The following is a 545962-nucleotide window of genomic DNA, read 5'->3' as shown; positions in this document are numbered from 1 at the left end:
GCACTTACATCATCATCCTTGGTATCTGAGAGGGTTAAGTTCTCATTGTTGGAACTCTAACCCATAGGACCTCCACAGATCCTGAAAGCAGTGGGTGCGGAATAAACCCAAAGACCCATCAAACTAGCCTTCAACAAGTGTGTACAGATACATCCCTTTATTTTCCTTCTAGCAGCATATATGAAACTCAACAAAGACCACTTTCCTTAATGTGACGCTCATCGCCCTCCTGGTCGTTGGAAGGCAGTGTTTGCAGGCAAAGTCTCCAAGGCCTGCGTAATACAAGGAAAAATGGGCAATTCTCCTAACTCGTTGCTGTTGTAGCTGGACACACAGATACCAGAAACTACTGCTAGCTTACTGAATGAAACTGATGACATTGCACGCAGATAAGCATTTAGGAAGTCAGTACTTTAGTACTGATTTTGCATGCCTTGTGGAATTTCCACAGCCCCATCTGGTGCATTCATTTAGGAAGAGATGGAATGGGGAGGCTAGGCTTTCCCCCTCTTCAACCATCATCACTTACAGGTTGGCAGAGGTCTTGGGGGATCTATTCGAGCCCTGAGTCCCTGAAGCTTGCCCTATTTATATTCTGTTTTTGGGAAACAACATTTCGGTCAATGAGTTTCTACACATCTGTATCATTGGGTTATAAGGTTTGTCAATGTCCCCAGTGGGTTAACCGCCCCTTCCAAAGCCCATCAAGTTTCATGGGCCAATGGTACATTAATGCTATGAGGGATGCCACCTACCAGTCGTCTGCCGCCCAAGAGCCAAAAAATATTAGTAGGAAAGTGAGAAGCACTGCAACAACGCAGAGGCAATACGCTGTGTAGTAGAAAAATACAAACCTAGATATGATTGTAATCACTTTTAGAGGGCTTGAATACATATAGAAGATACAATAATAAACAAAACATCACACTCACCAATACAAGTTACAGGGACTATTGACCCAAAGCATGAGCCAGAATGGACTCCAGGAACTACTGTCAAGGTGGGGAAGAGGAGCAGCAAGTAGGTAAGACTACACTGGCAGCAGCAATTGAGGATAAAATGGAAGGAGCTTGAAAGGGAACATAAAAAAAAGATTGCTCTTGGAAGAAAGGGTGGTGATTGTACAAATATGAGAAACCCAACAAGACCCACAGTTGACAGGCATCCGTGTGCTGTGATCGCTTGTTATTCCATACCTTGTCTAACAGTTCTGACCGGAGGTTCCTGTAGGGGTCTCCATATTTGTTTGGGAAGCCTAGGTCTGAGCACAGATAAAATGTGCTGTCTTGGTCTGGTACTAATTCCATATCAATGCCACCAATGGAAAACTGGACACCATAGACACCATGGGGCAGATTTATGTTGCCTGGCGCATCCCTGCAAATCAGCAAGGATGCGCCAGGAATGATGCGTCACGCAAGTTTACCCTTGCGCCACACATGATGCGCCGCATTTATAATGCGGCGCATCATGGCGCAGGAATAAACAGATGCGTGACGCATCCAATGGCGTAAGGTTGGCGCAGTGCTTCAGTTGCGTCGCAAGCGCGACGCAACTCCAGCACTGTTCCAACCAACCCTATCCCTAACATGGTGCGTCTAGCCTTACGCCTGCTTCAAGCAGGCGCAGGGTTTTGGCGCATCAGCGTTGGGAAAGTGACTCAGTCAAATCTTATAGATTTGACTGAGTCACTTTTCAGGGGCGTTCCTGCGACGGAACAACCCCCCCCTATGTCGACACGCCCACGTGAAACCTGACGCAGGTTTTACGTGGCGCAGGGCTTTACACCGTGACGCATCTCCATAGATGCGTCACGATGTAAATTGGGCGCAACGCGGCGCAGGGTTTACGCCGCCGCTGCGTCACAAAAGTGACGCAACGGCGGCGTAAAAGTGGCGCATCTGCAACATAGATCTGCCCCCATGTTCTTACTATTCTATTCTTGTGGTCTTTCTGACCTCGATACCAGGATCTGCCGCAACTCTGTAAAAGTAATTCTGGACATCAAGGGTGCTGATTCAATTGCCAATTGAGTTGGCCTTGTCTTGGTGTGTGCCTAATATCGGTTTCCTAACAAAGGTGGGCATGATACCTATTTGTTAACCTTGTTTAAGCCTTTCAAACACCATTGTTCCACTCGAGCCATGCAGTCATCGCACTAACTGCTTCAAAAGGCGGTAACCCAGTTCCCAAAGAATGTCCGCAAATATCAGATACGAGTGCAAACTCACTGAAATGGCAAGTGCCTCCTCCATGACTATTTCTAAAGAGGGCCTGGAAACTCCAGCTATTACTGCAAGCTCACAGAAATGGCAATTGCCTCCTTTTTTGTCACTGACTGTGGGGGAGCTGGGTGGAGAAGTGGAGAAGTCAAGGCCAACATTTGGCGGTTGGTGTGGGGTAAATACTTGTACTTAAGGCAGCATGCATTATTTATGTTATGGTTATTTATATCAAATACAATATATATAACATTCAATTAGTATTAATCTTGCAGTATGAATTTGATTTTCATTAAGGATACATGCTCAGCAACTTTAAGAAGTTCTTTGTGACATCAATTAATCTTCTGCAACAGTATGTCAGCAACTCTGTTACTTTGCGGGGACCCTGCCTTAAGACCAATAATCAGGGGGTACATTTAGCAAGGGCGTATATTAGGTAATATTCAAGCACACGTGTGTTTCAAGAGTGATCTTATAGCACAGTTCGAAACCTGGTTTCGGTGACGCTACACATGAGCTGGGAATGGGGAACCCACTTCTTGACCTATCTAGTTAGAAGTAGTTGCACAATCTGGGGCTGCTGCCTGCTCAGACAATGGCAGTCTTGTGGTGCACGGGGAGTTTATTGGCAGAAGTGGCATGTGATGGGGAGCTCAGTTTGCCACTTACAGACAAGGAGGCAAAATTGCAGTGTAGAAGTTGGGCGTGGGGATTTTGAGCCACGTAAGTTTCTCATGTTGGTTGAAGAAGTGATGCTATGCTATTAGATTTGTAGAGCACGCTAGCCCTTTTAAGGGCAGCCTAGCACTGGTAAAGACTGTTGAGGAGGCCCGATCAGTGAATTTGCCACTGGTAAGAGATGGGTTTTCAGAGCCTTGCAGATTGCCAATCAGTCGAACATGGAGAGAGAGAGTTGCAAGCTCTGGAGTTGAGCACCAATGCCTATTGAATGATAGGTGCCTTTTATGCTCATCAATGTTGCTTGAAGAAAGTTGAGAGGTAAATGTATTTGTACTTATATAGCGCACTTCTACCCAGGGGTCTCGTAGCGCTGTATTCATACCGCTGTGGAACCCTTCCTGGTTTCCCTGTGAGATGTCCACTCCTGGGTACCCCCAAGGTGAAGCCAGGCATCTTAGCGCTGTGGGGGCCGTTGTGGAGATTAAGCAAGCTATTGCCCAGAGTTGCAGAGTGGGACCCATGATTAGAATAGGCACCGAGGCGAGAATTATCAGGTACGGGGAAATTGAATCCAAGAGCCGCCGAGGCGGGAATTGAACCCTGGTCCCGGGCCAGACCTCTGCATCAGGGTCTGCCGCTCTAACCATTGAGCCACACTTCTCCACAGGCACATGGGTATCCAGGGACGTAACCAGGAGCATAGGATTTGGGGGGCATGGCTCCCAGTGATGAAAATAAAATAAAGAAGCAGATAAACTATTCATGAGCTATGTTGATCAGGGTCAAGGGGTCGGGGTCTTCCACATGCAGGGTTGTGTTAGAAGATATGCTGCTAAGTGTGGTTAGATTATGACGAATTCATCAAATATGAATGTAATGCAACATAAAGACAGAGGTCAATTGGGGCAGTTTAAAGCTTTCTCGATTCTTTGCTTGGCCAATGCATTGTGGGATTCTGGGGTACTTACTTTTTCTTGCTGTGAGTTAAACTGTAAATATGTGCAAATAAATAATATAGGATTTGAAAATAAAAGCTGTTCGTGATATGGTCTAAGTAACAATATCCCGCTTCCTCTTCCCTTCACAATCTTTTTGTCTCATTAATCTGATCTCCTCTTGGCCCCAAACACAATACTGTTCTACGTACAGAACCTCACTTTTTAGATGAGCCCTCTGCTGTTTTATGCAGCTCGGTCTGTTCTGTATAAATACCTAACATGATAATGTATTTTACTTCTCCTTATTAAATTGTTTTAACCCAGTTGAAGGTAACGGAGAACTACACCTCTCTCTTTCTAACTCGAAACCTTACACTTGAGATTTCCAAAGTGGTATGTAATTTTTTTCATATATGGTCAGTGAGCAGCCATATCACCCAAGAGCCTTTTTGTGTATAGAGGTGACAGCGTTGCTGTCACTCAAAGGGTCAGATGTGCACACTGTGCAGAAATGCTTCTAGTACAAATTTTATTTATTATGTTTTGGCTCTCGAGAGGGCCACATAAGCATATACAAACAAAACAACACAATCTACAACAATACAAAAATATAAGGCATGGTATTCATATCGTAATAGGTACACTGCAAACCCATAGTCCCACATAGCCAGGCCGGCACAATGTTCCAGAAAATTTAATAAATATCTAAAAATCCTTTAAAAAAGTTAAAAACATAGGCACAAAACATTTCATTTGGTGGGCAATAAAGTGCATGAAGAAAATCTTGTAAAGTGACAATGCTAAGGCGAAGACAAATTACTTTAAGCCATCTCTTGCGCAGGCTTCGTAACATAGGACAAATCAAAAGTACATGTATACAGTCCTGATTATTTAATTTACATAGGTTGCACAACGGTGAAGTGCCGTACCATTTAGACAACAACACATTAAGAGGGATTAAGTCATAACGTAATAAAAACCAAAACCTACGAATCCCATGTGGCAGATTCCACTGGGCATACGGTTGGGGCTGTTTCAACCTATAGGAGGAGACCAGCAGCTCCACATTCCTTTTATCTCCAACTGTTTTTTTATCGGATTGAAAACAATACTCCCACGAGGCCTCCCTAAGGACCTGTTTTAACTGCGTGGGAGAGTAGGAGAAAAGCACGCTTTCATCCAATCTAAGGATATTCACAGCCCTTCTAAAATTGTTAACAAGTTTAGAGAACTCCTTAAAATTGCCCAAAAGTTCATTTTTGAGTAGGACTCGCAGGGTTCCTTCTCTCGCTCTGGCTAAGTTGGCGACCCACCTTATTAAGGCGCACAGCCCCTGAACCCAGGCACTCCTGAGTCCGAAGTCCAGCCTACACGCAGCCAGTGAACAAGCATTATTAAAATTCGAGAGGGATCTTAGGAGTTTTCCCTCGATCTTATTGCAAAAGTCCCAATATTTTATCTCAATTATTTCTATACCGTACAAGATGGTAGCGGGGATTTTAGCTCTAAATGCTTCTAAAAGACTAGAAAAATGTCTTTTACCCGTTGCCAGGTATAGGGACTTTAACCCATTACCTTGGGCAAGAGCTTTGCAGGAGCAATGCTCTATATGAGGATTCTCGCTCATGTTGGATGAGAATATTTTCCCTAAAAACGTATAACAAGTTACGACCTCCACTCTAAGCCCTCCGATGGCCCAACCGAAATTTGTAGAGCGACATTTCTTCCTACCCGCAATACACATCACTTTACTTTTATTAATATTGATCTTCATATAATGCTCGCCAGCAAAATCCTGAAGAGCCTGAAGCCTGTTGGCCAGACCCGCAGGAGTTAAATCGAGCAATAAAACATCATCGGCATACATCAGACAGGCTATTGGCACCCCTCCTATCAACGGTGCGATCCCCACACTACGGGACACAGCTGCAGGGAGGTCAGTTGTATATAGGGAGAACAACAGGGGCGCCAATAAGCAGCCCTGTTTAAGGCCATTCTGAGATGGTATTTTAGCCGACAACCCCCTTTCACCCCCCATTAAGACCCTACACCAGGTCTCAGTGTGTAAAGCCCGTACTAAGTCCAGTAGGGGAGGAGGGACACCCATCCCCATCAATTTTCTCCACAGCGTGCCCCGATCCACTTTATCGAACGCTGTGGAGAAGTCTATAAAAGCGGCATATACAACACCCCCTCTGACCTGGACATATTTGTCAGTGATAACCTGAAGAGTTGTAAGGTTATCCAGAGTGCCATGTTCCCTGCGGAAGCCAGTCTGTTCCAGAGGCAAAATGTTGTGCTCCTCGACCCAATCGGAAAGAGATCTCAAGAGGCATTTAGCAAAGACCTTTCCGATGGAGTCGAGGAGCGCAATCATACGATAATTACTGGGATTGTCCCTTGCTCCCTTTTTGAAGATAGGGACCAGAATGCTTCCCCTCCACGATGCAGGGACACATTTAGAGAAATGGCATGCCCTAAACAGGGGATACAAGATTTTACTCCAGGTTGAAGGGTCTTGTTTTAGAACCGTCATCGGGAGCTCATCCGGTCCCATAGCCCCAGAGGTTCTCATGTTTTTTATAGCCAACTCAATGTCCTTCTCAGAGGGAGAAAAGACTGAGGCCTCAGGTGCGACATGCATGAAGTTATCCACACCCATGGTCCCAATTCCTGCATACAATTCTCGAATATGAGAGGACCATAGATCTTCTGATATAGCTACGGGAGTAGGAGAGTGACGCGTACCACATCCTTTCCCGATTATTGCCCAAAAATCTTTACTGTTGCCATGAGCAGCGGATTCCCTTAATTTAATCCATACTTCATCCTCCCTGTCCCTTTTAATTTTCCTCTTAAGTCTGCTTCTCTTTCTTTTTAACCTAGCGATATCTTTCCCACGTTCCAATATCCTCTCAAGGTACTGTGCCCGGATAAGTTTGTTTAATTCCCTATTCAGCTTACGGAGAGTTAGAGGAACTACCTCTCCTTTTTTCTTGGGGGGAATGGTTTTATTAGCATTCAATAAGATTTTTGCCATGAGTTCCTCAAAACAAACTATTTCATTTCCGTTCCACTCTTCTAATTCCCTGAGGGTATCGGTCAGTAACTCCTGGACCCCATTAATGGCAGCATTATTCCAGAAGCATCTTCCAGTTGACGATTGGAAGGTAGCCTCCCTGCCGTTTAGCGACCAGGACGCCGTATTCATAGAGTTTAATGTAATTAATAATGACAATATACTATGGTCGCTCAGGGTCGTGGGTATAATCTCTAAGTCAAGAATCTGGGGGAAAAGACTATAGCTGGCGATAGCATAGTCCAATATTGATGACCCAAAGGGGGATTTATGGGTATGGCTTGCGGGGGCGTCGGATGGAAATCTACCATTTAAAATAATGCCATCCCCGATCACTAATTCTTTTAACAAAATCTTCCCCCTTTTATTTGTCTTTAAATTTTCAGGGAAAAGCGTCTGGGGGATGCCATATGCTTCCTCCTTAGCTTTATCCCTGAAAAGGTTTAGACTAGCGTTTGAAACTTTACAGTTCAAGTCACCGATAAGCAAAGTTACAGGAAAAGGAGGCGAATTTTTTATCTTATCCATGTACAGGAGAACCCGCTGCAAATTATCATTAAAACATTCCTCAGGCGGAATATACACGTTAAAAATTACCATGGAATGTTTTATATTATCATAGAACATATTTTCTAAAGTTATTGTGTGGAAGAGTCCACTGGGATCAATATAATGTGCAAATCTCCATTGAAACTTATTTGATAGTAAACAGGCAAGCCCCCCCCTAGCATGCCCTTTCTTTGAGGGCGCAGCCGGAACTTCCAGAACGTAAAAATCTTTTAAAGGCGTTAACCTATCTGTGCACCATGTTTCCTGAATGCATAGTATATCCGCCTCCAGAGTAGATAAAAAAGTCATTTTCTCCGGGCTGCTATGGAATCCGGCCGCATTCCAGGAAATTATATTTAAGGCTGGGTTAAAGATGGTGGAACAAATTGGGGTTATCCTTATTTTTTGTTGAGAGTGCACTATGTAGCCAATTCCACCGATTATTATCGTCATTGTGTATAGAATTCTCAATTAGTGGAAGAGGCTTCACGTGCGATACTATACGTTTTCCCCTGGTTACCCAAATTTTCAGGTCTCTCAGAGGAGGAGAGGTTACCCCGTTTAGTTCACCCCCCCTCAACCCCTGCTTATCGAAAAAATTTGGCTTGCCTGGGGTAGATATAGGTAGTATATCAATACCTAAGCGTTGAAAGTTTTCGGCCTGTTCTAGTACCAGATTTGCTATAATGGGAGAGTAAAATTTCACCCGAGTACTCAGAACCCGACTACTACCCAACAAAGTTACCAGTTCAATGTCTCTAGACTGGATGTGATAGAGACATTCAATTTCACTAAAACACTTAAGAAGCCAGGCTCTATTCAATAAGAGGTCAGTATCAAATAATGGGACAAAGTCTAATACACGCAGATCCACAGGAGCCTTAAACATACTTGCAGACCGGGCTGGAGGACAAGTCTTTTCAGAGTCAATAGTTACCACAAAGGGGGGGGCCAAAGGGTTTAAAAACCCAGATAAGTTAGAAGTTGGACCTACACAAGCACTCCGAGAAGGAGAGCCAGGGAGGGAGCCCCCAATAAGTGGTAAATCCTCCAGGGGAGGCAAGTTGCTTTGTTCAAATTCCTCCTCCACCAAAGCTGAAGAGGGTAAATTCACACCAATGTCCACTTTTAAAGCAGTAGAGAAGGATTCCCCCTTCTTTATTTCATTCTCCCTTGTCTCTGGGCTTTTTTGGAAAATGATCCTTCGTTGCTTCTTCTTTCTATACTTTCGTGTGGGTTTCCTCTTGCTGGCTTTGGTACTTTTTTGTTTACCATATGTTCTCTTTTCTTTGTTGACCTCCAATTTATCAACCAGGAGGTCTTTTCCACCATCCGAGACAAAGATTGGGAATAGTTCCTGAACCGGTTTGGGTCCTGGCAAAACTTCATCCTCCTCCTCTATCTCCAGGACTAAATTCTTAATACAGTTAGAGGCTGCAGTATAGGTCAACTCCTTATGAGGGACCATAGAAGACTCTTCATTTTTTTTATTTAGTTCGCTTTTATTATCTTTAAGTTTCCTCTCAGATGCAGCTTGTTCAGACTTAGGGGGAACGACCTTACTCGCATCCGGGACTTTCTGCAGCAATACCTTTAAAATCTGGGTAACTGAATCAAGGACGCAGTCCGAGCTGCCAACAAACTTCCCTAAAAGCAGCAGGATGGAAGCAAGGAGTTGTTCCAGCGCGATCATAGACTCGGAGATCGGCTTTTCTCGTGCTTCTGCAGTACGGATGTTATCCAGGAGGTTGAGGTCAGGGCTCTTGGACGAGTTTAACAAGTCAGAAATCTCATGGCTATTTAGCAACGGGGTGCTGCTATACAGCATTAACCCTGATGGGGTGGCTCCCCCCTGACCTTTAAATTGCTCCAGGGATTCCACTTTGGCAGGGCTTACGTAACGTCCCCAAAGTTCCAAATCAATGGATAGTGCAGACAGGTCATCCCCCTGCCTGTCATTCATTGAGAGCTGAGGGGTCGATGGTATGTGCACTGGGTCACTTATCTTCAACAACTTCCCATCTGTAGAGTCCCGCACGGGAGACCCTTCTACCATACTTTGGGGGGCCCCCTGCTGGACCTGGAAAGATCGAGGCACAGAGGTAGTTGGAGCATATACTTCCAAGGCTTTAGTATCAAGGTCGTGTGGAGATGCGCATTTTGACTTTTTAATACCAGATAGCATCCAAAGTTCAGGTAACAAACATTGTCTTTTTAAAATTGGAATGGTTGCATCCTTGTCTTTTATATGGAAGGTAGTTGTAGTCTGGGCAGGATTTTCTCCCACTACTCTTCCTGAGCGTAAAGTTTTAGACATTTTCCACAGTAATTGGTAAGAAATATAGCAATGTAAAATAGATAAAATCTGGAGTTGATTCAGACACTGGCGCAGCAGGAAGGGTGCAGTATAACTATCACAGTGTTTGCATCACATAACCCTACTACTCTATTGGGCACGATTGCAAACAAACACTCAAGAAGTAACAAAGTATAATAAAAATAAAAAGTAAGGGACCGGGCCCGGCCCGGCCTACCTCGGTCACTGAGGGCCACAGAGGGCCCGCCCTTTGCCCGGGCTTCGCTCCGGGCGTCCCGCACGCGTCCCGCGGAGCGGGCCTGCCGCTGATTTTATGCGCCTCCTGGCGCTGTTGGCGCGTGCGTGCGTTGTTGTGCGCCGCCGCGAGTGCTGCCGGGATTCGTAGTCCCGAGCGGCGGCGCAGATTCTAGCTGGAAGAGACTCTTGGCGGTGGCGGCGTTGAAGCGTGGACTGCACGGACTCTTGGCGGTGGCGGCTCAGGTAAGTTCAAGTTCCCCCCGCTCCGCCGACCTGCCGCTGATTTTATGCGCCTCCTGGCGCTGTTGGCGCGTGCGTGCGTTGTTGTGCGCCGCCGCGAGTGCTGCCGGGATTCGTAGTCCCGAGCGGCGGCGCAGATTCTAGCTGGAAGAGACTCTTGGCGGTGGCGGCGTTGAAGCGTGGACTGCACGGACTCTTGGCGGTGGCGGCTCAGGTAAGTTCAAGTTCCCCCCGCTCCGCCGACCTGCCGCTGATTTTATGCGCCTCCTGGCGCTGTTGGCGCGTGCGTGCGTTGTTGTGCGCCGCCGCGAGTGCTGCCGGGATTCGTAGTCCCGAGCGGCGGCGCAGATTCTAGCTGGAAGAGACTCTTGGCGGTGGCGGCGTTGAAGCGTGGACTGCACGGACTCTTGGCGGTGGCGGCTCAGGTAAGTTCAAGTTCCCCCCGCTCCGCCGACCTGACGCTGATTTTATGCGCCTCCTGGCGCTGTTGGCGCGTGCGTGCGTTGTTGTGCGCCGCCGCGAGTGCTGCCGGGATTCGTAGTCCCGAGCGGCGGCGCAGATTCTAGCTGGAAGAGACTCTTGGCGGTGGCGGCGTTGAAGCGTGGACTGCACGGACTCTTGGCGGTGGCGGCTCAGGTAAGTTCAAGTTCCCCCCGCTCCGCCGACCTGACGCTGATTTTATGCGCCTCCTGGCGCTGTTGGCGCGTGCGTGCGTTATTGTGCGCCGCCGCGAGTGCTGCCGGGATTCGTAGTCCCGAGCGGCGGCGCAGATTCTAGCTGGAAGAGACTCTTGGCGGTGGCGGCGTTGAAGCGTGGACTGCACGGACTCTTGGCGGTGGCGGCTCAGGTAAGTTCAAGTTCTAGTACAGGAACAGTATACATGCTGCAAATACATGCAAGTGTGTGCAGACTCTGACATATACACAGTATGCCGTTTTCTAATATGAGCACAGTATATTCAGAAGGCCACAGATATATGCAAAGGAAGCTCATCGTCTGGCCTATAGATAGTATGCAGGCCTCTAATATGAATCAGGTGTCTCTTATTTGCTCTGTCGAGCCCTCTGATAAATGTTTGCTGTCCAGAATTGAAACCGTGTCTGCATATTGTGTACATAGCAAGTAAAATGTCTCAGACACTTAATGCTCACTAATAGCATCTGTTGTGATCTTCAGATTGAAGAACCAGGGCCTTATGGGCCTGGCGGCGCAGGGCATGCCTTAATCTCCTGAGTTCACCTGCTTTGTTGAACAGAGACTCAGGACATTCTGTTGAGCGTAGAAGATCAGGTTTATTAGCTGCAGCTAAGTACAGTTGTCCCAGAAGTACACTCAGTATGTTCTTAGGAGACTGCCACTTTACTCCGTGGCGCACAATCTTTTATAGCACATAGATTCACCAAGAACACTCCCAATGCATACATGGTTATCCAATGAGAAGAGTTTGAAAACAAGATATAACCAATGAGAAAAGTTTGAAGATATCAAGTAACCCAAATAAACCTCTCTTTCAACTGTTTTTGTCACCCCTCCCCACAAGTTAATCAGTGGTAGTGTCTACAACTCAACTTGCAGGTGGCAGGACATATTTGTATGCTTTGGAGGACAGTTTTGAAATGAGAGAATACAAGTAGAGAATAGCGAAGGCCAGCAGATAAGATAAAGTCAGGAAAGAATGGTGTGAACCGACAGACAGTTGAGACAGGGTTTAGTCAAACCAGACGAGGATTAGTGGACTCAGCCAGTCCCTTACATCAGTCTCGTAAACAGAGGCAGAAGGTTATTTGACACGTCGCAGTAAGATCAGCAGAAAAACTTCGTTCATTGTGCTGCCTGAGTGAGGGCAACACAAAATGGCGGTGGAACACAAAAAATGGTGGCTAAATACAAGCGAGATCGAAAATCGAATTTCCTCAGACCCTCCTTTTGCCATAACTCAGGCAAAACACAGAGATTCACGTTAATCTGAATCAATGTCAATAGCCATGAGGTCGTCAAACTGTTGCTGCCACATCATTTTAATGTTCTCTGTTTTCTGTGACGCAGGTCTTGGGACACATAGAGTGGCACAAAGACCGCAGATGGCGGGGCCACACTGCATACAGAGACAACAGGAAAAAATGATGGCCAAAACCACTCCAAGGAAGGTTAGTACCTTCCATCCCCATTTAGATAGTAATCCCCCAAACCATCCTAATAAAGACCAATCTCCTTCGTCTTGATGAATCGATTCAGAGATCATGTGTAATTTGGAGATGGCTTGGTATACCGTAGGGGCGTCGTCAGGTATATAAATACAACAGCTAGATCCGATCAATTTACAGACTCCACCACGATCTGCAAGAATAACATCTAGTGCAATCCGGTTCTGCAAAGTCATGAGACGATCCGCCTGAAGTTCAGCTGTGAGATTACTCAAGGCTCCCACAGTGACATCTATGGTAGTCTCAACAACACAAACCAACTGTCTCATGTTTCTGCTGTTGGCCATTGGGCCCCAAAAAGGAAGAAATCCTTTGAGGAAATCACTTCCCTCTTGTCCTGCCGTGTCTTTAGAATCAATAATCCCTCTGCCATATCTGTTTCTATGATGGCCTGAAGGAGCAGTGTATGTAGGAGGGAGAAGAAAAGCTATATAGCATGTTCCTGAAAAATCCGTTGGTAGCCACGTGTAAGCTCTATCGTGGCAGACAAAATATGTGCCCTGGGATGGCACTAACGGCGGTGAATTCTGAGACGTGTAGATGTATGTATGGGAACAAAAGCTTTTTCTTTGTCCAGTGTCAGTAGTCTGGCCATTCATTTGTAAGCAGAAATTACCTTGATGAGGGACAGTCCAAATTGGTGGAGATTTTCCCTGTTTAGTTTTATCTGTAAGGCTAGTAATGTAATGAGTTACATTCCAATTAGTATATATTTGTCTCTCGTCAACAGGAACCTTATTATTCTCCACAATTTTAGTCATAGCCACCATTCCCTTTATCAGAGAATTATGACTAAAATCTGGCTTACTATCATAGGAACCAACTGGACATCTAAATCGGCTCTGATATGCATTTGAAAATATTACAAAATAGGCCCAAGCGGAACCTTCATAAGAAAATGGAAGGACTATGTATGAGGCATAAGTCCACACACCCAACAGTCGGTTGTGTTGACTACCACTTGGTGTCGGTGCAACAATTGGATAAATGAATTATTGAAATATTCTGTTCTTCTCATTAGTTCATGTTGGGGAAGTGTATATAATTGATGTGGGGAGATAGTAGAATGAAGAGGCAAGGAGATAGAATTAGGGACAACTTTTTGCTGCATAGCATGAATAACCCAACCTACACAAGCCAATAAGATACACAAAAATATAGAAACACACAATGGTACGCCACATCGACTGTACAATATTTTACAATATTTCTTTCTCATCTCTTCCTTATTATCCTTCTTTCCTAATTTAACATCCATCCTCTAAAATTGTTGCTCACGGCAATCTTCCTTACTCACTTGGCGGTGATTATTAGCCGTCCTATGACACTGCAAGTCCTGGGGGCCTAGCCACTATACAGGTCACAAACCAAGACTCCTACTGTGACCCTGCAACCTGGACAGATAATAAATGTAGCAGAAGAGATGGAAATCTCAGGTGTCCTTGACCAATCTAGGTCTTAATTTGTATCTAGTCCTTGTTGGTACAGTTTGGTCTTGAAATAGGGTCTGTGGCTCTGTAGTGTTTAATTGGAGATGGGAAGGTACGGCTTCTTGTAGAATGTCGTCATCTTCTTTCTCCGATCGAGTTCCATCCAGATGTGCACTACTGAAAGGTATGAATTGGGGGACTTTTTCTCCTTCAGAATCACCTATACCCTTACGAACCCACTGATCAAAAGGCAAGGGTAAGGGCACTTTCTTGCAGTGCACGTCGTGGATCCAGTTCTTTTTCCCTTTGACTTTTACTGCTGTGCGAGTTGTCAGAAGAACTTGTTGAGGCGTCTTCCAGCGAGGTTCCAAATTCTTTGTCCTCTGCAAATTTTTCACACAGAGCCAGTCTCCAGGTTGGATAGAATGACCTGGGTCTGTGGAGGCTTCTGAAAAAGCGTTTTGAACCTGTTGGTGAAGAACACGTAATTTAGTGGTGAGGTCATGTAAATAGTCACGCAGCATTGGATACTGTATATCAGAATACTTTCTAGGTCGAAGGACTCCCCATACATTAGCTGGGCACCCGAAAACAATCTCGTATGGGCTGAGTCCCAAACGAGAATGTACAGCTGTTCTATTGGACAGGAGAGCCAAAGGTAAAGCATCGGGCCAATTAAGACCTGTGCTGGCTTGTACTTTTGCAAGCTTAAGTTTGAGAGTGCCGTTATAGCACTCTACCAAACCCGCGGACTGAGGATGATTTGCCGCATGAAACTTCTGCCTTATACCAAGACCGGTACACACCGTTTGCATAATTTGGCCTACAAATTCACTCATTTTATTTATTTTATTTAAAACATTTATATAGCGCAGCTGTCACCTGGCAGGTATCCTGGCGCTGAGAGATCACTCCTAAGATGAAAAGAGACGGGAGACTGGGGAGGGGTTGCGAGGGATTTAGGGGAAGAGCCAAGTTTTAATCCGCTTTCTGAATGGAAGGAGTTGTGAAATTTGGCGGATGTCGACCGGCAAGCTATTCCAGAGTTTAGCAGCGGCCACTCTGAAGGATCTTCCCCCAGTCCTTACCTTGTTGAATCTGGGTACCCTCACAAGGTAGGCTGAGGCGGATCGGAGAGTTCTGGTGGGGGTGTACCAGGAAAACATTTTTTGTAGGGATCTGGGGCCAGTTCCGTGTAGTGCTTTGAAGACAAGGCAGAGAGTTTTAAAGGCTATTCGCTGCTTCAAAGGGAGCCAGTGTAACTCGGCTAAGGCTGCTGTGGCCGAGGATCTCCTGGTCCATCCGAGGGCTAGTTTGGCTGCGGCCGACTGGACTCTTTGGAGTCTGTCCAGTAGCACAGCTGGAGACTCGAGCAGAAGTGCATTACAATAGTCAAGGCGACTAAGGATAGTGCACCTGACTATTAGTGCTCGAGCCTGTGCGGGGAGTAGTGGCATGATTTTGCGTAGAGAACGCAGTAGGGCCAAGCAGGTGGAGACTGTTTTGGTTACCTGCGTTTCCATGCTGAGTTTGTTATTTAGCATGACACCCAGATTGCGGACACTAGTGACCGGCTGTGGTTTTTCTGGGGTTTCCGGGGGCCAGAATTCCGTGGGGAATAGGCGAGGAATCCGGCTCCCAGTGCAGAACAGTACCTCGGTCTTGGAGGAATTGAATTGCAGGGAATTATTGTGCAGCCAGCCGGCTGTGTCTCTTAAGCAGTCGTGGAACGATTCCATGGGAATTGAGTCTTCCCCCTCCCAGGAAAGGATAAGCTGGGTGTCGTCCGCATAGTTTATAGTTTTCAGTCTGTGGGATTTAATCAGAGTGGTTAGTGGTTTCAGATAAGCGTTAAAAAGGATCGGGCTGATGGACGAACCCTGGGGCACCCCGTGAGGTACTGGGGAAAAGGCGGATTGAAAAGGGGGGAGGGACACTGCCTGTTTTCTGTCTCACAGGTATGAGTGGAACCAGAGCAAGGCGGTGCCGTCGACCCCTGCCTCTCTGAGCCTCTTTAGCAGAATCACATGGTTGACCGTATCGAATGCGGCAGACAGGTCCAATAAAATCAAGGCCACTGCGTGGCCTCTGTCTGCACGCATACGAAGTTCTTCCATGGCTGTAAGCACAGCCATTTCGGTACCATGGGCTGGGCGAAATCCGAATTGGAAGTCGTCAAGAATGCGATTCTGCTCTAGATGTGTCGATAGACAGGAGCTAACCCAGCGTTCCACAACTTTCGCCGGAAAGGGTAGGAGCGATATAGGCCGAAAGTTAGATAGACACTCGGGGTTCAGTGAGGGTTTCTTTAGCAGCGGGGTGATGAGTGCTTGCTTCCAGGGGGTAGGGACAAATTCACAACACAGGGATTGGTTGCAGATCCTACGGAGGGTGCGGAAGAGTTCAGTTCCACACGCTTTCCATGTTTTTGGTGGCAACGGGTCGAGAGGAGACCCAGAGGTGATTGCGTGTGCCATTCTCTCGAAGTCTGCTGCCGAGATAGGGGGGAGAGTCTGCAGACATTCCCTGGGTATGAGTCCTGGGCTCAACGGATCGAAGTAAGTCGTGGCTGCCCTGGGGGAGTTGGGATTATCTTGCGAAGGGGGAATGGCAAGATTGTGGATGATGGTCTCAATTTTGTCCTTAAAGAACTGTGCGAGATTATCACAGAGGGTCTGTGAGGGGGGGATGGTTTTTTTGGCACAGTCGGGGTGGATAAGGTTGTCGAGGATCTGGAAGATGCTTTTGGAGCTATTTGCGGCATTGACTATGGCGGAGCAGTAGTAGGTGGATTTGCTCTCAGCGATGGCAGATTTATATTCCAGGAGCTTGTTTTTCCAAATAGTTTTGTTTGTGTCGCAATAGCCTTGTCTCCACTTCCTCTCTGCCTGTTTACAGGCTAATTTGAGGGTTTTCAGGGAGTCATTATACCATGGGGCAGATGCTCTGCCTTTAGGTTTGCATCTTTTTGATGGAGCTATGGAGTCCGTAGTGGATAATATCCTCGTGCAGAAGGCTCTGTAGTTGTCTTCAACCGAGTTAATAGGGGAGAAGCTGTCTTCCATGTTAAAAACGGCGGTGGTAGAACTCAGTTTTTCCAGAGCTTTCCAGTCTCTGTACATAAATTCTGGTAGGGCGCTATGATTCGGCGTTCTGGTTTTTTTGCTGGTAATGTGGAATTTAATAAGAGCGTGATCTGTCCAGCTCATGGGCAGAATGTCGTTCAGATGTATTAGTTCAGAACTGGAAAAGATGAGGTCAAGTCGATGACCTGCTGAGTGGGTAGGTTGTTTAACCAGTTGGTAGAGTCCCACGCTTTCGCAAGAAAGCAGAAGGTTTTCTAGACCAGTGTCTAGACTACCGTTTGGCCAGAGATTGAAGTCCCCTAGGATGATTAGTTTATTGTGAGAGGTTGCCATGTTTGTAAAGTTGGTGAGTAGCGCTTGCTGTTGTTGGGAGGTGAAAGTCCCTGGCGGACGGTAGCAGATAATTGCCGTAAAAATACCTCCGGAGTGGCAGTTTATGGAGAGGCCGAGGATCTCAGTCCCGGGGACTGAGTCCATGTCTATGGTGTTAATGTGCCAGGAGGCTCTGTAGATAATACCTACTCCACCACCACGGCCTTTGGGTCTGGGAAGGTGCAAAATGTTAAAGTCCTGAGGACATGCCCATGCTAATTCAATGTCACAATCTGCGTGAGTCCACATTTCGGTTAAGAAGAGGACATCCAGGTGATGAGATTCGATGAGGAGATGAATTTCGTTAGCATGCTTTGGCAGTGATCTGACATTCAGAAGGCCTCCTAGGAGCAGACCCTTATATGCGAAGTCATGCAGTGGAAAGGCGGAGTCAGCAAAGATGGGCTGACCTTCGTGTGCGAATTCTCGCAGGTTGAGCAGGGTTTCACGGGTATAGCGTGGGGTTTGTGAGCAAGTTTGAGCAGAATTGTCTGCGCTAGTCGCGTCCTCGTCGCGGACGAGCTTGCCTTAAGCGCGCCCTCGGCGCGCCATCGTCGCGCCCGCTGGGCTCGTCCGCTGCGCTTCCGGCATGGATTCATGCTTTATAGTGGGTGCTCTTGGCGTCAGAGGGGGGGTGTGGCCAACAGAGGTGGGCGTGGCTCGTGGCTCCCTCGGGCAGGCAATGGCGGCAGAAGCGAGCGTTTTGCCCGGAAAACAGCGATTAGATCTGCTGCTTGGCATGGTTTGAGGTAGGTGCCAGGGGTTGGTGCAGTAATGCAGCAGTTATTAAAATCACAGTAAACAATGTAAAAACAATATTTTCTGTAGCGCGGCTCCCGGCTTTTCGCCTCAGGAGTGTCTCAGTAGATAGTGCAGCGCTAGCAATCAGCGCGGTCTATTTGTACCTGTGAGGGGGGGGCGTGGCCAACAGAGGTGGGCGTGGCTCGTGGCTCCCTCCATTGTCACTCCAGACAATGCGCGGCAAACCAAACCTAGGGAAGAACTCTTTTAGAATAACTTTGGCAGTGGACAAAGCAGTGTTGTCTTTCAGGGGGTAAGCCTCTATCCATCTGGAAAAGGCACATACCACTACCAGAACATATTTGAGATTGTTACATCGATCCATGTGAATGTAGTCGATTTGCAACACCTCAAAAGGATATGTTGGGGGAGTAAAATGACCTGCCGGAGTTGGGGTTCCCTTTCCCGGATTGTACATCAAGCAAATGATACAATGCTTCACCACATTATCTGCACATTTTGGAATCCCTTCGTTCAGCCACACTGGAGCCAGAAGTTTACATATTCCTTTTGCACGGATGTGGGCTGGACCATGCGCCATAGTAACTACAGGCAGTACGTAGGCGTCTGGTAACAGCCAACGCTGGTGTTCTGACAATTCTATCCAACATCCTGTTGCGATTAACATTCCTGTACTCTCTTTCCACTTTCTCAACTCTTTCTCTGTAGCATCTCCCTGAATCGATCTCACACTTTCTATTGTGTCCTCGCATTTCCGCGACCAACATCATCATTAATCTTCTTATGCGCACTACATTTCACAATTGCTATCTGGGTAGGCAAAACAAGTGACTCAAGAAGATCAGTTACCAATTGACCATGCTGTATTTTAGTACAGTGGGAGGTAAGGAATCCTCATACCTTCCACAAACGACCGAAGCTATGCGCCACACCGAATGCATACTGGCTGTCGGTATACACATTCACTCTTTTTCCTTTAGATAACACACACGCTCTGGTCAAAGCTATCAGTTCAGCTGCCTGAGCTGAATTATGTCTGATGCGTGCTGTCTCCACGATTGTATACAAGGTGGTAACAGCATAAGCTGAAGTTGTCTCATTATTTGGGAATTTGAAACAAGACCCATCCACCCATAGGATCCCATCTGGATCCACTAACGGCGTATCTTTCAAATCAATCCTACCTTTTGTCTCCTCCTCAGTATGGAGAAAACAATCATGTTGTTTCCGAATATCTTTCTCTTCTGGAAGAGGTAACAGTGTGACTGGATTTAAAATATTACATCGTTTGATGTGCACATGACTAGCCAAGAGCGTCAGCTCATATCCAGACAATCGAGCACTTGTAAAATGTTGTGTTTTCGTCCTATTTAGCAAGGTATCCACTGCATGTGGTACCATAACAATGAGAGTATTATCTAGCACCACTCCAGCAGCTTGACGAATAGAAATCGCTGCTGCTGCTGTAGCTTTAAGACAACTAGGCAATGCCTTGGCTACTGGATCTAATGTAGCCGAAAAGTAGGCACATGGCCGCTGCTTGTCTCCAAATCGCTGTGTTAAGACTGACAACGCACAACCCTCTCTTTCATGGACATAGAGCGTGAAGGGCTTACTGTAATCTGGAGTACCCAACACAGGAGCAGAACACAGAGCAGTACGTAAATCAGAAAAACTCTTCTGACATTCGTCAGTCCAAGGAAGGGGTTGGGGTGTGTCTTTCAAAGTGAGTGCTAACAAAGGTTTGGCCAACAAAGAAAAATTCAGAATCCATTGTCTACAATAAGAAGTGATGCCCAGAAAGGCACGCACCTCTCTTTGTGTGGATGGCACAGACAATTGCGCAATTGCTTGAATTCGTTCTGGGGTTAATCCACTTCCCTCCTTTGATAAGAGATGACCCAAATAGGTAACCTCTCGACGGACATATTGTAGTTTAGAAGGCGAAACCTTATGATTAAGATCAGACAAGTGACGTAACAGTGCAACAGTCACATTCTTGCAGACATCCTCTGAATCAGCAGCAATCAACAAATCATCCATATATTGAATAAGAGTAGCACCTGGGGGCAAAGGAAAAACATCGAGCTGACATTTCAGAGCTTGACTATAAATGGAGGGGCTTTCACAATAGCCTTGGGGTGCGCGCTTGAACCGGAAACTTCGGCCTCTTAGAGAGAAACCAAAAATATCCCTACTCTCTTTGGCAATGGGAATGCTGAAGAAAGCATTTTTCAGATCAATAACAGAAAACCAAGCCGCTGAGGCAGGTATCATAGTTAACAGGGCAGTGATGTCTGGAACAACAGGAAACTGTGGTACAACAATTTTATTGACCTCCCGAAGATCAATCACAAAACGATAAACAGGAGGCTTAGAAGGATCAGTGCGTTTAAGAACAGGAAGAATAGGACTATTACATACATTTCCTCTCGTTTCCTCAATCACACCCTTCTGAACCAAATCATAAATGATATCCAAAAGCGCTCTTTCACCTTCATTGGAAATTCTGTATTGAGGAATGCGTGGCAATTTATCATTGGGCTTGAGAGTAACAACATAAGGCGGGATCTCAAGACAACCAACATCATTTGGACCCGTAGCCCAGAGCGTTGCAGGAAGAGAGAGCAATTCAGGTGGGAATTGATCTTTAGACAAATACATTGAAGAAGTCAATTTCTGCCCTAAAGTAAGATGCACACCAGAAGGAGAACAATATATTGTTGCATGCATTCTTTTCAATAGATCCAAACCCAACAGATTCTCGCCGCAACCAGTCGTTAAAAGAAGAGGAGCTTCCATATCATAAGGGCCAATTGTAATAGGCAAAGGACAGGAGACCGGGTTACGAACTGGGGCGCCAGAAAATCCTACCGATACATTTGTTAAGCCAGACAAAGGTGCCCCAGGGAGTTTAGAGTGAATGATAGAACTTCTCATCGCACCAGTATCTAAAGGAAATGGCTCTGAAACACCCATTGTAGTGACATTGACATAAGGCCCATCCTGATTTACTGGAATCGATACAACTCCCTCACTTTGTCTATGGCAGTCCTAGTTAGCGTGAAGGCTTTCATGTTCACCTTCAACATGATAATCATCATTGTAATACTGTGTAGACTGAGTATTCTGCTGATCGAAGTAGTTCGTAGAATTTGGAGGAGGTAAGGAACGCTGTTCTTGAGGCATCACACCTCGACCTCTACCCCTGTATATTATCTGGAAACCACCACGGCCTTGTGGAGCAGATAGTTCTCCCTTACGTTGCAATAAAACCGGGCAGCTATTCTTAAAATGACCTTCCTCTCTACAATAGGCACATTGGTTAGGACCTAATAAAGGTCGCGGAATAAAGGGCTCAGGCTTTTGATACACCCTCTGAAACTGTGGAGGCTGTTGAAACTGACGCTGAGTATAACGAGGAGGATAAGCTTGTTGCAGAAGAACCTTCGTTTTTAATTCTTTCGTCTTCTTCTCTTGCTTATCTTTCTCCTCTTTATCCCTGTTCTCATAATATTGAGCAGTAGCCAATATCTGGGCAGAAGAAGAAACAGCCCATGAACTCTCGGAGTCTTTCAACTTATGTGACAGTTCGGGAAGCAAATTAAATACGAATTTATCTACAAATAATCGCTGTCCACCCTCCGTAGTCATATCCTGACCACTGTGATCAATAAACGTTTCCTAAAAAACGAGTGAAGAAATCAGAGACACTCTCATCTTTCTTCTGCTTACACGCAGCTAATTTATCCCAATTAACTTGCAAGGCGGGCATCATCGTTTTCATTAAAGTAATAATCCTACCAGGGAGTTCTGAAATCAAAACATCAGGCTTAGCACCACCCACTTGGGCTGCATCTGCGGCAGTTATAGCAGCCCAATCGCCACCCAATGCTTGGGCGTGATCCTCTCTACGAATCCGAGCCCATAATGCTTGTGGGACTACATTTCCCATCAACATATCAATATCGGCTAAATTCATAATACAGGCATCAACAGTCTGGGACAACTCCTTATAATAGCCAGCAGGGTTTTTACGGGGATCCGGTAGAGACTGTTTAAGAGCCAAAACTTCAGATCTCTTCCAGGGGACATGTACCCATATACGCTGGAAGTGCGCGGGAACAGCTGGATTAGCACCTGCTTGTGCAACCGCTTCTCTCCACACTGGAGGAACCTCTCTCATGGGATAATGTTTGGATGTCAGCCTAACAGCAGGATCGGAATCAAAAAAAGTCTGCGAGGAAAATAAGGACATAAAAGTGGCAAGTGTCCTTACGGCATCCTCAACCTTAGAACCCACAATGAGTCCCTTATCGAAATTAGCCTGAACATCTAACAAACCCTGAGGAAGTAAACCCAAATCCATATCCTCCCATTCTTTAGCGAGAGTGTCACACATAACATTAAATACATATCTCTGCGTGGGCGCCTCCCGCTGATGAAAGGTGGTCATGATATCTTTCACAATATACTGGGGACCCTTCTCGATCCATTTGCGAGCGAGAGAGTCCAATACCACCCGTTCGTCGGAACCTGGGAGTTGACTACGAGACTTTCTTCGAGAAAAAGCCGGAGACATATTCAAAGTCTCAAAGAAAGGAGACAGAAACCCAGAGACAGTATCTGTGATTTGTTTGCGCACAGTAGGAGAATTAGACATACGAACAGGGGACAAGGTATTAGGTGAACTAACAGAAGAATTAACAGTTATAAGGGGAGCCGAAGGCAAAGGAGATTGATGTTCAGGAAACGGAGGCAAAGAAGTCGGTGGCAGAAGAGGTGGGGGTGTCACTACCGGAAGAGGCAAATGCGGAAGAGCCAGAGCAGGCGGAGGCGCAACTAATGGCTGAACTGGTTGTAACAATGGGGGTGCATTAGCCCCTTGTACATAGGGAGGAGGCAGTCTCAATAAGTGAGACATCAAAGGGTCTTCCTCCGGATCCTTACTTTTATCAGAAGGGGAAATAGGCAACACCGGATAGCATTTATCTATCGCCATACAATGCTGTCTTTCTGAGATTTCTGTTGCATTATCAATCTCATTACCTTTAAACTGCTGGGCAGCTTGTATAATCGTCATACTTTGTGTTTTCTTATCTCGTTTTGCCTGCTTAATTTCTCTCTGTTTGGCTTCCTTACGCCAGAGGCGGAAAGAGTCAAACATTGCCGGCCGGGCTTTTCTTTTAAACAAAATTGCTTCGAAATTATCTAATATGTCAGGCTCAAAGCTACCATTCTGTGGCCACTGTAGAACACCATCGTTCTTTGTGTATCGGATCCATGCCTCATTAAAGGCAATGGGGCCAACACCATGTTTAGAATAAAGACCATAAGTGGGAGTTCCAACCGGAGGAATTGGACAAGAGTCCTCCAGCCGGGAATCCCTATCACAACCAAAACAACAAAATGTTCTAAACTTACTCAGACCAGGCATCGTTATTTCACTGGACTGTTCACAAACATCAAGGGGTTAAATCAAATAATATAGCACAAACGTACTCACCCCTCGGCTTCGGCTTTTGCAATAGTCGAATCAAAGACCCAAATCAAAACAAAATAGTGGGAGCTACCCACCAATTCTTAACTAAGTGTCTTCTTACGCCAACAGAGGCCCGTCTAACGTCTCACGATACCATACATCACCAAAAGGGGCCAAAGCAAGGCGGCAGTCAGGGCAGCAGTCGTCAGCAGCCGCCAGGAAGGAGAAACCGCGCTGAAAAAGACCTTCGGACCACTTCTACATACAGGGGTCGATTGACGTGGTTCGCGATTCCTCCAGAATTTTCTTGCGGGGTTCCTCACGACCCTCAGGCAAAATCGCTACCTCTGAAGCCGCCTCACAGAGGGCACCAATTGAAGAACCAGGGCCTTATGGGCCTGGCGGCGCAGGGCATGCCTTAATCTCCTGAGTTCACCTGCTTTGTTGAACAGAGACACAGGACATTCTGTTGAGCGTAGAAGATCAGGTTTATTAGCTGCAGCTAAGTACAGTTGTCCCAGAAGTACACTCAGTATGTTCTTAGGAGACTGCTACTTTACTCCGTGGCGCACAATCTTTTATAGCACATAGATTCACCAAGAACACTCCCAATGCATACATGGTTATCCAATGAGAAGAGTTTGAAAACAAGATATAACCAATGAGAAAAGTTTGAAAACAAGATATCAAGTAACCCAAATAAACCTCTCTTCCAACTGTTTTTGTAACCCCTCCCCACAAGTTAATCAGTGGTAGTGTCTACAACTCAACTTGCAGGTGGCAGGACATATTTGTATGCTTTGGAGGACAGTTGTGAAATGAGAGAATACAAGTAGAGAATAGCGAAGGCCAGAAGATAAGATAAAGTCAGGAAAGAATGGTGTGAACCGACAGACAGTTGAGACAGGGTTTAGTTAAACCAGACAAGGATTAGTGGACTCAGCCAGTCCCTGACATCAGTCTCGTAAACAGAGGCAGAAGGTTATTTGACACGTCGCAGTAAGATCAGCAGAAAAACTTTGTTCATTGTGCTGCCTGAGTGAGGGCAACACAAAATGGCGGTGGAACACAAAAAATGGTGGCTGAATACAAGCGAGATCGAAAATCGAATTTCCTCAAGATCTCAAACTTGAATATAGGCAAGGCTAAGTCAACCGTACATCCTTACAAGGTCAAACCTCTGTATTGAGGTACGATTGAGGCTTGGGGTACCCTATCTTGTAATACATAGAAGCTTTGGCTACTCTGCATTAAGATACAACGGGCCTTGAGGTATTACTCCCTTGGGTACACATTTCATCATCTTGTGACTCGGTTCACTTGATTGTAATGACTATATTATATGGTTGTGATTAGAAATATGTGAACCTGCGTAAAAGACAGTGCTTGTGTCAAAATGTAGTCAGGTCAATCTGCTGAAATCACAAACATCTGCTGGTTGTGCAAGACTTCGACAAACTCCTCCATGCCCCAGCCTATTGATATGCACTTGTTTGGTAAATGTGTAAAAGGATTTCTCTACTGGTTGCTGTGTGGCTGAAAAAAGGTAAGCTAAATTTAACTCACACCCATCTCTCTATTCCTGATAACATTCACAAACTTCAGGAAGTTGGAAGGACAAATCACGACTGAGAGTTTGAAAAGTTTACATTTTGAAATTAAAGGTGAGAACATTTTACTCTGAAAATTAAAATCAGTGAAAACTATGGAATTGCCATTTAATTTAAAAACATGTGGTTTGACTTTTTTCATGTGGTGAGGTCAGTTGATATCTGTATTTGTGTATTCTGGAAGCCTTTAACCCTTATGTGGAATTGTCGTGCACATCAAGAACTGACTTCCTTGATATTCGCTAATCCAGCTGAAAATGGGGGTACTGAGCACCCCTTTCTCATCATCTGTTCTAACACTAACTTTCAGGAATACCAACTACCACTATTAGAGAATTCCTCCCTGTGAGAAATTGGGTTGTTGGTGGAGAGGGGATGTTAACTCTTCTCAAGCAACAGCCACTATCCTTCTCAGGATGAGCCACACAAGTCACTAAGTAAACCTGTGCCTAACCCTCTGGTAGCATGGTACAAAAACACTCAGGCTGAATTTAGATGTAATGTTTTAAGTATGTAGGCAGCACTCAAGCAGTAATACAGTGAAAATACAACACAAGGAAATGCTCTCACACTAATCTATAAAAATAGAGAAATTTTAATTAATAAAATTATATGAGAACGAGTAAAAATCCAATCAGTAGAACTGGAGATTTGCAGTTTCAAAGTATTGGGTAACAGTAGCGCCAAACAGCGCAAAGCCCCAATTGTGGTTATATTTTCGTGGAAGGAATTGGGCAGAGTCAGCAGTTCAAGCCAACCGCTAAGGGCCACAGGCCGGGTACAGGACTAAGTTCCTGCTGCTACCCGGTTTTACTTGGACTGAGATGCTAGGTACTGCGTTGCACTGGGTCGAGTTGCGTCGGTTCCGATGGGGTCACCAATCAGGCGGTGTGAGGTGCTGCATCGAGTTGCATCGGGCTGCGTCAGTTCCGACGAGTCAGCCAATCAGGAGCTGTGAGGTGCTGCAAAGAGAGGTTCTGCTTCGAGATGCATCATGCTGCATCGGTTCCGATGAGGCCACTGATCAGGACTTGCAAGGTGCTGCAATGTGAGGGCCTGTGTCGAGATGCATTGCACTTTGTTGGTTGGGATGAATCTGCGCTGATCAGGAGTTGCGAGGTGCTGTGATGTGAAGTCCTGGGTCAAGGTGGGTCGAGTTGCATCACGATATGTTGGTTCTGAGGAAACCCACATTTGGGCCAGGAGGAGTAAACTCTGATGCCTGCCAAGGGTTGAGGACCTGGGGGGCATCTCTTGGGGTCAGGACTCACTCTAGCTGAGGCCAGAAGCAGGGCACAGGTAGGTCCAGTTGAGTCTGGGCAGATGCAGGACAAGTCTCTGTAGCTCAGAACAGGAGGCCATTCAGTTAGCCTTTGGTGCCACTCTGGTGGTTCTGAGTTTAATGACCAGGTCAAGTCATCCTTCCTTAGGCAGCAGGGCAATCCTTCTTGCAGCAGGACAGTCTTCCAGCAGCAGCCCAGGGCTTCCTGCAGCAGAGCAGTCCTAATTCTGAGACTTCCACAGGTCCAAATGTGATCTGAAGAGTTGGACTGAGGGTGCAATATTATATTTATACCCGGTGCCATCTGTGAAGTGGGAGAAACTTCTAGCCTTCCCCCCACATCTGGTTCTGGAATTTCCTTCCTTACCCTGTCCTGGCTGCAGTCTGGGGTGACGATAGACTAATGTGAAGTCCTTTGTGAGTGTTCTGAGGCAGCTCTTTGAAGTGCAATTGAGGTACATGACAGCTCTACCTTTCTCATTTTCTCATCAGGTCAAGATGGCCCACCATACCAACACCCAGTCCCCCTTTGTAACACTGTCTGGGAGGAATACACAAATGCCAACTTCAAACACCCCTAATCGTAACCGTGGACACAGGCCGCAGGTGCCAAATGGTTAGGACAAGAAAATGCCAACTTTCTAAAAGTGGCTTTTTCAGAATTATGATTTAAAATCCGACTTTACCATTAGAGAGGGATTTCAATTACAATTCATTGGAGACCAAACTTGACATTCCTACCTGCTCCCAATCAAATGTTATCACTGATTACATGCAATCAGATAACACAATGTTATACTATCGGAGAGGTAGGTCTTGCAATAGTGAATAATGAATTTAAGAGTTTTTCACTACCAGGACATTCAGAACTTAAAAGTACATGGCCAACATTTTAAATCCACTGCACCCTGCCCTATGGTTTAGAGCCTACTCTAGGGATGATTTATATGCAGGGTCCCTGGATTTATGCGATTGTGCGGCTGCGGTGATTTTCACAAAATTTTAGATTTGGTGTATTTACCACATAATCCACAATCTGAGGAGGAATAATATTCAGATTTTAACAAAAACAAATTTGGTTTCTTGCTCAAACAGTTCAAAAGTTACTAAAAATGCTGCAACACATGTTCTAGAGCAGTGTAAGGCTCTTTTCCAAACTTGAATGGTCAGCTTTCTTTTGCGTATTGCTATATTTGGGTGTTAACCTGGTACTAATGGGGTGCAACCAATGCCCAGACAGTGTTACCAAGTTTAGAAAGGATAAAATAATAAAGTAAAGTAAGACTATTACAAAATGTGCTGCACTGTGCTGCATAATTTGCCTTTTCATGCCACCTAGTTTACTCAACCCTGTCACATTTGCAGAAGTGTGGCTCTATGGTTAGAGTGGCAGACCTTGATGCAGAGCTCTGGTCTGGGACCAGGGTTCGATTCCTGCCTTGGTGGGTTCTCAGGCTAAATAATTCCTCGGACCTGATATTCTCGCCTCAGTGCCTATTTTAATCATGGGTCCCACGCTGCAACTCTGGGAAATAGCTTGCTTAATCTCCACAACGGCCCCAACAGCGCTGGGATGCCTGACTTCACCATGGGGATGCCCAGGAGTGGACACTTCACAGGGAAAGGGCAAAACCAAAGGAAATGATGGACGGAGTGTTGAACATTGCAAGCACTCACCCCCAGTCAACTGATCTGGGTTTAATCCATCACCGTTCTTTAGCCCACTCTGCCACCCCAGTTCAGACATGGCCATATGCAAATCAGTCTGACCCTGTGCCTCATGGGAACAGTCCAGCCCGAACTGCCAAGCCATGTCTTCCCTGGACCGGAAACAAGCTTCCTAGGACCGGTTTCTGGCATTTCAGCCATCTTCAGCCAGGCTTGCTTGAATCCAGTGGCAAAGTGAGCAAGGGACTCACGTCTGAGCATACCCTGCCAACTTATGGCGAACAAAGCAAAACCAAAGGAAATGATGGACGGAGTGTTGAACATTGCAAGCACTCACCCCCAGTCAACTGATCTGGGTTTAATCCATCACCGTTCTTTAGCCCACTCTGCCACCCCAGTTCAGACATGGCCATATGCCAATCAGTCTGACCCTGTGCCTCATGGGAACAGTCCAGCCCGAACTGCCAAGCCATGTCTTCCCTGGACCGGAAACAAGCTTCCTAGGACCGGTTTCTGGCATTTCAGCCATCTTCAGCCAGGCTTGCTTGAATCCAGTGGCAAAGTGAGCAAGGGACTCACGTCTGAGCATACCCTGCCAACTTATGGCGAACAAAGCAAAACCAAAGGAAATGATGGACGGAGTGTTGAACATTGCAAGCACTCACCCCCAGTCAATGCCAGAAACCGGTCCTAGGAAGCTTGTTTCCGGTCCAGGGAAGACATGGCTTGGCAGTTCGGGCTGGACTGTTCCCATGAGGCACAGGGTCAGACTGATTTGCATATGGCCATGTCTGAACTGGGGTGGCAGAGTGGGCTAAAGAACAGTGATGGATTAAACCCAGATCAGTTGACTGGGGGTGAGTGCTTGCAATGTTCAACACTCCGTCCATCATTTCCTTTGGTTTTTACTTCACAGGGAAAGCCAGGAAGGGTTCCTACAGCGGTATGAGTACAAGCGCCGAGATGCCTCAGTGGTGAGTTGTGTGCTATACAAGTACCAAGTTTACAGTTTACAGTTTTACATAATTTGGCCATCTCCGGCTGCATAATTCCAGTGGCCCAAATTGTATGTATTAAAAAGGAAGGATTAGGGCTGCTCCCTGGCTGCCATGGCAGGCCTGAGACATTTTTGAAAGGGTTTCTTTAGTGTGTAGCACAATAAGTGATGTAGGCCCTCTACTAGCATTTCATTTTCACACCCTGTGTACACATAGTACCACTTAACTAGATTTACAAGTAAATTAAATGTGCAATTGGGTTTATGCCAATGTTATCATGTACAAAGGAGAGAACACAAGCACATTAGCCAGTAGCGGCTCCTGGTGGGAGTGCTGCTGGGCGGTGACGCGGGGCGAGGGAGGGGCAGGGTGAGGGGTAGTAAACTCTGGAATACGGCACAACAGAGCTAAGTAAACAAATAAATAAATAAAACAAAATTTGTTGCGCGCGCTGCATCACATTTGGCAATGCAGCGCGTGCAATGAAATTCGTTTTATTTATTTATTTGTTTACTTACTCCTGTTGGGCTGTATTCCAGAGTTTACTACTAACCACCCTGCCCATCCCCCTCCCCGCATCACCGCCCGGCAGCACACCCACCAGGAGCCGCTATTGACATTAGCTCTGGTTAGCAGTGGTAAATGGCACAGAGCCCTAAAGCCAACACAAGCATTTGCAATGCAATCGGTCTCGCCTTTGGAATCTTATATGTATTTAGCTATGCAGCACATTAGCCTGGGTGCTGAAACATCTACTGTTCTTTAACATGGATGGAAAGTAAGCACCAAACTGCGTGACACGCTATGTATGGTAACACATGGAGAGAAATATTGCCTTTCCGCCGGATATGGCATAGTCCAAAGCTCTCTTTTTAATATAAAACCAGGGCCTTCGGTGGTTATATCACTGAAAATACAAGATCTGAATATAATCCTCCTGAGAAAAGGGAGAGCAAGATGAATTCTTTAGAGAAAATAAATGCTCACGTTACATCAAGCAGGGGACCATAAGTAAGGAATAAACAAGTATTTCTACATAAATAGGAGATTCAGTTTCTTAACTCAACAACCTGGAATTCTTTTCTCCTGAATATAACCAGAATATCTTGAGAAAATAGCTCACAAACATTAACAAATATGAGCATACTTTAACATAATAGCTGTGTCTGTAAAGTGTAGAGTGATTCTCCAGGTCATCCTGGTCCTAAGAAAATAGTTGGCACTTGCCACAAAACAAAAATGTATTATGAAAGAGCTGAAAGAACCCTCAAGACCACTTATGGTTTCAAAAAAATGTATTCATCTTTTACATACCCTGATGAGTACTGGAATAATTTATAACAAAAGAGAACACCAAGCAGACATAATGCTATGGAGATAGAAATGACTTAAACCCTGAACTTTTAGGATCAGAATCTTATATTTAACATGTCACCCAGAAATAGATGGCATAACTTACACACTTGCCAATGCTATTCTCCGGTGTTTCCTTTTAAACTCCACGTGCTGTGTGCCCAAAAGGATCCCCTAAGCTTAAGAGACTTTCCACTTTGGGGTGGCATAGAAGCTTGAAGAATGAGTTTTCCTGCTCTTCTTTCTCCAGAGTAACCTAGGCCTTAAGAAGCCAACAGTGCGCTGGACAAGACTATAAAAATATGTGACCCCTGAACTATCACTGTTCTCTTAAAATATCTTTAATTACCCATGTAGGTGAGAGAAGGCCATGCCCACTAGATTGCACAGGAACCAATGGCAGATTTCCAACACCACTGATCGTGGTGCTTGCGAGAGATGAGAAAATCGGGCCTAGTGCCAATCACAGCCCCAGAATTCACCTGCAATGGAAGAAGCCAGACTCAGCACTCGCAGTATCTGGAAGGGATAAGGAAGGCACCCTGACCAGGCAGAGAAAGGGCAACCTCTCTCACACGTATTTCATTTGTTTTGTAGTACTAATTAAAGCAGCGTAGGGTATTAGAGCACTTTACTTTCCACCCACATTATACAGAAAGAATGAATCACACGTGTACAAATGAGTGTGCATGAAATGTAAAATTAGAGAAAGAGGACTACACAGTGTAGGAGTCACAAGACAACCATACTGGTAGGCAGTATATATTAAGAGTGCTTGCTTTTTCCAAACACAGACTCAGGATTTAAAATGTAACACTGTGCTTGGAGTGGAATTTCTAGTAAGAATTTATTTTTAACAAAATGAACCCTTTTTAGGAAGTTTAGGATAATGAAAGAGTGGGGAAAACCCAATGTTCTAACTTATACCTTGTAGTTTGCATGCAACTCTTTGATGACAATAAATAGCAATGCTCTACATTGGGAATGTAGCTAATGAAGTGCAAATAACAAATGGATGTGTGTGACTAGGGCAGTTACTCACTGAGCTAGCTATGTGTGATTTGCATGGTACACTTTCTTTCCAGCAGGCATAATAAGCCTTTGCGCTACTTTATGATGAGTCAAAACTATCACTAAACAAAACACTCTCACTCTCCAGCAAAAACATTAATCACCAGAATTATTTTCCCACTTTGATTGTTGTCTGGAAACTGCCTGACACACAAGACACAAGGAACTCAAGCAGTCCTATTTAAAACCATAAAATATTTCAAAACACACTGCCCAGGAGCTCAGCGCACAGGTGACACAGCCCTAAAGCCGGTCTTAGCTGGTGTGCAATGCAAAGGAAAAGCGATAACTAAGGTGCTGGGAACATTGCATTCCAGATGCTCAGTATATATTAATAATTTCTTCCCACACAGGAAGACATTTTTGCTAAGTTGGTAAACTCCTGCATCATTTTAGCAAGTGATAAAAAGTTCAGAGAGACCAATGCACTCCCTCAAAATATAAAACAAAGAAACACAATGAAACACAAAACCCGGCCAGATTCAAATCTGTCTGGTCATACCCAATGCCCACCAGTTCAGCTGAACATCAGCCCTCACTACCCAAACTTAACACATCCCCAGACCAGGTGGATTCTAATGCCTCGGCCAAACTGTCAGGAGCATGCATGTGGCCTCATAGTCCACCCTGACAGCTCTGCAGTTCTCAGCGTTACCCCTCAGCAGTCGGTGCAGCCAGACATGAATCTATCCCTGGCTTCGCTGTGCCGAAGGGCCTCAGTGACCCACTCACCACATCTATCTGCAGAGACCCTGCCGAGTCCTGCCAGTGGCTAAGCCCCTCAGCCCAGTGTGTGATGCCGCTCTACACCTCAACATTGCTCCAGCTTGAAGCTATCCAGCCTCAGACTAACAAGCGCAGGTTCTTAGCATCTGGATACACTCACGGTGGGGGTTGGGGGGTGTGACGTGCTTTAAAAGTCCTGTTAGAGGAGGACACTAGTAGAGTCTGTACAGAAGCCAAGATCTACCTTACCACTCAGTGTCTGACCCAGTAACCCAACGCCCACCTCACACCCCATGGGAGCCCAGTTACTGATCAATGGCCCCATGCCTCTCACTACCGTCACCCTTCACTCAATGACCCCAATCCACCGCCTGCGACAGGTAACACCTTGACACCACTCTGACAGAAACCGCATGCACTGGTGACAGGTGACAGGTGACCCCTTGACACCCCATGTGCGCCTACAATCACCAGGTGACCCCACGCCTAGTTAATAACGTGATGCCCATGTACCCCACACCCCCCTCTGTGCCCGTGACAGAGACCCCATACACTGGTGACAGGTGACCCCTGACACCCTCACACAGTGCCCCCAGGCCTCGTTGGTCAAATGTACCCCTCACAGCCCCACTGTGTCCCCTCACCCTGATAGACAGGTGACCTGGCACCCTACGTACCCATCACTATGAGCCCTCGTCCCACTCTGTGCCTGTCACCGTGACCCTTCACTCACTCGGTGAATCCTGCCTGCCTCCGTCACCCCTCCCGCTCTCACCGCCCTCTCCCCACCCGGGACTTCCCTCGCACCCACCTCTGGCCTTCGCCGCCAACTTCAGCTTGTCAAGACTATGCGCTGTAGGAGCAGGAGCCATGCCCACGATCTCGTGACCCTAAGGTGCGGACAGGGAAGACGGACTGCTGCCTGCCAGCCCTTTATCTGTCCCCACGGGGGCCGCCATCATGGAGTCAGGCAGCAAGGGCATAGACATGTCTGTTGTAATATTAGCGAGGGAGGCTCGATGAAATAGGGTACATACTGTTGTACATGCTGCCCTGCGGTGGCTCCCAAACCTGCCGCCTGTCCCAGCTATCAAGGCGCACTCTCCCGCTCCCTCAGTTTTATGTAGCGTGAACTCGACTCCAAGCGGGTACTGCAGGGCTTCATGAACGGGAGCACGCGGGAGGGGGGCGGCGCTTTACACTGCGGTGGCTCCCAAACCTGATGCCTGTCCTAGCTATCATGGCGCACTCTCCCGCTCCCTCAGTTTTATGTAGCGCGAACTCGACCCCAAGCGGGCACTGCAGCGCATCACCAACGGGAGGGGGGCGGCGCTTTACATGAGCAGTAGAAGGCACGCACGGGAGAGCGCGGGAGGGGGGCGGTGCTTTACATGAGCAGTAGAAGGCACGCACGGGAGAGCGCGGGAGGGGGCGGGGCTTTACATGAGCAGTAGAAGGCACGAACGGGAGAGCGCGGGAGGGGGTGGTGCTTTACATGAGCAGTAGAAGGCATGAACGGGAGAGTCCGGGAGGGGGGACGAGACGGGAATACTAAGTGTCTGTGCCTGGGAGGCACTCCATCAACATCACAACATCACGTGCTTCAAATAAGAAAAAGTCCAACAACCAAAACAACGCCCCTAATACAAGTAAAGGGGCCAATAGCCATAGGCGTGGCTAAGAGCCCAAAAGGAGGGACTTAAAACACTATTAACCAATACCAACTGCAGAAGGTTTGAAAGGCACACTGGAGAACAAATGAAAACAACTATTTAAAAGGAGGTGGTCTTCCACTCACTAAAGTATAAACTGCATGTCTCAACGAGACAGCGCAAGCGCTGCCTAGGCGAGACCTAAAAAAGGAATTCAGCAAAAGAGTCATTGAGGCAAACTGCTTTGGGGCGAAGCTGCAGAGCGCGTAAGGTCCAGCTGAGCGCTCCCTTATCACTTCCCACGCCAGACTTTATTCTGCTGCACCTCTGAATGTTAGAAAATCGATTGCAATAATCAAAAGTAAAGTAGCCCCATTAAAGGTAAGTCCATATTATGATGCCAATTAATATTCTAAAGACAGAAATACATTTTTATAAAGTTTATGCATTCAAACGTATTGATTTGCAATTAGAAAGACTCAAAAGCAATGTCTTTCAAGTATTTGTTTGGTACCTTTAATTTCCCTGGGCTTCTCAGCACTAAGGAGGCATTCACATATCAAATGTCCCAGACATGAGACCTTGCGAGTAATACCATGTGCAGGCCGAGGTAATACCAAAATAGGAAAGTATTCCAAAGCACTGTACTTTACAGAATCTCAACTTTTCACTGGTAACCAAATTAAGCATTAACATGATTTATTATTATAGGTATTGTTAGCTGGAAGATAGAAATTAGCAATCACTTTGATGATCAAAAATGGCTGTGTCCTAGGGCACACTCAAGAGTGAGAACTGTAACTAATGGGACTTTTCAGAAAGCCATCAGCTAGCAAAAAGTCAATGGCTGTATGCAATAACGAAAAAAAACCTGAACAATTATGACAACAGCAACTTTATTCAGCCCATCAACACACCAGTGGCGGCTCCTCCATAGGGGCGTTTGGGCGTCGCCCCACTGCTTTCTCGCAGTGCGAGAAGCAGAAACATGAAATGGTAAAAACTACCATTTTATGTTTCTGCTTCTCGCACTGCGAGAAAGCAGAAGTGCCTGGTTGGGGGCGGGATCGTGGGCGGTCGTGCTCGAGGGCAGGGGGGAGTGGCTTACCCACTGTTGTGGGTACTGACTGTCTGGTCGGCCCCTGGAGCCGACCAAACAGTCAGTACCCACAACAGTGGGTAAGCCACTCCCCCCCTGCCCTCGAGCAAGACCGCCCACTCTCCCCTTTTCTCTATGCAGGAGAAAATGGCGCGGCTGGGGCGCTCTCCCCTGCGCCTCACCAATCACGTTGTGATTGGCGGAGGGAGGGGAGGGAGGAAGGCTGCCTGCCTGCCTTTCCTGATGACGAGGAGTTGAAGGAATTGGCGCAGGACCGTACGGCGGGAGTCGGGAGTCGTTAGACGGTCGGACCTATCAAGAAGCTCAGTAAGTTTTATTTCATATTTGTATTTTATTAAACCCCTCCCGCCTCCCCCTATACCCCCTGCGACGACCCCATTTCCAGCCCCCCCACCCGCCCATAATCATTAATGCCGGCCGCGACTGTCATAGACTGTTCTTTTTCCTAATAATAAGGCTTTGTTTGTTTGTACGCCAAGGGTGGACACCAGGTCTCGTCGTTTCAGGTACGTTTCATCCCAACTGCATTTGCGACTGTCACTCTCTGGGCAGTCTGTGTGATCCCTGGACAGCCTCTGCCCCTCCCCGTCCCCTTCATTAGTGCCCTTCCTGCACCCCTTCCAGCTGTGGAAGTTTGTCGTCTGGTAATGAGTTAAAAGCCCTCCTTTCCCTGCCCCTCCCCTGCTCTTTAATGGGGCAGTGATAGAGTTGGGGCCGCTCTCCGAGTCCATTGAAGCTCCCCGTCTTTGAAGGGGGCTGAGGTGTGACTTGGGCCCACTCTGGTCATTTGTAGGTGGCTGCAGGCGACAGACCGCCCCCCTGTGATGATGGCGCAGTGTGACAACAGGCTACGTATGAGTGCAGGAGGCCTCCTTAAGGCCCAAGTGATCTGTCTTATTTTACTGTTGAAACTGGGTGACCCCTCCCCCACATGCTGAAGCCGAGCACGAGAAGGGAGGGCGTTTAGTACAAAATCGAATTAGGAGCCTCGAGCGCTCATGATTACTGCTCTGCGGACACAGTGACTTCCAGTGCTTACTTTGTTAATCACTAAATTAACGAATAAATAAGTACGCAAATTTGGGAACAGGTTGTCATCTCTGTGGAGCAGATTTATTCAAATGTTGTGCAGTGCAGGACACGAAGTCGCAGCGTAGCGCCCGGGGGAAACAGTACAGACACATGTCTACTAACAAATGGCGCTGCTTCCACAAGCATAAAACTTTAGTACGTGTATGTAACCCGCCCTGACCTAAATACAGTCCGAAGCCAAAGACTAAATAATATTTATAATTGTAAATGTATTCATATAGCACTTACGACCCCTGAAGAGGCATTGAAGCGCTTTTTCGGCGAGAAGCACCCTATGCCAGAACCCAAGGCTAGTAGTTAGTAGATTAGTAAAAAAAATAATCTTGTACATTGTGTTAGGTTTGTGCTATTTAATGTGTGTTTAAAATAGTTTGGAGTACTAGTAAGTAACGCGCACATTTGTAGACTGCACAATTGTATGTGTCAATGGGAGACACAAGAATTGCAGCCAAAGATTGTAATTAGTGATTTCAGATGTGGATTTATATTTTCTTAAGATAATATGACATACATGTAGATAAATCTAACTCCGGAGAAACACACACGCACACACACATCTCTCTCTCTCTCTCCCTCTCCCTCTCCAGCATAGGGCTTGTACTTGAACGGAGTTCGCTCTGCCAGTACATTACTATGCCAAGACATACTTTCAAACGTAACAAAAATATTACCCGTGTGCTCTACCGTGCAGCACACATGGAAAGTTAGATTTTTATCCATGTTAACACCTGCCTCAAGGAGGCACTATTTGTGGTGCAAAGTCATCCCTACAAATGTTACTAGATAGAATTTTGCATCAAAAACAATCGGTAGTAGCGTGGAAATGCCCACTCCTTGGCACAAAGTAAGGCAACACAGCACAAAGCAGCGCTACTTTGCGCCACTTTTATGCAATTTACCAGCACACCAAAAATCTTTTGCGCTGTAAGGTACATAAATCCACCCTTTGTTCCGGCTTGTGTAACTTTCGAAGGATTTGCACGCTGATTCTTGAGGTTGAGAAAAATGTAATACAGTATAAAGGCAGAGCGAGGTGAAGTAGAGAAAGGTGAGGCAGAAAAAGAGTGGAAAGGTAGAGCGTAAGCCGTGGAAGACAGCAGGCGGTAAGAGTAAGCTGCAGCGAGGTAGAGAAGGTGTGCAATCTGAAGAAGGTGAGCAATGTAGGGAGACTAAGATGATAAACCAAGGGATACCTGAGGTATCGGTAGGGAGTAGACAGCGTTGTTGACAGAGAAAGAGATATACAAGAGAGGAGGATAATGTTCTTGCATTCTGAAATATCCTTGAAAATGCACCATTTGACCGCTCTCCCACCACCCCCGTACCGCACGCAACTTTTACGCCCACCCCTTTCAAATGTCACCAGCCACCACTGCAACACACCACATGGCCTCAAGGCCTTTTTAATCCAAAACCACTTTGCAGCCCGGAGCTTGAAAAGTTATATTTAGAAAGGCGAAAGAGGGTTCCAAGTCCAGAAAGCATGGGGCTGTTGGCAAAATGCCTGAACTGGCCAAAGGCGACACACATGATATGCGGTCCTAGCAGCTATGCACAAGTCAAACGGATGCTGGCACAAGTCCACTATGTGGGTTAGAAGAAGTTCAGCTGCCGTGCTGTTGTTTTTATGGTCTGTCTTTGGCATTCACCTTTCACTCCAAAATACACTTTGAAAGTTACACAGGACCAACACACTATTTTGAACATTTAGGTGCACATCGAGGCCAGCCAAAACAAAGACTGGCAACATTTCACCAACACAGCATCAGTGACATTTAGGTCTGCATCTCAGGTTGTTATAGTTCAACGACTCACTCCCGAAGGAGTATCTTGACGCTTGGTACTGGACAGGTGGCCCCAAAAAATAAAAAGAACTATGGGGCATATCAACAACAACCGGCGATAATTATCTCTAAGCGCACTTAGCGCTAGGATAATTATCGCCGGCTAGCGTGAATTTTTATCGCTGAGATAGCGTGCTATTAGCAACGCTAATCTCAATAGCGATAAAAATCCTCACGCTAACAGGCTAACGTGAGATTATCGCTGGAAACCCAGCGATAATCTCACGTTACCTTGTTGATAGGGACAGGCAAATTTAGCCATGATATCCTCCTTCCATAGGATATCATGGCTAAGTCTGAAAAATACCAGACGTAAAAAAGCAGCGTTAACCGCGGTTAGCGCTGCTTTTTTTGTCTCTAACAGGGTTAGCGACATTCTTGATAATAGGAGAAATTTCGCTTAGCGATATTTCTCCTATTATTTTACTCTGGAACGCCCCCTTTGCATCTCATTAGAGATGCAAGGGGAAGCGTAGAGTAAAAGGGTGCTAACATGCAAATTTGCATGTTAGCACCCTGTTGTTGATAGGGCGCTAGTTTTATCTCTCCTTTTTTGGCTTTTAAAGCCAAAAAAGCAGAGATAAAGCCCTTGTTGATATGCCCCCATGTTTTTAGGAGTTTTTTAAACGTGGAGTAGTCAGTACCGGTGTGGATATGAAGGGGAAGCTTGTTCCAGTAAACTGGGGCGAGGTAAGAAAAAGCTCGACCCCCAAATCTGGCTGCACAGATACATAGGAGTTTGTGGAATGCCTTATTAGCAGACCCAAGGGACCTGGAGGGTTGGTAACAGCAGAGTCTGGAGTGAAGATAGGTAGGTTGTGCGTACCTGAGAGACTTATGGGTCAAACAACAAAGCTTGAAACCGACACGTTTCTTGATGGACAACCAATGTAGAGCTTTTAATGGCCCTTTCTTGTCTACAAATGCACTGTGGTCCTTGTAGTAGTGTATTGCTTTGTGTTTAAACAACACTGTTTTTAATACTATAACAGTTCACGAATATAAATATTTTTAAAAGGGCACTTCTGAAACAGAAATTATTCATACTTGTAAAGTAAACTTGTGAATAGGTGCTGGCCTTGATCCTACATTATAAGGGCCAAACAATGCTTATCCATGAAAACAAATTCTTTCATCAAAGCAGCTTTATATTATTTTGTCAGAAAGTCATTCAGTGTGTCCCTCTCTGCAATTGCAAAGCCCCCATTCCTGTCAAGGTCAACAGATACTTGTGTAGAGAGATGTTACCTTAATGGAGGGATTTAAACTTTCTTCTCGAGTTAAACTATTTAATATAAACTTAGCAGGTTCTCAGACTACTGAATATACTGGATTCTCTTACCTGCCAGTTCTACTGTCTTCATACCAAGCCTGGGCTTGGCGAACTCATGCCAGCCTGACTCAGACAAATGCCCCAATCACTTCTGGCATGATGAGGGATAACATAGGGGTATGAGTCAATAAACCAGCACCAGACCATTTCCTGAACTCATGATGCACATACAGTTATGCTGCTGCCCTGTCTGGTGGGAGCTAGGCATAACCAGCAGTGTAAAGAATGAAACTGAAAGCATGTTGCGTGCTGTCGTTGCACGCTACTGCTTAACTGAAAGTGTGGCAGCAGACAAGCTCAGAAGATAATGTAGGTGAGGCAGCAGACAAGCTCAGAAGATAATATAGGTGCAACAAAAGGCACCATAGGAATGCAGACACGTTCATTTGGAATGTTGCTGGGGCCACACTCACCTCATAACGAAGGAGATGAAAAAGGAATATAATGCTAAATTTCCAAAATTCACATTTCAATATGTGGATCTGATTTGAAGGGGCAGACTGAAAATGGGCTGGTCACCTGGCCTTCCCCACCCCTGTGGCTACGACCCTGCCCACTGGACTGCAAGCTAGAACACTTCCTTACAATCAGGATGGGCTGTCATCCACCAACCAGGGTCCACTTAACTCACAGCCTCCAGGAGAGTGGGGCTGGTTGGACCATTATTGAAAGGGTTGATTTTGGTTTCCTGCCATGCCCTGATTCTTGCGTTGGCTGCCATTGTACATGTATGGGCTTTCTACTCCTCAGTAAGCACAAAATACAGCATAATCCAAATGTATACATGTTTTATTGTTGCAAGAGGAATTGGCCAGGCCTGGTTCTAGAGGTTGGGATAGGCCCTCCAAAGATAGCCACGTGACCCACTCAAGGCCATTAAAAATCAGAAAGCCATTCTCCTTTTTTAGGTCTTGCCTAGGCAGCACATGCGCACTGTCTCTTCAAGACATGCTGTATCTACAATATGCAATATGGGCTTCGAGCACCGCCTTTCTTTTTAATTGGTTTTTCTTACTGTCTTTCCTTTTGGACTTTTGTTACCTCTCATATGGACTGGCCCTGTTACATGTGCTCTTACTCTTCATGTTAGTTAGGATACTTTCGGAGCACTCTTTTTTTGGTTGACCTGCCTCGTGTTAAGTTTTGTGTTTTGTTTACTTCGTACATTTGCGACTGCTTCATTTGCCATGCTTACGCTTGTCCTCTGTTACTGCTTTCCCCTCCCTCCCACCGTTTCTCTGTGTGCTGTCCCCTTCGAACAACCCCAGGTGGCATGCTTTAGGTTTCAGCATGGCGCCTGCCTTCATGAAATGAGGCCGCTTCATTGTGCACTGCATAAAAGTTTATCTACACGGGCACTGCACTTCATTTTTTCAGCCCAGCTCCTGCTTTTATGCAATGCAGCCGCTTCAGTGGGCTGCATGCTTTTCTTTTACTGGATGGTAAAACTTTTATCGACACAGACGCCATGCTCCAATTTTCAGCATGGCACCCACTTTCATGCAATGCGGCCGCTTCGGAGGCCGTGCGCTTTTCTTTTTCACTCCATGGTATAAAGCCAATAATTATATGCATTTCTTTCTCCTCCTGTTGCATTCTACTGGTTTACTAAAGCTTCTGGAAATGACGTCTTTACAAACATGGCGGCTGCGGAATGCTGGTCTCCACATATCAAAAGCAGGGTGCTACAGGACTGCTTTGTTAGAAGTATGGGCAGATCAGAGTGGGCAAGTTTAGGAAGCGTTACATCTGCTCCGATCTGGACAATGGGCTTGTTTTATTTTGCAACCACACATAGGATTTTTAGTTTAAAAAACAAACAGGTTATCTTGATTGCCTCGGCTCAGCTTTTCAGAATGCTATGTCTTTTGTCTTTCTAAAACAAACGCGCTCTGCTGACGGCATTTGTATTTCAGAAACACACGTGGCATTCACTGATTTTTGTCTGTCTTTTGGGGGCAGCCTGTAAATGCTTGAGAATCAGAGCCAGACTGGCTGTAGTGAGCACTGGCTTTTTCCCGGTGAGCCGGAAGGGTGGGAGGGTGGTGGTTTTGGACCCCTGAAGGCTGGTTTGTTATAGGGGCCGGTTTTGCAGAAGTGCTGCAATATCGGCCACCTGTAACAATAGCGGCATCAGGAGTGGTGCTTCCCAATCGCATCCCCACCCCCCAGGGCCTGTTGAGCTGATTGCCAGGGCTGGTTTCAGTTCTCAGTCCGGCCGTGCTAAGAAACTGACACCTAGACACCTTTCCCTATAAAAATCAGGAAAAAACAGAGCTGTGAAAGAGCCGTCTTAGTGAAAGACATAAACACAGCAGCTGAAAGTGTTAATTGCTACAAAGCTGACCCAGGGTCCAGACTGAGTTAGTTGCTTTATATGGCTTTCCTGGGGTTCTCAAAAACAGAACTGCTGCAAGCAGGCCTGGTGGTGTTTGCAACTGCAACAGCCAGTTCTATTTTTATTTTTTTCTACCGAGATCAGTTTGCATTATGGGACTCGTTGTTTAAATCTTAGGATTGTAAGTGGATCCAAAAAGTCTAGCATGCGAAGTGCTGTCTATGTAAAAAAAACACAAGACTATCTCATAATCTGGCGTGACGGGACTCACTTTATAGCTACAACTCATGCACCGTAGAGTGCTGTCCGGTCGAGTAATGACCTCAACAGCTCTTACATTCCGGCCTTTGGCCCCAAGTTCCACTGTTTGCCCTGCATACGACCTTGGGTGTGTGAGCTTCAGATTTCCAAACAATCACTGTGGTATATAATATTAAAACACATTATACAACAAGCAGGGTTATAAAAGGGGCTTCAGAGACAGTGGAAATGGAGAGGAATGCTGATTGGTAGGAGTACTAAGTGAGAGAAAACACATGCACAATGCAGTCCTATAATATGGCTATTAGTGGCAAAGCTTCCACGTTAAAAAACACTAGATGTTGTAGCACCCAGTATAATGTGCTGTATGGCTAAATACTTATGTGGTCCCAAAGGAGAGATCTATTGGTTATGCCTGTGCTTGTCTTAATGAAAAAATCACATATAGCCCATCAACTTTCACCTGTAATGCCAATGGCTTGGGCTGCTTTAAATGCCTGGGGACAGGTGAGGACACGGAGGATGTCTGCTGTTACTGTGCTCATGTAAACAGAAGGGGTACCTGATACACCCCACTATATCGAGACCGCAAGCTCCCCTCACACAGTAATTAAGAGATCAAAACGGTTTTATGGCAGAAACAGTGTGAAGAATTTGGCCATTGCAAGAAAAGTAAGTGAAAATGATCACGAATGCAGGAAACACATGTTAGTAGTGGTTAGTTATTTTTTCTTCCTGCTGTGATGTTATTTCTAATTTATGGCCATGGCCAGTGGAATTATGCGGCTGCAGAAAAACGAATTATGCGTCAGGGTTGACTAAATTATATGGGAAGAAAAGGCAAATTACTTCGAACTAAGTGGCACATTTTGTGATAGTATTACTTAATTATTTCTATATTTGTACATTAACTCTCTTGGCAAAGGTTACACCTAATTAGTACCACTTAACAGTAATAGTCAACTGAAAGGTGACCAGTTAATCTTTATGAAGGACCTTCCACAATGTAGTCACACGTTTCACTGTGTAACTAGTAACTTTCAATCAGTTTCAGCTGGAAATAATACTTTGTTTTGTTAACATCTACAAATTATGAAGCAGATAGTGGATTATGTGACAAATGTGGCAAATCTATGATTATGTGGAATGCGCTGCAGAATCTCATAATTCCAGTGGCCCTGCTTATGGTACCATATTAAGCAAAAAACACTGAAAATTGCAAAGTTTTGACACATGCAGAAAGGGAAGGGGCAGTGCAAGTGCCCATTATACAAAGAAAAGCACTGGCAGCAATCCCATGGCAGCACTGGTAACATATGCTGCAACTGTCCTGCCTAACTTCCAGTCTTCTGAGGTGCTCGCAGAAGGTGGAGCTTGCTAATATAATTAGAAGGAACTTGAAGAACAGATATCCAACTTTGGGGCACCGGTGACTTTATTTATTCTCTCCTAACAAATTCTCTCATTTTGTCACATGAACAGACAGAAATGGATTATAGTCAGGGTCACTGGAATTATGTGATTCTGAAGACGCAGCGTTTTGTGAGTAATTATGTATTTGTCACGTAACCACATAATCCATCATCTGCTGCATAATTTGCAAATTTTAAGACAAAGTCATTTTAAATGGATCTAAAGTTACTTAAAGCACAGTGACATGTTCCTGCACAGAGGCAGGCAAAAAAGATGGTGTAAGTGGTGGATGAAGTAGGATGAGAAAAGAATATGAGAAAGTGGGATAGATGGAGCAGAGTATTGATGAGCAAAACGAGTGATTCAAGTAGGGGTTAGTTAAGCATTCACTGAGTCGGGGACAATAAGCGTTGAGCAAAGGGAGAGGCATACAGAAGGTTGAAGGCAGAGGATGACGCTTATGAAGGATGGGGATGATGAGAAAGGAAGGTGGTCACATAGGAGGCTCATGACCAAATAAGAAGTGGTGAGCTTGTGACCAGAGAAGGAGTGTGAAGGGACTAGAGGATAGTTGTAGAACACAAAGGAGAGCCTGATAGACAGGGAGGGTGATGTCTTAAGAGGAGGTGATGGAAATGGAAGAGACTGGTAGGAGGCAAGAGAATGGGAAAGAAGAGGAAGTATACCAGTCACTATTCAGGAGAGACAGTTCAATTTTGAGGTGCAGACATCAGCTGTACGTTTCTTCTTTGTTCTCTTTAAGATACATTCTGCTCAAAAGACTGACAACAAAAGAGTGGTTGAGAAACTACTTTATACTGATCCCACAGTGGGTGACATAGGTTAACCACTATGAGAGAGGGCAGAGAGGAAATGGGTAGGATACATCCTCCAGCATGAACTGCTTACATACCAACAAGTATCCTACACACTAACAATGCCAAAACCCTTAGTGGGTGGAAAGCTTGGTCCTATACGGTAGATGTAATTGCTTTTTTTTCCATTTTTTAGATCCTCACCCACTCTATTAGTAGCATGCTTCATCATCAGGTCTCATCTTGGTCCCTAAAAACCAGGATGGGCTCGACCATATTCCAGGGAGCACTTTGGATAGTTTCCTACCTTGGTCTTTAGATAAAATTCCTCGCAACACCTAGGTATCCCTTTATTGGTGGTGTTCCTGGTATGACTGAAAAGAAGCATGAATGGGGGTGTTTTGGAAATAATGATCCTGTACCCAATGTGGAATCGACACGTGCTCATGGGATACTGGGCTTTCATCAGGACTTAAGCAATAGAATGCCCTCGAATCAATGGCTCATGCAGTTCAAACAGTTCAGCTTGGTTAGAATTGGTTAGGACATAGACAACGCACGTACAAATTAAACATGCAACAAGCATGGGGCTTACTCGCCCTTCTCCAACGACTTGATTGTCTTGGCTCCCTAAATTTTAAGGACATATATGTCAGACAGAAGGAGTGGGGAGTATGTCGCTGTAGTCACTCATTCATCAAGGGTACCATGTAATCTGCTGTACCTAATCTTACCCCATCTCCTCCCAAATGGCCAAGCTATTCACCCACTATGGGTTTTGACTTTGTTAGTGTGTAGGATAACTTTTGGCATGTAAGCATGGTCAAGAAACTAGCCATAAAATTATAAGCCCAGTCATCAACCCTCCCATACTCTTGACACAGTGGGCAGATAGGGTAGAAATAGGCCCACATTTGATGTCAGTCTTGGTTTAGTTGCTAAGGTTGCTATCTTTGATTTCTCTTCCAGATTTTGCCTCACTTGTTTAGTTAACATAAGCATGACTCCAGGTCTTTGAGGAACTCATATGTGCTCATGAGTATGCGCTATATAATCAAAACCTTAGTACTTCCACTGGTTAGAATTGGAATGTAACTACCAGTGAAGAACAGAGACAGAGACAGAGACAGGGAAGTGTCAGGCCCGATTACCCACCCCTATGCAACACAAAAGCATACGCATACCCCTCAGTCCTTTACATACACATGACCATTGACTCATAGGCAGTAGCAGTGAAGCTGTGGCTGACAGAAGAAGTTGAAATTGAGAGACAGCAGGGTGTGGTGGAGAAAGGGGAAGCTGAGATATGGGAGGGTAGTAGGCAGGAGGGCGGATAGTGAGCAAAAATCGAGGATGGCGAGGGGGAGAGAAGGAGGGCGAATTGGAAAGGCAGAGGAGGGTGAGCAAGAGTGAGAGTTGGGCCAGAAACATCAAAGGACAAGGAAGAAAGAGAAGAGTGAGGTGAAAATAGAAGGGTGAAGTGAAGTGAGACTAGGTTGACAAACAGTGAAAGGATGTCATGGGCAGCAGAGAGTAAAATAGGATAAGATGGAAAGAGAGGAGGGTAAGGTGAGAGATATATAAGTGTGAAGTGGAGAAAGAGAGAGGCAAAGCAGGGAAACAGGTGGAATAAGGTGGAGAGAGAGTGGAATAAAGTGAAGAGAGGAGAGGAGAGTGAGATGAGGGGAAGTAGAGGGTGAAGAGAGTGGGAAAGCAAGGTGAGGTGGAGACAAAGGAGGATGAAGTTGTGAGAGAGGAGAGTGAGGCAGAGAGAAAGGAGGGTGAGGTAGAGACAACAGAAGAAATCAAGTCCATAGGTTTAAGCATCCATCAATACACAGTTAAAACTAGTAGACAGAACCCTTCAGCAGATATGATAGGTGTCAGACTTGTCATCCTTACGGTGGTCTACCCCCAACTTTTAGCCTGCTCCCCTCAACATTTTACTCTATCTTGTTGTTGCCCTTAGGATCTGAGCTCTTTACCACTGTTAACCATTGCTAAAGTGCATGTGCTTCTCCCGTAAACATGGCGACGTTGGTATATACCTGATTGGCATATTTAGTTTACTTACGTCTCTTGTAAAGTGGTATACCATATCCCAGGGCCTGTTCTCTAAATGCTACTAGTGGACCTGCCACCCTCACAAGTAGCCTTTCAAACCTGTCTCAGCCTGTCATTGTAAGGACTGTGTCTGCAGTTTACTGCTACATTGACTTGGCATTTGAAACCACTTGCAAAGCCTTAAACTCCCCTTTCATTACACATAAGTCATCTCTATGGGCAGGGTGTTGTATAAGTGAAGGTAGGACATGTACTTTTAAGTTATACATGTCCTAGTGGTGACAAACAGCTACATTTGTTTTTCACTGCTGTGAGTCCTACTCCTCTCACAGTCTAGCACTGGGAATTCCTTAAAATACTTTAAAGCAGTCATTCCTGAAAGAAGTAGCTAAATCATGTTTCATATCTTTGGAATGATAATGATAAATCCTCTTTAGTGGTAAAGTTGGATTTGACATTACTATTTTAGAAATGACATTTTTAGAAAGTGGACATTTTTCTGCTCTTCGCTTAGCTCTGTGTGCCTGCAGCATGTCTCCAATACACATCTAGGCAGGGTGGCAGCTACACTGTGTGCATTCCCGCTAGACAGCCACAAGCACAGGAAGTCTGGGTGTGGCAGTGGTCTCATCTGCACTCATCTGCTGGGATGGGATGAAAGGTGACCTGTGCACTTCAAAGAGCTGCTTTGAAGTTAACCCCACTACAAAGGCATATTTGGGTATACGTACTGGGGCTCTGACCCTAGAAAATCAGTACACTACTAGACCTGTGAAGAACTTTGCCAGGAGAAAGGACTGCTGTGCTACAAGGATTACCACTCTGCTTGACTGACTGTTCTAAGGAACTGCTTCATTGCTTTGCTAGGCTTCCCTGTTGCCTGCTGATCTCTGCCCTGCTGAAAATAAGGACTGTACCACTTGAACACAGAGTGACTCCAAGGGCTTGCTGGCTTGTCTCCTGTTTTCTGAAGTCTCAGGGTCAAGTCAAGTCAAGAATAACTTTATTTCATTGAGGGCCACCCCTCAGCTCTGTCTATTAAATATTTGGGGAGCCACTGAACTCACACAAACTGAGAAAACATGGGCCTCACTGGGATGGGCTATTGCCAAACAGAATATTGCACAGAAATGGGGGGTAGGGGTGATCCCTACTAGGCGTGATTGGGTCGCAGATATGGACAGAGCGATTTTAGCAGAAAAAGATGTCTTCAAAAGCAGGGTCTGCTCCAAAAAGTGGGACCGTAAATGAGGGGGGGGATTGGTACAAGGATGATATCTGCCTGTCTCCGACACTTGAACTGCGGCGTGATCGGCGCCAAAGGGCAGACATATCTGACACGGATAATGAGATACTATATGGGGACGAGTAATGTAAGTGCATGTACCTTGGTTTTTGGATGAAATCTGAAGGTGTACTATGGCCCCAGAACAATGCCGCATTCCGACTAATGTTTTTGTATCTGATATCAAAATGTGACCCTGTGTGGCGATGTACCACGTGATTCCTGAATGCACATTACACTGCGTTGTGACCTGGATTTGGAGCTGTAATACAGTATTCTGTGTTCTTAATTTGATCAATAAACAGTTTATAAAAGAAAAAAGAATAACTTTATTTCAGTTGCGAGAACCATAGAAATATTAGCAGCATCACAAAATAAAATACAATACATCAAAAACCACGATAGAATCTAAAACTAATCATAAAATTTCAGCTATATCATATAATTCTTTTCATTAAAAAGTAAGTTTAGACAGCAAACTGTTTTCCTTATGATCTTCATGCAATTTTACTCATAGTGCTTTCTGATCACGATAGAACCCTTTATATAATTGACTACTGCAGAGCAAATTCCAGCGGTTGGCAATGACTGTAAAAAGTTCAAACCATCAATATACGAACAAGGGTGAATATTCCTTAATAATGGTTACAGAAATCAAATTCTCATCGATTTATACAATGTGCAAAATATTACAAAGTGCATAGTGCTTTGACTGGAGGAATTATCACATGGACTGTCTGACCACCATCCTTGGCGTGGAGATGGCAGCCGAAAGTGCACACTGTGTAAGCAAAACCTTGTTAAATAAAAACGGAACTGAGAGTTGATAGTAAAAGTTAAATAAAATTGTAGAGGGGCGAGTAACAGGCAAGGCTCTCCTAAATTGCCATGATGCTGACAATTGCGCATGTTCACCCTAATGGGATACGCCGCTTTAATAATGTTCTTGGCATTTGGTGGAATACTTTCAGGGTTTCCAAAAAAGTGTTCGAGACTTATCTCCTGATATTTTCTCCTCAGATAATGAAACCAGGGAATCTTTAAACATTGTCTGATTCAAAACAGTCTTTGATAACATCTCTTGAAAATATTAAGTCATCTGAGAGCCAGATCTTGACCAATAGAAGCAAAGAGGCAATGCCTATACGGTCTTCAATGACCTCTAAGTTCGATTCCGTATGGCAAAATAGGGTAGGAGCACTTTTCGGTAGCATCAATAATCTTTTAATAAATGCATTTTCAATTATTACAAGCAGATGGTTTTTATCATGGCCCCAAATTCCCATCCCATACATTTCAGTAGGGAGACATTTAGCTCTGTAAAGGGTAATTAATTCCTTTACAGGCTTGTGCCCTAGTTTGCTGGCAAAACAAAAGAATGCATCCACAGCCATACTTGTCTGCTGCGCTCTGGTGATTAGGAGTGGTTCCCATTTCAACTGATTATTACAGTGGTTCCCATCTTTTTCGAGCCGTGGCTCCCTTGTCCCACTGGCCATTGCCCGTGGCTCCCCACTTTTACTTTTTTTGGAGGGTGGGGGTGATGTAAGCCCGGCTTCGGGAGTACTTGCATTTTTCTCCCTGAAAATAATTGGGATGAAGCTGATGAAGGTATTATAATCATATACGCAGGGTGTTTCGTAGTACTAAGGCGGTGCCTCTAATAAAATATTCCTAGTTACACTTCTTTGCCAATGCCTTTTTTTAGAGTACCCTCTCAAACTTTTTTATCCCACTTACAGTGTTATATGCACTATGCCTGTAGGCCCCATTGCCAAAGTGTTTCTGTGCATGAAGAACATTTGCATGCACTTCCATTTCTACCCATGTCGAACGTGCCAACACGCCTGTCTCAGCAGGGTGACTCACGATTTTTTAAACCACAAGCAGCTTTATTTTTGCTGTCTCCTCCCTAAAATTGCCTCCAAATCAATGCAAGCCAAATATATTCCTCAGATTTATTTTATATTTATTTTTTTAAACGTCCCTCTTTCTTGCTTCCAAATGTTGGCATTATGCTGTATATGGTGTTTTACTTCCCTGTGCTCAAGGTGAGAAATGTGTGTGTAATGAAAGAAATATGTACTGAAAGTACCTATGGTTCAAGTACAAGTGTCAATACTTTATAATACTGAATGTGTTTAATAGACAGGACAACTGTACTTTCCTGATAACTTGCATTGGTGTAAAATGCATTTAGAAAAAAACGAAACTATTAACAAGTCTAACAAAATAAATCAGGCATCTTCCGCTTACTTTAGGAGTGTTGGAACATGGGGATCCAGTGAAATATGGAGGTCATCTCCCTCGACATACCATCAATTAAGCACTACGTTTACAGCTTTAGGCATTTCACTTACAAATCATCGACATCATGCGTTTAAGTCTAATTAGTTTAACTGAAGCCAACAGACCCATCAACATTCAATGCATTCAAGTGCTTGGTGCGCTGGTTCCCTGGCTAGGTTTGGCGGCATCCCAGGGAGCCACGGCACACAGTTTGGGAACCACTGGATTATTAAATAGATTGACCAGGTCTGAGAAGTTATTAACCTTGTCTATCTTCTTTCCCTGGACATAAAGGTTTTAGATTTAGTGGTTTTAGGACCACATACAATTATTTAAGATTTTATAAAATTAACTTTTATGTCGAGAGAGGTCATAAAATCAGTAAGAGCATCATGAGATCTCTGCAAGCTCATGGCTGGCTTTGCTAATAAAACTGTATCATCTGCATAAGATAAAAAAGGAACAGGAGTGTTGCCTAGCTTGGGGAAATCAAGTTCCCTATTTAATAAAAAAAGCTTCCAGCCCATTTGTGTGAATTAAAAATAAAAAAGTGGCTAAAGTACTTCCTTGCCTAACTCCCTCCGTTGAAATGATTGGTTGAGTTTTCTCCCCTTTACTACCATATCTTATGGTGACTTTTGTACTGAAGAGAAGCCTACGGAGGAGGGTTACTAAGGCTTTTTCAGCACCCACGCCTTCCATCAAGGCCCATAGTTGATCTCGGTTGACAGTATCGAAGGTGCTAGATAAGTCCACGAAGGCCAGATGAATAGAGCTCTTCATGGACCTGATTTGCTTATTAATGATTAAGGATGGGTTAAGGCACTGTTCAGTTGTACCCCGCCCCCTCCTAAAACCATATTGTGTGTTGGACATAATTCCCTTAGTGGTAGCCCAGTCTTCCAAGCACGCAAGAAGGACCCTGCCCAAAACTTATACTGTGGAGTCAATCAATGAGATGGGCCTATAGCACACTGGGTCACTTCTATCGCCTTTTTTGAAGACCGGGACCACAATTGCTTCCTTCCATGATGCTGGCAATGGGCCAATAATGGCTGCTTTGAAAATGTTTGTGCGCAACGGTGCCCACAATTTAAGATTACTTTTAAAAAGATCAAGGAGCACTTCATCTGGGCCAGTGGCTTTCAGGCATATACCCTGTGTTAAAGCCTCCTCCGCCTCCTCAACTGTGATTGATAAACTGAGTTGTGCGGCTGACGTTGGATCAATGGGTATTGCCCCACTTTCCTCCTCTAGCACCTTGTGTAAAGAAAAGTCTCAGGGTCATAAAAGACTTATTGCAACTCTGCTGGTGCTGCTGAACTCTGCCATTTGTGATTCCTGCCCTTGCCTGATGTGCCCCCTCCAGTCCTGGGCCTTAGAAGTTGGTTCTGCAGCAGTTTCTGCACCTAAATTGACGCATTAATGACTTTGCATCAGAAACAATGCATTTCTCTTTGACGCTGACGCAGGAGCCCCAATGGATGACATCCCCTCGATGGACTGCATGGCTCGACATCGATGCAGCACCTGCATCATAAAGGGGTTCGGTGCCGAAGCTTTCATCCATTGCATGAATCGGCACTGGCGCTTCGCCTCTATCCACATGATCGATGACGACGCGGCGTCTCCTTGACTCCTCTCATTGAGTCTTCGACGTTGACGCTTGCTCCATCCAAGAAACTTTGTCAGCGAGTCCTGTAGCCAGCCTGCCCTCCATCGAAGTCGGCCTGAACTTTGGATTTACCCCTGTCTAGCATGACGTCAGGTAACCCCTTAACACTATTGACTTTTATTCACTATTTTTGGTTTATTCTTCAAAATTTAATACGTCCGGTGCAACTTATTGGATTTTTGTCATTTTGTTCGTGATGTACTCAGATAAATATTCTCTTTTTTTCTAAACCTTTCTGAAGTCGTTTTGTAGTCTTTTCATTGTATTACTGTGTGAGTGTGTTGCACAAATACTTTACACATTGCCTCCTTAGATAAGCCTGACTGCTCTGTGCCAAAAGGGTGAGCACAGGTTATCTTTTAGTCTGTATCTAGCTTACCCTGACTTGGATTGTGGTCCCTACTTGGACAGGGCACATACCTCTGCCAACTAGAGGCACCGTTTCTTACAGTAGGCAGCTCACATCCCTACATGACCATCTTGCAAACCCAGAACCAGCTCTCAGACACCTGGGAAAGTCTGGATAATCCCACACATTTTTTTGCTTTTTAATAACCACATTTTATTGGAATTAGTAGTACAGCATCATCCACATATAGTTACAATCAAGTCAAATCACATCTCTGGATTTGATCGTCAAACACTGACAGCTTCCCAACCGAAATGTATAATTACAGAGACAGTCCATGATAAGTACACCAATCCCCTCTCTCATAATATCTCATGTTTTTGAGGGTAGCCACGGGCCTCATAAATTGGCTGTTCTTGGAGCGCACCCCAGTCGACGCCCTTTTGCCACGGTTCAAGGGAGGGGGCCTCGTAACGTCCCCAGCAGCGTCTGGGAGGACCGGGAGCAACACCATAGGATGATCGCGGGATCCTTTTCCTGAGACAAATGAACAGGAGTTTCCCCTCCCCACCCCCCATGTGGCAAGTAGTTGTTTCAACCAGGGCTTGACGTTCGGAAGCCATTTAGGAAGCAGTGTGTGGCCTTCGCCACACCCGCGCAGTGGTACTTTCTTGCTACCTCTTGGTAAGAACGGAGCCCCCAGTTCAAGCTTAGGTCCTGATGAATGCCCTGGACCCGTTCGTGCCGATGAGGCAGAAACATGTTGACCTTCCACGAGACGGTTAGGGGACACTAAATACCCCACCCACCATCCTTTTGTTTTTAGTATCATATAGCTACTGGCCACATTAAAACTTCTTTTCTGGTAACTATAATGATTTTTAACTACACGTTCCATTTCACGGGCCCCCACTCTTTAGTTTAGAAGTGCATCCCTGTCTCCAGGTGTATGCCCGCCCTCCATCAAACGAAGGTTTTGGAGGGCGAGGACTGGCCGATGATGAAGCATGACACCAGGTGGTGTGTGAGACCAGTCCGTCACTTTTTGTGAGATGTCCCAACTCACAATAGTCTTATAAACTGTAGTAGGGTCACACTTCACTAGGAGCAGCTTTCTGTGGTATACATTTAGCAATAGAGGCCGCTAGCTCCTAGAACCCCACGCCTCTCGTTCCCCCCTCCACACATTGTGGAGCCTCCTTCGTGATAACAATCTCGTGGCACATGCCACTCATGAAAGGTGTCAGTAGCAGGCAGGGCCATGCCATGTGAAAGAAGTCACACCTGGTGTGGAGCAGTGCAGGCATACAGCTTGTCCCTTCCGGCTCATCCGCTGCAGTCGCTGTGAGGACAGGTATGTTGCATGAAGGTAGGTAACTTGGACCAACTGCAATTGCTAGGAGATAGGTAGTTCCCTTGGGGCCAGATAGGCTTCCCTCCAGTCTCCATCCTCAAGATCGCCCATCCAGCCCTCAACTTTACAAAGGAGATACAAAAGAGATCTGGCGAGGTGATCATTAGGGAGCGACAGATCATAGAGATTGTACTTTTGCCTAACCGGCCTGTCATTAGTATTGCTTCAAGGTGCGATATCCAGGGACCTGCACCTCCGCCAAGAGGTAGGTCAAGAGAGCATGGCACAGTTGTAAATAGTGAAAAAATAGTGTGTGTGATAGGCTATATTGGTCCTGCAGTTCTTGAAAGGACATTAGGAGCCCCCCTCTATGAACTTTGCCCAGGTAGGTAATACTGATGCGGTCCCATTGAGAGAAACCCACAAGGCCAGCCACCTGGTCCAGCCAGGTGCCCGTCTACAGCGGTGTCATGTGTGTGAGGCGGCCCCTCCAGCGAGTGAAGCTTAGGGCTGCTCTCCAGCAGAACACCATCACACGAGTACAGGATGGGACCGCAGAGGGGTGCCATAGAGGAAATCAAGAAGCCTCTCGAAACCTCTAAGATGTAGTTCAAGGTGGTAGGCCGGATCATACCATCCCCGGCAAACCATTGGTTTACAGAGATGAGGTGAGCGGCGAAATAATACCCATAAAGGTCAGGAGTGGTGAGGCCTCCATCGAACTGAGATTCACGGGCTGATATGAAGGCCACACGATGTCACCCACCGGCCCAAATGAAGAAGGTCAAATTCGAAGTAAGTGAGTGGAACAATGCATGGTGAATAGGGTGAGGATAATTTGCTAGGACATAGATATACCGGGACAAACACATAATTTTAAACAGAGTAATGTGTCCCATCGGGTTAAGGGGTAGGTGGCTCCATTTGCGTAAATTGCATTCATTTGTCAAAGTCAGAGGCTGAAAATTGAGAGACCAGGACAGGTTTAGAAGGCAGGAGATAGGGATTCCTAGGTACAGAAATGAGTCCCATTTGTTAGAAATGTCGGGGCGCTAGTGGTTCCCTGCCGCCTCACCAGTTACCGATACCAGAACAGATTTGGAAAGGATGGGGAGAGGATCCCATTTATCCGGACCTGTGCAGAGGAGGCGTTGTACAACAGCTTCACCAGTGTGCAAAGGATAAGTCCAAAGCCTGCTCTTTAAAGAACGGCCTCAAGGACGGCCCAAGAGACCGCCTTGAAAGCCTTTTGGAAGTCAATCAGGAGGAGTGCCAGCCCTCTCTCCAGGTGGAGTGCCTGAGAGAGAGCCTTCTGCACTCTTCGAATACAGTGGCGAGTGCTTCTACCTGGCATAAAGCCACACTGGTCAGGGTGCACTACCCACTCATTTTTATGACCTACCCATTCTTCATGGCCCTCCCATATCCCAAATCCTAGAGCTGGGCTTGCGGTGGCCTTTAGGGAAACAGAGCGTGTTCCTGACAAGGTGACATCATTGTATGGCAAGAAGGGCTGGAATGGAGCCAGGCACATTTGAAGCCTGTTAGTCATCCGACTGGGTTCTCAGACACAATGAATGGATTGCAGGGAAACAGGTTTCATAAAAGCAGTACATCCAACTGTGCGCTCCCGACCTTGAAAACAGAGTGCTTTAGGCCTAATGCACCTTATCAAACGTGAAATAGTTTTCACCTTTCAAAGGATGTTGGCAGAGCAAGACTTCCACTTCTTGCTACTGATTGTCGTGAAGCGCGAGGCACTCCCTGCAAACGCCATGACAACCGCTCGAGTCTATGCATCTTATCTAGAGTTTACTGTGAAGGTGTGTGTTTCCTCAACTGCCCGATCTGTCTGGGTTGATAAGATCAAGGGCAAAGCACCCTGGGAAACGTTTAGCAGGAAGTGCAAATATATTTAAGCTGTGCTTCGAATAACGAAAACCCTTAAAGTTTGTTTGTGCTTTAAAAAAAATATATATTAAGTTGCACAAGCCTATATTTATACAGCTCCAGTCCGGAACTTTGACACCATGGAACAGACAATGTAATTCAGGGCTTGTGTCTGACTGTTCTGCACAACCAACCCCACGATGGCGGCCGAATACCATTTAGATGATGTCACCACGACATTCTTTGAAATAATGGTAACCAGCATCACTATTTATTGTACTGTAATGGAATTTATACCAGCCATTATAAGCCCGGAGCACTCCATTGTTTTCAATGGAGCTTCCAACATTCCAATGTTCTAATGGAATTTATATAGCACTTACTACACCCGACAAGGCATGGAAGGGCAGCACACTGTTCCAGAAACCACGGGTAGGGGTTAGTCATGTTTTATTGGGTATTGATGTCTATTGAGATCAGTCTTGTGCTCGCAGCAAACCATTCCATGTATTCATTCTAGTTTCATTGTGGTGAGTTAAATTAATATGACTTAGGTGTGATCATTAGTGGGAGGGGGGTGTATGTGAGCTCATGCAAACGACTGTCGGGGCTCAGAGATGATCTACAACAGATTAAGAATTTCTAGGTTGTATGAATATGACTGGAAGGAGGAGAGTTGTAATCTTGTAAATGAGTTGTGGGCAATTTGCAGAAATACAACAGTAGAGAATAAAGTAAACATGCATGTGAAGGAGCAGTGTGTGCTCAACGAGAAGAGGTATGCAGAGGATAGAAGCGAAGAAGAGGGCTATTTTTAAGAACAGAAAAGAGGTGACAATCAAAAGTTTTAAGTAACTTTCAGTTCATGTGACGGACTTTAGGAATATAGAGGGTATTTTATTCGGACAGCATGCAATTTAAGGATACAAGACTGTGGAAAGAAACATTATTTGCATGTAAAGATAGTGCTGTATGAGGCATTTTGATAGGCACGAGAATCAGGAAGTCTGCCCAATACTGGGATACTGTTAGATCACATCTCCTACTAGGTCAGCTGATCAGCTCTGTGGTTGGAAGTTAAAAGTAATAGTTGGACTCATATGCAGTGAACTATTGAGAGTTTTAGGCTGCACTCAAAGGAAGCAGTAACCTCAAGATCATGGGAATGTGAGAAAATATATGGGTAAATAATGCAAACATTGAAAAGGAGATTCTACATATGCTAGAGTGAATGACTGCCTACATTAATCCTGAACTCCTGATGTGCTATTGTGTAGAAAATCAATAGTAGGGTGGGGGCAGCAAATCAGTGCAATCCAAAACAAGGATGCCTATATGTGGTGAGAAAGGCTCTGTTTAGGCACCAACATCACCAAGTCTCACCACTCTGTTCCAGATTGCACCTTGCTTGCTCTGCATGTCTGGTGTCAGGCAGAAGTACTGAAGTGTTACAATCGCATTTAACAGGATGTCCCATAGGTTGTAGCTAGAGGCGCCCACCTCCCCGTATTGTTTCAAATGAACACCAACCACTAGGTGAAAGTAGCACACAGCTGATACACCTGCAAAGCGTAATTATATATCATATATTCATTCATTTAAACAGTGACTTTTTAGTACTAGATTTGTAGTATCTCATTGGACTACCCTGAAAATAGAGTAAATAACTGTGATGTGTTAAAAATAGTGCACACTTTTGTTACGCCTGGCACTTTGGCATGTTTTACCATGTCTTGTTTGCTTCTGACTTCCTGTTTTTGACTGTGTGCTGCATTTGGTTTTGCTGGTTTTAGGACTCTGGGCACTTCATCACTGTATAAAATGTATCTGTAATTGGTTTATCCATGATTGGCATATTTGATTTACCAGTAAGTCCCTAGTAAAGTGCACCAGGTGTGCCTAGAGCCTGTAAATCAAATGGGACTCTTGGGCCTGCAGCACTGATTGTGTCACCCATGTGTGTAACAATGCAAACGTCTCAGAAAGGTCACTGCAGTGTCTTTATGGGCAGTTTTGAATGGCCATGTCGACCTGGCAAGTGCATCTACTTGCTAGACCCAAACCTTCCCTTTTACTACATGTAAGGCACCCCTAAGGTAGGCCCAAGTTAGCCCAATGGGCAAGGTGCAGTGTATTTGAAAGGCAGGACATGTACTGGTGTGTTTTCAGACTGTCGTCTGAACAACGGTAAAGTAAGTCGCGCTCACATTCACTTGAATACAAAGCGCCTGTCAATTCCTATAAATCATGGCGATACAAACTATCATTGTCCAATTCTCATATTTCAGACGGAGAGACCAAAAGCAATGAATGACCTACTTCAAGTAAAGACAGAGGCGTCAGGACACAAAAGAGACAGAATATCAGGTACCACAAACAAGAATAAACTGTAGGCATCTCCAAAACAAATGTAAGAGGGACTAGAAGTTAATCATCAAATATTTTTTACCGTTTATTACAGATTGTACCCAGTCACAGCCCTGAAGAGAATCCCAAGAATTGCACCGGGGCTCGAAACGTGTCGGCATTATTTACCACCAGGGGGACATACTTAACCGATTTAGATCCACTCGTAGGGAATAGTTCTATCTATCCTGAAGAGTCTAAACAGTGTTCCCATTAGTTAGCAGCTCCAAAATGACCAATTGACAAATAAATCAGGATAATGGTTGCTGCTTTTTGAAAATGATGACTGGTTCACGAATATCATTCATTTCTCACAAATGTAATTCATTTCACACAAATGCATAGTGCGTTTTGTATTGTTTGTAATGTTTCTTTGTAAGATTATGATTTAAGTGCATGTTTATTGCGGGAATAATCAGGTTTTTCCCTTGTTCTGACACAAAAGAAAAATTACTTACATCAAAAAGAGAGAATGATGAGTAAATAAATACTACAGACCAATAAAATCAATAAATGGTCTGAGTCTGTTCAGGTAAAAAACAACAATTAATGTGACGGCTAGATAAAATGTTGTTCTAACTTTTAAAAAGTAGGCATTTTCTTGCTTTACCATTCTGTGCCTCTGCCTGTCTGTAGAATCCACGTCTGGTTTAGGAGGACAGTTGGACTGTTTGTGCATTCACTCTAGATAGTCACGCAAAGGGAGCTATGGTGTGCTTTGAATATCCTGATGGGCCATCGCCAGGCTGATGGGCCTTTCATCTAGAATGGTGGAAGGAATTGTCACTGACACCTGAACAGGGCTGTGCCTGTCCTCACACAAAGCTGTCTCCACCCCCCTGTAGTGTGTCTGGAGCCAGGTCAGGGAAAGGCAGGGCCTTGTGCACTACAATGACTTTTCCTTGAAGATTGCCTACTTCAAAGGTAGAAAATGCAATACGTACTGGAGCTGTGACACCATAACGTCAGAAAACGTCTAGACTCTAGGACATTCTGCCAGAAAGAAGATGTGGATGCTGTAGGAGGGACTGACACTCTGCTTGTTGCTTTGCTGTGCTGGCCTGCTGATTTCTGCTTCTACCCTGGGAGTGAAAGGGCTGAACTTTGCTATCTACACCCTGCGTCTAAGGTTCTCCAATGTCTTGTGCATGCTTGCCTCCTGTTAAGACATCTCAGGGCCATCAAAGAGTAAACCTACCAGTGCCTGGGCTCTTCTGCTGAGAGCCCTGACTTGCCAAGTGGTGCCAAATCCAGTTCCTGGGCCTTTGGAAGTAGAATCTGCTGATCTAAAAAGAAAAATCAATGCATTGCCACTATGCGGCCGGAGAAGAGATGCAGCACCTACTCTGCAGCTGGAAAACCACCGAAGACCAAGTCCCAAGCATATTATCACCACCGTCCATGGCATCTGCTCAGACTCCAATGCAGCCCCTGCTTCACAGCTGTAAAATCGACGCAGCGTCTGCTCTGCTGCATCGACACAGCACGTCTGGATTTTCGAAGCATCGTCCCTGGGCACCGATTTCTTCATTGACATTGCCCAGCAGTAAGGAACTGAGGCCGTGGGTCCGGAGATCGATGTATAACCTTCTCTGACAGTAAGGAACTGATGCATCACCTCCCCTGGCAGTAATGAACCGACGCATCACCTCCCCTGTGCTACAGTAAGGAACAGACGCATCATCTTCCCTGACAGTAAGGAACTGACGCATCACCTCCCCTGGGAGTCAGGAACCAATGCATCACTTTGCTTTTCTGGCACCTCATCTACCCTGTGTCTGTTTCATCTTTGAATTTTGATGCATCCAAGGCACTCCATGCTAAGAGGGACATATCCATAGATTTCTATGGAGTGAACTGATTTAATCTTTTTTAAGTGGTATCTTTACTTGTGTATGCTGAGTTTTTGTCTTTTTGGTCTTGCTTTATTCAGATAAGTATTGGCTATTTTTCTAAACTGGTGTGGTGTCCTTTTTTAGTGTTTTCAATGTGTTACTGTGTGTGTATGCACAAATGCTTTACACATTGCCTCTGAAATAAGCCTGACTGCTTATGGCAAGGTATCAAGGGGTGAGCAGGGATTATTTTAGCTGTGTAATCCCCTTACCATGACTAGAGTGAGGATCTCTACTTGGACAGGTTGCAAAGCACTGCCAACTAGAGACCCCATTTCTCATATCTGTGATTCAATTAGTGAAACAATTATAATACATTGTGCATGAAAACTATTTTCAAATTTCATTTGATTTGTATTTTTTTTTAAAGAAATAATTCACATCAGAACAATCCAAACACCCCACCCGTCCCTTACCTGTCCTTCCCACATGTCATATATCTCCCCCCATACCCAAGGCATTTAATCTCATCTCATTTCCATCAAGGAATCGTCCCATACCAGTCACTGCTTTTAAAATTACTGCCTCCATAGTATTCCTTCCTCCTTCAGGGTGACTCAAAGGGAAATATTTGTAAATACCATATAGAACTTAGGCAAGTCATATTTTTAGAATCATGCCAAAATGCAATAGAGGTTCGCAAATCCTCAGAAACTGGCCTTTGGACCCAGTCACATCATGCGCCGCTTTTGCCACCTCCAAGTTATAGTATTAGTTTATGACAGCAGTAAAGTAGAGATGGGGATCCAGGGTACCTCGTTGGCTTTAAATAGCCTGCTTGGCAGACTGTAGCATCTTGTAAACCAGTCAATGACATCCCCTCCCCACTCTATCTCAAATCTGGTATCCAAACCACAAGAACAATATGAGCCGGAGCCACCACCCCCCTGTGCTAAATCATTTAATCCAGCCAGAGTATTCCAGTATCTATTTCTTTGTACTTAGTGTTTCCCAAAGTCAGGTATGAGCAGCCGATCCCACACATACATCCTGCGTCAACCAACAGACCACATAAGTGTACTGCAGCCTATTAGCCAGAAGCAACCTATTACCTTCCCTTAGTTCCCTCATGGAGGTCTGTCATCCGGAGGGTCAGTTAGGGTTCCCCAGGAGACCAGGTCATCTGCCAATCTCTCATCTTGTCACACCTTCCTCATATGTGTAGTGATTCAGCAGTCCAGTGTTTAGCCTAAGCGTGGGCCGGATATGTTGCACCCACACGCCTGGACCAGGCGTGGCCCGAGCGCAATAATAAAGTGTGGGGCGTGGCGGCACGGGGCAGTCCCGAGTTAACCACCGCACTGTGTGTGAGTCTCTTTAAAATTATGCATGGCATTAATTGTACAAGTTGCAGGCCATGATCATTGGATGGATTCTCCTCACAACACTGGTGGTGAGGGTGGGATTCGAGCTCGCACTCTGTGAGGCATGTTCATGGTGCCAGCAGCGCGCCCTCTCTACCAAGGGCCTAACGGGAACGCAAGGAAGGAGTGGTGTCGTCGGTCACGCCTGCCGGCCCGTGAGGTCGTGGGCCGGAGGAGCACCAGCATGGAGACTGTCACGCCCAGAGAGCCGGCGAGCCGCCAGTAAGGGCGTGACCCCCAGGGCGCTCGAAGACCGGCCCCTGCACGCGCATGAAGCGCTGTGATGCCCTAACTACTAGGGGAGGCCCCAGCTGGCTACAGCAAGTGGAGGGCTTTGTACAGCCCTGAAAACTCCACACAGGAGGGACAGCAATTGTCCCCAGGCTCTCACAGCCCCAAGTAGGACCAGTCCACACCACAACCTGCTCCAGCCTGGCACAAGCTGCAAAGTAAAACCAGACCAATACTCAGGGCACTTACCTCCACAAGAACACTGCCCCAGGTCCTCAAGTGCATGACCACACACTGGCTGGAGGATACATAGTCGATACCTGCATCTCCTGAGCCACTTACCTGTGTTACAAGCTGACACCCACAGCAGTACGCAAGCCACCACCACGTGCCAAGTGCGCCACCGCACATCGTGTCAATGGGATACCCCGCGCCCAACGAAGACCAACCGCCCGCACGGGTGAACACGCAACATGCCCCAGCAGGAGTCCTGCCCCCATTCAGCGAAGCAGGTGACTTCACCACTGCATCCCCATGATGGAAGATGTGGATAGGGCGGCTTGAAAATTACTTCATCGCAATGAGGGAAATGGATGGGGCGGTAAAACGGTCCCTGTTGCTCCACTATGCGGGGGAAGAGGTGTACCTCCTGTTCAAACACCTCCTGAACACTGTTGCGCCTACAGACTACGACTCCGCCGTAGGGGCACTCAACACGCATTTCGACCCCCAGCTCAACCCCGACTTCGAGCCATTCAAGCTGCGCCAATCGCGGCAGAGGAAAGGGGAGTCGATTGATGCATACCCCTCAACGACATTCTGGTTCTGGCCAGGACACACGACCTCTCGGCGGCCAGAGCCGATGAAATGGATCTTGCGCTGACACGATCCTCGGAGAAGCACAAGACAGAAAAGTTTGACGCCGTGAGGACACAAGACTGAGGGACAAGGCCGCAAACCCGGGATGCCCCAACCCCGAAAGGCCAATGTGGGTATTGTGGACGCGCAGAACACCCACCCCACTCATGCCCTGTCCGGGGACGAACATGCTCCAACTGAGGCATCCCGAATCATTTTGCGTCTGTCTGTTGGAAAAGAACTCAACGGAAAGACACTAAGGGAGGGAAGCCAATGCTAAAACTGGTGCACCAACTATCAAGTGCATCACTGACGTCATCAAGCGGGGCCAAACAAACCGAAAAAGCAACCTATCAGGTGGATGACACATCAACAGAAGCTGATGAGGCCGAAATGTACCTGGTATCTTTCACCAAAGACCTGAAGAGATGGAGACGACCACAGCCCATGTGCACCGTGAAGATAGCCGGATTGGAGGTAAAGGCGGTCATTGATACAAGAGCATCGGTAAACGTCATGGAGGTGCAACAATACCTCAAGGGGGGGGAGGAGCCTAGCGCTTGACCAAGATGGCCGCGTGAGCTTAGAGCTCCCGAGACCCTCGCGCCCTCCGTCGACTATCCTGACTCTAATCCTGATGGTATGCATGGCACCGTGTTGCTGAGTTGTCAGGGAGGCGATTGATGCTACCCGCGGTCGGATCGCCCATCGGGAACCGGACTTATGACTGGCGAAAGATTGCGGCCTAACTCCCGGAGATGCCAGGGGCTAGAGTTGGCAGGATGCCCGACTCCTAGTTGATCAACAACGGCCTGGTGAGGTGTGAACTACCGGACGGAGGCCCTCGCTCTTTCACTTTCGGTTTCGTTCCCTTTGTCTGCCCGGACACTGTAGTGCTCTGGGTGGCTCTATAACCCCAGGGACGCTCGGTGGGCTACTTTGGCAGAACAAGGCGGACCTGCTCACTCTTTATACCTCTCTCTGAGAGGGGACGGTCCTCACTGCATTGGACTGCCTGGAGTCCATTATGTCGGGCAAGGCAGAAGGAGATCGGCTGAAGACTAAGTCCACCAGGCGGGGAACGTACTCCCAAGTCAACAGTATGGACCGCTACGCCCTCCTGAAGACATCGCCGAGTGGATCGAGCCAGGCGCCGGATGCCCAGAAGGAGGACTCGCCTGGGACCCCGGAGCTCTCCCTGCAGGATGTCATGGGCGCGCTTGATGGGATGCAGACCTCGATGGGGAGGCAATTCGAGGCCCTGGCGCATAAGGTGGACGCCATCCTGGTGGATGTCAACTTGATCCGCTCGGACCTGGGCAAGACAAACGAGCGCGTTAAGGACCTGGACCACAAGACCACGGGCCTCACTGATGAGGTTGCGGACCTGCAGAACGAGGTCCGGAAGCTGAGGGCCGAGAGTGACCTCGCCGCCCGCCGGCTGGAGGACTTCGAGAGCCGGTCCAGGCGCAACAACGTGCGCGTAATCGGGGTCCCGGAGTCCTCGGATGAGGCTTCGGCGGACCTGCTTGTGGAAGATTTGGTCCTCAATCATCTGAAGCCTAAGGGCCTTGGGAAGTTTTTTGCGGTGGAAAGGGCCCATAGGGTGCCGGGCGGACGGCCCAAGGCGGGTGCCCCGCCGTGGCCGATTGTCGCCCGGCTCTTTCATTTTCGAGATCGGGACGCTATCCTGCAAGCTTCGAGGGTGACGGGCCCAGTCCCCTTCCAGAATGCGTCGGTGCATTTTTACCCGGACTTTACCCAGCAGGTGCAGAGACAGCGACAGAGCTTCCTGGGGGTGAAGCGAAGGCTTCGGGAGCGGGACCTAAAGTATGCCATGCTTTTCCCCGCCAGACTACGGGTGGTGCATGAAGATCGGACATTCTTTTTTGACTCTCCTGTTATGGCCGATGAATGGCTGGACGCTTTGCCCCGGCGACGGACCGGGGACGACACAGCTGAGCATGGAGACAGTGGCCGGGATGGACAGGGCTGATAACTCAAAGCCGGCCTGACTTGATTTGACCATATTTGAAGATTTGAATAGAGTGCAGTAACTGTGGAGGGTTGCGGGAGGACGAGGGGTGCTCTTTTCCTCCCTTGGGGTACTTTTTGTAGATCTTTGTTTTTGTAGGGCGTCAGGCACACTGCAAGTTGGGGGGGCTTTTTAAGCTGCAGCAGGGGTGCAGGGTGGGGGGAGTTACGGGGAGTTTGAGTTTGTTGTTGGGGGGTTTATTTCTGCAAGGCATGATGATTATCCTCAGGGCTATTCCACGGCGGCGCCTCGGGTGTGGGGTGGGCCTCTTTCCGTTTGAGGATGGGGGGTAGAGGCCTAAGTGTTATAAGCTGGAATGTTAATGGTTTGGGGGATCGCATTAAGAGGGGGATTGTTTTGCAATTTCTGAAACGCTCAATGCCAGACGTTGTACTGCTGCAGGAGACGCACCTCATAGGCAATACGTGCTATGCCCTGAATAGGAAGGGGTATAAATTCATTGCACACTCGGGATTCTCTTCTGGGTCCAGGGGGGTGGGCATCCTCGTTAGAGCATCGCTGCCTTTTGAGGTGGACTCCACCATTGTTGACGATAGGGGGAGGTTTGTGGCGGTGGCGGGGCGGTGGGAAGGAAGGACTTTGGTTTTGGTTTCGGTTTATGTCCCGCCGGCCCTGCAGGCCGCCACATTTGCTGAATTGGGCAGGGCTTTGCTGACTCTCCCGGGGGGCATGCTGGTAGTGGGAGGGGATTTCAACGCTGTGGGTTCCGGACTGCTGGATAGATACCCGCCCAGGGACACAGGGGGGGCTCAGAAATGGCTTCCAGACCTCCTAGACACGTTTGGCCTGATAGACTGCTGGAGGCTCCGGCACCCCACACAGAGTCAATACACGTTTCACTCCGGGGCGCATGGTAGCCTCTCCAGGATTGACTATCTGCTCACTCTGGCCGCACATGCCTCGTTGATATCCGAGGCGAGGCACATGGCACGTGGTATCTCTGATCACTCGCCAGTGTGGATCCGGCTGGATCTCGGTCGGGAGGGAGGAGGGAGGGTGGCCCCCATTAACCCTTGGTATTTCCGAGACCCCAAGATGCGCAGCGCCCTGGTAAAGAAGGTAGATAATTACTTTAAGGACAATCTGGGATCCGTGGACTCGGCGATCTCGCTGTGGGAAGCTTTTAAGACCGTGCTTCGGGGGGAGGCCCTCTCCCTGGTGGTGACTGCCAAGAATCGGAGGGATTGCGAAGTGCGGCAAGTAGAGGAGGAGATTGCGGCCCTTGAAGGGGATATGGAGGAGGAGGTCACAGAGTCCTCATTGCATGAGCTTTGCTTGAAGCAGGCGGAGTATAGGGACCTGGTGACGGACGCCGCCAAGACCCTCAGCAGGGAACAACAGGGCCGTCTGTATGATGTTGGAGATAAGGCAGGGAAACTCCTGGCGTGGCTGGACAGGAGGGAACGGGTCAATAGAGTGGTGCCAGAGTTGATTGGAGAGGGGGGAGAGGCGATTGTGGAACCTGAAGGGATTGTGGAGTGTTTCGCGGAGTATTTTCATAGGGTTTATTCCTCTGTGTCGGACAGGCCGCCCGAAGACTCGTCTGATCTCCTCCGTGATATCGAGTTGCCCTGCCTCTCTGACATAGATAGGGACGATTTGGATGGCGACATCACGGTTGACGAGGTGGCGGGGGCGATTCGCGCGTTGAATTCGGGTAAGGCCTCTGGACCGAACGGACTGCCGATCGATCTGTACAAACTGTTCCCGGATAGGGTCGCCCCTCACCTGCGCGCCATGTTTTTGGAGGCGCGGGGAGATGGGATCCTTCCGTTGGATCAGCGGCTGGCGTCGATCGTGGTCATACACAAAGAGGGTAAACCCCGAGATAGATGCGCCTCCTATCGGCCCATTTCACTCCTCAACGCTGAGCCGAAAATTCTGGCCAAACTCCTGGCTACCCGTCTGATTAGGGTACTTGGCGATCTGGTCCACCCGGATCAATCTGGCTTTATCCCGCACCGAAACACAGCATTGAACCTTAGGCGTCTTCATGGCGTCATCGCCAGGGCGGGCACGCTGCGTGAACCGGCTGTTGTGGCATCTCTCGATGCCACGATGGCCTTTGACACGGTGGAGTGGGCATATTTATGGGCCGTGCTGGCCAAGTTTGGTTTCGGTCGCGGGTTTGTGAGTTGGGTCCGGTTGCTGTACGAGGGGCCACTAGCGAATGTTGTGGTGAATGGTCGGGCATCTGCTCCGTTTCAGCTTGGAAGGGGTACTCGGCAGGGCTGCCCCCTGTCGCCTCTGTTGTTCGCCCTCGCCCTTGAACCGTTGGCTGCGTGGATACGTTGGCACCCGGATATACGGGGCCTTCGGTGGTCGCCTGATCACGAGGACCGTATTTCGCTCTATGCCGACGATATCCTGCTGTATCTTGCCTCACCAAAGAAGTCACTTATAGTGGTCTGTGACGTACTCGCATCGTTCGGTAGGAACTCGGGGCTTGTGATTAATTGGGGCAAATCGTACTTGTACGTTCTTAGTGGCGAGGTCCCACCGCTCCCTAGAACATGTTCGATACAGGTTGCCCAGCAAGGTTTTGTGTATTTGGGGATTTTTATATCCATGGATCCTGTTGTGCGCTATGAGAGGAACCTGCTCCCCCCCTTGGCACGCTTGAGGCGAGATGTTGAAGGTTGGCGGAGGCTGCCGCTCTCCCTTGTTGGGCGTGCGGCCCTGTTCAAAATGATGTCTCTTCCCCGCTTCCTCTACGCCCTCCAGAACACCTTGGACTGGGTACCGGCTAAATACTTTCGGGAGGTCGAAGGCCTCCAAAGGACGTTGCTGTGGGATGGGCGGCCGCGAATAGCTATTTCAAAGTTGACGCTCCCATGGTATGATGGGGGCATTGCGCTCCCAGACATCCGACGGTACTACTGGGCCACGCAGTTGAGCGCGATCAACCATGGGCTTTACGGCCCTGCCCTCAGCCCTGGGTATGCCATGGATAGGTGGCTGCTGCGCGGCGGCAACTACTACAGGGCGTTGTATTCGCGGTCCCTAGACTCGTCCCTCACGGGGCCCACAGGTGTGGCGGTGCGCGTATGGAAGATGGCGACCGACTCGCTGGGCTGGAAGGACAGGCTAACCCTCGCTACCCCATTGTTTGAATCGGAAAGGTTGGGAAGACTCTGGCATACGAAGGGCTTTGATAAGTGGGATCTGATAGGGATATCCAAGGTGGGGGATGTGCTGCATAAGGGGAGGGTGAAGTCTTTCGAGGAGTTGCAGACTGAGTTTGAGCTAGGGCCTTCTGAGTATTTTAGGTATATCCAGCTGCGTCACGCCCTCCGATCAGTCCTAGTGGAGGGTGAGAAGGTGCCGGAGTCCTCTCCCCTTGAGGATCGAGTCCTTGATGGTCATATGCCCGAGAGCACGATTTCGCTCATATATAAGAAGTTGATAAACGTCCGGGCAGACTTGCTATTGGGGCTGAGAGAACAGTGGACCAGGGATGGCCTCGAGTTGGATAATGAGGACTGGCAGTCAGCGGTTTCTTCGCCTAAGGAGGTTGCGATCCCGTCGCGTCTGAGGCTGGTGCAGCTTAAAATACTGCACCGGGTGTATGTTACGGGGCCAAGGCTGGTCCACATGGGATTCTCGGAGGATGGCCTGTGCAGAAGGGGATGTGGTATGGTGGGTACTTTCCTGCACATCATTTGGGAATGTGGGGTCATTGTGGAGTTCTGGAGGAGAGTCCATGCAGTTATGGGGGAGGTGACGGGCATTGTGGTACAGCCGGAGGCGCGGTGTTGCCTCCTGAACGTTTGGGGGCCCACTGATCTCGATGAGGCACAGACCCAATGGGTGACTCTGGGTAACATGGTGGCTAAGAGGGATATCGCGCGACTATGGGGCTCCTCGGGTCCCCCTACACTGACCGCGTGGAAGGAGAACATGGATTGGAGCATGTTTAGGGAGAAGACGGTCTACTGCTCTAGAGGTCGCCCCGGAAGTGGCATGCCATCTGGGGGCGGTGGAACCAATTCAGGGGGGGAATATGTCTTGCCCCGGATCTGGAACCTCCCGAGGAACAGCTTTCCCCCTGACCTACCTTCCAGCACAGTTTGGTTTTGGTACCCGTTCTGGGCCTCTGCTGTTCCCCTTCTTCCTCCGCACACAGTCTTATACTTAGTAGATGAGTGGGGTCCTGCCTCCCCTGGGGGCTTTCGCCATGGGATTTCAATGTTCTGCCTTGCTGGGGTTTGTTGTGTGTTTTTTCTGTGTTTATTTAAAATTGGACCTTTGCATTACTCTTCGTACTGTATCCGGGACGCATTACTGTATCTAACTTGTAATGCTGCCGAACCTTCGGGCTGTCGGCTGAATAGCTGTGTCCTGAATTTCGAAATAAAGGTTTTCAAAAAAAAAAAAAAAAAAAAAAAAACAATACCTCAAGGTATGACCCAAGCCAGAGCTGACACCATCCAAGATGAAAATATTTGCATCCGGGAGCGACTCACCCCTGCCGCTGAGAGGGAAGATGACTGTACCAATCCAGTCAGAAGATAGCGAGATCCTCACAATGGTCCACGTCATCGACCAAGAGGCAGATACACATATCAGTAGTCACGCAGCGGAAGACCTGGGGATGGTGTCATTTGCGGGAAGTGTGAGTGCAAACCAGACGGAGGAACTGCTGAACCAGTTCGGAAACCTCTTCACAGGCCTGGGATGCATCAAGAGGGCCCCGGTAAAGCTCCACATCGACCAGACAATTACCCCAACGGCGTTACATCACAGACATATTCCTTTCCATCTGAGGCCCCTAGTTGAGCAAGAACTCCAGAAGTTTGAAGACCAAGGGGTCATCGAGAAGGTATCCGGACCAACCCTGTGGGTCTCACCCAGGGTCATAGCAGAGAAGCCACGACAACCAGGGAAGATTCGATTATGTATCGGCATGCGCCTCCCCAACAAGGCAATTCAACGAGGGCGCCATATCACGCCAACGATGGATGACATTGTGGCCGATGTGAGTGGGTCCAGAGGGTTTTCCAAATTGGACTTAAATGCAGGATACCATCAATTGGTACTGGATAAGGCGAGCAGATACATCACTATGTTCAGTACCCACCTGTAGCTTTGCCGGTACAAGCGCCTCAACTTCGAGATATCCTCGGCAGCGGAGGTGTTCCAAGATGCAGTGAGAGAGATCCTAACAGGATTACCGGGAGTGCTGAATGTAAGTGATGATATTCTCATCCACTCAACCACTGCAGATGAACACTATCGACATCTAAGGGCTACGCTAAAATGACTTCAGGAGCACGGCATTACCCTACACAGAGAGAAGTGTCTATTCTTCAAGAGGTAAATAGAATTCTTCGGCTACCTCTTCAATCAGCATGGTATACAGGTGGACCCGCAGAAATCCCAAGCAATTAAGGATGCACCATCCCCTTCAACAGTATCAGAAGTCTGCAGCTTCCTTGGGATGGCCATGTACTGTGGCCTATTCATCCCGGATCTGGCCACCATAGCCAAACCCCTCCGGAACCTGACACGGGCTGATGCATTGTGGAAGTGGGAACGTCGAGAGGAAGAGGCATTCCAGCAAGTCATGAACGCCCTCCTCGACCACACCACGTTGTTATACTTTGACCCAACCAAACACACAGAGCTCCTTGTGGATGCGAGCCCGGTAGGTCTCGGAGCGGTGCTCACCCAGGAACAGGAAACGGGGAGATGGGCCCGTTAGCCTATACCAGCAAGTCCCTCTCGCCCACAGAAAGATGCTATGCACAGATCGAGGGGGAAGCCCTGGTCATCCGGTGGGCGTGCCGGCTCTTCCACCTATATGTCTGCGGTCATCTGTTCAAAGTCATCACGGATCACCAGCTGTTGGTATCCCTATTCAGAGGCTCCGCACCTCACCCGCCACCACGGATAGAACAGTGGGCTATAGGACTCCAACAATACGAAATGGAAGGGGTGTACAGACCTGGCGCCAGAAACCCGGCCGATTTCCTCTCTCGACACCCACCTCCCAGGATCAGTCAAGGGAAAGAGGAGGATGTCGAAGCTCTCGAGGCCCATCTGAATATGATCTCGACAACTACCTGCCCGAAAGCACTGACCCTGGCAGACATCATAGCAGCCGTCGAGCTAGACCCAGTACTCACCAAAGTACGCCACACAGTCCAAGGGGGCAGTTGGAATCATTTCCTACAAACAGCCAATGACTGGTCGGGGCAGGACCAAGAATATCTCACGAAAATGTGAAGGGTTCGAAACGAGTTAAGCATGAACCAGGATGGGCTCCTGCTGCGTGGATCTCGCATAGTCGTTCCCACTACGCTGCAACTTCAAGCAACCCAGTTGGCCCACGAAGGACTCCAGGGGGTAGAGAAGATGAAGGCCCGGATGAGGGAAAAGTATGGTTCCCGGGGCTTGAGAACCGGGTCGAGGAGATGGTGAGAAAATACCCGGCGTGTCAGCTGACTAGTGCGCCAGAGCGACCCGCCCCTATCCAGACAGAGCAGCATGGAAAGACGCAGATAAGCATCGACTTCGAAAGATTCCTGGATGGGCGAGCGACCTTGGTCTTAATGGACAGCTTCTCGAAGTATCCGGTGGTCAAGGTTGTGAGCTCCTCGGCATTTGCAGGGATTGCCCCAGTACTAGAAAAGGTATTCACGATGTTTGGGCGCCCCAATGAAATCAAAAGCGACAAAGGGGCCCCCGTTCCAAGGAGGAGAATTCCACGAATTTATGAGGCATCATGGAATACAACACCGCCACATAACCCTCCAGTGACCACAGGCTAACGGGGAGATTGAAAGCTTTATGAGAACTCTTAACAAAGCCCTGAGCATCGCCATAGCAGGGAATGCAGATCTGGAACGCCACCTACAGCTGTTTCTCCGGGAGTACAGAAGCACAACCCACAGCACCACACGCCAAGCCCTGTGGGAGCTAATGTTTAACGGACCTCGCCGGGACACTATACCCAGGTTGGACCCCGCCCCCGTACAGTGAATAGGAGACCCTCTGGAGAGGGGAACATCCGAACCAGAAGGCTAGTCGCAAGAGGAGGGCCAAGCCCCACGATCTAATTCAAGGAGATCGAGTGCAAATGCGAGAACAGGGGCAAGGAGGAAAGTTTCGGACCCTGTATGAACGAGGATACTGGACAGTGGTAGCTGTCAAGGGGACCATGATCACTGTGGATAAGGACAGCGAGGAAGTGACCAGGAATATATCATGGTTCAAGAAAGGAGGTGAAGCCACCGAGGAAGATGAGGAGTAGTATGCAGACGTGGCCGGTGATGGGCATCTGTGGCCAGGGATCCCAAGCACCCCGCCAGGCAGTGATCCGGGAGGGGCAAGTGAGAACCCCCAGGATGGTGCTGCCGCCACCCCCAACGTGGGGAAACCTTCAGGATCAGCAATACCACCAGTTGACCAGAGCCAAGGAAGGGGCGCCCATGCTCGGTACTGGTTGAGAGACAATCCTGTACCGAATTCTCGTTTGAAGGACTTTGCGTGTTAAGCAGCTAGTAAGCCAAGGGAGAAGAAAGAAAAAATCAAAGGACTTAGTTAAGATGGGATGTAGTGATTCAGCAGTCGAGTGTTTGGCCCAAGCGTGGGCCGTATATGTCGCACCCACGTGCCCGGACCAGGCGTGGGCTGGGCGCGATAATAAAGTGAGGGGCGTGACTGCACGGGGCAGTCCCGAGTTAACCACCGCACTGTGTGTGAGTCCCTCATTAAATTATGCATGCTGTTAATTGTACATGTTGCAGGCCATGAGCATTGGAGGGATTCCCCTCACAACAATATGTATCTCCTCAGCTCCCGTCCATTCCAGTATATCGAGCTTCCAGTCTGACACCAGGGGGCATCGGACCTAGTCATCTGATGGCAATACTCCTCTTAGCTGGGACCAGACCAATCATTAAGAACTTTCCGCTTAATTTATTTTACTTTTTTTTCAGGGAGAAGGCCCAGTAGGCAGTGTTTAATTGTGAGTGCGATGGTCCAGCCCGTGGCTCTGTTGAGCCGTCCCAGCATCTCTTCCCAGAATTGTTCAGTCGTTAGGTGGTCCCACACCACATGAAAAAAGTCCGCTATTACACACCCACATAGTACACATCCCAGGTGCTTTGCTGGGTAAATATTATGGAGCAGTTTGGGGGAAAGAAAGGCAAGTGTATAACATTGTACTGTGTAAGCTTAAATTGTGCATTAATCAACACCTCCCCTCCCGTACCCCACTATGTATTTTGGTCCATTCCTTATTAGTAAGCAGGTCATCGCAAAACAGCGGCCATGCGTCTTCAGGTTTCAAGGATGACACGGGCTAATTGGCCGTAGGTCCCGATATAAGTGCCTGATTAGCTTCTGGCCCCCGCCATTAAGAGCATAGTGACTAATGTATGCATAGGCTCAGGGGCCTCAAGGAATGATGGCCAAAGTTCCCGTGCCATGGCAGTGATTTTAGCATACTGGAGAAACTGGAAGGTCCCAATACATAGGCCGCGAACGTGTCATGCATAGTGATAAACATAGCTGTGGGGTATAAATCAGACAGCGTAGCACATCACCCGTCCCATCAGAGGTCAACGGCCATACTCTGGGCAATCAGTTCAAAGGAACTCACTTTCTATAAACCGAGATCTGGCCCAAATGGCGCCCTTCTTTCCTTATGCATCTTGATGGACATTTATGCACCTCTGAACCATTTGTTTGTGGACAGGCACAGCTATTATCTTTACCCCCTCATAGTGCACTAAGTCTGTGCCTGCTGCAGGTTTGCATTGTGTTCGCAAAAGACAATGATCAGCCCCCTTGCACCCTCTAAATGGAGACTACCTTACACAAACTCACAGGTCTTAGGGGCATATTATCAAGGTAATGCGATAAACATCGCAAATCGCGCTTATCGCGTTTACCATTATCGCCGTCTATCGCTGATTCACATCGCCGTGTTAGCGGCGTATTAGCAACGCTTTGCTGAATGGCGATGTGAAAACCAGCGATAGATGGCGATAATCGTCAATAGCGCATGAAATCAAGCGATGATTTCACAGCGCTAAGGGAATGCTTGATAATATGGGAAAGTGGACTTAACCTGAAAATCCACCTCCCATATTACAGATTGCTTAGTCAGGATTTTACCAGGCGTTAGATTCCGGCGAAAACCGCGGTTAGCGCGGCTTTTTTCATTGCTTCGTGGATCTGCTCCATGCTTACAAGGGTCTCCATTATGTGTCTCAGAATTCCTGCCCTTCCGTCAGCGTTGCCAATGCTGAGGATACTGGTACTACAGGGTGGGATTACCAACCCTAATGGCCCCCTTAGAAAAATAAGAATTATCAGGGTATCAGAAATTCTGGTTCTGATTTCCTTGGTTATTCTTCTTCACCTCATGGTATTTCACTCAGAGACTCTACACCTGCTTTTAGGAGGTGGAGTCATTGGTTGAAATTCGCCAAGTCAGTGGTGTTAACACTGGACTCCTAATTACGATGGAGGTCTGTAACACCTCTTAACTGCCCACGCATAATCACATGGGCACTCATAACTAGTCCCTCTATGGGGTCTTTTGTTGATTGCCGTTCCTCTGAAGGAAGGAACAATACAGATTGAACAGTTTCAAACAAGGAGAGGTGAGGTGAACAAAGGAGCAGTGGAAAGCGATGGCGAAGAACCACAGATTCAACAATAAGAGTAAAAACTCTAGAAAAAGAGCCACAAGGCTATGGGCGGCTGGGGACTGGAAGCTAGAAAGCCAAAGATGAGGTAAAGGAGTAAAAGGAGTAGTAGCAATGGGGGGTTGGGGTTAGGTGACTTTGTAGCAGGTGGTGCAGTCTGGGGACTGCAGGGAACATGACTGGGTAGGAGAATATAGGAGAATATAGGAGTATATAGGGGCGGCGTTTAGTGAGTAAGTAGCAAGGGTCAAGTTGACTGAGGTCTCTTTTGCGGTAAGTGGGCCCATCAGCTACGTAGGGAGAGTGCGCTAGACTTATTTTAGTTTGAGCCTAAGCATGGGATAATAAAGATAGGGCAATGATAGGTTTGCGGATGTGTAGTGGGACTAATAAAAGGTGACAGGGATTGTTAGTGTTGAGGGAGGCAAGCAGGGCAGCCTTATTGAGGCCAGGGTCTTGGAGCACACATGGGTGCCTCGTAGGTCGGTCCTATTGTGTCGCTCAGCGGAAGTAGTGGTGGCGGCAGTTTTAGCCTGCTCAATGCCTAAGAGGAAAGTAAGAAGACGAAGAGTAAAGTAAGAAGACGAAGAGTAAAGTAAGAAGATGAAGAGTAAAGTAAGAAGACGAAGGGTAGAGAGTAAGAGTTCCGGTAATAATGGAGCTTGGGCAGTTGAAGATGTGGGGAAGAGGACAACTCAGGACAATCCAAGAAACCAAAAAGGGGCTAGTAATGGTCCAACCCTCCAGGGGAGATGGCTACCACGGGGCTTTGATAAGGAGTGCAGGTGGCGCAGGGCATTGAAGGTGGTACCCTGGTGGCAATGTCAGTCTCGCCTGCGTTGAGTAACAAACAGGATATGGAGAGTTGGGTCGGCGGAGAGGGAGAAGTTCACTCTCCCGTCACAGTGGGCCGAAATGTGGGTGCAGTTTCACTGGTGGGTGCCAGGAGGTGTTGTTCGATTCCGCGCAAAGGTGGGTGGCGTCTATACAAAGAGGAGAAGGACTTTAGGCAGCTCATATAGCGCTCACAGCAATTAGCGAGCTACGTGAATAGGCAGGTCAAGATTTTTACCAGCAAAGCACAAGGAAAAAACTAAAGGGGAAGTAAAAGTGTGAAATGCAAAGCAAATTGAAGCATAGGTAAATAAATCTAAGACAGACCAAAGCGCATGAGGTAACTTGGTTTTACTGAGGCAAAACCCTGTGGAAGAAATGTGTCTGCTTCAGGTGCGGCAGTTTCATTAACTTGGGTTGGACAAGGTGTGATTGGGATTTTCCACACTGGGATGGTTCTTGATCGTTGAGTTGCCAGTTGTTGGTGATGATGAGGTATGGGTTGAAGTGTTTGAATTTGCCGATGGAGGAAATTGGTACTCATTCACTTAGGATAGGGGTGGCAACAAAAGGGGGGTGCTCTGAGAGAATTATCAGGAGTTTGGGGAGAAGGAGTTTTGAGCGTTTTAGGTGCTATGTGCGTTCAGAGAGGGTTCTGTAGGAATGTTCTAGAGTAAAATATGTTCTTATTGCTGTTTATTTCCAGGTCGCGCGCCAGAACGGCAGAGGGGCTTCATTTCTTCATAATAGGGACACCTTGATGGACTGAGCACATGTATTTTTGGATGCAGTTAGGATTCAATGACCTGAAGGTGCAAAAACAAAATGGTGGGAGAAAAGTGGGTTGAGATGGGAGAACTATTGTTCACACTGGCAAAATAGTCGCCCAGACTTGCTATTGGTGCGTTTAGGGAAAATTATTTGGGCCTGCAAAAAGATTTAGCACTGTTGAAAGACATGAAAAAAAAGTCTTGAGGGAGGTGAGGAGGCAGAGTTCCTTAATATGGACCGAATTGAATATAGGAAGGGAATGGCGGGACTAAACAAGCCAGCGGCAATTGACAGAGCAAGAAGGAAAGTAAACTGTGAAACCAGCATTTTTGCAGGACAGACAGCATAAATAGGATTGTTCATTCCGAGATTAAATGAGGAGAAACAGATGTTTCAGGAAGATGGTGTTCACCTTTCAATCATGAGTGTGGAGATGTATTTAGTACAGATGAGCGACACATCGTCAATGTTCTTGGGAACAAATTTGTGGTGAGAATTTGGGGAGCTGGAGTGGCAGAAAAATACTTCTACAGAGGATGTTTTTGAGTGGCAGGTTTCGAGAATATGTATGGACAGAAACTTGGTGGGAGGGTGTGTGGATAAGCTCGGGGTGGTTGACAGAGTTCAAAAGTCAGTCGGGCTTAGTATTAGGCGAAGATGTTGACTTCAGTAGGGCCGAAGGGTTTGGTTCGTGGGCTTGCAATAGTTGAAATTAAATGAAGGCTGGTGGTTTAAGGATGAGAGGGGGGAAAGGCATTTGTTAGGTTTAATGCAGGTATTAGTGAGGACCTAATATTAGTCTGTATGTCGTCTGCCAAGAGTTTTGTTATGTGATGCGCACGTGTCTCATTGAAGCGACCATTTTCACACACATTAATGGTGTCAGATAGTTCTTTGAGTGCACCGTTCTCTGTCTCACCCGATGAAGTGCGTTTGACAAAATAAAGAGAAACAGAGAACAAAAGCATCAAAAAGAAGAGGGCCCGTGGAGGAAGATGAGCACTGAGCAAAGGGGCAGTATTTGAGAGAAAATAGGAGGAAGTGGAGGACGAGAGAGAATCTAGAGGAGGACCATCAAAGGGAGGATCCCTGACTAAGGAAAAGTTTCCTGGAAACTAGAGAAAGCAATGTAGAGTAGACAGATGGGGATGGACTTAAGATACTAAGGAGAAACTATATGTTTCGTTTATTTTGCAGTTTTATATAGAGCAAACTTTGACCGAAGGTATTAGAGCACTTTGCATGAGAACCAGATTACATTACACAAGCTCCGAATTATTAGGTCAAAGCCTACTGGACAGAGCAGCTGTCTGTTTACAAAGACGAATAGGGGACATGCTGAAATGCATTCCACTGATTGCTTACCATTGGCTTTTTCTGTTGTAACTCACATTTGCTGGTGTTCTTTTTTTCAGGCTTTGTTTTAGGCTGCCCAGCATTTCTTTGTCCCTCCCATGGAGCATAGCCTATTTACTACCTCTCTGACTGGCCCCTTGTATTCATCCACGAGTGTTCACTTTCAGGCACAGTTTTTTTCTTTTTTGTGAGATACTCCTTCGTGCTGGTGTTTTCAGCTGTCTCCCTTGTATGCTAGTTCTTTGTGGGTTGTACAAATGCACTATATTTCTTTGAAAAGGTTTCCTTAATCCTATGTGCCAAGAAGTTCTCTTTTAATCTCACAGTTATCTTTCTGCAGGACAGATTCTACTTATCTCTGGCACTTCAAGTTCATCAATCACATATGCATGTGACCATGCTGGTATTTAGAAGGCAAATGACCAAAGAAAGAGCCCTTTCATTTTTATCTTGACACATATGCTGTGCACTCAAATACAGAGGTCAAATGTCAGGGAATGCCTTCAGACAAATTGCTGTTAATTCCTTTAAAAGGGAGATTGATATTTACTTTTCTTTCCCTGAATGTAAAAGTGAGGATTTTGAAAAGTGAACTATGTAGCGGTCTTGCTGGGCATGGGGAATGTGAAAGGAAAGGCTGCACTATTTTTTTTTCTAGCACACATCAAAACGTAAATACATGTAAATGAACTGTACAAATATTTCATGATACATTAGCAGTTAAGAAAGCACAAATGAAGTGTGGTTGAAGCAAAGATACAAATTTGAAAAAATTAACTCACACACTTGGCGATGAGCACATTAAAGAATTGCTGAAACCTGATTTGCACACATTATTGTCTGTGCGCTGCATAGTTTTATCAATAAAGATGTGTGTCTTTGCAAATTTACTGGTCATTTCAGTGGAAAATGTGTTGTCTGTGAATGACAGTGCACTAGCACACCTTGCTTTATTTGTGACAGTGTGCTTCAAAATGTACCATCAGCTACGTACTACATACACCATTACCACTCTCCTGCTGAACATGTGCTACACGTGTACTTTGTGTAATGCATGGATTTTTCACAATCCCTATGAGTTCAAGGTTACAACATTAATGGCGGCATTCCACACTGAAAATTGTTCCATCACCACTGGTGCATGTCAATAGCGAAATGCCGTTCACGCTCGAGCCCTTGTTGGTACTCTTTTTTTACAAATCATGTTTCTATGCATGTCTTGAAGGAAGCAGCATACTGTAATTTAGAAATTAAATTTGCTCAAATATCTGCTGCACACTTCTAAGCTTTTACTTCAGTATGAAGTGTTAACACCCAAGTGCGGAAAAAGAATAGTCTTCATCAATAAAGCATTATACTGTTTTATCATCCGTAATTCACATTTCAACAAAATGTAAAAGATGTTTAGAGGACTAATTGAAAACAGTGCCTGGACACATTCAGACGACTTTTGACAGGAATCTAAACATATACAGTGATATAATAAAAATCAATAATGTAAGTGTGTGAATAGACATTACAAACAACAACTAGAAGAACCACCCAATATACTCTTTAACAGCAACACTTAAAGTATTAGTCTCGACAAAACAGGGTTGTCTTTGTCAATGACTTTTTATAGCACATGCTACCTAAACTGAGCCTGTTTCTAAGCATTCCTAATGGTTACAGATCAGAGACTGAGGCCCAGATGTACAAACATTAGTAATACCGATTCCTCAGCAGGTTTCAGACTCTGCGGGGACTGGTCTTGTGTGACTCGAGTATGCACTGACAGTAACTTGGACCTGCAGGCAAGTGCACAACATTTTTGTCACAATCTCTCTGCGCGCAATAGCGATTTCTCTCTGCTCCTGAAAGGTAAGGAAAAAAGTACATTTGCATTTCTGCTATCCGATCCTGCATGTTATGTTGTGTGGACCACCCCAATGTGTTGTCACACAAGAGGGGGTGACACACATTACACCCCTGTGTTTAGGAAGCAATGGTAGTTGCCCGACACAGAAGGAGTTTGATAATAAAAGGGTCTTTGACCGGGATATCCGGGTCAATCGGCCAAGTACTGAATCCAGTGTGGGAGTGTGATTTCTTTATCCTGTGTGTGTCCTACCTTCCCACACTGTGTCTTATTCATGCACCATCTGCGTGCATCTCATTCGCTCACACACGCAGCAACTGGCGACGAGGGTGTCCTTCTACCTTGGACCCGCGACAGCCGTGTCTGCCAATATCTTGCCTGCTCCGGTGTCGGAGCGCTGTCCTGTGCCCTCTGGTGGTGGCCGCCGCGCGGCGAAGGCCTCCGTGTGTGTAGCCAGATTTTCACTCATTTCGTCTGCCAGGTGTGAAAGATGACGACGGTGCCCCCGGTTGAAGCGTTTGTGGTGGATGGTCCACCATCAGCACAGGTGGCCAAATGGAAGGAATGGTTGGAACGCCTGGAGAACTACTTTGCTGCAGTGGGCCTGGAGCCCGAAAGGCATCGGCCCATGCTCCTACACCTGGGCGGTCCCGCGATTCACCGACTGGGAAAATCTGTGGTGGAAGTCGGTCCTCCCCACACTTATGCCATGCTCAAAGCTGCCCTTACCGCGCATTTGAACCTCTGGCTAACCCAGATTACGAATGTTTTCTTCTGCGACAAGCACGACAACAACCAGAGGAATCGGTCGATACATTCCACGCTCGTTTGAAGGAATTGGCGAGCACATGCACGTTGCCTGATGCAGATGACAAAATAAGGGCGCAATTCATCCAGGGGTGTTAATCCGTCAAATTGAGAGAAAATGTGCTTGAAACGCCAGGTATCTCCATGGCTGACATCCTAACCATGGGCCGATCCAAGGAGTTATCCAAAGTGCGCGCCGCACACATGGAAGCGGCCCTTCAACGACAAGTGAAAACGGAGCCGGTAAACGCGGTTGTGGCCGCACCTTCAAAGAAAACTGCTGCAAAGAAACCAGAGCACAGCAAGCCGCCACCTACAACTCGATTCTGCTACATGTGTGGAGGGTCGTAACCTCATCAAGGTCCATGCCCTGCTCAAGGGAAAAGATGCACTGTGTGCCGACGTTTAAATCACCTGGCTAAAGTATGCCGATCAGCTGGACGTCAACGGCAACAGGGCCGACAGATCAATGCTGTGGACGCCCCACAGCCGGGGGTGGAGGAAGATGACATGGACGATGATGATGCCGACGGTGCGGTCCAGGTCATCCACGCTCTACAGCCCAACGGATGTCCAAGGCGGAGAACCCCAAAGTGCAACATCAAGATTGCAGGACATCCGACACCAGCACTCATTGACACGGGAGCGTCAATCAACATAATGGCCCAGTCCATGCTAAAGACAATCCCAATACAGCCAATCCTGAGGCCAACGTCCATACAAGTGTTTGCTTATGGCTCCAGCATACCCCTCACAGTGGTAGGCGTTTTTACCACCGACATCTCCCATGGATCATATTCCATTCGCACCAAAGTCTACGTCACCAAGGAAGGTTCTGGGATGCTCCTGGGCTGTCGTACAGCGAAATATCTACAGCTGGTGGTTTTTTTGCATTTGCTGTGCATCTGGAAGATGTAGAGTCCCTGGTGGGAGAGTTTCAATCTTTATTTGACGGCATCGGTGTCTTAAGGACCACATGGTGCGGCTCTATGTAGATCAGTCCGTACAACCAGTTGCTCTTAAGCATCGGAGAGTTGCATTCCACCTGAGGCCAAAGGTTGAAGAGGAGCTGAGGAAACTGGAGGCCACTGATATCATAGAGCGAGTGGAAGGTCCTACTCCATGGGTATCTCCCATTGTGATAGCCCGCAAGCCGAAACCACCAGGCGAGGTCAGGATCTGCGTGGACATGCGCCTGCCCAATCATGCCATAAAAAGGGAACGTCATCTAACACCCACGGTCGACGATATTGTAGCGGAAGTTAGCGGATCACACTGGTTCTCAAAGATGGATCTCCGGGTGAGTTATCATCAACTCCTGTTAGATCCTGAGTCGAGAGCCAAAACAACATTCTCTACCCACGTGGGTCTGCGCCGATATAAACGTCTCCGTTTTGGAGTGTCCAGTGCGGCAGAAGTCTTTCAAGACACCATCAGAGGAATACTAACTGGTCTCAGAGGAGTCATAAATGTCAGCAATGACATCTTAGTACATGCACCCACCTTGGAGGAGCACATGGTTCGTCTTCGATGCGTATTCCAGAGACTACAAGATAGCGGTCTCACTTTACATCGTGAGAAATGTGAGTTTCTCAAAAAGGAAATAGCTTTCTTCTGATATCATTTCTCACAGCAAGGCGTATCGCCTGATCCATCGAAGGTTCGTGACATCCAGACGGCACCAGCCCCAACCACAGTGACTGGCGTAAGAAGCTTCCTGGGCATGGTCACATACTGTGGCCGTTTCATACGAAATTTAACGAGTCTAACCGCACCACTGCGAGAGCTCACGAAGAACACCGCCACGTGGGAATGGGGTCCCGTGCAGGAAAAGGCTTTTCTGGACACCAAACATGCCCTTTCTGCCGAGACCACACTGGCCTATTTTGACCCAGCCTGTGAGTCAGAACTATCTGTGGATGCCAGCCCCATCGGACTGGGAGCAGTGTTATCTCAGAAGCAACCGGACGGGGAGTGTGCCCCGGTAGCCTACACCAGCCGGGCTTTGACTAACACGGAGCAAAGATACTCCCACATCGAAAAGGAGGCAATAGCAATTCATTCGGGGTGTCGTCATTTCCATTTATACCTCTACGGGCAGCCCTTTACGGTTCACACCGACCATAAGCCGTTGATTCCCCTTTTTATGGGCATCTCGTCAAAACCTCCACCAAGGATTGAGAAATGGATCCTGCAGCTCCAAGAATACCAGTTCAAAGTGGTCTACCGCCCAGGGACATAAAATCCCGCAGATTTCCTATCCAGGCATGCCAGGCCAGTGACCCTAGAGGAAGAAAGTGAAGCGCAGGAGACGGAAGAGTATGTCAGACTAGTGGTGGAGCGCTCTCGGCCTCTCCCCATAAGGCTAAATGACATCATAGAAGCAACCAAGCGGGACGATTGCTTGGAGATAGCAATTTCAGCGGTAGGATCGGGAAGGTGGCACTCCCTCTTGGAGAATTTGACATGCAGAACTGAAGACGCACAAATGGCGCTTAAGGCTCTCCACAATGTCCGCTCAGAGTTGGCCATGTCCCTGGAAGGGTGTCTGATGAGAGGTGCTCGCTTGGTCATCCCCAGGTCACTACAACAGCGAGTGGTGGATTTAGCTCACATTGCTCACCAAGGGGTAGTAAAGACAAAGTCACGTCTGCGCAGCAAGGTATGGTTTCCTGATCTGGATAATGTTGTGGAGCGGACCGTCCGGTCATGCTCTCTCTGTCAAGCTGTTGGCCCAGCTGAACCGCCTGCACCGATTGTGACGGAAGACATACCCCCTCACCCTGGGCACAGGGCGAGTGCTGACTTTGGGAGCCTACCTGATGGCAGGTACAGGCTGGTTATTATCGATGATTTTTCTAAATATCCCGAGGTTGAGGTACTGGACTCAATCACAGCGAGCAACAAAATACCTCATTTTGAAAAGATAATGGCCACCCATGGGCTGATCCGGGAGATACGCACAGATAATGGCCCACCATTCTTTAGCCACGAGTTCTCCGAATATCTTCAGTCAAGGGGTGTTTGACACCAGAAGATTACACCCCAGTGGCCTCAGGCCAATGGTGAAGCCGAGCGTTTTATGCGTACCCTAAACAAAGTTTTGAGAATAGCAGTTGCCCGAGAACAAAACATGGAATGCGCTTTGTACACGTTTTTGAAGGAGTACAGACTAACGCCTCACTCTACAACCATGGTCAGCCCTGGGTCCTTGTGCAACCAACGGCTGCTAGATGATGTCTTTCCTCATGTGACACCATCGTCTGCCCTGCGTGATCAAGTTTCTGAACGACTTCGGCAGCGGCGTGCAAAGAATGATTAAGTGTCCAAACGGCGACATGCCAAGAGCCGATCATTGATGGCAGGCGACCTGGTGTTGGTGAAAAATCGACATCCACGAGGGAAGTTCCATTCAAACTTGACCCCTGGTGTGTCCAGACAGTAAAGGGAACAATGGTTACGGCTCAAAGAGGCCATGAGACAGTGACCAGGAATATTTCTCAGTTTAAGAAGTATCAACGTCCTGTTCCGCCGAGTGTGGTGACACCAGAGGCAGAGGATGGCGAATCTTCCAGCGAGGTCCACGCCGAGGACGACAGTTGGTCGACTGGGCCAGAAACATCCATGCCCAGTGCACCCGTTGACCCCTCCTCAGAGACAGCTGGAACTGGTGACTGCAGAGATGGGGGTGAGAGTCGAGGAGGACGAAGATATCACCTCCGGGCCAATCCTGCCGTGTCGTCTCGAATGAGAGGTTTCGTTATGGACTCATTGTTTTGTTTTGAGATGGGCTATATGATATCTCTCTTCTCTCTCCTCTCTCCTCTCTTCTCTCTGTTATGTTATCCGGTTTTATAAAGCGCAAACAGCTGCCCCAGCAACGGGGCGTCCCGGCGCTAACCCAACCAATACCTGAGGGGAGAAGGAAGATAACCAACAGAGGACTAGATAAGGGAAAAGAGATGCGTTTTTAATTCTTTCCGAAAGGCAGTTAAGTTGGTTAGGGTACGGATGTGTAGAGGCAGGGAGTTCCACACTCTTGCCCCCAAGACCTTGAAGGAACGTCCACCCATTCTACACAGCTTGGAGCGGGGGACTATCACAAGGTGTTGTCCTAAAGAGCGTAGAGTACGCTGAGGGGAGTAGGGAACAAGGAGCGGGCGTAGGAGTTCAGGGCAGTCCGAGTTAAGAATTTTGAATGCCGTGGTGAGGGTTTTAAAATGGATGCGGGATTCAATTGGCAGCCAGTGCAGATTGCGGATGGTAGCTCTGGCCGAGCACCTGCGTGGGAGGCCAACCACTGCTCTGGCGGCCGAGTTCTGAATACGCTGCATCCGTGCTAATTCTGCTTTATTTGCCCCTAAGAATAGCACATTGGCATAGTCCAGCCGGGCGAGAATCATGGACTGGATGATGAGTTGGCGGTTTCTAGAGTCGAAGAAACCGAGTATCGGACTAAGACTTCTCATTAGGCCCACACACGTAGCTGCCACTTTCTTTGTGTGGGACTGGAAGTTAAGAGAGGAGTCGAGCCAAACACCTAGGTTCTTCACCACATCTTTCGGCACGGGGGTGGGACCAAGCAAAGAGGGCCACCAATGGTCACTCCAATGGCTAGGGTTTTTGCCAAGGAGAAGCACCTCCGTTTTCCCGGCGTTCAGCTGCAAACAGTTGTTTGTCATCCACTGTGCAACTGCCGCTAGCCCATCCTTGAATTTAGTGGCCGAGGTGGAAGGGCCTTCAGAGAGTGTGATGACCAGCTGTGTGTCGTCGGCATACGATACAAGCGTAAGGTCCCACTCTTTTGCCACTGCTGCAAGAGGCTGAACGTATAGGTTGAAAAGAGATGGGCTGAGCGCCGATCCTTGGGGAACTCCCTGTTCGATGGAATGGGGTTGGGAGATGTAAGGTGGGGCTGAAACTTGAAAGGACCTGTCTTTGAGGAAGGACCGGAACCACTCAAGGGCGAGTTCGTTGATCCCTATGGCCTCAAGTCGAGTCAGCAATATGCTGTGTGAGACCGTGTCAAAGGCCGCGCTGAGATCCAACAGGATCAGCGCGGCACTTTGACCAGCGTCCAGGGCATCCCGAATGTGTTCCGTGGTGGTCAGCAGGGCCGACTCGGTGCTGTGTCCAGGCCTGAAGCCATTTTGTGAAGGATCAAGGACGTGGTTGGACAGCATATGATGGGATAGCACTTTATTGACATGAGCTTCGGCCAGTTTGGACGTCCAGGGGAGCAGCGAGATGGGTCTGTAGTTTTCAGGTTTTGTGGGGTCTAATGTGGGCTTTTTAATAATAGGAGAGACCCAAGCGGATTTCCAGCGGGTGGGAACCACAGCTGAGGAAAAAGAGAGATTGAGTAAGCTAGAAAGCGAGGGAAGAAAAAATTCCAATGAGTCCAGGAATTTGGATGGTCTCATGGGGTCTGTGGGGGAGCCAGATTTAACCTGTCTGCACAGTTTTGCAAGGTCGTCGGGAGATATGTCAGGTATTCTTGACAGTTTCGACGTGTCCACTGCAGAGTTGGAAGTGTTAATGGGCACTGGCTCATCTTGAGGAAAAGAAGTATAAATTTTCCTCACTTTCTCAATGAAGAAAGTGGCAAGGTCTTCGCACTGTTTCGAGGAAGTTATATATGAGCCAGTGTTGGAGACTTTTTGGAGGCTTTGCACCAATTTAAAGATCGTTTTGGTAGGGTTGGTGCTTTGTTTAATTTCCTTTGCGTAGAAGGAGGCTCGGGTGGTACGTATCGTCTTGTGATATATACGCAATTTTGACAGGTAGAGGGCTTTGTCGCTATCTAGGTAGTTTTTCCTCCATTCTCGTTCGGTTTTCTTGCAGTCCTTCCGTAAGGTTTTAAGCGTATCGTTGTACCATGGGTTGGAGGGGGAGCTGCGGGTTTTAGTCCATTTTGCAGGAATAACGGCGTCAAGCCCTGTCACAATCCAGTCATGAAAAGCAGCATAGGCTGTGTTAATATCTCTGTTGTTGTCGGGGAGATGGAATTCTCCTAGGTTTTGAATGAGATTTTCTGAGGACAGTTTGTGCCATGGTCGTTTGTGGCAGGGGTTAGCCGCAGCTTTAGCGTGCGTTTTTTTTGCCGTGATAGTAAGTTTGATGAGGGAGTGGTCGGTCCAACCCATGGGTTCAGGGGGCTCAGCACTGGCTTCCAAGATGTTGGTAAAGATAGGGTCTAATATGTGCCCGGCAATATGAGTGGGGGAGTGGACCAGGGAGTTTAGCTGCAGGGCCGTAAGGTCGGCCAGCAAGTTTTTAATGGTGGGTTCATTGACGGAGTCCAAGTGGAGATTAAGATCACCCAGTATGGTGAAGTTGGGAGAGGAGACTGCCAGAGTGTGGGATAGTTCGAGGAGTTCATCAATAAATCTGGCAGAGGGGCCAGGTGGCCGATAGATGTAAAGACCAGAGAGGGTGAATTGAGGGCAAATGGAGATCTTGAAGCGAGCACATTCGCAACCCCAGATGTCTTCTTTCGTGAAGGAGCAGTTATACGTGGTTCGGTATATAACGGCTATTCCCCCACCCCTAGAGTCTCTGTTAAAAAGTTTTACGGAGAACCCATTGGGCAGCGTAAGGTTCAAAATGCTAGTCTGGTCGTCATGAAGCCAGGTTTCGCATATGAACAGAATGTCGGGGTTTTCATCCGTAATGAGAGTATGGACTTCCGCATGATGGTTTGCGAGAGACCTAACATTCACTCTCTCTCTCTCTCTCTCCCCCTATGCCCAACAAGTCACTATGGTGCGTCTAGGTTTGTTTTTGCATATTCATGAGAAAGGAGGAATGTTATGTTGTGTGGACCACCCCAATGTGTCGTCACACAAGAGGGGGGGACACATATTACACCCTGTGTTTAGGAAGCAATGGTAGTTGCCCGACTCGGAAGGAGTTTGATAATAAAAGGGTCTTTGACCGGGATATCCGGGTCAATCGGCCAAGTACTGCATCCAGTGTGGGAGTGTGATTTCTTTATCCTGTGTGTGTCCTACCTTCCCACACTGTGTCTTATTCATGCACCATCCGCGTGCATCTCATTCGCTCACACACGTAACACTGCAGCAGCACCGTTGTAAGTCGCATACATGCCAATAGACCTGATGCAAGCCGTAACAGAAGTTAATGGGAGAATAAATTCTCCCAATTATTTTTTTTTAAATCGCCCACTTTCCGCTTCCAAAATGTTGGCATGTATGCTACACCTACTTTTCATTCACCTCTCTAATGACATTCCCCCCCCCCCCCCCCCCCCCCCTCCCCCCCAATCACTCTGCTGGCATTAAAGCGGCCCTAAGCCACACCTCAGACCTTTTGGCCCCTGGGAGAATTTTTGTATCATAAAAACCATTGGCAAAACCAATAAGTCACAAAGCTGTGATTTATTGGCCTTGCCAATGCTTGTTTTTTTTTACGGCAAGGGGAGATTAAATGGTTTGACCAGATTCTAGGATGTTGAACCTGCGCTGGGACTAGACCACATCTCCATCAATCATCAACTCAATCTTATTACTCTTTCACAGTCTAACGCTTACGCCACCTAGTAAGAAATGAACAGATCGAACAGCAGCCAGGAGCAGGGGGGCAGAGGGGAGGGTCAGGAACCCAGAGAGGAGGAGCTGGTGGCAGAGGGAGGCGGGGCTAGAGAGCAAGAGTTGCAGAGCAGGAACAGGGCGCTGTGTGTGCAGATGCGAAGCGAAAGAGCCGGATCTGTTGAGGACGGTATCCCTTCCACTCAGCTCCCGTGCACACCCCCCTACATTCGCCTTCAGAGGCAGCACGCAGCCGGACCGGCCACCCCAGAGGCCCGGTTTGAAAGAGGTGAGAATACGAGCAGGAGGAAAGGGGGTGAGTCCTTCACTGCCAGGGAAAGGAGAACTGAGGGGCGCCCCGGGTGCTGTTGACTCTAGACAAAGCTGCTACTGCGATAATCCCCTTACACACCCGCCAGCAGCTGGCCAACCCCCCCTCGTCTGGGCACTGGTTGTAATGCCTGCGGCAGATGGAGCACTGAGGGTGCAGGCAGGCTGCAGCAGGACAGCACTGAACCAGCATTACAAACCAAGCTGAATGTGCGCTCAGCTCCCTCCTGCCTTTCACCGCTTCGCATTGTTGTTGTTTTCCACTTACATCCACCACGGCTGCCAAGCCTTCATTGGCACAGCCTCAGCTCCCGCGGTGCATTTATGCCGTTTGGCTGTCATGTGCTGTCTGTCATGTGCGTAGCGCGAGATACATTCTGTCTGTGCAGGACATGTAGCTGGTGCTGCCTGAGTGTGTCATCTCATGTAGGTCGTTTGTGCGCGTGTGTGTGATGTGGCAGAGGCGCTGTTGGCGAGGGTGCTTGTGTGGGATGTGGCTGGCTGTACGTGTGACGTGCAGCAGGTGCCTCTTGCCAGTGTTTCAGGCGTCGCATTTGTTAACTCTGTGGGTGCAGTTCGTGCTGACTGCTTAGTTGTGCCTGCTGCTAGGTGAGATGATGACCATGTACGCTGCACTGTGAGCTGTTCATATTGACACCGGCACGTCAACTGGTGTGACGTGTTCCACTCTGATGGGCTGAGCCAGGAAGTCAGATCACACCCTTTTCCATGGTGCTAACTTTGAATATACAGCGTGCAGTGCTCGCGCAGGCGTTGCGTGGGTTGGTTTCAGAGAATGACACGCTTGGATAACTTTGTTTAAAAGTTCTGAGGGCAGGGGACTGACGTTCTGTGGACGATTGAGCTGACCGGAACATAACCAATTCGAAATGCAAGGGGCTTATTTCTCAGCATTGGAATGTACTGGAGGGATGATAGTTTTGTGTTTGAACTGGGCAGGCTTCACCCGTTTGAATACATTATCAGGGTTTCTTGTGACTAAGGGGATGTTGAAGTGCAGATAGCAAGGTAGCTCTGTGCGTTAATGCTCTGTTAGCTGAGATTTCTGTGGAACTGGAAAATGAAAAAGATTGAATCTTTTCAGGGCCGAGTCAATCTATTAGCTTTTTGAGGACGAGAAAATCAGTGTTGTTGACTTGGGTGATTGAGTCTAAGCCTAAGGTAAGATGAATAAAGTGGAAACAGAATATCTAGGTAGGATGATCGCCATACGACAGGTCTGCAAGGACATTGCTTTCAGCCTTGAACTTTTCACTCGCAAACCAGTGCTTCCAGGGGCAGTGGCAGCTCCTCCATTAGGGCGGAGGAGCGTCGCCCCACTGCTGGGAGCGCAGCAAACATTAAAACTGAAATGGTAATTAAACAATGTTATCCTTCATCCTGACAGCCAAGCAGAGTCAAAGGGTGGAGAAGGGGCCAATTTACTGGTGACGGACAGCAGCAGGGAGGAGTGGTGGGCACGGTGGTCCTGCGACGGGCAGCTTGACATGTGTACTTTAGTTCTCTCCAACCTGATCTGTGTTGCAGAGCTGGGTGGAGAACAGGCACAGGCTCCCAGTCCCTGAGTGAGCACCAAACCAGTGTGCTCCAACCAATCCTGGCACCTCTCTTATGCTGGTTAATAGTATTACCAGCATGAGAGCAGCATCTGGCTTGGTTAGAAGAGTTCACTAGACTCTAGGAGCCTATGCTGGAGCCATGGACTGCCAGGACCGAAGCAGAGTACCAAGGCTTTTCATTTTTTGTGTTGTTTAAAGTACTGACTCACTGAAGAGAACTGTGGAAAACTCACAAAACCAGAGCTCCCAATCATGGCCCGTTATAAACACTGTTTAGAACAGACTACGATTGAGAGCTTTGGCTCTGAGTCCAAAGGCATTGCAGGTGTCTGGCAGTGCCTGTCACTGGGGCAAATATTTTCCCCTGTGCTTTCTCACCAATTTAATTTGACAGCAGCCACCACTGCCAGATGTGTCAAACTAATTAGTTTGATGGAAGCAAACAAGACTACAACACCAAGAATGCATTAGGTTGGCACATAAAAGCCCCAAACTGGAAACACTGTCCACAATGACATGGAGTGAGGTGGTCACCCTATATTTGGGAGGTGTCAGTTTTCAAGTGATCGTTCCCCAGAGTTTCATGTCCTGCTGAAATATATACCTTTTCTATAATGATGATATCTTGTTTCCTATAAAGCATTGTATAGCTTATATCTGTTCTTTCTAAATGCTCCAATTAGCTAGTATAATTGTGTACCCAATATATTGTACAGAGTTGGGTGACTCCAACAAATTAACAAGGAGAGAGCTGAGGTCATGGGTCATGCTCGGTTCTAAGAGCCAGTGCATGAGCTGAGCCTTGAAATGAGTTGGGAGCCAAATCATCCAACAAACATCATGTGATTTTCGATTCTGTACAGATGATTTTAGAGGGTGGGTGGCAGGAAGAAGCCACATTAAAACTTAGCTTGTTTTAGGCTAGAAGGTCCGAGAGTACTTGGAGGTGAGCCAAGCCCAGTTCAGTTTATTAATTTTTTTTTTTTTGTCAAACCGTTTTTATTGCAGGACCAAACGTATAATTCAACCATCAAGGCACATATTTGTAAAGCGGGTTTCCCGCCTTCCCTTTGACCAGTATGTAGTGCAACGTACACAGCCGTACTGCCCACATCCCTGAGGCCGGGCGGCATCACTCATTCGTATGGTACAGTAAAACGATACTAGAAAGGACGAACTGCCGGCGGGGAAACCCGCTGCCCGCTTTTGAATGTTGCACTCACGCGCCCCCAGGTATGTGTGGGCTGGTATCCTACTTCCATTAAGCCTAAACCTTGCCAGTCTATCCCCCCCCCCCCCCCCTCCCCAGTGCCCCCCCCCCATTGCGCCCAGTTAGGAACAATCCAAATTTGCAGTAGGCAGCAGGAGAAATTCAGTAACCCCTACTCGTGTGTGCTCGGCAGGGGGGCCGGTGACACCACTCCGTCTGTCGCGTCAGGGGTCTCGTCCTCCTCCCCGCTGATCAGGCTATCCCGCAGGGCCTGCACTAATAGTTCCCACTCCATTGCCGCCGCCTGTGCCCTGTCACTCGGTCTGCGGTGAGCCAGCTGGTACCTGAGTGTGCTCTCGCTAGCCGCCCAGTTCAGTTTATTAATAATGCAAATTGGCATCCATTATACCTTGGGGGGGGGTAAGAAACGGTAAGAGGAGGAAATTAATGGGACATATAATACGTTTCTATATTTGAACAAAGATGGAGAACCACTATCAGAACCCCCTTTTAGAGGGCCATTGGGCAAGCAGGAGCTACTAGGCTTGAACATCGGAGTTGTGACCTTTTACTTCCAGGACCCGACCTACTACAGTCTCTGAGCAACTGGACCAAATACCCCTTCAGCTCTTAACTGTTAGTTGTAGCACGGGTCGAGCAGTCCAGGGCTCCTCAGGGGAGGTATGTGCAAGGTATGCGAAGGCTCACAACTCAAAATACCCACAGTGTCCCCAATAACTTGATTGTCCAGTACTAATGTTAGTATAAAATAAATTATTATATATGCAAAATGCAACACATTAAACAAGTACACAGTCTCGTTTTAAGGCGAGCACACTTGCTCTGAACTGGACCATATTTCCCCTGCCAGTCCCTCCACCTCTCTCCTTCTCTACACTCAGATTCTGCAACCCCAGGTGGAACTCGGGAGGTGACCCCAGATAGGCCTAAACTATCATGCACATCAAAGTGTTTCTTTAGTTATAAAGTCAGCTCTCGGGTGGAACACTGGCACGTTAGCATAAGCCTCCACAAAGGGCATTCAGCCTTGTTTCATTCTTACTCAACTGCGGTCTCTAAAGTGCCAGGGAATCAGGGGCTTTTCTTCCACAGCGAGCAGTGTGCACTGCGTTCAGTGGGGGCACCGCTTATGAGACTGCCACTGACGGTGGCAGCCTCTTGGCGCAGCAGCGCCTTCTTCGGGTACCTCTGAGTTAATTGGATGATGCAGTAGCTTTTCGTAGAGTGACTTCTGGTCTTGTTTCTGAGTTTGGCAATGTTCCCAACAGTCCTGGTGGCCCTTTTCTGGAATCCGAGGTTCACAGACATGGGACACGGTCCCGTTCTGGATGGATCATCCAGGCAACGGCCCCTGCAGTCTTCAGTGGCCCCCTCCTTGCACAACAGGATGAAGGTGTGGCCACAGACAATGGTAACAGCCCACAGTCTCAATTTCACTGGACGGTGACCCACAGTCTCAATGGCGAGGGGGCCGGCCCCAGCAGTCTTTGGGTGGCCCCGTCCTGGCATATAGGGGTTCACAAACACAGGCCTCGGCCCCAAAGAGATCAGTGACACAGGGAGCCAGCTCCCAACTTCACAGCAATCCCAATGGGTGTTACCAACTTCCTCCAGAGAGCAGATATCTCTCTTGCAACACAGGTCCCAACTGGACCGGGCACCTCACACACTGCTCACCTGGATCCATTTACCAGTATCCCGACTAGGCCTACCTCTCTCCAGGCTTTCTCCTCTTCCTCGCATGATCCACTGGTCTTGGCAGACTGCCTTCTAAGCCCTCTTTTCCTCCTCACAGAGCCCCCTGGTCTTGGTAGAGGCAGGCAGACAGACTGCTGGTGCTCCAGGTACAGGACAAGTATTGTTGGCGATGGTGCCTCACCCATATGGGAGATTGGTAGACCTTGGCAGACCTTGGTCCCCAGTCCTGGTTCCAGCAGCAAGAAAGTCTTGTCAATCTTCGCTCTCCTTTTCAGATAGTGCTGTTCAACCAAGTATGGGGCATATGTTCGCACTTTTTATAGACAAAACTCAGACTTATATGTGCTTTGGTGTCTGGCCTTTGAAATTTGTGTTGGGGTGTTGGCTCCTTTGAATCGCCCTCTCCTCTCCATTGCCATTTGTCAAAGGGACAGTCTGCCACAGCAGAAGAAGCTCAAATTCTGATGTACCCCCAACCTTGTTCAAGGTAGTAACCTGGGATGACACCTGGCTATCAGCCGCCTCTGAAATATGACCCATAAAGTTTTAAAGTACTAAGCCATCATCTCTACCAGGATCCCTGATAGTGCCAACTGTATCACTCCCATCATCTCCCCGACCCTGAGCCCATGCCCCACAAACTCTTCCTGGAATCAAAGAGAACTTTGATGTGCATAGAGATTGTTCTGCTCTTCTTCCTTCAGCATGTGTCTCACTCCAGCCATCAGGAATTTCAGCAATATAGTTCTCTTGTCTGGTGGTTGCAGTCCACACGTCTCAAGTCTCTCCAGGATTTGAGGTTCCAAAATGGAACCTACAGGCCTCCAAGTTATGTACCCTTCACAGGCCCACTCATGCAACCCGGAACACGCACACAAGTATCACATGCCATACGGCGCTACGTGCACTTCATGAAGGCCAATGGTGAGTTAAGTACACTCCAAAAATCAAGGAGGGGGAGAATGGGCCGCTTGTCCTGTGTAACCAGGGTCTATTCGGTTGTGGATCTTTCTTAAAAAACCCTCCTACCTGTACACAGGCGTCAGGCGGTATATCTTGATTCTCCGCCTTTCAGTACAGTGACAGCATCATCATAGGGTTTGGTTAGTTATGCTGACCTCCACCCGGAGGTTAGACCGACTGGTGTTACAGTTGGGGCCAGAGATCAATAGATGAGTAGTTGGTGCGCTATGTGACGTGAATTAAAATTCCCTACACCGCCATATGAGGAGCTTTTATTAAAGAAATATGGGGGTGTGGAAAATTAAAAACAAGGTGGTGCATGCATAGATCCAGTTACTAATCTACCGCACTGTTAGCACGACAGATCAAGAAAGCACAAGTTGCTACCGAGCACGGACCGAAGCAGGTCGCGTGAGCTCACCGTGAACCAGAGGAAGCCCGGATTAGGGGACGTTAAGTTACAGGTACGTCAGACCTGACTTGACAATTCAAGAGTGGTAGGTTAACCACCTAGCAGCCGCTACAACCTGCCGCTACGCACTATTTGGTCCTGAAGAAAGCCTCAACATTCCAAGAGGCTGAAACATGTCGACCACCAACGACCACTAACAGTGCGGTATATTCGTAACCAAACCCTATGATGATGCTGTCACTGTACTGAAAGGCGGAGAATCAAGATATACCGCCTGACGCCTGTGTACAAGTATGAGGGCTTTTTAAGAAGGATCCACAACCGAATAGAGCCTGGGTACACATGACAAGCGGTCCATTCTACCCCCCTTGATTTTTGGATTAATAATTGGAAGCCGAATGGACAATTGCTTCTCTCAGGGGACATTTCCGTTCCAACAGTCACGATCTTCCTGGGGTGCCATGATGCACAGCAGAATATATGGACACTACAGTTTGGAGAGTGCTATATTCGTCTTTGTGAAAAAGACTGATCAGACAATCACATTAATCACAACAAAAGAATAACATCCAAATATTCTGTAATACTCTAATTCGGATTTCACTCTAAAAAAAAAAGCCCTTTAACTTTTTATATTTTCTGCTAATGACAGCTGCCTTCAATAATTTCCCACTCTGGCTAGGCTATGTCTCAGCCGGCCACACCGGGAGAGGCCGAGTGCCTCCCCGGTGTGCTGCAACGCCAGAGTTACTGCAGAGCTGGATTTGTGGTGACAGGTGATGGTTTGATCAAGTGTTTTAAAAATGTCTGGATTGTGTCCAAAAATAATTTTATTCAATGGCCAATCAGACACACTAAAAACAGAGTGTGGGAAACTGTGGCTGAATTATTGTTCAGCTAGTTCCTATGGGGTGGGGTCGACATGTTTCTGCCCAAGTGGTGTAATTTACCGGGCATTCATCAGGACCAATAAGACTAAACCTCGGCGGTATGGGCGCGCTAAGGCCCACCCTGACCTGAGGACGTGAAAGTGAAAAATAGTGAAAAGGTGCTATCAAAAATTGTAAGTGGTCGCTCTTATTGCAGAGAAACCTATGGGGTCCGGTTGCAGAGGGCAGCATGCAGGCTCCAAGTGGGTGCCTGGCGACGCCGGCGGTGTGCCATTTGCGCCACCACCCCCCTACCGAGACCCATGGTGTGAAAACTTCTTAAACCTAACAGGTGCAATCTGGTTTCTCTGCAATAAGAGCGACCACTTACAATTTACAAATCCAGCTCCGCAGTAACTCTGGCGTTGCAGCACACCGGGGAGGCCCTCGGCCTCTCACGGTGGGGCCCGGTGATGAAGCATGTCACCAACTAGGTTGATGAGTGAGGGCTTTCTTAGATAATCTAATGAGATTCTTCATGCTCGCTCTTTTTGTTTGAAACTACTCTCTTCTGCTGTTTATACGATTTAGACTGGGGGACCAAGAGTGTTCCTTTTGTTCCATACCTCACTCTCTTGTTGATACCAGATAGGCTATGTCTCAAACACACAAAAGGAGATGGGAGGAATGCTTGCAAATTATCTAAACCACTGACTGTTGCTTTGGGTAGGATCCCAACCCATCCTTTTTTGCCTGCTGTGCGACTCTCGACAGAGGCAGCTTTATGCAAATCAGTGCTGACCCTGCAGCTCTTGGGAACAGTCCATGCCAAACTGTTAGACGAGGCCCGCTCCAGAAGTGAACGCAAGCAATCCAGTTCTATTATTTTTCTGCCTCCCTGTCCAATGTACCTGTCTGGTAATATGAAAATTCCTCCTCAGATGTCATGTAAGAGTGGCAGAGGGCATATGGGTCCTGTATCTGCATTTCTCAACTTCTTGGGCTGGCTGCAGGTTTCCACATATTCAGGATCAGCTGCAGGACTGGCTAGCAGAACTTCAACAGTTAGTTCAGGATTGTGCACAGTCAAGAGAAACAGACAGCACTCGGATCCATTTTACGAAAGCAACGCAGCAGCAGGGTCCACGCAGCTCTGGCTCAGGGAAGGTGTTCAAAAAGCTGGGTAAGAGCTCCAACTTATGTTTCCATGTCCTGGCAGTTTGGGAGCTGCCAAAAATACAATTAACATATGTTACAATTTGAAAATCCAACTAAGTAGCTGTGGAAGATCTCTCTTCAGGGGGACTTTTGAGAATATGCATGCTATAAAACAACTACTAGCTCTGCATCAAGCTCTATTCCTAGTTGAGTCACAAAGGAAACAGCAGCCTTGATCTGCCACTTCAATTACGTACCCCACACCCCCTATCCATGCTTTACCACTTCATGAATTATTTCCCTGATCATTGTCGATGTCCACATGAGACTCTTTGCTAAATGGACCTCCACCTGAGTCTGTTCTCATGCTTGTCACATGACTTCCCCTGTGTATGTGTTAAGCATATTCTTTCTTTTTTCTAGTGACATCCCTATGTATCTGTTCTTCTCCCTGCGGAAAATCTGCTGAAGGGGTTCTGCCCAGTGTCGTTGTCCAGTGTCATTGGGCATGGTTGGTCTGTGATTGTTCACAAAGGCACCTCCTTGTGTGTCCTCTCTAGCTGAATCGGGGGTCCTCCTAGTTGATCTAAAATAGCACCCAACATGTCTATAAGCATGATTGTCTTCTGCCACCGCCCACTTGAGCACCCCACATATTCGATTGTATTTACGACAATTACGCTTAATTCTCATGCAAGGCAGAATTTTATTAGCCACCATTGTTACTCTTGCCCAAAGTTGTTCTAGTTCATTAGTCCTTTCTCTTGGGGCATATTCCAGGATCCCCACTCTTTCACCTAGTTCATTAACTTCCTTACAATTCTCCAGCAGAGCTTTATTGAGTTCTGTTCTTAGGGAGCACATTTTGTGTCTTTGCAATCATTTTCCATGTAATCTGTATTAATAACATCAGTGGGGTTTGGAAGCACACCTGGCTGTTTCTATGTTGTGCTCTGCATAGATCGTGGACGGGCTCTAGTTGTTTGTGTTTGGGTGCAGCTTGCAGGAGCATTTACTTGACCGAGGGTTCCTACCTTCCTCTCCCTCCAGTCATGATAGATGAGAGCCAATTCACCCCGCTGAGTAATGCCCACTTCTCACTCTCAGTACATTTGTACCTCTCACAACACCCCTCAAACTCACTAGACATTTATAATCCTCAACACACTGCTACTATTGAGTTTCCACCTGTATTAGTTTTGCTGCATTTGGAGTGCAGTGGAAATGTCCCATTGGCTCGTGCCACTCACCCCAGTCCTGCTTGATCCAGTCTCTTGGGATAGGCCTTAGCAATGCTTCATGCCTGTTTCAGCACTGCCCTGGTAGTAGAAGGCTTCTATGTCTTTTGACTATGATGACCATGGTCTCCAAAGAACACCTCTTCAGACTTGCATCTGCTCTGTATTTATGCCCACTTCTGTGGCTGTTTGTCTGTCTAGTTCTACAGTCTTGTATTTCCTTGTGTTATCAGCCTCACCTTTTTTACACTGAACCCTTTCTTTCAGTAGGTTTGGATTCGTAATTGTCTGGTATTTTATTCAGAATATTATGGATGTGTCCAGTGTGCTAGGGCTATTGATAGCTGTGGGTTGAGACAAGAGACTTGTATGATTCCAGCTGCCTCTGGATACACATGGGTCACCCGGCCCCAGCTTTTTAGGGTTCTTCTGCCCAACATTCTCTGCTGTTGCTGGAAGAATATGTTATGTTTTTCAGCAATGTGTAGCAGTGAGTAGGCGAGCAGTCCCTTTCTGATTTATTGCTCAGATGGGGGACTCTCATTCCTGTTTGCAGTGTTCCCTGGCGTGCCACTGGCTCACCGCGACCACTGACTCTTTTTGTCCGAGTCTGGCCAGTCGCAGCTGCTCTCAGTGGACATTGTCTGCTTTCCTCACCAGTAGTATCCTTCCTTATGGTGCTCAGATCTCACCCTGGCATTGGTGCAGGTGGTTCATGCACGCCAGCGCAGGAAGGCACCTTCTTTCTTAGGCAATTGAAAGTGATTTCTTCACTGAGCCTCACTTCATCTCTTCACTTGTAGGATCGCAAGAAGTTCAGATACCATGCAAGCGAGCCATGGGACAGTACCATTGAACTTAATGCCTTTCTATTTACTTTCCTGTTTGGGTGGGATAGAACACATAGGAGATATGTCCTAGCCCACCGTAGACCTGTCCACACCTGCAATAGTTCCATGAGCCTTTATGTTTAGGTTTCAGGACTGAAAAATGCTTTTTGCAGTCTGAGCCTTATCACTCTAGTCACTTGGATACACTCTGTATTATACAGCTTACTGAAGCAAATTCAAGCTATAGTCTGTAACCAGTCCGGAACTGTTGCTGAAAACCCAGAAAGTTAACCCTTTTAAGGCACTTCTTGATTATGTCACCTTCAATGGGTCAGAAGAAAGGATCATTTTTAGGTCTCGCCTACGCAGCGCGCATGCGCTGCACAGGAGAGACCTTTAGTCATCGGCACAGCTTTGAGGCCAAAATCGTGCACGCGTTCCATTGCCTTCAATGGCAACGAGTGCACGTGTGGTGATTCACTTGCGGAAGCGAGCGGTTGGCGCCATTTGTTATCAATTATCGCGGCACCAGCTGCTCGCTCCCGAAAGTAAATCGTGCAGGCCCCCTCCTCTCTCCCCCCTGCTGCCGCGTGAGCTTGTGCTTGTTATACCTTTAGTTGTTTCCTCTTCCCTTCATTAATTATCTTGTTTCCTTTCACGGACCGTGGAAAATGAAGCTTTTGATGTCAGTGTCCGACGCAAGTTTGCGCCGCTGACTACTTAAGCAAGAGAAAACTTTCCGATCTTCGTTACTGTTTAATTCATACATGACAGCGTTTTTCATGAGTTCACATTTAAAGCACGCCAAGTCGAGTAATTCTCCGTGTGCAAGTCTTAATTGTGCTTGGATGGTGGATAGCAGTTAATTGACTAGGCGTGCAAGATTTTTTTGCACCGCATCCATAGCAAATACTTTATTTTTGCCTTACGCACAACGCTTAGAGGACCATAACTCTACCCTAACAAAAATATTGTAGTAATATGTCTATCCGAACTTCAGCGACCACTACCCATAGGCCTTGCTTGGCCATAAAATTCAGCTCTCCTTCTAACTCCCTGAGTATGACTCAAGCAGAGCAGGATTACCACGTGGAATTCTGCTCTGTCTCATTATAGGTAAGCCTTGTTCCTGCAGCTGGTGTTGGAACTCCGGACACAATTTAACCTGGCGGTAATTCAGCAAGGTAAAATCGCACGGCTGGTCACCTGATTTTTTTGTTGTTGTCATGAATGCTCCTCTCACAGCCTGTCATTTGGGTGTCGAGATATCAGTTTTGGCGCCATACGATTGGGTTTCCTCCATCCCACAGCCCCTTTCTCAGGGCATCACAGGAATTAGTTTGTTTCTAACCCCATTAATCCTTTTCAAAGGGCTCCTTGTGTAATCAGTTATGACTGTTCTTGATGTAGCTCAGTCTCGGTGCCTGTCATGAAGTCAGTTGTCAACATCTAAGAACGCTCAGGAGAGCTTCCAACCCTTACTCACCCCTCTGTCTGGGCATCTGGTGTGACTTTATCCAAAGAGAAAGGTTCCTTTCCCCCACGGGTAATGTGCACTCCAGGTCAAAAGAGTTCCTCAATAAAGCACTGCGTGAGTTCACTCACTAAATCACAACTCCTCTTAAGCACCTGCTCACTTTCTGTCACCATTGCCTTTTCCCATTCAGGGCCTTCTTGTGGACTCCGCCTCCTTGTGCCTATTTGTGTTGTAGCTATTATTGTGCCAATTAAGGTCCGGTCGATGGCTCTCCTACCTTTCACTCTGGTTTCTCTCCAGCTAGAGTCCCAAGGTAGCAGAAGAAACGTGCTTCTCATTCAAAACGTATTTCAGAAGTTGGAGAAGGTGATGTCAGACCAAGGTTTGGTTAACACCGAACAAAGCACAGTGCTACTCCATATGATCCTCAAAGTGCGGGCAAATATACGTAGGTTGGCACAGGTGTAGCTCAAATGGGGTGATGTAGTGGATGTATAGTTTTTTTAATGTCCAGGAATTTGTTGCTAGAATCTTGAAGGTCAAATTCTGGACTAGACAGTCAATAATATTGATTTGATCTTGAAAGAAAATTACAATCAAGCTTTCTTAAATTGCTTCCAATGAATTGTTGTTTAATAACAATTGTTAATGTTTAGTTTTGTAATAAAATTAGTTTATTAAAATTGTTGGTTGGTAAAATAAAAAAATGTATTGGGAGATAATTTGCAAGGGGGGCCCCCTAAATTTCGATTACCTGGGGGCCTCCATAGAGTTTAATCCAGCTCTGGTAGGATGTACAGTACGTATGGGCTATGCGGAAATGAGGTTGCACACTGCAGCTTAAAAGGGTAGGTAGATAAAGGGTTGCACAATATAATTTTCAAAGCAATCAGAAGCATGGAAAGATGGAGCTCTACTGCCTTTTAGACTGGGAATAACCTGAAAGCTCGCACTAGGTTCCTTCATCTTTTCCTATTGTAGGTACTCTGTCTGGTGCATTGGTGCTCAATGTATGCATAATCTCAAGCTCTGTTTAACTCCAGGGCTAGGGCAGTTTGCATCCTCTTCATCAGTTGTACATGGAACATCCTAAGAAAAAAGTGAGATGGAAGGCCCACGGTTAGGGCATTGCATGTGCCTGAGTAGGTGGCAGCAGAGAGAGTAGCAAGTTAGACGTGGGCATCATCTGATGCACTTTGAGAGCTTGTGCTACTGGCTCTCCACTGACTCACCCAGGACTCAAGAACTTACGAATGGAACTTACCAATGATTATTTTTTAGACCTTTTCTATTGAGCTCATTGTACTCCGTAACATCCTACAAATGGACATACACAATGCTGGTTTTTAGGTCTCATCTATCAGAAAGCATAAGCTATCTGGTTTCAAAAGATCTATTGTGGGCTTACCATGAACTTAAAGGGATTTACAGCCCGCCCATTACTTACCACTGGTCGGCTTGATTGTCACTCTCAGTTGCTTGTTTCTTATTTGATTTCCTTGCCCCATTGTGTTCATCTTGTATTTGTCCCTCCTCTGGAGTATAGCCTCTTTTATATCTCTTTGATTATCAGGCAATTTTTCTTTCACTTAAGCACTCAATGAAAGTAAATGTGTTTTCCAGATCTCCTTGTGTGCTCCCCTAAATGTTCACCTCCTTGCTCTATGTAGTTTACACACATGTGCTGCTCACTTGTGTACTTTATCCCTGCCTCAGTCGCCCTGTGTTGCTCTCTCCCTTTTGTGCTTCTCCACCCACATTCCTCTCTCCTTCATTTGATTCTGTCTGCTCCCTTTGTTACTCTCACTCACTTGTACTTCTGCACTCACCCCCAAGTTTTTCTCTCTATTGCTGTCTCCCTCAAGTGCTGTTTTTCCCCTGTCCCTGCCACCCCCTCACTCCCACCTGCTCCTCTATTGCCCACTCCCAGCCACACGGTCTTAATATTATGTTTTTAGGTCTCACCTAGGCAGTGATTGCGCTGTCTCTTCGAGACATACTGTATTAAGGATATGTGAATAAAGCTCCGCCCACTTTCCGCCCATCTTTTTGATTAACTCTTATCCCTGTCCTTTGTAAATGGTGGCTTTTTATTGGGCAATAGGCTTAGTAGTCCCTCCTTAGTAACCGCCTTGTCTCTTCTTGTAACCTCCCATGAGGACAACCCCTGTTACATGTGTTGTTACTCCCTAGATCTTAATTACAGCCTCAAGGGACTATTTTCTTAAAAGACTTCTGGCAGGACACACACTAGGTCCTAAGCTAGGCTTGCAGTGCTTACTTCACTCTCAAGAACATCTCACATTTATATGAGAGCGTCCATTAATTTCCCTTCATTAGCTCCACACAGAGTAGAACCTAATCCGGAATTAATTCTTTTGTCATATTTCAAAGCTACTAATTTTATATATGGACATAGCTTGTTGAATGTACACGTGGTACTGTCTTGCATGCAATGCATTATGGCAAGGGTGGATTTACCATAGCTTCTGAAGGGTGCAGTACCATATGTGGCCAAAAGAGGTCCCCTTGGACCCATTTTTGGCCACATATGGTACTGCACACTGTAACATGTCTAGATAATATATATAATGCCAGTAACTTCAACTCCAACAAATGTAAGACCAATTGCATTTCCAATGTAATAGATCTCGAATTTGTTAAAGTTAGAACTGTTGATGTTGAAAATAACAATGTTTTTTACTTTTGCATACCATGGGCAATAGTGCAAAGCAAATATAATAATTCCTCTGCGAATAAAAACAAAACTAAACATTTTGCCCCATTTTTATAATTGGCTCTTGTCCCTATCCTTTGTAAACAGTGGCTTTTTATTGGTCAATAGGTTTAGTAGTTCCTCCTTTAAATTGCCTTTTCTTTTCTTGTAACCTCCCATGAGAACACTTCCTGGTACATGTGTTGTTACTCCATAAATTTTAATTACAGCCTCAGACCACTGCTTTCTTAAAGGATTTACAGACTGAACACAAGGTATGTCCTCTGTAAGACTGGCAGTGGTTACTTTACTCATTAGCACATCTCACATTTATATGAGCCCTTATATTAATTTCCCTTCATCAGCTCCACACAGAGTAGAACCTAATCCAGAATTGATATAATAATTATTTTGTCACAATTCAAAGCTACTAATTTTATATATGGGCATAGCTAGTTGCATGTACTCGTGGTACTGTCTTGCATGCAATGCATTATGGGTAGGTTTGATTTACCATATCTTCTGCATGGTGCAGTACCATATGTGGCCAAAAGAGGTCCCCTGGGACCCCTTTTGCCCACATATGGTGCTGTACCCTGTAACATGTCTAGATTAACAAGCATTTGCAATTCAATAGATCTTGCATTTATACGAGTTTTAGCTATTGGCATTGTAAATGACAATGCCTTTTATTTGTTTTAAAAACCAAAACATAAATAAAAGGCATAGTCATTTACAATGTCAATAGCTCAAACCGGCGTAAATGCGAGACCTATTGCATTGCAAATGCTTGTTTAAATACCATTTCTCAGTGGTCTTTACCAGGAAAAATATTTGGTTACTAGACATTGTCATGTCAATTTCAGCAGATTTTTCACCTGATCTGTTTGACAATATATGATGATCAAATAAACTGTTAAAAAAGAAGGATCATTAAATTTACGACTTTCAGTAAAATGTGAAGGAAGGAAGAGATAAAGGAGAATGGCCAGAAAAGAAAATCTAGAATAAATAGAAATAATACATAATGTAGTTTATAGTATAGAAATGAACAAAGAAGGAAATTATCATCACCATTGCTGTACTAATCAAAAGCAAGCCTGTGTCTGGTAAAGTTAAGGATAGTAAACAAGCAGTTGGTAAAAATCTTGATTATTTTGTGAAATTTGAAAATAACTTTTGCCAAACAGGCTACTGTAGTCATAACCGTGATAGAACAATCAGTTCCTTGCTTTTCCAGTCTTTCAGGTTTTTTATATTGACTACTGAGACACCTTTGTAAATTTAAAGGTCAAGCTATTCATCTTGTAAATTTAAGTGACTTAAATTGTTTAGAAAAAGAGAAATAGGATCATTTTCATTTTCATAAGGCTTTATTCGAACATAAAACAAGTTCATAAAAGCACACATTAAGAAAACAACATGAATTTGGCATATACACTGAATTGGATACAGAGACAGAGAATTTCATCAGCAATAAAATTGTTAAAAAAGCATACTTTTTCTGACATTAATAGATTTGAGTAGGAAAGTAGCTGTATAAAAACACACATCTGGATAATGCAAGTTAAAAAGTAAACTCATACAGTCTTTTAACGATCTAACCCCATACTTGACAAACAAGGGTTTTAAGTAAGCTATTCGGATGAATTTATACAATTGACAGAGTAGAAGAAAATGCAAGGTACTTTGTGGGGTGCAGTTATCGCAGGGACATGGGCCGTCTGGATGTTTGTTCAAAAAGGGGAAGGCAACAAGGTTGTGGACTACTCCCATTCTAAGTCTAGTTAACACAAACCGGTGTGCCTTCCAGGTTACTTGAGACAAATAGGGTTGAAAACCCACAACTTTATTTAGATCATGGTAGAAAACATAGGATGAGAGATTAGAACTACTATAATGTCTCTTAATGGCAATCTGATTTAAGTTATATTGTTTAAGATGGGATTTAGATACCACATCTACCCCATGGTGATCCTTAGTAATGTCAATGTTAAAAATCTCTCGGAAATTATCAATAACATACTTCAACCACGGGATCCTTGTGAAGTAATCCAAGGCAAGACAATCAGAAATAATGGCTCTACACAAAGACGTCTCATCTTTGATCCATATTGAACGCCATAAAAGCAGCGGTCTAAGAGAAATCAAATCGGAGAGATAAGGCATACCCAATTCATTATGCACTAAGGCATTTGACACAGAGCTTGGTAGGCACAAAAGTTTCTTCAAAAATATATTCTCCTCAACCTGGAGCGATCCTGCCGGGGCATAGCCCCATATACCAGCTCCGTATAGGGCAATAGACACATATCGTGATTGAAAAATTTTAAGCATGTCCTTTACCCGTCTATCTCCTAATTTGCTTGCCATGGTAAAAATTCCATAAGCGCTCCTGGCCATTTTAGACCGTACATTCTTATGTTCATTAACCCAGGAATTATTATTTGAAAAAGTAACCCCCAAATAGGAGAAATTATCTACAGCCTGAACCTTTTGGCCCTCTATAAAGAAGGCAGGCTGTTTCTTTCCTGGCCTACGCCCATATTCCATGGTAAAAGTTTTAGTTTTATTTAAAACTAACTTTCTGCCTTTAATAAACTGCATAAATCCATCCAATAGCTTTTGAAGACCATATGGTGTACGAGAAATTAAAACCGCATCATCCACGTAAAGTAATACTGGGATATATTCATTATTAATTTTGGGGGCGTCCACTGCCAGGGATTTAAGGAAAGAATCAATCTCATTAATAAAAAGTATAAAAAGCAGTGGGGCTAGGACACAACCCTGACGTATTCCACGACCAATCTTAAACATGGGTGTACATTCACCTTGCGGCCCAAATCGGACACAAGCTCTCAGCTTGGTATATAGACGTGCTAAAAAGAAAATAATACCCTCTGGGGCCCCCATTTCCAACAACTTTGCCCAGAGAATGCCATGATCCACCAAATCAAATGCACTGCTTAAATCCGCAAAGCAGAGATAAATAGTGCCCGTCTTGGCCAAAGTATATTTACCGATGAGCAGTTCTAAATTTAAACACTGCTCAATCGTACCACGACCCTTCCTAAAACCAAACTGGCTCTCGGCCAAAATACCATGTTCTTCCACCCATTCCTCCAATTTTACCAAGAGCACTCGGCTCATAATTTTTACCGAGGAATCTAACAAGGAAATTGGTCGATAGTTTTTAGCTTCCCCACGATTTCCCTTCTTAAAAATTGGGACTAAAATGGATTCTTCCCAAGTTGGGGGCATTTCACTACTAACTGCTGCATTAAAAATATTAGTAAGCAGAGGCCCCCATATTTCTGAGACCAATTTGTACATATCAATTGGTACCCCATCTGGGCCTTGTGCTTTCCCCCCTTTGCTATCCCGTATACTAACTAAAACCTCTTGAACCGTAAAATCTAAAGGTATATGCGGCCATCTATTCTCTATAACATTGGAAGCAACATCTGATTGGAAGATATTGGAAAAATGCGAAACCCATTCTGTCTGTAATACATTCGAGGTTAGTTCTGGAATGTTATCATTTTTAAGAAAAGGGGAATTAACAGTTTTCCAGAACAAGGAACAATTATTCAATTCTGCTGCCTTAGTCAAATTGTCCCATGCCTCCTGACGAAGTTCTATTTTCCTCTGGTTAAGGGTTTCTTTATATCTGCCTCTTAGATGTACAACCAGACCCTTATCTCTAGGTTTGACAGATAAGGCAGATTTCAACTGCCTCAAAGCCTGGGTACAGGTAGAATTAAACCAACCCCATAGTTTATCCTCCTTATGTTTACGTGTACATGTAAATTTAGAGTTGATGACCGCATTAATACTAATAAAATGCTCAATAGAGCAAGAAGTACTAATATTGCCTTCTAGGATCGTAGTAATATCTGCCAGACAGCTGGATATAATAAAATCCGACGTAATGTCGGCCTTATCTACCTTCCATCTGAGTCTTGTGCCATTGGGGCGCTCAGCCTCAATACAATCAATAATACGGGCCGGGGTATGAGCATCAACATTTTCCCACAACATGGCCTTTACTGCCAGACAATTATGGTCACTAAGTTGGATATCTATTATTTTTGGGGCCATAATCCAGGCCTCTAGGCCCGGGGAAATACAGATAAAATCTATAACTGAATTCAAACCCCGACCTATAAAGGTAGGGCAAATCTCCCCCTTAGCGTTTTTTTCGTTTTCCATAATATACATATTATATGATGCAAGAAACTTATTTAAGGCATCACCATAATAATTGTGTGGAAAGTGAAGAAACCCGTCCTCATGACCATCCACCAGCCCACAAACATTGGTCTCTGAGAAAGGGCAGGTAGTGATGTTAAAATCCCTAGCCATAAGCAAATCAAAAACTTCATTAGTATCCCTAAGGAGATCCTCTAATGCATTGGTAAGATCCTTAACAGGCTGGTCCCTAAAATCTGTAAAAAAATTGTTATAAAAATTAATTAAAAGAATATTTCTGCCTCCATTTATATGCAGCCATAAAATTTGGGAATTATTCCCAACTGGGATATGTTTGATAACTGACAAGGGGGCTTTAACTGAAATCAAAACAAGCAAGCCCCCCTTTGCTCTTCCTGAAGCCGACCCCAGTGCAGGTAACTGATAAGAGTTAAAACCACTAAATCCTTTAAAATCGATGCACCATGTTTCCTGCAGACAAATTATGTCAAAGAGATTTAAAAATTCAAACCACCCTAGACACTCGGCTTTAGATCTAATTCCGGCGATGTTCCAGCTTACAATATAGCAACCGGATAAACCATATGCGTCCATCCCTGGATCAGTAATATTATTGGCCTGTACGGGGGAGGCAATATTACAGAACTCTCCGTCTAATACCGGATAACCTATTATGCCATTTTCCTGGAGGGTTACCCCCTCCTCCATACAAGATTCCGTGTTTATAATGGGAACGGCCATCTTATCCATAGTAGAGGAATTTTTACTTAACTCTAGGGCTACACCCGTCTCCTGTCAATCATTTTGGTCAAGCCCACTCAGACATTGAAATCGATTGGCAGTAAGGATCTGGGGGCTGTTTATCCAACTAGACATCTCTTCTCTCCTCAATCTCGCACCACCCTGATGCACTGGGGGGTGTTCCCTATGATGACTATAGAAATACCCCAGAGGGCGGAGTGAAATGCCCTGACTAGTGCTGAGACGGGACGAGGCACGGATCAGAGCTGTCGTGGCAAGATGGGAATTACCAAAATTGATAATAATACAATCACCAGAGATGACTTTAGGGGACATTCCAATCCAATTGGTTCTGGTGGTAGACAAAATCTGGTCCGCCAGAGCCACAGGAAAGCCACATTCACGATTGAGCCATGCCACAGTTTTATTTTTGAGAGAGTCGTGAGATTCAGTGTGGCGATAGGGGCCGTCCTCTCTAATAGGTGGCACATTGGTTAATACTGCCACATATGGCGCACAATCGGGTGGCAAATTAGGCTGGGGGAGACCTGGGTTGTTGAAATTCCCCCTACCGGAGGACCTTGCCGCAGTCCCCAAAGCTTGGATAGCTACATTATCAGGAATATTATTAGGACAGAGAGGCTTAGATAAAATAACAGTAGGTATATCCCGGGGAGCAGGTTGTGTTATATTACCATCAGAACCCTGCCGTTTGATAACTAAATTAGTCCCAATTACAGACTGCAGGGGTTGGTGGTATCAGCACGAGACTGGCCAATATCGGATACTTCCTTGGAATGTAGTACCCTATTACCGATTGGCCCCACTGTTCCACTAGCCGTAGTGTGCGAATGGGAGCTATTTATAGGGTCCAGTCGTGATTGCACCAGTTCACTTAATCTGTTCAATTCCCTCGATACAACCTCAAGTTTGTCTAAAAGAGGTGTAATAATTTTGCCAAACCTACTATCAATAATACCAATTAACATCTCTAGCTGATCTGGGGCCAAGATCATTTGACTAGTATTAATAGTATTATTAGGACAGGTATAATCGGATGTGCCTTTGCTAGGATCAGAGACCACAATCTTCTTACTTTTGCGGACCGCCTTTTTTGGCGGAGCAGTTCTATTAAAGTGCGTCCCTGATCTTAACACTCTATGCATTTTAGGGGCCACAGGGGTCGAACCTGCAACTACCTTAGAAGACCTACTAGTCTCGGAGACTTCAAGAGGATCAGTGTCGAATGAAGAAACCTGAGTTGGCTCAATAACACATGCATCAGTCCTCACTGGGGAATCTATATGAGTCTGTGCTTGGCTGTCCTCAGAAGAATGAATGTCAACAGAAACTAGTTGGCTCGGACAATCAAGGCTTTCAATACTAATCAAACCCAGGGATAATCTGCGTTCCTTATTAATCTTATCTACGACCTTGACTAAATAATTATCAAGCGTAGAGACAGAAGGCCTAGGTGTCCCTGTAGACCTAGACATGTTACAGAATATTAAAATATATGCAGTGAGAAAACACGGCCAATTAGAAAGCACTTATGATGAAATGAGTCCAACAATGTAGACATGCAACAATATCTACATGTAGTGGAATTTAAAATGACCCTATAATAGTACATAAAAAGGATAGGGTTCTATAAAACAAAAACAGGTTAAGGAATGACCATAATATCAGGGGCCGTCATAGACGTCTTACACGGACAACTACACACCCTGCACAGGCAACCTTAAGCAGGAAATGTCGGTCCGCCTCACGTATGGTGCGTATGTAACATAGGATAGTTCACGGCCTCTGGGAATAATCACAGTACCTTAATAAATAACTCCAGCATATGGCGAAGATCAGGGTGGTGGCCCAGCCCGGCCTCCTTCGGCCCCGGACGGCCACAGACGGTCCCGCCCTTGTCCCGGGCTTCTCCCGGCGCCGACCCGCGCGCGATCCCGCGACGCGGAGGGAGCGACTGTCTTTTAAACGCCTCCGGGCGCTTCTGTGACGTCTGTAGCGCTAGGGCACCTGGGAGCAGTAGTCTCCCCACACCGGGCCGCGAAGAGGTCTAGCGGCGGCGGCGGCGGGGAAACGCACCAGCAGAGCACCAGCGGTGCGTGGAGAAGCCAGAAGAAACCAGGACACCAACGACTCCCTTTGCAGGTAATGATAGGGCTGGGTAAACACGCCTCCCAATATAAAGTTGGCTCCCACATGTCATTCCTTTCTCTTCTTAACCTCTTGTGACCAATCACTCATCATCGGACACTAGACAAACCTAGGCAGGTAACTGGCTTCGTTTTAAATTAATCTCCAACAAGGAAAATCATTTTTGTAAATGTATCCTGAATAATTTCAGTGGGACTAGTGATTTATTAAAAAGATTGGTGAACCTGATTTATCTGCCAAACTACAGAGTTTTCGAAACCCAACTTCATCATTCCTCAGAAATTTTTCGGGCAACTTAAGAAGCTGCAGACCAAAAAATGGCAATGGGAATATGCTTGAAATTACCACACCTTGTGCTACATAGCCCAAGTTTGTCACGGAGGCGTGCAGCGTCTCAATAATCAAGTCCCTCGGGATCGGCTTTTTGCTCAATTGGTCCACGTCTTGATAGCCTTAATTCCGATTGCTTATCATAGCACAGAATCTTAAGGTGATCAAGTGAGGGCAGGAAGGGAAAGGAACAGCAAGGAAGGAGACCTGCTAAATAACATTACATTTATTTTTCACAATTTGGATCTGTAACAATTCCGTACAACATATCTATCTCTCTCTCTCTCTCTCTCTCTCTCTCTCTCTCTCTCTCTCTCTCTCTCTCTCTCTCTCTCTCTCTCTCTCTCTCTCTCTCTCTCTCTCTCTCTCTCTCTCTCTCTATATATATATATATATATATATATATATATATATTCTCTCTATCTCTCTATATCTCTATATCTCTATATATATCCCAGACAGTATTCCTTTTACAGAATTATTCCAATTTTAATTACGGCAACAGCATTTTACAAACAGGTTCATAACCCAACGCGTTTCAGTCTGCCCACAGACCTTGTTCGCGGGTATTACATTTCCTTATTACACTACAAGGACCAGAATGCAAGGCGACAAACAAACTAGGATGTGATGTAACATCATGTGACTGTTGTATAAAAAACAATGGCTGAAACGTCTTGCTACCCGTGAACAAGGTCTGTGGGCAGCCTGAAACGCGTTGGGTTATGAACCTGTTTGTAAAATGCTGTTGCCGTAATTAAAATTGGATTTACAACACCGTGATACCAGTGAGTGCGTGTGGAATAATTCTGTAAAAGGAATACTGTCTGGGATATAATAACGGCTGGCTCTGCCGTCTCCACGTCGTTCGCACCGTCAAGAGCGCCGGATGCCGAAAGAAAAGAGCCGCTGCTGTGGTAACATATATATATATATATATATATATATATATATATATATATATATATATATATCTATATCTATATCTATATTACCTACTGGCGGTCGCCAGTAGGTAGTTATAGTTAGGACCACGTTTCCATAGGAAAACCTCAACATTCTATTTTGAATAACTTTGGCGCCGGTCGACGAATCCTCGCGAATTTCTCAAAATAGGTGGGGCGCTACGCTCCGCTCCTACCCTGAAAGTCTCGGGGGGATCCGTCAAGCGGGGGCTGAGATAAAAGGGGGGTCCCAAAACGCGTTTTTCCCATGCATTTTTCCATAGGACCTTTAGAACGAGCTACAGCCCGAACGGCTGAACAGAATTACTCAAAATTTGGCAGAGAGGTAGTCCCTAGGTCAAGGAAGTGCCTTTTGTAGGTTTGGTGTAAATCTGTTCAGTAGATTCTGAGAAAATAGCCTTTAAATCAATATATATATCTGAGCCCGCTTACGGTACGCTTACCGTACGCTTACGGTAAGCGTACGGTGGCGTGCGCGAGCGCGATTCTGATTGGCTCTTAGATCTTAGTAAACATTCGAATCGGCCGAAACCAGGAAGCGGCGGCCGCCATTTTGTGTATTTCACTCTGAAAAAAAAGAGTGAAAACAAGGAAAGGGGGCAATGAGGAGAGTTACAGACCCCCTAACATTTGTAAGGGGGTCAAAGAAGGACAGAAAAGTACAAAAAAAACATTTATTGATTTTAAAAAAAATCACGGGGTACGCGTACGGTAAGCTTACGGTAAGCGTACGGTAGGAAAAAAAAAAAATATATATGAAAATCAGATTTAAGTGTTTAGATATTAGGGGGCTCTAAAAAGAGCCGTTGTGTTTATGAAATGATTTTTTAGTGGTACCTACAAGTAAGTACCGATGCAGAGTCTAAGGTTCAAGAGGAAGACTCTGTTCCCTTCATCATTGAAGTGCACACCATCTCCTCTATAAATGTCTTGCATGTCATAACGCAAGTTGTTGTGGTAAATGGCACCCATACCATAGTCACGGAGGAAAGCAGAAACAGATTTGTTGACGTGTTTTCTTGCTTTGTCATCGCACCGCGTGCCCACCGTGCGTGCACGGCACTAACTGCGTAAAGTGGGCGCGCGGTGCGCGAAGCGCACCGCGTGCTCACTGTGCGCGCACGGTGCGCGAAGCGCACCGTGCGCGCACGGAACGAACTGCGTTAAGTGGGCGCGCACGCCACGAATGGCGTAAAGTAACTTAGCATTTAAAAAACCGTACAAATTCACTGAAAAAACCATAGGTTTCACACACGTTATAGTTAGGAATTAGCATTTAAAAAACCTTGCAAATTCACTGAAAAAACCATAGGTTTCACACATGTTATAGTTAGCGGAAATTTTACTGATAAAAAACCAATGAAATTCCCCCGTTATAGTTAGTGCAGGCAACTATAACTCACGCGACCGCAATCTTCTGCTGATGACATATGTGTCTTTATGAAAAAAAAATATTTGTAATATATGTATAGCTAAAAATGTATGGAAGAAGACATGGGCAAATAAGTGTCTAAATACAGTATTAGCATCAGCAGAGGATTGCGGTCGCGTGAGTTATAGTTGCCTGCACTAACTATAACGGGGGAATTTCATTGGTTTTTTATCAGTAAAATTTCCGCTAACTATAACATGTGTGAAACCTATGGTTTTTTCAGTGTATATATATATATATATATATATCCTGTAAAATAAAATAACCACGGGTTGACCTTTTACCACAGAGAAAGACCAAGTATTTTCACTATTTCTCTATCATTCCGATTTAATACTGCGACACAAAAGAAGGTTATCTTTCTGACCTTGTAGTACTGTTTTCCACCTCCACTCACAAATAAATAAATGCCTACCAAATAAACAAAGAAGCCAAGCCTCACGGGGTTGAACCCCCACCAGGACTCAAAGTACCCCTGTTAAGAATATCGAAAAGAAAGAAATAGATTAAGCACTCTACTAGTCAATAGTCCTTTTTAGGTTGAGCCTAGCGCAGCGCGCATGCGCTGCTCTATGGGAGGCTTCTTGTGAGCACTCCAAACATCTCCGTGTGGGTCTGAAGCCTCCCACACATTGGATTGGCCTTTGCGTGTGTCTTTCAATAAAGAAAGCATGCAAATGGCCAAAGGCGGGTGCTTGTCCCACCTCCTTTCCAATGTGTTACTCCCACGGCGTTTTGCTCTCGGGAGCAAGCAGCGGCGCTCAGAGTGGCAGCTGCATTCATTCCACAACGGGTGCCTTTAACAAGGCTGTCTATGTGCGCTTGTGCGAGGGGTCAGGGGGCGAACCATCAGAACAATAAAACTGTGTTTTGTGATAAGAGCCATTATTAAAATGTTTTTTTTTTAAAACAGTATGGTAAAGAAGGCCAGAAGTGACCTTACAAAGTCAATAAACTCTGTAATATATAGTACGTAAACAGTAAATTATACTGTTGTGCTTAAGAAAATGCGGATTTTATTATGTAGCACATAAATAGAGTTTTTGTTTTATCAAAATGGCATATTGTGATGTATACACACAACTTTTCTGCCCATTATGAACGAGTTTTATTTTCCCGTCTTCTGTGGTACAACACTGGCCCCAAGTGATGGGTTAAGTTTTTGTCTTTGACTTTAAAGTCCTTTTCTGCTCTTTTGTTTCTGTTTCCTTGCTCGACATCAGTTTGGAAAACTGCCAAACACACCCTTCCCGTGGCCTGTGGGAAGATAAGTCACCTCCGAAGACAAAGCTAGAATTCCTGCAACCAAGCTGAGCATTAGTAATGTCTGGGGTCGGCAAAGCTCGGCCGCACAACTTCCGTCCTTGTTTTATATGCGGGTGAGGAATCTGGTGACAGGGTGCCTCTATGCGGGGGAAATGCACTCACCATTCCTGGTGTTAACCTGCATACCTACATACCTCCGGACCTACCAATCAGGGCAACTCAGGCTATGACAGGCAGGTGAACGAACGCTCGGTAGATGAGGCCTAATGTGGCTTAACGGCCAGAGCTGCCGACTTTGGAGCTGGGGAACCATGTTCGAACCTTGGCGTTGGCTCAACATCCTGTGCTTTTGGGCAAATCACTTAATCTTCCCGTGCCTACCAACAAGGAGTGCTCACTTGTGTAACATAACTAGTGCTCACGTAAAGCATTCCAATACCTTTGGGTCGAGTCCCGGGACTTCACACTATATAAAAACTGCAAAAAAAAACAACAACAAAAAACAATGGCTTCGCTGAACAGAATGGAGAGACATCGTGTTGCTAGTGACCACTACCGGCACATTGCAGGTCTAGCATTGATAAGAAAAATACATAAACCACAAAAAAAGCTGTCCTGACTCCTGACCCATCAGACACGATTACATCAGTGACGTCCATATTGCTAAAAACTCCCTACGTGTCAAGGGAAGGCACAACTGCACCAAAGACATCCAGTGGAAGGTTGTAGGTCTGCTGTCGATTATAACACAGGGACAGGTGTAGCAGCATCAGCGCCTCCATTACGAGAGGGCCAGACTGCAAGCCCTGAAGCAGGAGTTACCAGCAGACCCTGGGTTTGTAAGTGATGCGAACTTACTGAACCGTGTCACTGGTGCCGTATATCCCGAATTACTGACTCCGGTATTACCACTGTTAACAACCGAGCCATTAGCTGCCTCCGTAGATTGTTAACTGTTTTAATCGCAGTTCTTTCCAATGAATTAAATCCTTGTTTAAAGTGCTATTTGCTCTGCACTATAAAGCATTTTGTATTTAAAGGCACAATAAGCATCTCAAGTTTGGCAAGTCAAATATTCAATTGTTTTTTAAAGGAAATGCGTTTCGCTGTCAATATAAATACAGCAAGCGCCTATAACACTTTAAATAAGTACTTCTCAGTTTAATGCTATAATGTGCCTAGTAGTGTCAAAGCTTCCACATTAAAAGCCGAGTAGATGTTGCTGCACCAGGATAATGTGCTGAATGGCTAAATACTTTTACGGTCCCAAAGGCAAGACCTATTGGCTATGCCAATGCTTGTTTATATTCCAAAAGGTGAAGATAGTTATCAGCGATTACTATTTTCTCATAACCGTGACATTCTCTCTCCTGAGAGATTCCTGATTCTCTCTCTCTCTCTCTCTAATAGAAAGATGAAATGGATGTAAATAACACTGCGATCAAATGACCTTATTTAGCAATGTATGTCCCATTGATCAACATCTACAATCTCCATTGTATATAAAGCCATTGTAAGCACACCATTTCAAATGTAGAAAAAAATCATTTTTGCCACAATGCCCTGAACTCCTAGCAGTCAACTGATCCTTTAAGGTGCTGTTACGGCAACACCTTTGCCGTCTCGATATCAGCTAATTAAGCTGTTTGCACATAGCAATTATATCAAAATAGTACACGGCCCTTCGTATGCCGTTCCGACAGCAGCTTGATGAGTGGCTTACACGGAGCAATCATTCACTCTGGTGCAGTATCCAAGATTTAGCAGATAACAGAAACTTGCATGGTGCAAAGCACCTTTACCACCAACAAAGTGCCCCAGGACCTCTGAAAAGACAGCAGTCTGAACTCCAACGTCAACACATGAATAATCTGCCTTGTGCTGAACGCAGAAGCTGTCTTTATTGTAACAGGTTCAAGTGAGTGCCCATGGGAATTGTAGTCCTGCATATTTGATCACTCTGATCCTGAGTTTTTCCAGTTAATTACAGAATGATTATTCAGATACCCACATTACGCCTCCTCCCACCAGGTTCTCAACATAAAATACAGCTCCTGTATTTCTGCAAAATTAAGGGAGGGAGATACCATCGGAAGCAAAGAACTCTTTTTCCTTTCGCATATTGTGATTCATGCTCGACCCTGATGCCCCCTCGAGAAATGTGCCATAGGGTGTGGCCAAGCAAGATGGTGGGTTAGATGCTTCTACCCGAGCTCCTGTCGACATCAGTATAATCCTGCCTTAATCCTCCTGTCTCTCTATGGCCATCCTTCCTGTAATGTTTAGAGGGCTGGCGGTCTAGTCCGCCAGCCGGATTCATCCTCACGTTTTCCGCAGGCCAGGCGTGGTCTGCGGGGTCATAATAAATGGGGTGATCTCGCACGTGGGGTCATTCTCCCCACACAGTCATTGTGGAGTGTCACGTTCTTTTTCACTTATACCCCCAAGCACCATATATGCGCAAGGCCTACCTATACGTCAAGTTATCCACATCAGCACATTGGCGATGAGGGCAGGCCGTGACCCCGCCTCAGATCACCCGCTCTGTGTGCTTGGTTGACCGCTGTGCGCACCCCCTGCTGCACTGCAGAGCCGCAACCGCCTGGGGCGACTGGATCATCGCGGGAAGCGAAGGAGTGACCCCCGCGGGTGAGTGCTGCTGGCTCCTGCCCTGCGTCCTCAGCGGGCTGTTCTTGACACCGCACACGTGAGGAGACAAGCCCAGTAAGCACGCGCGATGAGCGTGCTGCCAGCCCTGTGACGCACGAGGTGAGTGCGTTGGCCCCAGCACGAGGGGAGTGCTGCAGGAAAGACAGGCAAAGAGATCGTGTGCCCTGGAGGCAAGCCTCCTGCCAGACTGGGTCCAAGGATCTGCAAGGAGCGCGCCTCATGTCACACTAGGGGTAGGAATACACAAAACAAGGTCATTAGCAGCACCCAAGGCCTTTCACCAAGGACACGGGGAGGCACAGTCCTTTTCAAAAGGAAGTCACCAGGACATAAAGGTTGGCACAGGGGAAATAAGCCTCAGCAGTAGATAGGAAGGCACGTGCTCTACAACACAGGCGAGGCACAACCCACTAGTGGGGCTGACAAGAGACACCAAGACGGTGAAAACCACAAGCAGCACGGTGAAAAGCACAAGCAGCACACCGGATACCCAACACACCACAGTGAGAGACAAGGACAGGAGAGGGAGAAAATAAGGACAACCCCACAAGCAACATGGGTGATGAAGACCGAGCACCACAGAGACCCCTAGTCCAACATGCACTGACCGGGGTACTGCCACTCTTCAGCAAACTAGAAGATCCGACCACAGAGGCCCTAAGGTGGAAGATATGGATAGACTATTTTGTGGCAACCAGGGAGACCGACGGAGCAGTGAAGAGGTCACTACTCCTCCACTACGCGGGTGACGAAATATTTAAGTTGTTCAAATACTTGCCAAATACAGGTCCAGGCATGGATTACGATGCCGCGGTGGCAGCGTTGGACGTGCACTTCGACCCCCAACTCAACCCCGATTTCGAATGATTCAAGTTGCGCTAGGCCCGCCAGCGGGAAGGATAGTCGATTGATGCATTCTATGCCCGCCTACATGAATTGGCCAGCACGTGTATGGAGGATGATCAGCCAAAGGAGATCAGAGCCCAACTCATCCAAGGGTGCCGGGACAAGACGCTACAGGGCCTCATCTTGCGCCAGCCGAAGATAGCGTTAGAAGACATACTCGTACTAGCAAGGACCCATGACCTGTCTGCAGCTACGGCCAATGAGATGGACCAGGCCCTGACCAAGCCTCTAGGATGACAAGAGGCCGTCAAAACGGAATGGGTTGACGCCCTCCGAGCGAGACCGAGGAGTGATGCGCCCAGAAAGACAAGGCCCGATGTGCCCAAGGGGTAGTACAGAAATTGCGGACATGAACCACATGCTGCGGGAGATTGCCCAGCGCAAGGAAAGACCTGCACAAATTGTGGGATTCCCAACCACTTTGCAGCGGTGTGCAGGAGGAGAAATCAAGGCCGGGACACCTGAGGGCAGAAAACACCGTCCAGCGCTGTATGTCAACTGTCCCTAACGGACAGAGGGAGGAGCCACCGAAGACGAGCCAAAGGTACCAAGGGCCCGAAGATTCGTCCACCGAAGAGGATGAGGTGGAAACATACTTGGTCTCGTTCACTCTGGAGCTCAAGCGCCGCAGAAGGCCTCAACCCACATGCGTGGTGGACATTGCAGGATTAGAAGTAAAGGCGATCATCGACACTGGGGCGTCTGTAAATGTGATGGGCCTCCAACAATACAGACACCTCCAATCCTGACCGCCGATCACCCCGTCCCGGCTCAGGATATTTGCCTTCCGGGGCCACAGCCACTGAAGGGCAAGATATCCGTCCCGATCAGGTCAAACGTCCTGGAGGTCACCACTACTATACACGTGATTGATCGTGAAGCGGACACGCTAATCAGCAGCCACACCGTGGAAGACCTGGGCCTAGTGTCTTTCGCCAGGAGCGTCCAAGTGCCCCAGGTCGATGAGATCCTAGACCAGTTCCCAGAACTTTTCCACGGGCTAGGACGCAGTAAGTGTGATCCCATCAAGCTACAAATCGACAAATTTGTCACACCAGTTGTGCGGCGACACCGGCGAGTACCTTTTCACTTAAGGCCCTTGGTGGAAAAAGAGCTAGAAAGTCTTGAGGAGTAATCGAGAAGGTTTCAGGACCGATGCCGTGGGTGTCCCCAATGGTAATAGCAGAAAAGCCCAAACAGCCAGGTGCCATACACCTCTGTATCGACATGAGGTTGCCCAACAAAGCCATCAAAAGGGAACGCCACATCACGCCTACAATGGATGATATAATTGCAGATGTCAACGGATCGAGGTGGTTTTCCAAAATCAACCTGAATGCAGGGTATCACCAACTGCCGTTTGCGGAGGAAAGCCGTTATATTACAACATTTAGTACCCACCTAGGGTTGTGGCAGTAAACAATTGAACTTCGGGATATCCTCAGCAGCTGAGGTATTCCAAAACACTATCTGCGAAATGCTGTCCGGGCTGCCTGGGGTGATAAACGTCAGCGATGACATTTTAATCCACTCTGCCACAGCCGCTGACCATCACCGACTTCTGAAGAGTACGTTATGCCACCTCAGCGAACATGGTGCGACCCTCCAAAGGAAGAAGTGTCAATTCTTTCAACCGTCGTCGGAGTTCTTCGGTTAAGGTTTCAGCCAGTAAGGCATCCAAGTAGACCCCAAAAAGTCACAAGCCATCCGGAATGCTCCAGCCCCATCCATACCTACCAAGGTAAGGAGTTTCTGTGGCATGGCCACGTACTGCAGGAGGTTTATCCCCAATCTCGCCACCCGGGCTGAGCCGTTGAGGGCGCTCACGAAGACGGAAGCCACATGGCAGTGGGGACCGAGGAAGAAGAGGCCTTCCAGAGTTTCAAGGATGCGCTACTGGGAGAATCTACCCGTTTCTACTTTGACCCGGCTAAGCGGACGGAACTGCTAGTGGACGCTAGCCCTGTAGGGCTGGGGGCAGTGCTTTCCCAGGAACAGGAACCAAGTCGGTGGGCAGCTTTATCGTTTGCCAGCAAGTCGCTAACTCCCATGGAAGCAAGATACGCCCAGATTGAGCGGGAGACGCTCGCGATGAAGTGGGCCTGTAACCATTTTCACCTGTACCTGACAGGCCAGCCATTCATCGTGGTCACCGAACATCAGCCTCTGGTTCCCCTGTTTAAGGGGACAGCCCCTCACCCACCTCCCTGAATTGAGCGGTGGGCTGTGCAACTTCAGTAATACCAAATGGACGTGGTATATCGGCCAGGGGCAAAGAACCCGGCAGATTTTCTGTCCCGACACCCAGCACCGAAAGAAGAGGGGGATGATCAGGAAGGGTCAGAGCAATACATCAACATGATCTCATTGGCGGCATTCCCTCAGGCGATGACACTCGATAAAATCAAGGAAGCCGCCAAGCAAGACACAATATACACACAGACTTTCCAAGCAGTCCAGGAAGGGTCGTGGAGAAATTACCTCCAACAGATTAACGCTGGGTCGCCTGAAGACCGAGAGAAGCTGACAAAGATCTGGAGGGTAAGGAGTGAGCTGAGCGCCACGGCAGACGGGATACTCCTGAGAGGCTCGAGGCTAGTAATACCGAAATCTCTAAGGCACCAAGCAACCCAGCTGGCCCATGGAGGCCACCAAGGTGTGACAGAGATGAAGGCAAGGATAAGGGAAAAGGTCTGGTTTCCAGAACTCGAGGTGATGGTGAAGGATCTCGTCCGATGATGATATTCCTGCCAGATAACCAGTGCTTCTGAGAGGCCGACCCCCGGTAATCACGGAAGAGGCATGCACCATACCATGGTCAACAGTAAGCATGGATTTCAGGAATTTCTCGGAGGTATTACACGCTCGTCCTTGTCGACGCATTTTCTAAATATCCCATAGTGGAACCAGTGGTATTGACCGCCTTCTCACATGTGGCCCCGATCCTGGAGAAGATATTTGCCGCATTCGGTTTTCCGCTGGAGATCAAGAGCGACAATGGGCCCCCATTCCATGGGACAGAATTTGCCACCTTCCTCCGTCATCGGGGGATCCACCACAGCTGTGTCACGCCTCAATGGCCCCAGGCTAATGGGGACGTAGAACGTTTCATGAGGACCCTGAACAAAATGCTGCGAATTGCAAGTGTGGAACAGGCAGATCCAGAGCGGCGTCTTCACGAGTTCCTCAGGGAATACCGGTGCACCCTACACTGTACCACATGAAGAAGTCCATGGTCTCCCCCCCCCATACATTCCTCTGGCTGCCTACAGTGTGGGTGGGCTGTGGGAAGACCCCTGTGACCCTCAGGGACCATCAAACACCAGAGACAGGTGAGCCACAGATTGGACCACATTGGGCCTCCCTGTATTCGGGCCTGTAAATTACCAGACTACAGGCCCTAATTGAGAAGTGGGAGCCTGGTGGCACACCTTATATTGCAGCGGATCTCTCTGGGGTGATGGGCCAAAGCTTGTGTGACTTCTGGGGCCCGATCTGTCTGATGAGACCAGAGGACGGCTGCAGGATGACAGGTGGATGCTGCCTCCGGCCCGTGAAGAGAAATGTTGTGCCGCAGCTGGAGGCAGCACGCTGCGTTGAATATCTGCGGGACACCAGTGGCGCTGATGACAAATGCTTGAGTCATCCCGTGAACGGCAGACTAACGTGAGCCCCGGTCCCCAATGAGGGGCCGCTCGGCCCCTCATTGGGGACCGGGCCAGGATACCCGTTGGGTGGCAGCTGCGCTATAGAAGTGCCCCTTACATGCAACCCTGAAAAGCAATCAGAGGAGCGGGGCCTGTGGAGGTGACGGGACACGGGACCCACTGAGGCGCTGTGCTGGGCCAAAACTGAAACATTGAGCTGATGGGTCCTTCCGGAGCTATGGACTGTCGGGAATGGAGAGTGACTACAGGGCCTGTAGCGGGTGTCACCTCTGGCTTGCGAAAGCTACAGCAACACTGCAGCTGAAGTCTGCAGGCCACACTGCATGTCCACGCCGCACCAGGGGCCTGAACGGTGTTCGTGGGCGTGGGGCTGATCCTATTGGCTAGGGGGACAGTGTGATGAGCCTCAATCCCCCAAGCACAGTCAGCCTGATTGGACCAGAGCCTGTTGGAGGAGAGCACCTCACATTGCCTGAGAGGCAGGAACAATTAAAGGGAGACTATCTAGGGGATGGGAACTGGGCTTCATGATCCTGCTGCCTGGAGACAACAGCACAGCCTCAATGCTTCGTACCCTAGACGGTGCTGTCAAAGATAAGAGCCTTTGGAACTACCCATTCTGCTGACAGCCCCCTTTGCAGGTACTATACTTACTTTTAGCTGGGGATTTTAAAATTCAGCGGAACTTCGGTTTTCCTGGAGTCACATGCCTAATTAACAGGAAGGAAAAGGGTTGGACACGTAAACGGCTGCAGGAAGACCAGAAGCGGACCTCAATGATGTGTGCTTTTTGCAGTTGGTTTGCCTTTGCCTGCAAGGGCGTGTCTACAGACTTCATGGGGATGCATGGGGCTGGTCCGGCCGTTCGACAGGGACTAGTCTCCATTGTAACTACAGGCCTCCAGACCCACACTGTAATAACCTGCTGCACTAATATCAGACCAAGTGACCAAGTGGCCATTACGGAAAGGTCCGTCGACAACCTACAACAAGAGGTCTGTAATCTGCACAACACGGTGTCTGACCTCCAGAAGCTGATAGTCCACCTTGATGAATCTATTGACGACTCCGAGGGACGATCCCGGTAAAAAAGCCTATGCTCGTGGGCTTTCCAGAAAGACCAGAAGTGCAACCCGCTGAACTGTTCCTCGAGAAATGGATTACTACAGTTTATCTTCCAGATAGACTTTCCAAGTTCTTCACAATCGAGCAGGCAGGCAGGCCCACAGAGATCTTGCCCTCCTGCCGAAACCTGGGCCCCCGAGAGATATAATTGCCCGCATATTTAACTTTTGTGACCACAACGCCATCCTTAAATGAACACGCCTGAGTATAGGGCCCTCCACTGTTCCAGGGGAAACACATCTCTATATTCCATGACTTTACACAGACAGTACAGAAATAAAGGAAAACTTTTATTACCATCAACAAGCGAATGAGAGACATGAACTTGAAATACAGCCAAGCTCCGAGCTAAACATGAAGGGACATTTCTGTTCTTTTTTACTTATTAGGAAGCCAGTGACTGATTAGACTCCCTGGTGCAGACCTCTGGTCAGAGTACAGAACAACAGGATCCGTGTCTTCCAAGCACACAGAGACAATCTGCCCGCCTCTGGAGGCAGAAGGGACAGTGGAGGAGTCTGGATGACCGTCGGCAATCGGATACAATCATGGTTTGTCCTGATGGTCCGCTCTGGGCACTGGATGTTGTCCAAGCCGTGAGACTCTTTTCAGTGACGCTGCAGTGACCCTGGCACAGCTAGTGACAGTACTGGCCTCGGATGATTCCAATGTTTTACACGACTAACTGTAAGTACTTTGAGGGCCTGTGGATGGACACCTGATGTAGAGACTTTTGTGCCCCCGTTGCTGATGCAGCGGAAACTGACTCCGCCTGTAAGGTAAAACTACTCGAGCATAAAGATTATTCTTGAACAATTTACAGAGTTGGTGGGGAGGATGGATGATTACAGTACAATGTGTTTGATTATTCTGTAGTTGAATTATACTGATGGGTAGACACAGGAGAGAGGGGAGTAGACACGGAGAGGAGCTCTTGAGTGCGTTTGGGCTCGCACCCTCTCCCTCACCTCCAGCAAAGCATCGACTTTCACTGTTTTTGATTACTCTTGTTTTTCGATTTTGGAAAATGGAGTGGCCAATGCTAACCCTCGACTGGCAAGTTGCTGGGCGGGAGGATTTAGCGCAGCTGCCCAAGGGGAGGGAGGTGTTGGGTAAAAGTTCTGTTTTTCTAGGTTTGAATAGTTGGGGAATTACCTGTTGCTGTTGTGCGCTACTGGCCCAGCTGCTGTTCCCGACCCACCTCTTTACAGGTATGCTGTTAACGAGGCCTTTCCCACTGAAGGGATGGGAGAGGTTCCTAATATCTACAGATGGGGGAACATGTAACTAAGCTTATGTCATGGAATGTCCGAGGTATTGCCCAATTTGAGAAGTGTAGATGCATATCTGAAATGCTACAAGGTGTCTATTGCATTTTTACAAGAAACTCACATATGGAGAAAATTCATACTCTGCCTCCGAAATCGCTGGAGAGGGCAATTGTATGCCACCTCATATTCCGATTACACCTGTGGTGGGATTATGTGGGTGGCCTCAGGGTGCCCTTTCTTCATAGAGATCAAATTATGGATTGGGAGGGTCAGTACATAATACTACCTGAAGCTGGGAAGTCTGCCTAGTAAACGTTTATGCACCTAATAATGTTTGCCCAGACTCTTGCACTAATGTTGCTACAAGCTGCCTAGCCCTATCTTGCAGCTGACATTATCATGGTGGGTGACTGCAATTGTGTCCTAAATGGTGCTCTGTACCGAAATCCACCCAGACTGCATACTAAACCCCATCTGACCGGAGCATTATGCAACAATGCGAGAACTGCACTTTCCTGACATGTGGAGGGACAGACATCCACAAGAAAAACAGTTTTCATGCAACAACCCTATTGTGGGAACCCACAGCTGGCTGGACTATTGTCTGGTCTCCAGTGATATAACCCAAACGGTGTCCGGGATCTCATTCCTGACCTGATATCAGTCAGGCCATTCCCCTGTCCTTTTAAATTTTGGGAAGGCACATAGGCGTCAGGCGATACACCTCTGGTGGCTTCGGGTGGAGGCAGTGATGGATCCTCCATTTGCGGCCATGGTCTCCGACACACTTACACCTTACTTTCATGAGAATTGGAGCACCTCAGGAAGTAGGGCTGGGAGGCAAAGAAGTCAATTCTCTGTTGGGTTTGTCTCAAGACAGCCGACCTATGGGGTCAAACAACAATTAGAAAGGGAATTTAAAGTGTGTAAGCGCAATCGGGGAAACATAGAGGCAGTGCTTTCCATACACCCTGACAGATTATAGGACTGGCAGGAGGCCCGTAAAGGATTAGTGTCCTAGAGGATTGGCATAGACTTGAAAAGCACTTTTTGACAGCGTATCGCCAATGACCCCATGCAGAAGGAGATAAAACTGGGGTGATACTGACCAGCTTGGTCAAACAGGAGGATTCTTGACTATACATGATCATGCTGGACGCCTAGTCTCCACGCAATCGGCCATCAACAATGCCTTTCAGTCTCAATTGAGTAAAACCTATGCTAGACAGTTAACATGTCAGTTGAATTACATTGAGGAGTACCTGGTGGAGATTCTCGCTGCGATCCCTGCTTCAAAAATGACGAAAACGCTGGGAAGTGATGGCCTTCCATCTGAGTTCTACTGCTGATACCCCAGCTGATAAACTCCTGGAGGTTTATGAGGAGGCCCTACAGAGGGGTTGCCTCTCACCCACACTGCACAAGTCGCTGATGGTGATGGTTCACAAGCCTGGCAAGGGCCCTACAGGGGCCTCAAAGTACAGAACTTACTCCCTCTTTAATGTCGATGTCAAACTTCTTAGTGGTATATTAGTGGCTCGCCTCCTTCGTGTCTCCCGTCCCTCAAACATACAGATCAATCGGGATTCATCCCATGGAGAAGAGCTCTATATAATTTGTGATGACTTTCCCATGTCTCTAATGCCTCGTAGCAGCTTAACAATGCATTTGCCTTAGCTTAGCATTGTTAGATATTGAACAAGCGTTAGACTCCCTAAGCTTGACGTACCTCTGACTTGTGCTGAGGAAAGTAGGGATAGGTCCTAAATGTATACAGTGGGTCCAACTGCTATACACTGACCCTTGTGCATGAGTGCACATGGGATGAGAGGTTTCTGACTTGTTAAGCCTGTATAGAGGAACCAGACTGGGATGCCCTCTGTCACCGCTCCTGTTCACGCTCGCGAGAGAGCCTTTAGCTGAGAGAGTGTGCAGGACAATAGGCCCCTGGGGGATTACAATAGGGGAGACCACTTGTGTGTTCTCCCATTACACAGATGATGCCCTGATACAACTCAGGCAACCAATATACTCTGTACCCATACTTCTGCAAGTGATGTAGGTGTTTGGGGAAATCTCTCGACTCCATGTGAATCAGACAAAGTATAAATTGTACCTGCTGGGTTCCCTGACTGGGGTGTCGATTGAGGAGCTCACGATGGTAGGGGTTCCTTGGGAACTGAGCGTTGTCCGATATCTAGGGATCCCACTGGCGCCCACTGAAGGATCATTCTTGGAGCTTAGTATCTGTGTTGAGTGGACTGCATGCATCTGTGAGTTTTGGTAAGATCTACCGCTCTCCCTCATGGCGAGAATGGCACTCTTGATAATGATAATGCACTCTAGATGTCTCTATGTGCTCCAAGGTACGCTGTACTCAAACCCTAGGCAGTATTTTAAGATGATCTATAGCCTCATTGTCAATTTTCTGTGGGCTAATAAATGAAAACTTGTAGGGCTCTTCACTTTAAAAAGGACATGGAACCTGGGTCTGGAGGTCCCGAACATAGAGCATTAATTTATGGTGGCACATTTACAACACACAGTTCACTGGCTGGAACCTGGGGACTCATGGGGAAAAAACAACTTCTGACAACGCGGACAATGCGTTTCCTGTGTTGTTGATGTGTGGTTCTCAGGTTCCCCTGACACACGTTTTCTGATATGACAAGTGTAAGAGATCTGGGAGGTAGCGATCAAAAGAGTGATCCAGTGCGTGCTTTATGCCCCGGACCTGCCACTATGAATTCTGCAACCGTTTTGGAAGATAGCGGAGTCCATGTCGGTACAGAGATGGAAGGATGGGGGGGGTGTAATATCTTATGAGACTTGTACACTGAGGGGCTCTTTGTCCCATGAGACGACACCGTGAAATCCTTTACCCTTGGCACAGTACAATATCTACAACATGCTAAAATCTCTGCCACATCACAAGAGATTTGGCCCATCATTTTGAACACCCCACGCAGTTCCAACACCCTAGTAACACTGTTAGGAATGGCAGGGGACCGGCGCTTGATTTCACATCTCTATAGAGCTTGGCGCAGCGACCTCCTGGAGCCGTCCCTCCCTATAAAAAATAAGTGGGCTGGGATAGTAAGTGAACAAGTGACGAGAAAGGAATGGATACTTATACACAAAGGGATTCACATTGCTAGTTCCAATGCTAGATTTAAATTGATCCAATATAACTCAGTTCACCAGATGTATCTCTCCCCCAAAAAATTGCATGCTATTTACTCTGTCTGATCAAATAATTGCCCCTGTGGAAGCCTGTCGGCAGACTTTATACACATGGTCTAGTACTGCACGGTCCTATCGCCCTATTGGCAGGAGGTCTTAGAAAAACTGAACAAGGCTAGTGGCTGGCAAATACAACTGGAAATGCGATAGACATCATTGGGTCAGATCCCCTGCCAGCAGAAAACTTAGTAGGACGTTTGTTCTACTGGGCTTAATATTAGCAAAACGCTGAATAGCTATGAAGTGGATGAGTACAGAACCCCCTAGATATGTGGATTAGCTTAGAGACATTTCTGAATGGGCTACTGCAGAGGAAATCTGGATGAAACATGTCTACAAATATAAAAAACTAAAAGAGGACGTAAGAGCTTGGGCATGCATGAAAGCTGACTTGAGAGAACTTCCTACAGAGATCCCTCCTAGGGAACAGATTGAATGCGAACATGTCTGAACGGTGGGTTAAAGTATTTAAATACCACTGACGGTATCGTCCTTCTGTAATGTTGTGCTTTTTGCTGTCTGGGAAGATTTGCGCAAGATGCGGGGGGTGTGGGGTATGTTTATTTGGTCTTATTGCTGGTTTATTCATACTGACTGTAAAATAACTTTGATGCCATACACTATTATCGATTGTGTCCTTTGAAACCACCAAAAAGATCATTTAAAAGCCCAACGTTGTCGCACACAGTTTTTAGAAGGGTACATTTTATGTGCACTTAGGGTTCTTGCAAGGTACATCAAAGAGGAAGCAATAGGAATAAGAACTATCCTGGCCACATTAAAAGTTTCAGAAATGAGTTGTGTTTAGAAGCAGGAGAAAGAAGTGCACAGTCAGACTATGGAAAGTCCCCTTCACTACTATGATAGGAGGTTTAGATTTTATCAAAGACATGGATACAAACCTCCTATCATAGTAGTGAAGGGGATTTTCCATAGTCTGACTTCAAGTCCCAGGCACCTTTGTGGCCCACTGACGCCACCACCGATGGCAGCATCCCGCGCCTGGAGGCGCGTTAAAAACACCAGGAAGAGGCAGGGCTGGGTCACCCCTCTAACCTCCATCAACCGCTAAGATATTTGAGGTGAGTGCCCATATAACTGTAAAATAACAATTAAGCATTCCCTAGTATCCATCATGGGGAAGCGTACAGGGACTTTCCCTCTGCGGCCGGTCAACACCAGTATTGATAGCATGCTAGAAAGGGCGGTCAGCATAGTTCCAATGAAATCAAACTAACTGAGAGGCGCCTATCCCTCTGAGTCGAGGCTCAACAGATCGGTCCCATGACAGCAGTGGCTCTAGCTGATCCTGTCTTTCCCCCCACATTTTGCAGTGCGCCCACAACTACACCAGGCGCCTCACTACTCACTGGACCTGGTCACAATAATGTGGACCTCCCTAATGAGAACTCTAAGGGAGACAACACCGCTGAGCCACTGTTAAATACGGGCTCGCCAACATCTGCCATAGCTCTACGGGCCAAACGTAAAAGGAAGCTTGGGAAGCCTGTTTGTTCCAAAAGGAAACAACCTATTTGTTCCAGTTCTTCTCGTACTTTCATGACCTCGTGGATACAGCCCCCATTGCCCACGCAGAATCTTGTTATTGCAGAGACTCAATTAAACAAGGAACTGTGTTATCCTGTCAGCACCCAGACCGAATTCGTTCTTCCTACCTATGACCTTAGCGGAACTGGAGAGACCTTTATCAATACTGTTGTAGACACTGTTTTTGAACATATCAAAGATTTAATAGATAAAAATGTTACCTGCCCATGGAAGCGATTAGATTGCCTGGACAATTTATGAACAAGCTAAGTCTACAACAAAAAACTATCGAGTCTGCTGTTACGAGGGGGGTGGGATCTGACCCGGCTGACTGATTTCCAACTCTAATTCAAATTTACAGCCTATCTCATCAACATTAATCGCACCCATTGGTTTTTGTGGAACATGTAGAAAAGTCAAGGAGTGCTTCTTGTCGAAACCTTCTGCTGTGCCCGACAATCCCTCTAACTTTGGTAGTGTTAGAAGTATGTCTGGCACTGTTCCACATATGCCCCCTACTCCCCACTGTGAACATGAGAATAACCCAGTTAGTGCAAATCCTGGGTCAGGCAGCTTGAGCGAGGGTGTCCCAGACCCATTGAGAATGAGAACTCTCGAGCCCAGCAGGGAGGTCCTGAGTCTACCACCAGCAGCGGGTGCCTATGTTCTGGTATTAGCAGGGGTACCCACTCTTAAGAAAAACCAAGAAGAAACGTGGGATCAATTGCGCAATAAGTGCGCAGACTGGCTATCCCGACACAAAGGGTTTAAGGTCTCAAACATGAACAACATCATCATTGTACGAAGAGATGGGGGGGGGGAGTGGGGGCGTCACCAAAGAACATATAGGGGGACTCTGTAGTGATCAATTTTCGAAGTCCATCAATGGTTAGATCACTACTGAAAGTACAGGAGGTCAACACCATCAACCAAATTTACATCTGGTCACTGCCACTGGGTTACTTCTATAAACCGACCTTCGGGTTTATAACTAATGACGCTCCCCTCCTAAACATACATAATAGGTTGTCAGCATTATCTGGTTTAGATAGCCAGGACTGACTGTTACCCCTACCAGTATCCATTGAGACCATCCCTACACGAAATACTCACCCACCAGAGCCACATGAGCATGACCCCCAAATTAAGCCCGCTGTCAACACAAATTTAAATATACTAAGTTGGAATGTTGCTGGTCTGGCATCTAAAATAACATTACCAGACTGGTTAAAATAGTTCAAAAACAGGACATCCTTATGTTTCAGGAGACCTGGGCTACGCAAGATTTATACCTTGAAGGGTTCGAGTTTTTAATATTGCTGCCCCAATCCCCAAGTAAGGCCGACCATCAGGCGGGCTCTCAATCTGGTGGATCTACCTCTGCTGGAGGTAGTGCAAAGGCTCTAGATACCAAAAGTGACAAATTCCAGGCACTTATGTATAAAAGGGGTGTACCTATTTGACTACTTAATTTTTATGACAATGATTTCCAAACCCTACCGAACATTATTTTTTATTAACCTGTTCGATTTTATCTCCACACTACAACACCAAAAAGGCTTCGACAATTTAGCCGGCATCTGCTTGGGGTGAGATTTTAATGCTAAGATTACCAGGGTAAACATCCCAGTTATATACTCTATCCCCAAGGCCCCCAAGTGTAACAGGGGGTTGAATTAATGGATCATCTGCGTAATAATAATTTAATTAACGTAATGGAAATCGCCGAAATAACCAATAATAATAACCCTCCTGAGGCAGGGGCTGTGCTTCCACCATCAACTATGTTTTCATCTCCCCCCACCCTTGAAGATTGTTTGCTAAAAGCTGAGGTCGTCCCAACCGCCCATGGTGACCACAACCCTATTAAAATAACATTGAGAATCGCCCCTAAGCCGACATATGTCAAAGAGTGTGCTGCTAGGAATTTGACTCCCACTGCTGACAACCTAAGATTAGTTTGGCGAGGAGTTGACAATACTGTTTTGTTTTATAAGATGAAAGGGACCACCCGAAACTCATCGACATTTGTTTGTCGTTACAAGATCACAACCCTGAGGTAATCGGTGCTCTTTCTAAACTTTGTGAGGGTATTAAATCCATGTTATCTAAACTCTGTGTGGAAGCACAACATCGACCACAATGGTTCAATAGTGGTTGCTCTTCAGCTAACAGACAGCTTCGTAAGGCACTTTCAACGAACTCCCGAGACCCTGCTCTTATTAAAGCATTAAGGCTAAAGTATAAGGCAGCCACCACTCTAAGGAAGGATGAAATTGTAAAAGAGCGCTGGGATGCCCTTGCATGTGCTGCCGCATTAAAGAATAGGAATGGCTTTTGGGCAGCGGTTAAAGAGGTCCATGGGACAATCACTGCCCGATAAGTTGCAATATAACCAGTAAGGCATGGGAAGCTCATTTTTCAATGATTTATTCAGCACCAATGCTAAATGAAGAGCCCGTTGAATATCAAGTCCCCACTGGGATTCTGATATCCTTATCAGAAGGGGAGGATGCTATTCAACAAAGCTTGGGCAACAAAGCCCCGGGACCTGAAGGGCTGCCTATCGTCCTTATCAAATACAAACTTGAGTTCTGGGCGCCTCTTTTATTAAATGTTTTTAATAATTTAACTAACGCCCTGATTCCAAGCACATGGTCAACTAACATTATAGTACCAATTTTTAAAGAAAGGGAGACTGATCCAATCCACGCTGTTATAGACCGATCTCCCTGATAGATAAAAACATTGAAAATCTTAGGGAGGATCCTGTATAATAAGATCAAGATATGGGCTGAGGAAGATCGTATCTTACAACCATGTCAGTTAGGGTTTAGAAGTAAAATAGGCACAATCGAACAGTGTCTAAACCATAACCTGATTATAGGTAACTATACCATAGCCCAAAAATCCCCTAGTTATCTGGCTTTTAAGGATCTTACCTCAGCCTTCGACTTTGTTAACAGGTCACGGTTTATGGTCTATTCTTTTAAAATATGGCCTGGATGAGATTTTAGTTCATTTTTTAGCTTATTTGCACAAAGACTTGAAAGCCCGAGTGAGCATCAATACAGGCGGGGAAGTCTCAAACGCTATTGAAGTTGGTAGAGGGGTCAGGCAGGGTTGCGTCCTGGCCCCTCTCCTCTTTATCCTATATATCAACAACCTACATAAGTCACTGATAACACACTCCAATGACGTCCTTAAAATTAATGGCAACTCACTCCTGCCCTATTGTATGCTGATGATGCGGTCCTAATGGGCCGCACACCAAACGCTTTCAGCATTTTAGTGCGGGGTTTTGTAGATTTTATGGCTAGCCTAGATTTGTGCACCAATTTAAAAAAATCGTTTATAATGGCTTGTGGACCGAAAAAGTATCTTTTAAATTCTATTATTATTGACAACCAAAGTTTACAACACACTTGCACTTTTCCCTATCTGGAGCTGGTATTTGCAGCTAATGGTTCCTGGGCTGATCATGTGGTGCACAATAGAAATACGTTTTCTAAAGCTATTCATTCAATCCTTGGTCTCCCACAGCCCAAAAAGACAGAGGTCGTCTTAGCTATTACGAGAAATTTTAAATCACAATGCATTCCAACTGCAACATATGGCGCAGAAGTCCGGGGTTACACAAAGAGCAATTGTATTCAGGGAGAAGAAAATAGATTTTGTCAAACTCCTGGGAGCCCCATCTCTGCATTGCAGTATGTTTGCCACAGTGAATTGAAACTGTTTTACGTTGAAGATTACACAAAGGCTCGCCCTGCCATATTTTGGCTTGCAATCTGGAAAAACCCAGCAGTGACCCTTCCCAGAGATATAATAACAAATTGTCTCAAGTGTGAGAAGGGTAGGGAAGTACCATGGCTTTCAGCAGTGAGTGAGAACCTCAGTAGCGTGAACCTTGAGCACGTCTTTTCAAAATCCTCTGACTTAGATGGTATAAACAAAAAAGCCCTTCGGGAGGCTCTATATGCACATCATAGCAAAGTGAGACATGAAAAGGAGGTTCTGAAAACCACTGTTGTCAGGTATATTTCTATCGAAGATGTCTCGCATTCGCCATCTAGCTACCTTTTAAAACCGATAGGCCGCTGGGATAGAGGACTCCTTTTTTGTCTAAGGGCTGACACAGTGAAATTTCTACTCTGCTTTCCCCTTGGGTATAATGTCAATCTTGATCAATTGCCCATGCCCTTGTTATGACCGAAGCAGGCAAACAACGTTACACTTTCTATTTTTCTGTAATTTGTACTTAAAATATGCAAAATGGTTTCTGATTCCATTTTTTAACAAGACCTCCCCTGTCCACTATAAAGTAGCTTACATGAAAATCCTCAAATTGGAAGAGGAAGAATTAATTTTTCGAGTAGGCTCATTTTTGAAAGCTGCAGTACATGCTCGTAACACAATGTGCACTTTATGAAGGTTGTTTTTATTTATTTATATTAATATTGCATTCACGTTCACAGCTAAAATATCATGGACGCTTTTTTTATTGATTAGTCTTTTTAACCTCTTTTATGATATAGGACAGGCACAAACCAAGTGGGCCTAACTGGAAATTGTTTATATATGCTGTCTTATTATGAATTGATTGCATTTTATTGTTGATTTGTGTACCATCATGCTGCTATTTTGACCTGTGCTTTTATGGATATATCTGTATCTTAAATAAAGATTTTTGAATTGAATTGAAAATAACTGTTCTTTAGTGAAGAACTTAAAAAACAAAAACAGTAATAAACGTGTAAATTGAAATCTTTCTATTCATGATGTTGTAAACAAAAAGGAAGACATCATTACATTCCGAAATCCTCTGCCACAAAACAAAAGATTTACTCGCAGCCTACAAGGACATATCACCCATTCGCAACATGCTACATAAACATATCACCCTATACAAACTCATATCCCAGAAATCTCTACAGCCATGAAGGGTATAGGAGTAACAAAGGGAAAATGTGGATACAGCAAACGAATGCATACACATATCGGAGACCTGTTTGTACTAGCCCAAACCTCACCTCCAGAGAGCACTCCCCTATACTGAAACCTAGACCTGATCTTCACTTGGTCCCCAGTAGCACTTCTACAAAACTAAGATGCAGATTTCTGTACCCATAGAGTCACTTGGTGTCAAGATACAACCCCACCAGAAAAATCCCGACCAATTCCCCCTGCAAAAAATACCTCTTCTCCTAGTGTTCCACTCTGAGTTGTGTTGAATTGCCCAACGATGCCCTAATCCCTCTCTGCATCAGAGGTTTCTTCACCGTCACAGTCCCGTCGTTTTTGCCTAATGCCAGAACTCCTATCTGGAAAACACAAAGGTCTGGTTTCTTCCACCATCACCATTTTATTCTGGATGGCTGAGACTGCACCACCGCCAATACATCCCTCCGTCATCTCCATATCCCACTCCACCGCCATGTGTGGTGAGCAGTATATAGACGTTCCTGGCCACCAAAGCAGCATCGCCCTCCTTCGTACTGCACAAGTCACCCAGGACTGCTTTTATCCAATCATGGAGGGAAACAGTCAATATTGTTTCAGGCTCTCCCTTAACTCTAAAGTTAGCTCCTCTGCACATGTTCCCGGCCTGCTTCAAAGGGGGTAATATTTATCTTCGCCTATTCATCTCCACCTAGTGCTTCCCCTCAGGCATGATGCAATTCCAAGGACCCCATAAATCAAGACTTCCTTCATTCTGCTTACAGGGAATCTTAGGCATTGCCTAGCAGATAAATAACCCTTTGACTCCAACCACAAATTATGGGGAGATTCAGTGACTGTCCAGACGCACCTGCCTTATCGGTGAATTATATTATTTGCATAAGAAGTCCCATAACAGCTACAGGTTTGTCCTGGCAACTTTTGACTTCTTAGTCTGTCCTGTTCCTATGATTCTTTCCCTATTCTGATATAAAGCCAGCCATGGAAGGTTTAATGTGAGTCTGTTCGAAGTTTCTTTTTTTATATAATAGGGGGTTGGTACTTGGACCTTTACTTATTTCAGTTTGAGTCATCCATCGGATTGTGAATCCAGTGGTCAACCAAACCAGCAATTGTCAGAAATAGAGTCGATGTTGCAGACATTGCTCAGATTTGAGATGGCTTTTGTGTTGAGACATGGTGCGTCTAAAGCAGTAAACACCCCTTACAACGAATCCGTCACCCCGTATGCAATTACAACGAGGTCGTTAAAACGACTGCGTTGTAACAACGCATGCCATTACCACGCAAGTCGTAACAATGACTTGCGGAGGGGGGAGAAGGTGTTAGTTTTAAAATCCAACACCTTCTCTACTGTCCGCACAGACTGGAGTTGGAATAGTAAATTATACTATTCCAACATCCTGCGCCCCCCTCCGCAAGTCGTTACGACATGCGGGGTAATGGTATGCGTTGTTACAGCGCGGTCGTTGTAACGACCGCGTTGTAATTGCATGCGGAGTGTAGGGATGCGGAATAAGGAGGCATATTCGTCTAAAGCACAGGAATGACATCTGACTTAGCACTCATATCAGGAGCTAGGAAATTGAAAGTTTGTGACCTATCAGAATAATTGTTAATGTCGTCTTGCAGTACGGGGAAATTGATGTCTCCTCCCTGAATTTGAAAGATTATATCATGTAGGATCTCACTGCTGCTTAGAATAGACCTGCTTCACAGCCATCTTGCGCTTCCGGTGATCTGGAGTGTCATCCCTGATCAAGCATTTGAAAAGGTCTATATCTAAAAAATGAGATGAAATAATCATGTTTCTTCCTTTGTAAACTCTTCTTGCCCCATTGGTTGAACTAGGGACTGTACCGTTGCTTATACGTGCGTGCTTCCTCCACCCTTTCCAGGAAAGAGCTAGAAGAGGAATTACTAGGAGGCACCCTGTGACCAGTCATACTCTGCTTTTTGAAGCCATTCTTCTCAGTGCGTTCCAGTCTTAGTATTGAGTGATGGAATGAGGCCACCAATAATAATATTCTGCATTAAAAAATCATAATACTGAACACCTAACAGTGCGTGAGCCTCCGTCAGTCACTAAATAAATAAATGGCTAGCTTAGTTAAAGTCAGCGCAGCTTCAAATGAGTTATTTGTATAATCATGTAAAGAAATAACATTGACCAATTTGCTATTAAGAAATATAAAAAAAATTCTAAACAGAAATCAAGAAGGAAAGCTGCCCTGCAAAAGACTGGGACATGCTGAGGGAACTGAGTGCTTGACCCTCAGTCGTTTGTTTTTCAGCCAGTAGGACAACTGTTTCAACTGACTGCTTGTGATCTGTCAAAGCGGCTTGTTGCAGGAAAAACCAGGTCTCCGACAAGGTGAAGGTTCACCGCTGCTATACTATGTGTGCTGCACCTGATAACTAAATCAAAACCCAGACACTCCTTACAAGACAGAAAAACTACAATTAGACGAAAAAGAGCATGCAGCAACTTATAATTAATATGCCTCCCCAGTATAATGGGCTAAACCTTTAAAACCAAACATCATGCTGAGTGGTGTGACCACAAGTCTGAAAGGACGCTCGCTACACCATCTAGGTGAAAGGATATACCACTTAATCAATGCGCATATAAAACGTTTGCATCTAAAAAATGAAACAAAACCAAAGGGGATGATGGACGGAGTGTTGAACATTGCAAGCACTCACCCCCAGTCAACTGATCTGGGTTTAATCCATCATCATTCTTTAGCTCACTCCGCCACCTCTGTTCAGACATGGCCATATGCAAATCAGTCTGACCCTGTGCCTCATGGGAACAGTCCAGCCCGAACTGCCAAGCCATGTCTTCCCTGGACCGGAAACCAGCATTTTGGGACCGGTTTCTGGCTAATCAGCCGTCATCAGCCAGGCTAGCTTGAATCCAGTAGCAAAGTGAGCAAGGGACCCACGTCTGGGCATACCCTGCCAACTTAGAGCAACAAAGCTAAACCAAAGGGGATGATGGACGGAGTGTTGAACATTGCAAGCACTCACCCTCGGTCAACTGATCTGTGTTTAATCCATCATTATTCTTTAGCTCACTCCGCCACCCCAGTTCAGACATGGCTATATGCAAATCAGTGTGACCCTGTTCCTCATGGGAACAGTCCAGCCCGAACTGCCAAGCCATGTCTTCCCTGGACCGGAAACAAGCATCCTGGTACCGGTTTCTGGCTAATCTGCCATTATCAGCCAGGCTAGCTTGAATCCAGGGGCAAAGAGAGCAAGGGACCCAAGTCTGGGCATACCCTGCCAACTTAGAGCGAACAAAGCAAAACCAAAGAGGCACAGGGTCAAGACTGATTTGCATATGGCTGGGTTCAAACTGGAACGGCATGGTGAGCAAAAAAACGATGGATTTAGGCCCAGATCTCTGTACTGGGGTGAATGTATGACATTGTTCTGCATTCTGTCCATCAACTGTTGTTTTTGCATTTGTCACCCCGAGTGGGAAGGGTATGCCCAGACGTGGGTCCCGTGCTCTCCATGCCACTGGAATCAAGCTATACTGGCTGAAGAGGGGTGAAACCCCGAAACCGGTCCTAGGATGCTTGTTTCCAGTCCAGGGAGGACCTGGCTTGGTAGGTCGGGCTGGACTGTACCCATGAGGCACAGGGTCAAGACTGATTTGCATATGGCTGTGTTCAAACGGCATGATGAGCAGAAAAACGATGGATTTATGCCCAGTTCTCTGTACTGGGGTGAATGTATGACATTGTTCTGCATTCTGTCCATCAACAGTTGTTTGTGCATCTAAAAAATGAAACACAAAGACAAATGTAACAAAATTTTTGTTTATTAAAAGAATACAACAAGGTCCTCGTCTGGTAGAGCAGCAAATAAGAGGTGGACTTATACAGGGAGGCCTGCTACGTGATCGATGGACTGCTCGTGTGATCATAGCCAAGAAAGTGCTAGTGCTTACATAGAGTTCTTAACCGTGGAACCATTTTCTTCCATGTTTAAATGTTCATTGCTGTTATCTCTGCTAGTTTATGGAATAAAAAGGAAGTAAAGAGGAATAGCCCGATTTGAACCTCAAATCCTGCCTTATTATGTTATAGTCCCTTGGCTGGGTCAGCCAACTCAACAGAGAAATCCGGTAGATGTTGACATGCACAAGAAGCCTGTAATTAAGGAAGGCGAGCATCTATATAGGATTTACAGAATCTAGTGCATTGAGCGTTTTACAGGAGGACAAAACTTTTCTAATTCTCAAAATCAAAGAAGTTATGAAATACCTTCCTTGAGAAGTCTAAAAATGGTATTATATATGTGAACTCTAGTTGCCATTAGATGGTGGTTTATGAAATAAATAAGTAGACCTGGAAAGGTGAAGATATTTCCAGCGGTGGTGTGGACATGTTTATTATTAGAAGACAAATGGCGGTCTACAGCCCCAGCTCAAATGGGTGATTAATCACTTTCTTGCCTCCAGCCCTCCCCACTATTTTCCCAGGTTAGTCTATGAGCAGGAGAAAGGAAGTGGTTAAGTGGCTGTGGTGTAAGGGAGAACTAAAAAGAACACTGTCGTTTGGGCTCATTCTTTGAGAGGCAGAAATTTGCATACTTTCTTTGTTCAAGCACTAAGGAGTAAATGCAAGTTTCTGGGAAAATATTAAATGCCCATTACGAAATTTGCACAACAATATCCTGGTGAGGGATTCTCTGGGTGCTGGAATGAACCCGGCAAAACCTAATAAGTTTCCGCACTCATTTCCTCCTTCTAAAACCAGAAGGAAAAGTTGCCCAGAAGTGGGTGCGGAATTGAGGGAAACCTGCATAGCAGATCAGGTAAATCCGAGTCGTGCATATTTCCCATGATTCTGGGTCCGGAAGCTCCCATAAGCTCGTGATTGGGGTGGAGTTACCAACTGGATACTATATTTTCGACCTAGGTATTTCCACCTCCAATTACCTGGACACTTGTTATGGGAACCTTAGAAGTTAAGCCAAAAGATATTGCTATAATTTGCTGCTAACGTGGGAGAAGGCCCTAACCATGCACACAATGTGGTTTATGACCTCAGAAATCGAAGATCAGCGAAGTGGCATTTGTTTCGCTTCTTCCTCCACTGCATCCTCATCTTACTTCTCTTTTGTCCACTTGCCCTTCCCAGCTTTTCCCTTCCTTCCGTTTACGCTTGCCATTTCTACTGTCATTATTTTTCTACCCTTTTACCATGTGTGCCTCTCTTTCTTACCTTTCTGCTTAGCTAGTTACCTTTTCTTATATGCCCAACTCGCTCCCTCGATTGCCTTTTTTTCTCAGCCCATTTCTGTTAAATCCCTCCCTTTCTGAATTTTTCCCCTGCATTTTTTCTCAATTGTCCTACCTTCCTTCTTCTCAGCTGCTTGTTTCCATACCCTTATTGATGTGGCTGTCAAAGGCATTGCTGAGCAAAACACAATTAAAGTGAATTAATTGCTGCTTAAGATGCCAACTTGGAACTGAGCCCTTAAGTGTGATCTAATTTCAAAAATGGTTGTGCAGAGGTTTGACTGAGATTGCCCCATGACTCACCCTTTCAACTCCCATCCAGTCATTATGCCTCTGGTAATTATTAGTATTTTGTAGATGACTTATGTTCAGCAGGAAACTAAATGTTGACCACACCTTCATCTCACATTCACCATGGATTTGTTTTTCCTGCTTGCAGTAGGATGACGTGACAGCCATGGCAGCAGGGTGACATTACAGTCACCTGAAGAAGCCCTCCGCAACTGATTGTTCCCTCTGCGGCGTGAAGATGGAAGACAACAGCTGGGAATGGCTTGTAGAGATGCTGCACCAGCTGGTTTCCTGGGGAGCAGCTGGAGCCATGATCTTTGGTGGAGTGGTACCATACATCCCACAATACAGGGATATTAGAAGGACTCAGAACACAGAGGGCTTTTCGACTTATGTCTGTCTTATGCTCCTGGTTGCAAATATTTTACGAATACTGTTCTGGTAAGTAGACTTATTTTTGCATTTGTTTTTTTTGTATTGTGTTTTATTACAATATTTGTCAGTGTATTGTGCTTTAATAGTCACTGCCATTTTAATAAGAATGTCAAAGAAATTTGGTCAGTCTCCATTCCTTTCAAACTAAAAAATGTACACACAATTAGCATGCATTCATTTTCTAATATAGTCCATTGAAATAGACTTTGGGACAGAATAATTGCCGAACCAACAAGGACAGAGTATCTTACCCTTTGTAGCTCCTTATGAACTCCATTTTGGCATGAGGCCAGTGTTCCTTAAAGTGTGACTTTCAAATGTGCTCCCTAAAAGAGATGAACCTACACTATGCAAATAAATCTGAGGACCCATTACTGGCTTTACTCGACAATATAAGTATCCATTTTTATTTGAATCCATTTGTTCATAAAGTTCTACTTGAAGCATGAGCTCCTCTTCCTTGTATTAACAACTTAAGAATATATGACAGGATAAATCATGAACCACAGCAGTGATTATAATATATACCTTTAGTTTCTTGTCCCTCCTTTACTTTGTGTAAAAAAAAGGAAGGAAAGAAAACTGGACCACATACAGGGGAGTCTACTTCAACCCCCACTCCTTTGTGAAAGCCTGAATCTTCTTCCTTACTTAAAGACCAGAGGGCACACGTGTTAGGGCCATATTTAGTGTTTGGTGGACCAAGTTACTCCATCACAAACATTACGGAAATCCTGTCCAGTGTGTTACAATTCTATGATCTATTATGGAACTTGTAAGGCAGCGGACAAGATATCAGTCACTTTTGTGATGAAGTAACACATGTGCCAAACTAACTAAGGCCCTAAATTAGTTGTAGAGAGCCACCCTAAATATATCAGTATTTCAAGGGAACGATGACAAAATGAGCCCTCTCGTGTTTCAAGCATGTCTCTTTTCATACCATCAAATTTCACGTCATATAGATTTGAGAGACTAGCTTCATTGAATAAGTTCCTATCTGCATTATGTTTATTTTGTGATGCTGTGTAAACAAAGTCTGGCTTAACTCAACAAGGGTCAGGCACACAGTGGTAATTCAAACCTAATTTCTTGCTTTACAATATCATACACAAGTACTGCACTAAGGGAAAAACACTTGGGGCCATATGTAGGTAGCAACACATTTACCGATTCATAAATACCGAATTGTACCGATTCGGTATTTATGAATCGGTAAATGTGATGTAGGTAATGATTCGGTAAATTTTACCGAATCAGAAAAATTCGGTAAATATTAATCGGTATTTACCGATTCGGTAATGGGGCATACCTTCCCATTGATTCCTATGGGCCTGGAGGCCCATAGGAATCAATGGGAAGCCAGTCACCATTACCGATTCGGTAAATACCGATTCGGTAATGTGGGGAGCATATACAAGGGTGGCAGGGTGTCACATTGACACCCTGTTGCACCCCTGATTCTTGCATGTGTGCACATGTGGCGCACATACATGCCCTAAGGGCATGTATGTCTGCCACATGGCACTCTTACATCTGCAAAATATTGCGTTTTGCAAGGTATTCGTTATTTATCACCAACCTGTATTTGGTGGTAAATAACGAATTCTTAATTCTAATTTGCACTCTTTAGAGTGCTCCCTACATTCAGGATTCGGTATTTACCGATTCGGTATTTTACCGATTCGGTAATTTACCGAATCCTGAATTATGCCTCCTACATCCCAAATAGCTAAATACCGGTCGGTAACGGGATATTTACCAAATTTCGGCCGTTACCGACCGGTATTTAGCTACCTACATGAGGCCCTTAATATTTAACTTGCATCTAGAGTTTCTTAGGAATCAGTGCACTGCACACCTGTTTACAGCAAGATCCTGATATTATCAGTAGCCGGGAGAGTGGTCCTTTGCCCCAGATTATTGCTCGAGATAGTGCCAGAAGTTTCTGACTGAGTGCCAGGTTGCTGTACTGCCGCAGTATCCCGTTCTACGCTCTACACAGAGTACTAACATTGAACAAAGTCTGAGAGGAAATGAGCTCAGCCCAGGTGATGTTTGTTTTCCTTTTGATGGAATCATCTCTCCCAGCTACTGATAATTACATCATCTTGCTCTAAACAGGTATGCTGTGCACCGATTTTATGTCAAGACAGGAGGCTAGTATTATGCATGTAACTTGTATTTACTCCTTCTGAGCAGCAAACCATTAAAAGCTTCCAGCTAGAATTTTAACAACATCACAATGGTGACAAGAATGTTCAGTCCCATATAAACAGTGTGACCTCTATTTTTCTCCTCTTTTGTTTGCTGCTTCTGAGCAGATAAGTATATGACCAAAATATTAACTCTAGATGTTAGTTAAGCTACTCCATTCTCCCATAGTATACCGCATAGAAATAGGCTTTAGGGTGTTAGGTTGTCAGATGATATTTCAACAATGGCGGAAATGTTCATATTATTTTCATTGTTGCCAACATGCATTAGTGCTGTTTTCATAATATTCTTTGTGGTTATTTTACATGTGCTAGACAACAGGATCAGACTGTTGAAATAAAAGACTTTAACATTTTATATTTAAAAGTCTTTTATTTCAACAGTCTGATGTCGGTGTCTTTCTCTCAGTGCAGTACTTGTGTGCGATATTATAAAGCACAAAATTGGGGTTGAATTACTGCATTACTTGCCCCTTTTTAAGGGACTGTTAGTAACCCAGAAAGTACTGACACCACATCAACTGTATATTGAGTGGGGTTGTGTGAGGCTACAATAACCTGTACTTTCCTATTCAAGCGTTGGTGCACCGAACTAACTTCAGGCATCCGTGGGGTGAGAAAGCAAACCTTGCAGTGCTAATTCAGATTCTTAGCTTATGCAATGATATTTGTTCCTAAATATGCATGAGATATTAAATAGAAGCTGGAACATTTGTGTTGTAATCTTGGTATGCTCAGCCACCCCCCTTTTCTCCTGCCCGGTTGGTACTTTCCCCTGGCTGGTTATGAACGTTCTATTGTAGCCTCCCGAGGCACTTGCTGTCAGAGAATAGAGTGGACCAGTTGGTGATGTGTAATAAACGTGGTTCTTACCTGAGTTATTCTTCATTTTACAACACTGGCGACGAGGATGGGATTTGCTTTAAAAGCAAACTTATAACCCCAGGCCCACAAATTCACTGTTCGATGCCCAAGACTCAGATAGGTTCTTTCTAAAACAGCCCCTTTGTTTGGTTAGATACACCTTTTGTTGGCATTCCACACGCCATTATTTTTATTTTGCCATTATTTATTTCTAAGGAACTCAGTTTAGCATAACTTGCAAAAGTTTTTGATTGTAGTTTATATACCACTAAGAGTTGATTACAAACATGCATCATTACCATATGAAAGAAGGCTAGTTAGTTGCGTTAATTTTGGGACCTGCTGTGCATTTAGAATCTATTGGATGAGTAACTCGTTGGTACATATATTGTATGGAAGGGGTCGTTAAAATACACAATTTAGGTTTGTAGGCCTTTCCTGGTCTTTTAGATACAAATTTTATAATGTCATCGCCCTACTGATGGTCATATTTCTCAATCTATCCGTTAACACTCACTATATCTCCAAAGAGCAAAACAACTTACTTTAACACTTTCAATTAAATAAAAGATAGATCTTGATAGCATAGGGGGGAATAATTAATAACTACATTTTGGATAATGTGGTAGTATGACAATTGCTAGCTTCTAGTCAATAAGGATATATTCTTGATTCCCTTTGTTGATTTTTATATCTAATTGTGATGAGGACTCACTTTGCTTGAAGTTATAATTGTCAAATTGTCAGTCAGATGAACGATTCCTCGTCATACTCTTGTTGCTTGAACTTTTTGTGACTTTAGACGTTGTAGAACATGCTCTCCCCATGCTCTGTCTAGCTTAACTGTCCTGCATCCAGCGCATGGCATTTGAATGGTTTCAATGTTTCCACTGTCCTTGGGAACAGCATCTGTGGATGGGACCTTTGGCTTTAAATCTAGTTCATTTGGACTGCGTAAGTGCACATGAACCTTGGTTAAGTATCATGAACCTTAAGTTCAAATGAGGGTTCACCAGCAACCTCTGCAGTAAGGTGTCATTCGTTGAGCTTCAGCCTGGTCAGAAGCCATCCCCACTCATCTAAAGCTATATTGGCTTGTCACTTCCCCCATTCATATAATGGTAGTGGGGCATGGGACGCCAGAGGTCCTGTGGCTCTCACAAGCTTTTCAGGCAGAATCTAGGTAGAATTCGGGTTGAATCCAAAACCAGAGCCAATGCATTCAGTGCCTCTACAAGCCCCAAAATTGCAGCCACATTGGCTTCAGCATCTCCCTGTGACCTGCGACCTGTGGAATTATCATTACCCAGAACAAGCTTGTGGGTACAATGCAGCATGCTGAGTCCTCTAAACCACCCCTCCGCCTGACCACAGATGGCCTACAATGGGGCCTGTTCCCTGTGAAAACAGCAGTGAATGAGGCGAGTTCCAGGACTGACACCAGTTGCTACCTGGGCAAATAATGATTGGCAAGAGAGAGTGACTCCTCCCAGAGGTAAGACTGCACCCAACACCAGAAGAGATGCGCAACCCTGCAAGGAGGGCACACCCAGTGATTACCGCCTGATAGTAAGAAGAGAAGCCTAGAGCTCTACAAAACTGGGGAACAAGAACGTGATGTTGCAACCTTGGCAGCCTTGGGTGCAAGTGTTGACATGTAGCAGCAGTTTATGCATCCTGTCCCCGAAGCCCAAGATTAAAGCGAGCATTAGTGGACCCCCAAACACTCGAACATTGGGGCATAGATCTTTCCTAAGAGGTTAATTCTGCAAGGCTCACCGCATTGGAGAGGCAATTGATGACATGTGAAGAAGCAATCCCTTGTCCCGAACATAGAAAATTCTGAATGCTTGTAGAATGATCAGACAATATTAAATTACTGGTGACACTCATGGGAAATACTGTCCGGCCGCTATCTCCACTCCCCTCTGGACCCAGTCTGTAAAAGTGATGGTAGTAGGCATTAAGCCTAATTAGACTCCCCAAGACTGTCATGGGGGCGGGAGAGAAACGGAGACCCTGAAATAAACCAACAACAAAGATGGGACGCATAAAGGGGGTCACTGTAACACCTGGTTCAGGGATGGCTTACCCTCATGTGCCATAGACAATGTGCGACCTAGCAGAGGCTTAACGCACAAGCGCTACCATAGCAAAATTAGCACCTCTTTGGACAAATTAGATTAAATTCTGTCTGCAATTATAGCCACCTGAGATGCCCTAGAGCGTATGGTTAATGCGGTTGCTATGTACATGCACCTGCTGCGAGAAGGTCAGCTGGAAGAGATGAAGAGGGTCAAAACAACAGAAATGCCATTGGTGCACTGCGCCCAGTCTCAGACATAGATTGTAGAATATGCAGAGGGAGTGGGGTTTCTGGAATAGAGAGTGGAGGAGCTGGAAGGCTGCAACAGCAGTTGTGGGAGTTCCTGAGGGAGCAGACAGAACAGATGTGGTTTCATTTCTTGAAAGTGGATTACAAATGAACATATCAATCAGGGAATTTTAAGCTCGCTACTCACCCGTGAGGGTCTCAAGGCGCTCGGTGGGGGGGGGGTGCAGCTCCGGGTCTTGAGGCTCTTCCTGAAAGTGAGCAGAGTAGGGGCGCGTCTGATGTTGACCGGGAGCTCGTTCCAGGCCTTGTTCCAGAGACAGTGGCCCTCTCTGGGCTCTTGAGGTGCTTTGACATGGACTAGACACACACAGACCCAGCCAGATGTCTGCCAGTGGGTGCTCCCTCCAGCCATTCATAGTAAGGCTGTTACATTATCAAGACAGGAACACAAGTTTCCAGAAAGCTAGATGAACAAGCCCTTTTAATACCAAAAAGGCGGGGATCGGCTACATGTTGCTGTTTCCTGTAAAATTTAAGATTATGATAGATGGCACATCATTGTTCGCTTGAACCTTCTGATGCTTGAGTGTTATATGTTGATGCACATCCTCGTGCTGGAGTACAGCGCGAGGATGTTTCACGAGGCTGTGCCTCCTTTGAATGTGTGGCCATGATCGGTCGCTGCCCGATGCGTTCCAGGTTCCGACAACGTTAGTTCAGTTGCCTGGGGTCCTGGTGCGCAGCGGGAGCGTCCGGTCGTGGGTGTTGTAATTCGTGAAATAAACCTTCTTCAATCAACCTTAAAGGATCCGCATATCTTTCCATAACATTTGGCCACGAGCGGGAGAAGAATCCTTTTCAACACCCACCAACCAAACTGCATTTACCTCGCCACCTCCGATTTTTGCCGTTCCTGCCTCGCTGGTGAGATCCTGCTTCACCGAGTCTCTCGTTGCTTGGGGTTGACTCCTCCCCCCTCTCTTCAGCAATCACCTGATTTGTTTTCCCTGAGCGCCGCATGACGTCAGCTGTTCATCGCTGTTAACACCATTTGAAGTGTCAGTTTCAACGCGCATGCGTCAAGCGGCCATCTCTTCAGATTACAGTCTCCTAGCAACGCGTGTTATACTTCTGTCGAAGTAGGAAGACACGGATCAGGCTCGACTTCGTTTTCTTGTGCAGATCAAGGTAGGATCTAGCCTGCACCCTTCTACGGTGACAGGCACACCTTAAGCATTATATTTAAAAACAATTTTTGCCAGGACAACCCTATCACTCTGAAATTTAACGCAGACAGGCACATTTTTTTTTTTTTTTTGCATAAGTGTTCTGGTTAAGCCTGCACAACTTCTGTTATAGTTGACTCCTTGTACTCATTATTTATTTATGTATTTATTTATTTTTGTCATTCTCTCTGGACATTTTAAAAAAAAGAGAAAGGAAGTTATAAGAAGCGTTTTTTTTTTTTCTTCAAATTTGAAAGCCTTGTTAACCTTTTCTGGGTAAAATATCTTTTCATCCATGGCGTCTTCCCAACAATTTGCACAACCTCCTCCGTTTTTACAGAATCCAGGAAAACCAAGCACCCCCTGGCGTCAGTGGGTAAAGGCATTTGAAAACCATATTGTTGCCATTGATGCTGTTAAATTCTCTCCTGCACGGAAAGTTGCGATTTTGTATGGGTGTCTAGGTGTTACAGCACAGCATGTATTTGAAAATCTACCCAAAACTCCGACTCCAGCTGGTGAGGCTGGTGATGCAGATCACTGGAATGATTACAAGGAGGCATTATCTCGTCTTGCAAATCATTATGACCAAGAACCGAATATAATGCTTGAAAGACACAATTTTTTTAGGAGAAGGCAACAAGAAGATGCGACTGTTGAAGAATACATCGCACAGTTGAGAGTTTTAGCTTCAACGTGTGAATTCGAGGCGAACCCAGACATTTACATACGTGATCAATTTGTCTTTGCCTGCCATTCAAAGAAAATTCAACAGCGATTGTTGAGTTGTAGAAAACCTACACTTCAAGAAACTATAGACATTGCCAAGAGCATCGAGAGGTCTATTACTACTTCCAGAGTGCTCCAGAGTGAACAGTCGTCCTTCCCTTGTAAAACGCCGTTTCAGTATATTTCGAACTCTATTAATGCTGTTAGTGCTAGCAAGCCTTTTAAGCAAGGGTTTAGGAAAACTAATATTGTTTGTTATAGATGCGGTTCTAGATCACACCTGGGTAATAGTCCCATGTGTCCTGCTATTGGGAAGAGATGTGTATCGTGTAAGAAAGTAGGTCACTTCCAGACCTCATGTAGATCCGTCAAGAGACATACTGGTATTAATAGTATTGAATACTCAGGTACTCTTGACGATTGTACAGACGACTTCCAAGATATGGTGGTATCAATTGAATGTAATTTTGTTTATACTACACATTTGGTGAAAGGGCCTTTAGGTACAGCATTCTTTGGTGATATAGAGATTTCTATTATGGCTGATTCCGGGTCCCCAATTACTATTTTGTCAGATGTCATATTTCTAGAAAAATGGAAAGGTTCAGTATCTTTAGTGCCAACAGATGTCAACCCAAAAGCATTTGGTGAATTTGACATCGACATGTTGGGCTACTTTAAATCTAGGCTAGAATGTCTAGGGAGGTCCATTTTCACAAAAGTATATGTTGCGGTCAAAGGACGCAACATCATTGGCTGGCAAGATCTTGCAAAAATGGGTCTTTATTTAATTCCAGGTTCTGAAAATCCAATTGCTCTTGGCAAACCTCCGCAAGATTATTCGCCTGCTGGCTCCAGAAAGGCTCCATGTCCATTAACTGACTGTTTAAGTCTCACCACCCATACTTCTGACATTAGTAAGATTTTGACTAAATTTCCTAATCTGTTTTCAAGTAAGTTGGGAACTGTTAAGGGTTTTCAACACCAAATCAAGCTCAAGCCACAAGCCCAACCTGTTGTTCATAAGGTACGTCCTGTTCCTCTTAGTGCGAGGGATGAGCTCAAGTCAGTGCTTGATTCCCTGTGCAATGATGGTGTCATTGCACCTTCTGACTCTTCAGAGTGGGTTTCTCCCATCGTCATCGTACGCAAAAAATCTGGAGAGGTCAGGTTATGTGTGGACTTGCGCACATTGAATAAAAACATCTTAATTGACCGCCATCCCCTTCCCAAGATTCATGAACTTCTTGCCAATCTGGAAGGAGCAAATTTTTTTTCGATCATTGACTTGCGTTCAGCCTACCACCAAGTACCGTTAACAAAGGATTCGCAAGACTTCACCACATTTGTCACTCCTTTTGGGGTTTTCAAATACCTCAAGCTTCCTTTTGGCCTGGCCTCCGCGGCCAGTGTTTTCCAAAAAATCATGGATAACATTTTTCAGAACTTGCCCGGAGTCCAGGCCTACCAAGATGACATTCTTGTTTTTTCAGATAGTTGGGAGTCGCACTTATCAAGATTGTCCTCAGTCTTATCCAAGTGAAATGAGGCAGGTATGACCATTAGAGCTGACAAGTGCAAGTTTGGCACACAATCATTGGACTATTTGGGCCATACCTTGACTCCAGAAGGGATTAAACCAAAAGTATCTCTCATCAAGGCTATTAGCCATGCCACTCCCCCTAAGGATAAAGACTCACTTCGGTCTTTCTTAGGCCTAGCAGAGTATTATGCTCGATTTGTCAAGGGTTATGCTCAGTCAGTTGAACCATTACGTGCTCTTTTACGAAAGGGCTCAAAGTTTGTGTGGTCTGGGGAAATTTCGTCTTCATTTGATAAGGTCAAAAGAATTATAATTGATGCACCAGCCTTACACCCCTTTCATGACTCTTCTAGGTGTTTCATAATGGTTGATGCCAGTCTCACAGGTTTGGGGGCTGTTTTGGGACAATGGGTTTCTGGAAAGGAGCACACCATAGCTTTTTCTTCCAGAATGCTCAAACCGGCAGAAACACATTATAGCACCATTGAGCGTGAGTCACTTGCTTGTGTTTGGGCTATAGATAAATTCAAAAATTACATTTGGGGACGTGAGTTTGATTTATTCACGGACCATAAACCACTCACACAACTGCTTAATGGTAATGGGCTTGGAAAGGCTTCAGCCAGACTGATCAGGCTTCTGTCGAAATTGCATGAATTTCATTTTTCTATTAAGCATATTTCAGGGGGGAAAAATTTTAGGGCGGATTGCCTCTCACGCATGGCGTTTCAGGATCCTTCGGAAGTTGAGGCCATTGAGGATGTTGAGTGCGTTGTTGCCGCTATTGATGCAACAAAACTATGCCCCTGCATTTCTGAACAAACTTGGTTTGATGCTCAAAAACAAGATGAGAATTTGAAATTAGTAACAGAATATATTGTAAAGGGTTGGCCAGAGAGTAGGAATCTGTCTAATGAGTTGCGAGCGTTCGCCATGGTTGCATCAGAGTTATCATTGGTTAATGGCTTAGTGATGAGACATGATGCTTTTGTACCCCCCTTCAGTATCAGAAATGACATTATTCAATTTGCGCATCATGGTCATCTTGGGGTTTCAAAGACTGCACAACTTGTTAAGTCTCACTATTGGTGGCCTTCCCTTGAATCTCAGGTCAGGTTTCATATTGACTCGTGCCCTGAGTGTTTGCTGTCTGACAAAAAGTGGAGAGTCATGAATGCACCTTTACACCCTGTTCCTTTTCCTGACAAGCCATGGGAGAAAGTCGCTCTAGACTTTTCTGGTCCTTATGAGGTTCTTCCCCATGATCTTAGATATCTCATCTTGCTAATTGACTATCACTCCAAGTGGGTTTACCATATGTTCTGTGAGTCAGCAAGTTCCACCAATGCTATTAGGTTTTTGAAAAAGATATTTTTGGTAGAAGGTTCACCGTCTATCGTTGTTACAGATAATGGCTCTCATTTCATTGCTGAAAAGTTTTGTTCGTTTTTGGCTGAACGAGATGTTAAACACCTTAGAGTTGCTTTGTATTCACCGACCTCAAATGGGTTAGTAGAAAGAGCGAACAGGTTGGTTAAAGAAGCCATCCAAGCAGCCATTTCTTCTCATCTAGATGTAGAAGATTTCCTTGAAACTAAGTTGTGGTCTTATAACATTTCACCACATTGTACCACAGGTGTTTCTCCGTTTTCACTGTTGAGAAACAGGACTGTTCACACCAACTTATGTCCCAATTGGCTACTCAATAAAAACAGTAAAGGGAATATTGCAAATCAAGAATTGGTTGCCAAAGTTTTAAAAAAACAGGATCTTATGAAGGCAACGTTTGATTCAAAGAGGAAATTTGATTCACTTGATTTAAAGATTGGTGATTGGGTCCTTATCAAAAACCCTAAAAAAGTAGCTAAGGGTTTGTCGAAATTCTCCTCGCCGGTACAGGTTACTGGTGTCAGCAAAGGTTCAGCTTTACTTGGTGTCAGAGGATGGTGGAATAAAAGATCTTTAGTGCATCTCTCTATGTCACAAACTCGCTCCTTACTTAATTTGACCAAGAAGGAGTTTGATAGTTGTGACTGGTCTTTTTGGTTAGAAAGTTCCACATCTGATTTGGCTAATTCCTCCTCATCTTGCATTCCTACCATGCATGACACATCAGGTACTTCGGATACAAATTCCAACTTGTCTGTTCTATCCTCCTCTGACACTGTTGAGGTTAATGCTGACACATACCCTTTACCACCAGAATTAGGCATTCGCAGCAGGAAATTACCTGCTAGATTTAATGATTATGACATGTCATGATTTCACATGTTATGTAGTGTTTTTGCACTTAATTTGTCATACTTTTTCTATTATTTCTTGTCACATCTTAATTATTCTGTTACTTTGTATAAGTTGTTCTCTTTGTGGTGGAGAGGGAGAAGTTGTTATATGTTGATGCACATCCTCGTGCTGGAGTACAGCGCGAGGATGTTTCACGAGGCTGTGCCTCCTTTGAATGTGTGGCCATGATCGGTCGCTGCCCGATGCGTTCCAGGTTCCGACAATGTTAGTTCAGTTGCCTGGGGTCCTGGTGCGCAGCGGGAGCGTCCGGTCGTGGGTGTTGTAATTCGTGAAATAAACCTTCTTCAATCAACCTTAAAGGATCCGCATATCTTTCCATAACATTGAGACTGGCTGAAATAATCAAGCACTGTCAAAGATGGCCTTAAGACTTTAACTATGTTTGATATTGTTGATACAGCATAGCCAAACATCTCAAATGTACACCAAAGTACTATTATGTTAGCTGTTGAACTAGTAAAGGCATTTGATACTCTAATTTGGAGATTTTCGTGAGGTTCTCAAGCAAATGGGCATGGGGAGAACTTGGTAAAGTGGATTAAATTCTTTTACCATAGCCCCACAGCAAGCATTAGAACAGTCAAAGTGATTTCTTCATATTCAATGTGCCGAGGGACTACACAGGGCTATCTACCATCCTCCATGGTCTTTGCCCTGCCGATAGAGGCCTTTGCTGAGCTGCTAAGAATGGAAAATATGGACAGGGTAATTCCACTGCCAGGTGAAACACATGTCCTTGCACATTCTATTTGTCATGTTGCTGTTCTTAAGACATGCTGAGGCAACAAATAATGGCCGGAATGCTGAATAAATCAAACATTCACCCCCAGTCAAGAGATCTGGGTTAAATCCATCATTCTTTTGGTCACTACACCACCTCAGTTTGGACAGAGTAATATGCAAATCAGTCTTGACCCTGCTCCTCATGGGAACAGTCCAGCCCGAACTGCCAAGCCGGGTCCTCCCTAGACCGGAAGCAAACCTCTGCGGACTAGTTTTGGGGGAACACCCATCATCAGCCAGGCTGGTTGGAATCCAGTGGCACAGGGAGAAAGGGACCCCTGTCTGGACATACCCATCCCACTTAAAGCGAAAATAGCTGCGGCAACAAATGATGGACGGAATGCTGTATAAATCAAACATTCACCCCATTCAAGAGATCTGGGTTAAATCCATTGTTCTTTTGCTCACTATGCCACAAGTAAGGAGTCCATTATCTTTTCTTTTTGCAGTTCTTAAGACGTGGGACAGAGGGGCTGGATCCTACGGTTGGGTAACTAGAGAAGATTAGCACATTGTTGGGCCTGCATGCTAATTGGATGCGCCTTCCTCATGGATCAAACTATGCAGACAGGCCTGAAGCACTGACCCGCTAGGGTTTCACCTGGAAGCAACACACATTCAGATATCTGGGGTAGAGATATATCTTAGACCTGGTGGCAGGCAATCTAGGAAACAGCAGCAAGTTATGTGATAGGCAGTATGGACTTTAAGCACCCCTGTGACTGTCTGTAATGGGCAGAAAAGCCCTTATGATGCCAATCTGATGACGTTCCTGAAGTTGTTTTATTATTTCACTAATTTACCTATACGGGCCATAAAGCTGGTTTAGAGGTCTTGAGGTGATCTTAAGGGATTTTATATGGTCAGGTAAGTGGCACAGTGTGGCTCTGACGTTCCTGAAGCAACCACTATTGGAAAGCGTCTGCATCTCACTGAACTCGAGCTGCATTATTTGAAAGCTCAGATCAAATGGACAGCTGGGTGGTTAGATGGTAGACTTACCTCGCAACTGGGTTAGATGGGATCTGTGTCAGCTAGAGGTCAATTAGTGCCAAGACTTGTGGACTCTAAGAGTAAGATGGGCATACTAGCTAATTTGGTGGAGATTGCCCTAAATTGCTGAGCGAGAAGCACATAGGGAAAGAGAGCAGCCTGAGCGCTGTTCTCCAACATTTCTCTGATACGGTTTCTGATGATACTGATTGTTACAGGGGTCGCTGTGCTAACCCGCTGCACTGCTCACAGTCAACGACCTTTAGCGGGACAAAGAGTTAATGCCCCTAACTAGACTCACAGACGGCATGAGACTTGCAGCCTCCCAGTTTATGAGGTGTGGTGCCATAACTCTAAAATGTTAAACAAAGATGGAAAGCTAACCTCTGTAAGCCAGACTCCCGTGAGGCTATGGAATTACTGCTCACGACAGGAAACGGCTTCAAATTTGTAACCTTGTATTATTGATCCTTCCTGAAAATCAACAAATCTTATCTGTTAAGAGTAAGTTACATGCTAGTTCAAGGTGGGCAGGGACTTTAATGACAAGAAGTAGAAGAGGGCCCTAGAACACTTACATTAGTTCTCCATGATTTTGAGGGTCAAATACAAAATTTAATTACCTACACATAACCCAGATTTCTCCCAAAAGACAACATTTTATATTAGGAAAGGAGGATGTTAAATGCCCCTGATGGAAATATTATAGTGCAGATTTCTATCACATGCTTTGGGCTTGCCATGAGGTTCCGGTGTTTTGGAGGGGTGTAACTGACCAGTTATAGAATCTCTTGGACAGGGAAAGCCTGCTCTCACCAGAGGCTTGTTTACTGTGCTTGTACCCCAAGCTGAAATTAAGGAAGGGTGGTAACAGATACATGAATCTGGTGTAATTCTAGCCAAATGATGTGCAACAATGCTTTGGAGCTAGATCACACTTCTCAATTGATAAATGTCAGTACGATGTAGGTAAATTGGCCAAATCTGAACGTCTGGCTGGCTTGCTGAGGAGAAGGGTCTAGGCAGGAGTCCCTACTCCCTGCCTTGGACCCCTGGAAATATGAGAATCCTGGGGCAGAGGAATGATACAGACCCTGAGAGGACAATGAGTGATTACAAAAGATTGCTGCTGTCCTTAGTTCTTCCATCATATCAGACTCATGAGCTTCGACATCTCAATATCCCTTTATATGGAAGTGGAATCAAAATGATGTTGTTGTTTGGTTATTATCAGTTATTGCACATGTGTACTAAATCTGTGACAGATGGCTCGCCCTATCTAGTTGCCATAGACCATGCATGCTATGATAAGGCAATTTGAGCGATGGATACATGAACTGTAGATGTAATCTATTGTTGAGCTTGCATACATGCAAACTGCATATTTACACAGCACCTGAAATTATGGCTGCCAAATGAGAAATTCAATAAACATATTAAAAAAACTTGAGCTCAATTCCTCATAAATGAAGATTCATTTTCTAGGTCAGCATAATTTGGCAGATTATGTTGGACATAACCAATCTCCATTTATGCATCCAGGATTTGGAGCAAGATCCCCATATCCATAATGACCGCCCAAACCCTGCTCCAATTTAGGAAAAAGCAGAAGACAAACCTTTTTAAAGAAGAATACATCACAACAGAGTAACACTCCACCTTTACTCTTGGAACCAAGCGTCCCCTCCAAACTCTAACTGACCTTATATTTACCTTAGACCCTGTGCCGCGCTCTGCTGGCCTTTGGCCAGGTTTGTGCTCTAACAATACCAAATTATGCATAAAGGTATATACGCCTTCCACCAAAGCGGCTCCGGTGCCCAAAGATCTGGTCAGCCTCCCACAGGTAGTGCTATTAAAAGTCAGCGCATCGAATACGAAAGCTGCATGGTCTTCAGTCCACCTTGGGCTTCTTAATCCGTTGCCAAACACTCCCTGCCCCGTTACGTTAAGGGTTCCTGCTTTCGCCTTTTGTGACGGCTTTTCCATCATTCTCTTCCTCCTTATTTCCGCAGTGTGTGTTTTTCCATCTCTTGCTCTCAGGAAATGTCTAATGAGGAAAAATAATGGCTGGTCCCTAAAAATGAATGTCAGTGGCCACCACCGGCAACCACCAGCTCAAATTAGGCATCGGGCATAAGTAAGAGTAAGCAAAGAGATTAAAACAGCTGGCAGACCTCTGTAATTCTGATTTTAGTATGAAATATCAGATGGGGCACATTGTGAGATGTAGATTTTTCAGACGTTTATAGCTTAAAATGCGCTCAGTTTTCTACCTTCAAAACACAAAATTGTAGTGGGGGCACCAGTAAATACCAAATTGAATAAAAATTATTTTGTCAAACCTGTTCCTTGACAAGAACAAGACCAATCGTATTTAACATTACTAAAATTAGCTGAAACAAAGAACATGCATCACCTCCACAAAAAATATGTTTAGCTTGATTCACTAACGTTTATGGAAATTGGCAGAAGCTTGTTCTGATAAGGTTACGTTTATGAAAGAAGCAATTTTCTGACATTTTGGGGAATTCATATATCATTTTAGGAGTAATTCAAGAAATCTGTGACATTTGGAGCTTTGTTTGCGTACTCAATTGTATATCACGTGTAATTGTAACGAGGGCAGTTAGCAGCAGGCCTACACTGACCACAAATATTGAGTCTTATGTGTAACTGTTTTTGACTCTCCAAAGGGATAATAAGGGTTTTCTCTGTAGAAATATCCCGTAGCTTTTCGCCTTCACTAGTTTTGAAAGGGCTCCCTACACTTTGCCACTATATCGTCACACTATACCTGACCTTCCTATCAATAATTCCGTGGTTTTCCAGACCAGAAAACAACCCCAAAATAGTGAATACCCACTCACTGATGAGTTTGTGGGTGTTCATCACCATTTGCAGTTCACCCCACCTGATGGCAATAATCCCTCTGCTCCTCTCAATAAGAAAAGGTGCAAAGTAAACATATGTTGGTAGTTTTGCAAGTAGAACTAAATGGCTGCAGTTCAGTATCTGATGTAGGCATTGGACGTACTGTTTGCAAACCACGTACTGCACCTAGCTTGGACACAGTAGTCAACTGATCTGTGCGAGAGGACACTAAGAACAGACCCCTTCTAAGTACAGAAAGCCATTGGGTCAACCCTCTTCCATGTGCTCTTCAAGACTCTGAAGAGGGCTTGTGAAGGAAGGGTTAATGATTCTTGCCTGTATGAAGCCTCGTTTTAAAATCTGGAAAATGACCACGTTTGATTCAGCGTGTTCCTTCATTAATTAATATTTTAAAGGGATTCAGGGGTAAAAATAAAAAAATTAAGTGGCCCTGCATGGGGTGCACTCATGTGATTGAGCCCTGAATAATCCTAAAATATTCCCTAATTAAAGAACATTTGTATAGTTGCTCATGCGAGAATGGAATTCAAAAGAGCTTGATAGAAGTACGTGTTCCAGGCCTAGGTCTGTAAATTTGTGAATTTATGAAAGCTGTAGATCTGCATCCATGCAAGAACGCATACATAGCTGCCAAGGTTTCAGATTCCTATGTGTGCCATTTTCATAATTTCAGTGTAATTATGACATTTCAACGACTATGTGTGACACTTTCTTGTGAGCAACATCAGGCAATGAAGACGAGGGCAACATATAAATATCATACATTACACCCATTTGGGAAACAAGAAACTCTAAGAAGATCTTAAAACTGCTGCAAAGTACCATAAATGGATGAGCACTACTCTAGTGCCCTTATAACCTGATACTGCTAAACAAATGTGTAACCATAAATTAAAACAAGTTTTTCAGAGGCAGTACTTTATTAAAGTTGTGTGCACAAATGCAGACACACGCACAGTGAAATAGAAAAGATAATACTACTAGATGCAACAGATCAAACAGGATGTGAGCGGAGCCGGCAGGGAGTTCAGCTGCCTGCTAATCATAATTTACTCAGTCACTGTCAGCTGAGTTCCATGAGTGAAAGACTGTGCCACAGAGTGTAATAATAATTTCAAAAGACTTTAGCTAGCTCTAAAAACTTAAAATCAGTTCATTTACCGACTCCACTGACTCACAGTGTGTCAGCTAAGCGGCCTGCCCCGGAGCGTGCCACTGCCCAGCCACGCAGTGGCACTAGCCGCAGTCTGAGAGCAGCCAGTCAGAGCTATAGGCTCTGCTGAGACAGTGACGCTGTTACAATGATAGTATGCGTTGCTGGACCTCATCCCAACGAGTTAGTGGAACTCTGTAATAGAATATAAATAAATTCCAAGAATCAGTGATAACTGGATTCAATACCTGAGCTCAGTCTCAGAGCAGCTTTGTGAGCAGAGCGCAGCCCCCTGACTGGTGCCGACCGACGGTCCACAGCGCAGAAGGCAGAGAAGCGTTGCCCCCAAGCGTTACCTACAGGAAAAATAAAATGATAATAGTGTTATTATCATTTTATTTTTCACTATTGGCTGGGGCTGTAAAGGTGCAGGTGGGGTGGTGCTGGCCGCAGAGCCGGGGGAGGGAGTGGTGGGCACACTGTAAAGTGCGCATGGCTGTTTGGCCGGCCGTCTTGCGCCAGCCAAACTGTCATGCGCACTTTGCATGTTCCCCACCAGGCTGTAATACACAGCCTGGTGGGAAACATGCACAGGGTCCCATTCCCTGTCAGAGCGTCGAAACACTGTGCTCAGACCAATCAGAATGCTCGTGGATCTGGGTGCTTCCTGTTCCTGCGTCATGGACGGACGAGAGCTGGCTGCCTGGAAGGTAAGTGCATCACTCCACTCCCCCCCGCCCCACCATTACTTACTGGTAGCAGCTCCTATTGCACTCCACCCACAGTCCCCTTGAGTACAGCATTTGATTGAGGCAAAGTTGTGTGCTTTCACTGAAAGAGTGTTTGTATTGCACTTTTGGCTTGTGGAAACGCTTGGGTTCAATACAGCATGACTGTGTTGGTTATGGTGTAAGCCGTAGTTCAGGCTAGAGACTAGAGGCCTGATCTGTTTATTATGAAAAGTTACAATAAAGGCAATAGGCCAGGCATATTTATTATGAAGATTATATTTTAAAAACAATAGGCACATAAGGGTGGATGGTTATTCCTCTGTATTAGTGTTTTCAGAGGTAGATTGTTGCATGGAATCGCACAGACTATCTTAGTAAGCAAGGGGGTTGATGTTAGTTATCTCCGCTGACAAACTGTGAGGATAGAATATTTGCCCTGTGACAAATTTTGTTTAGCATTTATAGGAGAAATAGTGTTTAGCTTTACCAACTGTCACTTTGTGTACATTTTATAATTTTAGCACTGTATGCCTGATGGTTGCCTTGTGGGAAAGCTTCTACTCATTACGGTAGGCCTAAGTTGGTATGGTTGGTATAGTTGGTAAGCAATACACCTGATTGGTTCACTGGGAAAATGTCTGATGGCATACGTCTGATCTGCTGAACATGAAAGTTATGACAAAAACAGTAGATCTGGATTATTTAGTGTGAAAACCATTTACTAGACCAATAGGCCTTTAACAGTGGATTGTTATCAAATGCTGCATTAGGCTACAGAAATGTATTTTGTTTCGTGAAATCTCAAACGCCACTGTAGCAGGCAAGGGTTTCGCTGTTCGTTACCCAGTCTGACAAACCCTGGGCAAAAATTTTCACTGTGATAATTATTGTTGGGCGTTTTATGAGAGGCGTTGTATATTGGTTTGCCAACTGTAAGATTATAGAAGTTTTCAATTTTATAACTATATATGATAGTAGCAAGTTTATGTGCACTTCAGTAAGCCTTTGCTGGTTATGGTGCCAGGCCAATGGTGAAAGCTATAGGCCTTATTGACTCAATGGAAAGGTTATGGCCGATTGCACAGGTTTGATTTGTTAATGGATGAAAAGTTATGGTTAAGCTTGTTGACTAATTTCTTGTGAAAAACATGTGGTTATGGCAAGAGACATTTGAGGGTCGATTGTTATTTCACAGCATTAAAGCCTATGGGAATTTTATTTTGTTACAAGGAATCTACCAGATTCCCATAGTAGGCAAGGATTTTGGTGTTTATGACTCACTTGAACAAACCATGAGATAGAATTGCACAATGATACTCATTATGTGGCCTTCTTAGGAAGAATTTTAAATTGTTTTTATAGTTGTAATTTTGTACATTTTTGTAATTTTATTATGATATCCCTAATGGGTTGCCTTGTGGGTATGTTTATGCTCAATATAGTTGGTCTCAGTTGGTTTTGGTGAGAAGACAGTGATGAAAGCTGCAGAACTGATTGTTTCTTTGGGAAAACTTATTTCATATGCCAGAGTTCCGATCTCTTTATTATGAAAAGTTACGATAAACGCAGTAGACTGGAGGTATTTATTATGAAATATTGGTTAACACGAATAGGTCTTTAAGGGTCAATTCTTTTTTAAACATGTTAAACCCTGCAGACAGGTATTTTGTTACATGAAATCACAAAGGTTACCTTTGTAGGCAAGGATTTTTGGTGTTAATTGCCCCCTTTGACACACCGTAGAGGTAGAAGATTTGCGCTGTTATAATTAGTTGTCTGTCAGGATCTTGTAGTCAAAAATAATTAAAAATACATAAATACAAAGATATTTTTTTTCAGAGATTAAAATGAGTTCTGATTATTAAAGTAATAAATGTATATAATAAGTATTTTTCTGAGTCTATGAAATATTAACTGAAAGTTTGTGAGGTGATAATTATGAATAGGACATATGGCTATCTTTTTATATGTTCTATCAGAAATTATCATGTATATATTGTAAAGAATCATGATCTTTCATATTCATATTCTTTGAGTTCTTTTGCAGTAAACGTTTAGTGCTTTCCCTTAGTTTGGTATTTTATAAATGTTAATAACTGTGGTAGGGCTCACATTAATCACAACGAGGAAGGTTCTCATTGGAACCGAAATGCACTGGTGTGTTTTTGTTACTTGTATCGCAATAAAGCACTTTAGCAATTGAGTGTAGGTTTTTTTTTTATTCCATGTGTGACAGAGACACAGCCTACAACATTAAATTGACCCCTTTTGGGGCCCCATTGCAATGCAAGTTGCAAGCATACATGCTATGTGTAAATGTATATACATGTACACACTCAGAGGGCTTTCCATCAGCCACTCTACCTCCATCTATGAGAGCAGATAGCATGGGGCAATGAGTCAGCCCACTTCAGCTATTTGTCTCTTGTCAAGTCAGTGATAGCATACGTCTGATCACAGATGCACATCAGCCTGAAAAGGAGTGCGCTTCAGTGCTATTACTGGTGAACTCGTTTTCTATTTTCACATTTTATAGATCCCTTTAATAAATTTTTCTTTTTTAAGTCTCGCCTAGGGATTGCATGCACTGTCTGTCTCTTCGAGACATGCTGTACCCACTCTGTGGGCTTACAGCGAGCCCATTGCTTTTGATTCATTTCTTTGTGTTTCCTTACCAAAAGCTTGCTTCTTTGTGGGTAATCTGTGTCCTTTGTCCCTCCTCCTTCCTGTGTCCTGCTCCCTCCCATGGAGCTATGGCGTATGCCTTGTATCCATTCACTTTTGTCTATTTCAGTTAATGTATGCACACTTTTTTTCGTTTCATTCAGCCCGTGTTTTGAGAAGGTTCCCTTTTAGTTTTATGTAGAGTTGATGCTTCTAGCGCCGTTTCTGTAAACAGCCCTGTAAAACTTGTCCTTATCTTGTCACAGTTGCTCTTTTCTGAGGGGGCCATTTTCGTCCACCACCCCCTTCCTCATTGCTGCTTGTCCCCTCTGTCATCGGCCACTCTTTCCAGCTCCTCCCATCTGGCTCCCGCTATAGCTACCTGGCCCCTGATTACAACTTCTTCCAATGGAGACCTACACACTCATGTGAGACTGCCAATTATCATACAGAGGCACAATGCATTAACATTAATTATCGCAATCATATATGCAAACCATATATGCAAACTTTACAGGTATGTATTTTATAAAAGGAACCGTTAGTGCACAGTCTTCTGGCTACTCTGCATGTTCCAAAAGTTAACGTTCAGGAGAAAGAAAGCAGTTGTGCAAGCAGTCCACTTCATCCACTTTGTGCTGCGTCACGTGACTCCAGTGAGCTGGCGGGTTGCGTTGAGACGATGCTGCAAGAGATGATTAATTTACAGACCTTGATTCACACTTTTATGTCAAACCAGCTGCCACTTCTATCACATGTTGATGGCTCTGCCTTGACAATATACAGAGCTCTGCTGCCTTTCGATTAGGTTTATATATAAATACTTTTTACATACAACTTCTGTACTAAATGGAGGCTAAAATAACACCCCCTCTTCTACAGAAAGAACCATGCCTCTGTGTGCTGTGCTAACATGTCTCAACAAAATCATGTACTATATCTCACTGAACACATGCCAAAGGGAGCTTATGTAATCTGCAGTAATGGTGTCTAGTTCCATTGAGATAGTGCAGGGTGTTAATGCTACAGCTAGCTAACATCGACAAAAAACATTTGCAAAGCCATTAGGTCTGCTGAGGCAGACAAAATATCCAACATACATCACTTAATCATCGAAACATAAAAACATTATTTCATTAGTACAAACACTAACAATCTACACTGTCTACACAACTAGTGTAGAATAGAGAAAACAAAAATAAAACCTATTGCAAAGGCGAGACCTATTGGCTTTGCCAATGCTTTTTAGAGCATATTACAGCTCCCCAGACAATTCTAATGGACGGCTGGCCATGTTTAGGTGGCCGCATGTTTTGTTTTTTCTACTTTTAGGCCTGTATGTACAAAATTCCCAAATAGCAATTCCCAAATAGCGAATCCGTAAAAATCACTATTTGTGAATCGCAAAAGGGAATTTTTAATAGTGATTCCTACGGATTTTCATTCGCTATTAGGAAATTGCAAATTAGGAAATCGTAAGTTTGCGATTTCCTAAAAGGAAATTGCAAATTTGGAAAGTGGTTTTGCCAGGGACATGGAACATCTGGTGGGCGGAGGGACAACTTATATAGTCCAATAGTTACGTCACTGGCGCATTGGTGGAAGAGCTTCTTTGTACTGACGTTACGCCTTTTGAAAACTTTGCCAATTTCTCTTAGGAGGACAGCAGCACACAGTCGATTCAGCAAGCTGTTCAAAGTCTGATTAGTTACCCTGTAATTTGATGTGTAGATTGGAAAATTATCCTCAGCACCAGCATGTCTTTGCAGGCAATCATGCTCTCTATAAATGTCTTGTTTGATTGGTTAAGTAATTTGTTTTGAATATGTGAGTCCTAACCACTAAATGGCAGGTGTGCTTTTTAATGACATGGCTTCACAAAACCATGAGGAATAGTCTTCAACAAAAAACAAAGGCTTGTTTCCCAAAGGTCATGTGATGATCCAGGAGAACCAACAATGTTGAGGTCCATGTCCCCAAAAGACCTATAACTGCTGGTAGTGTTTAAGGGCACCTCTTTATGCCCTCCAGATATTGCACCAAATTAGCAAGTCACAATTAGAGAACCACCTGTGTGTTTATTTCCATGCAGGGTAAGTAGAACCTCTATATTCTCCTTCATTGTCTTGATTCTGAGGCACTTTGCCAATAGTAATTTGTGAGCTAACTACTAAGCAAAATTCCTGTGCACAACAAAAGACAACCATCTTGAGGCCAGTACCAGAGTCAAGACCTGAGGGGAAACTGTAAAGCAGACAATATTTCTAAATAACTCGAATTGCCCGCTGGTTTCACCTTAAGAATATATTGCCTCTATCCTGTCAAGCCAGATCCTCCCTGGACCAAAACCCATGCAAACCCAGAATGCGAGGTGGGTCGCACACCGCTCGTCATACTAGCAAATAGCCCCATAGGATTCTGGAGGATGTAGTGACAGCGGCGGGTACACCTATGCCACGAGTATATAGTTAAAATGCCATCCCTGGACACGTGTTTCGAGGTAATTGCCTCTCGTCAGCAGGGAGCAGGTAAGTATGCGGGGTGCCAAGTAGACTGCCAAAAAATTATTATCAGGTATAGTACCTCTCACGGCGCGCGGGTGCGGGATCCGGGCTCGTCAACCCATGGCTCAGGGAGCTTTAAATACAAAATGCGAGGTGGGTCGCACACCGCTCGTCATACTAGCAAATAGCCCCATAGGATTCTGGAGGATGTAGTGACAGCAATCGGTTTTGCCCTAGTTATGGGCTCATCAGCCAGATACAGCTTGGTTCCAGTCACACAGTGTGTACGGGATCCACGTTTGGGCATACCACTCTGGCCTGCAGCTACGAATTTGCTGAAAACCTGTCTCTCATATTGCAGAGCCCGGACCCCCCTTCCTGTGAGTCTCTCTGCCCTGTCTCTTTTCTGTGAGGATCCCATCCAACATCAGGCATTGTGTTCGTGTGACTGCCGTTTACTGTCCGCAGGATAGCAGCCATACTAGGCTGCCTCGAAAAGGTGCCCTGGCTATCGTAGCGCCCGCTTCACTCATCAGCCATTTTCGTCTCTGTCTTTCATCTATATTTCAGCTCTCAAGCACTCAGAAATGACCATTTCGGTGAACGTTACTATTTATCCAACTAATCCACAGTGCAACAAAATGGTACCTACATTTCTAGCTGTGGTCCCTAGATCTCAAAAGCTGGTGATAATCGTGGAAAACCTCGCAGCAGGCTGAGGATTCTAAATGCATTTTTATTTCCAAACTTTCATTTCAGCAATTAATTTATCGTTATGTATCTCAAGCAGGAATAGTGCTTCAGGCCAAATAGCATTTTGCCTGCTAAAGCGCTCCCTCTCTGGTAATACAACCAAAACTTGGGCACCAAGGCTGCTGTCTATCTTTTTGTTTAATGTAGACGCCCCTGCTCTGAAATACATAAAGTTGAAATGAATTGTAAACTGTCAATTTGAAGGAAAAACTATATTTTTTTTTTACAGAATTGTCTGTACAGCTTTCATGCAATATTTTACTGATTTCTCAGTCTCCGCCTCCTTCTCTGCCTACCAGCCAAAATCATCCTCCTCCTCGCCAAAGCATACAGGCCCGCCATTCTGAAAGAGCCTGATGCATTTTGAGGGCATCTTATAGTTTGCACCCGATTGCCACTTAATCAGAATCTGATGTAATTTTATTTCCTAAATGCCCTTTTTGCGACTAGCTGCAATTAGGAAATACTATGTTCATGCAGTTACCGAATCCCAAATAGTAAATCCCTATTTGTGATTTCCTATTTTTTTCGATTTCCAAAATGTGATTTCTACAATGTATAAATCGCATTTTGCACCACCGCAAACGCATTTCACACATAGGAAAATCGCATTTTGTATTTCTGAACAGCCCAATATAGCGATTCGGACCATTAAGAAATGCAAAATCCATTTGTACATATCTGCCATAATCTTTTCATTTATCTAGCATATTTTGTTGTTTTTGTCTACGTGTTTTTTTTTTGGTTGTGTTGGTGGGGGAATGCAAGAATGAGTCTGTGGCTGGCTGAATGGAAGCATGAGTGATACAGTGTGCATAATGAGTTACTGAGTGTCTCAAACCTTAAATGACAGGGGCACTTTCATTTATAAACTAGACCTATTGCTAACGCCAATGCAGTTGTAGGTTTCGCATTAAAAGCATTTTCACTGCAAAGCGCCCTAATACCGAAGAGGTCCAGCTGCGCTTTATAAATGTTAAAATAAAATAAAAGCTTAGTCTCTAGTTAAGTAAAGAAGCTGTCCAACCACCTGCTTGTAAGACAGTGTGGCATTTTGCCGAGGGGAGAGTGTTGTGGAGTCACTGAAATTAACCAGGATAAAAGGCATAAGACCTGCAGAATTCCGCAAGAAACAGGAGTTTGATTTGAGAGACAAAGGCAATGTTTAAATTGTTCTGTGACTGTGAGGAGATGTGGAATAAATAATGCATTAGTATTATTTTTTTAGCATCAAGAGACCTTTACCTGCGAAAAAGCGCTTTATGAACATCTTGGAACATAACATTTCAAGATGTTACTGTTTTATTCAGTTGATAAAGCATTGGTGCAGGGGTTGAGATGTAGGTGGTTTGCTCTACTTCCTCTGTAGGTGAACATGTGTACTACTTTAAAGAGGTGCTCTGCCGGTCTTACGATTCCTAGTGGGCTTTGGTTTTACTCAAAACGCACAAAGCCCTCCCAAGCCAGTGAAACAGGGTTATTCTCACCGCCCACAACCTATAGGATTTTGTTTTGCAGACTTTAAATGGTGTTCAGTATTATATTTGTAGTCTTTCTGCTTTATATAGGATCAAGAATAAATGCGTTGGCATAATGGCCGGGCATGATTGTGCTTCAATGTGCTGCTAACAGTTTACTTTCACATAATTCATGCAGTGGTTTAATACGTTCCCATTAAGTATTGTTAGCTATGAACTGGTATTTTCCTACCGGAAGTAGTGGCAGTATCCTTGTAATGTCACTGCGAACTCTTTTAAACGTCACTGACTTTTTTCAATTGTAGAAATGAAAGCTGGTTTTGCCAGACTGCTAAATGGATCATTTAAAATTCCTTATATTATATTAACTATGTGTGGCCCTCACCAAACATATTAACATTTGAGTCTTAAATCCTTGGAACTCAATACACATTAAAACTTTCTGTGTGTCGGTGTGGGGTGACAGGGGGATGTGTGTGAGTGTGTATTCACTGAAAAAAGCAAAGGTTGAAGTGGCATTATAGCTAAGCCTTCTCATAATTGAAAAAAACTATTGTTTTAGAATAAAAAAGCACTGAAATTCGACCTTAATAATTTACTGAACTAAGTATAACTTGCGCCCCTGCCATGCACTACTTATGACCTCACATATTACATCACTCATGACATGTTAATTATTCACTGACGACATCTCAAATTTTAGGACTCGTATTTGTGTCCTGAAAAAATAATTCAGAAACCATATAGGTGGCATGGTAGGGATACACTGGCGCCTGGGGTCCTCTAGGGCATGAAAATGTTTTTTTTTTAAACGGTACCGTGGATCAGAAGAAAAACTGCAGATGCATAGAAAAATTTGAAAAAAGGACAGGTTCTTGTCCTTTGTAAATAAAAGCTCCTCCACAGTGTGCCCTGGCCCAGAACGGGGGGAGTCGGCGCATTGTTTTTTTTGGGTGGGGGCTTGGGCAGGGGTGTGCACCCCCACACTCGCCTGCACCATTTAAGGGCACCTGGGACCCTATTCCTTGGGCCGATGTAATTTTCGTGAGCAGGGAGTTTCAGACCCCCACTCCCTGAGCCATTTAAAGGCCACTTTTTAAAAAACTATATTTTCCTTTTTACAACAACAGCAATTTCAGTTACATTCAGATCGCTTACATGATCACATTTGGAAGATAAATGCAGCATATATTCGACATTTGGCAGCGGCAATTTCCCTTTTCGTCTTGAGACACCATGCAATCGTGGAAAGAAACCATACATTATTGTCATGACACCAAAGAAGGAAAAAAGCAAAAAGAATAATAGCAACATAAGTAATATGAAAATCCAGTGAGTGAGTCCACAGGCCCTTAGTATTTCCCAAATCGGCAGACTTTCCACATGACTATAATCCAGCAGGCTGATCTAGCGTTGAGATGTATAATAGCAAACAGTTTGTTCTGCTTAAATTCACCCCACTCCAGTTCTATCCAACTCTTCCTGGGGATCCGTGGCCCCAGCTTTTCTCAATAAATATTGTATGTACGGGCCCCATATGTCTTTAGGTGCGCATCGTGCAGGCATGAGTGTATTATAATTGTCAGACTGAGTGGAGCAATATGCCAAATCTTTTTCCCAATCGTCGATTGTGGGCAAAGGGCCCCTCATCCATCCCATGGCAACTCTTCTCTTTGCTAGTAATAGGCATATGATTGCGAGTTTTCGTACCCCCTTTGGGATCTCCTTCACATACCCCAACAGAGCTACAAGAGGCACCTCAGGCAACTCCACAGACAACATTTCTGAAAGGATCTGGTATACCTTTCACCAAAAGGTACTTATACCCGGACAAGTCCATGCCAGATGTAGAAAGGTAGAGTGGCTAGCGGAGCATCTTGGGCAAGCATCGTCTTCACGTAGCCCGTATTTATGCAACCTAACTGGTGTATAGTATGTTCTATGTATATATTTAAATTGTATTAGCCGATGTCTGCAGTTTAAAGAAATGGACCTCACAGAGGCAAAACACCATGCCAACAGTTCATCAGTTAGTGTCGTGTTCAGCTCAGCTTCCCAATCTGCTTGAATTTTTAATTTGGGGTACTCACAAGACATGTGAAATGATGCTAATTATCAACTTTATTTCGGCCACTGGGGCCATTAAAGAATAAAACAGTACAGAAATACAATAAAAAAACACAATACTCACAGCATGTTAAAATACAGCAGTTAGGAGTTACTATTTAGCAGTAGGGAACCTATTCAAGCTCAGTGTTTGATATTATACAGCGATTACGACTAATCCACATAGCTGTTAGGAATTTCGCAACTGCAAACACAGTGGGTGCTGATAAGTCAGTTTTTAAAATTCTATAAGCTGGAATGTGGTGCTTAAAACCCAGATTTTTTTAAAGTGGAAGGAGCCAGTATTTTCTTGATCTATGGTATGCTCGACAAAAGAATATTATGTGCAAGTCAGACTCAGAAGGATGGCCACATGCTGGACAATGTGTTACTAACTGTGAGTGTGACCATCTGGCAGTGTAAGCTCCTAGAGGCAGAGTGCCATAGCGCCATTGCAAATAGAGTTTCCTAGTTAGCATTGGTTCAATAGCATCTAGGACTACTTCTCGATTGTACATGTCTTTGAATCCCAGGAATTGCTCCGTTAAAGACCCAGGCCTAGCCTTCATAGATAGAATGCGTAAATTGTGCTCATAGTAGGCCAATGAGATGGTTTTACGAGAGGTCCTACAACATGCATTGGCTGGGTCAGACCACAGATCGGGTCTACCTATTGACTCGCAAGAGTGTTTGACGTACAGTAGCCATGGTACTCGGTCAGTTCTTACAAGACGCAAGATCTCTTGCAACTCCGTTCTGTAGTTCTCGAGCTCTGGGGTACACCATAATTTGCGCCAAAAAATTAATGGTTTAAGGCCAAGTTCGACCGCAATGGGTCTTAAACCCATATCTAATCTTAGAGGTAGTAGTGGTGTGCTAGTCGGAAGAGCTGTCAACTGCCTCAAGAAGTTGTTCTCAGTGATCTGTAATTTCTGATTTGATGTATGTCCCCAGATTTCGCCCCCATATAACCCAGCCGCCCTAGCCTGAGTTTTATAAATGTGGAGACGTGGGCCTAGTGGTTTGTAATTCAGCCCACTCATCATCCTGGAGATGGCGCCTGTCATCTGTGACAACTTCAGATGTACTTTTGTCTGATGTGAGTCCCACTTCATAGATTGGTTAAAAATGACCCCCAAGTATTCAAATGTATATACCCTCTCAAGGCTGGAAGTCCCTATCCGCGGGTTCGATCGGGTTGAGGCGGGCGGGTTGAAGATCATATATTTAGTTTTTGTGGTATTGATCTCCAACCCATGAGACTTACAAAAGTCGACAAATCCATCGAGGACCCTTTGTATGCCCATAGGAGATTTGGAGAGCAGCAGGGTATCATCCGCAAACATGATTGCTGGTACCCTGGTGCCCGCCAACCTAGGGGCATCAATGTTACTTAACCCGTTTAAATGGCTAAAAACCCCATTGACAAAGAGGCAGAAAAGGGTAGGTGCAAGCACGCAACCCTGTCTAACCCCTCTGTCAATGGGGAAGGGTTCCTCCTCTGCCACACCTTACCCTTGCATAATTGCCCTGATGTAATTTTTTCAAGATAATAAGTAGATCAGCGGGGGCCCCCAGGGCTGTCAACACAGCCCAGAGTTTGTCCCTAGGGACTAAATCGAATGCCGCTCGCAAGTCTACAAATATTGTGTATAGACTACCCCCCTCGATTGTTACCGACTTCCAATAGAGGAGGTTCAGACGGAAGATTTGATCCACCGTTGAAATGTGAAATGATGCATATAACCTAGTTATACCATGCTGTGTTGTTGGGGTTTGTAATAGGTACGTCAATGAGGGCATCTCTGCCGGTTCTACCATGTCATCTGTCAACAATTCACGTAGAGCACAGCGGAGTCTATGGTATTGGAACATGTTTAAAGTCGTGACCCCTGCCACTTGACATGACACCTGCTGCCAGGTTTTGACCACCCCCTTCCTGAAACTGATCACCCAAATAGTGAATATTTAACTTTGCTAGTATAACCATTAATGATTTGTCATCCCTATGTGGGAGCCAGCTGCACCATGGGATGGGCAGTTTGGAGGAGTATATGAGAGTGAGATGTTGCTGTTTTGCAGTCTTGGAGAACTGCGAGCCGGTACAGTTCACTGGATCTATCCTACCACGAGTAGTACGTGGTGCCCCTGTCACCAACCCAGGCAGTGAGGAAGGGGACACTACATTCTGCTCGAGGAGATATTGTGGCATATTCGGGGGGTCGTGAAACCAGACATGCAAATGCTTGTGCAGCCCTGTAATACCGTTCCATGTCAGGGGCATTTAGCCCTCCCCTCGCATAAGGGCGTGTAAGTACTTCCCATCTATCCCTTGGTTGCTTCCCTGCTCATACTAGGTGGCTTAGTGAGCTGCGTAGTGTATTAAAAAACGATTGAGGTAGACCTATGGGAATATTGGCAAACAGGAACAAAAAACGCGGACGCACCACCATTTTCGCCAGCGCTATTCTGCCCATCAGCGACAGCGGTAATTTAATCCACTTGTCCACTGATTCGGATAGTATCTGTAGGGCTCGGCCATAATTTTCAGACAAGACCAGGTCAGCATCCGTGTGGATTTTGATACCCAAATACCTTACTGGGTCCGTGGTCCATTCTAACGGGTACGTGGTATTTACTTGCACTGTGTCAGAGGTAAGTGGGGATATAAGTGATTTATAGCAATTGCTATGTAGCCCCGAGTGTTGGCTAAATCTCTCTACTTCTTGCAGCATGGGTAACAAATTTTGCTCTGGGTTGCGGACATAGAGTAGAGTGTCATCGGCGTAGGCCGCAATCACAGTATTGTAATATGGGGAACGTATGCCTCTGTAGGAATGGTATTCCCGCATTGCGCACATTAGGGGTTCGGCCACTAGTGCGTATAATAGGGGGGAGAGGGGGCACCCCTGCCTCGTCCCTCTAGTGATTGCTATCGCCCGAGAGAGTGCACCATTGATTTTTACCTTCGCTACGGGGGCCGTGTATAACACCTGAATCAGTTGCACAAAAATATCCTCAACGCCCACTCCTGAGCGCTGCATATAAAAATCGGCATTCTATCGAATCAAAGGCTTTCTCGATATCAATAAATAGGGCCGCTGCCTTAGTCCGAGGTTGAATACACGCTATGGTTCCAAACAGCATATGGAGATTGTTAGAGAGAGATCGGCCGGGGACAAATCCAGTCTGCTCCGGGCCTACCATCTTGGGCAGTAAAGGGGCCAGTCTATTAGCTAACACTTTTGCAAACAGCTTTGTATCTGTATTTAACAATGAAAGCGGCCTATACAAAGAGCAGAGGTCCAGAGTTTTCCGAGGCTTGAGTAATGTAACTATAGTTGCTTCTCTCATAGATGGTGGCATGGTGCCCGTCTTAACCATTTCTTCAAACAAATTAACCAAATGAGGAAGCAGCTTGTCAAGGAAAGCTTTGTAAATAGCCACAGTTAGTCCATCAGCCCCTGGGGTCTTTTCGCTAGGCATGCTTTTTATTGCAGCTGTGATTTCTGTGGGTCTCAATGGACCTATCAATCGTTCTCTGTCACTATTAGTCAGCCAGGACATGGCTATATACTGTAAGTATTCCTCATCTGACTCAGAGTACGTGTAGGGCAGTGAGGTGTTTAGCACTGTGTAGTAATCTGCAAAAGCGTCTAAGATGGCCAGCGTGTCATGTACCAAAGTCTGCTCTGAACTATATAGCTGCGAAATGTTGTTGTCCTCCCTGGGAGGTCTCACCTGCGCAGCCAGTGTGGCGCTTGGTCTATCCCTTTCCCCCGCATATGATCTGGCCACAGCATATTTTCCCAGAAGTTTAACCTCATACTCCGCTAGATCCTGAAATTTACTTAGTTGTGTTCGGATCTGAACCAACACTCGCGGGTCACCTGTCTCTAAGTGGACATACTCCAACGATCTCAGAGTATCTTCTGTAGATGGCAACTGAGCACGAATAGACCTGAGAACCCCAGCATGTTTGGAGATTGCTATCCCTCTTATATATAATTTAAAAGCTTCCCACACCGCCCCCATGGTGTCCACACTCCCCAAATTTGTTAAAAAGTACTCATCTATGGCAGTACCCAGCTCTGCACTATAGACCGAATCCAAGGAGAGAATATTGTTGGAAACGCCACGATCTATATTGAGAGCTCCTTACTGGCAGCTTCATTGTGCGGCAAAGTGGGGAATGATCCGATAAAGTCCTGGACATATGTATGCAATCTCTGACTGAAGTGAACTGTGTCAGCGAGGAGAACCAATAATCTATTTGTGTATGAGTGTCATGCGCTGCTGAATAAGGCGTATATTCCCCCCCCAAGGGATTGCGCTGGCGCCACACATCACACATACCCTCAGCCCGAACAATGGAAGCTATAGCGCAGGCTGCACGTGAGAGAGGTCTAGAGGCCCCCCTCTAGACCGGTCCAGTTCCAAGTCCTGTATACAATTAAAGTCCCCTCCCCACAATATGGACATGTGTGCATATTTTGAAATCTTGGAATGCAGGATGTGGTAGAACTGTGGATCATCGTGGTTGGGACCATACACCCCTACCAGCAGCAACACGAAATGCTCCTTGCGGCATTTCGTTATTACATATCTGCCATTGGGGACCAAATCAATAGGCTGTACCTGTATGCCAGAGTTCTTGCATGTCCACATGAGTACACCTATAGCGTGTGATGTAAACCCTGTGGCTATACACTGCCCCTTCATTCTATGTTGTGTTAGCAGACCTGTCTTAGGGGGAAGGTGGGTCTCCTGTAGTACAGCTACATCAACCAGGTGTCTATGCAAGTACGCTACCACTTTGCGTATTTTTCGTTGCTCGTTTAGGCCTCGGACGTTCTATGAAAGGAAACGTATCACTACGGGAAGATTGCTAGCGCCTGGGAAGTTTGCAGTTACCTGGACCTAAGAGTACATGCACTGTGAATCTGAATGCAATTAGAGAATAGCGACTTTGCCAATAAAACAGTTGCATCTTCTTAACATCCCCAACTGTCAACCCCCCCACCCACACAATATCAAAATAAGTAGATATAGCATTCCCCTAGCCCTCCCACCCCGGTTCCAATTCTGTTCTTTGCCTGCCAACCAGGCAGCAAACCCCAACACTAAACCTTTGTGAACTACACTCGGTGGCGACGGCTGCCGGCTCCCAATCTGCGATAGGGCCGGCCAGCACTGCCCGAAGCATGCAGAACCTTCGAGACGTATTCACTTTTGAAAGATCTATAGGCAAGTCATATTCAGTGACATTGTGTTACTACTAGTATTACTTTGTTAGGCACATCCCCACAGACATCACAACAAACAGCGGCCAATGTGAGGAACATTCAGGATGTTGAGGAAGATGAGGAGGCAGTTTCCGGGTCTCCATTATTATCTGCAGGTGCCCTTTCGCCCTCTGCTGTCACAGGTGGGGGGTGACTCCCTCTCTCCTTTTCCGTGCCATATTTCTTGAGGTCTTTTTGGCAAAGCACTTAGGTCAGTATAAAGTCTAGTTTTACCATCAAATGAGACCTTTAAGCGAGCAGGATAGAGCATCGCATAGTCTAATTGAAGCTCTCCGAGTTTACTTTTGACCGGTCCAAACTTCTTCCTAGCCTCTTGGACCGTGGGGGTGAAATCCGGGAAGAGGGACAGTTCTGATCCTTCATATGGGAGCGATTTTAGCTCTCTTACGTGCCTTAGAGCAGCATCCCTGTCTCTATAATTCAGCAGGCGAATCAGTACCGGTCTTAGAGGGGCTCCCGGTGGTGGACGTGGGCCCAGCGAGCGGTGCGCCCACTCTACAATGAACACATCGGAGAACGTATCACGCCCCAACAACTGTACTAGCAGTTTCTCAATAAACTGCTCCATGGGACCTGTAGCAGTTGATTCCGCCAGGCCCAACAGGCGCACATTGTTCCTTCGCGAGCGCGCCTCCAAGTCTTCAGCCTTATCCTTCAGAGTCTTTACCAACTTCTCCATCTGACGCTGCGTGTCCCCCATTTCGGTCTCTGCATCCTCAGCATCGGAGATCCTGCGCTCTGCCAGATCAATTCGCTCAGAGTGTTTGTCCACTCTTTCAGACATCCTGTCTAGTCGATATGCCAAAGAGTCTATTTTAGCATCTATGGAGGTTAAGCTACGCTGCATTGCCCCAAGAATCTGGCGGATATCCCCATCCGGTACAGCGGCATCACCAGAACCAGCGGAATTGCTCTGTTCTTGCTCATCCTCCCTGAGTCTCGTGGACTTTCGGTGTTCAAAGGAGATTTTAGGCTGCGTTTTGTCTGTGCGCCCCATAGCTGCTGCAAATTAAAGGTGGGCAGCTTTGTCCTTATATCGTGATGTGGCACCCAATACTGGAGCGCAAGATGGCCGCCGCTTCTGGCTACTGTAGTCAGACGAGGGAAGGTCCACCAGGCAGGCCCCAAGGATGATATATGCTATGCCTTTACTGTAGTTAGGTGGGCTTACGTAGCGCCCAGCTTCCGCTGCACCTCACGCACCGCCACCACGTATGCAGAATCTCCCGCGGGCCCTATGCAGACTCTAGTGAAATACTGTCTCTGATGGAGGCGTTGTCGATAATCTCAAGCAGCCCCAACTGATCTATATGGCTCCTGGGGCCCCCTGATGGCAACGTACATTCGCAGCGCTCACTGGGCTCTCCTACGTGACCCACAGCACGGCCTCACCTCACACAGGCCGCAATGGCAGCGTCCCGACTGGAGCGGGTCAAGGCTGCTGGGACCTCCCGTGCAGGTGCCGGTCCACACTGCCGGAACAAGGTGCGCCGTCTCGCCCCAGGCCTCACCTCTGCTCCCCGCTCACAGCTCCCCGTGGCCGCCCCAACATCTACCACTCTCGCGGCAGGAGGGCCGCTGCCCGCATCAGCACCAACCGGTACAAGAGAGGAACACGCTAGGCGGCGGACCGGCGGCTTCAGGCCCAATTTCGGCCGATGGCAGATCTCCGCACAGCGTGCACGGCGCTGGCTCAAACCTCCACAGGGGTTGCAGCAGACAACCAGTCATCACTGACGGCTATGATTACCACCTGTGTTGTCTCGGTGGTGCGTATTTTGTGAGGATAATGTGGGCGGCTGCCGGAGCTCGCTCAGGCTGCAGCCATCTTTGAGCCAGGCAGACCACGCCCCCTACTATGGAATATGGTTTTTGATAAATTATTGTGGTGACTTTTTAACAAAGCCAACAGGTCAGCTTTATATAGGTTAATGTGCTGACTTAGGCATCAATAGTCTGAGTGCACACCTATGGCATTGGCTGGCCATGAGATACATTCATAGTAAATCTCCCTTAGATCACAGGCTCAATGTGCATAGTGCTCTTACAAACATATTTACCTCGGTAGCCAGGTATCTAGTCCTTGGCATGCACTGCTCCAGAGCATCCTTAGGGCCTTAGGGCCTGCTGCTAGTACCAGCTGACTGTGGAAAGCAGCTCCTTGAAACTGTCACTAAAATTCTTTTTTCTGAGCACTTTTCCTGACCGTTCGCTTTTATTAGCTATAAGGGGTTATTTTTTTATTTGTTTAATTAATGTATTGCTAGAGTTTAGTGAAAGTGTGCTCGTCTCTAACTGCATGTTACCACCAATTTAAAAACACAAAGCTGGCTTTGAAACTGGCTTTCTCTAAACAGTTTACTCTATAATGTTTCTTTCCAAAACATTACAAGCTATATGTGTTTCCCCATTTCCCATGTTAGTTCCACACATCTGCAACCGAAAGACCTCTTATAAGAGGGTGCCATGTTGAATGTTGGTCCAGGTTTTAGAAGGTATAGAGTACCCATTTTTCATACACAGAAAACATATTGCGTGCTACCTAGGAGCATCATAAAATTAGACAGGAATTTGATATTCAGCCCCCTGCAAGTAACTCCTCATTGGTAGGCAATATTAAGCAAAGATTATTTTCTCACTTCTGTAGTGAACTTTCTTACACCACAGAGTGATGCACTACTTTAGAAAATAATGCACATCCTTTGAGCCAAAAAACAAAATGCAAGGGTTCTACGCTTACGCCACCCAATGTAAGAGCCCCTGCCTAACCCTGGGAATAACTCTTTCGGCATCTACACCTTTTTTTCCTTTAAAAAAAAGATAATTTTTTTTTAGACATGTAGAAGTGTTTTTCCAACACTTTGCTTCCCCAGAACTATGTGGCTTTCCTTATTAGGTAGAAAGCTTGTGGTTGCTCCATTTTATTTCATTGTGCCTTTGCGCTGTGATGTTTTTATTGCCATTCCTCTAGGAAGGTTTGTCCTGAAAGGATACACCAACCTAAGTCAATTCTGTTGCTGCCGCCAGCTTGCCTTCACGAGGTCATTGCCTTCTGTGTTGCGAAGAATTATTTCTCTAACCTCACCTAAAGTTCAAAGGTAGACGGTAACCAAAGTGGAAAAAAACAATGTAAACACACAAGCAGTGCGCCAAATTCATCCTGTTGGGCTGTAGTGTGTGCCAAGAAAATGGAACACATCATTAAGGCTAAACATTGATTCCCTCCCAAGCCACATTTCTCCACATGTATTTCATTTGTAAGATTAAAACACATTAAAATGTGAATCTGTACTAAGATATGCAACCGCTATCTAGATCTCACAAAAAACAAGATATGTGTCGAGAAATCTAAATCTCACCCACAACTTAATTTGGCAGATTTAGATCTTTCTCCATATACCACACTATGTGCTCTATTTACTAATCAGTCAATATCTTTAAGATATAAGGATGAACAATTAACATGCAAATGCTAGTATATTCCTAATAACAAACTTAGAATACATTTGTAGAAATTATAGTAAGGTTCTTAAGTAAATGACAATCCTCTGAATGGGTCTTATTTGCAAATTATGAGTCTATACGATATTTCTCTGAAACATGTTGAGTATATTCATTTCACTTAAAGTGCAAAGACTAGACATAATGAGAAGGTAGCACATTCAAATTTGAGTGTGTCCCCCTGGGCACACCAGAGAAAACGCAAGGCGTTTGATTAGTTCATAAATCCGGCAATTTTAATCATTGCTTGTTGAAAATTCAATAAAGTTTTTTTGAATTTGATTTCAAAATAATCACAAGGTGAACGTATTCATATCATCAATGTTTGTTCAATGTCCAATGCATTTCGGGTTTCGTAGAACCCTTCATCAGGGACAAACCTGCTGTCCAGCCACGTGTCCTGCCCTCCACTGCTCTGCTCTACGTTCACCTTGTGATTATTTTGAATTCAAATTCAAAAAAACTTTATTGAATTTTCAACAAGCAATGATTAAAATTGCCGGATTTATGAACTAATCAAACGCCTTGCGTTTTCTCTGGTGTGCCCAGGGGGACACACTCAAATTTGAATGTGCTACCTTCTCATTGTTCAGCACGACGTACATGGACCGATACGTCACCCCAGGAGCACCCAATAACTTTTTCAAATAATGGCATAACTTTTCAAACAAGGTTGTTGCGCACGCTATATCTAGTTTTTCAAAGACTAGACATAGCCATGACCTGTTTTCCTGTGCTTTATGATGCCATTTTCTGCCAGATTTCACTTGATCCTGAACATAATGCAAATTTATTTTCAAGTTTCCTCCTCTGTTTTAAGACTATCTGTTTCATTAATGCAGTGGCCATTTTGTGGACCTGGTTGTACTGATGGGTCAGCAAGCCAGTCCAACGAACAGTTGAATATGTCAAAATATAATAACTTTGCTATTATCCGAATCCTGTGAAGATTGATTTTAGATGAACCACAATAAAGGATCCCCCTTACAGAGATGCTGCAGGTTGTACTTTGTATTACCAAATATTTGCAACTCTCAGTTTACCCTAGGGAATACTCTCAAGCCACACTGTGCCTTAATGAATACTGGTAAGTTACATGCTGCACTGTGAATGCTGGTATCAGCACACCGGCATAACTTTGCTCGCTCAAACGGTGTCTGCATTTTTTAAATCCAGGTGTCCCTGAAAATGGACTTATTCTGTCTCTATAAGAGATAAAGTATTGCACGTGATTTGGAGTAGTAAAACTCTGTCTATGGCCAACTAGAATCAAATAGAACAACATTCCTGACAGTGTTTCCTTTCATTTGAGTTCCGTAGAGACATTTAGCTTACTTCAAACATAAGCAAGGCACCCAAAGGTGAGTGAAACCAAATCACTCAAAACTTAGCTTGACATATACATAACACTAAACAATAGAAAGTCCTGTAGGGGGTGGAAGCATACATTGTTAATGGAAAAAATCGACAAGAGGTCTCCTGATCTACAAATTTATTTTTCAGTATCAATGCAGAAGAAAATACTCTACTAACATTCTTTGATGAAGCCGTGTTGAAATAAAAACCAATGATTCTGTAATAACCATGTGCTTAAAAATGTTGCTGCTAAAATGGAAAAATGCTTTTTTACTTTCTAACTTAGCACGGATGGCACTGTGCTAATCCTCTGCTTAAAAACTCTGCTAGAAAAATAGACACTTGAGATGAGCATATTTTAGAGTGTCTGTGGTTTTGTAGAGCACTTCATATGAAGGAGTTGCTCTCCACACTCCTATCTATCTATCTATCTATCTATCTATCTATCTATCTATCTATCTATCTATCTATCTATCTATCTATCTATCTATCTATCTATCTATCTATCTATCTATCTATCTATCATAGTGAGCACTGTGATGACAGGGAGACTAGGTTGTGATTCAAATTTGTGTTAGGGAGATTCTAGAATTCAGTTGGGACAGCAGGTAAACAACGTAGTGCTGGCGATATGCACAGCTGATGAATACTTGTAGGATTGTCAAGGATTTCTCGAGACTAGCATCTAGCTACAACAACACAGTTGCAATGGCATTTGTGTGGTAGTCAAGAGATCAGATCTGATCTATTGAAGGATATGTTTCTCATGACCCATTGTTCATGGCTCTTCTAGGTTTGGAAGACATTTTGAAAGCCCGCTCTTGTGGCAGAGCATCATCATGATCCTCACCATGTTGATGATGCTGAAGCTGTGCACAGAAGTACGGGTGGCGAACGAGCTGAACTTGAAGCGTCGCTCCTTTGCAGGTAAGTGCTGTGACATTGAGTTACCTAACACTAACACCGAACAAAACTCACCCTCTGCTTTCCCACAGTATGCAGCCCTTCCTGTCAATGTTTTTATTGCTACTACAATAAAACTTATTTTTATATATGGTTGTAGCTTTTTATGTAAAATATGATTGTGGCAGCTGGGCCCATTTGTGCGTAGAGGAATTTAATACAGCTGTTAGCGTAAAGCGATTGGTAGTAGGGAGCTCAAAGAGAGTTGCAGAAACAATTAAAATATAGAGGGCCTAATAGCACATTTTCCTAGTAATCTTGATGGGAATCAGTAACAGGAGTTACCAGACTCATCACGATTATGAGATGTAGTGTTTCACCCAAACTCTTTGGATGCTGAAAACAGGCAGGAATTTCCTAGTGAAATACTGGGCAAAAACATGATGGAATTGGCGTAGAAACACTGATTCTCACATGTCATTCCGCAGAATCCTGTAGTCTGGAGTATTTTTGTCCCCCACTCAGGTTATTGATGCTTCCAGAATATCTCACTTACTTACTTTACTTATGCCATCCTACCCCTCCTGGAGTATATGCCATCAACCAGGACTCTCCAGCAACCTCTGTCCTGGGCTTTTCTTTTAATATGACTCCAGGTGTGACCCATCCCCTATCAGTCAGCCTCAAGGCCTCTGTGCAAGGTGTTTCTTGACCTTCCTCTTTTCCCTTGAGGGTTCCAGGTCAGGGCTTGCCTGTTGATGTTTGATGCGGGCTTACAGTGGGTGTGACCTATCCAGCACCCAGCGTCTTTTCATGATTATTCATGAGCAATGAGTTAGAATGTCTTCTGCCATAGGTTGTTATTGCTGATGGTGTTTGGCCAGCAGATTTGGAGGATTTTCCTCAGACAGGTGTTGATGATGCTCTGGACTTTGTTGGTAGTGGTCACTGTTATTCCCCAAGTTTCTGCTCCATACAAAAGGACCGATTTCATGTTGGTGGTATAAATCCTGATCTTGGTGTGTGGCATTAGGTTCTTGGAGCTCCAGCTCTTCTTTAGCTGAATGAGCGCAGCCCTTGCTTTGCTGACTCTTGCCTTGATGTCTGTGCCGCCTGCTTGTCTATGATGCTGCCCAGGTAGGTGAAGGCCTCAACTTCTGCCAGTGAATCACCTGCAAGGGTGACTACAGTGATGCTGGCCATGTTAGCCTTCAGAATCTTGAGGGGCCCTGTATTTATCCTGGGGTTCTCCCCACTCAAATTCAATAATGCCTGCTTAGGAGCAGCAAGGCATCAGGGAAAGTCAATGTGGGTTCAGTATAGGCTGCGCTTGGTCAGCATGCTGTGGGGGCCCCCAAGGCAGTAGATGAGAACATTGCAGAGGCTGGGGCGAGTTGGCCGTGACCAAGTAAGGGGCACCTCCTGCCAATGCCTTCCCCACTGACCTGTGATAGAGTGTAGCAGTAATGGTTGTGGCCATATTGTCCCTGTATCCAGGGCTTTAAGTGGGATGAAAAAACTGGGGGGGTCTCTTAAAGGGGCGTGGCTGATGTAATTAAGGGTGTGGCTTAAAAACACCTAAGCTAAAAATCTGTGCTTAGCTTAGTGCGCCGCCCGACTGGTATTTTGCTGCTTCTATCATTGCATCCAGATATATAATACAAGTAATATTACATCTACAACAAGCCAGGACTATTGGTTTTTCCAATGGTTGTTAGTTACATAAAATAAATAGGCAACAACTATGGCTTCCTTGTATATAATATAAGACTGAAATAACTATGACGAGTCTCTCTGAAGTTAGCTCAAAGGCAGTGAAGGGTGGTACTGCTGCCGAGTTAAGTATTTTTTTTTTGTTTCACCCTGAGGGTGAGAGCAAAGATGGAGAGCCCGATAGGGACCCTTCTCAGGACCTGTTTTTTAAAACTGCCGGTGCTGAGCCCCCGCAGGACCTGGCCCACTTAAAGCCCTGCCTGTACCGATGCACTGTGTTCAGAGTCCCTCCACTGGCGCGTTCTGGCCTGGGAAGTCCACATCAGCAGGGCGAGGCTGGGTGGGTAGATGTGATCACTGGTGCTCTGTGACCCCAATCTGTCGTATGTGTGGTGGTGGGCGTGGGGCTCCGCCGCCGCTGCACTGAGACGAGCAGCTTCTCGCTGGCATGTTCGGAGGATCGGTGTTGGCAGGGGAGGCCGGGCTGTCAAATGCAGCCTGAGGTCAGGCCCGGCTCCAGGAATTTTTATTTGGGAGGGCCAAGGGTGCATTCGGGTGGGACACTGCTGGCCCGATTTATCGCTTATATATCTAGCCAGGCCTGCTTCTGGGCCCTCCTTTATCTCTCCTTAGTCTTACAAGGCCCAGTAAAACGTACTCTTTTCCAAGTCTCTTTCTAAATGTTATCACTCTCAAAAAGTATTTTTCCATGTAATGTCCCTTTGATGGGAAGAGGAGGTTTCTAAGGTGGGAGTATGAGGCAAGTGACACTATTCGGGCTCCCTCTGTGCGAGCCTTCAGGGAGAAACCTTCTTCATTACTACCTCCACCTGACCCCTGATTCTGCAGCGCACTCCCTTACAGGCTTGATTATCCACTTTTCTACCACCCCTCTCTATTGCACCTTATCTCACAGCTGACCTTAGCCCCCAGCCCAATATCAGCCACCATTCAGTTCCACTTTCATTATTCCCAGTAGAAAACAACAGTAAAATCACCTTCAAACTTAAAACATTCAATATAGCAGTGAATGTAATTAGCACGCACTTTAAAGTATATTCCACAGTTGTCCTAATCACCTGACTGTTAATTAAATAAACGAAAACAGAAAGGCCATGACAGGGCCGGCTTTAGTGCTGGAGTGGAAGTCTTTTTTGGTGCCCCACCAATGACCTCTTTCTCTGTAGATAACTTAACTACCACCCTCCAACATTGCCCTTCATCTCTCCGTAGCCCCTCCCCCTCATGACCTCCTCCTTAGACTCCCTAACTACCACCCTCCAACAGTGCCCCTCATCTCTCTGTAGTTCCCCCCACGCCATGACCTCCTCCTCGGCTTCCCTCACTGTCATCCTCCACCAGTGCCCCTCATTTCTCTGTAGTCCCCCCCACCTCATGACCTCCCCCTCAGATTCCCTCAATGCCACCCTCCAATAGTGCCCCTCATCTCTCCGTAGTTCCTCCCACCCCGTGACCTCCTCCTCTGACTCCCTCACTGCCACCCTTCACTAGTGCCCCTCATCTCTCCGTTGCCCCTCTCTCATATCCACTTCATTTGTTGTATAGCGCTACTCATATCAGTGTAGGGTGTCACAGTACTTTACATAACGCACACATTACACAGAGACAATAAATCAGTCTACGGGGAATGTCACATAAGCCAATGAGGATTGCAAGGTGTAGAAATCACATGTCATCCATACTAGTGGGCAATATATTTTACGAGGGTTTGGTCTGGAGAAGCACAAACACAGGATTTAAAGAGTACTCCAGTGGTTGGGGGTTGCCCAAACTCTTTTTAGCAACATTAGAATAATGAAAGACTGGAGACGTTCTAACTATATCACAACACAAAAAAGTGAAGTTTGTATGCAGCTCTTTGATGACAGTTCATAGGTCACTGTCCTGTGTTAGGATAGTAACTTCTGAACTGCAAGTAACACAAGGATATCTGTGACAAAGGCAGTAACCCACTGAGCTATTCCCATAAAATTCAGTTTATCAGCATTTAAAAACTACCAACAGACACATGGTTGCTCTGCAGCAGGATCATAAATCACCAGTTATCTGATTTTTTTTTATTATTGTTGTTGTACATCGGTGGCAGATTCACTACGAGGGCCAAGACTCATGTTTGGGTGGGCCTGGCCCACCCGGCCCACCCTCTAGAACCGGGCCTGAGGTGAACCCATCTTGTTTTGGTACTAAGATCTCACCGAGCCTCAATCTCAATATAGAATGTTAAAAATGCATCATTACATCGATTCAACCAATTCTCCTCCAGCCAACTACCCACCTCAATTAAATAATCAATAATAGGTGCGTTTCTTGAGGCTACTCTTGAGAGGTATAGTTTGACTTATTCATGAAGAGCAACCCTTAGAACCACAATCCAAATATTAAACAAAGAATTAATAAGATTAAAACAACAATAATCCTAAAGCAAAAACAGATGCACAAATAAAACCATTCATTTGCAGGCAGACCTATAACTCATTGTGTATTCTGCACTTCGGATCAAAGTGAATGTTGACGGGGCAATCCTCGAGTAACAGAGGTTGTGTGCGAGTCCACCAAGGCAATGTGGTGACGTGGGAAGTAGAACTAAGCATCCTGAGTAAATATTAGATGCAAGCAACAATAAGCTAGAAGTGTCCCAGAGGGGTCCCTGACCTCATGCACGAGCCACAATGCTCTGCGCCTATTTACGTCAACCTGTGCTTTTTTCCAGGTGTCGGCCTAGCTTTTTCATAGGAGATGAACTCTTTGTAGTGAATAAAACAGACGATTTTGTATGGCTCTGTCACATGCTTTCTTGTTATTTTCTCATGCTGCATGCCTGCCACTCTTGTTCTGGGATCACACACAGCCTCGGAAAGTCTTTCTTCTCCTCTCAAGTTTCACTTCTTTTTTTTATTTTTATTGAGGTTCAACCCTGCCCCTTGGTGCTAAAAGCGTAAATGGGGCTGCTAGCAAATGCATTTTCATAAACTGAATTAGGCTCCTCGGTGTACTTAGTAGATGCCGCACACATTGAGTTACAAACCAGGGTGGATCTGGGAGCAATGATATTGTGCAGAATTTCCTTCTAGACGGTCAGGATCAGATGCAACAAAATTGTTTGCACTAAATCAGGCTGGTTGGCCTCCGGGCCCTCTTTCTTAGTTCCTGATCTGGCATTTTGGCCTCTCTGTCTGAAAAAACATGAACAAGATCTTCTTCTTACTAAGGTGGGGTGAGACTTAAGGGTTTAAGTCGATGTGGCTCTTTTATTTCAACGGCAGATTGGTGTTATTTTCCATTTTTGCAACAGTATAAAATTCTCATTTATTTTTAGGCTGGCTGCCTGTTACTCAAAGTAATAAGCTAAAGGTGTTGTACTTAATATACACAAAGATTGGGCGATCTTACATATGTGTCTGATCAAGCAGGTACCACTGTCATGCAGAACTTCCAGAACATTAGTGCTTCCATTAGACACTGTCATGGTTGGGGGCTGTGCAGTTTGGAGAACTAGAAGTTTAGAAACGCGAATAAGACTCCGGTCTGCAAGTTTGCCTTTTCTCTGTACCATTTTGTTAGCAGATTGTGTTGATTTTGATATTGGAAGCAGCAAGCTGACCACAAGATGGTCCATGTAGTAGGATCCACAATAACTTTAGTTTTGTTATCACACTGCAAATTATTAAAGTCTTTATGAGCCATAAGTCAGAGAGGCGGGGGAGGGTCAGTGGTAATTTAACTACTTGTTTGCACTACGGTAGTTTTTGTGAAACTGTAGGTTATCAACCGTATTTGAGCCTTGTTACCAGAGCATCCCATCAGTTTGTTCTAACGAGATTAAGGTTTGGGATCGTGCACCATCTGGTGGCCTTTCCATGCACTAAAAAACACCTGATTGGTCCATGTCCATGTGACAATATCTCTGCACAAAGCACCATGCACTTTCTACTGTTGTGTAAACTATATGGTAATCTCCGCTCAGCTTTTTTAAAACCTATTTTTAGGAAGTATGGAGTTAGAAATGTACATGATTCTATGAAGCTGTTTTTTAATCCCCCCTCGGATGTATGTTTCTTTACCGCCACCTTTCTTCTTCAAGCTATCAAAGCAAGGCCTAGTATGCTTTTTTAATTGTCTTTTAAACTTTGCAATTTGAACTGTATTTTTTATGATTATTGTTTTTGTAGTGTAAAGGTATGTGCCCCTATGGACCGTTACCTTTCCTTTTTAAGTCATTAAAGAAAGGTCTAGTATGCTATCTTATTGTTTTTTAGACTTTGTAATTTGTATTGTATTTTATGATTGTTGTATTTGTAGTGAAAATGTTTGTGATTTTATGGACTTTGTGCTTAAGCTCCGAATAAAGCCTTATGAAATGAATGACTGGTAGTGTCATATATATGAAAATAAATATATATATATATATATGGATGAAGTGCTGACAGCCAATCAGATCTCAGGATGAGATGTGTGGTTAGGCTCCGCCCACATATATATATTGATTTAAATGCTATTTTCTCAGGAACTACTGAACAGATTTACACCAGACCTACAAAAGGCACTTCCTTGACCTGAGGACTACCTCTGTGCCAAATTTCAAGTAACTCTGTTCAGCCGTTCGGGCTGTAGCTGTGTCTAAAGGTCCTATGGAAAAATGCATGGGAAAAACGCGTTTTGGGACCCCCCTTTTTTCTCAGCCCCCGCTTGACGAATTCCCCCGAGACTTTCAGGGTAGGAGCGGAGCGTAGCGCCCCACCTATTTTGAAAATTTCGCGAGGATTCGTCGACCGGCGCCAAAGTTATTCCAAATAGAATGTTGCGGTTTTCCTATGGAAACAGGGTCCTAACTATAACTATCTACTGGCGACCGCCAGTAGATAATATATATATATATATATATATATATATATATATATATAGAGAGAGAGAGAGAGAGAGAGAGAGAGACGCACTGTTAGTGCATCTCGTCATCGTTCTATTATCACATTATTATGACAGACGGGTTTTATTATCAGATTGTGTAACACATTTATTTTGTTATCACTCTGTTTATCAGACTGTTACTCTGTTATCACACTGCTTATCTCGTGCTCTTTCGGTCGTATGCTCCATCAATTCTTATCTGGTCACCAAGACAATCATTGTTTTTTTCTTTTTTTTGCTGTAAAGGATATGAAGCACATCTATAGACTGATAGTACCAGTAAAAAAGAGATTGAACTGAATAAGAACCAGAAATTGGTTTCTGAATTTAGAGTTAGAGGTGTGCACAGCTATTAACCGCCCCACACACTTTGTAATTTTTTATTTAATAGAACATTTGCTTTTTTTTCTTCTTTTTTTTTAATTAAAAAAAAAAAAATAAAAAAAAAAATAGAACATTTGCAGGCAACATATCCTGCCAAAACCCCCCAGCAAAAACCCACATTTATTGGGAGAATTGTCTCCCACAATGTTTTTGAATGACAATTCTTCCACAAATATTTGGGGTGGCAATTTTTCCATGTAGGTAAAGTTTTTTCCAAAGTTGACAGACTTCCCAGGCGACATTTACATTTTGCATATCTTCCTATTCAAAGATGGTATGATGTAGGTTTTCGCATTGACCTAAAGAAGTGCAGTTGGCATAGTGTAACATTATGAGCTAATAATAATAGTAAACCTGCGTGTTAGGCAAGCAAATCTACAGAGACAATGTGGTAGTTCAAATTCCACAGAGTGGTCATAAAATATTTCATAAAATTGCAACAACAGAGCCCTAAAACATTTTTTTCCGCAGTACGATGTGTGGCGTTTTGGGGATTCGCTCTCGGGAAAAAATTACTTAATGTCAATGGTTTTGCGCCTTCGTGACTTTAGTATTTCAATGAAATCCATAGCTTTGGGACAATTTTATGGTTACAGCACAAAGGTGGCCAACCATGCCAGTTGAAGAGTACCACTCACAAACCCAGTGAACTGTGGTGCAAGCATGTATCAACGTAAGAGCCAAAAAAGGGAGGGGGCAAAACATATTGTCTAGGACACCAACATATCAACCATGCCAAGGAGATCAGTGAGCTTTCAAGAGAGCACCGCGTTTTATGTAGGGGCCCTGCAATTCCATGGCAATGACACATGTTTAAAAATATTATTGCACTATATAAACTTGTGCAAATAGTCTTTGTTGTGTTTTGACACGTTAAATAGAATACATTCAATACAGTATAGGCTGCCAGAGAGTAGGAGGGTGAATACACTCCACAGCTGATGTCCTGCTAGGAAGCCAGGCTGGCCGAGTGAGATAGGCCTCGAGCAATCGAGCATGCCATGTCCTTCGTCTACAGTACCTGTGAAGTGTTACATTGCTGTAATTCTCGCAGTCTCAGATTTTCCAAGTTGTCTTGTTTTTATAACCTTGCTAAAAAACGTGTTTTTCATGTGCCTCTTAATATTACCTGGCTAACCATTTGTAAGTGCTGTAAAGAGCTGTTGTGGGAACTTGTCGTAAGTCACTAGACTCAAGTTGTGTTAAACAGAGCTGCTTATCACTGGTATCCAGGGCTTAACCTTACGTTTGATCCCAAACCCCATCACCAGGTCCACTTCTTTTAGCTCTCCACTCCCAGGGTAGCTAAATTACGCTGCTCACAGAGTTCTCGGGGAAGTGGTGTAGGGCTAGACACTCGGTATTCAACTGTCATCGAATGATAAGTTATGCATCACTGTCCTGCTAGTACTTAGATTTTTAAAAGATAAATTACTTTAATCCAATCACACACAATTAAGAATATGGATCAATATACACAGTCAGCAGAGGGCAGTTAATTTGGCTTTAATGGGAGCCCTGCCCTTTATTTATTGTGGGACAGTAGGTTGGCCCCTGCCTCTGTCTATAGGTCTTAAAGGGAACAGTGTCTTGTGTTCAGTTTTTAACCCAGTCACAGCCAACTTTCAAAGTTAGTCCCCACTCCAGTACACTTGTCTCTTCCCTCGGAAAACTATATCACAGTACCTTTCTTTGTACCGATGGTGGAAAAAAAAGAATTTAGTGTTTTATATAGCGCAAACTAGACCCGAGAAATAGGTTATCAGAGAGCTTTACATAAGCACCAGTTTCGTTACACAAGGACACATTAATTTTTGTTAGGCACGGGGATATAAAGTGATTTGCCCAGAATCACAGGTTGTTGAGCGTCGTTGCCGGGACTCGAACCCAATTCTCCAGCTTCAAGGTCGACCACTCTAGCCGTAAGGCTACAACATTTCCCCAAAGTGACTTTTGTGACGTGCTTTCACAGACGCTCCTGTGCATTCTACTGTCAGGAAACCGACTGCTACGATGGTGTGTCATCGGCATGACCCATCAAATGACAATACTTTAGTCAGGGCCTCGATCAAGTTCACTCTTTAGGTTTTATGCCATCCTTAACCAAAGATAACTTGCGGCAACCTTAGCACAAGTCTGGCCAAGGTGCCTAGGTGGCAGCAGAGCCTGTGGTAACGGAGACCCTGCCTCTAGGGTCCTCCTCAGGCCCCATCTGAATCCCCACGCCCAAACAAGCAGGTTCCCACACCGGGTTACAGCAGTGCCACTCCTACAGAAGTTGCGGGTTTTCTCTCATCACTTGGAGATTCATGTAAGTCCGACTTCCTCAGGGGTAGTAGTTGCCTCAGTCATTCCAGGCGCTGTCTTGGCGTGGAATTGTCTTTGGGATGAACGCCAGAATACTCTCAATCAGAAGTGTTAATGCTCCCTTCTCGAGGCATACATGTCCAGGATGAAATCTTTGTCGCCACTGGTGTGGGATCCCAGCATTCTCTCCAAAAATCTTGGCACACTGACTGGAATTTTTTGCCGACGTTGCAGCTACTTCTGTATTCCTGCAGTTCATTTCTGCTAGCAGTTTTAGGCAGTTCTGCATTTTAATTTATTCAATCGAACTCATCTAGTCATGGTCCTCTTGACAAGTATGAGCAGGAGGGCAAGGGGAAATTGGGATTTTTCTCTCAGGAACAACCCACAAAAGGGCACTAAGACATGGGAAGTTGCACCACTTAACTGCCTGTTACTATGTGGGAGGTAGCATCTCCCTGGGAACACTGGGTCAGGAACTCCCTAGCTTCGGAGGAACCCTGTGTCTCCATTCCTAGTTTCGCCAATATTCCACCATTAGACCTACTGAAAAAGATCCCTGGAATTTTCTAGGGAAACCCTTGCAATATACTTATGTTGCCTGGGCTCTCCCTCATATTCTCCATCTTAGGTATCATACAGAATATGCCCAATACAAAATGGAGCCTACTGTGGGTGTAGCCACGTGTACTGTCTTGCTGTCCTCATGCATTCTTCACACGTAGGCAGCGCACGCACATGCAACATCTATATGACTTTAATACTTAAACTCACAACATCCATTCCTCCTATAAATGGGGGGGGAGGACCCGGTTATGGGGATTTGCAGAACAATTTCAAACATCGAACAGGCCAGTAGGCTGCTCTTCCTAAGCAGGAAACAGTGAAAAATAGGCCCACCCTGCTCTAAAACAACACAGTTGCTACTTTTAGTCAGGTTAATAGTTCAAGATGTATCAATTAGCGAGGATTAAAAGGTTGCATTTGCCTTGGCAGGATTCACACTTGTGACCTGCAGGTTACATTAGGTATTGGAGCATACACTTAATTTGCATAAAACACTAGCAGGGTTAAAGGAGATTAGAGGCCAATGAGCTTGGTGTCCTATTCGCATGAAAGAGTGTATACAATGCTTGTGGTAGGAATCGTTATTAGCCTGTCTCAGTTGAAGGGCCTCATATTGTCTCTTTGTCAATACAAAATGTTATTCTTTAAGGACAAAAACACTTCACTCACCCTTCGGTGGGATGCTTCAACATAGGGTCTCTCTTCATACCACTTGCAGAAGCTCCTGGTGTGGGCTACAGTTCTCCACAGACTATAGAGGAGCACTTCAAGGGATGGTATGAAGGGAGATTGTCCTATGTGGGCAGGAAAGGTGTGGGTGCCGGGTGCAGAGTGCGATGTGGTGAAGTATCAAAATAAACCTACCGTTTGGTGGACTAAGAGCATTTTATTCGTGCTTCCAATGCGTAGCAATAAACCTAAGAGGGGATAATTCAACTTAAAAGTTGGAAGATTGATAGACCCATTTATACCTGTTCTATTCCCTTAAAGATGGCGGTGAGGTATTTATCTGGACCGGTATTGTCACTCCGCCAGCTAATATGATGCTGCAAAAATAAATGTGAGTACAGCCAGAGTCCCTGAACTGTAATGTGTCCACCAGTGTCCAGACCTGCCAAATATAACAAAAAGCTCAGAAGTGCTGATGAGAACATATAGAACGTCCAGACGATGGCGTTAGTACAACCAGTGATCCATAATGTCTACACATCACGTCTTATGTGAAACGCTCTTTGTGCTGGAACACGATGATCACTGCAAGAGCAAACGTGGTCAGTGAAAACCTAATGTAGGCTCTAGCGTGTGCTTAATATTCATTAGGTTTTTAGTAAAACTTAAAGCACATACAAAAGTCAGATACATCTCTGCACTGAAAACCTTTAGGTACGATACATCTCATGTACAGTGAGACATTCTTAGGAATAAATTTGTCTCGTGTCAATTCAATAGCGGACCACACCATGTCATAGAGGTCACAAGTAGTGGTCATCACTGTGGGTACATTACTATTGACAAGTATGCATTTTCCAGCAAATACAGTGTTTCATAGTAGAATTTGCATCTCCACAAGGCTGTAGCATGTGCTTACCATCGTAGATTGGGTCGTGCGCTCAACCCGGTCAGGAGCAAGCAGCAGGGCTGTGGGTAGGAGCTCTGTACAGTGTAGACTGATCAGAAGTGAACCAATGAAAAAGACTACAAACAAGTTTGTTGCTGGTGCGCCTAACTGATACAATAAGCTGCACCAAATAAACTAGATGCTGTTCTATTCGCATGCATAAAACGCTCGTATTACTACAGTATCAAATCTATTGTGTTGTGTCCAGCTGGCCACATTTATCATTGATCAGTCATTTGTTTGGTCATCGTGTTAAAGGTGCCCCCTAGGTGTCGGTAACTTTAGCAAGATCCAGTGCTTTGGCCAACACCCCTGTAACATTAGGCACTGAACTTAAGCCCTCTGGAGGCTCCAACTAAAAAAGCTCAACATGGGTGCACTAGTAGCCAGTTCCCCCGAATGCTCAACGTCTAAAAAGCATTGTTACGAAGCAAAGGGCTTGTGTTCAGAGGCAACTGTGTAAAAAAAAAAAAAATTATAAAGCCCCTCAGCAGCTTACCTGCATGCTTTGCTGTGTTTGTTATGATCCCACCTGGTTGAAGGGAGATTGAGGCTCTCTTCTCGTTGAAAGCTTTTCACCTTAAGGTGGCTGAGGGTTTTCGTCCTTAACGCATGGATGTTTACATTGACAGGAAGACAATATAGGGCCCTGCCATTGAGATAACCCGTTACCTTTTCAGATTTAATTTGCATACCATCTTGTTTGGTTTCTGGGATGGTAACACCATAGATCAGGGTTGCTATTCTGGATGCTTTGCCCACTGCAGTGCAGTCTGATCTCGGACTTGGATTCTACCTGAGCATCAGTACCAACCTCAGACATATGATATACAAGATATTGTTTGCCGTTGTGTACTAGATCGAGAGATTTTGTACTTGGAGCGGCTAGAATTTGGAGACATTTCAGATTTCAGTGCAAATTAGAATATCTCTCCTTCTCTTGCTGCTTAAGCTTCATGTACTTTTATTTTCACTGTCTGCATAGGAATGTGATGTACATCCCAAGGTTTTTGGTTGATTAAAACAAAACAAAATTATGATATGGTAATGCTATGTTGACATTCAGGGTCTTGGATCCAAATGGAATGAATCATACATTACCCATCATATGACATCCATAGACTTCTAGACTACTCAGTCAGACAGTTTCTGTGAGTTTCTAGAAATGTGAGATACGAACAATAATGGCTTAAGGCTGCAAAGGTAGTTTCAGGTACCACTACACGTGAAGGCCTGTAAACAAGATATCTTCATGTTGATTCAGTGAGAATGTGCTTTTTCTTGAAACCGCTCTCTGCCTTGAATCCTAATGGACTGGAAAGAAACACTGAAGGAAATATTTTCTTTTCAGTAGAAAGTACCAGATGTTTCTGCACTATTACTGCTTTGGTGCCTTCTGGTTTCAAATCACTATAAGTGCCGCTTCTACTTGTAAGTACTTTTCTGTGATAGGAGCTTCAGCTGTGACCCACTTGGGTTATATTAAGCCACTTAATATGCCCTTTTGATTATACACTAATTCCCTGGACCTACTTCCAATCCCGTTTTGGGAGCTCGGTTTACCTCATATGGCTTCGCCTCATGGCGGTGTAGTGGCTAGTAGGCCGCCGCTCAAGTATGAGCAGGGTCTCAGTTCCTAGCAAGAGGCACCACCTTGATGCCATCTTACTTCACTGAAAGTGGGATTGAGCTTAGATTTTTCAAAGGTATGATTTTGTCAGCAAAGATCACTGTGCCTATGGACGCCTATAAAATCAAAGTAATCCAATTCAGAGCTGTCTTTAGCTTTACACTGTGATCATCACAAAAAAGCATGAATCAAGGAGTTGCATCCCCTCTTACGGAAGGACAAGAACCATATAGTGTGTCGCTCCTAAGTGGGACGGGTATGCCCAAACGTGGGGCCTGTGCATACTGTGTCACTGGAACAAAGCTGTACCCGGCTGATGAGCCCATAACTAGGGCGAAACAGGTCCTGGGTTGCTTGTGTTCCAGTTCAGAGAGGACCAAGTTGAATGTTTATTCGGTCTGATGTTGGTTGTGTTAAAAACAAGCATTTGCAATGCAATAGGACTCACATTTATCCGAGACCTATTGCATTGCAAACAGGAGCGGAGGTATCAGGGGGGTGAGAAGGCACGAACCACGGGTGTGGGGGGTGGCAGTGAAGGCATGGACAGCGGGAGGGGGGCACAGGAAGAAAATAGTGCTCATGAAACACGAAGTAAAGGGGTCAGAAGCCTTGGATGGATACAAACGAGGACATGGCCGTCATAAGAAGGGAGTAGCAGCCGATAAACCAATCGGAAGGCAGCATTTAGAAAGGACAAAGACACAAGCCAATGAAAAAGTGGGCGGGAGAGTGGGCGGGGCTTCCCTCACATAGTCAACTACCGCAGCTCAACCCCAGAGCAGCGCTTGCGCGCTGGCTCAGGGCTCGAGCTAATGAATCCTTTGTAGAGCATGCAGCAATCCTGGTGTTACGAGTTGTGAGTCTTCCTGTATCTGTCTTTGTGGCAGAAGGATGGGGTGGAGGTTCACATTTCATGTGGATCTTTGTGAAGATTGGAGAGGTGTTCTATTCTATTTGTGAAGAAGGTACATGTATCCTATTTTTTGTGTCTTGCTGCATCTGTCTTTGTGGGATAAGGATGTGGTGAAGATTCCATGCATCATGTTGTGAGCATTACATGTCGGTGAAGGTCCCACAGGGTGTCCATTGAGTTTTCTGCTGCGCATCCGGCTTATATTGCTCCTGTTGGTCTTTGTTAAGGATTCAAATAAGGAAATGAATTACTTGTAACCTAATCTAAGAGTAACTGGATAAGCCCTAACGTACTTGAAGCTGCTGTCTCGTGTTCTTCATTATAGACTGCAGTCTTCAAGTTGAACAGCTGGGTTGTCCTGTGTATGTCCACAGTGCCAAAAGAAGACTCAGATTTACAGAATAGTCTGTAATATTTCGCAGTAACTCATTGCATGTAAATTTATCTCATGTGGATGTCATGAAAACCTGACCATGGTCCAGTTTTCATGGATCAGGATTGCGGAGCCCCTGCTGTGAGCTAACACTGGCCAAAGGGTTAAGGTGTGGAAAACAGGACATTTTAAACTGGATGAAACAGTTATAAAGTATGTTTTAGTTTTACTGCCTGGGGTGGGCTTCAGGCATATTGGCATGTGCTGTTATCAAGACATACTAATCATTCTGTCCTAACAAGAAATGAATATGGCAATATTCCAATCCGGTAACAGAAAAATATGCAGTAATAATGCATTGCTGATTGATTCCTATATCACACATGTTTCTTTTGTCTTCTCTTCCTCCCCGTGCTTGACTTTTTGTATGTGTAGCCTCAGATAGTAAGGACGAAGAATTCAAACCTCCCCCCAGGAGATCCTTTCTGGGTATGTAGAGCGCATGAGACTGTCCTGTCTGTGTGTCCCATTGCATCTTCTAGCATGGTAGCAGTTGCACTGCATGATGCATGATGGCTAACTTTGCAAAACCATTCCCTTTGTGACTGCAAACACTAACAGCATATGCTGTGTGTCATTTCCTCTTACAGAAGTCCAAGCAAAAAGTTTTTTTCAGTTTAATACTGTTATTTATCAGGTATAAAAGCATTTTAATTTACAGTACTTAGTGCATGTCCTTTCTTACTTTACTTACCCTTGCTTGTTTTGATATGCATTAATAAAAACACTTTATCAAGCAACTTGTACTTTGCTTATGGGCTGACAAGGATGAAGAAGTGGTAGTGGGGTGGAACTGTGCTGACAAATGGAGGAGCAAATAACAGATTTAGATGAATGTGTCAAGAGGATACATTTTGTGCTGTTTCTATTGAGTTATGTGGTTGGTGTTACTGTAGAATGTTTGTGGGGATATTTGTAGTGAACACCAATTTCTTTTATTTGCAAGTGGATAATGCTCAAATCAGAGAAACCTTATATAGCGCAACAGCTACCCAACCCGGGGTTTCCCGTCGCTTTAGCAACAGATATGGTGCCTCAGATCCAGCCAAATCAGAACTGCCATGTTTTCATCTGTCTGCGAAAAGTGACCAATGAAGTACAGGATCTTAGATGTTCAGGTAGAGTTTTTCAAGGTCTAGGGCCCTTTGCCCAAAAGAGCGACCTCCCATGCAAGATAATTTAAACCTGAGAACAGTGCACAAAGAGAGGTTACTAGAGCAAAGACAGCGAGCAGGCTGGTACAAAGTTAGCAGGTTAGTGATATAGTGGGGAGCAGTTCCTGCCCTTGCTTTAAAAACATAGCATAATGACTTTAAATGAATGTGTTTCTCCACCTTTAATAAATGCAACTCTTGAAGAACAGATGGAGGCGATGCATGTGTAGCCAATCAGTAGATTAACCTTGCGGCAGCTTTTGGAACCACCTGCATACGTCTCACAGAGGCTTTGTTAGCCCCCAGGTACAGAATGTTGCCATGGTCAAGTCAGGATAAGTACCGGGACGACAGTTCTCTGGGCAGATTCAGGAAGAATCCATATAAATTTGCGTAACCATGTCAAGGTCGTCTACCTTTGCCACCTGGGGCCTCATAGTGAGCTTAGAATCTACTAGAAAGCCAAGATTCTTTACTATGGAGGCAGAGACAGGGGTGTCACCCAGAGCAGCCAGCCAGTGTTGAGGTCCCCAGAAGGACAGATTGTTTTCCAGCACCTTTGTTTTTCCTCCATTCAATTTAAGAGAGGAGTTGTTCTTTGAAGAGGCTACATGAGTTGGGCAGGAGTTCAGTGACCCAGAATTGTAATCCTGTGTGGATGATAAAGAAAAGATGATTTGGGTATCATCTTATAGGAGAAAAGAGTCCGCCCCCAATGTTCCACCATGTCAGCCAAATGGCAAACATAGATGTTAAAAGTGCCGGGCTTACAGCAGATTCTTGCAGGACCCCGGAGATCAGAGCATGGTACATATAGATGTTGTTACCCGAGAAAACCTGAAAGGTTCAGCCCTTTACAAAAGAAGACAGCCAGGCGAGTGCCGTTCCTTGAAGCACCAGTTGTTCCAATCTTAACAGTATCATGGGACACAGTATCAAAGGCAGCACTTAGATAAAGTAGCCCTCATCTAGTAGCTGTCTAAGATGTTCCTTGACCCCGAGGAGGGCGGACTCGGTAATGTGCACAGCTCTGTACCCAAACTGGGAGTCATGTACAAAAAGTTTGAGACTCCACAAAAGCAGAAAGTTGTTTACAGAGATTTTTCTGAAATTTTAGACAGAATGGGAAGCAGAGAAACAGGTCTGTAATTGGACCAGATGAAAGGTAGGTTTCTTCAAAAGGGGAAGGACCATGGCGTGCTTCCAAATCTGAGGAATGACTCCTAGCAGCTGAGAAGAGTTTCCAGAGGAAGCATAACGTCAGGATCCAGCAGGCAGAGCTGGACCGAAGGAAGAGGGTCTTTGGGGGAGCCAGATCTTCTAGCTTGTGCAAGGGATACAGATAAAGGTAGGTCCAGGGCATCCCAAGTGTCCAATGTCTGAGGAACAGGAGGGGTAACTGAGGAACTAGAGTCCTCGGCGGCTGACGGTGCTAGGTGGGTGTAAGAGCGCTAATTCTTCACATCGAGCCTGTGCTAATGTCGATTCGAGGGCAATCCTACAAGGATCCAAGAGCTCCTTGACTATTCTAATGTGCGTTCTAGAACAATTTTGTGTCGACAAGATCTGATCCGAGTAGAAGGCTGCTTGAGCTGTTCTACAGAGACTATGATACTGATTTATTTGAGTTTAGAGGAATCATCATAATTGAGCCTCCAGTCCCTTTCTAAAGTCTTACAGCCAGTTTTAGCTTCTTGTAATTCCTCAGAAAATCATGGGGCCGGAGGGTGTAGCCTAGGAGGGTGATGGAATTTTAAGGCAAATATTGTTCTAAGGAATTTAATAGCAAGTCATTAATTTGCGGCTGATCCAATTTAAGCTCATCCAGCCGACCAGGAGACGTTTTATCTGATGGCTGTTAAAAAGCCCGAAGGTCCAGCCCGGACTGGTGCTAAAATTGAAACCGCAGTCACCCCTATATCAAACATTGTTCAGCTCTGTAAGTCAAGCTGTTAGTAAAATAGTTCTCACATGGCATTTCTCCAGGTTTTAATCCTGGACTTCAAATAGGGGTACTTATGTGTAGCAGCTTCTACCCTTGGCTTTTCTCATGCTACCCCTGATCTCAGTACCTATGAAGAAAGGACGAAACAAAAAAACATCTAAGAGTCCTGTTCATGTTGCGTAGTTTCCCTTCTTGTGCTTAACCTAATCCCTCGGCAGCAAGTATGGTCCGGCATGTCTAAGCTGAGAGAAGTGCTCAACCTTGTGATGTTCTTGGGAGTCAAGGGGTGTGTTATTGTGCAACCTCTAACATTATGGTGATTTGACCTGTGTTGGTTTAAAGTTTCTCGCTCAATGCCAAAATTCATCACAGCAACTGTGAACAAAAGCGAAAGTCCAGCCTTTGCCTTTTCCTGCCTTTCTCACCCTCTCTGTCCTTCACTCTTATCGAGTCTTCCTCTCTCTGATTCTCTATCTCTTTGTGTCTTTGTATACATCTCTACATTCCTGCTTCTCCTTATTTCCCTCACTCCCACTTTGTCACTTTTCTGGTCTTTTGTTTTTCTCTTCTTATCCTTGTTTTGTACTCCCTCCTATTTCACTCTTCCTCTATCGGTTTTGCCCCCACACCTCAGAAGACTTCTGGGCAGGTTGATGGGAGCGAGTGACCCAAGAGGCTACGTTTCCACTTTGTGGGGGGGAGTGGGGGGTGAAAGGCAAACCAACGATGCAAGAATGGCAGATGCGCTGGACAGCTTCTCTTCGTCATTTCTCCTTTCACCAGTTATGAGGCCTATATGTGCCAGTGACTGGAAAGCAAAAGAGCACTGTAACTTATGGAAGGTGTTGGAAGGTTGTGTATATAAAGTGAAGATTTACAACTTTGGATTACATAATTGCATTTCACATGTTTACATTCTAAGCACAGGAAGTTAACAATTTTTGATCAAGTGCCAAGGCTGGGGTCAAACCCAAGTTTCTAGGTCCCAAAGTTGACAACTTAGCCACTAGATCACATCTCCTCCCTCTCTTCTCTGTGGTAGGGCCAACAAGTAGAGGTGGAGCGAGGCACATGGCACCTGATGTCGCTGGTGGGAGCCCACTATGGAGCTCATGGTGAGCTACACTGTGGGTTGTTGATGGTGAATATATGTTTTTTTGAATTGATGGATGCACTTCACCTCACTCATCCAATGGAAGCAAGAATGACTTTTATTTGCATGTATTTGTAGTTATGTGTAGTTTCTGCTTCTCAGTGACATGAACTCCTGTTTGTGGAAATCTGTAAATTGGCATTTGCAGACTTTGATTCTCACAAATACGTCATCACACTTTAGGCAAACGTCTTTCACTCGTAGCCATATGTGGAGGCTCTTATATTTCAAGTGTCCGTGGCAGACCTGTCCCTCCTCGGTTCAATGGACTTCAAATCTATCAAGCTACACAGGCTGCAAGGTTGACAAAAGGATAAGGCATTAAGTTCGGTATTTTAATAGTAAGTGGAGTATATTTGGAGGCTGCTTTCTTCATGCCCAGTAACCGAACTGGGTCCAGCAAGGACACTGACTCAAGTGAGAACAGCTTACTCTTTTTGTTTCATGTATTGGGAAAGTCTTCAAGATCCAGAAATGCTACAAGAATGGTGGGCACAGCTAGGCACTACATAAAGAAACCTATGTTTCTGTTGGTGCAATTCCTAAGCCTGTAATGCACCAAGGATAACCTGTGACTAATCAAGCCTACTCCCACTTTTCATACAGGATGGCACCACCAAACTCTGTTAGACTGAGTTTCAGGCCTCTAAAATCTCAGATGTAGCTTCCACTACATTTTGAAATTGCTGAGGCCTTGGTAATAAGAGCTCTGAACGTTGTGGTCTTCCCTTCCTCTTACTGAAGAGGTATGTCCTATGACAAGTTTGAGCAAGAGAGGGCCTTTATGTGGGCAAGGAGTCAGAATAGCTCTCCAATTTCAAGTCACTACCGGAGTGAGTAAAGATTGAGTCAAGCAATTCCTCTGCCTTCCCAAGAAGGAGCATGAGAATTGACATACGAATGCCTCTTTTCAAGTGAAATCCCAGTGTGGCAGTGTCTCGCTGAACTGCCAGAACACTCTTGTAAAAAGACAATTAAGAAGAAAGGTCTTGCAAAATAATTATAGATCTAGTAGTTTTATCAAAAAATGTGCATGCTTTAAGCAGAAGATCTATAATATACTTGTAGGCTGCTTTGTGTTCACGTGTATTGACAAGGCCGGTACACTGGCATACAAAATGCAGAAGTGAGAACAAACATTTTCAATCTGTGATTTAATAAGCAACATAAGGTCAGCAGATTCCCCAAGTCAGTATGTCAGAACATAACAAAAATATGCCATGGGAGGGAGGAGTCCTAGAGAATGCACTCTGAGTAGGCATGTTTCCTTTCTGCCCTCTGCCACGAGGCGTACAGCATGCCCTCGTCAACAATAATGACTCAAAACTAATGACAACAGAGGGGTGAATTATCTTGAGGGAATTTGCCTGCAGATGCAGAGTGCTGCGGTTTGGATTGGTGGAGATTGGGCTTGTCCACGTGGATGACATTGCTGATACTCAAGATGGCAGCCTCAACTCGGCGTAAAGAAGAATAATGCCAGTGGTGGTGGTCAGCTGGCGCGACTGTGTGTGATGGTGGGGTTTTGGATAGAGGCCATGGATGTGACCAGAAATGGCAGTCCATGACTCTTCACTGATTAGTGCTTTGGAGGGCTGTGAACTGTGCATCAGGAGGTGATGGGCTCCAGGTGCTAGCGCCCATGAGGAGCAACAGGTAGCGAGTCATGTGGCCAGCTCAATTTCCCTGAAAGAGGCAACACAGTGAACCCCAGTCAGTGGAAGAGACCTGAGGTAGCAAAAGCAGCTCCAAACACAGAGGAACCAAAATGCAGAGAGTTAAGAAAGTAGACAGATGGAAATAAATTGATGAACTGATGCAAGATGCCTGACTCTCGGCTTCTCCTCAAGGGTCCTTACATGATATTGTCTCTCACTGATAAAACTGCTAGAGTGCTCTAGTGTCGATTTAGTACTACTGCTAGTCATATACAAAGTTTTGCTACATTGGACCTGTTCCGCAGCTAAATGCATAGGTAGCCGCAAAAAATTGAGACATAAAACTGGTGATTATTGAATCATAACCCTACGTCTCCATGCAAGACCGATTACATACGGTGTGGAATACCGCCTACAAATAGCTTGCAACAAGGGATGACACACTATCTCAGGCTGACACATAAGGCGCAGAAAATGTTAAACGCTGTCCCATTCTTGGGCTCCGCTATGACTGAGCCGATGGCCCCAGCCATGTCATCTCTAAGTCTAACTTGCAGAACGAAATCAAGTGCTAAGACAGGGGGCTCAGGGATATCCTTAGGGTGGAAATGAAAAGGAGTAGACAAGAACTGAAATCCGCACTAGGGTCCAAAATAGAGGAGTTGTGCCAATATGTAGATGCGGTTGGCTCAAGGATTCTAGAAGACCTTTCAGAGTCAATAGAAGGAAGAGATACTGCTTGTAACTCGGAAAATACATGGAACCACCTATAATATTCATGGGTATTCTATCTTACAAGAGCTGTCCCAAGCTACCCTTTTAAAACCCGCAGCCTTTCTATATTGAAGAACTCGCCCGTGTGATATCGCCTTTGACTAGGAAGTGACAAGGTCATGCAACAGACATGGTGAAACTCACGAAAGCTTTGATAATCAGACTAACCACTTCAGACCTGCAATCATTATCCTGAAAGACCATGAACACAACTGGACAACAGTGTGGCTCTTTGCATAATGTGTGGTAGAAACAGTGATCAGGGTGATTGGGTGGTAGAATTGGAAAAAGGTTCAAGAACGCAAATCAAATAGAAAATGATGTCAATGCTGTGCCCTCTTGAAGAGGAGGAAAAGTTCAGCAAGTTGTCCCAATGAACATATTTAATGGTTTTGAGCCGCACATGTTAGGAGGGTCAGGGAGAGGAAAGGAAATTAGATCTGTAAAAAACACATCTCCTCCCCACCTTCAAAATAGTAGTCGCTCACAAAAGCTAAAGGCATATTTTGATTAGAAATTCTTCAGTCAGGATTTCATCCCGCATCCCTGATTGGCAGGCAAATTTCTGCAGAGTGCAGCCTATAGGTAGACACCCCACAGAGATAACTTTGTATGAATTTGTGAAAACCCTCAAAAAGGATTCCCCCACATGTTAGGAAGACAGGAAACCTGGTTAGGCCTGAATTACCCCTCACCCAAAAAAAACTGGCAATATGGAAATTTGTCAACAACCGAATATCAAAACATACAGAACACCGGTGGAATGAAGCACAAGTGTTACCCACTAGCTTATTGCTCTCCAGCGAAGGAGAAGAATAAAGGAATTGTCATATTTCAATATTAAAAACAAAGAAAGACAAGGACCTATGGCACCTTTTAGCTAATATCTGCCTAGAAGTTCAGACACTTACAGAAGGAACCCTAAGAACTGGAATCTCCTCTCAATAGCTTTTCTTAGCTCAGTTTTTTCACACTTTGGTAAATTTGCTAAACGAGTCATAATACTTACTGGTGATCTTAATCATGTAATGGAGAAATTCTTGGGTCTTAATCAAAGATGGGAGGACAGAAGCGTTCTTCAAAAAAACTGAACTCTATGCTAACTGAACTAGGCCAAAAAGACCCTTGGAGGGAGCACCACCCAGGGACACGGATTATATTCATTTTTCCTACATGGATCATGTGTATTCGCGCATTGATATCATATTCCTGAGCAACTCCCTCATGCCAGTGGATGAAAAAATTACAATAAAATCTATAACTCTCTGCGATCATGTAGTGGTTATTGTGGACCTACTTTGAATTGTGCAGCAATGAGGAAGTGTCACCTTCAGGTATCTGGGACGCCTTTAAAGCCTTTGTTAGAGATCAATGTATTTCAATCCTTGCACATTTGAAGAAAAAAACACATACATTTGAAGCTCAAACAATTGTGCCATTGTAAACTGATATAAGAGAGGGTTCAACCGCGAAAATTTTATATTAATATGGCAGAGCTCTCATTCCTACGTTTGAAAAAAAACTCCTATATAGCAAAAAAATGTTCCTTGACGAAAGCCTGAGTGGCAAAACGGAATTCAGGTACATTTCAGTAATATGGTCTGCTAGAGGGGGGGCATTTACAAGAAATGAAGACAAAAGTGAAGCGTTTAGACATTTTTGGAAAAAGGTATGCACTAACAATAGCTCTGCACAAACACAATAAGATCTGTACCTAGACTGGATTAAACTCCCTCCAGTCTTTGAAGTAGAAAGGAAAACATTGAAAGCCACTATATCTGTCCCAGAGATCCGAAAGCTCATCAAGACATTAAAATACAAGGCCCCAGGTCAATATGGGTTTACTGGAGCCATCAATAAAACTTTTGTGACCATTCTAGCCCCCATATTAGAAATCCTACTCGACTCTTTTGCCGCTTAAGGCAAATCGTTCGCCTCTATGGGTGAATCCACTATCACACTTATACCAAACAGGGCTGTGTCCCAAAGCTACGCTCATTGTATAGGCTGATCACATGTTTACATGTAGACTTAAAACTGTATGCAAAAAGTTTTAGTGGACGGACTTAACAAAGTATTAGCATGCCTGATTCATCCTGATCAAGCAGGATATGTGGCAACCAGGTAAACACACGATAAAATTAGAACGACCATTCACTTGGTCGAAAAGACACAGAGAGGAGTGGTCCTGACAATCTTGATATCGCTAGATGCCACAAAAACCTGGGAATTGATGGATTGGTCCTTGTTCAAATGTGTCATGGGGTTGATTGGTTCTGAGTATACAGCCATGGTTATGGCGCTCTGACAGCCTCACTGCCACCATCACAATGAATGGCTTGAAAGCCAAACAAGTTGGCCTTACAGGAGGTACTCAACAAGGGTGTGCTCTATTGTGCCTCCTTTTTAGGTCTCGCCTGACCCAGCGCATGCGCTGGTCTGGCGAGACTTATTGAGAGGGCTCCAAAAAGTGCTACCAGGCCAGCCTAGAGCTACAGTGCATGCGTACGGGCGCGCGCGCCTCTTTTACCGCGAATACTTTCACTTTCGCGGCCGCACGGCCGCTTTGATGTTTGATCACGATCACTTTCACTTTTGCGGCCTCACGGCCATTAGGTCTCACTTTTGGGACCTTATAAGTGTTTAGTTATGCAACTGTTGCATGGCTAAACACTTATAAGGTCCCAAAGGCGAGATCTATTGGCTATGCCAATGCTTGTTGATTTAGTCATAGAACCGCTTGCAGAATGTTCACCCATGAGCGAATATAAGTGGCATAATGTTTGACCAAGCAGAGTACAAGATTTGCCTTTATGCAGGCAAAGTCATCTTGATGTCAAGTCCTTACTCCCAGAACTGGCTGTCCAGCTCGGTTGGTCATAAAATAAACATGGACAAGTCCAACTTTCTAAACCTAACACCCCCCAGATGACAGAGCTCAAGAGTTAAAATCCAAATTTCTCTTCTACTGCACCTCTAATACAGTAACTATTTGGGCATTAAGATAACGCCACAGATATCCCAAATGAATGATGATCGTTTCCCTCCACTTCTAGCTGGTATTAAGAAGCACCTAGATCCATGCGCAGGCTCTTACCTATCAAGGGCAGGTGGTATTAACTCCCTCAAAAATGAATGTTCTACTAATAGCTTTTTACCTCTTTTAGGCCCATTGACAGGAGAGCTCTTTGCTTAGAATAATAAACTCGTGAGATTTGTTTGGAGTGAGTTGAGACTTTGAACATCGATAGGACTGTTACAGAAACTAAAAGTGAGGAAGGGGACACTAGCACGTTCATACTTCCCTGCACATTATGCAGCAATCCAATTGTGGATTTTACATAAAGGTCCAAGTCTGAGTCGGACGAATCCTGGGTAAGCATGGACCACGGAAATACACTTTTGTACGTTATTTGGCTCAGCATAAAGGCAGGACCAGAAATGTGTATTTCTCCTGTAAGTATAACACCTGAAGTTTGAAACGTGCTTGCAGAAAAATTACACGTCATTTCTCCTCTACATTCACACATATTCATTTTAATTGACATTTTTCTCCTCAAGAGTTGGAAGGCCATTTTGACTTGTGGAGAGTAGTGGGTTGGAAAATGTTATCAGATCTCTTCCACAACTTAAATGTTAAAACATTTCGACACAGTAAAGCAGATTGTCAAGTGGCTTGGTTCACACCTGCACCAGTGGGTCTTGTAAAAATGATCAAAGCGCCCCCCGCCACGAGGGAATAGACCAACTTAGAAAAACCAATAGGTAAGCTGATAGGGACAAAAGGAATTATACATAGGCTGTATACACTAATTGCTGATAACCCAGAACATACTAGCTGGTCATTTATGAGTAAATAAGAAAAGAACATAGGAAAGCCAGTTAATAGCAAACAATAGAAATATGTATACAAAGACATAGGCAAAACTGTTGTTTGCATTACAAATAGGGAAATACACTTTACGACTTAACACAATTGGTGCTACACACTAGTGTGAATACACCATATGTTCCCTCGTGCAGCCATCCTTTGTTGGAAAAAATTTGAACAGTCACACCTCACATCTAGCGGAACTGCCCTAAGGTTCAGCTCTTTAGGATTAAAACAATTTCTAGGTTTCTCCTTAGCATTTGAACCATAATGCTTCATGCTGGGACTCGGACCTCCTACACATAACAACATACCCAAAGGGGCTTGGCATGTGGAGCTACAATGCCTATGGTCTGCCAACCAGGTAATAGCTTGTCAGGTGAGAGACATGGTCCCCAGAATACCCTCAAATTGAGATTCGCAATAGAAAAGCTAGTTATTAATCTGAAGGAAATGTGATATCCCTTTGAGGATAAATGGGGTCCACTGTTGAAATTAAGCCTGGGCGGAGTGTTGTAAATTGAAACAACGATGTGATTAAGCATTTACTAAAGACATTAATTCCCTTCTCTAGATCAAGTTTTCTCCGTTATGTTGACCGAAGTTCGGACTCCATTTTGTATTGTCATGCTTCCATGTGTTCCCCACGAGAAGAGTCCAACCTCTGTGTTAGTTGCTCTTGTAATCTGCCTAGTAACAGTCTATAAATAGCTCCTTTGTCCATCTGGCACATGCCCAGACTTGACCACATCTGTTATCAGTTAGCCTTGCTTGACCATGTTTTCGCGGGCTCAAGGATTGTGTTAGCTCCGCCCACATATTGATTCAGTATCGAAAATGACCATAAATGGTAATGTTCTTCGGCCTCATGTTGTATCCACCCACTTATGAGCCCCTCTATTGTGTATAAAAGGGGACCATGTACGTAAGTTCTTTGTGCTACTCTATGCAATACTGAAGAGTGTTGTGTGGATTGTAGGACCACCCTTAAGGGTTAATAAATGCTGTCTTTGTACTTTGCAGTTTCCGTGCCAACTTCCTTATAGATTCCATTACAGGAGAGCGAACCCTTGTGTCCTGCGGGCCTAGCTGGGGCCTGTATTCATCAATTGGCGCCCGTCACGTGGGGCTCATCGGCGACTCGGATGCTCAAAGGACTGGTCGCGACGAAGGTGAGGAATTTGGCCGGGGACGTGATCACTGCCAGCGGCGTCTTAGCCCTGGCATCCCGAGGTTTTTCTTCCTTCCCTTCCGAGCTGACCGTCTGGGTGGCGCCGGTCCTCGACTGAGACCTCTTCTGTCGGTCCTGCCGTGAAAGCCGTTTGGGCGATTGTGGAGCTTGGCAGTTGGAATCTGGACTCTTGATTGGTAAGAACCGGTGTACGGTACTTGCTCCGAGTTTTTGAAGCCTGGTCCGGCTATTTGAGTTTGATTTGTGATGACTAGTCATATTTTGTATTTGTCTTTGTGAAAATATATGCGTTGCAACACATATAGGCAGGTAATGGGGAGAGATTTCTCCGGAGCTGTGTAACTTTGAACGGCGCAACGATTAAGTGCCATTTTCTCTATAATATTGCATATTTTGCATTATTCCTGAGCATGCCTGCTTTTAGCGCACTCCGTAAGTGGTGTTGCTGTTTTGGAAACCGGTTGAACCTCGAGGAATCTGCTCCAGCTCCCCCAGAGGGGACTCCTAATAGGGATATGTATGTGAAGCATGGTCTTTCTTCCATAATGTACAGCACAGTATGGAGGAAATATACTAAAAAAGATCCTGAGTTACGATGGCCTTTGTATGGATCGTTTGATATACGTAAGATTGAGTATGTGGAACAGTGTATGTGTAAGCGGCGTGCTCGTCAGGATATGTTTGAGTGTGTGCGGTTGTGGGTGAAGGAGGTGCGTGAGCAAGAGAAGCGTGAGAAAGCGCTGTTCGATAAAGAACAACGGAAGAATGATCATGTGCGAGCACAGGAAGCGAGGCGTCGGGAGGACAAAGAACAAACGGAGAGACAAGAGAAAGAGCGTAGGCTGCAAGTCTCGGGTCAATATGCTGTTCGGCAGCCACTTTATCCTGTCCTTAATAATCTTGATGATGATTTTTATTTACTAGATCGCTCTCCGCCCCCTTATGTTGGCGCATCTGCTCCGAGGCCACAAGATTCTGTCCCGGGTCCGGGTAAGGTAGATACGCGGTCCATGTTATCGGCTGAGCATATGGCTGAGCTTCGGCAAATTTCCTTCCGTGCACTTAAGGGCAAGGTGTCCGTGGATGAATTGTTCCATACGTGGGGGTCGTGGCAGGATAGAGAGAGATTGTATTTTTTGAGTCATTTCGCTGAGGAAGTGATTGCTGCTTTTCGGAAATATTCTAGTGTCTTTGAGCCTGAAGAAGTGACATCGGATGCTAAAGCATTGCATGATGGTGTTTTTTCTCCCTCTAAGGCTCCTGATACGGCTCGGCGGCTATTCGCCTTGCGGGACGCGGTGCTGGCCCATAAAGAAAAAGCGCGCCAACGAGCAGGGGAGGAGACGCAGTCGGATTCGTGTACCGCAGAAGGCCACTCATCCACCTCTCAATCAGATAAGAGCGATCTAGTGCATGCTAAGCCAATGCGCGAGGCGGCGCCTTTGTATGTTCCTCCTAAAGGAGCGGGGACTAGCTCGGACATTACCTCCGCCGATGCTAAGGGATATTTTGTGTATAATTGGGTTTATACTCCGTGGCATAGAGCTGATGTGATGGCATTAAAGAATGCGCTGCCTGACCCCCGCAAGAATCCAGCGGCCTTCTACGAAGAAGTCGAGGGGGCCTTGAATTCTTGCGTTATGACTTTAGCAGATATAGACCTGTTCTTTGGCCTTATTCTACCACCGGATATGTGGCGATCTGTCCGAAAGGTAGATGATATAGTTACCTTTAAGGCCCGGTGGTCTGATCTTGAGGATGAGGATAGGGAGCGGAAGCCCGCGCAGAAACCGCCCCAGAGTATTTTAGATCTCCCTGCTGCTATTGTGGCTAAGTTGAAGACAATTATCCCCCCTAAAAAGATTGACTGGAATATGTTAGCTGCATGTAAACAGAAAGTTGATGAGTCAGTTGCGGACTTCTTTACGCGCTTTGAGGAGACGTTTCATGATTTTAGTGGCCAGTCGCTTACTGACGATACGGGTCGCCACCTTTTCGCGGATAAATATGTGGCTAATCTGCTGCCGGCAGTTGCGATCCGTTTAAAAGCGAGTGAAAGTTCTTGGTCTTCTGCTACACCGACGGCCCTCCTGACTATCGCCCAGTATTATGAGCGTCAGGAGCAAGAAGCAAAGGGCCAGGAGGAAAAGAAATCGAAAGATTTGAAAACAAAGGTGATGTTGGCACAAGTCTATGGCCCGCCCCGACGGGGTAGTAATAGAGGTAGGGGAGGATCTTATGGTCCTCCCTCGGGCCGATCTGATTTGAATAGGAACCAATGTGCGTATTGTAAGCAATCGGGTCATTGGGCTAGGGACTGCCCGGTGTTGCATGCATCGCGTCAGGGGCATACCCACGGTGGCCCACGAGGTAGAGGGGGTTTCTCGAACTTTCGAGGGAATTCTAACGAACAGGCTCGTTTTGACTCTGCTGGGCAGCACCGAGACAGATCAAATGTTTTCGATCGCCAGCATCAGTATCAAGTGTCGGGGATTGACCGGTCGGGGTACCATGACTCTCAGCATGCATAGGGATGCGTTGGATGGGGGTTAGAATCAGTTGAGGTGCCGGTCGATCAGAAGGGTCCTTATGTATCGGCTGAGGTTTTGGGCTCTACTGATCAGTTCCTAGTGGATACAGGAGCGACACGTAGTGCACTGTCTAAGCAATTGGTTCCGGGGGCTCCCCCATCCGGCTTAATGGTCACATCGGTAGGGTTTGACGGTACACTCTCCCGAAGCCCTCTTTCGCAGCCCCTCATGTTTAAGGTTGATTCTTTTTCTGCACCCTGTCCGTTTCTGCTTGCCCCGTCCACACCGGACAACATTATGGGTCTTGATATGTTAAAGCATTTTAGGGCTACGATCCGCTGCTCCCCTGCTGGTGTGCGGGTAATATTGAATGACAATTACCCCCGATCTGAACGGATGTGTGCGATGTCAGAGGATGCGCTGTTAGCTACCCTCCCTCGTGCTTTATGGGCAACTTCGGATAATGATGTGGGACAAATGGTGATTCCACCGGTCCACATTAGCGTCCAGGAGGGGGCGGTGTTACCACGCCTCCCACAGTATCGTATTTCCCAGGAGGGTGAGGAGGCTCTCATACAGATAGTGCAGGATTTGATGGCGGTAGGGGTAGTGGAGGAAGTCCCCTACAACATTTGTAACAGTCCGATTCTTCCCATACTGAAAAAGGATACGGATGCCAGAGTTTATCGGTTTATAATTGATTTGAGAGAAGTGAACAAGATCGTGATACCTCAGTACCCAGTGGTTTCCGATATCACGACGTTGCTTACTTTGGTACCACCTACGGCGACTATGTTCTCCGTGATCGATTTGAAGAATGCCTTCTTTTCCATTCCCATTCACCCTGATAGCCGATATCTTTTTGGGTTTACATTAAATAATAGATCTTATCGTTTTTGTAGGATTCCCCAGGGCTACACAGAAAGCCCTAGCATTTACAGTCAGGCTTTGAAAAGATAATTGGATTCCTTTGTTCTGCTCGAGGGGGTCGCCCTCATTCAATATGTCGATGACATCTTGCTGGCGGCTGACACCCTGGAGTTGTGTGAAAAAAGTACGTTATCCTTACTTTCCTTTTTAGCATCCCACAATCATAAGGTATCTAGGAAGAAATTGCAATTCTGTAGACCAAAGGTGACTTATTTGGGTCACCTTTTGTCTAAGGAGGGACGTGCACTCACACCGGATCGTATCCAAGTAATTTTGGACACACCGAGACCGTCCACACAGAAGGATGTGCGTGCATTTCTGGGCCTTGTTTCTTTTTGTAGACAGTGGATATTGGGGTTTTCGCATATAGCTAAGCCATTGTTAGCCCTCTTGACAAAGGACACGCCTATCCCAATCCCTTGGTCAGATGAGTGTGATACTGCTTTTCAGCAACTACGACAGGCCCTTTGTTCAGCACCAGTGTTAGGGACCCCTGATTATGCAAAACCCTTTTCGTTGTATGTGCATGAGAAAGATGGATGTGCATTGTCAGTTTTAGTGCAGATGCACGGCGATAAGCAGCGCCCTTGTGCATATTTTTCGGCTGTACTTGATCCTGTCGCCCGAGCATTACCAGGGTGTTTTCGCTCGGTTGCGGCGACAGCTGTGTCGATACGCCAAAGTGAGGGAATTGTGTTATCTCATAAGTTGTTGGTATTAGTCCCCCATGCTGTCGATGCCCTGCTCAATCAAACGAAGACGCAGCATTTGACCAGCGCCCGTTTAACGGGATATGAGTTGACGCTTTTGGCTCCTCATATTACGTTAAAAAGGTGCGTAACGTTAAACCCGGCAACATTGTTGCCATACCCCGAAACCCAGCCTGAGGCGCGGAAAGCGCATGATTGTATTCTCGTGACTGAGGAACAAACAAAGGGTCGTATTGATCTCCAGGATACGCCCTTTTCAGATGTAGATGGAGAACTGTGGGTGGATGGATCCTGTCTGAAGCTACCAGATGGTACGACTTCAGCAGCGTATGCGATTACCACATTGCAAACGATAGTGGAGACAGCACGCATACCACAGAAATCAGCTCAAGCAGCGGAACTGATAGCATTAACACGAGCATGTGAGCTCAGTACAGGACTATGTGTGAATGTTTATACAGATAGCCGCTATGCCTTCGGAGTAGCGCATGACTTCGGCCTACTCTGGAAGGAGAGAGGGTTTTTAACGTCACATGGAGTACAGATAATGCATGGAGAGTTAGTTCACAATCTTTTAACCGCATTGACATACCCAAAGAAAATTGCCATCGTTAAGTGTAGCGCCCATAGGAAAGTAGTTGATAAAGTTGGAGAAGGGAATGCGTTAGCGGATCGAGTAGCACGGGAGACTGCGATGCAACCCGGTGCTACTGCTATGTATGTAGTAAAGTCACAGGTGGAAAGATGGCATGATGCGAAGGAGGAAGTGCGAGAAATGCAGAGGACCGCTTCTGACAAAGAGCGGGAACAATGGGCTAGTGAGGGAGAACTGGATGACGAGGGCTGCTGGAGAAATAAGCAGATGGATAGATGGAAATTACCCACGGCTTTTGTACAACCTATGGTTCAGATGGCACATGGGCTAGCACATGTTGGAGCTTCCGCAATTGTGAAATTGCTTACCCAAGTCTGGGAGCATCCAGAGATTGCTAGCACGGCAAAGAGGGTGGTGCAGACCTGTATGATCTGCCTGAGGTACAACCCAGGAAAGGGTACTCGAACCCCAGCAGGAGGGTTTGTGACACCTACTGCACCCTTCGAGGTTTTACAGATGGATTACATCCAGCTTGAGCGCTGTAACAATCTGAAGTATGTTCTAGTAGTGGTCTGCGCTTTCAGCAAATGGGTTGAAGCCCTACGAAAGACAATACTGCAATGACTACTGCGAAGTTGCTGCTGAAAGAGTTCTTTCCTCGATATGGCGTCTGTAGACTTCTGTGGAGTGATAATGGGCCTCACTTTGTAGCGGATGTTATAAAGTACGTCTTGAAGGGCCTGGGCATCACCCAGAAGTTTCACGCGGTATTCCACCCTCAGTCTGCAGGACTAGTTGAGAAGTATAATGGTACACTGAAGCTCAAGATCGCTAAAATTCAAGCTTCGACGTCCTTGACTTGGCCAGACGCTCTGCCACTGGCGTTATTGTCAATTAGATCGGTACCGCACTCCCGAACTGGCCTTACACCGTACGAGATTGTCTTCGGACGCCCAATGAATATTTGGGGTCCACCAAAACCTAAGGCTGTGTATGATGTACCTTGTGTAATGATGAACGATTATCTTGCACAGTTAACGGATAACTTGGTTTCTATTCATCAACAGGTCCGAGAGGCGCTCCCTGATCGGTCTACCGGTGAAGGACATGGTCTCCGACCTGGTGACCACGTGATGGTGAAAATATTTGACAGAACAAACAGCTTGGAACCGAGATGGGTGGGTCCTGAGCAGGTCCTCCTCGCAACGAGGACGGCTGTGCGAGTCTCCAACAGAAAGAATTGGATCCATTCCCTGCACTGTAGGAAGGTGCCGCCCGGATTGGTGGAACCTGCCGTGCTGACCGATCAACGAGAAATCTTGGCTGCAGAGACAGGCCGTGCTGCGGAGCCAAACGCCACTGAGGAGCTCTTTCCGGACCACGCGACTCCTGGAGGAAGGCGATATCACCTTCGACCAAGGAAGTGAGTTTTCCAGTACCGGGACACACTGTCAGAACGGCCCTTGGGTTAGTGAAACGGAGAGCCGATGAGGCAAGGGGGGGGGATCAGCCCTGCATCAGTGTAGCGACACCCGTCTTGGCCCGCTGGTGAAGAAATCAACCGCTGCCCAAGGGGAAGAGTTCTGACAGACTTTTAGTTTCAGGAAGATATTGGGTTTTATTTTTTACTTTGATATGGAGAAAAAGAAAGTCCTTTGTGCATTAGGGTTCATGTTGACAGTAGCCATTGTTGGGATAACCACATGGTTCGTGGAGGATGTAACTCCCGCTCGGAAGATTCTTGTGTTGACAACTCCGGTGCCTGAGGAGCACTACTTTTATACATTACCGTATCAAGAGTTGAAGCATCGACAGTCTTACTTGAACAACACTTTCATCCAGATGCTGCATCATACCCACGTTGCTACGAATGCTACGAACTGTTGGATATGTGGGATGATGCCAGCTCATCAGAAGAAAGGAGGAACGCCATTTATACCACTTCCTTTCTCTCATAATGGCTCTTGTAGAGCATGGTATACTTTGCTTTTTGCCACTCGGAAACCGACAGTGGGACGATTGCTCTTCAGACTCAATAAAGAATGCCATCAAGACAAAAATGGGTATCCACAAGCGAATGGGACAATTTGGGAGTGGGAAGAGTACCGACCAGACAATGAATCCATTCCCTACATCTTCACGAACACAAGAGACACTGTGGGAAAGGACAAATTTGTGATTCAAGTAGCACAAGCTCAAGCGGACCTGTGTGTCCAGAGTGTGGGTTTTATCCCTGTTGGTGTTAGTGATTGTATTACTGTTCTGAACATTGATGGGTTGAACAATAGTACCTTTTTAGCCTCCCATAATACGTACTTTGTGTGTGGAAATAAAGGTTATTACCGTCTGCCGGCTGGGTGGTCTGGGGTATGCTATGTATCATTTCTATTGCCTCCTGTATTCCTAGCTCCCGCATCTTATCATAAGGATCTGAAATTATTGAATAATGTGACTGTAAATAGGTATAAACGTACTTTATCAATTGACGATGTAGATCAGACTGATACCAGTCTGCAGCAGTATATTGATTTTAACTTAGGACTGTTTTTCTTTGTTGGAGCTGCCCTGAACAGTAGGAAGATCCGAAGATTAACAAGAGTGGTAGAAGCTGTGACAAATCAGACTGCTGCTGCTCTTGGGAATCTTACGGAGGAATTGCAAATTACTAGAATTGTTGCATTGCAGAATCGTATGGTATTAGACGTTATGCTAGCTGACAGAGGAGGAGCATGTAAAATTATTGGAAGTAGCTGCTGTGTGTTTATCCCTGATCATACGCCATCAGTTTATAATGCCATCAATAAACTGCATAAAATTGCAGCCGAGATCTATACAGAAAACGGCACCTGGTCCTTTTCTGGATGGTTTTGGGCGTTAATTACCGCCTGTGGGTGGAAGGTTCTAACTGGTCTCTGCATTATTGTAGCAGTTCTGTTTTCGTGCTGTATCTGTGTTCAATGTGGTCCCTTGCTCTGCTCATTATGCGTATCATTCTTTATCCCTGATAAGAAAGCTATTGCCGATGTTGCTCACCAGAAACGTTTAGCTAAAGAAGTTGAAGAAATGATGACAATTGACATATATGATGATTATCCTAACAAACCGGATGTCTTCAGTAAATGCTGAAAGGGTCGTCTGTTGTAAATTGAAACAACGATGTGATTAAGCATTTACTAAAGACATTAATTCCCTTCTCTAGATCAAGTTTTCTCCGTTATGTTGACCGAAGTTCGGACTCCATTTTGTATTGTCATGCTTCCATGTGTTCCCCACGAGAAGAGTCCAACCTCTGTGTTAGTTGCTCTTGTAATCTGCCTAGTAACAGTCTATAAATAGCTCCTTTGTCCATCTGGCACATGCCCAGACTTGACCACATCTGTTATCAGTTAGCCTTGCTTGACCATGTTTTCGCGGGCTCAAGGAGTGTGTTAGCTCCGCCCACATATTGATTCAGTATCGAAAATGACCATAAATGGTAATGTTCTTCGGCCTCATGTTGTATCCACCCACTTATGAGCCCCTCTATTGTGTATAAAAGGGGACCATGTACGTAAGTTCTTTGTGCTACTCTATGCAATACTGAAGAGTGTTGTGTGGATTGTAGGACCACCCTTAAGGGTTAATAAATGCTGTCTTTGTACTTTGCAGTTTCCGTGCCAACTTCCTTATAGATTCCATTACAGGAGAGCGAACCCTTGTGTCCTGCGGGCCTAGCTGGGGCCTGTATTCATCAGGAGTTCGCGGAGTTCCGCGTAAGTGCCCAAAACAATCAGTTGCGCTACGCTGAGTTGCGCAAGCGGCGGAGTGCACTTGGTCATGCCTGTTCTCATTGATTTTCAGTGCTGGGTGTTTGTCCTGCGCTGGAAAATCAACACGAATGGCACCATGCACAGCGCCAGAGGGCCCTGTTTCTATTCTGCAGCTCGAGTAGATTTTCAGCAACTTTCTCAACATGAACAGAAGGTTTCTCAATGCGAGCGGTTGTGACCACCTGTGACTGCCCACATTGAGAAATCTGACCACCCACGTTGAGAAATTTAGCCCTGATGTGGATTTTTCTCGCTCGCTAACTTGAAGTTAGGGAGCGTGAGCAAGAAAATATCTCGCCAGGAGGTGGATTTTCCTCGCTCGCCAACTTGAGGTTGGGGAGCGCGAAAAAGTTCGCGGGTGGAGTTCACCACCTGGGCTTAGTTGAAATACCCATTGGAAGGCCTACTCAACACGACTTTATCACCTAGCTAGAGGATTTGCGTCTGTTTTCATAAAGTGATATTTGTGAAGTATGAAAGCCTCGAAATACAGAAAGTAGAAACCATCTTGGAAATCATTCTGGCAATTGACAATTGATATGTCAAGGGGGATGAGGAAGTAAGGGGTTTGTGGAGGGTGAATATTTTAATGACTGTACTTTGTAGTTGATTGTGACAAACGCATCTGCCTCCATTGCATTAACTTGTTGAAACTAACAAAAAGACGATGGAAAAAATATAATGCCAGTGCAAGATGCACCAATAACTTCTTTGACGAGATTTAGGGCCTGATTTCGAGTTCGGCGGACGGGTTACTCCATTACAAAATTACAGATATCCCGCCCGCCGTATTACAAGTGCATTATATCCAGTGGCACTTGGAATATGAGGGACGGGAAATCCGTCACGTTTGTGATGGAGTAACCTCTCCGCCGAACTCGAAGTCAGGCCCTTATTCTGTTAGTGCTACTATTTCAAGCCATTACATCATATCAAGGGTGTTTTAGACTTTTTCCTTTGTATCGTTTCAGCCAAAATATTTATGTGTAATATGTATCGGGAACTGGCGAACATGGATTTGAAACTTTCTTCTCATCACAGATTGCGCTCTATGGTGTCACATTGCATCTTATCTGGAAGATTTGGGCTGTAATATTTCCTTGATTATTGTCTTTAAGGTGGTCTTCCATTTTCTTAATACTTCTACTAAGATTTTTCCATTCAAACATTGCATTATAGTGTCTTGCTTTGTTGGTGTTTGTGCCCTAGCTTAAAAGCAATGTTTTCAATTAGTAGTTCTAAAAATAACACACACACATATATATAAAGTTAACTAAAGTTACTAGAAGGAACAAAAAACGTAGACTGTGCATTCAGACACTTTAATGTCATATGCATTGATTTGCTCACTTGTTTTCGGAATGTTTTGTTTTTTTACAGTCATGCAGCAGTGCTATTGACTACAACTCTTTTCTGGCTGCTACTTTTGACGAGGATGATCTGTATATAGCAACAAAACATTTCTTACTGCCATTCAGTCAGGAAGTTTCTCTATGGGAGGAAATGTATGAAGTTAATAAGACAATGCTGTATGTCCACAATACTTGTGTTTCTTTTGATGATCTAGACCAATAAGTCAGAAACCTTGATAAAACTATATACTTGAAAGCCTGAATGTACGAACCCCTCTGAAACCTGTTGAAATCAGACATGTGGGCAACATAGGAGAAGACTGTTCCACCCATACCCACTAAATGTTGACCCTGGGCCCAAGAGCTACAATGGTGGGGTGCGTATTCCTATAAGGTCTGCTTTCAATTGCCAACCTTTGTCCCTGGAATTTGTCATCGAAGGAAGGGAGTGGCGCTGCCATGGTCTACTTAGACTAATCAAGAGTTGAGCCACTTGCTCCACCCTCCATGATGACTTTTTTTTCATACATCTAGGCCTGGCTTAACTGAAAATGATTAGGACCCTCTGCCGAACATGGTGAGGGGCCCCTTCAGACCCATATCTTACAGATGGTCATAGTCACCTGGCTGATTGAGGGCCTATGTTACGTCTCTGCTCGTGGGCCCTGCAGCACTGCACTAAGCTGCAAGTTTTGATAAACCTCACTTGACATTTAACCCATCTAGTGAAATGTAATTCTTTTGTGATGCTTTAGCACATACCGCCCCAGTGAACGCCAGACCTTAAGGAGTAACATCACACTCCTTAAGAATGGAGCATTTTAACAAATTAAGTTTTCTTCAAAGTGAAAATACTTTCTCCCATTTTGAAAAACAATTGAAAATAATTAACTTGGCTGAAAGGTGTTCTCCTGTTATTTGCTGTCAAATATGCAACCTTGTTGACTACATTAATACATACATAATAACATATATTCCTAAAAATACATGCTTCTTCCATCCAAATCTGGGCTTTGCATTATGTGCAAAACAAAAATCTGCTCAGGAGTGGCTCGCCCATGGGGCTGTTGGGGGTAATCCCACCATCAATAAACATAGTGATCCACCCACAGATGTATATGTTTGCCATTCACTCCCGACCCTTCCTCTCACACCCTACAAAACACATACACCCTTATGCATCAAGCCAAAATCCAGTCGGTAAAATACCGATTCCTTATTAGCTCCCGGTATTAAGTAAAAAATACCCAATCCCAATGCATCAACCCAAAAGCAGAAATCGGTATTTAAGGAATCCTTAAATAGCGATTCTTTAAATAGGGATTCCTTAAATACCGATTCCTTAAATAGCGATTGCATTTAAGGAATCCCAAAGTGAGATTCCTTAAATGCAATGCATCAAAGTTAAAAAATTAGCGATTTCGCTAATAAGGGGAGCAAATTACCATGAAGATGAACTGCATGGTAATTTGCAAAAACTTTGAAAAATGCACTTTTGTGCATTTTTCAAAGTGTCATGTTGCGCACACACATGCCCTTAGAGCATGTGTGTGTGCAACATATGTGCACATATCATTTTCAGGGGTGCAACAGGGTGTCCTTTTGACACCCTGGCACCCTTGAAAGTGCTCCAGCTATTAGCGATTCGGTAATACCGAATCGCTAATACAGAATGGCTTTACATTCATTCCTATGGGCCTCCAAGCCCATAGGAATGAATGGGTAGGTATTCCTTATTACCGATTCGGTATTACCGATTCGGTAATAAGGAATGTTAAGGAATCGCTATTTGAATAGCGATTCCTACATGCATAGCCTTTTGCTATTCCTTATTAGCGATTCCTTATTTTTCGCTAATAAGGAATCGCAAATGCTAATGTTGATGCATATGCCCCATAGTTGTCTCACAATAACAGTGCTCCCACGTACACGTAGGTCGTAGCACGCCCCGTCCCGTAGAGGGGCGGGAAGATCCCTATGATGAAGCATGACACCAAGGGCCCTTTTGGTGTGTGAGGGGTATTTTAACAACTAATGTGTACTTTCCACCATTGTGGGGATCTACACTTTATCTGGGGAAATTTTGACAAACATATACATCTGTGGGTGGATCACTATGTTTATTGATTGAACCTTGGGAGGACGTATCCACCTCCACCACTCAGGCTGAGTGGTACCTCTCTACTCCCCCTCTTTGTTTTTCTTCGGTAATCCCACCATCCCAGCAAGGAGAGAGGAGGAGCAACTGAGAAGACTGGCGTGCTGCTCTCCCACGAGAAGCAAGAAAAGAAGTGCACAAACCCACTGCTTGCGAAAGCGGTGCCTTCAATTATAACCTTATTGTGCATGCCTTGTGTATGTGTGTGTTTGTGTGTCTGTCAGTCTGTATGCGTGTTTGTGTCTCAGAGGTGAGATAGTTGGGAATTCGCCAAAAGTGACAGTTTCTCCCAGACTCATGGCATTACTTGTCTCACTGAGATCTCCAACAGCAGCTGACCCCAGCCCAGCGGCACATCCTTTTGCTCTCTTTAATAGAGCATTCAGAGAGTCCACTATTAACTGAAGGAAGTAGAGATCTGTGTGGACAGACCCAGAAGCAGCCATTGTTAGCTGCACTTGTCCCTCCTCTCACTGCTGCCTGCCCTCAGCAGTCACTGACCTCTGCTGCATCCGATATGCTCACTGCATTCAAGTGAGGTGCTTAGGTCTTTTGAAGACTCTGAAGGCAGACAGCTTCTGGCTGTACCTACTCATTTCCTGAGCTATGGTGAAGCCTAGCACCATGTACCTTGGTGTGGTGGGCCCATAGTTCTCTCCACATGCTGCCACCAGAGGGTGAAGCAGCAACATGAACCACTGCAGAGGTGTCAAGCCAGGAACCAGGATGTCCACCGGGTAGGTAAATGATGAGGGAGAGTGGCAGAGAGATGCAAATGAATGTGTGAGTGTATTATTGTGTTTGTGTATATGTTGTTGTATATAAGTGCTCATGCCTATATAAGTGATTCTTCATGGCTGAGTGAATGTGTCTGTATATGTGAACGTTTTTGTGTGGACGTGTTTGTGTGTGGTTTTCTACTTGGGAAGAAGGTGGTTGGGAGTGGCTGACTGATGTTGCAGGCACATTGTACCTGTTTGGCTATTCCTGGTACAATAATGGCTCACCCCTAGATATTTGGGCGTTCTTGACAACATTCTGGCTATTACTGCCACAATAGTGGCATATTATTATTATATTGGGAACAGTCGTGACAAGATTTTGACTACCTCTGGCACAACAATAGCTCATGCTAGACATTGTGCCTTGCATAATGGCGACACTGGAATAATTAAGCCCTCTTGAGATATTGTGGGCACACACACGCGTTTTGTGACTTTCCTAGACATAGTGGTCCCCTCTTTGAAATATTGTATCTACACGTGACATATTTTGCACTATCCACGGCATAATGGTTGCTCCTTCACATAGTCTAGATGCACTTGACATATTTGTGCTCATCCCTAGCATAATGCTATCCGTCCTTGAATTTTTATGGCATTCCTGACATAATGTTAACAACCTTTGGCCTAATGGTGGCTCTGGCAAGATGCTGAACTTGTTGACATTGTGAGGACATACTTGACATATATGTCACTATCTTTAGCAGATGATGGCCTTGACCTGATGGAGAACTTGCTGATGTATTGTGGGATTTCCGAATGTAATTGTAGCTACACCTGGTGTAATGGTGTTCCATTTGAAATATTGTGGAGTTTACTGACATATCTGTGTACCTGGCATAATGGTACTTATGCGTGTTATATAAGGACATTCTTGAGCTAATTATCGTGGCATAATGGTGACCCTCGCATTATGATGACATCTTTAACATATTGTGGACACAGTTGACATATTTGGTGGTCACTGTCACAGTGAAGGTTCTGGACTAATGGTGACTATTGCTGGCATGTTGAGGGCATTTCGTACATGGTTGTGGCTATTGTGGCATATTGGTGCTCACTAGTGGCTTATCCTGGACACATTTGGTATATATTTGTAGCTGTCCCTGACTTAAAGGTACCAGTCGGACATTCTGAACTTGCTTATGATTATCCTAATATGGTCAGCATATTGTGGTATTCTGGACATAATTGTAGCTATTCCTGGGATAATGGTGGCACTGGCATAATGAATTTCCCCATTGGTATACTATGGAAATACTTCATATTTGTGCCAATTCCTAGCATGATTGGTGAATCCTGGCATTAATCAGGCTGACCCCTGCTAGTCAACCTGTGTCCTCTTGGGATAAAATAGAGGTGGTGTGATATCTACAGCTCATCTGTGAAACCATCAGCTGTCAAATTCTAATTTCCATCCACTCGGAGAGTGGGCTGTAAAGAGATTCTTCTGTCCAGTGTTGGGTGCGTATTGTGAAGCAATTGAGTTAGACTTGCCTCCCAGTGTCCCATTGAGTAGAACCCATCTGCCCTTCCTATTAATAAAGAAAAGCTTACATCTAAGGCAATATTAGAACACTAGAATGTTGCGAGCTCCATCAAAGACAATAGAGAAGCTCCGGGCTTATAGTGGCTGGTATAAGCCCAGGGCTCCATCTTCCAATATTTGTCTTCATGTTTCTCCCTTTTTAATTTTTTATTTTTTTTATTTTACAGAGTTTCATATAGCGCGAACTTGACCCGAATCGGGTATCAGAGCACTTTACATAGCACCAGTTGCATTACATGAGGACACATTCATTTTTGTTAGGCATGGGGAGATTAAGTGATTTGCCCACAATCACAGGATGTTCAGTGTCATTGCTGAGACTCGAACCCAGTTCCCCAGATTCGAGGTCGAACGCCCTAACCTTTAGGTCAACTCCTCTCTTAATGTAGAACATTCTACCCTTAGTGGGTTAAATGTACTAATAGCCTTAAGTCATTCTGCCTCGGGCTATACTGGTTGCTAAAGGCCCTCTCCCTCATTATAGGCACTCGCCTGCAGCTCGGTTATAACTCGGGTTCAGGGCCTTTAACAACTGGTATAGCCCTCGGCAGCGAGCTATAATAACTCCAACTCCTGCTGTTTTTAAGTATTGGATTGGAAACTGTAGTAATATCCAACGGAATCACGAGTAGAAAAGAGTATTTTTATTCCACGAATCAGAGACCGCAATTGTAGTGCAGCCTGTCCTGGTCAGTTCTCCCAGCCAACTGTTACTAACCAGCACAAATGACCCTCTACATTACATCACAGAACCTGACATCATACTTATAGAATGGTACAGAAAGTGTGACGCGTAGTGATCTAAAGATAATACATTTGTCTCTTTTAGGAGGCATATGTCTGCAAAGCTGATGGGTGTGAAGAACCACTACTTTCAAGCCTAACTCGAAACCTCATTCTATGAATATTGAAAACCATCTCTTCCTGTGACTGACAAGTAGCCACAATTTTACAAACACTGCCTCCTTCCTTCAGAGCTCCCACCCCACCAATCGACTTAATCTAAATCCCCAAGATTAACCCTTACAGGACTGCATCATGGCTTATCAAGCAAAAGCCAACCTCCTGGGTGCCTTTGGGCAAGTGTTCTTATAGGGATTTAAAAGTGTCCATTAACCTATTTAATAAATAATCACAAAGTCTTTGGCTATTTCAGATTTTTTGTTCCTGGGGTGGGTGGGGTGTGCATCTGGTTTCTTTTCTTCTTATCCCCCTCTCTATTCTTCTTATCCCCCTCTCTACTCCTATTAGACATATTAGTATTTATTTAATCAATGGTTCCTTCTTATATTTTGCATCAGTCTTTATCTTGCCAATAGCATCCGCATGAGCTTTTTCATTTGTAAAGTCAGAATGCTATTTAGTCCCTGGGACCAAATCTTTTGGGAGACTGATGTTTTGCAGCAAAGACAAAGGATCATGGTCTGCTCACCCAAAGAGCTTCAATACCTATATGAGACCTATCTTCCCCTAGGCCTCCGGTGGTCAGGCTGCCCACACCAGAGGACTGCAGAGAACTGCCTCTAAGGCTCTGTCTCTCTGGATTTTATGCTAATGTTGGAAAAAGCTCCTTGAACGCCCATTTGCAGGGAGAACGGAAATCCCTCTGGCCCTCTCAACAACATTCCTACCTCTGGATATGGAAGCAACTCTGTCACACAAGCTGCAGCTGCCCCTGGGGGTCAGCTGTTCCTCTCCTCTTGCTCACGTGGCCTAGTGGTCATGAGCGTCCATGCTCTGTGCAGCCGAGTCACCATGAAGGCTACTCTGTTGATGGGTAGATGGTGATTTGGGACACAGTCACCCCAGGTGCCCCTACCAACATTCCTTCCTCTTTCCTGTTCGTGCATTTAAGGGATACATCCCTTCCCTGCCGTCAGGGACAGGAGCAGCTCGGTCAGTGCTTCTTTTGGTATCCCCTGTCTTTGTGGTACTGTTCCAGTAGTGGTCTCCGATCTGGCGTTGCTGGAAGATCAGTGGCCAAGCATGTGGGGCACTCTGTAAAACTGGTCTTGCTGTACAAGGATTCAGCACTCTGTGCCCAACGTTTGCGATTAGATAGGTATTCAGGCGATAGGTGATGCCTTCTTTACTTGTAAACAGCAGGCTCGACTGTCTCCCCACCGTCTAAGAACATAGGTTTCCAACGAGTAACCTGGGAGCTACAGGTAGCTCACCAACACCACTGAAGTAGCTCTCCAAAGTTAAGCTCGGCCCAGTATATCATTCAGAGAGTTCATACAAATTAAAGAAAACAACACTGCTCATCTCAAAACCTCCAGAGAGTAGCCATTCAAACCAAAGACAGGGCTTCATGCTAAGAAATAAAGGCAAACGTGTCTTGGCCTACGGGGTCTGCAACATGGCCATATGTATCCACTCTATATCTAGTAAAGTCACAAGGAGAATGGACATGTTGTAGTAGGCCCACTCCTATTAGTCGCACTAAGTGTGTGAATAATGGGTCAGGAAAGAAGAATTCCAGAGCTGAGTGCAGAGCCGGCGCCTGATTGGAATCCCCCAACTGTGGGCCGGCAGGAGCCAGGAAGAAGGTTTGTGAGTTGAGTGCATGACATCCCAGGACCTAAGTGGAGTAGAGACTGGATCTGGGTTGAAAGCTGAGATCCTCATCCGAACCTCACTATGCATGCATCATTGTGTATGCATGTGTACACATTTATGAGTGTTTGTTTGCATTTGTGTTTGGCATTGTGTTTCCCCGTAATATACAGTGTTGCTCTCTGGAAGCTGTGTCTTGAGTCCTATGATGACTAAATGTATATGTAGCTTCCTGTAATCTCAGGCCAACTCTGGCACAATTGTCTCTGCTCCTAACATAATTATGGCATTGGCAGTATGGCTGTCACCCTTCACATATTTTGGGCAATCTTGGTAGTTGTACATACGGATAGGAATCACTGACATATCACGAGCATGACTGACCTAATTTTGTCCACTCCTACAATAATGGTGACCTCCCCTTCGCATAATAATGGCCAAATATGAAATATTAATAATGGCAAAAAATGAAAACTTGTATTTTGAAGCCAAAACTTGTTTCTTTTAGAAAAATACTTTTAGAAAATTGAGTTTGTTTGCTCAAAATGGAAAAGGTACCTGATTGAAAAATATTTATTTTAAGAAATTAATGTGCTGGTAAAGACATAATAGTTGCATTAACAAAACATTTTCAAAGCTGATAGTTGAAGGATAATTCAAGCTTAATTGGGGAGGCTTATTGCTGTGGTTATGTAATTTGTAACAGAGAGAGCCTGCTGACTCAGGATTTATTTTATTAGCCATGAAGAATTTCATTAGTCATGTGGAGGCATTGCATTTTGATAAAGCTATTTTGAAATGTCTTGGGTCGCTAGTAAACAGTGATAACATTTGTTATTAACTCAGGGTGATTTTTCTTGAGCAGAAATAGTTCTCTTTATCAAAAAAGGTTGGAGACCCTTAGAGGTTTATTACGATGTTGGTCGTAAGGCCTCCAACCTTTGGTCAGAGGCCTTATGACCGACATAGTTGGTTTCAATTCCGATCGGCCGATTATGATTGAGCCGGTCGGAATTGAAACCGGTGAGTCATTCCGGCTGGCTTCCGAAAGGCTCCAAGAGCCCGTGTGCCAGTCGGAGACCGGCCCGTAATCCAAATGGAAGGCGTTTCCGCCTTCTGGATTACGATGCACGGTTTCCGGCAGGGTTTCCACGCTGGCCTTTCCGACATGGAAACCCTGTCGGAAAGCATGTCTGGGGGCCCTGAGCAGGGTCTCCTTCTGTATTCGGCCTCCGGTTGGGGGCCGAGGGTGCACCTATGGTGCCCCCTTGTTGATCCCTGCACCTTGTCGCATTCACCTTGAGGTGCCTGCCACGTGGTGAAGGGATGAACACAGACTCCCATTTCTCAATAGGAGCTTGTGTTCTGATCGGTTTACGGCCGTAATACAAGCTGTCATTGAGAAATGGGAGAATGTGACCTCACCATGTGCGGTCACATTGTAATTAGGCGATCGGGACCGCCGACCGGAGGCTGCCGGACATCGTAATAAGGCCCTTAGTGTCTGCAAACTGCATCCTTGGGTTAAGCTACGGTGAGTCCAGGGGCTTCACTCATGAAATTGAGTCCTGAGGTTGTTCAAAAGGCTGTGGTCACCGGGTAGAGGCCCCTACAATGGCGGGCCAGGAATGAGGGCACTCGGCATGTATCCTATTTCATGTCCGTCATGACGAGTTCCCCACTGGTTGTTTACATGGATTCTATATTTGGAGACTATCCTTCTTTCAACTTGGTCTTTATACACTGTGGGGACATCTTCCTGGTAGAGTTGCCCATAAATAAATAGAATCATTAATTAATGTTTCTGGCTATTTTTGGCTTAATAATTATCCTAACCTCATGGCGCCCATCCTTGCCATACTTTGTCAAACTTGTAGTGGAACTCCCTGCCATATTATGAACATCGCGATATTAACGAAGCTAATTGGGCAATAAAAGTCTAAATTTTTTCACGTGGGCCCATAGTGCATCAGAGTACTTTATGAAAATGACAAGCTGATGTCTGTGGACCAGCATATATTTACTAAAAAAGGAAAGGTTTTAATTTAGAATAGTAGTAGTGTTTTGTTCATGAAAATAAGAAGGTTCGGAATGGGGACATTTTGCTTTTTTTCAAAATGTAAAGGCTCTATTTGATAGCAAAATTTGTTTATTTTGAGAAACTGACAAGTTTGTGATTGGATACGAAATGGTTGTATTAATTAAGTATATGTAAAACTGATATTTGAGTGACAATTGATTTGATTTTGTAGATTTTCATAGCCCACTCATATTGGAGAAACGGTCTCTAGAGGCTATTCGCTAAAGACAACAAGTTAGAGAAAGAGTGCCCTGAGTAAACACAAAAAGTTCAAGTTCAAGTCTTAAGTTTTTTTTATTTATATTACGGAACTCCAAAGAGATCCACTTAAAACGTTATCCGTAATACATGCATTCGCAAAAGTATAGCTGCAATAAGTGTATGTGCAGTTGGTACCCTGAAGTACATTAGAACCACAACAACATAAAATCCGAGTGCAAAAACTACATTAAAAAGGAGCCCGAATTTAAAATAATTATTAGAGAATTTCACAATACAAGACGTAATATTTCACGTAGGAGTACATAAAGTGACTAGCGTGCCTCTAGTGCAAAAGATATCAACAGTAAAATACAAAATAGGCCTCATCTATTAACAGTAACAAGGTAAAAGTGCAAAACAGATGGACCTGAAGTTTAATAAATTGGTACAGGTGTGGATGTAGGTCTGAGGCCAGAAGGCTCCTCTACATTAGCAGCGCTTGCACTCAAAAGCTATATTTGCGCTTTGATGCACGCTTGAAGCTGGTGGCACTGCTGCAAAATGTGTGATCTATAATTAAACCAATATTTAAGTGATAATTAAAATTGAGTTCAAGTGGCATGTTGCTTTGCTTGGTTCCCTAGTACTGGAGAGCACGCACATACGTTGCTTTTTAGAGACTCCGCCTAAGATTCTTGTCATCAGGACTGTCTTGCCGGGCTGCTTTTTGTAAATCTCCTTCGGTCAGCGCTAAGTGACCTGTCGGTATACATGCGCTATATAAATTCCCCTACAAATACAAATACAGCTGTTATTTTTTGACTTGTGTTTAATCGTCGATATCAGTAAAGTTAGTTATGATGTGGCCAGTACCCATGCCTGAGGTCTGTGATGTCTTTTTTTAATAACAAACTTTATTGACGTTTACAAGTCCACCAGTAATAATATATCAAAATGTTCACCTTAGAACCATAGTACAGATGTCAAAGTAAAGAATCACAGACCCAAGCCATGGTAGTCGCCCCATCCCCCCACACCTACTTGTGTTTTTCGGACTGCCCCGTGCAACATAAATGGGCTTCTCGAGCTGGGCTCACCAGTCCAAGCCGACTGTCTACTTGCCAAGGAGGGGGCGTAGGGAGAGTTGCTCTTCCGGGCAATATTTTGCTTTGCTATCAGAGAGGAGACCCCAGTAAACATGTGATCCGCTCCTGGGCCACGCAATGTCTTCCATAAAGCCCAACAGGGCCACTCTGGGAGTCAGGTCAAGAGGCCGACCAAGCACATCCAACAGTTCCTGTTGTATCTTCTGCCAGTAAAGTGTCAATAGGGGGAGGGGAGGGGAGGGGCAGACCCAGCCCACATGGTAAAAATCATCATCAGCAAGGTCTGTGAGGTTAAGATTGGGATAATCCATGCTTTCTGATCCTGAAGGTTTCTGTAAATTAAGCAGTAGCACTGCTTAATGAATCTGTAAGAATTGCCCAGTTCTGCTGTTCATTCCTAGTATGGTGAGGTTGGTATCACTCTTTATTTTTTCACCTTGTAGATTCTCAACCATAAACCTATGATTAAGAATTTACTTGAAATAGGTGAAGGTAGTAAAGTTAAATGAAGTGGGATACCAGCAACCTTGTAGACAATATTTAAGGCAATTTTTCTGAAAAAGACACTGATTTGCCTCAACATTTTCTTTGGAAGGGCAAAACACCAACACACTTGCAGAAATATAGAACATGGCTGGCATACCATGAAAATATTGAAATATTCACTTGTTGCAAGTCAGTTCCTCTGGATTTTTAGCCAATGTATGTGGAAATTGCAAAGCAAAATGCACCATTTGACTCTGATTTTACCAAAAAAATATTCAGAACAGTACCCCAAACCCCCTAGAGGAAGTTGAATTCACTTGGTGTGATTGATGACAGGCGTTTTCACTCCTCCACTGTCGAAGTTCATCAACCGCCAACTAGGCTGTCAGCAGGATTCTCCTGCACAATGATCAATTTTTAGGTCTGCATGTTAATAGAACCCTAACGTAATAAAACCCATAACTGTTTCTTGGTTGTGTTTGATTACTTCGTTAATTTATTTACCAGGTTGTTTTTTCTGAGAAGGACTTTTGGTTTCTGATTTTGTTTTGGCTTTAGTATGCAGATTTCTGTCTCTGACAGTTTTCCTCTTCAGCGGTTACTTTCCTGACTTTTTCCCCCGGAATTCGAAACATAGTCAACATGGAGGACAATCTGTATATTGTGCACTGAAGAGCAGTTTCCATTGAGATCCACAGAGTGCACATGCATACCACCCCGAGATCTGCTTTTGCTGAGGAAGGGTGATTTTTAAATTCCCTGTCAGTACGATGACTTTTTTCAGCCTAATAATGTTCTCTGGTTATCCGTGAATGCTTGAACTTATCAGGAACATTGGCTGCCCATGACTCTTTTTACTGCAGTTTGCTCGTTTCTTTGAACAGTAGTCGGGTGGCGTATGTAAATACAACGGGGTGCCCAGGATTTCATGTTTGTTGGAATTGATGGCTGCTTGTTTGCAGAAGCAATGTAGGATGGTAACGGTTCCTATGGGGAAAGAGAGAAGAATAAACAGCCAGGTGGGCTGTAGGGAAGTGTGAAGTGTCTCCAGATGGGTTCGAGTGTGCCGAGAAAGAGTAAGGTACTCCTGTGTGGATCTAGAGGTGCCCTCACACACTTGTTTGCAGAGGCTGTGCTCGTCTGAGGGCATTTTATCGAATACCGGACTTCATTTTGCTCTAATGTGTTTTATAGCACATGTCCTGCATTTAGTCTCTTTGGCACGCTCCATGATTTTTGATCATTTTGCGATGCAGAATGCTCATTAATTTAGCACTTTGGATTACTCATGACGCAGGTGGGATTGATGGGCTTTGTCTTGAGAATGCTTGGAGTTGCCTAGGCTTGTTCTTGGTTAATGCTCAGTGTTTATAGTAGGGAAGTGGCCAGGGCTCGGAAAGATCCAAAAAACAAATCTGGAATAGGGTTTGAAAGAAAACTAGCCTGGCCTGCCCTCCTCTAGCTGTCTCTTCTGTGTCGCCAATAAGTGGCATAGAGCAACAGTTTCTAGCACGTTAATAATGGATTCAGTGAAAATTTTAACCCTTCTTGTGGGTAGATTATTGGACTCGTGTTCTCCAGCGGGTATTGAAGTTAGTGCATTTTCTCGCCCAGAACCTTTACAGAAATGTCTGCCGTGTCTTCTTTCTTATGCAAGGGTTCTCTGGATGATCTTCTTTTCAACCTCGCAAATTTTTCCATCTGTAATGTGTGTCTGGCTTGGGTCAGCATTCCTCTTAACTTTGTTGCAATTCTCTTCCCTCACTGACAAGTGTCAGTCTCAGATTCTGAGATGTTCCCCTCAAGAGGATATTTGTCTAGTGACCTGAAGCCCAGCCTTTGGTTACCACCTTCTTGTCCTCCTATTCCGCTGTCCCTCATGATCTCGTTCAGCATTCACGTCAAAGTTACTTGTGAGTTTGTTTCTGAATCCCACCATAAACATGATGTCCCTTAGCATCTCTGGTTATAATCTCTATGGAGGTACCCCAGGTCACGCCCTGCAGCAATCCTACATCCACTCCTCCTGAAAGTGTGACGACAGCCATCGGACGGTTAATTTGTTTCTGAATCTTGCTGCATGCATGTGTCAGTTATTATGTAGACAGAAACATATTGACCATTTACATTGGGTTGTATTACACTCCACTTTTTTAACCTCTACCTGTTGGAGACTAGAATAAAATACTATAGGTGCACCAGGAGTTAGTTTTTAACATTGTTTTTTTTCTTTCTGGTTTTGCATAGTTTTTGTATACACACCCACAGGTACCAGTAAGGAGTACTTCTTCTTGTTTGACTACCACCAAAAGAGCTTCACTCTGCAGAAGGTTGTAGCCCACACCACCATCTCTCAGGATTATGGTGTGAGAAGGGATACTATGATGACGTTGGCCACATAAGAGTGGGTGAGGGCTTCTGTCCTTTAAGTTCATTGGACTTACTCTACTATAGACATACTGCAATTCCGCCTCCTTTTTCTTTCTCAGATATATTGCCCACTAGCATCTTTTTCTGTTTATTCCATTGTATGTGATGTCAGGTCCTTGCACTGGATATGTTTGCATCACCGTGGGGGAGAGAGACGCTCCTTCTCCAACTTGCAAAGAGGAGATGATTGGAATGGCGATTGACGCTGAGCAGTCCACCTTGTTTATGGTCTTTTTCCTAAGACCAACAGTATGTGAATATCATCGCACCATTCCCATGGTGTAAGTATATTACTGAAGGAATACTAGAGAGCACAGGGTAGAAACATCCTCACTTCATCTTGTCCATGCTCTGCACACCCTACATGCAACAATAATACACAAGCCTGAATAAATGAACATGTGCACCTAAAAGCATCACAAATAAATACAAACCTTGCAATTAAATTTCCTAACAAATTATACTACATTGCACTACTATTATTGACAGGGAGCTCATAGATCAGAATCCCCTAAAATATCAGTCCTATAGGTGAATAAACACTACAAAGACAGAAAGAGAGAAGCGGACTGGATGCGAGCCCTAGCACCCAACAAGAGACCCAGATTGCAGGAGTTGTAGTTGCAACCAGATAGATCTTTCTCATAAGGGGTCTGAGACTGAACTGGGGCGCACGTAGTTTGGGAGCAAGAATAAAGGTTGCCGGGCCAAAGAGTGAGTCCTAGGGTTGGCAGGCAAGCTGGAGAGAGTCTGAGCCAGAGCCTGAATGATTTCGAGCTATGCCATTGTAGGATCCCCTCGAGGCCCTGTCTGCAACAGTAGAAAAGGCAGAACGACCTTACTCGTGCAGCAGGCTACAGCCCGAGGTCTCTACTGAGATGTTGCAGGATGGTCAGTGAGTGCCTTTGGCACAAAGTACTCTAGGGAATTGGTGGTCTTTGGGTTTTCCTCACAGAAAGGGCTTAACACCATTGAGAAGAGCCATACCCCAGTGGCACCCTTCAGGCGAGCAGGGTTGCTGGAAATGGTGGAGCATAACTAGACATTGCAAACGCAGCTGCATTGGCAGGAAAAGAACAAAGAAAAATTGGGAGCAATGCCTTTGTATTCACACTCCTCTTTCCAGTGACTGCAGGCAGCACAAACAGCCAATCCCAGAGAAAGGCGTACTTTTCGATCCACTAGTATTCCGAACACAGATTACAGCTGTCTTCTCATTCTAAGAAGATTACAAGAGGCCATCAGATCATGGTATCTTGTGTATGCTGAATTGCTTTCAGTCTGGAATAATTCCATGAGCTCACTAGACCATCTGTCGGCAGAGGCCAGTCCTGAGTAAGAGCCCAGTCCCCCCCTTCGTACATGCATCACGGAGGGTCACATCCAAATGTCACCTCCGGGTGGTTGTCCTCTGCGGTCCGTGGATCAGTACAGTACAAAAACTGGAATGCGTGGATCCTTCTGCAGTACAGTGGACTGAGCCCAGAATCCAGAAATTTGTCATACATGTTGGTGGCCCCGTTCAAGTCTACCTAAACCAAGGGTATGAACGCAGTCCCGAACTGGGGCAGAATGCATTCCATAGATACAATCTTCTTATGGGTCACTTATATGGGGTCACCTGTTAACCCTAACCATCCAGAAGAGGTGGGGGGCCCATGTTTTTCCTGACTAACAGGCCTGCAGTAGCGAAGAACACACAGTCTTAGGCCTGGGACTAGATCCTGCACTGTACAGATACTTGTTTGGGTGAACCGGCCAGTTTTTGACAGCTAAAAAGCATGATTCTTTTAAAATGAAATACTGAAAAAAGATTACAAAATGACCTAATATATGATTATTCTGCCATCTGGCCAAAAGTGGAAAAAATCTTGGCCCAGAAGTGGATCTTACTGTTTTTGTTCTGCTTGTTTAAAATACTCATCTTAATTCTGTAAACATAAGGATCTGTTTTTCTTTATGCCTGTACTTATTATGGTATTTCCGTGGTATATCCATGATTCCATATGCAAGAAAGCAAAGCTACTCGTTTGCCTCCTTCTGGGACCCCCTAGAAATAATAATCGCCTCTATTGGAGAATCTAAGACGGTGGTTAATACAAAATGTGACCAGCTGCCCTTGCCTAATGCAAGTGAGGACATTTCTTCCACACTTCTTGCTTCTCTACCCAGTCTACAAGCCCAAAAGCAGTTAATGAGAGAAACTGGAATTGGGTGCTGCGATGACCTGATGATAATTCCTGCTGAGAGATCAGAGCCCTGAAACCACTGCTAGAGTAGCGGGTTTTCTCAAAGAAGTGTGGTAGCTAAGAGCTCAGCAGGGAATGAAATGAGCGATGGAAGCAGAATTGTTAATGCAGCATTAGAGATACAAAGAGGTTCAGGGGGGTTGGGATCTGGGCATTTTCATGCTTTAAGGCAACTCTGTGCCCATTTAGAAAAGTTACCTGCACTTGCTTAGCGCACTGAAGGATTATTGCTTTTTGCTTACTTTTTAGGCCTCGCCTATGAGCCAGCACAAGCCGTCTTGTTGTGAAAGACCTATTGTGGGCTTACCAAGAATTTACAGTGGGAACGCAGCCCGACCCTTGCTTACCATTAGTTGGCTTTAATGTCATGATCATTTTCTTGCTTTGTGAATTGGTAGCTTGCGTTGGCTTGCCTTCCTCTTCTTGTATTTGCCCTGTCCATGGAGCATATCCTATGTATCATCCTTTAATTGGCTGACTTGTATCCTTCCACTGCTCGCTTTTAGGGAACTCCTTTTTAGGTCTCGCCTGAGCCAGTGCTTTAGCGCTGCTCTGACAAGAGTTTTAGTAAGCCGGTTTTGGAAGTGCAGACTAGTGGCTTTTTTCAGGCCTCCATCTACAGTGCATGTGTGCCGGGCGCGCGCGCACCATTTGTCAGCCTGCGTGATCACTTTCGCGGCCGCTTTGATGTTCTCAGTGAGCCGCACGGCCACTGAGAACATGAAAAGCGGCCGCAAAAGTGCACACCATTTGCCAGCCTGCGTGCCTCTCTCGCCTTAGTGTGCCCTACCTCCCTCCCTTATCCCACTTCCTGCTTGTTGTAAATGGTTAGCCGGTGCCTTGTTTTGATGACCATCATTTCTCCTGGAATCTAATTTGTCATGGGAATTCCTTGTTGCCTGTCTGTGCCACAGTTCAAATATTGCACAAACACATTCAATGTTCCAGCTGGGTACAATGTGTAAATGATGGCTCACTCATATGACACCAGGATGGAGACCCCGCACAAACTGCGTTGGAGGCGCTATTACTTGCGTTGCTATCTTTGTGACCCAGGGCATCTATCCCTTGCATAGAAGAAACCCCTATTTGTCAACTGAGCACCAGAAACCTGCAAACCCAACTTCAAGAAGATTCAGTGTGTATGGTGTTTGAGAAATTGTAGGCCAGAAATTGTAACAGGGTCCGGTGGCACAACTGACTGATGCATCTACCCTAGTGCTTTGTGTTTTACCTCATAACCGCAGGTTTAAATCTGTGCAGGTCTACTCAGCCTTTCATCCTTCAGAGGCCGATAAAATGAGTATCATTGAGTTGGGAAGAATTAACTATCCACTACTCAGCCAAGAGCCAATGTGCCCCAAGGAGTGAACGTGCATTTCACAAATGTTTATGTTATGTTGCACAGTCCTTACAATGCGGCATTCCAGTTTTGTTTAGAATTACTGGTGTCTTTGGTGTTAATTGTTAACACGCTGTCTTATGTACATCTTTCATTCTGTGCTCTTGTTAGTGAAAACTGAAGATAATGCAGATCACTGTACATTTCTGTTAGTTTATCTCGGATTCCTTATGCTTACTGTGTGCGGGGCCTTGCTTGCTCTGCATGACCATGGCTGACTGCCACTGCTCTGTTTGTGTTTTTGCTAGGCATCGCTGTGTCAAGCCATATTTCTATCATTTGTAAGGTTAGGCCGCACACTTGTTTCTTCCAAGCATGCCTTCGCAGTGAGCTCAGAGCAGCTGTGGGCGCGAGAGTCGGGCAGTTCTTGGGGTTATTTTGGAGCGGTCACTGCCAGTCTTACAGTTTACGCATTCTTTCCCGCCCTTAGCTGCTGCCGCGGCTTTAAACGCCGATGCCCGGCGCTCTTACTCTGTTGTTTCTGTCGTTCAGTTATTGTTACTGACTGACAGCAGGTTTTGTAAAGGCCATGACATGGCACAACATCCCCACTGCTCTGTTGCACGGCACATCCGGTCTATCTCTTATCTGATTGATTATAGATTAACTCTGCCATGCCTTGGCGTTAGAATGAGGCTCATGCCAGTCCCTGTGGGTAAAATAAAACAAACCCCTGCGCTCAGACGACGCTTGAAATAAAAAAACAGACATTTTAAAATGCTAGATAGATAAACTTTGAGCGCTGCATCCCCATTAAATTCCACATCCTTGGAGGCCGGTAGCTCCTTTACTTTGGCCGGCATCACGTTTAAACAAGCATTGGCATAGCCAATAGGTCTCGCTTTTGGGACCTTATAAGTATTTAATTATGCAGCACAATATCCTTGGTGCAATAACATCAACTTTTGCATAGCTAAACACTTATAAGGTCCCAAAAGCAAGACCTATTGGCTATGCCAATGCTTGTTTCTTTTGGTTAAGCACTCCATGAGAGTGCATGTGTTTTCCAGTTCTCTCCCTCTGGCACTGCTCGCTCTCTCTCTTGTGTGTTTTTACCCACTTGCACCGTCTTGCTCTCACCGGTGTATGCTGCTTTTTTCCAGACCACTCCACCCCCCCGGATTTATTTTTATTTTATCCTGCTTCTCCCGCCAACTCCTCTAGTACCCCTGCCTCATTCCCCAATGAGGGGTCCTTTCTTTATTATTAATATTTTTTTGAAGAGGCAGGCTACAAATTGTTGCCCCTCTCTGCCTTAAAAAAACGTGCTTTCATGCTACTCCAATTTAATTTACTTTAATTTACTAATGAATCCCAGATCAGTCGGTAAAAAAACGTGTGCACGCATCATTTTGTAGGTGCAAAATGTGTGTGCTTGTGTGATGCATGCGCACACAAAAGTCATCAAGCATTTGCATGCCTACGTGGTCATGCCATCACTCCTTCTTGTTTTCGATCAGCCGATCCTGCAGAGCACTGGCAAACAAATACTTTTTGCCAGTGCTTACAGCTTTGCCAAAAGGCATTGGCATAAGCCAATAGATCCCAAAATCGAGACTCATCAGTTTGGCCAATGCTTGTTGTGTACATGCCTCCTGATTAGGGCCGTGTCCGTGCACGACAACCTGCCTGGAATAGGAACAGCTGCATTTGACAATAGTCATTGAAGCTTGCCAAAGAGATAAAGCGGGGAATCCAGAACTTGTTATAATTTATTTGGGAATCCCAGGTTGCTTGGGAGTTCTATTCTACACACTAAAGACTTTACGTTATCTTGACCATGTATTGCTGCCTTATAACTCAAAGTTTCCATATCGCTTAGCTTAATCTTAAGCAGGAAAGAAAGTTAGAGCTCACATACCTCATACCACCATTTCGTAGTGATTGGCATTTGGCCATTGTGGGAAGGAGATGGGAACAGGGAAGGCTTCTGCCGAGATTTGGTGTCCGCACACGTTTGGATGGACGGAGTTCCCGCACTAGTTATAGAGAGGGGACTCCGCTTCCCTTCCACAAGGCCGAGAGGTCTCAACTTGCTTCCCAGCATGAATTTACTTGCATTTATAAACACTGCATTGGTGTAACCTAGCCTGTGTGTGGCCCCAGCCGTGGTCCATGCAGGTAATAGCAGTGGGGCGGTGTAAGGGGGGATTTCGAGGGACGATGCAGAGGGAAAATTAATTATTTATTTAATTTTCTCTCGGCATTGACGCTCGAAATCGCCCCTTTCCTGGCCCCACCGCTCTCACCTGCACGGACCACAGCTGTGTGGCCCCCTTGCCCAATGATAGCCAGTGGTGTCGCGTGGGCGGGACACAGGAGCCGTTGTCCCGGGCGCAGAATTCTTAGGGGCGCAAAATTTTTAAAAGAAAAAAAACTTGGGGGTGGTAAGGGTCTTAATACTGGACTGGTGGAAGGGAATCAGGAAGTGCTAACTGTCCACAGGTTAATGGGCACAATACTTGCCTTGCCCAGTGCTGGCAACCCACGCAACGCTACTTCTGGTATCATCCTCTTTATTTGTAAGAGACCTTCAGTGGGTGGGGAGGTATCTTCCAATCTTATATATTTTATCTGAGAAGTAACAGAGAGCTTCACACCATTAACCCTTCTATCACCCAATGAATTACAATTGTGCAGCGCTTTTGTGATTTGAAGCTGGATAACGAACACCAGCAGAGAACAATCATGCATTAACAGCACACTTTACTGTTCAGAAAACCCCATCACACTTTGTTTACACTCTAGACACAGTGTAAAGATGTTTATACCAAGTTCCACACGTCGATGTCCTTTTCAGTCATTTCTGAGTTCAACTGAACATACAGATAGATATATGGAATAATCTACATGTGATTTGGAAAACAAACCAAAAGCATTTCTGAATCACTATGTTAGTGTTTTGTTTCTGTCAAATAGGCCTGGTAAAGTTTAAAAGAGGAATAATATAAGGGTATGACATTTTTCTTGTAGGTCACGTGACGTCATTGTGATGGACATACGCATGTACTGTTTTCGTATGACTTGTGTCCTGTTTGGGAGCCTACCTAAACTAATGGACTTCTTTAATTTGTGAGTACGTTATTGGTGAATGAGCTGTTTTTCAGTTTCAAGTTTCTCCTTGTTGGTCTTATTGTGACTCTGTTGGTACTGTGTGGTACATAGCACGTGGGGGAGGAAGGGGTTGCGTGTTGGCATACTGAGCTTGTACCCATGTCTTAAGGTGGAGGAAGAAGTCTGTATATAGTATTTGAAGTTGAATTCCAGGGTTAATGTCTTGTTTGCTTTTAAATTCAGTCAGGTTTTTTTCCATCCATTTGCTGATTTTACTGAGGCATGAATGCTGTTTGGGTGGTGTGCGGCTGTGATAAAACGTCGATGTAGAGCAGTGTCTCCTTGTCGTGAAGACCTAATGGCGTGCATGGGAGCCTTTATGTTACGTTAGAATGAATGTATCTAGTGTCCCGAGTAGGCCCTTTTTAGGTCTCGCCTGAACCCAGCGCTTGCGCTGGTCTGGCGAGACTTTAAGTAAGGGCTTCAAAAAATGCTACCGCCGGCCTACAGCTTGCGTGCATGTGCGCGGGCTTGCGCTTATGAGCAGAGGCGCCATATGGCATTCCTCATGCTCATTAAGTGCATCGCTCGCCGTGCGCTTGATCGCTATCACTTTAGCGGCCGCGCGACGGCCGTGCATGCACCACTCTCTTTATACTCTCACTTGTTTTTTACTTTCAGAGCGCGCGCGCGCACACAACACCCGGGCTTGCACCCCCCCTCACTTTTACTTTTGTCGACTTGTTTTGACTCGCTCACACAACTACAGCAGTCTTGATTCTTGTTTTAGGCGAGGCTCCATTAGCATTAACATGTGGGGCAACAAACGGCTGCCGGAGAGGTAACATAGCATGTTTTGTCCTACTCGATGAAGCTGTCTGCCATCTGGCATTCTCCTAGTTTAATTTGTCTTCTGCTTGCGGGTGGTGGCGTTGTACTGGGGGATTATCTATGGGTGTGCTCCTAGTACTGTCCCTCACACTGAGTTTTGAGAAAGGATGGCAGCATCGTTCACCCTCTAGATTAAAAGACTGACACGTTAGATTCTCGAACAACTAAAGCTGTTGCCCGTGCACTCCTTCTTTATTGAATAACATCGAGGGGCAGCCGTCTAGAATTTAGCAAAATATTTTAAGCGAAACAATGAGCATGTTTTTCTCTTGTCGCAATAGACGTACTTTCAGGGTACTTGGAGTGATTTTTGGTTTAATCTCAAAAAGCCGTGCGTTGGGTTTGTAGCCGAACCAAGAATTGAGGTTTATTCACTTCCCCTTATTCTGTCCCTGCATCCAACACCAGTGATCCAAATCATGCGAATCATTTCTCTCCCAGCTGCAGTCTGTAATGCTTCATAAATATATGGGAGCTAGGCCAAGTCGCTCTCTCTCTACCTCTATCTCTCACCTGCTCTACCTCTCTACCGCTCTCTCTCTCTACCGCTCTCTCTCTCTCTACCGCTCTCTCTCTCTCTACCGCTCTCTCTCTCTACCGCTCTCTCTCTACCGCTCTCTCTACCTCTACCTCTACCTCTCTCTCTCTCTCTACCTCTCTACCTCTCTCCCTCTACCTCTACCTCTTTCCCTCTCCCTCTCCCTCTCTCCCTCTCCCTCTACCCCTCTCCCTCTACCCCTCTCCCTCTACCCCTCTCCCTCTCTCCCTCTACCCCTCTCCCTCTACCCCTCTCCCTCTACCCCTCTCCCTCTACCCCTCTCCCTCTACCCCTCTCCCTCTACCCCTCTCCCTCTACCCCTCTCCCTCTACCCCTCTCCCTCTCTCCCTCTACCCCTCTCCCTCTACCCCTCTCCCTCTACCCCTCTCCCTCTACCCCTCTCCCTCTACCCCTCTCCCTCTACCTCTCTCCCTCTACCTCTACCTCTCTCTCTCTCCCTCTACCTCTCCATCTCCCTCTCTACCTCTCTCTCTCTACCGCTCTACCTCTCTCTCTACCGCTCTACCTCTCTCTACTGCTTTCTCTCTACCTCTCTCTCTACCACTCTCTACCGCTCTCTCTACCTCTCTCTCTACCGCACTACCTCTCTCTACCGCACTACCTCGCTTTACTGCTCTACCTCTCTCTACCACTCTCTACCTCTCTCTCTACCGCTCTCTCTCTACCTCTCTCTCTCTACCGCTCTACCTCTCTCTCTCTACCTCTCTCTCTCTCTACTGTTCTACCTCTACCTCTCTCTACCGCTCTACCTCTACCTCTCTCTACCGCTCTCTCTCTACCTGTCTACACCCTCTCGCACTACACCCTCTCTCACTGCACCCTCTCTCTCTCTACACACCCCTCTCTCTCTCTCTCTACACACCCCTCTCTCTCTCTCTACACACCTCTCTCTTTCTACACACCTCTTTCTCTCTACCTCTAAGTGGCAGCCGTAGCCTGATAGCACTGCTTGTCTATTTTTTGTTTTTTTCTAAAGCATTGGCATAGCCAATAGGTTTCGCCTTTGGGGCCTTATAAGTGTTTAACCATGCAGCAGTTATTGTTGTTGCACCAAGGATATTGTGATGCAGAACTAAATACTTATAAGGTCCCAAAAGCGAGACCTATTGGCTATGCCAATGCTTGTTTAGGTCGAGCCTAGAGCAGCGCATGCGCTATTTGCTCGACTTTTAGTAAAGAGGTAAAAAAAAAGTGCTACTTACCAGAGGCTTTTGCTGGCCTGAAGCTTGCGCGCACGTGTGCGTGCACGCGCGCGGCCGCCATCTGTCTCCTTCGTCACGGGTCATTAAGTTGCTTGACTGAAGAAGGCATGTTGGCCTATTGATGGAATGTTCTGTTTGTTTGGATTTTCCTGGTATTTTATTTTTCAGGTGTGGCATCCACTTGTTTGTTTGAGAGAGCCGTCTTAGCTTTCACTTCCTCCTTTTTGCCTCTGTTGACTTTAGTAACAGGATGAAATATATATATATAGAAAATATATATTTCCTCTTATGGATATCCTCGTCCCAATGATATCTATTTTACCTTTTTTGCCCCCTCCTCGGAACTGTTCCCGGTACCCCTGCCGCACGGTCCACACGACCTCGGAACAACATACGCGCTCATTGGCTGATCCCTAACAACGACTTCACAACAAAACTCGCGTTAGTCCCACCTCCACACCTGGTTTGAAGGCCAATAGCCGCTATTATCATGGTCTTTAGGACGCTGCCTAATCCCGTTGCTCGTCTGCATCGCCTTTCTGCCCAATCCCGTGGATTTATTTTGACCATTAATCACTCTTCCACCAATTATCACGTTCCCCCGTCTCTGCGGCGGTTTGTAACGTCATCTTCGTCCATGCAACTTGCAAGTGGAAGAAGGATAGCTAAAGCTTTTAATATAGATGACCACAATGTATGGATAGCTGCTGGTTTTGGAGCCACAGCAATGTCATGTGTCAACTCTGGTCGCCATGTTGCAGGATATAGTAAGCATAACTTTACCCATTTTGGAGGACTGAGTGTTAAGAGTTCGAGCGGCTTTCACAAAGGTCATTTCTGCCTCGTATGGTTGCCACTTGGCCGGTATTATACCGGCACCACCGGCAGTTTCCTCCTTGAAGCTGGCGCCATTCGTTAATAAATACCGGCTATGCAATGATCTAGAAAAGATCCACTGTTGTGTTTACTATTGTGTCCCTGCGCGGACACTGTATTGCGTGCGCTCTTGGGTGTCACCTCTGGGCACCCGTACTGTGAGTGAGGTAACCAGCGGTCAGCCGCCGTTGACAGTTGACAGCTGATCACCCTGCCACCTGCACGTTGTTCTGCGTCCAGGAGTTTCCCCCTGGACCCCGTGTTGGCATTTGGAATAAATACTTCTACTTACCACTTATGACTGGCGTTCTTACTTTACAAAGTGGCAACGAGGATGGGATGGATGCCATGGCAACGACGCGTTAATGATCAATGTGTATGACTCATGCAGCATCTGTTCCGGAGTCAGCGCGTTGTAACAAATTAAAACAAAAACGAAAAATAACGCATTGTGCTTCTAAGCATAGTTTTAATATGAACTGGTTAAGCCGTGCCTGATGTGTTAGCAATAACGAGTGACACGCAAATATCTCAAAGTAAAAGTAACCTGGTGCCAATAACAAAGCCACATTACTGCTGTTAAAAACAAAAAAAAAACAACAAAAAAAACAATGTGTTTGGACAGCATGAGAAATTTGAGAACCTTAGTGAAGTAAAAAACAATATAATACTGAACTTCATTTACAAATAGAAAATACTATTATAAAGCACTATTCCACTATTACTAATTCCATTCAAGTTGCTTCGGCAGCATAGCGATAAAAAGCAAAAAACGTTAAACCTTTTCAGGAAGCAAAATGGCTACAGGATGCATATGGAATTTATCTCCTCCAGAAACATTTCTACGTGGTGGCGGAGAACCAACACTAAAATGGGAGGAATGGAGAGAATATTTTTTAAATTATATCTCAACCTTGGAGGAGGATGATGAAGTGAAACCTGAAAGGAAATACAAGATGTTAATGCATTGTCTTGGGGCAGGAGGCATAAAAGTTTGTAATTCAATAAACAAAAAAGTGAGGGCAGAAAATGAAGGAGATGTATTCTTGAATGCTATTGACGATCTGAACACATACTACAAACCAACGGTATGTGTGGGAGTGGATCGTTATAAGTTCTTCCATCGCAAACAGGGTAAAGAGGAATCTATTGATGACTATGTCTCTGTATTGAAAAATCTAGCGATAAACTGTAGATTCGGAGCGCTCCATGATGAGTTTATAAGGGACCAGATTGTGATGCAAGGGTCGAATGAGAATATTCAAGACAACTTATGGGCGAAGGGAGAGTATCCACTACAGAATATAATCGATATAGCGCGCAAGGCAGAGCTAACAGGTCGTTGCGCAAAGGCAGTTCTAACAGAAAATAAGGACAAAAAGGATGGTGAAAATATTAATAGAGTTTACGACCAAAAAACTAAGTCTAACCAGAATTGGAGACAGAAAGAATCCAAGCCACCGTTCAGAAGAGATGAAAAACAAAAGTGGGGACAATGTTACAGATGCGGCAGTAGTTCACACCTGGCGAATGACTTGAAGTGCCCGGCACGAGACGCAAAATGCACAAATTGTGGCATCAGAGGTCATTTTTCAAAAGCATGCAATAGGCGGAAGTCTAAGCAAATAAGGAAATGTAGACGGTACCGATGAGTATGAACATGATGAAACAGATGAAGAAAACATGAACATGTTCATCTTAAATATTGATGAGGAACAAGACGTAGGAACAAATGACGGAAATACAACGAAAACAAAGAAACCGATTTGTAATATGACTATTGGTGGAATAAAGATGAGCATCGTTGCAGACTCAGGGTCGCCCTACACGATAATAAATGAGAAAGTATGGTCGGAAAGGTTCAGAGATGTAATTGGAGGTCATTTGAAGAGGCCAGATATAATCATAAAATCTTTCACAGGTGAGCGAATAGATGTTTGTGGATACAGAGACTTAAAATTTGAATTCAAAGGCAGAGAAACCGCAGGAAAATTGTATGTTGCAAAGGTTGGTCCATCAGTCTTGGGGTGGAAAGACCAGGGAAATTTGGGTATAATGTTAGATCCAACAAAAAGTGACCCAGTACTGAGTGTGACGGAATACAATGACCCAGCAAGTTGCCTAAAGAAAGAATACCCAAAAATTTTCAGCGGTAAAGTAGGTGCATTGGTTGGATACCAACACAGAATAAGACTAAAGCCAATAAATATACCGGTGGTGCATAAAGTGAGAAACATACCCTTCACTGTAAGAAAAGAGGTGAAAGACCAACTAGATAAACTTCTTGAGGAAGGGATAATTGAGAAGGTGGAAGCGTCAGAGTGGGTTGCACCCTTGGTGATTGCGAAACGAGCCGATGGCAAAATGAGACTATGTGTGGACCTTCGTGACCTGAATAAAAGCATAGTAGTTGAACAATACCCGCTCCCAAAAATAAATGAAATGCTAGCGACGACAAAAGGAATAAAGTGGTTTTCAACAATAGACTTAAAGTCGGCCTATCACCAAGTGCCACTCCACCGTGAAAGTAAGAAACTAACGACATTTGTTACACAATTTGGATGTTATAGGTTCACGCGTGTTCCTTTTGGCCTCGCATCTGCAGCCGCGATGTTCCAGAGGCTCATGAACAACATATTTGAAGCTGTGCCAGACATCCTAATATTCCAGGACGACATCTTAGTCATGGGTAGGACTAAGGTGGAACACGACAGAAGAGTGCATCAAGTACTCCCCATTTTGGAGGACAAGGGTTTAACTGCAGAGTACCGTAAATGCAAATTTGCGTGTACTTCTGTAAATTACCTTGGTCATTGCATTACAGGGGACGGTATCAGTCCAAAGAGAGAACTGTTACTAGCGATAAAAGAGTCACCCACCCCCACCAACAAGGATGAGCTGAGGTCATTCTTGGGGATGGTGGAGTTTTACTCCAAGTTCATAAAAAAATTTTCACAAAAAACTCATGAACTAAGACAGCTCATTAAAATGAGAAACAAGTTTGTGTGGACAGCAGAATGTGAGGAAAAGTTCAAAAGTGTGAAGGTTGATTTGTGCACCGCACTTCCCCTTCAGGGATTTGACTCTACCTTGAAAAACTTCGTAACCACAGATGCCAGCAGCAAGGGTCTAGGGGCAGTGTTGACCCAAAAGGACACCAGCGGTAAGGAATATACTGTTGCATTTGCCTCACGTTCACTCACCCCTGCCGAGGAAAACTTTTCAGTCATCGAACGAGAGGCCTTGGCTTGTGTGTGGGCTTTGGAACGTTTCAGACATTTTGTGTGGGGCAGGAAGGTGACATTGTGCACTGATCATAAACCTTTGACGAAAGTGCTAACAACAAAGGGTTTATATGCTGCGTCCCCTAGACTGGCAAGACTATCGGTGCGTTTATTCGATTTCATGTACGAAGTTGAATACGTCCCTGGAGTTAAGAATGTCGTGGCCAATTTTTTGAGTAGAATGCCTGTAGGTAAAGCAAGTGAAGATGAAGAAACAAAAATGGAGGAGAGTGCCATTGCTGGCGTATTGGATCAAGCGGGCGGAATAACCAGGGAGGAATGGTTGAAGGAGCAGGAGAAAGACGAAATACTGAGCAACGTTGTACAGATGATCAAGACTGGTTGGATGCAAAAAACAAAACTTACTGATGAGTACAAAGCGTTCTGGGAAGTAAAGAATGAATTATCATATGAAGACAAGTTCATTCTAAGAAGTGGAAAATATGTCCCACCTTGCACAATAAGGGGAAAAACACTGAAGTTGTGTCATGAAGGACATTTAGGAATTGTAAAAACTAAAGGAAGAGTAAAAGAAATGTACTGGTGGCCTGGCATAAATTTGGACATAGAAAGAACGGTAAGGGAATGTACCTTGTGTGTTAACTCTGACAAGTGACTTACCGGCCACCTTTGCGGCCATTAACCATACCAGGAATGCCATGGGAAAGAGTGGGAATTGACGTGATGGGTCCCATTCAAGACAACCATGAAAAATGGTATGTGTTGGTCATGATCGTGAAGTTCATGGATGAGGCCTTCACCTGGGAGGGTTTACCAAAGCATATCGTGAGCAATAACGGCACTCAATTTACCTCTGAGCTGTTACAAAGTTACATCAAGAAAAATAGCATTGTCCATAAGACCACGTCGGTGTATCATCCTGCTGGGAATGGGGCAGTGGAGCGATTTAACAGAGTCATAAAAGGTGTAATTCAGATAGCCAACAGCAACAGTCTGGATTGGAAGCAGGAAACCCTAAAGACTGTTTGGGCGTACAGAATAACCCCATGTGAATCCACCAGCCTCAGTCCTTTTGTAATGATGCGTGGTAGGACCCCATTGTCAAGAGACAATGTAGGTTGGATAAAGAACAAGCAAGAGAATAGACTGGTCAGCTCCGCAGGTTTTGCAAAAACTCAGGCAGTCGCAGGCTTCCGCTAAAGACTATTATGACAAAAACACGGGAGTAAGCCTGTAAGTCTAAAGGAAGGAGATGTGGTTAAAGTAAAGAGAAGTGGGCACGTTGCCAGAGGACAGGACAAGTTCACACCACCGTTAACAGTACAAGAAGTCTACTGCAACTCTGCTCTACTCAGTGATGGAAGAGTGTGGCATTTCTCAAATCTTGCACCATTCAAGCACCAAGGTAGTGACTCAACTACCAGCACGTACCAGGATGGAAAAAATGACAGTAAAAGAGAAAAGGAACAGAAACATCTTTGCTTTTCTGATGAGGAAACTGATTGTGAAGATAACACAGAGGACAGACCAGCTAGTAGACATGGAGAGAGAGTGAGTACCGAAAATGTTGACAGACAAACACTGCTCACCACCAAGGAAGGAGTCAGACGGATGTTGCCTGCATTACCAGAACAATGTAATGTTGACCCCGTTACAACCAGTAGGTCCGGAAGACTGTTAGGGCCACCTACCAGGTTTAGGGATTTTGTTTGCACGTAACCAGTTCTTTCAATTTTCTCCCATCATCTCCCCCACCTTTTTTTCCACAGGAGGAAGATGTGTTGTGTTTACTATTGTGTCCCTGCGCGGACACTGTATTGCGTGCGCTCTTGGGTGTCACCTCTGGGCACCCGTACTGTGAGTGAGGTCACCAGCCGTCAGCCGCCGTTGACAGTTGACAGCTGATCACCCTGCCACCTGCATGTTGTTCTGCGTCCAGGAGTTTCCCCCTGGACCCCGTGTTGGCATTTGGAATAAATACTTCTACTTACCACTTATGACTGGCGTTCTTACTTTACATCCACCCGCCTGGAAATCAAGCTTTGTTTTGGTCCAGTAGGAACAGTCTAATCCGAAGTGCCAGTGCCAGGCCCCCTCCGCACCTGAAAACAAGCTCCCTCCTATTGGTTTCTGCCTATTTGAGTCTCATCAAAGAGCTGAAGCTCGATTCCACAGCGAGCATATGACCCACATCTTGCCATACAAGGTGCACTTAGGGTGTCACACGAACGATAATCAAAAAGTGACAAATTGGATTACATGACGTAGACGTTTCAGACGTTTACAATCTGCAGGCTGTAACGCATGGATAGCAGACCATAAATCCACAATGCAGCTATCTAGGAAGCAAATAAAAATGCCTGTCATAAATATACTAAATGGGCAGATACTTGACAGTATCTGGGCTGTTTCCAGGAAATATGAACACAACAGCACAATGAATGAAAAAAAATGGAGTATGTTTAAAGCAGGGTGTGTGCTATGCATTTTAGTGATCATGCAAGCTATGTCCAAATCATAATCTGAATAAAATTAAAATGTTTAATTTTAGGTCCCTTTATTTAAAAGTTAGAGCTTTGAAAAAACGTTGTAATACACCCCCCCCCCACACTTTAATTATAAGGGTGGAATACATACATTGCAATTAAGTGTAAATTGTTATTGGGAATCATGAATGCACATCAATAACTTTCAGCAAAACATTAAATTGTAACATGAGTTGCAGCGGGCATGGTCTAGCGGGCTTGGGGAAAATATCGTGTACTCCTGAGCTCCACTGGGTCACTTGGCCTGACCGATTACGCCACCTTCCTGAACCCAGAGTTGTGGGATTCGTTACTTGCTGTAGTGCAAAAACCTAAACCTATTGCAGAGGAGTGGGGGGTTCCTTGCTAGCACATTAGAGTGCAATCTCGGAGAGCTCCCTTCATCCATAGGTGATCCAGATGTCCGCTCAGGGTTAGGATCTCTGTGTGCTGCTGGTGAGTGCTCGAATTTATTTATTTATTTATTTATTATGCAACTTATAACGCGCAGACTAAACCCGAAGGTATCAAGGCGCCTATCAAAATCAATAAACAATAAACCGAATATACAAAGCACCACTACGGGAATGCACGTGTAAAAAGGTGAGTCTTAAGCGCGGATCTAAAAGTTTGCAGAGAGGGACTGGATCTTACTTCCAAAGGGAGGGCATTCCACCACTTAGGTGCCAGGAAGGAAAAGGCCTTGCCTCCCCATCTTGCTTTTCTGACACGGGGTACAGAGAGGAGAAGTTTGTGACTGGAGCGAAGATTTCTACTGGGGTTATGCCGAGAAAGAATGGATCCCATGCTTGTAGGGCTGGGTTTAGCTAAGGCTTTATACACCAGGCACATGGATTTGAAGAGGATCCGGTATTCAACGGGGAGCCAGTGCAGTTGTTTTCGGGCTTCGGTGGCAGAGGCACGTTTTGGTAGGTCAAGAGCCAATCTCGCTGCCGCGTTCTGGACCACCTGCAAGCGCTGTAGAAGACTCTTGTTCAGCCCTGCATACAGCGCATTGCAGTAATCCAGTCGCGAACCCAAAAGAGCGACAGCAAGTTGCTTTCTTGCCTGGGGTGACAAAAAGTGCCTGATTTTCCTCAGAATGTGGATAATCCCCCAGCAGGTCGAAACAGTCCTGTTGACCTGTTGGCACATACTAAGGTTGGGGTCGATCATAACTCCCAGGTTTTTTGCTGACAAGGTGGGCTCGGGACATACGCCCAGCGAGTTCGGCCACCACTCCGCCGACCAGATCGGTTCCTTTCCTCCAAAGACCATCACCTCCGTCTTCTCCCCATTCAGTTTTAGTGAATTGTGGATCATCCACTGGCCAACTGCCTCCATGCAAGATCTAAAATTGGCGGCAGTTGATGTAGCTGGCTGGGAGAGAGAGACTAAGATCTGGGTGTCGTCCGCGTAGGAAACTACCTCCATCCCAAAAGATCTAATGAGTCTGGCAAGGGGGGTCACATAGATATTAAAAAGGGTAGGACTGAGCGCTGACCCTTGAGGGACCCCACATTGCACAGACAGGGATGGAGATAGAAACGATCCCAGCATTATCCTTTGTTCTCTATGGTCGAGAAAAGAGGAAAGGAGTCCCAGAGCAGGCCCGCGGACCCCAATCTCCCTCAGGCGAGATGTTAACACCACAGGAGACAGGGTATCGAAGGCCGCTGTGAGGTCTAAAAGGATCAGGAGGGAGGTCTGACCCTCATCAACTCTAGTGCGGATGGTATCCAGCACTATGGTGAGGGCAGACTCAGTGCTGTGTTCCCTCCTGAAACCATGCTGGGAGAGATCCAAACAGCCCGAGCTCTCCACAAATGCAGCCAGATGTTTATTTAGATGGGCTTCGAGCATCTTTGCGGGAGCCGGGAGCAGTGAAATGGGGCGAAAGTTCTTTAACACCCCGGGGTCCAGAGAAGGCTTTTTAAGCAAAGGTTTTACAACAGCATTCTTCCACTGCTGGGGAAAAATGCCTTCCTTCATCGCTCTGTTCATGATGTCAACCAGAGGAGGAAGGAGAGATTCTCTGCACTGCTTGAGGATCTTTAGCGGGCAGACATCCAAAGGAGAGCCAGATTTAGTTTTATCAAGCAGGATTTCAAGATCCTGACAGGAAAGGGGAGGAAAGGAAATCAAATCCTGATGTTGAGAGGATGCAGCAACACTGGGCTCAGGGAGAGCAGGCAGCAAAGGAACGGCGGTCAGGGATTTTTGGACCTCCAGAGCAGCATAGATGTCGGCGATTTTTGACTGGAAAAAGGCGGCTATCTTGTTGCACAGGTCCTGAGAGGCAACCACAGGATCCGGTGTCTGAAGGGTCGTAAGGGAATCGACAATCCTAAAGAGTTCTCTAGGAGATGACAATGAGGAGGTGAGTGCCGTGAAGTATTCCTGCTTGGTCTTAATAACTTCCAGTTTGTAATTTTTAAGCAGGACCCTATGGGCTTCTCTATCCTTAGGGGCCCAACTAGAGTGCCATAAGCGTTCCTGCCTTCTTACTTCCTGTCTCCGAAGCCGGAGCTGTTCGGAGAACCAGGGAGCTGAAGGTCTTTTCCTAGCAGAATAGCAAGACCTTGCAGGAGCAAGTTCCTCTAAGGCCTCAGCAATGGTATTTTCAAATAAAGAGACCGCAGTGGAGGTATCTGCCTCCTGAGGAATGGACAGACTGGTTGTCCATGGATGGAGGGAATCTTCCCTGATCTTTTTGAGGTTCCTTCGCACTTCCATGGTGCTCGAGGCCCTTCTAATATAGCCCCGTGAGGGATACATCATATTAAAGGGAACGGCCAGATGGTCCGACCAGGAGAGATGGAAGGGGCTGGCAGCTGTCAGCCTAGGGTCGTTAGAAAAGATGCCATCGAGCGTGTGCCCCGCTCGGTGGGTGGGACCGTTCACCAGCTGGGTGAGTCCGCAGGCTGACATTATTTCTACCAGGGAAATAGTGTCGTGAGCCTCCAATAGCTCAAGATGGAAATTGAAATCACCTAGAATGGTCAGATTTTGTCGGCCAAAATAGGGTTCCAGAACCTGCATCAATTTCAGCCCAAATCCTGCTCTTGGGCCAGGGGGGCGGTAGACCAAGATTCCATTAAATGCTGGATTAGCAGAATCGGAGAGGGAAAAATATAGGACCTGGAATGTGTCCTTGGGGTCAGAAAGGGGTATAGTGTGGCAGTGAAATTTGTCCTGATATAAAATAGCCAGACCACCGCCAACACGGCCTAATCTGTCAAATCGAGTTAGGCAATAACCCTCAGGGACCGCTTCAACCAGATCAGGACCCGAGGAGTCTTTGGCCCAGGTCTCCGTAATAAAAACCCAAGAAGGTGTTTTATCTAAGACCAGTTCCTTGAATACAATGTTATTTTTAATGAGCGAGCGAGCATTGAGAAGAAGACAGGACTCGCTGGGATTTTTAGATGTTGATAAAGAGCAAGACTCCGGAGGAGCAGAGGAAAGAGAAAGCAGAGGCTCATCTGCATCAATCGGAAAGCACGCACAGCTAGGACATGTCAAATAATCCTCAGGTCTGTAGCGATGTGAGCAAGGGGCAGGGGCGGGCTTAAGCCGCAGCATTTCCCTTAAAGAGTATTTCAGGACAGGGGCGCCTGCCTTGTAATGGCCAGTGGTCCAGCCGTTCAGCCCGTCCTCAGCGCGGACGGGCGCAGACGGGCAGGACTCAGGCACGACTCCGGCGCAGGTTCGGCGCGTCCGCTGAACGCGTCCGCTGCGCGGAGGCATTGCCTTCCGTTTTTATAGTGGCCAATAGAGAGCGTGGAAACGCTGCCCCAAACCAAGATGGCCGCCAAAGTCGATTCTACCTGGCCGAGGCTCGGCTATCTCAGCATCCAAATCGGCTGAGGGTGATCCGAGTATCAGGGTGAGTGCTAAGTTAAACAAGCGGGGGGCAGGGGGATAATTTCTGCCACTTTTACATCAAACAGAGTAAATCAGTCACAATTACTAAACAGTGCAGCTAAGCTTCGTTTTTCAAGCCAAGTGCAGTGGAGTTAAAAGCTAAAAATACGGCGAGGTTTTAAAAGGTGCAAAACGAAATTATAATCAAACAAATAAAGCAGCAACCTCCCGGCTTCCGCCTCAGGAGGGGATTAAATGCACAGCGAAAAGCCCGAAGCCTCGAAGCCCGAAGGCCTGTTATTGCATCACAATAACAGGACTGTGGGAAAGACCAGCAGAAAGGACATGCAAGTCAGAATGTGGTGCACTCCAAGCAGCTACAAGCATTGGCATAGCCAATAGGTCTCGCTTTTGGGACTTTATAAGTGTTAAGCCATGCAACAGTTGATGTTGTTGCACCAAGGATATTGTGCTGCATAACTAAATACTTATAAGGTCCCAAAAGCGAGACCTATTGGCTATAGCAATGCTTGTTTCTCTTAAAGATGGCGCCGTTTTGTCCATTCATGAATACATGCTCACTGTTGCAAAACCATTTCCCAGTATTATTCCTAAAGAGGTGGGGAAATAATTGCATCCCATCTCCTAAAAACAATTACTCCCCCCGCCCCCACTCTCGAATAATACTGAAATGTTGTACCTTGTAATCTAAACCAGGTAAGGAAACCTATCAGTAGAATTTGCGCATTAACCTCTTTCTGGCCACCGGAGGGGGCTGCAGGACTATATATATACATGCTGGTTTTCTCTGCCCACAAATGATCAGCGACTGTGAATTATGTGTCAGCCACTTGCCCTTTCAGGATATTCCAGCCAGCCAGCGGGGGCAACACACAGACACCTTCAGCCTCTGTGGCACAAGAAGAGGGGGCCGAGGCACCGTTCTAGCCCCCCCCCCCAACACCCCCGTAAGCCCGAAGCCTATTAATATTTGTGACATATCGAAGTCTGGGTAACCCCTCTCCTCACTACATCCTGTGGAAGGAGGGAGGTCTGTGTGGGTGTGTGTGGTGGTGGTGGTGGGGGCGCATTATTTTGTGTTAATTCACAGTTTCCAGCATTTGTTTGCAGTAAGTAGATAATTTGGTCTGGCACGTGCCTCCGAAGGCGAGCCTGATGCATGTGCACGGTTACAGAATGAATTCATGAGGAAGGTTTTAGTGCGACCGAATTTTAAAAGAAGGTTTACACTAGGGGCTGCAGATAAAACTCGTGAGGTCACCTACAATAGGCAATCATGAATATTTATATCAGTGAAAATAAAAATAGCCCAAATAACCCGTTATTCAGAGCAACTGTAGTAATAAATGCTCAATCACAGATTTCGCACTACAACACAATGATCGGCATTGACTTTATTACCACAAGACTGTTAAACTGACATGCCGAAAACACTTTTACTGGATCATAGATTGCATCGAAGAATTTGTTTGCACAGAGCAACAACTCTAATGATAGTCATGATATCTCTTCAGTGTGATTTTACCTTGCTGCACAAATGTAATCTTTTGTATCCTGTTTTTTGTGAAATACATTTTTTTATAACAAATACATAAGACAAAAATGCCCTGGCATAAACCACACATGCAGATACACGGACTATTCCATGCTATATATTTCCATTGTGAGGGATGGAGGTGGAATAATGACGTACTTCAGGTTTCGCCTCTAACGAATTATGCCTACGTCTCACATTCAACATAGGTAATAAATAACATACCGCAATCTGAACACCGGCGTAGCTCATATATCAATAAAGACACAAAGACCAGCGGCGTCACTAGTGTTGGTGTCACCCAGTGTGGTAACTCATGGTGTCACCCCCTCACGACTTACCCCATGATGGACCTCTTCCGAGTCCGCCAGGGCAAAGCGTGTTTTTAAGCACGTGTAGTGGGCGCGGGCAGTGGGCTGATGAAAACGGCGGGTCCGGGAGCCACGTGAGTGACGTTTCGAACGTCGTCGACATCCGGACGCCGACGTCGTATAGCTAATTGGACAATAATCTTGGCCGGCGGCCGGGTAACGTGTTCCTCCTGATTTATGTAGCGATTTAAAGCCGAGGCTCAGCAGCGGTGTCACTAGGGTTGACGCAAAACAAAACTATAACATGTTGTTTTTGTGTTTATAACTAACAGAGCAGAGATATTTTTGTATTTCAATAATACATTTCTGTCGCTGGGCTGAAACAATGCATAAGAATAATTTCATAGAGTGACATAGAATCATAGACAGACAGTAATATTTTTCATTTTGGTGTCACGGTGTCACCCCATGTGTTGGTGTCACCTGGTGCGGTCCGCTTCCCCGCACCCCCCTAGTGACGCCACTGACAAAAACAAAAAAATCTCATATTTAATCATGCTCAAACAATTTAAGCAAACACACTGGACACTGTGAATTAATCTGTATGAAATTTGTGACCACATTTCCTATTTTAAATTATGAATGTTATTTGTTAGCAAATTTTAGGTGATAAGAATAACTGGCTAGGAAACCAGTCATTCAATCCTGCTTTCCCTGTATGACCAAAAAGGTGTAATCCTGAGCAAATACTTTTCTTTGCCGTGCCTCTTTTACCTTGCTCTTTACATTTGAGAGTGCGTTGATATAGAATTCAATTTAGGGTGTATGGTGTACGAAAACTTGTCTTGTACATTGTTCAGCTGGCTACAGACTACAATGTTCTCTATCTAAAATAACAGTATAAGCCATGTATATGGGTCACATGGCCACTAACCTGTCTGTTAACTAATGGGAAAATCTTCAGTTCCGAAAGGGGGTCATTAATGTTTCTAGGTTTCATGATTAGCTTCAACATTGAAAAATGTACTTACTGTACAAGGCACATTTCAACTTTGTACCGCAGTATTGCAGTTAGTACAATTATTGGCAGCTAAGAGCTGCTTATCTGCTCCCTGCTTAGGCTACTCACTTCCTGACCTGTCTCTCTCAGCTCCAGTGGCCCAGTGGTAGGCACCAGCAGACACAAAGAAACAACAGGATTTTCTTGTCCACAATGGGGCCCAGTCAACCTCCACAGTGCTGCTGTTTTCAGCGGCGGCTCCTTCTCAATGGCGGAGGAGCGTCTCCCCACTGGCTCAGAGCCAGCAGCTGAAGAGTAAAAGGATATTTTATTATCATTTTGTTTGTCAGGCACTGGCTCAGCCATGCGTATATAGGGAGGGGTGTGCTAGGCCATAGGAGGGTGGAAGAATGACTGCTATGTGCACTTCTAAGTGTGCATATCTGTTTGGCCAGCGTTATTACGCCAGCCATACAGACATGCGCATTTAGGTAGCGTCAAATCAACCCACTCAGGCCAATCCCAACACTGCTCTCATAAGATGAGAGCAGCATCAGGATTGGATGGGGCGTCTGTCCCAAGGACTGCCAGGCGTAGCAGGAGAACTGAGAAGCACAGAAGGGTGAGGTGGCCGGCAGGATTAAGTAAGATTTTAGATTTTTTAAAGTAATTCAACCCCCCCCCCCGCCGCTGCCCTGCTGCCCCCCACTGCATATTGGCAGCAGCTGTGACTAGCTTTTTTGTAGTCAGATAAACCTTTGTGTGTGGAAGCAGTGCCAAGTGCAGAGAATCTTGGGATCTTGAGTTGCCGCTCCGTGCCGTAGCCCCACTCACCACTGCTCTGCTATTGCTACTGGGAGCGAGTGGGAGAATATCCTTGGTGCAGATGTTGGCGGGTTGGGCCAATGCCACAGAAGAAAATTGTAGGGAAACACTTTTCAGTACTCTGATGCCGGCACATGTGCACCTATGCCCATTTAGCTGCTGGTCGCGCTCTGCCTATGTTTCACATATGGGGATAGCGTTTCACAGTACAGAGTTAAAAATGAGCCATTGAAATGTGGTCGGGCAGAAGGGGGGCGAGTTTGCAGCTCGAACACTGGACCCACCTGCCGCCCACAAATGACGCCACTGGCACTGGGGGCTTTAGCCCTCACTGTCTGTCATTATTAAACAAGTCTTCTCATTCCTGGCTTTCAACATAGTTGTCCCTTTTACCTTTAGCACAGCACATTTTCATTGCTGAGAATATTGAGTTTGTTCATACCCTTTACTTTCCTACAGCTATTGTTATTGCACCGCTATGTATTGTAAGAGATTTGGATTGATAATGAGGCCCCTAAGACGGAGTCACGGTGGGCAAAATGTGCCAGAATTATGAGTTAGAACTACCATCTACCAAGCTAGAGGGCCTATGGAGCACAGGAGGCTCTGTAAACTTGGGGACTATTCATTGACTCACGGTCTTCATGATGGTACTGTGTTTGAACTGCGCTACACTGTTTTTTTGAGGGGGGGGGGAGAATCTGTATACAAATGTCCTTTACGTTTATGAGTATTATATAGTGTGCGATTACGTATTTTTCCTCTTTCTCAATAAACAACTTCCTAAAGTAAAAAAAAAATAGTAAAAAATAATAATCTTACGCACAGTTCTCTGAAGCACCTGGTATGCTTATTTGATATAATGGAACTTGTAAGTATTAGCTAGATGGTGTAAGAGTACATAAATCTGAAATTGTCCAGCCGCATCAACTTTTCTATAAAACGTAAAACCAGTATGTTAAACATGCTCAAAGTCCTCAGTAAGCATACTCAAGTCACCAGAAACAATCACATCTTGAGAAGCAATCAGGTACTCATTTTCAGATTATCGTCCCGTCATCCAACTGTGTCCTCATGTAATGCAACTGGTGCTCGCGTGAAGCGCTCTGATGCCCAATAACTTCGGGTCAAGGTTGCGCTATATAAAACTCTGTAAAAAAAAAATAATAATAATCCAATGCAATCACCACTTATGAAGTAATATTGGGTCTGCGAAGGGTTTTGAATGTGCAGGAAGAATGGCGCTCAAGCTGGTTAACGGTGGAGTATGAGGAAAATAAGTGGTTACTGTGCTACCAGGTCAGGGGGGAAAACCCAGATAACCCTGTGAGTATGTGGGTGTGAACCCACACAGAAAATTGAAGCCAAGTCCTGGGCGCACGTACAAAGCAGTGGTTCAAAATGTCAATGCACAAATTACAGTACGTATTATGAAGGAATTAACAAAGGTCGACACCAGTGGATTCTTGTAGTAGGTAATATTTATACAAGTCTTGTAGTATTTTAGAATAAGAGCACCAGCCGACACGTGTTTCGTCACCTGGGTGGTAACCCGTGACTCTTCAGGGCTGTCTGTAGCAATATAGTACGTGCGTGATCGCTGGACCGGTGATAATTTCAACCCGGTCGAGTTTGGTTATTAATAAATGAAGGTGGAGTGGCCACGAGGGTATTGAGTAGGGGCGGAACGGTAGATCCTGGGCCCCATCAGTTGTGAATCCAAGGAAAGAACAACGGGCGGGTGCGTCCGTGTTCAATGGGTCCTGAACGAAGCAGGAGGTAGGTCCTGGGAACCGTCTTGCTCTCCGAATGCTTCATTCAGGACCCATTGAACACGGACGCACCCGCCCGTTGTTCTTTCCTTGGATTCACAACTGATGGGGCCCAGGATCTACCCTTCCGCCCCTACTCAATACCCTCGTGGCCACTCCACCTTCATTTATTAATAACCGACCTCGACCGGGTTGGAATTATCACCGGTCCAGTGACTGCACCCACCTGCAAGGGGATGTCTGGGTGGTCCATAGGACCCCCTTTTTCCCTTCCAGAGGGCTGCTCTCAGGGGGCGCACTCACAGTACGCCACCAAGAAGATGGTGCACTGTGAATGCACCTCCTGAGAGCTTCTTTACCTCTGCGCCCGCATCTGTAATATGGTGTGGGTGCAGAGACAAAGGAACCCCGTGCCCTATGCAAATGAGGAAATGTTCGCTGAAGGTAGCGCTGGCGTACTTAAAGCGGTATTACTGAAGGGAACGCACAAGCGTCTGCACCAGTTCTGTAATATCAAAGTGCCCTGGGGGCACGCAAAGCAGACGCAAACACCTGCTATGTCCCCGGCACACTTATTGTAATACGGCCCCAGGACTGCATATTGTAACTGGGGCGCTCAGGAGCACAATACCAGCTAGTACTGATGAAGGTTGCTGTTTTCCCTAGGGGTAGAAATCTTGCAACCTCAGGAGGCAGAGTTATCCCTTAGATTATGCTATTATTATTGAATAAGCTGCTGTTCTGTTGAATATTAACACATTAAAGGGCACATTCGTGTGAGGGTTTCTGAAACAATTCATGTATTTATTCAGTCAGAAGGAAACATCATTAGTGAGGCCTGTGCTTTAGTAAAGGCAAGCATTTCTATTGTACCTGTAATCCCACAAAACAGATACTACTGTGAGTTCACTGAATTGCCGGGTTCCTCCTATGTAGGCCTTTTAGGCTTTTAACTTTCAGAGCTAGTCATTTGAGCAGAGGCGGATTTTTCCTTAAAGTTGGTTGTGGTAAAGAACATTAACTTCAAATAACACGCATCATTTACAATAAATCAATCCACATCTAGGGCCTCATGTAGGTAGCATACCAGTTACCACTTCTAAAATACCGAACGTTACCGAATCGGTATTTTAGAAGTGGTAACTCGTATGTAGGTAATGAGTCGGTATTTTTTACCGATTCGTTACAATTCGGTAATTACCGATTCGGTAATGAGGCATACCTTCCCATTGAGGGGAAGGTATGCCTCATTACCGAATCGGTAAATACCGATTCGGTAATGGTGGAGAACATGCAAGGGTGGCAGGGTGTCACATTGACACCCTGTTGCACCCCTGATTCGGCCATGTGTGCACATGTGGCACACATACATGCCCTAAGGGCATGTATGTATGCCACATTGCACACTGCTACGCGCTTCAAAATGCATACACACATACATTAATTATTTACCACCAACTATAAGTTGGTGGTAAATACCGACTCCTAAACACACCCACACACTCCCCCTACATATCATTTCTGGAATCGGAATTTACCGATTCGGTAAAATTACCGAATCGGTAAAATTACCACATCGGTAACGTTACCGATTCGGTAATTTTACCGATTCGGTAGTTTTACCGAATCGGTAAATTCCGATTCCAGAAATTGACCCCCTACATACCAATAGCCAAAATACCGGTCGGTAACGGTATAATTACCGAAAATCGGCCGTTACCGACCGGTATTTGGCTATCTACATGAGGCCCCTAGTGTTATATTCATCCTCAATAGAAATAATTATTTCTTTTCAATAGGCATAAATTGCTTAACAATGCAGATGAATTGCCCACTATCTATCGGATTCTACGATTCTACGTAACCGTCACCTATACTTTGTATCATCCTCTGAGCTAATGGGACTGTGGGTGTTCTGAAGTTGCCTTGGCAACATTACTGCAAGAAAGTATCATAACCGTAAAGTTTTGTTTAAAGGGGGTACAAAGAGTTTGCAACTTTTAATTACTACTTAGTTATTTTGGCGAGCATGCTTAATTTCTTTGATGGTCGGGGAGATTATCCTTCCTCTTCTCTTTTGTGTTGCATTGTCTCAGTTCATTAAGTTGCAGGAGCGTGTCTGTGGTTGCGAACAGAGAGCTGATTTGCTTTCACAGCTTGAGTTACTTGGCTTCAGGAGGAGGTCAATTGCCCTTGGTCATGGGTATTTATTGGACGCCTGCTGGAAGGCTCACTGGCTTTGTGGAAGTGTCGGCACTCAGTTGGTTTAAGTCATGTGGTGATGGGTAGTTGGCGGGGAGCCACACAGAATACTTGGTGGTGATAGTACTTCATTGTCCTTGGTCCCAAGAAGGATAAAGTGCTGGTAGAAATGGACGAGACAACATCAGTTCTGACCGAACTGGTTTTGTACAGGTATCTGCAAGTCAGTGCAGGTGCGATTTGGGGGTAACCCTGTCATGTGGACATGGCATACCTTTATTGAAAGTGAAGAGAGAAGAGAAAGATCTTGTGCAAGCCACCACACTTCATCAAGAGACACACAAATGATGGACGGAATGCAGAACAAATCAAAACATTCACCCCCAGTCAACAGATCTGGGTGAAATCCATTGTTCGTTTGCTCACCTTGCCTCCCAGTTTAGAACCAGACATGTGTAAATCAGTCTTGACCCAGTGCCTCATGGGAACCGTCCAGACCGAACTGTCAAGCCAGGTCCTCCCTGGACCTGAAACAAGCATCCTAGGTCTGGTTTCGGGGTTTCACCCCTCATCAGCCGGGCTAGCTTGAATCTAGTGGCACAGTGAGCCCGGGACCCACGTCTGGGCATACACGGCATACTTGGGGCGAAAAAGCAAAAGACACTCAAATGATGGACGGAATGCAGAACAAATCAAAACATTCACCCCCAGTCAACAGATCTGGGATAAATCCATTGTTCGTTTGCTCACCATGTCACCCCAGTTTAGAACCAGTCATATGCAAATCAGGCTTGACCCTGTGCATCATGGGAACAGTCCAGACCGAACTGCCACGCCAGGTCCTCCCTGGACCGGAAACAAGCATCCTAGGACCGATTTCGGGGTTTCACCCCTCATCAGCCAGGCTAGCTTGAATCCAGTGGCACAGTGAGCCCTGAACTTCATCAGCAGTGTTCCCCAGTGGCTATTCAGCTTCTCCGTGCAGCACTCGAGCACAAACTGGATCGGACTGAGCAGCAGACTCTGTTCTCCAATGTCTTTAGCACTTGTTTAACAGTACTCCTGACAGTGGCACTTGGGACAGATGGATCTGTAAGTGAAAAGCCGCCCATCTTCTCTTCTGCTTTCAGGATGCCCCAGCAGCATGTCTTTTTTCAGTCCTGGAATATGGCTTCTACTCCTTTGGCTGAGGCAACCAGGATATTCCGCCACTAGTATCTGCCTTTCTATGTACAGGTGTACAATGTTCTTCCAAGTCAGAAGGTGAACTCTCATTTGGTCAAACGTGTCAACTTATGTTGAAAAATAGTTGTTCAAAGACCAACTGCACACTAATCTTTTAATACGGTTGTCCCAAAGCTTCTGGAGTGAACTAATCATTCCAAGGTTTATCTTTCTTGTAGGTGGTGTACAATTCTATGGTATCCAGCTGCCAGTGGTACACATTCTCTTTATTTGGATGTTAGGCATCCCATAATATGCACTTGGTTTTCTACATTTGAGCCAGCTGAATGCTGGCCTATCGGGTACTATGGCTGGGCGGCTTTTCTGGTACCCAGGACACAGAGTGTATGGCTTTTGGCAGGTGGACCATCTGTAGTGGTGTGCAGCAGTGGCCATGGCCTTGGTCACAGTCCTTTTCTCTGGTTTTGCGTCTCTTAGACTGGCCTGCAGGAACTGGCTGTATCCAGTGAAGCTGAAGACCAAGAAGCCTTCCTTCTCCATTCAATAAGACCTGTAAACTTGGCTTTACAGTGATTTCCGTAGGAGAACAAGGAGAGCATCAGAGTTGTACAAACGGGGACATGGAGACAGCAACACCAGACCTTGTAAAGCACTCTAAGGCTTTAGGGGATGCACACCTACAGGTGGGGCCCAAACTGAGTTTACTTCATGTCTCATGAAACCCATCCTCTACACCCGCTCTATGCCCCCATTTCACTCGGGGATAATACGGAACCCAGGTCATGAAAAACTACCCAGGAAAAGCCAGTAGGTTTTATCACTGCTGGAGTGCGAATAAAAAGACCTCTACCCGGCGTCTATAGACCTGCTGCCACCAACCACTGGTCATGGGGACAATACTCATGATAAGTAAGAGTACCACTTTACGTGTGCCTCCATCTCTTAACAAAGTCTTGCACAATGTTTGTGAACAGCATCCAGAAATATTTAACCCTCCTATCAAGGGACTAGAAAGGAAAAAATACTAAGTCAGTCAGAATGTGCGATTGAGGAGCAAGACGGAAGATGTCTAGTGTGTATACAAATAGGATAGAATAAGATAGCCCAGCCAGGCTACTGGATCCTACCAAGGTGCCCTCTATCAGCAACTTCTTATGGAGTCTTGAGGCCTGTTTTCTCTGGGGATAAAACGTGAGGTCTCATAAGATTAATCAGCCGCTTCATAGCTTTCCTTTATGAATGCACAGCCCTTGCCTGCTGTATTTATGTATACATACATTGGAACTAGTCCAACTTGAAGCTAGCTTTGGGGCAGCCATTTAAGCTCATTTATCAGAAGTGTTGTTTCCTGCACATCCTGCAAAGTTCATTTAATTGAGGCAGAGAAAATCCTTCATTTCTCCTACGTCGGAACTTGCCCTTGGACTCAAAGAGCTGCCATCTTCCCTCTCCAGAGATGACTTCCGTCACAGCATGTTTACCCAGAGATCTCTTGGTAAAACGCATGGCGCTTTTATACTTCATAAAGCCTAACTCTTGTGAGGCTTCGCTTTGAAAGGCGCCTAATTAGAGATCTGGCAGAGTAAAAGAAGATGTGGGAAGTGGCATTGTTTGTTTTTCCTCGTCGCGTGTTCCCTTTGGAACAGTCACTCTGAGTTGCTAAGCAGACCGAAAGGACACGCTACCACGTCGTTTAGACTCCGACTGGAGAGCGCGCCCTTTACTTTTATTTCCTCCTCATTAGTGGTGCGCTTACTGTCTTCCTTTCTCATTTCATCTTTTATCACAGAATGACCCTAAAGATTTTGTAAAGAAGAGGCACACGGAAGGCCTCAATTGCCACAAACACATGCTGTATTCGTGCTGCAGCTTTCACAATAACTTCCTGGGTGGTTGTGTTATCGGAATTCTAAATTAAATTCAGGTGAATCAAAAGACATTTACTGGCTTAATTGAATACCTCATGGGTAGGCAACTGTCTCAGTGAGGAGTTACCTAACTATACGGGGGTTGAAATACGCATTGTGATATATTTTGGGGGAAGAAGCCTAATGACCTTGATGTACAATGATCCTTTCGCAAAGCAGTTTTTAGGTAGCAGCCTACCAGACAGCCAAGCTGTCTGGTTGTGAAAAGACTTTTTGTGGGCACTTTGAAAGCTTCCCTGGGAACGCATTCCGCCCATTGCTTAACATTGGCTTTGTGGTTTGTAACTCACACTATCTGTCTTTCTATTTGCTTGCGTTATTTGTTTTAGGCTGTCCGGCATGACTTTGTCCGTCTCAAGGAGCAATGCTAGTTCGCCATCGCATCTTGTATTCTTCCCCAAGTCCTTACTTTCTGTAAACAGGCCTTCAAATTGTCTTCTTCTCTTGTCACATTTGCTGTGCGTTCAGAGACAGAGGTTAAATGTCAGGCTCTGCCTTCTGAGGGAGCTTGGTGTTTACTTTTCTTTCTCTGACTTCAAAATGAAAGGATTTCGGTGACAATCTTTCTGGTACTGGAAAATAAACATTTTTTATAGCACCCAAGAACATGTAAATATCTACAAATTAACTGCTAATATTTCAGAGTATATTAGGATAACGAAAACACAAATGAAGAAAATGTTTTTGTAATTTGGAACTGTGGTGGAAACATATATTTTAATACGATTAAATAAATCATTACACAAGTTGATGCCATTTCCACACATTATCATTTGTGCGCTGTATAGTTGTATCAGTAAAACTGTATGTGTAAATGAAATGGTCATTTCAATTGAAAATGTGGTGCAGTGAACTACCACACCATGCATACTCACTATACGCCATTCCACTCTACGTTTATCCACTCCACTCTACAGCACTCCATGCCACTTTACTCCACTGTACGCCACTCCACTCTAGGCCACTCATATCCAGTCTATGCCACTCCACTCCACGACCCCACTCTACTTTACTATATGACTCTACTACCCTCTATGACTCTACTACACTCTATGCCACTCAATGAAACTCTACTGTCATTCTACAACACTCCCCTCTACGACACTCCACTCTACGTCCCTCCACAACTCCCCACTCTACATCCTTCCACTCTATGCCCATCAACTCTGCTCCTCTTGATAATGTTGATCATAGTTTATTTTGGCAAAAACTTTGCAAATGGGGAATTGCCAATCGACTTCTGAGGACTATTAATATCACTAAACACAAAGACCTGGGCAAGCATTTAATTGGGTCCAATGAAAAGGTATTTACAAACAAAGGCCTAAAGCACAGCTGTTTTAGCTTCTCAAGATACTGAAAACAAATTAAAGTCCCTCCAAATTTGGTAATTTGCTTTTCCCGCTATTACAATATTCCAGATGACACCATCATAATCGATCATATAGCCACTGACCCTCAAAAAGATCTTTCTGCTCAACAAATAAACTTGTCATCAGCAAAACAAAAAAAACAGAAATCGTTGTGTTCTTGGCAGGACAATTGTAAAGAAGTTTCCGTGATCAGACGGCAGTGTTAAGCTGGAGAGGGTCCCAGCACACAACTATATTGGCATTGGGTATGGGGAGAAATGTGGAGTTAGGATTCATTCTGCGATGCTAAAATCTAAGGCTATTGCCTTAAAGCATCTTTCTCACATTTGAGTAAAAAACTGCTGGGGCCCCTCTTTAGTCCCAGTACTGCATGTTGCATCCTTCAAACTGGTGCTGACTCCTAATTAAGGCGTGACTACCTTTTACAGCAAATTGTTGTCATGGGTCGACATAGTTCAGCGTTGTTCCTACAGAATGTAGTTTATATACTCTGATACCACTTACCTTGCACAAGTGAGACTCTTAATTCAAGTTGTACAAACACACAAGAGTGAATGAAGCTTCTTTTGCCATCCTCTGCTTGAAACTATGCTCAGCTCCCCACGGATCACTAAAATAATTGATATGCTCCAAAATGAACAAAAGTGCTAACCAGCAGACTGATCCATGGAGGTGTTACCTAGAGTTCTCCCCCAAAAAACCTGTAACTAGTGGATCTCAGCTACGTTCAACTTTTATTTACTGCAATGAAGGCCCAACTTCCATTCACTACAACAAAAGCCCAACTACCATTCACTACAACAAAAGCCCAACTACCATTCACTACAACAAAAGCCCAACTACCATTCACTACGACGAAATCCCAACTACCATTCACTACGACGAAAGCCCAACTACCATTCACTACGACGAAAGCCCAACTACCATTCACTACGACGAAAACCCAACTACCATTCACTACGACGAAAACCCAACTATCATTCACTACGACGAAAGCCCAACTACCATTCACTACAACAAAAGCCCAACTACCATTCACTACGACGAAATCCCAACTACCATTCACTACGACGAAAGCCCAACTACCATTCACTACGACGAAAGCCCAACTACCATTCACTACGACGAAAACCCAACTACCATTCACTACGACGAAAGCCCAACTACCATTCACTACGACGAAAGCCCAACTACCATTCACTATGACGAAAGCCCAACTACCATTCACTACGATGAAAGCTCAACTACCATTCACTACGACGAAAGTCCAACTGCCATTCAATACGCTTAAATCCCAACTACCATTCACTACGACGAAAGCCGAACTACCATTCACTATGACAAAATCCCACCCACCATTCACTTCAATGAAAGCCCAACTACTGTTCACTACGATGAAAGCCCAACTACCGTTCACTACGATGACACCTCTAATAATGAAACAAACTAGAGCTCTGTAGTTCCATGAAGATTTTATGCAGTCTGAAAGGAAGATGTGATATTTGACTGGCTGCTCTTACACATTCTGACACATGCAGGCTTACCTGCTGCTCCCCACGTCTAGCCAACAAAAACTAAACTAACTCGACTCTGGTTTTCCACTTGAATGAATGAATGAATGAAAGAATAGCAGGATTTCTAGAGCGCACAGCTACTCCAAGGAGGCGCAAACAGGAAATAAGAAGCAGGGGCTAAAATAATTAGAGGGGGAAAAGCCATGTATTGAGTTGTTTTATGAAAGGCCTCTAACTTTCGATTTCAATATGTCCATTATTAGAGTTTAGGTCTGACTGGAGAGATGCAGAGTGGAATTCATTGTGCCATGATTGTAAAAGAGTCTTTCCTTCACATTGTATTTATATGCTGGCGATTAAATATGCCGCAAAGGACCCTTTCGACACCCATTTTTAATTCCTTGGCCATAAGAAAGTGCACGTAGGTTATTACAGCATGACTTAAAGAGGGTGGCCTTCACCTTCTAGGCCGTTTTATTTCATTTATAGACCTACCTCTTGGCAGATTGAACTGATTTTTATTTTGCAAACCCTATTTATTTGAACCTTGTTACCATGTGGTGTTTTGCATTTTTTAATTTGTGAATTGTACTTTTACGTTTTTATTCTTTTAAGAAAAGTATTTAACGAAAAAGAATGTCCACCGAGAAACTAGGCTGCTCGTTGCTGCAGCGAATAGTTCGGTTCCCGGCATGTCTTTAAATCCGGCGAATTCAAAGGTGCTGACTTTTTTTCCTAAATTGTGTCAGAATATTTCGTTTACAGTGTCAACCTGTCGTGGCATTGTTCCCTAATGGGCTCATTTTGTTCTGCCAGCGGGTCACACCGCGCTCTATAAAAAGTAGCTTGCGGCTCACGCTGCTAACAGTGAGCTGCACACGTTTCTGAGGGCCTGCCCTGCGGCGGCCTCTTCGAGGTCTCTGGCTGTGGGTTTCTTTGAACCGTGAACCTGCTGTTCTGTGGAATGTCGCTGCGCATCCAAACCTAAAAGGTATTTTCACAAAGCACTGTGGTGTTTGATTGTGAGTGAAAATACCTCGTCTATTATACATTTACATTTGAAAAGTGCCATACATTTTGCTGAGCTCTTTATGTCATCATTGGGCTGTTTGGGTGTGTCCCCAAATTGTGTCAATTCATTGTATTGAGCCATAAAGAGGAGAAGTGATTAGGCTAGAATCACACCAAGTGTTATTTGCTCCACAGCAGGTCTTTTCGTATGTTCACCACTCTAGTGCAACCTTACTATGGCTTCACCCGTCTTGCGCACCTTTTTCCATCTTCGCTCCCTGCAAATGCAGCACTTTTATTTCTCTCAACCCGCCCCAGAATCCACTGCATCCCCCCACGCCACATAGTGATTCTGATAATGTAGCACCCCTTCATTGGAACACACGCCCACCCAGGCCACACCTCACAATTGTGGATATCACCCTCACACACCGCTCTCTCCAACTTTAGGATCCGCCGACACCTCTGGCAGTTCCCCCAATCCTCTTTCCACAAATATAAAGCCCTCGGTTAAGCTTCATCGCTGCATCAGTAATATGTAATTTATTACTCGATATATATATATATATATATATATATATATATATATATATATATTCACTGAAAAAACCATAGGTTTCAGGGGTGTTATAGTTAGCTGGACTTTTCACTTGTACAAAACCATTGAAATTCCCCCGTTATAGTTAGTTCAGCTAACTATAACTCGCGCGCCCGCAATGCACTGCTGATGACGTCACATATTACATCACTCATGACATGGTCAGTGACATCACTCATGACATCACTGATGACATCTCAAATGACATCACTGATGACATCACTGATGACATCATCCAGTGAATGTGTGTTTTTCTGAAAATTAAATATGTTTTATATATGTATATCTCAAGGTCGATGGAAGAATAAATGGGTATATAAGTGTCTAAATGGATGATTTGTTTTTGAAAAATTGATTGTGTAACTGACTGATTAAGTGTATCATAGTGAATACATGGCTTAGTGAGTAATGTTTAAATATGTAAATATCTGTATCAGTCTCTCACTTTGTGTACAAGTGGCTGCATGGGTTGGTGAGTAGCTACATGGGTGTCTATATAGGTTATTAGTTGGTTTTTTGAGTATCAGTCTGAGTGTCTGCATGGTTCGGTGGGGGGTATTACGTAGTGCATAGGTGCATGAATGAGTGGCTCACTGTTTGTATGTGTTGAACACAGCATGTGTGCAGGACTGTATGGGTGGATGAGTGTGTGTATGGGTGTTAGTGAGTGAATGACTGTCTCAATAGTGTCTTTATGAGTAACTACATATGTTTTAAACTAGTATATGTGACTATTGGTGTATATATGTGAGTATATGTGAGAGTGAGAGATTGAAAGAGTTCCTGTATGAATAAGTATGTGTTTCTATAAGTGATTGTTTAAAAGACTAAGTATGTGTAAGTTTCCGTAGAAGTAAGTATGGTGGTGTGTGTATAACTGTATATGCAAGTAAATGTATGTTTGATTCTTTATTAGCATGAGTGACTATGTGTGTGAGTAACTCTATGGATGAGTGGCATTGTGTAACAGGATGTATAGGTGTATGAGTACATATGATGAGTGAGTACATGTTTGAGTGACTGTATAGGACTGTTGGTGAATGAGTGGATGTGTATGTGGATCTTAGAATTACTGAAGAGGTTGTTGTAACTGGTATTGGTATGTCCATTGTTTTGAAAATGTTAGCCTCTATTTTTGAATGTGTGTATCAAAGGTTATATTAGGGTGAGAGGAGGTCTGCCACTCTATCACAAGGATGATGTCATCAGTGATGTCATCAGTGATGTCATTTGAGATGTCATCAGTGATGTCATGAGTGATGTCACTGACCATGTCATGAGTGATGTAATATGTGACGTCATCAGCAGTGCATTGCGGGCGCGCGAGTTATAGTTAGCTGAACTAACTATAACGGGGGAATTTCAATGGTTTTGTACAAGTGAAAAGTCCAGCTAACTATAACACCCCTGAAACCTATGGTTTTTTCAGTGAATTTCTGAGGTTTTTTAAATGCTAATTCCTAACTATAACGTGCCTGAAACCTATGTTTTTTTCTGTGAATTTCTAAGGTTTTTTAAATGCTAATTTCTAACTATGCCTACAGAGATAGGACATGTGAAGAAAGAAGAGAAAATGCACAGAAAGAAACAAAAGAAGTGCAGAAAGAAGCAACAGAAGTCCTCAAATACGAAGATAAGTGCAGGAAGAAGGATAACGTGCAGAAAGAACAAAAAGAAGAGCAGAAAGAAGCCTTGTTGCAAAATCATCCTGTACCCTCAACTTTTTCAGACGGATACTGGTGGTAACTGAGTCTGACTAACCAGTCCTAGAGCCAGTGCTATGTTAAAAGACACTTAGAATACAGTGAAAACACCTACATACACTAGGGAACATTATGCGTTGGGGTCCCCCTGTGATTAGCATGACCTCCTCTGTAAGCCCCTAGTATATAATAAGGCATGGAGATTGAAACTACCTCTTAAAACAGGCCACAGGGCGTTTTTGCACACGTTATCTCAGGCCCCGTCCCCTCCATTCACCACTGTGTAAACACGCCCTGTGTCCATTTTTAGTTGGGAGATTAAGTTCATTTGAATCCTGAGGGTCCCTAGGGTCCAACTAGCCCACTAGGTACCTCCAGTAAGTGCCACAGAGCTGCGTTGCAGAGAGGTGTAAAAAGTGGCACGGCCTGGACCACCTCTCTGCAATGCAGCTCAGTGGCGCTTACTGGAAGCACTTGGTGGGCTAGTTAGCCCCCAGGGGCCCTCAGTATTGAAGGGAAATTATATCCCCAATTTAAAACGTGCCATAGTGCGTGTTTGCACACGTCACCTCAGGCCCCGTCCCCTCCCTTCACCACTGTGTAAACGCGCCCTGTGGCTGTTCTAAGTTGAGAGATTAAGTCCCCTTGAATCCTAAGGGTCCCTAGGGTCAAACTAGACCACTAGGTACCTCCAGTAAGCGCCACAGAGCTGCGTTGCAGAGAGGTGTAAAAAGGGGCTTGGCCTCAGAACACCTGGCTGCAGCGCAGCTCCCTGGCGCATACTGGAGATGCCTGTTGGGGGCGCGTTTGCAGAGTGCTGCACGGAGGGGGCATGGCCTCCGGCACGATGCCAGTCTTTTATTTATTTTAGTTTTTTAAGAAGGGGGGCTGTTTGGTTCCCCTTCTTATTCTAATTTATTGGCCCTGATGACCCCATCCCCCAGGGCCAGTCTCCTAATTATATTTTTTTGACCCCAATCCCCAGGGCCGGCCACTGTTTTTTATTATTTTTAAAAAATATATATTTATAGACACACCTAGGACATGCTGGACAAACCGTACATACCTATCACCATGACGATTTGCGTGATATTCATTAAAAGGCGACTATGCATGCAATGAATCCACGTGGAATGTATTTACACCACTAGTGAAGCTCTGACATGTCTGATGCCCTACTGTGGAAATTTAGCTTGCAAACTGAACATTATCTGCGCCATCTTGCCTCTCCCCAGCACCACGCACAGCGAATGCACGGCCGCCATTTTAGGCACCCCACTCTCTCCCCACTCATTGTCAATCGCCAGCGCGGTCCCCTTGCCGCTGCAAGCATCCCCCGCGCGCTGGCCACCCCCGCTCTCTCATACAGGCCATAAACCCTCTCTATCTGCGCAACCCTGCTACGGAACCACTTCCGACCGACATCCCATACATGGTCATGCCTCTCCCTTGATAACCCCCTTCCTCTGCGCCCCATTGTCCGAACTGGTCCCAGGCCATCACCTAGCCCTGCGGATACAGTTTATTGCCCCTACTGTAAGGGAAACACCCCACATCAAAGGGATTACAGTAGATCAAAGCCCCTACTCCCTGAGACCCGACCGGTCGAACACACCCCCAGGAATTGGCGGAATACCCTGCTGCGCAATAGCCATCTCCTACTGTGGGTGGGATGGGAACTTCTACTGTATCTATGTGTGGGAACGGATCTGAACCGGGGCTTCAGGGGATATTCCCCCGCACATCAAGGGAATCTCAAGAATGTACTATGTGTAACAAAACAATAAACCAGTGTATGAGACCAGGTCTCAGAGATGCAGTTAGAGCACCTCGTGACGATACCTTGCTGTCTGATCTGATGTGTTCTGCTCCGACGGAATAAAACTTTGTTTCCTGCCTTCCAGTCTCCGGCGCCTGCCTCTTTTATTGGTAAATTATCGAGTGGTATGAGAGGCGATTACCGCCGGGCAATTACTTGAAAGGATACCGACTGAAACTGCCGCTACCATTTAACAATTGGCGTCCCAAACGTGGGGCCCATCAGCGACACGTGGATCCAGTGGGAGAGGTCCCGACGACAGAGTGAACGACTGCAACGATCGGGAGAGCTCCTGCCCAATAGACCCTCGTCTGGCAGCCGATCATCCGAACTTCACTGGTTCCGAGCAGACCTCTCTCGAGTGATCTACGGTCCTGACTGGGAACCATCAGGAGTGCCGCGGCAAATACGGAGAGTAGAGGACGATCGGGCGCTGGAGGCGGAAGACGAGAAACTGTCCACGCGGTCCGGGTAAGGTCGTGATACACGACAAATTGAGAAATAATTGATTGATTGTTTGAAGCTTTGGAATACTAGTATTGCTCATTGATTGTTCTTTTTGAGATATTCGCTGTCTACAAACGGGGAGGAGTAGAAATACACTCTCTCTCCCTTTGCAAATAGTGAAGGGTAGGTAACGCAGACTTTTGTCCCCGTTGAAACCTGTCGTGCCTATCTTTATCTCCCCATTGATTGATTGTCCGAACATTGATTGTTTTGAAGAATAGTGCTTTTTGAGATATTCTCTGTTTGCAAATAACGTAGAATAGGAATATTCTGTCTAGTCTTTGCAAATAGTGAAGGGTAGGTAACGCAGACTTTTGTCCCCGTTGAAACCCGTCGTGCCTATCTTTATCTCCCCATTGATTGATTGATTGATTGTCCGAACACTAGTTGTTTGATATTGGTTCTTTGGAGGTATTCTCTGCTTACAAATAACGAAGAATAGAGATATTCTGTCTAGTCTTTGCAAGCAGTGAAAAGATAGGTAGTGCTGACTTTTGTCCCCGTTGAAACCCGTCATGCCTATCTTCTCCCCACTGATTGGTAGTTGGTTCTGCCCGGACCGCTTATTAGAGGTGAACCACCCGGCTCCACTGGAAGGCACCCCTAATAAGGACATGTTCACTAAATATGGACTAGTCGCCGTAGCCTATAGCAAGCTGTGGCATAAATATACCAAGAAGGACCCCGAAAGTCAGTGGCCACTGATGAAATCCTTCGACGACCATAAGATAGAAGCGCTAGAAATAGCTCTGCGTAGCAATAAGACGACGCCTACTATGCTTGACAGTATCGGCATGTGGCGCAAAGAAGCGACGCAACGGAAAAAGAGGGAAGAAGTAAAAGCAGAAAAGGAATTACGAAAGGCAGCTCACCTTGCTGCTAGAAAGTTAGAAGAAGACATAAAGGAGAGAAGGGAAACTAAACTAAGACAGGAGCCCGAAACCTCAGGCCAGTACGCTGTTAGGACCCCTTCTTTGCTCTACCCTGAGTTGTCCTCCAAGCAGCGAACGAATGACGAATTACTGTTAGGTCCCCCGATCATCTACATGCCCCCTCCGTATGCACCCTCCCAATCAATAGTGCAACACCCACAACCCCCGAACACGAGCGAAAGCAGTACAGGGGCCTCGGCCCTCACGGCCTCCGCGCCGGCTGAGCCTCTTGTGCCGAACCTAACGTCGACTACAACGCTAGACGACCATGAGATAGGAAAGAAAGAGTCCACCAGAATGAATCGATTAACTAAGGATGAACGAGCAGGAATTGAACAAGAATAGGGACCCCAGAGACACAGCATATGACCCCAGAAATAGAGGACAGGGACGAGGGCACACGAACAACACCATTAACGACAGGCCAAGCAGACCAAACACCTTTGATCGCCCCCGACAAAACCAGTATCAGCAGTCCGACTACGAAAGCACCCATGACTTCGCATAGGACCGCCAGGGACAAGGGAGGGATCCAGTCGAACTCCGTGTTGACCAGCAAGGTCCTTACGTCACCGCTAAGGTCTTGGGCACAAAATCTCCATTCCTGGTAGATACTGGGGCGACACGTAGTGCGTTATCTAAACGACTGATTCCTAGGGCACCCTTGTCTGGCTCACACGTAACCTCAATAGGCTTTGACGGAACGCCCTCCACTAACCCCTTATCAGCACCAATCTCCTTTGACTTAGAAGATAACACCACTGACACGACCTTTCTGCTCTCCTCCAACACCCCCGATGCTATTATGGGACTTGATTTGCTGAAGCATTTTCGAGCCACCATCAGATGCTCCCCAGACGGAGTTCGAGTCATCCTACACGATAACCAAGATCTGTCCAGACCCTGTCACACACGGCGTATGCTCTCTATAACCGATGCTGATATGTCCCTACTCGACACATTACCTTCACATCTATGGGCTAAAACCGACTCAGATGTAGGGCGCATGGTGATCGACCCGGTACACATAACCGTCTGACCGGACGCAGTGCTCCCAAAGCTTCCACAGTATCGGATATCACCCGAAGGCGAGAAGGCATTGGTGGAAATCATCGAGTCCCTGGTCGAGGCAGGAGTGGTAGAAGAAGTAGTCAGTAATGTTTGCAACAGCCCTATCCTACCCATTGTAAAGAAGCAAGGCGAGGGGGATGAGAAAGCCTACCGTTTCATTGTTGACTTGCGAGAGGTTAACAAAGTAGTCATACCCCAGTACCCCGTAGTCTCAGACATCACCACCATCCTCACCCTGATTCCATCCACTGCCACCATCTTTACTGTTGTTGACCTCAAGAACGCATTCTTTTCCATCCCCATCCACCCAGACAGCCGCTACCTGTTCGGCTTCACTTTAAAAGCCCGTTCGTACAGATTCTGCAGGGCACCCCAAGGCTACACTGAGAGTCCCAGTATTTACAGCCAAGCCCTCAAGAGGCAACTGGATGCAGTCCAACTACCCGATGGAGTGGTGTTGATACAGTACGTTGATGACATTCTTTTGGCGGCCGACACCACTCCTCTTGCCGTCACAGCCACCATTCACCTCCTCCGCTTCCTTGCGGAGAACGGTCACAAGGTCTCCAGAAAGAAATTGCAATTCTGCCAGCCCCAGGTAACTTATCTAGGCCACCTACTATCCAAAGACGGGAGGAAACTTACCCCTGACCGAATTCAAACCATCCTAGAAACCCCTGTTCCCAAAACTCAGAAGCAAGTACGATCCCTAGTGGGCCTCACCTCCTTTTGTCGACAATGGTTGCCAAACTTCAGTCTTACCATAAAGCCTCTGCTTTCCCTGCTGGCTAAGGATGTCCCCTTCCCCCTCCCCTGGACACCTGAATGTCAATCTTCCTTCAAAGAATTACGAAACGCCCTCTGCTCGGCCCCAGTCCTAGGAACCCCAGACTACACTAAACCTTTCTCCCTCTACACCCACGAAAGGGAGGGATGTGCGTTGTCTGTCCTAACCCAGTCCATAGGCCCTAAGCAACGCCCTTGTGCCTACTTCTCTGCCACTCTTGACCCCGTAGCCAGAGCTCTGCCCGCCTGCCTTCGAGCAGTAGCCGCCGCTGCTGTCTCTATCCGACAAAGTGAGGGGATCGTGCTCTCGAACCCCCTCACGGTATTGGTACCCCATGCTGTTGACACCCTCCTGAACCAAACCAAGACTCAACACCTGACTAGCGCACGACTGACTGGTTATGAACTGACTCTGCTTGCACCCCACATCACATTGAAACGATGCACCACTCTGAATCCAGCTACACTACTGCCTCTCCCTGACGCTGACCCCAATGCATCCCCTATACATGATTGCGTGACCCTCACCGACGAACAGACCAAGAGTAGGGTTGACCTCCGGGATACTGCCTTCCCGGACCCTGACGGAGAACTGTGGGTGGATGGCTCATGCATCAAGCTCCCCGATGGCACCACCTCAGCTGCCTATGCAGTCACCACAGCCCGAACAGTTGTTGAGACAGCCCGCATCACACAGCGATCCGCACAGGCGGCGGAACTAATTGCTCTTACACGAGCCTGCATCCTGGCAGCAGGGACAACCGCAAACATTTACACAGACAGTCAATACGCCTTCGGGGTAGTTCACCACTTTGGGCTCTTATGGAAAGAGAGGGGATTCTTGACTTCTCATGGCACACCCATCCTGCATGGAGATCTAGTCTCTGCCCTGACCGAAGCAGTCCTCCTCCCCACACGGTTAGCTGTGATCAAATGCCAGGCACACAAGAAGGTGACAGACATTATAGGACAGGGAAATGCACTGGCTGACATTACTGCCCGAACCACAGCCGAGAATAGGTCCACGACCCGTATGTACGTGACCAGGTCACAAACTGAGAAATGGAAGGATGCTAGGGAAACAACTAGGGATATCCAACTAGCCAGCACACCACACGAGTTAACTGAATGGGCCCGGGTGGGATTGAAGGACGATGACGGTTGCTGGCGAACCAAAGACTTGAACAAATGGTTGTTACCAGATTCATACTTGATCCCCATGCTGACCATGGCACACTCCCCCGCACACATAGGGTCTGCCCCCATGATCGAACTCATCTCTAAAGTCTGGCACAACGACAAAATACCAGACTCAGCCAAACGTCTAGTCCAACAATGCCTAGTATGCCTCCAACACAACCCTGGGAAAGGAACTGCTGTACCCCGGGGAGGGTTTGGGGTCCCCAATCACCCCTTTGAAGTCTTACAAATGGACTATGTCCAGCTAGAAAGGTGCCAAGGTTTGAAGTATGTACTTGTCATTGTGTGTGCCTTCAGCAAGTGGGTGGAATCCTACCCAACCCACGACAACACCGCTATGACTACCGCAAAAGTACTACTGAAGGAATTCTTCCCCCGATACGGCCTTTGTCGAATTTTGTGGAGCGACAATGGCCCCCACTTCGTAGCCGAAGTTATCCAACTCATCTTAAAAGGGTTGGGTGTAAAACAGAAGTTCCATGCGGTCTTCCATCCCCAATCTACAGGCCTGGTTGAGCGACACAATGCCACATTGAAGCTTAAAATAGCAAAAATAGTCGCCACCACAGGGCTAAGATGGCCAGACGCTCTCCCACTAGCATTGCTATCAATGCGTTCCACCCCCACCAAACACCACTTAACCCCCTACGAGGTCGTCTTCGGGCGGCCCATGAACCTTTGGACTGCACCAAAACCGACATCCATCCACGACGTCCCGGACGTCCTCATGTCTGACTATCTGTACAATCTAACTAAAACGTTGTCTATCATCCATCAGCAGGTGCTGCACGCCATTCCCGATGTTTCCAGGGGCCCCGGGCACGACATCCAACCTGGTGACTTCGTCTTAGTGCGTAACTTCCAGCGCACCAAGAGTCTGGAGCCCCGGTGGACGGGCCCCCCTGCAAGTCCTGATCACCACCCGAACAGCTCTTCGAGTGGAGGGGAAACGCAATTGGCTGCATGCACATCACTGCAAGAAGGTATCACCGACCCTGACAACCACGGACAACGTCACCGCCCAAGAGGAACTTCTGGACAAAGACCGACCATCCCTGAGCCGCCGCCCGGATACAGAGACACTTGAATTGATTGAATATCCCGATCCCACTGTGCCATCCAAAGAAGGGTATAACTTGCGACGAAAGGAGAGGACTTCGGCTAAGCAGACCACAGGCTAAGTGGAAATCTCAGAGCGGTAGCCTAGTCATCTCAAAGGCCACCAGGAGAGAAACTAAGCAAAGTCTGTGGTTCTGCCCGCTACCGAGTCTCTCAAAGGTGATGGAAGCGCCCGACATGAAGGTGATGGAAGCAACCGGACGTCCGAAGATCCCCTACAAAAACCCAAAGACTGACCGAATGCACAGCTTTAAGACTATAACACTTTTTATTACCCTTCTCTTTTGCCTTCTCCTCATGGTCACCTTCTGGATCATGGAGGAGAACACACCCGCTCATAAGACATTGCTGACTACCGTTCAACCTACCACCACGAAGGAGCACCATCTGATCTCACTTTCACCCCAACTCCGAGAAAGGCGTAAGGAGTTCTGGAATAACTCTTTTGTGCAGTTGCTCCACCAACACAATCTTGCCACCAACGCCACTAACTGCTGGATCTGTGGATTGCTACCACATGCCACTGGGCACTCAATCCCTTTCATCCCTTCACCTTTTTCTGTCCATGGTTCCTGCCTCGCCTGGCTGATCCTTCTGCAGGAGAGCTACAAGGACAATGCCACTTCCGGCAGAACCATGTCACACTTCTACCATGGGTTCTGGATGAACAAAACTGGTAGAACTTCCGCCCTCTTCTGCCCTCTGAGATCGAACGCTTCCTTTCACATGGACATCCCTGCCAAAGAACGAGTTGAAATGCAAGTGTTCAACAATCCAGCCAGACCCACCTTCTCTTACCTCCGAAAACGGACGGCCGCCACCCTGACAGTGGCCCTGTCCGTCATCAACATCACTGGATCTGTATGCCTCGAAGGCCTGGGGGCACAGCTGGTGGGCCACAGCTCCTGCCTCATCACCCGAACATTGGACTCAGTTGACCCACCCTCCTTTGTTGCCTCCCCGAATATGTACTTCGTCTGTGGTACTAAGGCCTACACCTGGCTCCCGAAAGGTTGGGGAGGCACCTGCTACATCGCCTTTGTCCTTCCTCCAACGTATGTGGCTCCAGCAAACCATCACCGACAGAAACGGGCCAAAGACATTGTGCAGGCCGACTCCACCGGAGCACAGTTCATGGACGCAGTCAAAGGCCTTGTTCCACTCTGGGGCCCAATGGCAAACAGCCGTGCCATCCGCCACTTAACCCAGGCAGTCGAAACGGCAATGAACATTACGGCTGGCGCCCTCGCCAACAACACCGCCGAGCTCCAGGCCGTCCGCTTAGTGGCCCTTCAGAACCGCCTCGTTCTAGATGTGGTTCTGGCTGATCGTGGAGGAGCATGCCGCATCATTGGGTCCAGCTGTTGCACCTACGTACCAGACAACTCACCCTCAGTCTACAAAGCAATTGAACACCTCCACAGACTGTCCACAGAGGTCCATCAAGAACAAGAAGAATGGTCGCTGGGGAGTTGGTTTTGGGACGCTATTAAAAGTTGGGGATGGAGGCTGTTTTCATTTATCCTAATACCGATTGTGATACTATGTGGATGTTGCTTGGGGATTCAGTGTCTGCCACCTTTATGTTCGCTTTTTATGAACTGCATCTGCCCTAAGACTTTGAACTTTGAAACAGAGCGGATGAAAGCCCTTTATGAGGTGGAGGTCCGTAGTATTATGGGGATAAATCCGAACTAGACAAGCTGGCGAGATATGTTAAAAGGGAGGACTGTGGAAATTTAGCTTGCAAACTGAACATTATCTGCGCCATCTTGCCTCTCCCCAGCACCACGCACAGCGAATGCACGGCCGCCATTTTAGGCACCCCACTCTCTCCCCACTCATTGTCAATCGCCAGCGCGGTCCCCTTGGCGCTGCAAGCATCCCCCGCGTGCTGGCCACCCCCGATCTCTCATACAGGCCATAAACCCTCTCTTTCTGCGCGACCCTGCTACGGAACCACTTCCGACCGACATCCCATACATGGTCATGCCTCTCCCTTGATAACCCCCTTCCTCTGCGCCCCATTGTCCGAACTGGTCCCAGGCCATCACCTTGCCCTGCGGATACAGTTTATTGCCCCTACTGTAAGGGAAACACCCCACATCAAAGGGATTACAGTAGATCAAAGCCCCTACTCCCTGAGACCCGACCGGTCGCACACACCCCCAGGAATTGGCGGAATACCCTGCTGCGCAATAGCCATCTCCTACTGTGGGTGGGATGGGAACTTCTACTGTATCTATGTGTGGGAACGGATCTGAACCGGGGCTTCAGGGGATATTCCCCCGCACATCAAGGGAATCTCAAGAATGTACTATGTGTAATAAAACAATAAACCAGTGTATAAGAGACCAGGTCTCAGAGATGCAGTTAGAGCACCTCGTGACGATACCTTGCTGTCTGATCTGATGTGTTCTGCTCCGACGGAATAAAACTTTGTTTCCTGCCTTCCAGTCTCCGGCGCCTGCCTCTTTTATTGGTAAATTATCGAGTGGTATGAGAGGCGATTACCGCCGGGCAATTACTTGAAAGGATACCGACTGAAACTGCCGCTACCATTTAACACTACCGTGCCTAATCCTGGTAGACACCCTTGTCGTTTATTTATACAAACATGGGTAGCTATTGACGGGCACATTTAATACACATGCACACCAAGCCATTCAAAGGGGATTCGACAAAAATTCGACCAAAACTATGCAAGAAACCCCCCTCACGGTTAATAAAACACACATCCACTGCCGGATGTGTAATACTTTTTATTTTACTCTCTGGAAAGGGGACGAACATCACTTGAGAGTCACAGCGTGCTCCTGACAGAGCCCAATGCTGTGTTACACCCACCATTGCCTGCCGAGTGCCACACACCTTTGTGTTGTATTCCACTAGCTAGTGCATATGCTATGACACTCTCTAGCCCATGTGCACTGTAACACCACCCCGTGAATATGTCATGCCACACTTGTCTTCGCAAGGGTTATATTGCCCCATCTAACGTGCCTTTCTCGATGCCTATGTTATAACGCACAGTGCTATGCCATACATATTACAATTTGGGATCCATATCTTTGTCACAGTGCATATGCAACGTTACACTCCCCAGCACATATTTTATATTACAACTTTAGAGACTAGTTAGGTTACACAACACTGCCCTGTGCATATTACACTCCAAGGCGCATATCGCATAGCACGCGCTAGTGCCTGTGCTATCTCGCGCTCTCCAATGAATCTGTCATTGCGCACAATGTATTGCATATTATATTTCACGCCAGGTTCATCTTATATCACACTTTTTGGTGCATAGTTTATACCATACACTATATCTAGTTTTCATTTTCAATCGTGCTCTCAGGACTATGTTCTATATAACACTGTGTTCACCTACCCTTTTCACGGGCATTACATTTTGCGATAGGGGGTGGAGGGTCAGGGGGTGTTTCTGCCAAGTGAGCCCGGAGTCACAGTCACAAACGTCCTCTTCTTCCTGAATAAAAGTGAGATTATGCTGCATACTTGTTCATATTTTAAGTAGTTCGCACAGACACAATGTTTTAAAAACAATAAAGTTCCTAATACCCGCCTTCTCTGAACAGTTAGCTTGCTGCCCCATCCCCTTCCTCCCTATCCTCTGTTGTGTGAATCCATGGACTAGCCTCCTCCCTCCTGCCATGCATGGTCTGATGTGCTGCCACTGCCCTCAATTTAGTATGATGTACCAGTCCACTCCTCCTGCCCTCCATTGCCCAATTCTATGCCCCATCATTGACCTCCTGCTTAAACTCTGTGCTTAGCTTGCTGCCCCTATTCTCCTTCCCCCTGCCCTCCGATGTCTTTGTGCATGCCCCTGCTCCATCCTTTTTGCCCACCATGTCCCATGGACCTGCCACTCCTATCTACTCTGAGTGTTCTGTTGAGCTGCCACTCCCCTCCCACCTGCCTAGCATTGTCAGATGACTGTAACCTGTCCCTGCCACCTCCACCCTGCCTGTCCACATGCCATGCCCCTATCCTCTTCCTCCTGTCCTACATGGTCCATTGTACTGCCACACCCTTCTGCCCTCCCTGGTCTGTTGTGCTGCAACTGCTCCTCCTGCCTGCCCCGTGTGGTCTGTTGTGACGTCCCTTCCCCTGAACTTTCTTGTCTGTGCACAGGTCCTGACCCTCCCTTCTATCCTCCATCGTCCTTTGTGCATGCCCCTCCACCCTCCTTCTTGCCCATCATAGCCATTGTGCTGCCACTAACCCTCCCACTTGCCATGCATGGTCTTCTGTGCTGCCATGGCCCCTCCCACCTTCCCTGTGTGGTCAGTTAGCTGCCCCTGACCCCCTCCCACCTTCCCTCCATGGTCTGTGTGTATGCCATCACAGTCTCACTGTTGCTCTTCATGGTGTGTCTTGCTTCTAGTGCCCATCCTGCCTGACCTCCATGGCTATCTTGCTGCTCCTGCCCTGCCCCCTTGCCCCCAGCCCTACTCCCTCCCTCCTGGCTTGTCTGTTCCATTGTAATGCCCCTGATCCGTCCCTCCTGCCCTTTATGGTCTGTTATGCTGCAGCTTTCTCTCCTGTCTGTCCATTATGGTTAGCTAGCTACCATTGCCTCTTGCCCCTCTGTTCTCTGTTGTCCATGTGCATGGTCCTGTCCCCTCCCTCTTGCTTTCTATGGATTGTTGTGCTGCACTCCCGTCCTGCATGCCCTGTGTGGTGTATTGTGCTGCTGCAAACCCTGATGCCTGCCCTGCAGGGTCAGTTTGGTGCACCTCTCCATGTCCCCCCTGTCCTCTGTTATCCAAGTCCATGTCCCTATCCCATTTCCTTCCATGATCCAATGTACCATACTTGCGAACATTTTGAACTTGGTAAGAGGGAGATTTTGAAAAAAAACTGGGGTATTGATTTTCCCCTTTGAGTTACATTGAAAAAGAGGATATTGTAGACAGGAGACAGATCAAATAAAGCCCATTTGAGCTTAAAAACATTGGACGTTTCCTGGCTGAATCGGGTCTGTTGGCATGTATGGTTGTGCTACCATTGCCTCTTCCTTCTGCCCACAATGGTCTATTACATTGCCACAGCCTTAAAGGAGGGTAGATTTTGTATCACAGGGGGCCCCTGGCCCGTTCTGTCCACACCTGAAGTATGAGACCCTTGTCCTTGCCCTGCCAGCTGCATTTGTAGGCCGTATTAAATTGACCAGCGGGTCCTGTGTTGCTATATAATTATCCTGAGACATCCTTACCACTCAGCCAGCATAAAACCCCTGTGTAGGCCCTTCTGTTCAATATGTAGGCCTCTTTGTTAAATTGACCATAGCTCTGCAATTTTAGTGTATAGTAGTCTGAAGGCAGGTCTGCGAGGCCTTCTGATCCAAACTAGTAGCCCCCACCCTACCCGAGTGCTCCGTGCTCGGTATCAAAGTTCAACATCCCCCTGAAGCTGTCGACATACAGTAGGCTGCATCCTGGACTGGTACTTGCTTCCTGGGCAGGTTTCCTGCTTTTAAGGAAGTGGCAACCGCAGAGCGTCAAGTTAGGAGAACTGAGGAGATTTTATACATGAATATATTGAATTCCCGTACAATACCCATTATTTTCTGCTTGCTCTATGGAACTTACGATAAGCGATTGGCCTGAGAGACTGACCTTTTCACCCAGTCCATTGTCAGCATTAAGTGGGTAAATGACGAAATGTCTGGTAAAATCTGCAGACGAAGCTTTTGGGTAGCATACGTAGGTAGATGTAGCGTGCAAAGGAGCCCACAAAATGATATAAAAAGGGAGCACCCACAGATATCGACGGACTACCTCGCCGTCTGTATGTAGGTTAACAGGCAGTGCAGGTTTTCCCCAAGAGCTGGGAGCTCTTGTCTTCCTTTGCTTAAAATGTCTTGCTCTGCTTTGCTTGAAGTATCTTATTCTATTTTACCTATATGAAATGTCATGTTATGTTTAACCATTGTTCTCTTTACTTTTGCATTTAAAAGATTTTGTATTGTAATTGCAGGAATGCTTGCTCTAAGAGTAAACTAGGTAACATTTTCCTTGGTGTAACTTGTTTCCCATGATGCATTTATAGATGTGTTTTCTCTCTCTCTCTGTCAGTACATTAATTGAGATACAGAGAATATTATGACAGCTGTATGATTATCTGGATTCTGTATTTTGTACTTTATGTCTCTATTCTGCGGTTTCTTTGAAGTTGCATCTTCTCATTAAACTGCCATTGTATTCTGCCTCCAATTCCATGTCTCATATGTCTGTTTTCTTCATTTTTGGAGCAAGCGTTCCTAGGCACCCCGGCTCAAATTAAGGTGCCCCTTTTGTCCCTGACTCACTCTCCTGCTCAGTTCTGTGGTGGCTCCCGGGGATCTGGTGACCGCCCCTAGCTTCCTTGACCCGTAATAGATCTTCCCTCCAACAGCCTCTCTTGCAAGTCCTGTATTGTTGGTTTGTTGCCCCTGCCCCCCTTTCCACTGCCCTCCATAGTCTGTTGTGCTTCCACGGCCCTTCCTGCCTGCTCAGTGTGGTTAAATTGTTGCCTTTGCACCCTCCTACCTGCCTTCAATTTTCAGAGTCCGTGCCCCTGGCCTCTGCCTCTCAACAGTATCCTAATGAACAACTAGATTGCTAACATTCTATATTTATTACAAAAGTGTGGAACGCCTGACATCATCTTGATGTAATCAAAACTGTAATACCTAGAGCATTTCCTTTAGAAATTACATATATGAGAGGGTCTTATTGGCATCAAAATTATGGTTAGTGCTCTAAAAGACTAAAATAAGGACATATTTTCTGAGTTTTCAAATAGCGACAAAGCACTTTTAAATTATTTGTTATCTTTATGTTTTTTTATCCAGTTGACCACTTGATTAAATGTTGCACTTAGGGGAGAGGATGTGGTGTTACTTCCAGAACTGCAGACTTTGCAACTGGGGAACCAGGTTGAAGTTTCTGCTTCAGCTCGACATTCTGTGATTCTGGTCAAATCACTTAGTCTCCCCATGTCTACAACCAAAATGAATTTGTTCTTGTGTGATGTAACCAATGCTCATGTAAAGCACACCAATACCTGACAAGTCTGCACTATATAACACTGCAAAAACACAAAATAATAAGTGTTTTGCACACTTCTGTCATTGGGCTATATTTGGGCTACATCTGGGTGATTTTGGGCTACATTTGGGCTCTTTTGTCTCCGGTGGCCATCTTGGGAGATTTATTTGTTATGAAGTTTCCTAATTTCCTCATGTACTGCAGTCTCCTCAGTAGGAAATGCTTTCAGTTTTTTACTTTGATTCCATCATGAAGGTATTCAGATATGTCACACATTTGCCATAAATTCTGAATGTTAGCACTCTAGTTGCTCATTAGATCACTGTAGTAAAACTACTGCACCATGGAAGTCTGCTCCTGGTATTAAAAGTGCATGTTTCAGTCTGCATGTCAGAATTTTTTAATGAAATAGAAGAGGATTTGAGAAGTCACTCAAAATGTGCCCCCATTTTCTTTCTTCAGCATTAATCATAATTTCTATGGCAAAATGAACCTCCTCATTGTGTTTCTTTTTAAATTAAATGTTTTAAGTGCTACCAGTTTATTCCAATCAAGATGGCTTCAGGTGTGCCATACTTTTGTCATAATGAAGACAGTAAGCGCTCTAGTTGTTTTTAAGAACATTCTGGGACATTCTGTCATTGGGCTATACTTGGGCTACATCTGGGTGAAATTTGGGCTACATTTGGGCTCTTTTGTCTCTGGTGGCCATCTTGGGAGACTTATTTGTTATGAAGTTTCCTAATTTCCTCATTTACTGCAGTCTCCTCAGTAGGAAATACTTTCAGTTTTTTACTTTGATTCCATCAAGAAGGCATTCAGATGTGTCACACATTTGCCATAAATTCAGAATGTTAGCACTCTTTTTGCTCATTAGATCACTGTAGTAAAGCTACTGCTCACCAGGGAAAACTGCTGCTGGTATTGAAAGTGCATGTTTCAGTCTGCATGTCAGAATTTTTTAATGAAATAGAAGAGGATTTGAGAAGTCACTCAAAATGTGCCCTAATTTTTCTTTCTGCAGCACTAATCATACTTTTTATGGAAAAATGAACCCCCTCATTTTGTTCCTTTTTAAATTAAATGTTTTAAGAGTTACCACTTTAATCCAAGCAAGATGGCTTCAGGTGTGCCATACGTTTATCATAAGTAGGACTGTTAGCGCTCTAGTAGTTCTTTGGAACACTCTGGGAAGCTGCAGTAGAACACAAAGGAATCAACTGACAGTCTCTGCCCTTGTTGGATGTACATGTTTTACTGAGAATGTCAGACTTCATTCTCACATGACTGAGAAAGATAATGTGAATTTACAGAAAATAAGCTCTCAGTTTAGCCTATAGATCACCTTCCAAACCTCTGTGGTAAAAGCATGAGAAAATATTTTTCTCTCAATCATGATATCCCAGCAGAAGGCTTTTTCACATGGTGAAATCACCTTAGAACATACCACAATTCCTAAAAATGAGTATGGTACCATCAACAAATGATTTATAATGTAACTAAAGTCTTAAAACCTTCTATTAACTGCAATGCTTTTTAATGAGGTGCTATCATGTATATTGGTCCCAAGATGGCTGCCAACACTTCTTGGATGAAGTGCTGACAGCCAATCAGATCTCAGGATGAGATGTGTGGTTAGGCTCCGCCCACATATATATATGCTTTTAAATGCTATTTTCTCAGGAAATACTGAACAGATTTACACCAGACCTGCAAAAGGCACTTCCTTGACCTTATGGCTACCTCTCTGCCAAATTTCAAGTAATTCTGTTCAGCCGTTCGGGCTGTAGCTGTGTCTAAAGGTCCTATGGAAAAATGCATGGGGAAAACGCGTTTTGGGACCCCCCTTTTTTCTCGGCCCCTGCTTGACGAATCCCCCCGAGACTTTCAGGGTAGGAGCGGAGCGTAGCGCCCCACCTATTTTGAAAATTTCGCGAGGATTCGTCGACCGGCGCCAAAGTTATTCCAAATAGAATGTTGCGGATTTCCTATGGAAACAGGGTCCTAACTATAACTACCTACTGGCGACCGCCAGTAGGTAATATATATATTTATATATATATATATTTTTTCTTTTTCTTCAGGCCCCATCCTTCCTTCTCCCTGGTTACTGTCACCAGCAGCTGTCATGAGCCTTATGTATAATTTTGCTTTGCAATTTATGTGCAGAATCTATGGTTGAAGTGCAAAAGAAATAAATACATTAAAGTTTAACAGTGTCAGAACTGCAGCTTCACCAGCCAGCGTACACCAGCACGTCCTGCCCCCCAACCAAGACAGGCCACAGCCATCTCAGAGGTATACTGCTCATCACCCGCTCCGTCCACAGGCACGCCGTCAAACTCTGGGACCTGCTCGACTCATCCTCCCCGGACGTCGCTTTCCTGACGGAGACCTGGATGAACACCTCATCGGCACCTGACGTTGCCATAGCCATCCCGGATGGCTACAAGATCACCCGTAGGGACTGCACCAGCGGGGCAGGAGGAGGAATCGCCACCGTCCACAGGAACACCCTCAGAATCTCGACCAGCACCGAAGACACCCTCAGCGTTGCCAAACACCTGCACTTCCAGATCCACACCGATCCCAACACTACCCTCAGAGAAACCCTCGTGTACAGACCCCCCGGACCCCGGCCACCTTCAGCGACTCCATCACAGACGTCGTCCGCTCGCATGCCTTGGCCTCCACAGACTACATCCTCCTCGGAGACCTGAACTTCCACCACGAAAACGCCGATGACAGCAACTCCAACACACTGCTGGACAACCTCGCCAACCTCGGTCTCAAACAGCTCGTCACGACACCCACCCACTTCGCCGGACACACGCTCAACCCCATCTTCTCCGCCTGCAGCCACGTCACCTTCAGCCAAACCACCGAACTCCACTGGACCGACCACCGCTGCATCCACTTCTCCTTTGAGAAAAACACCGCACACAACCACCGCAACGAATACCCCACCGCAGCTGGAACAGGGTCACCGAAGACCAGCTAATCACCACCCTCGCCCAAGACCCACCAACCAACCACACCTACACAGCCACCCGCAACCTCAGGCAATGGATCGACGACCGCGCCAACACTCTCGCCCCGATCAAGAAACCCTCAAACAGACGCACCGACAGAAGGGCCATCTGGTTCACTGCCGACCTCCAGACATCCAAGCAGACCTGCCGAAGACTCTAGAAGAAATGGTGCCTTGAGCAAACACCAGAGAACCACACAGCCCTCAAGAACGCCAGCCGCAGGCACCACCAACTCATTCGAACCGCCAAAAGAACCTCCTTCAAGGAACGCATCGACAACAACGCGCACAACAGCAAAGAGCTCTTCAACATCGTGAAGGAACTCGCCAACCCCATCTCCAATTACATCCTGCCGTCACAAGACCTCTGCGACTCTCTAGCCACCGTCTTCCACCGCACTATCATAGACATCCACGACAGCTTCAAGACTCAGACCCCCCCTACAGCCGCCGACACCGCAGACTCACTGCTCCCTAGTAACCCCGGCCTCCTGACCCCCTGGAACCACGTCAACGACGAAGATACCCTCAAAACCATGACCACCTTCCACTCCAGCTCACCGTCAGACCCCTGCCCCCACCACATCTTCAACAAAGCGAGCTCCATCATCGCACCCCAAGTCCGAAAGATTCTCAACAGCTCATTCGAGACCGCCACCTTCCTGGAAAGCTGGAAACATGCAGAGATCAACGCCCTACTCAAGAAACCCAAGGCAGACCCTAAGGACTTCAAGAACTTCCGGCCCATCTCCCTGCTACCATTCCCGGCGAAAGTCATCGAGAAGATAGTCAACAGACAACTGACTCGATTCCTCGAAGAGAACAACATCTTGGACTCATCCCAGTCCGGATTCTGTAGCAACCACAGCACCGAAATCGCCCTCATCGCCGCCACCGACGACATCAGGACCCTGCTGGACAACGGAAAAACCGCGGCCCTCATCCTCCTAGACCTCTCGGCCACCTTCAACACCGTCTGCTACCACACCCTACGCACACGCCTCCACACCGTAGGGATCTGCGACAAGGCCCTGAACTGGATCACCTCCTTCCTCACCAACAGAACCCAGAGATCCGCCTCCCTCCATTCCGATCCGAAGCCACAAAGATCACCTGCGGCGTACCCCAGGGGTCATCCCTCAGCCCGACACTTCAACGTCTACATGACACCACTTGCCAACATCATCCGACCCCACAACCTCAACATCATCTCATACGCCGACGACACCCAGCTGATCCTCTCACTCACCAAAGACCCCGCCACCGCCAAAACCAACTTCCACAAAGGAATGAAGGCCGTCGCCGAATGGATGAAGAACAGTTGCCTGAAACTGAACTCGGATAATACGGAGGTCCTCATCTTAGGCTCCACCCCCTCCACTTGGGACGACTCCTGGTGGCCGGCCTCGCTGGGAGCTGCACCAACACCCACTGACCGCACACGTAACCTGGGATTCATCTTGGACTCATCACTGTCAATTACCCAGCAAGTCAACGCCGTCTCCTCCTGCTTCAACACCCACCGCATGCTTAGCAAGATCTACAGATGGATCCCCACCGGAACCAGAAGGATGGTCACCCAGGCCCTCGTCACCAGCTGGCTGGACTATGGCAACGCCCCCTTTACGTGGGAACCACGGCCAAACTTCAGAAGAGACTCCAACGCATACAGAACGCCTCCGCATGCCTCATCATCGACATCCCTCGCCACAGCCACATCACTGCCCACCTGAGGGACCTACACTGGCTCCTCGTCAACAAGAGGATCACCTTCAAGCTCCTCACCCACGCTCACAAAGCACTCCACGACGCCGGACCAGCATACCTCAACAAACGACTCACCTTCTACACTCCCAACCGCCAGCTTCGCTCCGCTGACCTCGCCCTCGCCACCATTCCACGCATCCACCGAACTACCACCGGCGGCAGATCCTTCTCCCACCTCGCTGCCAAGACATGGAACACCCTCCCCATCCACCTGCGACAGACCCAGGACCTGCTGACCTTCAGGAGACTACTCAAGACCTGGTTGTTCGAGCAGTAGAAGCTCCCCCCCCACTCCTTTAGCGCCTTGAGACCCTCACGGGTGAGTAGTGCGCTCTACAAATGATTGATTGGTTTGGCATGCTGGGATTATGGCCAGGTCTCCTGGCTCTGCCGTCACCAATGTAGGCAGGAGGACAAATGAACGACGTCACCTCCTTGCATGTTATCATGATAATCCCACGTGTTGCAATAAAGTCCTGGCATCTGTAAATGAAACGCTATGGAGAAGAGCTCTGGAAAGTAGTTGCTTTCGACCACAATGCTTTTTCCAGTCTTGTTGGAGGACTGTTGGATCATTGACAACAACCCAGATGCTGTTTGTGTACTCAACCCAGTGTCACCTACTCATTATTCATCCATTGCAGCAAGGTGCAGTGATGTCTCTTTGGTACTGATGAAACGGTTGTCGGGTGATGGCCTTCTGGCTACCAGCAGTCAGGGCTTGAACGCACAGGACCTGACGAATCAGCCAAGGTCAAGACACATTTCTTGCACTAGATTTAGAATTTTATTTGGCATGACGTTCTCTGCTGGTGTCGGCGTACAAATCCTCTATCGGGTCTTCCCTTCAAATGTAAAAGTCCCTTATTTTTACATTTGTCCTGAGGACTACTAACCTGGACTTAACCAAATGTATGCCTTGAAGTGACCTACCGTAATGATTTCAGAAACATGCTTTTAGTCTGCATTCCAGTAGTTTTCTAGATCAAGTTGACTGAGCGACACCATTGAAAACAAAACCATGAGTTGTCACTCGATCAACAGCACCCTTAAAGTCATTCCCACTTGGATTGGAAAATCCGTGTTGCCCAGACCAGCAGCAGATCTCCCAGGGTGATGCCGCATTGCTAATGAGAGAATAATCCTAGTAGTAGGCTATATCCTTCCATCTCATCAATGCATTCTCAAGCACAAATGAGAACCTTGGAATGTTGAAGACTATAGAGCTCATTCACTATAAACACTGGTATAGGCCCGCTGCCATTAACATTTCAACGCCTTAGTCCTCCGGGTCAGTCTGTCACTCTCCTCAGGGTATGGTGTTGTGCAGGGATGAGAGAGACGGACTTTGTGGGTGAGGAGACTGACCCTTCGGCGTAAGCGGTCACTGGCTGGCAGATTCTTTTATAGCCAGAGCCTTGAGAGGAGATGTGGGTATTTTTTTTCTCATTCTGCTGTAAGTAGAAGAGAATCTTTGCTCAGATTCACCCCTTTCGCAGGATTTGCATCCACCTTTCACTGTTGAAAAGAAAACCTGAGGACCCAAGTGAAATGACCGTCCTGCACGGGCAATGATCAGTTTTTGCAGTTTAACTCACTGGAACAGGGTGTGAGGCACTGAGAAATCTGCATATGCTGCAGTCTTTCCAACAGGCAAGTCGTTGCACACCAGTCTCTGACTCCTCCTCATTCACGTCCCCCGCCTTTAAATGTCAGGTGCCGCGCGTCTCAGTCTGGGCACACCGGCCTGCTGGGTAAATTCTTTTCAAGAGCGCTCTCAGCGGCCGGGCAATATATTTGCTTTCATGTTAATTACATTAGGTTGAAGTTCAGTGCGAGATTTTATGGATCACTTGATATCCTGACCTTTTTTTTTTTTTTTTTTTTTTTTTTTTTAAAAACCTTTATTTTCAAAAGTCTCCTGACCTTTTGAAAGCAATTTGGTCCCCAGGATTCTGGCTGGCGTATTAAAGCAGGCTTTGCTGCATCTTTCCACTGAGAGATTAATACCCAGCCCCCATTCTGAGTACTGCTTGGCAAAAGAATGTCATTGGAAGAGAACAGCGTTTAATTCATATAAAAGACTCATGGTCACTTTGGAGGATTTCAGATGCTCCATCATTAAACCTTTTAACAAAATGTATTTTAGGGCACCTTGTGTTTGGCATTACCTTTAAAGGCCTAATTTACCACCACGTTTTTTTTCCAGGTGTATGTCAGAATTGCACCTCCAAAAAGGTGTCATTTACGCATGCATTTTTAAAATCTGGTTCACAAAGGTATAACTATGTAATTCTGCATGTTATTTATTTATATATGCTTACCATACACACATGCTCATTTTTATTTTGATTAAAACTTCTGGCTGCTACTAGAGCGTGTCTAAGAAGTGTTTAGGGACATCCAGTGTAAAGCGACTGATCATCCACTTAGGTTTCATTTAGTAGGTGCTCATAAACGAATGCATATTTATTTCTCACACATTTCAGCTCATTACATCTTAAAGGATCAGGTGTAAGTGCTACTGTGTTTACCGGGCAAGCTGTGGAAAGGAGACACTTGTTTCGAAAAATATTTAAAACTGAAAAGATTTTAAAAGTTAAAATAGAAAAGTCTAACATTTTCTAACCCTAAACATGCGAATTTCACTGAGTGTAAAAAGTGTGCATGCAAGGTAAGAATAGCAGGCAAATGTGTGTCGTGAGTGCTGTAAACCCAACCATGTTTCTTCGAAGATGGGTAAGCAACTCCGTTTTGAGTTGGGGAATTCTGGAAGTAATCCAAGCGGGTGTAATTTGCAACTGTGTAAGGATGTAGTTTACAACTAGAGTAAGTTGCCCCTTTCTTAAACCCGTCCCCCTGTCTATTTCTTGCCCTGTATGAAAGCGGATACAAAATCTTTGTTTCGCAAAAAGCAATTCTGTCATAGCTATTTGTGGCAAACTATTTTGGGAGAATCGGGAGGCTGTGGAGGCCTCAAAATCAAATTTAGAGCTTGCAGATGCCTCAGTTGCTATTTTATTTTGTGTTTCTTCAAGCGTCTTTGGCATGGGATAGTTAATGGGGGATGCCATGATTATGGGGAATTCGAGATAAATGTGACTAAGCAAGCTTACTTTGCGGGTTTAAAAGCGCTAATTTGACAGGCAACAGTACACCACAAACAGTGGTCAGTTGGTTGTATAATATTTCCACCATTAATGTTGTAAGTGCCTCCCGCGAACAAGTCTAACGATGCAGAAAATGCCAAACGACAGATTCATGAGCGGAGAAATTTACGAATAAAAAAGCGTTGACTTCTCCTTAGGTTAACCGCCAGGATGGCCTGTGTAAGGAGGTCAATAGTTTGCATGGAAGAGATGTGTGAGTGATATCTCAACTATGTATTAGAGAGATCAGACATCTTCTCACCATGACTTCATGCTTCGTGTTAGATTGTTTGAACCACCATCTTGGACAAGGTAAGTACTAGTACCACCGGGAAACCCTTCCTTTACCTCATTCCTTTTACTGATCTCGCAGGTTGTCACATGGTCAGCATAAGTTGCTCAGTAGGTCCTAATTTTTGGTCTGACGTAAGCGAAGACCTTTTTACTAAAGTTATTTGTATAATATACTCATAAGGCTTTTAGCCAGATCTCTTCATCCATTGGTCGATTATTGTGTCATTCACATTTTTCTTCCACTCACTACAGCATACAGTATGGAGCAGTGGTCCAGCCCATTTTAGTCTTTGACCAACTTCACTGTGACTGATAACATTCTGCCCTTTCACAAGGGGCACATCCACACACACAAAGTAATTCCCCCGAGTGTCGGAGCGTACCATAGAAATTTCTGCTTTTTGAGACCAAAAAATAATTTTGCTTTCAGTCAGTCTTTTATAATTAATATTTTTTAAGATGGATGAGGGCCTGACAGCATCCCCAACAAAACTTCACTAAAAAACACGACAAAACAAACACTGACAAAGCCAAAGGTCGTCTGACGTTTTAGCTTTGCTAATACTTGTTTTCTTTGCATTGTTGTGCTTGCAGTACTGCATTTATAATGGGGAAAACAAACTTGAAAGTACCAGAGTGCAAAGGAAAAAAGGAGAACTGCTTGATTACCCCACAGATGATAGCAGGGAAGTGAGACTGGTGCAAGCGCTGTCTTTGGTGGGGAGCACCTTGTTTAAAAATAACTTGTGTTAAAAGCACGTGAGCTTCCTTGTGCGTCCAGCAGTTTTCAGGTAACTATAAAAATGTCAAGGTAACTCAGGTGATTAATGTTCCTACTGGTAAGAGATCAGAATTTTGCTTAGTGGCAGTTTTGACTCATCCTAAAGCAGTACTGATGGTTACTGTGCCTGCTGCAAAGAACGTGTACCATGCAGATCAGAGTACTGAGTGTGAGTAAACTATGAGTAGTGTTATAAAATAAATATGAAGTGTATGTCGAAGAGATGCAGTGTGCTGTTAGAGTGTGGTAGTGAGGGAATTCTTGGAGAAAGAGGTTGTGAGGTGGGTGGGCTTGGTGCCAAAAAAAGACTATTGCACCGGACACCACCAGAGCTAAAGTCGGCACAGGATGATATGACTCTACCTTGCTCTCTTGAGCCTTTCTTTGCCTTTTCTGTCTGCTGATTTTTTCATGCCTTTGCCGTTGTCTGCCTTTTTTCTATTTTCTTTACTTGTATTAGCACATCTCCTTGCCGTTCTCTGTCTGCTTTTCTTTATTTATTTATTTGCCTTATTTTGCCTTTCTGTACCGTTCTGTCCTCATTTCTGTATTTCTTTCTTTGCCTTATTCTGCCTTTATTTGCCATTCTGCCTGCTTTTCTATATTCCATTCCGGACTTCATAACCCCGCTCGCCATAGACTACAAAGACTACATCTTCCTCGGAGACCTCAACTTGCACCGCGACGATTTCAACAACGCCAACCTTCTCGAAAGCATGAACAACATCGAACTCGCTGAACTGGTCACCAGCCCTACTTATATCGCAGGGCACATGCTTGACCCCATCTTCACTTCAAGTAAAGGAGTCAATTTCAGTCACGTCTCCGAGCTCACTTGGACCGACCACGCCATCATCCACATCAGCATCACCAGCTCCCCAGCCACTGCCTTCAGGCTTCCCAGTGCACCCCACTGCAACAGGAGTAAAGTATCCAAGGACCAGTGGCCAGATGCCCTCAAGACCTACAACGCGGAATCTGCTCTCAACCTGGACCAGGCTGTCAGAAATGTCACTACCTGGATCACCAACTGCGCTGACAACGTCATCCCCCATCAGACCCAGCAGACGCAGGAGATCCACCAAACAGGCCAGATGGTACAACAAAACTTTGAGAGCTGTGAAACGCGATTGTAAGTAACTAGAAATAAAATGGTGCTGAGCAAAGAAACCACAGACAGGACCTTCAAGACGGCCCTCAACCACTATAACCGGCTTTTGAAAGAAACTAAAGAGATCACCCTTGCGGACCACATCAAAACCAGCTCCAGCTACAGCAAAGAACTCCTCAACTTTGTCAGTAAGTTATCCAACCCCACCGCCACCAAAAACCGCATCACCTCATCACAAGAACTGTGCAACAAACTGGCAGACTTCTTCCCTGACAAGATCTCCATCATCTACAAATCTCCCAAAACTATGAACCCCAGCCCACCCCCACTGACTTCTTCCAAGGCACACCTACAGAAGTCACCCCGGGCCACCCGCGCACCAACTGGGACCTGCTCACCCCACAGGACAACACAGCCATCTTGAACTCGGTCCTCTTTGGAGCCCCCACGACCCCTGTCCTCACCACATCTTCAACCTCCGAGGGAACAGGATCAGCAGTGAGCCCACCAACATCTTCAACGCCTCTCTCATCTCTGCCCCTTTCCCCGAAAGATGGAAACACACAAAAGTAAAACCCCTGTCTCAAGAAACCTTCCGATGATCCCAGCGACCTCAGAAACTTCAGGCCCATCTTCCTGCTCCCCTACCCCCTCCAAAGTTCTGAAAAAGGCCATCACCGCCAACTCACCAACACCTGGAGAACAACCATATTCTCGATACTTCCCAATCCGGATTCTGCTCCAACCACTGCACCAAAACTGCCTTTATCACAGCCACCAATGACATTAGGATCCTCCTTGACCGAGGAGAAATGACTTCTCTGATCCTCCTCAACCTTTCAGCAGCAATCAACACCATATGCCACCACACCCTGATCAAGAGGCTACATTACATTGTAATTCAAGGAAACGCCTTCAAGTGGATCACCTCCTTCCTTACCGGAAGAACCCAGAAAGTCAGTCTACCACCATTCACCACTGAATCCAAAGACCTCATCTGAAGCGTTCCTTAGGCCTTGTCCTTCAACCCCACTCTCTTCTACACCTACATGATCCCTCTGGCTAACATCGTCAGAACCCACAGATTAAACATCATATTCTACACAGACTACACCCAGTTCATCCTCTCACTTTCAGAAGACTCCACCACCACAAGAGCCAACTTCTGCAGATGTATGACAAGCATCACCGACTGGATGAAAAAACAACTGCCTCAAACTCAACAGGGACAGAACAGAAGTACTGATCTATGGCAACAATTCCTCCTCATGAAATGACTGGTGGTAGCCAGCAAAACTTGGACCCTCACCCACACCAGCCGAACATGCAAAAAACCTTGGCATAATACTGGACAGCAAGCTTACCATGAAATTCCATATCAACGCAGTCTCCTCTGCCTGCTTCCTCACACTCTTCATAATACGGAAGATCTTCAAGCGGCTCCCCGAGGTCCTAATCGACCAGCCGTCTGGATTACTGCAATGCAGGAATCACCACACCCTCCCTTAAGAGAATTCAGACCATTCATAACTCTGCAGTCAGACTCTTCCTCAACCACCCCAAACCGACCCACATCACCTCTCACCTCATGAAACTCCACTGGCTCCCCGTATAGAAGAGATGCCAATTCAAGATGGTGATCCACACCAACAAGGCCCTGCACAACCAAGGTTCTGCCTACATCAACCTTCGCATGAACTTCCATCAGCCCTCCAACCGCCTGAGATCTGCATCCCTGTCCCTCGCACATCCCTCGCATTCATTGGAGCAACAGTGGAGGAGGTTCCTTCTCCTACTTAAAGGCGAAATCTTGGAACAACCTTCCTCTGCACCTCCAAAGCTTCACCTCTCTTCTGGAATTCAGGAGAACACACAAGACATGGCTGTTCAACTGATCGTTCAGCGACTCCCTCTTCCACAGTGGCTGAATACCCTCCTGAGTCATTAATAGGGCTTTACTAATCCACTGATTGATTGATATGAGATAACATGAGAGTTTTGCATTCAGCTCTGGAGTCAGTTGATGACGAAACAACAAATAATTATGAGGCAGAAGAGGCCACTTCTGAAGAATTTTAATGTTATTAGAACAGCCTTGTGAGTAAGAACACAGCCGACCCCTCCTTATGCATGACCAAGCCAAATACAGTCAGTGCTTAAATTGTTTTTAAAAAATACACAAATAATTATTAGTAAATACATATCTACAGAAACCCTCATTTTTTTTCTGCAGACTTCCGCTTTTTCTGTCGATTGGAGGGGTTGCGGAATATTAAAGATGTCTAGTCCTCATTCCTCCTCATGCATATTTCTTCCAACACGCCACACTTCCTGTCACTTTATATTTTTTTTTACAGTTTCTTTTACAGCCCTGTTTGCTCTCTTTGTCACAATTTTCTCATCTTTCTATTTCCCTTTCTTTTTACCCTAATTGCCTTTCTCACTCTTGCCCTGTGTCAAAGTCTAATGACGTAAAATAAGTAATGATCCCAAAAAACGAATGCCGATGTCCACTACCTACAACCATGCATACAAATTTAGCTCTCTAACCACTATGTCATCTGATAGAGCACACAATATTTTGTTGAGTTCCCTTTTGGCTGACGGTCTAAAAAAAAAAAAACTCCTCCTCCCCCCATCTGAGCGTGAGTTCCTGTCAGTGGTTCTTAGAGAGCCACCAGAAATAGGGCACCCGTTCTTAACTCCCACATGGATATTGGAGTGCGTGGCATCAGCTGCGGAGGGGAAGGAAAGCTTCAGAGGGTGGTGGGGAAGGATAATAACTTGGTTAGTTTTAAAAAATATTTTGGGAAGGGTCTTATCAGTGCTGGCGGAGTAGGCTGGTAATATGCCAGATCTTTTTTTGTATGTTTTTAAGGGACACGGGGTGGCCAAAGAGTGGGTGGGTGGGTGTCTCTACCACAAAAAAAAACAGATGTATGTAGTATTTTTTAGATGCAGCCGGGAGGAGGGTTGTGGGGCTGAAGCCATTTTGTGCATGCATCTCCCTGACTCTTTAAGATCTACTTGGTAGGGTGGGGCTTTGGAGAGCACATGCAACCATAAAATTGTAGCAGGACTACTGCAGAGTTTTCCACCTCTAGGTTCCAAGTAAAATTATAGACAACTTTAAGCGTTGCTATCTTTGTCTCCTTGATGCCGTTATTACCCCTCATTCGCATCTATAATTCTGTATGTTATGGATGGATTCCATCCATAGTCAGTTCAGTTCAGTTCAATATACTTTATTCGGTTTGTTAGAACAATCATAAAAGCAATTACAGAATTAATAGCATACTTGTAAAATCCATAACACGACATAAAGACATATTCTAAAATCATTAAGCGCTAAAAAGCAAATTCATAACAGCATGGTACGATCTTGCATTATGTCTATTTCTTGATCAGTTAACAGGAACAATACCTTTTATAGTACTAATTGCTTTTAAAATGTATGACGCAACATAAAAACATATTCCAGGATCATTCAGTGCAACAAGCAAATTCATAGCAGCATGGTACCATCTCACATTATGTTTTATAAAAAGAGGTTTCAGATAAAAACGCCTAAAATACAGGTAGAAGTTACAGAAGAGCATAAAGTGCACTGTGCTTTGTTTGGAGAGCTCATCACAGGGGCAGGGTGTAGAGTCAAGGGGGCACATTTTCATTACAGGAAAAGCGACTGGGTGATGCACTATAACTTATCTCAATCTAGTCAGTACATACCGGTGTGAAGAGTTTGTCACTGTGATTAGATAATCTTGAATTCCTCTTCGAGATTCAATTGTTTGATAAAAAATAAAACTCAATTGTTTGTCTATGGCTCTCCAGTGGGTTTCCGTTTTATATGCCCGAAATTAGACCTTGATCTCCCGTTTGCTTAAAGTAGCCACCTGCCCCACGTTAACGAAAATCTGTATGTTGAATAATTCACTGTATATATCACCAATGTATTTTAACCATGGGATGTGTGAATTTTTTCTCAAGGAGTAAACCCTCTTAGACGATAGATCTAGTTAAAGCAGTCTCATCTTTAGCCCAGATAGATCTCCATACCAACAGCGACCGCATAGCCGTCAAATCTGCTAGGTATGTCAGATCCACCTCTCGATGTATTAGCTCAATAGATGCTAAAAGACATTTTAAAATGGCGTTTTCTTCTTGTTGCAGGGTCTGGCAGCAGTCAAGACCCCAGACCCCTGCACCATATAGGGCTTAGCAACACATCTCGCCTTATATATTGTCAACATTTCCTTTACGGGGTAGTTACCTAATTTGGAAGCGAATCTAAAGACCCCATGTGCGCTCTTTGTCATCTTGGAACGGACATTAGATAGGTCAAGATTCCATTTCCCATTCCATCCAGAGCCATTATCAACAACAGACTTTTTAATTCTAGTAATTCACTACTCCGATTTTAAAACCATGAAAAAACACAAACCCTTCAGTGACATCACAGTAATCACAGGGAAACTCTCTTGTAACTAGATGTGCTCCCTAAAACCAGACGAGGCTTCACTAGGTCACAAAAGGGCACTGCTTCTGAAAGGTAAATTCTGCTTTTTTTACCACACAATATGAAAAACAGAACAAAAAATACTCCTCTGTGAGAAACAAAGAAACCCTAAGACGATTTTATAAAAAACAAAAAAAAACTGCAAACGAACAAAAGAAAAATAATTATTAAATGTCTTCGAAAAATAGTGGACAGTTAACAACTGAAAGGCGGCAACTCATAGCAATTAAAATAAATATATCCTTTTTCAAATATCACTCTTCTATCCCTCCACTATCCTTTTCAATCAAAATAACAGACTAACATGTTCACTCTCTGAATTCCATATTCCACTATACTAATTCACCACTAATCCTTTATGGGTTCCAGAGTAGCGTGCTACTCGCCAATAAAGCGTTTCAACACCCCATCAGGGTTACAAGCGCTATATAAATGCAAGCCTTTTCTCCTTCCTACCCCTCCCCAACCCTTCTCAATCCAAATAACTGACTAACATATCCACCACTCAAATTACTTTCATGTTTCACCATACTAACTCAACACTAATCCTTATGGGTTCCAGAGTAGCGTGCTACTCGTCAAAAAAGTGCTTCAAAACCCCATCAGGGTTAGCAAGCGCTATATAAATACAAACCTCTTTCCCACTTCTATCCACATAACTGAATAAAATGACTTCATGTTTCACTATACTATTTTTCAACACTAATCCTTTATGGGTTCCGGAGTAGCGTGCTACCCGCCAGAAAAGCGCTTCAACACCCATCAGGGGTAAAAGGTGCTATATGAAAGCAAAACTTTCTTTCCCCTTCTATCCCTCCTATCCCTCCGTTATCCTTCTCACTCCAAATAACTGACTAATATCCACCACTCAAATTACTTTCATATTTCACCATAATAATTCACCACTAATCCTTTATGGGTTTCCAGAGTAGCTTGCTACTCGCCCCAAAAAAACGCTTCAACACCCAATCAGGGGTAACCAGCGCTATGTAAATACCAACCTTTTTTCTCCTCTATCCTTCCGAATCCAAATAACTGACTAACCTATCCACCACTTAAAATTACTTTCATATTTCACTATACTAATTCAACACTAATCCTCTATGGGTCCCGGAGTAGCGTGCTACTTGCCGAATAAGCGCTTCGACGCCTAGTCAGGGGTAGCAAGTGCTATATAAATGCAATTACAATACAAGTAAAATACATACATTGCACCATCATTTTATTTTACCCACAACAGAATTAAATAGCGTTTCTTTACCGTAAATGTGACCCATACGTAACATTATATTGTATATGGATAGCTGTCACCAAAGAAAGTAATTTTACCTCAGGTTTCCTAGAGACGTCATAGGTAACTTTAGCTTTGCTCTCGTTGTCAATAATGGAAGTGGGACCTCTTCTGTGAAAAACATGCCTATTGTTGACAGCTGCCTTTGCGCGATTCTGTGTGTCTATAGGAATTCCCGTAAGCACGATTCAGATCAGGCGCGCAACACCCATTGGACTCACAGGGCTTCAGCCCCCCCCGTCGTGTGTGGCAGCCCGGGATGAGACACCTTCCCGGGCAAAAAAGCAGCCGCACCCGAGCACTTCACAGGTCTTTAAAAGACCATTTGCACGTTAATGAGGCCTTGCTGTTGTTTCACCCCTTCTAAGCGCCCCTGCAGCTCCACTCTGCCTATTGCTCACCCCTTCTAAGTGCCCCTGCAGCTACACTCTGCCTATTGCTTAAAGTTCAGCCCCCCCCGAAATTTTTGCTCAGCCCCCCCCGAAATTTTTGCTCAGCCCCCCCCCGAAATTTGGCTCTAGTTGCGCCTCTGATTCAGATGATGTTTCTATACAATAAACGGACAAAAACAGATTTGCGGCTGCTGTCCTCGCGTGATTCCTTCACAGCTGTCTCTCCAGCTCGCAGGTTTCATGGAGACTTTTCCATTTCTTTGCGCCCTGCGGGATCTCGCAGCCAATTAGCCTTCCGACACTTACGTTTAATGCAGGTTTTTGTCAGTTGCTTTTATTGTGGTGGAACCGTGCAGGGGAGATAGTTCCCGCTTTTTCTGTCATCATACTTAGCTTTCAGCTCCAGCGCCTCACTGATCTCGGGAAATTCAAAGCCAGCCCCGCCTCTGCATCCACCATGTGCCGCTGACAAGTCCCATGGCGTCGCTGCTGCTCTCCTGTCTCTGAGACAAGAGCAGGGCCTTGTGTAAAGTGCTGAGGGATGCGTTTGTACACCGAGATCTTGTCGCACGGCATGGATTTAACTCCGTTTTTACCATTCAATAAACATTCAGCAGCACTGTACGTGGCACCAGTCAGGGGCCTTGGCTATCAGGGAGGTAAGCAGGATATTAGGAAATATTTTCACAGCAGCTAAACTTTTCTTCTACCTCGTAGTTATTATAAGCATCAAGAAAAGTACTTTCATTAAGATAAAAAAATCCTGATTTTATAGTCCATAGTTTGCTTAAAGGGATGCACTCACCAGTGAGTCATATATTCAGTGCAGTATTCCCAGGCCACAAATCTTCAATTAATATATCATATCCCGAAGCCAAGAGCAGCTCAAAACCGGTGTTGTGTTGTCAGAAAACTGATTAGAATAACTGAAGAGAAACGGGAGGTCCTTCGAGTTCAACTTTATCTCAGTTGTCAAACTGTGGGCACTGTTCAAGTGGTGATCCCTTGATTCGCAAATTTAACAACGTTTCCAAATTGCAACCCTTTACGGATCCTTTTTCAGAGAAGGAGGACAGACTCTCCGTCTTGTCCTCAAACACCATGATCTCAGCTACCAACCTTTCTTACTACCCCCGAGTGCCATGTCTTTTAAAGTACTCTTCCTGACTTACCTACAACGCTGACTGATTCTGAAAGGAGCTTACGTCACACTGTAAGTTTCTGATGAACTCTTCTAACTGCAGATTCCTCACCTTGTGAATATCCCCAGGTACCAGTGTGGAATCGGACAACTCAGAGAGCAGTAGGTGGTGTGAGTCCTTGTTGAAACAGTTCTGCTCTGGACATGAACAGCCGAGCTGCATATAAGCACCCCTCGTGTGCACTGACGTCATTTGCTTTCTTTCCAGGTCTTCAGGCGTTGATCCAGATCTCTGATCCTTCTTTCTTCACTCACTGAATTGATTCTTTTGCAAGTTTCTAGTGTCTACAAGACGTCCAAGCGGGACTCCGCCTCTTCCCGACACTCTGTCTCCAGAGAAGGCGCAAAGGCATCACCATACTTCCAAGTCTCTTTCCCTTTCCACAGAGGAGCCAGTTCCATCTTTCGTCCCATACACCCAGAGTTTAAAAGTCATCAGTGGTGTTGCAGCTGGACGAAGCCTTTTAAAAGGCTATGTTGCACATCTTTGGCATGCTTCCTGTTTCATCTGGCTTGCCTTTGTGCCCCAAGTATCTGCAGGGACCTCCAGTCAGGTTACTGCCGGCGGGTTTGCCCTCTTCCCATCTGTGCCTTGGACATGCATTGAGTTCCATTCTGACATCAGGGCCAGCTTCAGTCCTGGTGCTGAAATTCCCTTGAATTTCGACACCAGCACTGATGTGACTGGCCCCGGAAGGGGAGCCACAACCCATCGTAGTATCTGCTCCAAGCAGGCTTCATCTTGACCTCGATCGAGGCCATGTCCAGATCTGGACGTGGTGCAAGCAATACTGGGGGAGAGGAGTGTATGCACGTGACTGGATAATTTGTGTCAATTTCCATGCTTATTCCTGGGATTCTTTGAATCCCTAGAGAATTGGAAATCTACACCAACCATGACCACTAAATGTGAATGTGGCAAAAAGTGTATTAGTACTCAAAAAATAAGGGATGCTAGGGGCCACTTGCAGTAAACCTGTACCAACTGCGATTAAATAATGGTATTTGCAACCCTTTTACTGAGAAGTGCACTGATGCCCTTTCCACAAAGTGCTGCCCAGTCACCGCTTCAAGTTTTTAATTTGTGGTACATCATTACAAATTTACCTCCACTTTATATACAGGTCTTTCGTGGACTCTTCCAGATACAAATCTCTCTCGGAAAAATAAAAATGTGATGGGTTAAATGCTTGATGTAATCTCAGCTGCTGGTAATTACTCGGGTCACATTCCCGTCCACCATTCCTTGACTACTGTACCACTCTGGGTAGGGACTAGCAATATGTAATTCATTCTTGGCCCTCTTCCAGCAGGCACAGTCCAGATTGGACTTCCATGTCAGGTCTCCTGGGGTTTCAGATTCTGCAATCAACCAATCAGGGTTCTTGTCGAGCGCGACTAATCACCCATAAGGGTCTCAAGGTGGTGGGGGAGGCATGATGGGGTGTCTGCAGTTCAGTCTCAGAGTCAGATCTTGAGGTCCTTCCTGAACTGAGGCGGTGACAGTGATTGCATGAGGTGCAGAGGTAGGGAGTTCCAGGTCTTCACAGCAGGGTAGGAGAAGGATCTTCCTCCAGCCGAGGTCTTAAGGATCCGTGGGATGGTGGCCAGGGCCAGATGATACTGGGTCGTTATAAGTGAGATGCAGCTCGAGTCCAATGCGCATAGGACCAACTTCTGGGCATGTATGATACATCTAGTGCATCTCACTTAGAAGCACAAAAACAGTGATGGAAACCAAACAGGTTTGATTAGCTGTTTACAGGAACGGAGGTGGCAAGAAACAACAGCAGTGAAATCAACACCTCAATGTCATGCTCTCCCAAATAACCTACATTTATCGGAAACCTTGCAACTTATCCTAATAGGTTGATGAAATCGCCCCCCCCCCCCCCACACACGCTACGCCACTGGGCATAAGACCAGAGAGCAGAGTAGAGCAGAATGTACACATTAAGCAAGGGAAGACAACACACCTTGAGGAAGCGTTCATGCGCATTCTGGTAGGCCTGGTTTCCCTTCACCCCTTATCTTCCATTTGTAGCAACCCTTGCTTGTTCTTTTTTTTTTTTAGGTCCAGTTAGAATGACTCTTATCCTCTGATGCCTTTTGTAGTCCATTTGCCCATTTGATAGTATAAAAGGAGACCCAGTTTATTCATTCTTTTTCGTTTATCCGAAGATTTTTTTACTGACCACATTCTAATCCTAAAGGTTGATGGCGCAATAGATAGGAGTCACAAGATGAATAGCAGAATCCAAGGTAATGCTTATAACTGTAATAAACGCAAAAAACCATAAAGGGTGACAGGATGTGGGGCAGGAAAATAAATAGAATTAAACTACAATTGGCAAAGTAAATGGAAGGGTGAAAATAAAAATAATTTCTGGGTATAATGGTTGTGTTGCTAACAAAAGCTTAAGAGCCTGATGTACTAACCGTGTGGTCACAAAGAGTGGGTGCAAATTGCTCAATGGCTTAGCAACCAGTCTTTAAATTTGTGATGCAACCTATGTACTATAAGATTGCATCACAACATTTAAAGTTGCATGGGGGGTCATAAAATGACATGCTTAACAAATATTAATTAGCCAGGCCTTTATTTGTGAGACCCTGTAATTTTCTAAAAATATAGGGATATTGACTTGTAAGGAACAGCATACCCCATCCCTCTCTTTGCATTTCTAAATGGACGACATGTTTTTCAAAGCAGTCCCTGTTTGTTTTATATACAGAAAATCCATTTGAGACTATATCTGGGAAAGCAGTGCTTAATTTGAGCCTGTGGATTCCGGTGCTCAGCACCAGCACTTAATTATCAACACAAGGGATTATGACGGTCTGCCAAATGATGGCACTGTGTATTTAATTTAGAGACAAGCACAACAACAATTGTTTGTCAATTCAACAGTGGCATAGCCAGGCCTTATGCCGCCCATGTCGCCCCTTGCCCGCGGTCGAATGTAAGACCGTAGCGGGAGGGGGCAGTGCAGGTGGTTCCTGTGTCCTGGGGACGACGCCCCACAACAGCCGCAGGTAAGCATGGGGGTAGCGGAAGCCGACACCCCCAAAACTTGTGCCGTCTGGGGCAGACCGCCCCTCCTGCTACGCCACTGCAATTCAATCTCCCTTTAAATTGACTGATACCTGCCCCCAAGCCAATTTTATAACTTTGGGAGGCTTGATTAGTCTGAATTACCACACTTGAAGGAGTGTAATAGTTAGTAGTTGTGTTGGTACTGTCATTGGCAGTGCTGACAGGGCCAATGGGTGGTACAAGCTGCAGTGGCCTCCTGACAAGAGCCCCACTACTTATTTTTTCACAAATGTAGCCCTGTGGGGAAGCAAGCAGTGGTTCCCTGGACCTCTGCCTGCTCCCCTTGAGGTTGCCTGACACCACTTCCCTTATCAAATGAATCACCACCTCCTTTGAGTTGTTGGTAACTGATGTGTCCCAAACCATTGACACCTACCATTGCGACTCGCAGTTCGGAGTGGACGCTCCTGTTACACAGTTACCTAATTGCAAAAGAAGACCATGACAACACAACAGAAGAGAAATGGGAAAGGAACAGTAATATCTATCAGCAATACAACAGGTTGCTAATTCAAACGATCACATAGATGAGAGCAGAGAGGAACGCCTGGCAAACACATATCGGTCATTTCAGGAATACAGGAACATGTGCCATTTGGCTAAACTCCCAGATTTCTACGGTATCTTCCAAGAAGGAGTCTAAAATAAGCATGCAAACTCACTGTACACACGAACATTGCCCAACACACATGGTGGTATAAAAAATGAGCATTGGCAAAGCCAATAGCTCCCGCCTATGCTAGAGCTCTTGGATTTGGCAATGTGTTTCAGCCATAATTTAGACCACGACCCTAATTGGATAGGCCACACCCCTTGAAGAGGTTTGCCACGCCCCCTTTAGAGCACCCCCAGTTTTTTTCCCCACTTAAAGCCCTGCCTGCAAGACTGAGATAAAGGTAGCGGATCAAAGAAGCAGGAGGAGGATTCAAGACTATGCAACCTCGGTATTCGGCCCTCCGGCCGTGGGCAACTGAGGAGAGCTTTGGACACCGACACTCTTTCTTTTACAAACTAGGCACTGGGGACAGTCTGTAGGTGAACATCTGCAAGAGATAACACCATAAGGTATAATATACTGCTATGTGCTAACGAAAAGACATAACCTGCTCGATCCAGATTATCTGGTCAGTAGTTCCATGCAGATCGTTGACCACTTGGTAGCAAGACCATACGCTAGGACCCACCTCAAGGCATGGAGCATGGCTGGACCTTTGACAAATGGGCCTGACCATTGCCGAAGGAGGGAAACTATTGTAGAAACTTGACGCTGCGCCCAATGACCGTTTCGGTGTCCAGAAGAGCTTTACGAAAGAAACAAGGCAATCCCGTCTTCTAGCAAACTCACTGCTTCATTCACCCACAGGGTGGCCATTTTGGTTCTATGCCAAGACAAAAACCTAGATTTTCATACTATGCCAAGCGGTGATTGGACGATAGGTGATGCTCACATCTGAAATGCTGCGCATGGCTCCGGTGTCTGTCCTCGCAGTGACTGGTGGTGGTCTGAACATTCGTAAGATGACGTCTTCCCATCCTTGCATTTTGTGGGCTTTGGATGAGTCGCTCCTGGGAACTGTGAGAGCGATGTGGAAGTGTGTGTGGGCCTGCCTTTGTGCATGCCCCTGTGTGGCCTGCCCTACTGCTGCAAACGTTCCACTCAGGCTTTCAGTGAGCAGGTAACACTCTGAAGGTGAGCTAAGAAATCTGACTATAATGCAGGCAGTGGTTGAGCAACAGCGCCAGGGTGTGCCAGCGAGGGTTTGTTTACCTGTAGGTCGTGAGGCCGTTACTAAGGGGCACAATTTGATTTTCTGCATAGTTTGTCAGAAAAAGGTAGTGTGTCTTGGGATCCTGTGGGAAGCTTAGTAGGCATTGATTGTAGGTGAGCCCACTGGGCGTGAACCCTTTCCCTACCACTATGAACTGCCCAGTGCATTATGGATTTGTGAATGCGCTCTAAGCTGTGTCATCTTCTGTAAAACAGCTGCCATCAGAGAATTACAGTGTCCTTTAGAACAGCAATTATAGCGATATATAAATGTGTCCCTTACGTCACAAACGCACACAGAGTCATAAACAAACGCCTCCCTCCACAAGCTTAACAAAAACCCGTTCTACTGCACCCTTTACGGGCATTAATATATACCATTCCTGTAAGGAACTGCCGCACACGAGTCGCTGTGCTGTCGTGATTTGAATGAATCGAATATCAGTGAAATATCTATCTTACCTCACACAATCACTTGATATATAAACAAAACAGCCCGTTATGCATAGCGCAAAGAAGACACACACAAAAACAGGCCTTGTTTTTAACATTTTCCATGCCAAATGTAGAAGTGCAGGCACTCAATGTCGCAGAGTGCCTGTTGGCCACTGAGAAGTGCCGGTTCTCTCCCATTAAAAGTACTGGAGCCCTGATGCGAAGTGCTGGCACTCTTCCTTTTCAAATTAAAGAATTGCGCGCGTCTTGTCATTCAGTGACAACATTTTGAATCAATAAAGCATATCAGTGGGTATCAGTCAAAAAGTGAAAGACAGTTTCTGGCCCTGTCACCTCTACCGCATCTGCTAACATCTGACAACAAGGTGTTCGGATTTTATTGGCTGCAGGAATTCGCGCCTATTCCGAGTTTTGCCCTGAAAGCGGGATATAATATGTACATGTTGGTGCTTACCGCATGTTAATGTATTTTCCAGGCATTTTTTACCATTTAGTCCTTATTTATAAGAAGTTGTGGACTTTTATCGCATCTAGTAATTATTAGGTGTAATCAACATCATCACACCAATTAGAATCGCGGTTTACCTGGGCCCTCCTAACAGTGCCCAAAGTCAGTCCTTTGACTTCAGTAACTCTCAGAAAAACCTGGTTCTAGCCTTGTTTGCATCACGTTTATGTCTGCATTCATGGATACTGTTGTTTGACGTTGCTTTTAGATAGAGGAGGGCGAGCCAATGAAAGCTCGGGCCTCAGGACTGGCTCAGCTTGAGCTCGTGTTGGAATCTCGAGCCCATAACGAGCCGAGCTTGCATGTGGCTTCTGTCTTCCTTTCTCTGCCCAGTATGTGTCCTTATGGCCAGAGCAGCTGACTTTGGAACTGGTTTCACTTCTTAGCGTAGGCTCAACATCCTGTGACGTAGCGCTTAATCTCCCCTTGCCTATTAAAAATGAATGTGACTTTGTGTAATGTAACTGGTGCTCATGTAAAGTGCTACAAGTTCACACTATATACAACTGCAGAAAAATGCAGAAAGGTAAAAAACAAAGCCTTAACATGAGGAAAGACAAATTTATAACCAGACCAGTTACTTGCTGATTTGTACAAAGTGAACCCAGAAACCCTGAAGAAAACTCCGCTCACCCGCTTAAATTGTGTGATCTTAGGCAAATATTTTTGTTTGATATAATAGACCTATACTGTCACTTTATAGTAATCTGGGCCAGGTACAGGATTTACATTGCAATTGTCTTGTCTCTTAGTTCACTAATGGTTCATGCTTAGACACTATCAGTTTTAACAAGTACATCTCAGTGCAGGGCTATAATGTGAAATACTAATGCCAGAGCTTCCACATTTTACAGAAATATACTATATGAACTTTAAATAGACTTTATCATAATTTACGTTTTGTTTGCTGTATGATTTACATAGCAAACATTTTCAGGGCTCGGCTCGGGCATGGTTCTAAGGTCCGAGCCAGACCCTTGGCCCGGCTCGGCTTTCCCTGTTTGTTTGTTAGCTCGCCCATCTCTACTTTTAGAAAGTAGCAGTAAAAAAAAAGTTGTTGGTGGCTGGTTAGTGCACATTTTGTTGTGTTTAATGGAGAAAATCTACCCTTTTGATTCGTGTGTCGATGGTCTGTGTGAAATCAATCCGGTACACAGCCGATTCGCTTGCCTCTGAGGAAATATCAGCTTTATTTTGAGTTTTCGTCGGGTTCTTTGTTTTTTTTGGTGCTAATAAAGCGCCTACCACATTGGGAGCTTCAGTAGAATGCGCTTGAAGTTTTGCTTTTAAAGCATATGTTGTGTTATTCACAAAGAAGGAAAAGTACGGAACCCTGTCGCAGGTAAATCAGAAACGCAGGGATTCTTGGTGACCTTGCTCGCGCTGATTTTCCCGAGTCCTTTATCCGTTAACGTTTTTTATTGCACGTGCTGGCTTAATTACTCCGGGGAAATGTCGGTTAATATTGTGAAGGGCACCTGCGAAAGACGTTAATTCGATTAAGATTAGAAAACTCTCGGCAAACTCCCTTTGCCCCTTGGCTTGTTTAGAAGATAATGATGCCCAGCCCTCACACCTGCATTTTAATTGTGCTGGAGGGAGGGGAGGAAATTGGAGCAGCCGGCGGGTCTGAAGAGTTATGTGAAATATTGGACCGACACCTGGTTTAAGGTGAGCTCTATTGGGGGCTAGTTTCATTCAATATTTGCAGCTCCATAAAGAAAGGGATGGCAGGCAGGTGTGATCTAGGGTGACCAACTGGCATGGGTGCAAATTCAGGACGGTGAGTGTAAAAATGCAAGACAAAGGGTCGAAATTCAGGACTATAAATTCAGGACAGGAGGTCGAAATTCAGGGCAAAAGGTACGTTTTACAGATACATCAGAAGAGGCAGCACAATAGTATATAAGTAAGTAAATAGACAACCACTTAAGTAGAAGTGAAAAGAAGTTTATATTATATTGAGACAATTGTGCACTTCGTGGTTTTTCAGTATTCGCGCAGCTTTGAGCAAATTTACAGGTCTTTTTGTGGTAACAAAACCGCCCCACCCCCCACCTTTCCAGCCTCCCAGGGAAACGCCCGGTGCCCGGTCTGGCCAGTCCGGCCTTGCTACCACCCTCCAATGGTGACCCTCCTCTTCTCTCATGTGTATTTAATTTATTTTATAGTGCTAACCATCCCAAGTATGTAGGATAGGGTGTCTGTGTGCGTTACATCACACACATATTATATAGAGACAATGACTTTCTTCGGATCCCCTTACGTTGTTCTGCACAGTGCATTTTTTAAGACTAGCTGCAAAATTAAGGAAGACTAGATGCGCGGTGTAAACAACTTTGCTCTAGGGTAGAGAGGGTCGGGTATTATGATTAAAGTCGTTTTCCTAAAAGCTTTCATGTATATTTTGGTCCCTATTGCAGACTTAGCTAAGGTCCCAACCTAATTATGAAATGAACGGTTTATTGAACTTGGGAAGCGTTATGATGTTTTAAAATGATATAGTTTACATTATTGTCTTAATTTGGTTATGATTATGCATTTTTAAAATCTTATGTTGTTAGTGTCCCCTGCATTGAATCTGTTAAAACTCTGCACTTTATAAATACTTCGTTTTTGCTGCTTTGTCAGAGGTATTTAGCTATTAAGGTCTCGGATAAACCCTGATGAACGGTCATATTTTAAATATTTTAAGGATATTTTGTTATATTAATGTATTGCTGGAATTTGTAATTGTTATGTTCTTGCTTGGATGTTTTAATATCCGAATAAAGATTAATGACTTGACTTGACTTGACTCATATAAATGTGAACGTCAATCTATAGGAAATGTACTTAAGATAATGGGGGTTACAAGGTGTAATCATTCTTTTATCCATCATTCAGTCTTTCACCATTCATTCTGTCCTTCCATCTGTGTGCCCATCCATATCAAAATTCAACCATTTGCAAACCTATCCATCATCTATCCTTCCACCCATCCATCATTCCACTCATCCATCCCTCCCTCCACCCTTTCACTCATCCATCCCTCCATTCATCATTTTACCTTATCCATCCGTACACTTATCCATCTACTTTTCCACTTGTCCATCCATTCACTCATCCATCCAGCCATCTACCCTTTCACCCATCCAGTCATCCTTTCACTTACTCATTCATCCACCCAGTCTCTCATCCTCCCACCCATTCACCCTTTCAGCCATCCATCCATCCATCCATCCTCCCTTTCTCTCTCCATCCTCCTTTCATTTAGCCATCCATCCTTCCATTCACCCATCTATCTACTCATCCATTCATGAATCCATCCATTGACGCTATCACTCATTCAAACTTTCACTCATCTATCCACCTTTTCACTCCTTCACTCATCCATCCATCCTTTCTCTCATCCATCCACCCTTTCACTCCTTCACTCATCTATCCACCCTCCTGTCCATCCACCCTCCCTTTCACCCACTCATCCAGCCTTACACCCACCCTTTCACTCACTCATTCATCCATCCATTCACCCTTTCACTTATCAATTCATCAATCCATCCATCAGTTCACTCATCCATCCACCCATTCACTTGCTTGTCATCCACCCTTTCACTCATCCATCCTTTTACCTGTCCATCTATTCTTTCACCCATACATCCATCTATTTACCATTTATCTCATCCTTCCTTCCACTCACTCATCCGTCCATCCTTTCTCTCATTATTCATCCATTCGCCATTTCATTCATCCATTCACCCTTTCACTAATCCATCCAGCCATCCACCCCTCCCTTCACTAACACACCTTTTCACATTAATTATGAGCTGAGCCTTTGTCTGCTGAGTTGCAGACAGAAGAGGTTCATCAAAGACTTCACCCCTGCTGTAGTTCCTAAAGCAAGGGGTGGGGCAGAGAGGGCTTACTATGCCCCTGTACATAGGCAATCCGAAAAAGTGGAAGTCATGAGTCATGTATGATGCACAGTGCCACTGTGACATGGCGTTGTTTCCAGGGCTTTAAGTGGGATGAAAAAACTGGGGGGGGGGTCTCTCCAAAGGGGGTGTTCGATGTAATTAAGGGCATGGCTTAAAACACCTAAACTAAAAATATGTGCTTAGCATAGTGTGCCGCCCGACTGGTAATTTACTTCTTCTGTCATTGCATCCAGATATATAACACAACAAGTAGTGTTACACCTACAAGCCAGAACTATTGGCTTTGTCAATAATTGCTAGTTGCATAAAATAAAAAAAGCAGCAACCGTGGCTTTGTTGAATATAATATTGAAAATGCGTCAGTTTTAAAATGATGAGTGTGTGAAAGACCCTTTACCCTTTTTTTCACCACCTTTTCATGAACTGGATTTTAACCTATCAGCATGGGCGTTTTTGTTCATGTCTTCCACCTGACAGAATGTCCTGCCTTAGACCGAGGCAGGAGGAGGCCCACCACATGCAGCAAGAGCACAGAGTGGCCCATTGTCATTCTGTATGTGGCAGTCAGCCGCAGACAGAATGACAATGGTTGGGGGGGTGCTGCTCTTGTGCTCAGAGGAGTGTGAGGTGGCACCATCAGGGAGCTGAGGCTTCTGGCAGGGGAACAGTGATGTTTTCCAATTCCCAAAATTACAGACAAAAGTTGTCCGTAAAAGGGATCGTCACGGACAACGGACGTGAGATCCAAATTACGGACGGTTGGCATCTAATTCCCAACATGTCTTTGTTTTTTGGTGGGTGGCCTACTTGGGGTTGTCTCGATTGAGTGGAGTCTCTCTGTGTGTAGTTATTGCTCTGTTTGGGGATTAAACTCCTTGTGTTGGCCTGACCCTTGTCGGCGGCAACATAGGTATGAATAGCTGTGATTTTCCAAAGGTTCGCAGGCAGTGATAATGATGTTTTTCTTTTTATAAGATTGCTTTTGAGTACTTAGTGGCTCAATTTTTAGTGAGATCTGTGTCTTTGTTGGCTGACTGAAAAATCATTTTTATGTCCAGCATACTAGACAGTACAAGCTGTTTGCAAAAAGACACAGTGTAGGCTTACAGTGGGCGCAGAACCTGCTTAGTCCTTACCATTGGCTGGATTTATTGTCACTCTCATCTCATTGCTTCTTATTTGTTAGCTTGTTTGGTCTTCACTTCCTCTGTTGGTGTGTGGAGGATGACAGCATTACTTGTGTCCTTCCACTGCTTACTTTTCAGACACTACTTTTTTACTTTTGGTTAAGTACTCCGCAAAATTTTGTGACCAGAATCAAAATTGGTATTGGCAAAATCAATAAGAGTATCAAATTTTGTGTTTTCTGTTAGGTTGGTTGTTGGGTGTACAATTTCCCTGTGTTGGACTTTACATACTTGATTTCTATGTATTTTTTATTTTTGATGCACATATCTTAAATTGAAGTTATAGCGTGACTACGCTGGGATAACGCTATCCCAAGTAAACTAAAGTCATTTGTTATAATTGAACTACCCTGGTTCTTAGGGTTACGGGGTTGACTCCATAGGTTGCTACTATCGTAGGCTTTGGGAGCATTGCTCCAGTTGCCTAAGCCACCTAGAACCCTCGGGTGGAGCACATCTCCTTGTCTATACCATGCATAAATCTTTTTATTTGTTTTTTCCACCTTTTGACATTCTTTCACATCTGTACTGAGCTTTCCTCATGCACAGTGAAGGAAGTAGACATTTCCCCTGCAAATGAAAAAAACACCTTTGCCCCTGCACCCACTCCTGTAGAAACTGTGAGCCACTTAGGAAGTAGTGTACAATAAATGCACCCCGTGGTCCCAGTTTTTGGGATGGGACTGTGGAGATTCATGGACCTCTGATGCACCCACATCAGGTGAAACATGTCATTCACTACACCTGCCTGCAGAGGACTCCATGTCCACCTCTTCAAAATCAAGCTGATCTGTGTGAAGTGAAAGATGAGATGGCGGTTTGAGAGTGCTACTTTGTCTTTAATGGCTGCACGGTCAAGGGCGTAGCGTGTTCAGTGTGATTTGGGGTGGGGGGGCATGAGCCTCAGACTAACCAACAATCACGCTAGGACATATTGTTGAACACATTATATGGGAAGCAGGACATAAGAGGGGCTTAAGTGGCAGTGAAAAGAGAGCGGCTTGTTAGTGGTACTTAAAACTCAATAGTTTCAAACTAATCAGCATTTTTTTAAGGACTTTAAAACATAGACGAGAGAGAGCGTGTGTCCTATTGTCAGTGTGGGCATGTAAAAGTCCCAGGTGAAATCCGACAGACACTTCACATTACCCGACTGAAAGCACTTGTACCCAACTATTAACTGCAGAATATATTTTTATTGGGGTAACACCCCATACAGCCCCCTTCCCGGAGCTTCGCCCTGTGCACGGTCTTCATTGGAAAAGTGAGTCCACACCTGCCCTGGCGACAGCGCGTTTTGTTTTTAGTCCTTAGAATGGCTCTAGTCGGTGCCAATCACACCCAGTGAGGGTGTGCCAGAAACGCGTACTACAGCCGTAAGAGGGGACGATGAGGATATTGTTAGTGGTGACAGAAAGAGACTCCAGACACTGTGACATCCTGCCTAGGGATGGTTTGTTCCATGATGTCACATCACAGCAATTGTGAAGGGTCGGATTCTTCTACTTTGTATTATGGCAATGTATGGAACCATTGTCAAGTCACAGGAAATTAGAACTAGCACAAACAAAAAGTGACAAGCCATAAAAGAGTGACCTAAAAACAGGGAGGATGTTTATCTGAGTAGTTTTGTGCCAATAGATGTTGAAATTGTGAGTTTCTAACGCCGTTTCTGATGCCTTCTCTTGTGATAGAGGCACCCTCGTTGTTCTTCTCCTGTTGAAATGTTGAACCTTGCTGCTTTTAGAAAAAAAGGCAGTAAAAATCAATAGAGATATCCAGTATATTGCAGAACCTGGGGACAATGACATGAAACGAACAGTGGTTCTGCCACAACACACTTTTCAAAGCTAAATGATTTCTATGTTTTTTTTTAATCCCTTTCTACTTTAGGATATCAGCCAATGTTACACATATTTGTCTAAACACATATTCCAAGTAAATAGCATAAACTAATTATGTTAGTCTGTAATTTATTTAAAGCGAAAAGGTTTTTGTATCATCTTACAAAAGAAAAAGAAACAGGTCATACACACATTATTATCTGGTGCAAAGAGTGAGACAGAGTGAGATAAAGTGTATAGTTTTCATAAATCACAAGCCACAACAAATCCATTGAGTACATACATAAACAACATTAACAATAAGGCACAGAATAAAAACATGTAGTTATTCTCAAAATGACCTCAAAATATTCCTAATCAATTAACTGGTCAAAATGGAATGTAGTGCTTCTGATATTGCGTCGACGTTTCGACCCCTGTGTATCTGTGCTACATTTAAGCATCAAACGCGGGTCATCATCAGGACAAAACAAGATAGACTGTGTGTAGCCTTATCGATATAGTTCAAAAGGGATCCAATATGTGGACACTTGATTGGATTCCAAGCGGGGCTCCTAAGTAGCAACTAGGTTGATGACAATCAAAAGTGGGTGGGCACAACGTGCTCTTCAACCATCTCTGCTGTCACACGCTCAGTGTCATCATTTAATAAAGTAGAGGAAGAGTTGTTCCACTTCCCTCTGTTTTAATGAGTCCGTCGCCTTGTACGTTAAACTCTGAAGATACGTGAGTTTTCTGCAAGAGAAGACCTCTGATGGGCTGTGCAAAGTCCGTGATTAATTAGGGCTTTTCTGTTCCATATTTAAATTGTATTAGAAACACACACAAGTCCCAGTAATGGTTGTTCCCGTGGGCTCTTCAGTCAGTTTTCAGGCAGCATAACCGTGGGTGCCTCCTCTCCTTGTGACACACAGTTGTGTGCGTTTCTTATACGATGGGAACAGAAAAGCCCTTAATTAATCACGGACTTTGCCTCAGCCCATCAGAGGTTTTCTCTTGCAGAAAACTCACTTATCTTCAGAGTTTATCGTACAAGGCAGCGGACTCATTAAAACAGAGATAAGTGGAACAACCCTTCCTCTACTTTATTAAATGATGACACTGAGCGCGTGATGCCAGAGATGGTTGAAGAGCACGTTGTACCCACCCGCTTTTGATTGTCATCAACCTAGGAGCTACTTAGGAGCCCCACTTGGAATCCAATCAAGTGTCCACGTATTGGATCCCTGTTGAACTATATCGATAAGGCTACACACATTCTGTCTTGTTTTGTCCTGATGATGACCCGCGTTTGAAGCTTAAATGTAGCACAGATACACAGGGGTCGAAACATCGACGCAAAATCAGAAGCACTACATTTCATTTTGACCAGTTAATTGATTAGGAATATTTTGAGGTCATTTTGAAAATAACTACATGTTTTCACTCTGTGCCTTATTGTTAATGTTGTTTATGTATTTACTCAATGGATTTGTTGTGTCTTGTGATTTATGAAAACTATACACTTTATCTCACTGTGTCTCACTCTTTGCACCAGATAATAATGTGTGTATGACCTGTTTCTTTTTCTTTTGGAAGATGATACAAAAACCTTTTCGCTTTAAAAAAATTACAGAATAACATAATTAGTTTATGCTATTTACTTGGAGTATGTGTTTAGAAAAAAAGGACCCGAAAGATCATGCATGCAGTGGTAAAGCAACGCACACCATGCATATGGTGCATTAATGTATGCCACGTATTGCATCCTTCATCTGAAGTTCTTTGCCGTAGAGGAGGCTACACCGTGTTGCTTTGTACATTTTCAGAAGAGAGAGGCCGTTCTCATGTAATTTCAGCTCGGTGCTCAGGTGTTCATTCCATAAAGGACTGAACACAATTGGCTTATAGAAATGCAAAGATAGTTATGATAACTTCTGCAAAACCTTCTTCTACCAGTGGGTGGCAGTGCGGTCATGTTTAATTCTCGCTTCAGTGCACTGTTTCAATCCAGTACATTCCTCCTTTGAAATTGTCTTTCTTTATAAGGAAGAACCGGTGGCTCCACAAAAACAAAGTTTTGCAGATTGTCAATACATTTCTAGTTAACGAGAATAACCTATAGGTTTATTTTTTCAAAAAAATTGTTCATGTTCCCCTTTGTGTTTAAGAATTGGCGTTATTTCCTTTGGAATATGTTGGTTGCATGTCTTTTCCCCAGCCATTTGAACAACAGGAATGTTTTTTTATGCCTAACGGGTTTGTCACGACAGTCCAATACAAAATCTGTGTCCACAGGTGTATGCTTAGTTATTGAATGAGCTCTCCCAGTTCACTCTTTTCAAAATGGTTTTGCTAAATCCAGTTAAGGTAGTAAGTAGAGTTCCTGACTTTGATTAAGGCATCAGAAAAACAAATGGGGTTCTGATGGTTATAAATACCAACGTAAGCAAATAAACTTAATTCGACCCCAGAATTCATCCGTGGAAGTGGCAATGTCCATAAACCGGTATGTTAATTAAAATATCCAGTAGTAACCATGTGTAACTAGTCAATGCAGTTGCCAGCAGAGTGTTTATGTGCAGGGGAAGACCTAATACATTTATCATGCACTCTCGCGGGATTTCATAGTCCCCTTTGTAGCCATCTAACATATCCATAATTCTTGGGGCCCATTCGTAAGAGCATTTATGAGTATGGGAAGGATTAATACAAGAGAACGTTATCACATACCATTCCATGCCTTGCGCTGTAAGTAAAAATGCAAAGAGGGCACAATCCTGTTTGGAATAATTGGATATGATATTTCCTGAATATTCCAATTTAATTACCAGTTTAGATGTTTTGGGTCCAATTTTCAAAGGTGTTTGAGAGTATGGAAAGAAACACTACAGGAGAACTTAAAATACTCCTAAATGCCTTTGAAAATGTTATATTCCTGTAGTAAAATCATCATTTATATGAGACCCAAACTATTAAGGATGGCACTTAATGTGCAGGGGAAAGTTTGTCTGTGTTTTCCCCCTAGGAATCGATCTACCTCCAGTTTGTTGAGGGTAAACAGAAGCAATCACATGATATGTGGTAAAAAGGACTGACGTTTCTCGCCACTCTTACCAGCTGTCTCGTATCATCTCCACACAGTCCCCGCCTACATCTGTGTGGGACTCTATGTAACCTGAAGAGACCTGCCCAGTTTTTCCAGGCAAAATCACCCCAATCCTAAATAGTATTCCACTTCCACCCACCCTGTCCTCTAGCCACCTAGAAGGACCCCCTTCTTGCTCCTCTCCCCTTTAACTGGCTTCTCATCAAAGTACCATGTATTCTGCTGCCTGCTTACACCCCCCCTCCCCCGACCAAGCTCACAACCGTCTATCACTCACAAACCCTATCACGCTCAATCCAAGGAATTTGGCCCGGGGACTTTCCTTGTTGAAATGCACTGTATGTGTGGTTCTGGATGAAGCCATGTGGAGATTTGTGCAGAAGAAAGCAAAACAAGCCAGTAGGCCAGGTTGTAATGTGCTATTGCATTTATCATTGGTAAACTACAAGAAGACACATGGGAGGGAGTCAGCAAGAGTGGATTGAGAAGACTATTATGGCAAAGTAGTCCTTCATGCAGTTTAATGGAAGCACTGGAGTGAGGGCGGAAGGACATGTAAGTATCAAGGACCCCTGTGGAATAATATAGTTCCTGGGACAGGGCACAAACACAATGGAAAATATAGTTCCCGGGCAACGCGAGGTCATCAAATTACAGATATAATACAGGAAATGAGTTAAACGAACAAATAATGAAAAATTCACAAATTTTAATTAAAAAAACATATACATTGACATATTTTAAAAATACATTATTTAATGTCACCAAGAGATCTATTTAGAATATGACAATGGCAGAGATAGAGTCTTCTAATGACATCAATCTATCTATTAAAATACAGGGGTGGCAGAAATAAATTCTTCGACGCGCGTTTCGGCACGTGAGTGCCTTCGTCAGGAGTAGCCACAGTACACTTGTCTCTTGTTATATAAGCGGACGTGATCTTCTGGTTATAAACCTAAGGATGCAGTAAATGAATCTCGTTTTGTGCGAAGCTAAATTGGATTTTGATAAAGAAACTGAAGGAAGGAACTTCTCTTTCTGATATGTCTTTTAAAATCTTCGTGAATAAAACGGGTGCAGATATGCCGAACTTTTCATAAAAAAATAATAATGGATCCTGGGTTTGGCATATGAGGATGTAGCGTAGACGCTACATCCTCGTATGCCAAACCCAGGATCCATTATAATCGAGATAACAACTTCTATCCGGTTTACAAGGTTATTAACACGAAGCTTGCCCTCGTAATTTGTTTTTATGAAAAGTTTGGCATATCTGCACCCGTTTTATTCACGAAGATTTTAAAAGACATATCTGAAAGAGAAGTTCCTTCCTTCAGTTTCTTTATCAAAATCCAATTTTGCTTCGCACAAAAAGAGATTCATTTACTGCATCCTTAAGTTTATAACCAGAAGATCACATCCGCTTATATAACAAGAGACAAGTGTACTGTGGCTACTCCTGACGAAGGCACTCACGTGCCGAAACGCGCGTCCAAGAATTTATTTCTACCACCCCTGTATTTTAATAGATCGATTGATGTCATTAGAAGACTCTATCTCTGCCATCGTCATATTCTAAATAGATCTCTTGGTGACATTAAATAATGTATTTTTACAATATGTCAATGTATATGTTTTTTTAATTAAAATTTATGAATTTTTCATTATTTGTTCGTTTAACTCATTTTCTGTATTGTATCTGTAATTTGATGACCTCACGTTGCCCGGGAACTATTTTTTCCCATTGTGAGCGAGGAAGGATACACTCAACCAGTCAATAGCATTAGGTGAAAGGTAAATACTCCAAGGGCTGAGTCATGACCTGATTGACAGTCTCGAGACAATGGCTGAAAGAGACAGGTTGAAGAAAGCCAGTGGTTGAAAGGAACACTCTGTATGTTGTTAGCAGAAAGCTTGTTTGACAGCGGTGCTTTCAAAATCCAGACCTAAAAAGTAAGGTGACAAGGAAGAAGCCAAAGATAAAGAGCAGAGATGGAAGAAGTATGAGGCAGCTGGGATCCTGCCAATTCGTTTCACGTTGAGAAAGGCTCTGCGTTTGTGGAGATTGTGATTTGGGGACCCAGACTCATCTTATTTTTTATTTCCCACTATTTGATGAGTTGAGAGCTAATTTCTTACAATAATTGATGCTCTGATTTGCGTGTATAATTTTATTCACAAGCTTGTTTTCAATTTATCTGCTGCTTCCCAAAAAATTGTCCTTGGTGCTATCATTTTTTGTATATTGTGCAAACAGTTTAATGAGCTGTATGGCATGCGGTGGCTATTGAGTTTTAAATATGCAATATGACATTATTTTTGATTGCTAGCTCTATTGAAAACCAAGGACTCGAACTAGAATTAAAAATATCCAAGAAATCGATGTCTGTGCTCGATATTTTCTCCATTCTTTATTTCCATATTAATATTTTCACAAAATACCTCTCTCAGACCGCCTGGAGGCCTAATCGGCCCAGAAAATGCCATACAACCCTATTTTCTAGTATGCTATGGTTTATTCGTGACATACCTATCGGGGTCTGTATTCCATAACTCAAATACTTTTGTACATTTTTGTGGCAATGATGCCAGCCATCCCTAATGCCATTACAGCCTGCATGGAGAACACGCCCAGGCCCCCATTCCCTGGCTGAGCACTGAAACACAGCGCTCAGACCAATCACAACCCTGCATTGCAGCATTGTCATTGGCTCAAGGAAGCCTGGATGCTTCCTGTTCCGACCCCAGGGGAGAGACCGTGAAGGAGAGACGGAGTAGAGAGACAGTGATCAGGTAGGTTTTTTATTTCTTTTTTACACCCCCTTACCCCGTCCCGCCCCATTGCCCCCGATCCGTGCCTGCCGCCACTGCCTTAATGTGATATAGCAACTGCTATGCTGCTTTTGGCCTTATCCCATTAATAATAACGTCCTTCCAATCCATCAGTAATTTTCCGGAAACAAATCACTAATTGGCCCCTCTTTACTGAAGGCAACTAGGAAGAGCGCGAGCCTGTGTGAGCGCGCCATTAGGGCCCGGCCCCCCAGGCCCCGAGCCACACCCCCCCCCCTATTTCTATGATCAGGGATTGGCCAGTAGCCCGGTGGGCTGCTGGCCGAACTAAGTCCTTCCGGGTCAGGCCGCGATGTATTTCCGGTCGGAGGCCTGACCCGGAAGGGGGGGGAGTCAGGGTGGGGGCTATTTAGCCCCTGGTCTTACCTGGCTCTCCCCCTCTTCACCTGCAGCCGCCCCCTGGACGAGGACAGTTTCAAGCTTTGTGGTCGTCGCGGTCTTCGTGGTCTTTTGTGGTCGTCGTGGTCGGCGCGCTCGTCTCTTCGTGGCAGCGTCCCTAGATTGTGGTCGGCGGAGTTAGTGCGGCAGTGCGGAACGGGATCCTGAGGTGAGGTGTCTGGGGCCGGGGGAGCGCGTGGTTGCTGCTGGTGGTTGGCGCGGGGAGGCGTGTGTACTTTGTCGGCCTTCCTCGCGTCAGGTGCCGGTGGTTGTGCACGTTCCCGGGGCAACGGTGTTGGGCGCTTCCCTTAGGGATTCCGGAGGCGCAGCGGGGATTGGGTGGTTTGTGGTTCCTTGTGTAACCGGAAGCGCGGGGTCGGGAGCCAGTAGCGCGGCTTGCGGCTGGGGGATTCGCGCCCTGTGTTCTTTGGTGCGTGGTGCAGTTACGGGAGCGAGTAGTAGAGAGGCGCGCTGGTGTATAGCGCGTTAACAGCCGAGCGGCTCAATCGTCAACAATCACGCTCTGCGTTCATAGGCGCTGTTACGGCAGGAGACGGGGGGGATCAGTTTTATTGTGAACATCCTGTGAGTCAGAGCAATTCATTGCTAAGCAGCAAGTAGGGGAGAGGCGCGCTGGTGTGTACAGCTGAGCGACGCTTAAGTCGTGTAACCCCCCCTCCTGACTTGGAGCGCGCGAGCAGGGTTGCTTTTGCGTGCAGTGTTTTTTGTTTGTTTAGAGCATAGGGGATTAAGGAGTGAAGCCAAGCCTGGTTTTGGTCTAGGCATTAAGAGGTTTTTAGCGAAATTACATCTTGGGGAGTTTTATACGAGCGTGGTTGGGGCACTGATCCCTGAGCCATAAAGGGAAGGGGAGTGGGGATCTACAAGCATTGTAGGCCACCAGTGGGTAAAAAATAAAGTTGTGTTTTTCGTGGCAGCAATATTGACAAACCCACGGGGAAAGTATACACTCTTGGTGGGGCTGACTGCTTACTGGTGAATTGACGTTTTTTTTTTGAAGGGGCAAGAGGATTGATTGGTTTCTCAGCGGCATTTAGCCAGCGCAGAGCATATCTGTTGAGTAGGGCAGTAGCCACTGTAGAACATGCCTCCCAAGCGCAATCCAAAGAGAAAAGGGGGAGAATCTGAGATTGCGCAATTACTAAAGTTGGTCCTAGAAATGTTGGGCAGGGACGATGAAGAAAGTGAGGAGGAACAGGGGGGGGAGGCTCCAGTGTCCGATAGTGAGGATGTCGCTGAGCCAACAGAGAGAGCCCGCCCTCGGAGAACAATAGTCCCGCCCAAGGCAGCATTTCCACCTTTAGTCAAGAAACCTAAAGTGGCTAAGAAAGGAAAAGGGGGTAAGGGATCAGGGGATGCACCTAACCTTCCGGTGATGCCTCAGCGGCTGGTCCTCCCACTGCCGGTGGGGCTACCAATGCCAGTTTTAAACCCACCTGAACCGGGGCTCCCTATGCTCCCAAGCCTGCGGACCCCCCCCCCGCACCAAGGCTTACTAGCCCGGTGCCGGCTACCCCATTACCCGGCGTGCCGCCAGTACCCAGCGTGCCCCCGCTGGTTACTCCGGAAATACCCTTGCAGACAGGAAGTGGCCCACCATTGGAAGGGCGGGGCGATATAGGTGCAGTCTTGGCAGATATTAGAGGGGCATTGAAGGCCTTAGTACCCACGCTTACTCCTCCGCCCCCTGCAGCAGTGCCATTGGTAGCTCCAGTAGTAGCAACAATCGCAGTAGGGGTGTCCAGTGTGATAGTGCCCCCTACCTCGGGTCAGGCGGGGGCAGCAGCAGAGGGGGGGCAAACGAACAAGGCAGCCATATTGGCAAGGGTGGCGACACTTTTGGCACAACTGGGTGCACCCCCAGCAGGGAGCCCAGGCAGCGGCAACGCGACGGTAGCACCATGGGCGCCAGCAATAGGTACACCAGATCTTGTAGGCAAATTGAATAAACAGGTGGCCCTTTTGGGCAAAGCACATGAGAAGGAGGCAAATACACCACCGCAGGCGGTGGGTCTTACGGCCCCCGCCGTATGCGAGACAACAGGTGTGATTGCAGGTAAGACAGGGGAGTGTGCAACTAAGGAAGTGGACTGTGCTTCCAAACCAGTGGGAAGTCATGATGTAGTGTTATCTAAACGTGGGAAATTGGCATTGCACGTTGCACAAGACACCAGGGAAAAGATCTGGAAAGGGGACTTTATCGATCTATCCTCCTTGATTAGACCCAAGAGGAGGGAAGCTGAACCTAAAGAGAAGGATGGGAAGGACAGTTCCTTCAGAGAGAGGAAACCGAGGGTTGAGGAGTCAATCACGAACTGGTTATTTGGTTTTAATGTGTTTTCCATAGTGATGCTGGAGAAGAAACCAGAGTTGGCTATTCCCCTAATTTGTTATTCCAACAAGATTTTGAAAGCTCAAGCAATGTACGGGGGGATGGCTTGGCTAGACTATGATAGGGACTTCAGATGGGCCAAGGTAGATGATCCAGACATGGGCTGGGATCAAACTGAGGTGAATGTGTGGTTGGAGAGCGTCAATAACAAGGCGCCTATGAAACAGCCCTTTCGGACTTCGCAGGGGGGCGCGGGGGAGAAAAAAGGAACATGTTGGGCTTTTAATAGAAAAATGTGTACCTGGGCCCCTGGGACCTGCATGTTCAAACACGCTTGTGCCTACTGTGGTCACCCATCTCACCCAGAGTTTAAATGCATCAAAAAGTCCAAAGAAAAGGGAAGAGAGCCTAAAGCCCCGCAACAGTGAGCTGCCCACGCCAGTTGATCTAGGGAAACTGATTTTCTGGCTAAATCAGTACCTGAATAGGAAAGCAGCCAGGGTATTGTTTGAAGGTTTCTCCATGGGCTTCCGCATCCTAGCGCAAGGTGTGCCCCTGGTAGGGTAATGCAATAATCAACTGTCTGCTCGCACTCATCCTGCAGTGGTTAGTCAGAAGGTCGATAAAGAAAGGGCGCTGGGGCGGGTGGCTGGCCCGTTTGCTGCTCCTCCTTTGCCTGGGTATGTGTGTTCACCGTTGGGCGTGGTCCCCAAGAAGGAGCCAGGCCAGTTCCGGATGATTCATAACTTGTCAGCACCAAGGGGGACGTCAGCGAACGATACAATAGACCCGTCCCTTTGCTCAGTTACATATGCTTCCTTTGATGCGGCCCTGCAAAAATTACGTGGCCTAGGCCCCTGCGCCATCATGGCTAAAACAGATATTGAATCTGCTTTTCGGTTATTGCCAGTCCACCGCAAGGATTATCACCTGTTGGGTTTCCAGTGGAATCACCAGTTCTATTATGACAAATGTATGCCCATGGGTTGTGCAGTATCATGCAAGTACTTTGAAATGTTTAGTTCAATGCTAGAGTGGTTGTTTGTGTTCAGGACAGGGCATAGGGAGGTAGTCCATTACCTAGATGATTTTATGATCATGGGCCCCCCAGCGTCGGCAGAGTGTGGACAGGCCTTGACCAAGCTAGTTGGTATGATGACTGAGCTGGGAGTGCCACTGGCTCCTGGTAAAACGGTGGGTCCGGCCACTTGCATGTCCTTTCTGGGCATTGAAAACAAATAACTAATTGGCCCATCTTTACTGAAGGCAACTAGTGAGAGTGTGCAGCTGTGATGTGAAACAACAGGGCAGTTTAGGAAGCTCCATCTTGTACGCATACCAGGCGCCAAAACACGACATTTCCACCTATAGAATTAATTTCTGAGGCCTCCATAAGGTTGCGTCATGACCCCAGTTTAATAATGGGAAAGAGTTCATTGACAAACAGTAATGGAGACACCATAGGAGTAACAATATCCTTTTTTAGGTCTGCCTTGATAGCGCAACTGTTGGCTGACTTCATGCAGTTAAATGAAAAGGAGCTTTCGAAACCAGTACTGAGACAGGGGCGTTGGCACTGCCCACATGATGCTTATCTTGAGTGTAACATTTTGGCAGACGTTTGTTGCTTCGACTGCCAAAGAGTGATTGAATTGCATTTTTGTTTAGTCAAAAGCTTATACTTGATAGACAAGTACTGAGTTCTCTATGGTGACAAGCCAGTGATCAGGGCTATAGGCCTGATCTGTTTATTATGAAAAGTTATGACAAAGACAGTAGGTCTGACCCATTTATTGTGAAAATAACTTATTAAAACCATTAAGCATTTAAGGGTGGATTGTTATCACACGTGTGTGTGCTCGCTGACAGATTTACATTTTTGCCCCTGCAGTCCTAACATCATCAAGTTGGAACTGGGGAACATTTGTCCCACAGAGGATATAAACAATAAGTAAAGGGGAGGGGCAGGCTGAAATGCACAAATTAGAAACGGCGGCAGACGCTCTGTTATTTTTGTATCTGGTGAAAAAGTTGGTTTATATGCTTGGGGGCAAGGGAGTGTAAATAGAAGACTGGAAGATGAAGGAATAGAGTGCACCTAAAAAATAAATGCCACACATAGTGAAAAACAGAACTGGCTGTAGGCAACCGCTGCATGTGTTGTGCTGTGCTGTTGCACTGCCTGGGTGCTGTAGGGGCATCACAAGCTTTACCTGAGTCGAGAAAGCAGATTTCATTATTTCTCCCCTCCCCCTTCCTCATAGCACCGGCTGTGATATCCCTCTTGTGATATTCTGACAGTGAGCGTGATTGTGTCTCTCTGACATCAGCTCTTATAGTACAGAAGTCCGTCGTCCGGGCAGGAATCACCGCAAAGAGAGGAAGAGTGGAGGTGAGATCCGGGCCTAAATAGCCCCCAAGCCCCACCTCCACTCTTCCCTACCGGAAGTCGACGTTGAGCCCACGACGTGGTGCCCCAGAAGGACTACTACTGGCCAGCAACCAATTGGGTTGCTGGCCACGCTAACGCTAAAAGGGGTGTGCCCGGGGCGGGGGGGGGGGGGGGCCGGGCCCTAAGGGCGCGCTTCCCGATGGTTGCGCTTGGCATTGTTGCACCGCCTGCTCGTTGTGGTTTTGCCCACATGCATTCAGCTAGACAAGGAAACCTTTGCAGTCGGGACTTAGTCATTCTTCAACACTTTCATCATTGCGGCGCTATTCGATTTGGATAACATTAGCAACACATGAAGAACGTTCCTTTTGGATATGTGATGGGCGACTAGGGTGTTGTTCTAACTCTTTTCTAGCTCTTCTTCATTTGGACCCTTGATCAGTCGTGCAAACATAAACCAGAAGTAAAATCAAATCTGAACAATAAATACAAACAAAATGCCATTCCCCAGACTTTTTAACCTTATTATTTATGACCGTGGGGTGCAAAAATGAAGGTTGAGAAAATGCCTTGATGGGGTCAGGGAGGAGGGTAGTGTCAGGGCTCTGTTCTGCCGCCATTTCTTAAGCTCCTGATGAGTGACATCATCTCTAACCATTATTAGCACCTGGTATAGCATGTTGGAAGCTAGTCAGCCAATCCGAATCCTCCCTTCGGCCTGTGGCTAATGTTGTAGACCGGGCCATGCCTTTGGCTGCCAGCTTTCTACCTGCCAGCTTATATTTTAGGTTTCGCCTGCACAGCGCTTGCGCTGTGCTGAAGAAATCTATTGTTTTTAATACAAACTTAAAAGAGACTTACATCTCACCTCCTCTCTTTCCTGGCTTCTCATTGGTTCCTGTGCGTTCCTCTTACCTTTTCTCCATTTCTATTCGCTGTTGAATATTTTCCTGCATTTACAAATGCTTGTTCCTCTCCTGCGTCTCTTATGAGTTTCCCGCTGCCAAAATACTGTTAACATCCACTTTGGAGGAATTATATTTTTATAAAGTTTTGCCTTTTACTCATGCAGCATATTTATATAACAATTTATCACCCGGAGAGATTAAATGATTTGCATAGGCTCACAGGATGTTGTGTGGCGCAGGCAAAACTCGAACCAAGTTCGCCAGCTCTCGAGTCAGCAGCTCCGGCCGCTGCACCACATCCTCTCAACTCCTGTGTTATTTGTCAGGGAGCTTTTTCCCTTTACCGAATGATGATTGATGAAAACAGCTCTTTATTTATTACATAGGCGAAACCGATGCATTACCAGTGCTTGTTTTTTTGTTTTTTTGCCTCCGCGAGTGAGGAAAAGGCTCCTTTCCAGTTCCGCAGCACTGCTGCTCTGCCTTTCCTTCTACATAAGTCAGTGTCTCTGTTGCACTGTTTGGCCCCTGCCATTCCTTCCTTAATGGGTAATGTAATCTCCAACATATATTGAAAAGTTGAAACCTATACATTAAACACACTGACGTGTATTTTCTTCTAATGGGTGTTTGGGCTAGCATCCCTATTAGTGAAGCAAGGGAAGGGGCTGCACAGTGTGATAGAGAGGCCATCTTAGAAAGAAAGAGAACAGGAGCTGGATTGCTGTAGGCCTGGGCAAGAGCAGTTTTTTCCCTTGAACACTGTAAGCTAAATTCACCACTAGATGATGATGCTAATAGCTTTACTGTATTTACCTGGGTGTGATGCCCTCCCCTCAATATGTGCATGCAGTTGTAGAAAGGGTAATTAACTGCGGATTCAGACAATTACCATTAAATATCTGAGGCCACTTGCCATGTTTCGGCTGCTTACTAAACCTTTAATGGACTTCAACTGTGCAAAGCACTCACTCATGAGATGGAAACCCGATTTGCCTTGGGGCTTCTGTTTGACATTGGTGTCCACTGTGTGATAAAGTCTCTTTAGCGGGTGCTTGTTTGAAGATTACAGGTACTGTGCGACAAACACTAGCACTTAAACAGTTGGCAGGTCTGTCTTACCACGGCTATCCAGAGGGGTTTTAGTTTCACTTGTATTTGTATTTATAATGACATACTAGTCTCCCCAAGCTTTTGCTTCTTAGAAGAATTGAATACCTTGTCTGCGATAGTAATGACACTAGGCTTAAACACAGGTCCTACGTTTTTTGACTAGCCCATTTTTGTTTCTTTGTAGCTCTTGGAGTAAATATCAGGGTTCATTCCATTACAGTTAGTTCTGCTCCCTCAGTCTGTGCTTTATAATAATTCTCTTGCAAGTCTCGGGCTGATTTTATTCTAGATGCAATCACATTTCCTGTCTTGCAAAGACTTATCGTTTCTTTCTTTCTTAATCATTTAACAAGGAGTTGTGTTTTAAACGGGTTGCAAACAAATTAGCCAATTAGTCGCCCTGTAACAATGCCTTTTTGTTAGTTTCGCCACTATTAACATTGGGATTTTCCCTTCATTCGTTTCAGTGTTGTAACAAAAAATGTGACTGCTGCTCCTCCTCCTCTTTTTCAGTTAATTTAGGTCATCAGTTCTATTGTTAATGTTTGATTTTTGTGGACTGTTTTTGTTTTTTCCAGTTTTTAAATTGTGTCAGGATAATGCATTGTTGCATGGGAATGTATTATTTTTTGTGAACTGTTATTGTTTTTTAGTTTTTAAAAATTGTCTGAGCTTAATACATTGTTGCAGGGAAATGTATTGTTTTTATGGTCTATTTTTGATTTTCTTTTTTTTTTTTTCAAATTATCAGGTTAATACATTGTTGCAGGGAAATGTATTGATTTTTGCAGGCAATTTTTGTTTTTCAGATTTTGATATGAACAGCTTTTGGCACTGGAGCCGGTTCCCGGACTACCTTCAGTGCGTGTTGAGTTTTACCTTTGTGACGGGATACATCACCTACCTCTGCCTGGACTTTGTCCCCTTCGTAGAAACACTAGGCTTCCTCGCAGTCTTCACTGAGGCCATGCTGGGCATTCCGCAGCTGTACCACAACCACCAAAACAGATCCACAGAAGGAATGAGGTAAGATGGGAAGGGAGAACTACAGTATTTTGCTTCTAACAGACTATGGTCTGGTGAAAGGATTTTCTATTCTCTCTTTCAAGATGGCTGTGCAAGCTTGTGAGTGGTCCTGCTGGGAGTAGTGGGATTCAGGAATGATCCACTCTACTTGCTGTTCAGTTGGGTCTTCTGTGTTTTTATTTAGTACATTTCAGATGCCTTGATGCAGTATGCTATTATTGATTTACTAGTTTCTTTTTTGGTACAGGGCAGACATCTTTGCTCTTTATACTCATTAATAAATCCTCAAAAGGGCATTGTGTTCTCCTTGATGAGAAAGAAGTGCCTTTCCAGCATCATATATAGTTTGTTCCCCCTTTCAGTATATTGAGCGTAGAGCAATGTGATTCAGGCACTGACCCACTTGCTGTGCCACTCCCAAGGCTGCTTGCAGATAGTGAATTCTTTGCTTCTGTCAGACATTCTGCCTGGTGAACCTGCTCTCTTCGCAGCCGTAAAGCATCTGTTTATTTGTGTCGTGCTTCTCCCAGCTGAATGTGTGATTTCCCCCAGTTCCTAATCCTGTAATGGCCTTCTACCCAAATTGTCTCATTATTTGGGTGTAGTTCAGGTGAAGCCACCAACCTCTCTGCCTGTGCAATGCCGCAGTGTCCTCCAGTGCCGCATGACGTCAGTGGAAAAACCGACATATTAGGGGGGGGAATGGAAATAGCCCAAGACGTACATCAGAACTGCTCATAGTTGAGGAGGTTAATTTGCAAACAGGGGAGGTTTGAAGTCATGGGCAGTAGCGGCATCATAATAAAGCTTTCAAATAATAGCGGTGCGGATGACCCTTTTTCATTTTTTTTTTTTTGCAGTTTTCTTTTGGGTGAACTTGACCTGAAGGTATTGGAGCGCTTTACATTAGCACCAGTTACATAACACAAGGACATTTTCATTTTTTTGTTTTTTAGGCACAGGGAGATTAAGTAATTTGCCCAGATTCACAGGATGTTGAGATGACGCTGAGACTCGAACCCGTTTTCCCAGTTCAAAAGTCAGCAGCTCTGGCAGTTACACCACATCCTCTCCCCAACTAATGGCCTGATTATGAGTTGGTGTATTTTATTGCATACAATAAAAGTCCAATACCGAGGTGTTGAGAATTGATTGGATGTGATAATTATCGCTTGGCTGACTTTTTAGGGAATAACATACTATAAATACCAGGTCTTTTTTTAGGTTGTTAAATTTCAACAGTTTTGACCTGGCGGAATTTAACAAAGGGTGTGATCTTTAGCACACCTGGTCATTTCTGAGTGCGATCAACATCACACTACATGTAACTGCAATTCCTGCGCTAACAGTTGCTTGCGCAACTGTACCACGCGCAAACATATCCCTTGCAGTTCGTTTCCTTTACGCTGTGCTGTTTAAACTGCAGTCCCATTATTGTCAGGCGTTGCTTGGAGCACTGCAAAGCTGCAAACCATTATAACAAATCATACTTAAAACAAGGCCTATAATGTTATGTATTCTCTTTAAATGTGTTGCTGTAGTAGACTGCAACGCTAAAGATATTTTATTTTTCAAGAATACATTTTTTTTTAAAGATTTATGACTTTGTGTCAAAATAAGGTTTTCTGGTGTGAATACATATCTCACATAATTTTACTCTATATTAAAACAAGTTAATCCGGATTCTGGTCTACTTTCCCGGGTGTCTTTCTACCCTTCGATCTTTTCGTCTTCCTTTTCCTCTAGATTATTCTAACGACTGCTTTCACTCAGGAAAACAAAATGACTGTGCTCATTTGCATCTTTTGCAACAGAAACGCAGTGAATCACTCCTAATCCTGCTGTAATTACCTTGCAGGCAGATCAATATTCCTAATTAGATCAACTCTTGGAATAGGTTACTTAAGTTTGTGCTAGATGGTTGTAAGTCTCGTATGTATTTCAAGCAGGTAATATCTCTTGGCCTGAGGGTGGATCTACATACCAGCAAAGTAACAGGTCTGTGTGGTTGCCGCACACACACTGCAGGGATGACTGGCCAGTCTGGGTGGATACCCGCATGTGGCATGCTGAGGTGTGTGCTCCCTTGGTCCATCTCATGCTGCATCTTTCACCTTGTCTGACAAGGTTATTAGAGCAACTAATAGAAATATGGGCAAAGAGGGTTCTGGATTTGTGTGCCAAAGACATATACATGACAGTGATGGCATTACACCCGTTTGACAATGTGCAGTTCTCCAATGCCATGAACTGCTCTGTGATGTCTGTGGTGTAAAGTGCGATGTGCTAGTGTAGTGCATCGTGGAGTGCCTAATTTGTAACAGAATGAGTGCAGGGGCCCAAAGTGTTTCATAGAAGCCTATCCCTGGCTCTCTCAAATGCTGGGGCTGCTGATTACCAAGGCCGTCTAGTTTTGATTCCAGCTTCTGCTTCTTGCTTCAGCCACCTGCACTTTCCATGTTTTTTATTTCACTCTTGCAGAACTTTTTATTCCTGCTATTTAGGTCTCGCCTACAGACCGCCGTCATTGTTGCCGGGACCTCATATTACCAGTATAGTACAACATACCTACAAAGTGTGGGCGTTTGGTGAGCCCACTTCAGCCACGGATTGTTTACATTTAACTTTTTTTATAGTGTATATACTGCCAAACTCGACCCAAAGGTATTGGAGCGCTTTACATGAGCACCAGTTGCCTTACAGACGGACACATTTGTTTTGTTAGACACAGGGACATTAATTTCGCCCAGAATCACAGGATGTTGAGCGTCCCTGCCGAGATTCGAACCCGGTACCCCACATTCGAGGTCAACAGCTTTAGCCATTACCCCCAGGTCCCTTATGTCCTCGTCCCCTTCATAAACAGATTGGAGATAACTATCTCCCGACAGAAAAAAAGAGCAGAAGGCATGCTGGGACCCTAATACTGCCCCTCCCACCGGGAGTACATAAGCAGTACTTACCCACTATCCCGTCTGTTCTTTTTTTTTGTCTGTCGACAGATTAGACGTGGTGTGCTGTTCTGCTGCTCCTGCTGGGCTGGTGTGGCGTTCCTTTCCTCCTCCCCCCGCCTGGCTGCCTGGCTGTGCGGGCGGGGGGAGCGTTCCTGGTCCGTCCCCTGGCCTGCCGGGCTTGCTGGGGGTCGTGACGGTGGTGGCCGGTGTGCTGCCTGGTTCCTGCGGGACCTTTACGGCTGGTGTGCTCCCGGGTACTTCCGGGTCGCGTGCACGTCTTCCTGAAGCTGGGCGTTTGGGAGACGTGCCGCGTTTCCTGTGTGCCGAAAAATTAATTTCCACTGTTGGGGTGGGGGCCTTGCTGCTGGTGGTGTCCGGCCCCTGCCCTGGGTGAGTCCCGCTTTGCGGTGTTGTTGTTCTTCGCTTTTGCGTTGGACTCTTTCTTCCTTTCAGGTCCGTGTTGGCCGGCGGAGGCTCCTGGGGATGCCGAGGTTTGAACCCGGGACCTCATGAGGATATACGAGGCATGCACTCTACTGCTGTGCTCCATCCCGAACGACGCGACCGTGGGTTACCTTTACTGTTGGGGTGGGGGCCTTGCTGATGGTGGTGTCCGGCCCCTGCCCTGGGTGAGTCCCGCATTGCGGTTTTATGGTTCTTCGCTATGCGTTGGTGCTCTTTCTTTCTTTCTTTCAGGTCCGTGATGGTTGGCGGGGGCTCTTGGAGATGCCGGGGTTTGAACCCGGGACCTCATGCTTGCATAACATGCGCTCTGCCGCTGAGCTACATCCCGGCGCGCCCATGGTTTCCCTTGCTGCTGGCGCTGTCCTGGTCCTTCCTCTTCGCTGTCGCTTGACTGCTTGGGGGTGTTGGGGTGCGTGGATCCTTGCTCCTCCTTCCTGCCCGTTTGCCCTGTGTCCGAGTGCTTCTTCTGCTGCCGGAGTTTGTGACTGCGGCAATGTGACGCTCCTTCTGGCTGCTGCCTCTGCCTGTGCTGGTTTCCTCCCGGTTGTGGATGCTGCCTTCCCGCGTGGGCTGCCTCTTTTGTGGCTAGGGTTCCGGGTTGGAGCCTGACTTGGGCTCGGTGTACTGTGTTTCTGCGCTGTTCGCCTGGTCTCCCTGCGCCTTGCGCACTTGTAGGTATCCTTGTGTACCGTCCGTGGTGTTATTGCGGGGAGCTCCGGTGCCTTTGCGTCAGGTGTGGCTGTGTGACTTGCGGTTCTCTGCTGCACTTCGGGTGTTTGCGTGGTGCGACGTAGAGTTGGTGTGCTCCTTCTCTTTCCCCGTGTCCGCACCTCTCTGTCCTGTCCCCGGTGTGTGTTGGGGTTACGTTCCCGTGGTGCTCTCGTTGGTTCTGTTAGTTGTGCACTGGGGCTGCTGTGTGGCCCTTTCTTTCGGGGGCTGTTGGCCGCTGGGCGCCTCTGTCTTTGGGCGCTTCCTGCTCTTCCCGCGCTGCTGGTTTGCTCCTTTCCCCTGCTCCTGTGGCGCCTCTGTTTTGGGTGTGGTGCCGGTCCTCCCGCTCCTGTTACGTTTTGGACGGGTTGGCCTTGGCCTGTTTGGGTGGGGGTGGCTCCTGGTGTTGCCGGGGTTTGTACCGGGGGCCTCCTGCTTGGGCTGCGTGCTCTCTGCTGCTGCTCTGCGTCCCCTCTTCTGCCCTCGTGTGTGGTCTGCGGGGCTGGGGTTCTTGCCTGGTTGGGCTGTTCCTCGTCCTTGGCTTCCTGGGTGTACCGGGTGGCTGGGATGGTGTGCTGGGGTGTGCGGTGATGCCGGTGTTTTTGTTCACCAGGTAGGCTGTCTGTATGACCTTGTCTCTCGTGCAGGGGCCTGGTCGCCGGTTCGGCTCTCTGCCTCTGCGGCCTCCTGCTCCTGGCTGCCGGGGCTGGCGCTGCGCATCCGCTGTTGCTTACAGCTGGTCTGTGCCACCTTGTCCCCTTGATGCTTTCCTTTCGGGGCTTTTGTGTTGCTCCACTGGGTGTCTGTGGGCTTGCTTGCTGGCTGCCGCTTTGCCTCTGTGGGACATGGACTCCCTGGGTCGTGGGTCTGGGGTTCGTGGTCCTCTCTTGTACGCTTGGGCTTCCCCTCTCTTGCTCTCTTGGTCATGCCGGGGTCTGCCTGTTTTTTGGCATTTTCTGCGCGGTCCTGGGGCTGGGTGTTGTTGGGACCCGTGCTGTGGTCCGGCTTGGAGTGGGCTGGGTTCCTAGGTTGGATTCCCTACCAGGGGGTTCTTGCCTGTGCGGCTGGCTCTGTTCGTCTGCTGCCGTCCGGTTCCGCTGGTTGTGGGCCGTGTTTGGCTGTGCCGTGGGTTTTTTCTGCCTCTCTTCGGGGTTGCTCGCTCTGTCCGCTGGGGTGCGGTGTCCCCTTCCTTTCTGGGGTCTGCGCTCCCTGGAGTTTGGTGTGGCCTTGTGCTGGGGGGCTTCTTTTGCTGAGGCTGCCTCCTTTTTGCATCTGTTTCTGCCTTCTTCCGTGCTGGGTGCTTTGGTTTTTTGTTTGCTCCTGGCTCTGCCACTGGCTTCTGGGGTTCCTTGGTGTGGCCTTGTGTTCCTCTGCTACTGCGGCGTCCTGCTCGTTTTCTGGGCTTGTCTTTGGCTTCTTTCGGTGGGTGCTGGTCGCCCCTCCTATTGCCTGTGGCGGTCCTGCTCTCGCCTGGTCTCTGTGGTTCCGCTGGGTAGGGACGGGTTTTTTCCTGCTTGTGGCTCCCTGGGGGTGCCTGTGGCGATCGGCTTCTCCGACGGTTTGGGTTGGGTCCTGCTCTCCCTTTCCTTTGAGTCCCCCCTGGGGTGTGTTGCCAGTGGCGGTTCGCGTTTTGGCTCTCTGGCGTTCGTGCCTGGTTTGTTTGGGGCTTGGCTCTCTTCGCTGGTGCTGTGTCCTTGACTTGGCTCTGGTTTCCCCTCTAGGTATGCTGGGGTTTCCGGTTTCTGCTGGTTTTGGGCGTCTGGTGGTCGCCTGTTTTCGGGCGTGTTTCCTTGCCTGTGCTCTCTCGGTGGATCATGGCGGGGTGCTCTCTTGGTTTCGTGTCGTGTTCTGGTCGGTCCTTCTGGGCCTGCTCATTTCGGCGCTTTTTTCCTGGGCTTGGTTCGCCTTTCGTTGGGTGTCCCTGTTTCTGCCTGGTTCCTGGGGTTCGGTTGGGTTCTGTTGAGCTTCGGTTCTCTGTTGCTCCTGTATGGCTGGCCGCCCTCTTCTTTTTTCCTGGGCTGCGGGTCCCTTGTCCGGCCCTGTGTGGGTCCGGGTGTTCGGTGCTTCTGGGTTGGCTCCTCCGGGGTTGCCTCCTGTTGCTCCAGGTCTGCGGGCTTCCTTCTGGATCTGAGTAGCCTCTGGCTGGGCCTCCTTGTCGTGCTCTCCCTCCTGGCTCCTGGGTGTCCGGGTTCTTCTGCTTCTTGGCCCTCTGCTTCTCTGCTTCCTCAGGTTTCCGTTTTGGTGGTTTCCTGTGCTTGTTCTTTCTTCCGGCCTTCTGTTTGGGCCGGCGTTGGGTTGCTGGGGGTCTCGTTAGGCCTCTCTGCCTTTCCTTTGCCCTGGCTGCGTGGGCTTCTTCCGGGGTTGGTTGGGCCTGTGGGCCCTCCTGCCCTTGCGGGTTGCTGGGCTCCGGTCCTGGCTTCCTGGTTCCTTGTCCCTTGTTGCCCTCGTTTTTTGCTGTCTCTTGACTCCTCTTCGGTATTGTGTGGGGTCGGACCTGGTGGGTTTCCGGTCTGGGTACTATGAGTCCTAGGGCTTTTTGTTCTGTGGCTCTGGCCCTTGCTGTGTGCTTGGCCTGGGTGTTGGGTGCCTGTGCGGTCGTCCTCCTTCTTGGCTTCTGTTTTTTTATCTGCCCTCTATCTTGCGGTTCCGGTTCAGTTCCGGATTGCTTCCTCTGCTCCGCCTGTTCTGGGTTTTGGCCGCCCTGTTCGGTTGGCGGTTTTTCTTCCCTGTGGGGGTTTTGTCCTCCTGGGGTTTTTGGGTTTCTGTCTCCTTCCCGGTCCTTTTTGGTCTGGTTGAGGTCTGGTTCCTGTTCTGCTCACGTGCTCTTGCTGTGGTTCTTCCCCGGCCCTGGCCTCCTCTGCGGGGTTCGTTGGCTTTCTTCTCTGTGCTTTCATCTGACCGGGTTGTTCGGTTTGGTGTAGTCGGCCGGTTTCTGGCCTGGGCCTTCCTCCTTCTTTCTTGGTCTGGGTGCTTGGGGCTCCGCCTCGTTGCCTGGGCTGGCCTTCTTTCTTTGGCCTTGTCCGGGGGGGTTGGGGATTGCTCGGTGTCTGTTCGGCTGCCGGGTCCTGTGTGCCTTCCTGGTGGTACCGGGCTGAACGGGCTTGTCCGTCCTTGGCCGTGTCGTTTGGTCTGGTTGTCCTGTCTCCTGTTTCTCTGGTTGGTGGCCTCGTTTTTTGTGGTCCTGGCCTTGTGTTGTTTTCTGGGTTGTCTCCGGTCCTGGTTTGGTGCTGGCCGGTTGCTTCCTGCGGTCTCCCCTGGCCTTCTTCTCGGTGCTCCCTTGGATTGCTGCGTTGGTGTTGTTTCCTGGGTATGCTTTTGGTTTTGGAAGGCCGGTTTTTCTGCTTTGGTATTTTCCAATCTGTTTATGAAGGGGACGAGGACATAAGGGACCTGGGGGTAATGCTCTATTACTTACCGGTAATTTTCATTACTCCGGGTCCCGTTGTCCTCGTCCCCTTCATACGCCCCTCCCTCCCACCCGGGCGTCCGGCCTTCCTGTCTGGGCTTGGTTGTACAGATGGGATGCTGGGTAAGTACTGCTTATGTACTCCCGGTGGGAGGGGCAGTATTAGGGTCCCAGCATGCCTTCTGCTCTTTTTTTCTGTCGGGAGATAGTTATCTCCAATCTGTTTATGAAGGGGACGAGGACAACGGGACCCGGAGTAATGAAGATTACCGGTAAGTAATAGAGCATTAGGCCACATCCTGTCCTGAATTGCCCCTTTGCCTAGGCGGCCTCTCTTTACATCTGTGGCATTTCGTGGAAGTTTACGTGGAACTGTAGCGCCTTGTGTAGCCTCTCCACTATGGTGCTCCTGTTCCCTCTTTGCAGGATGTCTGCATGGGCACATCTGGTGTCAGCAAGGAATCCCCTCTCGTGCGTACTTGAAGTGACTGCATATTTATTATGCAAAAATGAACGAACTTAGAAATCTCAAAATTGAACTTTGTTGTTCAATCTTGAGATTTCACAGATCGTTTCTTTTTGCCGAAGCGAGTATCCTGTCTAGCTGCCCCCTGCTTTACAGAGAGTTTTTAGACTTTTGCATACTAGCTCCAATGGAACACGCTTGACACCTACCAAAACAGTTGGGTAACTGCAGTTGTACGGCGTTTTCATGAGAAATTCCATTCAGAAAAGGTACAAGACATATACAATTCTAGATTCTGAGTTGACTCTTTGAGAATTATCTCTTAGAGCTGCCAAGCATGAAAGTAAGACTAAACACATCAGAAGCTGCGTGGCCTGCACGACATTGGTTAAAATGGGCAAACAAAAATGACACCGGTTATCGCGTTAATGGTACACGTGAACAGTCTTTCACCAGTACCGTGAGCCATAGCCCTGTGCTTTTAGCTTTGCCAGTGTTTGTTTCATTTTATAACAAGCATTGTGAAGGCAAAACTATTCCAAAATGACCGGCAAGCATTCATACACCTCCCATGACTTTCTTGCAATGGAATTGATATTTCTAGTTTTGTTTAGAATGAAAACAAGAAACTCCGTTACCAGATGGCTATTGTATTATGTGTGGATCACGGCCATTTTGGAATAGTTTGGCTGTGACAATGCTGTGATGAACTTGAACAAGCACTGGCAGATCCGAAACCTAGAGCATCATCAGGATTAGAACATTGGCAAAGCCGATGGGCTGGCACCCGATAAGAAAGGCAAAACGTATTGATTTTTGCCAATTCTTGCTCCTTTTATCACGGTTTTTCTGTATTTCCGTTCCCCTGTGTCTTTTCTGACTTTCACCCTTTTGTTCTGTTTCAAAATAAGATGAGTAAAAAGAAATTGCATCCTGAAAATATGAGTTCTGGTGCCAGTGCTTACTTTGTAAACAAATAAGTGCCAGTGACCAAGGTATTGCTCAGGTGGCCAATGCATCTTTCACTGCCAACTGAATCTGCCATAGCGCCTCATGCCAGCATAAATAAACACTCCCTACTAAACATCACACTCCCATAAATGTGACTGGGAAATTCCTGGTCCGCCAAAAACCAGTAAGATTGCCCTAGGATTAGATACATTTGTATTTTGTTGTTAAAGTTAAATTGTGGTGGACTGTGATAAATAAGTGCCGGTGTTACCAGCGAAGTGCTGGTGCCCAGACTAGAAACCATCGGCACAAACTAAGCACTGGGGGCCCCCTACCTGGAACTATTGGCACAAGATTAACCCCTGTCAACATGTAACCAACTGGTCCCAGAAGGCCAGTTCACCAAAATACAGGGGTTAGTGGCATTATACAAAACTTTGACACCACAGGGTTGAGCCATTGTCCCACACGTATGCCCTGGGCTGCATCCAGTTTGCTGGTGAGGAGTTAAGGTAAGAAGTGTAAACAGGGACTTTAGTCTGTCATTGCTTTCTCTTCTTGCTGCTTGCTTCACCGCGCCTTAGATCAGGGGTTGCAATGACACTGCCAGGGGTTTCAGATGGTGGGGAGATGGTAGCAACTTCTAACCGTGGCTGTCCCTAATTGATTCTGAGTTCATAGATCTAATGAATTGACTTCATTTAAATTGTCAATGCAGTGTTATTTGGTTTTGAAAGTAGAGTGGCTCTGTTCTGGTACTTTCAGGTTAAAGTCGTCATAGGAACATACAGGACGTTCATTATCATTTCCCTACTTGCGTGGGGGCAACGTAGTGTCGGGTCTGTCCAGGTATCCAGTTGTTCGTGTGTCTGAAATGTGTGTGCTGTAAGTGAACAAAAGTGTTAACCCTTTGTTTGGTTAAACTATAGGTTTAATGGGTTTTTAAGTTCCCATCCTGAATATTTTAATATATATCTGGACTCAATATCGAGTCAAAATTATTAGTAAATTAAGCCAGTTTGCACATTTGTTTCCCCTCTATTTGACATTTCTAGGCAGCTAGTCACAAAGATAGGCACGGTATGGCTGAACCTAGGTGCTTGAGTTTGCGTTGCTAGGCTATCTGCATTATTCTGCACAATCTACAGTTGTTCAAGGAGGGGGGAAAGGTTGTCCTCTATGCATCCTTTTCTGCTTCTCTTGACTCTGCCTCTCGTGACTATACCCCCTTTTCTGCTGCCACCAGTTGATCGCCGGTTTATGAGATCTGAGAGCATATTTTTTCCATTTCCAGCACTGGATATTACCCTTTGGGTAGGAACAATAAGGCAAAATAAATCTGTAGTAATGAAATGTTGTAGAACTTTGCTAAAAAAGCCTTACATTCTCTAGCCGGGAATCATGGTCCATTTTTTAATTCATGAAATGTTTACTATTGTCGCTTTGATATTGCAAAGAAAAAATACTTACAGCCGCTTCGGGATCCGAGGTGTAGCTGAAGTGTCTCTAGCTCCTAGTACAGACGGACATGGCAGCTTCATGGGTGTCCAAAACGGCCATTGATTGACTGAGGGCTTGAAGTTGGCTAGTTCCCTTTGGGTCTCAGACCCGGTAGTAATTAAAAAACGGACATTGAAACGGGTCTCTGTAGGGCCTCACATGCATGTCATTAACGTTGCAGGCAAAACTGATCGATTTCTGAACAATTAATGTAGAACAAGCATTGAAAATGCAATAGGTCTCGCCTTTGATTAAGTTAAAGCCATTTGCTTTGCTAATGGTATTGTATTCTAGCTTTACATTATTTAGTGTATATTTGAGATATGTGCATATATGTTCTCTCCCCTCGCCCCTTTCGCCTGCCTCATGCTATTGTAATCCTCACTATATGAAATTAACACACATACTATTCTTATATTCATTCACCTCCCAAATCTAAAACACTGCTCTTTTCCTACTAACGCTATGCTTTAAACTACTACACAGCTAGCAAAGCAATTCTAACTACATACAACTACAACATATCACAAATATACAGTAAATAATGCAAAGCTAGAATACAATACCATTAGCAAAGCAAATGGCTTTAACTTAATGAAAGGTGAGACCTATTGCAGGGATTTAACCCCTTGGGCTCTGGCTATGAATGTGCATCTGAGCCTCTTGGGGTGGGATGAGTTGTGGTCATTCCTTCTGCCTACTTTGGAACCGGCTGCCTTGGCATCTGAGAGGTCAGCCAAAATTCAGCATTTTTAGGAAAGATATTAAATCTTGCCTCTTTGTCTCCTCTCTTCAACTTCCTTCAATTTCATTACATCACATTACAGTTAATTACAGCCATAAACGCCAAGACGCCCGTGGGCATTCGTTTCACTTTAGAAATATTTATTAACATCAATAAAATTATTGCATATGAAAGAGCAGCCTGGTGCGACACCAGCGTGCAGCTCCTCTGAGCTGCCATTGAGGGGCGTCCTCACCCACTGCAGGCTTTATAGGGTGTGAATTATGACCAGCCCCCAAAAAAACAACAATGGTAATTAATGGCATATTACGCTCTGTGCATCCGCATACGTTATCTAAATACATAGTATTGGTGTTGGATTGAGGCAACGTTTATAATGCAGTCTGGGAAATGTAGTCTGGCGGAGAGAATATCCCACTTTTGGATACAGGAGGGATGCCAGCGCTTTAGAGACTGGGTCGGCTCCTCCGTTATGAGCGGGGTGCATTGCCCCACTATGAGAGCCCCAGGACAAAACTGAAAAATAAAACTGCAGTAAAGTTTATTTATTACAGGTTTATTTTTCAGCAACCGACCTGTCCTGATTGGAGTGTCAGGATGGGGCATGGCCACTTCTGGGGGGCGGAGGGGGCCAGGTGGCACCTAGAGGAAGGGGGTGGAGGTTGCTGTGCACGGCTGAGTCCTGGGCAGGAGGGAGACGGAGTGACAATGGTAAGGGGGCCGTCTGACCCTCCAACCCTGTCTGAGGAGCTGTGGTAGCCTGACCGGGAGGGGCGGGGCAATAGCTGGAAGTGGTTGGGCAGATATGATTGTACAAGGGGGGGCGGGGAGTTGTGGGCTATGGTGAGGTGGGCCTAGGTCGCAAGTGAAGGGATCAGCTACTAATGATTGCATTTTTTTGAGGGAGGTCGGTGGGGGGGACTTGCATCAATGGGGGAAGGGGTAGACAGGAAGGACACAGGGGAAGAGAGTTAATGCATCCGGTGCCCTCAACAGGAAGGGTACGTTATGGGGGGCGAGGTAATGGTCGGCAGCCCATCTTGTACCCGGTCTGTTGCTCCATCACCCTGCCCCAGGAGCTACCTGTTGGAAAGAGGCTGCTGGTTGGACATCCCCCCCTACCTCCACTCTTCCAGGATGGCCTCTGGACTCCCGCACGGCAGATTCCAAGAGCACCTAGGTGTGGCTCCGGTCTCGCACGAAGCGTAGTGGGCTAGGCACATGTCAGGAGCTGGTCACGGGTAGGTGGCGCAGTGCCATGGGATGCCACCGCCCTCTTCCTACTGTCTGGCTCACTTGGGTAGGGCCCAACTGCTCTTCCCAGGGCAGTGAGTGTAGGTGCTTCCTGCCTTACTTCCTGGCCGCGGGCTTCCAGTGTCCCCGTCGTGGCTTCACCCTCTTGCCCAGACTCTGCCAGTTGCTCACGAGTACCATCTCGACTGGCGACGTTGGGTGTCTCTGCGCAGCATGCGTGCAGATTAAACAGTGATATCCGGTGTATTGGTAATGCTGCGTGGCTGCCGCTGAAGGGGGTGCTGCAGGGAAGATTGGGGTGTACACTGTGCTTCAGCCCTGCAGCACCAGAGTGCCGCAGGGCCGAGTTTGGGTGCATCGACAAAGCTATGAATGGCATGGCGCTGTGGAGCCGCGCTGAGGGGCCTTGACAGAGTGGGGTGCGGTGCAAGAGGGAAACTGCGGGTCAAGGGTTAATTCTGTGTAATTGGAGCGGTGGAGAACTAGAGTGCTGCTTACCAAGTTTCACTATAGTTTGGGGAGCTTCCACCGGCCCAGTCGCAGGCCCCACCCACGTCGCAGGCAGACTTGCCTGACTTACGGGCGGCCACGGCTGGGCAGCAGCAGCGGCAATCTCGAACGGCAAATGAGGGGTAGGCTCCCTCGGTGTAGAAATAAAGTTAGCATGCGGGGTGGGTACCCCCTAGGGCTCACATAAGCGGGGTGGGCACCCACATTAATTTATAAAGTAAAACGGTACCTGTGGCGCGCGCTCCCTGGATGCGGCTCTACTGTTCCGCATGTGCGGGAATGGTGATGGCAGAGGGGGTGGAGTCTTGCCACGCCTGGCTGAGCTGCTAAGGCACGGTCCGCTTTCACTTTCGTCCTTCACGAAATCTTTCTTGTCTTTATGGGGCCATATGTTTGAAACACATGGCCCCATAAAGATAAGAAAAGCTTTTACCACAAAAGTAAAGCAACCGAGCCAGTCCAACTGGTACGGCTCTAAAAGAGAAAACTGTACGTCACTGGACGCTCTTTTCCAATGGCTGGCCACTGTTTAGCATAAACGGTGACGCTTGCCAATGGAAAAGAGGGGTGGGGCTTAAACCCCGCTAGTGAAATCTACCCTAACTCATTAAATCTCGCCAGTGAGACTGCGCATGTCTGCACAGTCTACGCCAGGCGAGACCTAAAAACGTTACGGTAATCCAGCTCAGAGATTTAGTTCCTCTTTATGTTTCACGTGGTACTTAATTTTGCATTCGTTAAGAGAGTTTGCTATTTCCAATATGTTGTGTTTCTGTATTTTTTTTGTATGGCATATTACTCTTGCATAGTGGATAAGGTTGAGAGCTCTGGAGGGGAGGCTGAAGGCAGTGCAAGTTTCTCACAATCCCGGTCATTTGGTCAGAAAGTTGTTCAGAATACATGGAGAAATTAGGTATATGCGACCAAACAGGAGATCTCCAGGAAGGAAGTTTATTACTTCAAGTATCAGAAACTGCGACCATTGTCCTCCTATTACTCACCAACTGCCAACCTTAACGTTCCTCCCCACTTCTTTGTACAATGTTCCACGTAACAGTTCCAAGCACGGTCGTCACATAGAATCCCACATATCTTCCCCCTTCAACAAACAAATAATTCATAAATAAATACAATATAGATTTAGCATATGTATTAAGCAATCAAAGATAGGAGAACCCTATATATGTATATATATGAGTTCTGATAAAACGATACACACAACAAAATTACATAGCAAAATAAAAGAGCTAAAAAAACAAACTGGATCATAACCAATCTTATATTACCTTACTAGACCAAATAAAACAAACTCCCCTCTCCCAAAAAAGAATCATTCATTGCACCCTACTCAAGTCAACTACATAATCTGTGAAACATTCACGCATTTGCTTGACTGTCCCCTGGACTTGTTTAGTAGGGCTTTTCACTGATGTTATCCTACACCTCACCAGCACCAGCCAATTCCAAACTTGCTAGTATAACATCAAGTTTTTCAGGGGGGAATCGCAACCAGCTTATCTTTATTCCAAAACAACAATCCCTTGCACACGCCAACAGTGTATATCATTAGCAGTAACAAAAAACACTCTTGTTCCTCTGTTGAAATAGTCACTTCAGTTTAATCTCGAAATCCTTAGCCAACACGTGTTTCGTCGCGCTTAATGGTTGTGCGCAGCGACTTCTTCAAGGCTATAATCTCTTTGTATGGACCCTTAATTCCAGTTGTATTTCCGACCCGGAATGGGTTCTAGAGCTCCAGTGATAATTACACAGTAAAAGGTATCTTCTGCCGACACGCCGGAGGCAGCCCTGCTACGAAACAGAGGGCTTGCGTTTACACCAGCAAAGACTTGGTTGCTGGTAAGAGGGACTTACTTTGCCCCCAAGAGTGGTTTTACTACACCATGCCGTTGTTCTTCTTGATGGATTAATGATTCATACACACAAGATCCATACTTCAGAAAAGACTTCTGGAATACACTACATTTTGGACACAGTATACCCTGATGCTTTTTACTGTGTAATTATCGCTGGAGCTCTAGAACCCATTCCGGGTTGGAAATACAGTCTCTGCCATCCTGCTCTCTACCTTCCACGTTACTCTGCCCTGCATCACACACGCCATATTCTGATCCTAACATCTCCTCTTGCCATCCTGTCCTACATTCCTCTCTCAAGAATTACTTAGACGCATCAGCTATTTTCATCTTATTCAACCACCGTTCTATGGTCCTTTTCTTTCTCATACATTCATCTTACCAACCCACTCCAACAAACGCATTCTCAAAACCCTCCGCTCTCACTAAAACTCCCACCACCAGTACATTACCTTCTATCAAATCCTCATTTTTCTTGTAACCCTTTTTTGGCCCTTCTCATATCTTTACTTGCTCCCTCTTCCCTAGTACACTTGTACTTCCTGTGCACCATACCTTCTCTCTTTCATAGTCCCTCTTTTGTAACCACTGTATACACCCAGAAAACACACACACACACAATAGCTGTGTTTCTAACTCTCCCTATGACCAGTGCAACTGTTACATGCTAATTTTTAGGTCGAAGCCTATCAGATAGCGCAGCTTTCTGGTTTGCTAACAACTTCCTGTGAGCATTCCGAAATGTTCCCTGGTAATGCATTCTGCTCATTGTTGACCATTGGCTTTGTCGTTTGTGACTTGCATTTGCTTGCTTTGTATTTACTGGCTTTATTTGTGTTAGGTGGTACAGCTTGAGTTTGTCTGTCTGGTGGAGCTTTGCCTGTTTTTTACTGTATCCTTCTGAGTGCTCGTTTTCTGTAAACAGACCTTTAAATCTTGCTCCTATCTTGTCATATTTGCTGTGCATTCAAAGACAGAGGTCAAATGTCAGGCTGTGTCTTCTGAGGGAGCTTGATATTTACTTTTCTTTTTCAGACTTTAAAGTAAGAGACTTTTTGTGACATTCTTGCTGTGAAAGGAGCAGCTTTTGTTTTTAGCACACAACAAGAATGAACTGTGCTAATTCAGAATATATCAGAATTAAGAAAGTACAAATAAAGTTTATTTTTTTGTAATTCTGAAGTGTGATGCAAACATATATTTGAATAGTATTAAAAAACATCAATGCACTAGGTGATGACTTTTCCACTCATTATCATGTGAGCCCAGTAAAACTGTATGTCTGTGCAAATGTAATGGCAATTTGAATTGAACATGTGCTGTAGGTAATAGCAGTGTGCTACCACACCATGCATACTCAATGCAGCACTTCTCCACTTCACTCCACGCCACTCTACCCCACTCTACGCCATGCCCCTCCACTCTACGCCTCCCCACTCCAGACAATTTACCCCAATCTACTCTAGTTTACCCTATTCCACTTTCACTCCAGTCTACCTCACTTCATTCCAATCTACCCCACCCCACTCCACTCAGTCTACTCCAATCTACCTAAATCCACTCTACCCCACCACACTCCACTCTCATCCACTCAATGTACCACAGTCTAACCCACTCCAGTCTACCCCATCCACCCCACTTCACCCCAATATAACCCGCTCCAATCCAGTCTAATCCGCTCCATTCCAATCTGCCCCAATGTACAAGACTCCACTCCAATCTATCCCACTCCACCCCAATTGACCCCCCTCCAATCTACCACACTAAACTCTAATCTCCCCACTCCAGTCTACCCCAATTTAACCCACTCCAATCAACTCCACTCTGCTGTACCCCAATCTACTCCACCCCACCCAACTCCTCTCCAATCTACCTCACTCCACTCTAATTTACCCCACTTCACTAAGTCCACCCCAATCTACTCCACTCCAATCTATTGTACTCCACTTTACCACACTCCACTCAATGTGCCCCAATCCACCCCACTCCAATGTACTCCACTCCACCCCAATTTACCCCACTCCACCCCAATTTACCCCACTCCACTCCTGCAATCTACCCCACTCCTGCCTACCACAATCTACTCAACTCTACCCCAGTACCACAATCTACCACACTGAACTCTAATCTACCCCACTCCACTCCAATCTGCTCCAGTCTACCCCACCCCAGTCTACACCACTCCAATCAACCCCACGGCAATCCACCCAATCTACTACACTCTACCCCTATCTGCCCCACTTACTTTCCACTGCACTCCAATCTACCCCACCACACTCCACTCCAATCTAATCCACTCAATGTACACAATCCAACCCACTCTAATGTACCCCACTCTACTCAACTCTACCGCTCTCCACCCCACTTCACCCTACTCTAACCCACTCCACCCCAATCTGCCCCACTCTAATCTACTCCACTCACCACTCCAATCTGCCACAATCTACCCCACTCCAATCTACTCCACTCTACCCCATTACACCCACTCTCCCACAATCTACCCCACTCAATTTGCCCCACTCCAATCTACCCGACTCCATTCAGTATGCCCCACTCCACCCCAATGCAATTTACTCCACCCCACCCCAATTTACCCCATTCCACCCCTGCAATCTGCCCCACTCCTGTCATACCAATCTACTCCACTGTACCCCACTCTATTCCAATCTACCCCATTCCACTCAATATATCCACTCTACCCCACTCCAATCTACCCCACCCCACTCCACCCCAATCCACGCCACCCACCCCACCCTGCACAACTCCACTTTATGCTAATCTACTCCACTTCACTCCAATCTGTCTACTCTACTCCAATCTACCCCCTCCACTTAACCCCATACTACCCCTGTCTACACCAATCCACCCCACTACAATTTATCCCACCCTACCCCACTCCTACCTAGCCGACCCTACTCCAATCCCAATCTTCCCCACTCAGATCTACCCTTCTCCATTCCAGTCAACTCCACTCTGATCCAATCTACCCCAATCTACTCCTCCATAATCTGCCACAATCTACCCCTCTCCACTCTCCCCTGCTTGACTCCACCCTAATCTATCCCATTCCACTCCAATCTACTCACTCCTATCCACTCTACTCAATTTAACACACTCCATCCCACTCTACCCCACTCCACTTAAATCTACCCATCTCCACTTTAGTCTACCCCACTCCAGTCCAGCCACACCACTCCAGTCAATCTACCCCACTCCATTCCAATCTATCCCAGTACAACCCAATCTACCCCACTCCACCCCAATCTACCCCACTCCACCCCAATCTACCCCACTCCACCCCAATCTATCCCACTCCACCCCAGTCTATCCCACTCCACCCCAGTCTATCCCACTCCATCCTAATGTATCCCACTACACTCCAATCTAACAACTTCACTTCAATCTACCCCTCTCCAATCTACCCCTCTCCAATCTACCACACTCCAATCTACCCCAATCCATCCAACTCAATCTATCTCACTACACTCCAGTCTAACCACTTAACTTCAGTCTACCCCATGCCACAATCTACCTCCCCTCCTTTCTACCAAACTCTCCCCCACCCCACCCCAATCTTCACTTCAATCCACACCACTCCAATCTATGAAATACACCTTCACTCTAATCTACCAAACTCTAACCCACTCCAATCTACCCCACTTCACTCCAATCTACCCACTGCACTCCACCCCAGTCTACCCTGCTCCACTCCGATCTACCCTATTCCACTCCAATTTAACCCACTCTCCCCTAGTGTACCCCAATCCACCCACATTTACCCCTTCCAATCTACCCTGGCCCACTCCACACCAGTCTACCCCACCCCATTCCAGTCTATCCCACTCCAGTTTATCCCACTCAGTCTACCCCACTCCAATCTACACCACCCCACTCCAATCCATCCCTCTCCAACAACCCACTCCAATCTACCCCACTTTAATCTACCCTACTCCAATCTACCCCACTCCACTCCAGTCTACCCTACACAACTCTATTCTACACCTCTCTCTACTCCAGTCCAATCTACCCCACTCCAGTCTAGCCGACTCTACCCCACTCCATTTTACCCCACTCCAACCTACTCCACTAAAGTCTACCCCACTCCACTATTACCCAATCTACCCCACTGCACTCTACCTTCCCCACTCCAATCTACCCCACTATGCCCCAACCCACCGAAAGCCAATACCTTTTAGCCATGCTAAACAGCAGCCACACTGGTGTACAACATGACTAAAACAGATTGCCAATACCTCTCGCATAGGTGTGACCTATTGGCCTTGCCAATGCTTGTTAACACATACACTTGTGAAAACAATGCCGTATTCCACAATTCTGGTGTATCAACAAATTAAGGAAGGGAATGGATCTACTTCCTCAAATGCCTACATTCTAGATCATGTGGGTGCAGTGTGGAATAGCACACGCAATGGAGCACAAAGCTTACATCACACCTCAGACGCGAGACACTGTTTTCATGAGTGGTGGACGATGAAAAGTGTTTGCAGGAGGGAATGTTGGAAGTGCATTCCAACATTGTAGGGTAGACCAACAATCCTACAAATGAGCGAGAGGCCATAATTAGTGTAGGCAATTTTCACTTCTCTTAATATTTTGGACATTGTTAAAAACACTTAGGACTCATTTCTGTAATTCAACAAACTCCCCAGAGGTATCACTAATTAATGGCCTAATTTTGAGTTTGGCAGTCCTCCTGTCGGCCCGCCACCGCTGCACCGACAGAAGGACCGCCAAGCCCGTAATCCGTGATGGGCGGGTGGTGCTGCGGCGGTCTCATGGCAATGGGCTGTTAGGCTTATAGGAGAGCCTAAATACAGCCCACCGAAGTGACAGCACCTTCAGCAAGGAACATGTAATTACAGGGGGGCACAACATGTGCCCTCCCCCGGCATGTAACCTTAGGCCCAGATCCCACAGGGGGCCCCGTTAGGGAACCCATAGTTGCCCCTCTGCCTTTATTTTCATGCCAGGCTCACCTCTTTGAAAAAGGCAGTGAAAAGACAACTCGTAATATGCTCAGCAGGACCAGCAGCGGCACCGCCAGCATATTCATGCGGTTTAAGACCGCTGGCCCAGCGGGATCCTTGGTCCCGGCATAGCCGGCCGTCTTGTGGCTGTCCGAACGGCGCACTCAGAATACTGCAGACAGATCGACAGTGTGGCGGTGGTCAGACTGCCACCACGAGTGCGGCAGTCCAGTGGACCGACATACTCGTATTATTTTTTCTCTCAGAAATGTAATGTTATCCTTTGTGCTTCAATGAAAAAATAGTGAAAAATATGTTCCAGTTTTCTCAACCATTTTTTAGTGCTTTTTGGTAATTGTCGAGTAATATCCCTAAATTTGGTGGCAGTGTTATAAAGCGTTGGATGTACATCTACGAGGATCTCAACAACTCTGACCTGGGTTAGAATACGGTCTTCAACACTAGGCATCCGGGTTTGGCACTTGAAAAAATGACTATTTGTTTCTTTAAAACAGTTGCACCCCCTCCACTCCAAAAGTGGTTCTGTCAGGTTTGTGATAAATTACAACTAGTGCATTAACATGTCACAGATGTATCTCCAATTGCCTAGATATGGATAATTAGTTTACAAACAATAAGGCACATGACTCAAATTGCTGTTTTAGTGTGTCAGTTTTATCGAAATGGAAGTTTTTACATTCTTTACACATATATTGATTTTTAGCTGCCAATACAATCAAAATTACACATTAGGTGGAGGTGACATTAGTGCTCAGTGTTAGGTGATGTGCAATATATACAAGGTGGTGAAAAATATTATATAAGTGAAGGAGGAGGCCAGATGTTACAGGAAATATAATAGGCCTGCCAAATTATGATTCTTTTTTGGGCAACACCTTTGGATGATCTGGGCCTAGTATATTTGTCGATTTTTCGACCCAATGCAGCTCCCTTGGGTAGTCAGGGGTGGGTCTTCATCAGGACGGGACGGGCGGGGAGGTTCGAGGGCAGCCTACAATTTAAGACGGGGTAGGATGATTAAATATCTGGCAGAGATACAGTCTAGAATCAAAACTTGAAAGGTAGAGGGCGGTAAAAACTCACTCTGGTGCACCAGAATGAATCCTGGGACGAAACCTGGTGGCACGGTGAATGATGACCCAGGTAGAAGTGATCTACAAAGTAGAAAGAAAGTGGGTTTAAAACTGCCCGATAGGCAGGCATGATGTCTATACCGCGAGCTGTGTGACGTGCAGCCCCATGCTAGTTTGTTTAATGAACAATTTCAAATAGTTGCGGGGGAGCACGCGTGGTGTATATCAATTGACACACAATGGAGCTCTAAACATAGGGGCCTGAAAGTGGCACCTCATGTGTAACACAAGTCAATTCGTATCCAGCGAACGAGTGAAGCTATGCTGATCATTCAAAGGTGCGCGGGGCAGTGCACATGGTGCAGATGGATTAGCACACAAGAGCGCGAACTAGCGAGATACAAAATAGACGAACTCACAAGCTGCAAAAGTCAGCGTGCTCCCCTGCAGAGAAGCACCCTTACGTTAGAGAAATGTGCAGTTAGGGATACAGGTACACGGGTGAGAAAGGAGTGCAGGGGGGGAGAAGGTGCAAAGGTGAGCTTAACATGAGAAGGGAGAGGGAAAATGACTCTGTTTGGAAAGAGCAATATGGAGCCAGAGAAGGTGGAAAGAAGTACACAAAGGAGACAGCTGGAAAACACATGCACTCATGGAGTGCTTTATAAAATAAAGAAAAAAATGAGTGTCCGAACAGTAAGCAGCGGAAGCACACAAATAGTGAGGCCAAGCTCCCGAAGAGGGGCATACACAATAAGGGGGGAAGAAAGCTCACACAAGCTAGCAAATAAAAAGCAAGCACATGAGAGGTTCAATAAAGCCAACCACTGGTAAGCAACAGATGTGATCTAAGCCCACTGTAAGCTGACTATAGGGCTTTTCGCAAACAGACAGCTTGGGCTGACTAGTAGATGAGACCTAACAAGCATTGGCAAAGCTTATAAGTTGTGCCTTTGGGGCCTACTTGCTTTGCCAATGGTTTTTAGTGATACTGTACTGTATCTCAGAAGCTGTGCAGCATGGCTAAAGAGGAGAAAATAAAAAGCCTGTGATACAGTTGACCGCATAATTTTGTAGACAAGAGTACCACATAGGCACATGCCTATAAAATGATGCAGGCACTTTTTTTTCTTCTTTTGTCTATTGATCTGAGTTGGATGGGTAAATAAAAAGGAAAAAAGCATGAACGTGTTTTTTAAAGCAGATGGGGGAAGCAACTCTAAGGGCGGGAGAGCGGCAGCAAAACTAAGGGCAGGAGAGCGGCAGCAACATGGAGGGAGCGGGTGTGGGGAAGCAACCTGGAGGGCTGGGGAGCAGAAGCAATATGCGTGAGGCAGGTGGGCAAAGTAACATAGAGGATGTGGCCTGGGGAGAAATACACAACACAAAGAGAGAGTAAAGTGGAGCTTTGATATATAAAGATCTCCTAGGTCAGACAGAGCAATGTGGAGCTGGGAAGGAGAAGCACATTGGCAAGAAAACAACGCGAGTAGAGATGTACACAAGGGTGAGCCCATTATGAAGAAAACACACAAAAAACGATGGATTTATGTGCAGATCTCTGTACTGGGGTGAATGTATGACATTGTTCTGCATTCTTTCCATCAATTGTTCTTTTTGCATTTGTCACCCCGCATGGGACGGGTATGCCCAGACGTGGGTCCCGTGCTCTCCATGCCACTGGAGTCAAGCAATCCTGACTGATGAGGGCTGAAAGCCCGAAACCGATCCTAGGATGCTTCTTTCCAGTCCAGGGAGGACCTGGCCTGGCAGTTCAAGCTGGACTATTCTCATTGGGTGCAGGGTCAAGACTGATTTGCATATGGCTGGGACCAAACTGGAATGGCATGGTGAGCAAAAAAACGATGGATTTAGGCCCAGATCACTGTACTGGAGTGAATGTATGACATTGTTCTGCATTCTGTCCATCAATTGTTCTTTTAGCGATGGTTGGGGAGAAGCACATGAGTAAGAGAGAGCAGCAGAGATAGTGTTGGAGGGGGTAAGAGAACTACATGAGAAAGATAGCTGGAAAACACATACACTCTCATCGAGTTCCTAAACCAAAAAGAAAAAACAGTGTTAAAATAGTAAACAGTGGAATGTCACAGATAATGAGGTCCCCTGGATGTCACAGATAATGAGGTCGTGCTCCAGGGGAGGGTTTAGCACAAGAAGAGGAAGGAATAAAAAGCAAGTAAATGATAATGGACAATCAAGTCAACCAATGGTAAGCTCTGTTTGGGCTCTAAGCTCATTGGAAATTGAAAATAAGCAGGGCCACTGGAATTATGTGATTCTGCATAACCATGCATTTGCCACATCATCTATCTGCTGTATAATTTTCAGATTTTACCCCCCAAAATTATTTTGGCTCAATAGGTACTAAAAATGGAGGAACATGTGTTGCGCAGTGGAAGGCCCTTCACAAAGGTTGACTGGTCACTTTTGAGTTGCCTTTTGCTGTATTTGGGTGTTAAACCGATAGTAATGATGTGCTCAGAAAGATGTTAACGTGTAAAAATGTCAAAATAATTGAGCAAGGCTGTCACAAAACATAATGCATTATTCCACATAATTTATATTTCCTTCTGCAGTATTTAGTCAACCCTGCCGCATAGTTTGTCCCTCCCTTGCTGCATAATTCCAGTAGTCCTAATAATAGATCTTTTGGCAGACACACAGCTTGCTCTGTCTAGTAGGTAAGAACAAAAATTAAGCTTGTAGCATCTTCCCACTTCTCACCTGCAATCGGCAATTGCTTAAATTCAAATGTGGGATACATCTTTCATATAATTGGAGTTACGGAACCGAGGAAAATACGGCTACAGAGTTACATTTTAAATAGATGCCTACTAAGCAGGACACATTTTGAAGTAAATTGTTTGTATATATTGTGCACAAATACTATAGGTGTTTTTTCATGGTCCTGCCATTCTTTTTTGTTACAGTTCAGATTCTAAATCCATGTTACATTTTAATCCCCCTTAATTATGCTGCTGATCTTGTCGTTATCAAGCGGCAAGTAAAGAAAAAGACAGACTGTAACTGGAGAATGAATCACTGGCGTGGCCACTACCCTGTGAATAATTCCACTTGGGCCAGGTTGTTCTCTTGCACAAAAGCAGTTAATTGCAGATAAGGAGAAATAATCTGGTGATTAGTGGAGATTAGCCATCCAATTTCTGCACTTCCAAGTATTAATACATTTTCTTTCTTGCCTTAATCCCAGAGCTGCTATTTTGCCTCACGTTGTGCGAGCTGTGAGTATAATGGCAGCCTCGCGTGGTGCTGTATTGTGCTCGCCCGTGCGCATGCGTGCTTGTCATGCTGACAGTGACTATCGTCCTATTTAATGCAGCTGGATGCTGGTTTGCGGGGTTTTGTGAGTGGCTGGTGGAGAAGTCGGCCTTCTGCAGGAGTTTTAGTCGTGTTTAGGTTCCCTTTGGGCTGAACATTAAGGCACAATGATTCCAGAAATATGTTCGTCATTGCCCACTGGCACGCCAGGGATTTTATGAGCTGGCTTGGGTCTTGATTCCCGAACTGGCTGATCAATTTTCATTTGCAGGTTATCAGCACATCCCAGCAGTGACAGTGTGGCCATCCTTGTCCGGGTGCTCGAGTGATGGTTTTTAGGGGGCAGGCTACTTTGGAGGCTTGCCTCCTCCAGGGGCTTCGAGCGAGTGGAGAAGACCAAGACCTGCTCGGTCGGGAGTTGATTGGTTTAGGTGATGGGAATGGGCCTATGAGGGGTTAAGTCTGTAAGCAGTTAGGGTGGCGAACCTCTTAGGATGAGTGCATGCCACCTACCAGGAGGTAGTTAGGGTATTGGACGAACGTTCATCAGCCCTCCCTCCCACCCACCCTTTAGTTAGGGGCTTGAGAGTGGTGTAGTTGGGGCTGTACAGACGATGAGTGGTTGGAATGGAACAGGTGCATTTGGCAAAAGTTTGTGTGATTTGAGGGGCGGACGACGCTTATGAGCAGGTGCAATGCAGCTTTTAGACAGCAGGTGGGACAGGCATAAGGTTGGTTATGCTGCTGTATGTAGGGGGGAGTCATGAAGTTCACAGTTGTTAGGTTAAGTCGGTCATAAGATGTGAGCCGAAGGGTAAAAGGTCTGCTTGTAGTTGCTACATACAATAGGGTTCTCTTTAGGGGACGGGGGAGGAGTCACAGGCGGTCACGCTCAGGTGAAAATGATGTTTTAGTGAGGTTTTCCACTCTTAGGCTGTATGACATTTGGTAAGGTTTCTTTCACGTGCAGCTTTCTTATTAAAGTGGCCTGCTTCACACATTTCAGTGGTTATTGGAATGCACCATCTCGCCGATATGGCTTCTCACTTCTGAATAGAGGAGGAACAAGCGCACAAACATGTCTGCTTTGTGCGTGTAATCTTTTATAAGCTTGACGAGTAATTGAATAGTCTTTTTTCCATTGTATTGGTATGCCAGTCTCTAGCAAAGGGAGAATGCACAGGCGCTTGCTGGGTGGATATTTTCATTTCATTTTCTCCTTCCTCTATTATCCCCTGTTGCTGTCAAATAAAGTCTGTATGCACACAGATGATTGAATGTTGTTTTAATTAGTATACAAGAATGAAAAAAATCTGCCACTGGAGCAAGCAGTAGACTGCATTCCAAGAACTCTTCCAGCATTTTACTTACAGATATACTAGTTAAGAGTATTTTGCTGAGATTTATTAAGTACATTAACATTGAGATAGACAAAAGATATCAGTAAAATGTGCTGAGTAACAATAACATAATGCATATGATATATAACTGCATGCTGAAAGAGAAATTAAAAGAGTTGAGAAAATCTAAAATAAAACAAACATTATAAGAACATATATGAGGCTACTAGTGTATCATCAGGTAATAATAATAATTGGAAAACACATTTGTAGTTACACAGTAGAAATATATTTATCCAAAGTATTCCATATAAGTGATTTGATTGAAGATGTTTTTTTGGACTGGTTAAAAGAAAAATCAACTCCTTTCTGTAGATATAAAATCCAATCCCACCATACCTGTACAGATAAAAGCTGAGTGGATTTCCAATTCAATGTAATCAATTTAATAGTGCATGAAATCAAAATATCAAATATTATTATATCCATATATGCTACAGAAAGAGGAAAGGTAGATGATTCAGATACAGCAATTTCACAGGTTAGAGGAAGGGTAATGTGAAGAATTACAGAAAGTTTATTCTAAACAGGAGACCAACATTGAGAAATAATTTGACATTCAAAGAGCATATGTTTGAAAGTGCCAGGCTCCAAGTTACAGTACCAACAGTTTGAATTGTCACATAGATGCGCATCATGCAATTTATTAGGAGCCCACTCGCAGTTTTTTAATATAAATGAGTTAGCTTGACAAATAGAGGAAGGTAACCAGTTGGAAATATTACAAAGCCACATTTTGATTATTTGTAGTGGGGTATACTTAGAACAAAAAATAGAATTCCAGTATTCACTCAATTTAATCAGGTGGAAAGAATGAGTAAACATCAATGTTTTATAATTTTTGGGAGTAATATGGCCAGAAAAACTAATGATACTAAAGAAAAGTTCCATGTCCGAGAAGTGAGGATGAGGAATAGCGGATTTATAATCATTCAGTATTATAATGTATAATATAAATATTTGCAGTAATCAGAGTAGGGAAAGTGGAATTTAGCTTGTATTTCTGAAAAGGGCAGAAACATATTGCTGTGACAAATGTCAGAAATGTAAAATATTCCTGCATTAATCCATCTATTCCAATAGGAGACTGGTGTATGTAGTTTGGATTTAGAGTTATACCATGATGAAACTTTTTTAGAGGACACAATCTTGTTGCTAAATAAAGCATCTACAGAAGCTCAAGGATGTTTCATTTGCATTAAGAATTGGAGAATGAGACTATAGTTTTGGCAGTTCCATGCTGAGGATTGCTGGTCAAGGAAAAGGTGCAGCAATATTATTCTCTATAAGAACCCATTTGAGAATTAGATAGGGTTTGAAAATTATTGAACTACTTGTGCAGTTCAAAAGGAAAAGTGATATTTACGAAAGTTAGACTAACCAAAACCTCCTTCCAAAGTAGAGTATTGTAATATTTTATATTTAATCCGCGAAGGTTTATTATTCCAAATGAATTTAGTGAGACTTTTATTAATACTTTAAAAAAAAGATCACTGGAAATGACATGGGTAACATTAAATAATAAAGCTAATATTTGTGGAGTTATTACCATTTTTTGTAGCTTCAAGCTTGCCCCACCAAGACAAATTTTAAGATGACCATTTGTTTAATTTCTCAGAAATTCTGGATATTAATTGTTTACAGTTATATCAACATTACCCTTTATTGAATTTTGAAAGTAAATTCCTAAATACTTGTGCCCGGATGAGTTCTAGATGATGTTAGTGCTACTTAACGTGTGAGGTGTACAATAAACCTTTGGGGAGAAAAATTCTGTTTTATTAATATTTAGTGTATAACCGGATACCAAAGCATAATCTTCAATAAGCTTAAGAATAATGAGCATGGAGGTGTTTAAGTCATTAATATATAACAGGATATCGTCTACATAGGCAGAAATTTTAATAGAGATATTATGAATAGCAATCACTTTATTTTCTGCCGAGTTTTGAAGGAGACACAGCAAGGCTCGAAAGCTTATTAAAATAATTGGGGAGACAATGGACAACCTTGTCTCATGCCTCTAAATAAAGCAAAAGATGTGGGATTGATACCATTAATATATAGTTGCCCTGGGAGAAGAATATAATGCTCTCACCGCTAATATAAATGTGGTACCAAAACGTAATGTTTCCATCGTTCTGAATAAGACAATTCTATTTAACTTTGTCAAATGCTTCCTCAGCATCTAATTCTAGCAGACACATTGGATAGTTAATGTTATGTAGGAAAGAAATAGAATGACAGACAAGCCTAGTGTTGTTTGCTGACAGTCTTCCTTTCATAAAACCTGTTTGGTCCAAAAGAACAATATGATCCTTTAATTCAAGAGACGACCTAGTTGCAAGAATCTTGGCATATATTTACAGTCTAGGTTAAAAAGTGAAATGGGGCTGTAGTGTGGAAGTAATTTGTGGCTTTTATTGGGTTTGGATAAAACCATTATTGTAGCTTCTTGAAAAGATCCTTCAACAGAAGCGTTGGCATCAAAGTCCCGGAATAGCAATAAAAGCACTGTAGATAATTGACCATTGAAAGTTTCGTAGAATTCTGCAGAATTACAGCCAGGTCCTGGTGATTTTAATTTTAATTTAAGGATTAACTTGCAGAGCAAGCCTTCGCTATAGTTAAAGGGGCATCAAAGGTAGTTCTATTAGTGTGTGATAGTGAAGATAAATTGCAACGGTGGGAAATTGATTAATTGTTGCTTCTTGGGCATCCTGAGGTTTGCTATATAAATTTGAATAAAACTTTTTAAATTCTTTAGCTATCCCTATGGTTCATAATAGCAGTTGTCCGTCGGAATTTCGAATAGCATGCATCTGATTTGTGGCTTTTTAAGTTCGTAAATAGCATATATACGAGCAGCTTTATCAGCATTAGATTGAAAATTAACTTTTTGTTTACAGAGTTAAAGACCTGCCCACTTACTAGCAAAGTAGTATTCATAACAATGATTTAGCAATTTTATTTTAGTTTACATATCTGAAGAAGCTATAAAATGTTTTTCAGCTACAGCAATTTGTCTTATTCTCATGTGCCATTATAGAAATAGTGACACCTTTTATATATGCGTTAAAAGCATCCCAGTGAATAACTTTGGCGGTATCATCCGTTTTGTTTGGAAAATAATCATTAATAGCACCTAATAATTTGTGTTGATTTGAATTAGAAAGTGAAATATCAGTGTTCATTCTCCATCTGTGTTTTGGTTGAGGAGTGTCATCTAAAAATAAAGAAATAATGCATGGTCTGATATAGTGATAGGTTTTAGCTTGGAGTTAGAGATTATATGAGTTAAATATTGGTAAGATAGTCTATACATGAATATGTTAAATGTGCATTGGAAAAGAAGGTAAAATCTTTATCAGTAGGGTGCGTAAGTCTTCAGTGGTCTACTAATTTAGTATTTGATATAAATGCTTTAACTAGAGCATACGATTTTGTAAGGTGAAAGTTAACCTTGGAAATTCTATCCAAAAGTAGGTCAAAAATCAGATTAAAATCTCCTCCCATAATAATAGGGGCAGTGCCTATACAAGTATTTCGGATGAAAATGATTTCAAAATTTGGGGGATCATCTTGGGTAGGGGCATAGATATTAACTAAGTGGATAGGATATTTATCAATTTGGATGTAAACATGAATATAAGGGCCATCTGAATCAGAATTCCGGTGTAGAATGATAAATTGCAATTTGTGAGAAAAAAGATAGCCACTCCGTTTTTTGTGACCTTTTGCTGGTGAAGAGACAATATTACCCATCCATGATTTATTTATGGAGGCTAAAATGTTGTCAGCAATATGGGTCTCTTGTAGAAAGCTAATTTCAATATTACATTTATGCAAGTAATCTAGGATTTTCCAACTTCTTACTGGATGACGTAAACTTTTAGCATTTAGTGAAGCAATGTTTAATTTACAACTGTTAGCCATAATACATTAGAGTGAATAGATAAATTACAATAGAATAGAAGGAAATTAGAGGACAAGAAAAAGGAGTGAAGATAGAACCGAAAAGTAGCTCATAAATAAACACAAACAAACAGGTCAGATAAAATGCATAAAACATTAAAAGGAGAAACACGTTGGAGAAAATAGTGACACTACGAAGATACAATCAAGGAATTAGATGGAACACCATATTGTCTGCTAAACGAAGAAAAGAACAATATTAATCATGTAGCATGAGAAATCAAGTATTATGTATAGAAGACTTTTTGTCCATTGCCTCTGGAACATGAAGATAGAGATATGCAAGTAGATCTGCTGGTGAAGTGAAAGATTTGGTAACATCATATAATCGAATGCGCATAACTGCTGGGTCAAATAAGCCATATTTGTATCCAGCTTATTTCAATCTGGGGTGTAGTCCTGAGAAATATTTTCACATGGCAATTGCTTCTTTTGAGATATCTTGGTGCATGTAGCTTTCATGTCCTTCCACCATTAGTGCTGGTATTTCTTGAATAGTCTTTTGGATAAGTATCAGATGATGGTGGCGTAATACTTTGAAAATCATTTGTCTTGGTTTGGACTGATGTAGTTTGCGATAAGAAGGTACACAATGAGCCTTGTCGACTTCATTTTTCAGGATTTTTTTTTTTAGTATGGAAGGTATAAGGGTTTACAAAAAGGATCTTCAATTCTGTCCTTCAGTATTCTTTGGTAGATTGAAAATTTGCAAATTATATTGATGATTTCTATTTTTGAGATCTAAAAGCTGTTTCTTCATAGGTGATATAAGGTTAACTTGAGGTTTTAATTGATCAATTACAGCCTTATTATCTCTAATTTTTATGGCATTTTCAGATATCTTCATAGTGAGTTCTTCCATGTCCCTGTTAATATTTTTAATGTCACAACATATGGCATCTGTATTAGTGTGTATGGTAAGAATTTCTTCCAAGATTTTTGACCTTTTTAGGTCTTGCGTGGGGTGCAGCGCAAAGCGAGAGATTTTGTAGGAGGGGACTTTCAGATAAGGGTTTTAAGCCCCGCCCCTCATTTCCATTGGCTGGCATCACAGTTTATGCTAAACGGTGGCCTGCCATTGGAAATTAGGGTTTTCTGTTCACGCCCTTTGACTCTGAGCCGGACTGGCTCACCTGCTTTGCTGCTGTCGCAAAGCAGTTTCTTATCTTTATGGGGCCAAACACATGGCCCCATAAAGTTAAGATATCCCCCTGCTGCCACGTCGTCTCCACACAGCCAGAGAGCCTCCTCCCAGACTCCCTCCCTCTGCATCCCCAACGTTCACCCAGCCTCTCCCTCCTTCTACAGAGACAGCAAACTAATTTAAAAGGACATTTTTTTTCCTTTATGTTTCTGGAATTCTTTGCCTTCATAATTGGTGGGTACTTTATTTATCCAAAGGCTGAACCAGAGGAGCTTCTGAAAACGAACGTATTCCTACCAGACTGTGTACAGCTACTACGGGCTTCCTCCGGCTGGCAAAGTTAAAACACAGCATAAACCTACCGAGGGAACTGCACGCAGAAGCTGTGACGGAGGTAGATTAGTAAAATAACATTAATCGCACAGTCACCAGGGTGGTAATTTTCCATTACTCTTTCGTACTACTCTGCCTCTCCCCAAGTGGCTGGGAACAGGATTTCACTGACTGAAAATTCTGGAGGATGGGAAGACACACCATATAATATACACTGGTTTTTAAGCAGTTTTAAACTACATTTTCTAAGCACTGCGAATGAAAGGTGTTACGAATACCCAATTGAAGGACTCAATTCACCGCCATCGGAGGACGGAAGATGAACCAGAGGAGCTTCTGAAAACGAACGTATTCCCCCCATATTTTGACAGGGACACCACAGCGTGCACAGACCCACCGTCAACAGACCGTGTACAGCTTCTACGGGCTTCCTCCGGCCGGGGCAGACAGCCGCGCTGGCAGAAGCCGTTGATAATCCCCCAGGAACGCCGGAATATCTTCCCCTGCTATTTACTTAGCCGCTTCCGGTTTTCATTAATGTTATATGTTATTGGCCTGACGACAGGGGGATAAAGTTCAGAAGCAGCACGACTATGGCGCAGTACAAACGTTTTCTGACCACAGAGGCCCCTGCTTGAAAGCTAACCTACAGTGCCTTTGTGCTAATGACGTGGTTTAAATAAAAGGGAGCTATATGTATTGCATATCGTCTTCTGGCGCGAACATGGCGATGGACAGCTCTTTTTTGGACTTTTACTCTCTTCCCATCTTCCACAACAGTGATCCGCTAGCTTGATTGCTCCATTATTATTATTGTAGTTTTATATATATAGCGCGAACTCGACCTGAAGGTATCAGAATGCATTACATGAGCACTGGGTACATTACAGACGGACACATTCATTTTAGGCATGGGGGGGGAATTAAGCGATTTGCCCACAACCACAGGATGTTAAGCGTCCCTGCCGAGACTAACGCCTGGTTCTCCAGCTTCAAAGTCGGCCGCTCTAGCCATTAAGCCACCCCCTCTCCCCTTAAGCCTGCCGTTGACATGTCTGGGTATTCATAGGGTTTAGCCTCAAGTTTTCAGGGGTTAAGGGTCACAGTGGCTGACACGTCTTCTTAAAACACCAATTATTGGCGCTGTGCTTCGGTTTAATTCTGCAGCGTTTAAACCTGGGCTAGGGAATCACACACCCAAACATGTATTAAAGAGCGCTCCAAGCTGATGTGTAAGGCCCCCGCTGAGCACGAAGCAAAGGGGAGTTGGGGGTGTGAAGGGGAGGGGCGAGACCATGGAGGGGACTGCTACATGTGCATGGCTGCAGCAGAGGATTAGAGGGCATGAGTATTCGTGTGTGTGTGTGTGTGTGTGTGTGTGTGTGTGTTTTAGCTTACCATCGAGCGGGTAATGGCTTGATTCTATCTACTCTGATTTCAAGAGGGAGGGGGGGGGACTCAGGAACCTCGAGAAACATGGTACAGGAGCAGAAACGTAGGCTGGGTATACGCTGCTGGGCAGATAGACGCAGCCAGGCAAGTACAGTCTGATGGCGGCGTCACAGACAGAAACACATACATTAATGAACGACATGTTTTGAAGGACGGTTACAGTTATTTAGGGGTGACAGAATGCCCTTGAAGCAAAGGGGCGCTCCAGTGGCCCAGACAGCATCAATCGACTGTTGTGACATGGAACTCGCTGGTGCTTACACCATTCTTTCTACTCATTGGTCCTCCTTCCACCCGCATCACTCAGCGCTTCGACGTAATCTGTGTGGGTAGAAATGGCATGTGAGAGAGGGAGCACAGGAGCTACCAGAGAAGGATGGAGATGGAGAAAGGACAGTGAGTGAGAAGAGTACAAGAGGAGAATGTGCGTGGGGTGGGAGACAGTGGGTAGTAAGCAGGGTGGCAGGGGCAGCGGAAAGTAGAACTGAAGAGATGGAGGTGATAGACATTGAACGCGAGAAGATGTGAATGAGGGAGGGGAGGATAGGTGGATAAAAGAGAGGGCGGAAAGGCCTGGTGAGCAAGAGAAAGAAAAGTTGGGGAACTCTTTCGGGAAAGTGAAAACGAAAACCCACGAATACAAGCATTTGCAATGCTATAGGTCTCGCATTTACACGAGTTTAAGCTATTGGAATTGTAAATGACAATGCCTTTTATTTATGTTTTAAAAACCTAAACATAAATAAAAGGCATTGTCATTTACAATGTCAATAGCTCAAACTCGTGTAAATGCGAGACCTATTGCATTACAAATGCTTGTTTTAGATGCATTCAATGTGAGGATCTAGCTGTACTGTATGATATCGCTGTGGGGCTATCATAGAATACACTGACAGATACCATCTTTGGTCCAGTCAGTATCGTTCACTTAACCGTAGCTCAACCCTGGGTATCTCTGGCTGTAAACAGTAAGGCTTGGCAAAGGAATTTATTGTGAAGCATAATAACAAAATCACACCCCTATAAAGTACAGGCCAATTTATAAAAAATAGAACATATTTAAATCATTTGTAGAGACCTTTCATCACTTTTAAATGCTACTTCAAACAAGCATTCATAAACAAAAAGTTTATAAACTTTTCAAAAGTTTGAAAGCGTATGAGGAATGCAGACAATGATGCTCAAAAGGATGCTCCGGTTGTGGTGCTGTTGATGGTGGTGTCTCGGTGGTGGTTTCACGAACCACAGGTGTTGTGAGGCTAGTTTGGCCACGGAGATTGGGGTCCCTCGAAGTCCTCTACGTTGCACTAGTTGGACAGGCGATGGTGCACTACTGGTTATCCTGCACCACAGTTGGATGCAAACTCTATGGTGGGGGCTGGTGGCTTTTGAGTGCTGTGAATCCAGACTCTGATTTTACTCCCGGGTGCAACTTTTGGTTATCTCCGATTTGTCCCTTGTCATGCCTGGCGACTTGTGGCGGCAAAACATCTGGAGCTGGTTCCCGGGGATCAGTCGACTGATCCTTTGAGTCACTGCTGTTGGTGAAGGCGGTAAATTGACTTTTCCCCATGTCAAGAGCTGCAGGCACAGTCCTAGTCTTACTAGTCCAAAAGTGCAGCAGGTGCAGCCTTCACAGCAGTACAGCCTCTCTTTATGCAGGTAAAAGGCAGGAGGGCAGTCCTTCTTTAGACTCTTCTCCAGTGTAAACGGAGAGGCAAGGTGCCGGGGGTACCATATCTGTCCAAGGAAAGAGCTCCGAGGGGACCACATAGCCTCTAGCTAATGGGCTACTGGGTCCCCTCCTACCAGAGTGACAGGTTTCCTATGATATGTGGCATCTAACTATCCCAGAGTGCCCCATTCTTGCCCCTTTCAAAATGGCTTGATCCTTCCTTGGTCGTCAGGAGCAGGGTAGCCCACTATAAAGATGTGGCTACCAGTGGGCTACATGTCTACGGGGAAACCAGTTTAGGCACAGGTTTCCCTTCTTTAGCTCTGTCTCCTAATTGTCTGCAGGAACAAAAGGCATCCTGCTCAGGGATGTGTCACAAGTAGCCCTCCAATGGTGGCTTCATCTTTGAAGCTCGCCTTTGGGCTAACACCCTGAGTGGCCTTCCTGGGATAGGAGGTAACACCTCGCTCTGCTGCAACTGCCTTTGTTCCCGGGTCTGGGAGTCATACACACGTCTCCCCAGGTGGTCAGAAATCTGTGTGTGCGTCAGGGCCTTTGTGAGGCCACTGGATGAGCTGGAGTGCAGGGGGGTAACTTTCTACAAGTTGATAACTTTAATAGCGACTTAAAATCTGGCCTGGGCATCAGGTCGGGTTGAATGCTATGATTAATTTCATACCTTACCCCACTCTGTTAGGTAATCCCATTCAGAAGTTAGCCAGGCTGGGATGCCAGCTGGCAACCCTGTTATAGCCAATGGGGCTACTAATCTTTCCACAGCAAAACAGCAATTTTGGAAGTGTTGCTGCTAAGACATATTGAAAAACTAGATATCCTACTTAATAGTACATAGCTCCCTGCCTTTGGGCTCCATAGGCCTTCCTTAGAAGAGACTTACTTATACCCTTAAGGGAAGTGATGGCTTTGCCTTTAAGTGTAATGGAAAAGTCTAACTAGTAGTGTAAAACACTGCCCTCTCCGTCTGCATTGGAAGGCTGGGGTCCATTTGTCTGTGTCACATGCATGGTGTCACAAACAGTGCTCCAGCCCTGGGTGAACACTCTGCCTTACATTTCTTGGGTCCCTGCGGTACCATCTACTAGGGACTTATAAGTTAGTCAGTACTTGAAAATTGGGTGTATCCAATTTAACATACTTTGGTATAGGGTTAGAACACCGGCATTGAGGTCTAGATAGCATCAGAGTCAAAAAACCAGAACCTAATAGTCCAAAATTGGGCAAAAGGTGGGGGGGTGTTTGAACCTGCAAAAAGCCTGTTTTCTTACACGTATCCACCATTTTAGTTTTTGCAGGAGGTGGGGAAGACACTTGTTTATGATTATTTGGGAGAACCTGTGGAGATTTAGAAGCCACTTTGTGTGTGATATAGAGAACCCTCCTGGTGTTAACACAATGCAGTTAAATAAGCAAGTGCGATGTGAAAACTATAGACTCCAGGTAGTAATGATTAAAAGGAATAAGTAGCTGGTAAATAGCAGGCATGCAGTGAATAGACCATCGTTTTGTAATTGCGAGACACCTTTAAGAAAGACAGCAAAATAATGGAAACAGTACCTTTAAAAAGGAGTAAGCGGTTGATCGGACCGCCTTAACTATGCTTCTCTCAGGCAGTCTTCAGCTGTGCAGTCACCTTACAGGATCCACAAAAGAAAAAAACAAAAGACTCCAAGGCTATAAAAACCTTGTGGAAGCTGGTAAGTGCAAGCCAGGTGGGTTATGAAACAGAATATGTGCATAGAACAAGGATAAATGCTGCTAATCGTCATAAATAGCAGTCTGTGATGCAGCTCAAAGCGAGTGCCCCATCTTGTATCCCGCACTCTCCCAGCAGCCACTGCTAACTATACTAACGGCAATCAACACAAGGTTGTGGGCAATACTCAGGGCAGCTGCAATTATGTTATTCTGCGGCCGTGGCATTTGTCGCATAACTATGGATTTGCTGCATTTGCCATGTAATCCATCATCTGCTGCATGATCTGGAGATTTTAACTGTGGTGTAGCGGTCTAGTCTGCAGCGCACACTGCGTGTGACGTCAGCGGACATCCGGCAGCGGCCATACTTTCGGATCGGCATTAGCGCGCCGATTTCAAGCGAGTACGGAGCTCCGCTCCGGCGCTCCTATAGTGTATCCAAATAAACAACGATAATCCTCGCCACGTGTGTGTGTCCATTACTGCAAGTATTGTGGTGAAAAGGTGGGATCTTACAATGGTGACGAGGTGGTGATGCAGTGCCCCACGCTCCACCCAGAACCCACGTGGAGAGCAGAGAGCCGGCAGGACACCCTCGAGAATACACACTAGGGAGCGCGGCAGTGCAGCGGAGGGCGCAAGGTGCAGGGAGCAAGGCATCATCCGGGCAGGTCACCCCGCTCCGAGCCTGGTAAGGAGGTGCATGCATAAATCCCGTGCCGGTTGAATCGGGGAAAGGGCGCCAAATCAAGGCCTGAAGGGGGCGGTGCCCTACAAGCTGGAAGAAGCCAGTGCAGACCACACGGGGAGTGGGGAGTCCAGCCAGGACGACGAATCAGGGAGCAGAGGCGCCCAAGCGACCAATTCACCTGGAAATTCCACCACAGGTAGACGACGCCCCAGAGCCGGTGGGAAGATGAGTTCACAGACGTTCTCACTGACGAACCCCGTGCCCTTCCTAACGAAAGTCGGGGAACTAGAGATGCCATGGGAGGATTGGAAAAGGTATTTCCTAAATTACCTGTCGGCGTTAGAAGAGGAGGGCGAGACAGAATTCTCGAGCTCGCGGAAGAAGACGATTCTCCTCCATCATCTGGGCCCGGCGGGACAAAGGGTGTATGAAGACCTGGTGAAAGAAGTGAGACCAGCGGCGGACGACAATGTGTTCCAACACGCAATAGAGGACCTAGATGCCCACTACCGTCCAGCGGTATGCACAGCTATTGATCGGTACAACTTCTACCACAGAGCACAAAACAAAGGGGAAACGGTCGATGAGTATGTGGCGGCCCTACAGAAATTGGCCCTAACATGCAAATTCGGGACCTTACAAGAGGAACTGATCAGAGACCAGATAATCATGCATACGGTAAATACCTCCATCCAAGAGAAGCTGTGGGCGAACGGCGACGCACCATTGAAGACTGTCGTTTCTTTGGTGAAGAAAGCTGAATTGACCAGGAGGTGCGCGGAAGCGGCAAACGGGAACGCCAGCCAGAGCAGGCTGTATGCAAGGTAGAGGATCGGAAAGCCACAGACAGTAAAGTGTCGGCAGGACAATAAGGCACACGGAACCACAGAAGGTTCAACGCCCGAACTACGAGACCCCAAGGACAGCGACAGTGGAGCACAAATGCCTGCTACAGGTGTGGCAGTGGCACTCACGCCGCCAACGACAAGAGCTGTCCGGCGTTCGGAGCTAAGTGCGCATACTGTGGGCTGTTGGGACACTACGAAATGGTGTGCTGTAGGAAATCCCCGAGGCAACAAGTGAAGTGTGTGGCACAAGAAACATGCAAGGGGGAAGAAGACGAGAACCACGAGGAGGAAGATGAGATCTTGATAGTGGAAGAACAAATACTGGGCATAGAGAGTTCAGTGGAAAAAAAAACGAAATGCGACATGTGCATAGGAGGAGTAAGAGTCACCATGGTAGCAGACTCGGGATCGCCCTGCACGATTATAAGGAGGAAGATTTCGCAACGCGAACAAAGTATCATCTGATGCCCACGGACATTCATCCAGTAACGTTCACCGGGGAACCCATACCCATGGTAGGGTATTGCCTTTTAACCTTTGAATTCAAGGGCAGAACGTGCGAGGGAAAATTATATGTGGTGGAGAAATGACCATCGGTACTGGGTTTTAAGGACCAGGGTGAGTTAGGGATAAAACTGAACCTGGGAGGACGCATGCAAGTTCTCATGACCGAGGAGGGACCAGAACATGAAGCGCAGCGGTGGAGGGAAGAATTCCCGAAGGTCTTCAAGGACTCCATCGGTCGCCTGGCAAAGTTCACACATAAGATACACCTGAGAGAAGGGGCCCGTCCAGTGTCCCACAGAGCACGCAACATCCCATTCCGGACCAGGGCAGCCGTACAGGAAGAGTTGCAGAGACTGGAGGACAATGGGGTAATAGAGGCAATTGACAATGCGGAGTGGTTGGCACCCTTAGTAGTGGCGCAGAAGCCCAACGGGAAGGTGAGGTTGTGTGTGGACCTAAGGGAACTTAACAAAAACATAGTGGTGGACAAGTTCCCACTTCCCAGGATCAACGAGATGCTAGCCAAGACCCAAGGGGCACAATGGTTCTCCACCATAGACTTGACGTCGGCCTACCACCAGATTGCCCTACACCGGTCATGCAACCACCTGACGTCAATTATCAACCCGTTTGGATGCTACAAGTTCCTGCGGATGCCGTTTGGACTTGCCTCAGCGGCAGCAGTCTTCCAAGAGCTCATGTACCGGCTGTTCCATAAGAAGGCAGGCATCCAATATTTCCAAGACGACATCTTGGTAATGGGAACATCCAAAGTGGATCACAACAGAAAGTTAGAAGAGGTGCTAACAGTGTTAAGGCAGAACGGGCTCACCGCCCAATGGGACAAATGCAAGTTTGGCATGAACAAAGTCACGTACTTAGGGCACGAGATCAGTCAGCATGGCATCAAACCCAAGGCGTCCAACGTAGCAGCCATTAAAGACGATCCCATGCCCACCAACAAGGAGGACGTCCGAACGTTCCTGGGCATGGCAGAGTTTTCCAGTAAGTTTGTACCCCACTTTGCCTCCAAGACCCACCACATGAGATCACTGCTCAAGGACAAAGCCGTATTCCGATGGATGGAAGAACAACAGCAGGAATTCGAAGAGATGAAGAGACACATCAGCGAGGCGGTGCCCATTCAGGGATTTGACCAGACGGCGCTTGCTGTATTAACCACAGATGCCAGCGACCGGGGACTAGGTGCGGTACTCACACAAAGGACCACCGAGGGAGTGACCACCACGATAGATAAGTTTCGCGTCCCGAACGTTAGCTCCCAACGAGAGTAGGTTCAGCGTCATTGAGAAGGAAATGCTCGCAGTGGTGTGGGCAATGGAGAGGTTCTGGCAATTCCTGTGGGGAGGTAGATTCCTACTGCGCACGGACCACAAGCCGTTGGTGAAGGTCCTCACATCCAGCGGGCACTAACATGCCACTCCAAGAATCGCCAAGATGACGCTGAGGCTTCTAGACTACGTATACGACGTGGAGTATCTGCCAGGACACAAGAACAAAGAAGCTGACTTCGAGAGCAGAGCAGCGTCCAAAGAGGTCTCGGACACCCAGGACGAAGGTGGATGGGAGGATTATGCTGTGGCGTTTACTGGAGATCACGAAAGAGCCATAAGCGGACAGGAATGGGAGACGGAATACGGAAAGGGTGAGAAAACAAGGGCAGTCAAAGCATACGTAATCAAGGGATGGCCGGACAAGAAGCTACTGGAGGAAGAATTGAAACAGTATTGGGAGGTCCGGGAAGAATTGTCGGTAGGGGACAAACCTTGGTTCTTGCTACGAGGCAGCAAAGTAATCCCCCCACACACGCTAAGGCCACGCATTATTTCCATCGCACATGAAGGCCACTTGGGGATAGTGAAAACTAAGGGGAGAGCGAAGGAAGACTACTGGTGGCCGGGGATGGACATCGCAGTGGAACGCCATGTGAGGGCGTGTGAGCAATGTAGCAACGCGGATAAGACTCAAAGAGTGTTACGTCCGCCCCTGGGGAGATATGAATGTCCCGAGAACCCGTGGGAAGAGATTTCAATTGACGTCCTGGGCCCCATACAAGACACCAATGGCGTCCAGAAGTACCTCACGGTTGTCATTGACCGTTACTCCAAATGGCCAGAGATCCATGTGGATGACAACGCGGAGACAGAAACAATACTGGAATTCCTCACAGACGTATTTATAAGAGAAGGAATTCCCAAAGGGATCCTAAGTGACAATGGCCCACAGTTCACATCAACCAAGTGGGAATCCTTCATGGACAGGAATAGGCATCACAGTCCGACACACGCCGATTTATCACCCTGCGGGAAATGGAGCAGCGGAAAGATTCAACCGGGCGATTATGGGGTCGGTGCAGGCAGCTATCAGCCAAGGAGTCAACTGAGAAAAGGAGTTAAAGCGGCTGATGTGAGCATACCGGATAACACCCACCTCCACGGGTTACAGTCCGTTCCGTGTACTGAGAGGGAGAGAGCCTTTCACGAAGGATAACGTGGCTTGGAAACGACTCACTGTACAAAGTCACTGGTCCCCAGCGGTCGTACGCAGAAACCTGGAGAGAGCACAGGCAGTGTACACAGAATATTATGACAAGAGACACAACACTAAGGACGTCGCACTCGAGAAGGGTGAGTGGGTAAGAGTCAAATTACCCACACAAGGGAAGAAAGGAGACAGCAAGTTCACGTCCCCGTTCCAAGTGGTAGAGCCTTACTCCAGGTCAGCCCTCCTCAGCGACGGGAAGGTATGGTCCAAAGACCGCATGGCGAGATGCACTCGTGCCAATGGGAAGGAACCCAGTGTGGAGTTGGGCGATACCGGGGCGGCTAGTGCCACGCTGGACTCGGGGGCAGCAAAAGGGAGATCCGGTGAAGCAGAAGGTAGTCCCCGGTCAGGAACCGGGCGCAAAGGAAGAGAGGAAAGCACAGGACAGGCACCCGACACCCAGGAGGAGCCTGAGGCGACAGAATGGAGTTATGCAGGACTCAGAGGAGAAGGTGAAACATCCTGCCTGGATGGGGTCGACACCACCCCGACCACAGGCGAGAGTAGTAGGAGGACACGATATGGGAGAAGAGTAATGTTGCCAAGGAGGTTCGAGGAGTTCAGCATGGACAACAAGTAAGACTGTTCTAACTTGTGGGGGTTATTGTATTTTGAGCGATTGTGAAGGGGGAGATGTGGTGTAGCGGTCTAGTCTGCGGCGCACACTGCGTGTGACGTCAGCGGACATCCGGCAGCGGCCATACTTTCGGATCGGCATTAGCGCGCCCATTTCAAGCGAGTACGGAGCTCCGCTCCGGCGCTCCTATAGTGTATCCAAATAAACAACGATAATCCTCGCCACGTGTGTGTGTCCATTACTGCAAGTATTGTGGTGAAAAGCTGGGATCTTACATTAACCCCCCCAAAAAGTGTTTCTCTCTCAAACGGATGAAAAGTTACTAAAAACGTGGCAACGTGTGTTTCCGTTCAGAGCTCCTCCCAAAGGTTGTTTGGTCATCTTTCAATTACTTAACGCTGTATTTTGGTGTTGAACTGGCACCAACAGTGTAACATATTTGCCAGAAATTGTTGGCATGTGTAGAAGTGACCAAAGAATAAAGTAGTAGTACCAGCAAATGCGATGCATTATGCTGCATAATTTGCCTTTTCTTGACACATAATTTAGTCAACCATGTTGCACTATTCAGCCTTCGCTTGCAGCATAAATTCATTGACCTTGATAATACTACACCCCTCTTACACCTCCACTTTGTTGTGCATTTAAGTTCCTCTGTCTTTTCTTGCGTCTTTCAGCAGCACCCATGCAGGTAAGAGTGATGGGGCCGGGGGGGGGGGGGGGTAGGGGATTTTGACAGACGACGAGGGAAAACGAATTATTTATTTAGTTTTCCCTCATGGTTGTCTGTCGAATCCTCGCCCCCACAACTCTAACCTGCACGGGCCGCTCCTGGCGTCTTTAGATCATGTGTGACATTTGGACATGTTCTATTGCATTGTAACCGGGCTTTCCTATCTTTTCTTATGTGGAAATATACAAAAGCGTAGGTGTTATGCGAAGGAGAGATCTGCTTATCAATTTAAAACACTGGAAAATATGTACTTCTGTGTGTTTTCCATGCCCCTTAAAATGTATAGCTCCATTTTATTTGTGTTACTAGCGCGAGGACAGGGCTTCTGAGTTGGTTTCAGATAAGGATGGGTAGGTTTAGCTAAATTAAAAAGACGAATTTTCAATGCTGTATTCAACATTATTCACACACACAATTCTTTCTTGACTGTAGATCTGTGCTCTGCTTGTGACTATTGGCGCTGGAAGTAGGGGTGGGGGCAGTGCGGCATCCCCCAAAAACGATCAATGCTGGAGTTTCCAATATGAATGAGCAATGAAGAGGCCTTTCAATTTTGTTTTTTATCTTGTCACATTTGGTGTGTGTTAAAAGATGGAGGTAAAATGTCAGGCTGTGCCTCCTGATAAATTGCTGGTTTTTTCACATTGAAATGGTTTACTCTTCTTTCTCTGACTTCAAAATGAGACACGGTCTTGTTGGTGAGAAAGGAAAGGCTCCAGAATGTCATTTTTTCTAACACACGACAACATGTAAATATCTATTCATGAACTGTACATATATTTAAAAGTATATTAGAAGTTAGCAAATCACAAATTAAGCTTTTTTTTTAAAAAAAATGGACGTGTGAATGAATCAAAGATTTTAACAGGATAAAAACATATCAACCTAGTTATTTCTTGTGAATTAGAAGGGGAGGCAAAGAGGCCTTTTTTTTTCTTCTTCATTCGATGGGACTCTTCCATTGGTTTACAATTCGCACCATGTACTCTGTAAGGATCTACTTGGTGATGCGCAAAGGACAAATATTCACTGAAACCTGACTTCCACAAATTATTGTTTATGAGCTACATAGTTTTAGCAATAAACATGTAAATCCTCGCAAATATAGTGGATATTTCAATGGAGAATGTTCTTTTTATATATGACACTGCACTACCACACGACTGTCGCGATTCGCGGGCGGCAGAACAGAGTGCTGGCCACTACGAACTACAAGGCCCAGAATGCCAAGGGGCCGCGACCCACCAGCCCCAACAAGAGCCGCCAGGTCATGCGCAGGTTATAAAGCCCCGCCTCTTCCTCCATACGGGGCTTGACAAACTTCCCCATTCACCGCACTTTGGTAAGCGCTCAGCGAAGGTATTCCCCGCGGATTCTTGAGCGTGCTTACCTCTCTTCATGCTAAGCCGTCATTCTGCATCACCCGGAACCGTGAAGGTCTCAAACCTTGTTTGCTTCGCCTGCGCCACAGCACCCACGGGCACAGGAGCCCTTCTCAGGTATTTAGGCACGCGCGGTTGCGAACGCATCCCCCGCTTCTCCCGCGCCCTTGGCCACATTTTGCTTTTTCCAAATCTTCCCGACTCAGGAGGGACCACGAGTCGCGGGAGTGTTTTGGGTCCCTTAGGTTCGCTGTGCAGTAACAGCGAGTTTTGGATGACCGGCAAGAACTAGTGCTGGCTTCATTTCCGACACCCTTTTCCTTTGAAGCCGTGAGAAGGAAGGCGCTGTGAAGTCTAACACGCCCCTCTTTCTCTTCTGAACGTTCAGCAGGGTGTTGTGTTTCCTGCTCTCCCCCAGCCACCTGGTACTACATTTATACCCTCGGAGTCATCATTCTAGGAGCCCTCTGCGGTTATACCACTCTCCCAAGAGGGATCCTAACTAGACGCTGAGCGGCTCATATTTCTAGTCGCATTCCAGAAGCGTTGGCAAACCGCAGTGTTTGTTATTTTCTCCACTTCCCTTTTTCCCCCCCAGGGTGCTTCCTCACGCAGCGGTAATATAGTTCCTCTGGGTGGGGTTGTTTCCAGGGGAGGAAGAGGAGCCATCTTCACGACATCGTCCCTGCTGGCCGTCCTTGCAGGTTAGTGGCCCTTCCCATATAGCGCTAATAACGCCCTGACATTGACGCTGTATAATACATTTCCTACAGTGTACTCCAAATGCAACACCAGCTGCATACCCTTACCACGAATGGGTGTGGCTCATTTTCTACACGTATTTGTTGTATGATGCTTGGATTTTTTCAAAGTCCCTATGAGTTCAGTCATGTAAAATGATAACAGTACCCCCACCTTAAGAATTGTTCCAGCACCACTGCATGTGACCCACTTTCTTGGGCTGAAACCTTCCTCTATTTGGACTGGGATAACCCTAACATTTTTGCTATCTTTTGTGCATTAGTGAGGTTTGGGTGATGTGTGAACGGATGGACGAACGATCCAATGGTGAGTTATAGGAACTTATGGTGATATCGCCAGTGTTAAATTTGTGCCGGTGGTTGATGGTGGTGGGCACCGGCACTCATTTGAGGGCACCAGAACAAATAGGTCATCCTCAAAAGAAGGGTGAAGAGAAAGACTGGAATAGAGTGACAAGATGGGATAAAAAAGAAACTGTAAGAGGGAGATAAAGAGACCAGAGGCGTATTATACATTTTGCCCTAGAATAGGCATGTGTGCCAGCTTTGTGTGCCCCTGGGGCACAGTGGTATTACAGAGGCTTCTGCATCCCCTTCTGTAATACTGATAGCGCTGACGCACATGTAGCACCGGTGCTTTCGTGAGAAGGTGTTTCCTCCTTTGGATGGGGGAGTGACCCCAGGCAAATGAGAAACTCACTTTGCCTCTGCGCCGTATTAGGGACACTGGCGCAGATGCACCCATGCCCTTACGAGGTGCTATGAAAGTGCGCAACTAAAGGTTGTGCACTTTCAGTGTGCCTCATAATGGCAGCCCTCTGGAGGGAAGAAAGGGGGTCCCAAAGACCGCCAGACATCAGACTAGAAATGTGCATTTATTTTAAGCCCACACTATTAATGTGAGTAAATTCTGGATTATAGATTGCTCGTGACTTAATTACTTGTTGCTGTCATTTGTGTAAAATGCATTCATGGATTTGAAATCCAGTTACGGCAGATTTAGCCTTTCATCCTTTCGAGGTCAGTACATTATGGTCATTAGTGATGGTAGTCCCTGGTGGTTACAGGCTTACAAATTCGAAAACCAATTATAGGTAGAGCTCCTTGAACAAAAACTGACAAAGCCAAGACGTTCGGGTGTTATGAAGTGTATGTGTTGTATATTGATGTACACTTGCTGCCTTTGAGCAGCCGGTTTTCTCCACGACACCAGTGTTTCGAAACAACAAACAAAAAACTAGCAGTACTTGTGTGCCAAACCCTGCCCTCCCCACGAGGGGTTAAAAATCAATACATGTGCCTGTGCTTCCTATGGGGCTATCTAATTAATATAATTTCCAAATCACTCAGTCTGGTGGTGATTTTGCAGGTGGGGCAAAACGTTACTGAAAATTGCAATCTAATTGCTGTCAGTCCTTCTGCCTCACTACAGAATTGCCATCACACTTAATGTAGGTGCAGCATTCCATCCTGTCATTAGAAATCCACATTACAGGGGATCCATGAAAAGCTTAAGGGAGAGGTGTGGCACAGCAGCCAGAGCTGCTGACTCCGTAGCGCGGGACTCACGGTTCGATCCCTGGCGGCAGCTCAGCTCAGCTCAGCACCATGTGACTGTGGGCAATAGCTCACTTAATCTCCCCAAGGCGCCCAGCGCCTTGAAACCTTAAGGGGTGATATGTTCGTGCTTTACAAAATATGGATTATTATAATATGGTCTGCTAAGCTGCAGTGTCTTTCTGTGGTGCTTGTGGGAGCATTAGTTCAACAAGCTCACCAAGAACCTAAAACGTACCTTTACAATGAATCTTTAACCTGAAAGATCACGACCCTGCTTTGGAAGGGTGTGTAGGCAAACCTACACATGGAAGCCAGCTAGGGCTTATGAAGTGATGTATTGCCAAAATATAGTATACTGTCTTTCCGACAATACGATAAAACAATACTTTCATGGTTTGGGTGCAGTAGAGTTTGGACTTTCCAGGTATCCAATTGTTCCTGTCTGAAATATGTTCTTCTTCGTTGTTGTGACTGGAACAAAGTGTTAATCTTTTGTTTGTTTAAACCATTGGTTTTGTGGGTTTTAAGTTTGAATCTCTTAACATTTATGTACATTCGGAATTGATAATTGGCCATAAATATTAGTAAAGTTTTCTGATTTGCACATTAGTTTTAACCGTTATTTTTACATTTTGTTTGTTTGGCAGCTAGTCTAAAGTCATAAAGACTTGTTGTGGCTGAACCTAGGAGCTTGAGTTGCGGGCCTAGCTGCATTCATCTGCACAGCCTGCAGTTGTTTAAGAGTGAAAGGCAGTTCTCTGTGCATCGCTTCTTGCAGGCAAATCTTCATTCAGGCTGAATCGACCATGTTTCGTTCTTCATAAGTGATGTAGGTCAAACTCTTCCACATTTTTTAGGTGGAAGGTGCAAGTCAAATTAAATCCAAGAGATTTATTGAGCGCACATATCACCCAAGGGTCTCATGGCGCTAGCATAAAAATTGATACAGTGGATACGCCTGTGAATATTCGGCTGTCCATTTGAAGATGATCCTGAATCTTCTCGCCCGGGTTCTTCATTGAATTTACTGGGTTAGGGGACAGACCTATAACTTCAGACCAGAGGTGCAAAAGAGACCTGCACTTCTGCCAATCACCAAAATGTTTGTTTGATTTGAGTTTAGCTGCTGCACTCTGCTCCCTGACTTCCAGCATTCACTGAAAGAAGGTCATGGCGCTTGTCCTGTTTGGCAGAGCCACAAGGATCTTTGTAAGTGTGAAGCACCAAAGGATGCAACAAGAATGTTAAAAGATGTGGCAACAGTGCAAGCCCTTTGGGTATCCCACAGGAAACAGGATTGATTTTAGAGGTATACGGGAGGGAGTAACATAGGCAAGACTGGCTATTCTGTTACCTTCCCAGTAGGCTGCAAAACTAGGCGTTCTTTTTTTGAGCAGATAAGGCTGCCATTAACCACGAGACTGGTTTGAATATTTTTGGTAGGCCTGAGATTTGGTTTCTAGTCTGACCCTGGATGGGCCAAGGCCTCCTGTTCAACTAAGTGAAGCACTGCAAGTTACAGAGATGTAAGAGTTTCTCTTAGATGCATGCCTCCTTAAATTCAGTGTTTGGATACAGTCCGCTCCGCCTTTGGGGCTGGATAAGATTAATTCATGGAATTAATTTCCATTGAATCATAGATGTTTTAAAAATATAGTGATTCCAGCACACTTTTAGGAGAGGCACAAATATGTTGGTGATAATTAAAAAGTGCTTGAAACGAGGTCTAAAAGGTCGACCCAAGTTGCTCAAGATTTTTGCCACATCTCTTTCTCCTCATACTTTCTTTCTCTACTCTGTTTCTCCCTCAGTGTGTCTTGCCTTTGCGCTTTCTCTCGGACATGCTAGAATTCTCTGAATTACTCTTTCACATCTATTCTCTTACTATCACTGACTCTGCGTGGACCTTTACTCTTCTGTCACTGCTTCTCACTCATTTTCACTTCTTCTCACTATATTTATCGTTTCCCTCTTCCTTTCACACTGTCGCGGTCTAGCGCTTTCCTTTAATTTGTTTCCGCTCATTTCTCCCGCTTTCTGTATCACTACCTTTCTCTTTGCTCTCCACAAAAATACTTGTGAAAGCAGTTACTGTGGTCATTTCTTTTTTTGACTAACCTATCTCACACTGCCATACCGAGAACATGCTAATAATGCTGTCCTGCCATCAGGAAGGAATATATGGACACACAGTGAATGCCATGAAATCTACATGCGGAGAAACAGGACCGCAACTGCTACAGCACTTCCTGCTTTATCCTAGGACAAAGGAAACCTGGCTTGGTGAATCGCTCAAGATGGCCGACTTTATACATTTTCTTGTAAATGTTATTTTCATTTTTTTATACTTATGTTACTTATGTTTTCTACACTTGAACGTAAGCTGTACAACCTTTTGTTTTTCTTTTTTCGCTGGTGTGCCACTTTCAGCCTTTTAAAAAAAAAATTTGCCCACAACGGTTCATGCACAAATATGCTATGGGTACATTACAGCCCTCAATCCATATGCAATATTAGCCTCTTTTTTAGGTGAAAATGGGAGTTTTCATCCAAATTAAGATTACATTTATTTTAAAGGCACCCCCAAACCATGCAGATTTCCTTAAGCAAATTTTGCCAGATAAAAGCTGTTGGGGGGTTTGTTAAGCAGAATATCACAGTATTTTGAGCTTTGGAGCCTGGAATGGCAGAACACATGCAGTATTATTAATTACCACCTCACCCTCCATTGCGTCCTGTCTAGATGCAGTACAACCACACTCAAAAAAAAAAAAATGAGCCACGGTTATCAGCAGTTCCGCTTGCGGTATAGCGGCATCATTGTGCTGCAGCATTTCAAGATTTCCGTTCATCTGCTCAATTTTTGTGAGCATTCCCCGTGGAACTAGGCAAATCATTACCGAGAACTGGCCTGTGTTGCGGTCCAAATAGAAAAATCCATTGCATCACAGTTTATACATAATTGTAAAAAAAAAAAAAAAAATCAAATGTGTCCCCGCTTTAAATTAATAGTATCATGATGTGGATTCCTTTAAATGTAATGATCTAGGCTTCTCCAATGCTTTTTTGCTCAAGAAATGAGTTTTCTGTAACTGCTCCTTGGAGACACGAGCTAAGTGACTTTGTGAGTCGATAGACATTTTTATCTTTTAGAAAATCTCTTATACTATACATGTGTAGAACCAGCAAGAGGAATAAAAATATTCTGATACACTTATTACGTTGTAAATTATGGTAAGGCGGCGTTTTTTCTTTTAATAAAATCTTTGTTGTTTATGTACTTGATCAGAACCATGCAGTAAGACTGCGCTAAAAATTTGCAGTGCACAAACAGGCCATTGTGGCTGATACAAACTACATCTCTCAAGTAATGTGTGGCAGAGCTCCCGGGTTACGATCCCATCAGGCTGAACACTGACACTGTTACACGTGGCCCAACATTAATCTGAAAAACTAGTGGGAAATAAAGCGGGCAACGTACTGTAGGACAATTTCCATCACTCAATCTGCGCCCACCCTACAAGGCGCCATTTGGATCACGCTGGGCGAAACGAGGTTTCTGGGAAATTGAGATTTCCCCCCTTTGTTCATTTATTCCAGGAGTTTGAATGCGAAATGTATTTTTTATTTCTCACAGTTAGTGTCAGGCAGCTGTTGATGAATAGCTGAAAAATCACAAATGAGGCACTCGAAAGAAAGAAACATGGAATTCAATAGCATTTGAAGCCCTGTAATCATGGCAGAATGGCATAGAAAATATGACAAGGCTGCCAGGTCTATTTTTATACACTGCATGGGCTGCTGGCATGAAATTTGCTTTATTTCCCTGATGCCCACCTTTGCAGCTAGGCTGAGAAGAGCGTCTTTGTCGATGCAAACATGCTCCAAATTTGCTTATAAGCCTCTATGTGGTGTACTTTCGAGCCATTAGAGCTACTTCCTTGGAGGAAGGTCTTAAAGCAATGTGCACATTTTTCTGAAGTGCAACGTGCTCCAATAGTATGGGAACTAACATGTTTGATGGAGGATAAATTATCTTTTAATCACAAAAACAGGTATGGCAGCCCTAGAAAAATAACAGTGAAGAGAAACACAGAAGATTTGTTGTTTACTAACGTTTAAGAAACAATAAGGAATGCAGAATTTGGACGTCACAGGACTTTTGCCATGCGTTTAAGGAAAGTCTTCCTTCGAGGAAGAAGAAACCACACTCACCTAATATTCAGCCGCGGCCCCTACAGGTAGGAGCGGTGGGGCCGTATGGGGGGGGGGGGGGGGGGGGGGCGGAATTCAACAGATGACCTCAAGGTAAAATTAAAGAAACAATTAGTACTCACCCCGTCGTCGTCTGTCGTAATCCTCCACCCGGCCCCACCGCTCTTACCTGTACGGGCCGTGGCTGCTAATAGTGTCGTGCTTCATCATCGATATCCTCTCCCCACCCTGGTAGGTCACACATTTTTGTAACGGTGCAACAGTTTAATATTATCCCCATCTACATAAATATGTGGAGTAAAATCGAAATTTAAATAGTAAAAATTACTTAAATCCACAGTAAAGGGTATTACAGCAGATGCAGTATATTTCTAGGCACTTGTATCTAGTTGCTGTATAATAAATAATTGTGAACACTCCTGAAATATTCCTGAGAAACAGAATTGTAACATGATGCAATGACTTTAAAAGGCTAAAGGAATTCAACACCATAGCCACATTTTCGCAGCATGTGTCTGATCACTCCTAGACTGTAAACTCTGTGCTGTAAGATGGAGATCTGTAATCCTGCAGCTAAAATCTAGTTACTTTGTAACCGGTTTGATAAAGTTTTAACATCGGTTACCCTCCTGTATGTGAATACAGACAACTGGTAAAATAAGTGATCCATAGTGGCTAGTTGTTAAGCCTCAATACCGTAACAATGGAAAAGGAAATCAATTGGCCGATGCTGTGGGTGAAAAAAGGTTGCCTACAAGATCTACTTACCTTCTGATTTTGGTTGAAGGGTTGGTGGTCCTTCCTTTGACTATCTCGTGACCTAGGATCGTAGTAACTTCGGAAGAGGAGCTACGTATTCCATAGGATAGCCCTTTGTAAAAGTGGGCATACTGCTGTCCGACCCATGGAAACAAAAGGTGTGCGAGCCCACAGCCATAGTAGCACAGACTGGGATTACTCAGGTCATTGTTAGGTTTTTCTGGCTCCAGTGAACATGCAGGCAAACTGGTTGCTTGACGTCTGGACAAAAGGAGGGATAAAGGATGATAAAAACAATTAAAGTTGATGGCTGGAGGGAGGTGTTCTCACGAGGAAGAGTTCATACTCAGCTCACCTATATTTGTAGATGTTGGAACTTCATGCAGCCCTTTTCTGAGCTTTGGTGTGGGGAGAAGAGTTCTTCCAGGTGCCTTATTTGCTTTGCAGATCTCTTTATGCTTGTTGATGGCTTCCACGGAGGCAAATCGATCAGCCACAACAGGGAAGACCATGAGAGCTTTAGGAGGGTCTTTATGCCTGTTGCTAACCACGAGGAAATGGATAGTGCGCAACTCTATACACATGAATTCCCACAGCAAAGTCCACGGGGGTCTGTACAATATTGTTGTTCTTCCTTGAGGTGGGCTGATGTGCCAGTCTGTATTCCCACTCCCTGGCACTCAGGCAGAACCTACTGCCAATCCGTGCCAGTCAGCCCTGTCAAGTATCACGCATCAGACGTGACACTAACGCATTTCAGTGTGGTGATCCACATCACCGCACTGAAATGGAAAGTCACGCATAAATGGCATAGGATCTCCTCGGCTGTCAGGCAGTAGCGCTGCTAATCATGCACCAATATTCAATGCAGACTGAACGTAAAGCTAAATTTAGCAGCGCGCTATGCGCCCTGCTTCTGGAAGGCTTCGGAAGTGGCTGAGCTGCAGTGCTACAATGTAACACTAGTATTAACCACGTGGCGCCGCAATCCTGATAGAGGACATCAGTAAGAGCGCGCCGTCACGAGCGGGTGGTTGCGGGAGGGAGGCTTCACTTGTAATGGCAGGGCTGCTCGTGGTAAATAATATTGAAATAAAACAAATGAAAATGCAGATCCCCGCGAACGGCCAGATCCGCCCCAACCCCACCGACTGTGGCGGCTGCTGGAACTCTCATCTTTTGCTGAGAGTCACTGAAGTATGCCCGAGCAGATGACATTTGCGGCGGAAGTCGCCGCGGCCACGAGGCGCCCCATACTGAATTGCCGCTCATCTCCTCTCACATAGTGAGTAAGTGCCTGCTGTTAAAGTAATTCAAGAATAAGTGTGTAATTCCTTGAAATAGCGAAGCGACGCCCTTCAGATGTACACCAAAGAGCAGGGATGGCAGTCTAGGGGCACTTGACCCGCTGTATGTATATGGGCTCAAGGGGCACCGGTTCATGACCGCAGCAATAAATGTAGTGCACTGCAGCACACAGGGTCGTGTCATTTAAACGACCCTAACCCCCAGTCCAAATTACGTATTTGGAGCAATGTTTGATAAAGATGGCAGCAGGTTTGAGCACTGACTTTTTGACACATGACACGACCAGTGCGCACAGCTGTTCCGTGCTCACCCGATTGATTCATTTGACTTGACAGAGTTTAATTCAAGGCCTTCCAGACATCCCCGCAGGCCACCCGGACCTTCTCTTGGATTTAGTGGTATTATACCCACCTCCTTTTGAACATATACTGGCCTTGGTGAGGGGCACTAACCTCACGTCAGCCAATATCCCACGCCCGCCAATGTGTCTGCCACATTCCAATGGCACCTGACAGTTTGCTTGCCTTCGGTATGTTTCGAGCACCAATAAAACTGTCAAGAAAACTCTGGTGACTAATGGACCCGCTGGGGATCGATTAAGGTTTGTTCTAGTGGAAATTTTACACATAAGGTTAATGTGCCTGCTGCAAAGCACGAGCATCATGCAGCTCACAGAAGTGCAGATATTATGTAAATAGGTTATTTGGTGACTGCTTTTGTCGGAGAGATCCTCCATTAGTTGCAATTTACAAATGAAAATCTCCCCCGATCTTTCATTATCCTAATGTTGCAAAACGGGTTGTTCAGTTGGGTAGAAATCAATTGTTATTAGTAATGACAACCCCAAAGCACGGTGGGACTTTTTAAATTCTGAGTTTGTGCTTCTTCAGATCAAGCACTCTTAAACTATACCCAGTATGAATGACGTATACCTCTTTTGCAACCTTTCATATACACTGCTTTACACACGTATGATTTATTGTCTCCATGTTTGATGTACAGTTCTCTGACACCTTAAAATGGTACAAGTTGCTCTAAAATGCAAAACAAAAGCATGTGAGAGAGAGTGGTTATGGAGACTTAAGGGTCACTGTTAAAAGGGTGGGCGCTTGGCTGACATTAATTTGAGGAACCCTACCTGGCTGTTGCTTCTGCCGATAGCTCTGGTCCTGCCGAAGGTCTCTCCCCGCTGCCGCGTCTTCCACCAACAGCGCGGCCGCAGTGAGGGAGGGAGGAACTACATTACCCGTGAATCTTTGCGGCAGGAAGCCGTCATCGGGGGATCCCTTTTCGCGCCAGGAGGCGTTTAAAATTGAGAGGTCTTCCCCGGTGGAGTGGGCGCTTGGCTGACATTAATTTGAGGAACCCTACCTGGCTGTTGCTTCTGCCGATAGCTCTGGTCCTGCCGAAGGTCTCTCCCCGCTGCCGCGTCTTCCACCAACAGCGCGGCCGCAGTGAGGGAGGGAGGAACTACATTACCCGTGAATCTTTGCGGCAGGAAGCCGTCATCGGGGGATCCCTTTTCGCGCCAGGAGGCGTTTAAAATTGAGAGGTCTTCCCCGGTGGAGTGGGCGCTTGGCTGACATTAATTTGAGGAACCCTACCTGGCTGTTGCTTCTGCCGATAGCTCTGGTCCTGCCGAAGGTCTCTCCCCGCTGCCGCGTCTTCCACCAACAGCGCGGCCGCAGTGAGGGAGGGAGGAACTACATTACCCGTGAATCTTTGCGGCAGGAAGCCGTCATCGGGGGATCCCTTTTCGCGCCAGGAGGCGTTTAAAATTGAGAGGTCTTCCCCGGTGGAGTGGGCGCTTGGCTGACATTAATTTGAGGAACCCTACCTGGCTGTTGCTTCTGCCGATAGCTCTGGTCCTGCCGAAGGTCTCTCCCCGCTGCCGCGTCTTCCACCAACAGCGCGGCCGCAGTGAGGGAGGGAGGAACTACATTACCCGTGAATCTTTGCGGCAGGAAGCCGTCATCGGGGGATCCCTTTTCGCGCCAGGAGGCGTTTAAAATTGAGAGGTCTTCCCCGGTGGAGTGGGCGCTTGGCTGACATTAATTTGAGGAACCCTACCTGGCTGTTGCTTCTGCCGATAGCTCTGGTCCTGCCGAAGGTCTCTCCCCGCTGCCGCGTCTTCCACCAACAGCGCGGCCGCAGTGAGGGAGGGAGGAACTACATTACCCGTGAATCTTTGCGGCAGGAAGCCGTCATCGGGGGATCCCTTTTCGCGCCAGGAGGCGTTTAAAATTGAGAGGTCTTCCCCCGCGTCGCGGGACGCGCGCGGGACACGCCGGGCTAAGCCCGGGCAAAGGGCGGGCCCTCTGTGGCCCTCAGGGGACTGACGGGGACGGGACGGGCCACCCCCATTGCATCCATCTTGCCACCCAGGATAAAGCTGTGAGGTGATTTCTGTATCTCATTCGTGTGCTATATGTTATCTTGCACTGATACGAGCATAGGTTAAGTGTAATATCCAGCTGTGTTGTAATATAGAGGGATAGTCTGCAAAAAATGACGAAAGCCAGAAAGACTCCGGTGGCTACAAGATCATCCACTAGAAAAAATCTCACCCCCTCTACACCCTTGCCATCCTTAACAGCTATTGACCTTATGCTGCAGAAAACGATCAGTGTAGTAGCTGATGCGATCCAAAATACGGAGAGACGTCTCTCCTTGACTCCGAATATGTGTTTCCCAAATCTTTCAATGCACACCACTGAGCATAATAACACTGTGGAGTCAACTATAAATGTGGACGATTCGCTCTTGTTGCAATCCTTCTCGGGGTTACCGAGTGGTAAAGGTTGTAGAAATGAAACACCCTCAGGTCTGATCACTCTAAATAGTAATGAAAGAAGTCCTTCGCCCACTACTAATGGCGGGGCTAGCCCGTGTCTAGTACAACCAGGAAATACGTCAATAAACTCCCCAGGAGAGGTACTTGCTGAAAGTTCCCCCCTGACTAGCATAACAGTGATAGATAAGTCTCCTTCTCCCAAAAAGAAGAAAGGACGTAATGGGAGAAAAAAAACTAAGTCTATTATGAGGAAGATTTATAAACCTCTGGGCAATCATAAATCCTTAGCCAAAGATGTATGGCTTAATTTTAAATTGGCTAAACCAATAATGAGTACATCTAACATGGCTACAACATCTACCAAACAAGATTTACCAATAGCCAAAGAAAATCAGCCAAAAACTAAAAAACCTCATATAGATGAGACAACTCAGACTGAAAGGGTGAGTTTAACTGATACATCTCACCTGACAGATCTAGAACGGCTGGTTAGACTTCTTCTCCAGCCTATAATTGAGAAAATCACTAATATAGAGTTAATGTTAGCCAAACTCGAGAAATACCGAGATAATGTCCAGATCGCTAACCCCAAATCCCCTTTTACCTTTATACAGACTGACAATTCAGAAACCGTTTGTTGCAATACGGCAATCATTACCCCTACGGGATCTAATGCTCAGAACGACAAACCACAACACATAAGAGCACAAAAAGAACCATTAGTGTTGTCGAGTGTATCTTCCATGCTGGCATACTCCATAGCTGATAATGACGAGAGCGAATGGGCCGCAGAAGATTTATCCCAAGTATCATCTGCCGATCGAGTTATGCCCATTAGGACTCCACCAGCGGTACCCCTAGCCACAAATATACGACCAACACGAAACCTCATGCAGCCCCCACAAAATAAAAAACCCATTCATATTCATCTCCCTCCGGAATCCCAACTACACACCATAGTAATGATAGGTGTCCCGCAATTAGAAAAGGATAAGGCGGAGAGATATGGGGACTTGAAAAATAAAGTAAGTCATTGGTTAACCACGCATAGACCGCTCCCCAGACACATCAGTGGCAAAATTTTAAATGTCAGGAGGGTCGATTGGGTGGGCCATAGATTTAAATCTACCGAGGGGGACTGCATTCTCGTTACTTTTGCTGATAATCGAGCAGTAAAACATATTATTGGCTGGAAAGATGACACGATCAATAGTTTGATCCGCACTAAAGATTTAAGCTATTTCTATCCCACAAATGATTATGGCATTAATAAGTTGCCTACACACCCTATCATTGAGGAAAAAGATAAGTATGTCACCTACAACCCACATTTTAATGGAGAAATACCGATGAAGTATTCTAATAACACAGGACATTACAGACAGCATAGAAATGATATATTTGGGGGACCCAGAAATGTTAACTACCCAGTTGCTTATCATGAAAGACGGAAGACCCCAGATGACTCATATTGCTATCAAAATCATTTCCAACCAATACCTTCTAATACATATTATAATGTCCCAACCACAAACAGGTTTGATGTTTTTTACGAGCAAAATGGTCTAGAAGGGGTTGATTGACTGTATGCTGCAGCAGCAATGCCTACGCTTGCTGTTTCCCCATTAAGTGATTTTAATTGCGATGCTTCCATTTGTCATCCAAATAAAGAATTAGACAACATAAATTTTGTAGAACCAGATATAGATTGTTTGTTATCCAGGCCTGTACCCCTTGATTGTGAATATCCTAATATACTGCATCATCAGTCTGATGCACTTAACGTTGACCTATCTAATGTAGAATTAAAATCTTCTGCAGTAGAAACTTTGGGATTTACTGTCAATGAACAACAAAACCAGTTATCAGAACTTACTAGTACTGAGGCTCCCATGAATACAGAGAATGATGATGGTTGTAAAATGAGTTTAGTTTCTTGGAACATTGCAGGCTTGGCAGACAAGATATGCGACCCTGCCTGGCTTGCTTTTGTTAAAAAATATGCGATTATATGTCTCCAAGAAACATGGTTAGAAGAAAATACTGCCTTCATCGAAGGGTATCAAAGCTTCCTTAGGCCAGCATCCCCCTCTATTAGTGGCAGAGCAAAAGGGGGCCTGGCCATTTTTATAAACTTGGCCCTGTCTTGTGATATAACCATTCACCAACATGTAAATAGTAACCTTCAAGTGCTTATATTGAAGAGAGGCAAAAATGCTTTGACTTTAGTCAATTTTTATAACGCCACATCTAGTCAAGGGGAATGTAATATACTATTATTGAAGGAAATGTTGAAAGAAGGAACAGACATACTACCTTGTAAAGTATTGATTGTAGGTGACTTTAATGCACATCCGTGCGGTAACCCAAGAGATACCCCAATGGGATCCCTCGGGTGTAACAACATGGATGGTTTTCACTTTGATCATACTAGACGCGGTTCCCTTCTTAATGATTTACTCAATGAATATAACTTGTTTGTAGCCATGTCTTTGGTGCCAGAATCCAAAGTTTTTGACGTCCCGACGTTTAAAGGGTCACGTTATGGGTCTTTTATTGACCATATATTATTATCTGTTGACCTTGTAAACCAGATCTCCTGCTTTACTATTCACATGAATATTTACAGTGATCACAACCCCATTTCTATCAATTTGAATGGTGGTATATTTGAATTACGTAAACAATGTAAAGACAGGGGAATTCTACAATGTACAAATGGTAAACGTCGTTTGAAATGGCATAGGGTAAATCAAGAAAACTTTTACAATGATATTAATAAGTTATGTGGTGAGGAATTAGCGACCTGTGCCTCAACTTCTATGTCTCCAAAGCAAACTTTAGTCACTTTTGAAGGTGTAGCGTTAATAGTAAGCTCTATGTTACTGGTTCCAGCAAATGGGCAAGTTGATAGTCACCCTAAATGGTTTGATCATGCATGCTCTGTCGCAAACAGAAATTTAAGGATGGCGTTAAAAAACGAACCTAGAGATCCAGGCGAAATCAGGATCCTCCGCTATACCTATAAAAAAGCATTAGACAAGCGGAAAAAGGAAATTAAGGCCAGTACTTGGGAGTCCCTGCTTGACCCAGCTGTCCTGGGAAATAGCAGCAAATTTTGGGAGATTGTCAACAAACCTTTGTTTGACAACCCAAGTGATACTGCAATAGGCACAAATATCCCAGAGGCAGATTGGGTGTCCCATTTTAGTGCAATTTTTAAAAGTCATGATCAACTTCCAGATCATGAATTCTTAATTTTAGAGGAGAAGCCTCCCTGTTTCTCAATCAACGAAGTAGAAAAGGCAATCCAAAGTTTAACTAGCAATAAGGCACCTGGTCCGGATGGCCTTCCTCCGGATCTTTTTAAATCCAGTATTCAGTTATGGGCTCCTATCCTTACAAATTTAATAAATGCAGCTGTAATATCTGGGTGCCCAAAATCCTGGGGACAATCAACTATCGTCCCCGTGTTTAAAAAGGGTGATCGTGGCAGCCCGACATGCTACAGACCAATATCCTTAATTAACTCTGTAGCAAAAGTGGTAGGGGGTGTGCTTTTGAACAGACTTACAACATGGGCAAAAGAGAAAAATATTCTATCTTCAATACAATACGGTTTCAGACCAGGCCACTCAACAGTGACCCAGTGTCTGAACCTGTATTTAATTGTAAGTAAATACACTCTAGCCCGCCAGGGAACCATACACATGGCCTTTATGGACCTATCGTCCGCATTTGACTGCGTGGACAGAGGTAAATTATGGGACATTATGTTGAAAATGGGCATTGATCAGAACTTAGTTTATGTCCTGATCGATTTGCACTCAGACACAAGAGCCAACGTCCGTTACTCACAAGACCTGAAGGTGACAGGGGACATCAGAATTAATAGGGGCGTCCGTCAAGGATGTATTCTAGCACCATTTCTCTTCAATTTGTACATAAATGAGTTGGAGGACTGTCTGTTGAGAACAGGTGCAGATTACCCCTATGTAGGCAAAAAAGGTATCCCAGTCTTACTCTACGCGGATGACGCTGTCCTTATTTCAAGGACCGCAATTGGTCTTCAGAAACTTCTAAATTCTTTTTATGAATTTATGGAGTTCAGAGGCTTAAGTATCAATAATTCAAAGTCCTACACTATGAAAATAGGCCAGGGGTCACGTAAACCCAACTCTTTTCATACAAATGGGGAAAGAATTCCAAATTCCAAAACCTTCTCATACCTCGGGGTCCTTCTCGACGACCAACTAGAGTGGGGCCCAGCTATTGCTAAAAAAAAGGGCGAAGTAATACGTGTCAATGCAGCAATACTTGGCTTTGCTAGAAAAATGGGCAACAGCCCGGTGGCCGCCTTGCTCAAACTATATCAAGCCAAAAGTGTCGCCATTGCCTGCTATGGCAGTGAGATATGGGGCTACTGCCAGACACGAGCCCTGGAGGTTACAGAAAATAACTTCTTAAAGAAGGTACTGAGGCTGCCAAGGGGCACCGGAAATTTCTCGGTACACGAGGAATTAGGTGTACCATTCCTGAGTGACAGAATAGCAGCAAATCCCCTGTTATGTTGGTTGAACTCCTGGCTAAATGATGATATACCTCTCACTCATGCTATACTAGAAGAAGCTCTAACCTGGGACGGTAGGTCTAAGGTTCCGTGGCTGAGGTACATTAACGACCGCCTCACTGAAATAGGGCGACCGGATTTGTTCTCATCCCCAAATTTTATAACTAAAGCTGATGTAATTTTTGTGAAAAAGACATTCATGTCTACTAGGTATCTTGCCCGGGAGGAGGGCGAGTTGACGAAAGATAGTGTAAGGAAACACGCCCTACTTAAGACATGTTTTCAAATGGAACCATACCTATCCTGGCCTATGTCAGGGTATGAACGCTATCTCTTGATAAGGTTCCGTTTTGATTTATTTCATCTCCTGTTGGCAACACCAAAAGGAGCCCACCGAGGTCAAGTGTTACCTGCTTGCGGCTGCGACGGGAAGTCTCCGCAAGATTTGGCACACTTTTTATTTGTTTGTCCTTATTATCTAGTACCTCGGAGGTTGTATTTGAAGCCTTGTTTAAAGGATTTACAATTTACCCAAATCAAACCAGCACTTTATTACCTCCAACTCCTGAATTGTGATTATACTCTGTTTATATGTAGCTTTTTGAAACTTGCTATCACCTTCAGGAAAAGTATGGAAGGTTAATTATGCTGCTACTATCGTTGTATTTTTATCCCTTTTTAACTCTGTATAATTATTTATATTTTTAACTTGTTGTATTTTATGTGTTATTCTGGTTTTACAAAACTCTCGCACATTATCTTGCGTTTCATTGATGAAATGGATGGTCTTTTTTATATGAAAGGAATATGTTATGTCTGTATGTTTTAAAATGTACTTTTATGGATGTATTGTATTACATTCGAATAAAGATATTTGATTGATTGATTGGGTGGTAAATCGCAATCCTCTTCATTGCTGGATTTTGCTGGCGAGAGTGTGTCACTCATAGTTGTTGAAATGTCACTCATAATTACACTGAAATTATGAAAATGTCACACATAGCAATCTATGAAGAACGTAAGTGGAGAGCGCACTCTGTTTAAAATTGTAAGCTAGTTTATAGCGATATGCGTGCTATGTTGCCAAATGTGCCTGCGGTGCATATGTGATAAATGAAATAAAGTGGCCTAGACCCTGAGTGTTGACTAGGACTGCAACATGCACAGCTAATAAGTTTTTTCTTGCATTCACTACAATTTATTAATCAATTATTAACATTGAAATATAAACATAATAGACATAATAAACATTTGACTTTCAATAGTAAAATAAATTATCCACATAATGATAAATTAACATCATATTATTCTTTGTGTGTCACAAGATTATTGCGGCACCAAAACCCAATGCATTTCGGGACACGAGGTCCCTTCGTCAGGGGTATTCTGAAAAAAGAAAAAGGAGACTATTCTCAATTGATGCACACCTGGATTCAGATGAAATGTTGAATGTTTACGATGTGTATGTGCATATCAGACTCCCTTAACCACAGTGCTGTGAACACACGTGTACATAACTTTCACTTACTATCTAGATTCCACAAAGTGGTTCCTTCTCTAAGAAAAAGATGGAAAACACAATTCTGATGTACCAAGACCCAAAATGAAAAAATAATAAGCAAACCAATCCAGTAAAACAAAACATGTACCTGATAACTATAAGTGTAAATAATCAATGTTTCGAGGTCATGTTCCAGACTGGGAACATGACCTCGAAACATTTATTATTTACATTGCGTGAATGGGTGTGAATTAGAAGCGGCCGTCTGACGATGAGTACAGGCTGTTAAACAAGTGGCTGAAGATATTCTTCAAATGACCAAATACTTTGTTGCATCTAAAACATACGTAAACCTCAATGAAATGTACGTACGATATGACGATAATGCAAATGAAATCGTTTTCTGTCCAAAACCGTAGACCATGCTTACCGAAGCGTATCTATTGCTGGGCTTAACATCGATCGACCATCTATGTGGCACTAAGCGGCGTTCACACTCCGTTACAGGAAAGGAACTTCCTGGTTTAAACTGTAACGTGGTCACGTGTTCAACACTGGACGCGGACTAAAAAGGCTTCTTAAATGAAGCATGCGCAGATCAACCAACTTTCCCAGAGACCGGAAGCTTTTTTAAAAACTTTAACGTGGTCACGTATAAAACACTGAAGGCGGACTGGAAAAAGCTTCATAAATGGAGCAAGCGCAAATCGAACAACTTTCGAAATACCGGAAACTAAGGACAGACTCAAGAGAACAATGTTTAAAAACATGATGACTTGAGGAAAACTAAAAACAGACACAATTACAAATGTAATACAGGAAATAAAAATTAAAATTCCTAGTAAGCAATTCGTCACTTAAATAGCCTGTGCCCAACACCAAAGTGCATAGAAAATGTGTTAATTTATGAAAAGGTTGTATTTGAGAATAAATGAGAATAATATCAGACAATCATTATTGCTGAGCAAAGCACTCATGTTCAAAATATTTCTGACAAAAATTGCACAATCTGTTAACCAAAACATTATGAATGCTCTACCAAAGGATTGATTACATGAAAAATTACATCAAAAATAATTTGGTCTGGTGTCGTTATTTCAGAAACGTAAGTGTAAGTGAGTGACTTCATGGTGAATGCCTGTTGTGATGTCGCATGTGGAACCAATAGTGATTCCTCAGATACTTAGTGTGTGCATCTATAAAAAGCATGCCATTTCAAGTTTGTCATTAAGACCGTATGGTGTCATGGTCTGTAATTTCTTAATCCAAAAAACTTCCCGCTGTAGGAGATTTTTCGTATTGTCTCTATCTGGACTTCTTGGTACTTCCTCTATAATTTGGAATTTTAGTTGTGCTATGTTGTGATGTTGTTCTTCCCAATGTACAGTTGTTCTTCCCAATGTACAGCTTGACTTGATGTGGTACTTTTCGTGCGGATTTTGCTTTTGTGTTCAGTCACTTATTTTCATTTTCCTTTCGGTTTTGCCCACATATAACAGTCCACACGGGCATTTTATAGCGTAAATCACATTTTCAGAATTACTCAGGGTCTAGGCCACTTTATTTCATTTAACACATAGCAATCTGACACATTGGCAGCCATGGCCAGTGCCTCTCTCTAGCTTGAACTTGCGAGAAGCCAAGTTCACGGAAGAGTTGACCTCTACAGAGGGATTTCTGAGAAAGGCACTATTTGCCCTTCTCGTAGAAAGTACTGAGGTGGGCAGTGCCTATCTGTCACCAACCTTGTATAGTCTCTTGTGGTCCGCTACGGTGGGAAACCTTGTGTATTCCCAAGATTTGAAAAAACAGAAGCAGGATAGGAAGAGTAATTGGGGTATGAGCCTACCCTTGTTGTTTGTGTGTGGGCTGATTCCATGCTCCAGTTTGCACTCAATACTTAATTTAAAAAAATGTTTGCGATCACCCAACGGTAACCCTAAAGACACGTGCATCTATGTCAATTGCAAACTAGCTTCCACATGCACATTATGAATATTTCGACAAACAAATAATTCATAAACATGAAAGGGCGCCATTTTTCCCTGGCCACTGTACATAATTAAGGATGGTTGATACGCATAACTCCTGTGTGCATCTACTGCACTCCAGACTAACATAAATGCACCCATCAGCCCGGGCCGTTTTTTGAAGTCACAAACGGGAATTCGTCGCAAAACACTTGCAGTTTTACCACCTACTTCAAGTAGGTAGGAAAACCACTCGCAAACGGGCAGGTGTCCCACAGGGACCCCTTTCTATTTGTGAGTGTGTGCGAAACTATTTTTTAAGAGCAGGTGGTGATCCCAGGGACCACTGCCTGCCCTTAAAAAACAAGCACTGGCAATGCCAATCGGTCTCGCCATTGGGATCTTATATGTATTTAGCTGTGCAGCAAATAAGCGGAGGGGGAGCTAGACACTCAGCATTTTAGCTGATGTCTGCAGAGGGCTTCTGCTGCCTCAAAAAGCACCTTCCTTATTCATACGCACTTACCCTGACTTTTAGTGTGAAAGTGATTCCGCACCCATGCTAATCGGCTGCTTAGCTAAATACATACAAGATCCTAATGGCGAGACCGATTGGCATTGCCAATGCTTGTTATTCTTTTTTCCAATAAGTGTTTTGAAAATGTGACCCAAAATTGTATTTTTTGCAATGAACAGAGAGAGCAAGGAAGACAATTTTAGAAAATAGGACAAATCCAAGAGAACAGTCTAGAAAGACTTCCAGTAAGAATAGACACTTCACTATAAATACCAGACGCCAGCTCTTCAATATACTTCTGGGCCTGTGGATACTGTGCCAGGAAGCAGGACTGCTATCCGGCTGAATGGACTGCCACTCTGCTGGACCGCTGCTCTGAAAAGACTGCTGCCCTGCTGTGCTGACATGTTGCCTTCACTTACCTGGGTGAGCAGGACTGGACCTTGATCTGCTGAACCCAGGACCCCAATGTGAGTCCAAGGGCTAGCTGGGTGGCCTCCTGACTACAGCCTCAGGGATAGAAGGCTCCAACAACCTTGAACCCAGCACCTGGACTCTGCCATCTGTGAGTCCAAACCTACCAAGTGGTGTCATCTCAGTCCTGGACCCTTGGAAGTGAGCCTGAAAGTGCTCTGCCAGCCCATCTGTGGATCCAGAAGAGCCAATGCATCGTCTCTGCTATGAGGGTTCTATCAGTGCAAAAACTCCACATTGACCTCGCAGCCCGCATAGGATCTGCGGCAGTGCAGAGCTTCACAGACACAAGACCTTGAATCAGGAATCTCGCGTCAAATACAGCCTCCATGAAGATGCCGGTTCATGCATCGCAGCTCTTTGGAACCAATGCATCGCCTCGACTGTGTGACGCATCCTCGAAGCCAGACTTCGCATCGCAAGCCCTCGTCGACGACGCAGGACCTTCCATCATAGTTACTCAGAACCAACACATCCGCCATGCGGGACCCCGCAAAGGTCCATACCAAGAATTTAGGGTACTCTTGTACAGGCGACCTTCCAAGGTCTCTGTAGCCGGCCCGCGCTCCATCGCCATCAACTTGTGAATTTGTACCGGTCTCGCACGGCATCCACAGCTGGCACTTTGTGCTTTTTGGCAATATTTTCACTAAAATCTATAAAATAGCATATCTCCAGTTGTACTGAAAAAAAAAAAAAAAAAAAAAAAAATGAATAGACACTTCACATGTCCATCTTAGAAAGCCGATGCACACCATGCAGTGTTTTGCTAGGGTTCAGCAGCCAAACAATAATTATTCGATGTTATCGTGTGTTTATCTGAGCAGTGGTTATCATTTAAAAGCATTAATGTGTTTACCAAAGACAAGAACCAGAGCAGTCAAAGCAGTCCATTTCTATATTTAAGGGGGTGCTGGTGGGGGGGGGGGGGGCATTGCACGTGGGAGAGAGCAACCAAAACATGCACTCTCTCATGGAGTGCGTAAAACAGTGCTTGAAATGGAAAAATAGAAGTTGCTTGTTTCTGAGAAGTGCCGGTACTTTCCAATTAAAAGTATTATATTTTTCTTAATAAGTGCAGGTACTCTCCTGAAACAAAAGTTTTTAACTGCTTCCTGACATTTCTGCTTTTTGACCAAAATGTACACATAACACACACCTACTTCACTGTGCTAAAATAATCCATCAAAAAACGAAGATGTCTTTTTAGTCAACCAATACATCTCACGAGCACTGCACGATCCAACATTCCGGACCTCTGAGCAAAACACTTGCGGGCAGCGATGGATAAACATAGTAACATAGCAGAGCTTTTCATAAAAAGATGGCCACACATGCATTTGAGATGTAAACAAGTGTCAAACTGCACTCCCTGTAAAGTAACCTAGTAGAGATCTTTGCCAAAAGAGGACACCGTGACATTTCAGATGTAAAGATGTGCAGCACTACCCTCACTGTACAGTAAGCAGGAAGAGCTGGCTACAGAAAGAAGGCCACAGCCGGATTTTAGATATAAACCTGTGCAACACCACAACCTATGCATAGTTATAGGGTAGAGCTGTCAACAGTTATGACAACATCGGTATTTCAAATGTAAAGATTTGCAAAACCACAATCCGTACACATGAACTACGCAGGTGGATGGCACTAACATTTCAGATGTAAATATGTGTATATGTGTAACACCACAGGCCGTGCCTAGCAGCCGAGTACAGCTCTCTGCAGAAAGATGTAAACAAGGTATTGAAACGTTTTTTTAGATGCAAGCATGTGCAACACCATAACCTGTGCATAGTAAAAGAGTACAGATAGATGACACCCTTATAATTCAGATGTAAACACGTGCAACAACACAATCCCTGTATAGTAACATAAGAGTTGGCTGCAGAAAGATGGCCTCACCAGTGTTTCAGATGTGAATATGTGTAACACCACAGCCCGTGTATAGTACACAGCTCACCGCAGAAAGATGACACCCTGATATTTCAAATGTAAACACATGCAACACCACACTCCCTGTATAGCAACCTGGAGAAGCTGGAAGCAGAAAGATGACCACACCAGTGTTTCAGATGTAAGCATGTGCAACACCACAGCCCATGCAGAGTAACCGAGTACAACTCTGCAGAAAGAAGGTATAGTGATTTAAACACATGCAACACCACACTCCGTGTATAGTAACCTAGAACAGCTGGCAGCAGAAAGATGACCAACATAATTTTGGATGCAAGCAAATGCAACACCACAGCTTGTACATAGTAACCGAGCACAGAGTTAAGACACCCTGCTCTTTCAGATGTAAACACGTGCAACAACACAATCCTTGTCCAGCAACGAAAGGCTGGTTGGAGAAAGATGACCACACCAGTATATCAGATGAAAGCAAGTACAATGCCACAATCCGCGCATAGTAACCGAGCCGAGCTCTAAGGAGGAGGTACCCAGACCAGTAATCAGTTGTAAGGTAGAAAACCACAATTGAATTGAACTTTGTGCAGGAACATGACACTAACATCCTAGATGTAAATATGTGCAGCAGCGCAATCTGCACTATCAGCAAAAAGATGTCTTCGCTTGCATTCCAGCAGAGTCATGTCCAACATTGCTATAATAAACTGGGACTGCAGAGAGATGACCACATTAAATTTCAGATCCAGCTCAATCCCTGTATATGAACCCAGTAGAATTCTGCAGAAGACTGACCACACTATCATTTCCGATCCTTGAACAGACTGGAGCTCTGTGCTGAAAAAAACACGTCACAAAAGTTTCATATGTAAACGTACAACACAGCAATCCCTGTATTATAGCAGATCAGGGACCCTTTAATAATTGGAGATTAGTGGCGCCTGCAAAAAGTGACCACAATGAAGATTCTTATATGCACAGCATCACGAACTGTGTGCAGGAACAGACCAGTTGTGTCTGCAGAAGTGTAGGAAGATGTGCACAATGGAAATGTACATTTGCAATGCCAAAAACCCCAAAAAGTAAGAGACCAGTCCTGTCTGCCGGAAACTAACAACGTGCGCACTTCAATTACATAAACGTGCAACACCAAGGATGGACGAGTCCTCTACAGAAAACGCCTGACACATTTCTGATTTAAACATGTGCATCACCACAATCTTTCTACAGTGACATACTAGTGTTCTATGCAGAACAGCAACACCATTTACCTCTCAGATATTAAACTATCACCACTCTTTACTGACTCCCCTTACTCAACTCCAATCTATTCCTCTCAGTGGGCTGAACCCCATCTCGCCCTCACCGTAGCCCTGGCGGTCAGCAGCACGGCCTCCTGGCTAGCCAGAGTCACATCCCGATCGGCCTTCATCAAAGTTTTGACTCGGGACATGAGCAGTCAGACCTGGCGGGCGGCTGCAGGTGGGGGCTCCTCCGGAAGGGGCTGAGTGCCGAACCCATGGGTTCACCCGGGGGACATCAACAATTCATGCTTCGAGTTCGCCTCAAATTTGAAGCAGATGTTTTCCCAGCTTGGTTATCCTAATACAACGAAACGTATAAATGCTTGGTTCTCATCCTAAAGCTGCTCTAGTTCGCCCGCATTCCAGCAATCCAGAGTCCAACCGGAAGAGAGAAAGGACTAGCGTTAATACGGCAGACATCTTGAAATGGTGTTTTGAGTCAAGGAGAATGGGCGCACCGCCTGAAAACGATACTACAAGAAGCTGCATGAACATATAGTATTTTGTACGAATCCAAGATTAATTAAGGAAATAAATACAACTTGTACGATATATTTAAATTATTATTTAAGCTGCTTTCCAAATTTTACATAAAGGCCGATAGATCACATTTTCGTGCAATACAATTAGAGATGATTTTGTATTGCTAAGTGCCAACCCATAATGTGCCTGGACATATTAGAAAATCACTTATTTCTTAATGTTACCGAGGTATAAACAGATCGAGCTACCGAGTTAGCAGTGCATGTCTTTTGTTACGGTTTATTACCTTCAAGGGCTTTAGGCACGCAGAAAATTAGCGAATGGGCACGAAGGGAGGGGGAGGGGGGATGAGAAGGCATCGGTCAGCGGGAGGGATGGGGGGATGGAGGGGGCAGGTAAAAAAGTAGTCTGTGCAGTAAAGGGGCCAGTAGCCGTGAAGGGACACACATGACGACATGGTCCTCAGAAGGAGGGACTAACAAACCTACAACTAATCAGAAGGCAGCATTTAGGTCACAACCCAATGAAAAAAGATGGGCGTAGAGTGGGCGGAGCTTCCACGAAGCTTCCACACTGTAGTGTATACTGCATGTCTCAACGAGACAGCGCAAGCGCTGCCTAGGCGAGACCTAATGAAACTGAAAAGTTGAATTTTTCTTTTTTAAATGCATCCTGTTTTCATTTAAGGAAAACAGGCTGCATTTTTTAAAAAAAATGCTTTATTTGAAAAGCAGTCACAGACATGTGGTCTGCTGACCCCAGCAGGCCACCATCCCTGGGAGTGCTAGCCATTCCCAATGGGGTCGCAAATTGCGCTCGCCTCATGAAATTAATGAGACATCAAATTTGCGAGCCCATTGGGAATCAAAAACAGTGTCTGAGAGACTGCTGTACATTCACTTTTGCGAGATGCAAAGTGCGAGTCGCAATTCGACACAATGTGCGATTCGCAAATGTGAATGGTCGTACATCTGGCCCTTATCTTTATGGTTACAGAATAACAAAACATAGCTCAATCTCTTAATTGTCTATGAGCCCTTTAGGTCTGAACATACCACAGGGTAAGTGTCTAAAATCTAGGTACAAAATACACTTTGGTACACATATAGTAAGTTGTATAAAATGAGGTCAGCTTCTCATCCATTGTCTGCAGCATGCTTCGCCATACGATCAGTCCTTTGGTGGAAAGCTTATTGTAGAGCTCTGTAGTTTATTGGCCAGTCACTGTGTGGCAGTGTTTTATACTCACTTCTGTAAGCTGGAAGAGATCCTTGGGATCAGGGGCCCCAAACTGTGTCAGAAGGGGAAATGCATGTGAAGCTCTGTAGAAAGGAAAACTGGCAGAGATGGAACAGATGCACAGGTGGTTAGAGACTTTCCACTTTAAAGGTGCGAAGGCACAGGAGTATTTTAGATGTTACCTGTAATTAATGTTTAGGAAGAAAGCTGCTGGTTAAATTTTTTTTTTTTTTTTTTTAAAGTATGACCCCGGCCATTCTGTTCTTTAAAGATCAGATTTCATGAGGGAAAGAAGGAGGGTGGAAAAACAACTTTGGGTATTGATAGGAGGAAGTTGATGTACAGTGGTCAGGCAACTGAAAGTTGAAATGTAATCAACTTCTCAGGAGATTGTTGAAGTTGGGGTGCAGAATACCTATATTAGGGACAATAATACATGATCTAGGTGAAAAGGTCCTTGTTGCCTGCTACTTTTCAACCATTTTTATTTCTGAACCTATTGCCTTCCCATCAGCCCAGCTTTATGTTGCCCTGGGGCTAGATTACATAAAGTAAACTGGGCCACAACGGGCATTTGTGCCCGCTTTGTGCACCCCAGGGCACTTTGATATTACAGAAGGGGCTGCATACGCTTGTACGGACCCTTCTATAATACCAATGGCGCTGGCTCAAGGGGGCATTTTCTCATTCCCCAACATGGCCGACCACCGTCACCCTTGACCCAGTATAAGGGGAGGGTCGGCCCATACCTGTAGAACTACCAAGCCCAAGAACCAAAGAAGCCGATAGAAAAACAGTGGTGAGGAAGACAATACTTGTAAGTCTTCCTCGCCACAAGAGTTACAAAGTGAGCACATTTCCAAGCGGCTTCATGGAACACACAAACCACTGACAAGTAGAAGATGCAAAATAACTGGTTTAATCCCAAAAATATAAAACAATTGGAAAACAACCAAGAAGAAACACAGAAGGCAGAAACATTAAGAGCCAGAAGAACCAGCCCCGAGAACTGCCTCAGCAAAACTCCCAGCCGAAGGACCACCCGGTAGTGATCCATGAACATGTGTGGGGAGGGCCAGGTTGCGGCCCTACAGATATCCACAGTAGACAACCCCTTGAATGAGGCCCAGGAGTCAGACAGGCACCTGGTAGAACGACCCTGCACCCGGGCCGACACCTCAGAACCCTGAGTACCGTAGGCCCGCAAGATAGCTTGCTTGAGCCACCAACTCAGGGTGGAGAGGGAAGGCTTATGACCAGACTGGACCAAAAGTGCCAAACAAGCTGTCACAGCAGCAGAAAGATGCAGTCCGCTTCAAATACAACACAGCACGACGGACATCCGAAAGCGAGATCACCCCCCCCCCCCCCAGACCCAGTGAACGGAGGGAAAGAAGGCAACACCACCTCACAGGAGTGGTTGACAACCAAAGGGACCTTGGGCAGGAGTTTAGGATCTGGGCGCAACACTGTACGGTCTTTCATGACCCGAAAGAATGGAGAAGAACGCAGAAAGGAACCCAGCTCCCCGATCCGACCAGCAGAGACGATGGCCACCAAAAATACCTCCTTCATGGTGAGGAATTTCAAATCCACGGACCCCAGGGGCTCAAAAGGAACTTCCTGAAGAACCTTGAACACCAATGGAAGATCCTAGGAAGGCAGCAGGCAAATAGCCCTAGGACGCTGCAAAAAGCAACTCTGAAGCAAATAGTCCACCAAAGGATCCAGCCCGTCCAACAGAGGACTGCAAAAACCCCACAATGCTGCCCACTGAGCTAAAGGGAACGGACCCTGCAACCTCCCTGATGATTGACGTAGCCCATCACCACCTGATTGTCCGTACGGATCAGAACATGATGCCCCCGGAGGACTTGGGCAAACTCCCGACAAGACAGATGGACGGCCTTCATTTCCCAGAAGTTGGATGAGCATCCTGTCTGCAGGTGATCCCATAGACCCTGCACAGATCGGGAATCTAATGTCGCCCCCCCCCCCCAGCCCAGGAGGCTGGCATCGGTCATAACCATCTGAGAAGGGAACACCCGAAACGGAAGACACTCCAGAGAGATGGGACTCCACCAACCCAGTTTGGACCAAATCTACGGGGACACAACCACTGGGAGATCTAAATCTGCTGAGCAGGGGGCCCACCAGGATAAAAGATGGTTCACCAACGGGTACAGTTGGAGACACGCCCAGGGGAGCACATTGATAGTCGCCGACCTCAACCCCCATCACCCTCAACCGCTGATGGACAAGGGCGTAATCCAAAGCCAGGAGACAACCCAGGTCCTTCCATGAGGTAGCCCTCTGCTCTGCAGGCAAGAACACCACCCCCCTGACCATGTCCAATTGACCCCCTATGAACACCAAGTCCTCGGTAGGTTCCAGATAGAAATTCTTGTGGTTGATTAGAAACCCATGAGCGAACTGGACATCGCAGACCTTCTGGATGTGAAGAGTCACTTTAGAAAAAGAAGAGGCAGAGATCAGCCAGTCATCAAGGTATGGGAATAACCTAATCCCTTCCCTGTGGAGGATCCCAACCAAAGGGGCCAAAACCTTTGTGAAAACCTTTGGGACAGAAGACAAACCAAAGGGGAGTACATGGAACTGGAAGTGCTTGCCCCCCACACAAAACCGGAGGAAATGCTGAGGAGACAGGTGGATGGGAACATGGAGGTAGGCATCCAGGAGATCCAAGGAAGCCATCCCTTCCCCCTGAACCAGTAATGGAGGGATTTCCTGCAAAGAGTGCATCTTAAATTTAACATGGGGGATGAAAGAATTCACCCTCTTAAAATCCAACACTGGACGGAAGTCCCCAGAAACCTTTCTCACCAGAAACAGGATGAAATAAACGCCAAGACCCCTTTGGCAAGCCAGAACTGGACAAATGGCCCCTTTCATGAGAAGATCTTGAACGCCTGCCAACTGTGCCTCACTTTTTAGCTTGGCCGAAGGCAGGGGAGTGACAAGGAAAGCGTCTTGAGGGAGGTAGTCGAAAACAATCGAGTAGCTTTCCCGCACAAACCGCAGAGCCCACTGATCCTACACTGAGCACTCCCAGGCTGCAGCGAAAGTCTACAGCCGCCTCCCCACTGGAGCCCTGACAGCTGGGACCCGAGAATAGTAAGGATTTAGATGCAGGGGTAGAAGTAGCCTGCTGAGGACGGAATTTGTTGAAGAACGGGGTGGCCGGGCCGCGACCCCGACCTCAAAAGGGCAGGCCCCCCTAGAAGTAGAAGTAGGAGAAGGAGAAAAAGCCCTCTTGGGACCAAAGAAACGGACACAAGAAAGACGGACTGGTGCCAACAGCATCCTGTCCTCCGTGGATTTCTTTACACTATCCTCCGGAGAACAGTTTTTCCCCCCGAAAAAGGGATCTTCATAAGTGCTTTCTGGGCAGCGTCCACCTTCCAGTGATGCAGCCACACCTGGCAACGAGCCTGAATAGCCTCACCCCCAGCCGCAGCGTCAGAGATATCAGACAACAGCCTTGTCTGTTGCTCCATGGCCGCCAGAGTAGATTAAAAATCCTTCAACAGAGACTGGACAGTATAAGACAAATAGGCGGAAGACCTAATGGAGAAGTTGGTGGCCACATAGGAAAGCTTAGCTGCAGCCTCAACTCTCTTATCCACAGGATCCTAGGGAGAGGCATTCTCCAAAATGATGGACCCCTGAGACGCCAATCCTGCCATCAGAGAATCAACTTTCATGAAAGATGAAAAGATGAAAGCCTGCTTGTCCACCCCCTGCCACTTTTTTTCGATCACCCTTTTGATAGAAGGATGCAAGGGTAAGGACTCTGGCTCCTTTCACTGATATTTCATGAAGAAGTTCTCCATCAGCTCCTCGACTGGAGGAACAGAGAATGCCATTTTGTCCTTGATGTGCTGAAGGACCTCCCTCAGTTCTTGGCCCTGCACATATCGCCGGCTGAGATCATTCTCCTCACCCTCATCGCAGGGGGGAGGATCCAGTCGCTGTCATTTTGGGGAAGAGGGGCCCTTGCGCTCTTTAAATGCTACTGCCACTGCAGCCTGAATCATGGACTGTATAGTCTGAAGAGACAGGGAATCCGCTGTAGGCTGCGAGCTGGGCCCTGCCACCACTGGAGGATCCTCACCTGGCTCCATTGCTGGGAAACCACAGGAAAAAACAGCAGGGATACAGACCCACTCAAAAGCCACTAGGTGGCCTGCAGAGGACTGCACTAACCACCAATATGTACTCAACTATGTCGTGAAGAAGAGTGAGGCTGCGAAAACGAACCGGCAGCACACTTTGCCAGGCAACCCAATCAAGCGGGAAGCCGGCCGTGTTAGACTCCGTCCCCTGGAGACAGGATAGGCAGGGAGACATGGAAGGTCTTAAAGACCTCCGGAAACCCTGCCGTCATGTTCAGGATAAGAGACGCAAGATCAAGTGGCCACAGCAGGAAGAGCAGTTGGCCGCAGGAGGCATGAGCAGTGCCTTTTCGAAATGCAGCTCAGAGAAAAACATTCTGCCATCTTGCATCTCAGCCGGAGTCGAGAAGCAAGCCCATAAGGTAAGTCCGCTGCTCTGGGGCCGCCGCCTGTTATGTGGCTCAGAGGACCAGCATGCGTCTCAGCAGGAGCCGAGACGAGAGCACGATCTGACCAGCCACTCGCCGCGGTTACAGTCAGCCGCTGCAAGCCCACGTCTCAGCATGAGCTGAGACACAAGCACAACAAGGTTAGCCCGATGTGCAGGGGCTCATTGTGGGCAGACCGGGTGCTCGTGTCCCAGCCGAGACGCTAGTCAAACAAAGAAAAAACCTGCCCAGGCTGCCCGATGAGCTTGTCAGTTGCCATAGTTCACTCATGCAGTGCCGTTACGGCCGCAGCGCCCCCTCAGCCCCAGGGCTTGCTAAAGCAGAGCCTAGACCACAAGTGAGAGAGGGGGGGCCCCAGGAAATGAGCCCGCTCAGGCAGGGCGTCTACCCCAGGGTCGTGGGTCTTGCCAGTGCAGGACCTTGACTTATCTGACACGTGCACTTGGAGAGTCTAGCGCAGAACAAAACAAGCATTTGCAATGCAATAGGTCTCGCATTATAAAAGTGTGAGCAGTTGGCATTGCTAATAATAATGCAACACTAGCTATTGGCCTTGTAAATGATAATGGCATTTATTTATGTGTTTGTTTTATAAAATAGATAAAAAAAGGCATTGTCATGAACAATGCCAATAGCTTAAACTTTTGCAAATGCGAGACCTATTGCATTGCAAATGCTTGTCTTTGTTTGCTGGAGTTATCCACAATCGTCGGCCCACGCACCCTTGTCATTGACATCATCAGATACGTCATCCTCAATGGAGATCACCCAAATACTGATTTGAATATAATTTCTCTTTGGGCTTTTAAACGTGTTTCTGTCTGCTGGGGAACGTAGATATTTATTTTTCCTACTATAATGTTATGAGTGCACATTGGTATTACTGTCTGCAGGCCTGCGTTGTTGGTGCCAACGTGAGAAACATTTAAACAGTGTCACAACGTGTTTGTAGATCGCCTCAATGTTGGCAATCTTTATTACAGCTGGGATTTGTGTGTGTTTTTTTTAGGTCTGCACAAATGTGCTTTTTTTGCAACCTTTGCAAAAGTTTGTAGCAACGTTCAATGAGTTAGTGAAGGTTTAGCTTCGTGACATTAGCATAAACATCGTGACACTGACAAAATATTCTTTTTGGCCGCTAAAACTGTTCTGAAGAGGCATTCTTTGCAGTTTCTAGTTAGGGTTCTTGTCCTCTTCAACGCCATTGTGGGAAGGAAATCTGAACATAAAGTAAACCTGCAGCGAAAAAAATATACATTTGTTTTCTAAAATGGAATGATATTAAAAACCTGCAAGAAGTGGGAATTGTACTCAGCTGTCCTGTTTTTTGGCTTGGCTGTTGTAATTAGCGTGTAATCCCGATGGAAGGAAGAAATGTTTGTGACGACAGTGTGAACAGGAAACTTTATAACCTTTGAAAATAACAAACATCTTCGTGAAAACTTTGCAGACAACACACCACTATGGAACGCCCGCCCCTAATTTCAAAGCCGTGCTTCATGGAGGAGGATTGTGAGGTTTGAAAGAAAATGTAAGCCAGCGCTTTTTTTTTTTTAAATAGAGTTTTATATAGCGCGAACTTGACTCGAATCGGGTATCAGAGCGCTTTACATAGCACCAATTGCGTTACATGATCTATATCTGCTGCCTTCTTCTTATCCATGGTGTTGTAGGCATGCTTTTGTTTTTGGTTGTTAAACGTATCTTGTTATTTTCTGAAAATCTAATAATCTATTTAGAGTTCAACCCATAGTTTCTGCTTTAGAGGAATGATGTTTAATTAATCTCGTGTATTGGTGCTGCTGACCTGATTAACTGAATAAACAGTGCTTCCCGTGTGACTTACCTGTGTTGTGAAACAGCGCCTCCTAGTGGCTATCCGGGATATTACAAGTGTGCACAATGTGTGAAAAGGAAAATAAAGTCGAACGCAATCTAAAACCTTTATGGTTTCCAACGTCATTGGGGAGAGAAGCAATGTAATAAATAACATTTTTCTAAAAATTGCATGGACTGGAGTGAAAAGAGAAACAACCTTTGGCAACGCGGCCGCGAAAGTGAAAGTGATCGCAATTGCGATTACGATCGCGTGCAACGGAGGGCGCGCATGCACGTTCACGTGCACTGTAGCTTTAGGCCACGGCAGCACTTTGAAAAAGCCTGTTTACAAAATGTCTCGGCCAGATCAGCGCAAGCGCTGGATCAGGCGAGACCTAAAAAACAGGTAGCGGGATGGGCCGACCCTCCCCTTATACTGGGTCAAGGATGACAGGGGAAAGCCATGTTGGCGAGGGATGGGAGGCAAGGGATGCTAACTTTGCTTTGGAGGGTTCTGGTGTGGAGCTAAAGCTCATTTTGTAACTCTGGTGCAGGTGCATTTCTATATGTGGCCGAAAGAGGTCTTATGGGACCTCTTTTGGCCACATATGGTACTGCACCCTGCCACATGGCTAGGTAAAGAACATTGCCATTTATAATGCCAATAACTCGAACTCCACCAAATGTGAGACCAATAATTGGAATATGACTCGTTATTTCTCATACCATTACTTCGCAGCTTTTTTACTACAAAGTTTTTACTTAGCTATTACCGTTACTACGCACGTTTTTAGTTCCCATACCTTTACATTGCAAATGTTAATGTATGCGAACTAAAAACTTGCCTAGTAATGAAAACAGACATTTACCCCAACACTACACTAAATACTAAATAAAAATACACTACCCTACACATATCAAACTCTAGAACACTACCCAAACACTACACTACACTACACAAACACAACAACACTACCCTAAACCCTAAATCACTACCCCCTGCACGACCCTCCCCAGCCCACTTCCTACACTCAATCACTACCGTGCACGCCCCCCAACACTACCCTAAACCCTAAAACACTACCCTACACTACACAGCACCACAACACTACCCTAAACCCTAAAACACTACCCCCTGAACAACCCTCCCCGAGCCCAGTCCTGTCCCTACACCCAAACACTAGCCTGCACGACACTCCAACACTACCCTAAACCCTAAAACACAACCCCCAGCACGACCCTGCCCCTACCCCCAGTCCATTCCCTACACTGAAACACTACCCTTCACAACCCCCGACACTACCCTAAACCCAAATACACTACTCTACACTACACAAACACAACAACACTACCCTAAAACCTAAAACACTACCCCCAGCACGATCCTGACCCTATCCCCAGTCCTGTCCCTACCCCTAAACACTACCCATCATGACCCCCGACACTACCCTAAACCCAAATACACTACTCTCACTACACAAACACTGCTACACTACCCTAAAACCTAAAAAAAACTACCCCCTGCACGTCCCTCCCGCTAGGACAACACCCCCAGCTTACCTCTCCTGATGTCCTCCTCGTAGGTGAGGGACCCTATGCGGGACTCAGCTGCGCCCATCGCCTCATCACTCCATGACGACGCGGGCTGCTCTCCCTATCCCTGAGACACCGCTCCCTGTCACCTCCCCCTGCCTGGGACGCTGCTTGCTCCGCTTCCTTGCAGTTGTCATCACCATAATCATTATCATTGTAGCTGGAGACAGATAAAACTTTTGGATCCGTTTCCGACAATAGGTGATGTCGGGGCTGGTGTCAAGACTCAGGGTTCAAGTATCGATCATCGCACTGGACCGGGAGTCGGATGTTGCGTCGGAGCTAAATCTGGCAGAACAGAACAGGCCTTGAATCGAGGGTGGCTGGTGGGTTCCTGTCTGCGCTCATCTTTGCAGCATCGCTTTCTATGCGCCATTGTTTATCCATTACAACGCATGCGTAGTGACAACGCATGCGATGTAACAACTTGCGTAGTAAAGGCTATGCGTTGTTACATTGCATGCGTTGTAACGCTTGCGAAGTAATGGTATGCGGAGTAAAGCCTCCGTAGTAATGGGTGATTACCCAATAATTGCATTAGCTCTAACTTTAACAAATGCAAGATCTATTGCATTGCAAATTCTCTTTATTTATTTATTCATTAGCAGTTTTATATAGCGTGGAATAGACCCAGTGGGTCACAGAGTGCTTTACAAAAGAACAGTAATATACATAAGAAAAATTAATATCAGTTATATGCATACAAGGAGTAGGAGTAGGTCCTCCTACTTCTCAGCCAGAGTAGAAAAGGTGTAATTTCCACAGAGTCCGACCTTGGCAATACTATTGACTTGACTCCTGATACTGACGAGAATGGTCTTCTAGGCTAGTAAAGTGTTGTATAATGGCCGGGCCATTATACAGCATCCATGATTCTGGGTTGTTCCTGAAAAGTAGATAGTTAGTGCTACTAGACATACTGGCTGTGAACCACCTCCACACGTATCCTTAAATAAATAGGAGATGCTTCTGACTAGGTTTAGACAACTCTATTATGTTAGCTCAATGCTTGGGTAAACGTTTCCCCCCAACATCGAAAATTATAGTAAATTATAGTAAATTTAATTTTAATTCCTTTATGATGCTACATACATGTAGCACAACCGATACATGTTTAACTTCAAACACGATGTGCTTTTTACAAGGCTCTTTAAATAAAATAATGTTTGACAGAAAGGTGGTCTGGCGAAAGACAGCAACACTTTTGGTAATTGCAATACAAGAACTATTACAAGTAACCAAGTAGCCAGGTGAATCAGTGGCACCCATCAGAGGTGCAAAGAGGTACCAGACACCGAGTGCAAAATTTGTCAGTATCATCAACTATCAATTTAATGGTGGTTGGTATGTATGTTGGGGTCTCTAATTGTCAGGTATTGAGGCACACGGTTGTATAAAGGCACACTAAACACACACATCGTTCAGTTTATTGCATTCTACAAATATTTGTAGTACAAGTTGCTAAGAGAGACGTGCATAATTAAGTATTCACCAGTTCGTAACTTGGTTCAGTTTGCCGTCATACAGTCAGTTCCGCCATCAGGGAAATGCCATGAATGCAGAAACTGTCATAAATCTAAATCTCCCACAGACTAAGAAAATAAATCACGCTCGTTGGAATTTTGCTCCTTCTCGACTGCGCACAATTGAACACACTTGTGGGCCTTGACTCCACCATTTGTTAACCGCTACTGTGCTGCTCTTAAGGTTTCAATGAGTCTGACCAAGTCCCAGTCCTGAGGAGAACCCCAAAGAGATTAAGGTTTCAGAAACACGTCGACCTTTACCAGCTAGTCACAATCCCCATTGAACACACTGAGTAATCCTGTGTGCAAACAAGGCAATCAGCCTGTTGCATTGTTTCCACCTTAGGCTAGCTTGTTGTGGCAGGCTGCATTTCTAAAATATTGTAAATAATTTTTGCCGCCACCTGTTTTCAAACTTGGACTGGTCAATGTTTGTTACATATGTATTGTCACTTTATTGGTTCTGTACCTGTTAATTGTCGAATGTTTTTCTGTTTTTCATGTCTTTTTGAAATTCTAATTGAGTGTTTTTCCATGTTTGACATGACGTAAAATGTTGATCGTTTTTTTCAAAATTATCTAAATAAGAATGGTGGAATAAAGACACCAAAATCACTTTAGTTGTCAAAGGGTTTTATCGAAACATTTCTTGAATTCACACCCTAACATTTTCTTGTTTAAAACTATTGCTGAGGTCTAGTTGGGATGTTGTAACGGGCCCATCCCCCCTTTTTGTGAAAAAAATAGAGTCAGGTACAGCACTAAACTAGAACTAGAGAACAACTGCCTCTGGAATTTGAACACAAGACTATTATAATTGTAAAATGTCCATTTTGGCTCTTTATAGACTAAGTGCTTATTGGTTCGAATGAAATAATTTTTCGTCATGTCGTCTGATCACTTCTTTTAGCTGGCTAAAACTCTGTTGCCACATTATTTTTATGTGGTTTCAAAATGAACATTCTGTGCCTGTAGTCAAAACACTTGTGTGATGTGCTTCAGGTATGTATCTTCCAAAAGGAATAAAACACCAACATTCATAGAATGTGTTGCTGTAATTACTTACGCTTTTCATACTGCCTGTCATCTACTGTTCTGAGCAGTGGCGTAACGAAACTTGAGAGGGGCTCTCTGCCATGTACATGGAGGGGGCCCCCACGCTCCAGACCCAGTCAGGAGCTCTCAGGCCTGGGGTCCGCCACCCAAGCACAGTGCTGGAGGGTGCAACCTGAAGTTCGAGGCACTCCGGGACTGCAGGTGCTGCAGTGGCTATTGTTACACCGCTGGTTCTGAACGGCTATTTGCAAGTTGTTTTTCATCAAAGAACAGTAGCGGTCCGTGGAGGGAGTTCAGTGGGGCGGTGAGGCGGGGCGGGGGAGGGGCAGAGTGGGGAAATGTAAACACCGGAATATGGATGAACAGAGGTAAGTACACATTAATTCCTTTGCGCGCGCTGCATCGCAAAATACGATGCAGCGCGAGCAACGAAATTAGTTTTATTTATTTAAATGTGTACTTACCTCCGTTTATCCATATTCCGGTGTTTACATTTCCCCACTCTGCCCCTCCCCCGCCCCGCCTCACCGCCTCACGGAACTCCCTCCACGGACCGCTACTGTCAAAGAAGCTTTGAGTCACAAGATCTTGTGATTCCTCCCTTATTTCACAATGCACCAGGACAAAGGATCCACCTCTGACTTTTTTTCTGCCGTCTGGTTCAGACATTCCAGTGCCAGCTTAGTGACGGATGTGCCCAGACATGTCCTGTGCACACTATCACTGGAACCAAGCTGTACGTGGATGATGAGCCCATAACTAGGGGGAAACCAATCCTGGGTTGCTTGTGTTCTGGTTCAGGGAGGACCTGGGTTGGCAGTTTGGGCTAGACTGTTCCGTTTGGAGCAGGGTCAAGACTTATTTGCATATAGCTGGGTTCAAACTGAGGTGGCATGGTATGCAAAATAATGATGGATTGGGTGAGATCCCAAGTGATTACCAGCAGTAGAGATTAATAACCGATATCAGAGGAGCTATGGACCTTTCCAGTCCTTAAGAATATTAAGGACAAGACCTCTAGCTCACTGCAACCTCCTACCGCTAAGACTGACACACCACTGAGGTAGTGTCCAATGAGAATATTAGGTTCACCTTGGATTCTGCTGACAGTGACTCCACAGATCAACACCAAAACCCTGCTCAGGCGCCAAACCTGGCAGGCTTGGGCTTTAGGCCAGGTATACAACAGCCCCTAATCAGTGTTCTGTTTGACTGGGAGCATCTGTTCGACCCTCAAGTTGACTCAATGCATGAGAAACTCAAGAAGGACACTGAAACTGCAGAATCTATGGGTGCCTCCTCCAAGAAGTGAGTAATTATCCAAGTTGTTTTCCACTTTCTATCCCTGCAGAATGTGCAGCAAACACATTCTATCTTAATTTCACTACAATCCACCAACATTACTCACTATAGGTGAAAAACAATCTGAAGTGGAAAATGTGTCCGGTTGCATTATGGACTAAGGGAGGAGTCATAAGATATCCCATGACTTGAAACTACTTTGAAGAACAATTTGCAAATGTCTGCACCTAACACTAGACCCATGTTGGAAGAAAATCTATTAATAAAGTAAGGCAGAACTATTTCACACTATAATATTGTTTAAATCAATCAAGTGGGAAAACCAGCCAGTCTCAAACAGAGACCAAAGTCTGAAGTTCAAAGTTCTGTATTACAGGCAGTAGTATGTATACTACAAAACCCACCAAAAAACACGGGTTACAAATTCCTCCATGGCGCAAATAGCAAGCTGGGCAGATAAGATATTGCCAAAACACGTAAATATTTCCAAGAATTGTGTACGTGTCCATGGTTAGCAGAAGCCCCCTCTTCTCGGGTTTTCTTTTAGTTCTCAGAATAAGGACGAGATAACATAGAAAAAACATTTTTGTTTTCCTGCAGAGTGTGCTTCCTAAAACTAATGTGCACTGTGACCGATGTATTTCTGTGGAACCCACAGTTATCTCTTTTCAGCACATCCATTCATTAGGCCTTGGCCTGTTTACTACTTACATGGGTTTAAAACTATCCCTCACCTGAAATGTTTGTATTGGGGTTTGGGATTTCATATTTGTGTGTGTCTTTAAAATGTATTCCTATTATTTTCCTACATCAGCCAACATCAGGAACTACCAGAGTGCTTGAGTGAACAGCGAGTGCTTTGGATTTACAACGTGTTTGCAGGAATATAGAACACCGAGCTAAAACTGAAAATGCTCCGTGCTCAAGCTGTAAAGCACCTTTTACGACTGCTAGGAAAATGTTAGCACTGCCCTATTTTAGTTAATAAAGGAAACTTTTTGTGTTTCTTCACAGCACCATATTTATTTGAATGCATCTGAATAATAGAACATCATCAGCGAGCTTCTACTGCTGCCTTCAATTGATCTAATGAGTGATCACTTAATTATGCTGTAATTAATTCTCTCCTGAATTACTGCAATTTTATCAGCTCATTGTGCATGATCTGAGATGTCTACATTACGAAATCCCTCAAGAGTCTAGCATGTCTTTCAAGCTACTGAGTTTCCAAGGAGAATAAAGTAAGTCGTTTTTAGGTCTCGCCTGGCGTAGGCTGCGCAGACATGCGCAGTCTCGCTGGCGAGATTTAATGACTTAGGGTAGCTTTCACTAGCGGGGTTTAAGCCCCGCCCCTCTTTTTCATTGGCAGGCGTCACCGTTTATGGTAAACGGTGGCCAACCATTGGAAAAGAGCTTCCAGTGACGTACACTTTTCTCTTTTAGAGCCGTCCCAGTTGGACTGGCTGCCCTGACTTACTGCTGGCGTAAAAGGTTTGTTATCTTTATGAGGCGAAACAGATGGCCCCATAAAGAAGATAATAAACCTTTTACGCCAGCAGGCCGAGGCCGTCCAAGTGGGACGGCCGAAAAAAGCGGTCACTCTTCTTGAAACCGCAAACAATCTTCCAAATCGTAGAGGTAATCTTGCCCCACACGCTTACATTTCTGGATCTAATGAAGAGCTCTTAATAGTACCTATTCCATGAGTTGAGTAACGCGTCAGGGGCACGTGTTTTTCTTTGAATATTGGTATGTGCAGTCATGGTGAAGTCCTGTCATGGCTCAATCAGGACTACACGTCCCAGTATACAACTGGGCTGACAATATGAAACGATAAACCCTAACCCTCTGCAGATGCATCTTGGAGGGATTGTTATTCCAGGTGACGCACTAACACTGGGCTGTTTATTATAGCACACATTATACTGACCTGGGCAGGTCTGGGCCCCTTCTGCCCCCGAGGCAAAGTCTGAAGAGCGCCAGGGCCCACATCTGCCAACCACTACCGGGGAGGCATGCTCTGTGCACGGTGCAACAAACCCCTCGGCTGCCGGGAAGAGAAGTAGAGCATCGACTGGCCTTATAAACCAGAAGCAGGGCGCCCTGACACCCCCCTTGGATGCAAATATCAAGACAGACCTCCCCAGTCTTTGCTGTGCCATTCACTTCCGCCAACCGAGGAGCCATGACGGAGGAAAGGCTGAGTGACCGAGACAAGAACGGCCGCCATCTTAGAACGAAGCCGATTGTAATACTCTGAACTGAAAGGGAGAAATAACTGGCAAAAAGTGACATTTCTATGTTTTCATCGAATCAATCGGACTAACACCTCCCATGACATTGTTTTGTTACAGAAAAGCCATGGGCTAGAACAGTGATGCCTTGAGGACATGGAGTGAACAGTTCTGATAAGTTTCGTAGGTCCGTGGTCGGCTCGCTGCTCCAGTCCAATTGTTTTTTTCTTTGCATCCTGTAATTTGTAGGCTTGTTTATCCAGCTGTCACTTGCCACTCATCATTGTACTCGGGCATCCATTCAGTCTTCCATTGGTTCACTCTTGGATTCAGTCACTCACCCATCCACAATAAAACACACACAAACTCAACAAGCATTGGCATAGCCAATAGGTCTCGCCTTTGGGACCTTATAAGTGTTTAGTTATGTAGCACAATATCCTTGGTGCAACAACATCAACTGTTGCATGGCTAAACACTTATAAGGTCCCAAAGGCAAGACCTATTGGCTATGCCAATGCTTGTTAGAACATGATGCCATTGAAGTCAATAGAGAGGAACACTTTTTGGGTGATGTTAGTCATAATCTGAAAGGGAGGCATTTTAATTATTGGGAGGGTCCAAACAATGGTGCCACATTCCAACAGAGGATGTGTTAGTAGGTATGAGCTAACCAGTGGCCAGTTGCGGCTCCTGTGTGGGAGTGCTGCGAGTCGGTGGGGCGGGGAGGGGCAGGGTAGGGGGTAGTAAACTCCGGCATACGGCCGACCGGAGTTAAGTACATAAATAAATAAACAAAACGAATTACTTTGCGCGCTCTGCAACACAAATGGCGATGCAGCGCGCGCAATGTGATTAGTTTTATTTATTTATTTATGTTCTGAACTCCGATCGGCCGTATGCCGGAGATTACTACCACCCGCCCCGCAGCACTCCCACTAGGAGCCGCGACTGCCAGTGGCATATTGCAAAATGATGAGGTTTCCTGCAGAATGGGTTGAGGGGCCCCTGGGTTTCCTATGTCTTAAGATATTCATTGTCCTCCAGCTGAATAGGGGGCCCTCTGAGGGGCCTGGGGTTCCTGGATGGTTGGGGGCCACCCATCACCACATCCATGGGGCTACCGAAAGAATTGTGACTGCTGCAAAGTTTGAGAAGATCTTCAAAAATATTGTTACTCAAAATAAGCCGGGTTATCTCTTGGCATTTAAATAAAAGATGTTATTAACAAACTCACTGGTTCTTACAGTGGCGGCTGGTGACATTTGAAAGTGGTGTGGCGTAAAATTATCACAGTACTGCACCGAGGCGAGCGAGCGAGCGAGCCTAAACAACCTACGGGGGGTTCGGGAGTCCTCCCCCGAGAAAATTTTGAAAAGATTGTGAATAAATGTAGCATTTTTAAGCAAATATGCGGAAGCAGGAAGGTTAATAATGCAATACACCCAGCTTATTACATTATCTAACCAATGCATTTGTATGTTAAACTGGTACCAATAAGGCAACATCTTTGCAGAGACTGTTAGTATGTAAAAATGTCAAAAGAATAAAGTATTAGATAATATACTTCATTACGCTGCAGACTTTTTTTTGCTCCATAATTTCGTTAACATTGCGGCGTAATTTTTTCCTCCACTGCTGCATAATTCCAGGGCCCAAAGCAGGTAGCACACTACTGCTGAAACAAGGCCAATAGAGGTCCCAAAGGGTGAGGTGGACTGGCCTCAATGGTCCTGTGACCTCAGTGACGGGGTCACTGCCGCTCTAGGATGTGCTGCTTAATAGGCCTGCCCGCAAGACAGGAGGCGAACTTCGGAATGGATTGTGGTGGACAGGCCTTCAAGGTTAACCCACACTTGCCTCCGCTAGGGTCTAGGATCCACCTGCAGGTGCTAAGACACCAGGACTTCTAAGGTCTAGCAAGGCCTTATAGCATGGGAATGTGCTCCCTCAGGAGAGTGGTCTGGTGGACTGGTCATGAAGGCTGAAACTAGTTCGCCAGTTCCAAATTCAGCAGCTCTGGCAGTAGTGCCACATCCTCTCCCACACTGAACACGTTACTGCCCCACTGAGAAAAACTTACACTTCCTTCAGCTCAGCTACAACCCAATTGTGCCCCGCTATAAACACCTGGATGCGACTCAATTCAAATTATGCACTAGACGACAGTAATATGCTACCGGGAAAAAAAAGTAACAACATCCTGGAAAAAGCAAACACTCAAAAGGGAATGCAAAATTAGGTAAAGTATGTGAAATGCAAGCAGGTACAATAAACAACATGGTTACCTTAAAGCTTTTACACTCATTCAGAAATCACTGAGTGATTTTGCCTGAAAAGTCAAGGACATGGCTACAGGGCCTAGAAGGTACCAGTTTGTGTCCATTGCGTATATCCTTACAAAACGTAAGAAGTATGGTTTAAAAAGACCACTTCCATGAACACATAGGTGCGGTACACATTTTGTTTTCCAATCCACCCATCAACCAGGTATTGCAGTACCTCTAGGAATGAAATGAAATCTCTTTGTTTTTTAAATCCACTTCCCATCTCGATGCATCCTTTGTTCTTTGAAATGTCTCAAACTAAATCACTCACACCGATCCTTCCAGAGCGGCTATATAAATGCTTTAAACATAATGAATAATGCAGGTATACAATGCAAAATGTTCCTACGTTGCCAGCAGTTGCAGATTGATTAAAGCTCGTAACAATCGGCGTTTATTCTTGGACAGGTGAACCATAAACATGTAGTGCATTTTAATCTGCAAAAATGACTTTCGACTTTGGATTTCATTAGGGTATTCATTATAGTTTAATGTAACTGTATTGCTCTTTAGATTCCCACTAATATGTTTCTGGTACAATACACTCATATCTGAACATTGTGATGGTCTGAGGAAACCATGTCTTGTCTGTTTTATTATGTGGCGAAATCTATCGCCAGAGGCCTAAATCTAGTCTCCCTGTGCACTGTCTGTTGATGAAGCCGAAGCCGGCTTATGAGTTAATAATCACGTGCAAAACTATGTTTTTCAAACGATTTCTTTACTATTTGTAAAAAACAAACTAGCGGTGCTGTTGTTTTCTTAGTGAATTTCCTAGCTTACATCCGGATGCATTTCGGGTGACAAAGTACCTTTGCCGGGGTGGTAGGGAGGAAGAGGGCAGGAGTTTAGCTGAAACAGAACAAATTAATTGCAAAACAATTATGGCATAAAAAACGAAAATTAAATGAAAGAGAAAAACGAAATAAAGTACTAGCAGCATCTCCCCTGTCTTATCCAGTACCACACAAATCACATCGTACATGAACACGCCCAGAATCTTATGTCTATACACCTATCATCATACTATAGTACACCCACCACAATATGCCAACATATACAAGTGCTCATAGAATCCTTGCAAGGCCCATCTGGTACCAACCCAGATGAGATCACCGGCTTCTCGGCATCAAAAAATCACCAATTGCTTCTCACTCCGTAAGGGAGACAACGCTCACTCAGTCAGGAATACGTGTGATATCAACAAGAAGCTTTACTCCATAGCAAGATACGTTTCGCCCATCACTTGCCTTGATCACATGATTTACACATCCAATCGCTGTGTCTTAAAACAAAATTATGTACGAGAGTGTAAAAACATACTAAGGCATTCTTACACCGTGCATAATGAAAATACAGACACCTATACAAAATTGTATAAGGATAACTCATCGTTTCACATGTTGAATATTTACTTTACAGTCCATATATAATACAGTATAAACCCAAATTAGTCATGGTATGTCTATTTTATGCTCATCTGCCCAACTGGCATTACACTCCCCGAAACGCCTCTCCCGCATTGCGATAAGCTAATGACTGGAGAAAATAGCACTGTGTCTGGATAATAATCACATACTCGAATCATGAAGGCGCAATGGTTACTACTAGTCAAATCCCAACCGATGCAAGAGTAGAAAGAACTGTATGTTTACTTTCCCGCCTCAGTGCATTATGATAGCCGAGGAGGGGGGTGGGTGGGGGTTTAAAATGATAAAACTTACCAGGCATCTCCTCCAGTCCCGAGTTGCATCACGTCCCCTCTGCAACGTGGTGGACCGCCGTGGACGAAACTTCTCCCAGCTCTTTCTTTTGCCGCTCAACAGGAAATACCAATCAGGAGACTGGATGCGACGGGGGGCTGGGCGGCTGGCATTTGATAGGGCATGGGGCGACTTTACGAAAAACACGTCACCGCCCGAGCAGGAGCCTATCTCCAGACTCCTGCACTACACTAGGCATGCGCAGCATGCCTAATGCTTTGTTAATGTGAGTGAGGGGCTTTGCTCCTCTCTCACATGCGCAGACAGTCCATCTTCTAGACTCCTGCTATCGGCTGCGTGCGCAGTGCCACTGCCTTGACACATGCGCACTTTCACCCCTGAAGCACAGGCCGGCCCGGAAATGTAAACAGACGAATTGTAAAAGCTGTCAATTCGTCTGCTTACATTCCTGTTGGCCGAACTGCTTGTAGGGCGCTGCCCCAACGCCCCTAATGGACCATCCGCCACTGGGTTCTTATGGTATCATCTTTAGAAACATACTGTTGGACTTGGCCCTTCTGGCAGGTTCACCCCTGAACTTTTTTTGCTTTTATTGATGACATGGTGTAGTGATTTTGGGGTTTCTGCGCACTTTACCGCTGTGTCCCAGGGTAAAGTGCGTGCGTGTGTTGAGGTTGGCCTGCCCTCCCATAGGAATGCATGGGGGAATGTATGTGTCCTGGTAGTTCCTGATGCGTGGGGTGTGCAGGCCCGAGTTTGGTATGTGCGGACTCGTGGGATTGAATGCTGCGCGATGATGTGTGCGGCGTGCATGTACCTAGTGTGGAAGTGCCACTTCTAGAAGTGGGCACTCCTGTGTGCAGTATGGAAAGTGTGCCTTGTCTGGCGATTGGCTGGTTGAGGTCAGGTGACGGGCTAGGGAATCCCCAGAGTCAGGATGAGTCACCCAGTGGTGAATGGGGAGATCAGCAGCTAGATGGGTGGGAGGAGTACACCTGGATCCTGAATAGGGCTGGGTTTTCCCCACACAATGCTGGCTCCGCCCCCTGTGGTGCGACTGATGACCCTGGCCTGCTCTCTGAATAGGGAGAGGGGCTGAGCAAAACAAAGTGCTCAGGAACCAGTTGTATCTGGTTCGCCCCTTCCCTGCACCTTTGAGACAAAGGGATTTGGTGTATAAAAAGGGGCTGTGTCCCCTTACAAAATGTTCTTGTTCTGGACTTGAATCTACCAGGGGCGTGCTGCTGCTGGGGCTCAGGGGAAGGCTTGCCTCCCTGGGCCCTGCCCTGCCCCTGTTTGGCTGGAGGACCTTTCTTTGCTGGGAGCTTTTCTGCTCCATTTCTTTATGCCCAGGACTTCTTGGGACCCTTCTGCCTTTGCTGGGGGCTGTTCTGTCCCCCTGATACCTCCAGGACTTTTAGGACCTTTTGCTTTTCTTGAGATCACTTCTGACAAGGAAACCTGTACCAAGGACAAGAAGCCTGCTGATCTAAGGACTTGCCTCCCCTTTCTGCCAGAGTGCTGTTTTGCTGTGGAGGAACCTGAAAGCTGCTTCTTTATTTTTGCCAAGGAACAAGGAGAGAGGAACTTGGTGTGTACTCTCTACAACTTGCTAAGAAAATCTCCAAGGGCTGGAAGAGTGCCAGTCTCCTGTTGAAGTCACAGGGCCAAAGGACTTCACCATCTACTGAATTGCTGAATTGCTGGAAAGTGTTGTTTCCAGTACACAAGGGAAAATCTGCAGTCTCGACGCCGCCGAATCCAGCTCGACATCGTGAGTAACGGCTCCAGTGTCCCGAGCCTTCGACGCCGGCCGCCGGGCCCGATCGACGCCAGCAGCATCGCCAGTGAGCAGTGGGTATCGGCCCCAGTTCCAAGTGACCCCGTCTTGACGCCGGTATCAACGCCAGTGAGCAGTGGGTATCGGCCTCGGCTCCAAGTGACCCCGTCTCGACGCCGCTGCTGATCGCATCGACTCGACGCCCTTCTCGACGCCGTGAGCGCTGCTCCGGCCAGACATCCCTCGACGCCGCTGCAGATCGACCCGACTCCGAGGCACGATCGACGCCGACCTAGACGCCGACCTCTCGACGCCGTGGACCATCGTTTCTTCATTTTCCAAAGGTACTGTGTTTATGGGGTCTGTTGTAACTCCAGGCTCGACGTAGCGCACCTCGCGGTCGACGCCGAACCTTGGGAATATCGTAGACTCAACGTCGTGTGACTCCCGTGGGGGTCACATTGTTGCCAAAGAACTGTGTTTCAGAAGAATATCTAAATTGGTTGCTAAAGGACTATTTCCTAAAGAAGGAACTTTTCCTGATCATTGTTACTTAGGCGCTTTTGCGCCTGTGCATTGCTGTGATGCTTGATGCCTTCCTAATATGATTTATACCATGCTTTGTGTACCCCTCTAGATGTATTTTTATCCCTAGGAGGTTGTGTTACCTAGCATAGTGGTACTGGTTCCCTGCGTGAGATTCTCCTAAGGTGGTTAGGGTTGCGTAGGTGGTACTTACCTGTTACCAGTGGTTACTGATTGTGCGCTACGTCTTCTAATTGATGCTACAGCGATTATATGTGCTATGTTCTCAAAGTATTATTTCTACCAAGTGCTAATTCCTACAAAGTACTAGTTCTACAAAACGTGCCTTGTCCAAAAAGTGCTTATTCCTGACAGTGGTCCAGGTGGCCCTGTCTTGTACATATCCCTTGTAAATTCTACCCGTACCAGTGGCACTTTGTAAAGTATATATTTATTATCTAATATGTTATGCTATAATACAAAGGCTATTTTTATAGAATACCTTGTGTGGAGTTTCCTTTGTGGTGGGCCTTAGGTGTTGTTGCTGGGTGCGCGCGCAAACGCTTTACACATCGCCTCAGAGATAAGCCTGACTGCTCGTGCCAAGCTACCAAGGGGGTGAGCAGGGGTTATCTTTGGCGTGTAACTTCCTTGCCCTGACTAGAGTGGTGGTTTCTGTCTGGCTTTGGCGCAAGCCCTAGCCAACCAGAAATCCCATTTCTAACATTGGTGATCAGCGGTGGGATTTGGACTTGCGTTTGCGCTGTACCGCAGCGGCAACTGGCTGCACCACAAAACTCTGCATTTAGATAAATCACATGGTATAGGGATTATTGTTTAAAGTTTGTTTTTAATTGTCATTGCTTTGGAAATGTGTTTCTTGTGCACTGTGAATTAGGTGTCCCTAGCTCGGGAGGGTAGATCATCCCCCTTAGTGTATTGTGTTTTCTGGATTCACCAGAGGGTGGGATCCAGTGGTGGCAGCAGATGTGTGTCCAGTGCATGTATTCCCATTCCCAGTTCCAGGGGTAGTGGTACCTGTGTCACGTGGTGGTCAGGTTGAGAAATCAGGGGCGGTAGAAACTGTCTTACCAATCTTGGGAGGGGTTTGGGGATGAATGTGTAATGCGCTGGATGAATGTGAATGTCCCATTCCCAGTTCCCAGAGTGATAGTACCTGTGTCACGTGGTGGTCAGGTTGAGAAATCAGGGGCAGTAGAAACTGTCTTACTAGTCTGGGGGGTGTGAGTGTGGATGAATGGTGTGAGTTCTCTGAAATAAGGAGCTTGCTAGTTGCTTGGGTGTGAGTTCTCTGGGATAGGGAACTTGCATTGGGGAGTGATTCCAATAGGAGTGGCTGAGGTGTCTTCCAGCCCAGTGTGGTGGAAGAGGTTCAGAGTAGCCCAGCTAGGTCTCGGTGTAGGGGCTCACGTCCTGTCTCTGCGGAGAAGGAGTGGGTGGGACTGCGTGTCTCCAGGTGCCCGAAACCCAGTGTCAGGGCCTGGATGGTTTCTTTAGGGAACATCAGGTCGGGGGCCTAGGCTGTACCAATAGGTCATTTGAGGAGGATCTCCCAGTGTCTAGAGGACGTGGAGCGTCTGTAATCAGAGCTCCAGTAGTCCTGGTGTCTGGCGGTACCGCTCCAGTTGGGAGGGTGCGGAAGTCCAGAGTGAGGGGTGAGATGGGGAGGGATTCCCCAGTGGGAACCAGTAGGTCAGGGACCAGCCAGGCGGGCTGAGTCGCCACTGAGTGACCGTGGTGTCGCCACTTCTGTCCTGGGGCATCTTCACGCACTGTCAGAGGGACAGGAGGTCGTGAGCTCTGCGCCAGGCAGACTGTCACACGACACGCTAGGTATGTGTCACCCTCTGGAGGGTATATGTACTCCCAGGAAGTCCTGGTTCTCCGGGCAATTGTGAGGTGATACCCCCCTGATAGCAGGTGGGGTACAGTTGTGAGGGGTGAGAGGGGGAGAGGTCCCCAGTGGGAACCAGTGGGTCAGGGGCCGGACAGATGGGCTGAGCCCCCAATGAGTGACCATGGTGACGCCACTTCTGTCCTGGGGCATCTTCACGCACTGTCAGAGGGACAGGAGGTCGTGAGCTCTGCGCCAGGTTGCTGGGGCATCTTCACGCACTGTCAGAGGGACAGGAGGTCGTGAGCTCTGCGCCAGGCAGACTGTCACACGACACGCTAGGTATGTGTCACCCTTAGGAAGTCCTGGTCCGCCAGGCATCTGACCAAAGGGTACGTCCCTCGGTTGGGGAGCCAGTAGCCGGTGTTTCCAGATCTGGACGTAAGGACGACTGTAGTCAGTGTCCTGGCCGGTTTGCCTTCTAGGGGTACCACTCCAGTTGGGAGGGTGCGGAACTCTGGAAGGGGGTGCAGAGGGAGGGCGGCCTCGCCTCTGACCCCGGTGCAGCCGGCGAACTTTGGTCCCAGGTGGTAGACCAGTTGGTGGAGAGAGGTCCTGAACTGGTGGGAGAGTTGTGTTCTGGTGGGTGCTTCCCTGGGAGGGTGCGGAACCCCAGAAGTAGAGGTAGGGTGGGGCATTCTTGCCCGTGACCTCTGGTCAGCCTGAGGGTGCGGACCCTAGGTTGAAGGATCAGTGGTAGTTGGGAACGACACTGAGAGGGAGAGTGGAGAATGGTTTATATGCCAGGGGTTACTACCCCCCACTCTGGGTTTGGCAAGGACCAGTGGTATCTGGGTGGCCTAGGTCCTGGTCCTGGCCGTGGACAACTAGGTAGTACCAGTGGGGTAGCCTAGTTGGGCCTGAGTTCTTTTCGGTTGTTTTTTTTTTCAGATGGAACCATGTTGAGTGAGAATGGCATAGAACCGGAGAGTGTCCCTGCAGTGCGGGCCTGCGTCCGTGTTCTATCGCCCCAAGCAGGGAAGACCATCACGGTGGTGATTGGTCTGCCCTGCGTTTTGGCTGGAAGGGGGTTGTGTTGGACTTGGCCCTTCTGGCAGGTTCACCCCTGAACTTTTTTTGCTTTTATTGATGACATGGTGTAGTGATTTAGGGGTTTCTGCGCACTTTACCGCTGTGTCCCAGGGTAAAGTGCGTGCGTGTGTTGAGGTTGGCCTGCCCTCCCATAGGAATGCATGGGGGAATGTATGTGTCCTGGTAGTTCCTGATGCGTGGGGTGTGCAGGCCCGAGTTTGGTATGTGCGGACTCGTGGGATTGAATGCTGCGCGATGATGTGTGCGGCGTGCATGTACCTAGTGTGGAAGTGCCACTTCTAGAAGTGGGCACTCCTGTGTGCAGTATGGAAAGTGTGCCTTGTCTGGCGATTGGCTGGTTGAGGTCAGGTGACGGGCTAGGGAATCCCCAGAGTCAGGATGAGTCACCCAGTGGTGAATGGGGAGATCAGCAGCTAGATGGGTGGGAGGAGTACACCTGGATCCTGAATAGGGCTGGGTTTTCCCCACACAATGCTGGCTCCGCCCCCTGTGGTGCGACTGATGACCCTGGCCTGCTCTCTGAATAGGGAGAGGGGCTGAGCAAAACAAAGTGCTCAGGAACCAGTTGTATCTGGTTCGCCCCTTCCCTGCACCTTTGAGACAAAGGGATTTGGTGTATAAAAAGGGGCTGTGTCCCCTTACAAAATGTTCTTGTTCTGGACTTGAATCTACCAGGGGCGTGCTGCTGCTGGGGCTCAGGGGAAGGCTTGCCTCCCTGGGCCCTGCCCTGCCCCTGTTTGGCTGGAGGACCTTTCTTTGCTGGGAGCTTTTCTGCTCCATTTCTTTATGCCCAGGACTTCTTGGGACCCTTCTGCCTTTGCTGGGGGCTGTTCTGTCCCCCTGATACCTCCAGGACTTTTAGGACCTTTTGCTTTTCTTGAGATCACTTCTGACAAGGAAACCTGTACCAAGGACAAGAAGCCTGCTGATCTAAGGACTTGCCTCCCCTTTCTGCCAGAGTGCTGTTTTGCTGTGGAGGAACCTGAAAGCTGCTTCTTTATTTTTGCCAAGGAACAAGGAGAGAGGAACTTGGTGTATACTCTCTACAACTTGCTAAGAAAATCTCCAAGGGCTGGAAGAGTGCCAGTCTCCTGTTGAAGTCACAGGGCCAAAGGACTTCACCATCTACTGAATTGCTGAATTGCTGGAAAGTGTTGTTTCCAGTACACAAGGGAAAATCTGCAGTCTCGACGCCGCCGACGCCGCCGAATCCAGCTCGACATCGTGAGTAACGGCTCCAGTGTCCCGAGCCTTCGACGCCGGCCGCCGGGCCCGATCGACGCCAGCAGCATCGCCAGTGAGCAGTGGGTATCGGCCCCAGTTCCAAGTGACCCCGTCTTGACGCCGGTATCAACGCCAGTGAGCAGTGGGTATCGGCCCCGGCTCCAAGTGACCCCGTCTCGACGCCGCTGCTGATCGCATCGACTCGACGCCCTTCTCGACGCCGTGAGCGCTGCTCCGGCCAGACATCCCTCGACGCCGCTGCAGATCGACCCGACTCCGAGGCACGATCGACGCCGACCTAGACGCCGACCTCTCGACGCCGTGGACCATCGTTTCTTCATTTTCCAAAGGTACTGTGTTTATGGGGTCTGTTGTAACTCCAGGCTCGACGTAGCGCACCTCGCGGTCGACGCCGAACCTTGGGAATATCGTAGACTCAACGTCGTGTGACTCCCGTGGGGGTCACATTGTTGCCAAAGAACTGTGTTTCAGAAGAATATCTAAATTGGTTGCTAAAGGACTATTTCCTAAAGAAGGAACTTTTCCTGATCATTGTTACTTAGGCGCTTTTGCGCCTGTGCATTGCTGTGATGCTTGATGCCTTCCTAATATGATTTATACCATGCTTTGTGTACCCCTCTAGATGTATTTTTATCCCTAGGAGGTTGTGTTACCTAGCATAGTGGTACTGGTTCCCTGCGTGAGATTCTCCTAAGGTGGTTAGGGTTGCGTAGGTGGTACTTACCTGTTACCAGTGGTTACTGATTGTGCGCTACGTCTTCTAATTGATGCTACAGCGATTATATGTGCTATGTTCTCAAAGTATTATTTCTACCAAGTGCTAATTCCTACAAAGTACTAGTTCTACAAAACGTGCCTTGTCCAAAAAGTGCTTATTCCTGACAGTGGTCCAGGTGGCCCTGTCTTGTACATATCCCTTGTAAATTCTACCCGTACCAGTGGCACTTTGTAAAGTATATATTTATTATCTAATATGTTATGCTATAATACAAAGGCTATTTTTATAGAATACCTTGTGTGGAGTTTCCTTTGTGGTGGGCCTTGGGTGTTGTTGCTGGGTGCGCGCGCAAACGCTTTACACATCGCCTCAGAGATAAGCCTGACTGCTCGTGCCAAGCTACCAAGGGGGTGAGCAGGGGTTATCTTTGGCGTGTAACTTCCTTGCCCTGACTAGAGTGGTGGTTTCTGTCTGGCTTTGGCGCAAGCCCTAGCCAACCAGAAATCCCATTTCTAACACATACAATGTTCAGTCCGCTCTGCTGAAACATAAACCTGTTCCTGCAGTTTACAAACAGATCTGTGCAGGGAGAGCCGATAAAACTGAGCTATTTTGCCAACTTTGTGATTGTTTATTGCCGAAACAGAAAATTCAAACTCGCAACTCCTTACTACTATCACAAAAATATGAACGCATAAATGTTTACATTTGTTTATTAACTAAAAGTATTTAATGCATCTTCTTGTGCAAGGTAAAAGATGCAATTTTATGTCCACATTGCATAGGTGCATAAAACAGAGCAAGTTCAACTTTTGTATGGTAGCCCACCCAGAAACAACAACTCCCACCCCTACCCGTTATGAATGGAATAAATCCACCAAGATAATCAGAGTTCTGCATTTTAAGTGCACCTTCCCAAACGTAACATTTCTCCATTTCTAATGCCTGAAAATCGGGTTGGTATTTTACATTAGCAAAATGCACATTTTTTTTTTGCACTTAAATATATTTTCGTTTTGCAAAACCCCTTGAGTATTGTTTCGATTTGTGTTTGAAAGAGAACATTTGCAGGAAAGCACAGCAGGGGTAGCAAGAATTTGATGGGCCCTAGTGCAAGTTAGGAAAATAGCCTTCGCACTGCTATTTGGGTAGTAAAATGGGGAAATACTCGGGTTCAGCGGGCTCTCCAGGCCTAAGGGTCACTGTAACACTGCACCTGCTACGCTGTTGATAGTTACGTCTCTGAGTAGTTTCTTCTTCGCTTCAAGCAGCAGAATATAACTGCTCTGGGGCCACTGTAGGTCACTTAATTATACCAGCCTGCACTTAATCTGCCATTTATGTGCGCGGCTGTGAAGGGGACTGCCACATCTCCTGTGCCAACGCGCAGCCTTCACAAAACAAGTCGGCCTGGGGATCCGCGCTGGCTGCGTGACCGAACGCCCTCCCTGCCTCGTGAACAACACACGCAGCGGCGCAGTCCTCACCTTGTGTTTCTTCGCCCCAGGCATCTCTTTCCGCGCTGCTTTTTGTTTTGCTAAGTACTTGTACCTGGGATTTATAATTGCAATCAATTAGTGTGCACGTGCGAGCGCGCCAACCGTCCCCGAGTGTCGTAAGCACGGCTGTCAGAACCGGGAGCCAGCCTCGCGGACAGTGCTGTAATTGAAAGCCTTGTCAAAGGTTTGTCCATGGGGAGCGCCCACAGCTCAAAACAATTTAGCTCAGCTAGTTGTTCATTTTATTTACTTGTTTGTGTTTTCATGTCTTTTTGACACGCATAGTTCCAAACAGCGTTTAAAGCTCAACTCAATGTAGTTAGATCGATTCGGCGGTACTGCAGTTCGCTAGATCCGGAATCCACTGCGTCACATGATTTAGGGGCATAAGACAGCCCCCGCAGCGCTTCGGCCCCTTCCCACAAATCAGCCTAAGGTCTATGGGGCTTATTTACAAATTCCTTGCGCCGCCGGTGCTTCACTTTTAATATGGGAAAAAGTGACACACCGGCGGCGCAAGGGGCTTGTAAATAAGCCCCTATGAATTTCTGTAAGAAATGAGTCTCCGTGGCCCTTCACCACACTCAGCAAGGGGTGTGTGTGGGGAGGAGGGGGGGGGGGGGGTGTCCACGCCTCCACATATTTTTTTATTTCGGATTCAAAATGTTGTAAACTGCTGCCTTGACATCAGGATAATCAACAGCAATTCCTGTTTTTTTTCCATCCACATCCCTAATCAAGGTCGTAGCCAGTTCTCAACTCTGAATCCCGTTTTAAACCTTTCCCGCTTCAAAGAGCTAGTTATATTTTCCCCAAGTCTTCTATTAGTTCTGGCATTCTCCCTCTCATGTATACACTGGGCGGGGGGAGGGGGGTGGGGGGGGGGTTGTAACAGTTCCTCAGATTACAGAAAAGTATGAACCAAATTATGGTTCGTAAAAGAGAAAGATGCTAGGTGGTCAGACTCTCAGTAGGTTGGACCTTTAAATGTGGTGGGGGGAATTCCTCCTTTTGGATATAGTGCCCTCACACACCCTTGCGAGTGTCATGCCACATCATCGGGCGCAGCTCCTCGTGTGGGTGGCGCTGCAGTCCATCACACGCCCCGCAAGAGGGCTCTTTAGCAAAGATCTTTTAAGGAGACGCAGCAGTTGTGCATGCGGGTGTGTGGGCCCTAGGGAAGAAGGTGAGTGGGTGTTTTAAAATTATCGAACGGTGCCCAGAACCTGTGTTTATTCAGGGGTCTGAGTGGTAAGTTAAAATTGTGTGAATCCTGGAGCTCCCCTTTAAAAGCAAATATAGAGGGCGGATGTATGACTCACCGCTGCTCTCAGGATGGGTGCTGTAGTGAAAAATTATACATAAAACAAGGTCAACATGTTTTGCGCTCTCAAGTGGTCCCTAGAGGATCCTTTGGGGCTTCTGCAACACTCAGCGCTAGCGCACTCTACAATAGTCCACGCTGCTACACTCCACTGTACGCCACTCTGAGCAAATTCACTATATGCCACTCCAGTATACAACACTCTATGCCATTCCACTCTGCGCCATTCCTCTCCACTCTGCGCCATTCCTCTCCACTCTTCGCCATTCCTTTCCACTCATCGCCATTCCCCACTGACACTCCACACCACTATCCTCTACACCACTAACGTTTAATCATGCCAAACAGCAGCCATGCTGGTGTACAACATGGCTAAAACACATTGGCAAAGGCATTAGCTCGTGCATAGGCAAAATCTTTTGGCTTTGCCAAATGCTCGTTTGGCTGGGAGATGGTGTTGGATAAATTTGTTAGGCAATACCTCTTAATGGCCCATCCTCTCTTTATAGAATAGCAGCTTATACTGACTCAAGAAAGCAGAGAGAAGGTTTAAAATACCTTGGGTTTTATAGGGTGAGTGAGGAGTTCGACCTGTTCACTGAGCATTGAGTCGCTGATATGCTTCAGAGTTGAACTTGTAAGGCATTCTGTGAGCTTTTTGATCCTCTAGATCAACCTTCAATGTTAAGTTAGACCATCAAAGATAACTCTCCAGTGCTCAGGTTTGAAGTCAAAGCTGATTCATAGTCTTTCTCTGAGTATTCATCATGCATTAGCTTGCACCTCTCCACTTTCAATTTATATAATTCTCTTAGAGTTGGACGTTTTAAGAAGTTAGCCTAGATGTATAACAAAAGAAGCCAATGATGTACAGAATGCTAAACAATGCAAACATTCACCCCCAGGCACAAAGATCTGGGTTTAATCTATTGTTCTTTTGCTCACTACGCCACCCCAGTTTGGACCCAGCCATATGCAAATCAGTCTTGACACAGCTGCTCATAGGAACAGTCCAGCCCGAACTGCCAGGGACATCACCCCATATCAGCCGAGCTGGAGGTATAGCCATTACACAGCCCAAGGGTGATCCATACCTGAAGCAGGAATTATAAATATTTCCCAATAGACTGTAAAAAGAATAACCTGATTATATAGGACAGCTAGTGGTAATAAGGTTGAAAAAATGAAATAGGCCCAAAACAATCTTATTGCCATAAGACTTAGTACAGTCATTACAAATACTCAGTCGAGCAGAAGAAATCTATTTGAATCGAATAAACCAATGGCATCTAAGGCAATAGAGACCCTTCTACTATTGGGATACAAGGGAGATTACATTTCTCCCACAAACCTTTTACAATGGGAAATCCCAAAACTCTCAACCCTTGAGTGTCTCACCTCAAACTCTCCCTCACCTCTGGGCCTAAAGTGGGCTAGGCTTGCTAAACCTCAGATGATTTAGCAAAGTACCTAAGCTTCTGCGAAGATTTCCTTCCAATGGGAAGATTAGAAGAGAAGATATTGGAATGCTCCCCATAATAGAACTGGCTCTCCTGCTATTGAGATAAATTCACAATTAATTTATTAAAATATGTTAAAATTTAATTTCCAGTGGCATCATCACAAAGTTCAAGATGGACTGGTCGCTGTCCATGCAGATTACATCAACATGTTTATCTGATTTTTTTTGGGAACCTTTTTCGAATGTTACCCTTTACCTGTAAGGAAGATTCCCCATGGGCCTTTTAGGACTTTGTTCTCAAAGGAAGCAGACTGTGCAACCAGTCCTGTTTTCATAATTAACCGGAAGCAAACAAAAGGACTTTGGACGATCATAGATTTCGAAAAGTACCTTTGGGATTGTTTAAAAATCACTTACAACTTTTTTGCTAAACATTTGGAGAACATTTTCAATTTTTTTTCTTACTTGAGTGCTTGAAATTCGGCCATTGAGTTTTAGGTATGGCCTAGAGATAGTTTTAGTTAGCTCCCCAGCCTTTCATAACAAAACAAAAATAATTCATTAAAAATATGAACATAAAGACATACATAGAGGGGCTTTGGGTCAGCCCTCTATATCCATTTGTCTGTGCACTGGTCATTAACACACCACAGCAAATAGCATGGGTCAGCCCACTACAAACCTTGTTATTTTTGCACTGTTACTGACAGCATGTTGCTTGAGCACATATGCACTTCTGCATGAAAAAAGAAGTGCACTTCAGTGCCACAACTGGTTGGATAATGCCAGTGTTTTTCTTCATTCTTTATCTTTTTTGGGTTTTCACTCTATTCCATTGTGTTACAAAGCCAATAGTACTTTTTAATTTGTGTTTTAATTCAGCTGTTCTACATGATCACGTCTGCTAGGAAAAACCCGTACAGTTCTGTTACAATCATACATGATGGATTTAAATTTTTTTTTTTTTTTACCTTTTATATAACTACATTTTGGCTTTTGATGCCTTCTTGGAGCTGGTTTCGTGTCAACTTGCTGTCATTTGTCCTTATGGAGCCCTGCGCCTCACATGGCTTGCCTTTTTCTATCATTAATATAAAATAAGAATAGCATTAAATCAAATGAAATTGAACGAATTTGTATCCTAAATGATGATGGAAATTTAAGTTCATTTTTAGGTCTTGCCTAGGAGGCACGTCTAGACATGCTGTTTCTAGGATATGCATTTGAAAAAACACCCATCTTTTTCATTGGTTCCTGTTGCTGTCCTTCAGAAATACTGGTTTTTCATTTGTGAATACCCTTAGTAGTCGCTCCTTTTGGAGTTTTGTATCCTCCCATGAGGACTGCCCCACTTACATGTGTTCTTACTGTTCAGGTTATTTATAATTAGAGAGAACTCTTTTTTTAGTGGGTCTGCCTCTTTGCTTGTTTACTGTTCTGTTTCCTTGTGCAATGAAACTTGGGTCGCGTCTCTCTTTATCTGCCTGTGCCCTCCACCCTTCCCTCAACACTGCTTCGGTTGCGTCATGTCTCTTAATCTCCCTGTGCCTCCCCCTCTCCCCTCCTACAACACTGCTCACAGGCCCCCACCACCCCTCAGAGGCCACTTCTGTTTTGCTTGATTTTTGTTACTTTACAAACAATTTTATTTATATAGTGCGCCTAGCCGTGGGCTCGGGGGAATTAAACAATCAGTGCATTATCACGGGATGTTGAGCCTGACAGCAGACTCGAACGCGGGCCCCAAGCTCACCAGTCGGCAGCTCTCACCACAGCATCATATCCTTTGCCTAACTATGTTGCAGCATGCAGTACCATATGTGGCCACAAGAGGTCCCATAAGACACATAGTGACAGCAAGTGGTACTGCATCCTCACAACACTGCTTGTTTTTATTGGTGAATGTCCTGTGTGATCTGTTTGTCCCTACCCTTGCTTTTAATTAACTAAGGTGTAGCCTTTCAGTCCTGATGTCATGAAACTACTTTTTGTGCTTCTTTTTGCCATTATTAGCTCTCCAGTACTCCACAGGAATGCATGCCTTGTTTACAGCTCATGCTATTTGGTTTAATTCCCCTATCCCGGTCAATATCTCTCCCCTTTGTTCCTATTGATGCTCCTCAGTGACGCTTCTGCAAGTTGTTTTAGAACATCTTGAATTCTTTCATTGTAAAGCTGTGTGGAAGTTAAGGCTGTCTCTCCACAACTTAGTTCAGTAGCTTTGTTTTAGAATGCTGCATAGTTGAAACTTTGGTTCGAGTCCTGCTGCTGACAAAAGTGTGTGCATTTATACATTTTAATTGTATGCTTTTCAAATTGACAAAAATGTGATGCATAACACTTTTCAAGACAAAGCACGCTGGGAGAAGTGGATGAGCGCTCTCTTCTGCCCCACAGGCTCTCCTTGTTGCCCACTGGGACTCTAAAAAGTATTCGCATTGGAGTAGTCTTGATGAAAAAGAAAAGCCTGACGTCCCGTTGTGACTGCATGCCTACCTTGTATCATATTGCAGTGCCAAGGCTCGGGCATAGAAATCACTTCTCCACCTGTGAGAGGGCCATAGAAATGCAATTTTCTTTTGTTTTTTTTTGTTTTTGTTTTTTTCCGAATTAGATTGAATGCATAGTGCCCAGCATGCATGATGCAGATAAACACCTTCTGGCATCGCGCCCAAAGCAGACGAGATGCTGGTCCCCCTTTCTGCCAAACTGATTCGACATGGGACATCCAACACGTGTCATTGTGTGTCCGCGTGTCATTTTATTATCATCAACTTTATGATACCGTCGGCCTCTGGTGTGTTAGGGCTGCTGCTTGTAGCCTGCCTGCACCTCTGTTCAGCTGGAGCTTGGCTGAGCAGAGCAGCTGCAGCCCAAGGTGCCCATCGGCGGGTAAATCGTATCCACCTCACGGCACATGTCTAACAGCATTTAAATTAGAACAATTTTATTAAGTTCAAAAGGACCTTGAGAAAAAACGCTTAAGGGAGGAGCTATTGATGAAGGTCCCAGGCCCGTCTCTTACTGTGAAAGTGTTTCATATTCTGTCCAGTAGGCTAGAGCAACAAGCATTTGCAATGAAATAGGACCAGCATTAGTGAAACTTTAAGCTATTGGCATTGCAAATGCTAATGTTTGTTATTTTATTTTTTGTTAAAAAACATCCCAGCAGTAGCATAAGCAATAAAATAAGGTTATTATACCACAGGCTTCTACTAGGTGTCCCTGCGGAGTAGTAAAGGGACCTCTATTTGCCACATAAGGTACTGCACCCGCAATACATTTATAAATGGAAAAATTACACATGAGCATACGTTTTTCATTTGTTTTTATTGGAAGTGAGATTTTTGTAAGTTTTCGTTTTAAAAATGCACCATTGTTGTTTATTTAGCAAATAATTGCTTCTTGGCGTATCTTTTATTACTTATGCTACTGCTGTTTTTTTTTTAACCCACCAAAAAATAACAAGCATTAGCGTTTGCAACGCCAACAGCTCAAAGTTTCACTAATGCAAGACCTATTGCATTGCAAATGCTTGTTATCCTTGACCTCGGTCTGAATGGAAAAAAGGCAGTTGGTGCCCTGGGCGAAGATAGGCCTTTATTGAACTTTCTTATTTTCAGAGATTAAGATGAAGATATTCAGTTCACAGAGCCACATAAAAATGCAACCTGTTATTATATTGCAACAAGAATTCTACTGTGAATTTCCTGGCTGGAGGGAAGCTGGCATTTACATGTAAAAAATCCAGGCTCATGTCAAGGTATGCCAATGAACCCTCGGTCACCTGCATGACATTATATTTTGTGAGCCATTGACTAAGGGAATTTATTTATAATTTGTATACCATAAGCACCTTTTTGCCTGAGGTTTATCCCTATCAAAGCGTTTCACATTACCTCTTCTTAAAGTAAATATAAAATATGGTACCAGTGCATTGTATTACCTCCACGATCCCAGTTTAATTCTTAATCTGCATAGGACTGTCTTTATTAAAAAGAAATTAGATTCTAGGGTCCGGTCTCATGCACCATTGATGTAATGAACTACACATATGAAGTGCTAACACACCTAAGAAGGGCTTTGACAATTTTCCACATTTACCTCTGCCTGGACTCCCTTTTTCCTTCAATGGTGCATCCATATACCCACTGTAATCCATAGTAACTGCGGCAGGGGTACCATGGACATTTGACCTCAGTTTCTACATACCACTTTTTCAGAGTTTCTTAACCTATGGTCCGTTGCCCCTAGGGTTTTGTGACTCCTACTCAGTCTGCGGCTGCTTTCACAATTAAATAATAGAAGATTTATAAAGTACGTATACATCAAAAAGCACGGCGACTGACGCTGGAACTCTGGGGCTCATGGTTCGATCCCCGGCACTGGCGGCAGGTCAGCCCAGCACCATGTGACTCTGGGCAATAGCTCGCCTAGTTTTCCGACGGCCCCCAGCGCCGGGATGCCTTCGGGTAGCTGTTCGCGCTTTACAAATACTGGATTTTACATTTACTTGTAAAATTAAAATGCTCTGTAAACGTGAAGGGTTTTGAAGCTGAAGGCTAAAAGTTAATTACGTTGGTATTCTTAGCTTGATTTGTGGTAACAATGCAAGTGCAGGAAGTCAGGTGGAGTCTCCACGTGAAATATCAGCCAGAAATGAGGAATTACACAGGGAATCGGGTGAGGAATTTACTGACTTTCTAAAGGGACCTTCAAGGTTCCACTCATAAAAATGCCCAGTAAGTGTAGGAGAAACAGACTTACTCCAAAGAACTCAGATTGGGGCCTTTTTTTTACTATCTGCTTAATATTCAAGCAAAATTCTGGCTTCTTCTTTGTGCTTGTGATCTTAATGCAGGGGTGACCAGTATTAGTCGAGGATGGTTAGATCTTTGCCAGGTTTTCCAGAATAACCACTGACTAAGTAACTGAGTGCCATTTATAATCGCTGTTTGTACACTTATCTTTTGTGAATATTTTGAAACCTTGGCCTGAATTTAGCTCCCCTGATCCTACGCTGGATGTGGCAGTATGAGGCTTTGACCCATACATGGTTTTCCACATGTATTTCCTTTTGTAGCTTCCCTTTTAAAGCTTTGTTTTAGCAATAGTCGTGCACCAGGTTATGCAGAGTGCAGCTGTTCACCTTCCAGTCATACTCTCTCTCTGGGTGTGAAATTTTGAATGCAGTAGTTCGGTATCCATTGGTAGTTCTAAAATTATGTTAGGCGCAAAACCTTGTATTAAAATAGATTTGGACCAGAAATTGTGAGAGATGTCATTCGAATGTCATTCAAGATCGAGCCTGCCAGACAGCGCAAGCCGTATGGTTGCAAAAGGCCTCTTGTCACCATCCAAAGATCTTATAGCGAGCTTAAGGCCCACCCTCTGCTTGCCATTGGTTAGCTTTATTGTCATTCATTTGCTTGCTTCTATTCAATGTACTGCCTTGTTCATCTTGTGTTTGTCCCTCTCCTGGAATATAGCGTCTTTACCCGTGTCCTGCCACTGCTTAATTTTTGGGAACTACTTATTTCTTTTTGCTTAGGCACTCAAAGGAGGGCCCGAGTTTTCCAGCTCTCTCCCTCGTTTCTTTCACTTCCGTCTCACTTTGTGTTGCTCACTTTTGCCTGCCATCTTTTCTCCCCCTGCACTACTGTGTCTCGTCTCTTTTTTGCTCAGCCAGTCCACAAGTGCATGCATTTTCTGTCTGTCTCCCTGGTGTGCTTCTCTCCTTCCATCACTCTATGTTGCTCTCTATTGTCTGTATGCTTCTCTCCCTCCCACCCAGTGCTGCTCTCTCCCTCGTTCATGTGCTTCTCTCCCCCTCCATCCGTGTGCTGCTTTTCCCCTTGAGTCCCACTCACCCACTCCTTCATTACCACCTACCTTTTTTAGGACTCGGCTAGACAGCGCATGTATATCCATGGGGAAGAAATCGAGATAAAAGCATGCAAACGCATAAACATGCACAGTTGAACACAGAGGGCTAACGCTTTTGTAGGTCTCAGTTAGACTTGGGTCTCAGCTAGATAGCGAAAAGACATATTGTTTACAATTCATGTGTCATGGCTTGTTGTTGTACACACTAGGCAGGTAACCCTTTGGTGTGTAGCAGCTGGGTGCCCGGAACCAAGCACTTCAAAGCTTGTCTTCTCCAGTTTCCACTCAGCAATGCATGTTCATGTTCCTACAGGGGGTCGTGTTTACTTGTTGGCAATAAACAACTGCTGGCAGCAACGATGGGCCACATGCTTTTTATTTCCCTTCCGCATTTTGAATCACACTTGGGTTACTGGAGAAGACACAGCCAAGCCAGGATGTTTCTTTATTCTCTGCAAGAAGTGCATCCGTGGAATAACTCGGTGTGTGAGTGCATCTGTTGCTGAAATCTGCATGCAACTTATAAGACAGATTTGAAAATGGCAGGTCAGGCAACTCTTTTCACCCTTCTAGGTCAACACTCTGAGGATTAGGCTCGTTATTTACAACAAGCATTGGCAAAACCAATAGGTCCCAAAGGTGAGACCTGTTGGCTTGCCAATACTTAAATTGTGTGCTCTTTGGCTACATGGCTAAAAGACATTCACATTAACAAAGCCATTAGTTCCTCCATTGCCGAGACCTATTGGCTTTGCCAATGCTTGTTTTTGTTATGCTAAAAAAATCTTTATTTTTTATGACAGTCTACCACCACCAAAAGTAATTGGCAAAACCAATAGATCCCAAAGGTGCAACGTTTTGGTTATGCCAGTACTTGTTTTGTATAGAGTTCATTGGGTCTAAGGAGATAGAGTTGAAAAAAAAATATGGTTACATGGGAACCTTATACGTCGTCAACCCCCTCCAGCTGCCTGAGAGTTTACATTATTCAAGATCCAATAGGACATTGCCTATGCTTTTCCCGATGCTTGAGGGATTGAACTTTGATTAGAACAGAATTAAGTGTGTATTCCAGTCATTGCTAGTATACCGAGCTGTGTTCAATGCTTGTGGGGGGGATTTTGATTTCTAGTCGAACCCGCTTTGGCGGCCATTTTGGGTCAGTGTTCTAGTCGCTGGACCCTACTCAAGTGATTTAAAGCCCGTTGATGTGACCGCGCAGCGGGTGCGTGCAGCGGGCGCCCCGCTGGCGCGCCTTAGGCATGCCTAAGGCAAGCCCGTCTGCGCCCGGTGGGCACAGGGGCCACGACCCCTGGCCCTTCTTACCCAGTAAGGTATTGTTACAGCTCGGCTCAGCTATCACGCTGAAACCTCTCCCCTGAGCTGAATTGTCTTCATTCCCTTAATCCCGATAACTCCGTTCCGACTTGTCAGTACTGTCCTTTTAGGTTACGGACACTTCTCCCTCCTCCAGCCCTCGTGGAATTGCCTGTAAAAACATTTAAGATTCTTTCACTTAATTGCAGATCTTTACCTAAGCATTCCACAGAGTTGCACATATTATTGACTAACGAAAACCCAGACATTCTGTTTCTTACTGAAACATGGACTAACTCCGGTTCTGGACCTGACATTATTCAAACCCTCCCGTCTGATTATCTGATACAAAGGTTGGATAGGTCGACAGGAGTAGGAGGGGGAGTGGCTATTATCTATAAAAGCCATCTGAATTGTCAAACCTTTGGAAGTCCTCTGACTGAATGTGAGAACCTTCATTTTTCCCCTAAGGTGGTCATTCCTTCCGTCTGACCTACAAAAAAACACAACTCGCTGCTGGCAGAAACTTCCGTTAGATGAATGGGCCCTCTCTTTAGATAGTAGTATACCTTCTATCAATCCAGATCCGGAAGTAGCCAACGACCAATTTAATAATTGGATGGAAGATACCTTAGATCGAGTTCTTCCAAAAAGGACCTTCAGAGTGAATCTAGGTCCCAATAAATCAGCATGGTATACTCCTTTACTCCGTAAATTAAAGCAGGTCTGTAAAAAAGCCGAGAGAGCCTGGAGGAAAGATTTCTCCCCTCTAAGAAAAAGGAATATAGAGATACCATCAAAACCTACAAAACTGAAAATAAAAGAGCCCAAGCCTGCTACTATAATGAAAAAATCTCCTGCGCAGCCAATTCATCTCGTGAAACTTTCGTATTGTTAAAAAACACTCTCGCAAGTTACGACTGCCCCTGATGTCCCCGAACCAACAGATGGGCGTTGTAACAAACTTGCGGACTACTTTCACAATAAAATTAAATCTATTCAAATCTTGTTTTCTGAGCCTAATCTAAACTTTTTTTTTCAAGAAACTATTGTCAGGAGTGAGGTTCATCTGCTGGAAGCATTTCCTCCCCTTGACAAAGAGACATTCCTAACCATCTCTGCCCTGGTCAAGAGTGGATCTCCTAGAGAGCCTGTCCCCCCTAAAATTTTGAATTCAGTAGCTGGCTCTGTAGGCCCTTTCCTCACAGATGTGATTAACTCTTCATTGTCTTCTGGGATGTTCCCCTCTTCATGGAAAAAGGCGCTGGTAAAGGCCTTATTGAAGAAGCCTGGCTTGGATTCCGACTGTCTTGCAAATTACCGACCCATCTCGCTTTTGCCCTGGGTCGGTAAAATTGCAGAGAAGCATGTTAATGTGGCTCTCTCTAGGCACCTTGAAGCTGGTAAACTCCTGCACCCATCCCAAACTGGGTTTTGCCCCTCTCAAAGGACTGAAACAGCCCTAATGGCAGTTGTGGAGGATTCTAGAAGGATCCTTGATGCAGGTGGCTCTCTAGCTGTGATATTGTTAGATCTTAGCGCGGCATTTGATACGGTGAATCACCGTATCCTAACTCGTTGACTTAAAGATCTGGGTGTGACAGGAACAGCCTTGAATTGGCTGTGTTCTTTCCTGGAGGACAGATCCTTCCAGGTCTTCGAGGGCGAGGCCATTTCAAGTCCTAGGCCTCTTTATTGTGGAGTGCCTCAGGGGTGGTCCCTGAGTCCCACTCTCTTTAATGTTTATATGGCCCCTCTCGCGGACATTGTTCTACCCTTTGGGATGCATTTAATTACGTATGCCGATGACACCCAATTAGTGGTGGCATTTAATTACAAAAGCAGTTCCCCTACTGGCCTTGGCCCATGCCTTGAGGAGGTGATGAGGTGGATGTGCCATTCCCATCTTAAACTGAACGGTGACAAGACCGAGCTCATGTTGCTCGGTGACCTCTCTCCCCTCGAGGTTTCCTTCATTTGGCCAGCTTGTATGGGTCCTCCGCCTGTCCCCAAATCCGAAATTAAGAGTTTGGGTTTCTGGCTTGATTCTGAGCTCAGTTTTAAAACCCAAGCAAGGAAAGTCGTTGCCTCCTGCTTCGGCATTTTAAGAATGCTGCGTAAAGTGTTGCCTCTGCTTCCCCCTCTAGCAAGAAAGCTCGTGGTCCGGGCACTTGGCTTATCCCACCTGGAATATGGCAACACTCTTTATCTCGGTGCCACCAGTGCGGTTTTTAAGAAACTTCTATCCATGCAAAATTGAGCTGCAAGGATTCTTGAGGGTGTTCCAAGCCGCCAGTCAGCTAAACCCGCCCTTAGGTCTTTACACTGGCTTCCTATTCAGGAAAGAGTCTATTTTAAAGCCCTCTGCACCACCCATAACATACTAGGGGGTGTGGGACCACCTATTATTTCTTCCTTTGTCCAGCCCTACCAAGCCAACAGACGGTTACGCTCAAATGACCTCCATCTGGCGTCTGTTCCTAGAATGAAGAGGTCCAGAAGTGGCAGCCGGCTCTTCTCCTATGACGCCGCTAAACTCTGGAACTCTTTGCCGCTGCAACTACGTAAAGAGCCAGATCATACTGTCTACCGTAAGAAGCTCAAAACCTGGCTTTTCCCAAATTGATTGCCACAGCTTAGTGCGGTTTCTGCCCTAGCGCTGGGATGCCTTTGGGTAACCATGCGCTTTATAAAGGCTATTTCATTTCATTTCATGCCGTTGGTATGATTTCAACTGATTAGATTCCCTCTGCTGTGAAAGAAAATGTATCAACTTGAAATGCATGTTCTTTGCTTCAGCTCCCTTGATCTAGCTATAAAAAACACCACCCATGACATCAGGCCCAATAAATAGCAGAGTAAATCAAAAATAGTGACTGGGACCACTCAAGAAATGAGTTCTACATCAATGGAAATGTAAAGAGTTTTATCACAAAAAATGTAAAATAGGCAATACAAAGTAAATCAGTGCTTGCCATGAAGGCACAGATATAGGAATACAAAATCAGAAATCATTCGAAGTCTCTATAATTGCAGGTCCGATAAAGAAACTAACAACATGTCTAACTGGGGAAAAGTCACTCAATAATCAGACAGGATTGTGAGAAAAATTCAAATCTTGCTCCCATCCACACTACACATTACACTTTTTACTCATAAACATGAAGGAAAAACTGAAGATTCAGCATCATATGATTATCAACAGCACATTTGAGATAAATCAGAAAATAGATCGCCACAGTAAACTCTATAACACTAGCCTACTTCTAAGAATAATCAAGAATTTATTTGCCATTACCTTCCCAGCAACAGGACTCTAGAGATGCAAAACACAATATGAAACATTCTCTAACAAAGACCAATACGCCAATGTGCTAGCATGCCGGCATTGGAACTTCTATCCGAAGTGTCCTTCAAAAAGTTACATCAGGAACAGGATGGAAAGTTTCATTCGCAATACCTGCTCTCTAAAGAAACAGTCTGTTATGTCCCATTGCACTGTGCTCTCTGGACCCTGTGGGCAGAGAGAACTCTCAGGAGGGCATGGATTGGGAGGAGGGAATGAGCAGGAGCAGAATGAGCAAAATACCAGAAACGGCATCAATATTAATAAAATTGTGCCTTCCCGACGAATGTAGCATAACTAAACTGTGTTATTAATCACACTTATAAACATGTCAATTCATTATTTTCAAGTACATCATTAATTCATCAGTTATGACTATATTCATCATAACATTTATTAATTTAGATCACTTTATTTGTTACTCAAAATTGCACATGTGGAAGAAACTTTAACAGCCCCTTGGAAGATTTGGGTCCGGGTCAATTTCCCTCTTTGCCCATGGCTTAAAACTTTTCATACTGTATAGACGTGACATAGCTGAAGTGGGGTAAGTGTCACAGGAGTGCACCTATTTCTGAAGAAAAAATGATGAGCTCCAGAGAGCGCTGATCTTATGCCACCCCTCCAGCTATAATTATTTGTGATTTCTCCAGTGATCACAGACCACCGGGCTCATGCAAGAGTTCTGTAGTAAACTAGTCCTTCCTCTGTGTTTCCTCTTACTAAGCCTCCCAGAATGCCTGTGTACATTCTATGTGATACTTGGAGGTTCCACACTTGTCAGTTGGGGTCTGGTCAGCTGGCGAGGTGTGTTGCTCTGCTGTAACTTAATAAACCTAACTTATAACTACCAAGAAGTGTCCTGCTGTCTACTTGAACCTACTTACAACATTTTGGCGACGATCTTGGCTGACCAGACCAGTCAAGCAGACCAAGAAGAACTGCGCAGCACGAGCAGCACCTCGCACAAAGAACCCAAGAAGGCGTTTCACCTAACTTCAGCAAGAATTAAGTGGTAAAGAAACCTGAGACGCCAGCATATTTCAAGAAACCAAGTAAAACTAAAAGATGGTACGAATTTAGTCCATCTGCTTCCAGTAACTTGATAAGGAAAAGTGCGTAACCAGAGTAATGCCAGAAGATTTGGAAAAACACAATTTAATGTATTGAGAAACTAGCTACTGCCAAAATAACTCAAACGAGTTAAATCCCACGGTTCCTGTCACTCTGCAATCTTTAACAGGAATTAAAACAAGAAATCAGCTTCATGTAATGCCTGAAGATTAACGCGCAAGAACACTGCTGCCCACATTAAGAAACTTTTCGTGTTTAGCCCAGCTGCTGTCATCCACTAGTCATGATCTCTATCTTCGTATGGTGAGGAAAATCGATTTCGAGCATGGCGTGGATAATGAGAGGAGAAAACGAGACTGAGCAAGAGAATGGTGAAGTTCTTAGTCTCCGCCTTACCGTTATGCTTCAGTGAGATCTTTCCGACGTCGCTTCCATCCCCATACTGATGACGTCTGAGAATCTCCGTGGGTATCGGTGGAGAAGCGTGTCATTCCATGCGCAACGTCAGCTGTCTACCCTCACAGGAAGAAAGCTTCTCTCGTAGCCAGTGTGAGCACGTCACCACGCTGCTCGCAACGTCAGGAGGCCATCTTTGAAATTTTTGTTTGCTGGTTTCCATGGTAATGGGATGTACGGGACTCTACGTGGCAAGGTAGTCCATCGTTATCTCGTCAAGGATCAAGTAAGACACCCTAATGTTGAAAAAGTTAAAGGTGTGGAGAACGCAAGCAGTATTCTTTATCGTTAGGATTTTCAGAGTGCTTGTGGTTCCGCTCTGTGAAAGTGATTTCTGCCGAACTGGTGCTTCCCAGGGGATGTTAATATTCTGGTCAGTTTCCTGGTAAAGCGCATGTCGTGGTATCATAAGATCGAAGTTTGTTTGTGCGAATGCCTTGCACTTCGTTATGCCTCTTAATGCCCGTTCATCATCTCGCCAACATCTTTCCAAAGCATAGGTGAGTGAGCATATGCATAACAGTGTCTCACAAGTTTTGGGCAGCCAACACTGTCTCCGATTATTGAAACTTATGTGTACACCTAAATGGCGAAAGAACAAAGTGATCGTAACATAGACAGAAGCACAAACAGGTCAAAGTGCTGTAGGTTTGTGAACCTTTTGACAACAGTGCCACCTAGGGGATATTCGTAATCTTTATTGAGCACTGGGAAAAGTCAAGAAAGGTGTCGAAGAGCACAGTAGAAACGTAAATAAGCTTTGTATTGAGAAAACGACTGTTTTATAACGGTATTATATGTCATGATGCCTACGCCATCCTGGTACCACCTGCCGATGTGCAAGAGATGAAGACTCTCCCAGCACAAAAGAAAAAAAAAGAAAAACCTATAGCCATTACTGGCTCGTTACTCATAACCACAACTAGTACCTGTTTTACACAAAAGAGCCCAGTGACAAGGGAAAAGAGTTCAATTAGGGGAAAGCGAGCCCATGTGCGGGCTACTGGACCCAACCAGGGACAAATGTCACGGAGAAGCAATTTGAGGTCAATATTTTCAGAACCAAAAGGGGTCAAAGGTACAGAAATTAGTAGGAAACTCAGCTTCCAGAGCCGGCTGAGTACTAAGGACTAACTGGAAAAGGATAAAGGAGTGGACAAAGGCCGTCCCAGAACTTGGTGTAAAAAAAAAATCGTTCAAGAGGGGACAAAGGTCGTCCTAGAACAAGAAGTAGTAAACTCGTCCATGAGGGCACAAAGGTGTTCCAGAACTAGAAGTGGACAAAACTTGTCCAAGAGTGGTCAAAGGTATCCCAGAACTGGAAAGGCCCCGGTGTCGGGAAAAGGACAAAAAAAGTGGACAAGGGCCGTCCCTGAACATGGTGTGGAAAAAAAATCGTTCAAGAAGGGACAATGGTCGTCCCACAACTATGAATGGACAATGGTTGTCCAAGAGTAGGCAAGGTCTGGACAAAGGTCATTCAAGAGAGCACAAAGTCTATGACCGGTATGGCGATCAGAAGTGGGTCAGCGGACCCAGATCAGGGTCTTACGTTCCACATCTGGATGCTGGTCAGGGAGCTCTCAACCTTGTCTGTGTACCAGGAGGGGACAAATGTTCCGAAACTTGGTGTTAAAAAAAATCTAATTCTGAGGCGCTCGATCAGAGCAGAGGATCCAATAGTTAAGAAAGAGGTCAAGATCTGGTTAGAGGGATCCAGACCAGACGGGACTTCTATATTTTCAAGTTAACCGTTATCTTCATTGTGGAGCGCAAAACAGGTTGAAGAAAGTGAACTGTCTCTTTATGTTTCTTTTGCTGGTCAAGGAGGAAGGAGGGAGTTGGACTGTCTTTTCCTGTTTTGGTCTGTCTAAGGGGAATAGGCGGTGGTGATACCTATTAGTTGTTTTGGGTGGTGTGTTTCACCTCACATCTCACTCTCAACACTCTTTGCCCTTTAACGCTCGTCTATCTTTTCTATCTTTATTTTAATTTCTATTGTTGAGAAGGAGGATGGGTGTATTACATTTCTAGATGAAGGAGGAGGATGTGTAGTTAACAAATGTTCTTCCCCAACATGGCCATTTGCGGCGTTTTGTCTTTTCTAGATAAAGGGGGAAGATGTGTAGTAAACTAGTCCTTCCTCTGTGTTTCCTCTTACTAAGCCTCCCAGAATGCCTGTGTACATTCTATGTGATACTTGGAGGTTCCACACTTGTCAGTTGGGGTCTGGTCAGCTGGCGAGGTGTGTTGCTCTGCTGTAACTTAATAAACCTAACTTATAACTACCAAGAAGTGTCCTGCTGTCTACTTGAACCTACTTACAACAAGTTCCCTACAAAGTTTGGAACTTGTGCCCAGAATTATTTGTTATTCACATACACTTCCAGCTTAGCTGTTTTTCCCTAGGCGTCACTGCATTGCCAACAATTAACCTGGGTATGAATGGGTCATTAGACAAAATGTTTCTTTAATGGAAAAAGATTTTCCATAAATAGTTTTTCGTTTTTAAACCTCCTCCGCTTGTGTGACAATTTGCATTATCGATGACTTTCCCCTCACTCACTGCACCACTTAGATCTGAATCGGTCAAGTGTAAAATTAGATGTAGGTAAGTGTGGAGAAGGCCTTCCCAATGTATTGCAATAACTAAGGATTTTGAACAACTGTGTGGGTGTTCACCTCATTTGCATTGCATTCTACTGCAAATTCTTTTGAAATGCGCATAGCTACTGACTCCCCTGTCAGTTTTGAACATGGCATTTCATATTTTATAAATGTGAAAGTGTGTCATACACATGGAAAGAAGATAGGTGTGCCTTTTAAAAAGCTTTGTTTTCTGTCAAGGCTCTGACAGAGACCACTCGTTCTCAGCGGCGGTTGGTGACATATAAAAATAGTGTGGCACCCAATCAAGCTCACAAACACACAAACATACAGTCACAATCGGAATCACAGCCACAGAAACACACACAACCAAAATATATATCGGGAGTTAGGAAGGCACCACATTTAACAAATAAAAAATTAAAGTTTCACTTACCTTAGCCTGCATCACGTCCTCATGTTCTCCACTCTGTGGTTTCGATTCCTTCTAGCGTGAGGTTATGACCAAAAGCAAACTACCGTATCCAATTCAGAGGCTGCTTTCATGCTGTTAAACAGCATGAATGAAGCCTCTGGATTGGCTGACACTGGCTGGCTCAGTGCTTCAAAAGGCACTGGGGGTCTATGCCTGCTCTCCAACCTAGCTGTTTAAGACAACTTGGTTGGAGAGTTTGAATTGCGTGTGTTAGGCTGGCCATAGCAAAATTGCCGGCAAACCGACATGCGTACTTCAAACAGAAGGGGCCACTCCTCATTGCTGCCAATCAGCAGCAGTGACGCACTGGCCTCGCCACGCCCTCACTCTCCTGGAAAACTGGATAAATAAAATAGTAATAAAATCATTGTATTACCATTTTATTTTTTCCAGCTTTCTGCACAGCAGTGTGTGGGGGGGGGGCGTTTCTCCTCTTGTATGGAGGAAACGCCTTCTGCTCATTCTTTCCCATGCTTTTGAGCACCTCTTTCCCCAAAAAGCCACTCATCCAGAGTAATTTCAGGCAGTAGTTAGTACTGGGACCTTGTATTCATGAAATCGCTGAAAACCAACAGCAATCCTTCCAGTCTCTCTTTTAAGCAGAGGTGTCTAGCATGACTCCAGAAGAGCGGGACCTATACCAGAACTTTAGGATATCCATACAAAATATATTGACATACAGGATGATATAATGGAGCGAGAGCCCATTGGACTGCCTTGCCTGCAAATCACTTGGAGCCCATGCAGTTGGAGAAGGGGGCCGCATCTGCGTACCACGCTATAAAGTGTCTTGGATCTCCCATGGCGTGAGATCGCATCTGCGGCACAGAACGCTTGATTGGGGCAAAGACTCATTGGACTCTGTTGCACACAAATCACTTGGAGCTCATGAAAATGGAGAGGGGCTGCATCTGTGTACTGTGCGATAAAGCTCTTTCGATCTCCCACAGAGTGAGACCACATCAGCATATATCTCCTGTGGCGCAAAAAGGTTGAACAGGGAAAGGACTTATTGGATTCTGTTGCCTACAAATCACTTAGAGCACATGCCGTATCCGCCCTAAGAAGCACTTTGGTTCTCCCAGGGTGAAGACTGAGCCAAAAGGTGGCCTGTCTGCACCTATCTGAGCCCAGAAGAGGTTGGGGTAAGCCCTTCCAGGTGGTTCTTCCCCTTTGTTTTCTTTCTTTTTTTACAACTATGGGTAAACATATGTCCACAGGCAACCCACAATCCCCTGAGAAAACCTCTACGATGGACAATTTCTTGGCACATGCAGTGGGTGTAATCTTCAATCTAGACTCAGACATTGTTGCTGGGCAGGACATGGTACAGCTACTCTCCCCTGACCTTACAGTGTCATCTCTTATTGAACCGGCAGTTAAGCAGAAAAAGAAGGCTGTCTGTTTAGGCCAAAAGTGCAGGGTAGTGAACAACTATGACGTTTGGTTTAAATCAACAGCCTTGGTGGCACATCTGACAACTGAGCTTGGGGTCAGTCTACGCTCTGTACCCAGTGAGCTTCTGCTCCCAATAATGTTAAGACTGCATTAGACTGAATCAGCTCCTTCAGCTTGGTAAGAGTGTCAAGACCTTAACTGGGAACTGGGCTGACATGAAGAGATTGTTATAGAATGCTAGTACTAGATCCCAACAGACTGTTGCTTATCAACACCCGGACCAAGCAGTTTCACAGGGAAAACACACAAATACCAGCTGTAGTACAAATGTCCCTAATGTCGCCAGCCCTAATATGACTACCGCAGGCAACGGGGGGATCCCTGTTGGCACTGCTTCCCTGAACAATCCTGCTTCTGCAGTGTATGTAGGTACCTGCTCAGGCAAGTTGCCAGTTTTAAGCCTTCATCTGAAGGCTCTCCCTATGTATTGATTTTGGGTAATGTCCTGTCACAGTATCCTGCAGTACGAATCCCATACCATGCAACACACCGAAAACAGTATATCTGGATACAGCAATCATTGATAATATGCCTCACTCCCTAAGCCTAGTATGCTTAAACATTGCAGGTCTGAAATTCCACCAGGTGGGTTACGTCTATTGAAAAGCTTGACACAGTACTCTTACAAGAAACTTGGGTTGTTTCAAATATACTTTGTAATGGCTATAACTGCCATCATACACCCGCTACCCGTCTCCTTTTGGACGAGCTAAGGGTGGTCTGGCTACATGCTTTAAGCTTCCACTGATGGATTAGGTCACAGTTTTATATATTCACTGTCATTTTCAAGGTTTTTGGGCAAAATTTTCTGCAGATTTTTGTTTTATTTTATTCATGTTTACTAGGATGATTTCTCTCGTTCAAACATAAGCAAGTACCAATCTTTGTTTAAATTTGTGGATAAATTGTTTAGTCGAAATGGATTGCTTCTGAATTGGATACATCTTGCGCTCTGTGGTAATTTTAATGCAAAATTGCAAGTAGGGATTTCTATTTTGGACCAGTAGGGCCCCCATTCTATGCAGAGTTCCATTTTGAATTCTTGTAACTCCAGGGACTTGGAACTTTTGAACTTCAGTAATGAACATGACCTGGTAAATTTCAATGATTGTTGCAGCAGCAGCCAGATGCCCACCTTTTTTGGAAGTGGTAGCTTAACAGTAATTGATTCTTTGTTGTTCTCTTGGGGTTTCTTAAAATATGTCTCTACTTGCAAGATTACTGAAAAGGCGTTTAGCATTCATAATCCGCTTATTCAAACTACTGTTACATGCTTATTAAATATTTGTAACATAGCAAAGGATAACTATCACTTTGCTGAAACTCTCAATGGCTTTAGGTTAACCTGGAAACCCGAGGATCCTACTGCTTTTCTAAGGTTGGTGATCCATTGACATCCTGACCGTTTTGAATGTTGAATCATATTGGTCGGAAACTGTTACCGGTAATGCGTTAGAGCTGCTTTACTAAAGATTTTTCGTGAGCGTAATCAATTGCTACTAAGGCCTGAGGGTAAACTGGATCCTTCCAAACCTAAGTTGTTTGATTCTATTTGCTCAATCGCAAGGATACTGCTGTAGGCGACTTTGAAATCAGAACTGTTACTATCTTCATACTCATGTAAAGCGCTCTGATACCTCTGGGTCTAGCCAGCGCTATATAAAACCTCTAAAACAAACAAAACAACCCAGGGATAAATGAAAAATAGCAGCTTGTTGTGTGTTATACAAGGAATCTTTAAAAAAGAGAAAGTTAGAAGTTAAGAAACAAAAATAGGAGGCTTAGTCTCAGAATGTGATTCAAAGAATACTTAAGCTTTTTGGGGCGTAGTTAGAGCTGTTCGTGGTAGTGAAGACTATCTTAAGTGCTCATATCACATCACATCAGCACAGCGGGTCACCCATTTTTCATATATTTACTGTGCACATGTTGCTGCTAACGATTATACCATGGATTTGACACAAGCAGATCCAGAAAAGGATTTGGCCATTGAGCTTCAAGAGGTTATTTGTGCTCCTTATGGGAGTCTCTCAGGCAACGGCCGTTCCTGATGGGGTACCCATAGATGTTTTTATGTGTAACATCAAGTTATGTGCTCTCTTACTTACAAACATTTTTAATCCATTTTCATATAAGCATATTCCAAGACCATGGTCAAAATCTACTATAGTACCTATTGTCATAAAAGGGGAGAGGCAGCAACCTAGATGCTATGGGCTAACTTCGCTGATCGCTTCGACTGCCAAAGTTCTTGGAAGGGTCATTTCAAATAAAATACAGCTTTGGACAGGGGAGAACGAGGTTATTAGCTCCTGTCAATATGGGTTCCGTGAAGGGCAGGGTACCCTGGAACACTGCTTGAATCTTCATTTAATCTTGGACAAGTATGCCATAGCGAAGTGCTTGGCCTTCTTGGACCTCTCTTGTGCGTTTTACTGAGTAAATCGATCAAAACGTTGGGCGATCCTATTACAACAGGAACTGGATGGCACATTGGTGCTTTTTTTGTCGTTCTACATTCAGAATTAGAAGCTTGAGTATGCTTTGGTTCCAATGGTGTATATTTATTCCCTTTCAAACTCAATGGAGGGGTATCACAGGGTTGCATGCTAGCACCCATTTTGTTTCTGCTTTCTATTAAAAATCTAAACAAATATCTGTCAGCATGTGGGCTGGACGCGCCCACCATTATATCTATGCTGATACCTGCCTCATTATATGCAGACTACAGTTTTATTATTGCGTACTCCGAAGAGCCTGGAGTCCTTGGTAAGAGCTTTGTTGAACCTTATGCCTGAGCTTGATTTAGAGATCAACTTCAGTCAATCAAAGGTGATGGCTTGTGGCCCACAGAGTTCTTCTTTGTATTCCCTTTTAGCATACAGGGAAAAGTTGATGAAAGTTTCTAATCTCTCATACTTGGGGGTTATTTTGGACCCCTCAAATTCATGGCACCCCAATTTGACAGCAAGGAGTCTAAAATCTAGACAGTCTGTGGGTGCTCTGTTTAATCTCTCAAGGGCAATTGGTAATAACCCCTGGCCTCTACTGTAGACATATACAAAAAGCAATGTTTACCAATAGCATTATAGAGCAGGAGTTTGGGGTTATGCCAACTCACGTTTCATGCAATTACAGGAAAAGCGTTGCCTTCGCCGTTAACTGTGCCTACCTCCATCATGTACTAGTTAATGTGTCTCAAGGAACTCTGTCTTCCTTTCATTGACGATCTTATTAATGTGGCCTCTTTGTCACTTTGGCTCTCAATTTGGTTAAATCCTCATGCAAGCTTTAATAGTCAGGTTATTGACGACTGTTTAAGTTGTGACAAGGGTCTTAGTATACCTTGGCTCTCTTATGTTAAATCTATCTTTGTGACAATAGGTCTCGCAAATCTTTTTTTATGAGCCTTTCAACATCTTAAAGCCTGATGAATTGCATGTCAAGGAAACGTTCCTTTAGAACAGGCGTGCAGACGGGGAGAGCACAGACCTGCATAAACACTCTATTAGGAGCTACTCAGTGCCTGTTTAAACCAGCTTTGGGTACAGAACCCTATTTATTGATGGTGTCTTGCATTTGGGGGAGGGCTCTCCTGACTCACTTTTGGACAGGAGCCATAACTTGGCAGTTGTGCTTCCCGTTGGGCCAATTTAATAGCTCTGACCTGGATGTTTGTCCAAGTGACAGTCCATCGGAGCGTTCACTTTTGCCCTTTACTCTTTTCTGTAAATTTTGTCTTATGTATGCTAAGCGCTTTTTATTCCCATTGTTGAAACAATATGGTAGACCGGCTTTGTGCTTTTTGCAAATTATGAATGGGAAGATGAACATTTTTGCTGTTGACTCTTATTTAAAATCTGCAGTGAAAAGCAGTAAATGGATGCATTTTTAAAAATGTGTTTTCATGTATGATCTTAACCAACTGTATTTTATGTATGTGCTTTTACGGTTATACATATATAATCAAAAAAGATATGGACATTCAATTAATCTAATTTTAATAGTTGATAGTTATCTGGAAAATTTGACCTCACTCGTGCCCTTCTGGACATACATTGGACAATTCCGTTTTAAATGGATCTTTATATTGAGACCCTGCAACTCTCCATGTGGCTTTTAATCTCTGCAATGTATTGGTTCAGAAGTTGATCCCGTGGTCATAAATAGGACTCCATTGTCATAATGCGATTACACAGATCATCAGACACGTTTATTTCACAGTTTCAAGTGACTTCTATCCAGCATTTTTTTTTTCTGTGTGTTTAAAAATAAAAAAAAAACTTTTTAGGTATGGCCAGATATCGCAGCTATTTGCCAGATCAGTTTTTATCGGTGCCTTTCTAAAAACATAAAATATATACATCACATGGCCTTCGGGTGAGTAAATAACGCTACCGCTCATCTCATTCTATAGGCTGTTTACTATATAATTCAGTCTCCTAGTAAGAACTTCCATTGCACTGCATAAGGCACTGTTTTATATCTCAGAACTACTATGAATTGTCACGCATTTTGTCACGCCAGTAAGGGTAACCTGGCGTCCACGTTCATGTTTTCTACAATATGTCCTGCTCTCATTTGTGATACTTAAATCTAGTTTGTAAACACCTTAAACTTAATACTCTGCAAAACATAATACATATTTTTCAGTTGAGATTTGCTCTGTGGATGCCTCATCACACATCATGACAATGGGTGACTGAAGAAGACCGTGGTTGAACTGTTTAGGGTTGTGAATAAGTGATACCAAAACATATACATTTTCGTCTAGCGATAGCAGTTCCTAACAAGCATTTGGAAAGCCAATAGGTCGTCTTTGGGACCTATTAGCTTTGAAAATAGTTGTTAGCTTTGTTGTACACCATTGCTAGCGAAGAAAAAAAGCCTAGGACGAAGTCGTCTGTGTCATTTTGAAGGTGCGCATACCACGCATCAATACGCTTACAAAAATAAGTTGTTTTTTTAAGTGGTGTGGGAAGAATATGAGGTGTGGAAACAACATTGGAGCAGGGGGTTGTAAGCAAAAACGGGGCACAGAGGGAATGGCGCAGAGAAAAACAGATTGCAAATGGGCGAGAGAGAATAATATTGAGTATGATAAGCGAGTAGTTAAAAGGTGAGAAAGCAACACGGAGGAGAAGCACACAAGGCTAAGCACATCATACTGGGGTGCCAGGGAAAAGCACACAGGCCAAAGAGGGAAGCACAGAGGAGAAGGAGGAAGAAAAGTACACCAGAGAGACAGATGCAAAACATGGACTCTTGTGGAGTGCTTAAGACAAAAGAAACAAGCTGTTTCCTTAAAGTGAACAGTGGGAGAACACAAATGCATAGTAAATGCTCCAAGGGTTGGACAGACACAATATAGACAAGGAAAGCCATTGAATAAGAAGCAGACAAATGCGAGTTGCGCCTCTACTCTGGAATGGCCTTCCTCTAGAGATTAAGGCGCTTCCCTCTTTGGCCTTGTTTAGAAAAGCTCTTAAAACCTGGTTTTTTATAAAGGCATATCAGTAAGCTCTCATGTGTGTTTTCCAGTCAGCTTTTATGTTAGGCGCCTTGACGCCCATTGGGCTAAGTCTGCGCGTTATAAGTTCCGTTTCATTCAGTGACAGTACAGACAACCAATGGTAATCAGTGGGTAAGCTACAAGACCCTCTATGTTATGGATAAGCTCACTGTACGTTTTTCTCAACCAGACAGTTGGGCCGTCTGGTAGTTTTCAACCTAAAAAAGGCATCTTCTTGAGAACAGCAGTCCACCAGCAGCTTGAAATATGTTTCTTTGGTTCTGTTGGCAGGATTTATTGAGTGACGATGATCAGTGTTAATGCTTTGTGGGAGATGTGCATTCAACCTAGCATTTCAAATTGAGTTTCTGTTGACTGTCGAGTCTTTAAAACATGCTGATGCAACTCTTAGAACCCTAAAGAGGACGCTGTTGTCTTCGTGCAGCAGGACATGGGGGGCTTGATGTCAGTCTGTGTGAAGCTTGGCGCTTCACAATGAGTAGATTAGGCCCCTATTGATTAGAATGTCTGCAGTTTCAGTGGAGGGCCACTCTATGGTAGGTCCATTGAGCACACTTCTTCGTCTTAAAGCAGTTTTGAGGCTCGGGCGGGTCTTGAGCATTCGTTGACAGTGCCACAGGAAAGTGTTAAAACTTATGTAGGTAAAAGAAAATTACAAAGTTGACTGAATACGGAAAACGAAGAAGAGGGTGAAGTGGCTAGGCCCTCGGTGGACATAAACAGAATGTGATGGCAAATGGTGCTCATCAAGCAAGTAACATGGGGCATAACGTTGTAGGGTGGGCTTGGTGCTCACTTGACAATGTTTTCTTTTCCAGAATGTATTTGCAAGTTGTACTTGATAAGCGCATTAGGCATTTAATAGGGTTTAAAGGCTATTGGGGGAAGGAATATCATAAGCAGTTACCTGCACCAAGCTGCTGTTCTTTCGATTTGTGAAATGTTCCTGCATGTGATCCCTAAAGGCTGAAGTCTGGGGCTCATAGACCTCTGGCCTAAGAGCCCCCTCCGTAATATGTTGCAAGTTTCATTAGCATCTAATAGTACATTTATTACATAGGAAGAGGGCATGCTCCTCCATCTAACTATATTACTGAAAGATGCTTTCTCCTAAGTTATCTTCAAGAAGAGAGACACATGATAAAGTTGTTTAACCTAAGATACTAAACAAGCATTGGCAATGCCAATAGGTCTTGCTTGAAGGAAGGTTGTATGGTAATGTAAAGCATCACAAGTAAATGCATGAGAATTTATATGTATTTGTTTGGAAGCAAAGGGCTGTAGAGTAATATTTATTTAGGTGAAAAGGTCAGGTGGCAGCTGCATTGTCAAGCCAGACCTAAAAGACCATGTAGGTTAGTGACTGCCCTCCTCACATCTGTGCTGCTGACAGAGAAATACAAATACCATAAATTACCTAGTTCTCTTAAGACACTTTATTAGGATTACAAAACCATTTGTGTGTCCCTGAAAGTTCAATGTCAGGCTGCTGGATAAGTTAAAAAAATGATCACAGCTGTGAGGAGGGCAAGCACTTTTTTGTGCATGCATACAACTTCTGCCCCATCAAAACATGTACTCCTGGCTACCAGCATGTCGGCGTAGCCAAAGCCTCTCTGTAGTGTTACTTACATAGTTGTCTGGTGGCAGCTGCGCTGTCAAGCCAGACCATAAACACGGTATACTTTTGGTGCTCTTATGCACAACTTTACTACAGACCGATGAAAAGCAACCAATGTAGCATGTACTGGAGAGCTCTGACAGCCTCTTTTATCAGTAGATACGGGTAGTATTAAATTAAATAACACCATAAACTGACACTTAAAATGGCATGGCCAGTTTTAAGAATATTAACCCTGGCCTACACAGCGGTACCATGTTGCTTTTGCAAGGATGGTTACAATTTGTTGATGTAACATATAGGCATTCTTGCTGTGACTTAGTTTGTTGTTATTCTTTTATTGAAGGATGCCTCTTGCTTGCTGCCTGTGGAAGATTTTCTGTGGAACAATCCAGCACACTATGGAGTTGGGCACTGATAATGTACAATGTGGGTTTTTTCCAGTTGTAAGTTCGTAGTAGGTCTTTCACATCCAGACAACTTTCGCTGTCTGGTAGGCAGTACCTGATTAGTGAGAAAGTTTGTCTTGCTGTCTTCAACATTAATGCTTTCTATGCAGTGCCTGGCTGCTCCAGTTCTGCTCTCTACAAAGGTGTATTCTCTAGAGTGAGGCTCTAGACCCTTAGGGATAGAGCAGTTGACCTCGAAGCTGCGGAACCGGGTTCGAGTCTCGGCAACGACGCCCAACATCCTGTGATTCTGGGCAAATCAATCTCCCCGTGCCTAACAATAATGAATGTGTCCATCTGTATTGAAACTGGTGCTCATGTAAAGCGCTCTGATACCCGATTTCTCGGGTCTAGCTTGCGCTATATAAAACTCTACAAAAAAAAAAATAGAGTGTTTGGACGCACTCAGTTATGAATCCTGCACTATTTCCAATTGCTCTGCTTTTTCACTCTTCCCTTTAGAAGTTTTGTTTGCCGTAATGGTGCGTTTCTGCATCTGCGAGCTACATACATGATGGCTGCCCTTATTTTTCAGAAAGAGGTGTGCAGCTTGGTCAGGCGGATGCTAAAGAAATATGGGAAACAGTTAGGATCTACCTGGTACCATCTTTAAAAGCATCATGTGACTGCAGTTGCGGCTGGGAGTTGGTTATATTCCTTAGCCTAGGGTGCCACTTGCCACTACTTCTTCAAGCTAGACCAGAATAAAGCTCGTTTGAGCTGTCTCCATATCAGAACATACAACAGAACCCAGTGATGTTGGTTATTGCGTTTAACTTAAACAAAGATGTTTCCACATATTAACCTGACCTAGATCCCAGAAGGATAGGTGTTTTCTTAAATGCAAATTGCTCAGGTCAGACAAAGAGAGGTGGTAGCCCTGCTCCAGGTTCATGAGATCATCATCATCAGAACCACCCCAGCTGTCCCGCAATTCAGAAAGGACCTGAAGACTCTCCTCTTCAGAGAACACTGCAGTCCTACAGAGTAGGAAGCAGCACTCACAAATATTGTACCCCATTGGGAAATATCCTGAATCGTATGTTAGTGTCTCCTGCCGTTGTTCGGCTTTCTGTTACCTACCACTTCTGTAAGCACCGGGGCCGGACTGGCCGTAGCAGGCACTGGGCGTTTCCCTGGTGGGCTGCCAAGGCGGGCCGGTTTTGGGGCCCTGGGTGGCCGTTTTTGTTACAGGAGGCAGCAATATCGGCCCCCTGTAACAAAATCAGCCGAAACCGGCCCTAGCAAACAGATCGGACGCACCCACCCCGAAGGCCGGCCGGCCGAGCAGTTTGCCAAGGCTGGTTTTGGTTCCCAGTCCGGCCTTGGTTAGCACCCAAGAACTTAGATCCGCAAGATCGCCTTAATCATTGCAACAGAATTTAGAGTCTAAAGAGGAAACCAATCCATAAACGAAAATGTCTTTTGTGGTTACACAGTATCACAATAATCCAACCACTGCCACAACAAGGAAAAGTAAGAAGAGGTAATATTATATATTCATTCTAGACGCTGGCTGCTGTTTAATTTTATGAGTTAATACTGAAGATGGTGCCTGACAGGAACCCTAGGAGCCCTTTGCTTCATGTTGTGGGCGGAATTACTGCTTTTCTTGTGCATGTTCCTCACAATTTAAAGTTGTTTCCAAAGTATTTTTATAGCACAGGCCAGAATCTGTTTACTCTGTGTGTTTCTGTCTTTAGGATATTTGGTGTGTCGCCTTTACATAAACATCTGTTGCTAGGTGTTACTGGAAACTGGAGTTCAGCCATCACAAGTTGTTATATCATGGTGGCTCAAATTATACTTCGGGTTTTAAGATTTTTTTTATTTACATTACTTGAGTGGTGAATGAAATCTGAACGCTTCTTCCTGTGCTGGTGTGTAAATTCTGCAGCATGATCTGTCTTCTATTTTTATGTCACTGAGGGATGCATCTGTGCTCAGTGCTCATCTCCAGACCTACCTTGTGAGCATAATATTGTGTAACAGAATCGAATAACATCATGGTTGGCTTGTTTGTGTTATCTACCTTATCGTCTCTGTAAAAATAAAATGTTTATAACAGTTTGATAAAGTTATTAAGTTTTTCTTTTACAGGTTGACCCCTCATTGATTTAGAAAATATATTTAACATAGCAGTTTGCAAGTGGGCAATTGTAGATTTAATGTCTTGTTAGATCTGGTGTTAGCCCAGACCATCTGATTTAATAAAATGACTTACTTATAAGTGCTTTTGAGCCAGTCGTCTTCATTGATAGGTCATTGAAATCTTTCTTCCTCTCACTACAGCCTACAGTCTGGGGCAAAGGGTCAGTCCATTTCAGCCATTGGCTAACTTCACTGTGAGTGATGGCATTCTGTTTGTTCAAAGGGGGGGGGTGGTGAGGGAAGGGAGAAATTGGAAAGGTAAAGAGACACAACATCTCAATAACGTCAAACCATTTAAATGTATCCACATAATCGATGAATCTCACAACGCAGCAAGCATGAAGGTTGTAAAAGTTATTGGAATATATACAAATTACTACATTAAAAATCAGTGGAGTAAATATGTTTCATTGGCAATCAGTGGAAAGCCATAAATAGATAAACCCAAACCTGTGTTTTGTAAACTTATAACAAAATATATTTCTTCCATCTGAAATAGATGTTGTCTGCTTTTGTTCAGCTTAATGCTGTTAACTGGTATTAGTTTGACAGGTGCTTTGGGAATGGTAAGGCAAAGTAGTATGACGTGCTCATGCAGCCTGAACTTCAACTGTATGTTCCTCTAATCATGAGGTTGAAGGACATGTTCGTGCATCAAGCTAGCTCTCTGGGGTCCCTTGTATGAAACGCAAACAACTGAAACCCCGTAACTGCATCTGCACAGGTGATCGATCTGATGAGCTAGTAGGATCCAACAGCAAGCAGGCCTGAGGGTAGAACTATAAGCTCAGGAAGCATGATCATAGCCAAACTCTCCCTAGCTTTACCTGCTGCACCTGCCCCCGGTGTTGTCCACTCAGGCCCTGCTCTGTGTCCCCCCCCCATTCTCCGAAAGCTAGATACTGCACTTGTGACTCACCATCTCCCCACCTACTGCCAACCAAGAAAACCATGCTAAGGTATTTTCCTGCCCCACCAGCCTCCCCCTCATCCAGCCATCGTATCAAACCTCACCAACACATGTCAACATCAGACCCTCTCACCCTACAACTTATCTAAAAATCCTGCAGCCTCAACAAATATTAGGCATTGTCTAGCAGTGATAAATGCACCCCAGCTGCCCTAAATAAAGTAACATCCGCCTCTGTAATATCATCATTGGACAAAACTTTTATGCCAGTCAACAAACAAAAAACCCTCATAGCCCTGTTGAGCTTGCAGCTCTCCTTGTTCATAGCAGTATGTTTAACTGCAGCACGCCATGCTCTGGGCGCAAATTCAGTCCAGGCTACACACATGCTCACCCAAATCCTCTGTAACTTCGTCAGGCCCTCATTTCATTGTTTTCAGTAGCAATAGACCCGATAATTTAGACAAGTCGGTCTTGCTCAAATGAATAACTAAAAGATCTGGACAGCCCGCTCCAAGAAACAGCTCCGCTAATATTAGCAACAATTCCCCCATTGCATTCCACTCCTACCTCACCAATACACTTGATGTTGACTGCTCAGCAGTCCTAAGGAGCAACCACAGGGGTGACTGCCCGCAAATTTTACTGCCCACCGGACTAAAGAATGACCCACAATCCATGTCACAGTTTTTGACGGATCCAGGCCTTTTACATAACCTACAAAAGAACCGATTAAAATAGGTAACCAGAAATCAACTTCAATTACCTATCCATCCAGGACTCACCTTACATAATGCTCTGAACTTATGGAGTGCCACCACCCATTCCGACTGATGTCTGCACTCTGCAAGACGAACCTTGCTGTGTTTGAAGCAACTCCAATCCAAAATGAGTGTGTACTGAACTTTTTTGCATCCAAAGCCATGTAGGTTAACACCTTCCTGAAAACTCGTAACAAGTTAGCTGTTGTAATTTGCTCGCCATCAGCATCACTAAATATTCTACACAAGCTGGGACCTTGACTATACATAGCTTTTCCATACTGTTAAAGGACAAACCTTGCCCACGATATATTTCTTAAAAATGTCCATCTCCGTCAACTCCTCTGATATGTTTTGTATCTGCAAAGCCATATCTTTAAAAGCTCATCCTCCAACACCACTTCATGATACTTCAAGCCAGGCATGTCCCTAAAACCCAACAACTCAGACACCCTAAATGCCCCAAAAACATCCACACCATGCAAATATTAAAAACGTAAAAGCCTTAACTTCAAATTAGTCATAACAACAGAAAAGCAATATTTCTATTGACTGAACTAACAAAGAAATGACTCTGGTTCCCAAAATTTTCTCCGCCAACATGAACCTTGGACCACCTCCACAGTACTCTCCTTATCATTTCCCGTCAGCCGAGTCATAACCTCAAAATAGCCTACCATAAAAGGACAAACCTGCTAACTTCCCAGAAACGTTAACCTCAGACAAACCCTTGTCAATTCATGCTAACACAAAACGCATCACATCCACCGACGCTTCTCCAAATCACTCTTTCCACTACCTCTCTGCTATGCACCACTCTCTAGAAACTCCATTCATGCCTGATATACTTATTCCCTCCGGGACCAAAGGTCTGGCGGCAATGCGGTCTTTCTCTCCTCCACTCCAGAAGCCAACAGACGGAAACTTCACCGCTATAAACGTTATAAAGCACCAGTTATGTCATTGTTCACTCCAGATATATGCCATGCCTTTAAGACAATATTTTAATGCAGACCCCCCCATAAACCTCCTCAATGTCTTCAGTGCTTCAGTGCCCTCAAATCTGTAGCCTTCTGCTTGTTCACCAGCTGGGCCACAGTCATGGTGTCCACATTAAACATCACTCTCCTATTTGGCAACTTCTTGCCCCACACTGTAAGAGCCACTAACAATGGGAAAAAAATCAGAAATGCAATCCTCCTGCACCAAGACAGCCAGTGCACTGGCCACTGCTCTGCACACCACTGTCCATCCCAAAACAGACCAAAATCAGCAGCACCTGTCACTTCTGAAATAATCTGCACATGCCAATCAGTTTCCTCCACCCAAAGAACATGCTCTCACCAATAAAACACTCCAGAATATGCTGCTGTACTCTGTGAAATCTGTCCTCAAGGCTAATGTGAATCTTATTCTATAATGCGGAAGCATAGTGCCCAGCATTGTCAAACCAATCCTACTGCAGAGCTTCCTCCCAGCCCTTCCCACTCTACAAGCAAAGTTAAGATGAACCAAAAGACGCTAGACTTTACACAGCTCTAGCTTCCGTGCCGCACTTGTCACTACTAGCAAAGCAACAGTTTTCTTCACTTTGTCAATCGGCAATCTAGCTTTCATCATCCGAGTATCAAGTTCAATGCCTAAGAAAATAAGAACATTGCTAGGGCCCATTGTTTTTTCCTTAGCAAGTGGTACTCCAGATTCATCTGCCAAATCCTGAAAAATGCACAAAACCCTGGCACACTCACATGAACCGCTCTTACAATCAAACAAAAAGTCATCTAGGTAAATTGAAATCAACTTAGAACCTAACTTCTTCATGACTACCCATTGTAAAGAAAAGAAAAGTACTGAAGCATTCAAACAGTGAGCAGGAAATCGTGCAGCCTATCGGTAAAACTCTGTCCGCATATATCGCTCCATCAAAATGTATACCAAGCATCTGAAAATCCACTGGGTGAACCAGTAATATGCAGAAAGCCGATTGGATATCACATTTTCCCAATTTCACACCCTGACAGCAATATCTCACCAACCTAATCGCATCATCCGCCATGGTATACTGCACCAATGCTATGTAATCATTCACTGGTGTTCCTTCAGGTCATCGTAAATGATGTAGAAACTTACAATCCCCTGGATTTTTCTTGGGGACCAAAACTAATGGAGATGCTGTTTGATCAGGTAATGGCTATCCAAAATATGGTCCGCACTCCTCCCCTCGTGCATCTCTTTGTTCAATTTATCCCTCACCACTTCAAGAAGTCCTTAATAGATTTCAGATTATCCACCCAGAATTGCTGCCTGGGGCCCTGGATACCTAGCCTAATATCAAACTTGAAACCTAGGTATAGTTTTGAAACAGCTTCCTTTTCAGGATATTGCCCCAAACAACCTACCCTTGTGGAAGGTTGAGCTTTGCTGCCCCTTACTTGTAAAAGACTCTCCTGGTCACCCTGTGGCAACTGCAGGAAACATTGCATAAGTGGGTGTCTGCTTCTGCATTCTAAACACACATTTTGAAAACTACAAAATTGGCAGAAACATGCCCCTCTGTTAAATCTCACAACATGCTCCACCCCGTAACGTGGGTTGTCTTGTTCCAAAATCCCCCACCCCAGACAGGGGGCACCCAAGAAAGGACCGATAATGTAGTAGTAAACCACTTGCAGTATGTGCAACTGGTGCCAAGTGTGTGAGCACCATCCACGGCAACCGCAATTCAGAGTCCACTTTGCCCCAAGGGTTTTCAGGATTTATGCTCTCTTAGGCCCTGGAATCTTATTATGTGCATGTATTTAAACAAAGACATCACTCTCTCTGGATAGTGTTCCCAATAAACACAGACGGCAATTAAAAATACCAATGTCAATGTTAATCAGCACTCGTGCCTTGCCAACTCCCATTCTTTTTCCTTAGAGACCTGTTTTACTTGAATCTCCATATAAAATGCTTTAAAAGTCAACAGACTCCCCTTTCCAAATGTTCTCCTTTGTTTTGATCGACAAATGAGCCCCCAATGGCAATGTTAAACCCACACAAGGCAGCTTTTTATCCTTACTTAATAAAGGCACTTCTTTTTTTTCTCATTCACAATCTTATCCCCTCATGCCTTAGCCTGGCACTGCCCTTGTGGTATGGTGCTCTCTGTAACACCCACTGAACTCCCTAGGTTTACCATCTGTATCCTTCGCTTGTGTTCCAGAAGACTTGTATGTCCTCTGTATCTGCAACGACCCCATCCTCTTCCCCCCCCTTATTTTACCTCCCACTGCTTTCCCCAGGAGGCCCCTACAACTCATATCTACCACCACTCCGCATACCTGGTTGTAACTGCCTTGTCTTGCCTCCATCCAGCCCCCAACTTCTCCCCTGTGTAAAATTTCTCTTTGTCGTCTGCCCCACGGGCTGATGTGCCTTGTCCACTCTTTTTTTTTTTTTTAAACAAATTTTATTGAGGTATAAAAACATAGGCACATTAAAGAACCCAAATAGGGCTGTAAATGTACAAATTTAAAATCAAAATCAGCACTTAGCAGGATACTACATTTCCACATTACATCATCAATCGTCGGTAAACAAGGGAAAAAGAAACCCCCTCCTGACGTGGGGTAATGTGATCAGAAATGGGGTTAATCCCCCGTACTCCACCCGCCGTCCTGCAGTAAGAGTCAGTGAGGTCTACTAGTTGGTATCTCTCCGGCCATCATCTATATCATGTAACTCTAACAAAGCCCCCTCCTCCCTCCCCCACCCCAGGCATGCCGCTGAGTTAATAAAGTTTTCGCTGCTAGATCTGTGGGCAGGACAGTGATGTTCCGTGGCCTATATATTCCAGAATGTGCCTTGTCCACTCTTGACACCTGAAATGCACCAAGTCTCTGATCACTGTTAGTCTGTTTATAACCCACAGTATGTTTTACTAGTCCAACTCCAGTCCCCCTGTTCTCCACCATCTCCACCTTCATCTTCATAATTGTTATGCATTTCCCAAAGATAGGACTGCATATTAGTACAACAGGACTTCAGAATGTAGGGACTAAGTTCATCTACAGCATCAGAGGCTGTTGGCCCAACTCTGAGCTAGCTGACAGTGGAGCACCCGAACCTCTAACTCTTCTGGGGTAACAAGAGCATTTTGACAACCTCAAACATGACCCTTTGATCCCCAAGGGAATGATGGAAATAGATCTAACCCTTTCGTTGAGTACTCATGCATGCCACTGATAGACATAGGAATGATTTAAAGGAAGTTTTTAATACATTTATTGAAACAATTGCATTCTTGCATAGAGTGAATGAGCTGCATTAGGCAGGTGAAACAAAGCAGCGTACCTAGCATTATGAACATGGTGAAAAAAATTAATAATCCAACCATGGCAGTCTATATATTTTTCTACTTAGTACTATCCCTATTCTGAGAGCATAGTGGGTGAATCCTCTGCCAAATCTCTTAGGATAGACTGAGACCCCATACCTTAATGACTAGGTCTGTAGTGGATTGGCAATCCCTCTCTGCAGGATCAAGATGTAAGATCAACTTTAGCAGGGCTGCATGTCGAACATAGCGGTTGTCCAAGATTTGTCATGGCTGGAGTGTCCCCTCTGACCCATAAATGGACAGGGCACTACTTTTATAATAAAATCACTGTGTCAGAAATACAGCTCTAAAGCAATGATGTGTCTAGATGTTAGAAGCTGTCTCTGTCACTTGAGCACTAGGATATCTCGTACTGTTCCTAGCCTTGAACGAGGAGTACAGATTATGTAACAGAAAAGGCTTCCTAAAAAAAGCAACATGTACTGCGGCCTCACTGAAGAATATCATGCAAGCAAATATGTAAAATAAATGTAGCTAAACGAAGTATGCTACAATGTATAAAATATGAAACTAAAATGGAGGACCAATGTGGGTCGAGAGGGCATCACCACATGATCGAAAAGCAAAATATCCTCTTCCACCACCAAATCCCCACCACCACTCACACCTGATGCTCGCCGTCACCTACAGTCCTATCATACACTCTCAATTCAGCTGTGCTCTTTGGTGAAGGTAAAATCTGTAGGCTTTACTCCTTTGATGCCTGAGGGGCCACAAGCAACCGCCTTCTCACTTCTGGCTTATGTATTTGGGCCACATGTAACCCATCTGGGGACTGTTGCTCATCATGAATCTCTGACGCTGCCCAGGAGGTCCCTTGATCCATGGACCCCAAAAGCAGCACAGCTGTTTCTCAATCCCCCCTTTCTGCCTGCACATCTGGAACCCAGACCTTTGTTCTCCACCGTTACTCATCCCTGCCCCTTCAACTAAAGAAACACTTTGCCCACCTCCTCTTAAATTTTCTTATGACATACTACACCTCTCCTTTTGCCTCACATATTTGCTCCCATTGTACCTCAACACCACTATCCGGACAGCTCCTGTCAACCTGACAGTAGTCCCTTCAGCTTTTTGTCTGCTTAAGATCTCAGTATTCCCTCCCACCTCATGTGGGGCAACACCAGGGTCTGCTAAAAGGGGCCACATATCCTTTTTAACCACAACTCCCAAGACTCCTCCTGGGCGTAACATCATCTCTCCTTGCAGTAGTGTAACATACTGCACTCTGTTTCCCCTGCTGCTCCCCACCCAACACCGCGCTCAAAGGCCTAACCTTCTGTGCGCCAAGACGGCCTAAAGGCTTGCTTTTTCCTGCACTCAATACAATCTGCGCGACAGGGAGCAAGCCGTACTCGCATCTGTGCTATGACGTCAGATGGAAAGACAATTTTATCAGGTGAGCACTGCTCCTCACTTAAACTATAGGTCTCAGATTTTACCGGCCTTTCCATGCCCACATTCCTCTTCCTCTGTAAGTGGTGAACACATGCTGACCACCACCCCCTGAGCTGCCTGCCACTGCAGGGGAGCCATTCCCGCCCATAATTGCCCAACCATCCCTGGCCGAATCAAAAAACCTCCTTGCTAACTGCACATAAAGTGTGCAAAGCCTCTCTTACACCTTTGCTATGCTCCATAGTCACAACAATTTGAAGCACTATCTAAACCAGGATTCTCCAACGAGGAGCTTGTGAGCTACTGGTAGCTCTCCAGCTACCTGTCAGTAGCTCTCCTGGTGGCATCCCAGCCTTTTAAACTGAAACTCTTTGCTTGGTTAAATGAACAAATGTATGAGTAAATTGTGCATTCCAAGGCGAATATGAGTGTAGTGTCAGAACTCATAAACTGTTTGGAGAAAAATGGCAGAATTTCCAAAATACATTTAAAGGTGATTTTTGAGTGATACATCATGGGCAGAGGCTTATTACAAATATGATTACTTTGTTGTCAAGGGCACTGCAGCCGTAACTGATATGTATTACCTACGTAAAGCCATTCCAAATTGACAAAGCCTTTTTTACATTACTGCTGGCAACCATCTTGATGCACTGAGCAGTGGCATAACGAAACATGAGGGGGCCCTCCTGGAAGGTACATGGAGGGGCCCCCTCTGGACTCAATTAGGAGGTCTCTGACCGGAGATTTGTGCTGAGGGGGGCCCCTGGATCTTGAGGGGGGGGGGGCGCACTGTGGGAGCTGCAGGGGCCTGTGTTTCACCACTGGCACAGAGGTGATTACTGCTGGTAATCCTGGACATGGTGGTCACTAATGTAATCTTGTCTGATGTCACTATTACTATTGGTAGGTCGCAATTATTTTCAATTAACATAAGTAGCTCTTATTACACAAAGGTTTGGAGACACCTGATCTAAACCTACTACAACTACCCTGCCCAATGGATCAAGTCAGCCAAAGAGATCGTCCCTTGACCTCTTATACCTTTTATCACCCCGCCCACCTGCACCTATAATAACCTATCCCTCAGCAGGGTCTGTGGATCGTTCCACTTGCCCAAGTCAGCCTGGGGAGAGGCGGGCATAATGGCCAATGCCCCCCCATTGAATCAAATAACAAATGTTTACAATGTTCCACCATTTTCCTTTTCTTTCGCTTCCACTTTCCCCTCCTCTTTGTTGATCTCTTCTCTGTCCACCTTATTCCTTCCTTCCTTCTTCCTATTCGTTTCCCTCTTACTTTATCACTTCTGTACTCTTTTACTTTTAGCTCCCTCTTTCTCCAATCTTCACCTCTCCCCATCCTCCATCCTCTCCCATCTCACATCCATCCCTCTTTCCCTGCTACTTCTCTGCCTTTCTGCCTCTATTTCTCTCTCTCTCTAGTTCTTTTGCTTTCATTTCCCCTTCCTGCCCGTTATTCTTTACCTTCTCCTTGCCCGTTATTCTCTCTCTTTTCTTTCCCTCTCACGTTCTTGTGCTCTACTCTTCATCTGACTTCACCCCTTGATGCTTTCCTTCCCTTCTCGCGATACCTCCGGTACTCTCTCTCACCCGCCCTCGCGCACACATTACCACCTCCTATCGTCTGGTGGAAAGCTATTACTTTGAGCTGGCTTATCTGATTTACTGCTGGTTGCACAGGACGTGAGCACTCCTAATTTGTAAGCGCATCTCTCCAACCGGCAGAAGATGCATCTTCCGGGCTGTCTCCTGGCTGGTTAGCTCTGGGCCACGTGACTTCCCCAGGAACATATTCTTCACTTCCGCCTTCACGCCTGCTTGAGCTCACTTGCCTGTGCGTTTATCATAGAACATTAGGAGATGGGGAGCGAGCAACGTCGCAACAGTCTGCGAGTTGGCAGCCTCACAAAATGCACCTGAAGGTATTGAATCTGTCTTAGCCATTGCAAATCGGAAACTAGTCATCTAGAAGCTGGCACATCCTAAACGCCACTGATAATGTATGAATAGTGAGAGAAAAAGCTTTGAACCGAGTCCCTGGTAGAGCAAGCGTTTTTAACAAAGATTAAAATTGTGACATTAACTACTGAAGCTTGTTGGGAAAAGGACTTCATTTTTGTGAGTGGTGTCAGGACATGCCTGTTGATTAACTACTGAAGCTTGTTGGGAAAAGGACTTCATTTTTTTGAGTTTGGTCAGGACATGCCTGTTAATATTTTTATTGTGTAATTTGCCACTGTAAATTTGCAGTGCTTAAAAATGTCAATAGCAAAGTACATTTTAGGCTTGGATTTGACAACACACTGTCAAAGAGACCTATTGCTAGAAGTATACATATGGCGGTCTTTGGGCTTGAATCTTTCAACCGTTGGCTTTGTCCAATCTCTTTCAGCCATTTGCTTGAGACTTTGTCATTAGGTCTTGGCTCAGCTCAGTGGTGTATTCAGCAGTCTCCTAATACTACTGGCTTTTGGGTGTGTGCTTCCACCTTCACTTGAGTGCTTGCATTAAGCTGCGTGAAGGGACTACTTTACAAGTAAAACAGTCTATCCACTTCTGATGACTTGTGTGTCTGCACGTTAGCACATTAAACTCGGACCTATTGGCTTTGGCAGTGCTTGCTAACACTTAGGCAGATGAGCCTAAAATGAAACCACGGTCTCTACCATACCCACAATTCCCAAGGCGAGGAACTACTGGCTAGTATTTCTGAGTTCTCGGGACACCATGGGACACATTCACAAATAAAATGCTTTGAAGTAGGTATGACTTAACTTACCCCTGAATTTCCTTTAGTGGGCAACAATTATAGCAAAACCATCGTGAACTAGGTACACTGGCTTGCAGTTGGAGTCTGTTTTTAGTGGTGAAGCAGATGTGTACTGTGTGAAAGTTCACAGGGAATCTTTTCTCCCTAAAACATATTACTATTTTTTAGGTGTTTGATACAGTGCGCACCTATCTCAAAAGAGAAATGAATCCATTTTTATAGCTGGATGAATATTGTAAAGGTTTGTAGAAAAATGTATGGCCCCTGTTGACAAAGATTTTGCTGTGGGTTACTTTTTCTTGTTGTACTTCTAGCTTATTCCTGGAATTCAATAGTAAGCCAGGAGTACTACAGCAGTATATCACAGCAAACATGTTTGTGAATCGGGTCCCATGTCCTGGGAATTTATGTTATGAATCAGTGTCAATAGGTGTGTTAGTCAAGTGTGGTTGCATGAAAGCAAGCTAACTCTTTAACTCTCACATAGCAGTACGTTGTCAGTTGAAAGCCCAGAACTGAAACTATGGCACTTTGATGACATGGAGCTGTGACAACCCAAGAATAATTTTCTTTCCTGAACCACCTCCCACCTCTGTCCGAGTAAGAAGCCAATTTATAATAGGGACTGTAGAACTTTTCCAACTGTTGCTTCACGCAAGTCCTATTGCTACTATGAGGACCCACTCTGTTCAGGCAGGCAAAGCACCCGTTGGGCTTCAGCCCCATCCCTACCTCTGACCTGATGTGTGCTGGTCTATGCTGGAGATGTGACCTCAATGACTGCGCCATTCAAAGGATCTTTGCAGGTCATCCAGAGATTGAAGTGCATAAAACAGCGTGAGGACTGTACTCCTGAGTGCAACGCTGGGTGGGGCTAGAGATGTGGCTAAAAAATAACAAAATATTCTGCAAACATTTTGTTAGCTTTCAGCTTAATTTAATTACATATAAAATATAATGCCCAGACCTTAATTGAAAAATAAATATACGTTAATGTAATCGGTGGGAAATGCATTTTGTTATGAAAAAAGTTCTGTTGGTTAATGCGGTCACTGCAGATCTGGTGGTGCAACCAGGCAGTCATAGAACTGAATGTTGAAAAATAGTTGTGTATTTATAGTGCTATGTGGTCCCAGCCTGCGATTTGAAAAACTGGAAATACTCATGTCATTATTTTAAAATTGCATTGCACATAGTATAAGATAGGCTGACCTAAAATGCGCAAAGAGATTTATGGCCCAATTTAGAATTTGGTGGACAAGGTACTACACAACAGAATAACCTGCCCACCAAACCCTCAGTCCACCCACCTCATTTAAGAGACACAAAGACCTCAGAAATTCAATCGACTGAGCTCCCATTGGCTCCGTCAATGCCCTTTCCCCCCGATAGAGTAAGGGCCACCAGAGGAAGGACATAACACCATCCACCATACTTAGGGTGGACGGTGTAAAGTCTTTTTTTTCTGTTCCTCACTGCTTGGAAATACCTGGTGGTTCAAGACAGGAAAAAACAGTAATGACCTCAGTGTGGGGAGGTCATTAGTTTCTGGCTTTAGGAACTAACTTTGAGAGTTTGTTTTTCAAAAGTAAATAAAAAGTTAAAAGTCTGGTGAATGGCCGTCACAACAGAGGACGTCTGTCAAAACGGACGGCAGCTGTCCACCAAACTTTTAGTCCATTAAAAGAATCCCCCGTGATGGCGGTTCCATGCAATATGCGGATATGGTTGTTGGGCTGGCAGTCATCTCTACATTTGGCAGATGGTATACCATCAGGGTGTCAGACGAAATGTCCTTTTGCCACCCTGGTGGCCTGGCCTCCATCCGAAAAAGCTTTTAAGTCAGACCCATACTGTTTAACCCTTTTGCTGCGGCGGGAATTCCGCCGCAGCGCTGGGGGGGGTTTGGGGGCAGCGCGGTGGCGCGGTGCTCATGACGGAACCACTCCGTCATGAGCCACGTTTGAGCTGTGCTCATGACGGAGTGGTTCCGTCATGACTCCGCCCACTGCGCTTATCGCCCGCACAGGCGGGAATTAGCGCCACGTGGGCGGCGCGGCCGCCAACGGCCGCAGCATGACGGAACCACTCCGTCATGAGCACACGGCGACCGTGGCTCATGACGGAGTGGTTCCGTCATGAGCAGGGGAGGGGTTAAGATAAAACAAGTGTGTTACAAATATTTATTTATATTAGACTTTACCTAGTCCAAACCTTTTTATTTTCATAAGGTTCCATTAGGGCACACTCCAGAAATTGAGAACACCCTTATTACCTCTCAAAAAGAATAACTATTTGCCACCGTGAAGTCTCAAATGGCTCAAGCAAATAAAAATATATATCCGTTCCCAAGCAGCCTTTAGATTTGCTGTTTAACCAATTGCACATATTTACATTTCTTTCAGGTAGCAGGCACCGTAGTGGAAAGGCGTGTTTCTTCTTTCACGTTCTGCCTCTACCTTGGCTTCACAGAGCAGGAGACCCACTCCATTCACTTTCATCCATAGGAACCAAATCCTAAAGCAAACCAGATGTTTCTTCAGCTGGAAACTCCCGCAGGTAAAATCACTGTGGGAAAAGGCTGCATTGAAGAAGCATGGCTTGTTTATGACACCGTTTCAGCAGCCTCAGCCATATCCACACACCAAAACACTTCGAGCATAGGCCAGACTGCACTCACACACTTCTGTCCATCAATCAGAATTGAATACTTAAGCAACCTATCTTATATTTTCTCTTTAAATTCAGCTACGATCCATTATATCAAAAGCACGTTATTTTTGGACACATTTAAGAATATGAGCGAAGGACCAAGGGGCATATGTATCAAACGATTTTTTAATCGCAAACGCTGCGATTCGCAAAATAACAGCGTTTGCGATTAAAAAATCGGTAATCGGGATGTATGAGCCAAATCCCATCGCAAAATTAAGGAATTGCTAATTTAGCGATTTCTTAATTTTGCGTAAGCATTTAAGAAATCCCAAATTGCGATTTCTTAAATGATATGTAAAAAGCACCCAAGTTGTGCGAATTATCCTTAAGAAATCGCAAATTACCACCAACTTCCAGTTGGTGGTAATTTGCGATTTCCTTTCAAAATGCACTTTTTTGAATTTTACAAAGTGCCACGTGGCGCTCATACATGCCCTTAGGGCATGTATGTGCGCCATATGCACACACATGCTCATTTCAGGGGTGCATCAGGGTGTCATCATGACACCCTTGCACCTTTGAAATTATTCTCAAATTGCGATTAGCAAATTGCGATTCGCTATTTGAGAATTACTTCCTATTCATTCCTATGGGTCTCCTGGCCCATAGAAATGAATGGGCAGGTATTCCTTAATTGCGATTTCGCAATTTGCTAATCGCAATTAAGGAATTTTAAGAAATCGCAAAAAGTTTGCAATTTTTTAAATACATCCCGTTTTGCAATTCTCAAATTGCGATTCTTTAAAAATCGCTATTTTATTATTATTATTATTAAAAACTCTTGTAGAGCGCGTAGTCACCCGAAGGTATCCCAGCGCTAAGAACCCTACCCTAAACCTGATAAGGGGGGCCGGAAGGGGGGTGAGGGATGGGACGAGGATACAGTGGTTCGGAGGGGAAGGGATCATTGAGGAAAAAGATAGGTTTTCAACCGCTTCCTGAAGCGAAGGTGATGAGGTTCCGTTCTAAGGTCGCGGGGGAGTGCTATTTGAGAATCGCAAATGGTGATGTTGATACATATGCCCCCAAGTGTAGTTTTACATCCAGTTTCTCAAAGGTGTTGGATGGAGTTATGTTTTTGTTACTGCTCTTAAACAGTCTTTGTGAGCACTGTCCAAAATGAAGACATACACTCGATATTATCAAACATTGACACGTGAAAAATAACTTTTAAGGAAAATTCTACTTCTAGCAAAGCAACTTGAGTGTTTGCCCCATATTAAGGTTATTAAGTGTACAAGTGTCTAGAAGAAACAATATTTTAAAACAAATTAGAGGCAAGCCTGGTCAGCACATTAATGAGCTTCTGTGTATTTGTTTAAACGTTTTGCTTCGATGCTGGTAAGCGAGATGTTTTTTCAATTGCATCTATCTGCACGTCTGCCAGCAAGCCTTAAACCATTCTAATATACATTTTAATACCTTTACATGTACTTTCTAATGAGACGCGCGAGCGCGCGATCCAAGATGGCCGCCGCGTGAAAGTCTACGCGCGTTTTCGGCCCGTTTTTGCCGATTTTAACGCCGATTCCAGTCAGTAAACTGCCCTGGAGGAGGTCGCTGTGATTATACAGCTCTTACCTGCACTGTGGAGCAAATTCAAGCTTTTCTACACGGCGGAAGTGGGTTTTCTCGCTGCCTGGTTCCTGCTCCCTGCACAGCTTTCAGGTACAGCCAGGCTTTCAGTCAAGGGGGCGGAGCAAGCTTCTAGGAAAGGGCCTGGCTTGGGCCTAACCACTCCCCCAGCCCATTTTAGCTGCTGCACCAGTCATTCCTTGGTGTTTTCCACAGCTCTCATTTCCTCCTTCGTCATTTTGTGTCTGCATTTATATTTTTGACTCTTTTTACCTTAAAATGGAGAATAAGAGTTCTGTTAATAAAAGGAAGCAGCAAATTTCACCTCCTCCTGCTAAATCAAAGGTAGTGGAGTCTTCTGAACCTTCGCTGTCTTTAATATTGGAGGAAATTCAGGCACTTCGAGTCAATACAGATACCATTGCCTCTGAAGTAAAAAAATGTGCGTAAAGATATGGCCAGCCTTTCAATGAAAATATCAGATAATTCCATCAAAATAAACGATAATAAGGTCAAACTTGACTCATTTACCCCACTGGTGGCAAAAATTTCTCCTATGTGCTCAACATTATTGGATTTGGAGAATCGTAACAGACAATATAATCTACGCATATTTAATCTTCCTGAAAATGTTGAGGGGGATAACTGTAGATTATATTTGGAGAATTTATTACCTGGTCTTCTACAAATTAAATTCTCCGAAAAGTTTGAAATTGATAAAGCCCACAGGACTCCCTCACACAGGAATCCTCAACATACAAAACCGCGACAAATGATTTTCAAAGTTCTTCGACACCACCATTTGGTTTTAATCAGAAAAGCAGCTAGAGAAATCCCTTCTTTGATGGTTAATGGGAATAAAATATTTATTCATCAAGACTATGCCAAAGAAACTGTTTCAATTCGCAAAGAATTCACGGCTCTTCGCCCGCAACTTCGCAGTTTAGGCTATAAATATGGTCTTTTTGATCCATCGACGATGCGCATTTGGAAGGATAATATTTCGAAATCTTTTCAACGTCCAGAAGATTTGAAGCATTTTTTGGATCAGCAGTCTCTGCACTCTATGGATACCAATGACTCTGCTACTTGATTTTTGCCAGTTATGTTTTTTCTTCTGACACAGTTATGAAGTTTCTCTTTATTGGGCTCCAGCGGTTTCGGTCATGCTTGTACAGCGTGTGTGCGTTTCACATTTATGTCTTCTGTTTGTCGTTTTTTCTATGTTTTTTCATTTTTTCCTTTCCTTCTTCAGTCTATGGAGCTACCTGTTTCTCATTTTCTTGATCCTCTTTTATCCTTCACTTCTTGTATTCCTTTCTCTTTTCTTCTGTTATGGCTAATATCCATGATATTAAAGTAATTTCATTAAATGTTAAAGGATTGTGCCATCCAGTTAAGCGTGCAAAAATTTTAGATTACCTTGGTTGTTGCAAAGCTGATGTTTGTTTTATACAAGAGACTCATATAGATGATAAAATTTTAGATTATATGCAGAAAAAATGGGTTGATGTTATTGTCTCTTCTCCTGCCAATGGTAAAAAAAATGGTGTAGCTATTCTCTTTGCAAAAAAATTACACTGTCAAATTTTGAGTAAATCATCTGATAAGGATGGTAGATATATACTCGTTAAAATTAAAGTTCATGACTCAGTTCTATATTTATTAAATGTTTATGGTCCTACCGCAGATGATCATATTTTTTGGTCTATCTTACAACAGAGGTTCTAAAGATTGGTAATGTTCCTTTAATTGTCGGAGGTGATTTTAATGTTATCTTTGACCCCTTGTTAGATAGATCATCTCTTACCAAGTTTCGCCCTTCTAAGGTATATTTTGCTTTCAAATCATTTATTCAAACCACTAAATTAGTTGACATTTGGAGGTTACATTTTCCTACAGAAAAATGTTACACATTCTTTTCAAACCCTCATAATTCCCATTCTAGAATTGATTGTTTATTGGTTTCCAGGCACCTAATTGGTTCAATAACTGCTCCTCATATTGGTAACATTGATATTTCAGACCATGCGATGATTTCTTTGGTTTTGAACTTGGAGTCAACTTTTACTAAACAATCTAGATGGCGAATGAACACCGGTGTAATTTTGAATGAGTATAACAAGCCCAAGCTTTTAGCTGCTATTCAAGAATATTTTATACTTAATCCTGAAGGGTCTACTTCTATGATAAATAGATGGGATGCTTTCAAAGCTTATATTAGGGGCGTCACCATATCTATTATGGCCCATGAAAATAAAACCTTTCATGCTACTGTGAAAAACCTACAAAAACAAATTGCGAAATTTGAACGACTTTTTATTACATCCAACAATCCTCAATATAAATTTAAACTACAAAAATTGCGCTATGAATTTAACTCAATCCTCAGTAAAAGGGCAGGTATTCAAATTTCTAATGCTAAAGCTAGATTTAGTTTTAATGCCAATAGATCCGGTAAACTATTAGCTAATTATTTGCGCATAAAAAAAGATAAAACTCAAATCAACTCAATTCTTGGTCCTCATGGTAATATTGCTCTATCTCACAATGAAATTGTTAATGAATTTATGAATTTCTACTCGGCATTATATAATAAACCAGATTTTCTGGAGGTTTCCTTATTGGACTCCTTTTTAAAATCATGTAAATTACCCAAGATTTCACAATCTAATCAAACTAGACTTGATGCTCCTATTACCAAAGATGAAATCCTATCAGCTATAAAATCTCTTAAAAAGAACAAATCTCCGGGTCCTGATGGGATCCCTGCGGAATTCTACAAAGAATTTCAGTTACACCTTTTACCATTTTTGCATCAACTTTTTACGTTTTTTGGATCCACTGGAACTACTTCTGGTTCTTTTACAGAAGCTTTAATTATAGTACTTCCAAAACCAGATAAAGATCCCACCAGAGTGTCTAATTATCGTCCCATATCTTTAATTAACCAAGACTGTAAATTATATGCTAAAATTCTTGCTACTAGATTGGGCCCCATTTTAGATTCTATTATACACCCTGACCAATCTGGTTTTATGAAGAATAGATACTCTGCTAATAACACGAGAACTTTGCTACATATAATTGAACAAAGTCCCACGTTATCGATGCCATCTGGAATTTTAGCCTTAGATGCTGAAAAAGCATTCGATAAACTTCATTGGCAGTTTTTATTCCATACGTTGTCCTCATTTAATTTTGGAGATACCTTTATTCGTATGATTTCAGCTTTATATTCTGCCCCTACTGCTCGTCTATTTATTAATGGCCAAATTTCAACTCAATTTTCACTTTTTAGAGGTACAAGACAAGGTTGTCCTCTTTCTCCCCTCTTATTTTTAATTGGCATTGAACCTTTTCTTAACCTAATCAGAAATTGTGACCGTATCAAAGGAATCACTATTAAGGATGTTACTGTTAAAACCCTTGCCTATGCGGATGATGTGCTCTTATTTGTTAGTGACCCTATATCTTCTTTTCCCTCATTAATGGATATTATTACAAGGTATTCTGCAGTTTCTGGATACACTTTAAATACTAATAAAACTGAATTTTTCCCCTTAAATGTTTATTGCACTCCTGATATGCTCCCCATGCAGGAAATTATTTGGCAAAAGAATAAGATAAAATATCTTGGAATTTTATTTTCCTCTTCCATAAAATCGACAATCAATCTAAATTGTGATTTCATCCTAAACTATATTAAAGACAAAACGTCTAAATGGTCAGCATTACATCTTTCATGGTGGGGTAGGATGGATTCTCTTAAAATGACTATAGCTCCTAAAATATTCTATACCCTTGCCATGGTTCCTACTCAATTTCCATTAAAGTTTTATAAAGATGTTGATAAACTTTTGTCAAAGTTTTTATGGAACAACAAACCTCCTCGTATTGCGTATAAAAAATTAAAAGTTCCTAAGCGTAATGCTGGATTTGGTATCCCGGACTTTTTTCTTTATCATAAAGCTTTTATCTTAAAACAAAGTTCATTATGGTTTAATTGCTCCTTTTTAAATAATTCTCCTACGTGGCTTCGTATTGAGAAATCAATTACGAATCCATTTCCTTTACCTTCTTTGGTGTCCATGCATAATAATGCCCCATTTATTCAAAAGTCAGTTATTATTAAATCCACTAAAATGTTATTTAATGATCTTGACTTAATTTTTCTTGTTCCCATGAATAACACTGTTGAATTATTTTTATGGTATAGTAATGTTATTAAATTGAATAGGAATGTTAATTTCTGGTTTTCATGGATTAAGGCTGGCATTTTTTATCTTAAAGATGTCTATTCTAATAATACGTTTATTTCTTTTGAAACGTTGCAAACAGGTTTTGGTTTATTTGAATCTGATCTTATTAAGTATCAATATTTGTGCAATTCAATTTTAGACTCTTTTCCTACTGCCATCCCCTCTACTGTTACAGTTGACTTAGCAATTTATATTCAAACAGTTTCAAAATCATCTCATGGGGTGTCTATTTTATATAAAAAAATATCTGATACTCTAGGTAGCAATATAGAGAGGATTTCCACGTTTTGGAATAATGAACTTTCACTTTCCTTGTCCACGGACACATGGAAAGATATTTGGCTTAATAGTATATCTGGGTGGTTGCCTGTTTCAATCTACCAAACTAATTCTTATATCCTGTATAATCGTATATGGACTCCATCACGTTTGTTCCAAGCTAAACTTCTCCCCTCTCCTGATTGTTGGCATTGTAAATCACACCCTGGCTCATTACAACACATGTTTTTTGATTGTCCTTTGATTTTTAAATTTTGGTCTGAAGTCTGGGATATCATTAAGAAGATTTTTAAATTTCAACTTGATCTTTCCTATCAGTTAATAATCTGTAAATCTGCCATTCTTCCACAAAACATACATGATTTAGAGAGTAAACTTTTTGATTTTCTTATTTCAGCTGCTTTAAAATCCATTACTTTTTGTTGGAAAGATGTCTCTGTATTATCTGTTCATGCTTGGTGGTCATGGGTTATTCTTTCCAGAAGAGGTGCTCAATTATCTATGAAGGGGATCACTCATAATTCTTTTTCTTATCAATCTTTTTGGTTACCTGTTGATGAATATTTATCCATTTAATGCTGTATGAATAATTTTAATTCAAATCAGTTTTATAATGGCATATAGTAGCTCTGTTTGCATTTTCTACGTCAATTGGTATATTTGTACCTTCCCTTCCCCTCCCTCTATTCTCCCTTTTGGTATTTTTTGATTATGTATTTTCTCATTACCTAAGATAATTTTTTCTATGATTTTGCTTACGATATATAATGTTATTTAGGTATTATTGCTTAATCATAATATTTTATGTGCTGTCTATCTTTTTAGTTGTATTTGAACAAAATTCAATAAAATATTTTGAACACATGTACTTTCTAATATACATTTTAACACCTTTACATGTACTTTCTGAAAGCAGGCGGTACCTGACAATAGTGCATGTGGCCCGAAGATGAAAGGGTTTCATTGTGTTTTTATGTTGCTTTAGCCCCACATCATGTCACTGACACACGAGCAGGGCAAGGAGGCTCTCAGGCGGTGTGTGAAATGCCCTGTGTTGGAAGAAGCTCTCAAACGGTGGCCTTCTCCTCACAGGTGCTGTTTGGGATAGAACAAAAACAGACCTGGCAACCAGTAAACAACTTTCAATGTATGAGGAGGTTAGGGGCCTCATGCCGAGAGCTACCTAGGAAGCCCCCTGCCCTCCACTAAGCAGACCACCCCCTCCCCGACCCAAAAAACCAAAGGGTCACTGAGGCTGTCGCCGATGGCCTGGGTTGTTTTCGCACCTCTTAATGGACATTGTGTGCTTACAGCCGCAAAAGACAAGCTGGAAGTCCACTATACGCAGCGGGTTTCAGCTAGCCTTGCCTGCCACCATGTGATTTGGTCTGCTCACTGTGTGACCTGTGAAAGGAGCCGAAATGGTGTGACACACGGTGGCAACGTGTGAGGTGGCAGGTCTGCTAAGAGGTCCCAGGGTCCTCCAATGCACACTCCTGCAGAAAAGGACTCAAAAGTCAGGCAGGCCCGCCAGCAGTGAAAGACCGAACAGTGGCATTAAACCACGACTCCATCCTTCACTGTGGCCCTCTCCCAGTAGAGGTACGTTCTCTGTGAAAATTGTAAAAAAAAAAAAAATATATATATATATATATATATATATATATATATATATATATATATATATATATATATATATATATATATATATATATATACACACGCACACACGCACACACACACACCATACACACACACACACACACACACACACACACTCTCTCTCTCTCTCTCTCTCTCTCTCTCTCTCTCTCTCTCTCTCTCTCTCTCTCTCTCTCTCTCTCTCTCTCCCCACTTTATTTTGAGAAGGGCAGTACCCGCACTTCTCAAGAGAGACGTAATACTTTTAATTGGAGAGTACCAGCACTTCTCAGAACCAAGCAGGTACTCGGGTACAGAGTGTCTGCACTTCTATTTTTCCATTTCAAGCACTGTATATATACATATATTATTTATTTATTTATTGCAATCTGACATTCTGTCACAGTGTGTGCTGCATGCACCTGATGGGGGCGCTCTCTGCAGCAGAAGGGAACCCCGCGCTGTAACTGTAATACTCCACCGGATGTCTACCTCTAGCAAGCAACATGCCGAAGTTGTTGACCATTGGCTTGCTTATTACGTCAGGATTATTAATTGCTATTAGGACAGCCTTGAGTGCGTAGAGGAGAACCCATGATTTAGTCATATGGGTGATGGAGTTCTAGCCCTACTCTCAATCATAAATAGATACACTGATCATGGTTAATCAGCTACTCAATGTCTGGTGATCTGAGCTCCCTACAACTAATTGATATGGACTCGTCATTTGCTTGCGAAATGGTCATAAAAAATTGTTCATCCCTAATTTCTTTAATCCTTTTGGCTGTTACTTTCAGATCTGTTAATAATGGCATTGTCCTGGCAGGGAAGCCTACAGAGCTCTTCTGAATTTAAGAATTTTAGAAAATCCTTACAAACCAATATTCAGAATAGCATAATTGCATGAACTAGTGGGAAAATAGATGCACCCATATTTAAAACGATCTCTTCTTTTGTTAAGTCTTTGGAAAACAGATTTGCTCAGGTTGAGTTTTGGTGATTTTATGTTTTGCATCTCCTGGAAAAATGGGCGGGTAACAGCCCCTTTCTGTGCCATTTTCTTTGCTTCTACCAGGCAACCTGTAGCCCCTTAATCCTGAATTTTCATAGCTGTCCTTTCTTCTGATCCCTAACCGGCAGTATTAGACTAAAAAAACTATTCTATATCCCGCGTAGATTCCCGATTGCTTTCAGCATCTAAAGATGAAGGAAGGCAGGCAGCTGTTCGAATCATAAACTTTCAGAGAGCCATAGTTGTGCTTCCTGGTCAAATCTTTTACTGAAAGTGAATACTAACCCAGGAAGATATTCTAGTTTGTCCACTGTGGGCTTCATAAATATACTCTGTTGCAGCTCATCCAGATACATTTGTAAAATCTCATAAAAAAGTTAGAATTCTACATTTTCCAATTTCACGTCCTGAATTTTTTTTATTGTCATCTGCTGTTTGCAGATGTCTTCTCTACTTGTATAATTAATAGTTTAATCATGTTTATCTTCGTCTCTGTTAAGTTTGGGCCCTCCACGCTGTGCGATACGCTCAAACCATATTTGCCTTTGTAGGGTCATATCATCTTCTTATTGACACCTCTGAAGATCTTTCCTTCACACTTGGTCTAACTGCCACTGATGATCATATATACCTGTGTTTTCGTGAGTGGTGCTTTACTAGCTGGAGGGTGTTTTTCATCTGGCAGGAGTGGTAGCATTAGAATGCAACTTCATGTAAATATTTTGGTTGCCACCTATGCCTCGTTGAAGGCCTTCCTTCCAGCAACTTGGCATGTTCCTCGGGCATGATAAACATTTTCTTGATATTGCCTGATTTCCACAAATGTATACTTATATCATCCTTACAGTTTTATGGAAAGTAATGTGGCTGCATGGCATGGTGAGATGCAGACTTGTGACTTTGATCAAATCGCACATGGCTTTTGGTGGGAACCTGCACAGACGAGTGATCTGCAGTCGAATATATTCTCTCTTGCCTTTAGTCTTCTTCCCTCTCAATCTTTCCCTGTTGCCATGAAGTCAATGGCTACCCTGTTAGCAGGTATTTTTTTGTGCATCTCTGTATATGTGTGAAAACGTCTTGGCGTGAGTCTTGAGGTTGTTGGGCGCTATGTAAATGTAGTTAGTATTCGTAGTTCCATTTTATAGCGAGTCGAATTTAGATCACTCTGTGGGAAACCAAAAGAAAGTTACCAATAGCTGTAGCCCCAAATTAAAGCAGCGATTATCCAAGTTTTCATTGGACTTTTTGTCTCGCATTGTAGCAAAGCAAAATGAAAATTATACTACAAAATGAAATGAAAGTCACACATATGGCAATATCTGGAAGCAGTGCTTTATATTTTGTTAGAATTTGTAAATGTTTAAGTAATAAACATACGTTGCAGTTATTCATTTCCTAGGATATTCTACTGGCACTATTTCAACAAAACATACCCTGGGCAGAGGAAGAAATGGAGTCTGTCTCTGTTGTTCATAAGTCCCAAAAGGTTCCCTTGTGACTCATTCTGGGCGAGAGGAGTTATTTTCACCCAGAGTTGCTCAATTAAAAGTGTCAAGGGGATATCACTCGCTAATCATTGGCATGCTTCTTTATAGGGTCCCATCCTCGCACAACTCCTATGGGCTCTTCATGTTTGGGGTGAGGAGCTTCTACACACCAATCTTGTCTGATGGACTAGGCAACCTAGTTCTATGGTGCCCTAATCCTCTTGTTGGTATTGCAAGGGAAACAGGAGGGGGGTTTGATAAAAACCGCCTGCTAGTTCACGCCAACAATTTATCCGCATCACTAGGATTGTTGTGTGTGTGTGCATGCACACAAAAGGGCACCATCTTGGAATGTTTACAAATGTTTTAAAATGGCAGCTAACCAATACAGCAGTAGGCGTAGCTCTGAGTAACGGGGAGGGAGAAAAAGCATCCCATATACATGCACTGCAGTGCCAGGTCCGACGCCATCAATAAAAGGATATATGGTAGCCATTCAAAACACAGCAAGACCGAAATGTACCTTGAAATACAAGAATAAGGAGGAAAGCCATCAAATCAGGGATGTGGCAGTGAGATAGAGAAAAAACAATCCTATCAAGAGGAAGGTCTGACTCAACACCCAATCTATGTGCCGTATTGTTCACAGTAGGTATTCAACAGCACCGCTAAAACTACCTGCAGCAAGACCTACAAATAAGACTTGTTTTCATTAAAAATGAGAAAAGTGAAACTTTATACACCAATACCATATAAAAAAGCAATTAAATTGAGAAGCTACACAAAACACTGTACAATCAGAAACACTTACCTTCGCCGTCAACCTTTGGTTTATCTGATCTAGGTGAAATCACTTAAGATAGATGATTGAGTGTCCCTTCTCCAGGGTCCTAGTGCTTCAGTGCTGGTTAATCCAGGAATCAATGACTTCAAACCAAATCCATCCTATTGGGTTTTGTTATTGGCTGTTTCAATACGGACTTAGCCTTTCAGAGATCCCTTAAATGTGTCTTCTGTTCTTCTGTGGCGGAATTGGCATCTAGGGTGGCATTATCCTCTTGGAAGAACACCACTTAAGAACCTTCCTCTCATGTCTTCTTCACAAAATCATACAGCCGAGGGAATGCTATAGCCTTCCTTCAGTGGAAAGAAGCTGTCCCTCAGCCAAGGGAGAGAATGCCATAAGCAGACCAAGTACAGTCAGCACCTTTGATACCAAACACACTACACTTCTACTCTATGCTGACGGGTCAGTATGGACATGGAGAGCAGAGGAAGAGTAAAATGGGCGGCCATGAAGATGTGGCAAGTGGCTGGAGAAGGCAGGGTATGGGGGCATGTGTACAAATAGGTAGAGCCACAGAAATATGGCACAGGTTGGAAGTAAGTATGGGTAGAACAGGGGAATCAGTGTAAATAAACAACTTTCTCTGTATCTTTTGAGTTTTTCACAGCACCAACATCTATAAAAAGCTTCAAAGCGCCTATAGATTTAAAATTGCAGGTATAAAAAATCCAAAAAGTAATGAGTGCATTAAACGTGAGTAACTGTGTGCTCCAGTGCAGCTGGAATATATTGCATACTGATTGTTTAAGTAATCAACTATTATATTTTATATGCAGTAAGTCTCATATCCCCATTTCCATTGAAACTGACTGAATTGTGTATCTGGTCCAGGTTGGATTTATGTTATTACAGTCCAATGTGCTATGTAAATGTGTTGCTTGTCCCGGTGAGAAGTGCTGTTGTGAGCATTGACACAGCCAACTACACTGCTTATCTGTGCTGTGAAGTGGTTTATTTGTAAAAAAATAAGTGATGGGGCTCTCGTCAGGAGGCAACTTGCACCAGCCCATTTCTCCTGTTAGCACTGCCTAAAACAGAAACAACTACTAACCATGATATTGGGAAGAGGATGTGGCATACTGGCCAGAGCTTCCAACTTCGGAGCTGGGGAACTAAGTTCCAGTCTCATCGTTGGCTCAACACCCTGTGATTCTGGGCAAATCACTTAATCTCCCTGTAAATAAATGTGTCCTTAACTGGTGCTCATGAAAAGCGCTGGTTATGAAGTGCTGGTGCTGAGCACCAGAAACCACTGGCTCAAATTAAGCATTGGTGCTGTGTTGGTTAAATGCAAAGTATTCTAATATGTTCTGTTGAACGTTTGTGTGTTTGTTGCCACCTAAGCGTTAACATTCTTTACTGTTTGTTGAGACTTGTGTGTTTGTCTGTTGTTTATAAATAGCACAAACTTGGCCAAAGGGGCAGCTGTGCTTTGTGGGTGTTTACATCTAAAAGCATGATCAGGGAACCTATGCACCCTTTTAAAGACCGAGCTACTGCTTACTGCTGTACTTGTGCAAGTATGAGCGAAAGAAAAAGTGAAACAGCTGTCAAAGTGTATGCTATAGTATGATGCTTTAGTGAAATAAGATGAACAAATAAAAAATAATAACACCATCCATAAAGAGTTTATGTAGTGTGTTATGGGTGCATTTTAATTCTTACTTACTAACGTTGCTTTTCTTTCTGTTTTTTTCTTCTTCATTTTTTTACCCAAGTGTAAAAATGGTACTGATGTGGACGAGTGGAGACACCTTCAAGACTGTTTACTTCATCCTCAATCAAGCTCCTTTCCAGTTCTCCGTGTGCGGGCTGCTGCAGGTTTTTGTGGACATTGCCATCCTGCTGCAGGTGTACTTATACAGTGGACATCCTCAGAAGTCAGTGCTGCACACCCCACACAACCCCAGTGCCAAGGCCCTTTGATTCAGACTGTGCGTGCTTTATCCAGCAAGCAGCGCGCCACCAGTGTTCAGAAACAACCTCTCCGTTGCACCCCTGTTGCGGGGTTCAGACTCATCCTGAAAACAAGACAAGAATGTTGCAAAATGTATTTACTTCATGTCTAGTTTTGCTACTATGTTTGGGGACTTTTTTCATTTTTACATTTTTACGGAACATTTTCACTGGTTTTGCTCTATTCTTAAATTTCCACAAACTGTATGTACATTTGTGTGTGCATGTTTAATGTATATGGGTAAATGTGTGTATAAACTACCTAGGTATGTTTCTCAAAGCATTTTCTGCTAATAATTACAACTTCTCTGCACAACAAACCTTTACAACTGTAAATTGATAATCATGGTGCATGAAATTCAGATTAGTGGATTTTTTACTCTGACAAAATTCATTTGACACTATGCAAATGCCACTTTTATGGTGGAATTTCCGCAATTGCAAATTTTTAATTCAGGAGCACAGTGTTCCTGAGTCGGGCCACTTGCAAAAGTGGGTGAACAGCCACAAACGTATGAGTTTGTGGATATGCACGTACCTCTTGCATAAAATTTCCCATCCTTAAAAACCTTGTAACCTTGCTCCTGTCAGAGTGTGTGGTATTTGGGTTTCCAGGATGGGAAATGGGAGGGAATTACCCCATATTTAATGGGGACGTACGTAAAGGGGCTTCTCCACAGGAAAAAAAAAGCGTTTTACCCCATTAAGAAAAAACAAAAAGCTGTATGCACAATTGCACATAACAGGAATGTACACATGCCAGCACCTTGGAATGTTTAAGAAAATCTACTTGCACAGATTTCCTTCTATGTTGATGAAAACCTTTGTGAATTTCAAGTCGAAAATGTGCTACAGAGGTATTCCCCTGGGAGCAAATTTTTCTGCAGTGCCCTATGTGAACCGAGTATGATATAAATGTATAATAAACAGTATTTCTAAGTTATTGATAGACAAAATACAAGAAAAGGATTCAGCAAAGTCTAGTGTGGTGTCTGAGTATGAGAAGAAACTGGTGGCACAGAACTGTAAATATTGTCCCTGATATGGGAAACCTTCCACTCTTCTCTTGCTGTACCAAAAGAAGTGTGCTAAGGAAAAATGGCAATGTGCAGTCGGGTTACTTTTACAAAAAAAAAGTTTATCGAATGAAGGCAATCATAGTAATGTTTTTTAAGGGTCGAAATAATTGTGTATGATGAATATTTAATGGGTGAAGTTCAAATGCTTTAATTCTATTGGTTTTGTCCCTGCCAAAAGAGAAAGCGTTATGTAGCAACACTGCTCTGTTTGTAAAATTAAGCACTGTACATCCTTTCGCAATCTTAAGATTACTAATAAGGTAGGACTCCTGCAGTCATAGGGTGGCTCTGCTTGTATATCACAACATTGAGGTACCAAATTTCGGCCTTCAACAATAGCAAATATATAATACCAAAAACTACTGTATTGTCAAGGTAAATTTCTATATGTAGGTATAGATTTACTATTCCTGAGTGCTAATCTGTTATTAACTGTTACTGTACCACGTTAAGAGTTATACATCTTTATTTTCAATATTCTGTATTAGATTATTGCAGGTTGGTGTTAAAAACTCAATATTGAGGTAGTACACTGATAGCACATGCAAGCAATTGTTTCTTCAGGGATAAGGTAATGGTACTGGATCACCCCTACAACAGGGACTCCCCGACATGCCCTTGTGACTTAACACTAAGATCATTCCTTTCGGAGATTAGCAGGTCGTATTTTCAGAGCCAGAGTTCACCATTGGGTCTTCTACTGAAAAATGGCAGCACCCTGCTGACCTGTAGACATTGTCAAACTTATGATTGACAACCGTTGCTGGGAACTGAATGTAATGGTTTCAAGCCTTTGGCACTAGGTCTATGTGCTTGGATAAAAGTAAAATTAGAGTGGCCTTCTTACAAAGAGTTAAATATGGGGCCTAGTGCCTCCAGAAAAGCATATAAATCCAGGTGTTGCTTTGGCCTGGACTATCCTTGTGTGACCCGCTGGAGAATTAAGGAGCCCAACATTGGTCTCAGTCGCCACAATGACTCATCAAGGCTGATCACTGATGATGTAGGTACCATGTTTCTTCAGGTACCATGTTTCTTCACTAAGAGTGTGCGGAGTATGGCTTTATTTGTGTTGCGGGGGGGGGGCAACATTGTGGCTATTACTTAACTTCCTTATTTGGGTGATAGTAACCCAGGCTCAGAGTGGCGAGCCTTTATAGAGCCTCAACATTTTTCTTTGAGGGATGTAGCAATCGAACTACTAGAACCTGCCTCAATGATGTCTCTGTCTTCTTCCATATGTTTTCCCACGGCCTCCCAAGCAGGTCTGCGTGTCAAGCATTTGCGTGTTTAGGAAGGAGTGCCACTTTTGTCTACTGTAGGGCATACTACAGCCTTTGGGAAAACACCTCTCTGGGGATTTGAACTTCATTAAAGGTTACATTGCCTCATTGACCCCTGGAACAGCACTAACTACTATAGTTGAAAGACGTGAGCCTTTGCAACATTCAGAAAATCTCTGGCAGTCCATTGAATGAGTTTGTTTGGCAAACCAAGCTCTGAGACCCACCAAACAGGTGCTGGTTGGCTGCACCGTAGATTTCTGGATTCCAAGAGGCCAACAGTATTCAGAACTCTACGCCCCACAGCCTTCGCAGAAGGCTGTGCACCTAACTTTGCCAAAGAAGCCCACATGAGCCTTTGGTTCCATGTTACAGGACACTGACCCTTGAGGTGGGCTTCGATAACTTGGATGAGGAAGATTGTTTCAATACGATTCATCTCTACCATGCACTGATGTACAGTGATATGCCTTGGGCTGAAGGAATCAGAGCTCACAACACACCAAGAAAGATTAGACAGATGAAGTGTGCCCTGATACAGGAGTACCTTTGAAATGTGAAGGCTAAGCTGTGACAAAATCAAAGGGACTTAATCAGACTTTTACGGATGGGATACTCTGTCACAAACGTGACGGATGTCCCATCATGCACTATAGTATATGGCACTTGTAATACGACAGACCGGCTATCCTCCACCTTTTGATAGAGTATCCCTTCTGCCAAACTTTAAGTAAGGTGCAAAATTATCCGACTATAGCCCCTTATATCATTGATGACAAATTTAGTGATTCAGTAAATATCATGAGGGGGAGAAGAAGGTATAAGTGGAGAGGTCCCACTCGGCTCCCAAACAAATATGAGTAAAAATCAAAAGAGAGTGGGATCTGTGTCCTGGGAAATCCCTTAGGAAAAAATCTGTGGGACCCTCAACAACTATTTTCAGTCAGTGGTATAAGCTTTGCCACTAATTTACTAGTAGTTGATAGTGTAATCTTCAGGTATTTTTCCTCCAACCAGGAGGTGATCTCTCTTGCTCGAAGAGATTTTTGTGGGGATCCACAGCAGAGTGAGCAATATAAAATTATCTCTTGTCTAGCATTGTTATTTTAATAAAGACTAGACAAGGATAGGGTTAAAAGAGAAGTGAATGTGTATCATGGATGAGTTATGTATCCATCATATCACTAGGTGAGGTCAAGGTCTTCATGTTTCAGCCCTCCAGCGCCCATAAAGTGCCGGCGTCTTTCGTCAGGCCCACTAGAAAGATTCTTTTTAGAGGATTCCTTAGTTTTCGATAGGTCAGGTGAAACACTGTTCCCTGAGTTTTTTTTAAAAGGTCCAGGTCGACTTTTACTCCCAGTATGATGAGAACACTGTTCTCTTCTCATTGTTACAAACGGGCCCCATAGGTATGAGAGGAAGAAAAGGCTGCCGTCCTTTGTTGAATGGTGTTCCCATGCCCGATTGATTCCTCCCGTCCTGTCCAGGACACAGATCCCACTCTCTTTTGATTTTTACTCAAACTTAGTCATTCTTCATATAAGAACATTCCGTTTTTTATCCCATCACCAGCTCATGCAGTGTGGTTAAGAGGCAAAAGACCAGCATTACAATTTTTCTCTTTTTGTCTTCTCATGGTTTGTGCTTTACCCATGGCGGTACTAGACAAGACACATTCAATGGCAAAATGCAGAACTATCAGAAATCTTCAAATGGGATTCTTTATTTAGTTTGCAAATGCTGGCCCAAAAAACTAATCTTAGAATGCACTGCTGACAATTGGTAAGCAGTCTGCTCCAGTAGAGGTGTGGGAGTTTCTCTCTCTTCTGGTCTGTTGATGGAGTAGACTATTAAAGACCCTTACGCCGATCTATAGCCTTCAACTGATTTGAACTGTTGAAAAGTTCTGGGTCAATTTTAGGGCCAAGATTCATGTGGGCAAAAGACAGATCACTTGACTTCGATATTCTAAAATTGAATTTACTTTTATTGCTGCTAAAAGCTTTTGCTTTTCTCATGTGCAGGAAAAAGGATGAGTGGTGTACTCTGAAAACATCATGGTAATGATTTACGACATTACAGAATGAACTTGGCTCCTCCACAGCATTGCAGATATGTTGTAGAAATTTGATTGTGGGTACACTAGAAGCCCTTTCTGGCTCATTAGACCTTCCTGGAACTTAGGATGAAGTGCCATTCTTCATTTACTGGGTTGACAGATCAGGCAAAGTTATGGAGTTTAGTAGATCTTCTCTGGCAGTGACTGGCGCCTACTGAAATTGAGATTAAAAGTGTTTTCTAATCAGGATCATCACATCTACTATAATGATTTACACCTTCTCCTTTTTTCACTGACTGAGGTCAAATTTCAGGATTCACTCAGAATTTATTTTGCTTAAAGTTGTTTCTAACTTTCATATATGTCTTGGAATTTTCCTCTCATTTTCCAAATCCCCCTCTAGATACTGAGAGGACCTTTGATAACCTTGCTTTCTAGAAGCTTGCAGGTTCAGTTTGGAACTCAGAGTCTTTCAGGTTATAGGTAAACCTTATCTCACCTCACCCATAAAAAGAGGCATCCAAATCTTTTTCTTGCTTATTTTTGTCCTTTCTTATATTTTGAAGTACGTTACTCAGTGTCCCAGAACTTCCTCGAAAGTTTTTATTTCTTACAAAATTAGTGCAAAGGCAATTTTAGAGTTTTTCAGCCGCATCTTTCACTTTTGGTGATTCGAAAAGTGGCAATGCTCCACAAACATATTTGCAAACACTACATTGATCCAAAGTAGCTCTCCAGGTTGAATACACCATGCTTCAATTTTTTTTTAACTTTTTGTTTTTTATGAGAGTCCACCTCTTTTTTAATTTTCTGATCTTCTGTGAATTCATCTAGTATTATACAAGGGTTTGGAGTGTGGGAATCAGTCTGTTTTACCCACCTGAGAGACTGTCCGTATTACTGCTTCCTCCTGTTAGAAGACCTAACAATTATCCCCTGTTTTGTTTTCTAATAAGGACATAAACAGTGTTAATATAAATGAAAAGAAATGGAAGTGATCGATGGAAAGCTGCACAGGTGCAACAAGTGTGAGACCTGGTAACAAATAGGTCACCTGTGTTTTACATGTACACTTGTTTTCAAACTTTTTTTTTATATCTGCTGTTCTAAAAAATGCTCTAGTCTCCACCGCAGCTCGGAAGATCCTCTTTGTGTTCCAAATAAAGGGGTGGTTGGACTAAGAGTACAAAAATCATGAATGTAAGTAATAGTAATTTGTAATGATTCAGTAGGTAGACTTTTCCACCAATACCGATCTCTTTGTTATTGACGGGTAACATTTTCAGCTATTAGGGTGGGCACCTATCAGCGAAATTTGGAAAGGAGATAAATTCCATAGATAGCATTCAATGCCATTGTAACTGGTGGAATTGTGCCCATTCAGACTTCTGGCGGACCCTTTTTGTAGTAGGTCGGATATTCTACAGATGCATATTCAGAGTGTCAGCATTTACAAAAAGTTTGAAACTTCAGCCCCTAAACCCATGCTGCATGACAATTTGCAGTATATACACATTTTGAGGGATTCCAAAAATTCTTCTGTTGAAAATATGTTCGTAATTCTCCCTGGCTCTAGCACTTATCGTCACAGTCATGCTACTTAAATTCTTATTGCTTGTTAGGGTCAACAGTGTTTATGGCGATGACATAGAGGGTAAGACTAACTGGAGTTTTCTACCAGAGTAGAAGCAACCTCTCACGTAATTTATAATGAGGACACTCTTCATGAAATCACAGGGTCGCACTATTGCCAATACCTTTTGAATCTAACTCTGAAAACGTTTGAGTTACGGCCTGTGGTACCTGGTCATCAAAGTCTGCTTGCCTTCAACCTTGAACAGTCTGCGCTGTAGACAACGAAACAATGTTATTACTTTGAAAGTATGCAATAGAAAAGAGCAAATTAGTGAAACAGGACCACGTGTTGGCCAAGTGACACAGTGTAGTTTCAAAAAGCCTTTTGCTCACTTATGTACACAAAAAGTACACTTGAGAATCCAAGTGACTGGGCCTGATTCATAGACTCACGCACCAGAACTAATTCTGCCCACACAGAGGGAGCTTACCACATTACAACTACTCGACTAAGCCCATTTTCCGCAGTTGGAGGTTCACAGTGAGTGATAGGGTGGCCATACGGACTGTAGTTAATGCCCACAAACTAACAGTTAGTATTCTGAAAGCGTAACAATGGGTTTTTGCACCAAATTTGTGTATTTAACTGAAGTGTGCAGATTAGGTGTGAAAAAGTCCATCCACTGTCCTATATTCTGTGATGATGAGGTTTGGATTTTTTCTCATGGAAAAATGTCTTGCATGAGGAGATATTACAAACCAATTATGAATTAAAATATTCATTGTTCCATGGTTGCTCCTGCAGAAGTAAGTACATGGGCGGAAGCGTACGCACAGACTAATTTCATAGATTTCCAAACACAAACTAGAGATTTTTGTAAATCCCTAATATGTGAAAAAACACAAGATATTGGTGAATCATTTATTTAACAGTTTCTACATGTTTTTAGGAACCAGACCGATGGTACTTATCATTATCCTCCAAGTAACTGCGAGCCCTCCTCATCACACCATTGGGAAAATGTCTCATTAGCTGCTGTCTAAGTCATGGCAAAAATCACCTTCCTGGGTGTATGCAGGAGACAACCAGGAAGTGCAGGTCCCATGTGTGTACCTCAAAGTCCTTTCGAAGCCCAAGCCTTTTCTGATTAGTATGTTTTTCTTGTCAAAACGCGCCAGTTTTCTCGTCAAATCCGTTCTCTGAAGGTGGTTAGAAGACAAGCCAACCTATGTTTATAGATGCATGCACACACAAATGTATGTTTAGTGGATGTCATTTAATTTATATTGTATACAAATTATTATATCGAGATTGGTGTTTGTCATGCCCCTTCACCCTCTTATTTTTATTGAGGTTTCCAATTTTTTGTATGTGAACTCAGTACACATGAAGGACATGTATGTATTCAATCACGTAATCTTTGCGGAAATTAAAGTTGTATCAATGAGGGTTATTTTATTATTTTTTATACGAAAAAAACAATATTGTGCACATTTTACAAGGGTTTGTTATCTGGTGTTGATGGCATCATCCTAGGCCTGTATTTATTAAAATAAATCTGGTGGGGGACACACTGAAGTCTAAAAATGTAATGAGCCACTTTGATGTTCTTTTTCTGAAAATATTGTAATTTATGCATAAAGTACCCATGTAAGAGAAGTAACCTTCAGCTGTCTGTGTGGAAACCACCCAGACCTCTGGAAGAAGGGATCCGTGCATTGTTAGAGGACACTAGCCTGCTATATTGCCATGTCTAAGGCTAAAAGCACCAACTGCTAGCTCAGTGTGAGAGGACTGTAAAACGGGCGTATTAAGCAGTGCTGATGCCAGGAGCTAACACCCTTATTGACAAAACAATGTCTTGCTGTCCATGTAATGATTAAATGCCAAAGCACTCGCATTTTCCTTGCTTAGCTTTGATTTTTGTTAACTTGAAATGTAAATGCTGGAAGGAGAAAAGTTGGAACCCAGTGCCGAAGTGACGTCTGTGAACGTCTGTGGCACGAGACCGAGAGCACTCAAACCCATTTAAAAATGCATATTTATATCCTTCCCCCTTTTACGTTGTCATCTGTGGCTGCCAACTTCTCACTTTGTTCATGAGAGCGTTTTCTAAGAACTACTTATAATCCTAATCAGTGTACTGCAAGCTATGCTATTTACACCACCAAGGAGGGAGCGACTGGTTTTGGGAGCTGTATGAATGAACTTATGAGCACAGTTCTTTTTTGTAACTCGGGGAGGGGATACACATGTTTTTTTATGGTCGCTCTTATTTATTGCCAGTTGTGATTTACTGTAATGAGCACTGTATTATTTTTCTGTTTAGTCTCTCGTGTTTACATAGCGAATTCAGCATTTATGGTATGCTTGTCTAAATCAGTGTCTTCCTTTCATGCAAATTAGTTACTGTACTTTCAACTTTGGCGCTGTGATAAAGGAATGTCAAGCTACAATGTATTTGACTTGGTTACAATGTGAGTGTTGTCACTGGGCAGTTCAATGGAACACAATTTTGAGACACTGGAGGGCTCGGCTGACATTCACCAACAATCCTGTGTGTATGTGTATGCTCTTCTCCTACCCCTACTGCCCACCAACCAATCAGGCACTAAATAAAAGGACACACCATTTCATTTCCTGCATCCCCAACCGTCACTCTTCCTAGTGAAAAGGGAGGTACCTTCATTTATAAGACGTTGAATTACATAAATATCATTTACAAAATACTGAGTTGCAAGAATTTATTTTTAAAAATATCGCGGAACAGACTGTAGAAGGTAAGAATATTGTTTTGTTTGTATATTATGTTGTTTTTGAAATGTATTTTACTTTAATGAAGTTGTATTAAATATTGTTTTTAATTAATTTAAAATTAACTATGCATTCATTTTAGGTATAAGAATTCTTATAATTGATTATTTTTTCAGTATAGTTGTTTTACATTTAATTAGTATTTTAAAATTTAGTTTCAGGTTGTTGGGTTTGTAGGGGAATAGTGTGGCAAGTATTTTAAATCATACATTTTTTTTGTTTGTTAATTACATATTTAATTGCTACTTATGTAAATGATTTCATTGATAATTGTTACTTTCATTATTTAAGTGTATTTTGTGATTCTTATAGTAATTGTAATTCTCTATAGTTTAATTATTTATTGATAATTCAGCAGCAGGTGTTGGGTTTGTAGGGGATTAGCATGGGAAGTTATTTCAATTATAAATTATAGTTTTTTATTTTTTTTAAAACCTTTATTTTTCAGTTTTATAAAACCGCTCAAAAATAAATCAGCAGTCAATGATATGCATGGTGAGATACAATAAACACATAATGGAATATGACATTTCGCTAGGTAAGGCCTTGGGCTATACAAGTTCAGTCCTCAACCTGGGGATATCTGCCATAGCGTGCTTGCGTCCCACCCCTCTCGTCAAGGCGTATCCAAACAGAATTCTGTGTGATTTTAATGTGAAATTTAAACTTTTTTCAGTTTAATTTCTGATGTATAGGTTAGTACCAGAATGTTGGCTTTGTGCAGGAATAGGATTGAAAGTTAAATTAATATTTTTATTTTAAATGAATTAGTAATGTTCAATACATTTTTATTTTATGATTAAGTGAACAATTTAATTGATTATTGTGAGTCGATTATTGTATTTTAATTGTTTTTTTAATTGAATATGTGTATTTAATAAACTTGGTAAAATATATTTGTTTTATTTTTATATGTTTTGCAAAAATTACTATTTTAAGGTTATTATTTATAATTCATTTTAAAGGATTTTTAGTTCGCGGTTTTGTTTGGATAGTAAGGAGGGCAGTGTATTTATTTTAAATGTATCTATATCGTTTTATATTTGTTAAAGTATTTTTATATTGTATTTTATTTTAAATGACATTTAACTTTTTTAATTTAGACTATTTTTTTTGTTTATTTTAAATACGTTGTAATATTTTTATTTTGTTAGATATTAACTCGTTTTGTTAAAAATTAGAAATTGAAATGGTATATGTATCTCTTCCTAAATCCAACACTTTCCCTGTTTTGATTACTTTGGAGTGGGAATAGTTAATTTGACCCCACCAAGGTCCAGCACTCTTAATACTGTTGCTTAGATTTAAGTGGAAATAGTAAATCTAACCCCTCCAAAGTCCAATACTTTCACTATTGCTGCTTAGATTGGAGAGCTAAATGAATACACAACCCCTCCAAAGTCCACCACTTTCCTGGCTTTTGCTTATGTTGGAGTGTGAATAGTAAATATAACCCTTCCACAGTCCAATAATGCCCATACCTTTGCTTAAACTGGAGTTACAATATTCAATCTGACTCATTTGAAGTCCAACACTTTTTTTCTGGTATTGTTATTCTCAGTTATCATTGTTTGTCATATTGTTTTTCGTTTAATGTTATTACGTCTGATAAGTGATTTTATTTATATAGGTTTGTTAATTTTAACTTTTTAAATTATTAATATTTTTAATGTCATGTTCTAAACACTGTTTAAAGTATTGTTTTTATATTTCCAAAGCATACATTATTTATATGTGTGTGTGTGTGTGTGTGTATATATATATATATATATATATATATATATAATATTTTGATATACTTACTTTTTGGAGATATTCGGCTCAATGTTATTTTTCAATCAATCTTTTATTAGTCAACGTACAAGGTATGTAAACTGAATATATTTGTAGACCGTATTTGACATGAAATTCTGGTGCCACGATACCATTCTCAATATTCTGTCATGGAACTCATAAGAGGGTGGCAATCACAAGGCATAAAGTAGTAGGTGGCTTTCTGGTTAGGATGACCAAGGGATATGGTAATCATTCAGCCTCAAAGGAACAGCCCACAATTTTTATTTTGGTCACATGCATGTTTTTCTGCAGCTGAAAAATTATGTTTGAGGGTAGTATGTCAAGCTTTGAAATAATTCTTGGTTCTCCTAGGAAATCCCTGTAAAACATATAGCTTTTTAGTAAATGTATGGTGAGGGTTGGGCTTGCCATTTACAGTTGCTTATTTCAATGCAATTTGGGGGCGGATTTGAAACATTGTTAATGACTACTTTTAACTTCTTATCCAGCCTTGCTTCTCAGTGGTTTGGCATTGGGTATGGTATTAATCCAGCTTTACATGTGGAAAGAAAGTTACTTGTGGAGCGCTGCTGTGTCCACTTATTTATATTTGGTGATTATCGTCATCATGCAGATCAGAAAGATAGCAGATCCAAAGGTTTTTTTTTTTTTAAACGTTAACTTTTTCTTAATAACCAAGAGACTGCGATCCATTCCGTATATCAATAGCATTTGCAGATGAAAATAATACAGCATATTTCACAATATTACAGTTCGTCTGACAATTAATAACCTGTAACATCTTGCTCACTAATACACCCCCCACGTGCAATCCCTGACGTCCGAGTCGTGCAAAAAAACGTAGTTAATGCTTGATACAGCTTAGCAACATATTTCACCTCATTGAAAAGATGCATCAGCTGGGTTAAGCATGAATGACCAAGTTAAACCCTGTGACTCTATTCTTTGGAGCTATTCCCCTCTTCCATATGCAATACAGCATCAGCTGATACAGACTCACTATCCCTAGTTGCTTTGTATGTCTTGTACAGTGCCCAGAAGTTCTTAGGTCTACTACATGGTGGGAGAAGATCACTATAGTTCTCAGCTTGTGTGCTGCAATACATCATGTCTCTCGACCACTGTGCTAGCGTAGGAGTCGAGCCGCGTGACCAACATATCGCTTCTCTGCGCCTGGCAAGCAGCAAACCCATTTCCACTAATCTTCTGACTGCTTTCGGTATCGGCTTAGAGTATCCCAGCAGGGCCAGCGCAGGGTCTGGAGTAAGCGTTAAATCTGTTGTGTCCCAGTTCCTTAAAGACTAGTTCCCAAAAACTAGATATCCCTGGGCAGCTCCAGGCCAAGTGAAGAAAGTCTGCTTGCTGTGCACTACAGCGTTCACATTCAGCTGTGTCTCTCAATCCATATCTACTTAATTCTTCTGGCATATAGTAAACCCTGTTTAAATACTTGAAATGAATCAATCTATGTCTGCGGTTTAAATAAATATGTTTCGTGCTGTCGCAGCAGTATTTCCTCATTCCATCATCTATTTCCCTGCCCAGGTCCCTCTGCCAAGCCAGACAGGCTGTAGTGTAATGATTGTCCCCATGTTCCAGGGACAACTTGTATATAGTAGACACAATCTGGGTCGGAGTGTCCGTTTTTATAACGTAGGTGAGGGGAGCCAGGTCAGGCGGCTCCGACAAGTCACTACCCAGGATATTTAACAAAGCCTGTCTTGTTCTATGAAACTGAAATCTATTGAGAATGTTGTCCTTTGGAGCTGCGACTTCAACCTCGTCCCATTTTTTCGCTGTGCTCCCATCAAATAAATCTCCTATCGTCTGCACATTGATAGAGTTCAGTGCATGGATAACCCCCTTTTCTCTGCACGGGGGCAGCCATTGGCACCACCCCAGTGGGAGTATACGGGGAGTACAATATAGCACCTGCCTGCAGTTTTAGCAGATGTTGCCAGGCATGCTTAGTTGCATGTATAGAGTCCAGGATCCTAGTTCTGCGATCCGCAGTAGTAAACAATTGAGGCGACAATGGGAGGGGGGATGCTACCACCTTCTCTCTCTGTAGATGAGGCGTGTCTAGAGAACCGTGTATCCATTGAAAAGCATGAGCGCTTTGTTCCGCTCTATAATATAAATCTAGGTCAGGGGCGCCTAGCCCCCCCATGCGGTAGGGTAGTGCAAGAACGTTCCATTTGACCCGTGCTTGTTTGCCCGCCCAAGCCAGCTGTCATCAATGCAGTAAGCGTGCGAAAAAAGGAGCCAGGGAGGACGATAGGTATATTGGTGAAAAAAAACAAGAAACGAGGTAATATTACCATTTTCATAATCGATACTCTGCCAAGTAGAAACAGTGGCAGATGGATCCATCTGTCAATTTCGTCTTCTAATCTACTAAAAGCAACCCCGTAGTTTTCCCTGAACACCACCTCAGAATCCGTGTGGATCTTGATCCTTAGGTACCGCACCGGCTCCGTCGACCACGCCAGCGGGTAGTCGGGCATGAATTGAACAGTGGCTGGAGTAAGAGGGAAGATTATTGACTTTGTCCAGTTTACTCCAAGGCCAGACACCGCTCCAAACTTCACCACCGCCCTCAATATAGGTGACAAATTTGGATCAGGATCACGCACATAAAGTAGCATTTCATCCGCATAGCTTGAGACAATCAACTCATAGTCCGGGAATCATATACTCCTATGTCTGTGGTTTTCTCGTAGCGCGCAGGCCAAAGGCACCGCTAACAACGCATACAGTATCGGAGATAGGGGGCACCCCATCGCGTGCCTCTTCGTACATAGATAATGTCCTTTACAAGCTTACCGATTTTAACCGTGGCCATGGCTGAGTTGTATAGAACCCCCACCATCTAAAAAAAGATATTGCCGAGACCCAGCCGCTTCAGGACCTGCCTCATGAATGGCGAAAGCTTTTTCCATGTCATGGAAAACGGCCACCTCTTGCACATCAGGCCTAGTGTGTTGTATCGCTCCGAACACAGTTCTTAGATTATATGTCAAGTTTCTACTTGGCACAAAACCCGCCTGTTCTGGTGCCACCAGCAACAGAACGAGTGGAGCTAATCGGGTCGCCAGGATTTTCGCGAAAATCTTTGTGTCCACATTTATCAGTGAAAGTGGGCGATATGATGAGCACTCATCCGGACATTTGTCCAGCTTCAGGATAGCCACAAATATCGCCTCTGTCATCAAGGGTGACATGATTCCCTCTCCATACATTTCTTCGAAGAGGGTGGCCAGTGCGGCACTAGTATATCTTTGAACTCTTTATAAAAATTGACTGTAAGGCCATCCATTCCTGGCGCGCTGCCCGATTTCATACCCGCAAGCGCCGGGAATATTTCCTCTAGTTTGAGAGGTCGCATAAGGTATTCGCGATGCTCATTCGTAAGCCAAGGCAGCTCAATATGCGTCAAATACTTTAAGATTTCCGCCTCAGAGCCACCACTTTGTGAGGAGTAGAACATTTAATAATATTGCCTGAACCTATCCGCAGTTGCCGCTTCATCAGACAGTGTGTCTTCCTCAGCAGTTTTAATCTCTGCGTCTATCGTTTTTTCTCTCCGTTTCTTTAGAAGCTGGGTCAAGACTGCGCCCGGCGCTCTCCTACACCATACGTGTGGGCTGTGGCGTATTTGCCTAAATGCTTTATTTCAGCATACGCCGTTTCGTGATATTCTCCTAACTGTGTTTGGAACTCCTTTGCGATGTTATCATCAGCTCCTGCCAGGAGCCGTCTTTCCAGGGTTGCAAGCAAACTTTCCAAATCTGAAAGACGCTTACGCAATGCTCTGAGGACACCGGTGTGTTTAGTCATAGTTATATCTCGAATATATACCTTGAATGTCTCTCAGACAACTGTGAATTGATCTACCGACCCTATATTACAGGTAAAAAAAATTCTATCGCTTCCGCCATCTCTGCTTTGAAAACGGTGTCTAACAAGGAGTATAGGGGGAATCGCCAGGTAAAAGGGAGGATACATTTCTGTGGGGTATCTAGAACTAGGAGTACCGGGGAATGGTCCGATAGCGTGCGAGGGAGTACCTCACAAGCACGAGTCCTTCCTTGTAGGGTCCTAGCAGCAAGCCAGTAATCTATTCGTGTATGCAAGTCACGAAATGCCGAGTAGTATGTATACCCACCCTTATCAGTGTATCGCTGACGCCACATGTCGCACAAGTCTAATTGTATCATTGCATCTGCTACAGTGCGTGCTGCCGCAGTGGTGCGCCTTTCGGGGCCTCCCGACCTATCCTGCCATGGAGTCATTACAAAATTAAAGTTTCCTCCCCAGAGTTGCTGCCCCTCCCTGTATCCACGCATCTTGTCGATTAATGCTGTGTAAAATTTAGGATTGTCATAGTGACCCTCCTGGTCTGTAACTAGTGGGTCAAGTTTAAGACTGGACTTGGGATTTACCCAGGTTATCACCACACGAGCATGCAAAGTAAAACCCGCAGCATGAGTGTTTCCCTGCTGCGTAACATAGTGCTGTTGAGGGGGAGGTGTGTCTCCTGTAGTAATGCTACATCAATATTGTGCCTTGACAAGTAGGCCAATACTTTTCTGAGCTTCCTATAGTCATTTAGACCTCGAACGTTCCAAGTTAAAGCTCTGAACTTACTGCGTGCTATCACGTGACCAGCTGGGTGTTGTCATGGGGGTGTTGAGAGAATATGTAGTATATGCTGCATCATATGTAAATACGCTGCCTCACGCCCATCCAGAGCAGTGAATATAATCTTAAAAGCGCCATAAATCTTTAGTCTCTGTACCCTACCCACACCAAGCATACCCCAACACTGCCATGGCGGAATACCTCGGAACATACCCCATTTACCATCTAAATACTCATCAAATAAAATAAACAACTAAGTAATAATTAAAACAGTTCCCAAATTGTGTGCTACACGCGGGGCGGATGTTGCCTGCCCAGTAGGTTAACTGAACCTAGCTAGACTAAATACCCACATCTGTCTGCCATCTTTCAATTTCGGTGCATCAGAAATTATACAACTGTGCCCCCTCTGTCCTATACTTTCCTAGCCAGAAACGTATCCAAACATGCATTATGAACCTGAACTCTCTGTGTATGTTTCCGGAGCCTAATAATCTGTCCATTAGTAGCTAGTTATCCTTGACAGACCCATAACAGCTGCTACTACTGAATCCCCAATCACATCCGTCCAGCCCTCCCAACCGCCCTCGCTGGCAACCATCTTATCCGTGAAGTACGGATGCAATCATTAATCCTGGTCATCCAGACTGCCTCCAGCTGCTCCGTCTGGGGAGTTTTACTCAGGGCCACATTGCTTTTCTTTGGATCACTCCTTCAGGGCCTTCTGCAGCATTTTAGGGTCTGTGAAAATCCGCGATTTGCCCTGAAGATTTACACGGAGTCTCGCCGGGTACAGCATGGCGTAGTCCAAATTTTGGTCCCGTAGCTGGCGCTTAAGTGGTGCAAACTGTCGGCGTGCCTCCTGCACACGAATCGTGAAATCCGGATATAAGGAAATAGCAGAGCCCTCATATTGCAGGGACTGTTTCTCCCGAGCTACACTCAACTCTGCATCTCTGTCTCTGTAATACAACAGTTTAGCAATTATCGTCCCCGGGGGCGCCCCAGGAGCAGGGCGCGGGCCTAGCGAGTGGTGCGCCCTCTCTACCACAAACATGGGTGAGAACGTTTCGCTCCCCAACAGTGTCACCAAAAGTTTTTTGACGAAGAGCTCCATGTTCCTGACCTGAGTTGACTCTGGAAGTTGATTCGTATGTTGTTACTTCGGGACCTTGCTTCAAGATCCTCAGCCTTGTCTTGCAGGACTTGTAGCACCTTTCCCATTTGTTTATGCTCCGTGTCCATTTCCGTCTAGGCCTCTTCCACCTCCGTGACCCTGCGTTCCGCCATATCCAATCTCTCTACCTGTTTATCCATCCGCTCTGTCATTCTCTCCATACCATATGACAGGGAGTCTAGTTTAGTGCCAAGGATAGATAGACTATTCTGCAAGCTTTTCTCCATGGCGGCAAGCATGCCGCGAATATCTCCTTCTGCTATCTCTTGCGTCTTTTCCTGCGGGTTATCTCCCTCCTCAGGGGTGTTCTCCCTCGTTCTAGATTTTCGCTGTTCAAAGGTGAGGTTGGGCTGCATTTTGTCCACTCTACCCATCGTGGCTGGGCGGCTAATGCCTGCAGTGGATTTGCATCCTTTGACGAGGTTGCAGAGCACGTGCATGAGGCAGGGTTTCCTACCCTAACATAAAAAATTCCTTTGACAATTTAAAATGACTGTACATGGGTAATATATAAAAGCCTTAGCTGCAATCCCCTTGGCACTAAGGTAATAATATGAGTAATAAACCTCCCAAGCTCACTAATAGCTTTAAAAGCATTTTGAAAGCGCAACACTTTTTCACCAAATATCAGCTTATGAGTTCTGAAAATAGACACATTTCATCTTGAGTACACACTTTAAAATGTCAGCATACTTATAATAATTCAACTAAGCAAAAGCTTCTATATTAGTAGACTGGGCTGTGCAGAGGTGAGCTACTGGTAGCCCTCAAGCTACTCGTTGGAGACGCCTGCTCTAAAGCTTCTTAATTTTCCTAAGAATCATTACAGACCATACCAAATCGGAAAACAAATCCCAGGCATCCAATAAAATCAATACAAATTTAAAAAACATGTAAAAAAGTTAAAAATTCAATAACAAAACAGTTCATGGGGGGTAGTCATAAAGTAACTGCAGAACTTCCGAGGAGCTTCGCACTGACAACTTCAAAAACATAGGCCTCAGCCATTTTCGGCAGTACAGTAAAAGAGCTGGGCAAACAAAATTGTTGTGCTTCAAGTCTTGGGTCACATTCTGACAAAAATGCAGAGGTTCCATACCATTTAGCTGTAAGACAAGCATAACTAACTGCAGCAAATCCAAAACCTTCTCAGCCCATAAGACAAATTCCATTTTATTTAAGATTGTACTGTACTCATTAAAGTCGAATCTTTTATTTTTTGGTATCCTCTCAGTTTAAGGTGCACCTCACTATACAGGCGAACGCTTAAGGCCCACAAGGCCTGTTTTAGGCTAGCCTTTAGTTGTAACACAGGGAGTGAAAGGACTAAGGGCCTGAGTACGATGGCGGTGGGACTGCCACCGTCAAGCCATCGGTGGTGGTCACACCGCCATGCAGCCCATTGGTCTGCCCGCCGCATTAAGATGCAGGCGGTCGGAGCTCGGCTGTCAGGGGAAAGACCGCCGTTTCCAACAGGATCAAGGATCCCGTCAGGGCGGCGGTCGGACTCCTATCCCCTGCAAAGAGGGCAGTGCCTGCCCAGGCACCGCCATAGGGATTAGGATGTCCCTTTCTGCCTGCCCTTTCATGGCAGTTCACCCGCCATGAAAAGGCGGGTGGAAAGTGACTTTAGGGGCCATGAAGGCAGTCACATCTAGTCAGGTGGTCCTGCTTCCACATTGGTGTCTTGCCCGACATCATAATCACCCTCAGTTTGAGTCCAGCCCAAGCTGGGCTACAGCATATATGACATTTCTGTAGACTGTCTTTTCCCTTTTGCCTACAAGAATTTATTTTCTCAAAAAATACCTTAGTGTGTCCTCTTCACTCCTCTCCAAGCAGGCCACCCAGCGAACCACCCCCGCCAGGCCCTGAGCAAAGGCACTTTTCATCCAATTTTCAGCCTTAATGCTCATAAGTGATAAGACATAAGTCGAGGTATTGCAGCAAGTGAGATTTCTTAACACTCACCCTTCTATTTTTTTTTTTAAAAACCATTTAGCAACATATATGTGTGTAATTGCATAAAGCATCGAGATGGGGATTTTAGCCGGATAGACCTCTTGAAGATATGAAAAGTGTCTTCTGCCTGTCGCCCTATAGGCAGCCTCCATCCCTTGGCCTGAGAGTGTGCCTTAAAAGTATTATTCACAACATGAGCCTTATTGCTCAAATTACTGCACATTATTTTCCACAAAGAAGTGTAGGTCTTCACTACTTCTAACTTTTGGGCACCCAGATGTCAAGGACATTTTGCATATTTGTTTTTTTTTTGCCATGAAAGCACAGTATTTTGGTTTTAGAGACATTAATCTTCAAATGATGTGTGCCGGCAAATTGTTTCAATGCTTTCAATTGACTATTAAGACCTTTGGCGGTGAGATCTAAAATTACAATGTCGTCCGTGTATAATAAACGTGCTACTGCTCTACCCCCACTCTGTTTGGGAAAGGCATGGTAAATTCTAGATTTATAAAGAGAAGAGCAGTGGGACTGAGAGGCACCCTTGTTTTAGCCCATTCTTCATTATTATTTCCTTTGAGAGGTCTCGATCCCCCAACTAATAATACTCTACACCAGGTAGAAGAGTGGAGGGCGCTAACTAAAATGCAAAAGGGGGCCCTGCATACCTAAACCGGACAGCTGTTGCTACAGGATCGATCGGTCCACTTTATCGAATGCTGTGGAAAAATCTATGAAGGAGGTACAGTTCACTCCCCCTCTCACAGTTACATATTTCTCGTTAATCTGTTGTAGGGCAGCTATATTGTCAGTGGTTCCGTGATTTCTCCTGAATCGTGTTTGCTCAAGCAGAATGATTTTATTATCCTCTGCCCATGCATTTAACTGTAACAGGCATTTCGTAAAGACTTACCCACAGCATCTAATAGAGCGATCTGACAATTTCCTGGTTGTTTTCGGTCTCCCTTTTTAAATTGTGGAACAATTATACTTCTGGTCCAGGAGTGGTGGACTTTCCTATTTTCATAACAGCTTTTAAAGACCGGAAACAATATTTTAGTCCAAAGTGTTTCTTCCTGTTTCACTAACGAGATTGGGACTTGGATAAACGCATTCCTCAAATGGCCAGCTCAGTTTCCTTTATTTATGGAGAGTTAGAGGTAGAAATACTCAATTTCGGCACAGGGAGTTAATCAGGCTCTCTATTTGTCGCTTATAGAGTGGAAATAAAGTGAATCCAGCTATCTTTCTCAGTTGTTGAGGGGATGGATCTAACCCTTGTCCCACTACCTTCTGGTACAAAAGTCCAAAAGGTTCTCTTCTGCCTCTTAACAACAAACTCCCTTAGGTCACCCATAGCCGGTCACTAGCCTCTTTTTTTTAGATGTGCGTCTCAGATGAGTATAATATAAATTATTTCCTGAATAAACCGTTTATTTCCCTATTTAATAGGTGGATCAAACGGGAAATAGGCTTGGAGTTGCACTTGGGTAATCTTCGAGTGAAATTTGTTACGATCTGCTTTATAAACATACTAAAACCATACAATACGTCACCCACCCACGAGACTAAGTTGTAGACCGCATTTTCTAATTTACCCTTTAGGATAGAAATCATTCTGGGATCCCACTGAGTTCTCCCGGTTTTTGTAATCAAATTTAGAGGAGGCCCCATCAAAACCCCAAGAACAGACGGGAGAAGTGTTTATTCTGAGGGTAAAGGCCAACAAGCGGTGATCACTAAGAGTGGTGTCAACAATTTTTAGATCGCCCAACAAAGAGAACAAGGAGCATCCAACCACAACATAATCCAAAATAGCCTCCCCTGTCAGAGATTTATGCATATTCTGTGCTGGAGACACAGATGGCAGTCTCCCGTTAGCAACTAAGCAGTCGTTGCTTCTCAAATGATCGAGAATACATTTTCCTCACTTGTCAGTTTTTATATTAATTGGGAGTACAATGGCAGGATGCACAGTGCCTCCTCTTTTTTAACATCACACAATTGATTTAAAGCATGATTGGAGATTTAGCAATTTAAGTCTCCTATCAATATTACGTGTGAGGCCTCCTCCTTATCTAAGCAATTTTTGATAAACGTAAAAACCTTGTCCACAAGTGTGTCATAGAAGGCATCAGGCAGAATATAAAAATGTACTAATAAGAGAGGTGAAGACCCTATCTTCCCACCAGATGGGGACAATGGTACTGCTAAAAAGGAATTCGAGGAATCTCTTTAATGCATATTTCTACTTAATTTTATTAGTCAGAAAAATCGCTACCCCCTCTCCCTCCACACACACACACACACACACACCTTTGCATGACCCTTCCTAGATGGCCTGGCTTTGCAATCTAAAATAAAGAAATCTTTGCACTGGAGCTTTCCATCACACCAGGTCTCTTGGAGACAGATGACATCCGCTTTTAATAAATTTAAAAACTACAACTTCTCTCTGCTATTTTTTATTCCTCCTACATTCCAGGAAAAAACTTTGAACTCATTGCTAATTTGTGGGGGCACAGTGAAAAACTAGACATGTGTGCACCATTTAGAACACCTGGCAAACAGTTCCATTTCTGAATTTCATCTTTTGCACATTCAGCATGAATATTTGCAAATTGCCTGAATGACACCCAACTACCATTTTTTCCTCAGTGGAATTTCCGCCCCTTAAGATCTGCCAGAGGTTCCTCATAAGCGGGATACGAGGATTTGACCCCCTCATCCCCCCCCCCCCATTTCCTTGCTATAAGAAAAAACCTGCCTCCTGCTGGGCCTACTTCTTCAAACACAGGAAAAACATCAATACCTTTGCATTGCAAACCTTCACAGTTTTTAGTATCATATTTACAATGATCTTTGAATGAAAAATGACGCTTGATTTGGTCCCTGACACAATGTGGAATAAAGTAACCAATGAAATGTCACTTCTTTGAATAAAATTCATGTCCTAATGGCCGTAAAACAAGCAAGTAAAGATGCACGTTTCAAAATAAAATCGAAGTCAAAAAGAGGAGAAAAATCTAACCTACAAACATCAGCATTACAGAGAGGCAAACTGTTGATTTCCTGGTCGAGTAATGCAGAAAAAGCCGTCATCTTGCATAGGACCACAAACGGAGCAGCTGCTGGATTAAGAGATGAATGGCATGAAATTAGCTGACAGGCGGGAGGTACTACTGCTAGCTCAACAGCATTCCTCTCAATAGAGGGGCTTATAGTTAGAGGTTGTAGGCCCACCACCAGAGGTTCTAATTGGTGTTCTTGACTCAAGCCCTCTCTAGGCTTTAGGGGACATCCACCCCATCTTTAAATCAGAGGTTTTTTTAATTTGCCAGTTCGTTCACTCCTTCCCTCTCCGTTTCTTTGTCTTGTTTTTAGACTCAGGTGGAGGGGTACATTTAACATCCACATTTGATTCTTGCATAGATTTAGATTTTTAAAAAATTTAAAAACCTTCACATTCCATATTCAAGGCCTTCACGGAGGTTATAGCTACTCAGTGCTTAATTTGTAAAATATTAAGTGCCAGGGCTCTGACCAGGAGGCCACTGCAGCTTGCACCACCCATCGCCCTTGACATTGCTGCCAAAACAACTACTAACCATCTCTCTTGCATGTAAATGCAACAGTTCGGATTATTCCCGGTCCCCAAAGCTAAAGTAATGACTGGGGAGGCAGGTATTAGCAATTTTAATGTATATTGTATTCATAAACAACTGTTGTTCGGCTCCTCTCTAAATTAGATGAGCAGTGCCACCATGTGGTGGACTGTTCTAAGTATGGTGTTGACAATTAGGTGCCGGTGCCAAGTACAGAAACCAATTAAGTGCCGGTGCTGAGCACCGTAAAGCACCAGCTCAAATCAAGCACTGCAGCTACTTCAGGACTGACCAAGCTAGAGTTAAAACTATATCTTATAGAGCGAATGGTGCTTTCTACTATGGGTACATCTTTAGAAATTTCTTCACATACTTTGAACTGCGGCTTTCCAACTTGTGAGCCGAAATCTGAGCTTGAGATTCCAGAAATCACAGCTTTGGGATCAATTTACTTCTGAAGCCACCTCAGTAGAGACCATGTGACCAGTCTCACAGAGATTGTCTTTTACTACCTTTCCCTTATCCTCTTTTCCACTATTTAATACCGTCAATATTTCTAGTAAAGCTAAAAAAGAAGATAAAGTTCTCTCTCTATATGAAACAACGAAGCTGGGACCTTTGCCTCCTGGTCAAAAGGATTGTATGACTGATTGCCAATAATTCCAAATCTGGCGTGGCCAACATTTGAGATATTAATAAGGAGTGTTACGAGGGCGTACCGCTGAAAAGTTGCAGCCCACTGGTCAATGTCACTGGGGGAGTGACCAAGACATGTGGTTTCTCTTGTGGCCTGCATGTCCTACATAATTCTAGATCTATGTCCGGAATGGTAAAATCCTCATTCAATATATAAGATGTTTCTTTTCCTTGAGGCAGATCCTAGAGGCATTACTCTTGACTTATCTGCAACAGAAGACTTATACGCAATGTGGCTCAATGTGCATGGCTGTGAAAGGGAATTGGCCCCACTTTGCCCCAAAATGGGTTTTGTGCTATCATTCAGCTCCTCTTGGGTCATTTTCTCTTCACCCCAGAGGGAGAAAATCTGATTCTTGCCTTGCAGCGCATTGATAAGGGGGTCTCTATTCCACAGCGGGTTAGACTTGGTTTTGGTTCAGGCTCTTCCCCATAATCAAACACCCAGATGTCAATTTCTTTCCCATCAGTATGGTTGTTATCTACCGATATAAAAATGATTTTAGCACACTTCTTGCAAGGGAGAAATCATGTAGCCACAGTATTCTCTTCCGATACCCGTTACCAGGCACTGATATGGTGAGGGAGGAGGGTAAAACAACTAGGGTTGCGCAGGGCTGCAAGCCGCACCAAAACCTAGCTCGGCTGCTTCTGCTGCCCTACTAGACCCCCTGGCGTGGCCCACCCTAGCGGAGGGCGCAGGCCTCCATAAGTTCCCCCCTCCTTTTAGCACTTATCCCAGCCACACCTTTACGCCACTTTGTCCTGGATAGGGTTATACAAAAAGTCCAAAGACGCCAAAAGCAAATGTGCAATAATTCGGTGACAACAGTAGATGAGCTCCAACACCATCCTGCTGCAAATATGGACACGTGGAGAGGATCATGCGGCTGATGGGGGGCGGGCCCATGCGCTTGCCCCGACTAACTAAACCAGCTCCTTCCTGGCTTCTTCGGGGTCTTCTTGACAGCACCCAACCAGCAAAGACCCACAGAGTCATGAATCCCTACTGGCCTGTCGATGCACTGGCGTTGCAGTGCAGAACACGCCGCACTGTGTCACTGGCCCACTCACCTGGCCCTGCCTGAACTTAATGCAGGCTTAATGCAAGCAGTTGTGGGCAAAGAAAACCCTTGGGCTGTGGACCAGAGTGGTCAGCCGAGATCTGGGAGTAGTGGCCGGGTTTCTTGGCCGCGCCATGAACCGCACTGCACCTCCTTCTAGCAACCAGCAGCAGCAATGCATAAGCAGCGTGTGACGTCAACATTATTATTATTATTATTATTAATTTTTGTTGAGCGCGTAGTCACCCTGAGGTATCCCAGCGCTGACAAGAGAAACCCTATCTCTTCAGTTCAGCGGGCCGAGGGCAATGAAAAGGAAAAAGAAAAAAGGGGGGAGGGGGAGGATAGAAAATCAGGGTTATGTGTAAGCATGAATCACTGGGGGAAAAGGTGAGTCTTGAGCCGCTTCCTGAAGCGAAGGTATTGTGGTTCGAGTCGCAGGTCGCGGGGGAGCGAGTTCCAGAGGCGTGCAGTGTGGACTGAAAAACGTCTTCCTCCTCTGCGTGCTTTCTTAAATCTTGGGGTAATGATGAAGTTTTCTGAGTCCGAACGGAGGGATTTTGCGGATTTATAGGGTGTGATGAAACTCCTGAGAACAGGGGGGCCTTGATTTTGTAGTAGTTTGTGGGCTAGGCACAGGGCCTTGAATTTGACCCGCTCCCTTATGGGAAGCCAGTGGAGGAGTTTTAGGGCAGGTTTAGCCGAGTTTCTGGCAGGGGTGTTTGTGATAATCCGGGCCGCAGTGTTCTGGATTCTCTGTAGCTTGTTAAGAATTGCTTCAGGAGCGCCTAGGTAGATCACATTGCTATAATCAAGCCTCGAAAGTATTAGGCCTTGAATTAGCAGTTTTTGGGAGTTGAAAGGCAGGAGGGGCAGGACTTTCCTCAATGATTTTAGGAGCCCGAAGCAGGTCCCGGCTACTTTCTTTGCCTGCGCAGTGAACGAAAGGTCAGTGTCGAGCCACACCCCAAGACTTTTTACCTCTTCTTTTGGATCAGGGGGGGGGGCCCAGACAAGCTGGCCAGATGTTCGGGGAGAGTGAGAGTCCTTTCGGGCCGTGAAGCAGAACTTCAGTTTTCGTCCCGTTTAGTTTTAGGGCTGAGTTGTTCATCCAGCAGTGGACCTGCGTAAGGCAGTTAAATAAGTCTGCTGATTGTTGTCTGGGGTGAGATAGAGACACCACTAGTTGCGTGTCGTCGGCATAGCTGACGACGCTCACTCCGAATGGGGTGATGACCTCCTCCAATGTGGACATATAGATATTAAATAATGTGGGGCTCAGGGAGGAGCCCTGAGGCACGCCACATTGGAGGGGAATTTCGGAGGAGCAGGCGCTCTTCTCCTATACCTGATAGGTCCGTTGAGCTAGAAAGGATGAGAGCCAGGATAGGGCCGAGCCTTCCACACCAACTCCCTTGAGTCTTTTAATGAGAAGTTGGTGGTTGCGGGGGATCGTTTTCTTCGCACGGGTTCGCGAGGGGGATTGAGTCAAGAATTGTTCGAATTTTATCATGAAAGAAATTAGCTAGTAGTTGACATTTTTCCTGATCAGCTTTAGGGTCAGTGGGGTGTCTCGAACCCTGTTCTGGGGTTTTCAGGAGCTCTTTGAGGATAGCGTAGGCTTCCTTACTGGAGCAGCCCGCTTTTTCTATTCTTTCCTGGAAGAAAGCGCTCTTAGTTTTTCGAATCGCAGTTTTATAAATTGAGAGGGAGGTAGAATAGAAGTCTTTGTTAATTTCCGATTTGTTTTTCCTCCAAGTGCGTTCCGTTCTCTTGCACTCTTGGCGCAGGGCTTTAAGCTCTGGGGTGTACCATAGAGCAGAGGATACTCTTTTGGGATGTTTAAAGGTTGCAGTTTTGGGGAGAAGTGTGTCTAGAGAAGAGGTAATCCACTCATTAAACTGCTTGTCGGCTGTGGCAGGATCGGTTGAGAGATCGGGGATGGAGTCTGCAAGGGCGGCGGCCCATTCCCCAGGTGAGAGTTTACGCCACCTTCTGTCGGTGACCTGAGTTTTAGTGGTTTGGGGATTCGTGGCGGATATTTCCCAGAAGAAAGGGACAAGAAAATGGTCCGTCCATGGAAGGGTCACGGGTGGACTGGTGGTGATAGTTGCTACATTAGTGAGGATGGGATCCAGTAGATGTCCCTTTTCATGGGTCGGCTCGTTGTTGACCAGTCGGATATTGAGTGACAATAGGTCTTGAAGGAGGTCAGAGGCTATCCGGTCCGTAGGGTTCATGAGGTGGAGGTTTAGGTCGCCTAGCATAAGGAATTTGGAGGCAGAAGATGCTAGTTGTGACACTGATTCGATGACGGCATTAAGGAAATTCCCTGGGGCACCTGGGGGGCGGTAGATCAGTAGCCCTGACAGGGAGTGGGCTGGGGAAGTTTGAATGGAGAATTGACAGCTTTCGCAGTCCTCAATATGGGCGTTGGAGGTTCTACAAGTAAATTGTTCCCTGAAGATTATGGCTACCCCCCCTCCCCTCCCTTTGGGTCTATGTAGGGCTTGGCAAAGGTAAGCTGGGGGAAGGGCCGTGATGATATCCGAGTCGGAGCTATCTGATAGCCATGTTTCCGTTAAAAACAATAGATCGAAATCATGGTCTTGGATTAACAGGTTGGTTTCGATCGCGTGTTTAGGAAGGGAGCGGCAGTTAAGAAGTCCTATCTTTAATCTGGGTTTTGTCGAGCTCAGGGGAGTCGGATAGCAGCGCATACAATTGGAGAAGGGTGTACCTTCAGCGTGCGAGTGGTGGCACGCAAGGACCTTCTTAGGTTGGAGTGCGCGAAGCGCTTCTCTAGTATACACCACCCGGTCATTAGGGTCATCAGACAGCGTCCCTGGTCCTGGGTCCGTCTGGGCCCGGACGGGCCCAGACGGGCTTGCCTTTGGCGCGCCTTCGGCGCGCATCCGGCGCTCCCGCTGCGCTCGTCCGCTGCGCTTCCTCCAGTGGCACATGTTATAGTGTGGGGAGGCAGGGGGGGGCGTGGCCAGCGGGGGGGCGTGGCCTCGTTGCACGCTGTCAATGGCGGCGGCCAGAGGGCGTTTACGGCGAGTGAGAGGGGGCGCTGCTCGTAATCAGCAGGCTCCTGGGCAATGGAGACAAGACACAGGTAAATTCTGTACACTCAAAGTTTAAAATGTTTAAAACCGCTAAAAACAGGAAATTACAGCTCCCGGCTTCCGCCTCAGGAGTAGGGGTTTTCTGATGGTGGCGCTCGTATTCAGCGCTTATGTACTCGGCGGGGGGGGCGTGGCCAGCGGGGGGGCGTGGCCTCGTTGCACGCTGTCAATGGCGGCGGCCAGAGGGCGTTTACGGCGAGTGAGAGGGGGCGCTGCTCGTAATCAGCAGGCTCCTGGGCAATGGAGACAAGACACAGGTAAATTCTGTACACTCAAAGTTTAAAATGTTTAAAACCGCTAAAAACAGGAAATTACAGCTCCCGGCTTCCGCATCAGGAGTAGGGGTTTTCTGATGGTGGCGCTCGTATTCAGCGCTTATGTACTCGGCGGGGGGGGCGTGGCCAGCGGGGGGGCGTGGCCTCGTTGCACGCTGTCAATGGCGGCGGCCAGAGGGCGTTTACGGCGAGTGAGAGGGGGCGCTGCTCGTAATCAGCAGGCTCCTGGGCAATGGAGACAAGACACAGGTAAATTCTGTACACTCAAAGTTTAAAATGTTTAAAACCGCTAAAAACAGGAAATTACAGCTCCCGGCTTCCGCCTCAGGAGTAGGGGTTTTCTGATGGTGGCGCTCGTATTCAGCGCTTATGTACTCGGCGGGGGGGCGTGGCCAGCCGGGGGGCGTGGCCTCGTTGCACGCTGTCAATGGCGGCGGCCAGAGGGCGTTTACGGCGAGTGAGAGGGGGCGCTGCTCGTAATCAGCAGGCTCCTGGGCAATGGAGACAAGACACAGGTAAATTCTGTACACTCAAAGTTTAAAATGTTTAAAACCGCTAAAAACAGGAAATTACAGCTCCCGGCTTCCGCCTCAGGAGTAGGGGTTTTCTGATGGTGGCGCTCGTATTCAGCTCTTATGTACTCGGCGGGGGGGGCGTGGCCAGCGGGGGGGGCGTGGCCTCGTTGCACGCTGTCAATGGCGGCGGCCAGAGGGCGTTTACGGCGAGTGAGAGGGGGCGCTGCTCGTAATCAGCAGGCTCCTGGGCAATGGAGACAAGACACAGGTAAATTCTGTACACTCAAAGTTTAAAATGTTTAAAACCGCTAAAAACAGGAAATTACAGCTCCCGGCTTCCGCCTCAGGAGTAGGGGTTTTCTGATGGTGGCGCTCGTATTCAGCGCTTATGTACTCGGCGAGGGGGGGGGCGTGGCCAGCGGGGGGGCGTGGCCTCATTGCACGCTGTCAATGGCGGCGGCCAGAGGGCGTTTACGGCGAGTGAGAGGGGGCGCTGCTCGTAATCAGCAGGCTCCTGGGCAATGGAGACAAGACACAGGTAAATTCTGTACACTCAAAGTTTAAAATGTTTAAAACCGCTAAAAACAGGAAATTACAGCTCCTGGCTTCCGCCTCAGGAGTAGGGGTTTTCCATGCAACACGCAAACCAAATCCTAAGCCCCACCAAGTTTAGACAACATAAATTTTGAGTGGTGTTGAGTGGCTATTGGGAACATCACCGATGTAATGTAGAATGGGTTTCTGCACTCCTCTATTGTGCATGTTGGTAATGTACTCAAGCTTCCAACGGTAGGGCGATTTCACCACAAATAGATATGACTCCCCTGAAACGCTTGAAGCAAAGCAAATCATTTTATTAATGGGCACCAGGGTGGAGGAAGATCAGTTTGACGTCTTCCCCCATGTTTTTCAGGTGAATGGTTCTGGCAATAGAAGTCTGGCTGATGGTGGTTTCACAGGGGTTCTGGGGAAGGGGCCTAAGCAGGGTTTTAGAATCTGGACAGGATGAGGGTTCAGCCTTTCCTGCTGGAGCTTTCATTCCTGTTGGGTGTGCATAATTAGGTGTTCTGAGTTCTAGGTAGGCCTGGGGTGCAGTGTGCGTTGGTTTAGTGAGGGATACGTTTGTGAACAACATCAAAATGTGAGGGTAGCCCTGCACACTCTTTATGAACCAGGAAGTAAAAATCAAATTAAGCCAGGGGCGTAACAAACGCCCCCGCAGCCCCCGCGGTGCGGGGGGGCCCCGAGCTCCAGGGGGCCCCCTGCAGCACGCAGTACACTCACACTGCAACTCTGCAAGTGTCCGTCTTTGTGACCTAGGTTTAAAGTTATGGTCCTCTATTTTCACTGCATTCTGCGCGCGTGCGCGCTTCAGCACTGTCTTCAGCGGAGCCTCGGGATGGGGCTGAGCTGCGCTGGTGTGAAAGAATTGTCACGCGCATGCGCAGTCTAAACTACACGTGCAGGGGCCGATGGGTCCGTGACCACCTGCCTGCTTGTCCTGCACCCCGGAGAATTGACTGCCGTGCTCTCCGCCCCCTCCCTCCTCGGTGACCATGGAGCGCTGTCTGGACTACTTGCTGCTTTTCTACCTGGGCTTCATCCGCCGATTCACCCGCAGGGAAGCGGGGCCCTAGGTGCAGACCTGGCTGTAGGACACGGTGAGCGTCCCGGGGGTTTTGGAGCGGAGAGTGGGAGACTGTAAAGAGCAGCGCCGGGGGCCTTTTGGGGAAACTTCTGTAACTTTGGGGAACCGTCCTTGGATGAACGAAACGTGGATATTATCAGCAGGTGGTTGGATGCAAATTCGGATGCAGAAAGCATGGGACATAATTACGGCCTACTGGTGAATTATTATTATCACAATGTATGTGGTATTTCTATAGTGCCAACGTAGCCAAAAGCCAATGGAGCGCTGTACAGGGCTCCACTGGACATAGGACATAAACTCAACGAGTGATAGGAGAGGAAAGTAGACAGGTTTCACCCTTTTACTCAAATCAGTCGGCAGACTCAGCCTTTCAATCCTTATTATAAAATCTCCTCTCTCTTGTGAAGGCTAGACGAGAGACTTGAAGCTTCTGCGTGCTTGATGGGCTGAGCATCTTCCCACCTAGACATTAAAGGACTTTCCCTCGGCGCACAGGGCCTTGCTGCCATGTCCACCTTCTGGGTAGCCCTTCATGAATTGTTTCAGCATACACTGTCAAAGATAGGAAGTTTAACCATGGTCAGTGTCCAAAGTTTATCTATTCGTTTGCACACATGCAATTGGAAAAAAATGCCCAAAATATTATTAAACTCTCAAAATAATAGAGTATCCCAGCAAACTAGGCACATCAGCTGTGGCACTAAAGTGCACTCCTTTTCAGCATGCGGTATGCACATGGTAGACAAAGTGTGATCACAGTGCAAGGCATCATGGCTGATCCATTGCCCAGTGTTATATGGGGTGTGCGGCAGAAGCAAAATGAGAATAACACTTGACCACACCATTGGATGAAGAAGGCTGACTGAAAGCCCCGGCATTTATGTATTTTTATTATGGATGTTTTGGATAACAAGAGGCTGATGGAAGAGCAAAAGCTGTGTGTAGGACGCATTAGGGATGGGGGTAGGGGGGGAGCCACACAAAGCCTTACATGAAATATTGTTGAATTCAAGCCTGTGGCCCTACGAGGGTATTGTTAGATTTATTGATGCTTCTTTATTAGAGGGTGGGTCACTCTCCTGTCACTGCAAGGAGGAGAGGGGACACATACCTAAATAAAAATGACTTCTGCAGCTGCTGCAGCCATTCTTAACCTCATCGCTTCTTATGACGGAGTGGTTCCGTCATGCGCGTTGGTCGCGCTGTGCGCATGACGGAACCACTCCGTCATGGCCCCGCCCGCTCAATGGAACCTTCAGCACGGCGCGGTAATCCGCGCCGCACTGAAGGGGTTAAGGATTATAGGCAGCAATTCCATTACACCCTAGGGGAACTATGAAAGAAAGCAGACAATTGACAAGTCTAAATTGTTTTCTATTATCACATGCTTCCTCTGGAGGAGCGGTGTGGTGTTCTGTTCATATGGCAATGTTAATTTTTCATTTTGCTAAAAATATCCAATCATGCTTCCCATCCAGACATTCAAAGTAAATTACACATGCCCCCATTTCTGTTTATGTAACCGTGCGAATATTAGGCAATATTTGAAGTGATTATGTTCTGCAGAGTTGATGTTCGGCAACCACTTGCTTGCTTTATTTTCAATTTGGGTGATATGTGAGTGTCTATTACAGACATTTTGTAGCGAAATGTTGTGTTTATGTTACATGCAACAGCCATAACAAAGTTTCTTTAAGATCAAATCAGGATCTCACATATGGGAAATGTCAGAGTGTCACAGAGATTATTTGCAGTTAATATTAGTGAGTTGCTGCTGTGTTACAATATTGAAAACACACACCCCCCTATCCCTTAATATTACATGTAAACATAATTTGAATTTGGACCAGTGTGCCTGTGCACTGTCTCTGACATGGCCAACAAGGACATGAAAGAGGATCATACATTTAAAACTGTTCCTAACAGGGGTGTAGGAGAGTAGGATCTGCACTTATGTTGTCCCCACTTTTTTTCTGATGTTTACACTGGTTTCTGGCTATAGTCTGGCTGGGTCCCTGCTAATCAGGGCCCCAGCCTCTTTGTTCTCTCTAAACAACTTGGAGTGCATATTAGATGCACTAGTGATTGGATACTGTGGTACCTTATGAGCCCCTAGTATATGGTACCTTAGGTACCAAGGGCATAGGCACTTCACAGGCCTACCAGGGGCTGAAGCATGTATTATGCCACCCCTGGGAAGCAGACTAAATCTGACACCACAGGCCTGCTACTGCAGCCTGGGTGAGGTAGTGTTAGCACTCCTCACTGAGGTATAGGTTCCTATATCTCACCTTACATACACATATAAACCTATCAGTCACCCCTAAGGCAGGCCCTATCAATCCTGAGGGCAGGGTGCTTGGTTTCCATGTGAGGGGGTGCCTCTGCCTGAGCAGGGCCCCTCTGCAGCTCTCAGAGTCCATTCTCTGTAGCTGTTTGGGGATGCGGTTAAACCATATACTCTTAAGTGCATTATAACCTAGCGGTAAATGCTAACTTTGGGATGGCTGCATCAAAACATGTCGTGTTTGGTGTCAAACGCTTTGGAATCATACCCCCACACCAGTAACTGGTGTGGGAGTATGGTCCCACCCTTCTAGAGGGATAGACATGTACCCACTGTGGAAACACAGTAGAATCCTGAAGAGCCCTGGCATCACAAAATGGATGCCACCAGCACAGACACTGGGCTGCCCTCCTGCTGCTGACCGAAACTCGCAGTGGAGGAGGCCCAACAATAGGCATCCTGTCAAAGGGAGGTGTAACCAGCTTCCAGACAAGATTTAGTGTATTGGGGCTGGGTGGGTGCACTCCTAGAGTGCTTTGAAGTCCTGCACTGGGGGAGCAGTAGGCTCCTCTGTGCATATGCCAGCTCAAACCGGTTCAGGGGCTACCAGCGCCTGCTCTGGCGTGAAACTGGACAAAGGAAAGTGGGTGTAGCCACCCACTCCCCTGACCCTCCCATAGGAGTGGTCATAGAGCTAGTCCCTCCCTTCCTTCTAGTATAAGTTAGGGAACCCTTGCCATTGCAAACTAGATATCCCTGGACGACGCTCTGAAGAAGAATCCTGGACCTTCGACGTTCCACTACCTTTGGAAGACTGAAGAATCGCCCTTGGAGTCAAGGAGTGACTCCCCTGCTTGGCAGGCACTAAAACTTTACATCAACGGTCGCAAACGTTTCCGCTTCCGCCGGAGTCCGAAGTCCCTGCAGCCCTGGAAGTAGATTTCCTGACTTCTCGATGGCCATTGTGAGTTCCCAGTGAAGCTGAGGCGAGTGGACCCCACGAGTGACGAGGAATAGCAATACCTGGGTACCGTGCACTATTGTCGAGTGCAACCCCTTCACGACGTTCTATGAACTTGTACTTTGGACCACGTGTGGCCCAAGCCTCCAGCAGGATTTCCCTCGAAAATCAGAGGCCTACCTCGTCCCGAGTGACCGTGGGCTCCTGTGAAGTGAATCCTCACGAGGCGTCTTTGCGATCCCTTGCCGGTTAGCTTGTGGGTCCCCTGAAGACTTTTCCACAGAACCAAAGAGCTCCCCTGGTTGCTCCAGGCCTGCCCTGACTTATCCTCACTGGGTGAGTCCCTCAGACCTTGCTGGTCTGCACCGCTGACTTTATTCACTTTCTACAAGACTTGCTGTTGCCAAGGCTTGTTGGCTCCAATCCGGTTGCCGACACGTCAGCAAGCTGCAGACTTCGTGGGACACTCCGAATCCAGCTTCTGGTCGTCGTCGACGCCTCCTGGACCTCGTGGCTGAAGAGTCAAGACACCTGTGATCACCTGAAATCACCCGACTACTGTGGGCATCCAGCTTCCTGGCCCGGGTCACTGGCAAGTGACTTTGAACACTGTCTCCTCTGCTTTCAGGTCTTCTTTCTTCAGAATCCAGCCTTGGATTCCACTGGACACTTTTCCTGTCTTCACAAGCAGCAAGTCTTCTTTGGCTCCCATTGAAAACGACGCCGCGAACCGACACCAAAAGACACATATGCACCCGGCTTCCCTGGGTGAGGTAACTTGAGTACTCCGGTGCTCCTGTGTGTGTTGGCTCTAGAACTACTTACCCTGTAAGTGACTTGCTTGTAGACTCTCCCGAAGTATCCTAAAACTTTAAAATTCCAACTGCGACTTGCTCCATTGAAGTCTTTTGGGATCCGCGGCTGTGTTCTCACACTGCATGCGTCTCCCGTGGGTCCTTTACTTACCTGCCTTGGGTGGATTAGTGAGGCCCCGGCGCTTCTGAAGACCATAGGCCTTCTCCCTTCTCAAGTCGTTCTTCTTGTACCTCTTTTTTAGTATATGGTCTGGTACGCCCCTAGGGCCCCAGCCATATAAGTGCTTAATTTGTTGTGAAACGTTTTTTTGTGCATATGTTCTTAACTTCTAATCTCATAAAGAGATTAGTAGAGTGTGTCTAGTAATAAATACATATATATTTTATATATATACCTGTGTGGTGTCCTTTCATTTAGTGATTCAAGAGATTATAAGGTAAAACAAGCTGCTTTGCATTCCTCTGAGACTTAGCCTGAAGGCTGCTCTCCACAGCTACCACTAGGATAGCTTTCTTAAAAAGGTTGTCTTAAACCTATCTACCATAAGAGTCGTATTGTACTGGTGCAAGGTGGCCACTTTAACTAGTGACCAGCATATACCAGGCCAACTTCTCACAAGGGGCCTTCAAAATATGCTTGGCCCAGGGCCCCTAAAATCCTTTAGATGTTCATGGGGCCATCTGTAAATATGATGGTCATAGTTACCACATGTGCCGGCACATCTAGGCCCATCATGGAAAAGACATTTCCATTTCTCTTTGTATTACAAGTGTGCTCACATCCCATTCCCTCAACGTGAAAAATTACCTTACTGAAAGAGTATCATGCTGCAGAAACAAACACTACATCTACAGAAATATTTCATCCACACATCTCTGAGTAAATTAGGATGGAGGAATTCTGAATTGGCCGAAATTCACAGAATTCGGAGCTGGTTGAGCCCACAAAGCATTTTTCAAATGCGATCTTGTGGTTTGTGCTATGCATAGTGAGTAGTCTGGCATTTATTTTAACTACACTACTCCAACATGTAAGAGAAATTAGCAGTAGTCAGAAGTACTACACATGATTGCACCTACTTCCTCTTCCGTAGACTGCCTAGTGTCAAAGAGCAAATATTCTTGCTTCATGTCATCATAAATGGTACAACAAGATAAGCAGTGTGACAAAGCCTACATTTTAATCTAATGCATGTATTTTTTAAACATATTATTCATTCACATGGGAGGTATTAATGCCTGTCCCCTATGTTATTTACCACAAAACTAATGAAAACTATATTGTATGAACTGGGGCATAAATAATGTCACCCTAGCACAGTGGCCTGGAATCCTGATGTCAATTGGGTGGTTATGATGGAACACAATACTGCCTAGCTTCCTTGATTTTGTAATACACTCCAGGCATTTTTATCAACAGTTGGCATTAATGATGACAATCACTTCTGTGGAGCTGCTGGGGGTTGACACTTGACAGTGATTTGTGGTTTTCAGAGCTGCCTCACTCATGGTACCCTCGAGATAGAGAGGGTCAGCCTGAATCACGCTGTTTGCTTTTGTCCTCTACTCGCATTTATTTTAGCTTTTAATGAGACATTAAAGAGTTTCTAATTCCATCAATGTGTCTCCTGCCGGCAAAGTAGTAAAGAGTCAAACTTATTTTCTGTTAGAAAGTCTGAGCCATCTTTATTTGTTTTCTACAGTTTGTAATCCAGAAATTTTATAAGAATACAGTGTTAAGAACAACTTGCACTTTGCGATACGTTGTGTCAAGGGAGTGTACTATAGGTGGTTCATGGGCAGTTCCATGCAACCAGTGCTTTAAATGGGCAGGTGCTGTCTGGTACTGAGTGCCTGCACTTCTAAAATTTGACAGGGAGAGTACCTGCACTTCTCAGCACTGGTGCACTACATTTATTGGGAAGGTACCTGCACTTCTCAGCGCTAGTGCAATACTTTTACCAGGACAGTACCATCGCTTCTCAGTTAAAAACAGCTACTCCAGATGATGGAGTACTAACACTTTTATATTTCCATTTCAAGCATTACAACCAACCAGCCATGTTTGTGGCGCAAATCCCTATTTATTAACTTATTTGTGGATGGGTATTTGCACCAAAAATGCATATACCTCCTCAAGGCATCAGTCACACTGTCATCTTGAACTCGCTCATCTTGCGGAGTACAGCTTCACACACTCATCATTCATCCTCACCTTGAGTAAGCTCAGGCACAGTCAGCTGAACCTGCTGCAGACGTGTTATGCAGCACAGAGACTATTCTGATCTGATCCAACGATCTACATACTACCACCGGCAACCACTTCCTGACACCTCACAATGAAAATGAGATATGGGATGCTTTTAACAAAGTCCATTCCAGAGGATATCTCCACAAATCCCTACCCTTTAATCTAGGCCTGCTCAGGACCATTAACTTTAAACAGGAGACACAGTATCTCAGAATGGACGACGAGGTCCTGTAAACACTAAAGTGGGATTATGAACAAAAGAAATAGCATAAATGGACCTGCAGAGTGATGAAAACCAAAATAGCATGCATATCTTTCACACCTCCTAATCCATCAGACTGCTTAGCACTGTGTCCCATGCACACTAAGCTACACACACCCCAGTCAGTGCTCCTCAAACACAACATGGAAACACTTCCCACATAGTATCAAAACAAATACAACACCCTTCCAGCCACACACCCTACACATAGTGTAGCTTGCTACTCATGCAGGCAAGCGCTTCAGTGCTCCATATAGGGGTAGTAAGCCCTTTATAAATATAACAATACAATACATTCAAGACAGCTCCAGCCCCTCATCGCCTGTCTTTTTGACTCTGTCCCTTTAGCTCCTGCCTCCTTGCAGCCGTACATTTATATCATCTCTTCTTGCATCTATCCCTTTAACTCCTGCATTATTGGCCCTTATCGTCCTCATCCAACTGTTGAGTGATTACCCCCTAATCCCATCCCTTCCACTATTTTGTATCTTTTCCTTGAGGACTCGCCTTCTTGCATCTATTGCTTGATTTTTGTATATTGCTGGACTGGTCATTGTTTTATTTTGCACTTTGAAAGTATTTGCACTTTTTCCTTTTCTTTACCAACTATAGTTGTATAGATTCTGTCATTAGGTACTTGCTGATATGGTTTGTTTTTATGCTACATGCTGTGTTATTTATGCTTTTGCTTTCTTTTGTCTGTGCTTCTTAAATCTTGCAATTAGCATTGTTTACACTACAGAAATGATCAATTCAAACAGACAAACATCTGCAAAAGTGTTCTGAAGCATCCAAGTAGTTTTCATCATCAGCCTCGTTTACATGTCTGTTTTTGTCCTGCTTACTGATAAAGACATGATGGTAGAAATTAAAAGTGCTTCCTCAGTTCACGTTATTATCATGCACACCCTTGACAGTCGCAAGTGTGTGGCATGCAGATAATTCATTAGTTTATCTCTCTTAGAGCTGGCAGGATACTAAGCTATGTCTTGTGTAATCCTCATGTATATTGTCAGTCAAGTCTGTGAAATTGCATGTTTGGGTTTGTCTTTCAAAGTTTCAAGTTATTGTCTATCAATGTAAATTCTAATTCAGACCCTAAGGGGCTCATTAGGATAAAGGGCGGATCGCCACCGCCCGTATGGCGGTGGCGATCAGCCCGCCAAAAACCTCCGCCCGCTGTAAATTTCCCCCTGCCACATTACCATGGCGGGGGGGACCCCGGCAGATGGGAAGACCGTCCACCGTTTTTTCGCCGGTATGCAATCCGCCCGATTGCCTACCGGGCGGAAAAGCAGTTTATATGGTGGTGGTGTCTGGTAGACACCGCCATCCATATTACTATGCAGGCGGTTGTGTTGCCTTTCCGTGGCGGCGTTGGCAGGCGGTTTTTGCAATTGGGGGCCCGTAGCGGGCCCCCAGGGATTCTGGGGGTGGGGGGTGCACATGGGGGTGTGCCTTTCAATGAACAACGTGGCAGGCACCGCGCGGTGCCTGTCACGTTGTGCATTGAAACGCACAACCTGCCTTTGTGGCATTGCGGCGGACGGTGCTCTCTGCACCGCCCGCCGCAATGTTGCAGATGCGCCGTGCGCCCGCCAATGTGGCGGGCGCATATTAATCGGGAGTGCGGGACCGCCGCACCCTCAGCGGGTGGTCCCGTTTCCCGAGGGTATGTCCGCCCGCCATACTAATGGGGCCCTAAATAGTTATTTGTTATTCAGCGATAGGCAGTTCCTAAGCGAATAGGACCACTCCTTGGCATTGTTCTGATTGTTGTCTCAGTTAAAAAAATCTGCCCTTGACAATAATGTTACAAATAGTGTCGTTTATGTATTAAGAGTGTTTCCCACTTTCTTATTAAAGCTTTGAAGGAGAGGCATTTCATTAAATGTTGGCTGTTTCAAATAAAAATATACCAGATTTTTGGGTGGTGGGGAAAAGAGGTAGGTGGTGGTCTGGGCCGCTAGGAGGGGGGCCCCCCTCCATGTACTTTGCAGGGGGGCCCCCTCAAGTTTCGTTACACCTTTGGCTTGACTTGAAAAGGTACGACAGTGGGGCTCCAGTCATGACTCCCTGACATGCTTGTTCACCAAAACCATTGGGTAACTCCCTATGTGAGTGGGACCATGGAAATGCCTCGCCATGGCGATAACATAGCATCCGGTAGGACTGGCCTCCCATCTGACAAAATGTAAATCTTGTCGGAATTCTCCCACCCTGCTCTAACCCACCTCTGTTCCCATTCTGGGGCTTATTCCTAAATATTTTTGATCTCTTCCCAGGTGTCAGCAACAGCCAACAACCTGTTTGAAACAGCATCCATCTCATAGTCAGATGAGTGATCTCTATTGAATGTGCAGGCCACCAAAGCACAGTACCATGCCATCTTGTCTGCATAACAGTGCCCAGCAGTCACAAAATTCCACCCACTCTTGTGTGCTGGACATTTCACAACAGCTACCTCTGCAGGCAAAAGATAGATTCAAACATTACTTAATTTCCATTCGTGATAGGGAACCCAGAAGAAGTCATGAACCCTCTTTGAGATGACAATTGTCCAAAATCATGGACTGAACCAAACCTATACAGCCTGTCAGTATAAATGGCATCTCTCAAACTGTTAGTGGCATAGCACACTCTAGTATAGCAATCAGTTCAGCCACTTGTGCAGATGTTACATTTCACAAATAGGAGGCTACCACAACACCTTCTAAGGTGCACACAATGTATGTGCTCAGAATTCCTTGTCCCTCTCTCAAATAAGCCGCCCCCAAGGTTAAATCAGGCTCTTCCAATGTGATGTCACAAAAACTAGTCTTGGTACACAATTCTGTCACATTTAGACAGTCATTGTCAATCCTATTATCACCTTCATTAGATACAGGTAAATGCAGAAGGGTAGCAGGATTGAGGGTGGGACATCTGTTCAGGGTAACATTTTCTGCCACTAAAATTAACATGTTCATGCCTAGTAAGTCTGCTGTTTGTCGTGTGTTGCATTCAAGTACGAGTTAATGAAATCTCGACAGAGTTGTGGACCATCACAGGAAGCGGGTATCCCATCACTTTTTCTCTTCACCGCTGAATGCGAACACCAGCTTCAGCCACTGCCTTTAGGCATCCAGGCAAAGCTGCAGCTACTGGATCAAGTGTGGCAGAAAAATATGCAATGGGTTGTGTGGGTTCACCATGGGTCTATGTCAACACAGACAGTGCGCACCCTTCACGCTTTTAACAGTCTGGGACAAAATCATTTTTGCAATCAGGCATTCCTAGAGCCGGGGCTCGACGGAGACTTTCTCTCAACTCCAGGAAGGCGCTCATGCATTAGTTGTCCAAGGGTAGCAGATTGGTCACATCCTTGTGTTTAAGCCTCTGTAGAGTCTTTGCTGCTAGGGAAAGTCAGGATCCTGACAACAGTCACACCATTCCCAGAAACATCCTGACTTCTCTCTGCATAGTTGGGGCTTCATTCTCAGGTTTGTAGAGATTCTCTCCTGGTGCAATGTGATGCCCCAGATTCAGAACCTCCCTCTGACAGTACAGTAATTTTGTAGGGGACAATTTGTGTCCATTCTCTCCTAAATGGTAGCAAGGCATTGGTGTCTTGTTTTGTCTTGGGTTGTTGACACCATCAGTAGGTTGTCAATGTACTGGACTAGAACCAAGTTGCATGGCCACTGTAAGGTTTCCAGTCTTTTCTTTAAGATCTGATTAAAGTTCGTGGGGCTTTCTGTACACCTCTGTGGAACTCGACACCATGACAAAATCTTTTTGTGGGACTCAGAAAAGGAAAAGGAACTAACTAGCCTGTAGAGGAATGGAAAAGAATACTTGACAGAGGCCAATAACAGTGACCCATTTTGTGTTGCAGAGTGCTCAAAAGAGTATCACAGCAGGATTCCGTACCATGGGTCAACATGGACATCTATCTGATTAACCTTTCTTAAATCTTGTACAATCCTTCACTTTTTATTCTGTTTCTGCAAACGCGCACACGGGTGTGATGCAAGGGCTTATTAATATCTCATTTAGGATGCCTTGCTCTAGCATGAATTCAATTACGGCGGTGATTTCAGTCCCCTTCTCTGCTGAGAGATTGTATGGGGTGTTCGGAAATACGCTGCATTTATTTTATAGCTAAGCACACAGGATCAATATCTTTGACTAGACCAATGTCTTCGCTAGTAAAAACTCAAAACTTCCTCATTCACTGAATCGCTTTAGTCGGGAGGTACGGCTTCCCTTGTCAGAACTGGGAACAACCCAATGGTTGGCTCTTGAGTTCTCAGTTTAAAGACTGCATCTTCATTGTGTGTCTGAAGCTCAACACTGTCCAGTGTGCAATAGATCACACAGTTGAGTTTGCAGTGTAGATGCTGCCCAATAGATTGACTAGACCCAAATCACATGCTTCAAACTGATTATTCTCATCAAGAGGCCCTATTTTCATAAGGGCTTTAGCTGAAACTGCGTTTGTGCTCTGTAAATTGGAAATACCTACAACTTGTACTTGCTTTTCTGAGAAGGGTAAGTTTGGAAACGTCTACCATTGTAACAGTAGAGCGGCTAGCTACAGTATCAAACAAGAATGAGACAGGGTGGCCATTCACCTCTCAAGCTACATACGGCCCACTATGGTCTTCCTAGAACTGCACCAAGCACGCTGTCATCCTCACCTCTCAGGCACTTCCATTGTGATTGATCAGAATCCAGTTCAACCGGACTGTCGAATACCGGGAACTGTTGAATACCTTTGGGGCTCATGAAAGGGTTTTGCTGAACCTTTGGTTTTGGATTGTGATTATAACTCTGGTTAGTCATATTTTGTTGGATCATTGGGGCTTGGCTCATTTTGGCATTATGAGGTCTTTGTATTTGCATATTCTACACTGGCGTCGTATTTATGTTTGCCATTAGAACATCATTTTGCAATCAATTTGGGTTCAGCCTCCATTCATGTTTCGAGTGGCCCACCTTGTACAAATCTTTTTCAACATGTCTATGTCCTTCCCCGAATTCTGATACACAGCTATCCTTCAACCTCTACCTTGTGGAACAAAGTTCCCATTCTCCATTATCTGATTATCACCGTGATGTCCAACTCCTTGCATTCCTGTACCAGAATTATATCCTGAATTCACCATTTAAGGACCATTCTGGCATCCTGTGATGGGCTGTGGACTACCCCTTCGGCCGTCACCTACCCAGCCGGACATTGGGCAAACCTTACTTCGTCTCTCCGTTGTACTTTCCCTCCTACCCCTTTACTCCACCCACTTTCTCCTTCACGCTCCATTTATCCCTCCTCTTTGCTCTCTAATTGTTTTCTCATTGAGACCTAGCCGCTTGACTGATGCCCGGTGGAGCTACCTGATAGCTATAGAGGAGATGAGCTGTGGACTTCCCCCTCGGCCTTCACCTACCCAGGGAGACTTTGGGCAGACTCTCCTTCGTCTCTCCATCCATCCTATCTCTATCCTTTCTCCCTCCTACACCTTTACCCCACCCCCTTACCCTTTTAAGCTCCATTTATTTCATCTTCCGACGCTCTTGAAATGATTTCTTGTAACTGATGTAACTTGTAACTGATGTCATTTTGTAATTCTGTGGAACCTTATGTAAAGCGCTCTGATACCTCCGGGTCTAGTCAGCGCTATATAAAACTCAAATACATTTAAAAAAAAAAAATTTAAAAAATCCTTTCTGTGCCAATTTAGTTTATACAAACCTAAATTTCTCTTTAATCTTTTTCTATCTTGCTTCTAAATCATCGCTGCAATACTCTGCATAGATCAAAATCTCATCAAGGCACTCCGACTGCTAACAAATGACATTCTGCTGTATATGGGCACTAATCTTTGGACACAACCTAAGAATTAACTGTGACAGGAAACCACTGACATTTTCCCTTTCAAACTTTTCAACACCACTATGCTGTCTGAAAACTTGCATAAACCACTCATTATAAGCATGCATAAACTTCTTAGACTTTTGAGTAGTTCTGGATAATTTGAGCCAATCAATCTCCTTCCGTGGAACCTTCATTTTCAAAATGGTAATCACCTGGTTATACTTGTCCATAACAATAGGAAAAGGTGCATTAGTCCTAGCATCTCTCGGTGGTTCAGCAGCTGGCCAAGGTACAGTCACTTTACATTCTGCTTACAAATCATTTGGTCCCACTATCAAAGAAATAATTAAAATCCTCACACAGCAGTTTAGAAATGTTCACAAACATCTCCATGTGTGTGTGTTTGACAGGTCAGGATGTTCTCGCTATTTTGAAAGTTGATTTGTAAGTGTGGAAAGATCAACATGATTCCAGGGTACATGCACATACCGGCCTCTCTCACTGGGTACTCTTTGACTTCTTTATCGCTTGCACTAGTCTCCCCCTTTGGATCCTCGTGCTTTTGAGTGTCACTCCAATTTCTAATACTACCAAATAATTCCTTCACGTGTAATTTCTTAACTGATGTTCTCATAATCCTTTTAATATCTTAATTTATAAACATTTTGAGATTCTTCCTTAATTCCTGATTTTTAGACAGGTCAATCCCATACTGTGCGGCGAAGGCCTTCAATGTTTAATGGGTTTCATAAGCACGCCTTGTAGCCTCCTTCCTCAAAAACAAAACATCTTCCTCATTTTATCCCCGAACCCTAGCTCAAGATTTCCTTTGACAAGCTCCTTGAATTACGCTTTAAACCTCAAAACATCTAGTCCGCTTGAAGGGGTCTCTCTTTCCTGTGTGTTGTGACTCAGGAGCTTCCTCAGCCATAAGCACACTTACAAGGAGAGCTTCTCCTATTTGAGGTTGTGCTCCCAAATCTGGGGTAGTACCAATACCAGACGTAGCAATGGCTGTAGTGCCAGCAGGTGTGCTAGGGGTGGTAATGATAACAGTAGTGCTCATGGTGCTCAATGGTTGATCTGGAGTGACAAAGGGTAAACTTCCCTCGGGGTACCTTGATCAAAGGGCGCACTCTCGCCTATCTATGGGCCATTGATTCCCTTCAACCTGGTCGACTGCATTATACAGATGTGGTCAGGAAGTCAACAAATCTTCAAAAAAGTCATCACTAGAATCACTGCCACTCTCATCCTTTTTCTCACCCTTCATTTTCAGTGATCTTATTCCATTGTGTAACCCAAACGCATGTATGTAATCGACCTTGGTTGTCATGTAATGTGCAGGTGTACTCTCTGGAGCTGCCTCCTTACCCTTATGGACAGGTATTCTTACATCATCTTTTAACAATGCACTCAATGTCTGGAAAATTTCATATTTGTTTTGTAGGCTACGCAACACAAAACCAGTAAACTTAATTGAAATAAGTGGCAGTTTTCAGGAATTACAATGCAACACTCAACGACATAGGCATCCTAGCGTGTGACACCAGTGAACCGACCACTCGCAGTGTAGCACCCAATGATGTAATGATCAATCTCGACACGGTACACGCACCAACTGACCATACCACGTGACACATTATGACAACTCGCATCACCTCACAGCGCCTCTCACTCCTCACCAATCAGCTTTGCATAAGCAAAGTATTAAAAATAAAAAATAAATGAGCTCTTGCCTGTTCCCCTAAAGAAATTTCAAAGTCTGCAATTACTCTGGGGTAACTGGGAAGCACCCTCCTGCACTATCAACCACACAAAGTGAATTCTCAATCAGCAGGGAATCCAGACTAGTGTAGTGTACTCCTCTGCACAAAAGAATTATCAACACCAATCTCAGTTAGTACACTTTCACAACAGTAGCTTAATAAGTCCCTATCTTGGTGTGGTCAATGGTGCCACATTGTCCAACACCTCAACCGACAAGTCAAAATCTTAATATAACACAATATCTATCCTGGTATCGTGGATTATGATGAATCCAATAACCAAACTTCAACTCTTTGCAGCAAGCACGTTGATCTTATTAAGCACAAGCAATAAATGTGAAAAAGCATTTAAATTGTTCACGTCAACATACAGGCCTCTTGGACGCAAATTAACATCGCACCTCAAAACACAATGTCATTAAAAATTTGCAAACGACACTACCCTTGATGACATGCAATCAAAATGCATAACTCTACTTTTACCACACTCCTAGGACACCACAACCACTTCAGGAATGCCAGAACACTGCTGATACTCCAGATTTTAACTATCTCTGGGACAAATGTAAATCTTCTAAGCCTCAGTGGAAACCATCATCTGCTACCAGATTTGATGCAGTAGTTTGCACCATGCAAAGTTTGTGCAAACTCAAGTTTAGGCTGCACTCAAGTCGGTGGATCTTTGGCTCTGACCAATGCTGACATAGCAGTCAATATATTCCAATAATGTGAAGCACATTAAGCATCACAAAGAAGCCAGAGACTATTTTGGCAACATTTCAGATTCATATAATAAAATTAGTTGTGTGATTCAATAACCAATACATTAGTCAATATATTTCAAAGCAATTCAGAATCATACATGCAAAGGCAAGCTATTATAAGGTTGACTGAAAAAAGAAAGCGATGCAGACTCAATTTCCAATGAAGGCAAAACCCTACTCGGCTAAGCTAGGAAAGCCTGGAGAATTCGGGAGAAATCCTAGTAAGCCTCTAAAAGGCATTATCTGTAAGTAAAGCTTTGTCTAGCACAGGTGTCTCCAACGAGTAGCTAGTGAGCTACTAGTAGTTCTCCAGCTGCCTGTGAGTAGCACACTTGTGCACAGCCCTGACTACTAATATAGAAGTTTTTGCTCAGTTTAATTATTATAAGTATACTCAAGATGAAAATGTGTCCATTTACAGAACTCATAAGCTATTTGGTCAAAAATGGTTGCGTTTTCAAAGGTTTTTAAAGCTATTATTGAGTTGGGGAGGTTTCTTACTCATATTATTAGCTCAGTGCCAAGGGGATTGCAACTAAGGCTTCTATGTATTACCCACGTACGGTCATTTTAAATTGTCAAATGATTATTTTACATTAGGGCTGGAAACCCTGCCTCATGCACTGATGTGATCACTGCTAACAATCTTGGATGGGGTGGTCACTATTACATCACTAACATTACTAGCTCGGGATGATTTCCATTGAACATAAGTAGCTCTTATTACAGAAAAGGCTGGAGACCCGTGGTCTAGCAAGTGAGAAAGGCATCTGCCTTAAGCCACTGACCGAGAATTCTTTCCAAGAGCCTAGCAAAGCTCTTTGAGCAAGGGAAAAGGGCATCTGAATCTAAGTCTACATTGCATTAGTGTACAACACATAGTTACATCAGTTTGCTACACCTACATACAGTTCCCATGAAGGGGACCAATCAGGTCAAAGTACCTGATGATAGGGCAACCTCATTATTTTCAAAAGCTAAAGCACAATAACATCTTTTCCAAGCATCCTTCACCTTCAGTATCTACAACTTAAGAAGATACACATGTCCCAAAGTTTTCTCTCCCAGGTGCTTGTTACAGAGTGCTCCAAGAGCTGGCTACAGTTAAAGATTCACATGAGAAAATAATAACAAATAATAAATACATCATCGAAATTATTGGCACTGCTTTTCTTCTGAAATGAAAAAGAAGGTACACCACAACGAAAACATGGAAGAGTAACATCATTTTATTATGTGTAACTAAAGAGAAGTAACATGTGAAAAATACACAGTAAATAAATGTGTGTGTTGCATGTTAATGTTGTTATGTGTGTAAAATATTTATTTGGGACATTTTTCTTTCCCCGGTATCCCGTTAGCTTGAGGGCAGCACCTCCAGTATGGAGCAAGCGGATGGTCCACATCTGTGCTGGCTGCGAAGGGTGCAGTATGCAGGGCAAGCAAACAGTGGCATCAAAGTGTGTATATGTGCTCGAAGTACAGCACCCTGAAGCAGCGGGGTGGGTGGCCAGGGAGCCTGATAATGTACCCACTGTTGATGGCCCTCTGTGTAACATGCATTGTATTGAACATTTGGTGGAATTGTTTCCATTAGAGGAAGTTGCCCAACAGCTTGGGCTTATGTCTGTGGAAATTACTTTGGTAATAATATTGGGAGTGGTAGAGATTGATCAATGAGGCATGTGGAGCTTGGAACGCTCGACGGATAGTTGTAAGAGGATTTTTGGAGCAGATGTAGGCAGTGGATCTGGAGGTAAGCCATAGGAAGGTTCAAGTTAGGTCAGAATGGGATGAGTGCTAGGACAGAGCATTGATGAGCTAGAGGATCTTTAAGTTTGGGTGCTAAGGAGGATGGAGGCCAGGTAAAGAAACAAAAGTTTAGAGTGGCTTGTGGGGTCTGCAGGAGAGAAGAACATCCAGGCAGCAGCATCCTGGAGGATAAAAAGCAGGCAAACCCGGCACATGGGGCCAGGGAATGGGAACAGCAGCTGGTTGGTATTGGCGCAGATGGTTGGACTCCGGAATAGGCAGTGGCAACTAAAACGTGTACAAAATATGCGGATAAAAAAATTAGGGAGGCCGTGAAGCACACTCTAAATGATAGTACTAGGAGACAGAGCAGGAAGGTTTACATTAATGACGGCGATCAGTTGGAGAAGGCAAAATAGGAGGATGAGAAGGAGGTGGGCAAGGAAACCAGGAGCAAGAACAAAAAGAGATAGCCTCACAAGCGGATTACAGTCCTGGTAGGGGCTCATCTGTCTTCTATCACAAAGTAAAGACGTGGAGAGGTGAATTTATAGATGCATATAAATTGCTATGAAACAATTAGCACACATCCATAAATTCACACTTATGTAGGGCTCTAAGAAGGAAGAATGGAAATTGACTCACCACCCTAGCGGCGCTAGTTAATATATAGTTGGATGCCTGTCTTTTCAATATATGCAACCATATCCTATGAGGAGCATTCTTAAAAAAATGTGTGACAATTTTTAAATACACTCTCATAATTTGGAATGTACCATTGGATTATGGAGGGTTAGCACAGCTGTGGTGTGATGAAGAGTTCAGGGCCATACTGAGTGTGAACCTTAATAAGCCACAGAGGTAAGTTGCGAGTAAACTCTGGCTACTGTGGATGGTACTGACACAGCCTGCCCTGTGGTGCATGAAGCTAGTGGTTTGCTAATACAGAATCAACTCTTTATGTGGCATCCCTCCTATTTTGGGACCAGGAGGCGGTTTCAACAGTGTTAATAAAGGAGCATGCTGGGTATGTAATAGAGTATTTTCTAACAGGGGACTGTGCAGATTTGTACATGAATGTTTGAAGTGCACTGGAAAGCACCTGCAGTGTTTTAGACACGTTGCTGTAGGAGTTCAGTGGACCAGGGTACTGCAACAATCTGTTCCAAAGGGGTCCCACACCAATTGCTGTTCAATGATTAAGTGATTGTTTAGAATTTCACCCAAATATGAAAGCAACAATAACTGTGCTACAGGGATTCAAATAAGTTCTTAGGTTAGGCTTTCAGGGTCCGTGGTAGAAACAACGGATGGATAATTTGAAACCAGTGAAGGAATGGCCACAAGTGGTGCGGGACAAGTTATGGAAGGAGGTTGATGGCCCTTTAAATACTTGGCAAACACAAGGAGATGATGGACAGAGTGCTGAAACGTTTCAGACACTCACCCCAGGCACAGATCTGGGTTGAATCCATCATTGTTCTTTAGCTCACTTCACCACCCTGGTTCAGAACCAGCCATATGCAAATCAGTCTTGACCCTGTTCCTCATGGGAACAGTCCAGTCCAAACTGCCAAGCCAGGTCTTCCCTGGACCGGAAACAAGCATCCTGGGACCAGTTTCAGGGTAACACCCCTCATTATCCAGGCTAGCTTGAATCCAGTGGCAAAGTGAGCAAGGGACCCACATCTGGGCATACCCAGACAACTTGGGGCACACAAAGTAATCATAAGGAGATGATGGACGGAGCACTGAAACTTTTCAGACACTCACCCCAGGCACATATCTGGGTTGAATCCATCATTGTTCTTTAGCTCACTTTACCACCCTGGTTCAGAACGAGCCATATGCAAATCAGTCTTGACCCTGTTCCTCATGGGAACAGTCCAGTCCAAACTGCCAAGCCAGGTCTTCCCTGGACCGGAAACAAGCATCCTGGGACCAGTTTCAGGGTAACACCCCTCATTATCCAGGCTAGCTGGAATCCAGTGGCAAAGTGAACAAGGGACCCACATCTGGGCAAACACCTGTCAAATTAGGGCACACAAAGCAATCAGAAGGAGATGATGGATGGAGCACTGAAACTTTACAGACACTCACCCCCAGTCACAGATCAGGGTTGAATACACTTGGTCCAGGGAAGGCCTGGCTTGGCAGTTTGGGCTGGACTGGTCCCATGAAGAACAGGTTCCAGAATGATTGCATGATATGGCTAGGTCTGACATGGGGAGGCAAATTGAGCTAAAGAATGATGATGGATTCAACCCAGCTCTGTCACTGGGGGTGAGTGTCTGAAAAGTTTCAGCACTCCGTCTATCATCTCCTTGTGTTTGCCTTTTAATACTTGGCCTTTATCAGATTTGATAATTCTCCCATAAAAAGTAATTACCAAGAAGGTGGAGGGGAATTTAATTTGATTCATCACTTGTCTTGGCCAGAAGACCAGTCATTGAATCATTTTAATGTACAAGCTGGTGCAGTATGCTGTGGTGGCTAATGCAATTATGTTTGTTAGGTAATGCTGAGAAGAGGTGGCCACATACAACACAAAGTCTGCATGTAGGTTATTGCCAGTCAATCTAACTGATTTCCTCTTATTGATCATGTGATATGATGGGCTAGGATTTGGATTAGGAATTTCCAATGAGTTGTGCCATCTTTTTTCTTTATTTGGACATTAGACTTTTTGCAGTGTTGTTTTTCAGTAAAATTTGGTTGTGAGCAGGTTACCCATTATTTGGAGGATTTCATACTTGTGGAACTCAGAGGATCACGCGTATGTGAGTTGGTATTAGCAAAGTTTCAGATCTCTGCAGCTGACCTGCGGGTTCTGCTGGTACCAGAGACAAGAGAAGAGTGAGGAATGTTTCTGTTAGAAGAGACAGTTGATGCACGGAGGACTGAGTTGAGCCAGACACATGCCAGATGCAGACAATAACATAACTGATGTTTTGTCTTGTTCTCAGTAGCTGACATTTCTAGGACTGGCTCCATGGATGGAACTGGAGAAGAGCAAACAGACATAGGAAATGTGGGCTTTAAATGAATGAGAATACAAGAGCTGGTTGCCTGTTGGGGATATTCTCAAAACCGAAAGCGGTCTGAGCCAGCACTCGGTTTTGTTGCCCTAGCCTTGGTACTGCCCAAAAGGTGCATTGCAATGCATTGGATGGCAGATGAGGCTCCAGGACTGGCAAGGTGGAAGAGGGACATGAGCAAGGCAAAAAGTAAGCAAGTGATTCTAAAAAAGGATCTGTAAAAGGTTTTCAGGAGATATCCCATGGCGGAAAAATGGAGTGAGGTGCTAACAGCATTCAAAAGTGCCAGAACATGATTCAAATTGTCCATTAGCATGGCAAACAAACAGTAGCATATCTAGGACGAATACACCATAAATCAATATGATGCATTACGCTCAGAAGGGGTGAGCGTGCGGAAACATATATGAACGAGGAAAAAAAACTGTACTTTGGCGTGGATTGTTTAATGTTATAGTTTGAAGTTACAGAACTGTTTACTGCAATAAAAAATCTGAAGTGGTCATCTCACCAGTCCTCTACAGGTATGTACGTTCATGATGTTCACACTAGATATTACATTTAAATATATGTATTCTAATTTTGAAGTACAACGAATACTATATATAAGTATACAAATACTAAATAGCAAAATGTATACCTAAGAAGATGGAGTAATATGTGGTGATTTTTGTTAGACTTTACTATGCAATACTAACACAAACCCCAAATATGGTCCTTGGATTCACAATAATACATCTGTAGCTCTGTCTTGGTAAAGTGGCAAAAAGCAAACAGACTTTACTAGAGGAACATGTGTTGAGCATTTCAGAGTACTAACATGGGCGATAAGTAATTGGCACGACTGGATAGAAATCTGACACCAATTTATAAAAATAAAGTGTATTTGTATCTTAATTTAGAAACTAAAATGAACATGATCAGATACATATAACCAAACTGCATGGAGGGCAGGACTACAGTTCCCACAGACCAGCTGGATTTGGGTGATCCCTCGGAGGGCATGATAGCCAGTGATTCTTTGGATCCAGAGCGTTGTTTTACCTGCAGTTTGCAGAGAATAGTGCCACTAGTCCAGGAGAGTCTGAGGCTGCTTCAGGCTTTCACAGGGCTTCTCTTTCTGGCAGAACTGAGAGTTGGTTAGCCTAGGACGAGTCTCCATCAGGCATTTCCAGTAGTGTTGCCACAGGTGCAGAATATCCCTCTTTTGGTTTGTACAAGTCCTGTTGTCATAGACACTGGTCTCTTCTTTGTCATCTTCGATGCAAGTTGATTCAGAACTGAGGCTCTGGTGTCAGGGGTGGCCCTTAAATCCTAGATTATGGGGCATTCGGGGTGTAGGTGCAAGTGGCCAATTGGCTACTTGCCTCAGTGGTTAATCCGCCCCTGAGCTGACAACATCTGGGGGTGTAGGTCACTTTTTCTACCCAGACCCCACTATTTCCACCACTTTTAAAAATGACAGAAGTCATCCTTTACTGTGCGGATTAGGCAACCCACCATAGGGCGTGGCTTGCCTTTTGGTGGTGTACACCTCCTGCATGCCTAATTTCCCACCTGCCTGGGAGCAAAAATGCCTGGGGCAGGGGGGAGTGCTGTTTTCTCCTGTGGGAGTCAGCCCTGATGCATATCAGAGGCTGTGTAGCCTTCGAAGCTCACCTAGAAGTGCCACTTCACAAGCCATTCTGAGAGGGAGGAGGTATGACCTCCTCATCCTGCTCAGCCCTTTGTTCCTGTCTTCTGGGAGTGTTCACACTGCCTGGCAGGAGGTCGGAATCTTGTTTTGGCGTCTGCAAGGACGGGCTGCCAGAGAAGCTGGGGCAACTAGATGGGCAACCTCTAAAGTAGCCATCTGGGTGCATGCTACATTGCCCTTGACACGAGATTCTAGTCAGGGGTGAGAAGGCACTTTGTTTGATACCAAACTCAACATATCTAGGTTGTACCATAATGGAGCTAGTAACCCAAATTTGCCTGGATGCTAAACCTTGTTATCATATGGACCGACTATCACTTATAGTGTACTTTAATGTTAAAGGCTGCTAAATCACAAATAGGCTTGCACTATGATTTAGGGCACCCTGCCTCCTGGACTCAGAAGGCCTCCCTTAGGGGTGACTGATGTATATTAAAAGCAGTGTATTGACCTGGCCGCACATGGTGACGGAAAAGTTGAAATTGAGCAGAATACACTGTTCCTGCAGACTGCAATGGGAGGCCTCCTGTCAGTGGTTTACTTGGGTCACTCAGGGTGGCACAAACAGTGCTCCAAGGCCTGGGGATCCCTTTGCCACCCATGCCCTGGGTACCACTGGTACCATATACTAGGAATTTATAAGGGGATTAAAGTCCTTGTCAATTGGGGATGCCAATTTACACATAATAGTTTTAGGGAGAGCGCACTGGGGCCTGGTTTCCAGGCTTCAGTGCACTGTCAGAGTAGAAAACCAGCATCTTGTAGTCCAAATGGGGCAAAAAGTGGAGGGACATCTGTAAAAAGTCCTGTTTTCTTACAGTCTAGCTGTGTATCGAAAGGAGATACAACCAAGTGAATAGATGTACTCAAGGAAGTGTTGATAAATAAAATGAAATTTACAGATTTAGAGAGAGAAAATGAAGGAGCTGGTTGAAAATGTACTGGCAACCTCCTCAGTGAAGGTAAGTGCAGAATTGACAGACGTTTTTGGATAGCATGATTTAAAAGGGGGCTTCTGTGGCAGAGGTGGCATGATGTAACATATGTTTCATTATGTGCTTGATTGAGAATAAGATTTCTGCAGTGACCGTTGCAGGTAATCTGGAAGGTGTATAATTTTAGGTGAAATTGTTCTACGGATATAACCCATCTGCAGGTGGTAAGAAGAATTTTAGCAGGATAGGCTGGGGACAGAAGAGATGTGCACATTAGCAGGTGACCCATTGTGGAGAGATTTGCTTGGTGCTCTTACTGTGTGCTGTTACTCAGAGTTTAAATTTAGGATTTCCAGGCTTAGCTGTTTTGAGTTGTTGGGGTCCAAGAGTAAAGTGAGACTTTTATGGCAGGAGATTAAGGATAGCAATGAGGGTATGGCCTTATGGTTGAGATGGTCAAAACTAGATAAGGAAGTAAGGGGCTGTGGGATTCCATTAATGCATGAGAAAATTTAATGAATCTGCAAGGTACGCGGACTCAATAAGGATCTCTCTGACTGGAGTACTGTGCTGAGGGGGTCCCCCTGCACCGCGGGGGCCTGTGTTACATCATTGGGAGGAAGGGGCAAATATTTTTGTTGCACCGGACGCCATCAGTGCTAAAGCCGGCCCTTAGTGGACTGGTGGGTTAGGAGTGGAATGAGGTGGGGCCTGCTACTCCCATTTTTAGACAAACTGTTCCACACTCCAAGCTGCCCAGAGTTGCTGGTCCTTTTTCTTAGGGAAAACAACTTAATACAACGGTCAGGAACAGTGTAATTGAAAGCCGTGAAGGTGGACTTGTTACAGATTAAAAAACTTTGGACCAGCACTTTTATTATCTGTTCTGAGCTAGTTTAAAGGCGTGCGGAGAGAAGCTGTCAAAATCTCATTAAAAAGTCACACAGGAAGCTGAATAGAGAGATGCAATGGTTCTGCAGGAGCTTGGGCATTGGGGTTATTCAGAACAGCTATATCTGAAAAAGGATTTCACATTACTTCATTCCCATGGAGTTCATCTATTTTTGTTCAGTGGAGAATATTACTTGTTGGAAATTAGGGAGGTGATTTTAAACATTTAAAGTGAGAAGTTCATTTTTTTAATGTTCTTCTTGCGATTGTGGCTGTGCAAGTTTAATGTTGACGGTAATGAGTCTGGAGTGAGGGGAGAGGAAAACGCCTGGTTAGGGTTGTCTTGTTTGGCAGGGAGGAGCTGAAGTTTCAGTATTTGGAGCGGGTTGGCTCGACACAAAGGGGGCTTATTGAGTTCAGGGGGTGGGGGAGGCTGGTGCAGATATCTAGGTGCTTTATTTAAAGGTAGTGGTCAAGGAGCTGGGGGCAATAGCAGTTTAGAGAAGGATTGGCACTTTGAAGAATTATGGTGGTTGTTAAGCTATGTAGGTTGGTTATTTGGGGATGTTTGGTGTCACCGGGAGGTTAAATTGTGGGGGCATTAGGAATGTTATCTGTATTGAGTACATGGGAAATTTATCATTCATTACGTAGTGATTTATGTGATTCACTTACAGACCAATTGTATCCTATGAAAGTGGGCTTTTGTTCTGTAAATTGCCTGGAATGTGGTTTTTGCACTGTCTTGCCAGATGCCATAGTAACACAAAGGAATCACCCGCAAACTTGTCCTGGAAACCACCTACACATACAAAGCAGTGTGTTGTAAAGTCTTATCTTCCAGCAGAATGTTATTGACCTGCTGGAGTTCCAGTGTCCCAGTATGTGCTTCTGTCTGTGTGTCAGTTTGCATTTGGCTGAGTGTCAGGTTTTGTGGTTGGGTTCATTCGTGTTGCCCAATTGTTTTTTTTTCAAGTGTTGCTCTTGTGTGTTTTGATAAACAGTGGTTTTCTGTCAAGAAAATGAGATGTGTTGTAAAGTCTTGTTCCCAGTAGAATATTAATGACCTGCTGGAATTCTAGTTTCTGATTCACCGGTTTCCATTCTTTTTGTGGTTGGAAATGTACTTGTCAGTTTCAACTTCTGTACCTGGTATTAAGGTGTCACAGGGTGGTGGCTCAATAAAGTACCATCTCACCACTGAAATAAGATTCTCCCTTTGTTTATTTACCATACAGTGGCAGTTTACATACAACATCTAGAGATAACCTAGGCACTCTGACCTGTTCAGTGATTTATTCATAAAAAGTTATTTTATCCTATATTTTAAAATTCAGACAAAAAGCAGTAAGCAGTTTGAAGTTCTATTTAATGTATATGAGGTACATACACTCAGCAAAATTCTTAGTACATTTCATTCAATTTGGTTCAAAGCACATAGGTTGCAATGACACAGTATAGCAAAGATGGAAGGTGTAATACAGTAAGCTTCCTGTAGAGCGATGGATCAGCAGCCGACACGTGTTTCGTTACATAGTAACTTTTTCAAGGCTTTAGAAGCAATCCAGTAAGTTTATTTGAATGTCAAGGACACCCTGGGTTTTCCTGTAATGTTGGCCACGTCCTATTGAGTCACTGCATATATGTCATCCGTAATGAAAACTGCACCATACAAATTCAGATGCTCGACAATTTGTTGGTCCAATGTATAGGACAACTCACAAGGGTATAGTAGCCCTTACAACCAGGACGGCTTGTTCCCATAAAAAATAATCCAATGTTTCCTCCAGAAGAGGTGGCTAAATGGTAAGATCTTTATACGATTGCTTCAATTCTATGCATACGAGCTTCCTAGTGGGTTGAAGGGTTCCTAATTTTACCCTTCCTGGACTAAGATAAGCCCATAGAATTTCGAGTCACAAAAGGCTATGATATGCCCACTTTCATTCTAAAGTTCGCTATACTCCGAAAAACACAGTGGCAGTTGGTTGGACACAAAGTCAATACCTGAAAAAAATACCATATATGTTTGAACATATTATTATGACAGCGAAGGGCAAGATATGTATTGCCCCTGCTAGTAAACAAATTTCCATCTGGTCACAAAAAGGAGCTGCATGTGCCCTCGTTAACTGTAATAGGTGCTAAAACTGACCCCTGACAGAATAAGCAGGAAGCAGATTCGACGAGGGAGTCAGTCCTTCATTAGGGTGCGACAGTTCCGGTACCTGGTTTTCAGCGATACCGGGAACACCCAGCCAAGAGACCTCAAAGTTAGGAGCTGACTTTGGAAGCCCCTTACTGAAAAAACAGATTTCACAGAGTGAAACATCTTCCTGATACACGATTTGGGTAAGTACGGAGTGCAATCTGAATCATAATCCTTGTGTCACGTTGATGGGCAAACTGCAACTCACTACACAACGCTCAGAGTATGCCGTCTCTGATAATGACAAACCGAAGACAAGCACACGACAAGCCTTTTTCTGGAGCCATATACATAAACAGCCAAAATGTGTACAGTTGATCTGGAGTTATAGCAAAAGCTTTCTTTCACTATACTGCCCCTAGAGACAGAGCTAGGAGCCTATGACGCCATTCACACTGTCAACCAACCCACACATATCTTGTCATTCTTGTAATACATGCATTTTCACGTAGTTAAACCGATTCCCCCACAGTCTCAAGTGCAAACACTGAAATAGTGAGTCAGAAAATGTGACAATTGTAACAGAAAAGGCTGTCTGGGTATGGAAGGTGACTTCTAAGGGAACCATCAGAGGGGGAACCATTTAAAGTAACCCTGGGCGTAGTTCACGAAGTAGCACTACGCGAAGCTATGTAAAGTGCACTTCGCACTACGCGAGCTACACGTAGCACTTCGCGAACTGCTTAGTACCCTGTTCGCACTGTGCAAGATGTCGTTTTCAATGATTGCACAGTGCGGACAAGCAACCGGCACTGTGCAATCTTTGAAAATGGCATCTTGCACAGTGCGAGCTGTAGTTTTCTGCCACTCGAGTAGATTTTTACTCGAGCGGCAGCTTTCTCAACGCGGACTGATAGTTTCTCATCGCGAGCGGTCGCGAGCATACGCGACCACTCGCAATGAGAAACCTGACCTCCTCGCGTTGAGAATCTCGCCGGGAGGTTTTATTTTCCCCGCTCGCGATCGCCAACTTGATGTTGCTGATCGCGAACGAGGAAAAAGTCTCGCCGGGATGTCATTTTGCTTGCTCGCGGTCGCCAACTTGACATTGAGGACCGCGAGCAAGCAAAAAATGACCGCTGCACTACGCGACACTACGCTACGTGTGTTCGCACTGTGCTACATGCAATTCGTGTAGTGCGAAGTAGCGCAAACTTCGCAAACTACACAAGCGTAGCGTAGTGCTTTGCCCAGGCTTAATTTAAAGTATCTAATTCTGTCCTGGGAATGAGTACATTCTTCAGTGATGGTGTTGCATCTGTGACTTACCGTTATTGTCGTTATAATAAATCCTGCTCTTCCTTGTTGAAATTCCTTACTTATTGATGGTGAATCCATGCCCTCAAAAGAGGCAAACCTTTCAAGTTTAACATATTCAGCAACTCCTCGTAGCTGGAGAAGTACTATAAAAAGATACAGGCTGTAAGAGAGGGTGATGAGAATTGCAGGGAGGTCTCATCTTTATTTACGTTACCGGTAAGTATTCAATGCATTGTTACATCATTTATCACAATTCTCTCAGACATAGCATTAAGCACTAGCTCTTCATTAATTCACTGTAGAACACCATATATGTGAGATGCTCCTGCTACATTGAAAATGTACCATGTGTAGTGTTTCCCTGCTTCTTGGAGCAAGGTTCAAACTACACCTGAGACCTCAAATAAAATAAATTAATGAATAGTCCCAACAGCCTGAGTAACATGGAGAAAGAGAAACCAAGCCAGCCTTTTAGAATGTACAAGGCTGCTAAACAGCAACAAATTCACCAGTGACACACAAAGTGTAGACCAAAAGGGTTAGGAGAGCAAGCCACTGAATGATGCTCTCTTTTTATGACAGTTGAACATGAGTTGCATTGTGGATAACAAATACCTCAAGCTGTGTATCACTAAGAAGTAGAAACAAACGCACGTAAGTGACCCAAGCCCAAAAGTATTGAGAAAACCCATCAGAAGAGAAGCTACACTATAACCCCACCTGCAACACAAAAATAACAAAGCCCGCCCCCCAGTGAAGACACAAAAAAACAGTCCTAGTAGCCTCTATCTTGCACAAAGGCAGAAATATCTCTCTTGTACTGAAAGCAGATACTATTAAGCAATTGCTGAAATCCTGGAAGATAAGGCATCTGCGATTCAATAGTGGACAAGATTTTTATAGGTTTATGTGTCTATGAATCATTAACTGGCCAATATGCATATATACACATAATTTCACACCTACAGACTGAATAAATACAATTGATTTTGAAACTAGTTTTTTTAACAATAAGAAAAAATGTATTTTTTGGGGGTTGGAACCTGACCACGGACAAGATGGCCGGCTGCAGTGTGGGCAGGCTTACCACCGCGCTGGGCTAAAACGGGTGGTTGCTTGCGTGCTAGGCAAAGGTGGGGGTGTAAGGGGCCATGGGTGCATGTGGAACACCTGTTTCCGGGCCCAGTGCCAAGGAGCGACACAGAGAGCTGGGAGGAGAGCACAGCAGAAGGTCGTGGCACTTCCCCTACAGGAGGTGAACAGTATTCACGCCCCACATGGCGCTCAGCAAGGAGGCAAGGGCCTAGTGATCATGGGGCCCATGTCCTCAGTCAGGAGTAGAAGTGAGAGCGGGCGAGGCCAACAAGGGGGTGGGTGGGGCTTATCACACTATGTGGGGAGCACAGCAGCTGCAGGTCATGCAGAACAGTGTTCTATCGATGGGGAAATTGGTGAGCCGCATGCCAGACTAAAGCCCCTTTGGACAAAAAGGCTTGGTTTGATAGGGCCCCACAGGGAATAGTGAAGCTATGGGGTAGGTTGTCTGGGTGTGGGGGAGGAAGGAGCAGAGAGGTCCCCAAGAGCACATTTTCAAAAGGAAGGCACATTCACAGAGCTAGAGAAGTGACAACAAAGAGCCCCCCTTGGACATCAGGCAAAGGTAAAGGTACAGACTTTGCGATAGTGGCAGCCATGCTGGAATGGAGTGGCGAGGACGAGGGAAGGATGGATGGTGGCAGGCAGTCAGGGGGGGCAGCAGGAAGGGCACCCGGTGGATCCTCAGGCAAAGGAGGATAGCTGGCCGTGGAGGACATATGCCTGGACAAGGAGCGGGAGTGGGGCAGCCCCAGCCACGTGGAAGGAGTGGACATACAGGGCAGCCGCTGCGGGGAAAAGGTGAGGCTTCTCCACACAGACCTCAGGGCAGCATGAATGGCGAGGTGGACAACATGCAGGGATGCGGGGCGAAGAGCGAGGCTGGTTGTGTTGAGAGTCAGGGTCAGGGTCAAGTCTTTACCAAGCCAGATGGGGAGCCAGCACACCAGACCTTTTTTCTTTTCAGGCGACTGGGGCTGGCCATACAGCGGATTCAGGGCACTGTGCAGCTTGGACACCCTGAGGGGAAGTGATGGCAGGGCACAGTGTGGCCCATTGAATGGCTTTGTGACACAGGGAGATCACTGGCAGATAAATGTCCAGTTAGGCCTCTCCCAAAACCTCAGGACAGCCTCCTGTGAACAGAGAAACGGGCCGGGTTGGCCCGCTTCAGTAGAACAATCAAGAGGAGCAACAGTGGCCTGAGAGCCAGTTTGGACCACAGGTCAATTTACAGACATATGCTAATGAGTCAGTAGCAGGACCCACAGGGACCTTGCTTGTCAGTGGATGATGAAGTCGTAGAACATATGGTTCGGAATTATGATAAGGAGGAATTGGAAGATGGAGAGATCATTGACACCATGTAGCCTATGTCAGCAGAGCGAAGGTGGTGACAGCCACAATCCAGTGAGGTCAGTAGGCTAACTTTTCACTACCTAGTGTATTTCAGGGTACAACGGAGAAGCAGGTGATGTCTAGGGCCGAATATCCACAATAGAGAGGCGGTCAGCTGGCGAAGTGGGAGGCTTCAGAGCGGGCACCAACCTTGAGGCCAGGAAAACCCATAAGGGCAGGGAAACACACCCCTAGTATGGTTTCCCAATGTATGGATGCATTGCTGGAACTGGAGAATGATGGCGCAAGGTTGCGCAAGGGCCTGTACATGAAGGATGTAGGGGTAGGCACACAAGACCAGACACAAGGGCGAATCGCAGAAAGTCAGAGACAGACAGGAGGGAGACATTAGCAAGCCACCAGTGGCAAGCGAAAATATGGGACAGGATGTAGGGGGGGTCCAGTTTCAGTGCGGTATCATCGGGGACAAACAGAAAGGAGAAGCAGGCGTCAAGAAGTGGAAGGAAGGGCAGACAGATACAACTGGTAACAAGGAACGACAAAGCCATTGGAGGCACAGTTAATGCTGGCCAAGAAGAATAAAATATGAAAGAGTAATATGTATCGATTTTTAGTTGTTGCATAGGGAGCTGTGGGTAAAAAGGGGGTCCAAGCAGGAGGAGTATGAATTGGCTAAGAGGCCGAGGGCGCCTATAACCATTGAAAATTGGACAGCAGTAATTCTGATCTATACAAGCGTGTATTGTGAGAAGTTCCCAGAGCGCAGTGTCGCTCTATTAAAATATATGAACATGATACGGATGGTCCAGATAATTTACGGAGGGTACTCCTGGGCAGGGCATGATAATGAGTTTAGAGCTTGGATGGTGCTTGATACAGAGGCGAAGTGGGGAGGATTGATTGATGATCTGTGGCAGCACAATATGGGGTCCTTCAAGTTTGGGAAGTCCATTTTTACAGCTAGTGGATTACCCATAACATATCAGCCCTTTCAAGGCCATCTCAGCCGAGGAAGGGTGGAGGCACCTGCAAAAAGTAAAGGGAGCACTGCAGGAACATGTTGGGATTTCAACAAAGGAATTTGTACGAGAGAGTACTGTAAGTTCTGACATGTGTGCTCGAGGTGTGCAGGGAGTCACGCGCTGATATACTGTTGTTAGGCTACAGGAGCAGCTGAGGGGACACACACCAGACAGTGACAGCAGAAGCAGCAGGGGGGCATGGCTCAGCAGCCTGCCCAGCCAATAGGTAACAGGGGAGAGAGGGGGGTGCAGAGCTTTCCTGGAAAGGGCTCATGCGCCTGTTAGCCTAGACAAGCTGGTTGTAGTTTTATGATCAAGGAGACGATGCCATGATATTGAGGGAGGGGTTTTGGAGGGTGTTCAGGCTAGGATACGAAGGCCCATGGGTAAAACGCTAGCCAGACAATCTGAAATCAGTTAGACAACATGCACAAGTGGTACATGAGAAACTAATGCAGGAGAAGTGCGGGAGGGTAGGATGGTGGGCCCGCTTGACACATGGCCTATGGACAATTTGATTGTATTCCCAATGTAGGTGGTTACTAAGAAGTAGAAGGGGGCATTTTGATTAATTCATCATTTGTCCTGGCCCAAAGGGGGTTCAGTGAACGACTATATTTCATAAGAAAAGCATCAGTCTCTTCCTCATCAGTGAACATGGCAATGGAAAGGGTGGAAAGAGTGGGCTGTGGAGCAGAAATGGCTAAGTGCGACATTAAATCAGCATTTCATCTCCTACGAGTTCATCCGGTGCATGGGTCAGTGACACATTACCTGGACGATTTTGTCTTTGTCAGCACACCTGGCTCGGTGGACTGACAGTGGCTGCTGGCAAGTTCTCAAGAGCTCATGGAAGACATTGGGGACCTGCTGGCCTCGGATACGGCTGTGGGACCCACAGTCACAACGTTTTAGGAATGGAAATTGATTCAGTGGCTCTGGAAGCGTGTATTCCGGCAGACAAAAAACTAACAATGCAGCTGTTGCTAGATAACATGCTGGTGAAGAACAAAGTAAGAGTGAATCATCATAGGAATCTGCCCTCTAGAGTGGCACATCACCTCAAAATCCCAAGATACAAGAAATACAACATGGGTGGCACATCCTTCTCTGTTCAAGCAGCCAAAATGTGGAACTCTTTACCTCTCAACATGAGATCCACCCACAAACACCTTATCTTCAGAAAACTACTCAAGAATTGGCTCTTCCCCACATAAGCACCAAACGCAAACAAAAATATACAGCATATCCCTCTGTATATAAGCATTTATTTGTACCTTAGATATGTACCTATAAATGTGTATTGCTTTGTATAAACATATAGAATAATTATGTTTTGAAAAAAAAGAATACATTTGTAAGTACAACACTTGAAAACCAGAGTTTATTGAATGCATCTTTAATCTACTTATACCTACTTCCTTTATGCATCTATATACCTCCCATGTACTAGGATCTATATATTTATTACGTTATTCGAAAAAAAAACATATTCAATGCACTACCCTATTTCATACCCTATACTTCTATCAATATATTTAATCTACACATACTTACTTCCTTTATGTTATGTTATAAGGTTCTTGTAGAGCGCACGTACACCGGTTGGTTTCATGGCGCTGTGTCTAGGACTAGCCAGACCAAGATGGAGTTTACTCATAAGCTTTTGTGAATAACCATGTCTTGAGGGATTTTCTGGAGCTCAGCAGATCTGTACATTGTCTAGTTTCCAGGGGAAAGGAATTCCAGAGTCTGGGTGCCAGAGTTGGGAACCTGCAGCCACCTTGTCGCTTCAACTTGAAGGCGGGAGTTGCCAGAAGGTTGAGGTGAGCCGAGCGCAGGTTACGTGAAGGAGAGTATCTTTGGATAAGAGTATCAATGAATTTGGGGCATTGGCCATGTAGTGCTTTAAAAACCAGGCAGCCTACTTTAAAGGCACAGCGTTGGGGGATAGGAAGCCAGTGCAATTTCCTCAGAAATAGGGTAACATGTTGCCACCTAGGTTGCTGGTGGAACAGTCTGGCTGCTTGATTCTGCACCAGCTGTAGACGTTTGGTTAAGAACAGTGGCATACCAAAGTAGACTGAGTTTGCGTAGTCTAAATGGGACATGATCGTGGCTATCACCACCTGTATTAGTGCTTCCTGAGTGAGCAACCTGCTGATCTTTCTAATCTTCTATAGTTGGAAGAAACAGGTAGAGATCTCGGATCTGACCTGGGATTTTAGCAATAGGTCGTTGTTGATTGTGATGCTGAGACTTTTAACAGAGGGAGAGGGGGTAGGAGAGGGGCCAAGTTCCATTGGCCAAAAGTGTGGGCCCCAGAGGTTTTGGCTGCCACCTGTGAGGACCAATTCAGTCTTACCTGGGTTAAGCTTTAAGTGATTGCAGTCCATCCAGTGGCGGATGTGCAGCATGATAGACTGAAATTCAAGGGCTGATTGGGAAGAGTTGTCGATGGTGAACATTAGTTGAAGATCATCAGCGTAATTGAAGGTGGTGACATTCCTTTCTTTGAGGGACCGGATCAAGGGGAGGAGCTAGAGATTGAACAGGAGAGGGGATAGCGAGGAGCCCTGTGGGACCCCGCAGGTTGTTGCCACCTTAGGTGCAGTGAACTGGGCAAAGCAGACTGACTGGGAGTGGTTCTCCAGAAAGGAACTGATCCAGCCAAGGGGAGTGCCCTGGATACCTGCCTCCCTGACACAGCCGACAGTGTCAAAGGCTGCAGAGAGATGTAAGAGCACCAGAGCCTGAGGGGAGCCCTTGTCGGCTTTCTCTCGCAGGGAGTCTAATACTGCCAATATTACTGTTTCGTTTGAGTGGGCAGGGTGGAACCCTGCTTGGTGTGAGTTGAGGTAGTTAGATTGTTTGATGAAGTTGGACAAGCACTCAGCCACGTGGGCCTCCACTTCGTGGGAGTAGAGTTGGCCAATCGAAAGGTGCTTTTTCGGATTGATAACATGACATTGGTTCAAAATTGTGAACAGGCAGTCAGCCAGGGAGCGCACAGTTCTTAAAGTTGTTGAGAGTTTAATTTTTTGGTGTATGAACAGTGATAATTTGTTGAGGGCACAACATGTTCCAGGAGTGGACAATGGCAATGCGGATGCTTTGTCTTGTTTGCAGTGGGAGAGGTTCTATGGACTGGCCACAGAGGCAGACAGTGTCAAGATGCAGATGCCAGGGGATTTTTGGACTGTAAGAGGCAAAGGATGTTACAACTGGAGGGAGGGTCATTGACCCCATCGGCTAGGAGGGCGTACGCTCAGGCTTGAGAGAAATTTCTGGAATCTGGTGCACTGCGCAGGGTACCCGCGTGATGGTGGATGGAGGATGTGGAACAGTTCATTTTGGGTCTGACAGACAAGGGGCTGTCTGGGTTTACCATTTCAGGAAAGTTGGCAGTCATTGCATTCATGGAAAAGTTGTGGGGATATGCATCTTCTGCAGGGGAGCTGGGGAAGAGAATTGTGGAAGGCTAGGCCACGGAATGAGGCCCCTTACAGGACTCTGTTTCACCAAGTTATCCGGACTTTGCCAGAGGTATATAGGGGGTTGATGAGGCAGTTTTGTTGACAACACTGATGACATGGATGTTTTTTGGGACATTTCACGTGTTGGAATTGTTGGGAGGGAAGTTGTTTCTAGGGGTGTGTTGCTCTAATGTGTTGACACTTGGGAAGAGTGGGAAGTGTGGTTACAAAGGTCCAAGACGGATCAGAGGTCAGCAGGTCGGAAGGTTATCTTGAGGCGTTACCCATGGGAGACCTTTTGTCCAGTTTTCTGGGGAAACAAGTTTTGGGTCTTGGGGGATCAAAGTCAGGGAGGGATATTTTAACACAGGGGCGGTGTAGTTGTGTCGGCATTCCAACTGCGATCAGTCTTGCGTAAGGCTTTAGTGCTGATGGAAGAATCAGCGAGGGACTATGGCACTCACTCCCTTTGAATTGGGGTGGCAATAGAGGTGGGCAGGAGGGGTTTCTCACAGAACATCATGTTGTTGGGGCTGTGGTCCTCTGACTGTTACAGGTGGTATGTGAGGGCAGACAGGGATGGACGATGAAAGACAGGTTCACAATCTTAACAGTCTTCACATCTTGTTTTGTTACAGGTTCTGTTCCCTGTCTGGAATGTGAGGAGCTCGCTATTTGGATTATGGGCCACTCATTTATCAAGTGGGCAGAGAGACAAACAGCTGCAAGGGGACACAGGGTCAATTTAGGTTTTGATGCCCAGTTGTTTCCAGTTCGTTGGCATGGCAAAGGGGGCATGCAGTGGAAAGGTTTATCGACATGTTTTTAAAAGTTGTTGTCGAGTAAGCAGTGTCCATATGTGCTGGTAATTCACCTTGTGTAGAATGATTTGATGATGGAGAAAGGTTTGACACTGTTGAGGGCCATGAAGGCAAATTTGAGAGAGAGAAAGCAGCAGTGGTCAGGTTGCTTTGTGTGGTGGACAGAATTTCTTTCCTAGGCAGATCTGGGGTGGTGCTAGTAGGCCAGCTTGTAGGGAGGAAGGTTTTGGCAGAGTTGAGCATGCGGATCTCAGAAATTAGAATGTTGCCTTATTTCAAGAGGATCTTTCCCCGTTTGGAATGGACTTGAACCTGTTGCAGTTGAGGGAGGTCTTAGCTAAGGGCTTGAACATCAGGAAATAAATGAAAGAGGGAAGAACAAGCATTGTCTGGAGGTGTGGGTGGCAGGAAAAATCTGTGGGGTAGGCCTTTTGCTGAGTGGGGGTTGGCCGAGAAGTTTCTGCATTGTTTATTGTTGTTGACCAGTGAAACACGGGGGAAGGGACGCTGTAAACAAGCTAACATCTGGACGGGTTAGGAAGTGAAAGATTGCAATATAGGAAGTTACTTTAGTATAGATAAATAGATGTGGTGATAAGCAGTAGGAGAGGCCAAAGGTTACAATTACAGAGGTACAGTTACGTTAAGAATTTGGTTGGCTACTGGTTTAGGTTATCAGGGGAGGGTATTTAGGGATGAGGGTAAGAGATCAGAGAGGTAACAGTTTTGTATAGTGAGGTGTTAGTTTTGTAAGGTGGAATGCCGAAGAATATGTGATGTGCACCTGTTTCAATAAAAGCTGCCTTTCTCACCAATAACTTGGGTCAGTGGTCTGTGCCATGCCTATCTCACCCTTTGCATCTCCGTGGCCTTTCCGCCTTCTATTGTTGTTGACAGGGGCGCAGCTTAGTCAAAAATGTTAGGGGGGTGTATGTCTAAGATTTCCCAACAAGCAGTGTGGTGGACCCAACTGAAAAGAGTAGGTACGGGCTGAGGCAACTGAAAGAGGATAATGGACAGGGTGAGGGACATTAGTTTTAAGTTATTTGGAAAAGCAAGGACATTCCTGGTAGAAATATCATATACATAGCCATAGCCGCAACACAAGTTAGCATAGAACATCAAGTGTCTACTATTTTTTTGCACACTACAGCATACTATAACTAAAGTTTTTTAGCATGTGCTAAAAATATGTGAAGGAGTTTTTACCTGATAAATTAATTGATTTTTATTAATTAATTTCCATGGATCTGGAACTATCGGAATCCTTTTACTCTGTCAATTACCATTCAACTGGCCTGCTGTCATTCTATATTGGTTTATGTATATTGGTAGCATTCTGTGGATCAGTTTCTCTTTGCCATGATCAACGTTTTGGCCAGATAGAGCCCAATTCACAAAAGAACAAAAGACCGAAATAATAAAATGTGAAACCTATATGAAAAAGAATCAAGTTTTGTTGCTAGGAGCAATATAAAGTGGAACCTTAAACTGAAACATGTTGATCCTTTAAAATGCTCCACTTGAAAGTTATGCTGTGCAAGTTAGGTTCATGTGTGATATCTGCTTCACAGGTGATGAGCATCAAATGATTTAATCGCTCATCTGTCATTATGGATCTGAGGAACTTTTTTACCAGTTTTAGGGGCATATTATCAAGCACGGCGTTAAAATTATCGCCGCTTTGGCGGCAGAAAACTGCCGCTAAAGCGGCGATAATGAGCTTGATAATATGCTGCAGAGAATTCCAATAGAAGCCCATGTTGACACCAGAACATGGGCTTCTATGAGAATTCTCAAGGGCATATTATCAAGCCCATTATCGCCGCTCTAGCGGCAGTTTTCTGCCGCTAAAGCGCCGATAATTTTAACTTCGTTTCTTGATAATATGCCCCTTAGTCGGCAAAAACTGCGGTCATAGCTGGCAGCCATAAATGGTACATGCAGTGTCAATTTGCAAGCCAAAGCAAGATGTGGGAAAATATTAGTGCTCAATTCACTGACCTCTAATGGGCAGAAAGCTGAGTCGAATACCAAATAAATGCTAGACAATGCCAAGCATGTGACACAATGTTGCATTTACAAAGCTGCATAATGCAAAGCAATATTCACATGATACAAACTATTATATGCACACAAGGCGTTGCATTGTGCCACTTGTGCACTATCCTCTTTGTGTGGAGTCAATGAAATCTGCATTCTTCAAAGCAGATCCCAAATTTACAAAATGCCCCATAGAAAGCCAAATGCAAAGTATCTTTTTCAATCATTGATGGGGCCAAGATGTGCAATAGGTTGAGGATGAATGTAAAAAAATGCAACAAGAAAGAACATCAAATTATCTCCGCCACCCTTGCCCTACCCCTGCCGCCACCATTCCTCGGCAGCCCGCTTCACCTGAGATTAGCCCCTGGTGTGTTAGCTGGCTGGACAATGAACTCCCATCTTTCCTGATCTCAATCTGTTGTTGCGCAGGTCACCTCAAAGGTCACAATGTGGTTGCAGTCTAGTCAGCCAGTACAGGGCTCCAATGAGATAGACTGGACTATGCTGCCCAGTGCAGTCTAGTTCCTCTGTATAGCAGCATAGGGCATGGAAGCCAAGGAGAGCAGGCCTAGTGCCAGCGCAGACCTAACATCGGCACAGCAGGCTAAGTGAGAGGCAGCAGGAGCCAGCTTGATAGTAGCCCAGGTCCTGCAGAAAACCATGCTTTACAGGATGGAAAGTGAAAGGGGTCAGAGAGGGAAAGTGAAAGGGATCAGAGAAAGGAGTGAAACAGAAGAAGACTTTTCAAAATGCATAGTAGTGTGTAATGGCATAAGACATGTTAAAGTCCAGGAAAGGAAAATGTCTGAACTTATCTGGACTAGAAACCCCTTATTTACGGTGTAAATCTATACAGCAAGGAAACAGTAACTTCTCTTTAGTTCTCCCTTTTAATAGAAAATATAGAAATCATGTCACAGATTCAAAGATATTAAGATTATGTGTGTGGATTTATGTGATGAACAACAATGAACTTTGCTTTATTCTGTGCTAGTTATGTGTAATGTATGCTGATGTTGTAGGGTGATGTGCAAGTATCAAGATATAGATATGCTAATGAGCTAGCAAACACTTAGCCAGTGCGATGGCATGGATCAAGTTTGGGATTTGTCTCTCTTTCCACCCTCAGTCACCGATGCAGGCATATGATGCCTGGATGCATAAGAGCCTGACTTGAAAGAAAATATCGATGAGAAGGGTGGCTGGAACTCAGCTGAGGCAGGAAGAATATGGGAAACATTGGGCCCAATCACATTGGGCCCGATTCACAAAGGTAAACTGAGATAAAAGTCTAAGTTTACGACTTTTGGTATTCACAAAGGGCATTTACGAGTGGTAACGTTAGACTTTTGTCTCAGTTCTGGCCTCAGTTAAACTTTTTTTTTAAATGTTCTTTATTGGTTTTCAACAATTTGTACAAGTAATATACATATGGCAATAATCATATGCAAGCATTACAATGACAATTGCTTAGATAGCATAGGTGGGATGCCAAGATATGACTAGTAAAGTGAAGGGTAACACATTGTTAGCATTAGTCGTCTTACAATTTCGCAGAAGAATAAATAAACATACAAGTACATAAGGAATTTTTGTTACGTGACAAGCCAATCAAACTATTAACTGTATAAGGAAAAGAGAAGAGAAAACATAAGGTCGATCTCGTCTGGTTGGTCCGAGTGTAATCTTGGTTGCTGGTGGTGCGGGACTTGGAGCCTCGTGTGAGGCTAGGTAAGCGTGAAAACTCAGGCGGTGAGGGGGAACGAGGGGGCAGGGGAAGGGGCACAACCGGTGCCCTGTCCGGCAGACCCAATAGAACCATCCAGTCATGGTACAAATTGGTCTCAGTTAAACTTGAGACCAAAACCTAAGTTTAACTGAGACAAAAGTCTAACTTTACTACTCGTAAATGCCCTTTGTGAATACCGAAAGTCGTAAAGTTAGTGTTTTGTCTCAGTTTATCTTTGTGAATCGGGCCCATTGAGTCCAAGTGATTCCCCTACACTATCCTGCATCTGCGCAGCAGATAATAAGTGTTCTGTAGGTAAATGCAAAAGGAGGGGAACCAGTGGAGGAAAGTTCAGCAATATGGGCAAGCATTCCAATCAGATTTGTGGGACATGGTTGGAGATCTATCAATTCCGGCCTCTTCAACTAGATAACATTTCGAAAAAGTGCAATTGCCACCAAACCCCACCTCACACGTATAATCAAGGACAGCTAAACATAGACCTCTTAGAACAGATACACCATATGCATCAGATTCCTATCTTCACAGAACAAGTACATCCCTCTTTTGCATAATACATACAGGACACTACTAGGAGGGCAAACATCCCTCACAGAACGGGTACACCACTCCATCGGCAGCTGAAGGAACTTATGCTCACAGAAAAGGCACAGCAACTGCAGAGCTAGCTTCCCTCCCTTGCAGAACAGGTCCCACACACAACTAGTTATGCAAGCAGCACTCACTGAACAGGGATGGATGGCCATCAGCAGTGCATACTGCCTTTCCTCGCCCATTGGATACAACATGTGCAGCAGTGCACACTTTCCTCCTCACAGAAGAGTTACAGCTTGGCATCTGCAGGCTTCCATTCTTCATACAAGAGGTACAACATAGACAGCGGCATGCAAGCTTCCCTTCTTCATACAAGAGGTACAACATAGACAGCGGCTGTGCAAACTTCCCTTCCTCAAGGAATATGTACATCATGGGCAGCAGTATTGCGAGGTTCCCTCCCTCATGGAACAGGTACAGCTTGGTAAGAGCAGTGCAAGCTTCCCTCCCTGAAAGAGAGTTATAGCTCTACAGTGACAGTATAAGCATCCTACAGATAAGGCTCAGGAAGCATCAGTAATGCTTCTCCCTTACATGCCAGGTGCAGCAGCAGTGCAGACTCCCTTACCTAAAGGATGACTACTATCCTGTATATTTTTGTGGATTGGTAAGAGCATGGACCCTTGAGCAGGAGAATAGTTCAGAATGGATGGGTGTGTGGAGGAGTGAATAACTCTCTGACTATGTAAGTGATCGGAAGAAAAAGTTATACATCTGTAGTCTTCATTGTCAGTGGCGTAACACCATATAGATCAACCACTCTGGCTGGAATTCTACCACCCACAAATTTAAGTGTCTCCAAGCTGGGATTATTGGATCCATAAACTCTGGACCTTATGATTCCAGGCATGGTGGCGCTGGAGTTTTCTTCACCGTTATGCAGGCAGGAGGTGCACGCAGCAATACAGCCTAGCAACCGCCCGACCCCTGCAGTTGAAGGTTGCCCTACCCCCCATGAACCCAACCCAACATCCTGCTAACACTCTGTGCCTGCTGTGAGCTAGTAGAAACTGGTGTGTAAACTACCTGTGGTGCAGCAGCACCGGGCACAGTCTGCCCTGCACCAGCTGTATTTATTTTAGAGACTTCCCTTTCAGAGCCTCCCTGGGACCTGTCTTCTTCTTTACTCTCTGGGAAGGGTGGGGTGAGGAAGAGTAGGGAGGAAATCGAAAGAGGAATGGAGGTGATCAGTGGCAGCTACTGACAACAGAAAGTGGAGATGCAGCGTGAGGGGAAATAATAATAAAAGAAACCCACTTACCTGCCACTCCCTGTCCTGCCTCTGGTCACCTTGGTGCCCCTCTGCTTCTGGCTCCCGGACTCCCCACCCAATCCAGCTATCATGGTTATACCCAGCATGAGAGCAGCGCTGGGATTGGTATGTGCGGGTTGGTTTAACACTTGCTCAGGCAAAGGGAGTGTATAACACAGCTGGGTTGGAGAAATCTAAGTGCACATGGCCGTTTGGCCGTCCTAAGACAGCCGGCCAAAAAGACATCCGCCCTTGCAGTGCCCACCACTCCTCCCTGCTGACCATGGAGGATGGCGCGTCCCCACACTACATCCTTGGCATTGGCTCACTCAGTCAGGGAATGAAAAATAAAATCATAATAAAATTGTTTAATTAGCACTTTATTTTTCATTTGCTGGCGCTGAGCAGTGGGGTGATGCTCCCCCGTCATTACGGAGGAGCCTCCGCTGGAGGTGATAAAAGAAAAAGAGGGGGTGAAAGATAGAATGAGAGGAGAAAGACAGAATTTGTAGAAGTAATTAAGATTCAGAGGAAAAGAAAAGGAGGTAAGAGCAAGCAAAAGCGGCAAGGGAAGAGAACAAGAATAGGACCAGAAAAAAGATGCTAGGAGAGAAGCAACATAGGAGTCAAGGAAGAATGAGGGACAGAAGTGGGTATAGGAACGAAAGCTTAAATGAGAGGAATGAGCTAAGAGAAGGGTGGAGCTAGGGAGAAATTGAGGAAAGACAGGTAGAATGGGGAATGTGGAGACCCCGTAAGCAAGGGTGCAGCCGGTGACATCGAAATCCAGTAGCATGATTGTCCCACCATGGTATATTTTTAATACCATCTCTGGGCCAATTTCCCTTGCTTGCATTAGAGAATGTGATACCCAGGCTATACCACTGAGTTAAAATGTCAACAGTTCTCTCTACAGAATATGGAAAAATGAATTTAAAAGGACCCGGTATTTCTTGGTCCATGCAGTTATTCCCCATTCTGGCAAGAAAACTTGTGATTGCTGGAATATTATGTGGTGACAGGTATTTATCAGAGATCCCCGAATTCCCACACTAAATTCTGGTAATTTTTCAATGAAGGCCTAAGCCTATAATGCATGAATGCATCTGTGTGTGAGTGGATGGATTATTTGTGTCTTTGTGTGCACAGATGAATGATATGTGGATGGTGGTGTGTAATTAACCCTAATGCTGCTGCACTTAGAGCTGCTCTCCTTGTACATATGCTGAGCTGTGCACAGGGGCTAGTGCCTAGGCCTGGGCAAACTTTAAATTAAGTTAGCATAATTTGCCTAATTTTGGGAACTTGTTATTCAAAATTCTTCAAAGGAAATCATGTTGCATACATATTCCACGTCTGCATCAAAATTCAGAACTGGAAATGACGTGAATAGTCAGAAAGCAGCCTTTTTTCACAGCACTTTTGTTTTACACACACTTCCCCCTCGCGACCAATAAAATACTAAAATGCATTTTGTGATCTAATATAATATTAAATGCAATTTTTGCATTTAGCATAATTACGCATGATTCTGTATCCTTTTCCAGAAAATTCACATAATTACGTGAATTTCACACCATTACTAGTAGTGACTCTGCTGTACATGTACGTGAAATTGCAAAGCAACGAATTACTGTAAATGACTGTGGACAGCACCATCAGTGAATACAATAAAGATTTCTGCTGCTGCACAATGACTGGAGGTTGGCTCATGTGCGCTTAGGTGTCATAACCCACACTCGAATACAGCTCGCTTTAAACACCGAGACGTTAGGTTGTTGCAGAATTAACCATCTCAGAGTGAGACAAATGTTGTGGCGTTGAGAATAAAAGGCATTGACGTGCTTTCCAGCACTAATATCACACACTGAACTTTGACACCTACAAGTGATGTGATCATGTAACGTTAATTACCACAGTCATTATCATACCTCTCAACCAGTGACATCAGGCATTTAAGAGGGTGAGTCCATTAAAGTAAATGGCGCTTGAACACTTTTTCAGGGCAATATATGTTTGAAAATTGGATGACCCCCCATTAAAGTCTATAGAGGCTTTTTGTTTATCAGGTCATTCACTAAAAGTAAAAAGAGTGACGCATGCAGAATGCAGTAGAGTTGGCAGGTATGGTTATTTATTTACAGTGCTTTAGAATGGCACAGCATGAAGCGCCATAAGAAGTGATAGTTTGTACTTATCTTAACTTTCCTAGACTACCGCATGGACTTATGTCATGGGTTGCCATGACAGGATGAATGATGCTACATCGCAAACGTTTACATCGCATACCTCAACATCGCCGTCTTTACATCGCATGCACATTCACAACGCAACCTTTCACAACGCAAACCATTACTTCGCTTCCCCACTGAAATGCATGCAAAAGACATTTACAACGCACACAAACACCCCGCATGCTTTAACATCGCGATTGTTTCTCCGAAATACCCCCAAACTAATACACTACCCTACATAACACACTTCACAACACTATCATACAGTACAAAACAATACACTTCCCTAAACCCTAAGCCCTAACTCCTAAATCCTTAATTACTACCTTACACTACGACCCCCTGACCCGACCCTAAACCCTAAAACAGTACCCTACACTTCCCTAAGCCCGAAACCCTAATACACTACCCTACAGTAAGACCCCCTGACACTTTACACTACCACCCCCTGACCCAACCCTTACCCCTAAAACAGTACCCTACATTTCCCTAAACCCTAAGCCCTAATACACTACCCTACAGTAAGACCCCCTGACACTACCCTAAACCCTAAAGCCTAAACCCTAAAGCCTAACACACTGCCCTACACTACGACCACCAGACACTGCCATAAACCCTAAACACTACACTCTAAGCACAATCCCCAGACACTGCCCTAAACCCTAAACACTACACTAAGCACAATTCCCCTTACCTTCTCTCCACACGTCGTCCCAGTGGTCCTCCGCCTCTTTTCCGGTGCTTGTCCGTGCAGCCCGCCTCGCGTCCATTACACCACATGCGATTTAAAACCGTATGCGTTTTAAATGGGCATGCGATGAAATGGTACGCGGCGTAATGGTCCGCGTCGTAACGTCGCTTGCGTTGTAACACTTGCGACGTAACACATGCGTTGTTCTGTATGTTCCCCCCATGACATAGCTCATTATCCAGAAGCAGTGCAGAGTTTTTTTAACCATCTTAGTTTTATTCAAAATCTTGGTTTCTATTTCTTTCCTTTCCTGCGTTTATTGCCAATAACCTTAGATAGTTCTTATATGCACCCACTGTGCCTTGGACTCTCATTTAAATCTTAGTATGTGAATGACAGTGCCTATGTGGAGCTAGGTAGTGCACAGTTGTCCTGTCGGAATATGTATTAGAATTATGTGTAGGTAAGAGGGAAAGCTGACTGGAGGCAAGATACCTGATGCCTGCCTTGCTTCACCTATGTCCTGCAGAGATGACCTGCGGCCTGAAGAGTTGATCGTGGTCAAGAGACCAAAACATAAGACAGGAGATCTGAACAAGGGTAGGTGACGATGGACCTCTAGATCTCACTGGAAGAGTTCATAGGTAGACGGGTCCTCTAACCACAGTGACTGAAGTGTCAGTACCTTAGGAAATCCTGATACCTTGGCAGCACAGTAAAAGGTATCTGACTTTCCCTTGCTGTATGCCTGACACACCTGCACTTTAACCATCCAAATGTTTTTAGACCCCCTCCATCCCTCTCCAATGCTCAGGCACAATTCCAAAAGTGGTGCACAGTTCACTAGAAAAGCAAATTATGAAAACAACGACCAGTTACTCACCTTTAACCTTGTGACCACACATGAGTTCAATACGGCTGCAAATGTTGAAGGTCAGCATGATCGCCAGTGGACCCACGTCCTGATCATATATGCAAGACTATCCTCATTAATAGTGCTGCAACTAATCTAGCCAGAAGTATCAACAACTCCTTGGATAAAGGTCTCTTCTGAAAAGAAATCCCTAAAACAAAGAGGCCTTCAAACAAGGGCTCCTTCTAACTTCTAGACAATAACAATTGTTTCTAGGCAAAAAGATTCTAAGCTCAGCATCAAGTCGAATAGCTACATTCATCGAAAAACGTAACTTTCTATTAGATTACCAAAACAGATTCTGGGGTGGCTGTGGCACGAAAGCGGCACTGATTTCCACATTAGTTGCAAGGGATTCAAATAGAGTACCAGCATACCTAGTACATAACCTCTCCCTTGCCTTTGATTCTGTCCATTTCTATAGGGACTTGGAATTGGACAAATCTTCTTAAAAAATAATTTGGTATCTGTAGTTAGTTAGACCTCTGCCATTGTGAATGGCACCTCTTCCCATTATACTCCCTACAAGTCAACTTGTGTTGCCATTTCGCCAATAAAAGCCAGGTGGATTCGTGCCTGAATATGGTTCAATATGCTACATATATGGGAACTGCTCAGTG

General features: G+C 45.1%; 1 protein-coding gene across 2 annotated transcripts; it reads left to right on the top strand.

Moving 5' to 3' along the window:
• Positions 1-86782: 86782 nt before the first annotated feature.
• Positions 86783-475944, top strand: SLC66A2 (solute carrier family 66 member 2). Of its 2 annotated transcripts, XM_085605943.1 has the most exons (6): positions 86838-87021; positions 137445-137737; positions 175965-176098; positions 190944-190997; positions 321143-321359; positions 471780-473450. In XM_085605943.1, exons 2-6 carry the CDS (start codon positions 137535-137537, stop codon positions 471985-471987), a joined length of 816 nt encoding a protein of 271 aa, XP_085462069.1. In that variant the 5' UTR covers positions 86838-87021; positions 137445-137534; the 3' UTR covers positions 471988-473450. The 2 variants fall into 2 exon arrangements, with proteins under 2 accessions (XP_085462070.1, XP_085462069.1); XM_085605944.1 differs by lacking the exon at positions 190944-190997 and having other exon boundaries at positions 86783-87021; positions 471780-475944.
• The last annotated feature ends 70018 nt before the right edge of the window (positions 475945-545962 follow it).

Source organism: Triturus cristatus, chromosome 5_1, assembly GCF_964204655.1.
Source record: "Triturus cristatus chromosome 5_1, aTriCri1.1, whole genome shotgun sequence".
NCBI classification, from domain to species: Eukaryota; Metazoa; Chordata; class Amphibia; order Caudata; family Salamandridae; genus Triturus; species Triturus cristatus.
This window is presented reverse-complemented; position numbering and strand designations above follow the sequence as displayed.

What these genes read in the sequence shown, in the direction of transcription:
- SLC66A2 (XM_085605943.1), top strand. Translation starts at nt 137,535, where the DNA reads ATGGAAGACAACAGCTGGGAATGGCTTGTAGAGATGCTGCACCAGCTG. An exon ending in ATTTTACGAATACTGTTCTG is followed by an intron (nt 137,738 to 175,964) that starts GTAAGTAGACTT and finishes TGGCTCTTCTAG; the next exon opens with GTTTGGAAGACATTTTGAAA. An exon ending in AGATCCACAGAAGGAATGAG is followed by an intron (nt 321,360 to 471,779) that starts GTAAGATGGGAA and finishes TTTTTACCCAAG; the next exon opens with TGTAAAAATGGTACTGATGT.